The following is a 576,716-nucleotide window of genomic DNA, read 5'->3' as shown; positions in this document are numbered from 1 at the left end:
GTAAACACTGTAAGCAGGGCATTACTAACTCAGACAATGTATGTAATGACCACAACCAATTTGATGAGAAGCTGCCTTAATTTTGTTGTGGCTTACAGAGACAAAGGATTTGAAGATGCCATCACTGCTGCCAAAGAAATGGCAGAAAACTTAGGAGTTGAGTCTGTCTTGGAGGAAACTCACATTAATTGGCGGCGAGGAGTCCTGTGGCACCTTATAGATTAACCAAAGTGTTGGAGCATAAGCTTTCGTGGGCAAAGACCCACTTCCTCAGATGCATGCAGTGGAAATTCATTGGAAGAAGAAATAATTTGATTTTGAGGGCAGAGTTAGGGTGATAGGAAGCTTAGTAGAAAAATTCATGAGGGAGGTCTTTTGCTTGCTTGTTGACGCTGCTCAAGTCTCCATTGAAGGAATGTGTAAACAAATGAAGCACCATGAAAAGACCTGAGAGTTCTTATAATCTTAGAAGCTGCCAATGGACACAAAAACACTCTTGACCCATTATACAGACCTTCACTGAATGCTTGACACATAGGGGGAATGTTCAGATGTCAATGATAAAGACCTCTGTCAACTTGGACAATAGCCATCACATTTTGCAACAATAAGTTCATCAATTCATTCATGATGCAGAGTTAAAAGACACTTTTCCTAATGTGCATATAGTTTTGAAGATTCTACTCATGCTGACAGTCACAGTCATGAGAGTGAAGCACAACTTTTCAAAGCTCAGGCTCATTAAAACATATTTTCAGTTGACAATAGCCAATGAGAGACTGACATTGCTTTGCTACTTCATCATTAGAAAATTCCATTGGCCAGTCTTTGGCTCTCTGATGCTACACTTCAGTTCATGAGGGCTGTGTCTGTCCCACACTGGCCCTTTAGGCTAAAATCTAGCCCCAGGAGAAGGCTGAGAGCAAAGCCCACAGCTGAGGCTTATATTGCCAATTAGGGCCCAGCTGGAGGCTGTATAAGTAAGGGCTCCAGGAGGGAGGAAAGGAGAGATACTCTTAGTCTATCTGGGGAGCCGGAGGGACCTGGCTGCCAGGAAGAGAGGGGTTTCCTGACTTAAAGCAGGGCTGGGGGAAGGCAGGCAGAGTTGGGCAACCTCTGGCCAGGCAATCTCCTAGGCTGAAGGGCCTGAGGCTATTAGGGCTGCAGAGAGGCAGCCAGGGTTGGTGAAGGCGGTAGGTCCACACCCCCTTGCCAATGATGAGTGGCCATTTCAGATTGCAGTCTGCCCCGGGGAAAGGAGTTAGATGATGATAAGCAGGGGGTCACTGAGGCAAGGTCAGTATAAGGGAATTGGAGGATCCCTTGGAGGGGAAACTCCCCAGAGTGCAGAGATTCAGGACTGTCGGTAAACACCTACCTGCGGGAAGGGGGATGGGCGACAACTGTAGTGGGCACTGCTGGAGGGCAGTGTGCTGAAGAGGACACCGTGGTCCGGAAGTGTTGCGGGTCCGGAATGGAGGGAGTGGAGCAAGGACACGGGGAGACACCAGCCAGAGGGAGGTGCCCTGCAAGCTGATAAGAGCTAATTCCCAGTGCTACTGGGAGTTGTAGCAGTGAGTGCCAACACGGGCAAAGGCAAAAAAAGTGAACTTTTGAACTAACGCGGGGTGCTCAAACTTCATTGCACTGCAACCCGCTTCTGACAACAAAAATAACTACACAACCCCAGGGGGGCGGACAGTAAAGCCTGAGCTCTCCTGAGCCCAGCCTCCCAGGCTCAGGCTTCAGACCCACACAGGGGTCTGTAAACTGAGCCCCAACATCCAGGGCTGAAGCTTTGTCCTAAGTGGTGTCCAAAGCTCAGGCTTTGGCTCCAAACTCCAGTAAGTCTAAACCACTCCTGGTAAACCTGTTAACATGGAGTCTTGACCCACAGTTTGAAATCCACTGAGCTAAGGAACTAGGGTTAACATTCTAAGGCTGTCACCAACTGCAGCACTATTTAATAGGAGTTCACCCAATGTTGATGCACAGTTCAATTTCTTGGTGTTAGTACACTTCAGTTATTCTGAAAATTAGTTTCTGTATGCTTGGAGGAAAACTTTAAAAAATATTCATTTATATATGACATGAATAATTACAGATTGATAGATCCTAGCATGCAAATATATTGTCCTATATGACAAGGATAACTCTTGCATCAAAGTCATGAAATGGGCCACAAATGCAATAAAAATGAATTAAGTATTTAAAAGTTTGACAAACTGGTGGGAGGGCTACTGAAGACACTCCTCACCTGAGGCATTATTTGGTCTAGGGCTGACCCTGTTTATCTTCAGACCTCCTAGCTTGCCAAATCTAGATGAGAATTGTGTAACAATGGCTCAGAATGAGGGACACAATGGCTCTCAGAATGGGATTTGTTTCTTTAGTGTGCATAATTATTTTTCCAACTTCAGTTTCATCATGTTTTTTAATATGCATAATTGTCAACAATAAATGTGATACTTCATCTTAGCCAAACTTTCCCCAATTATTTTTCATGATACATCATATTTCATGACATGAAAGACTGAAGATGGTTGCAGAGACATGACATGAAAGACTGTGATGGTTGCAGAGACTTTGGAAGGTTAAATTAATTAGAATAAGTATATAGTGGAATGGGAACCCCAGGGTGTGTCTAGACTACAGGATTTTGTCGATAAAATTGGACTTTGGTCAACAAAACTATACCTGCATCTACATTGCCGCTGAGTTCTGTCAACATAACATCAACAGAACTCAGCAGTTTTGTCAATGGCTGTAAACTTCATTCTACGAGGAATAACGCCTTTTGTCAACAGAGTTCTGTCGACAGAAGGCATTATTGCGTCTACACTGTCATGTCGACAAAGCGGCTTGCTTTGTTGGCAGAACTGGATGTAGTCTAGACGCTCTTTGTTGACAGAAGCTTTGTCGATAGTATCTGTCGACAAAACTTCTGTCAACAAAAGCCTGTAGTCTAGACGTACCCCTATTTTGAAGGTGGAGAACAAAGGACTGCTCTTGTATTGCTGGTGATGAAAAAAGTTGTCTGACATAATTCATCGGGGGAGGCAAGTTGTAGCTATAAAAGGACATCTCAACCATCTTGGCTGAGAAACATACTTACTACATCTACACTGCAGGCTTCTTGTGCAAGAAGCCTGTTGCGCAAGAGTTTTTGCACAACCCCTCTGGAGCGTCCACACTTTCCTTTTTGTGCAATAGCTGTAGCGCAAAAGGGAGTTATGCCTCGTAGAAGGAGGTTTACCTACACCCTCAAAAGCCCTCTGTTCTGCCATTTTACTGCTGATTTACTTGAGCAAAAGTGCATTTGAGGTGTGAACGCTCTGCAGGTTTTTGTGCAAAAACTTTGCAGTGTAGACGTAACCTGTGAGAAGGACTTTGGGTAAACAGTTCCTCACTCATCCAGAAGGCATCTTGTTACTTAAGTTTAGGCTCTAGACTATGTTCTATGATTCTGTGAGTGTCCAATAGATAATGAGTTAAACATGACAGGGGAATCCCAGAGGACTCAGGAAGGATAGTGTGCCTATCTCTAGTGCATGAGGGACACTGAAGCCCAAATAAGGTAAGTAGGTAGCTAGTCTAATTTTTCAAGCCTATTTTGACTCTTCTTTGACTTCTCTATAAACTATTCTTGTGCTCTTCTGTGCTAAGAAAAAGCTTCACCATTCTTGGTGGAGTCCTGGAGTAGGAGGAAAAGTCTGTTTCTAATTGTTTTCTTATTGTTGGCTTTGAACTTCACATCTTTGGTGCTGATGTGTGCCTTGAAATCCCTTCAGAGGGAATATAGTATTACTAATGTGAGATGTTGATCAGCCCTCATGGCAGGATGTTTATCTGCAGAAGAATGTTTTGATGCTGTAGTATGGTTTTGGATCTTTTGCTTGTGCTAATTTGGATACTGGTTTTGGGTTCTGATGGATTATTTTTTGCTGTTTCTTGTTTTCATTATGTAAGTTTTTGGTACTTTTATTTATCAGTGGTTAATGATTCATGGTTTTTCCGCTTTTAGCCAGATTGTAGTTGTGTTATGATTTCAGCAATCCATATTTAATATGTAGGGAATTTCTAATTTATGAGCAGTGCTGTTAACCTTGCTCCCTTCAATTAATAACAGATGTCTCTGCATTTAGAGTGTACTTTGGTTTATATAGTATTTGTTACTTCGGGTTAAATAAAGTGCAGTCCATGGGATATTATAGTACTTACATTAAAATATAACTATGCAACGTCATAGGGCTTTTACATCTATGTTAAGTCACAAGAGTCAGAAATATTGGCTCCATATCTAGCTTTCAGCTTTCACACAGAAAAGAGGGAAATTACATAAGATTTGCCATACAGGATCAGGTTATTGGTCCACCTAGTCTTGTATCTAGCCTCTCATATGGCCAGTATCTGATTCTTTAGAGGAAAGCAAAAAACGAAACAAACAAATATCATCTGTCCTGCCAATTTTGCATTGCTGTAAACGTAGTCATGGAGATTCTTTTTTGACCTTCATATAATGTAAGCTTCTGCCCTGGAGCATGAGATTATAATTATATTTATGAAACATTTGAAACAGCCAACTGAAATTATTACAAATGAAACTTGTTGGAACGTCAGTGTTCATGGCATCTAACCCAATGAGACATAGTATGAGATTCAGTTCCCTTGCAAGCTGGAAGGGGACTGGATGAGAAGGTGATTGTGTCTGATCCAGTAGAACAACTCGGAATACGTGGAATTGAATGAGGCTCCCAGCTATGTCTCTGCACACTACTCAACATCTGTCTATCACTGAAGATGTGCTGACTCCAAAGTATTAGAATTAATTGGAGCCTTCATGACAAGGAGGAGGCCAAAGATCAGTAAAGAACCTTTATAAGCAATTAATTTTTAAATGAGGCACTTTGTCCTTTTAGTGTCATTTTTATTAACCCAAGAGTTTTTGGATCAGAACTGCTAAAAAGCCATTGCCAGGGCTCTTTCCAGAAATAACTAAGGGCAGGAGAGTTAACTGCTTAAAACCCAGCACTTCCCAAGGCATACCTGTGCCACACTGGAGCCATATACACAAAGAACAGACCAAACTAATACCATGCTTCTTGTGGATTCTGATATTTCTTGTACAGAAACTGAGGACTGATCTTGGGAGAGGCAAAGTACTCTGGCTCAATCCAGCAAAATATGTAAATTGAACTCTAAGCACGTGCATAGTTCCTGTGCAGTTAATGGGAGCACCTGTCTATTTAAATGCCTTGCTGAATGGGTGCAGAGTGATTGAGACCTGGCAGGATTGACTCCTTCTATATTAAGGGTCTGGGCAACCTAGATGTATCCATGAGAGAGAGAATCTCTCAGAAAGCTTATAGAGACTGTGAAAGGTGGTGTATCCAGAAGGGGATGCAATTGCTCATAATTTCCTTACAGCTCAGTGTCCTCTGCAAAGAAAAACACTATTTACCAGAGCAGAGGTATCTTAGGACCCAAAAGCATATTCCCCTCCAGTACCCAAGGAGGAAGAAACTAGGGGCAGCTGCACCCCAATAGGAAGAAACTCAGAGGCAGTTATAAAGAAGAAACCTGGGTAGATGGAGCCTGATGTTCTAGAGTGAAATAATTCTCCACTCCTTGCTCCAAATCCTACAGCTCTTATTTTCTACTAAAAACTGTGGTCCAGATCCTCAAATGATCCTAACTTCCATGGAAAATAGTTGATGATCTGTGTCTCTGTCCTTTGCATAAGCAGCCCAGTGAAACCAAGACCTTTCTGAAGACAGTACACTGGATGATACCTCTCAAAAATAAACAGATCTTTTTCCAAAAAAGGATTTTTCTCCCCCCTCCCTAGTAGACTAACTGACTCCTGGTATTTGTGAGTGGGGTTCTGGAACTGGGCCCTGTCACAGAGGCCTCTTGGCTGTGCATGGTGAAAAAACTCCAAACATAATCCACTCTGCACAAAGCTCTGCATTAACTTTGCTCCCATCTCCCCTGCCTAGACAAATGTCCCCCAACTCTCCCACACCCAGAAATATAAATCTTCGTCCTTGATTTTTCTTCACTACTTCCTCTTTTATCACTCCCTCTTCTTCCAAGGTTTTACCTTTTAGCCAAAAATAACTGGATTATGAGAGTAAACACTTTGTGATCCTCTCCTGTGTCCCTGTGATTATCTGCTCCCAGGCAATTCCTTCCAAATCTTATAAGGCTCTGTGAACCTTGGGATAGCTTAAGCAGCACTTTTAATAGGCTGTACTTCATTTCATCTCTTTCCTCTTTCCCCATCTGAGACAGAGGTCCATGCTGTGCCTTCCATAGAGTTTAACAGTAGTCTAACAAGTATGTTTTCACTTCAGTGTATCAGAGAAGATGCACAAATACTGTTATATAAATCAAATCTTCACATTCTGGACCTGATTCTCAGTTGATATAAATCATTATCACTCCATTGTGCCCAGTGAATGCATACTGATGGTCATATATAACTACACACACATTACAGGGGGAAATAAAATCTCAATTGCCTTGATTTGTCTCTGCAGTATATTAACAGCAACAATTGGAGGTTTCCAAGGACACACAATATTGACGCTGAACAGAAACCCTTGGAAAATGTTTGCACATGCAATTTTCAACTATTGATTCTGTTAATGTACCAGCAAAAGAATATGAGTGAGTGGAAATATCATCTGGATCTCAGCCAAGATCCTACTAAGTGATATGATCCAATGATTAATCCTAGTGCTGATCCTATAGGCGACTGTGTAGACTTTGAATTTCCATAAGAAATCAAAAGGGGAGTGCAGATAAGTGGAATTTTTTTTTAGTGGGAACTCCACAGTTAGGGCCTAAGTTTGACAAATGAAGAAGCTGAAAGAGCTAGGGTGAAGTGGAGTACTAGAGGATGCAGGCTGCTCCTGTGTCAGGGGAAGATCCAGGTAGATGGCTACAGCAAGCCAGGGGAAGAGCTGCTAGGAGCAGGGAAGCTCTGGCCAAAAAAAAGCCACCGTAGATGGAGAAAGTTAGTTATTGGATTTAGGTTGAACTGTTTTACTTTGGGGTTAGCTGAAGATGGTAATGGTACCATTTGTGGAGGAGAGGGCATCTGACCCTTCACCCATGAGGTTTGTACCACTTGCTGGGAGCAACCTCCCTTCCCTCATCAGCTGGGAATGACCCCATTGCTTGCTCCTCTATATCTCACCCCTCACTTGCCTATTCTTTGCTTAGTAAATAAGAATGCAGAGGTGTATCTGACAGAGCCAGTAGCAGGACTTTTTCATTCCTGCAACATCATACTCTGAAAGGGTGGGCAGGAGGAAGCTCTGTGCTTAGGTCAGAAGATGCTTGCTGAAGATTTCATCATGAGTTTCCCTCACCTTCACATGTCTACATGTTACAAAGGCAGGAGCAAGCCCCTTCTGACACCAGTAAACATGGGGCTGCTCCCAGGCTCATTCAGGGGATAATTATCCTCAGAGCCAGCCCAGAGTTGGAAATTTCAGGCTGCAAGAGCAGCCCTGCAGAATAGACCACCTGTAATCTTTCCCTGCTAGAAGCAAGCAAGCATGAGCTGTCGTCACCACAAATGTTGTTTAAATTACACTAAAACTTCCACATTTTTTCCAAGTCTAATTTTTTGGCAGAACCCCATTGTGGCCATTTATTCTACCATATAGTCCCACTTGTCTGTGGGATTCTCTCCTCTGTCTGCAATGGGCTTTGGGTTAGGTCCATAGAATGTGACACAGAACACTGAGTCCTCTGTGAATGCCTGGATTTATCAAATCTCCTCAAACTGGGGTTTCATTTTTGTGGTTCTGGTGGCTTTCAACTGCTGCCCTCACGCAGTCATTTTGCAGCTGTCTGCTGTATTTCTCTTCCAGCAGGTAAGAATTTTTCTCTCCTGTTGTACGTACCCTTTAACATTTCTGAGGATATGACAGCGTCTTACAAACTTGAGTACCTCGCATGGCTTTCATTGAGATGATGTGTACTCCCACAAATAATGTTGCCAATTTTGATTGCACATATTTGTGGCCATTTCATGGCAAGACATAATGTTTAATTAGATTAATCTTTAATTCCTGGAGACTCCAGAACAATCCTGGAAGATTGGCAGCTTTACCTACCAAACTTTATTGCAACAGACTAGAATCTTCTTTCCAGCTTAATCCTTTATATTCATCACAAATATTTGCCTTCAATGCACATTATACACATTCTGAACAATTTGTAAGATTTGACTGCCCAAAATTGTTCATTATAGATACATGCTGCTAATATCCATCATTTAACTGTACTCCATGTAGTAATTCTTTTCAAATGTTTATGAATGTGTTAATAATAAAACTTTGTTTAAATAAATAGATTGTGCTAATTTTTAAGTGACGTTAGGCTACTAATTCAGTAGAAACCTGGCAACCTTGCCCTGGCTCCCATTTACTTTTCAAATTTAATTTAGCCATCACACCAAGGCAGCACTAGATGGCTGCCTGCAGCTCTCAGTGGCTGTGGTTTGTCGTTCCCTGACAATGGGAGATGTGGGAAGTGGCAGCCATCAAGTCTTTGTAGCCTGTGCTGCTTCCCACAGCTCTCATTGGCCAGGAATGGCAAAATGCAGCCAATGGGAGCTGTGGGCAGCCATACCTGTGGAAGTGCACCATGAGGTGGTGGAGTTGGAATTTATAGTAACAGGCTAGGAGTGCCTTTGCTGCAGATGTTGCACAGTGGCTACTGGATCCTCAGTATGATCTCAGAACCTCCTCCCTGCAGCAGTTCTATGTCCCTCCCTCCTTGCTTGGCTCCTTCCCCCAGATGTCCCTGCCTACCTCTGCACCCCCTTTCCCTTCCCGGCACCTCCCAGCCGTCCCCAGCCCAGCTCCTCTGCCTCTCAGCTCACCAAAGTCCCATGCCCAATTCTATCACTGGAGCTCAGCTCCCTCCCTCTCTTCACAGCCTGACTATATCCTCCTTGCTCTGCTCCTCTCCCTGGCTCTGCCTCACCACCATAGACAAGGGGGTTGCTGCCCCAATTCACCCTCTGGCACCTCCTTCTCTGGTGCTGTCCAACGGGGTGCACAAAGCCTAATAGGCCTGGCCAGTAGAGCGGCTCTGCAGCCCCCAGGGATGCTGGGACTCAGCAGTGCATGCCTTGGAGCCCAGGCAGCACCCAGGCAATTTAAAAGGGCCTGGGAAACTGGGGCTCCTGGCCACCCCCATCACTAATGTGACAATGGTGGAGGCCAGGGGTTCCTTGGGCCCTTTTAAATGGACTGGGCCCCTGGGAAATTGGCCCTTTTACTCCCCAGTTCACCCCCATCCCAGACACCTGCTCCTTTTGCGGCGTGAAGGAAAACCTGGCGCACGCGTATCTGGAATGCACCAGGTTGCAGCCCCTATTCCAGCTCCTCCAGAACCGCAAGACCTCCTTGTCACAAGACCTCCTCGTCAACCTCCTCCTGGCTCTGGCGAAAGCCACTATCTATAACACCAGGAGGAGGATGGTAGACAAGGGGGTTCTCTGCAACTGTGGGGCCTATTTCCGTTCATCCCTAGTTTCACGTATCCAGGCAGAGTTCCTCTGGGCAGCGTCCACTGGCTCCATCGACAGCTTTGAGGAGCAGTGAGCGCTGTCCAGGGTTCTCTGCTAGGTGTCCCCGTCCAGCTCCCCTATTTTGAACCTCTGACCCGCACCTCCTGACTGTGTTTTTCATTATTTGTCCCCTGGAATTAGTTGATCCTGAGGTACAGTCGTCCCTCCCACAAGGCTGGCGGAGGGGCTGTTAGAAGTGGGCAGACTGACACTCGCCCACCCTAGGGTTTCAAATAGGCCCATCTGGGGGCCTGCCCAGAGGCATGCCGTGGGAGCAGGGAGATGGTATCAACTGTGCCTGATCTTTCCCTCTTTCCTGCTTGTGCACAGTGCTGCAGGATCTGTTGAGGCTGTTTCTGGAAAAACAGGAGGGGGAGAGAGAGAGAGAGAAAGAGAGAGAGGGAAACAACAACAACAAATAACCAGAAAAATTCATCTCTGGCTTCAGGTTAGGTCTCTTGGGCATCCATTTAGAAATTAGCACTCACAATTTCTGTGGAAGTTCTTTAGATGTGGTGTTGCCCCAGCAACAATTATAAATTGTTGCAAAGTTTTTCATTCCTTCAAAACAAACAAACAAACAAGCACAATTGCTATGCAAATTAGTGGTGGGCAATCTGTAGAACATAGGCTACATTCAGCTCATCAAGGTAAGCTGCTGGCGAGCCATGAGACATATTGTTTGCTTTGCATCATAAAGTACAGCTACTTGCAGTTCCTATTGGCCACAATTTGCCTTTCCTGGCCAATGGGAGCAGCTCTCATTGGCCCAAAACAGTGTAAAGCTTCTGGACCAGGTCCTCCACAAACTTTCAACCTGTGAAAATTGGGAGCAAAATGTCAGTGTCGCTCTGAACAACTGCACATGTTGCAAGTCTGTGGAGGCTCTGGCCGAGAAACTTTACAATGTTTCCTTCTAGTTCTGGATTCAAATAATTGGATTCCAGATTTAAACCATAAGGCTCCAGATCCAGCAGCTGATACTCCAGACCAGGCTTTAGCAGCAGCAGAGGAGAAAGGGGGAGGGGGATCAAAAGAATGTGTCCCTCTCCTGGTAAGGAAGAGAAGGGGTGAAAGAAATGCAGATCCCAGCACTGCTTCTGCTCTGCTGCATCGTCCTGGCTGTTGGGCAGGCAACCCCATCATCTTGCTGAATTTGTGTGAAGGTGCAGGGGGTGGTGATAGGCAGCCCAGATATGCCAATCTATAAGATGCCATATAGGCACAATACAGTATATGATGGAGGTGGGGGGGAGAGGCATTGTCTCTGATGCTGCCTGATTGGTTACTTCCATCACTTGGTGTCCATAGCTTTGGTGTTCATATCTTTGAGGTACTACTGTAGATCACATTTCTCTAGTTAGTTTACGAAAATGTCAAGTGGGATTCTGTCAAAAGTCTTACTAAAGTCAAGAAATACCATCTCTGTTGCCTCCCTAATATCCACTAGGCCAGTAATGCCGTCAAAGAAGGAATATGTTTGCTTTGTGTGATTTGTTTTTCATAAATCCATGATGGCGATTACATATCGCCCTATAATCCTCTAGGTGCTTACAACTTGATAGTTCAATAATTTGTTCCAGTAACTTTCCAGATATTGAAGTTAGGTAATTATAGACCCCTCAGCCTTTCTCCAGTTCTCTGGGATCTCAGCCATCCCCCAGGAATTCTTAATGATTATTGCTAAAGGTTATGAGACTGCTTCAGCTGGTTTCTTAAATACCCTAGAATTAATGTCATCAGACCCTGCTGATATGAATACTCAGTGGTTCTCATGGGCAGCTGGTGGGGGCTGGGGGAAGCAAGCCCTCAACCCCACTCCTTCTGCCCAGACCACACCCCATCACCAGGGGTATGTCTACACTACCCTCCTAGTTCGAACTAGGAGGGTAATGTAGGCATACCGCACTTGCAAATGAAGCCCAGGATTTGAATTTCCTGGGCTTCATTTGCATAAGCGGGGCGCCGCCATTTTTAAAACCCCGCTCGTTCGAACCCCGTGCAGCGCGGCTACACGGGGCACGAACTAGGTAGTTCGAACTAGGCTTCCTAGTTCGAACTATCGTTGCTCCTCATTCCATGTTCGAACTAGTTAGTAACTCTTCCTAGTTCGAACTACCTAGTTCGTGCCCCGTGTAGCCGCACTGCATGGGATTCGAACGAGCGGGGTTTTAAAAATGGCGGCTCCCCGCTTATGCAAATGAAGCCTGGGAAATTCAAATCCCGGGCTTCATTTGCAAGTGCGGTATGCCTACATTACCCCGCTAGTTCGAACTAGCAGGGTAATATAGACATACCCCAGGAGAGTAGACGGCATGCAGCCCGAGCCTCCCTGGCCTTGGAGCACAAGAAGAGTAGGTGGTGCACAGCCCAAACCTTCCTGGTCCCAGAGCATGGGGAAGGTGGGCAGTGCACAACCTGAGCATCCCTGGCTCTGGAGCATGGGCAGGTCAGGTGCTCTGCACCCCCAGAACGCCAACAGTAGACATTCTGAATACAGAGTGTGGGTGGGGCCAGGCTGGCAGTTTGGGAAGACAGTGCCTCCCGCCCCAGCACACCAGCCACCCATGGGTTCTCAAACTGTGGGTCGGGATCCCAAAGTAAATTGTGACCCCATTTTAATGAGGTCACCAGGGCTGGCATTAGACTTCCTGGGGCCCAGGGATGAAGCCAAAGCCCAAGCCTGCCCAAGGGCTTCAGCCCTGGGTAACAGGGCTCTGGTTGTAGGCCTCCTACCCTGTGTCGCATCAGATAGGCTCAGGCATCAGTCTCCCTCTTGGGGTCATATAGTGATTTTTATTGTCAGAAGGGGATCCCAATGCAATGAAGTTTGAGAACCCCCGATCTAAGTATTCTTGAACCTGTTCTTTTCCTATTCTGGCTTTCATTCCTTACCCCTTGTTGTTAATATTAATTATTAATATTATTAATCATTTAAGCATATGACCACAAATAACCTTTTTAGTGAAGACTGAAACAAGATGAACATTAAACACTTCAGCCCTCTTGATTTCATCTGTTATTAAATTGCTTCTCTGCTATGTAGAGCGGAGACAAATGGAATTACTAGTATGCACACACTTAAAAACAATAGGATTCCTTCAAGACTTTGTTATTTTTCTTTCCTAAAAAGCACTTTCCCATTTGCTCCAGGCGCGCATTCAGTAAAAACAATTACAAATCTTACAAAATAGGCCATTGAAAAATTATAAGCGATTACAAGATTAGTTATAACTTTATTCCTTGGCCCCTCAGTGTTTTTGTGCTAAGAAAATGAGGTCATTAGTCAAAAGATAATCCATTTTCCAGATGTCTGAGTGCTAGTGGATAGGTTTTTGGGGGTCATGAAGGTTTCTTTTCTCATTAATGTTTCTTAGCTCTATCAATTTGCCCATCAGGGTTTCAGCAAGTAATAAAATATACACGTAGAAATATGTTTATTTTATTAACATTCTAGTGATATACATTACTAAATTTTCAGAATATAATTATGATATTTAATCTGAAGCCATGTTTCTAAGTTTAGAGAAGGAGTCATTATAAAGGCTGGTCTAATAAGGAAGACTTTCTGAGCAATTGGATTCCAAAATTTGTATGTTTCATAGTTGAGTTTGGATGAGGAATCTGATTGGTTCATGATTTATTGAATGTTTTGAAATGAGAATGAATTTAAAGTATTTTCACAGTGTTTTGTGTCCCAGAGGTCCTGTTAGTACTTAATATGGTCTTCTTATTTGCTGGAGCAGTCCTAAAGAAGTGAGCGATATATCACAAGTGAAGAAATGCAGGATGATATAAACAAAGTCTTATCAGGAAAGTTTGGCCAATGTTACTTGTCTAATAAATTATTTTTTGGCAAATGTTTTGTAAACATGAATTTCAGTGTCTTAAACCTACATACTTTCTTCCTTTTGATACAATTGTATGACTGCACCTCTTGTAATAAACCCTACTGATTGTCACCAACAAATGTTTGGCTGTACTTTCTATACACAAAGAGTTAAGAGTCTGCCTGGGTGAAAGAATAGGGAAACACTACATACTTCCCACAGACAAGGCTGGTTTGTATTTCAGTGCAAAAAATGAGTGAATCTAAAACACTAAAGGATGCAAGGTCTTCTGCTAAAACAATAAGTAAATTGACAATCTCATTCGTGATGAAGAACCTGGCATAACTGGCATCACTGAGACCTGTTCAGTAGCCCTGTTCGAGAGCACCTGGTCCTCCAGGTTACTCAGTACATCACAGACCTAGGAAGGCAGGTGGCATTGCATTAATCTTCTCTGCAAATATCAAATCCAAGAGAGATGCCTTGGGTTAAAAAACTTCATTTGAATGCCTTCATCTGGTAGTAGAAACCAGAGCCAAAGCTAACATAGGTTTAATGCTCATTTAGGCTATGTCTACACCGTGGAGCTATTTCAGGATACCTCTGGTATCCCAAGACAACTATTCTCCATCTTAAGAGCAAGCCCATCATATTGAAATATAACGGGCTTGCTATTCCAACATCCCTATAAACCTCAACCCTTGTGCAATAAGGGACATTTCAGAATAGCGCTTTATTTCAAAATTTGGCACTGTGCAGATGGTGCCAAATTTTGAAATAAACTATTTTGAAATTACTTCAAAATAAGCTATACAATTTGCATAGCGCAAATTGGGTAGCTTATTTCTAGGTAAGAGTGCTGTGTAGATGCACCCTCACAAACCACCACAGGCAAAAGTATTCATACTGGGCTCACTGATACCTTGTCAGTGTTGATGGTAAAATACCCTAGACTTGTCATCTGCTAAGATTTCAACACTCATATCAGAAAGACTACAAGTGCAAACCCTAATCTCCTGACTTTCACAAGTCATCTTTTGCCCAACCAACACAGCCTATCAGACCTTAAACCTTACTTCATCCTAGATGTCACAATAGAGGAGATCACAACCCAGCCTCTGTATTGGATAGTGTATTCTGCTCTTATTACCTCAATATGTCAGCAGTCAGAGACCTTCCATTACCCCAGCAACAAGACAGACCAACAATCATGATTCAGGAAGACTCATGGACTCCAACAAATTCCAAAGCTCCAAAAGGACAACAGCCTCCTGCCCATGGTAAATCATGAGCATTCTACACTGGCCTCACCCATTGACATGCTAGTCCCCAAATGACCCCTCACTGCCCATCGCCCACACAGATCTTGTTGGTTTTCTGACATCCTGAGCCAGGTGAAGAGAAGGGGAGGAACCTGAGTGCTGATAGTGGCAAAACAAGAACTGATTCAGACAGAATTAAATGTAAATTCCTCAAAGTGTATCCTGTGGCTTTATTACATGCCAAGAGAACCTTCCTGTCAGCCTCCATTTATCAAAAAGGGCCTGCAGCAGAGCCAATCCAGAAGCAGGGTCTGAAACGGAGCCAGACTGTGAAACCTAATGAGCACATAGAGTCTGTAATAGTTTGCCTGATATGGCTACAGTACATGATTCATTGGAAGAGTCAAAGACCAGTTTATAAGCCCAGCAAAATCATAGAACAGTAGAACTGGAAGGGACCCTAAGAAGTCATCAAGTCCAGTCCTCTGCCCTCATGGCAGGACCAAGCACCATCATGCCTGCCAGATGTCTAACTTGCTCTTAAATATCTCCAATGATGGAGATTCTATCACCTCCATAGACAATTTATTACAGTGTTAACCACTCTCAGTTAAATTGCAGCAAGGAGATTTAACCCCACTGCCTCTTGTCCAATTATCAGAGGTTAAGCAACTAATTTTTCTCCCTCCTCCTTGTAACACAATTTTAGGTACTTGAAAGCTGCTGCTATGTCCCCTACTCAGTCTTTTCTTTTCCAAACTAAACAAATCCAATTCTTTCAGTCTTCCCTCATAGGTCATGCCTTCTAGACCTTTAATCATTTTTGTTGCTCTTTTCAGGACTTTCTCCAATTTCTCCATGTCTTTCCTGAAATGTGGTTCTCAGAACTGGACACAAAGCTCCAGTTGAGGAGCAGTCAGCACAGAGTAGAGTGGAAGAATGACTTAAGAAGGAACAATCATTTTCACACATAAGTGGAGTACTTTGCATTTCTAAAACTTCTCCTCTAAAAGTATTAGAATTTATAGCAAGAAATGGTTTTTTCACTCCAAACACTGCTATAGCATTACGCATTCTTTTAACACTAGCCAATTAGCCCGTCATAAGACGGGATTTTCAGGTCTCTCCTCCACGTCGGTCTTCTCTCCTGAGCCTCCGGTCTCTCACTCCGTCTCTCTCTCTCTCTCTCTCTCTCTCTCCTTCTCCTACTGCCTCCCCCCCCCCCTCAGCTCTCCTCTGCCTCCTGCCTCTCTCTCTGTCTCTCTCTTTCTCTTCTCCTCCTCCTCCTGCTTCTCACTCGGGGGAACGTGGAGCCCAAATGGTCACTTGTGAGGCTTGCTCCCACGCGGCGGCCTGGCTGAGCAGCGCAGAAGTCAGCCGAGCGCCACGGCGGGAGGCAAAGGGGGGCGGAGTGGTGACGTTCACAGCTAGGGGGCGGGGCCTGGAGCCGCTGTCATGCTGCATGTCACCACCCCGCCCCTCTTCGCCTCCCACCGTGATGCTCGGCTGACTTCTGCGCCGCTCAGCTGGGCTGCCGCGGGGGAGCAAGCGGCGCAAGCGACCGTTTTGGCCCTGCACTCCCCATGCAGCATGGACTGCTCAGAGGGAACAGCCAGCATTTCAGCGTTACAGACTCACAGACACTGGGCTACTATATACATGACTAGCCAATTAGCTCATCATAAAATGGGATTTTCAGGTCTCTCCTCCATGTCGGTCTTCTCTCCTGAGCCTCCAATCTCTCGCTCCGTCCATCTCTCTCTCTCTCTTCTCCTCTCTTTGCCTTCCCCCCTCTCTCTCTCAGCTCTCCTCTGCCTTCTGCCTCTCTCTCTCTGTCTCTCTTTCTCTTCTCCTTCCCCCCCTGCCTCTCACTCGGGGGACCGCAGAGTCCAAATGGCTGTTTGGGCTCCGCACTCCCCAGGCTGCATGGGGACTGTGGAGCCCAAATGGTCGCTTGCACCACTTGATCCCATGCAGCAGCCCAGCTGAGCAGCGCAGAAGTCAGCTGAGAGCCACGGCGGGAGGCGAAGGGGGGTGGTGGTGACATTCATGACCAGGGGGTGAGGCCTGGAGCTGCTGTCACGCCGCGCCTCACCTCCCCACCCCCCTTCGCCTCCCACCATGGTGCTCAGCTGACTTCTGCGCTGCTCAGCCGGGCTGCCACGGGAGAGCCCAAATGGCCGCTTGCTCCACTTGCTCTCCCACGACGACCCGGCTGAGCGGCGCAGAAGTCAGCTGAGTGCCATGGTGGGAGGTGAAGTGGGGCAGGGTGGTGATGTTCACAGCCAGGGGGAGGTGCCTGGAGCTGCTGTCATACCGCATGTCACGGCCCTTCCCCCATTCCCCTTCTGCCATGGCGCTCGGCTGACTTCTGCACCACTCAGCCGGGCTGCTGCGGGGGAGCAAGCGGAGCAAGAGTCCGTTTGGGCCCTGCGCTCCCCATGCAGCACAGGGCACCCAAAAGGAATAGCCAGCATTTCAGCAACAGCGCCGCCCAGAGGGAACAGCCAGCATTTCAGTGTTATAGACTCTCAGACATTGGGCTACTATATATATGATTACCAGTATCTGTGGCTTCTGGTGAGTGCAGTTTCTCAAAACTGAATTTACTAAAAAATTATTTGAGGTCCACCGTGTCTCAAAATTGTTTGTCAGGACTCGCATTAATTTCAATTGAAAGTACCACTGTAAAAAATTTAGTTTTTACTGAATTATTAAAAGGCTACACAAGTATAAAAACCAGAAAAATTCAGTTCATATACATTCTTTTAATTTATGAGAAACTGGGCACACTGGAAGACACTAACATTTTTCATTACAGTGTATAGTTGAACCCAAATTGTTTGTAATTGTGATTTTGTTAAAATGAAGTTAGTACACTAGTAGGAAATTAGTTTATTTCACTAACTACAAATTTTCTGTTAACATTTTTTAAAATTTTATACAGTCAAAAAAACCAAAGCAAAAAAAAAAAATTGCAAAGTGCAAACATGTGTAAAAGCAAAAAAAAAGGGGGGGGGGATTTTTTGCTTGGGGCGGCAAAAAACCTAGAGCCAGCCCTGCCTGAGAGAAGTGGCTGAGTTCAATGGTAATGCACTACAATGGTGCTTAGTCCTTCCTGAAGGAATGCACCCAATGAGTAATATGGAAAACTATATCTCCATCACTAGGCCTGTCACTTGTGATGTTCCACAAGAATCAATTCTCTCTGTGGTACTTTGCAACATCAACATGCAACATATAGGTAAATTGGTAAGACAACTTGGACGCAAGTGCTAGCAATATGCAGATGATGCACAACTTTACCTCGTATGACCATAATGCTTCCACCAAATACGATTGGTTGAAATCACCTCTTGAATGATGAACAGTTGGCCTAAAATGAACATGAACATGACAGAGGTAAGGTTGATAGGTGGAGAAAAGTATGTTTAAGAGCTGGCAGCTACAGTGCCACCTGCATTGATTAAAAATAAAAATAGAATTGGTCAATTCAGTTCTCGATCTAGGAGTACTCTTGGATACTTCACTGACACTAAGCTATCACAAAACAGCACCTGTCCCATTCTGGCAGATGAAAGCATGGTGTCAGTTACACAAGCATTTGTCTCCTCTTGGATTTATTACAGCATACAACTTATCTGGGCACGAAGCCTTCGGCACTTAGCCTAACTTCCGTATCAGGCTGTGCAGGGGTGTATCAGGCTCTTTGAGCCATCTTGCTGGAAGTCATGCAGTCCTACCAAACACACCCACCACACCCAGAATAGGAGCAGTACAGGTGGGTCCTCCAGGTCTGCCTAGAAAGCAGCTAATCAGAGCCCAGCTGGCTCAGTTAAAAGGTGCTGCAAGGCTTAAGCAAGTCAGTTCCTGCCTGGGAGCAGAGGAGTAAAGAAAGAGCTCCTTGCTGGGTGCTGGAGATCAAGAGAGAACTAGAAGATGGATTCTGATGGCACTGGCATTCAGTGAGGGAGAAGAGGAATTAAGAACATCAACTCTGACAAGGACTGAGAGGAAGAGGCTATGTGGGAAGCAAGCTATGGAATGCAGCAGTAGTAACTATTAAAGAAAGCAGCATATGAATGCTATTTTAGGGTATCTGGGAACAGTGGGTGGGTCTGAGCCTACTCATCAGTCACTGGGTCTATTTAACCGGGCACTGCTAGGGTGACCAAAGTCCTGAAAGGGGGTAAGTTTCATTTAGAAGTCCAACCACAGGGCTGGAATTTAAGGGGCTAAAGACCCTGCAGAGGGCCAACCATTTGCAGGATTCTGTTATCTCAAAAGGGGGAAGATCATAAAGGAATGACCTGGCTGGAGAGCTGGGGTGATAAGAACTGATGATGGCAGAGTCTTCAGGAAGAAAGCCTTGAGGGCATTGCTCTATACCAGGAACTTAAATCTGCACTAGAAGGGGCTGAGGACTGAGCCCAGAGATCGGTCTACAGACATTAGTAAGAGCATAGGGACAAGCCCTGAAGGACCTCTTACCCCAGAAGGAGTTCCTTCATGTATTTAGACTGTTTGATTTAGCTGAAGGACTGAGCCACTGGAGACTCACCTGACGAGGGCAACGGTCAACAGGAAGCACTCGTGAGAGGTAAGTGCACATCGTCACACAGGAAAATTAATATAAACTGTTGTAAAGAACAGAATTATCTGAGGCATCAATAAACAGTTTTTAGGGGACAGCACCAACACAGCTTTTGTGAAAGGAAATTATCACCAATCTATTAGAATTTTTGGGGAGTCAACAAGCATGTGAAGGGCAAGCCTGTTGATATAGTGTACTTGCATTTTTAGAAAGTCTTTGACAAGGTTCCTGACCATAGGCTCTAAGGGAAATTAGACAGCTTGTGATGAGGTGTCTGCCCTGCACTGGCCCTGTAAGGGTTAAAACCTAGCCCTGTGAGATGACAGAGAGTGGAGCCCACAGCTGAGGCAAAGACAGCCAATTAGGGACCAGCTCAGCCTGCATAAATAAGGGCTCCTGGAGCAAAGGAGGATGGATACACTCTCGCTCTATCTGGGGAGCAGGAGGTACCCGGCTGTCAGGGAAGCTGGGAAAAAGCAGGCAGAGCTGGGGAACTCTGGCCTTACCTCACACCCAGGCTGCAGGGAAACAGCCAGGATAGGAAAAGGGCAGCAGGTCCACACCACCTGGCCAATGATGAGTGGCCGTTTCAGACTGCAGTGTGTCCCTGAGTAAGGGGCTAGATGACAACTGGCAGTGGGTCACTGAGGCAAGATAGGTGTAGGGGGATTGGGGATTCCCTGGAACAAGAGGACCCTAGAGTGCAGGGACACTGACTAAGGACTGAAGAGCTAATTCCCAAAGTGACCAACAGGGGGCGTTTTGTGGGTGAGTGCTCGTTCCGTGACACAGCTATTGGAGAAAAGATTGTTTCAAGATATTCAAGATTGTTCAAGATATTGAAGTCCAAAGCAGATTGTGAGGAGTTGTAGAGGAATCTCACAAAACTGAATGACTTGGCAAAAAAATGACAACTGAAATTCAAGGTTGATAAACCCAAAATAAAGCACATGGGGATAATGTGTTTAAATTAGCTGTTACCACCCAAGAAAGATCTTGGGGTCACCATGGCTATTTCTTTGAAAGCATCTGTTCAATGCACAGCAGCAGTTGGCTATCAGTATATTTAGAACTATTAAGAAAGGGATAAAAAACAAGATAGAAAATATCATAATGCCATCATGTAAATCCATCGTGTGTCCACACCTTGGGTGTGTCTAGACTACATGCCTCCGTCGACGGAGGCATGTAGATTAGCCAGATCGGCAGAGGGAAATGAAGCCGCGATTAAAATAATCGCGGCTTCATTTAAATTTAAATGGCTGCCCCGCTCTGCCGATCAGCTGTTTGTCGGCAGATCGGGGCAGTCTGGACGCGACGTGCCGACAAAGAAGCCTTTCTTGATCGGCACAGGTATGCCTCAACCTCTGAACTGTCATTCATACTTAAATTTGACACTTTACAACTTGGTCTCAACAAAGATGCTAATTACCTTACCCATTACAAAGACAGCTTCCCCAATTATCACCTCTAATATCATTAACTCACAGACATTAGCCTCTCCGCCCTCATCCCCACTCTGTTCTGAAATTTGATTTGTCCTTTTTATATGTGTTCATTTTTTTGATTGTACCCCTTTGGTATATATGGTCATGCCAATTTTCTTCCACAATTGGATCTGAGGAAGTGGGTCTGGCCCACGAAAGCTCAACACCTAGTAAACCATCTTGTTAGTCTTTAAAGTGCTACATAGTCCTATCTTTTGTTTCAGCTAGACCAGACTAACAAGGCTGCATCTCTATTACTAAACACACATTGAGTCATTACAAAGCAGCACAGGACAGTAGGAATCACATACAGCACAACAAAGTAAACAGTGAACACAAAAACAGAGTGAACACGGACGCTACAAGAGTGAACATAGCCCCCAGTACGTCACAGAAGCATGTGGGAACCAGCATGTTTTCTTATGATGGCATTATTTTTTCAATTTACTCTTTTAAAAACTAGAAAATTAGTAAGGGATCCTTTGTATAAAATAGCATGTGATCATGTGACTAATGAATATCATAATGCATACGTGCAAGGAGAATGAATGTAACATTCACTCTGCCATTTCCTAACATTTGGCTTTGCAGTCTTAAAATTATTTTAATATGTACTGTATGTAATTATATAGAAATATATCTGAATATACCAATGAAGAGTGTTAATTGTACATTGAATCTCCATTGTTACTTTTTTGTACCCCTGAACTCTGTTCTTTGGATGCTTGCAATGCACCTATGCAAAAATGTACCATACTTCTCTGAGACTTTTTTTTCTCTCCCCATCTAACATAAAATCAGAAGAGAGGTTTGAGACCCCTTCATAACACAGTTTATTTCAGAGGCAACACATGCAAAACACTTGGGAAATATGGATGTGTAACCAAATAGGGAGAGCAATATCCTGTTTTGTCTCTCCCATGCTCTAGTCTTCATGTGCCATGTAAAAGAAATCCAGAAGTTTCTCCCTGGTGTCTCAAAGATAAACTAACACTTGGCTTTTGGCCTTGGCCTCCGAGGTTATTCAGCAATAACATTGAAAGCAAAGTGCTATCTAACCTTAACAAAATGTGGAAGCAAATCCTATATATGTCCCAGGTTTGTTCTTCTTGGCTTTTCAAAATAACCCCTTCTCAGGAGCAGATATAAAGATTCCACATGTGAGGCATACTACCTTACAGCAATACAAAAAAAGAAATAAATACAAAAGATAGGGGACCTTTCTACACACATAGTGCCTCAGCTCAATCCTCCATAGCAGCTAGAGTAACTTTTACTGCCTTGCAGATGAAATCTAATACTGTTCCATCTCTCCTCCCTGGCATTCTTTCTACTGATCGCAAAAGCTACAACACATGAAAATATTTCTTGTAACTTCAGGCATTTTTTTAAAAATGAAAATGATTCTGCTGCCTTAAAGTTGTTTCTTTAGTTCTACTGGGAACATTTATTTCAGAAGTTTAATGCCCAGGGCTGAAGGCCTCAGAATATGTTAATTGACACATACTATCAATTGAAAATTTCAAAACCACTGAAGAGACTTAAGGTGTATATTCATGGCAAAATGTAAGTCCACTGTATAAACTCCAGATCAAGCCTAACCCCCTTCCATCTACACACAAATTGTGCTAATTCCCAGCTGAGATTCAGGACCTTCCACAGGTGGAAGATTTGAGCCAAGTCAAGTGAGGACCCATGGCTCAACTTGAGTTCTTCTAACCTTAGCTTTCACTGAGATAGGTAGATGTTCTGTCTCTGACACCCAGGAACGTCAGGGAGTTTGGAATCTGAGCTCCAGCCCAAGCCAGAACATATACACAGCTATTTTTATTGCCAATGTTGTAGTGTGAGCCCCATGAGCCTGAATCGGTAGACCCAGGCTCTGAGACTTGCTGCTGCAGGATTTATTTTTTCCACTGTGGACATACCTTTAGGAGCTTAAGAGTTTGTCTAACTAGAAAGTATACTGGCCTAAATAAAGCAGCAACTCCTCCCTTACCCCAGTTCATATGAAAATATCTCAGTTTTAAAATATGAAAGCCAGGAGAGCTAATCTTGGTTTGGGAACCTTTATACTGGCTGAATTGCACCTCCACTAAGGATTTTACAAGTACATAAATACAATGGCAGAAAAAGCACCCCAACCAACATAATGATATCAAAATAACCTAAGTATAGATCAGCCCTCATTCCCATTTAGAAAAGTAACAAAAACACTTAAAGCATTTCTGAAAACCAGATGTGGTCACTTAAGGCTAGATCCATAGGGGGCCCTATATTCAGTGTTGCAATACCTACCATTTATGTGCCCTGCCAACTAATGGAATCCATGGCCCAGCACGAGACACCCATACTCCCTGTACAATGCATGTGGGGAGTTAGGAACCTAAGAATGGGATCCACAAAAGCAGGCAAGCTGGGCAGGGACATGTCTCAACTAGCCAGTCAGAAATGCCAAAGAGATGAGTGTGATCTGAGCCCTACTCAAAGGGCCTTAGCACCCATGTCCAGGCCAATAGGAGGCATTTGCTCCTACTCAAAATGTACAGCTTTAAGATACGTATCTGAGCCATTTCTTGGAACAACACTCACAAACTTGGTCGTGGCAACAGCATCCCCTTTTACCCAATATGTCAAGGTTAGAGCAATCACACAGGATTGTGTGAATCCCTGCAGTAGACATTTGAACTTACATCTCCCCTCTTATGGCAAGGGGAACTGTGAATCATACTTGTTGAAGCTGTTCAACTTTATTTAAGTAATTTAATTATCATAAGGATGCAGAGTAGAGAGTGACTCTGTAGCTCAAGGTTAGGACACTCCCCCAGAATTCCCAGTTCCTAGTGCTACTTAATGTACTATTTTATTTTCTCAGCATAGATACCATTTTTGTCTACCTAAGCACCTGTTAGAAGACACCCTAACCAGCTCATTTGTGCAAACTAAATGCATACCTGTCCAACCTGACTTATTGACAAGGTTCAGCTGTCTTTTTCAAAGTGAGACATGATGAAACTGGTGAAGAATCCACAAAAACTTGGCGAGGAGGAAGGGAGACTCTGCTCTGTTCCCCCTTTTTACCTGTATGCTCCTGACAGACATCCCAGCAGCTGAATGATGTTATGCTAGCATACAACTGAGGTTATCCTATGAGGATTTAGACATAGGGAAATCCTCCAATGTGTGAAGGGTGTGGTCATAGATGACCTCTTAGAATTGTTTCCCAGTGAAGATAAGAACATAAGAATGCCGCACTGGGTCAGACCAAAGGTCCATCTAGCCCAGTAGCCTGTCTGCCGACAGTGGCCAGGACCAAGTGCCCCAGAGGGGGTGGACCAAAGATAATGATCAAGTGATTTGTCTTGTGCCATCCATCTCCAGCCTCTGACAAACAGAGGCCAGTGACACCATTTACCCCCTGGATAATAGCCTTTTATGGACCTAACCTCCATTAATTTTTCTAGCTTCTCTTTAAACTCTGTTATAGTCCTAGCCTTCACAGCCTCCTCTGGCAAGGAGTTCCACAGATTGACTATGAGCTGTGTGAAGAAGAACTTCCGCTTATTAGTTTTAAACCTGCTACCCATTAATTTCCTTTGGTGTCCGCTAGTCCTTATATTACGGGAATTAATGAATAACTTTTCTTTATGCACCCTCTCCACACCGCTCATGATTTTATATACCTTTATCATATCCCCCCTCAGTCTCCTCTTTTCCAAACTGAAAAGTCCCAGTCGCTTTAGCCTCTCTTCATATGGGACCTGTTCCAAACCTCTAATCATTTTAGTTGCCCTTTTCTTTTAGTGTGCTGATCATGCCACTGATAACCATCTTCTTGCACTCTGGGGCTTTGCACCCCTACCCCATCTTGCTGGGCCAGATCCTGGGGTCTTCCCAAGACAAGGCACAGAATTAGGTTTACCGCCCCTTTGCAGAGCAATGCAGACCATGAACTACTTCAGCTCTGGGAGAATGCAATTCTAATGCATAGCACCCAGGAAACCAACCCCCCAAAGGGATCGAAACTCCAAATAAATCCATCATTGTGTAAAAGTGTTACACGGGGAAAGTTTCTGGTAAGTTCCCTTTATTAAGAAAAGAGAGATACACAGTGGTTGCTCTCTCCAGGTAACAATTATTTACACTAGGCCTGATAATACATAAAAGTGTTATTATTAAGGACAAACAATAGGATTTAAGTGGCTGCAAGTGAAAACAGACAGGTCAAAGTAAGTTACTAGATTAAAATGAAAAGAAAATGCATAACTCATTCTAATTCACTAAGAAACTTATTGCATGCAGCTTCTTACCCTAAAAAGCTGTTCTTATTTTAGGCATAATCTTCAACTAAGATATAAACTCTTTTACTTTGACTTGCCCTCTTTACAGTTATTTTTTCCTCTTACAGTGAGTCAGGCAGTTTCAAAAGCCAGCTGAAGACAAAGAGCTGATTGCTTCTCATTGTTTAAATAGATTCTTCTCCAGGCTGAGAATCTTTTTGTCTGCAATCCCCGCTTGCCAGGGAAAAACTTCAGATTCAAAATGGATTTCTATACCATGTGGTATGGTCACATGTCTTTCTAACACCAACCACCTTCTGGAATTACAGGACAAACAAGGATGTTTAGAAGTCATTGAGTTGATCACCAGTAATAACTCTCATTAGCACATTTCAAATGTAAACAGATTCACACTTCGTATTTCTAACTACACATACATGAATGATACATGCACAAAAATAGGGTACACAGATTCAGCAAATCATCACATTGAAATTGATAGGTTATGTGAGCTATTTTGTCTGAAGTATCTTCAAATTATGCATATTTATATTCATAAGTCAATTTTCACAAAGCATGGAGGGGGAATGTCACACAATGCATAAAACTGAGCAGGGAGTTTCTATCCCAAGCAGATTCACACAGTGAGCTTCAAAGGGCCTATCACTGTAGCACAGGGTGGGCAATAATTTTTGCAGTGAGGCCACTTCACCAATTCTGGCTCTGGCCCCCAGAAGGGGTGGGGCCTCAGGCAGAAGGGATGGGGCCACGGGTGGAAAAAGTGGTTCAGGTGCACAAAGTCTCTTAGCCCTTGCCCACCTCAGGGCCCTCACCCACCCTGCCAGCACCATGTGGTGCTTAGAAGGAACCGCCATCTGTTTTGAACACCTGGTGGTTCCTTTTGATGCCAGGCTTCCTGGTGGGGAGAAGAGACTTCATGTGCTCCCCTGCCCCCCAGCCAATCAGGACCAGCAGATAGGGGTGTGCATGAAGTTGTTCACCATTCAAAACAGTTGGTGACTCCCTCTAGGCACTGCACGCCCCTGCCGCTTTGAACAGCAAATGATTTTCTGCACTTTCCTACCCCCAGGTCTTGATTGGCCTGGGGGCAGAGGCATAGCAGGGTGGGCCATGGTCTGGATCAAATGCCTTGGTGGACCAGATGTGGACCATGCTCTCGCACAATCTACCTTCTGACTGCATTAGACTGACACAAAAAGAAATTTCAGCCAAGTTGAAGTAAGCATCTTTGTTATTACTGTACATCAGCGTTAAAACTGATTGACAAGTCACTTCACCCACTTGTGATTTAGTGTGAGTTAGGAGCCTAAATACTGTTGCAAGTCTAAACTCTCATCTGTAAAATGAGGATAATGACTATAGATACCTTGCTTGTTAATAGTAATGTGCTTTGAGCTAACTCTCCCTGAAAAGTGCTACATGAGCACTCAATATTAGAATTCCAATTGTGGGTATTTTTGGATCCTAAAGCAGCCAATGTAGGGATAATGGTTTAATAACAAATTTATATTTCAACAAACTCAAATTGTGCTTGTTTCTATTTATTTATTTATGTATTTATTCATTTATTTAGCTGAAACTAAACTAAAGGCTCCAGAGCAAAAGCTCTGTTTAAATACAAAAGCTGTGCTCTCTCCCTTCTATGATTGTTTGTGTCTCAAATGTGACACAAGTGGGTATTAAATGTGTCCAATGCCGGGAAAAAAGATTAAAAATATGATTTATTTACACAGCATGACCTCCACAAGAAGTTCATAAGAACAAAGCATGGAATGAAAAGTGAACTCAAACCCCAGTTGTTTCTGAAGACTCAGTCAGGCAATTTGTTCTCAGATCCCATCTCTGGGGTCTCAAATGACAGTCAGTATTGTTGAGTGCTAAGTCAGGGTACAGAGTCAGGCAACCAGGTTACTATTTCACTATTAAGAGTGGCTGTGGGGCCTTGAGCAATTCACATAATCTCTCTGCGGACCAGTTGCCGTAGCTCCATAATGGGGGCAATAAAATAATCTTTTGCAAACTCCTTTTAAGATTCTGGGAAAGAAGGTTCTAGAGACTTGTGAAGTGCATAACGAACTCTGTGTGTTGGTGTGCTTGCATGTGTATACACCTCTACTGGAGCACTGAAATCACAGCTGTTCCAGTGTGTGCCAACCTTTCTACTCTTAACAGATTAAACTACTGCTTTATTTCACAGGTTATGGGGACTCAGGTTTTGGAAAACAAGGAATTAAGTTGTAGCCTCACTTTTGCCTTGTCATTTCACTCACTGGGAACTTTAACAGTGAAGTTCTAAGGGACCATAGACTTGTTATGATGTTATTATTTACAGTAGATCAAATCAATATTTATTTTGTTGCTATCAGCATCTGTCACAGGTTGCTGTGAATAGATGGTTCACTGCCCCTGCAGCAAAACATGTGAGAACTGTATTAAGGTTAAATGCTCATTAGCGCTTTAGTGACACTCCACATAAGTGAAAGTGAAAGTGATGTGAAGCCTGTGTATTACGCCCATTTTGGGATTTGAAAACTTTGGTAACTCAGCCAGAGGTTGAGGGTATATTCCAGGAGAGGGTGGATGAGGTTCTGTGGCCTGAGATGTGCAAGAGGTTCAGACTAAGATGTCTATGAGTCCATGAGTACTTCTATACAGCACCATATAGCTCGAAATAAGATGAGCAATTTGAGCTATGCAAATTTGGTGCTGTGTAGACAATGCCAAATTTTTCAATAGACCACTATGCTAACAAGTCCCTTAATCCTCATGGAATGGGGCTTAGCGGGATGTTGGACTAGCAAGCCCATTATTTTGAATATATTTCAAAATAACGGGCTTGTTGCTAAGATGCAGAAAATGCTATTTTGGAATGCCAGATGTATCCCAAAATAGTACTGCTGTCTAGACATACCCTATGAGTCCAATCCAGCCAATTAAGAGGGAGTGGGCCTATACTTCAGTCTATTAGAAGCTCCTAGTGGGCAGGCAGAGGGGACTTGATTAGGACAGGCTGTATGAGGGGTGGGACAACAAGAGGGAAGATAGTGGATCCCATGGATGAAGGCTCCAGATACTCAGGGAGACATCAAAAGCTGCTGCCCAAGAGCAAACAGAACTGGGAAGCTGCCAGCAATTCCTGAGAGGAATGGTCCTTTAACCTAAAGGTAAGGACTGTTTTTCTGTTTCTATTAAAATAATAAATCTCTTTAAAAGACACTGAATGGGAGCCCATGTGCTAGCACTGGAAGAAACCCCGTTTTAATGTATTGGGAGCAGGGTTTACATTTTGTTTAGTTTCTAAATTGCTGCTGAATAAAGATAAACTTCTTCCTCCTGAAAGAATTGTTGAAAAATGTATTTGATTTCATTAACCTTCAACACAGGGATTACTGATCTAAAAGAGAGAGGACCAAGTCCTCATCTGATAGAAACTGGCATAATTTCATGGGCTTGTGAGTAAAGGTAACTCCTGTTCCATTGCAGACTGTCAAAGCTTCCAAAGAGCCAGGATCTGGGCTTTAGCCTTCCTTTATATACATGACTGTGACAGTTCTCTTTTCATACCAGAGGCTGTTAAACTGTTTCTAATTCATCTCTATTTAACCTCGTATTTTTCTCAAACTGCATGTCAGATTATGATAGAAATGTAGCCGTGTTAGTCTGGTGTAGCTGAAACAAAATACAGGACTATGTAGCACTTTAAAGACTAACAAGATGGTTTATTAGGCGATGAGCTTTCGTGGGCCAGACCCACTTCCTCAGATCAAATAGTGGAAGAAAATAGTCACAACCATATATACCAACGGATACACTTTAAAAAAATGAACAGGTGAATGCCTGTGAGTTAATGATATTAGAGGTGGGGAAGGGTAGATGTCTGTGAGTTAATAGTATTAGAACTGATAATTGGGGAAGCTATCTTTGTAATGGGTAAGGTAGCTGGGGTCTTTGTTCAGCCCCCCGCGGAGAGTGTCGAATTTTAGCATGAATGCCAGTTCAGAGGATTCCCTTTCAAGTGCAGATGTGAAAGTCTTCTGAAGTAGGATGAAGGTGATTAGGTCACTGAGACAGTGTTCTTTCTGGTTGAAATGGCAAGCAACTGTTTTTTCTTTGTGATCTTGTCTAATGTCTTTTTTGTGGGCATTGATTCTTTGGCGAAGTGTCTGAGACGTTTGTCCAATGTACATAGCAGACGGACACTTTCGGCACATGATAGCATAGATTATATTTCTGGAGGCGCAGGAATATGTATTCTTGATCTTATAACTCACTTGGTTAGGCCCAATAATGGTGTCAGCAGAGTGAATATGTGGACAAAGCTGGCAACGGGGTTTGTTGCAAGGGAAAGTACCAGGGTTGGTATTAGTGTGGTATGTCCTGTGGTTGTTGGTAAGAATCATCTTGAGGTTAGGTGGTTGTCTGTAGGAGACTATGGGTCTGTCTCCCAGAGCTTCTTGGAGTTTAGTGTCCTGTTCCAGTATAGACTGTAATTTATTGATAATGTGTTGGACAGGTTTAAGTTGGGAGCTGTAGGTGATGACAAGTGGTGTTCTATTGTTGGTTTTCTTGGGTCTGTCTTGTAGTAGATGGTTTCTAGGTATTCGTTTGGCTCTTTCAATTTGCTTTTTTATTTCTCCGGGTGGGTAGTTGAGGTTTATAAATGCTTGGTAGAGATCCTGAAGTTTCTGGTCTCTGTCAGTGGGATTAGAGCAGATGCGGTTGTATCCAAGCCCTTCGATAAAGCTTAAAAAATATAATAGATTACCTCAGTCTGTTCAACTGTCTTATTATATTCTTCCATTTTGTTTTTGGTGTTTCAAGCTCCTGATACTCTTTCATCATGTCTTTTAAGTTACTGTTCTGATTTCAGCCAAGAGGTTCTTACATAGAGGGATGCACTCTCCTTGGTGTATTTTTCCAAAACCGCAGATCCTTAATCAGGATTTACTTCATTTTTACTCAGACAGTTTCCTATAGGAGTTCAGTGAAAACTGCATGAGGATTTGACCCATTGACTTTTCTGGGAAGTTATAGTAATCCTTCTGGCAGATATGACAATAAAATTTCAGTAGATTATTATTGTAGTGAATATTTAATTTTGAGAGTTACTTAGAGATATGGGTTATGATAATTGTTTAACAATGTGTAGCTCTGGCTAAGGCCTGAAGATGCTCTCTGCCCATGATCTGCTCACACAAATTCCATGGCCGCTAATGGGAACTGAATTTGTGACTGTTACATGACCCTGAGAATTTAATCCATTGACTGGAAAACAATCCTAGTATCACTAAGTCAGAGATTGTTATAAAGGTCAGAAATCATGGTGAATGGCTGTCAAAGCACCTTCCTAAGGCTATTGTCTAATATGATTATCATTTTAAAGCATTATAAGGCCTATTTGTGCATTATATGTAAGAAACATTTTTAAAGTGTATGAGTAGTACAAACGTAACTTACAAACTTTTTTGTGTGAGAGAGCGAGTGAGTGAGCATGTGCTAGGTATGCTTTAAAATAGAGAATAATTTTATATTCCAGTGGGTGCGCTATTACAGATAAAAGGTGTCAAAAATAATTGCTCTCTAAACTCCAAGGTACTGTAACTAATTTACTCTAATCATGTGCAACTTGGAATCTTAGAAATCATTGTAAAATTAATTGTTCAAAGAAAAGTTAGTTTCCAGGTGCCTGACTTATTTACGATGAAAAAAACTGGATGGTCTATAAAGAATGTTATTATTTTCCTATCACTGTAAATTGTTTAGTGTATCAGTGTTTGGATTTATTTGCATTAAAAACAAGACATAGTTTGAGTGAGAAGGTTTGGTTGGCAGAGTAGAAATTACCAGTGGTTTATGTTTCAGAAACAGAGATTTCCCCAGTTTAGGTATCACTCTGCAAGCCTGTAATCATACTACTGGAAAACATGAAGAATTACTAAACTCTTTGTTTAATGTGATGCCCTTACTGTTTTGCCTATCATTTATTAATGATGAGAACAATTCAAAAGTGAGAAGTGGGTGGCATTCAGATCACATAAGCACTCCCAAGTTTAGGGTCTTTAGTGAAACCTCCTGCAGAGGTATTGGCTCTGAGCTCAGAAATCTCACATAACTGGCTTACTCATGAGATTTCTTGTCATTTGTTTCCAGTATAGTGGGGGAGTATAGTGGGGGAGTCTAGTCTCACAATACTTTGGCTTTAGTGAAAGGGCCCATATTAAAACCTCATTTCTCATAGTGGTCAAACACAAAGTCCAGTTTCTCTGTAATGAAGCACACTAACAGCAACACTTGTATCTCAGACTTCTCTCAAGTTTCATCACATCCAGGCCCAGCTGGATCTAAGAAGTGCACAGAAGTGTGGAAATGAGAGATTTAAAAATCTTAAAATTCAAAAGAGATTTGGTTCAGTTTGTCTGGGTTTTGTATAATGGTTTGGATCTATTCTTCCATAGTGTACATTATGGGTACTTTCTAGGTGCTTCTCATTACAGAAGCATTGTTTCTGTCGAGAAGGAATATACTTTCTACTTTATTATATGATATCCTTAAGAAAGCTGCATATGATCACTGGTACTGACCTGATCTGAAATTTTTACCATTGCTATGTAATGAATATCTGACCACAAAAAGAAAAAAAAATCTATCAAAGATACTTTAATGGCTCCTGATACTGTCGTATCAGAATGCCTGAAAATGTTTATTATGTTTACTCTCACAGGTCTCTTGGTAAGCAGGGTAATTCTGGTATTTTGCAGATTGGACAGAGATTAAATGACTTACCCAAGGTCACACAAGTAGAGCAGAGACTTGGACCTGGGTTTCCCAAATCCCAAACTCCTGCCCTAATTGCTTAGACAATGCATCTCTAATTGAATTCTCTTTCCAAGCACAACAAAACCCCCACTGTAGCCATTACAATCAATGTGAAAGAATGCACAGTGAAAATCACTTGGATCAATCCCATTAGACAGAAATCCCAGTTCCATAACTGCCTCAGCCGCTGGCCAATGCCTCATCAGAAAGTTTGACTTTTGGTGTGCCTGAAGGTCAACAAATCTAGCATCTTTGGCATCTGGGAGATGCAGCATTTTGAAGGAAAGAAGCCCTTACAGAGCATGCTCTGTTATCAGCCTGCCTTGATAACACTATATACTCGGGTACATTCAATTCTTGCTTTATCATGTGATAGTACTAAACTACTGAGTTTGATATTTACTTTATGCTCTCAGATGACATATTTTGTGCTGACTACACGTACAACAGATAGGAATAGGGGATATCATTTTTATATTCCTCTTTTTTCATGTGAAATTTGATGCTCATGAAAGGGAGGGGCTATTAACAATAATAATTATTGAGAATAGCACCATTTAGTGGCACACATAGCATGGGTATCTTGGTGCAAGTTTTCCTTAACATCACTGCCTGAAAGGTGCTGAGCGCCCTTAGTTTCCACTAATCAACATAGCAATTAACATCAGTGAGACTCAAGAGTGCTTGAATGTCATTCAGGAGATGCTCAGTACTTATCAGTATGAGATTCTGACTCTTGGGCTTCTCTGGAATTGAGATTACCAAAACTGTCACATTTGTCCATATCTCATAAAACAGTATCCGGTAATCATTCAAAATTCATCTTCATTAGTAACCTAAACTGGTTTTGAATTCAGGTATCATATATATAGTAGCCCAATGCCTGTGACTCTGTAATGCTGAAATGCTGGCTGTTGCCTCTGGGCGGTGCTATTGCCTGAGTCACATCCTTCGCCTCCCACCATGGCGCTCGGCTGACTTCTGCGCTGCTCAGCCGGGCCGCCATGGGGGAGCAAGTGGCACAAGCGCTGCATGGGGAGCGTGGGGCCCAAACGGCCACTTGTGCCACTCCCCCCCCCCCCCCCCGGCAGCCCGGCTGAGCGGCCCAGAAGTCAGCCGAGCCCCACGGAGGGAGACAACAGCACTGTGCAGAGGGAACAGCCGGGGGTGGGGCCCGGATGAGCTTGCGTCTCTGATGTCAGGAAAGGGCGCCGGATTTAAAAAGAGGAAAGCGGAGCAGACACAGAGGACGTGGAGGAGACAGAGAGGAGAATGGAGGACAGCAAGAGAGAGAGTTTCGAGAGATGCAGCAGGAGGAGGAGAAGAGAGACACAGAGTGAGAGGTGGGAGGAGGAGAAGAGAGAGATGGAGAGAGAGGCAGGAGGCGGACAAGAGCTGAGAGAGAGAGGGCGAGGCAGTAGGAGGAGAAGAAAGAAAGAGGCCGTTTGTGCCGCTTGCTCCCGCGCAGTGGCCTGGCTGAGCGGCGCAGAAGTCAGCCGAGTGCTACAGCAGGAGGTGAAGGGGGGCGGGGCAGTGACGTATACACCCTGGAGGCAGGGCCTGGACTAGCGTGCATCCCCGACAGAGACACAGGAGAGCAGAGAGAGAGTGAGAGGCAGGAGGAGAGGGAGAAGAGAAAGAGAGATGGAGAGAGAGGCAGAAGGCGGAGGAGAACTGAGAGAGAGAGGGGGAGGCAGGAGGAGGAAGAGAGAGAGAGAGAGACCGGAGGCTCAGGAGAGAAGACCAACGTGGAGGAGAGACCTGAAAAATCCCATCTTATGGCAGGCTAATTGGCTAGTTTATAATAGAAAGGCTGGTTCTTTAACTCAGAGTGCTCAACTTACTACTGTAGTAACAATCATCCAAGCATATCCAATCATTTAAAACTTTTTAACAGAGTTAGAAAAATGTAAAGCCCTGTTAGTGATAAACATGACAAATGGTAACTCAGCCAGAGTGGTTCTGAGATTTTCTCGTTTCCCTTGCATGATCTTTAATGTATCTTCATTCCAGAATACTGGTGCTTGGCTTTACATTTTCAGGAATAATCAGCTGGAAATCTCATTTCATACCAACACTAACATGTGTCAAAGTTTCCCATATTCCTGTCAGCAGAGAGTAAATTTGATTATACTCAGCCTTAGGAATCCACATTTACCAATGTATGGTGCTTTGAAGATGTAAAGATATGGCATTAAGAGGTAACCTAATGCTCCAGCTTAAACATGTTGTCCTATACAATGGAAGCTAGCAAGAGCCAGACCAAACTGAGGTTAGTCATAATAGGCAGCTGCAGAATGTGGGATGTCAGGGGATTTACGAAGTAATCACATACTACTAAAACTGTCATAAACAAAGAGAGCAAACTATTTTGTTTTTACTTATGATTGTCATGTATTGCAATATACAAGACTGTTGGATGAAGAGACTGTTCAGAGAATTGACACAATAATAAAAGACACTTTTGGTTCTAGATGACTAGTGTGAATCTGGCCTGGGTTTGTAGTGGCTAGTCAGTGACCTATGGGAAATGAGCTGGTGATCTCACTTTAGTTCCTAAGGGACACGTGTGCACATGACAAAAATAATCCCCAGTTACTACAGGTTTAAACTTTCTTAACCAGGATTCTCTGGTCTGGCAACATCCATGGTCCAGCACGGATATTGCAGGATCAGAGAATCCCAGTGGAGGGCCAGCAGGGATACCCAGCACATGGCAGCGGAGCTCAGTGGGGCAGGGAGCTGTGGCACATGAGTACCTGGGTGGTTCTGGAGCTCCAGCATGGTGCGTGAGGCTGCCCAGTGGGTCCCAGAGTTCCAGCTCAGTGCATGCAGCTACCCGGCAGGTCCCAGAGCCCTAGCAGAGTGCACCCAGCTGCTCAGTGGGTCCCAGAGTCCCAGCGAGGGGCTGCTCGGTGGGTCCCGGAGCCTTGGCAGTAATGGCTGCCCAGTGAGGTTGGCAGGGCAGAGGGGCCAGCAGGAGGTGGGGAGCCAGCCAGGAGGGCAGCGGCTGGGCCGGGGACCAGTGGCAGGGGTCCAAAATGACCTCCCCTGGTCTGGCAAAATCCCTCATCTGGGACCAGTCAGGTCCTGAGTGTGCTGGACTAGGGAGGTTCAACCTGTATTAGCTGGCATTGTTTATTAGCTTCAGTAGAGAACTCCTGATGGCCATGGAGAGTGAACCACCATCTTATCCCTTCAGCTTTTCCATAAAGATCAGGACTGAGATATACCAGCAAGGCAGCACAGGGAATCTTATCCTGTATTAGTCCTTTGGATTAACAGATCTGGGTAATACCCCCATTGTCTAATTTTACAAATCTAGCATCATTAAGAAGTACTAAATTAACTGAGCTAAGATTTGCCCTTATTTACATCTATATAAATCTGGAATAATGCTACTAAACTTGGAGTTACTCTAGACTGACACCAGTGTAACAGAGTACAACTTGGCCCACTGACCTCAGTGAATGGAGTGCATATTCCAAGATCAAGACTTGTTCACTGACCATACAAACTAATTACTTGATACGTTCCATAGATTTTTTGCAAACTCTACCCTATCATAGAGTAACCACTGCAAACTGTGGTTTTTCACTCCAAGAACAGCTTGAGCACTGCATTCATACCACTGAGATTTTTATTATGAGAAGTATATGAGAATTCAACAGTTGGAAAGTGTTCTGTATTGTTAGCTAGGGACCATATGCTAAGCAGAGTATATGTATATAAAAATGAAATTTTGTCTGCGTATTAGTAGTTGAAAAGAAACAGAATAATATAGAAATGAATCCAGTCTTCATAAATGTGCAATATCTATATGTCCCAATGGCATCCAAGTGAAATTTACTTTGTATAAAAGGAAACCTGATATATATGAATGCACATGATATAGAATTCTGGTCACCACACACACTTGCATTTTCTATCTTCTGATCTGATAGTGCTCTGCATGTAATATTCAGAAGTTGAATCAAGTTCTAATTTATTCTGGACTGCCTAAGAACAGGCGTCAGAGCCTATTGTAATGACAGCAGTGTGCCTTAGCAAACATAGTGGTCATTATGTTCTCACAAAGAGCTCATGCACAGGCCTTTTTCATTAGAGCTTTTTTTTTTTTTTTTTTTTTTTAAATGTGAATCAGAGTGCTGTCCCAGGCACTGACATTACACACAGCTCTTGTCAAAATGTGCCATAAGATCAGTTATTTAATAAAACCATCTATATATTTGTTTAGCACACAGTGAGCTGAAATCTAATTCAATACCAATGCCCTCAGCTTACAGGCTGTATCTGCAGCACTATAATATATACTCCGGGCTCTTTGAACCTTTCTGCTCAGCTGACCATCTGTCCATGTTACTCCTCTGAGCAGCGTGAAATATGGTGTGGAGAATACAATGAGTGTGAATTAATGGCCCGATCTGACTGCTGGCAGAATGCTGTTCTGTGAATCTGCTCATCTGCACTTAGCCTCTTACCCCTGGTATTCCAATGCTATTGAGAATTATCAGCTCCCACGCTGCTAGTAAAGGTAATCAATACCCCCCATTCAATAATAACATGTGAGCTATGTTAACCCAAAAAGAGAGAGAGAGAAAGAGTGTGTGTGTTTTGGAGGACAAGAATGAGTGGGGTGGAAGGTGTGAATATGTGACAGAGTATGTCTACAATGGAACTTGGAAGTGTAATTTCAGACTCCAGTGCATAGTGATGTGAGCGACTAGTGGACTAGTTAACTATCAAATAAGCAAATGCTTATTGGATAGTCAAGTAGCGACTCAACTAATCACTCCCCCCACTTGCTGCCCCTATCACAGAGAGGCAGCAAAGTGAGGGGAGCAGGAGCCAGTGCTGGGGGAATCAGCTTTAAGTGCTGCCCACCACGAACAGAGGCTGCTCTGGTACCAGTTCCCACTGAACTCAGCAGAGGCTGCTGGACTCAGTGCAAGCTGGGACTGAGCAGTCCGGGCTTGTGCTGATTGCTACATCTCTGCATTTTAAATGTAGTAAGAGTCCAGCAGCTTTTACTACATTTAAAATGCAGAGCCACAATTCTAGTGGCTCCAGAGCTGGCAGGAACCAGGACTGCTCAGTCCCAGCTTGAGTCAGCTCCTGGAGCTACCGCCGCTGCAGATCTGCAGAGTGGTGCTTATCGATTAATCATATAGCCTTAAAATGTGTCAAAATTAATCACATTTTAACATCCTTACTAGTGCATGTACTTATGTTAGCACTGATGAAGCTAGTGTATGAAAAATAGAAATCAAGGTGTGCATGAGAGGCTAGCTATCCTCAGTGTGTGGCTATCAAAAACATTTTTTTAATGGAATAAGGGCTCTTGCACAAAATGGTTTTCTTCCCACAAATGGCCCCGTTTACACAGGACTTTTTATCGTAAAAACCTCTTCAGCCAAAAGGATCGGAAGAGGATATGCAAATGAGAGTGTGAAATATGCAAATGAGTGCTCCATTTGCATATCTTCCTCCAAAAAAAACCCGCAGTGTAGACGTAGCCTGAGTGTACCATAATGCCAACCTCCATTGCCCACAAGTTATATTTTCAAACTGATACCTTTGTGCTTTCTCATGTGCTATTTGGTAGGTGCTCCCAAGTAATTTCTGCAAAACTACCTCATTATCCTCCTTCAAATCCTTCCTCAACAACAATTGCTAGAGTTCTGGTGAATAGAGAACACTGTTACTTATCCTAACCAATATTTTCTCACTGTTTACCTGTGTTTCCCCGTGGCTACGTCTAGACTGGCCCCTTCTTCGGAATAGGCATGCTAATTTCGAACTTTGGAATAGGGAAATCTGCGGGGTATTTAAATATCCCCAGCGGGATTTAAATAAACATGGCCGCCACTTTTTTTCCGGCTTGGGGAAAAGCCAGAAAAGAGCGTCCAGACTGGTGCGATCCTCCGGAATAAAGCCCTATTCCGGAGGATCTCTTATTCCTCTCTTGCAAGTAGGAATAAGAGATCCTCCGGAATACGGCTTTATTCCGGAGGATCGCGCAAGTCTGGATGCTCTTTTCCGGCTTTTCCCCAAGCCGGAAAAAAAGTGGCGGCCATGTTTATTTAAATCCCGCGGGGGATATTTAAATCCCCCATGGATTTCCCTGTTAAAGTTCGAAATTAGCATGCCTATTCCGAAGAAGGGGCCAGTGTAGACACAGCCCCTATATTTGTACCCATCTGTTTGTCTTCTGTCTAATACATGGATTGTATGGAGTAAGGACCTCTTTTGTTCTGTGTTTGTACAGCACCTAGCACCACAGGGACCTGGGCCATGACTAGAACTTGTCAATGCTGCAGTAATATGAATAAATAACAGTAACATAGTATTATTTGTATTTAACAGTTCATTTGGCACTTGGAATTGTAATCAGGAAATTAAAAATAAAGAGGTTGCACTGGTTGCGGCTCCCCAGTATTAGTCACTGAGGCTTTGTCTTCACTGAGAGGTCTTCTGGCAGAAAATATGCTAATGAGGGACTCATTAGCATAAGTCGCAATCTCATTAGCATATTTTCTGCCATTTCTTTTTGCGCAAAAAGAAGCAGTGTGGACCGAGTTTTTTTGTGCAAAAACCTCGTTATGCAGAAGATCCTTATGCAAAAAAAAAAACAGTCCACACTGCTTCTTTTTGTGCAAAAACCCCTTAGCATATTTTCTGCGGGAAGAACTGGCAGTGAAGACAAAGCCTGTGACTAACCAAGAAGAGCAGTACAAAAGTCATGCCCTCTGTCACAGGCTGGCTTGCTCCAGTAAATTAAGTAGGTCCAGCTCCCCAGTGCCAGAGCAGTTCCTCCCATCTGGCTAGTTTAGAGGGTGAGGCAGCACGTGAGGGCCACACATGATGAGCAAGAGTCACAATGAGAAGGAATCCCACTGAGTCAGAGCAAACAGTTCCAATCAGGAAAGGCAGCTGAGAATTACCAAAGACCAGGGGACTAAAGGGGCCCAGAAGGTGCTTCTTGGAAAAAAGGCTGAAGGCAGGAGAACACCAGAGGAACTTGCTTACTGAATTCTCTGGGGCTGAAGACTTAGACCTAGAGGAACCATGAGAAAGGCAGAAAATGAGGGGTTTCCCTAGCAGAAAGGCTGTAGGAGCTCCTTCTGGGAAGAGCAGGGTTGTACTTCAATGGGAAAGCCTAGGATTGCTACGCTGGGATGAGCTGAAACCATGTCTTTTCTGTGCCTTCCATTAAAACAAGTGTTTGGAATTAACAGTAAGGGAGGGGGATAGAAGAAGAGCTTGAAAGAAGCCAAGTGGCTCAGTTTTCAGTTTGATTGTGAGCTGGCAGTTCGACATCCAGGACAGCTTTTCAGAGTAATAGACATGAGACTGATGAAGGGTGAGAGACTAGAAGTGGAATGGCAGACTTGACGAATTTTATAGATTTTTAAGACCAGAAGTGAAATTTATGATCAAACCTAGGGGCAGGCAACTATAGGGTAACAGAGGGCCACAGAATCAACAAAGCCATTGGCGGGCCACACAACTTTACAAAAACAGAAGTGTGAGCTGGCTCTCTGAGGGATACAGTCCTTTAATAAAGCTGCTGCTGCCTCCTACCACTCTGCTCCCACAGCAACACAGGCTGACTCCACCCCACCCCAGTTGTAGCCTCCCCATTGGCTTATTGGCTCTCAGATCCCAAACAGTCAGATTCAGATCACACCCTTTCGGGGCACTGTGACACACTTCCACCATCTGGGAAGGAGCAACCAGAGTTGGGTGGCATGGGACAATGGCAGAGCCTGTCAAGAAGGAGCCCAACATGTGGGCTAAAGATATAGCCAGAGGGGCACCAACAGAAAGCTTAAATATATGTAATAAAATACATGAGCAGTTTTGAAATAAGAAAACAGAGTTACCGTTATAGAGATGTTCAAAAAGACAGAGTTATAGGTATTTATGTTTGTACCATTTGGAAAAAAATGTGTTATGCACTGAACTTTTGTTTGTTGATTAGCAAGTCGACCTTCAAGGGAATTCTATGTCATGTTTCATTTCCTAAAGAGAGAATGCAATGTGTTTCAGATTATATACAGTTCCATAGGAATTGCCATAAGAGATGAAACCATTGGTTCATCTGCTCCAGTATTCTGCCTCTGGCATCAGGGGAAGTCAAAAGCAAGCCACCTGAATAATTATGCAAAGCTGTACTATGGGAAGGAAAGATTCCATCCTGGCCCCAGCTGGCAAACAGTGTTTGCCTTGAAGCAGTAGTGAAGTTCATCTTATCCAGTGTTGTCTTTATTCCAACTGATCTATTACATTTTTGCAGGTCTAAAATGGAATCCTTTTTCAAATGGATTTCTGTTCTAACTTGGAATGGGCCTGAGTATGTCTGAGACAAAGCACCAAAGGGAGACTGATTTCAGGTGTGTGAGAGGATGCATGCAGGAGAATAAATACGCATGTCAACCCATTTCTTTGTAACCTGTACACCTGCTTGATACAACTGTTTTCCAAAGAGCACATATCGAATTCTATTCTTGACCTGATTAGACAAAGTAAAGATGGGAGACCTAGCTACTATTGTCTGGGACAAGGTGGTCTTTCAACTGAAACATTTATAGTTCAACAACTGGGGTGGGAGGGAGCAATGTTGCCATGATTCTGTATGATAGTCACTGTTCCAGATGTCCAGCCCAGGATTTTTGATCCATTGAATAATAAGTTTTAACCAAAAAAATGCTTCAAACATTAATTTAATTTTTTTCAGGAAAAACAAAAGCAAACAGCAATAAAACAATCAGTTGTTCTTCTCTATCTATTTTCCTCCCTCTTTGGTTCTCAACAGATCCTTGGCCTCTTTCTACATATTACCACAAAACTTTCTGGCAGATTAGTGCAACCCTAATTCAAGTGGCCTTGCATGTCCAAATAGCTTACATCTCTGGGTCTCCATGGGCAAGAAAACAGCTTTTGTTTGCACCACAGTTTAACTATGCTGATTTTGGGGACTGGATTGGCTCCTGCCACAAGTTAGCGTGGTCTCAGGGTTGCTCTACCTTGAACTGGCTGGTAGCAGCTAACAAAGGGCTGTTACAGCATCCAAAGATCTTGGTACATAGCAGTGCCCCAGCCATACCCTTTTCCCCATGCTGGAGGATATAACAGGAGGTGGCATAAAGCCAGTTATGCTCCCTCTATGCAAGTCTGGCCAATGGGATTGTGCTGGGGGCAGGAACAGCTCCTGAAGCCATCTCCCCTCCCCTCCAGAATCACAGATTTGAAAGAGAAATGGCCTCACAGCCACTTTTCTGAGCAGCTTATGGAGCAAGCAGGAGAACCTGCCTGTGTTTTTGGGCTGGATCCAGTGGCTTGGCGGGCTGAATCCAGCCTGCGAGCCATATTTTGCCCAGGCCTGCTCTAGTATCTGTGCCTGGATTTTCAAAGGAAGTATAAAATGAAAAGAAACATGCTATTTTAAGGATGGTGGTTTAAAAATAATTTCTATTCTATTTTGCATACTTTATTGTATGACTCAGCTGAATATAGAGTTGGCACAAAAGAGGGCAATGTAATACATGCATTCCATTATAAAAAAGTGATTTGATTGGAGTGTCCTCTGTTACTTGAGCAAAATTCAAGAATGGTTGTTTTCATGGACTCTAATATTGCTGCACAGTATGTATATACATCACTATTATTGGGGAACCTGCATACTGCACCAAGACCCCATTGTGCTAGATGCTATAAAAAACAACACAAAATGATAATCCTCTGCCCCAAAGATCTTACAAATCTAAAACAAGAGACAATAGATGGATAGAGCTGATCAGGGTATGCAAGGAAACAATTGATAATATTGAGCATCATAGTAGGCTGTGATCTCAGTGCACACAGCCTACCGTGTGTGTGTGTGTGTGTTGCCCATCACAACTACCAGCCATAATGCACTGGATTAATTTGTACTTTTCTCAAACCAAAACAACCTGGTGGTTTCCCCTATATGTTTAGAGAATATGTGGATTCAGCAAGAATTGAAGTTACTTCACATGTTTAGAGACAAAAGGCTATGTAACTTACAATGACTGAGGCTACGTCTACACTGCAGGCTTCTTGCACAAGAATGGTCATTCTTGCGCAAAAATGTGTGGAGTGTCTACACTGCACGCGCGTTCTTGCACAAGTAAATTTACAGTAAGGCATGGAAACAGAAGGCTTCTTGCGCAAGAGTTATTCCTCTCCCAACAAGGAATAAGCCCTCTTGTGCAAGAGCTCTTGTGCAAGAAGGCAGTGTGGACGGGCAACAGGGGTTTCTTGCGCAAGAAACCCCTATGGCTAAAATGGCCATTGGCGCTTTCTTGCGCAAGAGAGCATCCACACTGCCATGGACGCTCTTGCACAAAAGCACATATTTTGCATATAAGCACATGACAGTGTGGATGCACTCTTGTGCAAGACCTTTTGTGCAAGAACTCTTGTGCAAGAAGCCTGCAGTGTAGACATAGCCTGAGTGTGAAAACACACTGAGTAGAGACATGAGTAGAGACACCTGAGCTAAGTTAGAGCTGGGAAAGACACACCAAAGCATACATCAGCATGGGCTGCACAAGCCTGCCAGGAGCTCTGGGTAACCAGTAGAGCTGATCATGAATCTTTTAACAGAACGTTTTTCATCAGAAATGCCAGCTTGTTGAATCCAAAACCCTTTGCAGGAAAGGGTGTCTTTCAATCATTTTCGTGACTCAAAAGATTTTTGAAATGTTGACATTTTATTATTTCATTTTCTAAATGAAAAATTCCAAATTTCCAGTTCAAAATGGCTCTTCATTTCAAAATGTAAGTGAATTATAGGAAAAAGAAAATGGTTAAGTGGTCAAAAACAAAACAAAACATCTTAAAACTTTACAAATTAAACATTTCATTTGATCCAATTTTTTCACATTTTCCATTTTTCAGAACTTTTTCATTTTTGATTTTTCATGCTGATTCTGGACAGGAATAAGTTTCAAAGCATTAGAGAACTACCCCTCCTCCCGTTCTGTTGTCAAACATTTCTGACAGCATAGGTCACACTGTGGGAAACTCAAGAATACAGTGAAACCAGTGCTCTAAGGCTCTCCTTCTGCAAGTAAACAGTGTCCAAAAACACAATGAATCCTCCTACACCAGAGATGAATTTGGACCTGGTCTTTACCAAACAGGTGGAGAAAACTGTAATAGAAAACGTGGAGTATAGTGTAATTTTCCTCAACCTTTGGTCTAGGGCAGTGTTCCCTGTAAACTGTGCACTTGGGCAGCCACTCAAGAAAGATACAAATGCTGCCCACCTGATATCAGAGCTCCCACTACTAGGTTTTTTGTTTCTATTGCTGGTGCACATTTGCATGTGTGTCAGTCCACATGGGAAAAAATCTGCACATTGATGGAAAAGATTAGAAGGAGCATTGGTACAAGAACTCAACTAAACTCAGATCTGTTATCAGATGGTGCTGAATTTGGCCCCATCTCTGCTATGCATATATATATATATATATATATATATATATATATATATATATATATATATTTTGCTGGCCCTCTGGGTAGCTGCTTAAAAGAGTTTTACTGTAGCTTGTAAATGAGAGCCAGAAACATTTCCACTTCTTACTCAAACACCAGCCCGCTTGCTGGCAAGTCTAAAGATGAACCCAGTATTGTAAGGAAAAGGGAACACAAATTACATATTTTAAAATAAGTCACCCACTGCTCCAGTTCTGTACTTATCTATTTGAAATTTACCATGGGTGCTGACAAATAGATGCTTTAGGGAAAGCTGTTGAGCTGTTAAGTCAAGTTGTCAGGCCAGGGGAATGGTCTGTCTTTGAATTGAAGAAGCTTGTAGCAGGATAATACTACGCTACTCATGAAAAGGATCTGAGAGTTCAGCCAGCCTTTTCACATTTCACTGATATGTATGTGCATTCCTATCACAGCTGATGTCCTTTTAAGGTTAAATCTTCTTTCTTAGTCCTCTTCAGGAAAGGTACATAAAACTAAGAAAAAGGAGAGGACTGTGTTTTAGCAAAAAGGTTAAGTGGTTGACTGTACAACACTTGGTTCAGTTAATCACAACAATAGGCTAGTTGCAATAGATCAAGCTGTACTTGGAAAATGCATAAAATAACATGAGTTACAAGCTGTCTGCATATGTGTAGGGGATGTGTTAATTTGCTGATTAACTGACCTCTATATGTGTTTGATGTAAGTGGAAGAATGGCACACAGGTTTATATATTTGGGACTCATTCTCCTCACTTGTACTAATGTAAATCAGGAGTAACTCTGATGAAATCAGTATGATTTCACTTGTAAATGAGAAGATAATCAAATGCGTAGGTCTCAATCCAGCAAAGCACATATGTAACTGTAAGCAAGCAATAAATCTCATTGCAGTCAAGGGTCTATAGAGTTGTATATAATTATACACCAGCATTTTGCTGGAATGGAGTCAGTGCTTTGCTCAATACTATTAAGCTGTCCACATGGGAATTTGGTAGATGTTGGAACTTAGACTCATGCTTAGCTGGCAATATTAAACTCTCCTTCAGATAGTGATCTGTGTGCTGGGTCCCACCACAATCCACTTGAACTTTGTGGCTACATCTACACTGGCAGCTTCTTGCACAAGTACTCTTTTGTGGAAGAGTTCTTCTGCAAAAACTCTTCCAGAAGAGAGCATCTACACTGGCATATGCTTTTGCTCAAGAGATGTGCTTTTGCACAAAAGCATCTGTGCCAGTGTAGATGCTCTCTTGCGCAAGAAAGCTCTGATGGCCATTTTAACCATCGGGCTTTCTTGCGCAAGAAATTAATGTTGCCTGTCTACACTGGCCTCTTGTGCAAGAATAGTTGCGCAAAAGGGCTTATTCCTGAGCGGGAGCATCATAGTTCTTGCGCAAGAAGCACTGATTTCACACATTCGAACGTCAGTGTTCTTGCGCAAGAAGTCCCCGCCAGTGTAGACAGGCAGCATGTTTTTGCACAAAATCATGCCAATGTAGAAGTAGCCTGTGGGACTGTAGAAAGTTACCCTCCCTGTCCATCTATTTTGATGTATGCTTATAGAACAAGATTTGTTGGCACCCAAGTGCCCCTTCACAATCAAAGGTTGGTCTGCAACACCCTGGCTGTCTGTTTAGCTCCCACCAAATTCAGTGCCCTTCTATGAACTTGTTTTGTTCAAACAGTAGTTCAAACACATCTCCTGTTGGGGCTCATTTAATTAGCTTTTAAAATACATACTGGCCCTTCCCGGCTCTACCCCTAAATCAATCTCTCTTCCTGTAGGCCACATGCAAATGAAACAGACCCTGGGCTGAAGATTGCACAACTCTATTTCCTCCCCAGTACCTCCTGCCTGGAGTTTGTCCTTACTCCTAGGCCTTTGCAGTCCCTCCCCTATTTCTTGGGCAGAATCTCTACCAGGCCTCCCTGCCTGGGGAACTTACTCCTGCTTATTGTCAGACTTCTTGCCTCTAACAGCCTACAATCCTGGTTCATGAAGCCCTACACGGGACACCTCAACCACTCCCAACAGGCCCATATCATGGTGGAGGGGATGTTCAACCAGTTGAAGGCCCATTTTAGATGCCTCCTCACCTGCCTGGACCTCTCTGAGTGGAATATTCTGCACATGGTGGCAGTGTGTTGCATGTTGCATAATTTGTCCTCCCCATCAGGGGCTCATGCCCCATTCCTCCCTCACCTCCTTCCACTTACCCTTCCCTAGCCCCTCTTCTTGATGTACAAAATAAAGGACAATTGTGTTCAAAAATGGAATCTGTCTTTATTGAACAAAACTGGGGAAGACTGGGAAAAGGAGGTGGGAGAGGGGAAGAGAGAGGCTGGGAGAGAGGAGGGCAACTAAAATGATGAGGGGTTGGGAACAGGTCCCATATGAAGAGAGGCTAAAGAGACTGGGACTTTTCAGCTTAGAAAAGAGGAGACGGAGGGGGGACAGGATAGAGGTCTCTAAAAGCAGGAGTTGGGTGGAGACGGTGCATATAGAAAAGTTCTTCATTAGTTCCCATAAAGAAGGACTAGAGGACACCAAAGGAAAGGAATGGGTAGCAGGCTTCAAACTAGTAACAGAAAGTTGTTCTTCACAAAGCAAAGAGTCAACCTGTGGAACTCCTTGCTGCAGGAGTCTGTGAAGGCTACAACTGGAACAGAGTATAAAGGGAAGTGAGATCAAGTCATGGAGGTTGGGTCCATGGAGTGGTATAAGCCAGAGGGTAGGACTGGTGTCCCTGCCCAAAGTTTGTGGAAGGCTGGAGAGGGATGGCACGAGACAAATGGCTTGGTCACTGTCTTTGGTCCATCCCCTCCAGGGTCCCTAGGGTTGGCCGCTGTCAGCGTACAGGCTACTGGGCTAGATGGACCTTTGGTCTGACCCAGGACGGCCATTGTAAGCTCAGGGCTCAGGGTCAGGGGTCTCAGTGGACCCCCTTGATTCTCTTGCACACCTTTTCCTGGGTGGCCAGGCTGGCAGCTATCCTGCCCAAGCCGGACACTTTCCTGTGCCTAGTGCGGAGATCGTGGACGAGGTCCACGATGTCCGCACTAGCCCAGGCGGGTGCCCGCCTCTTGCGGTCCCGGGCAAGCTCCCGGGAGCCGCCAGCCCGGTCCCGGGAAGAGGGGGAGGGCTGGGGGTCATCGGGTGGGTGGCTCAATCCGTGCCAGGTGCAGGGTCTGCTGGCTGGGTGCTGGCAGGCTTGCACCTGGCACGGGCACCGTAGCCAGCCCGTGCCCCTTTAAGGGTTCCGGGCCCGGGAGGGGGGCAGTAGAGTTTCCCTGGTGTTGGCCAGAGTGGCAACCAGGGAAACCTGGGGAGGGCTAGCCTCCCACTAGTTCGAATTAAGGGGCTACACACCCCTTAATTCGAACTAGCTAGTTCGAACTAGGCTTAATCCTCGTGGAATGAGGATTACCTAGTTCGAACTAAGCGCTCCGTTAGTTCGAATTAAATTCGAACTAACGGAGCGCTAGTGTAGTGCCTATGAAAGTTAGTTCGAACTAACATCCGTTAGTTCGAACTAACTTTGTAATGTAGACATACCCTTAGATATTGAACCCAGATCTGGCTGCTGCTGCCTCCACCTGGCAGAAGGCTTACAGATATATTTTGGAGAGTGTATGTATCTCTGCTGGTTGCTTCTAACATCTGATTATTTTTTAATCTCTTTTCTCCTGATGCATTTATTTAGATTTTCCTGCTGCATATTTCCTGCCTGATGCCCTATCTCATGGCTAAGTTAAGACTGTGCTTCCTGGGCATGGGTGTCAGTGGGTGCTTATGCCATTGTTCTGCTAAGTGTACCACCTTGTGGATAAGGGAGAAGTGGTGGATGTCATATACCTAGACTTTAGTAAGGCATTTGATACGGTCTTGCATGATATTCTTATTGATAAACTAGGCAAATAGAACTTAGATAGGGCCACGATAAGGTGGGTGCATAATTGGCTGGATAACCGTAGTCAGAGAGTTGTTAATGGTGCTAAATCCTGCTGGAAAGGGTAACAAGTGGAGTTCCGCAAGGGTCTGTTTTGGGACCCGTACTGTTCAATATCTTCATCAATGATGTAGATATTGGGATAGAGAGAACGCTTATTAAGTTTGCAGGTGATACCAAACTGGGTGGGGTTGCAACTTCTTTGGAGGATAGGGACATAATTCAAAATGACCTTAGCAAGTTAGAGAAATGGTCAGAGGTAAACAGGATGAGGTTTAATAAAGAGAAATGCAAAGTGCTCCACTTAGGAAGGAACAATCAGTTCCATACATACAAGATGGGACTGTCTAGGAAGGAGCATGACGGAAAGGGATCTAGGGGTCATAGTGGACCACAAGTTGAATATGAGTCAACAGTGTGATGCTGTTGCAAAAAAAGCAAATATGATTCTAGGTTGTATCAACAGGTGTGTTGTAAGCAAAACTCGTGAAGTCATTCTGCCGCTCTACTCTGCACTAGTTAGGCCTCAGCTGGAGTACTGTGTCCAGTTCTGGGCGCCACATTTCAAGAAAGATGTGGAGAAATTGGAAAGGGTACAGAGAAGAGCGACAAGAATGATTAAAGGTCTAGAGAACATGACCTATGAAGCCAGGCTTCATGAAATGGGCTTGTTTAGTTTGGAAAAAAGAAGATTAAGGGGGGACATGATAGCGGTTTTCAAATATCTAAAAGCAGTGGTCCCCAACCATTTGGGGTTGCCGGGCGCCAGGGGGCATGGCCGTTTGCCCGCCGGGCGCCCAGAGGGGGCGGGGCCCCCCCATAGCCGCATTCCAGGGGCCAGCGCTCTCCCCTCAAGCGCCACACGCCCGGGGCCGGTGCTGGCGCTCTCTCCCCCCCCCTTCAAGCGCCGCGCGCCCGGGGCCGGCGCTCTCTCCCCCCTATCTCCCCCAAGCGCCACGCGCCCGGGGCCGGCGCTGGCGCTCTCTCCCCCCCCATGCGCCGCGGGGTGTGAATCCGCGGCGCCCCCGGGGCCGGCGCTCACCGTGCGCCACGCGCCCGGGGCCGGCTCTGGCACCGTGCATGCGCCACATGCCCGGGGCTAAGCCAGCCCTGAGCACTTGGCGGGCGCAGACAAATGCCCCCGCGGGTGCCATGGCGCCGGCGGGCACCGTGTTGAGGACCACGGTCTAAAAGGGTGTCACAAGGAGGAAGGAGAAAATTTGTTCCTCTTGGTTACTGAGGACAAGACAAGGAGTAATGGGTTTAAAGTGCAGCAGGGGAGGTTTAGATTGGACATTAGGAAAAAATTCCTAACTGTCAGGGTGGTCAAATATTGGAATAAATTGCCAAGGGAGGTGGTGGAATCTCCATCTCTGGAGATATTTAAGAACAGGTTAGATAGACATCTGTCAAGGATGGTGTAGACGGAGCTTGGTCCTGCCTTGAGGGCGGGGGGCTGGACTCGATGACCTCTCGAGGTCCCTTCCAGTCCTATTATTCTATGATTCTATGATTCAAAGAGAAACCCACATGTTACATGTGTCAGAGACCTCTGTCCACAGAGAAGTGTGCCAGCTCCAAGAGCGTGTATTCTTGGAAGCATGATCTTTATCAAATGTTGTTCCAGAACTTCTCTGTACCTTGTGCAATGTGTATCGGCTGCACACTTAGTCATGTACACCATCAATTCAGCCACATATGTACAGCTAGAGACTGCAACAAAGAATTCATGGGACCCATGGATACTCACAGGAAATACCTTTTTCTTCTGAAGTGTGCCACAGTCTATTACATAGCAGTGAAGCTCTGTTCTGTGAGCATACTATGGAAAGGTCTGACAGATACAGGCAGTCCCCGAGTTACACAGATCTGACTTACGTCAGATCCGCAGTTACAAACGGGGATTTTCTCGCCCCGGAGGACTGGAGCAGTGGGATGCCTGGTCCCGCCGCCCGCCTCCTCCGGGGCGAGAAAAGCTGATTCCCGTCTCCCTGGTCTGCTGGGGGAGCCAGCAGACCAGGGAGACGGGAGCAAAGCTGCGGAGGACCCGGGCCGGACCCGCGGCGCTTCCAGCTGACCCGGGTCCTCCACCGCTTTGCTCCGTGTCTCCCTGGTTTGCTGGGGGGGACACAGCTAGTGCCCCTCCCAGCAGACCAGGGAGACACGGAGCAAAGCCCGGGGCCTGTGGTAGAGCAGGTGGGGCGCTGCTGGTTGGTCCCGCAGCACCGCTCCTTGGCACTACTGGACCAACCCGGCAGCACCCGAGCTGCTCTGCCCCAGGCGTCCCCAAGTCAGCCGCTGCTGAAACTGACCAACAGCTGACTACAGGAAGCCCGAGGCAGAGTTGCTCTGCCCTGGGCTTCCTGGAATCAGCTGCTGATCAGTTTCAGAAGCAGCTGACTTGGGGACACCTGGGGTTCTTAAGTTGAATCTGTATGTAAGTCGGAACTGGCGTCCAGATTCAGCCGCTGTTGAAACTGATCAGTTTCAGCAGCGGCTGAATCTGGATGCTAGTTCCGACTTACATACAGATTCAACTTAAGAACAAACCTACAGTCCCTATCTTGTACGTAACCCGGGGTCTGCCTGTACTCACACTGAGTGCTTTGTCAGGCAAAGTCCAGCTCTCCTCTGCATCTTTAAAGAAGCCCATTATTAGATTTTGAAATAATGGGCATGTTATTCCAGCAGTCCCTGTAACCCTTGTTCCACGAAGGTTAAGGGACATTTCAGAATAGCACTTGATTTCCAAATCTGGCGCTGTGTAGATGCTAAGCTATTTCAAAATTACCTCAGAATAAGTATGGGTACATCTACACTACAGCGCTAATTCGAACTAACTTAGTTCGAATTAGTTAATTCGAACTAAGCTAATTCGAACTAGCGCATCTAGAACTAAAAACTAGTTCTAATTAGCGTTTTGCTAATTCAAACTAGCGCGTCCACACTGATTGGACACAGGGGGGCATTTAAGGGCAGCTGAAACTGGTTCTGGCAGGGCATCAGGTCAGTAATTGCTTTGTGTGGCTGCTGTCTGAGGCTATCTGAGGCTCGAGCTTAAAGGGACCCCCCTGGACAGCCAGTTCTCAGCTTTTCCTGCTTGCTTGCCAACCTCGCCGAGGGACAGCAAAGCGTTGGTCTCTGTGCCCGTCTGTGTCGGTGCTTCCCCTCGGGGGGGGGTGGGGGGGGGCGCCGCAGGTGGCAACATGGAGCAACAGCTCACCCTGCACCTTCTGGTGCATTTTCTGGACTTGCTGCTGCAAGCCTGCCACCAATGGCTCGAGGCTGCCTGGCACCTCCTGGTGCACGTCAGCCCCCTGCCTCTCCACCTGGCCGCCCTGGGGGCTGTGGAGGAACCACGGCGGCGCCCCGGCACCGGCATGCCCCGCCACATCTGGCGTCTGGACACCAGCACCGACTGGTGGGACCGCATCGTCCTGGAGCACTGGGAGGACCGACAGTGGACCCAGAACTTCAGAATGAGGAGGGACAACTTCCTGGAGCTCTGCGAGTAGCTCGCCCCTGCCCTGCACAGAAGGGACACTCGCATGAGGCCCACCATCCCCCTCCAGAAGCGGGTGGCCATCGCCCTCTGGAAGCTTTCCACGCCGGACAGCTAACAATCCGTTGGGAACTAGTTCGGCATGGGGAGATCCACCGTCAGAGCGGTGCTCATGCAGGTATGGCACTCGGCCACTGCGACGGGGGGGGAAGGAGGCTGCAAGGAGGGGATGGGCCGCCCCAGGGACAAAGGGGGGGCGGGAGGAGGCGAAAGCGCCCCGCACCGGAGGGGTCGGTCTGTCCTGGCCATACTACACGCCGCCAGGGGGGTTGCTTCCGGGAGTGGGGTGCGGGGCACTGCCAGGGCACGAACACTCCCAGCCACCCGGGCACCCCACTGATTGGCGCTTTGCTGTGTCTCTCTCCGCAGGTGGTCAAGGCCATCAACTGTGTGCTGCTCCGCAGGGTGGTCCGCCTCGCCGACCCGGACGCCGTCATCCGGGGATTCGGCGCCCTCGGCTTCCCCAACTGCAGGGGGGCCATCGACGGGACGCACATCCCCATCCGTGCCCCAGAACACCAGGTGTCCCGTTATGTGAACCACAAGGGGTACTTCTCCATCCTCCTGCAGGCCGTGTGTGACCACTGGGGCCAGTTCACGGACATTAATGTGGGCTGGTCCGGCAAAGCACACGACGCCCGGGTGTACCGCAACTCCTCCGTGTGCCAGCAGCTGCAGGCTGGGACCTTCTTCCCTGACCGCCACATCAGGGTCGGGGACGTGGACATGCCCGTGTGCCTGGTGGGGGATGCCGCCTACCCACTGAAGCCGTGGCTGATGAAGCCCTACACGGGGCACCTCAATCCCTCCCGCCAGGCCTTCAATGCCAGGTTGACCAGGGCCTGCATCGTGGTGGAGGGGGCCTTCGGGCGACTGAAAGCCCGCTTTCGATGCCTCCTCACCCGTCTGGACCTGCCCGAGCACAACATCCCTCCTGTGGTGGCAGCATGTTGTGTGCTCCACAATTTGTGTGAGCGGAAGGGGGAGGCTTTCCTGCCAGCCTGGATGGCTGAGGCTGACCGCATGGCTGGACACTACGGTCAGCCCCGAACCGCCGCCATCCGGGAAGCCCAACGGGGGGCTGTCCGGATCCGGGAAGCCCTGCAGGAGAGCTTCCTGGTGGAGGAGGAGGAGGACTGACCTCTCCCTGCATGCCCCACTGGGGCCTTCTTCCACCCTACCCCCCTTCTTCCCCTTTCCCCTCCCTACCTACTGTAAAATAAAGACACCTGTTTTTCAAACAAAACCGTATGTTTATTTAACATAAGTGGGGTGGGGGAAGGGAGGAATGAGGGTGGGAGAGGGGAGGGGGAAACCTGGGACGAGGGAGCTGGAAGGGAAGGGAAGGGAGGAAGGGAAAGGAAAGCTCAGGGGTGGGAGTCCGGCTGCCTCTCCCATCTCACCACACTGCGGGTCCGGGGGCGTCGGTGGGAAATGGTTGTGGAGGGGGGGGCAGGAGGGACAGGGGGTGTGGAGGAAGCAGGAGCGGAAGCAGGAGCGGGAGCAGGAGGAGCAGGAGGAGCAGGGGGAGCAGCAGGAGGAGGAAATGAGAAGCGGTCGAGCAGGCTCTGGAGGGCCTCCAGACTCCTCCGGCGCAGCCTCAGGTCCTCCTGGACCCAGTGGTCCTGGGTGCGGAGCTGGTGATCCATGAACCGGAGGTGCCACCTTTGGTACTCCTCCTCATTCCTGGCTCTCCTGCTTGCCTGGGCACGGGCAGCTGCTGCAGGTGGTGTGGTGCGCCCTGCAGGCCCAGGTGCTGCAGCTGTGGTGCAACAAGACCAGCGGTCAATTACCCCAGGGGCCCAGGTGTGTGAAACCCAGCTCCCCTCTGCAAGGCCAGGGCCCCTGCAGGATCCCCAGCTGCTGCTCCTTGGTGGGCAAGGCCCAGGCGCACGGTCCCGGGGCTCCCTCTCGCCCCAGCCCCCCGTACACAAGGGGAACACGATGGTACTCACATGTGGACGCCTCCCCGGCCTCGGACGACACAGGCGAGCGGCTCTGTGGGGTGCCTCGGGGGTCCCGGGTCCTGGGCAGGCTGGCGGCAGGCTCCTGGCTCTCAGAGCCCTCCTCCTCCTCCTCCGTCTCCTGGAGCGGGCCCTCTGCTCCGGGGTCTATCGTGTCCCGGGGGGCAGGGACGGCATGAGCCCCCAGGAGGCGGTCCAGGGCATGGAAGTGGGGGCAGGCCTCCGGGTCGGCCCCGGCTGGCAGGCCCGGGAGTAGGACTGCCGCAGATCTTTGATCTTGCAGCGCACCTGCTCCCAGCTGTGCTGGTGGCCCCTGGCGGCCAGGCTGGCAGCCATGCGGCCGTAGACAGCCGCGTTCCTGTGGCTAGTGCGGAGATCGTGGACATTGGAGGCTTCCCCCCAAACTTCGATGAGGTCCACGATCTCTGCACTTGACCAAGCGGGCGCCCGCCTTTTGCGCCCCCGGGCAGGCTCCTGGGAGCCGCCAGGCTGGTCCTGGGAAGCAGTGGAGGGCTGGGTGTCCTCGGGTGGCTGGCTCATAGTGTGGCAGGTGCAGGGTCTGCTGGCACGGGTGCTGGCAGCCTTGCAACTGGCACAAACTGTGTAGCCAGCCCGTGGCCCTTTAAGGGTTCCGGGGCCGGGAGGGGGGCAATAGAGTTTCCCTGGTGTTGGCCAGAGTGGCCACCAGGGAAACCTGGGAAGCCTTAGCCTCCCACTAGTTCGAATTAAGGGTCTACACAGCCCTTAATTCGAACTAGCTAGTTCGAACTAGGCTTAATCCTCGTAAAATGAGGTTTACCTAGTTCGAAATAACGGAGCGCTACTGTAGCGCCTATCAAAGTTAGTTCGAACTAACGTCCATTAGTTCGAACTAACTTTGTAGTGTAGACATACCCTATAAGAGGGGTAGCCGTGTTAGTCTGAATCTGAAAAAGCGGCGGGGAGTCCTGTGGCACCTTATAGACTAACCGATTAGACTAACCTTATAGACTAATCGGTTAGTCTATAAGGTGCCACAGGACTCCCCACCTCAGAATAAGCAACACAATTTACATAGTGAAAGATATTTTGAGGTAAGGATGGAGTGTAGAGTCATCCTAAGTGAAAGAGCAGCTTTTTAAAGACCTCCATATAAAAATCAAGGACCCATGTTTTTGTCTCTCCACCCAATGGCATTTCTTTTTATTATTCCTCTGATCCCCTCTCATCTGTAGGTAGTCTGTTCAGTTACTTTAAACTCTTTGGGACAAGGACCATGCATGTTTGGCTGCTGGTAAAGCAGCTGGCACATTGGTTAACCTGCTACAAATAAATAACACAGATGAGAAAGTATTCCATAGATCTGCTCCAAAGTAAGGAAAGTTTAATCTCATTTAATGAAATACAAATGTGCTTCACACAATTAATCTCCATATGCATTTCTGATTCCTCATTAATTAAAATGGGATTTAGGGAATTTTTTGTAGTCAGTATAAATCTGATCTCTTGGAGCTCATGGAATCACAAGTAGAAGTTTTCTGGATGAATAAGTGTGGGCCTGGCTATGATTCCATTGAAGACAATGGGAAAACTCCTACTTCAGTGGGCGATGGATCTGCTTCTATGTTACCAAGAATAAATAGGAATAAAATCTCTCTCCTTAATGTGTGGGTTGATACAAAGCTGAATTATGCAATATAAAATCTCCAGCTCTTGATTAATTTTCTTTGCAGTTTTAAAAACTGTGTGATCAAATGTGTTTGTACTTTAATATTGCTTTCTTCACTTCATCACAATCCCTTAACTTCTAACAGATGATTAGTGTGTGTATCAAACTAAAGAAGGTAAAGATTCTAAAGAATTGCTCCTGTCCCAGCCCTTCTTGCATTTCAACACTGATTTTTAAAATGAAAACTAAAATGTTAGCAACTGAACTGGAAACAATTCTCCCTTTGGTCATCCATCTGGACCTAACAGGTTTTATCAGTCAGACACCCAAGAGACAATGTTAGCAGATTGTTTAACCTTCTGTAAATGTAGTAGGGAAATAATGGATTAACTGAATATTTCCTTCAAAGCATATGGTATATAAAATGAAATAATCCAATGTTAGTACAATGTAATAGAATTTCCATTTACTAACTAACATAGCTCTTACCAAAGGATCACATCCAGAAACCTGTGCATGTAAGGAGAGCTATCAGACATAGCTGTCCTTTGCCACTCTACCCCAAATCCTTCTTACTGATGTGCCACTCTACCCCAAATCCTTCTTACTGATGTGAGTGAAGTTGCACCATTATAAGTGAGAGAAGTATTTCATCTACTGACCCTAAAGACTTAGTGGAGGTATATTAGTGGTTGGTACACTTCCCGCTTGACTTCGATGGAGCTACCACTGATTTACATTTATGTGAGAAAAGCATTAGAAAATTGTTTTTTTTTAATTTTCAGTTTTATTCTAGCTATTAATTGTGGGTTCAGAACTGCAGGTGGGAAATTGCCTGTGAACAAATACTATTAAGTTGTCTAACCACCCAGTTGTTCCTTCTATAAGTAACTTGTCTAGGGGGATTAGGCATGATCCCAGAAGGCAAATGACATGAGTTCTCATGAAGCTTGTGACACTGCCATGCCATGGAAACTTGGTCCCAAGTACAGCAGTATATAAATAGAAGTATAAGGTTAAAAATGAGCAAAGGAAAAAGTAAACTAAATAGTATCTGCTATTAATCAATCAGAAGTGGACTTTTTAGGTGGATGGAAATGTTATTAGAATCCATGAACTTCTCTAGACAAAGCACCTAAGAAAATGTTGTAGGTAAAAATGCAGTTATGACTACATCATACAAGTCTTTTCCATTTTCTTCAGTTATCCTTCTCAGGGAGAGATTCAGACCTGAGTTTTATCTGATTGCTATAGCACCCCCTGGAAATATGATCAGAGTCTGCAGAATTGCTAATGATAAATTGAGATATTTCTCTAACTTGAGAAAGTTCTCTTTCAGAGAAAAAGATTTTGTACACTCTACACAGCATTATATTCAGCACTTTAGCTCTCTGCTGTAGCTGCTATACTGAAACCTTTAAAAGTGCAGTTGAAGTGTGCTGCTTAAGACTGTGCCTTGTACAATATGTTTCTACATATGCTGCTCCAGTTTTGCAAACACAGGGCCAACTTCTCCAGTTGCATCAGTTATTGCAAATGTGGTGCTTTCACTGAGCTGCAGATTATGGCAGTGCACAGTCTATCTTTTTGGTCCCTGTAGCTCCAGTGTTCTGCAGAGCTATGTTCCATGGTGCTTCTTCCCTTACAAAAAGTACAATAAACACCTTTAGTAATAGCCTAAAACACTGCATTATCACTAGTGTACTCTGACTTGTTTGCAATCAATCCTGGAGAACCAGCAGCATTTATCCTGAGCATGATCCAGGCCCCATCCTCTCCATTGAAGAGTCACTTATTCTGTACATGATCTAATCAATTCTAGTACCTGACACTTTAAATTGTGTGGCATCACTGAGTCATATTCATTGCAATTTCCCAGATTGTCATCAAGGTAATTCCCATATCCTTCCTTGGTATTACTGCCTTGTCAGAATTCCCAAATTGGAGAGAGTCCAGTGGAGGGCAACAAAAACGATTGGGAGAGTGGGGCACATGACTTATGAGCATATGCTGAGGGAAAATGTCTTATTAAGGCTTCAGAGAAGAATGAGGAGGGATTTGATAGTAGCCTTCAACTAACCTGAAGAAGGGTTCCAAAGAGGATAAAGCTAAGCTACTATCAGAAGTGAAGATGATGGAACAAGAAGCAATGTTCTCAAATTGAAGTGGGGTAGGTCTAGCTGGATATTAGGAAAAACTATTTCATTAGGAGGATGGTGAAGGTCTGGAATGGGTTGCTTGGGGAGATGGTGGAATCTCCATCCTTTGAGCTGTTAAGGTGAGGCTTGATGTTAATGAATTTAATTTGTTATGGATTGTTTTTCTTTTTAGCATAACAAGAAAGTGCTGTTTTTCCCCGAAAACATTTGTGAGCCTTCCTATCTTAATATTGTCCACTTACTTTCTACTCTGTCGTCTAATGTTACATAGAACTGGACCACCACAGAACCCTGAGCAATCCACTCAATACCTCTTACCCTAGTTGGACATTGGATGCACAAACAGATGGTTTTTCTTTTTTAAAGGTGATGGTTTCTCCACGGCCAACCTGATTATTTAATATTTGTTTATTGGAGACGGTCAAGAGAAGAGCAACAAAAATGATTAAAAGTCTAGAAAACATGAGGTATATACCAAAGCTGAAAGAATTGGGCTTTTTTAGTTTGGAAAAGAGAAGACTGAGAGGGGACATGATAGTGGTTTTCAGGTATCTAATAGGGTCTTATTAGGAAGAGGGAGAAAAATTGTTCTGCTTGGCCTCTGAGGATAGGACAAGAAGCAATGGCTTACATTGCAGCAAGGGAGGTTTAGGTTGGACATTAGGAAAAACTTCTTGCCTGTCAGGGTGGTTAAACACTGGATTAAATTGCCGAGGGAGGCTGTGGAATCTTCATCACTGGAGCAGGTTAGACAGACATCTCTCAGGGATGAGCTAGACAGTACTTGATCCTGTCATGGGGGCAGGGGACTGGACTTGAAGATCTCTCAAGGTCCCTTCTAGCTCTAGTATTCTATGCAGGCCCCGCCAGAGAATTTGTGGAAGCCGAAGGCAGCGTGGCTAACTGGGACTGGGAGCTGGGCAGCGCGGGGCCCTGACAAATGAGCGGCTGGGTGGGCGTGGCTGGGAGCTGGGCAGCACAGGGCCCAGGATGCATGAGGCCCAAGGCAACCGCATCGCTCGCCTTGTTTTCTTTGATTCTAAAAACATTTTAACGAAGACAAGTTCATAAGTTTTTGGTTTTGGTTCCCTTGAATGCATATATGGAAATACAGAAAAATAAGGTTGTCACGCCTCTATTAAATGCCTTGCTACAGTTGCAATATATGGAGCCAAATTCTGCTCTATCTCACTGTGCTGCTGCAGGTGCTGTCTTTCAGATCACCTGTAAATCAAAAGTTTTGAACACACGTAATCATTAAAGTTTTGAACACGTGATGTCATTAAGCCATCTCTAGAGGGCAAGGACAATAGTTCCCAATTTTTTTAATAAGATGACATACTAACTGCAATTTTTGGCTGTTGCTGTGTGATGGAGGTGGTGTTTTGGATCCACCATTATAAACATGCATTCTCCATGCCAGCACTGCAACCATAATTCTGGCTCAGTGCCAAGGGGATGTCCCATTTATGGGTTGGAAAGCGAGCTCTCCTTGCATTTACCTTATATCTGTGGATCCCGTCCTATGTGACTGGGCCCAGCTTCCATTCTAGGTATTGTGAGGCATCTGGGGTCTCAGCGCCATTCTGTTTTGGCTTTCCATCAGTGCTTAGGAAATTCCAATTGGTACAGAGGCTGTAGCACATCTCCTTGGCAACACTAGCTACCAGCTACAACTCAAAAGTGTCCTCTTCGCTCCACACTGGCTTCCCATACACTATCCCAGAAGTTTTCAAACTTTGGGTTGCAGCTTATAAGGGCAAGCCACTAGCTGTCCACAAGACTCTTTGTTTACCTGTGCCTCTGCAGATATGGGCAACTGCATCGCCCGTTGGCCATGGATTGCCATTCCTGGACAATGGGAGAGGAGGGAAGCAGTTCCCAGTCCCCACCACTTCATGTAGCTCCCATTGTTTGGGTGCCTATTATCTTCCCTTTCATGCTGCCTGGATCTCTCCTCTCCTGATCCTGCTTCAGTCACCAGCCCAGTTCTCTCTGGAGCTCTGCTGCATTGTGGACCACTTTTGTCTCCTCTGTCAATCACAGGGCAGAAGGAGGAAGCTGGGGCTAGGGCCTGCAATAAAAGAGTGAGCAGGATGAAACCTGTAGTTGATTCAATGGAGTCAGACTACCTAGAGATTCCAGCTAAGAATGAAAGCCAGTAACATGGCAGTAGGAATGAGGAGGGAACCTGGCCTAAAACAGATGGTGCTGGTATGGAGGGCAATCTTGCAAGGAACTAAGCATGACACAGTGCTACTCATGTGAGTAATTCTTCCTCATGTAAGCAGTCCCATTATTTTCAAGCTGAATGTAGGCCACAAGGGGAAGGTAATAAAACACATGTAATGAGTCTACAAATGAGCATGTCCTTTCATCATGCTGAATGGAGCATTGTAGAAAAAATCCCATGGTTTTCTAAGGCTACATCTACACTGCACAGTAATTTCAGAATAAGCTATCCCGGAAAAGTTATTCTGAAATAGCTTATTTCGAAATAGAACATCTACACTGCAGGGAAGCTTCAAAATTAGTCCGAGACCAGCTTCCCTAAGGTAGACATCCTATCTTGATTTAAAGTCCCAGAAGGAATAAATTAGAATGGCCCTGATGAGGGGCTATTTCAAAATAGCAGAAATGGGGAGTCTACACGCACCTTATTTCAAAATAGCTATTTTGGAATAGGCGTTATTTTTTGTATAATGAGGTTTAAAGAGGTTGGAATAAGCCGTCCATCATTTCAAAATAACAGAATTGATGAGTAGATGCTCGCATAGTTATTCCAAAATAACTTTGCTGTGTAAATACACCGTCAATGAACTTGATGTACTTTCCCAGATAGAGATCCCCACTCAAACTCATAATTTCCTTTAACATCAAGATTACATTATATTTATCTTCCAAATTTTGGTGTTCTTAAATTCCACACAGTTCATCAATGACCTTTATATTCAGCATCTGAAATTATGGGGCATCTGTATGTCATGCTGATGAACCCAGATTGTCAGCAGGTGGCATTGAACCTGGAACCTTAGGATAAAGCCATGAGCCTCTAGCACAAGAGCTAAAAGCAGAGTAAACTATATTCGCCCTTTCTCAGTGGTCTTAGTTCCTCTGGGTTACATGTACAATAACTTCAATGAGCTATGGATTAGAGACCAGGTGCATAATATGCATCACTTCGTACCTTTCCAATATGGAAATTACAGTGACAAAGAATTGACACCTACGTCTCATCTTGTACATTAAAAACACAATGCATATATTTGTTAGGGCCTTGCCTCTGCACTCCAGTTATACTCATAGGCTGCGTCTAGACTGACAAGTTTTTCTGCAAAAGCAGTTGCTTTTGTGGAAAAACTTGCCAGCTGTCTACACTGGCCACTTTGAATTTGAGCAAGAACACTGACGATCTAATGTAAGATTGTCAGTGTTCTTCCACAAATACAATGACTCTCCCGTTCAGGAAAAAGCCCTCTTGTGCAAATGCTTTTGCACAAGAGGGCCAGTGTAGACAGATGAGAACCGTTTTGCTCAAAAAAGCCCTGATGGCGAAAATGGCGATCGGTGCTTTCTTGCACAAAACTACGTCTAGGTTGGCACAGACGCTTTTCCGCAAAAAGTGCTTTTGCGCAAAAGCGTCCATGCAATCTAGACGCTCTTTTCCACAAATGCTTTTAACGGAAAAACGTTTCCGTTAAAAGCATTTGCGAAAAATCATGCCAGTCTAGACGTAGCCAAAGTTTATATCTTAACTACAGCCTTGTCTTCACTATTGATATGTCTACACTACGAGCCTCTTGTGGAAGAGCAAATGCAAATGAGTGCTAATTTGCATATATCGCACTTTCATTTGCATGACCTCATCCTTTCCCTTTTGCACAAGAGGTTTTTGCACAAAAAAGTGCTGTGTAGATGGAGCCTTTTTGCGCAAAACCCCCTTTTTGTGCAAGAGCCGTTCTTCCTCATTTGAGTCTGCACAGCGCTTTTTTGTGCAAAAAACCTCTTGCACAAAACGAAAAAGGAAGAGGAAATGCAAATGAGAGCGTGACACATGCAAATGAGCGCTCCATTTACATTTGCTTTTCCGCAAGACACTCGTAGTGTAGACATAGCCTAAGGGAAATAAAACTGTTCTTAAGTTAGCTAACTCTAGGATCCCTGAATGTTTTAGTTCAGCCTGCTAAAACTGCCTTGTTAGAACTTTATCTCAAGCTAAATAACTGGAACCAGTAACAACCTTTTTCTGTAGTGAGAACAAAGCTTTCACTGCATGATGTTAGCTCGATCTGACTAATGCCTTTCAAGGTTAAAAAATAAAACCCGCCTATTTTGGCAGTGAACACATTGTTTAAAATTCCTGTCAAGTCTGTAGCGTATGCCAAGATGACTGAATCAGAGTATGTCTACATAGCAACTTTATGTCCAAATAACTAGAGTTATTTCGAAATAACTTAGTCTGCATCGACACAGACGGCAGTTATGTCGAAATAATATCAAAATACTGTCAAATTGGAGGACTTCTTACTCCAACTCCTGTAACCCTCATTGTATGAGGAGTAAGGGAAGTCAGAGAAAGAGCGCTCTATTTCGAAATAAGTGTTGTGTAGATGCTTCCAATTTCAAAATAAGCTATTTTGAAATAAGGTATGCAATTGATGTAGCTAAATTTGCGTAGCTTATTTTGAGTTAAGCCCTGCTGAGTAGATGCATCCTCAAGTCCAGTGAAAAGAGTCTATACTTTAATCCACCTTTTATGGGGACAGGCTATGCCATAGTTTGGCTGGCCTCCCTCTGAGTAGATAGGAAAGCAATCTTCTAAGGAACAGACTGGCTAGAAGAGTCAGAAGGATGTTAAATTAACAACAAAAAGGGAGAATGAAAAGGAGAAACAAATAAGCAATCAAAATGCCAAGAACAATGTTAACTAAGATACCAAAGGACATGAAGAGAAGAGATTCTTTAATTGCTTATACATCAATGCCAGGAGTCTGGGTAATAAACAATAGGCAGTGGAATTGCTCATTTATTCACATAATTTTGATCTAGCTGATATCGCTGAAGCCTTGTGGGAAGATTTACATGACTGGAATATTAAAATCTCTCAGTATAGCCTATTTAGAAGTGATCAAGTTGACAAGAGGGGGAGTGACACTGTCAAAAATGACATTACCTGTTTCTGACTTAAGCACCTATTATGATGTGTAGAGGGGGAAACGTGATCTGGGAGAGTTTAATTTAGTGATATATGCTGGAAGTCTTTTGCATACATGAAAATGTTCTTGGAATTTCTAAAAATGATAGATGATGATAATCTCCTGGCTCAAACAGTGTTGGATCAAAATGGGGGAATTCTGTATTAGACTTTCACCTTGACAGACAAAGAAGAATTCAATATATAACTGAAAGTTAATGGTACCTAGATAAAAGTGAACATTAAATTATTATTCTTTGAGAACATAATACATGCAGGGTGCATCTACAAACATCTTAAACTCAAAATAAGATGTAATTTGTGCTACACAAATTGCATATCTTATTTTGATTTTACAGTATTTCAAAATAGCTTATTTTGAAATTTGGCATGTCTACACAGCACCAAATTTTGAAATAATGCACTATTTCAAGACATCCCTTAACCCTTGTGAAATGAGGGTTACAGGGATGCCAAAATAGCATCCCCATTATTTAAAAAAATATTTTGAAATAACAGGAGGCTTGTTAAACATGGGGTAGCTATTTTGGGATACCTCCGTGCAGTGTAAATATACCCACTGAATCCCAACCGGGAATATACTTGGCGCTTTAGAAGGACCAGTTTCACAAAACTGAAAACAAATATGAGCCAAATCAGCTGGGAAAGCGAATTTTAAAAGGAAAAAATGTAAATGGTAATGGTTATTGGACACCAAAAGTTACAATTCTAAAATCAAGAAAGAAGGCTACATAAGAACAGTCATTCTGGGTCAGACTAAAGATTCATCTAGCCCAGTATCTTATCTTCTGACAGTGGCCAATGCCAGGTGTTTCAAAGGGAATGAACAGGACAGGTCAGCATCAGTGATCCATCTCATGTTGCCCATGCCCAGATTCTGGCAAACACAGTTTAAGGACAACATCTCTGCTCATCTTAGCTAATACATGTTGATGGACTTCTCCTCCTTGAATATATCTAGTTCTCTTTAAAATGTTGTTATTGTCTTGGCTTTTACAACATGTTCTTCCAAATAGTTCCACATGTTGACTATGCATTGTATGAAGAAGTACTCCTTTTTATTTGTTTTAAACATGCTACCTATTAATTTCATTTTGTGTCCCTCCAATTCTGATGTTATGAGTAAATAAAACTTCCTTATTTACTTTCCCCACCCAAGTTTATAGACTATCATATTCCCCCGTAGTTGCCTCTTTTCCAAGCTGAAAGTCCTAGCCTCTCCTCATATGGGATTCTCTTGTCATATGGGAACTGTTCCATATCTCACTTTTGTTGCTTTTTTCTGAATCTTTTCCAAATCCAGTATATCTTTTTTGAGATGGGGTGACCATAGTTGCACACAGTATTCAAAATGTGGGTCTACCAAGGATGTATATGGAGGCAATATGATATTTACTTTTATAATCTATGGGTATGTTTACACATGAAAGTTAATTTGAAATAACAGATGTTAGCGTCTACACAGGCAAACCACTATTTCGAAATAAATTCGAAATAGCGGGGCGCTTAATTTGAATTAGTTAAACCTCATTCTATGAGGAATAACGCCAAATTCGAAATAGCTAATGCAAAATAAGCACTGTGTATTGGGGGCTTCTAACCCTTTCCAGGGAGCCCTGATGGCCACTCTGGCCCAAACCAGGAAAACTCTTCTCCTCTCCCCCAGCCCCAAAGCTCTTCAAAAGGTAGACTCTGGCCACACTGCATGTGCCAGCTACAGGCCTGCCAGCACAGAACTATCAGTCACTGACCTTGAACCAGTGGCCCCAATATGAGCCAGGCAGCCAGATTCAGCCAGCCCACCACCGCCCAGTCCCCCAGCTCTCAGGAGCCAGCCAGAGGCCGGAGAAGGCAGGCACCTTCCTGGACTAGAGCAGAGATCATGGACCTCATTGAGGTTTGGGGGGAGGCCTCCAATATCCATGATCTCCGCACTATATGGAGGAATGCAGCCGTCTACAGCTGCATAGCTGCCACCACGGCCACAAAAGGCCTCATGCGCACCCAAGAACAGGTGCACATGAAAATTAAAGAATTGCAGCAGGGATATGCCAGGGCCACATGGGGCAGCTCCCCAACAGAGGCGCACACCTGCCCCTATTTGGAGGCCCTAAATTGCATCCTGGGGGGCGGGATGGTCTGTGCCAGCCCAGGGAGCAGTGAGCTGGGAGCAGAGGGCCCTGACCAGGCCATGGAGGAGGAGCCTTCACGGAGCATGCCACGCATGTGTAAAGAGACAGGACATGCTCCTGACCTTGGGGTGGGACACAGCAGGATGCCCTCCCTTCACAAACCCCCTCTACACAGAAGCAGGGGACATCTCCCTCCCACCTTAGCCACACTGTACACAGCACAGGGTCATGGGTGCGGTCTCAGGGCAACTCCCACTCCCAGGTATAGCGGGACAATCTGACCATGGCCTCTGTGCAAGCACATCAGCTCTGATGGTGCAGGGAACGGTCATTCTCCCCTTGCGGAGGGGGGGGAGGCTGGGCTTCACCCACTGTGTCCCCAGGGATAACTGACCACTTCTCTTCCTTCTCCACAGCTGCACCAGCTACACGTGCAGGGCACACAACCCCGCCTCGGACATGCCCCTGCACATAAGGGCTCCGCAGGAGGACCAGCCAAACACTGCAGGGGTACCAAAAGCAGCACCTGGGGGCACTGCGAGCCCTGCACCGCACCCTCGACCGCTGGGTGAAACTAGAATTGGAGCTCCAGCGGGAGCAGCTTGTCCAGGGTCATGCCATCTGTGCCCATCTGCAGACCCTGGTGCAGAGCGTGCTGCCTCCTGCCGCTCCAGCACCTGCAGCCTCCCCAGCTCCTGCTCCTCCTCCCACTCCTTCTCCCCTTCCCACTTCTCCATCCACACCCTCCTCAACTTCCACACCCTCCTCCCCATCTCACCGGGGACGCCGAGGCCCCCACATCCGCATTGCTTCAAGAAAGTTGGCCCAGAGAGATCCCCACTCCTGAGTTCCCCTCCTTTTTCTCCCCAGCTTCTTCCTTCTAGCTCCCCCCTCCCAGGTTTCCCCCTCCCCTCTCCCACCTCTTTTCCCCAGTATCCCCAGAGTTTCATCCCTCCCCTCCGTTTTGTTAAATAAAGACAGTTTATTTAAGAAAAAAATGTATTTATTTTACATTAGGAAGGAGGTTGGGGGCAAGGGGGGTTAGTGGAAGGTCGTGAGGGTGGAATGAGGCACGAGCCTCCAGTGGGGCAGACCAGGGAGGTTCTTAGTGCTTCTTAGGGTGGAAGCTCTCCCACAAGGCCTCCCATATCCTGAAAGCCCCCCGATGGGCCTCCCGGCTGGCAGCCATGCGCGGCTATGTGTACAGGCCAGCCAAGTGGTTGGCCTCTGCCATTCAGGCTGGCAGGAAAGCCTCCCCCTTCTGCCCACACAAGCTGTGCAGCACACAGCACACTGCCACCACGTGTGGAATATTCCTCTCGGAAAATATCCCGGGCTTCATTTGCATGTTCCCAGGCACCGCCATTTTTAAATGCCCGGTAGCTCGAACTACCTGCCCGCGGCTACACGCGGCTACACACAGCACAGGCTAAGTAGTTTGAATTAACACTCTTAATTTGAACTACCGTTACTCTTCACTGCAGGAAGAGTCCCTGGGCTCCCTCTCCCCCCCCCCACCCCCATACACATAAGGGGAACTTGATGGAGCCCTCCCTGGCCTCAGACGACGCAGCAGATGTACTCTGTGGGATGCCTTGGGGGTCCTGGGTCCTGGGAAGGCTCCCTGCAGGCTCCTGGCTCTCGGCATCCTCCTCCTCCTCCATGTTAGGGATGGGGCCCTCTGCCCCGGGGTCAATCACCTCCTGGGGAGCATGGACTGTGTGAGCCCCCAGGATGCGGTCCAGGGCCTCATAATGAGGGCAGGCCTCCAGGTCAGCTCCTGGCTAAGGGGCCCTGGATTAGGCCTGAGGCAAGTCCTTTATTTTGCAGCGGACCTGCTCCTGGGTCCACATATGGCCTCTAGTGGCCAGGCTGGCAGCCATGCGGCTGTACACAGCCACGTTCCTGTGCCTAGTGTGGAGACTGTGAACGTTGGAGGCCTCCCCCCAAACCTTGATGAGGTCCATGATCTCCGCTCTAGACCAGGCAGGTGCCCACCTCTTGCGGTCCCGGACAGGCTCCTGTGAGCTGCCAGCCTGGTCCTGTGAAGAGGTGGAGGGCTGGGTGGCAGTGGGTGGCTGGCTCATGCTGTGCTACGTACAGGGTCTGCTGGCTGGGTGCTGGCAGGCTTGCAAATGGCACAAGCACTGTAGCTAGACCGTGGCCCTTTCAGAGCTCCGGGGCCGGGAGGGGGGCAGAAGAGTTTCCCTGGTTTGGCCCCGAGTGGCTACCAGGGCACCCTGGGAAAGGCTAGCCTTGAGGTAGTTTGAATTAAGTGGTTACACAGCCCTTAATTCGAACTACTTAATTTTAATTAGGCATTACTCCTTGTAGAATGAGGTTTACCAAGTTTGAATTAAGTGCTCTGCTATTTCGAATTTAATTCGAAATAGAGGTTTGCATGTATAGCCGCTATTAAAGCTAATTCGAACTAATGGCTGTTAGTTTGAATTAACTTTGTAGTATAGACTAACCCTAATAGATTAGTAAGGCATGATTTTCCTTTACAGAAGCCATGTTGACTTTCCCCCAACAAATTATGTTAATCTATGTGTCTGACAATTTTATTCTTTACTATAGTTTCAACTAACTTGCCCGATACTGATGTTAGATTTACTGGTCTGTAATTGCCAGGATCACCTCTAGAGCACTTTTTAAATATTGGCATCACGTTAGCTATCTTCCAGTCCTTAGGTACAGAAGCTGATTTAAAGGATAGGATACAAACCACAGTTAACAGTTCCACAAATTCACATTTGAGTTCTTTCAGAGCTCTTGAGTGAATGCCACCTGGTTCCAGTGACTTGTTACTGTTAAGTTTTTCAATTTGTTCCAAAACCTCCTCTAATGACACCTTAATCTGGGACAGTTCCTCAGATTTGTCACCTAAAAAGAATGTCTCAGGTTTGGGAATCTCCCCAATACCTCAGCTTTGAAGACCGAAGCAAAGAATTCATTTAGCTTCTCTGCAATTACTTTATCATCTTTGAGTGCTTCTTTAGCATCTCGATTGTCCAAGGGCCCCACTGGTTGTTTAGCCGGCTTCCTGCTTCTGATGTACTTAAAAAACATTCTGCTATTACTTTTTGAGTTTTTGGTTAACTGTTCTTCAAATTCCTTTTTGGCTTTTCTTATTATATTTTTAGACTTAATTTGACAACGTTGACGCTCCTTTCTATTTTCCTCACTAGAATTTGACTTCCACTTTTTAAAAGGTGTCTTTTTATCACTGTCACTGCTTCTTTTACTTGGTTGTTAAGCAACGATGGCACTTTTTTGGTTTTCTTACTGTGTTTTTTAATTTGGGGTATACATTTAAGTTGGTATTCTATTATGGTGTCTTTGAAAAGTTTCCATTCAGCTTGCAGAGATTTTACTTTTGTCACTGTACCTTTTAATTTCTATTTAACAAACTTCCTCATTTTTGTGTAGTTCCCCTTTCTGAAGTTAAATGCTACAGTGTTGGGCTGCTGAAGTTTTTTTTCCCACCACAGGGATGTTAAATTTTATTATGTTATGGTCACTATTTCCAAGTGGTCCAGTTATACTTACCTTTTGAACTAGATCCTGAACTTAGGACTAAATTAAGAATAGCCTCTCCTCTTGTGGGTTCAAGAATCAGCTGCTCCAAGAAGCAGTCATTTAAGATATCAACAAATTTTATCTCTGCATCCTGTCCCGAGGTGACGTGTACCCAGTCAATATCGGGATAGTTGAAATCCCCCACTACTATTGAGTTTTTATTTTGATAGCTTCTCCAATCTCCCTTAGCATTTCATAGTCACTATCACTATCCTGATCAGGTGGTCGATAATATAACCCTACTACTGTATTCTTATTACTGGAGCATGGAATTACTATCCATAGAGATTCTATGGAACATTTTGGCTCATTTAAGATTTTTATTTCCTCTTTTCCATTTGTTTTGTATATTTTAAAAGCTATTTCTGTTTCCCCTTCTCTTCTAAACTAGGCAGTTTAAAAAATGAGGGTAGCCTTGTCCTTTGAATTCTGAAAGATATACGACTTGATTCAACACAATATTCTCATTAAGAAATTAGAGTGATTTAAAAATGTACATGGCACATATTAGAAACTAGCTAACTCACTGGTCTCAAGAAGGAAGCTGAAAAAATTGATCCTGATCTCATTGAAGTTAGTGAGAATTTGCTTTTGGCTTCATTGGGAACAAGACCAAGCTTTTGAAGGGTGCACTTCCCTCCCTACTTCAACCCTCAAGTTTGCTTTGTCCTTTAGCTTAAAAGACAAAAGCAAGCAGATTCCTACGTCAGATGGATCTTATTGACTTCAGTGGAGCTCCTGCCTACTGACAGAGCTCACTGCCATCAGTAGGGCTCCATGCAAGTGCAGGGCTTACTTCACTGAGCAATTTTTACACTCAAGCACACACACACAAAAGGGTAAAACTAATGTTAATAACTATTTTTACTTTGCAATGGAATTCTTGCTCCATTTTGCAATACACATAATTTATTTTTAGAGATAACTAATTAATAAAAAGAATCAGAAACAGTACAGTCAAAAGAGCTGCTTTCTAATATACAGGCATATGGGGATAGAAACAATGAGGCTTTTTTGCAGATAAGTGTCAGTCCTATTGACATATACAGAAACAATTCAATATGACAAGTCTGTGGGCTGGAGCATAAAATCATGGCAAGAAATTCACCCCATGCAGATTTCCAGAGCAAAAAAAACCCAGAAAACTATATAGCTCTTAAATTCCTGTAGATCATAAGTGGGACATAAGAGACACACAGGTTTAGTAGCTGCCTTGTACTCAATAGTGGCTGTATTCCATTCTGCTTAGTGAATAAATAACCGTAAAAATAACTGCCATATCTTAATCCAATAATTAAATTTGACAATGAAATATGAAGTTTCATATTGTATCACGATGGCAGCACATATCTTATGCTAAATTCTCATGTTCACATCAGTGTACATTGCATACATGGAAAAAAGGACCAGATTTTTGCTCTAGAAATATAGGGAAAATAGATCTTTCTATATGTAAGGGAGAAAGAGTTTGATACATTGTTTGATGGATGATGCAGAGGGGGACCTGGGTGTACATGGGTGTAAATCAAGGATAACTTCAGTTTAGGCAGTGGGACTAAACTAATTTTATATCAGTGTGAAAAAATGAGAAATCAGGTCCACACATCACAGGGCAAATTTGGTGCAAGATGATGGCATTGCAGTAATAATAATTTAATAATGCTGAATATCTGGCATCTTCAAAGCACTGTACAAACATCAGTTAATTGTTCTTAAGGTTATGTTTTCATCCTTAACCAAGTGTTCTTTTTGTTCTTGTTTTGTATCATGGCCTTAATGCTACATGAGCAGAAAATGTTTTGTGTTAATCTAAATTAATTCAGAAACAATTAGTTTGCATTTAATCTGCATGTCCATATTAGTTTATCAAAGTCTGGTTAGCCTGGAGAAAATTTTTTAAATAAAATGTAGTTCCATTTCTGAAGGCTTTTTCTTAAGGATGATTATTAGACGTATGCTAGCAAAGGCCTTTGGGCTCTCACTACAGGATTTAGCAAAAGCACTCAAAGTTAAATGTAATAATAATATAATTATGCTTAAATATGAATAGTAGCCATGTACATTGTTTCACTAGCACTTACATTAGATGAGAGATTTATTAATAGTAATAATAAACACTTATTTTAGTGACCAGATCCTCAGCCAGTGTAAATAAATTTAATTGCATTTATTTCACTGGAGCAATTCTGATCTACTCCATCCTAGGACCTTTCTGCATTTTCATCATACTGGAGAAGCCTTAACAAACTAATTAGCATTAGAAATTGCAATGGTGCTCTTTTAACTGAGTCCCTAGAAGACAGAGGTGGGCAATAAGCAATACATGGGCCAGAGATGGTTCACCAGGGTGTGCCCCTACTGGGTGGTCAGATCATTTATTTACCCGCATACCTGTAGGTATGGACGCTTGCAAATCCCATTGGCTGCACTTCACTATTGCTGGCCAATGGGAACTGCGAGAAGTGCTCTGGGCCAGGCAACAGCTTCCCGCAACTCCTACTGGCCAGGAATGGCAAACTGCAGCCAGTGGGAGCTGTCAACAGCCATACCTTTGGACACACAGGTAAATAAAGTATTCAGCAGCCTACCAGGGACTAATCCTGGTGAACCACATCCGGCCCCCAGGCCAATGATTGCCCACCCCTTCTATGAAAGAAGCAGACCTACTAACAACACTCAGGCTATGTCTATACTGAACCCGTTTTGCACAAGAAATATGCAAATGAGGTTAAGCATGGAATATCGCTAAGCCTCATTTGCATAATTAATGATCACCTGCTTTTTGCACAAAAGGCTTTTGCACAAAAAGAAGCTGTCTACACAGCTCCTTTTTGTGCAAAAACCACCTCTTGATCAAGAGCTGTTTTTCTGGAAAAAAATGAGGAAGAATGGCTCTTGCTCAAAAGCCTCTTGTATAAAAAGCGGGTGCTCATTAATTAGGCAAATGAGGCTTGGCAATATTCCACGCTTAGCCTCATGTGCATATTCTTGCACAAAACGGGTGCAGTATAGACATAGCCTCAGATTCCAGTAAAGATTACAAGATAAAAGCAGAGAGATTCTTATGCACCCAACCAAAATGTATACAATTACTGTACTTTATCTCATTTTAAATGAATATTTCATTTGGTATGAAAGGTGGAAACTACATGCCGCCAGTGCAATAAAAGATAAATTGCAATAGAAAACTGGCTTATTAAATATATTTGTTAGTATTATAGTGGCACTGAGAGTATAGTCAGCAGTGGACTAGGATTCAGGAGACTTAGGTTCAATTCCCAGCTCTCCTAGGTCTCCCGAATCCTAGTCCACTGCTGACTATACTACTTCACATATGTACAGTAGAACCTCAAAGTTATGAGCATCAGAGTTATGTACTGATAAGTCAGGTGCATACCTTATTTGGAGCTGGAAGTATGCAATCAGGCAGCAGATACCAAACCAAAATAAAACAAAACAAAAAAACACTAAAAAAGCAAATACATTACAGCAGTGTGTTAACCAAACTACTAGAAGTACAGAGAACATTTCTTAGAAAATTGACAAGGTAAGGAAACTGTTTCTGTGCTTGTTTCTTTGAAATTAAATGGTTAAAAGAAACATTTTTCTTCTTCATAGTAAAGTTTAAAAGCTGTATTAAATCAATGTGTAGTTGTAAACTTTTGAAAGAAGAACCATAACATTTTGTTCACTGTTACGAACATCCATTCCTGATGAGTTCATAACTCTGAGGTTTTACCGTACTTCAAAAGCTACACATACATCACAGAACGGAATTTGGCTCATATGGAATAAAGCTTATCCCCTTTTGGGACTACGAAGTCATCCATTTAACATTCCTTTTTAATGCATTAACAAATGGTTTTTAACAGTTAACTTTTACCCAACTGCATCATGTAGAAAATTAAATACAAACCAAAGCATTTGTGTCTCCCCGGATACCCTCAACTTCTCTTGTTTTGTAAAGAGCTGTTTGGGCATCCAATATAGCACTGAATGAGAGGAGGACACTGGAACAACTATTAACTCAGCAGACTTGCTGTTATTGCACTTAATATAGTCACTGATATGGAAGAGCAAATCCTTCATACTTAATCCAGAAAACGAAATGTAATGTCATCATCCTCTTGAGATAATTGCGTCAGTAAGTGATTGCGCATTTTCCAGTCAGTCTCAAGTTCCACTGCTAAACGGGAAGGAAGGAAGGAGGGGGGGTTATTGAGGTAAAAGAGCTGAAAGTGAGGACTCCAGTGATCCAGCTACAGTTTGTTTAGAGGTCTTTAGGGAAGATGGTCATGGAATAGAAATAAAATTAGTAGCCCACATATAGGGCCAGAGCCTTCCCTTGCTGTGGCAGTTTTGCACTAGTAACAGGCAGTTGGGGATTCCCTGAGTGAGGATTCCTCCAGCCAGGTCTGCAGACAGGGCAGGTGGGGGAATGGGGAGGGGGAGAGAAAGGGGACAACTGCCCTGGGGCTGGTGACTCAAAAGGGCCCAGGGCTCCCAGTTTCTGTTGCAGCAGTGGCCAGAGCCAATGGGCCTTTTAACTCAACATCAGAGCCCCACACGGTGTGCTCAGAACAGCACTGTGGGCTGCCTGGGTGAGGCTAGCCTCCCAGCTTTGCCCCTTCTGCCTAAGGCTCTGCCCCTTCTGCGGGTATATAGCTGTGGCCCCCACCCAGCCTTGCCCATGGGCTTGGCTAGTCTGTTGGCCCCCCTTCCTCCAGCTCTATCTCACTCCCCACATTCCTGCCTCATTATCATAAGCCCCATACACGACCAGGAAGAAAAAAAAAGCATAGCTTAGTTTTCCAGGGAGAAGGAGTACTACTGACCTGTAGCTCATCCCCATTTGGCATAATGATTCCTAACAGACTATTATCAGTCGGCATGAATTAGTCCAGTTCTAAGGCTGCTCTAACTTATACCATGTGCTGAATCAGCCTCTAGTAGACTCTAGCACTGGGAAGGGGCTATACAGCCACCTTTGCTTCTGCCCCTTCCAGACTGCAGCTCAGCCAGACCTATGGACTAGGCACATAATCCCTGAAATAAATGACTATTATATTGGTGTTGGGCTCAATCCTTCTCTGACTTTCCTTGGCTTTGTAACAGCATAATTCCATTGACTTAAATGGAGTTACTGCTGATGAGCACCATTATAAAAGAGAGGACAGTCATCCAATTAGTGGGTAACCCAATCAATAGAACTGTTCAATAAGGGAGTGTGTTCTCTTGATGATGGACATAATTGGTAATATCGCTTACTGCAAAGTGGAGATACCTGCACACATCAGTGGGAAAGTAGCCCCCACAATTCCTAAAATTATTAGTTAAAAAGGCTATGGAAGAAGAGGAACAGGCTTCAGGTTATTCCCATGTCCCTTTAAACTAATTAAAAGTTATCCTTTGATCTTTTTCCTTTCAGGTTAACCATCCTGCAATTGAAAGAGACCTTTCCTCAGATCAAGGAAAGAATGGGAAAATTACCTCCAGTAAATGCAATGTAGACTTCACAAAGCATGTCAAGTATAATATGATTTGTTGTTCAGGTTTAATTAGCTTCTATAATTACAGACATCATTTTAATAGTACTTTATTCTTGTATGATTTTGCTATATTATTTAGCAGAAACTGATTAAATCAGTGTCCCTGGAATACCTACTATGCTGCTGTCTAGCTTTTCTGAAAGGCTTGCTTTGTCCACATCTAGACTTTGTCAGCAGATCCCAAATGTTTTGATGCAACTACACAATACATCTATGCATTCCACAATATTGTGCTGGGAATTATCACTAAATATTGAACACATTAATATAATTGTGTTTTGAACTGCACAGCTCTGATGCTAAGTTTTCCAGTGTTATTAAATTCCTTTCACAACTTATTTAAGTGACTAAAGTCATTGCAGTTCATGCATTAAAGCCAGATATTTAAACTGGCTTGGACACTCCTCTCCTCTCTTGTGCAGAAATTTCCTCTGATTGAAAGAGACAAGCCCATGAACAAATATCTCCTCCAAATGTTGTTGAGTTAACTCAAGTTTCAGCCTGAGGACTTCATAAGATGAAAACAGAATTTTTTAGTGAATATCCTCAAAACAATTCCAAATCCAATGTGTTACCTGAAAGTGGGTAGAATCAAAGTAACACCATCACTGCTAATATTAAAGAACATGATCAGGATAATAGGGCATGAGTTAGGTAGGATATGAGTAGGTCTGATGGTGTTGCCTGAGTCATATATTGGGCCATGATTCTTTGACTGTCAGAAGGCATTCAAGGAATAATGAAAACCAGAGCAATAATTCCATCTTGTTAAGATATTGCTTTGAGAAACGTTCAGATGCTTATGCTCAAACTTCATAAAAGTGAAATAAAGTAGGAAAAGGAAAAACCAAATCAACATAGCCTGATTCTTAGGTATCTATATGAGATGCTGAGTACTTAATAAGGAGGATTACCAGGTAGACCCCCCGCAAAAAAACCTGACACACTTGATCATGGGCGGGGGGAAGGGACTGGCCGGGACGGGGGCAGGGCTAGCTGGGAGGAAGGGGGGGCAGGAAGCAGAGCTGGGGGGAGATCGGGAGTCGGGGGGGCTGGATTGGAGGAGGGGGGGCTGGAGGAAGGGGGGGCGGGAAGCAGAGCTGGCGGGAGGGGGGAAACACTGGCCGCAGCCAGAGTCCAACAGGACACACTCCTGGCAGGCACTCCCTGTAGTTGCTAGTAGAAGCTAGAAGCCACTCCCCCCACCCGGCTTCTGCACTCAGGCTCCCAGTTGGGAGGTGGGCTGCGATTGGTGCTGGGAGCCTCTGCTTGTGTGCAGAAGCCAGGCGGGGGCAGTGGCTGGGAGTCCCAGCCACTGCCCCCCACCCCGCCCGGCTTTTGCACACGATCACAGGGCTCCCAGCACCAATCGTGGCCCCACCTCCCAGTCACTCCCCCACCCCCGCCAGGCTTCCATCCAGCGCCCAGACAGAAATTCAGAAGATACCAGACATTGCACATGTCCTGTATTTTCTGAATTTTTCTACCGGACAGAGGGCGCAAATACTGGACTTTCTGGTAGAAAACTGGACACCTGGCAACCCTATATCACAAGACTGGACCATGGAGAATTAATGAAACATTAAAAGGAATGGGCCAAGGAGAATAATCCTAGAAAACCACCAGGCTGCTTTAACATCTGGTTATAGCTCTATCTAGTTGGGATGGGGTGGACTGGGCCCTGAGGCCCTGTGCTAGAGGCCTTGTGGTCCTGCCATACCCTGACCCAGAAAAAGGGCCATGGAAAGGTCCTCCAAGCAAGTTAGAGTGGCTGCAGGGGAAGCAGCCAATCAGGGACCAGAAAAGCCATATACAGGCCACCCCTGACTCGCAATGAATCATAGAATCATAGAACTGGAAGAGACCTCAGAAGGTCATCAAGTCCAGCCCCCTGCTCTAGGCAGGACCAATTCCAACTAAATCAACCCGGCCAGGGCTTTGTCAAGCCAATACTTAAACACCTCGGCTACGTCTACACTGGCCCCTTTTCCGGAAGGGGCATGTTAATTTCAGCTATCGTAATAGGGAAATCCGCGGGGGATTTAAATATCCCCCGCGGCATTTAAATAAAAATGTCCGCCGCTTTTTTCCGGCTTTTAGAAAAGCCGGAAAAGAGCGTCTACACTGGCCCCGATCCTCCGGAAAAAGCGCCCTTTTCCGGAGGATCTTATTCCTACTTTGAAGTAGGAATAAGATCCTCTGGAAAAGGGCGCTTTTTCCGGAGGATCGGGGCCAGTGTAGACGCTCTTTTCCGGCTTTTCTAAAAGCCGGAAAAAAGCGGCGGACATTTTTATTTAAATGCCGCGGGGGATATTTAAATCCCCCGCGGATTTCCCTATTACGATAGCTGAAATTAACATGCCCCTTCCGGAAAAGGGGCCAGTGTAGACGTAGCCCTCTAGGGATGGAGACTCCACTACTTCCCTAGGTAACCCATTCCAGTGCTTCACTACCCTCCTAGTGAAATAGTTTTTCCTAATATCCAACCTGGACCTCTCCCACCACAACTTGAGACCATTGCTCCTTGTTCTACCATCTGTCACTACTGAGAACAGCCTCTCTCCATCCTCTTTGGAATCTCCCTTCAGGAAGCTGAAGGCTGCTATCAAATCCCCCTTCACTCTTCGCTTCTGCAGACTAAACAGACCCAAGTCCCTCAGCCTCTCCTCATAAGTCATATGCTCCAGCCCCCTAATCATTTTGGTTGCCCTCCGCTGGACGCTCTCCAATGCGTCCACATCCTTTTTGTAGTGGGGGGCCCAGAACTGGACACAATACTCCAGATGTGGCCTCACCAAAGGCCACCAGATGTGATAGGCTCTGGGGACAGTGTCGCAAGTTGGGGGCATCATAACTTGAGCCCACATTTACGACAGGTGTCGTACGCTATCGTAAATGCAGGGCCGAGGACGTAAGTCGGGGGACTTCTGCCACTTCTGCACTTATGTAAAAGGTCGTAAGTGCAGGGGGGGGGGTTCATAAATTGGACTGTCGTAAAACAGGGGCCTCCTGTAAATGTAGCTGCGGAACATAGTAGCAGTTGGTTACAGTGTAGAACTCAAAAAGTGAAGATTGAGTGGCTGACTGGAAGAGTACTAGTGCAGCAGACAATTCAGTGTGGCGAGCTCACGGCAAAAAAGAGAGTCCTGAGATAAAGGCAAAGACAAAGACAACTGGAGGCCACAGGGAAGTGACCCAGGGAATTAGAACAGTAGTGGAATGAACATAGCAGACAGTGGCTATCTACTGGATTCCTGGACTGGGGTCAGGAGTAGAGGATGGGACCTGATCCCCCACTGGGACAAGTGGCCTGGATACTGAGGCATCCCAGGAAGGGGATTGGACTATAGTGACCCAGACAGAGGGCTGGAACCAGATGGGCCCTGAGAGGGCAAAGATACTGCCTCCAGGAAGGAATCCCTGGTGGTACCAGTCTATTCCAGAGTAAGAACAAATTGGGAGACATTAAAGAGAGCTTCAAGAGAAAGGCCATGTTGGAATTTTACCGCAGAAGGGGTTTGTTTTATTTTGCACACAGACTGTGTGACTTGGCTAGAGGATTGAGTCCCCCAAAAGCCACCATAAACAGAGAGTGCTGGCATACACACTTGGCTAGGTAGCACTTGTGAGAGGTGAGTGCAGTCCCATTATATCAGTATAATCAGTACCAGACAAAAGAATTCTATGGCCCATGCACTATGGCAGTTTGAAGTCCCACACCTTACCTGCCCTGAGGGGTGAGAGCCCCTGGAGGTGAGCACTGTCTCCAGGAGGTGGGATATCCAGGAAGTTGGAGAGGAGGGTTGAAGAGTGAGCTCAGCACACAGGCAACTGGCAATAGCTCCTCTCCTAGCTCCCCTCTCTTGCTCTCACCATAGCATGCTGGTGGTGCCTACCCCTATGGGACACCCCACACCACTCCCGTTCTGGCCTTGGGTTATTTTGTACGTGTGGAGGTGTTTTGCTTGTTTTGTTTTTGTATTTCCCCTCAGTGATTGGGAGTTCCGCTCAGACAGGGACCCTGTCCAAGTGCATCAAGTGCACACTGGTTAATCTAGGCCTGAATGCAATTACCTCAGAGGTCTGTTACTCATTAGGTTTCCAAACTGCCAAAAGTTGGAAATATTTTTTTAAAATCTCCCCAAACTGACTTTTAAATAGGTGGCTTATTATGTAGTATAGTTTTCTGTCAAAGAAATATAGGGGAGTGCCAGACTGGGTCAGACTAGTGATCTATCTAAATTGTATTAGCCTGTCTGACCATGGTCAAATTACCAGATCCTTCAAAGGAAACTGTAATGGACTCTCATGTAATAACCTGGCCTGCCCACAAAGGAAACTTCCTCAAAATCTCTCTGAGACAGTGGTTGGCTTATGCCCTGGTGCATGAGGATTTATCACCATTCTTTTAAACAAACAAACAAAACCTTCAGCTCTTCTAATGTCTCTTTGGTTGTTTTCAAAGCCATTTGAATATCTAATTGCTTTTTTTTAATCCTACTAAGCTGCTGGCTTCAATTTTACCTTGTAAAAATGAGTTAATTATGCATTAAAAATTCATTGGCTTTCATTTTCAGGTAATGTTAGTATTGTATTGATGCCCTTATCTCTTTGGATTACAAAGGAAACTCATCAAATGGCTATAAAACTGTGAATAAAATTTACCTTGTGATGACAATACATATCTGCCTCACTTTTCTATTGGTTTGATTCTGAAGAAAGCCTTTGTTTTTTCTCCCATAGTATGCAAAAAATTTTAAAATAGTGTTGCAATTAATGAGATTACTGATCTGAAGTTCTGAAAGGGTATGTCTACACTACAAAGTTAATTTTAACTAACAGCCGTTAGTTCAAATTAACTTTCATAAGCGCTACACATACAAACTGCTAGTTCAAACTTAATTCGAACTAGCGGCGCGCTTAATTCGAACTAGGTAAACCTCATTCTATGAGGACTAATGCCTAGTTCGAATTAAGTAGTTCGAATTAAGGGCTGTGTAGTGGGATGCTAGCCCTTCCCAGCTTGCCCTGGTGGCCACTCTGGGCCAAACCAGGGAAACTCTTCTGCCTCTCTCCCGGCCCCGGAGCCCTTAAAGGGCCACAGTCTGGCTACGGTGCTTGTGCCAGGTGCAAGCCTGCCAGCACCTAGCCAGCAGACCCTGCACCTGGCACGGCATGAGCCATCCACCCACTGCCACCCAGCCCTCCACCTCTTCCTGGGACCAGGCTGGCGGCTCCCAGGAGCCTGCCCGGGGCCACAAGAGGCGGGCGCCCGCCTGGTGTAGTGCAGAGATCGTGGACCTCATTGAGGTTTGGGGGAGGCCTCCAACATCCACGACCTCCGCACTAGGCACAGGAAAGTGGCCGTCTAGGGCAGGATAGCTGCCAGCCTGGCCACCAAAGGCCTCATGCAAACCCAGGAGCAGGTTTGCATGAAAATCAAGGTGGTCCAGTGAGACCCCCGACCCTGAGCTTAGAACATAAGAACGGCCGTACTCGGTCAGACCAAAGGTCCATCTAGCCTAGTAGCCTGTCTGCCGACAGCGGCCAACACCAGCTACCCTGGAAGGGATGGACCAAAGACAATGACCAAGCCATTTGTCTTGTGCCATCCATCTCCAGCCTTCCACAAACAGAGGCCAGGGACACCTTTCCTATCCCCTGGCTAATAGCACTCCATGCACCCAACCTCCACGACTTTATCTAACTTCTCTTTAAACTCTGTTATAGGTCTAGCCTTCACAGCCTCATGTGGCAAGGAGTTCCACAGGTTGACTATTTGGTTTGTGAAGAAGAACTTTCTTTTATTAGTTTGAAGCCTGCTACCCATTCATTTAATTTGGTGTCCTCTAGTCCTTCTATTATGGGAACTAATGAAGAACTTTTCTTTATGCACCCTCTCCACACCACTCATGATTTTATAGACCTCAATCATATCCCCCCTCAGTCTCCTCTTTTCTAAACTGAAAAGTCCCAGTCTTTTTAGCCTCTCTTCATATCGGACCTGTTCCAAACCCCTAATCATTTTAGTTGCCCTTTTCTGAACCCTTTCCAAGGCCAAAACATCTCTTTTGAGGTGAGGAGACCACATCTGTACACAGTACTGAAGATATGGCATACCATAGTTTTATACTTCCCCTCCTCCTTCTTCCCCTGACTTCCCCCTTCCAGCTCCCTCCTACCAGGTTTCCCCCTCCCCTCTCCCACCCTCTCTCTTCCCCACTCCCACCTCCTTTTCCCAGTCTCCCCAGAGGTTAAGCCCCTCCCCCCATGCCAAGACAGTACTGCTTTGCTGTCCCTCATCGAGGTAGACAAGCAAGCGGGGAACCCTGAGAACTGTCTGTTCGGGGTGGGGATCGGGTCCCATTAAGCACAGCCCTCAGCTAGCCTGAGGCAGCAGCTCCATGCTCTAAGTCCTAACCTGATGCCCTGCCGGCACCTGTTCTGGCCAGCCTTAACTTCGGTTCAGAGACCACTCAATGTGGACATGCTAGTTCGAATTAGCAAAACGCTAATTCAATTTAGTTTTTAGGTCTAGATGCACTAGTTCGAATTAGCTTAGTTCGAATTAACTAATTTGAATTAAGTTAGTTCGAATTAGTGCTTTAGTGTACACATAACCAAAGTGACTAGTGGTTTTGAATGCCTCATTTTCTGAGTAACCAGCTTGAGGCATCTTAAAGGTAACTCCTTTTTTAGAAAGTGCTGACCTCTGCTTCATGTAAAGCCAGCCCCTTCTGTGCCTCTTTATTATTTGTGCTTCTGGACCCTCAGATGTATAGGGCATCCACCAATTTGCTGTTTATTTCAGTCTTGGGCATACTCAAGGGAAAGGCAATCCATTCCCTGAGGAAATAGACCAGTGAGCTCCACTTTCCAGCAAATTCAAGTCAAGAAAATATTCCTAAAACAAGGGATGCAGTGCATGCTTCAGCATGCCAAATTGCTACATGATGTTGTGTAAGTGAGTATCTGCTAAATTTGGTTCTTGAAGGGTGCTTCACATTGAGCACTGGACAGGACTTTTTTGGAGCAGTTTCTTTGTCTATTAAGGCCATTTGATAATATAATTTGACTGAGGGCTTGACCTAAAGCTATTGATGTCAGTAGGAGCCTTTTGATTATCTCCTATGGGTACCATCTCAGGTCCTTAACATGGAATATAGGACCTTTAACAAAGTCATTCTTAAAGCAAAACTATTAGAATCTAAAATTGAATCTATCACTTTTACAGTTGCAGTTCCTGCTTTGAACCATCTGTTTAATAGAAATGGCAATTTTCAGTTTCCTTTAATAAATGGTTTGGCTATTAAAATATGGCATCCACTTTACGCTAGTCATTTCTCTTGATCCCTGTGACGGGGCGCCACACTGTAGCTCCCACTGTGAGTGCCCCGTTACGGTGCGGGGGGAAAGGTACCAACATTGTGTCTAGTGCTCGCAGGCCACAGAACGTCTTGCACCCCCGGCACAGTGGCCAAAATGTAGCTCGGATGCAATGGGGTAGGCGGAGCCATGAACGTGACGTCAGAGCAGCGGCACATCAGACGCCAAGGGTGGCGGGAGGTTTAAACGCCTCCCAGCACCAAAGGAGGGAGGTGTGTATGTGTGGTGTGTGTGGAGGTGGGCATGCGCCAGCAGGACCGCCCCATGGAGTAACGGGGACCCAAGCCCGGAGGCAAAGCAAGGCAGCCAAGCCGCAGGAAGTCCAGGTAGGCCCCAGGCAGGGGTGGCACGACCAGTGCAGGAGAGGAAGCAGCCCAGGGCAAGGCAGCATTGTGCCCACAGGCTGACGGGTTTCAGCAGGGAAACCCCATCAGCCGGACTGGACCGCTGAAGGTAAACGTCCTTTGGGCCCTGGGCTGGTGCCCGTGAGTGAGGGCGGGCCTGGGACCCCTTCTTCCCCCTCACCCTCGGAGGCGGGAGTAGCTGGCGATTTGAGAGGGAGATAGTGCACCCCCTCTACTCCCCAGCTACGAGTGGAGACCTGGCGCGGTTAAAGATATAGGCAGGCTTACTAGAGCAGCGACTCCAAGACTAAGGGGAAATGAGGGGACATTCGGGACATTCTGAAGAGGTCAGGGTAAAGACAATACAGCTGACAGACCTGGCTGGTCACAATCCCATATTAAAATATCAGCTGTTTATACTACTGACAGCTTTATTATTATTAAGTGACAGTGAGTTTCAAATTCAAGAGAAAGCACAGGAGACAGATGGAAAAGACGAGAGTAATAGAGACAATGCTGTTGTCATGGTGAAAATGGGCATCTAGAGATGCTGGCAGGAAGCTACCAGTGACAATGTTTAGCTAGCTTTGTTGTTTCCAAGAATTATAATAATGCAATTGGGAGGAGCAAGAGACCATTCAACAGAATCCTGTTTGAAGAGTCAGATTGCTCTTTACTTCTCATCAACTCACCTTGAGTAGCACACACTATCTATTTTAGCTCATTCTTGCAAAGGTTGCCTTTGATTTATCATGGCCACAGCCAAGTAGTATGTGCATTATTCACTAATTCATATTATTACTTCCTAGTTCTTCACCAGTTCATGAAGCAAGTTTAAAGAATGCTCCATTAGTCACATTAAAAAGAAATGTGCTTGGAGTTTAATTCTGAACATCATGTGGGGAATCTAGCCACATTTCTCCAAAGGCAACTGAGTTTTCTTTGTTGCTATATCTCTTGCACAATGCTTCCTGCTGCTTCTGCATTATGGACTGTTGTGTTGACAAAGTAAAACAGTACCAAAGCTCTTGTTTCTAAAGCTTTTAATTACATCTGAAAAACTGACTTAGCTCAAATGCATAGTTAGTGCCTGACATAAAAGGAAACAGTTTGCTAGCCTGTAGGTGATTATTATACTTGAATAAAAAGTAAAATAATTTTCTTTGCTCTGATTATCTAATAGTCCATTATTTTCACCACCCACTTAACTTCTGGTTCTTTAACAGGGAAGGCTACTTCTACAGGAATAGTCCATAGGATTACCATCCATCTGCAGTGCCTTTAACAGCTATACCAAGAGGAAGGATTACAGAAAACAGAAATCTTTTTACAGAGCCTTTCTGTACTAAACAATGTGGCACTGCAACCCTTCTCCTAAATACAACTTTGAATGCAACCATGGGAGGTGGGACTCACTGAGGGGATTTAAATCCTGGGGGGATTTAATGAACTCTCCCAATCAGAATATCTTGCACATATCTTGCACAAAAGCACATGCCAGTGTAGACGCTCTCTTGCACAAATACTTTAACGCAAAAACTCTTGTGTTAAAAGTATTTGCGCAAGATCATGCCAGTGTAGACACAGCCTTACATTGCTGGACTTGAGAACTTGAGAGGAAAAGGACATTGCTCAACCTACTTGAGCTGGAACTTTTACTCCTGGTTTTGGTTATGAACTCTGTCTGTGGTGTTTCCCCAAATTAATGCCATGTTACTTCTCTCCCTTTTTATTAAAAGTTTCTTTTCCACACTCATACTCCGTGCTTGTGAATGGGGAAGCATTGCCTCCCAGAGGCACCCAGGAGTGTTGTGTGAATTTCCCAGGTTATTGGGCTGGGGCTTGAGGCAGTTCTGTGATGGATAGATGGAGAAGAACCCCTAGATATCGAATCTGGCTCTTGCCCTAGCCCTGGCATAGCTGCTACCTGGCAGAAGGGTTACACAAAGAATTGTATACAAAGTAGCTTATGCTTTCTAAAAGTTATGTCCTGGTGCAGCTGCTTCTAATAACAGAGGGGTAGCCGTGTTAGTCTGAATCTGCAAAAGCGGCAAGGAGTCCTGTGGCACCTTATAGACTAACTGAAGTGTTGGAGCATAAGCTTTCGTGGGCAAAGACCCACTTCATCAGATGCATGAGGCTCTCAAACAATTTAAAAAATCGCCCTGTGGTGATGTTTCAAAGGGGCAGCACTGTGGAAACCCAGGATCGTCTGCAGTCCTCAGATGGCCCTAGAATCGGTGCAGCTGCCCCTTTGAAACACAGCAATGGCATTTCAAAAGGGCAGCACTGCACAAAACCCAGGATCAGCTGGAGTCCCCAGCTGACTCTGATTCAGTGCGGTGCTGCCCCCTGGAAAGGCCACCCCGTTGTTTCCAAGAGGCAACACCATGGGAGCCTGGGGTCAGCTGGAGTCCCCAGCTGACCCTAGGCTCCACCTTGGCTGCCCCTTTGAAATGCTAGCCCAGTGCTTCAAGTAGGCAGTGCATGAGGAGTCTGGGATCAGCTAGAGTTCCCAGCTGACCCCAGGCTCCATGCAGCGCTGCCCATTTGAAGCGCCAGAGCAGCATTTCAAAGGGGCAGTGCAAAGCAGAGCTGGGGATCAGCTGGGCACTCCAACTGATCCCAGGCTCCTAATGCACTTCCCCTTTGAAGCACCAGGGCAGTGCTTCAAAGGGGCAGCACTGCACGGATTCCGGCTGTTCCTAGGCTCCTAATGCACTGCATCTTTGAAATGCTTTGGCTGTGTTTCAAGGAGAAAGCATGGCATTAACGCCTGTGATTAACGTGTTAAACAATTAACATGTTAATCCTGCCCTGAATTAATCGCAGGTGTTAATGCATATCAATTGACAGCCCTACTAGTTAATGATTTGTATGTTAAAGTTCAGGTACTTGCCTAATCCAAAATGGAGTCAGTGAGCTATGACCTTTAGCCTCCCAGTGGTTGTGGCAGCCACAGAGGCTCTGAAAAAGAATTGGCTAGAACTGGATTTTCCTTCTAGTGGGAGTCCTAAGTGTTCTATCACCTCAGGATTTTCCTGCCATAGACTCTGAAAGGCTCTGCACATTGACTGTGCAGTGCTGTCCGTTTCAGTGATGGTGTGTGCAGTCAGGTCTTAGATATGCTCTAGCATGTCCATGGAGAACTCCATTTGTTCCCATAGAGAGAGTCAGGAAAGACTTCTATCACCATGCCATTGACAGTTATTCTACCTTTTCTGAACAGGGTACAGCCCACCTGGTGTCCAACGTGGGCAGGGCCTCCATCTAAGGTCTTGGGCCTCACAGCCATACACTTTATTTGTATCTAGTAACAATTAGAGGAGTTTCCGTATTGGGGTATAGTTTATTGTTTTCTGGGAGCCAAGAGAGGATTTGTTTCAGAACTGAGCTTCACGCTCCTGCCACCAATCACTGATTCTTCCCTTTGTTTTACTCAGTTTCTGTATCTTAATCTTAAGTATACTTACAAGCTGATCGGATGCAAATAAAGGTATTCTCTTTATTCCACACTGGGAAGGAGGGATGCCATATACAGTGAAAGCTTTGTCATTTAGCACTATGTTAACCAGAAAACTTTGTTAACCAGCATTGCCCCCCAGCCATAATACCACCAAGTCTTCAGGCACACATGTGCATGACTCATACATGTCCAGCTGGACAGCTTGATGCCTCCAGCCATTGGGGGGGAGGGCTTCTGACAGTCAGCACTGCTGGCTGACATCATCAACAGGTGCCTCCTTCTCCCTCAGCCTGCCTTGAGTTGATGGGAGCTGGATCTGCTCATCTGCCTGCCCCTTTGGAGAAGGATGGCACATTCAATTAACTGGCAACCTCTATTCCCCATGAGTGCCAGATAACAAAGCTTTCACAGTATTGCTAATTGCCCAGGAGACAAATATTGGAATAAATTGAGTCTGCTCTTCTGAGAAGGGGTTTTCCACTTCTGTTTCCCTCTACCATTATTGTAGTTCCTTTGAAACATTACCTTGTCCCCCTTGAGGTAACAGGGAGGCTGTTTGTATTCATGTTAGGCCCTTACACATGTACGATAAATTAGTGTAACTGAGAATTGGATCTTGAGACTGTGGTGTCCTTTCTCCCCAGTGCAGGGATGTTTAACCATTATTACTCATTGGTTTAGGCCAGGGGTCTCCAAACTACGGCCCGCGGGCCGGATGCGGCCCGCGAGGCCCTCTCATCCGGCCCGTGGAGACCTTTTTGTCTATGGAAAAAAAATTACGTGAAGAACAATTTGAGAATAAACTTGTCCGATTATAATCTCAGGTCACTGTTGATGTTAGGGACAACAAATCTAAAGCCAGAAATGTCTGCTATTTTGGCATCCAGGAAACAATTTCACCATTCACACTAATACAGGTGTTCATGTGTAGTGTATCAATGTGTTATTAAATAACTGAATAAAATAATATTAAATAAATAATTAAAAACAACATCCATGTTTTGATTGTTTTTTATTTGGACCTCAAGTGTGTAGTCGGCCCCCGAACTGCTGTTTGATAGTTAATGCGGCCCTCGGGCAGAAAAGTTTGGAGACCCCTGGTTTAGGCCATATCTCCTTTTATGTTTGCTTTCTGAGGCAATAAGCATTAGGCCAAACTCTGTACTGTCTTACATCCTGTACAACACCACTGACTTAAATGAGGTTGTATAGAGTATAAATCAATGAATAATCTGGCCAGTTGTCTTTATAATATTGCCCAGATCTGTAAGCAAGTCCGAGACCTACAGGTGCTAGATTTTTTTCAATTTATCATAAAAGCCCCATGAAATGCGTTTCTTTAATGTCAGGCATCAAGTGCACCTCTTCATGTTTACTTAATTCCAGCACTGATGAGTCCACTTTCACTTCACTGTGTTCTTCAAGACCATGAAGTACTTAGATGAGTCACTTGGGATATGCATTTTAACACTGAATCTAGTTAATCAGGCTTGTTGTTACATTCATTTTAGATTCTTGCACTTTATCCCAGCTCCCTGCTAAGTAAACTTCCACAGCAGTGCACAGAGAATTAGTGTAATAACTCCTATTGGCATTAATGGGAATACCACACCTAAATTTTTGTGTGTCAGTTTGAATAAAAAGCTAAGCCTGTTTTCTTTAAAAAAGTGATAGAAAAATTTAAAGATTTTCTTTAAAAAAATCTTTCTCAGTTTCTTAGTAATAGAAATGTAGCCGTGTTAGTCTGGTGTAGCTGAAGCAAAATACAGGACTATGTAGCACTTTAAAGACTAACAAGATGGTTTATTAGATGATGAGCTTTAGTGGGCCAGACCCACTTCCACAGATCAAGTAGTGGAAGAAAATAGTCACAACCATCTATACCAAAGTGATAGAAATGTAGCCGTGTTAGTCTGGTGTAGCTGAAACAAAATACAGGACTATGTAGAACTTTAAAGACTAACAAGATGGTTTATTAGATGATGAGCTTTCGTGGGCCAGACCCACTTCCTCAGATCAAGTAGTGGAAGAAAATAGTCACAACCATATATACCAAAGGATACAATGTGTTCATTTTTTTAATTGTATCCTTTGGTATATATGGTTGTGACTATTTTCTTCCACTATTTGATCTGAGGAAGTGGGTCTGGCCCACGAAAGCTCATCATCTAATAAATCATCTTGTTAGTCTTTAAAGTGCTACATAGTCCTGTATTTTGTTTCATCTATACCAAAGGATACAATTTAAAAAAATGAACACATATGAAAAGGACAAATCAAATTATAGAAAAGAAGGGGGATGAGGGGGAGGTGAATGTCTGTGGGCTAATGATATTAGAGGTGATAATTGGGGAAGCTATCTTTGTAATGGGTAAGATAACTAGTTCCTTTTTTTAAACTCAGATGTAGAGTGTCGAATTTTAGCATGAATGACAGTTCAGAGGATTCCCTTTCAAGTGCAGATTTGAAAGGTCTTTGTAGTAGGATGCACCCACACTATATACTGCACAGGGGCTAGCTCACACTCCAGGGATAGCTGGACATGATGGTGCGGAGACCTGCCATCCTCACCTTGTAGAGGAGGGCTGGCCTTCACCCACTGTGTCCCCAGGGAGAACTGACTACTGCTCTTGTTTCTCCACAGCCACAGCAGCTGCGAGTGCAGGGCACACCACCCCGCCCAGGACATCCTCCCACACCCGGGCCCTCAGCAGGAACCAGGAGGAGTACCAGCAGCAGTATCTGGGGCTCCAGCGAAGACAGGTCTGCTGCCAGGAGCACTGGGTGCATGAAGACCTGCAGCTGCAGCGGGAGAGCTAGAGGGAGCTTCTTGCCCAGGGCCGTGCCATCGCCAACCACCTGCAGACCCTGGTGCAGAGATTGCTTCCTCCTGCCACTCCAGCCCCAGCTACTGCTCCTCCTCCCACTCTTGCTCCCCCTCCCACTTCTTCCTCCCCACCATCTCTACCTGTCCCACCCTCCATATCCACTCCCCCCCATGAACGCCGAGGCCCCCGCACTCGCAGTGCTGGGAGACAGGTGGGCAAGCAAGACCCCCAACCCTGAGCTTCTTCTCCCCCTTCATCCCCTCACCTCCCCCTTCCAGCTCCCTCCTCCCAGGTTTCCCCCTCCCCTCTCCCACCCTCATTCTGCCCCCACCCCAGTGATGTTCAATAAACAGAGTTTGTTTTTGTCAACACATGTGTCTTTATTTAATGGGAAGAGGGGTTAGGGAGGGGTCAGTGAAAGGATGTGAGGGTGAAATGAGGCACAAGCCCCCAGTGGGGCACACCAAGGAGTCTTTAGTCCTCCTCCGAGTGGAAGCTCTCTCGCAGGGCCTCCCAGATATGGACAGCCCCCCAATGGGCTTCCCGGCTGGCAGCCATATGGGGCTGCGCGTACAGGCCAGCCAAGAGGGCAGTGTCTGCCATTCAGCCCGGCAGGAAAGCCTCCCCATTCCTCTCACACAAATTATGCAGCACACAACACGCTGCCACCACATGCAGACTATTCCACTTGGATAGGTCCAGGCAGGTGAGGAAGCATCTAAAACGGGCCTTCAACCTGCTGAACACCCCCTCCCTCATGATGCAGGCCCTGCAGAGCTTGGCATTAAAGGCCTGTCGGGAGGGGTTGAGGTGTCCCGGGTAGGGCTTCATCAGTCAGAGTTGTAGGGGATAGGCCACATCCCCCACCAGGCACACAGGCACATCCACATCCCCCACCCTGATGTGGTGGTAGAGGAAGAAAGTCCCGGCATGCAGCCTTTAGCACACAGAGGAGATGCGGTAAATCTGCATGTCATGTGCTTTGCCGGATCAGCCCATGTTAATGTCCATGAACGGGCCTCGGTGATCAGACACAGCCTGCAGGTGTGTACTGAGAGACTGAGAAGGGATACTAAGAACTTAGTATCCCTTCCGGTTGATGTACAGGGAGGTGTGGTGGTCCGGGGCACGGATGGGGATGTGTGTCCCGTTGATTGCCTTCCTGCAGTTGGGGAAGCCCAGGGTGCCAAACCCCTTAATCACTGCGTCCACATCAGTGAGGTGGATGACTCTGCGGAGCAGTACTCTGTTGATGGCCTTGACCACCTGCAGGGGGACACACAAAACCACCGAGAGTCACTGGGGTGCCAGGGTAGCTGAGAGTGCTCCTTACCCGCCACTGCCCTGCATCCCCACTCCCAGGAGCAACTCCCTCTGCAATCCTGGCCACTGAGGGCAGTCCCTAGTGTGGGTGGGACAGAACAAAACCTCCTGTGGAGGGGACTTGCACCCCCTCGCTCCCTTTTCCCTAGCGCAGCCCATCCCCTCCTCACATCCCCCCTCCTGGCACAGTTGCCAGAGATTGCCATATCTGCAAGAGCACTGCTCCAATGGTGGATCTCCCCAAGCCGTACTGGTTTGCCACGAAACGGTAGCTATCTGGTGCAGAGAGCTTCCAGAGGGCGATGGCCACATGCTTGTGGAGGGGAATGGCGGGCCTCATGTGCGTGTCCTGTCACCACAGAGCAGGGAAGAGCTACTCACAGAGCTCAAGGAAAGTGTCCTTCATCCTGAAGTTCTGGGTCCATTGTTGGTCTCCCCAGTGCTCCAGGATGATGTGGTCCCACCAGTCACTACTGATGTCCAGACGCCAGATGTGGCAGGACACGCTAGCATCTGGGAGCTGCAACTGCTCCTCTCTGTCCCCCAGAAGGGTCCAGAGGATGGCATGGGGGTCAGGCTGCAGCAGATGCTGCCAGGCAGCCTGCAGAAAGTGCAGCCAGGCTTGCAGCAACACATCCAAAAGAAACACCAGAGTGCCCAGGGGCCTTCCGAGTCAGGGCAACCAAAGCAGGCAGAGAGAAAAATGTTATGCTGTCCGTCAGTGAGGTAGGCAATCAAGTATGGAAAGCTGAGAACCGGCTGTCCGGGGGGTGTTCCTTTAAGCACAAGCCTCAGATAGCATCAGGCAGCAGCCACACAAAGTAACTCCTGACCTGATGCCCTGCTGGAACCGGTTTCAGCTGGCTTTAAATGCGATTCAGCATCCAATCAGTGTGGACGCGCTATTTTGAAATATCAGAACGCTATTTTGAAATGCATTTTGTGTGTAGACGCGTTATTTCAAAATATCTTATTTTGAAATAACTCTATAAAAAGTGAGTTCCCTCCTTGCAAGCTAGTTCTCTTCCTAAATACAGTCATTTTCCATCTGTCCATGAACAACACTGAATAGGGTCTATTGCATATGTTTTCTTGAATTGTTACTTCTTCCCAAAATGCCCTGGCTCCAGTTATGCACCCTACTGCTTTGCTAGTCATTTTCATGAGTCAGGCCCACTGATGAAGGGCAAAGAGGGCAGTTGAGCTAAGGCCTGGTGATTCAAAGGGGCCTGGGATTCCTGGCTACTGCTGCTTCCATGGCAACAGTTCCTGGAACACCAGGTCCTTTAAATCACTGCTGGAGCATTGCACCACACAGTCTGGGTGGCTCTGAAGGATGGGTGGTGTAGCATGCTATGGTCCAGGCAGTGCTCCACCCCTTCTACCTGAAGCCCTGCTCCTTTCAGGGGTACAGAGCCAGGTCCACCCCACACCTTGCCCAGTGGCCCACTTGCCGAAGAGTTTTTCAGACTTAACACACTAGTTTGGTTTACAGGGGTTAAGAATGAAACAACTCATTAAAATCCATGCAGACTTGAGGTTGGACTGCTCGCACTTTCAAGGGGAACCTCTTTAGAATCCCCCCTTCTTTTCAATGAGGTGTCTCTTTCTTCCCACTGTATGCCCAAGAATGGCTTTTCTAACGTAGATAATTTAGGCAAAGACATGAGTCTTGGGGTATGTCTACACTACCCCCCTAGTTCAAACTAGGGGGGTAATGTATGCATACCGAACTTGTTAATGAAGCCCGGGATTTGAATTTCCCGGGCTTCATTAGCATAAAGCCGGCGCCGCCATTTTTAAAAGCCGGCTAGTGCGAACCCCGTGCCGCGCGGCTACACACGGCACGGGCTAGATAGTTCGGACTAGCAAGCTATTCCGAACTATCTGTACGCCTCGGGTGTACAGATAGTTCGGAATGGCTTGCTAGTCCGAACTATCTAGCCCGTGCCGCGTGTAGCCGCGCGGCACGGGGTTCGCACTAGCCGGCTTTTAAAAATGGCGGCGCCGGCTTTATGCTAATGAAGCCCGGGAAATTCAAATCCCGGGCTTCATTAGCAAGTTCGGTATGCATACATTACCCCCCTAGTTCGAACTAGGGGGGTAGTGTAGACATACCCTTGGAGAGTAGAGAGCAGGAGTGCATAATGGGAGCATGAGGAAGGCCCACTGAAGTGTTGAGTAGAACTGTTTGGAAAATGAGGGGTTTTCCCACAGAAAAATATGGCTTTTCATTCAAAAAACTATTTTTTCAGCAACGCACTTTTTTCAGGTTTCTGGTGGAACCCCCCCCCTCCCCTCCCACACACACACACAATTTTTCAAAAAAAGGTAGATCATTTTTTCAAAAACCGTTTAGTTGAAAACCCATTTTGCCATAAAAAATAGTTTAGATGGGCAAGTTATGAGTATTTTTCATTGGGAGATTTAATGGCTTCTCTGTTTGGCCCTGTTTACTGAACTTTGTGAGCTTAGATTAATGTACATATGTCCCTCAGTCCTCCCATGCAATACTGCCTGAATGTGTTTGAGTCAATATAATTACATTACAGGCAGTCCCCGGGTTACATGGATCCGACTTACATCGGATCCCTACTTACAAACGTGGTGAGACAACCCCGCACTAGCTGCTTCCCCGCAGTAGACCAGGGAGACGCGAAGCTAGCGCCCCCCACCCCCAGCAGACCAAGGAGATGCGGAGCGGCTTTTCTCAGCAGACACCTCAGCTTGAGAATAAAGGACTAAGGGAAGTGAGGTGTGGGAGAATAAAACTGAGCTCTGGAGAAATGTTTGGCTAGAGTTTCCCCTACAATATGTACCAGTTCCGACTTACATACAAATTCAACTTAAGAACAAACCTACAGTCTCTATCTTGTACGTAACCAGGAGACTGCCTGTATGCAGCTTCAGAGTAAAGGGAATGTCCTATCTTTTAGAGTAAGGTAAAAATCCTATGTTGAATGTATGCCCAAAGCAGGAAAGAGTACGGCGTCTAGGTAATGAAGAAGCTAAAAGTCACCTCCAACTCTTAACCATTGCTGGAATCCTAGCTTTTTCTCAACAAGCAAAGACACAGAATATAAACTGCATCAGTTGTTGTAACGGACATGGACATGCCTCCAAACTCCAAAAATTGGATCTCTCTTTGGCATCTGATACTGTTGATCACTAAATACTCCTCTAACACATCAGCCACAGGAGGGATAAATAGGAATGCAATGAGATTATGTCAACGCTTCTGAGATTCAACCCAAAATGTTGTGATGAGCAATTATTTCTTTGAGACCCTCATTGGTGTTTTCCCTCAACTATTTTTCTGTTCAACATCTTTATGAAACTGTTTGGAGAAAACATGTGATAACAATACATAAATGGCACCTAACTCTATATTTCATTAACAGCAAAGGCTAATGGCACCATCTCCCAACTATCTAGTCCATCAATGCCTGGATGGAGAATAGATGGCTGAAAATGAACTTGGCAAGGTAGAAATTATGCATGTGGGAAAAGAAAAGTGGCTTTTAAAAATGTCGATGCCGGCTTTATGCTAATGAAGCCCGGGAAATTCAAATCCCGGGCTTCATTAGCAAGTTCGGTATGCATACATTACCCCGCTAGTTCGAACTAGCGGGGTAGTGTAGACATACCCAGTTAGGCTTCAGCAGAGCTATGCTGATGGAGCCAGATAGAGCACCCAAAGGCCCTTGAGCAAGAGAGGGTTCAGAGGTCCTACATGTGGATTGACCTGGCCTCTGGCAGTTCACCAGAGATTTGCACTGATCCATGGAGTTTGGGCACCAATCCCTCTGCTTCTTCTGATATATGGAGCTGTAGTAGTCAGGATTTACTGTCATGGTGTCCTGACAGGTCTTCTGCTCCGTTAGTGATGATAACCAGCCAACTGCATGCATGTGTGCTCAATCATATGTACCATGTTGACTTGCACAATTACTCAATACAGAAGACTCTGAGAGAGCCCGAAATCAGATAAGGATAAAAGGTGCCCAGCCAGGTTTATTGTTAAGCAAAGTACAGAAATAGTTGTCAGTAGACACTACTGAACCACTACACACATGTACCCCTTAACAATGGACTGACTCACTCAGAGGGAGGTCCCACTGCCCCCTTGGCCACATAAAGACTGCCCCTCCAAGACACCACATTATATACAGGTACAAACAAGTTACACATTACTCCTGATGTGTAATCACTCTCTGATGCTACTTAGATACCACCCATTACTCTGCCCCCGTCCCAGATCATCCCAATCCCTTCTGCACCCCAACTCCCTCTCCCAGATCACCATCCAAACCCTCTGCACGCCCTGCCCCAGGTGACAATTCCCTCCCAGATCCTATACCCCCTCCCACACCCTTCTCCCAAGTCAGAATCCTCTCCTGCACCCACACTCCCTCCCTGACCCTACACCTCAATCTCCTGACCAAGGTCACAACCCCCTCATCCACCCAAACACCCTTTGAGACCTCACGCTGTCTCCTACACCCCAGTCCCTTACCCCATGTACCCTTCTGCATCCAACCTCCACCCTAGACCCTGCACTCCCCTCCACAGATAAGTAAGGCCCTTGACCACTTACCAAAATCTTGGAGTGGCCCCCCACCAAAAATTATTGCCCACCCCTGTCCCAGGCCAATCTCTCAGCTCCTATTGGCCGGCTGTTTCCAGCCTATAGGAGCTGAGGATTGGGCTTAGGGCCAGGAGATCACATGAAGCCTCCTCCTCCCTGCAGAGCAGAGAGCCACATGGATTGTGCTTTAAATCACAGCAGACACATGCCTGAGGGTCCTGGCGTGGTGGTCTGTAGTCCGGATTCAGAGGGTTGGCAGGCTGGATCTGGCCCACAAGCCATATTTTGCCCAGCCCTGCTCTAGCTCTTGGTTTGTGATGCACTATGGGAAAATTTGACTGTCCATGAAACTTTTCTTTCCAGAAGATAAAGAAAGTCAGCTCATGGGATTATGTGCTATTTTTGAGAGATACGCAGAACACGAGTCCAGTAGGGCTGCATCTACACTACAAAGCAATAGGACTTGAAACCTGGTCCCACAGTTGACCGGGGCTCAGCTGCTCTACCATTTGTGGTCCTGGGACCCTGGATTAGTCTGTGTGTATACAGAAGAAGGGTTTGAGTCAGAGTTCAGACCCTGGGTTTTCATTGCCATGTAGATATTTCTTTCGATGCTCAGTGATTCTGAAAAATTTGAAAACCTTAGATTTCATATTGGAACCATTTTCTTCCTGACAGACAAAACTGATTTTTTAAGGCAATTATGTGGGGTTGTGAAGGCCTTGCATTTAGTGAAGGTGGCAAAATTAAAAGTTGGCCTCTCTGTTGAATGTTAAGCTTTTAAACTAGACATTCCATGATCAGCAAGAGTAACTGCAGCATTTTCAAATACTGGGAACTTCATGAATGCTGCATAAACAAGCAAAATAAAAAAGCAGGAAGAAAAACTATTCTGTCTTACTTCTGTAGCTAGATTTGGAAGAGAACAAACACAGAATTATTTTGCTTTTATTCTCAAAAATAAATACTGTGCAGACTCCACAATGGATGTTAGATCAGATTAATTATTTAAAATGTTCAGACGACCGTTGTAATCACTGGTGCAATTTCTATTGATTCACTTGGAATTACATCAAAGAAGAATTTGGCCCACCAATATTTTTATATAAAAAGTTAAATAATGTATTATTAATCTCAAAGTAGCAAAAAAACCCAAAACCAAAACAAAAACCTCCATACCCTAGTATTTTAATACATTTTTTCCTCAAGAGAAAATGCCCCCGGCTGCCCATGTCCTTGCCCCAGAATTACCAATAGCACAGATTGAAATTTACACTATTACTAGCAATGTCAAAGTAAGAAAAGAAATAATAACTAACAAACATGGCATTAGAAAAAATAATTCTTTTACACTCCTTTCTGGAAAAAAAATGTCCTAAATATTTTCCACCTTTCAGTATTCCCTATAGTAACATAAAGGAATGAGAAATATGTGCCTGTAGGTTTATGAAAAAGTTCTCACCGATTTTCATAGATTTTGTACCATCAAAACAGCATTTTCCCCAAATCGGTGGGTTTTGTTTTGTTTTTTTAATAAACCAGATGTGCGTTCTGGAGTTGGAAATTGCCAAATCCTGGGTGGTGGGTTTCTAGTGCTCATTATTTTTTCCCCAAAAGAAACTGAAGCCTTTTTGTTTAATGAAAATGAACACAAAGGCATATTAGAGTCTTCCCTTAAGACTGATCATATATTAAATAGCTCTTTTCTTAGTAAATATCATGATCAACTTGATTATGTTTTAAGTTTTTATAATATTTCTGACTGTAGATTCAAATGAATTCCAAATTTCATTCAATAAACATTCATATTTGGTGAACAATCTTTCATGTAAAACATATCCCAAATGACAGTTTACAGTGGGAAAAAAACAGCTTGAGAGAAATTAAAAGAGAGGGTAGATGAGGCAGAGAGATGCAGGTTCTCTTGGAGGCAAAAACTATAGAAGAAAAGGCTATTACTGTAGTGAGTACCACACTGAGTGAAGGGACAGAGAAGGGCTCTATGCAAAGAGAGAACCAGGGGAAACATGGAAAACAATTAATGGAAAGAAACATCAGGGGTAGCTGAGTTAGTCTGTACAGAATAAGCTTAAAAAACAAAAGCACTTTACAGACTAACAAAACATGTACAGGGTATCATGAGCTTTCGTGGGCACGGCCCATTTCTTCAGATAAAGAACATAATCTTCAGATGAAGAAGTGGGCCGTACCTACGAAAGCTCTCGATACCATCTACATGTTTTGTTAGTCTATAAAATGCTACCAGATTATTTGTTGTTTTTTAAATTAATGGAGAGTTAGCCAAGGTAACTTAGTTGTGGCTTGGTCCTTCATTGTGCCAAACACCTAGAAGTGGGTTGTGCCCACAATAGCTCATGATACCATCTACGGCTGCGTCTAGATTGGCATGATTTTCCGGAAATGCTTTTAACGGAAAAGTTTTCCGTTAAAAGCATTTTTGGAACAGAGCATCTAGACTGGCACGGACGCTTTTCCGCAAAAGCACTTTTTGCGGAAAAGCTTCCGTGCCAATCTAGACGCGCTTTTCTGCAAAAAAGCCCCAATCGACATTTTCGCGATCGGGGCTTTTTTGCGGAAAACAAATCTGAGCTGTCTACACTGACCCTTTTGCGCAAAAGAGACTTTTGCCTGAATGGGAGCAGAATAGTATTTCCGCAAGAATCACTGATTTCTTACAGTAGGAAGTCAGTGCTTTTGCGGAAATTCAAGCGGCCAGTTAGACAGCTGGCAAGTTTTTCCGGAAAAGCGGCTGATTTTCCGGAAAAACTGGCCAGTCTAGACACAGCCCATATGTTTTGTTAGTCTATGAAGTGCTACCAGACCATTTGTTGTTTTTTTCTGTAACAGACTAACTCAGCTACCCCCTGAAGCGCCTCCTGTAGGGTTCTTCATTGGTAATAAAGGGTACCCAACACCATTCAACAGGACGAGGTTATTGGTGATCAGCCAAGTGATACCACACTTCTTTTTCTGAGGAAATTTTCAAATGAACTTCTGCTGTTAAAATTAACACAGCACAATCAACACAATTCAGCTAAACATCTAGCATGCATCAGTAAATTCAGATGAACCATATATGCATCTTTGGAAATATAAATCAAATTAATTATGCAGTCATGAGACCAGAGCAGCATTTTGCACTCTGCTGCTGAACTCTAGGTTCTGTTTTTTGTCTGTGCCTAAACCAAATATGTTAGATGCTCAAGGAAAAAAAAGCAGTTTAATTTTACTATTGTGGTTATATTACAAAAGTACAAGGAATCACAAATATGTATTTCGAAGTTAAAAACACAATGTAGAACTGGATTTATCTGGTTACTGTAGAATGGTGTGCTATGTATCACTTTAGAATAAGTAGTAAATTCCATGACTGGTCATAATATTAACATTTATTATTTAAGTTAGTGTTTGTACTTTAAAGAAAAGTGTTGATTATTAAATGTTACAAAATTGTATGTAAACTCTTCCTGAAAAACACTCTTCCTTGTCCAAACAAAAGAAATAAAAAGTTTGCCATAAATGCTTGAATGTGACATTTAAATACCTTCTTCGATGATTTCAAAAGAAAGGAGGAGATCTTTATTGGGAAGAAGGGACAGATGAACCTTAACATCCTATAACACCAGCTAGAAATAAACTCTTTTGTTAGTAATGAAAGTTACATTAGTGCTTTGGCCCCTGTAAAGTAAGATTTCTGGGTCTTAAAATGATCACCTCATAAGTGATCATAATGTAGTTAATTAGGCTAGTTTACTTGATTAGAACAGCATGTAAATGTGAAAATTTTGCCATTTAATTTTCACTCTTAATTATCTTCTCTCTTTAACTGGGTAATCATCATTATGGTAATGACCATAATGAGGGGCCACATGTTCCTTTGTCTTGCATGCTGCAGATTGAATGTGAGATACTATACAAAAAGCCTTAAAATACTTGACGCCAGAAAAAAAGCGTATACGTAGTATTATGCCTCCACAATTGCATCCCCCAGAAACAGAAATGGAAGAATGGAAATGAAAAGTGAGGACATAGTTAGTTGGAGGACTCAAATAGGAGTAGTACAGAATTTGACATAGGACACCCTCCCCAGAAAATATGGAAGTCATGTTTGTTAAAATGAGAGGGCAGCATTAACTTGTAACACGCAGGAATTACAGGCTGCAGATGTTCTCATCAGCACAAGACTCAACTTTTGAAAGACAGAGGTTCATTGGATGCAGGTCAGTGTCTGCTAGTCTTTATTCTGTTCGGGTTGTTATATCATGCTTATCACCATGGTAGGTGAGCATCTTCCAGGAACGCATTAATCCAATTTTTCTCAGGCTATGTCTACACTGCAGGTTTCTTGTGCAAGAGCATGTCCACATACAAAAGCACATTGAAAAAGCGATGCGCCTTCGCAAAAGAGAGCATCCAGACTTCATGGACGCTAAAGGAAATTCTGATTGCTGTTTACAGAATGGCCACCAGGGCACCTGTGCTTTTTCTGATTGCCTCTTTTTGTACAAAAAAGCTCTGTTCCTTGTCCCCACACACCTTTTTATCACAAAAACTCTTGTGCAAAAAGGAGTTATTCCTCGTAGAAAGAGGAATACCTACACCAGAAAACCCCCTGTTCTTCCGTTTTACTTGCGCAAAAATGCACTTGAGGTGTGGACGCTCTGTGAGTTTTTGTTCAAAAACTCAGTAATGTAGATCTAGCCTCAAAGTGGTCCATGAAACCAATCTGAGAAACCTGCTACCTGGTTACTTCAGTGGGTTTATTTACTGGCTCCGCGGTCACGGAGCCTTGCGGCTCCCATTGGCTCTGGTTTACTGTTCACTGCCAATAGGAGCTGTGGGAAGCAGCAACCTGGCCCACGCCATTTCCTGTGACTCCTCTTGGTTGCAAACAGCAAACTGGAGCCAATGGGAGCCGCAAGGCTCCGTGACCATGGAGCCGGTAAATAAACACCCTGGAGTGGTCAGTTAGCAAGTTTCTCAGAGTGGTTCTGCAGACCACTTTGAGAAACACTGCATTAAGCAATGGGATACACATCTGCTATATGGAATTTGTTCTTTCATCTTCCATCTATTGTCCAAGGTCTTATACACACAGAAATTTTAGTTCCTGCTGTGATTGCCCCTGTTCAAACTTCTAATGTATAGTCTTCACCATTGAACTATAATTTGTAATTTACAACACTGATGTAAATTGTCTCTAAGCAAGAATTTTATATCAGTATTAAAATCCCACAATCAGACAATGGATAATAAGAAAATGGTTCCTGCACAACAGCACATTGATGCTGCATCAGGGAGCATTAATTTATCTTATTAGTGCAATACAGATAGGCTGTGTCTAGACTGGCCTCTTTTTCCAGAAAAGCAACCACTTTTCTGTAAAAACTTGCCAGCTGTCTACACTGGTCACTTGAATTTCTGCAAAAGCACTGATGATCTCATGTAAGATTGTCAGTGCTTTTGCGAAAACACTATGCTGCTCCTGTTCGGGCAAAAGTCTTTTTCTGAAAAACTTTTGCGCAAAAGGGCCAGTGTAGACAACAGAGATTTGTTTTCCGCAAAAAAGCCCCGATCGCGAAAATGGCGATCAGGGCTTTTTTGCGGAAAAGCGTGTCTAGATTGGCAGGACGCTTTTCCGCAAAAGCACTTTTTGCGGAAAAGCGTCCTGACAATCTAGACGCGCTTTTCCAAAAATACTTTTAACGGAAAACTTTTCTGTTAAAAGCATTTCTGGAAAATCATGCCAGTCTAGACGTAGCCAGAGTAAAGACTGTGGGGAGGACTAGTGTCAGGTAGTAAGAAGATGTGTGTTCTCTACTGTAAAAAAGAGGAGCCCTCTCTCCTCCTGCCCCAGACAAGTTTACCACAAGATACTAACATGCTGAATCACAAGCTGTTCTCCCAATTTTATGCATGTTTCTGTTTATTTTAACTCCTTTGTACTCCTTGTTCTGCAGGAGGGAGAATGTATATCCCAATGGTTTTGCTTTGATGCACTGCCTCTCATTCTGAGGGACTCTAAACTAAGTCACTGTCTCTTAATTTATTACCGTATTATAAACTTTAACTGTGGGAGGTGCTGAATACATCTCTGTTTTGTAAACTGTAATTTTGCAAAACTTACTGTATAGTTATCAGAAAATTCCTTCATGAAGCTGTGTGTTTTGTCACATGAAGCTTTAAATGAATTATAATATGTATGGCTCAATGGCTACTGAATTTAGGAGATAATTTCTATTCCATACATGTTCCAGGTACATGTTCCATCTTCTGAAAGAGTAGTTACTGAAGGAAATCATGTCCACCAGGCAAGAGAAAAGCTCTTTACACCAGACAGATAAAGATGCTTCTAACATTACAAGTACCTTAGGCTCACTGTGTAAAAGGAAGAGAATATTTTGTAAAATTACTCCCAAATTTTCCAAAATAATTGCTGATTGTGTGCCATACTTTGGGGGAGTTCAATTTAAGACAGTTTGAGCCTGATTCTTCAAAGCCCTATAGCAGTGCATCTGCCAGATTTCATTGATTTGAATTGAAGTAGAATGTACAGCATTTAAGAAAAAAAATCAGATTCCAGGCATCACAGATTGGGCACTCAAAATCATCAGTTATTTTTGAAAATGTCCTTCACAAGATAGGCAACAAGAAGTTACCAGAGTTCCACACAGGTGTGAAGTTGATCTGAATTCATATTTCAGTTGTTTGTCTGAGAAAGGCTAAGTCTCTGTCTGGAAGAGGAAAGCCTCGTTAATTCTGACTATAATCCTTTCCTACAGAAAGGAGGGATTGGGTCCTTAATTTAAAGCAGATTCTTTGACTGCATTCATAAACATGGCAGAACTGGGGTTTCCGCATGACCTTTATCCTCCCTCTATTTTGTCAAAATTAAAAAAAAATACTGTTGCCCTCAGTTTTACAACACTTGTGAGGGTTGGAGTGCTACAGTATAACCAACTGTAGACTGATCATGATCTTGACAGACTGACCTTGATTTTCCTCTTTCCAAATGAAACAGTATATACTATCTGGAAAAGAGTCTAATAGCTTGTCTGACTATGTAAGGAATTGCTTTGGGAGGAGTCTGTTTTTATTGCCAACACTGAATGCTTTGGGGAAAGCTTTCTGGCCTAGGCAAGGATTTACTTTTTCTACACCCAGTGTAGACCTGACTCTTTTGCCTTAATAGATACACTTATACATGAGGAACCATAAGACAAGCTGGGAATCTTATTCGCAAGGGACAGGGCTTTCTCCAAATCAACTGAAAATCCTATTCCAAAGAGCATGCTGTGAAGGTTACAGATGTTAAATGTCTGTTTCTGGCATGACAAAAGAAAAGCAAGTCAAGCATTGGGAAAGTCTGGCATTTCACTGACCTCTATCCAGTTTATACTCAAACCACATATTTATTGCTCCTGGAGTAATTATGCCTGACAGGAGAAAAGAACTGTCCACTGAAAATGCAGAATAGCTAATGTACATCAGAATAAATAAATAAACTAGGACTAATAAGCCAAAGCTTTCCTTTCTGGGAAAAAACATTTTATTTAATGATAATGAAGATGACAATTTTCATTGGCAATTGCTCCGCAGTTGGTGTTTGTAAATAATGTATTGTTCTTGCATTATAACTAACAAATTAATAACATGTTACATCTTTTAAAAATGTTTGGAGTCAACACAAAATTCTTAAACCCTATATAGTTGGCCTATTAAACTAAGGCTTCCAAGTACCTGCAGCTCTTTTTATATAACAGAGTGCATAGTGTAGTATTTCAATCATTGCAAAGGGGCTATTGTTTTCAATCATTGCAAAGGGGCTATTATCCCCACTGTATATTTAACTATATAGAATCATAGAAAAATTGGGTTGGAGGGGCCCTGAGAAGGTCATCTAGTCCAACCCTTTGCTTAACTCCAACTAAATCATCCCAGCCAAGATTTTGTCAAGCCTGGCCTTAAAAACCTCTAAGGATGGAGATTCCACGATCTCCCTAGGTAACCCATGCCAGTGCTTCACCACTCTCCTAGTGAAATAGTTTTTCCTAATATCCAACCTAGGCCTCCCCCAGTGCAACTTGACACTATTGCTTACATAAGAACATAAGAAAGGCCAGACTGGGTCAGACCAAAGTTCCATCTAGCCCAAAGCGACGAGGAGTCCTGTGGCACCTTATAGACTAACTGAAGTGTAGGAGCATAAGCTTTCGTGGGCAAAGACCCACTTCGTCAGATGCATCTAGCCCAGTTATCCTGTGTACTGACAGTGGCCAATACCAGATATCTGGGGGGCGGGGGGGGGGGGGGACATAACAGGTTATCATCACGTAATCCCTCTCCTGTTATCCATTACCAGACAAACAGAGGCTAGGGACACCATTCTTACTCATCCTGGATAATAGCCATTGATGGACCTAACCTCCATGAATCTATCGAGCTCTTATTAACCCTGTTAAAGTCCTAGTCTTCTGGGTCTGACAGGGTGTCATGGTGGGGGGAAGCCCAGCCCCCTGGGAGCCAGGTGAGGGAGCCTCTTAGGTCCCATTTGGGTTGCTCCACCCCTTAATTGTTCCACCCATCTATAGGTGCTGTCAGCGGGACAGTAAGACCCAGCGGCCCAGTCATCAATGACCCCAGTCAGTAGGGCAGTAAGGCCCAGCAGCCCAGTCAGTAAAGTAGTTGAGGCAATCACACTTTTGGAGGTCAATAGGATGTGGTAGAGGCACCCACGCCCTCCCTCTCCACCAGGCCCCAGCCTAAGGCCCTGTCAGTGGCCCACCACCATTAGCTCAGCAGGGAATCAGCCCAAAATACGCTGAGCTCATGAGGCCCCTTCAGCTCCCCACCCTAGGTTACTTCCTACCCGGTCCAGTGGCAGGGTTCTTCCCCACCTGCATCCTCTAGGCTAATCACTCCCCTTGGTCAGTCCTTGCTGGCAGGCCTCCGCCCCAGCATCCGCCTGATGTAGTAGCTGCTGTGGCTGCTGCTGAGTGGGCTGCAGCTGCTACTGCTGCTGTGGTGGTCATGGCTGCTGTGTCTGCTGCTGCTGCTGCTGCTGCTGCTGCAGCAGCGGTGGAGGCGGCTGCAGTAGATGCTGCTGCTCCTGGGCTCTGGCAGGAGCTCCTTTCCCTTCCGTGGTCAGCCCTTACTGAGCTGCTCCCTTGGCTTTTATATGGGGCCTGCAGTTGGAGCACGCCCAGCAGGGCTGTGGGGGACGGGTCCTCTCAGTCAAGCAGAACTGGTTAACCCCTCCTGAGTCAGTGTGGGGTTGGTCACAAAAGGTCAAAACAGAAGGCTATAAAAAGTAATGGAAGGGAGATATTTAAGCCTCAGACTCAGGAGATCTCTGTTCCCAGAGTAACAGGGAGGGGTTGATTTAGAACCAGCAGGGGCAATCAGGGGCAGTGGAACTCCTGGGGCTGATTGACCAGGCCCACAGAGTCATGGCAACCAAGGCTAATTAGGACACCTGGGGGTAGTTAAGAGAACCAGTTCAGACTGGCTATAAAAGAAACTTTGCCTATTGGGGTGCATGTGTAGCTGAGAGGATGGAGGAGGGCACGACTTGGAGGAGGAGGAAAGGAGACAACGGAACACAAGGAGGATGAACTGGATAGAAGGAAGGTGCTGGGAAGGTGTGGGGAAGTAACCCAGGGTCTTGGAGCTGTCTTATAGCAGGTGTTGGGGATTCACATAGGCAGCAACTATTACAGTGTCGTGGGCTGAAACTCGGAGTAGAGGGTGGGCCCAGGTTCCCCCCACCAACACCCAGCTCCGCCACCATCATCCTCTTTTAGGTAGTAGAAGGCTGCTATCAAATCCTCCTCGCTCTTCTCTCTGGCAGACTAAATAAGCTCCATTCTCTCATCCTCTCCTAATAAGCCATGTGCCTCAACCCCCCCAATCATTTTTGTTGCCCTTCACTGGACTTTCTACAATTTGTCAACATTCTTTCTGTAATGGGGGCCCCAAAACTTGATGCAGTACTTCAGATATCACCTCACCAGCACTGAATAGACGGGAATAATCACTTCCCTCAATCTGCTGGCAAAGCTCCTACTAATGCACTCCAATATGCCATTTGTCTTCTTGGCAGCTAGGGCACACTGTTAACTCATATCCAGCCTCTCATTCACTGTAATCCCCGGGTCCTTTTGTGCAGAACTGCCATTTAGCCAGTTGGTGTCCAGTCTATAGCAGTAGATGGGATTCTTGCATTCTAAGGGGAGAACTCTTGTCCCTGTTGAATTTCATCAGATTTCTTTTGGCCCAATTCTCCAATTAGTCTAGATCACCCTATCCTCCACCATATCTACCTCTCTCTCCAATTTAGTGACATCCACAAACTTGCTCAGGGTGCAATCCATCCCATCATCCAGATTATTAATGAAAAGGCTGAACAAAACTGGCCTCAGGACCTGTCTCTGGGGTACTCTGCTTGATATTGGCTGCAAACTAGCCATCGATCACTACCCATTGAGTCTGATGATTTAGCTGGCTTTCTGTCCATACTATAATCCATTCATTCAATCAATCCATATTTCTTTAGCTTGCAAGCAAGAACACTGTGGAAGATCATTTCAAAAGCTTTGTTAACATCAAGATATATCATGTCCACCACTTTCCCCTTATCCACAGAGCCAATTATTTCATCATAGAAGGCAATCAGGTTGGTCTGGTAGGACTTGCCCTTAGTGCAGTGTTTCTCAAAGTGGTCCACAAAACCACTCTGAGAAACCGGCTAATTGGCCACTCCAATCAGTTTATATACCAGCTCTGTGGCCACAGAGCCTGATGGTTCCCATTGGCTCTGGTTCATCGTTGCCAGCCAAGGGGAGCCATGGGAAGTGGCGTGGGCCAGATTGCTGCTTCCCTTGGCTCCCATGGGCTGCAAATGGTGAACTAGAGCATTGGGAGGTGCGAGGTTCCATGGTCACGGAGTTGGTAAATAAACACACTGGAGTGGTGTAATATATTGGGTCTGTCTGGGCACTGCTGAGAGGGTCTTTTCAGGGTGAATTGCTCAAAACCAGATCTACTTACAGTCCAAGACTGGAGTCCTCCCTATAAGGGTATGTCTACACTACCACCCTAGTTCGAACTAGGGTGGTAATGTAGGCAACCGGAGTTGCAAATGAAGCTCAGGATTTGAATTTCCCGGGCTTCATTTGCATCTCGCCGGCGCTGCCATTTTTAAATGTCCGCTAGTGCGGACTCCGTGCCGCGCGGCTACACGCGGCACGGACTAGGTAGTTCAGACTAGGCTTCCTATTCCGAACTACCGTTACTCCTCATGAAACGAAGAGTAACGGTAGTTCGGAATACAAAGCCTAGTCCGAACTACCTAGTCCGTGCCGCGTGTAGCCACGCGGCACGGAGTCCGCACTAGCGGACATTTAAAAATGGCGGCGCCCGGCGAGATGCAAATGAAGCCCGGGAAATTCAAATCCCGGGCTTCATTTGCAATTCCGGTTGCCTACATTACCACCCTAGTTCGAACTAGGGTGGTAGTGTAGACATACCCTAAGGTACCAAACAAGTCACACAGAGCACCTCAGCTGCCGCTCTGGCCAGTAAGAAGCCTCACCAGTAAAATCCCTTAGACACCCCAGTGTTCCCTGTGCCACAATCAGACCTACACCTTATACAGGTGAGAGGTTATAAAACTAATCTCACCAACTCTGAACAGGTTCTCCCAGTCCCAAAGGACCAGCCACAATCCCAGGTCAATTTATACTTTGAATCTTACCCAAAAGAGCATGCTGGGCCAATCCTTTAGAAACTAAAATCTAAAGGGTTATTAATAATAAAAAAGGAAAGGTTGAGAGTGAGATTGTTAAGGAGAATACAGTACACCAAGTTCTTGATGTAGGCTCTTAGCAGAGATATTACAAACTGCCAACTTAAATGTCTCTGATGTACATCCTATGTCAGGATGGGCCAGCAAATCCTTCCTGACCCCCTATTCATAGCAAGGATATTTCTGGAATCAGAAGCAGGATTGCAGATAAGATGGAGGTACCCTCATAGTACTTTTATATTCCTGGTGCCTCCCAAACTGGAGCTGCTCACATGATCAAGTGACCTTGTCTCTGTCTTTCATGCAAGTAGCCATGATGTACTGGTTGGTCTGCAAATTCCAGGTGCATTCCTCAGGTGTTTATTGGCAACATTGAGAGCCTTTGTCTATGCAGCATCGCTAATTAGCATAGCCATTCATTCAAGAACCATTCCTCACAATAGGTGGTTGAGGCCTATTGCTCTCTCCCAGATAGAGAACATTTCAAATCCAAATACAGAGCCCATGTTCATAACTTTACATACAAAAAACATTCAAGTATATGAGTAGTATACATTAGAATCAGCATACCATAAGCTTTTATTTGACACCTCACATGGCCCACTTTGTACAAAATTTGGAGCAAACACATACTAGTGGGTGTAGCAGTGACCTGTCTGCTCACATTAAAATCCAGTAACATGACAAGTGGCCAGTTAGTAAGGTTTTCAGAGTGGTTTCAAGGATCACTTTGAGAAACACTGCCTTAGTGATTCCATACTGACTGTTACTGATCATTTTCCTTTCTTAAATATATTATCAGCTTTTATGTCTGTTTATTCTAAAGATTAATGTAACTAGGGCCTCTTGGTGTGTAAATTACAAGAAGTTACATTCAGCTTTCTTAGGCACAAGAACCATATGTCCAATCAGAGGGACACCCTCCCCCCACCACTTCTGAAAATGTAATTTTATAATTCACAATCTCTTCACCCTAAATTTGGGTCATTCAGTGTAATGAGGTCAAAGCTAGTATAATTGATATAGTGTGCAGAACAGAGTCACAAAGAGTCACTTGGACTCACCTCTGAATTTGACCTTCCATTTAAAAGCTTGTCTAGGAAATTCTTGAGAATGTGACCAGGATGCTAGCTATTTCATCCCACTACCAAATTCCCTTTCAGTGTTCTATGTGGGTGAAGAACTGTGATATTTAAAAAAATGGCATTGTGCCATATATGGAAGGACCCCTTACTCTTTCATCCAGAAAGAATGACTGTTAAATCAACAAGTGGGCTGGTTGTCTTTATCTGAAATTTCCCCCTTTAAATTGATGTCCACTTATCTTAGTTTCAATCATAAATGTAATTAAAATATATATTGTATAGATCACAAATGTCTTCTGGAATTGCTGACTTCATATCTGAGGACTTCCTGATGTTAGTTGGTTAAACTTACATGAGTCAGTGTTTAGTTTAAGGGGAATGTAGCTAGAATTACAATGTAATGCCTCAAATTGATGAATAATTGACAACTCCAGTGTTAGTACTATACACTTAAATTCAAAACACATATGATTATCTACGAATATTCTAAATAGAGAGGTGGGGTAAAAATATTTTAAATAAATAAATACATATAATTGAATTAGCTGATAAAAATATAGTTCATGAAACTATCTTTAAGATGGCAATAGTCAATTTGAAATAAGAATATTCACAGTTTTACTATCTCATTTTACTAATCAGCAAATGAAAATGAAATTGATTACAGCAATGGATTACTTTGAAATGGTCTGGAAACAGGGGCAGATGACAATTTTGCGGGGCCCCGGGCAGCACAATTTCGCGGGCCCCCCCCTTTGACATAGCGCATGTGTGGGGCTTCTTGAAGCGCAGGGCCCGGGGCAGCCGCCCCGCTCGCTCTGCCCTATATCCACTCCTGTCTGGAAACCTTATGTGGAGAGAGCTAAAGTGGAGTGTAACAACAGAAGAGCCAATAAAACACCTGGGAATGTGTGGAGAAATGTAGCATAGAGACAGAGAGACCAGTAGCCTGTGAACCAAGGATGTGAGATAGATGGCACATAAGGGAATAAACAAGAATTGTTTAGTCTTAATCTTCTTTATATATATATATATATATATATATATATATATATATATAAACTTCCTGCAGGACAACAGAGTGACATCATCATGTCATTCTGCATCCCACCTAACTCCTCCCTTCCTCTCCCCTCCCCTTTCCATAGTGCTCAGCTGCTGCGCTGAAGTCTCCCTCCTCCTTGTTCCCCAGTGGCCAGGGGAGAGCCTAGCAAGGCCCAGAAGCGACCTCCCCTCCACATCCTGGTGGCCAGGGGGAGAGCGTGGGGCTTGGTGAGGCCCAGAAACAGCATCCTTTCCCTGCAACAGCCAGGGAGAAAGGACGGGGCTTGGTGAAGCCTCAGAGCAAGGCCCCCCCCAGTGGCTGGGGGAAGAGCTGGGCACAATCTTGCCCTGGCACCCATCCCTGGCAGCTGGGCAGGGGAAGAGCCAGGGCCATAGAGGGGGAAGGGGCAGGAAGGGCAAGAGCTGGAGTGGCCTCAGACCCTCCTCGGCCTGGCTACTCCCGGCAGCCAGGGTGAAACCCAGGCCTGCCTCAGCCCGGCCCAACCCCCCATCAGCCACAGGCAGAGAGCTGGGCCAGCAACTGCCTTGGCTCAGACCAACCCCCTGGTGGTCAGTGAGAGAGAGATGGGCCAGCCGCAGCCTTGGTTAGGACCAACCCCCCCGGCAGCCGGCAGGGGAGAGTGAGGGCTACCCCAACTTGGCCTGGCCCTCCCTGGCGGCCTGGGGGAGAGCTGGGGCTGCCTACCCCAGAGAGGAGGTTTGGTGAGCATAACGAGCAAGGGGCGCAGCCCCCTAGTAATACTGATTACAAAAACCTCCTAAGTTCAGTTTGTTTCAAAGTACTGGAAAGTTAATAATTTCCAGCATTAGAATTGCATGGACAACTTTAATCCTTCTCTTTTGTGCAACAATCCTGTACACTGAATGGAGCAGTCATGCTACTAAAAAAGTGATATGTGGTCATGTAACTAAAGAGCATCTTAGTGGATATGCACATGGTGCAGTGGTAAGGTTGCATAGGCAAACTTCATTTTGGCATTTCCTAAATCTGAGTGCTTGATTTTGCATCCTAAAGTGTTTTTATTTTGGTTAATTTTGTTCTGAACCTTTTAAAGTTTTTTTTAACGTAAAAATAAAATATATCATGTATAACTGTCACCAACCCCCTATGATGCCTCGGCAGCAAAGTTTGAAGCTTAAACTTTCAGCATATATTGGTGCCATTTGAGCTAAAGAATTAAATATACCAGGAGAAACCTGTTATTCCAGAAATGGGAATCAATGATGGCTGCCATGTTTTGGGACTAAGGTGTGGTTTGTAGGAATATGGGCCAACCTTCTCCCATGGGGTGTTCCCAGAGCAGGAAATTGTCTGCTGGGCCCATGTTCTGTGTCCAGCATAGAACTATGGGGGAGGGAACTACTCTGGATCCTCTCACCCTCCTACCACCATCACCATACTCAGCAGCTGCCAAATCTTCCCAGCACAATGTCTGCTGCTCTGGTAAGAGCAATGTGGGCCTGATCCTAGCATGTTCAGATTCAGGTATTTCCCAGGTTGCCAAAATGGAAATTACATTTTGACTTTTTATAATTAAGCATTCTAAACAAAATATCATGGGACAAAGGAAAGACACTTTTCTAGCCTGAGTGCTTTTCACCTGCCAGATTTCAAAGGCCTACTGCAAATAATGGCAGTCTTAGCTCTTCTAAAAGTTGCAAGAATCTTTTTTATAATGGATACTGTTAGACAGTCTAAACAGAGAATTCACTACTAGCTTCCCCTGTATCTAATGTCATCCAACAAAGATGCACATAAACTAATATGACAATTCAGTCACATGTTTCTGGTAGTAATATATTTTGCTCTCAGTGCCCTGATTCTCCTCTCTTAAGAAAGGCTTAAACTGGTATACCAGAGTACAGAATTGGTCCCTTATAGTTCAATATATAAAGGAGAATGTTTGTATGTTTGTGCTCTAATAACTTGGACACTATGGCTATGTCTAGACTGCAAGCCTCTTTCGAAAGAGGCTCTTTCGAAAGATACTTTCGGAAGAGCCACTTTCGAAAGAGCGCGTCTAGACTGCACGCGGAATTTCGAAAAAGCAAGCCGCTTTTTCGAAAGAAAGCACCCAGTGAGTCTGGATGCTCTCTTTCTAAAAAGCCTGTTTGCTGTCAAGAACGCCTTCTTTCGAAAGAGCACTTTCGAAAGAAGGTGTTCTTCCTCATGGAATTAGGTTTACCACCGTCGAAAGAAAAGCCGTATTCTTTCGATTTAATTTCAAAAGAACGCGGCTGCAGTCTAGACGCAGGTGAAGTTTTTTCGAAAAAAGGCTACTTTTTTCGAAAAAACCCCTGAGTCTGGACACAGCCTATAAGACCTACTGCAACCAAACTTTCCATGGGATAACCTTTCATCCAGGAGGTTTTAAGGTACTGTGGGAGGGAAGAGATGACAGATCGACGCCTCTCCCCCAGGGCTGCACGGAGCTTGGCAGTGCAGGGAGAAGTGGCTTCCTCGCCATTGCTGAAAGCATATGGAGGCCCCTCTTCAATACTGCGATTGGCGCAGGGCCTGGTGGCTGACCAATGGGTGGGCGGGTTGCTGCCAGGGCTCGCTCTAGGCGGAGGGGGCGGGGCTGCATTTACCACTCAGCTGCCACTTTGAAAAAATGTCCAGAAGGGGGCACATCGGGGACCCGGAGGTGAGGGGGGGGAAGGGGCTGGTCCAGGGGGGCTGGACCGTTGGGGGCAAGGGCAGGATGGAGGACTGGACCATTGGGGAGCACGGGGGGGCAGAATTCAGAGGGCTGGATTGTTGGGGGAGCGGGCTGGTCCGGGGGGGCTGGACCATTGGGAGCGAGTGGGGGGGGGAGGCAGGATTGTGGGCGGTGGGGCTGGACTGTTGGGGGCGAGTGGGGGGAGGGCAGGATTGTAGGGGGATGAAGGAAGTGGGGCTGGACAATCCTGCAGGGAGTGAGTGAGAAATGAAGCCCATGGTGGGGGGAGGGTCTCCTTTGCGGGGCACTGGCCCAAGGGGCAGAACTGGATGATGCTGGGTGGGTGAGAAATTAATCCAAGGAGGAGGGGGGGGATCCCTCAGATCTGGGCACTGGTCCTGGGTTTGATACTGGATGATCCTGGAGGGGAGGGTGATAGATGCAGTCCATGGGAGGGGCAGCTGGTCAAGGGGGTGGTGCTGGAGGAGGGTCTGTACAGTTGCCAGCAGGCTCAGGTAGCTGACTCATAGTTTCATCAAAAAAGATGGGAGAAGAATTTGAGGTGTCACCTTGAAATCTCTCAGATTCAGTAGGGCCAGCCCCACTGATTGAGGCATCCCTATACTCAGCTTCTGGATGAGAATTTGCAGACCCAGCATGCCTATCTCCTACCAAAAAAACATTAGCTTCTACAAAGATAATTCACAAAAATACCATCTGATAGGAAGCAAAACATTGCACTATTGAAGAGGGGCCTCCATATGCTTCCAGACATTTATCTAACCTACTCTTAAATACCTTCTCAGATAGAGATTCCACAACCTCCCTGGGCAATTTATTCCAGTCTTTAACTTTTTCCTAACGTCTAACCTAAACCCTCTTGCTGCAGTTTAAGCCCGTTGCTTCTTGTTCTATCCTCAGAGGCCAAAATGAACAAATTTTCTCCCTCCTCCTTATGACATCCTTTTAGATACCTGAAAACTGCTATTATGTCCCCCCTCCATCTTCTCTTTTCCAAACTAAACAAACCCAATTCTTTCAGCCTTCCTTCACAGGTCATGTTCTCTAGACCTTTAATCATTCTTGTTTCTCTTCTCTGGGCCCTCTCCAATTTCTCCACATCTTTCTTGAAATGTGGTGCCCAGAACTGGACACAATACTCCAACTGAGGCCTAACCAGCACAGAGTACAGCAGAAGACTGACTTCTCGTGTCTTGCTCACAACACACCTGTTAGTGCATCCCAGAATCATGTTTGCTTTTTTTGCAACAGCATCACACTATTGACTGATATTTAGCTTGTGGTCCACTATAACCCCTAGATCCCTTTCTGCCATATTCCTTCCTAGACAGTCGTTTCCAATTCTATATGTGTGAAACTGATTGTTCCTTCCTAAGTGGAGCACTTTGCATTTGTCTATATTAAACTTCATCCTGTTTACCTCAGATCATTTCTCTAATTTCTCCAGATCATTTTGAATTATGACCCTAGCCTCCAGAGCAGTCGCAACCCCTCCCAGCTTGGTATCATCTGCAAACTTAATAAGCGTACTTTCTATGCCAATATCTAAATTGTTGATGAAGATATTGAACAGAGCTGGCCCCAGAACAGACCCCTGTGGAACCCCTACTTGTTATGCCTTTCCAGCAGGATTGTGAACCATTAATAACTACTCTCTGAGTACGGTTTTCCAGCCAGTTATGCACCCACCTTATAGTAGCCCAATCTAAGTTGTATTTGCCTAGTTTATTGATAAGAATATCATGTGAGACCGTATCAAATGCCTTACTAAAGTCTAGGTATACCACATCCACCGCTTCTCCCTTATCCACAAGACTCATTATCATATCAAAGAAAGCTATCAGATTGGTTTGACATGATTTATTCTTTACAAATCCATGCTGGCTGTTCCCTATCATCTTGCTACCTTCCAAGTATTACAGATGATTTCCTTAATTACTTGCTCCATTATCTTCCCTGGCACTGAAGTTAAACTAACTGGTCTGTAGTTTCCTGGGTTGTTCTTATTTCCCTTTTTATAAAGGGGCACTATATTTGCCCTTTTCCAGTCTTCTGAAATCTCTCCTGTCTCCCATGATTTTCCAGAGATGATAGCTAGAGGCTCAGATACACTGTCTATCAGCTCCTTGAGTATTCTAGAATGCATTTCATCAGGCCCTGGTGACTTGCAGGCATCTAACTTTTCTAGGTGATTTTTAATTTGTTCTTTTTTTATTTTATCTTCTAAACCTCCCCCCTTCCCACTAGCATTCACTATGTTGGGCATTCCTTCAGACTTCTCGGTGAAGACTGAAACAAAGAAGTCATTCAGCATCTCTGCCATTTCCAAGTTTCCTGTTTCTGTTTCTTCCTCCTCATTGACTAGTGGGCCTACCCTGTCCTTGGTCTTCCTCTTGCTTCTAATGTATTTATAAAAAGTCTTCTTGTTTCCCTTTATTCCTGTAGCTAGTTTGAGCTCATTTTGTGCCTTTGCCTTTCTAATCTTGCCCCTGCATTCCTGTGTTGTTTGCCTATATTCATTCTTTGTAATTTGTCCTACTTTCCATTTTTTATATGACTGATTTTTTATTTTTAGATCATGCAAGATCTCGTGGTTAAGCCAAGGTGGTCTTTTGCCATATTTTCTATCTTCCCTACGCAAAGGAATAGCTTGCTTTTGGGCAACAGCAAATTATTTAATTTCTACAAACTGGATGCCATTCACTGGAACGCAAAACTTAAAACTTTTAGAAGAATGTATAGCAGCCTTAATAGCAATTTAACTTTCCAACAGACTCAGAGGTATCACTTTAATTGTAATTTAATGGGGTTAAAGTAAACATGGTGTGAATCTAATCAAACCTCCCTGGAGTCCCTCTGTGTCAATGTCTGTGGAAGATTGAATCTCAACAGCCAAATTTAAGTAGTATAATTTTTTTCCTATTGAGCAGAAAGATAAAAGCAGATTTCAAATTGACTTATAATTAGAGGGATTACTATTTTATAGCTCTCAATATCACCTTCGCCTCCTTTAAAGACGTTTCCTTATATCATCAGTAAAAGGACTATAACCTCAAAACCAGTCAGTCTTTATTGAATGTGAGCCAGCCCCATCTATAACCCTATTTTAAGGTTCATTTTACATGATAAATTTTGATTACCTGGACTTCTGGTTTGCTATAGTAGTTTGTTAACTCAAAATCTGTACAAACTCAAAGGAGGAGTTAAAAATAGAGTATTACATCTTGCTCTGTGTTCTCCTGCCAGTTGCCCTTTCAGTTATAAATGTCTCTTCTCTCTGATGTTGAACTAATGGGGGGATATAAATGACAATGCTGGGGAGATGGTTAAAGTGACTAGACAGAGTGCACTCAAATGCACAGAGGAAAAAACTGGAAAAATTAGGAAAGTAATTCCTCTGATCTTTTAGTCAGTCCTTTTATCCATTTCCTTCAAAAAACAGAATATATATAAAAAATGGAAGAGGGGTTTTGTTTTTTAAATTGAAAGGCCCTTTTGAAGTATTCAGTTATTCACAGGTCTGCTACCAGCTGCATCTCACCTTCCCTGTATTGTGCTATCAATATTCTTTGTATCTTCTGCAAGAACTGCAGCTTTTCCAGCAATGTTAATTTTACATAATGTTGCACTTCGGTAATCACTGATTTTATTGGTGGCTGGGGCAAGATGCGTGCAAAATAAGTGATGGAACTGGTCTCCAAATTACAGTTTGGATAACTTTGACTTTGTTGACAAGTTGAACAGTTCAGCAGCAGCACTTCTCTCACAGATTAAAGATTTTTTTTTCTATAAAACACTCATATAACATTGATCTTTCCTCTTTCTGAAGAACAGCAAAGAGTGTGTAACTTCCACCTGGGTAGCTATCAAAGCTGAGCAGAAAGGATCTTGGCTTAATGCCTCATACGAAGGACAGCATCTTGGACAGTGCAGCACCAGTATTAAATAGTGTTACAGTAGGAGACAGCAGTAAAATGTTAAACCTAATCAAACCCACCAACATGTGTGTATATGGGGAAAAGGGGGGGGGGGTAAAAAGGGCAGTTGCCCTGGGAACCAGTGATTTAGAAGGCCAACAGAGCCTAGGACAGGGGTTCCCAACCTGGGGTACGCGTACCCCCAGGGGGTATGAGAAGCTTGTCAAGGGGGCACGGGGAATATTTGGTAAATAACTAGATTTTCCTAACTGAAATATTCCAAAAGTAGTAGTGTTAGTGAAAAAAGTTGTGGATTCTAGAATCTAGAATTTATTTCCTTTCATATTGAACAGGGAGTACAGGAAGGTTTACTAAAAGCCAAGGGGGCATGGAGACTGAAAAAGGTTGGGAACCCCTGGCCTAGGGTGTCATGTGTAGGGTGGCACTGTAGTGTGGCTAGCCTCCAGCCCTGTCTCTTCCATCTGAGGCCCCAGCGCTTCCAGGGGCTTCGAGCCACTCCCTACTTTGCTCAGGGGCTGGAAAAGTCTGTCGGTCACCCTGACCCTAATCCGTTAGTTCAAAAGGCTGCTTTTCTTGCCTTTGCCCTCATGAACTGAAGCACAGCTTCAGAGACTGGTCAATGGAATTTTCAAGCTATAAAATAGCAAACAATGGCAGTCTCTCATCATCCATTCTTGATTGAATGAACCTGAGCTTCAAAAAGCTGTGCTCTCCACTCATGAGTGTGACCAGCAGCTCGAGCAGACTCCTCAAAGAAAAAGTTTCCTTCAGCTCTGTATTTTTAGTAACCGGGTTTGGTTCTTTAAGATTTGAAACCACAAACATAGGAATACTTCTTTTTAGGGTTAAACAAAGATTTTTATTTTCTATTTACTTTTTAATTAATTTCTCACTTAAATCAATTCACTGTCTTTAATTCTTCTCAGACAGTGTAACATACAGATAAAAATATAAAAAATAAAACAATTAAAACAAATATAATAACTCCCTTTACTGCTATACTCTCCAGATTTACCTTTTGACAGCTTGTGGAATTCTCTGTCATGCCTATATAATGCTTACACTAAGACGAACAACAGCATTGTTTAGATTCAGGAAATATTCTTTTCTTTATCTTTCCTTTCAGATTTTTTGTTGCAACTTACAACCGGTGTTCCCCTTTCGGAGATTGCAAACGGCAACGAGATTCACCGCCAGGGAGGGAGCCACTTGGTTGATCAGACTGGCTTTTTGGATTTGCAACCCTTCCGTTCTTGGTCTGTTTTGTTCAACCTTATATACCCTGTTTCAATAATTTTCCTCTCACCTGGCTATGCTGACAGTTTTTGTCGTCTTTTTTTTTTTTTGGTGTTGGTTGTTTAACTTTCTTTCATCTGCTTTTATTTCCTCAAAACCGGGGTTATCAGTACTCTGTTGCTTTTTTTAGTTTTTCGTCTGCTTCCCTAAAAGCGGGATTATTTTTGGTTATCCAATCAAATTTTGGTTTTTTGCTTACATCTCCTGTATCTTAACAATGCTGCCTTGCTTTTACACTTTCAACTAAATTGATGCTCATTTGACATAAACTGGGTAGGCCTTAACACATCTTTTTCACATGTATCATGAATGAATTGTAGAACTTGGAGTTGAGAGTGCATCGTGTGTTACAAAATGTGACAGAAGTTGCCCCATTTGACATAGAGGTCATTATCATTCATGTCCGAACATTCCCCATGTCAGTGACCAGTGAATGTCCATACCACTGTTCAAGAGTGTTTGACTGTCTCCTACTAAGGTAATACACAGCTCCTCAGGTCTTTCCATGATGCTTCCTTTCTCCATAGCTTTCTTCAATGGATACCTGAGCTGTGTTACCAACTGAGCAAAAACAAACAAACAAAAACCCTCCCTCTTGATTTTTTTTCAGCTTCTTATCATCTCAGCTCTGCCCATGTAACAAATCTGTCTTTTCTTCCAATGAAGACAGACTTAACTCCTAAGTCTTCCACCATTTCTTTGGCAACAGTGATGGCATCTTCAAATCCTCTGTATTTTGTAGGACACAACAAAATCAAGGCAGCTTCTCATCAAAGTGATTGTGGTCATTATGTACATTGTCTTAATTTGCAACACCCTGCTTATGTTTACTTAGAATAAGCTATTGTGTCAAAACACAATTGAGAGCAGCAACTTGAAGTCACTGATCTGGTTTGTCAGGTTTTGAAACCTGGTATCATATTGCATCTTTGGCTGTACTCAACATTATCCGTGCCATCAAGGAGTCACTTGGTACCTCACTGGCCTTACACTACTAATGCACCTCTCTCAGAGAGTGTCACTTAGCTTCACAGTCATATTTGTAACATTGTGATGATTTTACACCTGATCACTGATGCTGAAAACGGGATGTATATCCTCTGCAGTACTCCAAAGAGAGACACTGAATCTAAAGAAGATGATGGTGCATCTGACACAACCAGGTAGAGGAAATGGCAGCCAGAATGCACAAAGGGAGCTCTTGGAATCAGCACAAGGAACCTTGCCTGGAAGTCACTTTTTCTTCCCTTCATGTTCACACTATTGCTGTGGCCTTGGCCACAGCAGTCATGAAGATTTATTTTATTCTCATTCAAAATGTTTATCAACAGTTCTGTTAGGTCTTTTCCAGTCATCCACAGACCAGAAACAGATAAAATATTCCTTTACTTGGATACAGTCATCCTCATTGTCAACAAATCTGTAAATGACATCTTTCTATATTAATAGCATGCTGGTTTTCCGCATCTATGCACTTATTTTGTCCTCCATCCATTAGGAGCAAGCAATAATTTGGCATTCTTGTCAAATATTTTGCAACAAAAACAGAATATTTTATTAGTTGATTTCAAGTAAACTAGCCAATGTCAATTCAGTTTCTCACCATTCTTGAGCACTCTTTCACAGTATGACTTTAAGAAGTGACACTTCTGGTCATTACTGGAAACATCATAGCTTCAATTTTGCCAAACTCATCTAAAATTATATGATCAATATTGGCATAGTTCAGAATCACTGTTATAAAACAGGATGTGATGTATCAATTTGTGATGTGCAATTACAAGTCTGATTCTTCATCATTTGTCTCCTTTTCATGTAAAGCAGACTTTTCTTTGGTGTTACTTTCCTTTTCATGTGAGTCACATTCTTTTTTATCATCACTCTCCTTTTTGCTGCCAAGAAAATGCCCCCATGGTCCTACTGGACATGCTCCAACTGGGGCCCAGATATAAAAGAGAATAGCTCAGCTCATACAAGATGGATGGATAGAAAGGAAGGACGTGTGGTGGAGACTCCTGCGGAAGAACCACTACTGCTTTAGCCAGGAAGCCCTGCATACCCAAGAAGCCCAGAGCTTACAGACAGCCCTCCAACCTGAGACAAATACTCATCACCAAATTCACACCCCATTACAGAAACACTAATCCAAGAACCAATCCCTGCAACAAACCCCCCTGCAACTCTGCCACTCATTTACCCAAGTGGCACCATCACAGGACTTAACCACATCAACTATACCACCAAAGGCTCATTCATGTGCACATCTACTAATTTAATATATGTCATCATGTGCTAACAATGTGCCTCTATCATGTACATGAGTCACACTGGACTGTCTCTACACAAAAGAATAAATGGACACAAATTAGACGTTAAGAATGGCAACATACAAAAACCAGTGGGGGAGCATTTTAATCTCCCTGGACACACAGTTTCTAACTTGTAAGTTGCCATTCTCAGGCAAAACACTTCAAAAACAGACTGCAACTAGAAACTGCTAAGCTGGAATTCATATTCAAATCTGACACCCTGAAAAAAAAGTTTAAATAGAACCTTGGAGTGGTTCTCACATTACAAAGGGTAATAATTTCCCCTTCAGGAACTCTCACCTTGTCATCACTGTTGGAAATAATCCAGCAAACACCTGAGCCTTGCATCATTTCAATAAAGGTCATCAAATTAAGACTCCAGTGAACTGAAAATTGCAATGAGATCCAGAACTGAGAATCTGTTACCATGAACATCTGCCACACATTTCGAATGATAGTCTAAAAAATCCGTTAATGGAAGCAGTAGGGCTGAACTCAGCTTTCTGGAACATAGGTAGGCAGGCAGACTCTTACCAACCCAGGAATTGGACCTTCTAGAGCTTTATTGATTAATATCTACATACCTAGGCTATTTCTATGATGACAGTGGGATTTCACATGCATGGGGACACTGCCTCATGTTCACTTTAAATCAAGCATAATTAAAAACAGCAATGTCTGGATGTATTTTCCTCCTTTGCTTTTTTCCTGGCAACTATGTCAAGTCCTGTAAAGACAGATAATTTCTTCATGCATAAAATTTGGCAGCAGAAGGTCCCACTGTACATATAATACCAGAAATAGAGCTCCTAAATACACAGCAGTAAACTCCAGTGTTTGAGACTTCTAAACCATGATTTGACAAAACTCTAGAAAATGCACTATGGCAAACAATGCTGCATTGACACTGACCTTCACTGGGTGACTTAATAAATCTCCTTTAATTTCTATGATTCTATGGTCAGTTTTTTTCTCCAGTTCTTAGGGTATCGTACAAGTTAGGTGGAAAGCTGGTTTGTTACTAGAGGCTCAGCTGATTTCCTTCCAGTGGATTTAGGTGTTTAACATCATGATAGAGAGAAGATGAAGCTTTACTTTGATATTAATGATATTGCAAAGGACTGGTTTATAATTACAGTTCCATACCTCCAAGAAAAAAAAGTGGGTAGCTACTCAGTCATTCAGAAAAGGATGATTAGCATCCACCCAACTCCAGAACCCTCCCCTATGCTTATTAAAGAGCTTAACATCAGAAAATCCACTTTCCAAATTCTTATTATGCAAAGGTCACAGACTGAATTAGCATTTACAAAACAACAATTTTTCTACCGAGCTGGAAGTTGAGAGAGTCAGCCACTTGTCAGACAGGTTACAACAAAGACAGGTTTTATCCATCTCCATTTCAACAAATTAAAAAAGAGGCTCAATCCTGCACTGTGCAGGTGTAGCATATTGCTGCAACATAAAAAGTGGTGATGAGCCAAATAAGGGAGCACTGGGAAAGCCAGATCTGCATGAATGAAGGATGCTGCATAGCCACCAACTTACTCCTGCCCAGAAACAGGAGGATGGTCAAAGAGTAAAGCCTTAACAGTGACAAAGAACCTCATTAACCACAGTGAAGATCACTCTTTTACCCATGAGTCTTCAGAAATAGCCATTTTATGCTAAATACTTCCCAAGCAAATCTTCTGAAAAGCACACTCTTTACAATATCTTACTCCCATCAATACTTTCTCTCTTCATTTTTAACCACTTTATACCTGTTACTCGGTCTCAGACATAACAACGTTGAAAAGTTCTTCAAGCACATAAGAGAAACAATGTTAAGGGACGAATAGGGAGAAAACAATGTGACAAACAGCTTCGTTTTGCATTTCCTGATCTTTACTGAACTCTAAGGCCAAAGATGTTGACATTCAGATCTTGATAATGAACATGACATTTTCACAGTAACATTAACATCTCTAAATGTCAGAACAGAGTGCTACAGTCACAACACATTACCGCAAAACAATCAGTGAACTGAGTGGCCTGGTCTTCCGCTCCATTACACCAGTTATATGCCAGCGTATATGGTTGACTTTAATGGAGTCATAGAATATAAAATCGGCATCATGGAGAGGAGAACTGGGCCTAGCATGCTGAATGAGAGTTCCTTTAGGTGATGTTTTAAAGTAAGATTTTCTGTGTATTGCCACAGGTTTAAAAAAAAAATACTTTTTCAGGAGAATCCAACTAAACCATTCACTAGTAATCTGGACAGCAGCATGCCAGGAGCCTTCCTCAGATCTAAAGTCAAGTTGACACTTCTGGTGTTTGGAAACTTTTTATACAAGCCTATTTAATATTTTCAGGGTCATCTAGAAAGGTACCAAAAAGATAAGCTGAAGGTGCAGGGAAAGAAAATACTTCAACTCAAAAGGACAGATGTATAAATGCTTCAGAAAAATCAAGTCTTTTTACTTCCTATCTTTGGGAGTGAACTTGAAGGTGATAAGGAAACAAGAATAGATGAGCTATAACTTTTAATGTTTTTCTCAGCTTGCTACAGACATTCAGATGGTCATCGCGGAGACATCTATATATTCAAATATTTACATCTAAGAATAAAAAAATATTTTATAGCACTTCCCCTTGCTCACAAACTCTATAATCAATATATAGGCTATTTCTTGATTATAAACATTTGCTTTATCTTGGTGAGGATGGAGCAATGTCAGGAACTTTTAGCCTGCCTGCCTCTTTCTTTTTCTCTGTCTCTGAGGCTACGTCTATACTACAGGATTGTTTTTGCACAAAAACCCGTGGAGCATCCACACCTCAAGCGTGTTTTTGCACACAAAAATTTACAGTAGAACAGCAGAACAGAGGGCCTTTTGTGGTATAGGTATACCTCTTTTTATGAGGAATAACTCCTTTTTGCATAAGAGTTCTTATGGAAAATGGTGTGTGTGGACACTCAACAGGGGTTTCTTGCACAAAAAGAGACTATCAGAAAAAGCACAAGTGCTCTGATGGCCATTCTGTTAACGGCAATCAGAGCTTTCTTGCACAAGAGCGTCCATGCAGTGTGGACGCTCTCTTGTGTAAAAGCGCATCGCTTTTTCAATGCGCTTTTGTAGTGTGGATGCGCTTTTGTGCAAGAAGATCTCTTCCACAAAAAGCTTCTTGTGCCAAAAGCCTGCAGTGTAGATATAGCCTGATACAACAAATTACCTGATTTAGGAACCCTACTTTAAGAGAAATAAACTATAAAAAGCATTCAATTTAAATCTGAATTAGTTAAATCATATCGGGGAAATCTCTCGAAATTTTCTTTAAATGCAGCTCTTTGAAGGCACAGTAAAACAACTAGAAGTGTTACTTATAAGACAGAGGACTTTATTCTGGAATGCAGACAACTAAATGAACTTAGAGTGGGTCTAAGCCAGTGTTTCCTATAAGCTGCGAGCTTGTGCAGCCACTCAGGAGAGATTCCAATGCAGTCCAGCTGATTAGCAGAGTATCCACAGCTAGGTTTTTTGTTTCTACTAGTGGTGCACCATTTGCACATGCCTTGGTGCACATAAAATTTATTCCACATATGGATGGGAAAAATTAGAGGGAACATTTGTTTAGTTGCTCTCTAAGGTGTGACTTGCAGCATTGCCCATGGTAATCCACTTGCTCAGTAAAGAATGTTCCAGATTGCAGGTTTCCAAACTGTCCTGTGTTCTTAAACATGTGAGTGACATGCACCTTCCCTGACAAGCCCACATTGATATTAATGAAGTCAAACATCCCTGGTGATCAAACCACAAGCACTTGCATGACCATAGGCATGTATTCTCTTCCATTGAGGTACTTTCTGGCAAGGTGGACTTATGCTAAAATAGGGATGTGTGTGTACCATCTATGGCTTCAGGAACCCATTGTTGCAAATCTATTCAGTATGTCCTGCATGTTGTGGATAGCCACAGATCAGGGTAGCAGGAGGCCATTAATTGCCCTACACACATGCATGACAGTGGCTCCCACTGTGGATTTTCCATCTCCAAAATGATTTCCTACTTATGAGTAGCAATCCAGTGTTGCAAGATTCTACACTGCAATCACCATTTATGTCTCAACCATGAGTGCTGCTCTCATTATGGTGTCCATATGCTGGATGGTCTGTTCTGCACCCACTGCTTCTCATCCCAAACTTGCATTATGATGCAATCCTTCCAGTCAGTGTTCGTATCTCAGGCCCAGAAGCAGTTCTATGCTGTCTGCGGCAGCTGCCTGAACGCCACCGACAACCTTGAATTATTTTTCACTGTATCCCTCAGAAAGAAGGGAAGAAATTGTCATGACCCCCATTACTGTGGCTATGTTTGCATGCTTTTGTCAGAGATGGTGGACAGTAATGTTGAAGCAAAAACATGCTTCTTTGTGTTTAGGCAGCTAACAAACAGCTTTATTAATTAATAAAGCACAGCATGAGCCAAACGTGGTTACAGCAGAGCTGGGCTTAGTCAGGCTGCTAATACAATTAATTTTAGTATTTTTATACTTTTAGCCAAACAGTTTGACGTTAGGGCATTTAATTACAGAAATTTTTAATTAAATTTGGAAAAACAAAGCCTTATTAACAAGATGGCGGACAGGTACGAGGGAGTACATTTTTTGTTTCAACCAGCTTAATTAACATATACCAATAGCCCATCCTGTAGGCCTCTTCTCACGGGGTGACAGAAAGTTTACTTTGGTCTATGTGCTTGAGAGAAAAGCTGAAATGGTTTCTAATATACAAGATGGCTTTTAGCTAAACATAAAATAGCTTCTACAGTAAAAAGTGCATGCAGATTTATGCGATTTTAAAAAAAAAGATGGGATAAGAATGGAATTATAGGACTGAGAGAATTACAGGATGGGAACTTGACTCTTTGCTCCCAAGTCACTCTAGTCAATTCATTTTTGCCCCACTACGTACTGTCAAAATTTCCCAAAGACAGTCCACTGGATGATGGAGAGTGGTACACTGGAATTTATACCATTAGAAGATGGCAAGTGGCACACTGGGATTTCTACCACTGGAACACCATATTGTGCATCAACAGAAGTACCCCTGCCGAGTATGTGCAGCACCAACGTAGGAAATGCTAAAAGTGGTCTTAGGAGACCCAGCCTGTGCTGTGCTCCTCTGGCTCATGAAGCCATGAGCTTGGCACCTTAACAGTTTCAAGGAAAAAAATTCAGCTATCAACTCAGCAGGTGCAAAATGACAGCTAAATATGCGTTTGGTAGATTGAAGGTGCACTCATGATGTTTGCTCACAAGACTGGATCTCAGTGAGAAAAACATCACAAGTCATAGCTGCCTGTTGGGTCCTGTGTAATACTGGTGAGGCAAAGAGGGTAAAGGTGAACAAAGGGGAAAAGGTAAAGGGGTAGAGGTGGAGTCGCTTTCTGTAGACTTTTTCATAGTGAGACACAAGGGCCAGTAGAAGAGCTCAGCATGGGTCTTTGCAACTGAGGAAGGCCTTTAAAGAGCATGTTAACAGTCAGCCTAGGTCATGTGGCGTAGTCAACAGTGTGCTATTTGGCCTTGAAAGTTTGGGGGCTATTAGGAATTGAATAGTAATTGGTATACATTTCTGAATATCACACTCTAGAAATATATGATGTACCAAAAACTGCAAAAAATGTGTCATTAAAATACAAACACAATATCAACTTCTGTTTAACAGAAAAAAAATTTAAAACTTAAAAAGGTAGAAAACATTCCTGCCCCCCCCCCCCCCCCCATCTTGACTGCATGTACACCAACCATTACCTCACACTTCAATGTATGTGAAACTGTTTGTCCTTAATGTCTACTAGTGTAGAAGGGTAGGTGAATACTGCTCCTGATGCGTGTGGAACGTTTGAGGGGGCAGCTGCTAGAGATAAAACAGATGTCTCTTTGTATTTACAGTCACATTTGAAAACGAAAGGTAAGATTAAGAATTCTCTTCTCTTATTCACCTAAAACTTTTAAAATGATATACTTACTGACACTTCAACTTTGAAGTGTCTCTTCACAGCATTGCTTTCCAGTCTCAGCCAGGTAAGTATGGCTCACCAGGGGCATTGTGGGAAATGGAATGAGTAGGGAATAGTTTAGCTGCATGAAACAATAATATTTTAATCCTTATTTCCAGAGGTATTAGTGGAAGACCATGACACTGAGCATGTGCCCTATTTTCTACTGGCAGAGCTTATTTTAGCTAGTATCTCTCTCTGTTGAACAGGGATAGGCAAAATATGGCCCATGGGCCAGATCTGACCCTCCAAGCCACTGGATCCAACGCGTAGATGAAATGGGGAGCTTCAGGCAGGCTCCCTGCCTGCCCCACCCTCCTACGTGCTACTCAGAAGAGCGGCTGCCGGGCCTTTGCTTTCAACAGCTGCAAGCCCAGGTCTGAGGGAGGCAGAGGCTTCGCATGCTGCCTCTGTTCCCAGCACAATCCCATTGAATGGCTTCTGGTAAACAGGAGTTGCCTATCTGAAGAACAGGAAGCATGAGAAGCACCCTTCCATCTTCCCTTCAGATTCGTAGCTATTCACACACACACATGGCCCCTGCAGCCTATGAAGGAGCCTATGAAGGAGCCTGTCTGAGAAACCTACAGGGCTGCTGACTGGGAGTTGCCCAGGTAAGTCTCCCAGCCAGAGCCTGCCTCTGGCACCCTAGGCCCTTCCTCCCTCCCGCCCTCTGACTCCCCCATTCCTGCCCCCCTACTCCACATAACCCAAACCTTTTGCCTTCCTCCTGTACCCATGCCCCCTCCCAGACTCTGAACCCCAGTCCCCTGCCCCAGGTCACAACCCCCTTCTCCCCAAAGTCATAGCCCAAACCCCTGCATCCCTTCCCAAATCCTGCATCCCAATCCCCTGCCCCAGTTCACAACTCTCTCCTGCCCTAGTCACAAACCAAAATGCCTACAGCCAGTCCTCCACCCCAGGTCACAACTGCCTCCTTCACCCAGATTCCCTCCAGACTCCACATCCACTCCTGCACTCCAAACCCTTACTCTGAGCTCCCTTCTGCACCCAACTTGCATCCTAGACCCTGCATCTCCTCCATTAATATGGAAGAGTGTGGCCCTTCATCACTTTCCAAAATCTTGGAGTGCCCCCCCAATCAAAAATTATTGTGCACCCCTGTTCTTGAGGGTAACAAAAGCAGGGAGAGCAGAGCTGCTGCTGGCATCTTGAAGCTGTCCTGGCCAGTATGCCACTAGCCAGCTTACAGCAAGGGTTCATGCCCCAGTTAGCATGGACTGGTATGGAAAATTGTCTTATTGTGGAGGGGAAAAAAGGCAGCCCTCCCTACAAATCTTTGGGAGAGGACTGCAGAGTACTTCCATGGAAGTTTCAGCAAGATCTCTCAGGAGGATACACAGAGCACCTATGCACATAAACAAAGTGCTGCCAGTGCCCTTCTCCTATCAACCCAACTCTACAGGGGAGTGAAAAGTACATATTTGTCATCTGAAGAAGTGGGTTGTGCCCACGAAAGCTCATGATACTATGTATATATTTTAGTTGGTCTCTGAGGCTACATCTAGACTGCAGGCTTTTTGTGCAAGAAGATTTTGTTGGAAGAGATCTTCCACAAAAACTTCTTGCACAAGAGTGCGTCCACACTGCAAAAGTGCATCGAAAAAGCGATGTGCTTTTGTGAAAGAGAGAGTCCAGACTGCCTAGATGCTCTTTCGCAAGTAAGCAATCATTGCTATGGACAGAATGGCCATCAGGGCACCTGTGCTTTCTCCTCTTCCTGCGCAAAAGAACTCCTCTTCCTCGTCCACACATGCCTTTTTGCACAAGAGCTCTTGCACAAAAAAGTGTTCTTCCTCATAGAATGAGGACTACCAATTGTGCAAAAACGCCTCTTATCTTTTGATTTACTTTTGCAAAAATGCACTTGAGGTGTGGGATGCTCCATGAGTTTTTGCAGAAAAACGGCCATTTTGCTGCAAAAACTCTATAGTGTAGACATAGCTTACAGGACCATTGTTGTTTTTTAAGTTTTTTTAGTTACAGACTAACACAGCTACCCTTCTGAAACTATACCTTTGTTACTTGTACTGCTACTTATTCTCTGCAAGTAAAATAATGGAAAGTTGGCTCAGGCCTCATCTCCACATTTAAACATGGTAAAGAAAATGCATGCATACACTTACCCGAGATTTCTTCCCCTTCATTGGACTTATCCTTGCTCAGCTGGTGGAACTATGATTGCAGTGGATTCTCGAAGTGATGCTGGCTTGTGTCTTTCACACGAAACTGCTTCTGGTTCCTATAATATCTCTTCACTTGCATCTCTTGAACAATCTGGTCATAGATGCCTATGTTTCTATGACTGGTCCACAGCAGTGTCTGCACAGCCTCTTCTCTGCACAGGACCAATACTTCCTGTCCACTCCAGGGTGTGGAATCAACAAGGGAGAGCTTTTAAGTGTACTCACCAGCCTGGGAAATCAAGAAAAGGCATTTCAAAAATAAACAGGGGGAAGGGTTTCCAGTTTCTGCGACTCTTGAGCAGTGGCGTTCACAGTTGTGAACAGGAAAATCACTGTTGGCACGAGAGCTCAACATTCAGGGTTGACATAAGTCACACAGGGTATGTCTACACTACAGCACTAATTCGAACTAACTTAGTTCGAATTAGTTAATTCGAACTAAGCTAATTCAAATTAGCGCATCTAGACTTAAAAACTAGTTCGAATTAGCATTTTGCTAATTCGAACTAGCATGTCCACATTGAGTGGACCCTGAACTGAGGTTAAGGATGGCCAGAAGCAGTGCCGGCAGGGCATCAGATTAGGACTTAGAGTGTGGAGTTGCTGCCTCAGGCTAGCCAAGGGCTGTGCTTAAAGGGACCTTACCCCCACCCTGGACAGACAGTTCTCAGGGGTTCCCCGCTTGCAAAGCAGTCCTGGCTTGGAGTGCCCTGAGTGCCCACACTCGGCACATCACAGCACTCGGCCATCAGCCCGGCTGCACTTGCTGCAGGCTGCCATCCGGAGGGGGGGGGGGTCAATCAAGGGGCTTCAGGAGAGTTTCCACCCTGAGGAGCCCGCAGAGCCAGCCCAGTCCTCCCCATCGGGGGCTCGTATCCCTTTCCTCCCTCACCTCCTTCCACTTACCCCTCCCTAGCCCCCCTTCCTGATGTACGAAATAAAGGACACGTGTGTTCAAAAAGAGAAACTCTCTTTATTGAACAAAACTCGGGGAGTTCTTCTTCACAAAGCAAATAGTCAACCTGTGGAACTCCTTGCTGCAGGAGGCTGTGAAGGTTCCTAAAAGCATGAGTGGGGTGGACAGGGTGGGGTGGACAGAAGAGTTCTTCGTTAGTTCCTATAAAGAAGGACTAGAGGACACCAAAGGAAAGGAATGGGTAGCAGGCTTCAAACTAGTAACAGAAATTTCTTCTTCACAAAGCAGAGTCAACCTGTGGAACTCCTTGCTGCAGGAGGCTGTGAAGGCTAGAACTAGAACAGAGTTTAAAGAGAAGTGAGATAAAGTCATGGAGGTTGGGTCCATGGAGCGGTATTAGCCAGGGGATAGGAATGGTGTCCCTGGCCTCTGTTTGTGGAAGGCTGGAGATGGATGGCACGAGACAAATGGCTTGGTCATTGTCTTTGGTCCATCCCCTCCAGGGTCCCTAGTGTTGGCCGCTGTTGGCAGACAGGCTACTGGGCTAGATGGACCTTTGGTCTGACCCAGTATGGCCATTCTAAGCTCAGGGCTCAGGCTCGGGGGTCTCAGTGGACCACCTTGATTTTCATGCCAACCTGCTCCTGGGTGGCCAGGCTGGCAGCTATCCTGCCCTAGACGACCACTTTCCTGTGCCTAGTGTGGAGGTCGTGGATGAGGAGAGCCGCCAGCCTGGTCCCGGGAAGAGGTGGAGGGCTGGGTGGCAGCAGGTGGTCAGCTCGAACCATGCCAGGCGCAGGGTCTGCTGGCTGGGTGCCGGCAGGCTTGCACCTGGCACGGGTACCGTAGCCAGACCGTGCCCCTTTAAGGGCTCCGGGGCTGGGAGGGGGGCAGAAGAGTTTCCCTGGTGGTGCCCAGAGTGGCCACCAGGGCAAGCTGGGGAGGGCTAGCCTCCCACTAGTTCGAATTAAGTGGCTACAGAGCCCTTAATTCGAACTAGTTAATTCGAACTAGGCGTTAGTCCTCATAGAATGAGGTTTACCTAGTTCAAATTAAGCACACCGCTAGTTCGAATTAAGTTCGAACTAGCGGTTTGCATGTGTAGCGCCTATCAAAGTTAATTCGAACTAACATTTGTTAGTTCGAATTAACTTTGTAGTGTAGACATACCCATAGTGTCTATACTTATACTTAATTGGCCTTTGATGTGTCCAGCATGGTTCAAAGTCATTCAGATAAGTGGTGTTACTACTTTGCTTTCATGGGATGCTTATATCAGCCAGAGACACATTTTAGTGCAGATGTTTGCATAAATAGATCAGTACATGTGTGATGGGTCGAAATCCCACTGGGACTGTCGCCTGAGCCTGTTTTCCCTGACAGCTTGGGCACCCTGCCATCCTGTCTTGTTCAGTTTAGCTTTCCAGACTGCTTCAACTGAGACACGGGAATAGGGCCACATCCCTACACTGCAGACACTGACCAAAAGCAGCATAGTATGTGACCTTTTCACAGCACTCAAGTACACAGCCCATCTGGGAACTGAACTCCAGATAAATCTGCCTTATGCTGTATGGAATTCCATACAGAGTAAGTCTATGAAAATTCATCCTGTTTCTCAACATACAGAGAGATATTCACAGATTCCTTGCTTTACCCCTCACCGGTAACAATTATTTACACTGGGTTTATGAATAAGCAAGTGATTTTATTAAGCATAAAAGATACTATTTAAGTGGTCAGAAGAGAGTATACAAAACAAAGTAGGTTCATAAGGAAAATAAAACAGAAGACACAAACTAACCTAAATACACTAAGGGACTGTAACATGCTGTAATATTTTGAAACTGGAATACAGATCTGCCACAGCTGAAATGAGGGGATTATTTACCATTATCATCTTATATAGGGCACTATGAATTATTTTTTCCTTGGCAGAATCAGGCAGCCAATCTCATCTCTGAGTATCACATTCTTCCCTAGTTCTGGGGATGGATTGCTATATTAACATGTAGTGCTTCCTGACCTTATCTATAATGGCAAAGTTTTACATAAGTGAAAATGGGTCTTATAATGGAGACGGCCAGGCAATCTTAAGTAGAGACATCGCTGAAAGTTTAACCTATAATACCAGAGTACCCTATTCCTATGTGTTTCCACATCATTGATGCACAGTTGCAACTCATAATAACATTAGCAGCTGTGTTCTCAGTAACCTTGCAATCCTAACATTTTCAAAGTGTTTTCAAAATACACTTTGGTTAACCAGTTAAACAATTCAAATTAAATTATTTAACCAGTTAATATTTTTAGTGGGACTTTACATCCCTAGTTCACAATAGGGATGTTAAGGACTAGTCGACTAGGCGATAAACAAATGCTTAGCTCTCCAGCCCACTCCGACTGAAACACAGGGATAGGGCCACACCCTTACACTGCAGACACGGCAGCAAGGGGAGGCCGAGGGGGGAGAGAAATGGAAGTACTTCAAAGTGGCAGCACCACCCTATTGACTAACGGAATAGTCAATGCAAAAATGCATCAACTATTCCATTAGTGAATTACAAGATACTTAATATCCTTAGTTCACAATGGTTCATTAATCTGAGGCTATAATGGGGGTTACTGTTCAGAAGACTGCTGACTATTGTATCTCATCAGAGGTTCACCATTTTTTTAAAAAAGTGTGAAAAAGTAAGGAGTATTGTGCTGGCTACTCTGTTTTCCCTATGGGAAAATTAGTGGCTGAGCTGCATCTTGTTTTACCTTGGGGTAGCTCACATGGATTAGTTACCTCACACTTAAAAATACATCTAATTTGGCAGTAAAGACAAGGCCAGGATGTGTCTCCAATATGATTTCTGTCTGCTTTGGTCTTGTATATGTAGGTCTTGTGCTCTGTATATAGGTTGCATATGCATTCACCTCCGACTTCCTATTAGGTGGGCTAACCCCTGTACTCCAGCCCAAGTAGCAGATGCAGTACTGCTTTCTGGTGAGACATAAAGGTAATGGGAGTGAGGGGTGGGGGCCAGGAGAGGGAGGAAAGTTTCAGGCTGCATAACTACTCTGTGGAGGTTATTATGCCTCTAGCATGCCCACTCTGCTGAGAGGAAGACCAGAGAATCTCCCTAGTTCCAGGTCACATGGTTAGGGCCCTATCAAATTCTCAGTCCATTTTGGTGAATTTCATGGCATAGAGAGTACACTTATAAAGTTTGTAGATGATACCAGGCTGGGAGGGGTTGCAAGTGCTTTGGAGGATAGCGTCATACTTCAAAATAATCTGGACAAACCGGAGAAATGGTCTAAGGTAAATAGGATGAAGTTCAATAAGGACAAATGCAAAATACTCCACTTAGGGAAGAACGATCAATTTCACACATACATAATGGGAAGTGATTATCTAGGAAGGAGTATGGCAGAAAAGAATCTAGGGGTCATAGTGGTCCAGAAGCTAAATATGAGTCAACAATGTGACGCTGTTGCAAAAAAAGCAAACATCATTCTAGGATGCATTAACAGGAATGTTTTGTGCCCAGTTCTGGGCACCACATTTCAGGAAAGATGTGGATAAACCAGAGAAGGTCAAGAGAAGAGCCTTGGGAGTCAGGCCAGTCCTTGCCCACAGACAACCCGCCAATCTGAAGCATATTCTCACCAGCAACTACACACCACACCAATCCATGCAACAAACCTCGGTACCAACTCTGCCCACATATATACACCAGCAACACCATCACAGGACCTAACCAGATCAGCCATACTGTCACTGGTTCATTCTCCTGCACATCTACTAACTTAATATATGCCATCATGTGCCAACAATGCCCCACTGCTATATACATCAGTCAAACTGGACGGTTCCTACGTAAAAGAACCAATGGACACAAATCAGATATTAGGAATGGCAATATACAAAAACCTGTAGGGGAACACTTCAGACTCTCTGGACACACAATTGCAGATCTAAAGGTAGCCATTCTGCAGCAAAAAAAACTTCAGGACCAGACTTCAAAGAGAAACTGCTGATCTACAGCAAAATGCAGGACAATGTAGCACTTTAAAGACTAACAAGATGGTTTATTAGATGATGAGCTTTCTGGGCCAGACCCACTTCCTCAGATGGAAGAAAGTAGTCACAACCATATATACCAAAGGATACAATTTAAAAAATGAACAAATATGAAAAGGACAAATCACATGTGATTTGTCCTTTTCATATTTGTTCATTTTTTTAATTGTATCCTTTGGTATATATGGTTGTGACTACTTTCTTCCACTATTTGATCTGAGGAAGTGGGTCTGGCCCACGAAAGCTCATCATCTAATAAACCATCTTGTTAGTCTTTAAAGTGCTACATTGTCCTGCATTTGCTTCAACTACCCCAGACTAACACGGCTACATTTCTATCACTATTCTGCTGAGCTACAGTCCAAGTTTGACACAATCAACTCTGGATTAAACAAAGATTGTGAATGGCTTGCTAACTACAAAAGCAGCTTCTCCTCCTCATGGAATGAGGTGTACCGGTAATTTGAATTAGAGATCCTAATTCGAACTACCTACTCTGTGTCTCGTGTAGCCGCAGGCACAGAGTTTGGACTAAGGGGGATTTAAAAATGGCGGCGCCCGGGAATATGCAAATGAAGCCCGGGATATTTAAATCCCGGGCTTCATTTGCAACCCCGGTTGCCCTCATTTGCCTACCTAGCTCGAACTAACGAGCTAGTGTAGACATACCCTAAGGTGCCACAGGACTCCTCGCCGCTTTCTGACCACCTAGTTTTGAAGGCAGCATAGAAGTAAGGATTGCAAAACAAGATACTTCTCCCCGATTCCCTTTTGGGTCAGGACCAGTGTTCCCTCTAAGCTGTGTGGCAGCACAGTTTCACAGGTGATTAATCAGCCTCACCCAGTCAGAGGCTCAGAGCTCCCTGAATGGAGCTGCCTGACTGCGTGGAGATGTTTAATCACCTGTGTAGCTGTGCTGCTACCCATCTTAGAGGGAATGGTGGTCAGGACCCCCAATTTGAGATACTCTGGTTTCCCCTGTGAAATCTATAGTATAGAGTAAAAGCACACACACACACACACACACACACATACAAAACTCACATTTCATGGGGGAAGATCAGATTTCATGGTCCGTAATGTGTTTTTCTGGCCATGAACTTTGTAGGGCCCTACACATGGAAGATGTGCACTTGCTGCCTTTTCCACCCTGTTCCTCTGTGGTTCTGCAGGAGGCTGGGTTAGCCCATAAGGGTATCTGTACACTGAAGTAAAAAACCTTCAGCTTAACAGTGACAGTTGACTCAGGCTTACAGGACACTGTTTAACTGCAGTGTTGACATTCTAATTCAGGCTGGACCCTCCCCTATGATGTGGGAAGGTCCCAGAGTTTAGGCTGCAGCCTAAGCCTAATTGTCTGAGCCCCAAAAGCCCACATCACTTGGCATAGGCCAGCCATGGGTGTCCAAATGCAGTGTCAACATACCCAAAGTGTCTGATGTTTGACTACTGTGTACATAGCTCACTTCATTCCTTATAAAGTACAAGCAATATATAGAATATCCTTTGCTGAGTACATATGGATCTATTTGTAATCAGAATATACCTGGTTTAGTAGTTATTATTAGTCACTCATGTCCATCCTACCTTTTGTCAGCTTTACTTGCCTATGTGGGAGAAATTGAGCACAAAAAACTGTTCTGGAATATCTTCCCATGTGGACACATTTTAGAAGTAGTTTTAAATTAAACTGAAAAGAAGCAAGTGGTCACCTGGGGAATTATTCTAGAGTTGATATAGTGCTTTAAATTCCCCCCTCAATTTATTGTAAAACAATTGCACTGTGTAGACAGACCCCTAGGCTACGTCTACATTGCGCATTCTTGCACAAGAAGATATGCAAATGAGGTACAGCGATGAATCTCACCGTGCCTCATTTGCATACCTAATGAGCCACCATTTTGTGCAAGGGGCTTTTTCACAAGGAGGAGCAGTCAATACTGCTCCTTCTTGCGCAAAACCCCATCTTGCACAAGAGCCGTTCTGCCTGAAAATAAGCAGCAGAACGACTCTTGTGCACGAGGGGGTTTTTGCACAAGAAGGAGCAATGTAGACCGCTCCTTCTTGTGCAGAAGCCCATTGTACAAAAATGGTGGCTCATTAGGTATGCAAATGAGGCGTGGCAATGAATATTGCCGCACCTCATCTGCATATCTTCTTGCACAAGAATGCTTAATGTAGACATAACCAAAGTGTATTTCTGACCAGTGGCCTTTATGTCTAATCTTGGTGCCTTCCACAATGAGATCTGGGTGAATATACTAAAGTGCGGTCACAGAGTGGGCTGTGGAGGTATGCTGTCACCGCAGACTTCTCTAAAAATCTTTTACATAATCAAATTCCTGGCAACTGCTACACAGAAGAAATGGTTTCTCCACGGACCTCATCTTCCTGGAATACAGCATTGCTGGAACGGTAACACCTAATGCAAGGGGTACAACAGAGTCTCAGTCACTATACCAGTCCTTAAGAAGGTATATTGACTCCAGCCTTGAGCCCTAGCCCCAGAAGTAGTGGATTTTATCTCCTTGACCCACTAATGTGTGTTCAGATCAACCTATGTAACTGGGCTCTCATGTGGATGAAGTGGTTTTCATCCATACCATCTAGCCCAGGTGGGCAAATACTGGCCTGCGGGCTGGATCCGATCCACCAGGGTTAGCTCTTGGTGTGTCCCCACTGCTATATTTATCTGCATGGCAGCCATGTTATTGCCCACCCCAAACTATCCCTACTAACAGAATTGTTTCTCTAGCTTACTCTCCATTCAAGCCACTCTTCTGAAGCCAGAAAAAGAACACTGCAAAAAATTAAGCTCATAAGGGTAACTCATTTTTAAGAAGTGGATGGCATCCAGTATGACTTAAGTTAATCCTCAGCCAGTTTTTTCTTTTACATGAAAACTATTTTCCTTCAGTTGGATGATTACCAGAAGCAAAGCTCTGTTGTTTTTGGTAGTGACAGTAGTAAGAAGAAGAATAAAAAACAACTACTGGAATTTAAATGCAATTTCCAGAATGTTTTAAATAAAATTTGGTAGGTTTTTAAAAAAACTATTTAAAACACTTAATTGGCAGTTCCTTGTGGAAGTTTTTAGGGAGAAGGTTTTCAAGAAACTCTTCTAAAATTTGAAATAAAATATGGATGAAATGATGTCAAAGTTACTACTTATACTAATACCGTACTAGTGCTGTATCTTTATAAGTACAAACTCTTAACACAGGGGGTGTGTCAAACATACAACTCATGGGCTGGATCTGACCAGCATGATGTATTTATACAGCCCATATGGCATAGGTAGATACTCCAGAATTTCAGTTTTCATCTGAACAATTTAGCTGTCATGACTGCAAAGAACTTTCCATACATGGAATGAGTGTGAACAATATAGTAATATCTGCTTGTGTGACATTAACAATATAAACAATGACTCAGAGGTGAACTCCACAGTAACCTATTGATATGATTGGAATATCAGCTTTAAAGGACAATTATGACAATTTGGTGTCAATTTAATTTAAGCACTAATCAGTTTAATGTCTGGAATGGTTGTAGGGGATGGGAGTGAAGCCAGCTGGGTTGGGAATTGGGAACTGATGCAAGGAAAGGTATGCAGAGAAAAGAACTAAGCAGACTCATTAACTTCAGGGGGTAGCCAAGTTAGTCTGTACAGGATAAACTTAAAAAACAACAAATGATCTGGTAGCACTTTATAGACTGACAAAACATGTAGATGGTATCAGGAGCTTTCGTGATCGGTCATCTGAAGAAGTGGGCTGTGCCCACGAAAGCTCCTGATACCATCTACATGTTTTGTTAGTCTATAAAATGCTGCCAGACTCATTAAGATAGGGAACAGAGAAAGATAATCATAAGGAGAGAGAGAGAGAGAGAGAGACTGCAGAGGACCAAGGACAAGCGATTTTCTCACTGAGTATGGAATGTGACAGCAAAATAATGAACAAAGTGTTATGTTACTACCTAAAGCCATATTGTTCCTTAATCCCAGCGCAAGCTTCCTACTGACATCAATGGGTATACAGGCAGTCCCCGGGTTACATGGATCCGACTTACATTGGATCCCTACTTACAAACGGGGTGAGGCAACCCCGCACTAGCTGCTTCCCCCAGCAGACCAGGGAGACGCGGAGCGGCTTTTCTCAGCAAACACCTCAGCTTGAGAATAAAGGACTGAGGGAAGTGAGGTGTGGGAGAATAAAACTGAGCTCTGGAGAAATGTTTGGCTAGAGTTTCCACTACAATATGTACCAGTTCCGACTTACATACAAATTCAACTTAAGAACAAACCTACAGTCCCTATCTTGTACGTAACCCGGGGACTGCCTGTATACCATTTTGTGGGATAGTCCTTGAACTTATAGCCCCAGACTACGGACCACACTTGAACGTGGAATTCAGGCCTTTAAGTCAAATAAGTTTGACACTTCCCTTAGAGAATACCCAAGGCCCTAGATATTCAGAGAATGCCAGAGTTTTTTCACTCAAGAATTAAAGAAGGACGTCTTCAAATGTATCATATACATGGGCCCAAAGGCAGCCTGGAATCTACACTTGACTTTAGCTGGTGTGGACCCTGCTTGAGACTCTAATGGCAGAATGTCTAACAGTGGGTTTCAACGATGAACAGTGGCATCAACCTTCCCTCCACTCTGCAGTGTGAAAGGTCAGGAACCACCTATAGGATATGAAGTTCTGGTCAGGTAGGAGGCATAGCCAGGGCTGCTAGGAAATGTGCTATTGTAGGTCAGCATATTACCAGCCTTTCCCAGCTCCTCAAATTACAATTTATAATCAAACCCCAAAGCTGCCCATTTTCTCTGGAGTGGGAGGAATCTGGCCCTTGGTTTAAAGGGAGCTAAGCTACAGCAGGCTAAATAATAAATGTGGACATTGACATCTAGGACCTCCCATGTTCCTGTAGGACATAAGCTATGTCTATACTATGAGATTTTTTGGAAAAACAACTGTTTTTCCGAAAAAACTTCACTTAAGTCCACACTGCAATCATGTTCTTTTGGAAAAAAAATTGAAAGAAGAAAAGGATGAATCTGAAGGTTGCTGTAGCTCAAGACCCAACACAATCTAGAATCCACAAAGTGGATGAAACCATGCCTCCCGTGTTTTGTTCAAGAGGATCTTCACTGAGGTACTTCAGTTATTTGTGTCTGAGTGTAGGGGTGCGTTTGGGGAACAGAGTGCGCACCCCCTCTTTTCTGTAGCTCGTACCCCTAGGAGGGGCACTCAAAGGTGTTTTCCTCAACCATCCTTATAATTTAGCTATTCCTTACAATTTAGTTTTCCTCCACCCGTTTCACCAGTGTTCCACATGGTTCACCCTGAGACCCGCAGTCCTAGCGCCCTCGGCCACACCGATATTCTTCAAGCATCACACTCTTACTCATCCCAGGGTGTCTTTATTCACGTCTGCAGTGCCTCAATTGGCACACTGCCAACAAAACGTCCGCTGGCACACCCGGGTGCTGGAGGGTAGGGGTACCTGGGCCCACTCTCTCCGCTGGGTGCTGACCAAGGGCCCTGAGGGGTAGAAAACTGCACTCGCCCCCTTTGGTAGACGGGGCTGCCACCTGTAACACGTCAACACACGGGCCTTGCAAAGTGGCCCTGCCCTGGGCCACTTCCTACACCGCTGACCTTACAGAACGCTACCTGCGAAGTCGGTTGCCCAGGTCCTCAGTTCCTTCGCGGTCCTGTCTTGGAGGCTTTTGCTCAGTGCTTCCACCCTTGCCCTCCTCTGGTCTTCGCTGCCTTTCTCGCAGCTATCCTCCTTCCCCCCCCCCAATCGTGCAGTGCACTATTTTTAAATGCCACACCGCAGCGGACGCCGGGCATACTGCACGCTGGGCATGCTGTGCTCCCAGTGCCTCCTCTCTCCCTACCCCGAGCGCACTCCTTGCGCCCATGTCCAAGCAGCCCGGAGTGCCAGCAAATGCGGTCAGGCCGCTGCCGCGCCGCTCGCCCTCCTCCCTGAGGCGGCGGCGCTTCAGCAGGAGTGCAGGGCTCGGATGCCCCGTCACATTGAATTTCTAGGTGAAAGCAGAAATGTATGAAACCAAGTAAACTGCAGGATAGTGCCAAGTGAAAGGTTACTGGTAAATACAATAGGATGTTAAAATGTGTTTATTTGTGTAAACGTGTATCTGCTGAAATTTTCAGAGGATACATGTTTACATGGGGGGGGAGGTAGGTTTCCAACCTCCTGCTGCCTTTGCATCAGGGGTGGAGGGAGGCAGTTGGCTCACCGGGAGCCAGTACACATGGGAAGCTGGCTAAAAACTGGCTTCCCACTTGTACCGGCTCCTGCCTGCTCCCCCTTTGAGACAGCAGGATGGGCGAGGGGAAGGCAGGCGGTGCCACGGGAGCTGATGCACAGGCGGAGGAGGAGACTGATTTTAAACTAACTCTTCGTGAGCACTGGCTCCCTCCTCCCACCTCTGTGGAAAGCAACATAGGGGGGACCAGGCTCCCCTGCATACTGGCTCACTCTCTCTTCCATCCAAGTTGTAACAATCATTTCTTCCTTTACAACAGCTATAAAACTTAGCCTTTCTTTCTGGGATGAAGTTCACATTAACATTAATCTTATTGTTGTAATAGACTTAGGCAAAGCACTTTTTGTGGAAAAGCGTCCATGGCCAATCTTTTTTGCGGAAAAGAAATCTCTGCTGTCTACACTGGCCCTTTTGCACAAAAGTCTTTCGGAAAAAGACTTTTGCCCGAACGGGAGCAGCAGAGTATTTCCGCAAAAGCACTGACGATCTTACATGAGTTCGTCAGTGCTTTTGGGGAAATTCAAGCGGACAGTGTAGACAGTTGGCAAGTTTTTCCGCAAAAGCAGATGATTTTGCGGAAAAATTTGCCAGTCTAGACACAGCCCTATTGTATTCTAGTTACTGCTCTGTTCAATAATATTTTGAAATGCTACAGAAAGAGTTTTGTGTGGTAGACTGAGGTTATTGAGCCTATTATATAGGCTGCCCTTCACTTTACTATCATGACATTATATATAAAGTCATTGAAAAACTGCAAGAAAAGAATTAATATAACTAAGGAGTCAAATGATTGTCATAGTGTCTTCATGCAGAGAGGTAGCATTTCCCAAAGGTGAGAGCGCAAGCCTGGATCCCAGGAATTTTAGACGCTCTCAATTTTGCCGTGGTCATTTAGTGTGTGGATGTGGACACATTAGCCTTGGACAAGTCACTTAACTATTCTGTGATTTAGTTTAAGCCATAAAAATTGAGATACTATCTGCTTATCTTACAGGTTTCTATGAGAATGCAAATTTAAAACAAACAAAAGCAAGTATGACTTCATCCAGTGCACACTCAGCCTGTAAACTTGTTGCCAGGGGATACTGTGAAGGTCAAAAGTACAACTGGGTTCAAAAAAGAATAACAAATTCATGGAAGATAGTCATTGATGGACCTATTAGCTCAAAAAATCAGAAACACAACCCTATTCTTCATGTGTTCCTAATCTCCAACTGGTAAAATCCTGGTTAATCAGTTAACAGGTTAAACATTAACTGGTTAAACAATTAAGCAGGATCTGGGCTGAGGACCACTCCAGCTTGGCTCGAGCAGCCCCCGACAGCGGGGCTCCTACCCCCAGCCCTGTGCTGGGGCTGAGGCTGCCACTGGCTCCCAGCTCCCACTGGAACAGCTCTTGCCTACAGGATGCCCAGACTCCCCACAGACAGAGGCTGCTTCACAGGAGCAGACCCTGCCTGGGACAGAAGATGCTCCAGATGCTGGAGCAACCCCTGTCTGTGGGGTGCCCAGGCCTGCAGTGAACGGAGGCTGCCCCGGACTACAGCAGCCCATGTCTTCAGAAGGCCCCCTGCAGAGCTGGAGCAGCCCCCTGACCACAGCAGCTGCTCCAGCCCCCACCAGTTACTGGTTACCTGGAACCAGTATTACCCATTTAGGATGATGCTTACTAGTTAACTGGATAATCTTTCACATCTCTACCTTCAACTGCTAGAAACTAGGACTTGAAAACAGAGGATGGATCACTTAATAATTTCCATGTTCTATTTATTCCCTCTGATGCATGACACCACCATCAGACAGGATGCTGGACTAGACCTATTGGTCTGACCCAGTATGGCTGTTATGAGATTTAATTATTTGTATTTCCTTGGATTTCCACAATAACTTACAAACCAGCATCTCAAAGTATTATTTATTATCTACCATGTCCAAAATGATCTTATGTGGAGAGTTTTTTTTTTAAAAACAATCATATTCAATATTTTAGCTTAAGGAAAGCACAGACAGTTATATCCCACAGTCTTTAAATCCCTTTGTTTACTGTAGCATTAGACTTTATTCAATGTTATTTTTCTTCCTGAAATATGTCTGTGATATGAAATAATCATAATGTAATATCCTAAATGTTTTCATCATTTGTAATTATTTATTTTCATGCCATTCTGAAATCCTAGGCAGACTGCCGACTTCATGATCATGTTTTCTCCCATAAAATATTTAACAGACAAGACACAACCCCTTAAAAGGACCAGAAACTGAACTGTTTATGTAACTTGCTACTTGAACTATCAGAAGGAGAATGCTATCTTTTATTATTAACGCATAAACTAATTTTTCTTGTCCACAGGATTTTTATATTGTTTGCCTTAAGATTTTGTCAGTTAGCTACAGCAGTAATTACAAATAAAAACCACCAACAAAATAAGTCAAAGCTAACCTGGTTGAACTGATTTAGGTGTTCTTTGTAAGATCTCTCATTGGACTTGCTTGTAATTTCAATAACAGTTAGTGATTTTACAAACAGCGCTTCTAGAACTGCTGAAACATTAATAAAATATGATATGAGTGCAAAGACTATAGGTCAAATTTGTTAAAAACAATTTATTAAATTTGATCAGAGGAAAACATATTCTTATTGCCAGCTTTTATTGAAATGTTAAGACTTTACCTGGATTTAAAAAAAATATTCTAGTACATTTGAAAAGTGCCAGACTGACAGTCCTGGATTCTGAATTTTACCATAGTTTAGGTAAAGTAATGGTACAACCTTCTCTTAGACGAAGGCACGGGGTGGATGAAAGGGCAGTGTTTTGAGTGTCCTGTATTTCTCTTTTTGATGGAATCATGGGAATAATGTAATCTTTGCCTCTGCTAAGTTTACCAAGAAGGATACCTATTGTAGCTGATTTGTGCTGTGATTTGGACTTAGTTTAAAAAACAAAAACAAAAACAAAAAAAAACCTCTGCTACTGTAAGAACATTATCAGTTTAGCCAAAGGGATTAAGGATGAGGGCACTTTCACACTTTTGCACACTACTTTGAAGCTTCATTAGTAATAAAATAGAAGACTTGCCAAGACTTTCACAGGTCCTTTAGGGAAGGGGGCTGGAAGTGTGAGGGTTGCAGCAGTCAGGGCAGGGTCTTGGGGATGTGGAGAACTCAAGACAGGAGCTAGGGGAGAGGGAGGGTATGAGTGAGGGTTGGGGATTAAGGAGGATCTTAGGGCAAGGGGTGGGGGTGCAGCAGTCAGGGCAGAGGGTGAGGAGGGGGTTGAGGTAGGTGTGGCTGCTTGTTTCTCCTTGGGGACAGACAAGGGCAGCAGGCACAGTGCACTCCACCCCCTGGCTTGTTCCCAGGGGCCACCCGGGTTATCACCCTCTCCCACCTCTCTCTCCCACCCAGCCCGTCCTAGGGTCTGTCTCCTTCGCAGGGAGGGCCCACTGGACACTCCCTTATTGGTACAGCTGTCCCAGTAGATATGCTAGAGCAGTAGCTTTCAGTTTTTCTCCTGACCCAGTTGAAGAAAATTGTTGATGCCTGTGACCCAACATAATTTGACTAGAGTGTGGACTCTGGAGTGGGGCTGAGAGGGGGCTCTGATTTGGGGGATGGGCCAGGGCTGGACCAGGAAGGGCTCACTTTGAGTGGCTTACCTCTTCCTGGCACCGCAAGCCATGCTGCCCCTAGAAGCAACCAGCAGCAAGTGCAGAGCTAGTGCTCAGGGCAGGAGTAGTGTGCGGAACTCTGTGCACTTTCCCCATCTCCACCTAGGAGTTGGGCCTGCTGCTGGCTGCTTCTGGGGCATAGCGCAGTCTGCGGTGCCAGGACAGGCAGGTAGCCTGCTTTACCAGTGCCCACTGGTAACCTGATCCTCCTGCAGCAATGAGGCCCAGTGCCTGAGATTTCAAAACCCAATAATGGGCCACGACCTATAATTTGAAAAACACTGCTCTGCAGGGGTATGTCTACACTGCATTCCTCTTTCGAGAGAGGAAGGCAAATGCATCTGAGTGAAATTGCAAATGAAGTGCAGATTTGAATTTCCCACACTTCATTTGCATAATCGCGTCCGGGTGCTATTTCAAAAGACCCTATTTCGAAAAAAGAAACGCTATCTGAATGCGGTTATTTTGAAAGAAAACCCTTCTTTAGAAATTCCCTTTACTCCTTATAAAATGAGGTTTAAGGGTAATTTCGAAAGAAGGGGTTTCTTTCAAAATAACTGCATCTAGATAGCATTTCTTTTTTCGAAATAGGGTATTTCAAAATAGCACCCAGACGCGATTTGCAAATGAAGCACGGGAAATTCAAATCTGCACTTCATTTGCCTATCTCCTAGAACTGGAAGGGACCTTGAAAGGTCATCAAGTCCAGTCTCCTGCCTTCAGAGCAGGACCCAAGTACCATCCCTGACAAATTTTTGCCCCAAATCCCTAAATGGCCTCCTCAAGGATTGAATTTACAACCCTGGGTTTAACAGGCCAATGCTCAAACCACTGAGCTGCATTTGCATTCCTCTCTCAAAAGATGAATGCAGTGTGGACATACAAGGATAGCTTTCCCCTGCAGGCTTGGAGCCCCTACTGGCCACTCTCATGTTGCACTGCTTGGAAGAGCAGCCCCTCTCTTTGTATGTTATAGAAAACTGTCCTTTTGCCAGGGCTTTCAGTTTTCCTGGCACAATCAAACTTGCTTTAAGTTATGGAAGAGGAATCTGCATACCAAATTTTGTGGTCCTCACTCCTATAATTTAGGAGGCATTCTTAAACAAACTGACTCGCAGACAGACACGGAGACAGACACACACTAATAGATAGATAGATAGATTCCTTCTGAGCTTTCCTAAGACTTGCATACAACCATTTACAGTGCCCAATCCCAAACCACAGAATTGCTAGAGTACTTAGCTAGGGAAATAATCTGAAGGGAAGGAATCCTGTTTGAAGAGTGGTAGCAGAGCTGTTTTATGGCCACAAATGCATCCTTGGAGTGCAGCAGTCCCTGAGCTGATAAGCTTCCCCTTCCTTAGATACCAGACCATTTGTTGTTTTTTAAGTTTATCTCAGATACAATGACAGATACAATCCATCTCCCCTACTGACTGATTTCTGAGTGGCTAAACCAAATGTCAGGTATGGATGCAAGATGATACTTCTTGATCATCAGCAGCTAAAACTTCTAGAGCAACTACCTTCCTCCCCTCTTCCCCACCCCACCCCACCCCACCCCACCACCCACTTTCTCTGGGTCTCATTTGATCATCTTTGTCAAGTTACTCCCATATAGGGGAGCAGAAACAGAGTTGTCACTTGCTAGGATCAAGGAGTCTCTGGAAAACATGGCTCCTGCATGAGTTATGCTGTTAGGAACTACAACCTTAGAGAATGTGAGATCCATGATTCAGCAAAGGAAGCTGCACAAGTTACTAGTCTACATGAAATAGCTTTCAAAGCTTTGCCTTGCAAGTGAAAAAGGAATGTCCTAGAGAAAATCTGTTATGGAGCTGGACTGGTTCTTCCCATTCACACTCCTTCCAACCTCAGTTAAATTAATAGGGGTCTCACAGAATATTCTGTTTGAGGCAGAATATTGCCCAACATGATGCTGTGTGAAAGCTGGTGCCCCTCATACTGACTCTTCTCTACAATATTACTAGGGCAAGATTAGAAGATACAGTATTTCTGATCAGCTCCCAAAATACTGACAGAGCAGAAACAAATCTTCTCATTCTATTTCATTCAATCTGGGAAACTCTGAACATACCTGCCATCTAATGTAACCTGGTACATTAAAAATCAAACACTCTGCAGCAGTATTTTGGTCAGAGATAAGTGTCCTTTCGGAGCAGCATGAACACACACACTTGGGCTACGTCTACACTGGTGCATTCTCACGCAAAAACTCTTTGCGGAAGAGTTCTTCTGCAAAAACTCTTCCAGGAAAGAGCGTCTACACTGGCATGTGCTTTTGCACAAGAGATGTGCTTTTGCACAAGAGCATCCATGCTAGTGTAGACGCTCTCTTGCGCAAGAAAGTTCTGATGGCCATTTTAACCATAGGGCTTTCTTGTGCAAGAATTCCTGTTGCCTGTCTACACTGGCCTCTTCTGGAAGAGCTCTTGTGCAAGAGGGCTTATTCCTGAGCGGGAGCGTCAGAGTTCTGGCACAAGCAGCCCTGATTTTATACATTAGAACGTCAGTTTACTTGCGCAAGAACATGCGGCTAGTGTACACAGGCAGCAAGTTTTTGCGCAAGAGTGGCTGCTTTTGCGTGAGATCGTGCCAGTGTAGACATAGCTTCGTGGTGTTGTAATACTAGGAACCTCAGCTTTATGGCAACTCGCTATTTCATTTTTTTTTAATAAAAAAACAAACAAAAAAACTTTGCAGCATAGGGTGCTCATCCCACTTAGAACACTTTTTATACGGGTGTCACAGGACAGGTCATCTCCCAAGCCCCCACTCACTGGCCTGAAATTGCTGTGTAAGCACCCTCTCTTGGTTTCTGTTCTTCACAACTCCTTAAGAATTTCACACACAAACTTTTTTTTTTCAGCAGTACCCCCATTTCCTATAGCAATATTTATCAGCATAGAATATGCAAAACAGAAAGTCTTAAATTCTATCAAGATTCTGCTCCTAATTTGCTCTCCGGAGTTATTCTTGGCCTTCATTATCTTTTTGCTAAATAAACACTAGTGGGTGCGTCTAGACTGGCAAGATTTTGCGCAAAAGCAATTGCACAAAAAAGCCCCGGTGGATAAAATGGCATCTAGACTGGCAACGGATGCGTTTGCGCAAAAGCACTTTTTGTGCAAAAGCATCTGTGCCAATCTAGACGCGCTTTTGCGGAAATACTTTTAACGGAAAAGCTTTTCCGTTAAAAGTATTTCCGCAAAATCATGCTAGTCTAGACGCAGCCTACAGGTTTTCTTCTGGGCTGTGTCTACATTGGCACCCTTTTCCGTAAAAGGGATGCTAATGAGACATTTTGGAATTGCAAATGCCGCGGGGGATTTAAATATCCCCCGCGGCATTTGCATGAACATGGCTGCCGCTTTTTTCCGGCTCGGGATTTTGCCGGAGAAAAGCACCAGTCTAGACGGGATCTTGCGGAAAATTAACCCTTTTCCGGAAGATCCCTTATTCCTACTTGAAAGGGTGCCAATGTAGACACAGTCCTGGGCTACGTCTACACTGGCCCCTTTTCCGGAAGGGGCATGTAAATTTCACCAGTCGTAGTAGGGAAATGCGCGGGGGATTTAAATATCCCCCGCGGCATTTAAATAAAAATGTCCGCCGCTTTTTTCCGGCTTTTAAAAAAGCCGGAAAAGAGCGTCTACACTGGCCCCGATCCTCCGGAAAAAGTGCCCTTTTCCGGAGGGTCTTATTCCTACTTCAAAGTGAATAAGACTTCAAAGTAGGAATAAGACCCTCCGGAAAAGGGCACTTTTTCCGGAGGATCGGGGCCAGTGTAGACGCTCTTTTCCGGCTTTTTTAAAAGCCGGAAAAGCGGCGGACATTTTTATTTAAATGCCGCGGGGGATATTTAAATCCCCCGCGCATTTCCCTACTACGACTCGTGAAATTTACATGCCCCTTCCGGAAAAGGGGCCAGTGTAGACGAGCCCCTGGAGTCTACCTACACCCAGCTTTTCTTTCAAAGTATCCTCTCTCTGTAGCTTCCCACTATTCTTTGTAGGAGACACCTGTCCTCTGTACTCAGCTGGTTCTACTAATTAAACCTCACCTCATCATAGATGTGGCAGGCATGGATAATTACGTAGGACTGGCCAGCTCCTCGCCCCCAGCTTTTAAAGAGGCAGTCAACCCCATTACAATGGGAGAAATTTAGATAGAGAGGTTAATGACAAATCTTGCAACCTGATCATCTTCTCCAAAAGCTTATTAAGAAGGATCAATGATAGTTTCTCTGAAAACATACACTTTGTGCAGTGGAGGTCAAAAAGCATATAGAATGTTAGGAGTCATTAAAAAGGGAATAGATAATAAGACAGAGAATATCTTATTGCCTCTATATAAAACGATGGTACGCTCACATCTTACATACTGCGTACAGATGTGGTCGCCTCATCTCAAAAGGATATCTGGGCATTGAAAAAGGTTCAGAAAAGGGCAACAAAATGATTAGGGGTTTGGAACGGGTCCCGTATGAAGACAGATTTAAAAGACTTGGACTTTTCAGCTTGGAAAAGAGGCTATGATAGAGGCCTATAAAATGATGACTGGTACGAAAAAAGTGAATAAGGAAAAGTTATTTACTTATTCCCACAATATAAGAACTAGGGGTCACCAAATGAAATTAATAGGTAGCAGGTTTAAAAGAAACAAAAGGAAGTTTTTCTTTACTCAGCACATAGTCAACCTGTGGAACGCCTTGCTAAAGGATGTAGTGAATGCTAGAACTTTAACAGGGTTCAAAAAAGAACAAGATAAATTTATGCAGGTAAGATCCATTAATGACTATTAGACAGGATGGGTAGGAATGGTATCCCTAGCCTCTGTTTCTCTGGAGATGGGTGACAGGGGAGGGATCATGTGAGGGATTACCTGTTGTGATACCTCCCTCTGGGGTGTCTGGTATTGGCCATTGTCAGCAGACAGGATACTGGGCTAGATGGACCTTGGGTCTGATCCAGTATGGCTGTTCTTATGTTCTTATGGTATTGGCTTCCACTTCTGAGGGAAGCAAGAAATGAGAAACCCAGAAACATCACGTGACCCTGTTCAGAACAATGTGCTGTGAGTGATGGCACAGAACACTCCTTCCCTTCAATCCAGCAGTTAACAGAGAGCAAGTGCTTGTAAATTGCAAAACACAATTCTGATTGGGAGTGTGGATATTGTCATAATACTTTATTATTATGATGAAAGCCAGTTAGAGCCATTCCTGAAACATTGGAAGGATGGCTCTATTCCATTTTCATAAAATTTCTACTAGCTCATTGACTAATAATGAGGCCATTATCCAACTGTATTAGTTTGTTCTGAGGTTTTTTTAATTAAAGGGACCATGTCAGATTAGATTTAGTCCCAGTTAATAAAAAACTCTAAACTTTTACAGAGCTTCAAATTATGAAACATTTTCATAGCTTTTTAATATTCCAAACAAAACAGTATTTTTAAATTAATTAACTAGAAACAAAAGCTAATTCACAAGTTTATAATCACAAGTCAAGGTAAAAGGAATGCATGTTTTAAACAATGAAATATAAATAATTTAATACTTTAGATTATTAAAAGTGAAAATAATATTAGTAACATAGTCATGGAACCAAAATAAAACATTTTAAAATACTGAGCCAAATTGCGGTATTTAGCTAGTGGAATATGGAATGCAGTTGTATTTACTTGGAACAAGCTAGGGGAAGACTGTGACTTTACTAAACATAGGTACATAAGGGTAGCAAGCGCACTGCACCTTCCCTTTGGATAGTATTAGCTGATGCCACAGCCAGCTCTGATAATCAGTACCTACCTTTAGCACTAATTGCACTACCACAATTGCAGAGAGAGACTCCTTGCATTCTAGAGTGCAGTGATTTTTCCCAAGCCTTTGCCCACAAAGGCATCTCCCTTTGACTGGCTTTTCAAGATGAATAAAGGCAGTAACATTTGAATGTAGTCTTTGAGGCAATGTGAATTAAAATATTTTCTGGTTTGTTCTCAGTCTATATTAAAAAAGAGATAATCATCTCATTTGCTTTTTGACAGCAGTTTCGCACTGGGCAGACATTTCTATAGAGCTACCCATGGATGGTGCCTTGCTCTTTTCCCAAAAACATTAAATTAAATTAGAAACCCAGCAGTGTCTGTGAGTTGTGAAAATCTTTCTTTCAGTGTCAGAAGTGGAAGTGGGCTTGTATGGAATACCAGTAAGAAGTGGCTTTAATGTTGCTGCCTTTCTTCCACTCTCCCCCTGTCCCAGGCTGCTCACTAAGGTGGGCATAAGGGGCAGCAACTTTAAAGTGCTTGCCCTGGCAGCACTGCTGGACCCAACTGGGAAAAATGACTGGGGGGAGGGAGGGAGAGAACCTTATAACCAGGGCTCGACAAATAATACAATCTACTCGCCTGGGACAAGTAGATTGTAACCCGGAAGAGCTGGGTTCGGGTGATTGCCAGACAGCGCAGCTGGCGAGCAGGGCTCGCCACGGTTCAGCGAGCCCTGCTTATAACAATCTTCAAATGTGTTAAGAGCTGTTAGAAATAGGACAAATCAAATGCTTTCCACCTCCACTGAAGGTAGGACTAGGGATGTTAAAAATAATGTAATATGGTAACTCTGTAACCACTAAAAATATCAGTAGTTACACATGCTGTGGGCTCTGTAGTATAAAGCTCAGCTTTATACTGCAGAGGTTGTAGCGAAGCCTCCTTTCTGGGCCGGCACCTGCTGGCCTGGATCCTTGGGAGGAACCAGCAGCTCTTGCCTACCGGGCTCCCAGGGAGAGGGGCTTTGCTGCAGCAGAAAAGGGGACATGACCCTCAGGGGATGCGACCTGGGGGAATTACTGTAGGCGTGGTCCAGAGCCACTTCATAAATTTCTAAAGTGGTCCCCTTTTAAAAATTATTGCCCACCTCTGGTGTAGTCATACTCTAAGCTTGTACCTGTTACACCTTTTGAACAGTCATTTCTGTAGTGTTAGCACAATTTTCCTCGCACTAGTTGGACAGTATTCTATTTAAGTATGAGACCATCTGATCTTGCAGGATAAGTGGTACTATCTTCTTTAGATATGTACAACTCTCACTAATGTTAACAGGAAATGTATTCATAACAAAGAAGAAACCTATGGAATTCACATTTTCACCAATAATTTTGATTGGACTGTGATGGAATGGAGTTCACCCAGGTTCTATTCCTGGGCGTGGCCCTGCACCTTGGTGTACCCCTTTCAGTCAGGTATAGCACCACAGGTGAGTCCTACCTCACTTCCTTTTTGCTTGTCCCGTTCTCCTTGCTCATTCCCAGTTGAAGGAAGAGGAAAGCTTCTAAGTTCCTGGCCTCTGACCCTTTAAGAAACAGTAACATTTCTCAGGTCCTTGTATATATAATTAGACCTTTCAGACTGTTAAATGGCCATGCAACAGGGAGGGCTGACCACTAGATCTTATTGCCCTATCACATGCATGCCAATCCATGGGATTAATTTGAAATAGAATGCTCTAACAAGTATATTTTAGATGAAGGTGACCTTAAAGTACACACTTTTCAACACAAACAGATGCATCTACATAATCTGTTACCAGTTTCATGCATTCAGGCACTAAATTGTGAATATAGTTCTTGATATGAAAAAACAGGATGATGGAGAGGAGGACTAAAGGAAATATTTGAAAGAACAAGGTTTAAGTGTTCTAGGTTGTTATTAATCACATGCTGAAATCATGTGGTCTCTCGAAAATACCAACTTATTTACTATGGTTAACTATGACCACCATGTCCCTACTAAGGACTACACTGTATTTCACTTACTTGTAACACAGCACACTTTCCAGTATAAAAAAGGTTGATGAAGCCAGTGGCATTACTCATGTGACTAGAAGCAAGTAGGATTTATATTAGATGGGATATGTCTTCAGTGAAAAGTAAATGAGCCTAGCACAGGTAACAATTATAATGAAGATACAGTGCCATGTGCTTGCATTCTGGGTAACCAGTCTGACAGGAACTCTGGCTACATACTCATGTTGATAGACCCCTATAATACCACTTCTGTTAGCTGGTGTGCATAAAGCTAACATGAATATGGCTACCCATGCTGCTACAATCACATCTTCTCTTTGCAGTGAAGATAGTGAGAGAACCTAACAATAGTTAATCTATGCTACCATCTTGTGGCTACAGTTTAAAAAGCCTTTTTAAATCTACATTATACAAATCAACATTCGCTTAGCAATGAACAGTTACATGCTCTTTAAATAGCAAATTACATGTTTAAAATGGTTCCAGTCAACGATGTAGGAAACTATCTATAAGTCTTGGTTGAAATTTTAAAATGTCACCAAACTGCCCCCCCCCCCCGCCCCCACCCTCAAATCAGGCTTTTGAGGAGGAATGTACTAATGGATGAACATACGGACATAAGAACAGCCATACTGGATCAGACCAACGGTCTATCCAGCCCAGTATCCTGTCTGCCAACAGTGGCCAGTACCAGATGTTCCAGAGGGAGAGGACACAACATTTTTGACTTATTCTCTATCCCTTTTTTAATGATTCCTAACATAATATTTGCTTTTTTGACTGCCCCTGCACACTGAGCAGATGTTTTTAGAGAACTATCCACAGTGACTCCAAAGTGACAGCTTTAGCCCGGAGCCTCAGAAGTCTCACTGCAGTGTGATCCAGGCAGCCGGGCACCGACCGGGTGGAAACTCAGGAGTCCAGGTTCCACTGCTAGCCATGCCCAAGTCTGCTGAGTAACCGGATCCCAGTACTTCCCCAGAGCCACTTGGCCGCTCCTTGCCTAGAAACAGGGAGGAGGCCTCGCCACGCCCGCTCCGTCTGCCGCGCGCTGACTGGCTGGGCGAAGGGAGGGCGGCTCCTATTGGCTGGTAGCTGAGGCGCGCGCAGTGCTGAGCGGGCGGTTGCACGACGGCTTCGCGTGCTGGAGGCGGGAAGGCGCGATGGCTGCGGCGTCGGATGATTCCCACAAGCGACAGCCCCGGGGGCTGCTGTGTGTGGGCTGCTCGCGATGCGGAGCAACTGTCTTCCGAGGTGAGCACTGCGGGCGCTTCTCCCCGCAGCCGGGTCCCCCCGGCTCCCCACTCGCCTCTGCCTCTCTAGTCTGCGCTGGAGTCCCTGGTGTAGCGCCATCCAGCCTGCCCAGTCCCGGCCGCGGGGCCCTGAGAGACACCCCCCTTTAACCGCGAGGCGCTGGGCCGCCCCTTGCTTGGTCCGCGACTCTCGCGTCCCCGTGATGCCAGCCCCGCCCAGGGAAGCGGTGCTGTGGAAGGCTCGGGAAAGTGCCCCTGCTCGTGGCCTGGCATGTCCCTCCCCCTCTGAGCCGTTAATAGTCCGCACCCGCTTTTGCTGGTGACGTGTGCTGCTGTGGGAGGGCTGCGTGATCCGGCTTGCGCCTTGTGAATGGGCGGCTCCCACTTACCCTGAGAGACTGGCCCTTCTGCCCCCGGCCACACTGAGACCAGTATCGGACGAGGGTGTAAAGGGATGAAGGTCCAATGAAAAGAAACAAAACCTGGAGTTGGTAGATATGAGACTAAATGCGGATGTGCTCAGTACTTACAATGGTTTCAGAGGGTTTCATGTTAGTCTGAAACTGGAAAAACTTAAAAGACCAACAAATAGTCTAGCAGCACCTTAGAGATGAACAAAACATATAGATGTTATCCTGCGCTTTCAGATGAAGAAGTGGGTTGTGCCCAGGAAAGCCCATGATACCATCAACATTTTTTGTTAGTCTCTAAAGTGTTGCTAGACTATTCCTTGTTTAATTTTTTCTGTTTAGAATGGGTGTACCAATTTGTGGTGATGATTTATGGTAGGCAGCTTTAAAATGCCTCACTTTGTTATGTGAGTGCCATTCATGTCCAAATGCAGTGGTACAGGAGAAAATGTGTGATACCTAGCTTAAAGCACTGGATGTAACTACTTTGTGAACAAACACTCTAGCCATTCATACGGTGAGGCTTTTCCAATCAATGTAGTTTAACATTTTGCATTAAAATGGGCTTTTTATGTTAAAAGGGAAGGGGTTGGTAGCCTCTCCAGAAAGGAACCCTTGTAGATTAAAAGTCTAAAACTATTCTGAGCACACAGGAGTAATGTTTTAGACCTAAATTATAAACAAACTTTTGTGTGCCAGTTTAATTACTAGAATGATTTTATGCTGAGTTAGCTGAAGTTTGTGGGAACAAACTTCTTATGTTGGTATAAAGTTGTCTTGTGTCTGATTAGTTAGTTTAAATTAGTAATTTTTACAAGCGTATGGCTGACTAGATACTTTTAATGCCTGTATTATAATCATTGCTACTTTTCCTTTGAAATATCCTTGTATTTGTAAAATTTCCTTTCAGTACAATCCAGTGATCATTCATACTTCAGAACAACTGTCTGGAGTCAAGTTAGTTTTATTTGTAGCTTCTGTTGAGCCACGGGGGAAAAAATGCAACTATGAAGAAACTGCTGTTAGTGCTAGGCTATGGGAGGCACAGATCTTTCTGTGTACCAGGCTTTTTCTTAAAGCTTATAAAAATAAAAGGTACTCTCTCGACAATAGCCTGAAACTGTAAAGTTGTGTGCAGTGTTGTTGCACCTATGTTGGTCCACACTGAAACTAAAACTAATAGAGAGACCTGAAGAAGAGTTATGTATTATCTTGAATGTTTGTGTCTTTGACCACAGTTGTTAATCCAATAAAAGATATTAACATCCCCACCCTTTTCTCTCTGTGATTAGGCAGTCCCCGGGTTACGTACAAGATAAGGACTGTAGGTTTGTTCTTAAGTTGAATCTGTATGTAAGTCGGAACTGGCGTCCAGATTCAGCCGCTGCTGAAACTGATCAGTTTCAACAGCGGCTGAATCTGGACGCCAGTTCCGACTTACGTACAGATTCAACTTAAGAACCCCAGGCATCCCCAAGTCAGCTGCTGCTGAAACTGATCAGCGGCTGATTCCAGGAAGCCCGGGGCAGGGGCTTCCTGTAGTCAGCCACTGGTCAGTTTCAGCAGCGGCTGACTTGGGGACGCCTGGGGCAGAGCAGCTGGGGTGCTGCTGGGTTGGTCCAGTAGCGCTGCCGCTCCTCGGCGCTACTGGACCAACCCAGCAGCACTCAAGCTGCTCTGCCCCAGGCTTCCTGATTCAGCTGCTGCTGAAACTGACCAGCAGTGGCTGAATCAGGACGCCTGGGGCAGAGCAGCTGGGGTGCTGCCGGGTTGGTCCCGTAGCGCCCAGAGCGGCGCTACGGGACCAACCGGCAGCGCCCCAGCTGCTGTACCACAGGCATCCGGAGCAAAGCCGTGGAGCACGGGGGCAGAGGGCCCGCGTGCTCTGCGGCTTTGCTCTGCTTTGCTCCCCATCTCCCTGGTCTGCAGACTAGGGGGACGGGGAGCAAAGCGGCGGAACACGCAGGCAGCAGACAGCCCAGACGCGTCTGGGCTGTCCGCTGCCCGCGTGCTCTGCGGCTTTGCTCTGCTTTGCTCCCCATCTCCCTGGTCTGCTTTGCTCCCCGTCTCCCGTGTGCTCCGCCGCTTTGCTTCCTCTCCCTGGTCTGCTGGAGACCAGGGAGATGGGCCCCGTTCGTAACTGTGGATCCGACGTAAGTCGGATCCGCGTAACTCGGGGACTGCCTGTATATGGTTATCCTGAAAATGCTGCTGGATTACTTCATCAGCAGACCAATGCTTTTTCAAAAGTGTACTTCAAAAAAGTGACTTACTATATTTAATATTGGTCAAGCAGTAAATCTGGATTTTGCTAATTTTTACTTATAGACTTGATTGCATCAGGAACTCATCATACATTACGGTGTGGACATACCTTCTGTGAATTGTGTTTGTCAGTAACACGAAAGTCAAATATAATAGTATGTCTTGACTGTGAGGTAAGTGTTTGTACCACAAACAGGTCAAGGACCTTTGTAGAATTATTTGCAATTTTAATTAAGCAATGAAAGGAAGCTGGACTCCCCACAGAGAAAGACTGCTCTGGACACTGGCGCAGTATCTGCCTGCGGCCCTGGATTCTCCACAGATAAGAGGGGGCTGCTCCAGACAAGAGCAATCCCTGTCTGCAGCGGACCCTCTCCAGCCCCCTCTGATTTACCAGGTAATTGGAACTGGTAAGCATCATTCATTAAGAGGATTAAGGAAGTTGTTCCATGAAATTGTGGGATAGTTCTGGATAATTCCCAGGCCCTGAGTCAAATGGGGCTGCAGCTACGCTGCAAAGTAATAGGTCTCAAATCTTTGATCTCATCTTGAATCAAGATTTGGACCCCTAGTGCTGTATTGTCCTGAGATACTAGGTCTGGAGCCTGGATTAATGCAATTGTAATATAGTTGCGGGGGGGGGGGGGCTCCTATAATCCCCAAACCCATCCCTATTGGTAGAGGATGGTGGGAGGAGTTCTTACATGGGTCACATGACACGTTTTACTTCTGGTCATGTGTTCATCTTGACCTGGAAGTACTAGCCACAGAAGTGGGACTTCTTGGGATGAGTAGGCAGGGCTTAATGGTTCAGGGGCATGGCTAGCAGTCTCAGGGGGTATGACTAATGTGTCCCTATTTTTGGTTCAGAAAATATGGTCACCATAGCTAAGAGCCTACATCAGGAACTTTGTGCTTCATGTATGTAATGTGTATGTAATGTAATTTCTTTCACAATTCTACTCTCAACCTTTTTTTTTTATTAAGCCTTTAGATTTAGAGTCTAAAGGATTGGCACAGCATGCTCTTTTGGGTAAAATCTAAGGTATAAATTGACCTGGGAATGTGGCTGGCCCTTTGGGATCAGTAAAATTTGTTTGGATTTGGTGAGATTGGTTTTCATAACCTCTCACCTGTGTAAGGAGTGATGCTGGTTGTGGCACAGGTAAAGCTGAAGTGTTTAAAGCAGTGGTTCTCAAACTTTTTGACCTGTGGACCACCTGGCCCAATGCGAACCATTCCATGAACCACCAGTTGCTAATGGAAACTCATAGTTAATTACATAATTACACCCAAGCCATTTTGCTGGTGATGCACTCGAGAGAGTGGTTTAATTTAAATTAAACAGATTAAGCATCTTAACTTTCTTATGTTAGTTTATCAAACTTCATTTTAAATACAGTAAAATACTAATTTATGTCCAACACAAAAGGTTTAGTGTTTTCTTTATTTATGGCAGGGGTGGGGAAACTTTGTGGTTTGAGGGCCACTGATCCACAAAAAAATCAGTTGGGGACCAAAGAAGTGAGAAGCAAAAAAACTCCTCCAAAACCCTCCAACTCTCACTGTTGTGACTCCCAATTGAGTCCCCTCATTTGGTGCTCCATCCCCAATGGGTGAGGGGAAGGGACAAGGAGGACTGAGGTTCAGGGCTTCCCATAGGCCAGATCTACTTTTCTGTGGTTCCAGAGGTAATGGATTTTGTGGACCTCCCTTGGGTCTGGGTCGGGGACAAAAATGAAGGGTTCATTGTGCAGGACAGGGCTGCCAATGAGTGGGATATGGATGGGAGTGCAGGATGTGAGGTCCGCGTGAGAGGTAGGATGCACAAGCAGGCTGTGGGAGTAGGGTGTTTAGTGGCTGAGGGGAGGAACAAGAGCAAGGGAGCATACAGTTTGTGGCTAAGAGGAAGGGTGCAAGAGCAGTAGTGGATGCAGGAGTAGGATGGGGGTAGGTGTCCAGTTGGGGGATGGGCAGGAGCAAGGGAGAGTGCAGGAGGGGGCTTAGGGTAGGGTGTTTGGCAAGGGGGGAGAGTGCAGGCGCAAGGGAGGGTGCAGGCAAAGGCTGGAGGGAGAGTGTCTGGCCTGGAGGGAGGATGCAGTGCAAGGGTGGCAATAATTTTTGTTTTGTGGCCACTCCAGGGAATTGGTAAGTGATGGAGAGCTGCACTTTTCCATTATTAATGGAGGAGGTGCTGGGGTCTGGGATGGAGGTTGGGTGCAGAAGGGAACTTGGGTAAGGGATTGGGATGTGGGATCTGGGAGGGAGTCTGGGTGAAGGAGGGGATTGTACCCTGGGGCAACGGAGTGGGATCAAGAGGGGGTCCAGGGACTGGGGGGAGGGGAGGGAACGATCTGGGTTGTGACTTGGGACAGGGGATTGGGATGCAGAGTCTGGGAGGGGTATAGGTGCAGGAGAGGATTCTGGCCCAGGGGAAGGGTGTAGGAGGAGGGAGTGCAGGATGTAGGAGGACATTGGGACCTGGGGCAGGAATGCAGGACAAGGTGTAGTGTCTGGGAGGAGGTTGTAACCTAGGGCAGGAGTGCAGGAGGGGATTCAGGGATTTTGGCTGTAACCAGGGATAGTGGATTGGGGTGCAAGGCCTGAGAGGGAATTGTGATATGATGTGGGACATTCGAGGAGATGCAGTGTCTGGGAAGGTCTGTGGGCCTGGAGCAGAGGTGTAGAAGGTTTGGATTACATGAGGTAAAAGGGCAGAGGTTTGGAGGAGTGAGGGGCTTACTCTGGCTAGGAGACTGTACCTGGCTCCCAGCCATCAGCCTAGCAGGTTCCTTAGCCAGGGTCTCTGCCTTCCAGCCCCTGTATCTGCTCAGGGGAGCTGCAAGAGTTGTGTTTACTGCTTTGAACTAAATGCTGTAAATGGGGGAGGGTTGAAGGAGGAGGGGCATTTTCCATGCTGCCTATCCTGCAAGCAGGCAGCTGGTATTGGCCAACACCAACCAATGGGAGCTACTGCGGGTGGGGGCAGCATGAGAAGTCTGTCTCCCCTCCCTCCAGGTGCTCCACGATCAGAAACATAAACACACATGTGGCCCTGCAGCCGGCTTTCTTGAGTTGGACCAGCCAGGGGTGGGGCAAGCAGGAGGCTGGCAGAGGCTCTCACAGGCTGGATCTGGCCCACAGATTATCTTTTTCCCAGCCCTGCTGTAGGAGCAAGCTGCGGGTGTCGGGTCTTTGCAGGGTGGGGCTGAGGGGGCTTGGAGTGCAAGGTCTAGGCATGGGGGAGCTGCTTACCTGGCTCTGCACCCTTGTGGGTCCCAATATGGTCTCCTGCAACTCCAGCCAATGAAAGTGTCAGTGAAAGCATGTCATTACACTGGTGTTCTCCCAGTAATCAAGGTGGGAGGGAGATGAGAAACGTTGCATGGAACACACTTTGGGGCCTCTCTCCCTCCTTCGCTCCCGTGGGGAAAGCTCTTAATTATGCTGCTGTCTTGGGTTGGTGCTTTCTTCACACTTTCTCTTCCCCTTCTCCTCCCTGCAGGGAAAGCCCCCTCCCTGTGGGATGGAGGGATTAGCTTGAACTGCAAAGCACCTGGGAGACCACACTTTGAGAACCATTGATCTAAGGAACCTACTTGTGTGATTTCTTGCTGACGAGAGTGGCAGCTGAAGTTCTCTTTGTGACTGGCTTGATGCCTTATAGCGGAGGACCCCCAGTCTTGTTTCTAAGCAGTTTGCCCTGATTTGACCTTCTCAGTAGTGCCCCCAGACAGCTGTTATATTACAGCCTACTCTAAGTATATGTCTACACTGCAACTGGAGGCATGCCTTTCAGCCTAGGTAGAGACATGCTAACTCTTCTCAAGCTAATGTGCTAAAATCTTGAGCAGTATGATCATTACAATCTGGGCAGCAGCTTGAGTTAGCAGTCTGAATAAAGGCTCGCCTGCCCTCCTGTGTTTGAGGTGGCTAGCTCATGCTGTACTGCATGCTGTAATGACCATGCCGAGAGAAACCAGGAAATTCAGCAGTAGGACAGATGCTTCCTGTTTACTTCTCATATACAATAGTCTTCTTTTATTCATTTATTTCTTAAATTCTGTAGTTATCAGTATCTAAAAAATGTTATCTGAGTTAGTACAGGTTTGATGTTCTTGGTCTGGCAATCTCAGGACCTGACAAGTCCTGAACTAGGGAAGCTACTGAACCTGGGGAAGTCAATGCTGGGCCCTCTGCTGCTGCCAGAGCAGGCCCTGCTGCCTGCAGCAGCAGAGGGGCTGACATGAAGCGAGCAGGGACTGGGGGAAGGGTATTCAGGGGAAGAGGCAAGTTGACTGCAAAGCTCCAGGAGCTCAGCCCCTGGCTGCAGTGCTTCACAGCTACCCTTCCTGCTCCTTTTTCCCCGAGAGAGGTTAGTCCTCCTGCCCCCCATTGCTGCCTCCTTTCGCCCCCATCTGATCCCCAAACGGCTCCTCAGGGATTATCGTCCCTCCCTGTGGGATTATTCCCGAGCTGCCCCTGCTCCGCGTTCTTCCTTCCCCGAGGAATTATCTCCCCTCCCTGTTGCAGTCCGCATTGAGATGGGGGGGGGAGGTGTTGGTGCAAGAGGATGGGTTATAATAGCCACAGGGCTGTCACCCCACTAGGTTTTGTATTCGTACTGCAGGCTGAGGGAAATCTAGGTGTGGGGAGGGGTGTAGGGGGTTACATGGCAGAGGTAGGGCAAGGAAATGGCAGCAGTCTTCTTGTGAGTTAGGTCTCTGTGTGGTTACCTTAGTAAACAGTTTGGAAATCACTGTTCTAAGACCTTGGATTCACACGTGCAGTCCTCTCTAAGAATTGCATTTGCTAAGGCAACTGCTTTTTCGTTTGCTAGGTGCAATGCACCTTCTAGGTGTGTTTAAAGCAATTTTTGTCATTTATTCTTAGTTATAAATAAAGCTGTCAAATGGATACAGCATGTTTAATATAAATGTGAGGTCCTTGCTTCAAGGATTGTCTGAAAATGTAGCTAAATATTTAAATTTTTTAATAAGCCATTTACAATTTTAACTTCCACAGGACAATAAAACTGTACAAGATATCGATGAAGCTTGGTGGATAGCTGCTTTTAATCTTGAGCGCTTAAAGTCTGCTGAGAAGGTAGAGTAAAGATCCTTTGATTCAACTTCACATATTTTAGATATTTAACATCAAAGTTTCATATTACTTCAGGTTACAGTGGAATTGTGTATCTTATCACAGAAAAAAACCATATCTGCTCTTATCATTATCTTAGTCTGTGATCTTATGGTGCCGACCATATCTACATCTACTGATGAACTCACTCACTTTCAGGACCTGTTTAGAAGAGTGGTGGATGAGTTCAGTATTACTCTAGAGGAAGTGTCGGACACACACCATGAACTCATGGACAAACTACAAGCCATTAACTGTCTCTAAAATAGCACTGCCAATTTAATGCAACCATCATGCAATCTGCACAATCTATCTGGCAGATGCTTGTCACTATATAATGGCTACAAACAAGAAGAAAGATCACATATTGCATCCCCTTCAAGACTACAGAGTACTTCTTTACACATCTGACACCTAGCTCAAAAGTGGTAGAGACAGCCAACCAAAAGAACAAATAACAGTTCAAGGCTGTCCCATCTGACAGAGATAACAAAAGGGTGGATACCTTCTTCCACCCTGCAATATAGGGGGGCCAACTACATGGCAAAGTATGAGCTCAGAAATTAGGCAAAAATGTACATGTTTATTGATGCCATTCCTAAGGAAAAAACAATTCCAGGCACTAGTCTCAGAAGGACAATTAATCTCCCATACAGCTCTGCAGGCCACCCAGGATGTTGTGGACATTGTCATGCACCCTGCATCCTGATTCTCCTTTTCTTCATTCCCAAGGGAGATTCAGAGTACAATAGAGGATCTTTCATTTGATGAGCACAAATTCTCTTCACGGTCAGCACCAATGAAGTCCATTCCATGAAGGACTCCCCCAACCTTCTGCTCCCCATCCTGCACCCCTGCTGCAGGTCACAACCTAAAACCGCTACACATCCAGTCCTGAACCCATACCCCCTCCCAAACTCCATACTCCAATCCTCTGCCCCAGGTCACAACCCCCTCCTGCCCTAGGTAACAGGCCAAACTCCTGTATACCCTCCTGCACCCCCGCTCCAGATCACAAGCTCCTCAGAGACCCTACATCCTTTCCTACATGCCACCTTCTGGTCAGAATCCTTGTCTCTACCTATATCCATATCCCCTCCTACACTTCAGTCCTCTGCTCCAGGTCACATCTTCCTTCCAGACTCCACACCCTCATTCCTCACTTCCCTGAGCTTCCTTCTGCACTCAGCCTCCATCCCAGACTCTACACCACCTCCATTAATATCATGCCAACAACCCACCAATGATTTTGAAACCACTCTGCCTACACTTGACTTCTTTTATTTGAACAGAACAAAACCCTTCTGACTAATGCCTAAGCTCTCTATCTTCACCAGTCTGCCATCTTCAAGCAGAGATTCTCTAAGTGGATCACCGCCTGTAAATGCCTTTGCTACCAACTGAACCAAGTCAAGACTCCTGACCTATATCGGCACATACTATATGATTTATCTCCACGTCCATTGCCTTGCTGACACGTGCAAGGTGGCCACATGGGTATTGAACTTTACATTAGCACACCATTACATTCTGCTACAGGTCACTGCATCTAACATCAGAATGTGCATAACTGTCTTATCTATGGTCTTTCTGCCTGATGTGAAGCCCCTATCTTCCTAGCTGATACTGCATGAAATAACCTGGAGTGGAGCACTGTCAGGAACATCTCTCAAAGGATAAGAAGTTACTTACCTGTACAGTAACTCACATTCTTAAAGATGAGTGTCCCTGTGGGTACACCATTACCCACCGTCCGTCCTTCTAGTTTGGATCTTAACATCACTCTGTTATAGAGAAGGAATTGAGTCCAGGTTGTGAATGCACTGTTTAAACCGTGACAACTTGTGAGACAGGCAGAGTGCATCTACTGACCAGACAGGTACTGTTGTCAGAATTTCTGATCAAAGGCACTGGGATGAAGCTTGACTGGGGTGGAACACCCACAAGGACATTCATCTCAAATAATGTTAGTTATTGCATTGGTAAGTAACCTTCTGTTGGCTATACTACAGACAGCATGCAACAAAAGTTTACAGTCTGCATTTTTATTGTTAGCTATATACAAATGGCCTAGTCTGCAGTTAGAACTTGGCATAGCTATGACACCGAATCTTACTACATAACTTTTAATTCCAAATACAAATTGAACCTCTCTAGTCCAGCACCCTCAGAACCTGACCAAGCCAAATCAGAGAATTTGCCAGACCACAGGAGGCCAGTATTGTCTAGCAGCATTGCCAACACTTCCACTGCTTATTGAGTTCTTAGGATACCTTTAGGGGTAAATTAACAGCACAGAACATTGGGAGGCAGGATTGCTGTCTGTAAACAAAGTTTATGGAACCATGGGAAACTTGGCCAACCCCATGAAAAGTCGACATCCAGCTAACTAAAATCATGATACACCACAGATGTTGCCGGGCTAGAGAATGCTGGACTAGAAAGGTTCAACCTGTAAATGTCTGTTCCTATCTTATAGTAAAATCTTGTAATTCACCTACTCAGAATTGTGGCCTTTAATGATTTTTCAGCAAAAATTTAATAGTGATGTGCCATCAGGGAGCTGTCAAGTTACTAAGATGTACTCTTTCAAATTCTGCTTATTAAATATATTGTTATAATACTAATCTTGTGGATAGTCAAATTGTCTTACTTAGGTAAGATGAACCAGTGGTTTGGAAATGACAGTAAGTTGAGCTTAAAAAGCCTGAAACAGGTAGTATGTGCTCCGTGTATCTACCATGCCTAGCACAATGGGACCCTGGCGCACAACTAGGGCTCATGGGTGCTATAATGCTATAAATAATAATCTTTTTTCTGAAAGCCTAAGAAGTGGGAAGAATTCACTCTGATAAGGCCTGAAGCTGCTATGTGAATAGGGAAGCCTGTTAACCTCCAGGGGACTGAAATATAAAACGTTGTGTTAACTTGAAAAGAGCAAAGAATGACAGAATTGCAAATAATAGAATTCACACTTCATTGCTATTGTTGTAGACCAGGCATGCCCAAAGTCCGGCTCGTGGGCCAATTGCGGCCCGTGTTCTGGTTTCATACGGCCCCACAGGTAATTTGGCAATATCTATCTTTTATGGCCCCCAACGAATCCATATGTATTGAGATGAATACATTGTAAAATCTCAGTTAATGTCAGTTGGTCTAAATCAGTTATAAATATATTTGGACACAACATGTATACTTGGTGTTATGTTCCTGTTCATATTTTTTGAACTTAAAAGTTGACAGACAACCTTTATTACCAATAATATGTAATGTACTTTACAATGTTCCTGACATATATTTCAGCTTCCTGGATTTTTTTTCATCTGGCCTTCAGATATGAAAGGCAGAGTGATTTAACACCTGTTTAGATTTGTCATCCATGTGACGAAATGAAAAGTATGCCGTTTGCAATAAACTTTGCATAAAATAGTTAATTTGCATTTAATTTTAATGGTTCAAAGAATGTCAGGCAAAATGGTCGGCCCTCACGCATGTTCACTTCATCAAATCTGGCCCTCTTTGAAAAAAGTTTGGACACCCCTGTTTTAGACTCTTTGCAAGCTACATTTGGTTTATGGTGTTGAGGTTTTCTTTGCAGCCATAAGAGCTAGAGATTTACTTTATCAATAAACCCCTGAGATTCTGGAAAACAAAATGGTAGCTTCAAAGAGATAATTGTATAGCATTCGTGTGCATGTCAGTTATTTTCAAGCACAGTTCCTTACATTGACGTGCCTCTTGTCCTCCCTTTTCCTCCCTGTGGGCAATGCCAACAATACAGAAATTGTACCACTTTAACTCTACCAGTTATAGTTGAAGCAGTACAATCCTGCTACTGTAGATGCAGTTATATTCATATTGGTGCTTTATTCAGATATTAAGGAACCTTCTACTGCAACAACTGCATCCACAAATACAGAGGTTATACTTGTGTGTGTATCTTGGGGAGAAAATATTACACTCCTAACTGAAATATTTGTACCATTACAAAAACTGTGTATAGACTAGTTCAAAATCTTCGGTTCTTTTAGATTTGTTTATCCTTCAATGTTCTTTGTTTTCACACTGACTCTGAAATGTGTGTATGTAATTGTTTTTTGCCTCTGACACTGATAAACATGTGGCTTATTTTGCATAAATTGGAATGACTAGGCATTGATTTAGTTATCTTTTAAAAATGAAATAGATGCTGAGATATTTGGAATCCCAAGTGAAGCGGGAAGAAGTCAGGATTGCAGAGATTATGGATAAAAAATTTGACAATCTTATTGCTTCTCTTCAGTCAAGGTAAAGTTGTGGCCATAGTCAAGACAGACTTGTATTACATTCAAAGAAATAAGTTTAACTGAAAATATTGGAGATCTTAATGTATTTTTAGTACTTCCTGTGCCAGCATTTCAGAATACCTTTTCTCGTGAATGATATTTTAAAACATACACAGAAACATGTTTTATGTTTCTGGCTTTGTTGGAAAAGACTAGTATATACCTTTTTTGTTTTTGTTTTTGGTTACTATTTACATTTTTATATTTTGTCATAACTTTCCTGAGAAACTTAGGAGTTGGAGCAATTCATATTTTTGCTGTTTACGTTTTATTGTTCTGGTTGCTTGTAACATATACTGCAAATGTTCAAACTGGGAGCAAATAACTTTGAAAAAAGAGAAAGAAGGCCTCATAGTTTTTACACTCAATTATTTTGATTTTCAAATGATCTTTTGCATTGGAATGTCCTTGTTATTTCTAGAAAACTCTTTGGAAGAGTAAAATAGAACATGCTCTCAAAAGTGAACCTTAAGCTTCAGCTTTCTCAGTGCTCAGTTGAAGTGTGTGGAAATATACAAGGGCTGGAATGGAGTATTCTCTCAAGGATAGCAAGGAAGATTAAAAAGCTTACTTCCAGAAAACACAAGGGCTGCGTCTACATTGTGCTTTCTTGTGCAAGAACATATACAAATGAGGCACGACAATGAATATCGCCACACCTCGTGCATATTTAATGAGCTGCCATTTTTGCGCAAGTGGCTTTTGCACAAGGAGGAGTAGTCTACACTGCTCCTTCTTGTGCAAAACCCCCCTCTTGCACAAGAGCCCTTCTGCCGCTTATTTTCAGGCAGAAAGGCTCTTGCGCAAAATGGGGGCTCATTAAATATGCAAATGAGGCATGACGATATTCATAACTGCCTCATTTGCATATGTTTTGCACAAGAAAGCAGAATGTAGATGTAGCCAAGTAGTTCCAATGGGTGCCCCACTCTAGGTGTATCCATGTCCCTGTGTCTCAGGTTTAAGATTTTAGGCAGTATTGTGCATTTGGCCTACTAAGTGCCATGCCCTGCTTCCAAGACTTTATAGCACTGCCTGAATGAGCCACCCTCAGTTCCTTCTGAGCCACCTTTGGCTGAAATGGAACCTCAGCATGTCCCATTTGAGAGTTAATTGTTTATATTTTATTTTCTATTTTAAGCTAACAGGACTAGCTCATAATTTCCTTTAATTAATACTGCCCTCTTTTTTCTTTTCTTCAACTTTTTCCCTTTATTTTGTATTTGCAATAGACAAATACCCCTCCTTAGTTCCTTGTTCTTCTCTCTTCTCTGGAGAAGTAAATCCTGGAAAGGGTATGCCCAGCTCATCTTGGTTTAAATATTGCCTCTTTTGCATCCTCCTCCTCATACAACATTTCCTGATTAAGCCAATTCCATCAATATCCTCCGATTAACCCTCTTTCTTGGGTAGAGAATTTACCACAAAGAAACAATCCCCAACAAAGTTTACCATTTTGTTATTGACTGATTTACAATTGGGTACCTGAGACTGCAGGCTGCTCAGGTACTGGTACTGCTAGTAAGCCTAAAAATCCTAAAGGCACAGGTTTGGAAAGATTGGTAGCGTTGGGGCAGGGGAAAGTCATGGAGAGCCTGGTACTAGTACTTTTAACCCCATAGAAGACCAAATATCTACTGGCAATTCATCAGTGTGCAGAAGACACCCTGTACCATTGGCTCCTTCTACATCAGCCACTCCTGCTTAGCATGTGATACTAACTGCTATTCTAGTATCACAGGAATTTCCTTTCTCTAAAGACTTACTGGTCTCAGAAGTGCCTGACTTCCCCTAATTGGCATTGACGCAACCTCAGTATCTGCCACATCTTGGTCCTCTGACACATGTATGGTACCAAGGGAATCTCCCTCAGCATCTATAATTGCTCCACTTCTGTCAAGCAACAATGAAGAAGATGATAATTTATCTTCAGTTTCTGTGGAAGGCTCCCTTTTCCAATCCAACGAGCAAGCTACTCAGAAACCTTTACACAACTCGTTTGCCTCCACAAGAGACATAGCCCACTCAGTTTGTATGAAAATGCTTGGGTTTTCCCACTGATACTGTCAAGTCACAGGGCCAGGGCCCAACAGGGTTGTGGATTCGTTTCAAGACAGTCGATTAGGGATAGATAGTTGTTTTTATTAATCTCACTACGTCACTACTATTACAGGTTTTATACTGCCAGATGGATACACAGCTACTGCAAAGTAATATGCCAATAAGCACAGGCAAAGTAATACATAAGAGTAACAGGCACTTGGAAATGTTTACACCTCTTCAGGTCTGCTGGGAGTCCTGTTCAGTTACCTCGCACCAGGCCATAGTGGACGTAGCTCCGGCTGGGGGACTCAGGGCACCCTCTGAGGTTTAGGTCCCTGGAGAGACTGAAGGGTGTGACTCCCAGTGATCTTATACTAAAGTTGTTTACCGGGTGTGCATGTACCTGGCTCAACGCCATTCTTACCACTTTCATGAGCTGAGACCGAGGTCAAACTTGTTTACTGCTCAGTAGTTTCCCAGCTCAAGGCATGGGTTAAAGCTGATAAAGCCCAGCTGCTATTTGGGCTTACAGGGTCCCAGGCTATACTAAGCTGGGTCCCGCAGGGATGGAAACTTACATCCTAGGCCTGCTAAGCTGCAGGACCCACATATGACTTTTATGTGACACATGCCCTTTGCACCACTCCAGTGGCTGTACTGGGACCTATGGTGTCTTCTGGGTACCAATTCTCAAGCATCCCTAGTATTTTGGGATAGAGGAAGGCAGTCAACTTCATTTTATCTAGAAGTTATGATCCACAAGAAAGGTTTGAAGAATTAGAAGTAGTGATATTAAATCCTATTTACTCAGTTAATCCGTTAAAGCTAATGTTTAACCAGTTAAGTAGCATCCTATGGGGTTACCGGCTCTTCATAGGGTACTACTGGCTTGCCAGCCCAAACCATGGTGGGCCTGGTAGGGCTTGGGCTGCCCTCTGCCCATGACAGGCTGTAGGTGGGGAGCTGTTCCTTGGTGTGTCTTAACCATTACCTGGTGAACACCCTGTAATGATGATGCTTACCATTAACCTGTTAACTATTCACATCCCTAGTAAGTGAGGCCAGACAAAGATTATTCCAAATACCAACATCTCCTCTTCATTCTATCTTGATGAAGCAGTCATGTCTCCTCAACACTTCTGGCAGGCAACTTCAAACAGTTTTAAAATCTCATTAAGGGATTAACAGATTTCCCATGAAGTAGGTCAGTTGCCTGGTGCTCCTGCTTCCACCTTAGTTAGTGGGCTTTTGGGGTTCAGATTCTTGAAAAGGATACAGTGATCTGGAAAGCTTGAAAACTACTTCTCTAGATGGACATCAGACTGCATTATGTATTGCTAGTGTGCTCAAGACCTTCAACTTCCTTCTGTAATTCAAACTTACTCCTCAAAATCTCTTTGTACTTTCATAGGTTTCTTAAAAAATGTTCCAATCACAGAAATATGCAAAGCAGTGGCTTTGGACATCTGCTCATAAATTTGCTACATGTTATGCAGTCACATGTCATATATTAATAACATCATATTTGACTGTCACAGCCTCAATATTAGGCTTTCCTCCATAGCTCCACACTCCATTAGAAATACTGACGTAGAATAACCTCAAATGGAGAACCCATAGGGGTGCTACTCAAAGAAGGGGTTAGTCACTTTTTTGCAATAACTGCTGTTCTTCAAGATGTGTACCTCTGTGGGTGTTCCACTATCCATGCTCTTTCCCTCTGCTTCTAAGCACTTCAACAGTTAACTCAATGATAGAGAAGGAACTGATGACATTTCAATCAGGCATATTTACACTAGGAAATTATTTTGAAATAACTAACATTGACTTAACCCCTGATTTTAACAGGATCGATCAAAATAGCATATCCTCACTATGGGGAAGCATCAAAATTAGAATTAGTCCGAAATAGCACATCTACATTGATTGGAGCCTGCCTCAGACCTAGAGCTGCTTGAAGGGCACTAAGAGGCTGCTTGGACAGGCAAGCTGCAATGAGTGCTTTCACGAGCTTCTCTTTATAACCACGTCTCACAAGCCACTCCTCCATTGCCTCGCCCCTTATGGGACACAAAAGGGATGCAGTGGGCATGTGCCTTCTTGCACTCTGGTTGCCCTTGAGGACACCACAGCTCTCACAGCATGGAGCCAGAGCTGCTACAAAGCGGTGCCAGGCTCGCAGGTTTCGTTCTGGGCCTTGTGCTGCGCCTCATAGTCTAGTACTTCCAGACTGCCTGCATCTTGCTTCAGCAGAACAAGGACCTGCAGGCCCTGCTCACCCAGCTCCTGCTGCTGTGCATGCCCCTCAGTCCCCTGTATCCTGTGGAGCACCACTTCTGGCAGTGGGAGATGAGTTAAGACTGGTGGGACCACATCATGCAGGTATGGGGTGATCAGCAGTGGTGCAGAACTTCTGCATGTGGAAGGCCACCTTCCTGGAGCTCTGTGAGTGGCTCACCCCTGCCTTCAGGTGACAGGACACCCACATGTGACTTGCTATCCCCATGCAGAAGTACATGGTTATAGCCCTCTGGAAACTCACCATGCAAGACAGCTACCTCTCCTTTGGGAATCAGTTTGGCATGGGGAATCCACAGTCATGGCCGTGCTCGTGGACGTAGCAAAGGCCATCAACTGTGTTGCTAAGGAGGTCATCATCCTGGGGAATGTGGACAGCTTTGTCTCCAAGGGCTTCCCAATTGTGGGAGTGAAGCATAGATGGCATGCACATCCCCATCCTGGCCCCCAACAACTATGCCTCAGACTTTATCATCAGGAAGTGGTACTTCTCCATGGTGCAGCAGTACCTCGTGGATAAGAAGGAATGCTTCACCAACATTAATGTCGGATGGTTGGGAAAGGTGTGTGGGGCCCGCATCTTTCGGAACGCCTGCCTGTTCCAAAAGATGCGTGCCAGCGCTTTTGTCCCAAACCACACCATCAGAGTTGGGTAGAGTCCCATGCATAAAATCAGTATCCTCTGCATTGCTGTGCTTGACTGGGAGCAGATGCTGTCTGGGTGCAGGCATGAGCCAGTGCCGTGTGTAGCACTGCTGTGTAGTTCTAGACCCCACAACTCCTTAGTGGTGGCTTGTCATGGGAAGTTGTCCCACCACGGAGGCAGGAGTAAGGTAGGCCTCTCCAGGAACCTTGTGAGAAGGACCAAGGGGTTCCTGTGTGAGAGCATCATGGAGCTGAGTGCTCTGGACTGGTGCTCCTTGTGCACCCACGTGAACAGGGTATTGTGTGGCTCCATACTGAGTAGGCTGAGAGAGGAGCATGCAGCCCATTCCCTGCCCCTGTGTGTAGATAGCAAAAAGTCCTGAAGTGCCCTCCCCGGGTTCCTCTGAAGCCTGGTGGCATCCTGGAGGGTTGGAGGGGGACCAGCTCCAGAGTGAGGAGCAGGCCTGGCTGGTTGGCATGGTCGCCTGGCTTTAGCCACCTCGTCTGCAACACCTTCCTTCTAGAGGCTGATGCCAGATGTGCCCTGGCTGGATTCCATGATGATGGGGGTGGGGGATGATGACCGGCCCTCCTCCCAGGATGGCATTTAGCCACTCAAAGTAGCGGCAGGTGTGCAGTGCCATCTCAGAGTATCCACTCTGCTCCCTGGAGCACTGTGATCTTCATCCAGACCTGGTCCTGGGTCTGGTTGTGACCTTTCTTGGCCAGGCTGGCAGAGATCTGGCTGTAGACTTCTCTTCCTGGTGTGGCGATCCAGGAGGTTGGTCTCTCTCCTCCCCCGACCCCACACATACACACCTCAATGAGGTCCAGGATCTCCATACCAATCCAGAGCTCTCCTTGTGTCCTTGGGATGTGGCAACAGGAGTGCTGGCAACCATGGAAGGGGTTGAGTGAGTATTGGGATCACTTATGCGTGTCTCAGATGGTGCTGTCTTGTAGGGGGCTTTCACAGCCCGCCACATGGAAGAAGCCCTTCTCGTGCTACAGGGACTTTTAAGCTCCGCAGAAGGATGGAAGCCATGGAAGTGCCAAGTATGGCCGCCAAGTGTAGCCAGAGCAGTCAGAGCTCCAGCTGAGAGAGGCCAATTATTTCGAAATACAGCAACGAAGTGTCCACTTTACCACTATTTTGAAATAACTATTTCAAAATTAGGATTATTCCCCGAGAAAAGCAGGATTTCGAAATAAGCAACCAGTTATTTTGAAATAATGGGATTGGTCGTGTGGAAGCTCCTTTTATAAATTTGACCTAAGGGAGGTTATTTTGAAATAATACCTTATGTAGACCAGAGCACTGGATGCATCTAGATTGTAGGTTTTTTAAAAGTCGTTTTTACGATAAAACTTTGCTTACATCCACACTGCTATTTGATTTTCTTTCAAAAGAACATCGAACGCAGGGGTTTTTCTGACATTAGTAAACCTCATTCCACGAGGAAGAATGACTTTTCCAAAAGAGCTTTTTCAGAAAAAGGTGTGTGTGGACACGGAAGAGGGAGTTCTTTTGAAAGAAGAGGAAAGAAGAAAAAGCACAGGTGCCCTGGTGGCCACTCCATCCATAGTAATAATAGCTTAAATGTGAGAGAGTGTTGATGCTATCTTTCAAAAAAGCAGACCGCTTTTTTGATGCGCTTTGGCAGTGTGGATGCTCTTTTTCAGAAGTTTTTTTGGAAGATCTCTTCCAGAAAAGCTTCTTCCAAAAGAATCCTGCAGTCTTGACATACCCACTACATAGCCTAGAGGGAGAGAATGAGATGAGGAGCATGCATGTGCAGGCCAAACAGACACTGTTTCCTAAAAACTCCAATCGGAGGTGCATGGATTCGTATTTTCCTTGAAGTGGAACATCCATAGAGGGAAACATCTCAAAGACCTTCACTTACTGCACAAAGTGAGTAAACCTTTCTTACTTTTTTTGTTTTAAATGCTTTTTCCAGAGATGGCTGCTGCTAAACAAATAACTTTTAAAGATGATTTTACTGTAATTCAGATTAATACACTCAGATTAACATCTAGCTTCTAGCATTCTGTTAATGCTGGCATGCTAAGAAAATCCAACTCTAGTGTGAAAGTATCCACTTTATTTGTGGTAGGATTGTGACACAAATCTATTTACCACTTTTGTTCAGTCTGTACTATTGCACAACTTGTCTAGGGATTTCTAAATTCTGAAAAACGATTTTTCATTTTTGTGTTTCCAATGTAGGAAAAGAAAGTTACATGCAGAATTAGTGAAGAATACAGATAATTATGTAGCCAACATAATGCATGTCAAGCAATACATTGAAGAGAAGAGAAACTACCTGAATGGCACCATGAGGCTAGCAAAGGAGTTAAAAATTACACCTTCATTAAGAACCTGTTGTGATATGAATCAGGTAGTTAGTTAAATTCATTGACTGTAACATTTTCTTTGAATGAATTAGCCAAACTCAGTTTTATTTACATTTACTCTTTGGTTGAAAACTTTAGGCTGTAAGGTTCTTCTTCAGGGTAGTCCCCGTGAGTGCTCCATGTCTGGTGTCAGGCTGGTCCCAGCGCCGCGAATCAGAGCTTGCCAGAGCTATATTTGGTCCGACCATGCGTGCGCGAGCCGGTTTTGCACCTTTCATGTGCCGCGCGCGGTCTGGCGCCCGCCAGTTTCCTCTAATCTGCCCCTGCCCTTGGTCGTGGACGGAGCTTCTTTCATGTCCTCAGGTTTCCTGAGTGAAATTTAAGACAAACATTTACTTTTTTTCCCCTTTTGCTTATTAAGTTGTTCATTAGCTGTAGTTAATTAGTATTAGAGTTATCTGCCGTTCATTCTTATCTAAAGCCCTCAGCTGTTCGTGCCACAGCCGAGGCTCTTTTTTTTTTTTTTTTTAAAAAAAGAGTCAGTATAACCATAAGAAAAGAAAGAGTTACCACTTGTACATGAGAGAGAGAGAGAGGGAGAGAGAGAGAGAGAAAAATATATACATTGTTACTCCCTTAGTTAGGCTCGGGCTAAATTTAGTAGTCCATGGCCCCTTCATTAAAAAGGAAAGGGGAGAACTAAGATAGATAAACTAATTCTCAAATGGGAGAGAAAAGAGCTGTGGAGAGCAGAGAAACTAGAGCAAACGCCTCCCAGTCAGAAAAGCTGACATGCCGGGCTCCCCTGGTTTTAAAAAATGTTTTATGTGCAGAGACTCAGTGCCTGTCTCTGATGGACATTCCGCTTGTGTCTGCTGCCTTGGGGAGACTCATATCCCCCAAAAATGCAGCCACTGTGCTAGACTCACAACGCGAGCCCGCAAGGAGCGGGAGAGATGGCTAAAAGAGATCCTATTTGATAAGGCTCTCCTACCTCCCAGCGCTCCAGGCTCATCAGCATCGGACCCAACAGCAAGAAAGCGGAGGGCTACCGCCCTCACCCCATGGCCCCGGCTGTGGCTTCCCCCAAGAGGAAGAAAGCCTCCCCTGCTCGTTCCCTGAAAATTGCCCCGCAGCCGCGGGTGAGCGCAGGTGATAAACCCGGCAGCTCCACTTCAAAGACAGCCCTGGCGGCCACTTCAAAAAAGTCAGCCGGCACTTCTCGGCCCCCACTGCCTTCAGCACTGCAGACAGCAGGAGTGCTTCTTAAAGAGACACTCACCCCTGCACCAATGGTGCTGACCTCTGGAACTCTGGTGCCCTCTCCTACTCACAAGGAGCTCTTGGCACCTACCGCACCCAGCACTGAGCAAATGAATGGTTCAACACAGCCCTCTGAGCCTCCAGCCTTGCAGCCTGCAACCTCTGAGCAGCTGCCAGCAGCCTCTATTAATGCTGTGTCAAGAACTGACACACACGATCTCTCTCCCTCTCCGGGGTTCTCTCCAGAGCCATCACCTCACTCTTTCATGTCTGCACATCACACGGCAGGACACAAGGAGCATCACAGACGAAGTTTAGCATCTCACCACCACTACTATAGGGAACGTAGCTGCTCTCATTACAGATACTCTAGATCTCGATCCCCAACTTGGCTCACCATGCATCACTTATTATGTTAGGCATCGAAACCCACAATCTCTAGACGCTCATCACCGGTAGCCGCTGATCAACATCCCAGTCACTACGATAGGTCATACTACCATGGCTCGGCCCATCATAGTCGCTCCCGATCTCACCGCAGATCACTGTGCTCCTGTCGGTCGATCAGCCCGCGCTCATTGCATTCTGAAGTTCAGAACAAATCCCCACGCTGACCTATGCTACCGCCATGCTCTCCAGCCACACACACATGTAACAGTCAGACCTGGAAGAGGGGCAGGTCTCAGAGACGGAACCGGATATGTCCCCTAGTGCTCGCTCATCTGCGCTCTCGCTGGGAGAAGTGGTAACCTTGGTTGAGATACCAGCCCCCGACTATCTCAAGGAATTCCAAGACCTATTTAAACGGGTAGCAGAATCCCACGAGGTACAGCTCATGGAGGCTAAGGTGAAAAGGCATAAGCTGTTTAAAAACCTACACCCTAAACATCAATGGAAAATAGCCACGTCTACTGGGAGGGCAATCATGGAGATAGCGGAGGAGATCTGGCAGATGCCAGCATCCATATCTCCTACAAATAAAAAAGCTGACACAAAATATTTCGTCCTCTACAAAGGCTTAGACTTTCTTTTCAATCATCCGCAACCTAATTCCTTGATAGTGGATGCTGTCCGCCAAGATGCCCCACTTCAAGACCTCCCTTCCAGACAAGGACTCCAAAAAACTGGACTTATTTGGCCATAAGATCTATTCTTCTGCAACCTTACTCCTCCGAATCGCCAATTACACAGCCCTCCTGTCAAACTACAACTTCGATAATTACTCTAAGCTTCCGGAGTTGATACAACACCTCCCTGACAGCAAGAGACCCCTCTTCTGAGCTGTTGTTCAGGAGGGATACACGGCGTGTAGAACATAACTTCAAATCGCTGCCGATGTAGCGGACACGGCGGCACAACCCATGGCAACAGGAATTGCCACATGGAGAGCCTCCTGGCTGCTGTCAGCAAGAGCCCCTAGAGAACTGCAGTCTAAGGTTGAAGATTTGCCATTTGACCAACAGAAGCTGTTTGTTGCCACTACTGATGAGATTCTCCATTCTGGGAAAGACTCCCGTGCAACCCTCCCAACCCTGGGCATGTACACCCCTCCGCTCAAGCAAAAACGATACTAACCCTTCCAAAGGAGGTACAATTATTCATTTTACAAACAGCAACAGTGCGGACCTGACCAGGTCAGATTCAGACAGCGTCCGCAGCATAATCGACAGCAATAGAACCGAACATCGGCTTGGCCTGCGTCTAAGCAGCAGGTTTGACTCCTATGTCAAGGACTTGAACAAGTCTCCTGTGGTTGTCACACAGAAGCCTGCCACCTGCTTCTTCCACCATAGGCTGAAGTCATACCGCCATCAATGGGACACCGTTACCTCGGACGGATAGTTTCTAGAAGTGATATCATCATGCCTCATGATCCCCTTCACCTGAGTTCCCCCCACTATCTCACCCATCCCGTCCCTCCTCAGGGACCCATCTCACAAGGGTCGCCCTTCAAGTGGAAGTCCATCACCTACTACAGGTCAGAACCATAGAACAAGTACCCGTGGAATTCCGGGGCAGAGGCTTCTACTCCAGGTATTTCCTAGTCCCCAAGAAGTCCGGGCGGTGGAGGCCTATCCTCGACCTGAGAGGCCTCAATCGTTATGTTCGAAATCAGTGCTTCAAGATGACCACGCTAGCCAAGATCATACTGGCACTAAACAAGGGAGATTGGTTCGCAGTACTAGATCTACAGGACTCATACTTCTGTATCACAATACACGTGGCGCACAGACGTTTCCTCCGCTTTGCAGTGGGGGAAGACCGCTTCCAAAACAGGGTTCTTCCCTTCGGCCTGGTATCGGCCCCGAGGATGTTCTCCAAGACACTAGCAGTGGTAGCCGCCCACCTACGCAGAACGGGTCGCAATTTTCCCCTGTCTGGACGACTGCTTGATCAAGGGTCACGCTCAAGCAAAGGCACGTTACATGTTAGCCACGATGCGGAATCTATTCGACACCCTTAGCCTCGTTGTAAACACGCAAAAATCATGCCCGCAACCAACACAATCTCTAACCTTCATTGGAGCCCGACTTGACTCTTTCAGAGTGAATTCATCTTCCAGCCGAGTGCTTCCAAGTCATAAAGGACTTGATAGGCACAGTCTTACAATCTCCAACACTCCTGGTACGAGTATAACTGCAGCTCCTAGGTCATATGGCAGCCACTATGATCATTGTGCGCCACGCAAGGCTTCACTTGCGGTGCCTGCAGCATTGGCTGAGCACAGTGTACAACCCTGTCAGGCACAGTACCCGGAAAGCAGTGACCCTACATGCATACCTCAGGGAGTCACTCCACTGGTGGGTCGACCCCAGCAACATGTTGTCAGGAGTTCCCTTACATGCGGCGCAACCGTCAAAAGAGATAACCACAGATACCTCTCTCGTGGCACACAAACAGCCCAAAGCCATTGGTCCACATCAGAAAGGATGCTGCATATCACCTGCTGGAGTTGCAAGCGGTCTTCCATGCCTGCAGGCGATTCAGGTCACACACGAGGCACGACAACCAGTGTTCTCACCGACAACATCGTTGCCATGTACTATGTGAACAGACAAGGAGGCGCCTGGTCCCGGTCCCTCTGCGCAGAGGCGGTCCATCTATGGAGATGGTGTATTTGAAACGACATCTTTATAGTCGTGTCGTACTTACCTGGTGCGAACACCATCACGGATGCACTGAGAGACACTTTCATCACGATCACAAGTGGGTGATCCATTCGGACGTCCTCCTTCCTCTTTTCCGCCAGTGGGGTCGTCCGATGATAGATCTCTTTGCCACTCAGGCCAACAGGAAATGCACAGCATACTGCTCCAGAGCAGGGGTAGGCGCCCATTCCCTGGGAGACGCCTTTCTCCTTCACTGGGGAACATCACTGTTATATGCATTCCCCCCTGTTGTACTCATTCCCAGAGTACTTGAAAATCCTTATGGACAAGGCGAGGGTCGTACTCATAGCTCCGGCCTGACCCAGGCAGCCATGGTACTCAACTCTCCTGCAGCTGTCCACATGTCCACCGCACCGCTTCCAGCATCTACCGGATCTCCTGAGGCAGAAGAACCTCACCCTTCTTCACCTGAAGCTAGACACTCTGCATCTAACAGCGTTGATGATAGATGGTTCAGCGCGTCCGAGAAACTTTGCTCGGACCAAGTGAAATGCGTACTGCTACGTAGCAGGAAAGACTGTACTAGGAAAACTTACCCGTCCAAATGGTCTAGGTTCACGCGTTGGTGTGATCCAAAGGGCCTAAACCCTCTTCTTTCACCACTGCATGTCCTCCTGGACTATATCCTTCAGCTACAGGCCTTGGGACTCTCAATTATCATCACTCCGAGTCCACTTGGCTGTAGTTGCGGCCTTTCATGGGCCGGTAGACGGGAGGTTGGTCTTTTCCCATCCAACGATGTCAAGATTTCTTAGAGGCCTCACTAATCTTAACCCACCTTGGAGGCCTCCGCCACCCACGTGAAGCCTGGATCTTGTGCTGGATGTCCTGACGTGCCCTCCCTTCAAACCTTTAGGTATGGTACCCTGTCCCATGCTCACAATGAAAGTACTCTTCCTCCTGGCCATAACATCAGTGCGCAGGGTCAGCGAGCTGGCAGCACTGATGGCATCACTCTCCTATACAGTCTTTAGTAAGGATGCTGTAACACTGAGATCTCATCCAGCATTCCTACCCAAGGTCTACACAGAATTTCATATTAATGAGCCGATTGTTTTGCCATGCTTCTACCCAAAGTCTCACGCTTCTCAGCGGGACGCTCTCCTGAAAACTCTAGATGTCCGCCGGGCGCTGGCATTCTATATAGAATTCTATGCAGCACCTAGTTTCTGATTCAGCCATGGCTCTAGCAGTGCTCCCTAGTCACCAAAATCGTGATTCTGCAGCCCATGTCTAACTCAGATTACTGCTCCATAGTCACCAGACGAGGAGCACCCACTGGGACTACCCCGAAGAAGAAAGAGAAGTTACTCACCTCCGTGCAGTAACGATGGTTCTTCGAGGTGTGTCCCCGTGGGTGCTTCATGACCCGCCCTCCTCCCCGCTACAGATTCTCGTCTGTCCTTTCTATCTTGCAGATGGATGGTTGAAAGGAAACTGGCAGGCACCAGACCGCGCGCGGCACATGAAAGGCGCAAAACCAGCTCGCGCATGCATGGTCCAGCCGAATACAGCTCTGGCAAGCTCCAATTAGCGGTGCCGGGACCAGCCCGACACCAGACGTGGAGCACCCATGGGGACACACCTCGAAGTACCATAGTTACTGCACGGAGGTGAGTAACTTCTCTTTGTGTCTGCACTACACCCTTTTCTTGAAATAGGCTACACAATTTGCACTATGCAAATTGCATAGCCTATTTTGAGGTAATTTCAAAATAGCTTATTTTGAAATTTGGCGCAGTCTACACTGAGCCAAATTTCAAAACAAAGTGCTATTCCAACAAGTCTCTTAACCTGGTGGAATGAGGGTTACAAGGATGCTGGAATAGCACTCCCATTATTTCAAATGACCAGGTGCCTCTTTAGGTTAAGAAGGCTTAAATTAAGTTGCTTAGTCACAGTTCTGTTGCTGAATAAAATTACTTATTCTTTTTCTTTTTAAGTGTATATGAGATCTTGTTCTAATCGTCCAAAACTGAAGATTGTTATCCCCTGATATGAGTTGTTTGTGTATCTGATGTTCAGGGCTCGACAAACCACTGTTTCTGCTCGCCTGTGGCGAGTAGATTTCAGCCTGTCTCGCCATGCGCGCCATTTACCGGCGCTGCGCGCTTGAGTAGTGCCAGTCTGGCACATGTGCGGTGTGGGGCTGGCAAGTAGCTCTCGCCACAGTTTGTTGAACCCTGCTGATGTTTATGTAATAGAAACTAAAATTTCTCTTTTTAATTTGAGGTTATTCATAACTTAAAATTAACAGTTGAGGATGAGCTCTCAAGAGTAGATACTTTGAAGGAAAGAACATCTCTAAGGTAAATTATTTGAGCCTGAATTGCAGTAAAAGGTTAAAAATACTGACACAATGGCATTTATGCATTTGAAGTAGTAAACTGATATTCTTATTTTTAATAAGTTTAATGCAAATTAAGATAATTAGACATACAAGAAATGGTCTTGTTTTGGGTAATTTGTATGATTTATATAATAGATATGACAAAATTCCCAGGAGTACCTCTTTGAACCATTTTTCTGAAATAAGCAAATAGGAAAGTACACGTGATTTATTAAAAACCTATGAAATTGACATAACTATTCTCTAACCACAGATGTTTGCATTTCAAAAGATTTTGGCAAACTTTTACCATATGTAAAGCATAAATAATAATGAAGAGGCAAATACACCATATAAAAATGATTGTCTTAATTTTTTTCCAATCAAATGTTCACTTTTCTGCCCCTGGTGAATAATAGGCTTCCACTAGGGATGCTCAAGATGAAATTTCAGGGACCTCAATCATAAATTTTGTAACAGAAATGAAAGCAAATGATACATAAGTCTACATTAAAGTTGATCCAGCTTTAGATACATAGTCCTGATCATAGAATCTTTGAGAGTACTACTTGAACCTTTCTTGATAAAAAAATAGTCAGAAATCTTTATTTATAGTTCTGTTAGGCCATTTCTGTCTATATGGTAGGAATCCAATTTTGAGAGCTCTGAGACTAACCAGAAAAATAAGAACTGTGAATTTTTTTTTCTTGAATTAATTTCTTGGTGTTGGATTTGGCAGGAGGTAGAAATAGAGGCTTCACTGTGATATATGCGAGGAACAAAGAAAAATTAAATATTTGAACTTTGAGTATACTTTAGTTCCCAAGGACTGTTACTGGAGAATATGATTTGTATTTTCACTGCTCTAAGGATTTTCTATGGAAAAGAACAGAGGTAGACATTGATACAGAAACTCACAAGATAGATACAGAAGTGGAGAAGGAATGCTTGGAAATCTGTTTATACCCCATAATATTATATTTATGTATAAAGGTAAATGAGCAGCCAAGCGTGCTTGTTAAAAAGCTATGCTAGTGTGTTGTTCATTGGTAATTTTCTTGGCTAAAATTTAAGACCTAGAAATAGTAAACTGAATTTCTTTATGTTGCTACAGACCCTATAGGACTGCACTTAATTGGTTAAGATAACATTTGTAAATTATCAAACTGATTTAGACCTTTGGTTGACCTCCCTGATCATCTTCTTCTTTAACACCTAGATTTCTCATGAACTGTGATGAAATTATCTCTATGTTCAAAAATATGGGGAAGATTGAATTGGAGATACCTACAAAGTAAGCATTTTCTTTTTTAATAAAGAAAAACGGTGGGGAACGGTGTCCCTGGCCTCTGTCAGAGGCTGGGAATGGGTGACAGGAGAGGAATTGCTTGAGGATTTCCTATTCTGTTCACTCCGTCTGGGGCATCTGGCATTGGCCTCTGGGCTAGATGGACCTTTGGTCTGATCCAATATGGCCATTCTTATGTTCATCTGATGCAATGATTTATGCAGTTATCTTATTACTAAGCAATTTACAAACATCTATAGCAAAGGTATGTATGCTTACTGATTTTAAAACTAGAATGTACAGTTGTCGCAAGAGATCTTAAGTTAGTATTTTAATCTTTTTTGTTTGATTCAGATCAGACGCAGGACTTAAGTATAGGTTAAAATCACTTACTGAAGGATTGAGTACCATTGGTATAAGGTACCTTTACTATTGGGGTTTCTTCATGCTAAACATTATACCAACTTCAAATCACAGACAGGGGTGGAATAAACTGTATGTTAGTACTTCCAGTAAATTAAAATTCCTCTTCAAGTGGTCCCCGTGGGTGTTCCACTCAATGGTGTTGGGCTCATCCCACACCGCAGCTCGGATGCTTTGTATAGCTGTTTTCAGCTGGGTGAGCGTGTGCAGAATGTAACTCGTGCCGGTTGCGCTCTTTGATCTTCGCGCGCACCCGGCTTCCCTGTCAGTTCCTCTTAACCATCCCTGAATGCAGATGGAGCTTCTGATCTCCTCACAGTAGTTCTCTTTCCCTCAGGGAACCTGTAGTTAGTTAGTTTAATTGTATATAGTTAGAGTTCTTTTGTTGTCGTTTGATCTTATCTACTACAAAAAGAAAGAAAAAAAAGGAAAAAGCAAGCCTTTTAACACCTCATCAAGCCATGGCTTACAGCGGCTCCCTGCTGTTACCAACTGCGGATAAGTTTAAAAAAAAAAACACACCTGTCAGTAAGAAGCTGACAAACAACCATGCCTGTATCTCCGGGCTTTAAGAAATGTAGCCTCTGCAGTGAGCCAATGCCTATTTCAGATGGGCATTCGCTCTGTATACGTTGCCTGGGGGAGAGCCACAGTCCCATGCATGTGGGCATTGTTAAAAAATGACAGCCCATACACGATGTGACAGTGATGAGGCTCAAGATGTTTCTCCTCGATAAGGCACTGGACCCCAGGACAGAAACCTTTGAACAGCGGGAGAGAACCCCTAAGAGATGGATTTCGTCCCCGGACTTAAGGGAGAAAAGGCTAAGGATCTCCCCAGCTAGATCCCTGCCACCCGATATATTGGAGGTGGGTGATTGTGCTCCCTCTGAATCTGTTCCACGATCCTCTTCATCAGGATCGGGGACGAGGGAGAATAAGGCTGCGGTGCCAAGGAGTGTGCGTTCAGGATCAGACGCAGCTTCGGTGCCGGCAAGCACAGCCTCTGCTAAGAAGTAGCCGGCACCGCACCGCTCTTCAACAAAACCCTGCGAAAAAGCTGCGTGGACTGCGACGCCGCCTCAAAGGGCTCTATCGGCACCAGCATCTCAGCCAGCAACATTGCCGGTGCTGAAGTCAGCTATGGTGTGCATAGTCAGAGCGCACCAGCACTGCTTTATTGCCCACAACAGGCAGCTGCTGACAGGAGCATGTTTGCTGCCGTGCCTCCTGCATCAGGAAAAACCCCTCCGGTGCCATCATCCCTTCAGCCAACTGTGCAGGTGCCGGAGGGTTCCTGTCAGTTACAGGCAGCCCCGGCACCGGTGGAGGCAGCGTCCCAGCAACAGCTGACAAGTATTCTGGCACCGGAGCAGCAGCCAGGTTTACAGACTCATCCCCAATCAGAGGTACCTTTTACCAGTATGGGAACGGAGCATGCATCTTTCTCCTTCCACAAGATTTTCACCTGGCCCCTCTCCTCCAGCGGGGTATGGCTCGCCTTGGCATCATGGTTACCGATGTCACAGTCCCGGGCACTATACTTATTACAGAAGGGATTCTCTTTATGGCCGCCCCCATTATAGGAGCTGCTATAGACGTCCATCTTATTCTCCATCATGTGACTGTTCTTATTATTATGTTCCACATAACGGGCACGACCGGCCACCTACTAGCGAGAGATCATCTAGGTGCTCATCTCCTCGTCCATCAAAGTGTTATTACAAATGTCATTGCTTTCCTCCGTGCTCACCACGTTCACACTCCCGTCACTATGACTTCCAACGCCCTGCGTGCTACAGTTCACCATTGGCGAGGCACTCTCCAGTGTATCAGCACTCTGATTGGAACCTGGCTTCCCCCTCACGCAGCCGAGCGGGAACATCACATCACTCAGACCTGGAAGGTGGCCAGTTGTCTGAGCGGGACGATCATCAGTCTGAAGACCCAGCCTCTTGCCTTTCACCTTCATCTTCGCATGTGGCGGTCTCTCCCCCGGACTCATCCCCACTGGATGATTTTAAGCAGTTTCAGGATTTATTTAAGCGGGTAGCGCAATCCCAGGAAATACAGATAACGCACTCTCAAACGAAACAACACCGCCTCTTGAAGAATTTGCAGAGTGCAAAGGTGGCCATTCTTATCGATGAAGCCATTTTGGAGGTAGCAGACACTATTTGGTAGACACCAGCTACGGTGGCCCCAACTTGCCATAGAGCTGATAGACGGTATTTTGTTCCATCCAAGAACTTGGAATTTCTCTTCAACCATTCTCAGCCAAACTCCTTAGTGGTGGACGCTGCCCAGCAACGGGCCAAAGCACCACAGTATAAGACTACACCGGATACCAAAAAGTTGGACACATTTGGCAGAAAAGCTTACTCTTCAGCAACCTTTCTTTTGCGTATCTCCTAATTATGCGGCACTATTATTGAACCATAATTTTGACAACTCTTGAGAAAATATCTCCGCTGCTCTAATACCTCCCAGAGAGCGAGCAAGCACCCCCTCTTAAAATCCCTAGTGCAGGAGGGTTTTACGGCATCCAGGGCGAGTCTACAGATCTCCTTGGATGCGGCAGATACAGCAGCTCGAACCACGGCAATTGCAATAACAATGAGGCGCTCCTGTTGGTTGGCTTCCGCGGCAGTCCCAAAGGAGCTCCACACACAAGTCGAAGATCTCCCCTTTGATAAAAACAAATTATTTGCAGAGAGAACGCATGAGAATACTCCATTCCGGGAAAGATTCTCGGTCGACATTCCGCACCTTGGAAATGTATACACATCCCTTTCGGCGCAAGAAGTATTACCCATATCAGAAGCGGTATAATTATCCTTATCAGAGGCAACAACATCAGCAGCGAGGTCTAGATCAAACACGCCAAAGACAGCATCCTCAACAGAAACGGTTCCAACCATTCTGCTCGCTCAAACAACAAAATCCCAAGCAGCAAGTTTGATGGTTTGGTCGAGGGCTTGCAACGACTACCTTCTGTGATGGGTCAACAACACCGACAAAACATTCCTGTTTCACTATCGACTTTGACCTTTTCGAGACCAATGGACAGCAATTACATCAGAACGTTGGGTATTTCAACTGGTGGCATCTGGGCTTACTATCCGCTTCCCTACCATACCACCCACAAATCCACTAACCCCGTCCCTTTTCAGGGACCCCTTTCACGAGAGCCGCTTAAAAGAAGAGGCACTGCGTTTGCTCTCCATAGGAGCCATAGAGCCCGTACTCCCCCAGTTCAGTTGAAGAGGCTTCTACTCGAGGAACTTTCTCACAGAGAAGAAGACCGGAGGATGGAGGCCGATCCTCGACCTCAGAAAATTGAACAAATACCTCCACCGTCAGAGGTTCAAGATGCTCACCCTTACCGTCACTAGAGAAGGACGATTGGTTTGCAGCCCACTCTCGGCAATGAACATTTCCATTTGGCCTTGCGTCTGCCCCCCGGGTGTTTTCAAAAACTCTGGCGGTAGTAGTGTACTTGCGACGCAGAAATGTGATCATATTTTCGTGTTTGGACGACTTCCTCATAAAGGGCAGGTCCAGTCAAGAAGTCCAACACATGGTGATGCTGGTCAGACAAACATTTCGCTCGCTTGGCCTCATAATCAACGACAAGAAGTCTTTGCCGGATCCCACGCAAGCTATACATTTCATAGGTGCACGCCTCAATTCCATCACGGCCCGTGCATACTTACCCCGGGAGCCCTTCCAACTTTTGCACGATCTAGCCACAGTAGTCATCCAGGTGCCTATGGTTACAGTATTTACCTGTCTTCGCCTTATGGGCCATATAGCCGCTACCACCTTTGTGGTTCAGCACACCAGACTTCATTTCCGTTGCCTTCAAGATTGGTTGACTTCTGTGTACATCCCAGTGAAGCATTCCATGCACAAAGTAGTAACTCCTACCCCTCTAGTTTGCAGATCTCTGAGTTGGTGGTTGCGTCCAGGAAATCTGCTAGCAGGAGTTCCATTCAAATTCCAGCAAGCATCGATCCAGTTGACTATGGATGCCTCCCTCTTGGGCTGGGGAGCACACATCCAAGGTCTGTCCGTACAGGGCAGATGGTCCGTACCAGAGGCCCTCTCCCATATTAACCTCCTAGAGCTAAAAGCTGTGTTTCTCACCTGCAAGCATTTCCATTCACTTATAGCTGGAGCAACCGTCCGCGTCCTTACGGAGAACATAGCAGCTGTGTACTACATCAATCGGCAGGGAGGAGCACGATCACTCCGATTATGTGCACAAGCAGTCCACCTATGTCACTGGTGTATACGAAACCGGACCAATCTGGTAGCAACATACTTACCGGGTATGAGCAATGTCACGGCAGATGCCCTGAGCAGAATTTTTCCTCAGGATCACGAATGGGAAATTCGTCCCGATGTCTTGGAAGACATTTTCCGGTTCTGGGGGATACCACAAGTAGACCTCTTTGCGACCTGCAAGAACAAAAAATGTCATCTTTATTGCTCCTGAGGGGGCATGGGAAAGGACTCTCTGGGCGGTGCATTACTAGTCCGTTGGACGGCAACTCTACACTATGCATTCCCACTGACAGTGTTGATCCCGAGAGTAATTCAGAAAATCAGAGAGGATTCAGCCCATGTCATTCTTCTAGCACCAGCCTGGGCAAGACAATCGTGGTATCCATTCGTCCACAGAATGTCCCGATTACCACCACGCCCCTTACCCAGACCTCCTCTCCCAGAACCGGGGATTACTGCTTCACCCCAAACCAGAGAACCTTCACCTGACAGCATGGTTCATAAGTGGTTCGGGGTAGATGAGCAACTCTGTTTAGAAGCGGTAAAGACTATTGTTGAACAGCTGGAGGCAAACCACAAGACGCTCTTACGTGGCAAAATGGAAGAGATTTGTGGTTTGATGTGGCGAAATTGACATTCAACCACATTCTGCACCGATGCATACGATCCTTGATTATATTCTATCTTTGCATCAATCGGGGGTCTCGATGTCTACCCTACGGGTTCACCTCTCTGCAATTACCGCCTTCCATTCAGTATTTACTCACCCTATGACAAAAAGGCTGCTTAAGGGGATAGCTAATCCTAAACTCCCGTGAAGGCCCATTCCTCCTTCTTGGAACCTTAATCTGGTACTTGATGCATTGATGTACCCACCTTTTGAGCCTTTAGCCACCACTTAGTTACCAATGCTCAATAGCAAGGTGGTGTTCTTGTTAGCCATTACATCTGCCCGCAGGGTCAGTGAACTGGCAGCATTAATGGCAATACCACCTTTCACTGTTTTTACCAAGGACTCAGTTACGCTACGTACTCATCCAGCCTTTATTCCTAAGGTCGCTACGCAATTTCATGTTAACGAACCAGTCGTTTTGCCTGTTTTTTATCCTAAGCCCCATACTTCAAATCGGGACTCCTTACTTCATACCCTAGATGTACGTCGAGCATTGGCCTCGTTTGCAGTTTGATAAAAAAAAAATCTTGTATACCCCGCACACCAGTATAACCCGCAGGATATACAAGACTTTTTTTTTTTCAAACAGTGCAGAGGAGGAGGGTCTTCTATAGGTGGGGAGGTGAATTAGCAACCCTCCGGATGGGGAAGCACTCACCCCGCCTTGTTCCCATACAGCCGCACAACCTCCAGGCGGGGGAGCACTCACCCCCCCTGGGTCCCACATGGCCTCATAACCTCCAGGCGGGAGAATGAGAGTGCTCCCCCTTCCCCTTCCTGCGCCTGCGCAGCCACCAGCCTCCAGGTGGGGGAGCGCTCATCTCCAGTGAATAAAATGGTGAATGATTAATTTCCTAATGTACCATATTTTAGCGAATATAATCCATGGGTTATAGTCATTTTTACAAACTCCGCAATCCCACCTAGTGGTAAGTGCTCCCCCGTCCCTTCCCCTGCTGCACAGCCGTCAGCAGCACAACCTCCAGGCAGGGGAGCACTCACCCCCGAGTCCCATACGGCCACACAACCTCCAGGTGGGGGAATGAGAGTGCTCCCCCTTCCCCTTCCTGCGGCTGCGCAGGAACCAGTAGCTAAACACCCCTCTTCTCCCGCTGCACAGCTGCCAGCCTCCGGGCAGGGGAGTGCTCATCTCCCGGTTCCTGCACAGCCACAGGAAGGGGCAGGGGGAGCACTCTTGCACAGGAACCGGGAGATGAGCGCTCCCCCTGCCTCAAAGGCTGGCAGCTGTACAGCAGGTGCAGAGGCGGGGGAGCGCTCACCACCAGATATCTGTCTCCTATGTCCAACAAATCTGTCTCCTATGTCCATCTCAACCTCAGTCCAGGTATATACATTTTTAATACAGGCAGTCCCCGGGTTACGTACAAGATAGGGACTGTAGGTTTATTCTTAAGTTGAATTTGTATGTAAGTCGGAACTGGTACATATTGTAGGGGAAACTCTAGCCAAACATTTTTTTTAATTTTGGATAGCATAGGGAAAGGTTAACTCCCCTCTAATGTTTGTTTTGCTGTCTGTTCCCCTGTTCAGAAGATTTCACATCTATTTCTGTCCCTGTGACAAACTCAGGACTAAAGGAGTAACTCATCAAATACCAAACAGCTCTGCACCATGCTTTGAGCTAATAGCTTTATTTCCACACACCATCCAGGGTTCTAGGAGGAGGGTCCTTTTTTTGCTAACACAATGAGGCCAGCACTTTGTTTGTTTTGGTGGAGTCTTTGTTTGCCCAGGGAGCCCAGCATGTATAGGGGGAGGAGGGGCGGAGAGGCTGCTTTTGTCTGCTGTTCGGCAGCCTGTTGCTCAGGGGAGGGGGCAGCCTGTTGCTGGCAGGGGGGGAGGGGGGAGGCGTGCAGGATGCGAGGCCGCGGGGGGGGGGGCAGCGGGCGTGGGGAGGCACTTTTCCTCTGCCCGGCAGCTCTGCGGGATCCCTGTCCCTGTGGCCAGCTGCTGCAGGCAGAGGCCAGTTGGAGCCGGCCGAAGAGGAGGTGGATTCTAGGACCCAGGTGAGCGAGCCCCGGGGACGCTGCTGCGCTCTGGGAGCCCGGCATGTATAGAGGGGAGGAGGGGCAGAGAGGCTGCTTTTGTCTGTTCGGCAGCCTGTTGCTCAGGGGAGGGGGCAGCCTGTTGCTGGCAGGGGGAGGCACTTTTCCTCTGCCGGGCAGCTCTGCGGGACCCCAGTCGGAGCCGGCCCGAGGAGGAGGAGGATCCTAGGACCCAGGTGAGCGAGCCTGGGAATGCTGCTGCGCATGTGCGGGAGTTGCCTCACCCCGTTCGTATCTAGGGATCCGACGTAAGTCGGATCCATGTAAGTCGGGGACTGCCTGTATATAAACTGGAGGTGAGTAAAAAAATGTTGTATACCCCACACCCGAGTATACCCCACGGGGTGGATGCGGGGTTTGTAAAAATGAATATAGCCCGTGAGTTATATTCACTAAAATATGGTGCCTACAGTCCACAACTTAAACCCCTCCAACGCATTATCCACAATCTATATCCTATCTTGGAAAATGATCCCTCACTCTCAGAGGTTTTGGGGGAAATGCTTATTCTTCTTCGAGTGGTTGCTCATGTCCATTCAAATCAGGTGTGCGCACTGCATGCACTGCGTCTTCCAGAGCGTTTTTCCTAGCGGTACCTTTGGCGCTGCTATGGCAGAGCATAAGTACCCCTGCCGGTGCTCCCCCTCCTCAGTTCCTTCTTACCACCCGTGACGGTCGTTAGAGCGTGACTCTCTGTTAGAGTAATTAATGGTTCCCGTTTCTCTTAGTATTGTAGATAGTTGTAAATAGTTAAAATTAGTTAGATAGTTGGCAGTTCTGTGTTTTTTTTTTCCTTCTCCCCCTTGAGGGGTGAGAAATGCCTGGGCCGCAAAGCTTTAAGGCTTGTGCTGTATGTGCTGAATTCATGCCCAAGGGATACCCTCATGATAGCTGTTTAAAGCGTTTGGGTGAGAGTCACCTAGCAGACGCCTGTAAGATCTTGAAAAATAAAGACTCATAGAGATCTGACTTAATTTGGGCAAAAGTTTTATTCATCCTCCAGCCTACAACTCCGGGTGACAAATGATCAAATCATCATAGCCTGCTATGAAGTAAACATGTGGCAGTTTATCACCAAGTTTGGGTCTTCTCTTCTGGAGGACTGTCAGAAGGTGTTTTGAGCCCTGGTGTAGGAGGGAGCAATGGCTGCCTGAGCAGCACTCCAGTGTACCTCAGATGCAGTGGACAGAGTGCCACATTCCATATGGAGGGCGTCCAGGCTGCTTCTCTCTGCCTCTCTCCCAAAGTGCAACAATCTCTGCAGGATCTCCCCTTCAATGGGGCAGCCCTGTTTGCAGAGTTGACAGACATTAAGCTGCGTGGGTGGAAGGATTCCTTTAATACTCTCCGTCTGTATGTCCCTGAGTTGGCATGTAAGAAATTTAAGCCTCAGACCCAGTATGCTCAGCCTTCCCAACCTCGTATGGACTCAGGCAGAACAAATGTAACGGGATCAGGAAGAGAGAGTCCAAGTCTCACTCTTCTGAACAACCCAACTTGTACTATCCTAAAGTTGCCTCTAAGTGTTGCTTTTGAGGGTATATGGCCAACGTACCTCTCAGACCACCATGTCCTTTCCCTTTAAACTTCTCCCACCAGGACCACCCTTTCTTCTCATCTAGCACTCTAACTATGGATCACTGTGTCCTTAGCCTGGTGGAACAGGGTTGTATGCTCCAGCTATCATGAGACACTCCTGCAGGAAATTGAGGGTTTGCTCAGACTTGGGGAAATGGACTTCCGCATTGCTACAGGAACCAAGTGTTTTATTCCCACTATTTTTTGATCCCAGGTTGGGGGGGGGGGGCAAAGGGAGTTGGTGCCTCCAGCCCATTCTGGACCTGTGACACCTGAACCGTTACCTGGTAAGGCTCTAGTTCATATGGTGCCCCAGGCTTCCATCATCCCTTCCCTGGATCTGGGAGATTGGAACGCCACCCTCAATCTAAAGCAACGTTTCCCAAACTGTGGTTTCCCAGTACCCATCGTTAGGAAAAAATAGCAGATTGGGAAGAGCTTGAAAAGGATCTCACAAAACTAGGTGACTGGGCAACAAAATGATAGATGAATTTTAATGTCTCTAAATGCAAAGTAATGCATATTGGAAAACATAATCCCAACTATGCATATAAAATGAGCAGTAATAACTAATTTACTCTCCATCAAGAGAAATCCTCACCTCAAAAAAGACATTTTGGCCTTGGAAAGGGTTCAGAAAAGGGCAACTAAAATGATTAGGGGTTTGGAACGGGTCCCATATGAAGGTTAAAGCGACTGGGACTTTTCAGTTTAGAAAAGAGGAGATGGGGGATATGATAGAAGTATATAAAATCATGAGTGGTGTGGAGAGGGTGAATAAAGAAAAATAATTTATTAGTTCCCATAATAGAATAACTAGAGGACACCAAATGGAATTAATGGGTAGCAGGTTTAAAACTAATAAAAGGAAGTTCTTCTTCATACAACATGTAGTCAACCTGTGGAACTTCTTGCCAGAAGAGACTGTGAAGGCTAGGAGTATAACAGAGTTTAAAGAGAAGCTAGATAATTTCATGGAGGTTAGGTCCATAAAAGGCTATTAGCCAGGAGATAAACAGAGGCCAGGGACACCATTTCTATCAGAGGCTGGAGAAGGATGGCAGGAGACAAATTGCTTGATCATTGTCTTCGGTCCACCCTCTCTGGGGCACCTGGTGCTGGCCACTGTCGGCAGACAGACTACTGGGCTAGATGGACCTTTGGTCTGACCCAGTATGGCCGTTCTTATGTTTTTATCTTGGACTCTCTAAACTCCACTCAAGTGAAGCAGAAAGGCAAACAACATTAGGAACCCTTAAAAAAGGGTTCCTAATAAGATGGAGAATATCATAATGCCTCTATGTAAATCCATGTTATGCCCACAAATGGAATAGTGTGTGCAAATGTGTTTGCCTTATCTCAAGATATCTTGGAATTGGAAAAAGTTCAGAAAAGAGCAACAAAAAAAATTAGGAATATAGAACAGCTTTGATAGGAGGGGGGAATAACAAGATTGGGACTTTTCAACTTGGAAAAGACAGCTAAGGGGGAAGATGATAGAGGTCTATAAAATCAAGACTGGTGTGGAAAATTTGAATACAAAGTTATTTACTTATTCCCATAACACAAGAACTAGAGATCACCAAACAAAATTAATACGTAGCAGGTTTAAAACAAAAACGGAAGTATTCACACAGTGCACAGTTAATCTGTGGGTCTCCTTGCCAGAGGATGTTATGAAGGCCAGGACATAACAGGGTTCAAAAAAGACCTAGATCTATTCATGGCCGATACGTCCATCAGAGGCTATTAGCCAGAATGGGCAGGTATGGTGTCCTTAGCTTCTGTTTGTCAGAAGCTGGAAATGGGCAATGGGGAATGGATCACTTGATGATTATCTGTTCTCTTCATTCCTTCTGGGCACCTGGCATTGGCCACAGTCAGAAGACAGCATACTGGGCTAAATGGACTTTTGGTCTGACCCAGTTTGGCTGTTACGTCAGTGGTGGCCACCCACTTCAGGCAAAAAGGGGTGCAGATCTGTCCTTTCCTGGATTATTGGCTCATCAGGAGCAACTCCTGCAAAGACTATATGCATGTGGATCTTCTCTGCTTTTTGTTACCACCTTGGCCTGTTGATACGACAAGGTGCAGCACCAGCCATACCCTGCCTTTCTACCTAAGGTGGCCTCTGCTTTTCACATGGGTTAGGATATCTTCCTCCTAGTCTTCTCCACAAAGCCTCATGTGACCACCGAGGAGGGGGACTGCATGCCCTGGATATTTGCAGAGATCTCATGTTCTGCATTGACCGAACAAAGCCACCCCAACTCTTTGTCTCCTTTGCTGAACAAATGAAAGGTCTCCAAGTATCCACACAGTGGGTTTTTATTTGGATAACCTCCTGCATTTAGACATGCTATCAGCTGGCAAGTACTCAAGCTCCTCCTCTCCTCAGGGCTCAGTCAACCAGAGTGAAAGCCTCCTTGATGGCATTCCTCACCAATGTTCGAATGTTGGACACTGGAACGCTGTTCTTCGATGCACTTTTTTACCACCACTACACCCTGATACAACAAGCCTGTGAGGGCGTGGCCTTCAGAGTGGCAGTCAGCATGCCAGTGAACTCCTCCCATCTCTGGACATACTGCTTGCAGTCACCTTGTTGAATTGACATGAGCAATCACTTAAAGAAAAGACAGTTTACCTTTTTCCATAACTAGTGTTCTTTGAGATGTTGCTCATGTCCATTCAACATCCAGCCCTCCTTCTGCACTGTTGGAATTTTCCAGCAAGAAGGAACTTGAGGGAGGCACTCTGTATTGCACAGTATGTGCACGCCACTCCAGGGGTTGTCTGAGCCAGCTCTTCTATGAGTACTGCTAAGGAAAAATCTTATAGCACTGATGCATGTGGTGAGTACATATATCTACATTGAATGGACCTGAGGAACACATCTTGAAGAACACCAGTTACAGAAACAGGCAACTGTTGTTTCTTCTTCGAGTGGTGTTCCCGTAGGTGCTCCACTGTAGGTGTCGGGTCGTCTCCGTGCCCCAGATCAGAGTTTTCTTGAGCAGTGGTCATCTGGACTGTGCATGCATGGCATGCGCCTTGTGCCCTTCATGCTCTTTTGATCTCTCGCAGAGTCTAACTCCCACCAGTTCCTTCTTCGTACAGTCACAAATGGAGCGAGCCTTTTCTCCTTACAGAAATCCTGTCAGGAATAGAATAGTTAGTTAGTTTAGTCTTGTAGTTAGATTTACAGTTTTTATAGTTCTAGTTATAGTTTATTTTAAAGAAAAAAAGTTTGTATGTTGTGCAATTAGCCGTGCCGGGCTCTTCCAGCTTTAAGAAGTGTGCTACATGTGGTGACGCCATGCCAGCTTCGGATGGTCATGCCAAGCGTATCTAGTGTCTTGACGAGGCCCAGGCACCTCAAAAATGTGTCCAGTGTTTGGGCAGGTAAGGACAGGAAGATGAGATTAAAAATGATTTTATTTGACAAAGCGCTTCAGCTGCCGGAGCATTCTCATATATCTTACACTCCACAGTCTCCTAGAGCGGAGAAAAGAAAGGCTCTTTCGGTACTGCCGGCTCCAGCTCGAAAAAGAGCCTTGCAAACTTGGTCTGTACTTTCAGCGCAAGTGAGTGTCGGTGATAAGCCTGGCATGTCAGGCTCAGTGGCACCCAAACATAAGTCACTTTTGGAGTCTAAATCATGACAAAAATCTATAACAGTGCTGTCAACCATTTTAACGTGTACGGTGGTACCGACATCGGCACCTTCTGCGTCGGAGCTATCAACAAACATACCAATGACCTTTGCGCCTGCTACACACGTGCCGACAACCTCGGCACCGACCAGCTCAGCATGAGTATCTTTGGTACCATATGCCTTGTCCAGCTCTCTGGTGCCGAAGAAAGCACCTCATAAATCTGCCTCCATCAGATCAGCGAGTCTGGAACCGCTGATGTTCTCACTGGCACCGTCTTCCGCTCCACCTCTTCCCTGTCATCTGTTTTTATTTGAGGAGAATATGGTTGCATTCCACGTGAACAAGCTAGGCGCCATGCACCTAGGTACTGTTTATCACCATCCCCTCATTATCCTCCTCCTCCTTCAAGGGGATCACCATGCTCACCCCATTCCTCTCACCTACCGCCACATCATCTGGTGTACTATAGAAGCAGTATATCATCTCGGCACATTTCACCAGTTCAGTTTTACCACAGATGACCTAGTCCGACATACTAGAGGAGACATTCTTGGCATGACTCAACCCATCATTGCTGTAATCATTCTGAATATAACTACCCTTGCTGCCACAGTCACCCAATCTCCCGTGCTCTCTCAGCTTCCTCGCAACCTTCACATATTCAGGGAATAACAATGTCACCACCTAATGCACCCTCTGCAGCTCATCATTCAGAACTGGAGGAAGGTCAACTCTCCGAGGCCGCAGAGCACCTACCAGATGTATCACTGACCAATCAGTTGTTGTCATCTGCTGACAAAGCGGTCATACCTGGTGACCAGTCCCCTCCTGACGACCTGAGGCAGTTTCAGGAGCTTTTCAAAAGGGTGGCTGCATCTCAGGACATCACATTAACTGAGGTATCTGAGAAACAACACAGGCTCCTTAAAAACCACCAGGCCTCACAATAGGGAAAAATTGCAATCCCCATAGATGATGCCATCATGGAGGCTGCCAATGAGATATAACAGACCCCAGCTTCGGCAACTCCAACTAACAAAAGAGTTGACAAACGATATTTTGTCCTTCCAAAAGGAACTGATTTCTTATTTTCCCACCCTCAACCAAATTTGTTAGTTGTCGACACTTTTCAACACAGAGCCAAATGACCACAATATAAAAACACAACAGATAAGGATAATAAACATATGAATCTCTTTGGGGGAGAGCTTTATTCTTCAGCCACCTTACTCCTGAGTATAGAAAACTATGCAGTGCTACTCTTCAATCACAACTTTGATAACTACACGAAGTAGTTCTCTCTTAGAACATTTGCCGGACTCTAAAAAAACCCGTATTAAAAGCCATAGTTTAGGAGAGCTATGCCTCCTCCAAACAGCACTCCAAATAGTACTAGACGTTGCTGACACGGCCATCAGAGCTACTGTAACATCACTAGTTATGAGGAAAGCCTCCTGGTTACAATCTGTGGGGGTCCCTCGTGAGCTTCAGTCAAAGGCAGAAGATCTCTCTTGCCAAAAAAAAAATTATTTGCTGAGAAGACGGATGATGTGCTGCATTCCAGCAAAGATTCTAGAGAACAACATTGCATACACTTGGAATGTATGCTCCCCCATTCTGTCATAAACAATCTGTTGCTTTTGATATGGAGTGTGAGTTCTCCTACTCTAGATACCAACATCGCTCTTTTGATCAATCAAGGAGCAAACAACGCCCACAGAGGGAATGCGTACAGGGCGCTTGCAATGCTGGCAACCAGGCGAACAAGCAGCAGGTTGAGGTCTGCAAAATCTCCCCATATTGTATGAAACCTCACACGTTCCTCTGGCCTTCCACCACCATTTGAGGTCTTTTTGTCATCACTGGGTGGCCATCACATCGGACAGTTGGGTCCTCGATATAATAACATCAGGGTACACCATCCCCTTTACCTTGCTTCCCTCTTCCCCCCCCCCCATCCCTCTTCAGGGACCCCTCTCATGAAGACCTATTAAAACAAGAGGTACAGCGACTACTCAGTTTAGGAACAGTGGAAATAGTGCAAGGGTTTCTACTCCCGTTACTTTCTCACACCAAAAAAGACTGGAGGATGGCGGCCTATTTTGGATCTCCTCTAATTGAATTGGTATCTTCAAAAGCAACGATTCAAAATGGTTACCCTCACTTCAATAATCCCAGCTTTAGAGAAAGGAGACTGGTTTGCAACCCTCGACCTGCAGAATGCCTATTTTCACAGAATTATTTATCCCACGCACAGATGGTTCCTACTTTTTGTGGTGGGTACAGATCACTACCAATGCTGAGTACTGCCATTCAGCCTTTTATTGGCACCGGGGACGTTTTCAAAGACTTTAGCTGTTGTCACTGCCTATCTTCTTAGACAAGCCAGGATTATTTTTCCATGCCTTGACAATTGTCTGGTAAAAGGTCCATCAGAAGGGGAGACACAGCGAATGATGGCAACAACCAGGCAAACATTTAATCTCTTGGGTCTTATATTCAATGCACAAATGTCAATGCTACAACCTACACGAACTCTAGAATTCATAGGTGCCAAGCTAGATTCCATATCTGCGAGAACATACCTCCCCATGCAGAGAGTCTAAGCAATCCAAGAACTGGTTACTACTGTTACTCTCAGCCCCACAGTTCCCATACTTACCTGTCTCCAGCTTATGTGTCACATGGCAGCTACAACCTATGTGTTCGATCATGCCAATTTACATCTTTGATGTCTTCAACACTGGCTTGTGACTGTATACGACCATCACAAGAGACAAGTGCAGAGACTGGTCTCCCCTCCACTTCACATCTTAAACTCTCTTACATGGGGACCAATCCCTGCAATCTTCTAGCAGGTGTACCATTTCATTGAAACCAACCGTCTGTACATGTAACTAACGATGCATCCCTCATCAGATGGGCAGCCCACATGAGTGCCATGTCAATACAAGGACTATGGACCACACAAGAGACTACATTACATATCAATTTATTAGAACTCAGAGCTGTGTTCAATGCATGTAAGCATTTCGTTATACATATTCAAGGCAAAAAATGTCAGACTATTGACCGACAACTTATCAACGATATACTACCTAAATTGCCAGGGAGATGCCCGTTCTCATGCTTTATGTAAAGAGGCGGTCCGATTTATGTAACTGGTGCATACGAAACAGAATTACCCTTGTAGCTTCATACTTATCAGGAGTAAACAATATCACAGCAGATATGAATGGGAACTGCACTCTGGTCCTCCAATCCATCTTCCAATGATGGAGTACACCAGAAATCGACTTATTCGATTGCTACATAAACAAGAAGTGTCACCATTACTGCTCCTGAGCAAGCATTGGACTGGAGTCTCTAGGAGACTCATTCTTTCTCAGTTGGAAGGGTCCCTATCATATGCGTTTCCCCCATCCCACTCATTCCCAAGGTGTTGGAAAAGATTGCCAGAGACAGAGATACAGTTATTCTCATAGCACCGATTTGGGCATGACAGATATGGTTTCCTTGTCTGTATCTGATGTCTCTTCAGTCTCCTTACCACCTTCCGATTCAGCACGCTCTTCTAACTCAGAAAAGGGAATCCTTACTTCACCTGCAGCCACATTTTCTCTACCTAACAGCATGGCTCATTGTTGGTTCCACCAGGAACAACTACAGTGCTCGAACCAAATAAAACATGTACTGTTACCCAGCAGAAAACAATCCACCTGAACCACTTATCTTCAAAAGTGGTGTAGATTCCTCTCTTGGGGCTCTAACAAGCATTTAGACCCCAGAACAGCACCATTACATACAGCTTTGGACTACTTACTATCCCTCAAGGATACTGGATTATCCTTTTCCTCTTTAAAGGTACATCTATTAGTGATCACTGCCTCGCACCAACCAGTTTGAAGGGTGGTCACTTTTCGCTCACCCCATCACAAAGAGATTTATAAAGGGCCTTTCAAACTTATATCCACCACGCAGGCTACCACCACCATCATGAAACTTAGAAATGGTTTTGGACACTCTTACCTGGGTACTCGAACCGCTAGCTACTTGTCCATACTCTGTGATGACACTAAAGGTATTTTTTTCTGCTGACAATCATTTCTGCTCACAGAGTCAGTAAGTTGGTAGCCTTAATGGCGGTTCCACCCTACCCTATTTTTAATAGACAATGTAGTACTACGTCCACATCCTTCCGTTGTTCCTAAGATTTGTTCTGACTTTCATATAAGTGAATTCATTGTACTCCCTTCTTTCTACCCTAAGCCACACTCAACTACAAAGGCTGCAATATCTCATTCATTGGATGAATTCAGAGCTCTTGCATTCTAGATAGAAAGGACTCGATCTTTCTGTAAGTGATCATCTGCTCATTTCTACAGCAGAATGCAGTAAGGGATATCCGCTATCATCACAACGCATCTCCAAACTCAGTGTCTCCTGCATTATACAGTGTTATATGTTAAGGAATAAACCGCTACCTCAGACACCTAGAGCACACTTGACAAGGGTGGTGGCGACTTCTACAGCATTTCTTCACCAGGTTCCCCTCAAGGACATCTGCATTGTGGCTACATCTTCCACCAATGACACTTTTATGAAGCCCTATGCAATCTTGCAGGCTCAAACAAAAGACAGTATTGTGGCCTCCATGGTCCTATTGCCTGCTGTCAAACCGTAAATCCGAGGCCCACCTACCACTTATAACTGAGTACTGCTATACATCCACCTACAGTGGAACACCTATGGGGACACTACTCGAAGAAGAGGAAGTTACTCACCTTGGGGCAGTAATGATGGTTCTTTGAGTTGTGTGTCCCCATGTGTGCTCCACTATCCATCCTCCTCCCTGTCTTGGATTCTTTTTCCTTATTATCTTCCAGATACTGGGGCAGGCTCGAGGAACTGGCAGGAGCCGGACAGTGCAAGAGATCAAAAGAGAACGAACAGCATGAGGGGTGTGCTGTGCATGCGCTGTTCTACCGACCACTGTTCAAGAAAACTCTGATCTGTGGCTCTGGGATGACCTGACACCTACAGTGGAGAACCCACGGGGGGACACACCTCAAAGAACCATTGTTACTGCACCAAGGTGAGTAACTTCCTCTTACTTTTTTCCATAACTGGGGTTCAGGATGTGTTGCTCATATCCTTCTTATGACATGCCTTCCTTCCCCAATGTTGAAGTTTCTGGCAAGAAGGAACTGAGGATGGGGGAAGTTGTTGGTACCCTTTATACCATGCTGTGAGAGCACCACTCTAAGTGGTACCGGAGACAGTTGCCTGTGAATACTGCTGAGAGGAAAAAATGTCCGGCACCAGTGACTGTGGCAAGCACACACAAATAATATGGAATGGACATGAGCAACACATCTTGAAGATCACCAGTTACGGAAAAAGGAAATGGTCTTTTCTGAGGATAGCAATCATCTCCTTCAAAGGGTAGAGATTTTAGGATTTGTTCCAGTCTGAAGAGCTATTGATGTTGGGGCATGCTGCAATATAAGCATAGCTCTATATTTCATAGCTTTTTGGAGGAGTAACACTATGTTGAGCATAAGATTGTAGAGATTTGTTTGTTAGGTACCAGTAGTTGGAATGAAGAGGATTTCTTCCTTATTTTTTCTTGAGAAAATTGTTTCATTGCTTCACATTGTTTTGAACCTTTAGTGGATGATACAGGTATCTTGAACTTTTGGAAGATGGCTTTTTATCTGTTTTTGTGGTTTTTTATATACAAAAAAAATACTAATTTTGATTCTTGAGAATAAGTCCTAATGTCTTTTCATGTAATCATGATTGTTGAAAATCAAACTTCTGGTTTACTGCTACTATTCTGTGAAATGAAACCTGAATATGTTAATATATTTCTCCAAATAGATATTGCCCTGGAGGTGATGGACAGTGCATTCTGATGGTCAAGGATCAGGAAGAAGTATCAGACAGTAACACTTATTTGTCGGTAGATACAAATAAATGTACAACACTTGTCAGAAATAATGAAGCAGAGACTCTTATACCACAAGAATTTGATGTGCATCCAGAAATAAAAAATTTCCAGCTTTACAAATTAATTACAACACCCTCTCGAAAAAGTGTTCTGACTTTACCCCAAATGATGTCTGGCCCTGATGTCATAATTGAAGAAATCATGGAAGATGACCAGGAAAGTGAGTTGCTTAATGTTTCTTAATTTGAATATATGATTGTAATCTGTTTATCGTGGCTAGCCTTTTTAGTGCTCCCCTTAATTTTTGGTTGCTTTTTCTGTTTTCCATCCAAGTTCTGGTCTGAATGAGTTCTTGGTCTTGATCATTTCCATTGGCTTCTGTAGCCATCTCCTTCAGAGTATGGTTCACAAGTTTCTGGAGATGGATCCTCCTGGTCTTTTCTCCCAAGTCAGTCTGAGCCTTCCTTCAGGCTAGTGTCTCACTGTAGCCAGTCACCAATTTAAGTGTCTCATGCTGTTCCTAGTTCTTTGAAAGATTGAAGATATGTATTACACATGTGTGTGCATACTCTGTGAACTGAAGTCAGAGACATTTTCTTCATAATACTAATGTGGGTGACCCTTGAGTACTGTGGTCCATAGCTCCTGCCATAGCTAATTAAGGGCAGTTCTATCCCTAACACCTCTCAATTCTTCTCAATGACCATGACTTGAGTTGGAGCTTTCAGTGTGGTATTTTACTGAACAGTCTGTGTGACAGTATTTTGAGATATTGCTGTGTGTAGTTAGTAAGCAATTAATGATAGTTAGTTATAGTAATACCCAGGGCGTGTGAGGGCGCGTTGGGGGTCCCCCGTCTCCTGCACCCCGAAATGGCACAAACAGACTCCACCAGCCAGTGGAATTGAGGGTGGTTTATTGCTCCTCCAGGTTACAGCATAGCACAGATGTAATCTGGTTACAGGAACTGGGGGCTAAGAGGCCTCAGTGCCCCCCTTGACATAGGGGAATCCTAGCCCCCTCCCCAGTTCCTTCTCCCCTGCTTTCCAGCCAGGAACTAACTCACTCTCCTCCAGCCCTGCCCCCCAGCCAGGGCAGCATTCCACCTTCCTTTGTTCCTCTCCATGGGGGCCACCTGGCCAAACCAGTTGGGATACCCTCTTTGCATAGTGACTCATCGCTTGTCTGCTCTGTGGAACTACAGACAGCAGCCAGAGAGTTAGCAGTTTATCCCCCACTACGTCACGCCAGGGCTCGACAAACTATAGAATCTACTTGCCCGTGGCGAGTAGATTTCAGCCACACGCACCGTTTATCGGCAGCGCACTCATGCGCAATGCGGCTCTTTCGCATGCGCAGTGCGGGGCTGGCAAGCGGCTTTCACCGCCATTTGCCAAGCCCTGATAATACCTTTAGGTTTAGTTATCACTAGAAGATTTACCTGGCATTAATTTGGTAATTTTTGTTTTGGGAAAATAAAGTGAAAATATATATGCTTCATTGAAATTATTGCTCTGGGGTGGGGCTGGGAATGAGGCATTCAGTGTGCAGGCTTCCCCAGAGAAAGAGGACTTACCCCAGCCCTCTCTCACCAAGCAGCTGGGGGAGAGGTGAGAAGAACCTCTTCATGGCCACAGCAGCTCCAGCGGGCATAGCTGGAGGAAGAGTGCATGTCTCCCCACTGGAGCAGATGCAGGTTCACCTGCCCCCTGTGCTCCCCGGTCACAATGAGGTATTCAGCAACATACACTTTCACTCCCTGACAAAGGGGAACAGACAGCAACATCCCCATATATATTGGGGGGAGAGCTTCAGCCCTTCCCCATCCTCCCTGGGGAGTGGGAGGCTAGGGGCTGGAACAATCCCAGAAGGGGGACACGCCCCGAGGCAGCCCCTTTCACCTACCTGTCGATTTTTTTCTCTTTTTCTGTATGCTTGTATGTGTCCTTGAACAAATTTGGGGCGGGGGGGGGGGGGGGTGCTTCAGAGACACACCCTGAGCTTCCCTAAAGGGCATCAGAAGGATGGGAGGCTTGGGGTTGGAGTAGTCCTGAAATGGAGCAGGGGGGTGGCATGCCCCCAGCTAGCCCCTTTCACATGTCTGGTGATTCTGTCTCTTCTTCATTGGGGAGTAGTGTCCCCGAGGGTGCTCCACTCGAAGTGCTGGGCTCATCCCGGCACCTCAAACCGGAGATTCTTCACCAGTAGTAGCCCTACCGGACTGTGCTCCAGCTGTCTCGCGCTGTTACAGCTGAGCACGGTCCGGTTTGTCAGTTTCCTTTCAATCGTTTGCGGCCGCAGACAGAGTTAGGACGTGCTCCCTTTCCAGCCTGAGGGAAACGGCGTTTACTTCAAAGAATTTAGTTTTGTCACTCGGCAGTTCATTAGTGTTAGTATAGTTGTTAATAGTTACAGAGAAGAGGGCCATGCCTGGTTTCAAGAAACGTACACCATGCCAGGATGCCATGCCTGCGCCCGATGGACACTCACGGTGCATCGAATGTCTAGGGGACGGGCACATTGTGTAGAAGTGCTCCCACTGCATGAAACTGAGGCTGAGGGTGACTTTATTAATAAAGCCCTCCAGACTCCCGGCGTGAATGAGCTGTCCTCTGCTGCCTCGGAGACTCATGCAGCTCATTTACTCCTTAAGGAGCCTCTCCACAAGCCGGCTAGACCCTCAGAGAGAGTGAGTGTGGGTGACAGACCGGGCACCTCTGGCATGTTGCTGAGGCACCCCGCTGAGAAGATGGGCAAGGGTTGCAGTGCTTTGGCCCTGAGCCTTGCCCAGCCCAAAGACCTGATACATACAAAGGGCTGCGGGTGGAGTTGGCACCGGCAACTGCTCCAGCGGCCACTCTGAAGCTGGCAATGGCGGCACCGGCTTATGCGGCACATGCACAGACGACCGCAGCTTTGCCGGCACCTACAGCTGCGGTGCCGGTGGCTTTAACCACGCTCTCCACGGTGCCGCAAGGACTAGCACCAGCACCGCAGGCAGGCATTGGCACCCCGCAACTCTCTACACCGGCAAAGCCTCCTCCTGCACCGATACAGCTGTCAGCTCCTGCGGCACCGCTGATTCACCTGCATAGCAGCTGTTCAATCGAGGCTGCTTCATTACTGGCCAGTCCATTACAAACCTCACCGTCTTCCCTTATCAATTGTTCGGTGTCGACCAAGGCACAACATAAATCAGGATGTGTTCGGACACCTTCTCTCACCCCAGAACAAGCTGTGTTCTCTCCGGGACCCTTGTCACCGGCTTCATCTTACTTGGGCAGCCATCACCACGCTCCTCGTTATGCCTGCACCAGAGACCACTACTATAGGTCACCTTGTTTGCCATCACGTCAATACTACCAACCTCACTATTCTCAATCTCCAGCTCATTAGTCTATCAGATCTATTTAACCAAGGTCCTCAAGACCCTCAGGATATTCACATCGATACAGAGCACCCAGAGGATACTCTCCAAAACGCTCCCCGACTCACCATCTGGGATATGACCATCATTCCTCTCATAGCAGACGATATCCATGTTTGCGATCTCCGCAGTCCAGTTGCCCGGCATCTCCACTTCATGTACCCCCTCCTGCAGCTCTACCAGCACCTGAGGAGGACACTACCTCAGTTCTTAACCACGGCAAACAAGAGGACAATCACATGCCAAGCAGGGAATCACGGAGCCCTGATTCTCCTGCCAGTCACTCATTCTCGGATGACGCAGTCTTCCCTGGAGAGTTACTTCTGACAAAAGACCATAAGCAATTTCAGAAGCTCTCCAAGAGGGTTGCTCAATCTCAGGGCGTTCAAACTACGGATGTACAGCAAAAGCAACACCCTTTGCTGAAGAACTTACAACCTTCACAAAAATCGAAAGCGGCGCTCCCCTTTGAGCCTATTTTGGAGATTGCCAGTGATATCTGGCAGACTCCAGCTACTTCCTTGCCAACCAATAAAAGCTCGAATAAGAAATATTTTATAAGCCAGAAGTGTATGGAGTTCTTGTTTACTCACTCACAGCCCAATTCTCTCATCATGGACGCCGCACAACAGAGATCCAAGATGATGCAAACTAAAAACACCGCAAATGACAAAGAGGCTAAGTGCCTAGACGTTTTAGGCAGAAAAGCATACTCTTCTGCCACTTCAGCTCTCCGAATGTGTAATTACATGGCTCTCCTCGAAAATCATGATTCTGACAATTATTCAAAATTAGTCCCTCTTCTAGAACATTTACCCGACTCTAAGCGTTAAATTTTAAAACGGTAATACAGGAGGGCTACACAACAGCTCGAACAGTGCTGCAGATTGCACTTGATACAGCCGACGCAGGGGCTAGAGCCACAACTACTGCTGTAGTCATGCATTGTGCGTCTTGGTTACATCAAGCCACTGCCCCGAAAGATCTATTAAACAAGGTAGAAGACTTACCTTTTGATCGCCAGTCACTGTTTGCTCAATCCACCAATCAGGTGTTCCACTCGGGCAAAGACTCCCACACGACGTCGAGAACACTGGGGATATACACGCCTCCGTATAAGCGCAAGAGATATACGCCCTATATCTTACGCGACATTCCGTCCCAGACCATACAAGCAGCAGAGGCCAAGACAGCGCCAACAGAAACGATGACGACAACCTAACAAGGCACCCAGCCACCAGCAAGGGCGGCAGCAAGTTTGACGTGTCAGTCGAGGGACTACGTATTACCCCTTTGATGGAGGCTCTACACAATTCGCAAGCTTTATTCCATCACTGCTTTATTCTTATCAACACTGTTGGTCTCTGATTTCCACCGACCGTTGGGTCAAAGGCAGTCACTTTGAAAGGATATGCCATTCCTTTCAAATCAATCCTGGACCCCTCTCATGAGACTCTTCTACAGAAAGAGGTTTCTCGTCTACTTACCAGTGGAGAGGGTAGCCATTCAGTTCTGAGGGAAAGGTTTTTACTCTGTGTACTTCCTCACCCAGAAGAAGTCAGGTGGTTGGAGACCTATCCTGGACCTACGTCAGCTCAACTGTCGCCACGGAAACAGAAATTCAAGATGGTTACGTTAGCCTATCATCCCAGCTCTCAACAAAGGGGATTGGTTCGCGTCCCTCAACCTGCAGGACGTCTATTTTCATATAACGATTCATCCAGCCCACAGGCGATTCCTTTGTTTTGTAGTGGGCACAGAACATTACCTATATCGGGTGTTACCCTTCGGTCTTTCAGCAGCACCACGAGTGTTTTCCAAGACCCTAGCAGTGGTGGCTGCTTACCTTCGACATCTCTATCATGATTTTCCCGTATCTCGACGACTGCCTATTAAAGGCCCCTATCCTCGATGAGGCTATACGGGCAATTGCCACTACCACGGCAGTGTTCAAGGCTTTGGGGCTCATAATCAACTTTGAGAAGTCGTCCTTGACACCGAGTCATGACCTAGAATTCATCGTCGCGAGGTTCGATGCACTGAACGCAAGGGTATACTTACCGACAAGAAGATTCGAATTGATCTGAGATTTGGTTCAGACTGTGTCAACTGCTCCCAAATCCTGCATACTTACCTGCCCAACAGCTGCTCGGGCATATGGCCACCACCACATATGTGATGTCACACGCAAGACTTCACCTGTGCAGCCTCCAGCCCTGCCTATTCACTGTTTACACACCGAGTGTACATGGCACAAACAGAACAGTCTCTATTCCCAAGCATGTCAGGACTTTGATAGCATGGTGGGACAGCCCCAAAATTTGCTAGCAGGGGTCCCCTTTCACGGACAGAAACCCTCAATGCAGATCACAATGGACGCTTCCTTGATCGGTTGGGGTGGCCATCTACAAGAGCATCAGGTTCAGGGGCTCTGGACGCCCCAGGAATCCTTACAGCACGTAAATTTTCTCGAGTTGCGAGCTGTATTCAACACCTGCAAGCAACACTTCCTTCACATGATCTGAGGTCTTATGATTCAGTTTCTCACCGACAATATATGCACAGTTTACTATATCAACAGGCAAGGCAGCGCATGCTCCCGCCCCCTTTGCGCAGAGGCTATCCGTCTGTGGAACTGGGCAGTCCGACACGGTATAACCCTTACTGCATCATACCTTCCCGGCAAGGACAATGTCATCGCCGATACCCTCAGCAGACACTTCCTTTCCCAACATGAATGGGAGTTACACAACAAAGTTGTTCGCTATCTTTTCCATCTCTGTGTGTTCCCAAGTATAGACCTCTTTGCCAACCGTCACAATAGAAAGTGCCATTGTTATTGCTCGTGAGCAGACTTTGGCACGGATTCCTTGGGGGATGCTTTCCTACTCGACTGGAGTCGTCACCATCTGCTCTGCGCTTTTCCTCCTCTTTCTCTCATTCTGAAGTCATTGGAGAAGATAAATTTGGAGGGCGCAGCAGTAATTTTCATAGCACCCTTTTGGCCTCGACAGACTTGGCTGATGCGATTGTTGAGAATGTCGGTGGCTCAGCCACAATAACTACCGAGGCTGTCCAAATTGCTTTCTCAACAACATGGTACGATGGTGCATCCGGACATCGATCGCATGCACCTGACGGCATGGCTCCTAACTGGCGCCAACTGCCAGAAATGACCTGCTCTCGGGCAGTGAGACACGTGCTGATAAACAGCAGGTGCCACACCTCTTGCAAGACCTACCTCTATAAATGGTATCAGTTTCAATCTTGGCGTGCAGCGAGGAATCTTGACCCTCTGTTCTTACCTGCCCAGCAGGTGCTCGATTACATTCTGCACCTAAAGACTGCAGGGTTGGCAATTGCTTTGCTTAGTTCACCTGGCAGCAATCTCGGCCTTCTGTCTTCCCATCGACGATCATTCGCTATTCGCCTATCTGCTCACTAAAAGCTTTTTAAAGGGGCTCGGGAATCTGTATCTAGCTTACAAGATTCCACCAGGGATGTGGGACCTGGCCTTAGTATTGGACGCTCTGACTTGCCCTCCCTTTGAGCCACTTGCGATGTATGACTTACGCATGCTCACGATGAAGGTGACATTCCTGCTTGCAATGACTTCAGCACTCCGAGTCAGTGAATTGGCAGCTCTATCCGTCGACCCACCGTACACACTATTCTCTGAGCATGAGTAGTGCTCAGTATCCACCCCCCTCTTCCTGCTGAAGGTGAATTCTCCTTTTCATATAAACGAGCTCATAAGCCTGCCAACATTCTATCTAAAACCACATTCTTCACCAGAAGACTCACGACTACATATGCTCAACGTCAGGCGAGCATTGGCCTTGTACCTGGACTGAACGCGTGCTTTCAGGAAGTCTTGGCATCTTTTTCTATCCATGGCTGAGCATTTGAAAGGCCAACAGCTCTCCGCATAATGTATTTCTAACATAATTGTCTCTTGCATCACACGTTGTTACGCCCTACAGCATGAACCTTTACCGAGACGACCTCATGCCCACTCCATCAGAGGCATGGCCGCATCCACTGCTTACCTTAAAGGTGTACCCTTGCAGGACGTATGCCGTGCAGCAACTTGGTCATCTGCTCTTACCTTCACCAGACACCATACCCTCGTGAAAACATTGAAGAATGATTCAGCAGTGGCGCAAGCAGTTCTGGCCACAGGGCAGAGGCCATAAGTCCGAAGCACAGCAGTAACATTGGACCACTGCTGTGTACTCATCTCTAGTGGAGCACCCTCGGGGACTCTACTCGACAAAGAAGAGAGAGTTACTCACCTTGTGCAGTAACATCTGTTGTTCGAGATGTGCCCTACCGTGGGTGCTCCACGTTCCACTCTCCTCCTTGTTTTGGAGCTTCTGTTTTTATTTTTCAGATGCTTCCGGTTGGGAGGAAACTGACAAGCCAGACCGCGCTCAGCTGTAATGGCGTGAATGGTGCGAGACAGCAGGAGTGCATGCACAGTCTGGCATGGCTACTGCTGATGAAGAGTCTCCAGTTTGTGGTGCCAGGACAAGCCCAGCACCTCAAGTGGAGCACCCACGGGGGGGACACATCTCGAAGAACAGACGTTACTGCACAAGGTGAGTAATTCCTTTTTCTGTGTGGTTTTATGAGAGACAATTCCATTCTGGACACATCCTGTTTTCCTGGCACAACCAAGCCTTTACCTTGCTTTAAGTTCTGATAAGAGGAAACTGTGTACCAAATTTGGTGGTCCTAGTTCTTACCATTTAGGAGGAGTTCTTGAACTGATACACACTCACAGACAGACAAACTAAAATTTTAGCAGATAGGCATTGGTGAAGGCATCCCAATCTCAACACTGCCTATTTTATGTGGTGACTATCCCTAATAGTGACCCCCCACTCAAAGACCTCATTGTGCCTGGAGGAGGGGCACATTAAAGAAAGGAGCTTCTTTCTGTAATTTGTTCAAAAGGAGAATATTGGTGCAAAGAGTTTTGCACCTTCTGGAGCATGCCACGGGATCTGGTTCAGCACTGGGGATCTCCACAGTTTCTTATGCTGAAGAGAACTTATGAACTGACATGAGATGGTGTTCCAGACATGAAGTTGAATATCTTTTAGGAGGAAGAAAAATTGTTCTTCCTTTGGTCTTCTGAGGAAAAGTTTTCAGAAAATTACCTAGAGCTATTCTAGAGAGTATTCCTTCTCTTTTAAGAGGAACACAGGCTGGCACAAGGATTGCTCAGGCACATAAGATAGAGGTGGGCCATCTAACTACTGTCTGGTCAAGTTGACATTTGCTGTGTACCATCACTTACGGTACTCATAGGATGTCCATGGAGTCTGGAACTGACCACATTGATGTCTGTACTATGTCATTGGCTTACCCATGCAGCTTCAGACCTCTGCCTTCCTATTTCTTATTCTCCTGTAATTCAGTGCCATTCAGCTGCCAGAATGGCTTCTACTGTGTCCTCATCACTACCTGATCTAGTTACAGAGTTACCTCTGTCATCAGCAGCTTTGTTGGGTCTGCCCAGAGCTCTGAGTGCACGCTGGAGATCTGCTTCCCCGCTGGTACTAAGTGGTCTATTGGTGTAGATACTGACTTTGGAATTAATGATGACACAGGATCAATTCCTGGTAGAGCTTTGGTACCAATAACTTTTCTGATACCAGCTGGGAGTGTGATGCCCCTTGGAGTATTCAAGGTATCTACTACTACTTTATCATCCTTGTTACCAGTGTATCCTGCCTATTGGAGTCGTTATGAGGGTGGTTGCTTGTTTCATCGGGGTGGCTTCTGTGTTGCCCTTTGACATCAAGGGTTCAGCAAGATAAGACATTTTCTCCCTCACTGTTGCTTTTGAACACAGCTCACAAAAATTTGAAAGCTCCTGTGGATCACTGTTGGCTCAAAGGTTAGTACCACTTCTGCAGTAGCGTATGCACAGAAGCACTGGCCTGGTGTGTACTGACCATCAATGCCCTAAACTTGTCCTCTGTAGCCTCCTTGTAATCCTTAGGCCATTACTTCATAGGCAAGGTCCTGGCCTTCAGTCTTGGGTAAAGTCTCCAATATTGTCCATAGTATCCCTTCTTCAGCCACCTACATTGCAGAAAGAGACTGAAGTTACTCTCTTTGAAGTGGTTCAGCCTGAACTGTGCATTTAGGAACAAGAATCTCCATTGGCCCTGCTTCCTTCCTCATGCCAGTTTCCTCAACTGGAATTTTAAGTCTTATCAGGATCTCCTAAGATGGGTGGTTACTATCTTAGGGTATGTCTACACTACAACACTAATTCGAACGAACTTAATTTAAATTAGTTAATTCGAACTAAGCTAATTTGAACTAGTGCATCTAGACCTAAAAACTAGTTGGAATTAGCATTTTTCTAATTCGAACTAGCATGTCCACATTGAGTGGACTCTGAACCGAGGTTAAGGCTGGCCGGAAGCAGTGCCGGCAGGGCATCAGGTTAGGACTTAGAGCATGGAGCTGCTGTCTCAGGCTAGCCAAGGGCTGTGGTTAAAGGGACCCGACCCCCACCCCGGACAGACTCGATGAGGGACAGCAAAGCAGTCCTGGCTTGGAGTGCCCTGAATGCCCACACTTGGCACATTACAGCACTCGGCCATCAGCCCGGCTGCACTTGCTGCAGGCTGCCATCTGGGAGGGTCAATCGGGGGGGCTGCAGGAGAGCTTCCACCCCGAGGAGCCCACAGACCCACCCCAGTCCCCCCCATCGGGGGCTCGTACCTCATTCCTCCCTCACCTCCTTCCACTTACTCCTCCCTAGCCCCCCTTCCTGATGTACAAAATAAAGGACACGTGTGTTCAAAAATAGAAACTCTCTTTATTGAACAAAACTCAGGGAGACTGGGGAAAAGGAGGTGGGAGAGGGGAAGGGAGAGAGTGGGAGAGGGGAAGAGGAAACCTAGGAGGAGAGAACTGGAAGGGGGAAGCCAAGGGAAGGAGGAGGAGGGGAAGTATCAAACTATGGTACGCCATATCTTCAGTACTGTGTACAGATGTGATCTCCTCACCCCAGAAAAGATATTTTGGCCTTGGAAAAGGTTCAGAAAAGGGGTTTGGAACAGGTCCTATATGAAGAGAGGCTAAAGAGACTGGGACTTTTCAGCTTAGAAAAGAGGAGACTGAGGGGGGGGGATATGATAGAGGTCTATAAAAGCATGAGTGGTGTGTAGAGAGTGCATAAAGAACAGTTCTTCATTAGTTCCCATAATAGAAGCACTAGAGGACACCAAATGAAATGAATGGGTAGCAGGCTTCAAACTAATAACAGAAAGTTCTTCTTCACAAAGCAAATAATCAACCTGTGGAACTCCTTGCTGCAGGAGGCTGTGAAGGCTAGAACTAGAACAGAGTTTAAAGAGAAGTTAGATAAATTGATGGAGGTTGGGTCCATGGAGTGGTATTAGCCAGAAGGTAGAAATGGTGTCCCTGGCCTCTGTTTGTGGAAGGCTGGAGATGGATGGCACGAGACAAATGGCTTGGTCATTGTCTTCGGTCCATCCCCTCCAGGGTACCTAGTGTTGGCCGCTGTCGGCAGACAGGCTACTGGGCTAGATGGACCTTTGGTCTGACCCAGTACGGCCGCTCTTATGTTCTAAGCTCAGGGCTTAGGGTCAGGAGTCTCACTGGACCAACCTGATTTTCATGCAAACCTGCTCCTGGGTGGCCAGGCTGGCAGCTCTCCTGCCCTAGACGGCAACTTTCCTGTGCCTGGTGCAGAGGTCGTGGATGAGGTCCACGATCTCCGCACTAGACCAGGCGGGCGCCCACCTTTTGCGGCCCCGGGCAGGCTCCTGGGAGCCGCCAGCCTGGTCCTGGGAAGAGGCGGAGGCCTGGGTGGCAGCGGGTGGCTGGCTTGTGCCCTGCCAGGTGCAGGGTCTGTTGGCTGGGTACTGGCAGGCTTGCACCTGGCACGGGCACCGTAGCCAGATCTTGCCCCTTCAAGGGCTTTGGGGCCGGGAGGGGGGCAGAAGAGTTTCCCTGGTGGTGCCCAGAGTGGCCACCAAGGCAAGCTGGGGAGGGCTAGCCTCCCACTAGTTCAAATCAAGTGGCCACACAGCCCTTAATTCGAACTAGGCATTAGTCCTCGTAGAATGAAGTTTACCTAGTTCGAATTAAGCGCTCCGCTAGTTCGAATTAAGTTCTAACTAGCGGTTTGTATGTGTAGCGCCTATTAAAGTTAATTCGAACTAACGTCGAATTGGCTTGTGCTGCTGCCTCTGGTACAAAGGCCGCAGTGTGGGGTAGCAGCATTTCTTCCCTGGGGAGCAGGTCAAGGCTCCCAGATCTGGTGCAAACCGGAACTGAGCCAGGCTGCCTGCCTGCCCAGCTCCTAATACACTTTAAATGCAGACCCCTAGCAGGGGTAGGTCTTGGACCCTTCATGAACCAGAACTGAGCCAGGCTGCTGGCCAACCTACTAAAAAATTTACTGGACAGGGAGATGGGGAAATGCATGTAGTCTATAGCATTAACCTATAAGCTTTTGCTTATCGGTCAATCAACTACACTTGTAAGCAGGGGCTGAACTACTGCTTGCAATCAGCCAGCAGCCCTGGGGTGGGTATGCTCACTCAAATTGTTTAGCCTTGCAACATACATAACTGTTGATATGTAAATACAGCTGGCATGGGGAAGGAATCTGGGGTGTGGTTATTTAAATCCAATTCAGCCAGGGCTGATGGAGGATCGGTTGTTAGAATGGAATGTGATGTACTGTAACTAATTTGGGCTATTGTGGGCTCATAAATCATGCTTGCAGGAGAGACACCATCATTGTAAGAGGTATCAGATGAACAAGGCTCCCCCTTCCAGAGTTGAGTGAACTGAGTTGGGGGGAATGGGCTTGAGCCAGCCTGCTTTATGCCTGTCAGGTGTAAGCTGTAAGACTGGTTCAACCCGCCTCTTTTCCCCCTTGTTTTAAGGATAGACCTAAATCAGACTCCATCAGGAGTCTTTTTACTAGTCCAGTGGAAGCTGGAATCTTTTGCCAGCCTAGGTGGTGGCTAAAGAACTGAAATCACTAAGAGCTGAAGTCACTGGTTTGGACTGGAGCAGCCCCCAAGATTGCTGGCAGCAGCAAACGGCCAACGGAGCGGCCGGCAGGAATGACTGGCAGACAGCCGGTAGGAGCGGCTGGTGGAAGCAGCGGCCGGCAGCACAAGCAGACCACAGGAGCAGCACAAAGGTGGCATAGTCTCAGGCTCAGTGAGTGGAGTTATCAGGGTGATGTGTCAGGATCCGCACTGACTAGAGAGAGCTGTAAGTGGGGCACGGAGAAGGTTTGGGTAGATGAATGGAACCCTTACACTGTTGGACTAGTGAGCCTGAGGGACAAAGGACATTGCTAAATCCTTTTGCGTTGGGACGGTTACTTGTGGAGGGTTAGGAACTGTGTGGTATTTTTCCAAGCTAATGCCGTGTAACTTCTCTTCATCTTTCATTAAAAGTTTCTTTTCTACACTCAGACTCTGTGCTTGCAAGTGCGGAAGCATTGCCTCTCAGAGGTGCCCAAGGGTGTATGAATTTCCCAGGCTACTGGGTGGGGGCTTGAGCCAGTTCTGTGAGAGATTTGATGAAAAGGGACCCCTAGATATTGAACCCGGCTCTGGCTGCTGCTGGCACTACCTGGCAGAAGGGTTACACACTATTACATCCCTAATGCCACACACTTTAGTAGCATACCCCAGTTTATGTACTATCCACAGTAAAATGTACTGATAGTATTATCTTCCAGGTGCCTCTGTGTACATCCAATCCATAATTCTCTATGTGTAGTGGCAGGAAATGTCACATTATGACAGGGAAGATACAAGTTTATCTTAAGAACAATGTGTATGTGATGAGCGAAAAAAACGTTATTCAGCCTTGTTACAAATGCACATTTTGAAACAGCAGGCACTGTTGTCTAATAAAGATTTTAATTGGTGAGCTATTTCCAGTTTTATTGACAACGTCTCAGAATCTTCCATGAAAGTGTTAGAGTGTTTTGGAAGAAGGCCATCTTGTGGCCCAGGCGTGGCAGTCAGCACTGGCAAGGCACATGCTTCATCCAGTGCTACTGCAATCTTGTGGCAGCAGAACTTCAGCCAGCATAACCCCTGAAGGCCAACAGAGCATAAAGGATTTACCTTGTGATGGATGGGTTTTATTTTCTGAGAAAACTGAGAAAACACTGCAGTGTTTTAAGGACTCCAATTCTAAATTGCATTCACTAGGAATTTATACCCCAGCCATAAAGAGATGTCATTATGGAGGTCATCAACAGCATCAATACCACCTGCAGTGATGCTTCCAGCAGTCATCCTGCTGCACTAGGCAGCAAGATGTGTACAGGAAAGGACATAAGTCTCAGAAGGGGCCTTCTGTGTCTTATATTAAGCAGTCAACTCATCTTCTGTCAGCTTAAAGGATGCAGTCATTTAGACTTGCGTATTGAGAACAATATTCCAGTCATGAATTCCTGACCCTGTCTCTACAGTTTGGAGACAGGCTTGTCTTTCTTCTACAGTTCTTGGGAGACAGTCATGGACAGTTGGGACCCAAGTACTGTGGGATTTGCTTTATGGCGTCCAATTTCTGTCCATTTTCCCCCATCCCAACCTGTGTTTTTTTTTTTTTCAGGGACTCCTTGTATGAGGTACTGTTCTTTCAGTAGGTTCATACTCTGTGTTTTGCAGCTATAGGGGAGGTACCCCTGCAGAATCAGAGGAAGGGAGTTTACTCCTGGTATTCCCTTAACCACCAAGATGTGGTATGACCTATGCTGAATCTCTGCAATCTTAAAAGGTACATCAAATGCATGAGTTTCTGTATGGTTACACGGCTACTGTTTTCTCTGCTTTGAATCATAACTAGTTTGCTGCCCTCTGTCTTCTGGATACTTACTTTCACATGGATTGTCTTTGGCTCCGTGCATGTCTACCAAATGCATGACTATAGTGACACAATCTCAGAAGAAGAAGAACTTATGTCTTTTGATACCTGCGTGATTGGGTTAGTAAGGAGTAGATCCATAGAACAGTTCTATTCCTGCATCCAAACCATTGGACCTGATTTTATATAGGGGAAAGACAACATTAATACTAGTTCAGAGTGCAGTAGGAACCTATTAGACTGCAAATAAGAGGATGTTTCTGCCAAAATGGCAATTTTAAGCACTTCTTCATCTGTGTCTGCTCTTATCCTTCAACTATGATCTGTGTTTCTGTCATTCTTAGGTCCATGTGACTGCATGCATTAACGTGGTCCACCATATAGGATTGCACTTGGTTGTCTTCTGGGCTGCTTGACATGGATGAATCTTCAAAATTGTCCTTTTTTGATGGTTTAGTATGGGTACTTCTGTCCATTTTGGAGTTCCTAGAATGATGAGCTGATCAGTTTAACATTTTGTTAAGATGTTCCTTTTGGCCAGTCAGCATCACAGTTACTGATGCTTCTACAGTGGTTGGGCAGCACATCTGGGAACATCAAAGGTTCAAAGTTTATGGACAGGAATCTCCCTTCATATCAGCATCCTGGAACTTTGAGCCATTTACAATGCATGCAGTGTATTTTGGGCACGTCAAGGGCACAGTGTTTCATATATTTATGGATACCAGTACCACAAGTATTATGTGAACAACCAGGGAGGGAGCCTGCTTCTAACCAGGTTTTCAGGAGATAAAGTTTTGGCATTTCTATATTAAGAAGAGTATCATTCCTATAGCCCAAAATCACAAGGCCAATCACCTCAACAGGAATTTCCCTCCAGCGTTACAAGGAATTTCTCAAGAGCAGTGTACTAAGATCCATCTTTGCAGAATCAGGTTTTCGGACTATTGGCCTGTCTGAAACAAAAGACAAGAAATTGCATCAATTTTGCTTTTAAGTGTATCTCAGTCCAGGCTCCTTAACTAATGCTTTACATCAAAATTGGGGATCCCTACAGAAGTGTGCCTTCTACCCTGTACCATTACATTCCTCAGTTCTTTTTTCAAATTGAAGCTGGATCAAGCCAAAGTTATTCTCATTGCACCAAGTTGATCCTGACAAAGTTGGTTTTCTCACCTCAGTTTCTATTTGACCTCCTGTATCTCTTCCTCTTCATACCAACTTAATGACTCAGTATCTCTATCAGATTTGGTGCCCAGTGCTATGACTAGTTAGTACCTAGTCCCACAGAAACTACATGGCTACATGAGGAGGAAAAGGAATAGTATTCAGAAACAATTCAAATAGTAGTACCTAATAATAGAAAGCTCTCTACTAGGGCTGCCCATTTGTCCAAGTAGAAACAGTTTTCATTTTGATCACTGGTCTAGGAAGTTCAGATGACATTAACACTCATTCAGGACATTTGAAAATGTTGTTATACCTTCAATCCTCTGATCAATAGCTTTTTGAGGATCCCGTTTGCACTGTTTTTGTTGTTTAATCCTCCAGTCCAGGGGAAGTCAATTTCCTTGAACTCTGGAAAATTCCCCCTATGTGCAATTTTCAAAAACAAAATCCTCCTAAGGCTGCATCCAAAATTTGTGCTGAATATAGAATTGATGCATCACCTTAAACAAATAAAATACTTGAATGCAACTTAAGAATACAGATAAGCACAGAAGAGCAATGCCTTCATAGGTTGGATATGAAAGGGTACGTGATGTTTGTTTTATTTGGTATGAACTAAATTATTTGGTTGCATCACCTTGACTTTTTATTCCTTGTGCGGATTGCATGTGGGGTTGGACTGTCTCTGCATAGACTATTTCCAATTAGATATGTTTGTTAATTATACTGCGTCTGGATTACTACTTTTCTTATCACCCTTTCACAGAGACTTTGGGGTCATTTGATGAAAGACTGAGCAATATCTAGCACATTCCTCAGTGATGTTTCAATATTGGACATTTTCAGGGCTGCTACCTTTCTTCTCTATGTACTTTTACTGTATACTATGTTATTAGGGCTCTGTCTTGATTAGATGCAAACTGTGTGGGAGGAGATTCTGCAGACATTCTTTGAGTAGATTCCAAACCCTACTCCCTACAGCTTGAGTCACCTGTGTAGAATGCACATCTACAACCACTCAAATAAGAAAGTTACCTACCCATATTATAACTGTTCTTTTGAGATTTGCTGTAGACTTGTGTTCCATGGCCCTCCATCCTTTCTCTATCAGAGTCTCAGATTTGGACTGTGAATGAGAAGGAGCCAAAGGAGAGTTGGGTATTGCTGGCCTTAAATTGCCATATGGAAGTAACTCAAGCCAAAGAGTGCAAACACCATCTTACTGGTCCTGGAAGACAAAATTCTTTGCTGCCCTGAACACATGCATACCTGTATGGCATACATGCCTGCACCAAAATCCTGAAGAACAAGTAGCTAACAACCTTTTCCTGTGTGAACCAGGTGTTGTCTCATTGAGGCTATGTCTAGACTACACGTCTTTTTCAAAAGAGGCTTTTTTGAAAGTATTTTTTTAAAAAGCACATCTAGATTGAATTATGCAGATCGAAAAAGCTATCCACTTTTCCAAAAAAGAGCGTCAACACTGCTGGACACTCTTTTGAAAAAAGAAGGCACCCAGAACCACTTCTGGAAGGGCATGGGGGCAACATTTACTTTCTAATGCTGCTACATGCCCTTTGCAGAGAGGCGTGCTTAAAGGGATCTCCCTGGACAGCCATTACTCTGCTCCTGCTTCTAGCTTGCCTACCTCCAAGATGGACAGCAAAGCTGCTACAGTGCTTGCTCTGGTTGCCCTGCTTTCTTGGACACCACAGCACTTTCTTTTCTGGTTGGTTTTCCTGCTTTTCATTGGGATTTTTTTGGGCCATGGAGCCGGAGCTGCTCCTGGGCAGGCGATGGCCCCACGCTGCCATGCTGCAGCTTCTGCTGCATGTTCAGGATTCTGGTTATGAAGCTCCTGCCCCGTATGGACCTGGACAAGAGCTACGAAACCTTTGTCCAGGATGCAGGAGCTATACCTTTGCCTTCCAATTATTTGGGGGACAGGCGGATTTGGAGGTATGAGACGAGTTCGGACTGGTGGGACTGGCTCATCATGGAGCTCTGGGACGACAAGCAGTGGCTCTGCAACTTCCAGGAGCTGTGTGCCTGACTCACCCCTGCTCTGCAACACCAGGACACCTACCTGCCTCCGCCATCCCCCTGCAGAAGAGGGTCGCTATTGCCCTTTGGAAGCTAGCTACCGCTCAGTGGGACACCAGTTTGATGTGGGGAGGTCTACTGTTGGAGCCGTTTTGATGGAGGCAAGTCACTTTTTCAGGGGGACAGGTCTTGCTGATGGGGGGGGGGGGCTGAAAAAGGGGAACTGCCAAGCAACAGTATGGAGGATGGAGTGTCAGTGGGAGGTGGCTCCTTGGCCCCTGCGCTGATGCAGGGGAGAAGGGGAGTTCTGACAAGGGGAGGTGTGGGAGGGTGGGTTCTTCTCCCAAAGTCTTAGGTACCCTGTCTAACTCCCAGGTTTCTGTCTGTCCATTTGTCTCTTTCTGCAGGTGGTGAGGGCCATCAATGCGGAGCTGCTGAAGTGGCTCGTCTGTCTGGGAGACCTGGACACCATCATTGCTGGCTTTGCTGGGCTTGGCTTCCCAATCTGGAGAGGAGCCCTTCCCGAACTGCAGAGTACACATATCCCAATCTGCACACCATCCCATCGAGCAGCCCAATTTATTAATTGCAAGAGCTACTTTTCTATCTTGCTGCAATCCCTGGTCGACCACCGAGGACAGTTTATGGGTATTTGTGTTGGGTGGTTGGAGCGGGCTCATGATGCCTGCATCTTCCACAACTCGTACCTGTACCACAGGTTGCAAGCAGGAACATTTTTCCCACAGCGGGACCTCACACTTGGGGGCGTGCAGATGCCGGTGTGGTGCCGTGTCTCATGAAGCCCTACATCGGTCACCTGGATGCGAGCAAGGAGCTATTTAACACACATCTTAGCCAGGCTCACATGCAGGTGAAATGCGCATTCAGCCGCTTGAAAGGGAGGTTTAGTTGCCTCCTCACATGGCTGGACATGGACAAACGCAACATCCCCGAGGTGGTGGCCGCATGTTGCATGCTCTATAATCTTGTGGAGAAGAAAGGGGAGGCCATCCTGCTGGGATGGGGGACAATTGCTGATGACAAGGGGAAGCAATTCGAGCAGCCCCAGACAGCTGCCATCTGCCATACTCACCAGTTTGGTGTTCGCATCTGAGAGGCCCTGAGGGAGAGATTTTCTGAACCCCCTCCCCCCCCAGGGCTTCCCCCATGGGAGATTTTGCCTGGCCTACTCCTACATTTCCCTCCACAACCCTCACCCTCTTTCCATAAAGAATACATAAAAAACCAATGTCTGTTTACAAAGAAAACGGTGTTTATTAGAAACCATATCAGTAAGGAAAATGTGCTAACTGTTTAAAACAAAACTTTCTCTTTTTTACTGTTCTTTTGTTTATATACAAGCTACATCTGTCACTCAAAAATAAAGATTTTGTTACATCACTGAAATGTTCTTTCACTTCGGTGGCAGGGGGCTGAAAACCTGGAGGAGTGAGGGGGGCTCAAGTAGGCCGCTGCTTCCCTGTTCTCAGCGTCCTTCCACCTTGCGTCCTGGCACTGCCATGGCCTTAGGGTCGGGTGGAGCGAGAGACAGTCCTGGGCTGGGCAGGAGAGGGGAGCAGCTGTTGGGTCTGTGAGGACTTGGGAGCGGGAGGGGCTGGGGGTTGGGGGGCAGGGTTCTGGCATGCAGGAGGAGCCTGTGCCTTTGAGACTGCGGACAGAAACAATAGAAGTGCTCACCATATAAGGATGGACTGTCCACCAGGGCTTCTTCCTGGAGGCCTTTATTTTTTATTAAAAAAACCTTCCCCGCATCTACACATGCTATTTTTGACAGACATCTGTCGAAAAAAAGGTAGTATTCCTCGTAAAACGAGGTTTACCGCTGTCAACAAAACTACCGCATTCTTTTGATTTACTGTTTACCGAACGCAGCAGCAGTCTAGACGCAGGTGAAGGTTTGTTTGGCTTTTTTTCTAAAAAAGGCCACTTTTTTCGAAAAAAGCCTGCAGTCTATACACACCCTGAAACCCTCTTGCTGCTGTTCTAGGTTTATGTTAATTGTTCTGTTCTAGAATGTGTAAGATTTTAGCACAAAATTTTGAGAGTCTTCTTGACTGTTCTCAAGTTTCCTTACTCTAATGCTAAACCGAAAAATGTGGAAAAGATTGTCTTTTTTTATTTTCTTATGACTGTTAGATATTTTGGAGATCCTGCGGCATATTTCATTTAAGTTGGTACCAAAACATAATTAACCTTTGCACCCTGTAAATATTTTAGTTATTCCTGTTCTCTCACTGATTGCACCTATTTTTGTTTACAACTCCTTTTGGGAAGGGGATTGCAATCTTTTCCTTTGATCAGGTGCTCAAGCCTGCTAACTCACTACTGTTTATCTTCTTAAGATCACAGTCAGTTTATAGTTTACTCTGAGTCTCATCAGAGTAATTGTTACTGCTAAATATTGCATATGTCTGTCTTTTTTTAAATAAGTTGATAGTGGTAAGTACACTTAGCCAAGAAAGGCATTTGCCATGTCTTTATAACCAGTTGCAGTCTCATGGATACAGCAGCGAAGTGTCTTGTGTCCAGATAACTTAGTTGGAGAATAATTATGTGAGCATTAATATATCATGAAAGGAGTGGTGGTGGTTTATCTGTGAGACTCCGGAACGTAGATATATGATACCAAACCAAAATGACATAAATCCCATAATGAATACAGGTATCTAAAATAATATCTTCGAGAAATATAGCATCTATGAGATGTTTCCTCCCAAACTGTGGTACTGTATAGTATCCATTCACATTCACACTACAGGTCTGGCATCCTTGGGACCTGACTGGTCTCAGATGAGGGATTTTGCTGGACATTTTGCTTCCAGCCCTGGTTTTCCTACTGGCTGGAGGTCAGCTCCCCGCTGCACCCTCCCCCTGCTGCTGGCCCCACTACTGTATGCTGGGCTTCCTGGCCAGCAGCCCTGCACCGGGACTTTCTGGTCCTGCTGCATCAATGCTGGACAGTGGATGTTGCCGGACCAGAGCGTCCTGATTATTAGAAGTTCAGCCTGTAGTGTATATTCTTACCTAGTAATTATTCCATTATCTGTATTAGTTATATCTAATTATATTACATTATCTTTCTTTTTAAAAAAAAAACACATTCCACAGAATATCTTAAAGATACACATAGGAAAAAGTTTTCCCAGAAAAAATCGATACCTTTTGGACAAAGACCAGGTAAGCACTCTCCTCTGGTATACGGTTTCCTTGAAAAGCTTAAAGTGTATGATATGTTTATCCAGTATTCGTGATGTTTGACAAACAGGTATGGACAAAGATCCTCATGTAGGAAAAATTAAATCTTGATTTTTTGAGGGGGGTAGAGCATATTTTAATTTTCCTTAAATTATTTTTTTCTGAAGTTTGAATAATGATTTTGCAGTATTATAAGCAAGCAGTCTTATTTGAACACATTGAGAGGAGAGAATGACTGTTCAAGGCTAGTGTTCTTTTCCTGACATAAGAAATCCTTGTATATTCTGGATCATAATCTTTAACCAAAAAATGTGAGTGTAGTTTGTGTCCAAAATGAGATGTTTATTGTTTTTATTGTTATAAATTAACCTGTCACACACAGAAAAAACACCACTATCTTAGTTGACTTAAATTGTGGCTCTTCTTCAAGTATTTGCTCATGTCCATTCTATATTGGGTGTGTGCACACCATATGCAATGTTGCCAGAGATTTTTTTTCCCCCTTTGGTTGATATCGGCTGTGCTTGCTCTAATGCCAGTGACAAGGAGTATACTTTAAGCTCAATCATATATAGACAGAATCTGAAATGCTAACTTTTGAAGATGAAAATTTAGCTGTTTACAGCACTTGCTGTCAACCTTTCTAATCACCTAGAGTAAGCTGATTTTTCAAAAGTGAATGACGTGTAAACTAAAATGTTAAATTGTGATTATCTGGCTAATTGTGTGATCAGTACAGTTTATAACTAATCAGTGAAGACCACTCTTCAAAGCTGCAGTAGTGGTAGCTCCCAGAGCAGGCTCCGGGAGCCACCCATGCTGCAAGTCTGCATTTTAAATTTAGTAAGAGCACCTGGCTCTTACTACATTTAAAATGCAGAGGAACAGCGTCCTGGACCAGTGCAAGCCAAGACTGCTTGGTCCTGACTCACGCTGAGTCTAGCATTCCCTGGTTGCGGCAGCCAGGGCTGTGTATGGGGGGGGCCCAGCTCCCCTCTGGAACCCCCGTGGACAGGGGCTGCGGCCTGAGCAGCCTCTCATACCCTTTCTCACCCCTTCCTTCCCCCAGCTGCCTCTGTCAGAAGTAGGAAGGAGAAACAGGCAGCACTGCAGAGTCTATGCTATGGGGAACCAGTTTTTAAGATGGTTCCCCACAGCGCTGTATATCTGGCACAGCCATGAAAGTGGGAAATGCAAAGTCCTGCTTCAAGGCCACAGGCTTCAAAGTTGCTTGCCTCGAGTGCTGCCGCAATTACCAGCACCAGCACTTCATTGCTGGCACCGCAACTGCCTCCTGTGCCAAGCACAACTTCCAGCACTGCTTTAGGAACTGACACGGCACCTACCTTTTTGCCTGGCTACTCGGTGCCGAGGCATCATGCTGCACCACAAATGGCATCAGTGCAGCCAACCATGGTGCCAGCACAGCAATATATACAACATAGAGACCTCCTGGTCTCCTCAATTTTCACTTCATCCTTTCTCAGCACCGACATTTCTCTCAGTCCCTCAGCACTGAGACTGGATAAATCACCAGAAATGTTTTCTAGTGACTCTGACAAGGAGGTGAACATGATGTTCTAACTAGCAATTCCCCTCCCATGATTATTCTCTGTACTTAGCCAGGATCCATCCCCCACACTCCTGACACCAGGATATGCCACCTTGATATAACTACCCATGGGTACCACCTCCCATGCCCTACCCAAAATGGTAGCACTGAAGTTCATGGCAGCCGTACCGTAAACATGACCAATCACACAAATGTGTTTCTGTGCCTCAACACACTCCTCTACCACAATTCTCATCCCCTCATTGGAAACATACAATACAAGGGGGGACAAGTCTGACCCCTCACCAGACACAGCACCAGACACTAATGAATTGTCTTCCCCAGATGAAGCGGTGATGTCTTCTCCTCCCACTGCAGTAGACAATTTTTATCACATTTCCAAGACCTTTTAAAAGTGTGTCTTTGGAACGCCGTATTCCTATACAGGAAGTGTCAAAATCAGCATGAAGTGACTGATGTTTTACTAACCCCTACAACTTCAAAGATAGCCCTACCGATTAACTCATCCATCATAGAACCAGCAAAAATGATCTGGCAAACACCTGCAACTGCCACCCAAACATGCAGGCACACTGACAAGATGTATTGCATCCTCCCCAAAAGGATGTGTTTCTTTTTACACATCCTGCACCTAATTCCTTGATGGTGGATGCAGCACACAAAAAGACTAAACTGAAGCACTTTAGATCCACTCCATCTAATCGTGACAGCAAAAGGCTGGATCTCTTTGGACGAAAAGTCTATGTTCTTCTTTGGGGATGTCCCTGCAGGTGCTCCACTATGGACGCTGGGCTTGCCCCGGCGCCGCAGATGGAGACTTGTCATTAGCAGTGTCTGGCTGGACCACACATGTGCCGCAGGCTCGCGGCTTTCGCGCTCTTTCTGTTGCGCGGTCCGGCCCCTCCGCCAGTTCCTCTTCACTGCCTCAGGCTGCAGACGCCTGTAACCGCGCTCCTCTCTCCACAGAACTAGGCTGCTTCTAGTTCTCCCTTTCTATATAAAAAAAAAAATCTCCCTTTTCCTCCCTCTCCCCTCTTCTCCCTATGAAGTTAAAAAAAAAATTCTTTCAAGAGAGGAAGGACAAACAAGAACTATCGGGAGTGAAAGCGGAGACGGCTCTTACCTCCCACCTGTCAGCTGTTCTCCTTTCAGCTTCTCTGTATAGAGCTCCGTTCACCTTTATAAAAAAAAAAAAAAAAAAAAAAAAAGACAGACAGACTGTTAAGATAACAAGAACAAAAGGCGCCGCCGTATGCTCCTCTTCGATACAGCCCTACAGCCGCTGCAAGCTGACTTGAATCAGCAGCCTCTCAAGTGCCGGGCTTCCTCCCCTACTGTGGGACTTCAGGAGAAAACGACCATGTCCCCAGCAAGATCCCTGCCAGCTGCCTTTAATGGCAGGGACAGCCAGGCAGAGACACCTGGGACCTCTGGCATCATGAAGCCATGTCCTCCTGCCTCAGCGGCTTTTAAGCCTCAGCGGCCACGGGAGTCTGCAAAGACACCGGCTCCCCAGCCGGCATCAGCAGAGCCGCTTCTCCCTCCTCCGGCACTGAGCGTTGAGCCGGCGCTGAGAGCTGCCCCGGACCCGACCGCGGTGCCGGAATACACGGCGCCGACCCATCCCGCGGCCGGCGCGGTGCCGATCGCTCCTGCTCTGCCGCACCAGGAGCAGAGTGATTCAACGGCTAGCGCTTTAGCGCATGCCACAACCCGATCATCCCGGAACCCTGCTGCTTTCCATTCCCCACATCGCAGCTGCTCCCGCTTCTTCTCCCCGGCACCATCCTCTTCTCTGCCGGCACTGCGATATCCACGCCGCTCCTCTCATCGGTGCCGCTCTCCTCGCGGCTCGTCCAGACTGCCCTCCCCATTTCTGGCTGCTGCATCTCCCCATCGCAGGCACCAGCACAGACATCTCTCTGCCTCTCCTGCCTCGTCCAGGACATCACACCTCCGCTCCTGCTCGCTCTGCGCCCCATACCATTATCGGTACGGCAGCCGCTCCAGCTTCCATGATGACCGTTCGCCGCGCCACGACGCCTACCATCGCGACGACCGCGGCTCTCGACATTCTCATTGCCGGTATTCTTACTGACCACGATCCGTCTCCGACTACGCTGTACGCAGACGCTCTCCAACCCCGGCTCCCCTTACTCCTCCTCATCATGCGGCATCACTATCTCACCACTCTTCAGAGCCGGAACATACTCCCTTCGTGCACCATACCTCGGGGTCTTCCATTCTGGTTTCATCTCCTCCTCCGGAGGACGCAGTGAACCCCGATGACAGCTCTCCTCCAGAAGACCTCCGTCAATTCCAAGAATTATTTAAGCGGGTAGCTATTACATAGGAGATTCCGCTAAAAGAGCTCAAAGATAAGCAGCACAAGCTTTTTAGGAATCTCCAACCACGACATAGTTCACGCCTCACCATCCCTCTCGACGAAGGCATCCTGGAACTGGCTGACAAGGTGTGGCATGCTCCAGCGTCGGCCCTTTTCACCAACAAAAGAGCCGACAAGAAATATTTCGTGCCACCAAAGGGCATGGAATTCCTCTTTGCCCATCCACAGGCTAACTCTTTAGTAGTCGATGCAGCTCAACAGAGATCTAGAGCCCCTCACCTCAAACACCAGGGCTCTGATAAAGACATAAGGAGGCTCAATGTTCTGGGCAGGAAGGTATACACCTCAGCGACTTTACTCCTTAGAATTGCCAACTACTCGGCGCATCTCTCCAATCATACCTTCGATACATTTTCACACGTCACTCCTCTCATGGATCATCTCCCCAACTCAAAAAGATCGATCCTGAGATCAGTCATCCAAGAGGGCTACACATCAGCGAGAACGTCCCTCCAGATGGCCATGGACGTGGCTGATACTGCTGCTCGTTCTGCCGCTACGGCTATTGTTATGCATAGAGCTTCTTTCCTCCAAGCGGCAGGAGTTCCAATGAAACTACAGACAAAAGTCGAGGACTTACCCTTCGACAAGGTTAAGCTCTTTGCAGAGACCACGGACGCAATCCTGCACTCCTCTAAAGACTCTCGGACAACCCTGCGAACTTTGGGGATGTATACGCCCCCCCCTTTAAGAGACGTCGGTACTCACCCTATCAGCGCAGATATGATTACCCCTACATTAGACACCAGTGACAACAACAGCACCTACAGCAGAGGCCTTTTGACAATCAGCGTTCTCGCCAGAGGCCGAAACCCAAACGGCAGAACGAACGTGCCGTCCAACAGCAAGCAACAGATTTGATGTGTTGGTCGAGGGCGAGCAGACAGCCACAGGCAGCACCGTGAATCGTTCAACCCAGCTATTCCATCACCGTTTAATACCCTTTCTACATCAATGGGAAAAAATCACCATGGACAAATGGGTCCTCGAGATCGTTCAGTTCGGCTATCCTATCCCTCTCATAGCCGTCCCACCAACCACCCCTCCCACCCCGTCCCTCTTCAGGGACCCCTCTCACAAAACCCTCCTCAGACTGGAGGTCGACCGCCTTCTTTCTCTGGGTGCCATAGAGCCAGTTCCGAAGGACTTCAGGAACAGGGGCTTTTACTCTCACTATTTCCTCACCCAGAAAAGGTCCGGAGGCTGGCGCCCTATCCTAGACCTCCTTCGTCTGAACAAATATCTCACGAAGCAACGATTCATAATGACAACACTAGCTGCCATAATCCCTATTTTAAATCCACAGGATTGGTTTGCTGCCCTCGACCGCCAGGACGCCTATTTCCACTTCCCTATCCACCCTGCTCACAGAAGGTTCTTGCGCTTCGTCGTGGCGAAGGACCATTTCCAATACAAGGTCCTCCCCTTCGGGCTATCCTCAGCCCCCCGGGTGTTCTCAAAGGTCCTATCCGTGGTCACGGCCTTTCTCCGGCGCCAAGGGGTGCTCATCTTCCCTTATCTGGACGACTGCCTGCTCAAAGGCACTTCGGCACACGAGGTCTCCCACATGGTTCACTTCACGATGCAAGTCTTTCAATCGCTCGGACTCCTCAACGAACAGAAGTCCGTCTTGCATCCCACTCAGGACATCGAGTTCATTGGGGCCCGTCTGGACTCACTCGCCAGCAGAGCATTCCTACCTTTGCAGAGGTTTCAAGCCATCCAGGATCTCATTTGCACCATCACCGTGAGCCCCACCGTCCCACTCATCATATGTCTCAGACTCATGGGCCACATGGCCGCCACAACGTTCGTGGTGAAATACGCCAGACTACACCTGCGTGCCCTTCAGCACTGGCTGACCCTCGTATACCACCACACCAGATACGATCTCCACAGGCCCGTTACACCGCCACCTGGCGTTCTTCAATCGCTCCGATGGTGGACCAGCCACACAAACCTGCTGTCGGGCGTACCATTTCACCCGCAGCAGCCTCTCCACCAAATCACAACAGACGCCTCCCTGCTAGCTGGGGGGCCCACATGGGCTCCCTCTCGGTACAAGGCCAATGGTCTCCACAAGAAGCAAGGTTATACATAAACCTCCTAGAGCTTCGTGCTATTTTCAACGCATGCAAAGCCTTCCTCGTCTACATCCGCAATACCACTGTGACGATACTTACAACGTCGCAGCCATGTACTACGTGAATCGCCAGGGCGGCGCTCGCTCCCGTTCGCTATGCACAGAAGCTATCCGCTTTTGGAACTGGTGCATTCACCACGGGGTGACTCCTTTGGCATCCTACTTACCTGGTATCACAAATGTGACTGCAGACTTCCTGAGCAGACACTTCCACTCGAAACATAAATGGGAAATGCACGACGGTATATTACGCGACATCTTCCAACGTTGGGGGACTCCCCGAGTGGACCTCTTCGCAACTCCCACCAACACAAAATGCCGCAAGTTCTGCACCAGAGTGGACCTGGGCCGCGCATCTCTAAGGGATGCCTTCCTCGTGACTTGGCGTGGACCCCTCCTCTATGCATTTCCCCCCCATACCTCTCATTCCCAAGGTCCTTCAGAAGCTGAAGGCAGACAGGGCTACGCTAATCCTCATAGCCCCAGATTGGCCTCGCCAGCACTGGTTTCCATTCCTGCACCGCCTCTCTGTGCGGACACCGATCCGCCTTCCGTCTCTCCACAACCTCCTCACACAAGACCGAGGATGCCTGAAACACCCCCAGATACAAATGGTGAACCTAACAGCATGGTTCCTAACTGGCTGATCCTATGTGAATCTCTCTGCTCTGCCGCAGTTCAACACGTCCTGGTACAAAGTAGACAACAAACCACGAGGAAAACTTACCTTCACAAGTGGCGCAGATACTCCTCCTGGTGTATCTCGAACCACCACGATCCGACACGTCCGTCCATTTCCTCCGTACTGGACTATGCACTGCACCTAAAAAACAAGGGTCTTGCGTTGGCCTCCATCAGGGTGCACCTCGCAGCAATATCAGCATTCACACCACCGATAGATGGCGTTTCCATCTTCGCCCATCCTACGACTAAACGATTTCTCAAGGGCCTTATCAATATGGACCCACCACGCAACCCAGTCCCTCCTGTGTGGAGCCTGGACGTGGTACTCCATGCCCTAATGAGGCCACCGTTCAAGCCTCTGGCGACTGTATCCCTACAATTCCTCACTCTGAAGACGGTTTCCTGCTCGCAATAACCTCTGCACGCAGGGTTAGTGAGCTTTCCGCCATGATGACCATTCCACCATATACGATTTTTCTTAGCGATGGGGTAGTCTTGAGATTACATCCGAGGTTCCTCCCCAAGATTGTCTCCAATTTCCACGTTAATGAACCAGTCATCTTGCCAACCTTTTTCCCGAAGCCCCATGCCTCGCCACGAGACGCGGCCCTACATTCCTTGGACATCTGCAGGGCCTTAGCATTCTACATAGATCGTACTAAATCGTTCAGGCTTACGGACCATTTATTCGTCTTCCTGGCACACAGGTCAAAGGGTCAACGTCTATCTTCCCAGAGAATCTCCAATCTCGTAACCGCTTGCATAGTGCAATCATACGCAACGAGAGGGTCGCCCCTTCCATCCCAACCACACGCTCATTCCACTAGGGCCATGGCCACATCTACAGCCTTCCACAGAGGCGTATCTCTGAAGGACATTTGCAGAATGGCGACCTGGTCCTCTCATGGGACCTTCGCTAAGCATTATTCTAGCTCTCTTTTTCACTCAGATGGGGCAGTGGCGACTGCGGTGCTCTCCACGGCGGATAAATAGGGTGTTCTTGCCCTCCTTCCGTTTTTGGCGACTACCGCTACGCAGTCACCCATAGTGGAGCACCCGCGCGGACATCCCCGAAGAAGAAAGCGAAGTTACTCACCTCGGGTGCAGTAACTGTCGTTCTTCGAGGTGGTCCCCCCGCGGGTGCTCCACTACCCACCCTCCTCCCCGCTTCGGAGTCCTCTCTCTCTCTCTCTGATTGTCTCTTACAGACTCCGAGGCGGTTTCGAGGAACTGGCGGAGGGGCCGGACCGTGTGACAGAGCGTGAAAGCCGCGAGCCTGCGGCACATGCGTGGTCCGGCCAGACACTGCTAATGACAAGTCTCCGTCTGTGGCGCCGGGGCAAGCCCAGCACCTATAGTGGAGCACCCGCGGGGACACCACCTCGAAGAACGACAGTTACTGCACCGGAGGTGAGTAACTTCGCTTTGTCAACACTAGAATTCTGATTTGCAAATTACTCAGTGCTACTAAGCAGATATGATCATCGGAATAATTTCAAATTAAGTGATTTTATTTCAGAAATAACTGAGGCCAAGAAATAGCAATTCAAAACTGTCATTGTGAAGGGCTGTACAATCTTGAGGACAGATCTACAGACTGTTCTAGATGGAGCTAATACAGCAGAGTGCTGCGAAGAGCCTCATGGTTCAGTGTTGCTGCCTTCCCTAGTGCAGTCCAGTCCATGGTAGAGAATCTCCCATTTGACAGGCAGAAGCTCTTCATGGGAAACACCAATGAAGTGTTGCATTCCATGAAAAACTCTGGCAATGCTCAGGACTCTTGTCATTCATAATCCTGCCACAACAAGACGACGACTATATAGGTACCAACCATACCCTGGGCCCAAATACTCCCAATATACTCAAAAATATAATAGTATCAATGTCAACAAAACTGCAATAGAGGCAAGGGTCAATGATGACATCAATCATCTAACAAATGTCAGCAATCCACTAAGTAAATTTGAGAGCGATGTTGAGGGTCATGAAAACCTTTTGTCAATCCCAATGCCAACCATACCATCTAAACTATTTCAACGCCATCTTTTACCATGTCTTAACTGGAGAAGGATAACATTTTGTAAATGGATTCTCCAAATAATCAACCATGGACATACGATTCCTTTTGTCTACACTCCCTTTCCATTCCCCTACCCAGTCCCTCTTCAGGGACAACTCTTATTAGGAACTTCTCCAGTAGGAGATTGACTGTTACAACTGAGGGCTATTAAGTTAGTTCCCACTCAGTATAGGGGGAAAGATTTTTACTCCCACCTCTTCCTCACAGAGAAGTTAGGAGGATGGCAACCCATTCTTGATCTATAATCATTGAACATATTCATTAAGAAACAAAAATTTAAGATGGTAACACTCGCCACCATCGTACTGGCATTGGGAAGAGGTGACTGGTTTTCATCCCTGAACTTGCAAGATGCATATTTTCATATTTCCATCCATCCCGCTCACAGGCAATTTCTTAGATTTGTTTTTGGTACTCAGTGCTACTGGTTCAAGATCCTTCCATTTGGCCTTTCTACAGCTTCAAGAGTTTTTTTTCAAAAGTGCTTTCAGTCGTTAGTGTATCTGTGGAAACAAACAGTTATTATATTTCCTTAGCTTGATGTCTTTCTCAATCAAAAAACATGCATGTCTGGAGAACATTCCTGACTCTGTCTCCACAGTTCTAACCTCTTAATCTACAGATAAAAGAAAACAAGTCAAATTTGATACCCACTCAAATAATTTGGTTTATAGGTGCTCACCTGGACTCCACATGTGTGCTCGCTTCTCTTCTCACAGATCATTTTCACGAAATTGTGGACTTGGTAAGGATGATGCAGTCCTCTTCCAGAATTATGACCCACTACTGCCTTCAACTCGTGGGCCATGTAGCAGCTTACAGCTTTGTAGTCTGAAATGCATGTTTGCACCAAGTGTCTGCAGTGATGGCTCAGGACAGTTTATAAGCCCAACATTCACCTACTGTCAAAGTCCCTCATCATCCCACCCTCAGTGAAGAAATCTCTTCTCTGGTGGTTGACACAGAAAAATCTGTGCTCCAGTGTTCCATTTCTTACTGTAGAACTGCCTTTTTCACTGTCACCCGATGCATCCCTCATGGGCTAGGGCACATACTTGCAGCATCACATGGCTCAGGGAATCTGATTCAGCAAAGACCTAGGTCTCCACATCAATGTGCCTGAACAGCAGGCAATGAGAGAAACTTGTGAGTGTTTCCAATTTTTTATATAAATTGTCAACATGGAGCCCGGTTACATACCGTATGCACAGAAACAATTGCACTTTGGAATTGGTGTCTGAAGCACAGCACTTCTTTTATTACCGTTCATGTTTTTGGTAACCTCAATACCATGGCCCAGGTTCTAAGACCGGCCACTGCCCACTGAACACAAGTGGCAAATCAACCCAGATTTGCCACCCAAAACAACAAAAAGTATCTGCAATTTTGTTCCAGATCAGGCATGGGGAAGGGCTCAATTGGAGGTACCTTCTTGATAAATTGGTCACATAATCTCTTACATGCTTTTCCCACAATAACCGTCATGAATAGGGTCATAGTCAATGTGCAGACGGACAATGCGCACTTAATTCTCATAGCACCTTTGTGGTCACAACAGCCCTGGTTCCCCTTTCTGCTCAAAATGTCCTGCATACCGCCAATTCCTCTTCCCCACAAACTGGATCTCCTCTATCAACTACAAAGTAAGACCACTCATTCCAACCTGCACATGATGGACCTGAATGCATGGCTTCTCATTGTTTTTCTGCACAAGAACTAGTGTCCTCTCAAACCGCTTCAATGCGTTCTACTGAAGAGCAGAGCACCTGTAAAACATACTTTCAAAAATGGACAAGATTCTTGATAATGGTGTACACATTGACATGCCAGCCCATGTACATCTCCATTACCTTTAACCTTGGATTATTTGTTGCACCTTAAACAAGCTGGTCTTGCACTGACTTCCATCAAGGTATACCTTTCTGCTATGACTTTTCATCTCAAAATAAACATTACGTCAATATTAGCACACCCTCTTACTAAGTGGTTTATCAAAGGTCTGTAAGCACTTTACGCAGATGTGGCCACACCAGCACAACTTTGAGACCTCCACCTGGTTTTAAATACTCTCACCAAATCTCCATTTGAGCCAGTGGTGACATGCTCCCTTCTGCATCTCTCTATGAAAATAGTTTTTCTTGTAGCTATTACATCAGCAAGACGAGTAGGAAAGATTGCAGTGCTAATGGCAGATCTACTATTACCTTTTTCAAGGACAATGTCACCTTATGAACTTATCTCAAGTTTTTACCAAAGGTTGATTGTCTTTCCATCTGAATCAGATGATACATCTACTTACCTTCTTCCCCAAACTTCATGCTAATGTGTTTGAATCAGACATGAACACACTGGACTCACACAGGGCACTTTCCTTTTATCTACAATGTAGAATGCCATTCAAGTCCTCTCCTAGACCGTTTATCTCCATACTAATCACAATAAAGGCCAAGCCATCTCAGCCCAGCCACTCTCTCATTGGATTTTGGACTGTATACGTCTTTGTTACTGTCCATCAAGTATTAACCTTCCTTACAACATAAGATCATACTCAGCCAGAGCCATGTCTACCTCAGTGGCATTTCTCCAAAAGGTCCCTATAGCAGACATTTGCACAGCTGCTGCTTGGTCATCAGAACATACATTTGCTAATCACTTTCCCGAGGACCTTTCTCTAACCTCAAATTCTCTAAGGCTATCCTATCTACTTCATTCATGCCAGATCCGAAGTCCCTACCTCCTTAAAGATATACAGCTTTGTAGTCACTTAATGTGGAGCACCCATGGGGACATCTCTCAAAGTCTAAAGTGCCTAGTGTGACGGACCGGTCCAGGTCTAGGCACCGCTGAGGGTGTCTGCTCAGGGTGAATTGCTCAAATTTGGGGGTCCTTACAGCCCCCAGACTGGAGATCTTCTGAAATAGGCCACAAACCAGTCCCACAGAGCGCTTCAGCTGCCTGCCTGGCCAGCCAGAAGCCTCATGAGCAAAACCCCTCTGACACCCCAGCAATATCCGTGCCCCAGATGGCCCCGGATCTGCCCACAGGTGAGGGGTCTTAGAGCTCAATCTCACCTACCCCAAACAAGTTCTGTCCGGTTCCAAGAAACCAGCCACAGATCCCAGGTCAATTTACCCTCTGGATCTTACAAGATCACACTGAGCCAGTCCTTTAGAATCTAACATCTAAAGGTTCATTACTACCAGAAAGAAAAACACGAGAGCAAGGTTATTAAAGTAGCATGCATTACATGCATCGAACCTCCCAGTTTTCGATGCAGGCTTGCAGCAGAGATGTTATAACTGCTGGCTTAAAAGTCTTTGGTGTACATCCTCCATCAGGATGGGTCCACAGTTCTTTCTGGCTCCTCGATCCCTGCACTCTTGCCTCTGGGATGCTGAACTGAGCACCAAGATGGAGTTGGCCACATAGCCTATTTATATCCCCCCTGGCTTATTCCAAGCTGGAGAGAGTAATATGGTCTCTGACCAGGCACCTAGATTCCTTCATAGGTGGGTCTCTGGTACTTAAGAGACCTATTGTCTCTGGAGCCTTACTAATTAGTATGTCCATATGCTGAGCCCATTGCTCAACCACATACAGAGAAACTTCCAGTCTCCATACGGAGTACATATTCATAACTCCACACACAGACATTATACAGATATATGAAGAGCATATACAGAATCAGTAGAAAGTAAGCACATGGCCCCCTTTGTACCAACTTTTGGAGCAGACACTCCCCCATGGGTGCAGCAGTGACCTGGCTGCTTCCCTTAAACTCTGGTAATGTGACATCTAGGCAAAGGACATGTGGCTTGAAATGCCCACACTGCCCAAATATGACTGCCATGACAAGAAAAGACTGAGAGATGAAGCTTAAAAATCTACTCTGGCAGAAATATCAACTGCCAAGAGCAGAGACGGCTGCTCCCTCAGAACCTTCAACTCTAAGAAAAAGGGCCAATTCATCTCCTATATGAGACTCATGTAAATACTGAGCCTTCCCAGCACAGTCTTTACTGGCTACACTGTCAACATCACAAGCCACACGCTCTCTGGTGCTGTCAACCTCTGGCACAGCACAAAAACAGAAGATGGAACCAACGATGGCTCCAAGTTGGAATCTAAGTGGGCACCACTCCAGCACTGACGACATCGGCATCTACAAAGAGGGACATGCTGCCTCCACTGGTACTGAAAGACATGGCACCACTTCTGTAGTCAGCGGAGTCCTGGCACACAGCAGCATCGAAGCACACCCTGGTTCCACAAGTGCCAAAGCCGAAACCACACAAAACAGAGCCCCAGCACTAAGCATCATAATCACTGGTGTCTTCTTCACCAGTACCGATAGAACACTTGTGCACTCTGAGACTCGAGGAACCTAGTCCAAACTGGCATTCCTCTGAGACTATTTCCTTCTCCCCTACACTATCCCTTGGTACTGGCCCTGGCACCAGAAATGGGAGCCGTTTTCCTTCCCAGCACTCATCACCAAGTAGCTGTGTAAGTTCCTGATGTTCAAGCAAACACAGGCCACCATATCACCAACCTCATTACCCTTGGTTCAGTCACCCATGGCCCTATCCACTTCAACAATACCAACCCCAGTGGCTACCATGGGGCCAATATCACACTCAACTATCACATCAGCACCAATGTCAACAATCACTTCTGGCTACCCTGACAAGTACACCAGAAAAGTCTGCTCCACAGACTGTTCAATCTTCTCCATCCCATCCTCCACCATCAGCCACAACTCAGACAGGTCCTGCAGAAGATGATGACGACTCAATCAATTTCAGGAATTGTTTGAAAGGGTAGCACAGTCACAAGATATAGCCCTACAAGAGAAGCAGCACAACCTACTAACAATTCTACCGCCTACCACATCGTCCAAGATAGTTCCATGGTAGCTTGTTTTATGGGTAGTGCTATCGGAACCCACATGACAGACACCAGCATCTAGTCCAAAAACTAATTGTAGGGCCAATAGAAAGTACATTATCCTGGCTAAAGGATGGATTTTCTTTTTTCTTGCCCCCAGCCAAATTCCCTGGTGCTAGATTCTGTTCAGCACCACTCCAGACACCCACAGTTCAAATCAGTGCCCCAGAACAAGGATCACACAAAGCTCGACGTTTTTGGGAGGAAAATCTATTCATTGGGTAGGCTTAATTTTACAATCTTTAATTATCCAGGTCTTCTTGCCAGTTATGATTATAGTAACTACACCAGGTTACCAGAGCTGCTAAATGACCTGCCTGAACAAGAAGCCACAGCTACAGTCTATTTTGAAATAGGGCAAATCCATTGTATGCATTCCCCCCAGTTCCCCTGATCTGAGCGGACCAAGCGAAGGTAATTTAAATAGCACCATACTGGCAAAGACAACATTGGTTTCCTTACTCCCATTACCTGTTGTTCGCCAAACCTATTCTTCTCCCTATTACTTCCCGATCACTAACTCAATGCAATGGATGAGCATACCACCCAAGCCCTCAGAATCTGAAGCGCACCACCTGGCTTTTCCATTGTTCCAGAATGATGAACTTACCTGCTCCCGGAGAGTGAAATAGGTCCACCTCAGCAGTCATCATCCTTCTACAAGATATACCTGTCCAAGCAAATGGAAATAGTTTAAGCAATGGTGCACTCATTGTCATCTTACAAGCATATACCTCTCTGATACCTACCATAAGTGATACCTAATGGACCGTAGCAATGTGGGGCTCTCCATCAGCTCCAGGGTTCATCTTTTGGCCACCACAGTCCATCATAAACCAGTGTTTGACATCTCGATGTTCACTCATCCAATTACCAAGCTGTTCGTAGCAGGCCTATCCAATTCATGACCACATATACACCCACTTGTTCCACTGCAAGATTTCAACCGTATGTTGGACTCATTGACAAGACCTGCCTTTTGAACCATTAGTGATGGCCTCACTGCAACACATGGTCATGAAGGTGTCCTTCCTTGTTGAGATCACATCCGCATGACGTATAAGCGAAATTGCAGCCCTCATGGTAGATCCGCACTATGCACTCTTCACTAAGGATAAGATTATTCTCAGACCCCATTCCAAGTTTTTACCAAAGGTCATTTCCAACTTCCACATTCATGAGCCCATTTACCTTCCCACTTACCACCCTAAACCACATAACTGCCTGAGGGAAGAGATGTTCTATACTTCAATACAAGAAGGGTAATTGCTTTTTACATAGATAGAACTAAGCCTTTCAGAAAATCCAATAGACTTTTTATATCTACGTCTGGTCCTGGTAAGGGAATAACTGTCTCCACACAACACATCCACCTGGATATCAAAGTGCATAAATACCTGCTATGGACTCTGAAACAAAGAGCCACTGCAGGTGGTCACTGCACATTCCACCAGAGTGATGGCTGCATTGACTGCCTTTCTACAAAACATCCCACAGGCTGACATCTGCAGGGCAGCTACATGGTCTTCCTCATATACATTCGCAGAACATTACATATTACAAGAAGAACCATTAGCTACTACCTCTGTGGATGACACCATCCTTGCCTCTTCCATAGTTGACTCCAAAGACCCACCTCCACAACTGTAAGTAATGCTTTTTAGTCACCTGAGTGGCGTGCTTAAAGGGACACCACTGAAGGAGAAGTTACCTCGTGCAGTAATGATGGTTCTTCAAGATGATGTGTATCCCTGTGGGTGCTCTACTATCCTTCTTTCCTCCCCTCTCCTTTGGAATGCTGGCCTCCTTGATGGGCTATATGTTTTCAGGGTAAAAAAAAGGACTGAGGGGAGGGGGAAGGCTCATGCCTGCATGCGTGGAGCCCATAAGACTCTGGAGAAGAGGCTCGCTGGCAGCACATTGACCTAATGTTGAGCACCCACGGGGAGACCTATCTTGAAGAACATCAGTTACTATGCAGATGAGTAACCCCCCTTTTTCATCTTGTTTGTAGTAGGTTTAGTCCTCAGGCTAATAGAGTTTGGGTAAGTTTTTGAAATCCTGTTTGTTGATAGAAGTGTCTAACTCAGATTTTTTTTTTCAGAACATGGTTTAGAAGAGCATATCACAGGGATGGGAAAGTACTTAGCCTACTACTCCTTCAGTTCATCTGCTAATAACTTTTAAACTACAATACAACTATAACATTAACATGGATGTGAATGTTTTATGTGCATCACTGAAATATCAATTGGACATCAATAAATCTTTCATGTGTACTGTTTTCTGAATTGTTCTACACAGGTGCTCGAGAATTAGTTTTTGTTAGCCATGTAATAAATCCTTGCCACTTCTATATTCGGAGATATTCACAGAGGAAAACAGCAATCTTTTTGGAAAAAAAGCTGAGTCACTTTTGCAGTAGTAAGAGTTCATACCTTAATCCTTCAGATGTTTTGGAACTAGGTAATTCAAGTAATTTTCAAAAACATAAGTTAATTTAAAATTCCATGTTACTGTATCTTGTTATTGGATTGATATTATGCAAGTGTTATGCAATATCATCAGCGATTTAGATAATGGCATAGAGAGTGTGCTTATAAAGTTTGTAGATGATACCAAACTGGGAGGGATACAGGTGCTTTGGAGGATAGGGTCATAATTCAGAATGATCTGGACAAACTGGAGTAATGATCCGAAGTAAATAAGGTGAAATTTAATAAGCACACATGCAAAATACTCCACTTAGGAAGGAATAATCCATTTCACACATACGGAATGGAAAATGACTATCTAGAAGGGAGTACTGAAAAAAGAGGTCTTGGGGTCATAGTGGACTAGAAGCTAAATATATGTCAACTGTTGCAAAAAAGCTAACATCATTCTGGGATGCATTATCAGGAGTGCTGTGAGGAAGTCATGAGAAGTAATTCTTCCCCTCTACTCTTGTGATTTATTATGCCTCAATTAGAGTATCATGTCCAGATCTGGGCACCAAATTTCAAGAAAGATTTGGAGAGGTCCATACAAGAGCAACAAAAATGATTAAAAGTCTAGAGAGTATGACTTATGAAGGAAGATTGAAAGAACTGGGTTTGTTTAGTTTGGAAAAGAGTAGACAGAGGGGGGACACGATAGCAGTTTTCAAGTACCTAAAAGGGTGTTATAAGGAGGAAGGAGAAAAATTGTTCTTGTTGACCTTTGATGATAGGACAAGAAGCAATGGGCTTAAATTGCAGCAAGGGAGGTTTAGGTTGGACATTAGGAAAAACTTCCTGCCTGTCAGGGTGGTTAAACACTGGAAAAAATTGCCTAGGGATGTTGTGGAATCTCTGTCATGAGAGATATATGAGAGCAGGTTAGATAAACATCTATCAGGGCAATCTAGATGGTGCTTGGTCCTTCTGTGGGGGCAGATAACTTGACTTGCTGATCTCTAAAGGTCCCTTCCAGTTCTAGTATTCTGTTGTTCTATGATCTGCTTATAGTTTTATAATTTTTATTCTTCATTAGTCAAATGTGTTTGGTTATTAAAATTATCTTATGCATTCTAGAATGAGTGTTGCTCTGGAGAATCCATCTTGAGTTGTGAGAGACAAAGTATGTTTTCACTGGTTATATAAACTTAGGCACGGAGATATTTATTAAGTCACAGAAATGAAAGTGGCCTGATATTCAGAAAGTCTTTATCACACGCAGCTAATCTTAATTTGAGCAGGTGTTGATTGCTTTTTACACCCGAAAATCCTAAAACTTTTGTGTCTGGGGCTATGAATTTAGTATCTAGATATAGCCATTAACTGGTGTGACTTTATTTTTAATATATGGACTCAAAATGGATTGGGTCTAATTTATTCATTTAGTGTATAAATCAGTGTGCACTCTTATGAAAGCAGCCTTTCTTTCTTATGGTTAACTTACTCTATAACTGTTCCATAGGTTAAACTATCCCTTGTCCACATGTGAAACCTGTTAGTTTAATCACTTAATGTGCCTCAGGACAGTTCTTCTGTTGAATGGTGGTGAGAGCAGTAGAAGAACCAGAATAGAATAATGATAATAATTGAATGCTAACTGGGATTTTATAATCTAGCAAGTCAGTATTTTGACAGTTTATTTCCTAAAATTTGTGAAAACAAATTTAAGTTTGGTGGCTGATGTGAAATCTGCTTTCAGTTATTGAGTGAAGGATTATGTGGCAGTGAGGAGCTGCTAATTTCCAGACATTCTAATGCTTGGATTTTTAAAGATGTAGAATTTTTTTAAAGGAACAATATTGTCATTGAGTTTTATCTGAACCTTAACATTGTATAAAAAAAACTTGTTTATTTACAACCTAACTCAAATTCTTTTTAAAGTGATGGAGTCTATTTGTATTCAATACAGGGGTATGCATGTGCTCCCCTGCTCCTGAGATTGGAATTAGGCTTGCATTGTTTATGTGGGTTTCTTTCCCCCACTTTGTGGGCTGCTAACCGAGGACATCAAGGGAAGAGTGAACTGATGTCTCTCCAGTTCTTTCTTACCGCCACATAGCCTGAATGAGAATCTCCTGTGTTCATAGATACCTTCACACTTTAGCAAACGTGTTAATAAATTGTAAATAGTTCTTAGTATGGTAGTTTTTAGTCTTTTTAATAGTTTGGATAGTCTATTCTCTCCTTCCTCACCCTTCCCCCAAATCTCAGGGAGTTTTCTCATGGATAGGGGCTATACCCAGAGTTCCAGTGTTTCAGAACTCCTGACCCCACTACTTATCAGTGAACAGCAAACACCAACACTGCTTTTACTGCCTTGGCAAGGCTCACAAATCTGCTAAGTGTAGCATCTATCACTCCTTTCTCCCTGAACCCAGAAAGGATGAAAATTCCAACTCATGGCGAAGGCACTGAAACCACAATCAGATTTGGGCTGGGAACCCCGCCCCCTGATGCACCAGTTTCAGTCAATAGTACCTATTCAAACAAGAACTCAAGAGCTAAGCTTTCACCTGCTATTCCCAAAGAACCTCTTCCCATGATTTCTCATGAGAGCAGGGGACACGGTCACAAGCATAAGGGCAGATGGTGTCATTGTCGTCTTCAAAATCTGCTTTCAAAAGACCTCGCTCTAGTTGAGTGAATCTTTTCATACAGGTTGTAGGAACTTAAGTACATTTAAACCTTATCAGTCTGAGTCTGTGACTCAAAGATGTAAGATTGTCAGTATTGACTGGTGCCAGTGCTTAAAACAAGGGATCAGAACTCACCAGCACAGAGTAAGCTCTGGCCTTGACACTGCATCAGCACCTTGGAAGAACCCATTGGATCCAGTGAGCCCAACTAGAGAAATGTATTCTGGGAAGGTCTAAAACCTTCATTTCTCCAAAAGACATCTTTTCACATATTCCTGTTTTAAATTGCTGCTTCTTTCAAGTCCATCCTTATTCAGGGATATTGAGATGCAGGAGGAAGAACCTACCTCAAGAGGATGGGACTTTCCCCTCTATCTTCTGTAAGCAGGAGCATCCATCTGCCAGCACCAGTGGTTCTGTCATTTGAACAGGAACCTACCTTTTCATGGTCTGAGTTGGAAGTTCCAGATAAATCATTGTCTCAATTTACGTAGGTTAATCCAGACAGATTCTAGAACAGGGCTGGGCAAAATACGGCCCGAGGTCTAGATTCGGCCCGTGAAGCCACTGCATCCAACCCATGAACCCCCCTGCCAGGACCCTCAGGCACACAGCTGCTACGGGTTTAAAGTGTGGTCCAGCGGCTCTCTGCTCTGGAGGGAAAGAAGGATTTGTGTTATCTCCTCACCCCTAGCCCAAACCTCAGCTCCTATTTCCAGAATCAGCCAATAGGAATTGATCCCAGCCAATCTTTCAGTTCCTATTGGCTAGAAACAACCAGCCAATAGGAGCTGATAGATTGGCCTGAGGGATGGGGGCAGCACAAGCCCTTTTCCCCCTCCTGGAGCTGAGATCCACATGGAAGGGAATAGCCTGCAGCTCTAAGTGATCTGGGGCTGCAGCAGGCAGGGAGCCCAGCTTGCCTTGGGGGTGCTGGCCAGGAGACACTTAGGGGAAGCACCTCCCAGCCAGAGCCTACCTCTGGCACCCCTGCCTTTCCTGCACCTGAATTCCTTCCCCGAGATCACCATCCAAACCCTCTGTATCCCCCTGCCCCAACTCACAACTCCATCCCAGACCCTACACTCCCTCCTACAATCTTCCCCCAGGCCAGAGTCTTCTCCTGCACCCAAACACCCTCCCAGGCCCTGCACTCCATTTTCCTGACCCAGGTCACAACCCTCTCCTTCACCCAGACTCCCTCTCAGACCTCACACTGTCTCCTGCACCCCAGTTCCTTACCCCGTGTGCCCTTCTGTACCCAGCCTCCATCCTAGACCCCACGCTCCCTCCTCAGAAAAGTGTGGCCCTTGACCACTTTCCAAAATTTTGGAGTGGCCCCCACCAAAAATTAGTACCCACCCGTGTTCTAGAAGTATAGAAGACCCTTTCTTTTGGTATTCCTGAGATCCTTGGAATCCCTACACCGGGATCCCATATTTATGCAGAAAGTACACGTGCCAACTGTTAGCCAACAGCTGGATTTGTCAGAGTATGGGACAGAAGTAGTTGACCTGTATCTGATTATCCCAATTAAGAACATAAGATTGCCCATACTGAGTCATACCAATGGTCTGTTTAGCCCAGTATCCTTTCCTCCAACAGTTTCCAGTGCCATGTGCCCCAGAGGAATGAGCAGAACAGGTAATCATCAAGTGATCAATCTGTCTACTGTTGCCCATTCCCAGCTTCTGACAAACAGAGGTTAGGGACACCATTCCTACCCATTCTGGCTAATAGCCATTGGGGGGAAAAAATGTTCTACACAACATGCCAATTAACCTCATTTCCACTAGACTGACACAACAGCTTTTTAACTTTCCAGGAAAGGAGATCTTCCTTATTCCTCCCCACACGTTTAGTCCAAATGAGATCTGTGAAATTATTGGAGGATTTGAACTTAGTCTTTGAAGGCTACTGCATAAGTAGCATGCTAATATAGCAGCTGTCTTAGTCTCTTCAGTAGATGAGACAGTTGCTCCTTCTTCACTTTCACTTTCTGATGACCACAGGCAATATCAGGAAAGTGGCATCTTAGCTCCAGATCCCAGTAGAGGAGGTCCAGAATACCTATCACTGGATATCTGACAGCCTTCTGAATCCAGTAGTTAACCTGCACAAATTTCTCAAACCCTTCCACACTGTAGAGACACACACCTTTACCCAGTTCCTAAAGCTCAAGGTGCAACCCTGTTAATTTACACACTCACCCTTACCCAATTCCTAGGGTTCAGGGGACTTCTTCCTGCAGGTTTTGCAGGATCTTTAGCCACTGAAAGAGCCTCACACGGTAATATCCTTATTCTCTATTTATTGACAGTTCCCAAACAAGCAGAATACACATGCTAAGCACACAGTGTCATACTCACCAGTTCTGATAAAGGCAGGCAGACTTCCCCTGTTGGCCAGGCAAGGTCAGTCTCTCTGGATCTTAGCTGCTGCACGTCACGGTTGTGCAGGAGAGTCCTGGCAGCTCTTATCTTAGGCTCGGTCTTGGAGGTGAGGAGTTCTTCTTGGGGTTCCTTGTCTCCCTTTGGTCTTCTTCCAGCCTTTTGCTTCCTTCTTTCTGCTTCTGTTACTTCCGATCATCATCTTCCTGATCTCCTTCTTGGACCCCCGTTTTATATAATGAAACTGAGTCTTGCTTAGTTATACCTTAACCAATTATTTTAGTATAATTTTACTAACCAGTCATAACAAAATTACCTAACCAATCATACCCCACCACCTTAATTGATTTACACCTAGCAAAATTAATTATATAACAGACAGAAACAGTTACAAACCAGACAGAGATCACACAGACAAACAATAGGAAATTGTAATGACCATGATCATAGAATGGGAATTCCACAACTGTCTCTATGAATAAGCAGTTTCTTGCCAGACAGAATGGTATTATTTAGGTTTTCTTTACCCCTCTTGAGATCTGTTTCTTTATCTGGTGACAGTGGGGGAGCTATTAGGGCAAAGTCCCTTCCTCACAGCCTGATGTGACACTTTTTAATACAAAATAGATGGAATGTGAGTATGTGACTCCAGGCCTTTCATTTAATGGCTGCTGCTTTTCCGTCTGGCTGCTGAAGGTGGCTTTGGTTCAGGCCTAGCACAGGCCTTCCAACATGGCTACAGAAAAGCCATATTGTTACAGTAAGGTGGCCCCTCCAATTAAGGAAACCATTTTGGAGCCTGCCAGGATATTGTGGCATATCTCTATCTCCTCTGTATGCAGGAAACAGCTGAAAAAAATACTTAGTACTGGCTAAAGGATCAGAATTCATTTTTTACCCATCAAGGACCCATCTCTCTGCTATTGCCAAAATCTCTCTCTTTATTGACAAGGTGATCATGAAGCCTGCAGAAACCATTTGACAAACACCTGCCTACACTCTCTCCACCCACAAATGCACAAGCAGAAAATAATTTTGTCCTGGCCAAAGACTAGGATTTCTTATTCTCCCGTCCGTAGCCATATGTGCTGCTTGTTGATGTCATCAACCATTGAGCAAAACAACCACACTTTTGATCTACGCCCTAGGATAAGGAACATAAATGCGTAGTCCTCCTTGGATGGAAAATTATATTCATCCTCCATCTTCCAGTTCTGCATTGCAAATTATCCAGTACTCCTAGCCAACTACAACTATGCTAATTATGCCAAAATACAGGAGCTCTTTGATGACTTGCTAGAATACAAGCACCCCAAATTGCAATCCACCATCAAGGGCCAAATGATAGCCTGGACACCTTACAGACAGATGTGGACATTGCTGACGCAGTGGCCCAAACCATTTTTACAGTTATAATTCATGGCTCTTCTGGCTACAAGCCTCAGGAATACCTATGGAGCTTCAGCCCAAGGTCTAAGACCCCCTATTTGATAGGGTTCAGCTATTTCATTCAAAATTGACAAGGTCCTCCATACCATGAAGGACTCTTGAACCACATTCTACATCTACACCTCACCCAACAAGAAATGGCACCACACTCCATACCAGATGCCTTGCGACACCTCTTTCCATCACCAAAATCAACAGCAATTTGAATAGAGATAGAAGCAGTGCTCCCAGAGATGTCTGGGGCAACCCAGCCCTCCATATCCAAAGCTCAATTTGGCAGCTCTACCCTTTCTGTCCTCCCCATACCTCTTCAGAGACCCATCTCATGAGTATCTCTTACAGTTAGAGGCAGTGTTCCTTGTAAGCTGTGTGCTCAGGAGAGATTTAGATGCTGCCTTGTTGATTAGCAGAGCACCCACAACTAGGTTTTGTTTCTACTAATGATACTCATTGACAATGAATCATTGTTACATGTTTTGATGAGCATAAAAAATTGATTCTGCACATGGATGGAAAAGATTAGAGGGAACATTGGCTAGACCAGGGGTGGCCAACCCATTCTGGGCAAAAAGCCAAGATATCAGTGGATGCAGCACGAAGAGCCATGGCAAAGTTGTCAAGCAAAAAAAAAATAAAACCGTGCCCCTTTAAGAAAACGTGTTCAGAGGCTTTTTGGCCACATCCAGCTCCTGCCAGCCAATGCCATATTTAATTCTCCATCTTTAATGACTGCGCCAGATGACTCCCCTGCCCAGGTAAGCACATGGAGCCAGGAGGAGAGGGCCGTTTTTGGGAGTGCGGGGGGGGGGGGGGAGAGGAGAGGAAAAACAGCAAGCGGCTCGTGAGCCGCGGATTGGCCACAACTGTGCTAGACATATCCCATCTCCTTCAACTTGATGCCATGGAACCCGTTCCCACTCTGTATTGAGGAAAGGAATTTTACTCTTAACTACTACATCGTTAAGACAGAAACTGGGATTAGAAACCTACCCTAGACCTCATAAAACTCAACTAATTTGTATGGAACTGGAGCTTCAAGATGGTCAGTCTTGCCACAGTTACACCAGTGCTGGACAATGGCGACTGGTTTTCAGCCTTCAAGATCAATATTCATCATGCCCACAGAAGGTTCCTCAGATTCATGGTGAACACTACCAATACTGAGTACTCCCATTTGGTCTGTCCACTGCCCCACAAGACATTCCCAATTATATCGGTACATCTCTCATGACAAAGACATATTCACCTATCTAGATGATTGCCTAATCAAGGGCACTATGCACCACAAAATGGTAACCATGATGCACACTGCCATAGATCTTTTTCAACACCTGGATCTACACATCAACACACAGAAATAGACCTTGAAACCCACACAAAGTTGGGAGTTCATAGGAGCACTCCTGGACTCCATGCAGACCAAGGCAATATTGCTCAATACTGATCACCATACTGACAACACTCATTGTGCCGATCTCTCGCAGCCCCCACACCATGGTGAAGACTTGCCTCCAAATCTTAGGCCACATGGCAGTCACAATCTACATAATGAAATACACAAGGCTTTGTACCCCTGCCCACCATAACCTGGATAGATAGATCACGCTTCCACCAAAAGTATTTACTTCCCTACACTGGTGGACACAACCCCAAAACTTGTGGGCATCACTTTTTGACATGACTCTCCCTTCCTAGTTACAGCATAGTCTGGGGACACACAGACTGTCTCACCATCCAGAGCAAGTGGTTTTGACCAGAATCCCACCTACACATCAGTCTCCTGGAACTCCATGCTGTATGCAATGCTTGCTATCATCTCCTACCACTAATATGAAACACGACTATACACATTTTCACCGACAATATGGCATGTATGTTTGATGTCAATCACAAAGAGCCCAATCTTTTGTGAATCAAAGCTCTCAAACTATGGAATTGCTGCATGTGAAACAACATAACCCTGACTGCATCCTATCTATTGGGTTGCCAAAACACCATGGTGAGCACCTTAAGTTGCCATTTCTCAGAACAGCATGAGTGGAATATAAACCCCACTATCTTCAGGGTAATATTTTGCAAATGGGGTTATCCACAGATCAACCTCTTTGTAACACTAAAGAAGCACAGATGCCTGTGCTTTTGCTCCAGAGTGCCTCTTGAACCAGGATTATTGGGAGACACCTTTCTTGGGACATGTTTCTATCCATACCACTGTACATGTTTCTATCCATACCACTAATCCCATGAGTCATACACAAGATACACACACCATGCGTGCGTTATTCTCATTATCCTGACATGGCCAAGACAGACTTTGTTTCCTTACCTTCCTTGCCTTTCAGTATGTGATGCTCACCCACTGATCCTATTACCAGATCTCCTTTTGCAGCATCAAGGCCACATGCTGCACCCAAACCCCAGGACTATCTGGCTCAAAATGTAGTTCCTCCGTGGTTCCAAATATGGAGAAGAAATCTACTCCGACAGAGTAAAGCACACATTACCAAATAGCCATCATCCCATAGCCAGAAATATTTACCTGTACAAGTGGGAAAGATTCTCCTTGTGGTACCAACAAAAACAGTTGTCTCCTATTAAGGCAACCCTACCTATGACATTAGATTGCATGCTGGATCTTAAAGAATTGGGACTAGTGATGCAAAAGTGTAGTTGATTAACCGATAAGCAAAAGCTTATAGGTTAATGGTATCGACTACATGCATTCCTGCCACCACCCCCGCCAGTAAATTTTTTAGCAGGCTGGACAGCAGTCCAGCTCACACCAGGTCTGGGACCTACCTGTTACAGCTCTGCATTTAAAATATATTTGGAGCAGATGGGCAGGCAGCCTGGCTCAGTTCTAGCTTGCGCCAGGTCTGGAAGTTCAACACCCCCCCAACCCCTGCCCTCCCAACAGGGGCTGCTGCCACTCACACAGCTGCTTCTGTATCAGAGGCAATAGTGTGGGGCAACAGGCAGCCAGTCCACAAGGGGACCTGGTTTTTGGACTAGCTCCTGCCTGGCACCACGCACTGCTGCCTCTGATACAGAGGCAGCAGCATGGCATGGCAGGGGGCTCCTTGGAAGTGGGGCCAGAGTGCACTGGCTGCTGGCCCCACCTCCGGGGACTATAAAATAGATAAGTAACCAATAAGAATTCATGAGGTTAATCAACTATTAATTAACCAATATTTAACATCCCTAATCAGGACTAGCCACAAGTTAACTTAAAGGCCACCTCACAGCCATCACAACTTCCCACAAATGAGTGGACAGCTCATTCATGTTTACACACTCTACTATCAAAAGCTTCCTCACTGGCATCCAGAATATATATCTTGAAGTGTAACAATCTATGGCATGATGCTATCTTAATCACTTTCTCAAAAGCCTTACAAGACCCCCATTTGGATCCTTGGCCACCTGCTCCATTTTACACCTGTCAAAGCTGCATTCCTGGTAGAATCATGTCGACATTGGAAAAATAGGAACTGTCATGGCAGAACCCCGCTACAGTATCTTCACAAAGGATAAAATTATGCTACAGCCATACTCCAGATTTTTGCCTAAAGCAGCCATCACTTTCCATATTAATGAACCCATGTACTTCACTTGCATTCTGTCCTGTTTCACAGGGACCTTCTTGAAATGATCCTCCATATTCTAAACATAAAAGAAGCTGTCACCTTCCACCCTGACAGGACTGAGCCGTCCACAACTCTATTTGTCTTCATAGCTGAAAGGTCCAGAAGTTCTGCAATTTTCATCCAGCGGCTCTCCAAATGGATCTTCATCTGCATATACACTTGCTACACAACGCATAATTTAAAACTTCACTAAAGGAGTCACAGCTCACTTCTCTCATGGTGACAACTTCAACTGCATTCCTAAAAAATGTCCCAACTAACCAACATGTGGAGTTGCAACCTGGACTTGGAAGCACACCTTCATGAAGCTCTATGCCATCACAGATGATCCTATCACTAGTATTACCATCAGCCCTGCTGTGCTCTCCTCCACAACCAGTATTTATCTCCAAAGCCTACCAGCCTTACTGAGACACTTCTTACAGACACTCAAAATGAAACACCCACAAAGACAGCACTCAAAGAAGTTATTTTGTGTAGTAACTACGGGTGTTCAAGATGTCTGTCCCTGTGAGTGTTCCACTACCTGTCCTCTCCTCCCTTCTACTTTGGAGTTGATCCTCTGAGCTCTCGCGTAGAGAAAGTACGCACAATGTGGCCCCCACCATTCTATGCGGACTCCCAACAGTACCCCGAAACAGCTACAGCGGATGCACAATGCAGCTGAGCACGGCTACCAAAAATCTCTGTTGGCCAGCACAAGGTCTCACCTAAAGTGGAGTACCCACAGATATACACGTCGAAGAACCATCACTAGTACACAAGGTAAGTAACTTCTTCAGAAGTCACATCATGCTCTCAGCAGCATACTAACAGGTGGACAGAAATGAAGAATCTCAGCAGGCAGCTCTCCAGAGAGTACAAATGAAAAATATAAAACTCTTCTGAATGATATCTTTGTTCAGTGCGGAAACCATAATGGCTCTCTGCCTCTAAGGCAAGGAATTTAATCTGTACTGATCTAGAACCTCATTAGGTCAGAGCTCCAATGATGAAGTCCTCTGCTTTCTTGGATAGACTATGTGAGAGATGCCATTCCTTCCATCCCTCTATTACCTCAAGTTTTGCAGAAGATTCACTGGGACAAGGCCCAGGTCATTCTCATTGCACCCAGTTGACCCAAACAGTTCTGATTTATGGATCACCTCTGAATTATTAGTTTGTCCTTCCTAGCGCTGTTCTTCTGAGTTAACTGCAAAATCAGACATTCCAGTTGAGATCCCCTCTTTATCTTAATGCCTGATATTTAAGTAGACATCAGATCTGGAGCACTCATGTTCACAGACTGCTCAAACTATTTACCTGGATGTTACAGGAGAGGTGTTGGTCAACACGTTGGCTATGTCTACACTACATCCCTCTTTCGAAAGAGGGATGTAAATTAGGCATATCAAAAGTGCAAATGAAGTGCGGATTTAAATATCCCATGCTTCATTTGCATATTTGCATAGGATCGCTGTTTCAAAAAAGGGCATTTTGAAAGTGAAACCACAGTCTAGACACGATTCTTTCGGGGGTGAAAAAACCCTTTTTCAAAAGATCCCATACTAATTTTATCAGGAGTACAGGATCTTTCAAAAAAGGTTTTTTGTGGGGTTTTTTTTTTCCTGAAAGAACCATGTCTAGACTGGTTTCACTTTCAAAATACCGTTTTTTGAAACAGCGATCAGACGTGAATATGTGAATGAATCACGGGATATTTAAAACCGCGCTTCATTTGCACTTTCAATCTACCTAATTTACATCCCTCTTTTGAAAGAGGGATGTAGTCTAGACGAACCCAGTGTTATACCCTTGGTTAGCAGCATGTGCAAACAAGTGTGCAGGCACACACCAGTGGGTACTGCTTGCTACAAATCTCCTATCTCAGGCACAGGAACACATGCGTATCCATGTGTGAAATAGTGAAATGGGCCACACATCTTGAAGATCCTTCAGTCATGGTAAATAAACTCCGTTTTCCATTGTTTGTTCTGATCCCTGATATATCTCAGAACACTGCTCCCTTTTATATTAGCATGAGTGTTGTAAGCAAGACAAGCAATTTTTCCATTCTGTTAAACACTGATAAGGGCCTAAACTAACTAGATCATAGAATGTAAACCATGGAAGAATGTACTAAAATGTAATGATAATAGCTTCTAAACTAAGATGTAAGTAAGTCATTGATTTAATTGGTTTAAAATTGCAGTAGTTGTTTTTTTAATCTTTATTTAGGTGCAAGAATCTTTATCAACAGTAAAGAAAATGGAATGTGGTGCCGTGGAACTATCACTGAATTGATTCCCCTGGAAAGTAAAAATAAGGGAAAAGTCTGTGGACCAACAAAATACAGAATTGATGATGTAGCAGTGATGCAAGTATTCATGGTAGACTTTGGAAATTCTGAAGTTTTAGTTGTTTCAGGGTATGATTATTTTATAAATACATCTGTGTCTCTCGGGATTAAAAAGAACCTCTTGTTTCAAATTATAGCTTTTAGTTTTTGATGGGAATATGTACAATGAAAGTTAATAAAACTGCCATTTCACAAATTAATAACCAAATACCAAATGGCTTTGCTATGTGACTTAGATACAGTCACACACATAAAAATGTTATATAAAATATATATTAACCTCTGAGGAAATGTATATTATAGATTACTGAACAAGACATGAATTTTAAAATTGCAGAATTAGATGACTTAGTTTCTGAACAAGATACATTTCCATTTTACCACCTCATGTGAATTCATTGTGATAGTTGTTGTCTTTCTAAAAGCACTCCTGTAATCATTACTATATGAGAATTTTGGCTTTCATTTTTTTAAAAATGGTGTCTAGCCCTCATGGTTACAGAGGGAAGTTGGAAAATTTGGTGAAGTGCAACCTTATAGGCAAAATCAAAAAGTAAATAAAAGGACCCTAAATATGTTTTTGGGGGTGGGGGATGACTTATAAACCAGTTGCAGGGGGAGTGAATCTTGGTTTTTAAATATTTGGGGTTTGTAGTACTGCATTTCTCTCAATCATAGCAATAAATTTGACACTAAAAGGCTAGGTAAGAATTGTGGTTTCACAAATTTTAGAATAAACAGGAAGAACTAATTTTTGAGTAATGCTGGAGCTTCTTGCATTGCTTTTTCTAAACTTTTTCATCAAACTTTGTACAGCATATAACCCCGTCACAAGCATATTCTGTCTACTTTGGCAACATTTTAATATCTTGTGCCAATAAACTTTAATTGAATTTTGCTTTTTTCATTTCTGTCACTATTACGATGACCCTATGTGGTGTGGGTTTTTTTTTTTTTTTTTAAGGACTATTTCCCCTAAACTCTAAACCAGGGCTATTCAAAATGTGGTCCACGGCCTGTTTCTTTGTGGCCTATGGTGCGGTTTGGGTTTATGCGGGGCTTAATACGCAGCCAGCGAGTGGGAGCCAAAACAAAAAAGCAGTCAATATAATGGTATTCTGTTGATGTGCGTTTTAGTAGATATATTCCTGGACTGTCATTGCTCATTAAAAGTGTTGTCATATGGGTGGAAAGCATTTTATTAATATCCGCATTACTGACTTAAATGGGGCTTGTGTGTTGTGTAGTCTTGCCTTACTCTTTGTATTCATGCCCATCAATATAAAAGCAGCTATTTGCATATATATTTACATGTATATGCAACCATACTTAAATTGTGGCCCCTTGAGTATCATTGTGGCCCTTGGAGCTTCCAAAGTTGAGTAGCCCTGCTCTAAACTGTTCTTGTGGGGAAGTGCTTGGTTGTGGTTGCTAGGGATGTCAATGAGTACTCTGTTAAACAGTTACCGCGTAAACATCACCCTTAATGGATAATGCTTACTGGGTAATGGTTAAACAGTACCCAAGAGCATCCCCCCTGCCTGCAGCTCAGCCATGGGTGGAGGTCTGCTCCAGCTGCGCTAGGCACATGTGCAGAGGTTGGGAGCAGTGGCAGCAGCCCCTGAAGGGGAGCCAGTGGGTGGGCAGGTCTCTCCAGTGTGGCATTTTATTGGTTAAATATAGTAGTAGTACTGTGTTTAACCATTTAGAACATAAGAATGGCCGTACTGGGTCAGACCAAAGGTCCATCTAGCCCAGTAGCCTGTCTGCCGACAATGGCCAGCACCAGGTGCCCCAAAGGGGGTGGTCCGAAGACAGTGATCAAGCGATTTGTCTCATGCCATCTGTCTGCAGCCTCTGACAAACAGAGGCCAGGGACACCATTCCTACTCCCTGGCTAATAGCCTTTTATGGACCTAGCCTCCATGAATTTATCTAGCTTCTCTTTAAACTCTGTTATAGTTCTAGCCTTCACAGCCTCCTGGGGCAAGGAGTTCCACAGGTTGACTACGCTCTGTGTGAAGAACTTTCGCTTATTAGTTTTAAACCTGCTACCCATTAATTTCATTTGGTGTCCTCTAGTCCTTATATTATGGGAACTAATGAATAACTCTTCTTTATTCACCCTCTCCTCACCACTCATGATTTTATATACAGTAAACTTCCGATAATCCGGCACCTTTAGGACCCAGGGGGTGCCGGATTATCAGATATGCCGGACTATCAGAAGGGGGGGGCTATGAGGGGGTCTGGAGTGGGGTGTGAGGGGATGCCACCCCAGACTCCTTGTAGCCCCCCCTTATGATAGTCAGGCTCTGCTCCAGGAGTCCCTGATTCAGCCGCTGCTGGTCAGTTTCAGCAGCAGCTGAATCGGGGATGCCTGCAAGAGAGCAGCTGAGGTGCTGCCGGGTTGGTCCCGCAGCACCGAGGGGCGGCGCTACGGCACCAACCCAGCAGCACTCTCTTGGGGACGCCTGGAACAGAGCAGCTGTGGTACTGCCCGGTTGGTCCCGTAGCGCTGCCCCTCGGGGCTGCGGGACCAACCCGGCAGCACCCCAGCTGCTCTTGGGGACGCCTGGGGCAGAGCAGCTGGAGTGCTGCCGGGTTGGTCCCGCAGCGCCAAAGGACGGCGCTGCGGGACCAACCCGGCAGGACTCCAGCTGCTCTGCCTCAGGGGTCCCCGATTCAGCCGCTGCTGAAACAGATCAGCGGCTGATTCCAGGAAGCCCGGGGCAGAGCTGCTCTGCCTGGGGCTTCCTGGAATCAGCCGCTGATCTGTTTCAGCAGCAGGTGACTTGGGGACCTCTGGGGCAGAGCAGCTGGGGTGCTGCCGGGTTGGTCCCGCAGCGCCGAGGGGCAGCGCTACAAGACCAACCCGGCAGCTCCTCAGCTGCTCTGCCCCAGGCGTCCGGATTCAGCCTGCTGGTGAAACTGACGCTGCTGGTCAGTTTCAGCAGCGGCTGAATCCTGACGCCTGGGGCAAAGCAGCCGGGGTGCTGCCGGGTTGGTCCCGTAGCGCCGCCCCTTGGTGCTGCGGGACCAACCCGGCAGCACCCCCGCTGCTCTGCCCCAGGGGTCCCCAAGTCAGCTGTTGCTGAAACAGATCAGCACTCCAGCTGCTCTGCTCCTGGCTTCCCCGATTCAGCTGCTGGTCAGTTTCAGCAGCAGCTGAATGGGGGAAGCCTGTCCGGCTGCCCTAGCATTTCCGGGTTCCTGATGGTGCCGGACCATCAGGAGTCCCGGAGCATTGGATGCCGGACTAATGGAGTTTTACTGTACCTCTATCATATGCCCCTCAGTCTCCTCTTTTCAAAACTGAAAAGTCCCAGTCACATTTAACCAATTAAATAGGATTTTACATTCCTAGTAGTCACAAAAAAGGCCTGGAACTGTAGGATTTCTGAGTTTAATGCTTACTTTTGAAGTAACTGTCTGATCTTGTGAAGTTAGTTAAATTCTCGGTCTCAACTTCCCTGTTGGTAAAGTGATAAAATATATGTTACAGAATATTTGAGCCATCAGACTCAGCAGTAAGAACAGTTTATTTCTGTAATTACACCCAGTTCTTGGAATTATTCTTTAAAAAAGTTCATTTAAAATGGACTTAAATTGAGGCCCAGTTCTTTTTATAGTTTAAAAAAAATACTACTTCATACTGATTGTGAAGTGAAAACTTATTTTAAGAAATATGCTAGTCTGAGAGCATAATGCAAATTATTATTCCATGGACAGTCTAGTGATATAAAGGTAAGGAAAGTATCATGTGATTTGTAAAAAATCTACAGAATGCTAATTTTAGTGGTGTCATTGTGCCCAGCTCATCTAGTAATGGAAATTTTGATAATTCATTGTTGGTTGGAAATGGGTCAAGGTTGGTACAATTCAAAAGCCCTTTTCTCACATGAACACAATTATGCAAAACAAGACTAACCTCATGCAGTTATTTGGGTACATATTCAAGAGAATGTTTTAAAATCAACTTTTAAGAATTATATTTTAACAGAATGTATTGCTTACAAAAAACAAAAGATAATGATCTTTAGGAGTCCTAAAGAAGTTGACATTGACATGTTGGAGTGAAAATATTTTTATTCATCAATTGTTGTCAGTGATGTGTTTGCTAGAGTGTTACTGACGGATACATTGTCGCACTGATCCTTCTCCATGTGTGTCTGTACAAAGCAAGCTGCTGGCCAAACATTTTTTAGGGTGGTAGTACTTGTTCTTTGCACACAACTATTTGATTAACTTACGGATTGATTTGAGAGTACATGGTATTTCATATATGTGGTATGATCCGTTCATTCTCCAAAGCCTATCCGTGCCAGCTAGAGGAGTGCTATTTTCGATGTTTTCAGTCATTCTGGAAGCAACTCCCCTTGTTCTGTGTCTAACTCCTCTCCAGTTGCAACTGATGTAGTAGTTAAGGAATCCCCGACCCATGGCCCTAGTTCTGGTTCAGGTGGGTATAGAGTAATCAACAGGCCCGCTCCTGTGGCTTCCATTTCTTTAAAGGGTTGACGTGGTAGATCTGGACCCTCCTCCTTCCCAGCAGCCATACTTTGTAGTCCACCAGTCCACACATCACACCACCTCAAACAGGCCCTGTCATTTTGCCAGCAACTTAGACTCTCTAGAGGGTAACAGGAGGAGGACATGATTTCCTGGCTCAAATATGCGTAGCTTCACTGTGATTTTAGTACCTGGCCTGTATCTCTTAGGCCTGCTGCAACAGGTTGGCATGGGCAAACCCTTCCAGTTCCTGTAGTCGCTCGTGGAGTTGTAGGATGTGTGGGAGCGATCCCATGACCCGGGACTCCTATGCTTCCCAGATCTCCATTAATAGATCTAATATTCCCCTCAGCTGCCTCCCATAAAGGAGCTTGAACAGCGAGAAGCCTGTCAATGCTTGCGGGATTTCACGTACTGCAAATAGCAGTGCCAGGAGCAGCTTGTCCCAATTCCGGAGATCCTCTTCAACAAACCTTTACATCATAGACTTTAGGGTGTGGTTAAAACGCTCTACTGGCCCATCTGGGGGTGGTAGACAGATGTCCTCAGGGCTCTGATATTTAGTAGCCGGCATAACGTTGCCATCAGCTTGGAGGACACATTCATTCCCTGATCTGTTAAAATCTCTCGGGGTATCCCCATCTGGGAAAAGATCTTTATCAGCTCAGCCACCAGTGTGGGTGCTGTAATATTCCATATAGGCACAGTGTTGGGGTACCTGTTCACATAATTTATGACTGCGAGGATGTACTAATGCCTCGAGCTAGTCTTTTCTAAGGGGCCTTCTAAATCCAGCCAGACCCTCTCGAAGGGGATCCCCACCTCCGGTAACACTACCAAAGGGGCCTTGGTTATGTGCTTTTTGCTGGTCTTGTGGCAGTTTGGGCAGGCTTTGCAAAAATCACAAACCTTCCAGTATATTCCTGGCCAGAAGAACCTCTGGGTCACCTGTTGCTTGGTCTTTTTCTACTCCAGATGTCCAGCCCAAGGTTGTGCAAGGGCCATCTTTAATACGCCCCGTATATATTTCCTGGGGGCCAGGAGCTGCTGCACCTCCCCCCAAGTCTGAGGGTCTTTGTCTACCTGGTATAGGTGGTCTTCCCATACCTAGAACCGGGGACCTTGGGCTCTCTGACGATCTACGTACCCCTGCATCTTGGGTCCCGTCACCTGCTCCCAAGATCAACTCAGCATAAGGTCTTCCCACTGTTCGTGCAGGAAGTCTCCCTCCATATCCAGCCTCGGTCTCTGTCAGCATACTGCCCCCAGGATCCTATTGGAGAAAGCCTCCTGGCATGGTGATGGGGGGGCCCCCCCATCTGGGTTCCTTTCGCCCTGCTGGGTGAGCAACCCCCACCTCCTTCCCCATCTCCCATCCCCTACATCCTGTGGTTCTAGTTGACTCCACTCAATTATCCCACAGAAGGCTATATACGGTCCAACTGCCAGAGTCCCAAATAACAGTCCACTCTATAGGGGTAAATACAACCCAGAGGCCTCGTCCACAGGCCCAAGAGAAACTACCTCTGCCCAGGAGCGCTGCAGAGGGCCCTTCCACTCCACGAGGTGTTAGCTCAGGACCCTGTTGGCAGTGACTTGGTACACTGCTTGCTCAGTGGGGAATCCCACCGCAACACGCTGAGCACTTGGGTCAATTTCTTGCCTTGTGCTACTTCCTATTACCTCATGTGTCTTCCTCATCACCGTACCTCCAGACTGCCTCATGGGCCATGGCTGTTGCTGTGGCGGTAGTTGTTGCTGGGGCTGTTATCAGTGAAAATTGAGACATTGGATCAGCCGAATGCGAGTGTTTTTCAGTCTGATCGGACGTTCTCACAGACCAGTATCTGACACTGGTCATCCTTCATCCCCGCTACCACTATCACCAGTGGCAATGTCTGATAAGGCAGTACCACCTGGCACAGCTGGTATCTCTACTTCTTCTGAACAGAAGAGCACATGCAGCAGTGAACAGGGAATTCCCTTCACTTAAGAAAAGGTGATCCCTAAGCTCTAAATCAGATTCGTCCCCTGTGGTGGCTCTGGACAAGCATTTACCAGGGCAGCGTTCTCCTACTGCACCCTGAGGGTCTAAGGACCTGGCCAAGGTGCCCAAGAAGTCTGACAAGCCCAAGCCTGGCACGTCAGAACAGCACAAAGCTTAAACTGTGTCATCAATCCCACCTGCATGTAGCAATACTGAGCATAAGGGCAGTTACCACTCCCAGCACCTGTGCCTTCGCCTGTCAGGTCGAAACCAAAACATGTTAGGGAACAAGGTTCTCTACCACCTGTGCTGCCATTTTGCCCATATACATTGACTGGTGACTCTGATTTCCTCAGTGCCTCTTACACCGTTATTTGGCACTGATTCCTCCCTCAAGTCGGAGGGGCTTTCCATATCTGTTTCTGACACAGCTATACCTTCATTCTATGGTGAGGAGGATCAGGCTTCCATAATGACTGCAACCCCTCACAGACATTCCATGCCAGGGCGAAAACTCCCTCGCTCTCAGCCAGTCTTACCATACTGGCAACCTACACAGTGGCTACTGCTGCCTATATCAGTGCCTCCCACATGGCCCTACTGAGACCCCTGGGCACCTTACAGGGCTCAGCAGCAACAATATCAACGCGCTGCTCACCTCCGCTGAAGACCCACATCCACTGTGTCCCTTAATACCTCAAGGGACCAGGATGACTTCAATCAATCAGTAAGTGACAAGGAATCTACTACTTCCTCTCCACTCACACACGTGTCTCCTTCCTCTCCAGGAAATAGTCATGCCTACACAACCCCCATTTGGGGATGACTTCAAGGCCTTTCGAGATCTTTTTGAAAAGAGTAGCTGAAGACCTGGAGGTCTCTTTAAGAACAGCGCCAGAGACCCAACACAAACGTACAAGCATCCTCCATGCCTCTCCAGCCACAAGGCCATGGATCCCACCCTTATAGACCTAACCAAACAACTTTGGCAAATACCTGCCACCTTTCAACCTGTTGGCAAGAAGGTGGACAGGAAATACTATGTAGTTCCTCAAGGGGCTGAGTTTCTGTTTTATCACCCTGCCCCTAATTCCATAGTGATTGAGGCAGCAAACCAGAGGAACAAGCAAAACATTGCTAAATCCACTTCCCCGCACAAGGAGTAGAAACAGCTAGATGCAATGGGCAGATAACCATCCTCCTCCATCTCCTTACAGCTACGCATAGCCAATTACACTGCAATGTTAGCTAAATACTCTCACTACATATTTGAACAAATCACAGACTTTATTCAGTTCCTTCCAGATGACAAAATAGAAGTAATGAGAGGAAACACCAATGAAGGGCTATTGATAGCTAGAACAGCCCTCCAAGCTGCATTGGATTCAGCGGACACAGCTCACGGGCCTTGACCACATCAGTGGTGATGAGAAGGGCCTTCTGGCTCCACCTGCTTGGGTTTCCCAAAGGAGGTCCAGAGGAAGGTGGAAGGACCTCCCTTTCGAAGGTCCAGAGCTCTTTGCAGATGGCACCGATACTTCCTTACACTCCCTCAAAGACTCCAGGGCTACACTCAAAATGTTGGGTATCTAGCCTCCTGCAGCAAATAGAAAGCAAAATAAACCTTACCCTCATCTTTTTTTGGTCACGCTCAGACAATATGACTCTAGAAAGCAGTAGTTTCAGGGAAGGAGGTAGCAGTCAGCTGACCAACACACCCCATTCCAGTCCTCTAGACCTTTTTGAAGGTCTGATCGATAGCTGTCAGATTCATCTTCCCTCACCCAAGCCGCCTACCTATCATCATATTATCCAACCACAGATTAGCAACATTCTACCAACAGTGAAGCCTCATAACCACAGACAAATGGATTCTGGACATGATAAAACTCGGATACTGAATCCCATTCCTATCCCTTCCCAAAACCCAACCACCCACTCTGTCCCTCTTCAGGGATCCATCTCATGAGGATATTCTATACCAAGAGATCAATCACTTGCTCCATATAATGCAGTAAAAAGGGTCTCACACCAGTACCTAAATACTGACTTCTATTCCCGATTTTCTCACAGATAAGAAGTCGGGGCTGGAAACCCATCCTCGATCTCAGAGCTGTCAACAAACATGCGCAGTATCAACACTTCAAAATGGTCATCCTCTCCAACATCATACCCTCCCTCAACAAAGACGACTGGCTGGCGACTTTTGACCTCCAAGACGTGTATTTCCATGTCCTCATTCACCCGGCTCATAGACAGTATCTAACGTTCACAACAAGCGGGCAACATTTCCAATACACAGTCCTACCTTTTGGCCTTTCACGGCCCCAAGAATCTTTTCCAAGGTCCTGGCAGTAGTGGCAGCCCATCTGAGAAAACAGAAAGTACCAATCTGTCCCTATCTAGACAACTGTCTCATAAGAGGCAACTCGTTTCAAGAGACTCCGGACTCGGTGACCACTACTATGTCCTTGTTCAGGTCATTTGGCCTTCAAATCAACCTCTCCAAATGTCAGCTCCAACCAACCCAAGTACTGGAGTTCATAGGAGCTCATCTCGATTGCACATGTGCAATTGAATCTTTACCCCACCAGAGGTTCCTCTCTATATCACTACTAGTACAACTTCACACCACTACGCCACAACTACCAGCCCGAGTGTATCTCCAACTACTAGGCCACATGAGAGCAGCAACTGTAGTTGTCCCACATGCCAGACTACGTATGAGGCTTCTATAACACTGATTGAGATCAGTGTATAGACATTGCATACACAGCCTGCACAAACTGGTCTTGCTACCAAATGCAGTCAGGCGGTTTCATTGGTGGTCTCAGGAATGAAACATGTACACTGGGGTCCCATTCCGTCGTTTACTGTCACCACAGATGGATCACATCAGGGCTGTGGAGCCCACCTGGGCACGCTTACTACACACGCATGGTGGACCCAAACAGAGAGCTTGATGCACATCAACAGGGCTCGCCAAGCAGCAGTGAGCCCCTCTCGCCAGCCGCGCAGTTCTGCGCATGCATAGATCGCTCTGCGCTGACTCTTCCATGGCGAGTAGATTACATTATTGCACATCAATGTGCTCAAATTCTGAGCAGTATACTACTTCTGCTGACATTTTGTAAACCGTATCTCCCACTCCACAGTGCAGATCTTTCTGGACAAGCAAGCGGCGATGTTTTACATAAACCAGCAGGGAGGGGCAAGATCTTACCCCCTCTGCAGGGAGGCATTCCAGTTATGGACGTGGTACATCAAGCACAACATAACATTAATTACTTCACATCTCCCTGGCAAAGACAGCACAACCACAGACAGTCTCATTAGGAACTTCCCCTGAGAATTAGGAATTAGACACCACTGTCTTGCACAAGATCTTCACATAGTGGGGCTTCCCTCAGATGGACTTGTTTGCCACAAGTGCCAACAAGAAGTGTCTGTGCTACTGTTCACGTGCAGACATTGGAGCACAATCCCTAGGGGATGCATTTACAATACTGAGGGACAGCTCTATTATATGCTTCCCCCCATACTGTTGCTCCACCAAGTAGTCACCAAGGTGTGCTTGGACAATGCCAACATTATACTGATAGCACCAGACTGGCCCAGACAGACTGGTGTACGTACCTGCTTCAGTGACTCCCACACCTGCTTCCGCGGTTCCCCCACCTACTCTAGCGGCTCGCACACCACCTCACTCAGGCTCATGGTTACCTTCAATATCCACACCCTGAACCTCCAGGCCTGGCTCCTCGATGGCTCACTTCACTACAAACGGAATGCAGAGGAAGTCCAACAGATCCTCCTTAGCAGTCAGAGAACATCAACACGCAAAACTTACCTGTACAAGTGGCGTCGATTCTCCCTCCACCTGGGCTCACCTCCACAACCTCGATCCATCTTTCAGTCCGTTACCTGCAGTCCTACAATCATAACTGAACTTAAAAACTCAGGACTTACACTTAGTTCCCTAAAGGTTCACCTCTCTGCTATTACCGCCTTACAACAACCAATAGACTACAAGTCGCTGTTTTCACATATCACTACCAAAAAGTTTTTCAAAGGATTACATTTACCCCCAGCTCCAGTCTGGGGCCTCAGTTTGGTTCTGAGAGCCTTAACACAGAAACCATTTGAGCCTATGGCGCCTTGTTCCTTACGTCATCTTTCCATGAGGGTAACTCTATTAGGGAATAGGGAATAATTTTGGACACACTGGGTATAGGTGAAAACAAGCAGAGGATTTATTGAACACACAGCGCAGGTGGAGTGCCCATCAGGTGTTAGCCTGGAGAGCACTAGCTTAACCAAAGCATACATTGGATTATATAGGTAGCAGATGGATTATAGGGAAGTGATTTGATAGGTCTAGCAGCGGAAATGAGATATGCACATATGCCAGTGAACTACGAAAGTTACACAGTATCTCCGCCCCTTGCCAATTAAACATGTTATCACTAATACAGGTAATTATTCCTATCAAGCTAAATGAGCCAACATAAACAGGATGGAAGGCCCCAAAATGGACATGATGCTGTTAGCTTGTTTTGCTGAAATTGTGATGTCTGCTGTGAGATGACTTCTTCCTTGTGTTGGCACAGTCTTTGGGATCTAAGTTAATTAATCTGAAATCACAGGAGCCAATAAGAAAAACCATGCAGCCTGTCTGATACCAGCCAGGCCTTATCAGAGCGAGGCCCCTTTGGAATGTAGTTGCCAGGACAACCAGGGTCAAGTTAACTGCTGTCTGTGTGCTTTCCAGGCCTGGCCTAATGATTTAGGATTTGAGTTGTCAGTTCTCAGCAAGATACCATGTACTGCCTCAGTTTACCCTACAGTGGCAATAACATTCTCCAGGAGAGTCAGTGAGATTGCAGCCCTTATGGCAGACCCTCCCTTCACCATCTTCCATAAAGACAAGGTCGTCCTCTGACTTCATCCTAAGTTCTTGCCTAAGGTGCTCTCCCCGTTTCACTGCAGTGAGCCTTATTAACTTACCAGTCTTCTTTCCAAAACCTCGTGCAAACCAACCAGAAGCCACACTCCACACACTTGATTTACCGAGGGCCATTGCATTCTACCTATAAAGAACTAAGCAAATCTGAAAAACAAACAGGTTATTCGTGTCAATTGCTGAACGATCCCAGGGACTCCCCATCTCTTCCCAGAGGATCTCCAAATGGAACATAGAATGCATCAGACTAGCATACTCAATTTTTGGCAAAGACCCACCTGCACAACTTCATGCACATTCCACCAGGGCCATGGCGACATCTACCACTTATACACAAGGCATCTCATTGTCTAATATATGCAAATCAGCCACCTGGTCCTCCATTCACACATTTGCCACTCACTGTGCCCTGGACTCTTACGTATCCAGAGAAACCGTGTTCGAATACACAATTCTGACTGCAGCTCAGAAGAGTATTGCACTGTCCGAAGCTCCCACCTCCAGTGGATAAACTGCTTGGAGTCACCTAAGGTGGTGCACCCTCAGGGACGCTCCTCAAAGAAGAGAGAGTTACTCACCCTCTGCAGTAACTGACGTTCTTTGAGATGGCTGTCCCAGTGGGTGCTCCACCACCCATCCTTCCTCCCCTCTGCTTCGGTACTATCTTCTTATTTCTCTGGGACAGAGAAAAAACTGAAGTGATCACATCATGTGCATTAGCTTCCTAGCGCTTCTGTGCATGTGCGAGCTAGCTGTCAAAGCCACTGCTATAAAAAACCTTCTGGCTAGGCCAAAACACCTAAGGTAGAGCACCCCCAGGGATACCTATCTCAAGCGTCAGTTACTACAGAGGGTGAGTAGCCCTCTCATAACGACTCTTTGAGAATGGTTATCCAGGCAGTTATTCACCCACCTTATAATAGTCTTAAGTGATAAAAGTAATATACATCAATTCTGTTGTGCAGCAGCAGGCACAAAAATGGAGTATTACAGATGGCTTGGCTAAGTTCTCTTAGAGAGCGCTAGAACATACTTATGATATACAAAAAATCCAGTGTAGTAGCACCTCTCTGTTCTATTAATGCAACATAACTTCAATGTCAGCCTCCCCATGGGAACTATGAAGAAACTCCACTTAACAGTGTGAGGCAGCAGCTTTCGTCATGCCATGTGACTATGACATTCTTTGAGCAATTCTTGGTATACTGGAGCATGTTTCCTGGAAGTTTTATGGTGAACTTATCCTTTTTTAAAATATGTGACAGTTTTTAAAGATGTTCAGTTATTTTATGTTGGACAGTTGCAGTACCATGTAGTTTCTTATTTGTGATATTTTAATTGATTTGTCTGCATGCTTGGGCATCATAACTCCAGTATTTTCTCTATAGCCTTATAGTTAAGTGTTGAGCCAAATTTTGGAAGCTGTTAAGAGTTTCTGGTTTGTTGCGAGCCTGTACCTCAGCTGTGCTATCTATGATGGGTACACTAAAAAGCCTGTACTGGTCATGTTGTCAGTAGGATTGAGAGGACTGTGCAAGTTGTTCATTAGTTTATTTTTCTCCTGGCATTTATTCATTTTTCCAGTGCATTCAAACATGTATCATGGTACCACAGAGAGTTTGTACTTACCCAGAGCCTCTCCTATATCAACATCATATTGAGATCTGAAGACAATGAGGAGATAAGGGAAAAATGACACATTTGTGGTTAGCTCTGCCACTTTCATGCTGGACTTTCTTTTTTGCATTTGAGCTCATTTTAGTCTGTTCTTGATTGAAGCCCATAAATTGACAGAGCATTGGATAATTCTTTGCACTTTGAAGGCTTCATACAAGTCATGACTCAAATTATCCATTAGACTGATAGTTTTTGGCTATCTCATCACTGAAGACTACTTCTGTTGTGATATTAATGAGCTCCTGTCTGTCATGCTGATGGATTGCCAGTGCAAGTAAACTCATACTGCAGTTTAAAATCACCTCTTCTTGGGTTTTAACAGCACCTAATTACTCTAGGGGACTCTTGGTTACTCCTGGGGAAGTCATGTCATCTGTGCTTAACGTTTAGTTTGAAATTCTGAAGAGTTCTGGGGTTGTCAGGAAATACTGGGAAAGATTATTTAACTTTTCTTTTCCGCGAACTACCAGGCAGTCATTACAGAATTGTCTAAATCTAAAGGGAGAAGTTTTTCACAAACTGGTCTAATACTGTCAAGTGCAAATTCCATTTAACAGTCCTAAAGTATTGAATAAACAGCAGAAAAAGCCTCAGCTATCTTCACGAATCATCACATCATCCCAGAACATATCCAGTATCATGTTCTGAACATTAACTGATAATACAGTACAAGTTGGACCTCGCTGGTCTGACACCCTCGGGACTTGAATGGTCCCAAATAAGGGGGTTTGCCAGACCAGGGGAGGTCCTTTGTCTCTTGACCCAGGCTACCAGCGAGTTAGGATGCCAGCCTACTCTCGCTGCTGCCCCAACTCTCCAGGGCTCTCAAGATGCCTCCATCCCCATTGCTCCTGGGGCGCAGCACCATGATAGGAGCTCCACAGCTAGAACAGAGCTCCATAGCTGCCGTGTTCTGGGGCTGGAGCCGAAGCTGTGTGGACGAGGCGGATAGGACTAGATCTCCCTTGCTGCCGGTGGGGCCAGAATTCTCCGCTGTGCCTGCCTGTTCTCCCCCCCCCCACCCCCTTCCCCAACACACACACATAAACTGGGGATACCAGCTGAGTCACTGGTGCCACCTACGGCGCTCCTGCCCTGCTGCCAGACCTCCCTGTTCCTGGGTTCTGTGGTCCAGGAACATCTATGGTTGGTGCTGGACCATGGATGTTTCCAGACAAGGGAGTCCTGGTTAAGAGGGTACAACCGGTGCTGTATTTGAGGGCCATAATATAACTGCATGTTTGACATGCCTATGTTAAGGTATCTTTTTAAAAGTTGATTTTTAAACACTTTCTAAAATATATACCTACATAATTGTTCTAAGTTTGTTTTAGACCATTGTGTTTGTAGGAGCAAAGGCTTTTGAATGATGCCTAAATTGACTCATTTCCAACAACATTGTCCTATCAAAATTTCCCCCAGTTAGAAGGCCTGTAATTGGGAGCCGTGAGCAGATGAAAGAACTTGTCCTCCTTGCTGTGCCTCAGATGGTGACTTTATGGAAATTATGATTCTGTAGATCTTTATGAATAAATGAAACCTCCCTTATATTTCTATTATTAACTTGCCCACAGAAATACACGTGCTCCCAGGCTATGCTGCATTATTGTACTATTGTTCTTTGTTTATATTCCCACTAGGATTGGTGGTGTCCCTGTGGTGAGGCCACCAGAACAAGCTGCTCTACAGAACTTAGTGGTAAATGACTTGTGTGTGTTTATAAGGAAGCCTGATCCACGTATAGAGGCACAACTCAAGGATATTCCTCCGTTAGCAGTGCAGTGCTCACTGAAGGACATAGTTCCCAAAAACTCAGTAAGTAAACGCAGTTTGTATAGTTTTAAGAGTTTTTTTTCTTTTTGGTTTTTTATTATGGAATTAAAATTAGTCCTATTTTCACAATTTTCCAAAATACCCCCCCCAAAAACCCCACAAGATAAAATTGGTGTATACTGCTTAATTCTTCAAGTCATATATTAAAAAATAGGCTTATTGTTGTTTTCCAATGAATATAACGAGAGTTTAATTATTTTTAAGATATGCCAGTGGCTCTGTAATTAGTGCTTTAAAGAATGTATTACCATACAAGATTTATACTTGAATAATTTGGGAGCTGTTCTTGAGATGTCCTTTTCTCACAATCTAAAAGAGAAGTGTATAATTAACAGTCATAGTCCTTGATTGACTGATAGACATGCCCCTGGCACAAGTTGTCTTTTGAAAAAAAAAATCAATCAAATAGGCAATGGTATAGAACGGCCCACTTTTAGAATAGTTTTGCAATTATCTGATTAAGCATTCCCTTTTTATCAAAAATCTGGTACCTCTTACTTTGAAATTGGTCTTGATATTGCTAGATATTTCCTTATGTCTCATTCCCCCCACTTGCTACTAACATTTGTTTCTTAACAAAAGGACATAAATTGTAACAATACTTTCTTTATTACTTGCTTAACTTGTGCTCATGGAGTTAGCCTCATTTGAGGAATGTTGATTCCATCTTCCAGTTATGAGGGTTTAGAACCACATTTTCAGTTTCTTTTTAAATGTATCACACACACAAAGGGAAAGAAACCCACACATGCAGGAGAGCATGACTGTGTAGGGAAAGTGATTATATTAAAAACATTGTCAAATGTAGACTGGAGACTAAACATATAGATATTTGTCTCCCTTACTTGAAATAGTTGTGTATGACAAACTTCATATACAAATGTATTTTTTTCTTTTAAAATTACATAGTTTAACATTTTTCTTGTGTAAAACAATAAAAGATAAGTTACCAATTATTGTGAAACCACCTTCCACTGATCTTTCACTTTTACAGCTATTTCAGTTTACATCACTTTCTGTAAAGATGGCCACTTCCAGTATTGGGCTCAGAAAAAAGAAATTGTCATCTAATATTAAAGTATTACATTTAACGTGATGATTTTTATTCTCATCTTCTTGGGTCATAATTTGCCCTAGATTTTGAAATGCAGCTCGCATTGATTTAAACAGAAGTGATAAACTGATAGAAAATATTGCATGCTGCTATAAGTCACCCCAAGGTTTTACAGTTTTTTGAGGAGTGTCCCTCTGGGTGCCCCACTTGAGATGAATGTGTTTCCCATGCTCTAGATCAGAGTTTGCACCAGGGAATGTCTGTCATTCAGCAGCTGTGCTCATCTGGGTTGTACATGTATTCTCTACTTTTTGCACACTGTTGGTCAGTGCTGCCCAACTTGACACCCTCTCCCCACCCTTGAGTTCCTTCTCAACTGTCCTTGCCCTGAGATGGAATTCCCAGCAGCATTACAATTGATAATCTTTTTTGTCTACATAGTGTTAGTACACTGAGCTGAAAGGTATGGACAAAACACATCCCTCTACCTCTTTTGGCATCTCTCTCTCGAAAACAAGGCTGTCTCCAGCCCGATTCTTAACCTTGGCACTGACAGCTGTGAGGGTCAGTATCACGGACAGGCCCAGCACATCGGGCATGGTACCACCCAAGATTCTGGCACCACATAAGAGGGTACACTCAGAGCCCAAACGAAAACAAGTGGCACCGTCGGCCCCAACTGCACCGCTGAGCCAACATAAGCACTGCTCAACTCTGAAGCCGCCAACTCAGTCGGTATTCGCATCGGCACCTAATAGACCCCATACCGAGATGCTTCCTCTTGACCAGTTGGTGCCATTTGCACCAATGGCACTGAGTAACATACGTACCCCGGTACCAACCCAGGAGCATCCATGACATAAGTCTCCTATCAGGAGCAGTCATACACCAGCACCATCATCTCCAGATTCCTCCATACAATCGGTGCACTCCCTAAATGAAGCCAGCACCAAGCCACATGGCCACTTTTCTTCCCAGCATTCCAGGTCAGCACTGAGAGCTCCATCCTGGGACATTTGGCCTAATATATAAGCATATCCTCCACCACAACCACCATCACCACCCTGGTGTGCGCATCATTACACATACCCGTTGCCCCTTTACCCTGGGCAATGGCAATCATGGGAGTCACGTCCTCATTGGAAGAGCCATCATACTGCACCTTCCACAACATCAAGAGTACCACCTTGTTCTCCCAACCCACGACATCTATAACAGTACTTCACTCCCCAGTCCAGACTGAGATGGAGGACTCTTTGTCTGAGGGCGAATACAGGTCCCCTGTGCATAATTCTTTGTCCTCACCAGACAAGATGGTTATATCCATCACCCCGCCACCAACCAATGACTTGAAGTTCCTAGAACTTTTTAAAAGGGTAGCATTAGCACAAGAGATTTACAGGAAGTTCTGGAAAAACAGTATTGCCTCTTGTGAACCTTGCAACCTCTTCCAGGATCACCCTCCCCATGGACAGAGCTATTATGAACCCAGCAGACAACATTTGCCAGACCCTAGCATCCATCACTCCAACCAACAATAAAGAGCAGACCTAAAATACTTCATCACACCAAAGGGAATGGACTTCCTTTTCATTCACCCTCCACCAAACTCCCTGGTAGTCAATTCCATTAGACACAGAGCTAGACAACCCAGTATTAGATCAACACCACAAGACAGGGACCACAAAAAAATGGATATTATGGGTCATAAAGTATACTCCTCGGCCACCCTGCTCCTTAGAGCAGTGAATTATACCACCATGCTAGCGGATTACGACTACTGTAATTATTCCAAGCTTCAAGAGTTTATACAATACCTACCTGAACACAAGAAGCCTGTCCTTCTCAACATTATGCAAGAGGGCCATACAATTTCTCGCACCGCACTACAGTCCACAATGGATGTAGCAGACACAGCTCCACACATCACAGCCTCATCTATCGTGATGTGAAGAATATCCTGGCTCCAAGCATCCGGGGGTTCCGAGGGATTTGCAGCAGAAGGTTGAAGACCTACTCTTCGATTAAAATCAATCTCTTTGCTGCAAAAACTGATGAAGGACTTAATTCGATGAAGGACTTCAGTACCACCCTAAGGACCCTGAGCATGTACACGCCTCCATTTAAGAGAGCCAGATACACCAACTACCTGAGACCCAGGAAGCCATACAGACAGCAACCAAGGTATGACTTCTGACAGAAACAAAGGCCCCTACGACTGAGGCCTCAACACCAGCAACAATATCAAACAGCAGAAGCCCAATCTTCTACATCCAAACAGCAAATTTGAAGGTTCGTTCGGGAGCCAAAAAGACCCTTTCCTTGTGGTCACACCATCAACCAATTATCCACAATTCAACTACCGCCTCTGCCCCTTTTTTCAATAGTCGGCTCAAATAACATTGGACAAATGAGTCCTAGTGTTCATCCACCATGGTTATTCCATCCCTTTCATTTCTCGTCCTCCTACCCATCATCCCTTCTCACGAGACCTTCCTCAAGCAAGAGGTGCTTCACCTCCTCCAATTAGGCACCACAGAACCAGTACCAACAGAGTTCCATGGTCGAGGGGTCTACTCAACTTTTCTAACACAGAAAAAGAGCTGAGGATGGAGGCCCATTCTGGATTTAAGGAAGCTCAACAAATACATTGCTTACCAACAATTCAAGATGGTGACCCTACCAACAATAATTCCAGTATTAGATCAAGGAGTTTGGCTTTCGGCTTTCGACCCACCAACAGGCGTTTTCTACGATTCACAGTTGGCCATTACAAACACTGAGTGCTCCCTTTTGGCGTTTCAATGCTCCCAGAGTGTTTTCCAAAACTCTAGCAGTTGTAGCGGCATGCCTATGTCATCAGGGAGTCATGATATTACCATACTTAGATGACTGTCTCATAAAAGGCACATCCTGTCAAGAGACAAGGGACGTGATCGAGACTACCACGAACCACCTGCTCTACCTGGGCTTCCATGTAAATGACGAGAAACCCACGCTCCATCCCACTCAGGCGTTGGAGTTTACAAGAGCTCGTATCGATACTGTCAAAACCAAAGCGACTCTTCCCACACATGGATTCGACACCATATGCAACCTCGAATCCACACATCTTAACTGGAGTTCCATTCCATGAACCGACCTTTACACTTACCATGATGACCAGTGCATCACTCGTACAATGGGGTGCCCATCTGGGAACCCTCACAGCCTAAGGCAAATGGTCCTTTATAGAGCAAACTTTCCATATCCACCTTTTAGAACTGTGAGCAGTGCGGTACCCAAGCCAGCATTTCCTACACCACATAGCAAGCAAGACTATCAACATTGACAGACAACACCACTTGCATGTATTGTATCAATCAGCAAGGCTGTGCATGATCCCCATCCCTGTGTATGGAAATTCTCAAACTATGGAACTGGTGCCTTCCACACCAGATTACCCCTATTGCTACTTACCGCCCAGAGGTGCTAAACGTTACAGCAGACGCCCTCAGCTGCAAGTTCTATGTCTAACATGAATGAGAGATAGACACACAAGCCCTCAATTACGTGTTCCACCAATAGGGTCAGCAAGACATAGACCTTTTCACAACCAGGAACAATCGCAAAAGCCACCTTTAGTGCTCCAGAGCAGCCTTAGGGAAGCACTCCCTTGGGGATGTTTTCTCCATCAAATGGGATGCACCGTTACTCTACGCATACCCACCTCTCCCCATGCTCCAACAGGGTCATCATCAAAATCAGAACAGAATGAACTCATGTGATTCTCATCACACCAGTGTGGTCGAGACAAACATGGTATCCTTACCTCCATAGAAGGACAGTAACAGATCCACACGCTTTTCTGCTTTAATACAATCTTCTCTCCCAGAATCACAGTGGAATTCTCCATTCCGAACCACACAAACGCCACTTTCATGCCTGTCTCCTTCATGGCTCCAAGATGCCAAAAATATCTGCTCAGAAAGAGTAAAACAGATATTAATCAACAGCAGAAAAGAATCCATCAGGAAAACATACACTTTCAAATGGAACAGATTTACCCAGTGGCTTAAACGTATTCTCACTACACCCCCTGAAACTGCCCGCCTCCCCCTCCTATTGGACTACCTCTTGTACCTTAGGGAATGTCTACACGAGCCCCTTAGTTCGAACTAGGGAGGATAATGTAGGCATTCGAAGTTGCAAATCAAGCCCGGGATTAATATATCTCACGCTTCATTTGCATCTTCCCAGCCAGTTGCCATTTTTGAAATTTACAAGTCCAGACTAACTGCCCGTGTCTACACACAGCAGGGACCCAGTAGTTCGAAATAAAGCCCTGGTTCAAACTACCTGTTATTCCTCCATTCCTATCTATGAAGGTCTCCTTTCTCATCACAATAACCTCTAGCAAGAGATGGGGAACTTGCTGCCCTAATGGTGTACCCCCCCCATACAATTTTTAGCAAGGACAGAGTGGCACTCTGTCCTCACCCTAAATTCCTCCTGAAAATTCTTTTTCCCTTCCACATCAACGCACCGATACACTTACCTGAATTTTTCCCCAAGCTGCACACTGAGCCATCACACGTGGCATGGCATCCGTAGAGCGCTCGTGTTCTACATTGATCGTATGAGAGCCTGGCGAATGTCTCCTAGACTCTTCCTGTGCTTCACGGAATGATCCAAAGGACAGGCTATCTCTTCTCAGAAGATCACCAAGTAGATCTCTTCATGCATCCTCACATGCTACACCATCCAAAACAAAAAAACACCTGGCACCATCACTCCCGATTCCACCAGGGCCATATCCTTTACAACCACCTTCCTCTAGAATGTACCTCTCCAGGACATTTGCAACTCAGCTACTTGGTCATCAGACCACACATTTTCACAAACGCTCTGGCATCCTCCATCACATCATCCATGGCTGTGGGACAAGCAGTATTATCCTTGGTGATAATGACAGGGTTCCAAACCTGCCTCCAAAGCCAACTATTGCTTTATAGTCACCCATAGTGGAGCACTCACAGGAACACTACTCAAAGAAGAAAGTGTTATTCACCTTGTGCAGTAATGGTGGAAACCAACTCCCAAGCGAAACTAAAACCCTAAACGAAGTTTTACATAGAGAAAGCTCATAAGGTTAGTTCTCTTTATTAGTGAAAGAGAGAGATACACAGTTGTTGCTCTCTTCCCTTCCCCCCATGTAATAATTATTTGCACTGGGTCTGATAATAAAAGTGTTTTTATTAAATAGAAAAAATAGTCTTTAAGTGGTTGCAAGTGAAAACAGATCAAAGTAAGTTACTAAATTAAAACTAATAGAAAATGCATAGTTAATTCTAATCTGCTAAGAAACTTGATACATGGAGATTCTTACCCTAAACAGCTGTTCTTATTTCAGGTATAAGATTCAAATTGGAGTTGATCTCTTACTCTGATCTATAATCTTCTTCAAAGTTCTTTTATAACCTCTTAGGATGTGCCAGGCAGTTTCAAAAGACAGATGAAGACAAAGGCTGATTGCTTAAATTGACTTCCGCCTTTCTATCCCCCCGCCTCCCTCCATCCCCCAGTTGGGAATCCCTTGTTTTGCCTCTCCCATCCAAAATTACCAGGTGCAAGATGGATTCTAGTAGCAGGTGGCATGGTCACATGTCCTTTTAGGACCAATCACAGTTTGGGCTTACAAGACAAACACAACTATTCACAAGTCATTAATGTGAGTACTGAAACATTAAATACCTGAAGTGTACTACTAATGGTCCTCATTAACACATTAGAACTATAAACCAATTCAAACTTCATATTTCTAGCTTCACATACAAGAATGATACATGAACAAAAATAGAATATATAGATATAGCAGATTTTAACTATAAAATTGATATGCTACATGATCTGTTATTGCATAAAGCATCTTTGAGTTATGTGTCTTCATATTCATAAGCCAGTTTTCCAAAGCATGGGGGAGTGTCATGGGGTGATTAATATTTTCCTATCTTCATGATTGCCTACTAAAAGCTGCCACCCAAGAAAAGGTATTAGACATTACTCAAGGCATAGTCTCTATTTTTATGGCTAGCAATACAGAGAAGCATACAAAAATAAATACTGACACCTGTGCAGAAACTGGATTTCATTGGGGCCCATCTTGAGGCTCTGGAAGCCAAAGCATCACTATCACTAACCTGTTTAATCAGTATAGCTGGTCTGATCTTAATAATACTGAATAGCTTACAGATATGGGCATGGACCTGCCTCCAGCTATTAGGTCATATGAAGGCAACCACATTTATGGTACACCGTGCATGCACTGCATTTAGGTTTGCCTAAGAATCATTTATATTTCACAGTCACAGCTTGAATAAGTGCCTTATCATGCCATTCAAAGTCAAAGACTGCAGTGGTGGGTTCAGCCCCACAATGTGTGTGTGAGAGAATATCACTTTGCACATACTCCTCCTTTTCATGATACTCGCCATACTCTTGAGGCTGGTGGGGATCACTTATGGCACTATGCAATTCAGGGCAGATTATCCCCTTCAGAGACACTGTAGCACTTGAAAAATTGCAACCTGTGTTTGCACTTCCTGACCATGACCAAGAATAAGGCATAAGGTTAATGATGGATAACATTGCCTACCTGTTCTATATAAACGGACAGGCCAGGCAGAGCAAAATCACACTCTTTAGATACTGAAGCCATGCAGTTAAGGAACTGGTGTATCCAGAATAATGTCAGATATCAGTTTTGCATCTTCCAGGATATCAAAACACTACAGTGGATGCATTGAACATGTATTTTCTCAGGACCATGAGTAGAAGTTAAGCAACACACTTCTATAGAACATAATCATTGGGGACACCCATCCATAGTCCTCTTTGTGACATTCCAGAATTACAAATTCCAGGATATCAAAACACTACAGTGGATGCATTGAACATGTATTTTCTCAGGACCATGAGTAGAAGTTAAGCAACACACTTCTATAGAACATAATCATTGGGGACACCCATCCATAGTCCTCTTTGTGACATTCCAGAATTACAAATGCCAGAAATTCTGTTCAAGAGCAAGGAAGGGGTTTCTGATTCCTGGGAGATGCTGTCTTCTCAAATGAAACACGACTGTGCTATACATGTTTCCCTCTAGCTCCATGCTATTAAATGCAATGTGCAAAATAAGAACCAACAAGACCAAAGTCATCTTGATTGCTCTGATGCGTCTCTTACAAACTTGATAGTTGTACTGGTTGAGGAGGGCAAGTGTGTACACTATGCATTCATCCACTTCTGCCAAATCTTCTAATACAGTATGCTGGATAGATTTACCCCCTAAACCTGAAGAGACTTCACCTGAGAGCATAGCTCCTGGATGCTTCCATCACGATGAATTGATGTACTTGGAACAGGTGAAGGACATATTATTAAACAGCAGAAAGACATCCACACATAATACCTACATTAATGGAAGATATTCAACATATGGTGTTAAAATGAACAAGCCAAGAGGCCCGGCCCTTTCAACGCCCTTACCAATGATATTTGAATACATATGGGAGCTATGGAAATCTGGCCTTTTGCTTAGCTCAGTCATAGTAGACTTCACAGTTGTTACCACATTTCACCACAACATGGATGGGATATCCATGTTATCCAATCCTATCAGCAAATATTTTCTTGGGGGTATCAGTAATTTCTACTCTGAAATATATGTACCTTTTCCACCTTTGGAGTTGATCTTGGTACTGTGCTGCCTTACTGAGGCCTCATTTAAACCAATTAGCAACATGCTCTCTCAAATAAAAATAGCTTGTTCATCGTATTTAAAATTCTGTGGAATGGCTCTAGTCTATTTTTTAAAATGTTTATAAAAACAGTATTAAGAGACTTTGGAAACCAATGTAAAGGTTTGCCTGAAGAAAGGTTGAGAGAGAGAGAGGGAAAAGATACCCCATAGTTTGACCAGTCCACGACTTCTGGGTGCCACGTAGTCTACAAGTAAATTCCAAAGAAGGAGAAAAATATGTTTATAGTGGTTCAAGAGAGTAAAATTATAAGTAATGAAATTAAGCAAGTGAGAATTGTAATTTAAATATCAGGAAAATCAAATGATGAAATCTTAGGAAGGGGAGTAATCTATAAAAAAGCAAAGAAAAGATCATAAAAGGAAGTAATGAAAAGATCTTTGATGAATCTGTTTAAAACTAGGCCTGAAAAGAAACATAAAAATACACCATAGAGAGCAATTCTGCACTGTCAAGGTTATGGATTAGATGGTCTAATAGGTCTTGTCAATGTTTCAATATTGGGTGGGAAATTCTGGCTTCACCAATGTCTTCGGGAGTTTTGCCACTAACTTCAGTGCAATCAGGATTTCATTCTGAGTGTCATTTCTATGTATGATCCTTAAGAATACTATTTTTCCCCCAAACAGAATGAAGGTTGGGGAGAAGAGATTAAAACAGAATTTTTGAGAATGGTAAATAACAAAGCTGTTATAATGAAAGTATTTAGAGAAGAAAATGGTGTGCTCATTGTAGATCTGAAGAAACCGCCAGTTAATAAAATAAGGAGTGACATGCCAGTATCTCTTAAAGATGCTTTAGTTTTTACAGAGTTAGCAAGGTATGTATCTTCTTAAAAGGACTTTAAGCATTTATATTTTTCAAAAATACACCAAAAATTAAAGAATACTAGTTTACATTCTATGAATTATGTTAATAAATGCTATACCCATTTTGCTAGCTCAGAAACTCATTTGATTTGTTAGACTTATACCCAAAGAAAAAAATATTTCTGAGCTTTCAAATAATATTTTTGTTCATAACACATAAATTGACCCAACAGACTGGTGAAATATATTACTAAGTTTAATGGCCTTGAGGTTTTTATTTTTTGTGTTTTCTTTGTAAATGTTTAGTGGTCATTAAAACAAGGATTTTTTTTTTAAAGAAAAGGGGATGATAAATGAAAGATGCTTTATCAACTTTCTCCTGCATATACCTAGTTGCAATAATAATTACCTGTTAATGAACAAGAGAAAGTAAATGTTTGAAAGAACAGTGTTTTATTCTAAGTAGTTAACTGTAGCCTTTCACTTCTAACCCACTTAAATAATGTAAACACACAATGAGTAAAAGATAGTCACAGTTTTGGGGATGCTCACTGTTAATGGAAAAGATTAAATTGGTGCACGGCACTACAAATAGCAAAGTTCAAGAGTGGTTCATGTGCAGCAGTACTGTAACAGCTAACTGTGCATGAAATTACTGGCTGATTGAGAGAGTTGCCTAATAAAAAGTCCATTAAGCCTTTCATAGAAAATTCAATACAAAGGTGCCTTTCATCTCCAACTGCTTTGACGGAATTTATTCACAACTATTTTTCTTATTAGGTTTCGATCACAGCTTCCCAGCCAACTGGAAAATAATATGGCATTACAATATTGCCCCCCCACATTGCCACAAGAAATGACAGAAGTCTCCATTGTAGTTTGTCATATCAATAGTCCTAGTGATTTCTACCTTCAATTGGTAAGTATTTAATTAAAATGTTGATTAAAATTTTTGGTCTTTAAATAACCAATAAAACATTAAGCTGCCAAATAAGATATTAGACTTATAATAATCAGTTTCTAGCTTTCCTCCACTCCCCCTGGGAAAAAAAGTTCTATTCAGTTTTCTTATACCCACCTATAATACAGGTGTATGTATGTGCTAAATGCAAGGGGATTCTGATTCTGAATAATAAAAGAGGAAATGAGGAAATACTTGTTGTGGCACTATGCCAAGTTCATAAACAGCATCATGCTAGTCTGGGTGTGTGTCTCATGAATCAGAGAGTAGGGATGTTAAGGACTAGTCAACTATCTGATAAGCATTTGTTTATCGAATAGTCTCTCAACTACTTGGTCCCTCCCCCCCTTGCTACCTCTATAAGATAGAGGCAGCAAAGGTGGGAGAGGAGTATTTCAAAGTGGTAGCTCTGCACAGCTGAGCAGCAGATCATCTGTGCGGCGCTGCCCCTTTAAAATGCCACTTCAGCAGACCCTGGGTTCTGGGGAAATGTCACTCGGAATCCAGGGTCAGCTGGGGACTCCCCAGCTGATCCCAGGTTCCTGACAGCTTCAGCAAAGCCTGAGGTCAGCTGGAGAGTCCCCAGCTGATCCCAAGCTCTATGGCTTTGAAATGCACAAGAACCCCTGCTGGGGACTCGTGTACATTTCAAAGCAGGCATCTGCATGCAGCCCAGAGGCAGCGGGACTTCCCGCTGGCCCGGGCTGTATGCAGAGTTCCACATTTCTCCTTTGAAATGTACAAGAGCCCCAAGAGGGGCTCTTGTACATTTCAAAGAAGGAATGCAGAAGTGACTATCGACTAGTCGAGTAGTCAGTGGAAATTCCATTGACTACTTGATAAGTCAACCGCATTATAATATCCCTATCAGGGATTGGCTCATCCCTTCTCTCCTTCCCACCCAGACAAGTGAGGGATGGGGTGATATCAGGCAGGAGCTGCTAGGGCAATGTTGCCTCCCCCTCTGCATGTAGCATGTGTTCATGGAAGAGTGAAGAGGTGTAGCCACTTTCCCATTCCCTTTCTTGACCACAGCATGGGGAGAAAGTGTGGATATTTCATTTTACCTGTTCCACCCATTTCTGTTGCCACTGTACATCACTGTTCACGATGGGTTGACTAGTTGACTCTTGCCTGCTTGAGGGGATGCTTCAGTTTTCTGCTGGCAAGTAGCCATTTTGGTTTTTGTTTGATTCTTGCGTAATGAACTAGATCTCTTACAATCAAAGAGACTGAGCTGATAATTAAATTTTGATTGGGGACTGGAAGCGATTTTTCATATGGCAGAATTGGTAAACTGCTGTTTGGGGTCTTTAACCTTCCACCTGACGTCCTGATGGTCTGACCTTAGGATTTAAATTGTTTGTCACAACTGGTAAGTTCCATGCAGTTGGTGGGTTTAAAAAGGATAGAGAACAGGCTCAGAACACAACATTGCATAGTAAAGGGGCAATCTGGCGCACAACATGGCTCACTTCATCTTTTCCTGCCTGGAGGAAGAGAACAGTTTGCCTTGGGTAGGCCTGAGGTAGAGGGGCATTAACCTCATACTCTCTTGTAGGTTTGTAGGGCCATTGGTTCCAAGGTGAAATCCTCACTGAAATAGCCCTGTTGCATAGTTCATGTAGCGGATCTCTATTTCGTTAATTGTTTTAATTAAGTTTGGTCTCTCTTTAACCATACTAGAGCATATGTGTGTCTGTTTTTGTGTCCACAGTGTGGTATTAGATAGATAAACAGAGTATATCAAAAATTGTAACATTGGTTAGTGCACTTACTTCCTTTGTGACAGTCATTGTTTTCTGCAGCCTTTGAGCTCAAGTTCCCTTCTGGAATTGCATGTCACAATCCCAAAACATTCTGAATGGGTATTGTTTGTTCTGATTAATATGATACTATAATAATGGGTTTTTATTTGTTTTTCATTATTTTAGATAGACAGTCTGGACTTTTTAGTTCTCCTGAAGAAAATCGAGGAAGTATATAAAAATGATGATGGAGAAAATCTGGAAATTCTCTGTCCTGTTCAAGGCCAAGCCTGCATAGCGAAGTTTGAAGACGGTGTTTGGTACAGGGCACAAGTTACTGGTAAGTATGTTAGTTACTGATTTGACTGAGGTGTTGAGTCAAATAATTGGAAGTGGCATTTGATTACACCCATATACTGAACTTGAATGATAATAGTCATGTTTATTGCTGCAGAAATTAGTAATAAAGACCAATACAAATAGTCATCTTATAAACTGTTTGATATTACTTGCTTTTATTTGGCTACTTTGCTATTAATAATTGTTTGCATATTTTAAAGTATTATAGATGGAACAAAAGTTTTTATACATACATAGAGTAAAATTTCAATAACAAACGTAATCATAATTGTCATTGTATAAAGCGCCCAGTCCTCTGTAGTACAAAGTCTTTGAGTGTAGCAGATCTAGAAGAGCCATAAAAAATAGTGGCTGCAGCCTTCTGATACGGGTGCAGCTGGTGGCCACTTTGTCCCCCTTGTCATTGAGGCTGATCTGAATTACATCTCAGCTGTTTGTTTATTTATTTTGTATTACCATAGCATCTAGGAGATCTAGTCGTGAACCAGGACCCCACTGTGCTAGGCAAAGGATCATCTGAGTGTTCCATGCACATGCCTAGCCTATCCCATATATAACAAATATGAGGAGCTGATATTAGGATCAACTTTTACCATATTAATTTACCCTATGATTTTTCCTTGGTTTAAGGGAATTGTGACTGACTGTTAAAGCCTGTAGTAGTTTTGCTGATTTGCAATCTAAATTATTTCAGAATGTGGTACGTCATGTACACACAATGTATGCATACATCTATCTTTGAAATTTTGGCCGTTGACATTAATATATCTTACATGTGCTTACTTACATGAACTTCTTATTTTTTTACCTTGATATTGTGGTGTTTTCTGAAGGACTGCCAGGCCATCAGGAAGTTGAAGTTAAATACGTTGACTTTGGCAACACTGCCAAAATAACTCTTAAAGACATGCGTAAAGTTAAAGATGAGTTTTTAAGCCCGCCAGAAAAGGTAAGTTAGGTAACTGTTGTCGTCATGAATTGAAAAGCTTATCATTTAGTAGAAGCAAAATGCAGGACAATGTAGCACTTTAAAGACTAACAAGATGGTTTATTAGATGATGAGCTTTCGTGGGCCAGACCCACTTCCTCAGATCAAATAGTGGAAGAAAGTAGTCACAACCATATATACCAAAGGATACAATTAAAAAAAAATGAACAAATATGAAAAGGACAAATCACATTGCAATGTGATTTGTCTTTTTCATATTTGTTCATTTTTTTAATTGTATCCTTTGGTATATATGGTTGTGACTACTTTCTTCCACTATTTGATCTGAGGAAGTGGGTCTGGCCCACGAAAGCTCATCATCTAATAAACCATCTTGTTAGTCTTTAAAGTGCTACATTGTCCTGCATTTTGCTTCAACTACCCCAGACTAACACGGCTACATTTCTATCACTATCATTTAGTAGAATCTCAAGGGTTTCCTTTGTTAGGATAATATAAGTAAAGACTAAATCTCGGGGCTTTTAAAACTTAAATTCATTACAGTGTAGCGTTTAAAAATTCTTTGGTTGCATGTGAGATGGAAAGTTAGCTCTTGTATTTGTTTTTGCCACTAGTCTTCAGATTATTTCAGATATTTTAGAATCTAAGTCAATTTTCACAGACCTCACTTGTTCTGTAACAACACTGTCAGCTCAATTTTGTTTGTTTTCACTATTTTCAGGAAATTTTCCCATATCTGATAAAGCACCCTTTTAGTGACATATCCTAAATTGATGGGGCTCTTTTAAGGGCTTTTATGCTTTTTAATATTTGTAAGAGTCTTTTCAGAAAGGGAGAAATTGATAATTTGAGGAACAGCAAAACTGACTACACAAAAAGTTTATGAAATATGTAATGTGGGAAAAGGAAATATTCTAACTTTCAATTATAATTTTGTGTTACCCAAATACAGCTGCTCCCCAAGTTACGAACAAGTTACGGACCAACACTGGGTCTGTGACTCGAAGTGTTCGTAACTCGGATCCCATAGAGTTACATGGCGACCGCTCTGTTCGTAAGCGCGGATCCCCGTTCGTAACTCAGAACCTCATTTACGACTGCTTTTGTCGTAAGTGCGGATGGTCGTAAGTGGAGGTGGTCATAACTCAGGGAGCGGCTGTAGTACAAAAGTTTTCAGACAATGTTTTTTTCAAATTTGTGTTCCTTAAGCCATTATAAGCTGCACAGATAACTCCTATAGTTAAGCTTTCCCAACACTTTCTATTACAACCAGCTAAAAACAAGATCCAGTAATTTTGCCAAACTTTTACAGAAACTTTTTTTGGGGGGGGGGAGGATGACATTTCAGCTAAAGTGATTTAGTTGTTATTGAGAATTTATTGCTCATGGCAAAATATTTTTATTCCTTTTGTTGAGTATCTGTAGAGCCTCCATGGTTTTGAACAAGGACTTGAAATGTTGCGGGGGTGGAGTGTTAGCTCGCCTTTTACTGTTCTGTGACAGTTTGTCCAAATCTGGCTTTGTTAGAAGACTGAAAAATCTGAGGACACTTATGCTCAGTAAAGACTTGATATTGTTTGGCAGCTAAGTTATCTGATATGAAAGGCTGGGGAGTAAAAGGGAAAAAGAGTCTATAATCACTAGAATACATTTTCTTAAAGAACAGGAATTCCTGAGTCTTGACATTCCTCTGCTATCTAGAAATAGCTGTCAAACCCACTAGCAAAGTCTGTCTGTCTCCGTCCCCCTCAAGTGGCAGGTCCATGGAGAAGATAACAGCCTTCTACTGTTATTTGCTACTCTGTTTCAAATGATGGAGAATTTAGTCCTAGGGGAATTCTTCACCAGAAAATTAAAAATTATGTGCCCAAAATATTAAAATTCTGAAAATCTGCATATTTTATTTCTTAAAATAACAGGATCCAATCAGGCCAGTTTAATTTATTTTAGTAATTTTATTTAAATTACAATATTTAAATGGATGGAGAACAAAATTGGGGAGCATTGGAGAAAATTCCCAAATCCCTCTATTACCTACTGTAGCTACTAATGACTCTTTACTTCTAGTTATTAGTCAACAAATATGTGCAGCCATATGCTTAGTGTTATATCATAAGCAGATGAAGAGCAAGGGAGGGCTGGGGACTCAAACTTACAATTTATATTGAATACTGGCCCTCTCTAGAAAGGTCAGTAGCAAACAGTTCATGGATCTCATTTTGACAGAAAATTTTTTTATCCCCAAAATGTAGATCACTTCTAATCACTGAAGAACCATAAGCATTTCTAAGGCATTTGTAAGGCCACAGTGTCTTCCTTACCCACATGCAGAATATGTAGGGCATATAGACTATGTAGCTGTGTAGGGCATCCAGAAATGTGGGGCACCACTGGGTCTTAATGTCTACCCGCCTGCCTTTTCTTTCCCTGTTCTGTGGCCCGGTGCTGAAGGGTGGCAGACAGGTGGCCTCCCTCCTCCTGGGGGGTCGGAAGACCCACAGCTTCTCTTTCCCTCCTCCCTCCTCAGGAGTCTGGGAACTGCACCCACTTCCCAGTTCTCAGGGGTTTGGTGTGGGAGCCGCATGCCCTCCCCATATTCCACCCCATCATATGTCCACTTGATAAGAGACTCTGCACCCCCAGCCCACTCACTCATACCTCCCAACTTGAGACCCTGCACCTTCAGCTCCTGCACTGACCACCCAGCCAAGACGACTAGCTGCTCTGGGTGCCCAAAGTGACCTGCCTGCACTGCTGGGGAGAGACTCATGAGTGGTCTTGTGGATTCCCTTTATTTCCCCATCAGAAGTCATGTTTCTGTGGGAAAGCGAAGGAATCTCTGGAAACCATGAATTTAACACACGAGGTGACACAGAATTTCCCACAAATAAGAATTGTGAGATCTAACTGTTCCTTTTCGAGTGGTCCCCGTGGGTGCTCCACTCATGGTGTCGGGCTCGTCCCACACCGCAGTTCGGATGCTTTGTATAGCTGTTTCCAGCCGGGTGCACATGCGCAGGGTGCAGCTCGTGCCATTCGCGCTCTCTGATCTTCGCGGGCACTTGGCTTCCCTGTCAGTTCCTCTTAACCATCCCTGAACGCAGAGGGAGCTTCTGATCTCTCTCCTCACAGTAGTTTCATTCCCTCAAGGAACCTGTAGTTAGTTAGTTAATTGTATATAGTTAGAGTTCTTTGTTGTTTGATCTTATCTACTTAAAAAAAAAAGGTGGGGGAAGAAAGCAAGCCTCTTAACACCTCATTAAAGCCCAGGCTAACAGCAGCTCCCTGCTGTTACTAGCTGAGGATAAGTTTAAAAAAAAAAAAAAAACCCTCTCAGAAGGAAGCTGACAAACACCATACCTGGGTCTCCAGGCTTTAAGAAATGCAGCCTCTGCAGCGAGCCAATGCCTACCTCAGATGAGCATTCGCTCTGTATATGTTGCCTGGGGGAGAGCCACACTCCCCACACCTGTGGGCATTGTTCAAAAATGACAGCCCATACTCCGTGAGACAGAGAGATGAGGCTCAAGATGTTTCACCTTGATAAGGCACTGGATCCCAGGGCAGAAACCTCTGAACAGCGGGACACAACCCCTAAAAGAGGGATTTCGTCCCCGGACTTGAGAGAGAAAAGGCTAAGGATCTCCCCAGCTAGATCGCTGCCACCCGATATATTGGTGGTGGGTGATTGTGCTCCCTCTGAATCTGTCCCACGATCCTCTTCATCAGGATCAGGGACGAGGGAGAATAAGGCTGCAGCGCCTCAGAGAGCGCATTCAGCATCGGACGCAGCCTTGGTGCCGGCAAGCACAGCCTCTGCTAAGAAGCAGCCGGCACCGCACCGCTCCTCAGCAAAGCCCCGCGGGCTGCGGTGCCGCCTCAAAGACCTCTACGGGCACCAGTATCTCAGCCAGCAACTTGCTGGCGCGGAAGTCAGCTGTGGTGCAGACAACCTATGCGCATAGTCAGATAGTACCTGCATTGCTTTCTTCCCCACAGCAGGCAGCTGTTGACAGGAGCATATCCCCTGCTGTGCCTTCTGCATCAGGGAAAACCCCTCCCGTGCAGTCATCCCCTCAGCCAATTATGCAGATGCCCAGTGGAGCTTGTCAGTTACAGGCAGCCCCAGCACTGGGGGAGGCAGCCTCCCAGCAGCAGCTGATAAGTATACCGGCATCGGAGCAGCAGCCAGACTTAAGTGCTCTTTCCCATTCAGAGGTGCCTGTACCAGTTCGGGGACGGAGCATGCATCTTTCTCCTTCCCCAAGATTTTCACCTGGCCCCTCTCCTCCAGGAGGGCGTGGCTCGTCTCGGCATCATGGGTACCGACGTCACAGTCCCGGGCATTATATTTATTACAGAGGGGACTCTCCTTATGGCCACCCCCATTATAGGAGCTGCTATAGACGTCCATCCTATTCTCTGTCATGTGACCGTTCTTATTATTACGTTCCACGCAATGGGCACGACAGACAACATACTAGCGATAGATCATCTAGGTGCTCATCTCCTCGTCCATCAAGGTGTTATTACAAATGTCATCGTTCTCCTCCGTGCTCACCACGGTCACACTCCCGTCAGTATGATTTCCAACGCCCTTTGCGCTACAGTTCACCTTTGGTGAGGCACCCTCCAGCCTATCAGCACTGTGACCGGGACCTGGCTTCTCCCTCACGCAGTCGAGCGGGAACATCACGTCACTCAGTCGTGGAAGAGGGCCAGTTGTCTGACCAGGATGATCATCAGTCTGAAGACCCAGCCCCTGGCATTTCACCTTGATCTTCACATGTGGCAGTCTTTCCCCCAGACTCATCCCCACCGGATGATTTTAAGCAGTTTCAGGATTTATTTAAGCGGGTAGCGCAATCCCAGGAAATACAGATAACGCAGTCCCAAACTAAACAACACCGCCTCTTGAAGAATTTGCACCCCAGACAGAGGTCTGCACCCTTCTTTTGCGTATCTCTAATTATGCAGCGCTATTATCGAACCATAATTTTGACAACTATGAAAAAATATCTCAGCTGCTCCAATGCCTCCCAGAGAGCAAGCGCCCCCTCTTATAATCCCTAGTGCAGGATGGTTTTACGGCATCCAGGGCGAGTCTGCAGATCTCCTTGGATGCAGCGGATACAGCAGCTCGAACCATGGCAACTGCAATAACAATGAGGCGCTCTTCTTGGTTGGCCTCTGCGGCGGTCCCAAAGGAGCTCCACACAAAAGTCGAGGATCTCCCCTTCGATAAAAACAAATTATTTGCAGAGAAAACGGATGAGATACTCCATTCCGGTAAAGATTCTCGGTCGACGCTCCGCAACTTGGAAATGTATACACCTCCCTTTTGGCGCAAGAAGTATTACCCATATCAGAAGCGGTATAATTATCCTTATCAGAGGCAACACCAGCAGCAACGAGACCTAGATCAATCACGCCAAAGACAGCGTCCTCAACGCAAACGGTCCCAACCACTCTGCTCAAACAGCCAGCAAAATCCCAAACAGCACATTTGATGGTACGGTCAAGGGCTTGCAACGACTACCTTCTGTGACGGCTCAACAACACCGACAAAACATTCCTCTGTTTCACCATCGACTTTGACCTTTTCGAGACCAATGGATGGCAATTACATCAGACCGTTGGGTATTACAACTGGTGGCATCTGGGCTTGCTATCCCCTTCATTACCATACCACCCACAAATCCACCAACCCCATCCCTTTTCAGGGACCCCTTTCACGAGAGCCGCTTAAAAGAAGAGGCACAGCGTTTGCTCTTCGTAGGAGCCATAGAGCCCGTACCCCCCCAGTTCCGAGGAAGGGGCTTCTATTCGAGGTATTTTCTCACAGAGAAAAAGACCGGAGGATGGAGGCCGATCCTAGACCTCAGAAAATTGAACAAATACCTTCACCATCAGAGGTTGAAGATGGTCACCCTTGCCAAGATATTACCGTCACTGGAGATGGACGATTGGTTCGCAGCCCTTGATCTACAAGATGCCTACTTCCATATAGCCATACACCCAGCTCACAGGCGTTTCCTCCGTTTCACTATCGGCAATGAACATTTCCAGTACCGAGTGCTACCGTTTGGCCTTGCGTCTGCCCCCCGGGTGTTTTCAAAAACTCTGGCGGTAGTAGTGTACTTGCGACGCAGAAATGTGATCATATTTCCGTATTTGGATGACTGCCTCATAAAAGGCAGGTCCAGTCAAGAAGTCCCAACACATGGTGATGCTGGTCAGACAGACATTTCGCTCACTTGGCCTCATAATCAACGACAAGAAGTCTTCGCTGGATCCCACGCAAGCTATACATTTCATAGGTGCACGCCTCAATTCCATCACGGCCCGTGCATACTTACCCCGGGAGCCCTTCCAACTTCTGCACGATCTAGCCACAGTAGTCATCCAGGCGCCTACGGTTACGGTACTTACCTGTCTCCACCTTATGGGCCATATGGCCACTACCACCTCTGTGGTTCAGCACGCCAGACTTCATTTCCGTTGCCTTCAACATTGGTTGACTTCCATGTACATCCTGGTGAAGCATTCCATGCACAAAATAGTAACTCCTACTCCTCTAGTCCGCAGATCTCTGAGTTGGTGGTTGCATCCAGGAAATCTGCTAGCAGGAGTTCCGTTCAAATGTCAGCAACCGTCGATCCAGTTGACTACGGATGCCTCCCTCTTGGGCTGGGGAGCACACATTGGAGGTTTCTCCGTACAGGGCAGATGGTCTGCACCAGAAGCCCTCTCCCATATCAATCTCTTAGAGCTGAAAGCCGTATTTCTCGCCTGCAAGCATTTCCATTCACTGATAGCTGGAGTAACCGTCCGTGGGCTTATGGACAACATAGCAGCTATGTACTACATCTATCGGCAGGGAGGAGCGCGATCACACTGATTATGTGCACAAGCAGTCTGCCTATGGTACGGTTTCTTATACTCCAGTTCCAATCTGGTAGCATCATACTTACCGGGTACGAGCAATGTCATGGCAGATGCCCTGAGCAGAATTTTTCCTCAGGATCACGAGTGGGAAATTCGTCCCGACATCCTGGAAGACATTTTCCGGTTCTGGGGGATGCCACAAGTAGACCTCTTCGCGACCTACAAGAACAAAAAATGTCATCTTTATTGCTCCAGAGGGGGCATGGGAAAGGACTCTCTGGGCGATGCATTACTAGACCGTTGGACGGAAACTCTACACTATGCATTCCCACCAACAGTGCTGATCCCGAGAGTAATTCAGAAAATCAGAGAGGATTCAGCCCATGTCATTCTTCTAGCGCCACCCTGGGCAAGACAACCGTGGTATCCATTCCTCCACAGAATGTCCCGATTACCACCACACCCCTTACCTCTCCTCCCAGACCTCCTCTCCCAGAACCAGGGATTACTGCTTCACCCCAAACCAGAGAACCTTCACCTGACAGCGTGGTTCATAAGTGGTTCGGGGTAGATGAGCAACTCTGTTCAGAAGCGGTAAAGGCTGTATTATTGAACAGCAGGAGGCAAACCACAACTGCTCTTATGTGGCAAAATGGAAAAGATTTGTGGTTTGGTGTGGCGAAATTGACACTCAACCGCATTCTGCACCAGTGCATACGATCCTTGATTATATTCTTTGCACCAGTCGGGCCTCTCTATGTCTACCCTACGCGTTCACCTCTCTGCAATTACCGCCTTCCATTCTACCATCGGAGGTCATTCGGTATTCACTCACCCTATGACAAAAAGGCTGCTTAAGGGGATAGCTAATATTAAACCCGCACGTAGGCCCATTCCTCCTTCTTGGAACTTGGATCTGGTCCTTGATGCATTAATGTACCCGCCTTTTGAGCCTTTAGCCACCACTTCGTTACCAATGCTCAATAGCAAGGTGGTGTTCTTGTTGGCCATTACATCTGCCTACAGTTTTTACCAAGGACTCAGTTGCTCTACGTACTCATCCAGCCTTTATTCCTAAGGTTGCTACGCAATTTCTTGTTAACGAACCAGTCGTTTTGCCTGTTTTTTATCCTAAGCCCCATACTTCAAATCGGGACTCCTTACTTCATACCCTAGATGTACGTCGAGCATTGGCGTTCTATATAGACAGAACACGGGCCTGGCGTAACGCTGATCGATTAATAGTGTCTATAGCAGATCGTTCCAAGGGCAATGCATTGTCCTCCCAACGCCTCTCTAGTATCATAGTCTCCTGTATCACCATGTGCCATACAATGCGCAACAAGCCACTCCAGATTGTACCTAAAGCACATTCGACGAAGGCGGTGGCAACTTCCACTGCTTTTGCCAGAGGAGTTTCTCTGCCAGAAATCTGCAGAGCAGCCACATGGTCTTCCAATCTGACTTTTATGAACCACTACGCAATAGTGCACAGATGGATACCTGAATCTTCAGTGTCTTCAGCAGTGCTTTCAGTCATTGATAAACCGGAACTCTGGGAACGCACCGGGAGCACTGCTACGAAGTCACCATGAATGGAGCACCCACGGGGACCACTCGAAGAGGAACGAGAAGTTACTCACCTTGTGCAGTAATGAGGGTTCCTCGAGATGGTTCCCTGTGGGTGCTCCACGCCCTACCCTTCCTCCCCATTGCGGAGTTGTTTTCTTGTTCTTTGTACCCCTTACAGATACAGAACGGTGAGAGGAACTGACCGGGAAGCCGGGTGCGCGCGAAGATCAAAGAGCGCGAGCTGCACCCTGCGCACGTGCACCCGGCTGGAAACAGCTATACAAAGCATCCGAACTGCGGTGCGGGACGAGCCCGACACCATAAGTGGGGCACCCATGGGGACCCATCTCAAGGAACCCTCGTTACTGCACAAGGTGAGTAACTTCTCGTTTCTTGCTGGTGATGCATCTAGTGTGTCAGTATGGTCCACATAATTACATTTTGTGTGTTTTATTTTCAGTTTTAAGCTTTAAAAGCCTTACATTATTTACAAAACATAAAAGAACAGAAGGTTGCAAAGGCAATTGTTCATAAATTAGGAAATGCCAGAATTAAGGCTGTCAGTACAACCTTAATTTGGCTCATTGGCATGTGTGAATTCTGATAGAATCTGTATTGTGTGATCACATATTTCTTCTGAGTTCCGGTCCTCTAAGCAACTACATCCAGACTGAAGGGACTTCCCTGTGAGTTTCAGTATTTGTGGAGTGCTTAATTAAAACACATTTTTCTTCTATGCAGTGTATGTACTTTATTGAAGATGATTATTTTTATATTAAGTGCCTAGTGATCATGATTACCTTGATATCTCCAGTGACTTTATCTTCTGTTAGTTGTTACTATTATATTATGTCTGTTGAGGGGTTATATCCTTTCCCTGTTTGTAAATAGATTGTGGGAAACAATGGGCACTTGACTGTAGGCGTATAAAACTTCTAGATTATTTCTCAAAATGTCAGAAGACCAGCTTCATTGCAATTTGAATTCATTCATTCTAGGAAGAAAAATAAAGATACTATCTAATGGCTATTAGTCAGTCATCTCTTCTTGTTAAAATCATTGTCAAGCAAGCCTCTAGCAAGAATTATCATAATTTAATCTGCCTCTAAGTCATGATCTTCCTTCAACAATATTATCCTATTTATTTTTCTGTTTATTTATTCCTTGAACTCAAAGAGCAATAAGAATTTTGATTGCATCTTGCAGTGTTGATGATTATGATGTATAATCTTCGATCAGTTTGAAAAATTGCAGATAATTTAATTGTATTGTTTAATTTAAAGATCTGTATGTCCTTCTGACCTTTTGAGGCTGTTTCATCCAAAAAATACTCAACAGATTCATGTATCATACACCCATAGAAGTTGTATGTGTATATAAACAAACTTCATTGCCTCCTAATTTTATTTCCCAGAATAAACTTACAATAATAGTAATAATAAAAAAGATAAAGCCATTGAGGATCCCAAGGTAATTAAGATCACTAGGCACTTGATATAGAAACAGACTTTTATAAAGTACATAAGATGTATAAAAAGAAAAAAGTTTTGTAATAAAGTGCTGTAAAAATACTCAAGACTCTTGGGAAGTGGTAGTTAGATATGCATATGACACAATAGGTGAGAATTTATATTGGGGAAAAGCTGCCCAGGAAATCTATCTTCTGACTCTGAGAGGCACAATTTGGTCATGGAGTCTCCTTTTGCAACCCCTTTATCATAGATTCCTTTTGTTTTCCATGCTAGCTTAGCACGGTGCGGGGTTGTTGACATATTTGAGGTCTAAAGGGCCTACTCCACTTGTGGTCTTAATTCATGAAAGTTGGCTGAAAATTAATTAAAAAGTTACAGTAACTTGAGGCCATAACTGTTGATAGAAAAATTTATAAACAAAAGACTGACTGGATTAGTATATGCAGAAATGGCTAAAGGAGGGTGGAGATTGTTATTTCTAAACAAGAGAATGGAATCAGAAATTAATTAAATTGTTGTGTCAGAAATTAGGTTTAATTGGTGAACAGAAAAAGAGGTGATAACCTATTTTGCCCATTGACCCCTTTGGGATCCATAAAGAGAGGGACTTTGGGGGATAAAAATGATGCAATTATTTCCTGGAGAATTACCTCAGGAAAAGCAAATAGCCTCTGCTTTGCTGCAGAGACTGTCCTTCACTGGTGAGCCTCACTTATTGTGACACTTAAGCCTTGCAGTGTAGACGCACCCTAATTCGAAATAAGCTACGCAAATCTGAGAGAGGAACTTCAGCAAGTTTTGATTTTCACACAATGATTCAATTTCAGAATTGTTTTGTTTTTTATTCTTTGTCTTTTGTGTATCCTAATGGATATGTTTCTGAAGTTTCCAACCTTTTGTCTAACTTTTCTAGCGTGTTTGCCATAGAAATATGCAGTCCACTGGCTCTGTACTAAAAAATCTGAATCATAGTTCGTTAGCATTTTGTCATGAGCCAATCTCTCTGTTCTGTCTTTGACTCAGTAAGGCCATTAATTTCATTAAATTAATATGAGGTGCAAATTTTGCCTCTCATTTTGCCCACCTATGCAGAATGAGAGGTCATCATGGGGAAGTAAGCACCCTTCTCCTTGCACTGTGATCTGTAATACATGTAGTCCACAACATGTATTAAGAGGGTTGCTTATGCTACCCCTGTCCCTTTTTATGACAGTGATTTGGCCCTAAATGGATACTATGGGTATGTGTCAACAGGTATCTAATTTCACTTCTTACTTAGGCCATCAGGAGCAAGCTGGCTCATATTGAACCCTGTAAAGGAGCAAATGAATGGAGTAGACAAGCAAAGGAAAGATTTGAACAAATGATTCAAGATAAATTCATGCTGTGCTCAATCATAAGTAAGTTATCAATCATGTTTATTACATAACTAATATTTATGAAGGCTTTTAATTGAGCAATTAATAGCGCGCACCTCTCCTTTGAAACACCTCGATGGCGTTTCAGCAGGGCAGCGATGCATGGAGCCTTGGATCAGCTGTAGTCCCCAGCTGACCCCGGGCTCCATGCAGCACTGCCCATTGGAAGCTCCAAGGGGAAGAGCATTAGGAGTCTGGAATCAGCTGGGGACTCCCTGGCTCAGCTTGTGCTGCCCTTTTGAAGTGCCGCTCTAGTGCTTCAAAGAGGCTTTTCAACAGCGGAGCCAGGGATCAGCTGGAATCCCCAGCTGATCCACTTCCTAGTCTACTGCCCCTTTAAAGTGTCAAAACAGCACTTCAAATGGGTAGCGCAAGCTGAGCCAGGGATCAGCTAGAGTGCCCAACTAATCCCCGGCTCTGCATTGCAAAACCCCTTTAAAGTGCCACTCCAGCGCTTCGAAGGGGCTCCACTTGTGCTGGCCCTTTGAAGCGCTGGAGCAGCACTTCAAAGGGGCACCACAGCATTAACGCCTGCGATTAACACGTTAAAAAAGTTAACGTGTTAATCCTGTCCTGTGTCAGTCGCAGGCGTTAACGCAGGTCAGTTGACAGCCCTAATATTTTTTATAAGTAAGAGAAAATATTCAGATAATTGCATATATAATAAATACTTTTGTATGTTAACTGGGGTAAATCTGCTCTTTTGTGATCACTCTTCCTCAAGCTTGCTGATAGGTCTGCCCTTTTGCCAGGAAACAGTCATATTTGCAGCAAGTAATACAGTTGGCTTGAGAGTTTTAAAATGTAATTGAGGTGAAACTTACAATAATAGTAAGTACTTGTAAGACAAATTACGCCATTTATACCTTCAATTTAATGTGGGCAATGTGAGTATTAGGTGGTAAATGTTCTGGTTTGCATCAGTGGGTGGAGTTTGAATTCAGAGATGCTTAGTATTCATGGATTCCATTATCCATAGGAGGAGGCTTAGATGGTAAGTTCTTCTGAAACAGGCAAATACCATGTACTGCTGAATTTCTAATCACGTCTGTTCATTGGGATTACTGGTTACTGGTTTTTGCTAGAGTGTAAGCTTATTTATATGAAATGGAGAAATCTTGTATAAGTGAATCCAAATAATTTTTTGGTAAACTGCCAAATAGTGGAGCAATAGTTTGCTGTTTGACCGTAACGTTGAGGTGTAGAAGCAACTAAAACAATTTTTAATTGTTGTGTAAGTAAATTTGGGACTGTCTAAAGAATTTTTATTAAAACTGGATGTAGTTTTAATTTTGCAGTTCAGACTAGATATATTTAAATTTGTCCAAGTTTTGCTTGCTTCTACCCATCTGTACTCCCTCTCTTACTTCCCAGACAACAGATTTTCTCAGTGATGTCATTATTGGACACTTTTTAACTTAAACTTTATCTATATTTTGGAGGTATATCACAAGATAATGTTCTCTCGGTTGAACTCTTTGACTGCCCAGATGAACTTGGAAAGAGCTCCTCTAGTGTAAACAGCCAACTAGTTAAAGAAGAGCTAGCATCTTACGAGCTAAGGCAAGTATTCTGTTTATAATATTATATGATGGGGATGAAGGGGAATTGGAATTGTCCGAGTCTGGATTTTCCAAGTGAGATTGATTGACATTGTCCATATGTTAAGAAAACCCCAGTATTCTTCAAGTGATGCCCCTGTGGGTGTTCCACTGTTGGTGTCGGGTTGTTCCAGTGCCACAGATCGGAGTTTTCATTAGCAGTAGTCAGCCAGACCACGCATGTGTAGTGATTGTCTCGTGCTATTCGCGCCCTTTTGCTCACATGTGCGGTCTGGCTCCTGCGAGTTCCTTCTTTGTCACCCTTGGTCACAGATGGAGAGAGCTCTTCTCAACATCTCTAATCAGAAAGAAAATTTTGTTTTACTTTTTAGTTGTAGTTTAGTTTTAAGTTATAGTTGTAGAAATAGTTAGTAAATACATGGGTGCTCCACTCTGGGTGCTGGTGCGTCCTTGCGCCGGCGACCGGAGACTTTTTCTAGCTGTTTCTGCCGCGGCGTGCAGGCACCGTGGCCCCCTCTAGTGTCGTTGGGACTGAAGGGGCGCCTGTGCGCGCGTGGCTCCTCAGTTCCTTCTCTACCGTCCTCGGCAGCAGACGGAGCCCTCTGTTTGCCTTATTTCTGTGGGAAGAAAACAGTTAAATTCTTCGTTTTACCCCCTAGTTACCTCATCAACCAAGTTTTCGACCCCCCCCCCCCCCTAGTTCTTTTAAAAAAAAAATTCTCTCATTGCGACTTGCCGCTTGTTTCCCAACCCCTCATGCCCGGCTCGCCAGGCTTCAAACGGTGCGAGACATGTCGGGATGCCATGCTGGCATCCGACAGACATTCCGCCTGTATTAAGTGTCTTGGGGAGGCACACCAGACGCAAAAGTGCCCGCATTGCTCTAAATTGACAGCGAGGGCGTACCGTGACAGAGCCAATAGACTGAGGACTCTCTTATATGAGAAGTCGCTCCGTCCCTCCTCAGAGGACTCGCCTTCCTTTTCTAGACCACCTCAGCCGACTAAGGGAAGGGTATGGAAAAAGACCAACCCCCTACCCACTCCTCTTCTGCGGGGTCAAAAACCGGACTCTCTCCGGCTCCAACTATATCCTCGTCACCCTCAGCATCGCAGGTGAGCACTGAGGACATGCCGGGAACCTCTGGTGCGCCGCGATCTAAGACGCAGGCACTGCACAAGAGAGCTCATTCTGAGCCAAAACAAAAATCAGCGGCACTGACCGCTACGGCGCCTAAGCCGTCCTCGGCACCAACGGCGCCGTCTAGAGAGCGCTCGGCACCGAAGCAACACCAAACGGCACCGGGCTCGGCACCGAAAAGGTCCCGTACCGCTAATCCACCTCCTAGCACTTCGGTGGCGGGACGCACGTCGGCACCCACATCTCCAATAACGACGCCATTACCACCGAGACCGCACCGCTCGGCACCGTCCCAAAGCTGGAGCCGGTACCGATCCCCGGTGCGGAGCCACACCTCTTCGGCACCGCCGTCCATGGGTTCCTCTATCCACTCAGCGAGATCTCACCGCTCCTCGGTCGTTTCTCATTCAGCTAGTGACATCAGCACCAAACCCAGAAGCAGGTTCTCGTCGCAACATTCTAGCCCGGCTCACAGACCTCCATCCTGGCAAATGCCTGCGGTTCAATATGCATACCCTCCCCCTCTGCATCCATGGTATCCACAGCAGTATGCCTATCCACCCCCGCCATATGCCACCCAATGGCAACCCTGGGTCTCACATCCAAAGAGGACTCACCATCGACCCTCTTCTACCACTTCCAGGCCACCTCCAGTCTCACCTCCTGCCACCACATCGGCCACAGAGCCAAATTCTCCAGCTCCTTCAGGCGGTCATGACTCCCTTTCTGAGGGCGAAACCAGATCTCCACTACACTACTCCTCCTCCTCCCCAGACGAAGCGGTCATCACCGATGCCCCACCGTCGGGAGACGATATAAAAAAGTTCTAAGAATTGTTTAAAAGAGTTGCTGTAGCCCCAGAAAAAGATCTTCAAGAGGTGCAGGTCAAACAATATCGACCCCTTCGCACACTTCAACCCCCAACTGCTTCCAGAACTGCCATCCATATGGATGAGGCCATTAAGGACCCGGCTGATAATATTTGGCAGACCCCAGCGTCCGTCACTCCAACAAATAAGAGAGCAGACCGCAAATACTTCATCGCTCCAAAGGATATGGACTTTCTTTTCACCCACCCACCCCCTAACTCCCTAGTAGTGGATTCTGTACGTCACAAGGGTAAACAACCTAACCTAAGAACAACCCCACAGGACAGACCACGAAGAAGAAAGTAAGTACCTTGTAGAGAACGGTGAAAAGCCGCTATGGCCGCAGCATGGACCTTGATAGTACTGAGTGCTGGGCCGGAGTGTTTCAGAGAGAGTAAGTAGTCCAATAAGGTATGTACAGGAGCAAGATGTGGTGGGCTTGCATTGGTTTGAGCGTACCATTGGGAGAAACACGTCCACTTGTATCGGTAGGTTTTCCTGGTGGAACGTCTCCTACTATTAATTAGTATGTGTCTCACTTGTTCTGAGCAGGCAGTTTCGGCATCTCCCGGATAAGGACTCTAAAAAAATTGGACTTATTCGGCCGTAAGATATATTCTTCCGCAACCTTACTTCTCCCAATCGCCAACTACGCGGCCCTCCTATCAAACCACAACTTTGATAACTATTCAAAGCTTCCGGATCTGATGCAACACCTTCCCGACAGCAAGAGACCTCTTTTACAGGCTGTTGTCCAGGAGGGGTATACCGCGTGTAGAACATCACTTCAAATCGCCGCAGCCGTAGCGGATACGGCTGCACGAGCATGGCAACGGGCATCGCCATGCGGAGAGCCTCCTGGCTCCTGTCAGCGGGAGCCCCTCGAGAATTGCAGTCCAAGGTCGAAGATCTGCCATTTGATCGACAGAAGCTGTATGCCTCCACGACCGATGAGATTATACATTCGGGAAAGGACTCTCGTACCACCCTCCGAACCTTGGGCATGTACACCCCTCCGTTCAAGCGTAAACGATACTACCCCTTTCAAAGGAGGTACGACTATTCATCCTTCAAACAGCAACAACGCGGACCTGACCAGTCCAGATTTAGACAGCGTCCACAGCGCAAGCGCCAGCAACAGAATCGAGCATCTGCTCGGCCGGCTTCTAAGCAGCACGTTTGACTCCCATGTCAAGGACTCGAACAAGTCTCTCGTCATCATCACACAGAAGCCTGCAAACAACCTCTTCCATCATCGGCTGAGGCCATACCGTCATCAATGGGCCAGCATTACCTCGGACCGATGGGTCCTGGAAGTGATATCATCAGGACTCACGATTCCCTTTACCTCAGTTCCCCCCAGGACCCCACCCACCCCGTCCCTTTCCAGGGACCCATCTCACGGGGTCGCTCTTCAACACGAGGTCTACCACCTTCTACAGATTGGGGCCATAGAACGAATACCCGTGGAGTTCCAGGGGAAGGGCTTCTACTCTAGGTATTTCCTAGTCCCCAAGAAGTCCGGGGGGGTGGAGGCCTATCCTCGACCTGAGAGTCCTCAATCGCTACATTCGAAAGCAGCGCTTCAAGATGACCATGCTGGCCAAGATCATACCGGCGCTAAACGAGGGAGACTGGTTCGCAGTCCTTGATTTACAGGACGCATGCTTTCATATCACGATGCACATAGCGCACAGACGTTTTCTTCGGTTTGTAGTGGGAGACGAGCACTTCCAATACAGGGTGCTCCCTTTTGGCCTGGTATTGGCCCCGAGAGTGTTCTCAAAGACACTAACGGTGGTGGCTGTCCATCTACGCAAAACAGGGGGTCTCAATTTTCCCGTATCTCGACGACTGCCTCATCAAGGGTCACACGCAGTCGGAGACACATTACATGGTAGCCGCGACGCGGGATCTATTCGACTCCCTCGGCCTCATTGTAAACATGCAAAAATTGCGTCTGCAACCGACACAAACTCTAACCTTCATAGGAGCCCGACTCGACTCTCTCGCAGAGCGAGCTCATCTTCCGGTCGAGCGCTTCCAAGTGATAAAGGACTTAATAGGCACAGTCTTACAAGCTCCAACACTCCCAGTACGGGTATATTTGCAGCTCCTAGGCCATATGGCAGCCACTACGATCATCGTGCGGCATGCAAGGTTGCATTTGCGGTGCCTGCAACATTGGTTAAGCACGGTGTACAACCCCGTCAGACACAACACCCGAAAACTCGTGGCTCTACCCGTACATGTAAAGAAGTCCCTCCGTTGGTGGGTCAACCCCAACAATATGTTGTCAGGAGTCCCCTTCCATGTGACACAGCCGTCAAAAGAGATAACAGACGCTTCTCTCGTGGGATGGGGTGCTCACATCGGCACAGAAACAGCTCAGGGCTGCTGGTCCGCATCGGAACGGATGTTACATATCAACCTTCTCGAATTGCGGGCGGTGTTCCATGCCTGCAGACAGTTCAGGACGCATATAAGAGGCACGACAACCAGAATTCTCACCGACAACATCGTCACGATGTATTACGTGAACAGACAAGGAGGCGCCCGGTCCCGGTCCCTCTGCGCAGAGGCAGTCCGCTTATGGACATGGTGCATTCGAAACGACATCGTTATAGTCCCATCATACTTACCCGGTGCGAACAACACCATCGAGGATGCATTGAGCAGATACTTTCATCATGATCACGAGTGGGTAATCAGTACGGACGTCCTCCTACCTCTCTTCCGTCGCTGGGGCCGTCCGATGATAGATCTCTTCGCCACTCGGGCCAACAGGAAATGCGCAGCATACTGTTCCAGAGCAGGAGCAGGCACCAGTTCCTTGGGAGATGCCTTTCTCCGACACTGGGGAACATCACTGTTATATGCATTCCCCCCTGTTGAGATCATTCCCAGAGTGCTCGAGAAGATCCTCATGGACGAGGCGAGAGTCTTACTCATAGCTCCGGCCTGGCCCAGACAGCCATGGTACTCAACTCTCCTGCAGCTGTCCATGCGACCACCATACCGCTTCCCACATCGACCTGACCTCCTAACGCAGCAGAACGGTGCCCTTCTGCATCCGAAGTTGAACACTCTGCATCTAACTGCATGGATGATAGATGGTTCAGCGCATCCGAGAGTCTTTGCTCGGACCAGGTGAAACGGGTATTGCTGCATAGCAGGAAAGACTCTACCAGGAAAACCTACCTGTCCAAATGGTCTAGGTTCACACGTTGGTGTGTTCCAAAGGGCCTAAACCCTTTTCTCTCACCACTGCATGTCCTCTTGGACTATATCCTTCAGTTACAGGTTGCCGGGCTCTCCATATCATCACTCAGAGTCCATGTAGCAGCAATTGCGGCCTTTCACGGCCCGGTAGAGGGCAGGTCGGTCTTTTCTCACCCCATGGGCACAAGATTTCTCAAAGGCCTCACTAACCTTAATCCACCTCGCAGGCCCCCACCACCCGCATGGAGCCTAGATCTTGTGTTGGACACCCTGACGCGTCCTCCCTTTGAACCCTTGGCGACGGTACCCTGGCCTATACTGGCAATGAAAGTACTCTTCCTCTTGGCCATAACATCAGCGCATAGGGTCAGCGAGCTGGCAGCATTAATGGCATCGCCCCACTATACAGTATTTAGTAAGGAATCTGTAACATTGAGATCTCATCCGGCTTTCCTACCTAAGGTCTGCACAGAATTTCATATTAATGAGCCGATCGTTTTGCCATGCTTCTATCCAAAGCCTCACATCTCTCAGCAGGACGCACTCCTGCATATCCTGGACGTCCGTCGGGCATTGGCATTCTATATAGATAGAACCCGCAACATCCAGAAAACAGATCGCCTTATTATTTCAACGTCAGGCCGCTTTAAGGGCCAACCCCTCTCGGCCCAGCGTATTTCGAAACTCATCGTCTCCTGCATTACCACCTGTTACACAATTCGTGACAAGCCGCTCCCATCGCAGCCAAGGGCCCACTCGACGCGAGCAGTGGCGACGTCAGCAGCGTTCGTTAGGGGAGTCCCCTTACGCGACATCTGCAGGGTAGCCACTTGGTCTTCCAATACCACATTTTCAAGGCACTATGCAATCATGTAGCGCCTAGCTTCCGATTCAGCGGTGGCTCTAGCAGTACTCCCTAGCCACCAAAATCGTGATTCCGCAGCCCACGTCTAACTCAGATTACTGCTCCGGAGTCACCAGACGTGGAGCACCCACGGGGACTACCCGAAGAAGAAAAAGAAGTTACTTATTTCCGTGCAGTAACGATGGTTCTACGAGGTGTGTCCCCATGGGTGCTCCACGACCCGCCCTCCTCCCCGCTACGGAATCTCCTCTCTTTCTGTCTTGCAGAGGGGCGGTGAGAGGAAACTGGTGGGCGCCGGACCGCGCGCGTCACATGAAAGGCGCGAAACCGGCTCGAGCATGCGCGGTCCAGCTGAACACAGCTCTGGCAAGCTCCGATTCATGGCGCCGGGACCAGCCCGACATCAGACGTGGAGTACCCACGGGGACACACCTCGAAGAACCATCATTACTGCACGGAAGTGAGTAACTTCTTTTTCTCACTGACCCTGACCAAGCGTATCTTCAAAGGCCTGCAGAACACCTTCCCTCCAGTCCAGCCACCAGTCCCCATTTGGGACCTGAACCATGTCCTTAAGAGCCTCACAAAACCCCCGTTTGAACCAATAGCTACCTGCTCTTTGTCTCATTTGTCCATGAAAGTGGCTTTTCTCATCGCCATTACCTCCAGTAGGAGGGTGAGTGAACTTGCAGCCTTAATGGCTGACCCGCCATACACCGTATTTTTACAGGACAGGGTGATACTCCGACCCCACCCTAAGTTCCTACCTAAAGTACCCTCCCCCTTCCATGTGAATGAACCCATACACTTACCTGCCTTGTTTCCGAAACCGCACACAGAACTGATCCAGACCGTGTGGCACACTCTTGACGTCTGACGAGCATTGGCGTTTTACATAGATCGCACGAGACCCTGGCGAGCCTCGCCTAGACTTTTCATCTCCTATGCTGAAAGATCTAAGGGACAAACAGTCTCATCTCAGGGAATCTCTAAATGGATTACATCCTGCATTAAAACCTCTTATACCCTATATAACAAAGACTTACCTGGACCTATCACAGCTCATTCCACTAGAGCGGTAGCTTCCACGACCGCTTTTCTTTGTAATGTTCCATTGCAGGACATTTGCAACGCTGCTACCTGGTCATCTGACCACTCGTTTGCGCAACACTATGCTCTCTCCACCTCGGTAGCATCTTCTGTGGTGGTTGACAAGCAGTGCTATCCACAGTTACTACCACACGGCTCCAAACCCACCTCCGCGAGCCGACAACTGCTGTGTAGTCACCCAGAGCGGAGCACGCATGAAGAAGAAGAAAGAGTTACTCACCTTGTGCAGTAACAGTTCTTCAAGATGTGTCCCTGTGGGTGCTCCACTACCCTCCCTCCTTCCCCTGCTTGGAGCCTGATACTCTGGCGGGTAGAGAAGGAACGGAGGAGCCACGCGTGCGCAGGCGCCCCTTCAGTCCCAACAACACTAGAGGGGGCCACGGCGCATGCACACTGCGGCAGAAGCCGCGGCAGAAACAGCTAGTCTCCGGTCGCCGGCGCGAGGACACATCAGCACCCAGAGTGGAGCACCCATGGGGACACATCTCGAAGAATAACCGTTACTGCACAAGGTGAGTAACTCTTTCTTACACACCATAAAAAAAAAAGAAAAGAAAAGGGGAGTCAGACTAAGAGACGCTTCATCATGCCAGGCTCCCTGGTTTTAAAAAGTGAGCCACTTGCCACAAACTCATGCCGGCATCCAATGGGCACTCCGACTGCATAAAGTGCATCAGTGAGGCACATGTGCCTCAGAAATGCTCCCACTGCTCTAAATTGAGGGTGAGAGTGCGCCATGATAGAGAGATGAGTCTACGTATGTTCAGATCCCAGTTAATTACCAGATCATATTCACCTAGGACTGACAAGTGGAGAGCTACTTCCCTGAGTTAGGCTCCTGCACACAAGGGGGCTTCGCCGGCACGTTCCCTCCCACAGGCCTTAACAAGTTGGATGAGCATAGGGGATAAGCCTGGAACATCTGGCACTGCAGGATCACAGCCTAAGATGTCGTTGGAGCCAAAAATACAGCACAAAACATCAGTACTGAGAAAAGGTGTACTATCTCGCTGTTCAGCACTGCCAACCACGGCGTCAGCAACTGTGGCACTGTCTTCCATGGCACCACTGACCGCTGGAACTAACTGCCATGCCGACTTGGCACAGACAGGTGGAATCAACTTCGGCACATGATATACCAATCACCTTATCAGCATCCCTGAAAGCACAGCAAAAATCTGACAAGGCACAGGATATCAGCCCAGAACTATTGACATTCTCTCCATCACCTGCACTGCAGTCACCTCCTTTACAAACTAACTGAAACCGAGCACCATTTACACGGGCAAAGCAGACACTATAGATTGGTTTCCACGTTATCCCCCGTACCTCACCAAATTTTACCACATGAAGCTTATTGGAAATACAGGTCTATATCTCCTCTTCCTCCTCCTTCAAGGGGGTCACCCAGGCCATCCCATTCTCCAACACTTTCAGTACATACACACTATAATGAAGACAATATAGAGCAGTAGAGACGGTGCCCAAAGAGTCCAGGGACAGAGGCTTTTACTCCCACTACTTCTTCACAGCAAAGAAGATGGCTGGTTGGAGGCCTATTCTAGACCTCCTCCGATTGAACCAATATCTTCAGAAGCAGTGATTCAAGATGGTGACCCTAGCATCAATAATTCCAGCATTAGAAAAAGGGGATTCGTTTGCAGCCCTAGACCTGCTGGATGCCTATTTCCATATCAGTATACACCTGGGTCACAGATGATTTCTGCGCCTCGTGGTAGAGTTAGAGTACCATCGGTATCACATGTTGCTCTTCGGCCTCTCTTCTGTAGCCAGGGTGTTCTCAAAGACAGTTGTGGTAGCCACGGCTTACTTGCATTGATGAGTTATAATCTTTTCTTACCTAGGCTGCCTAATAAAAGGACCATCCGCTGAAGATACACACCGTATGATACTAATAACCAGACAAACATTCAAGCTTCTTGGTTTTATCAACAAACAAAAATCAACTCTACAACCTACACAGATCCTGGAGTTCATAGGAGCCCAACTAGATTCTATCACAGCAAGAGCATGCCTACCATTACAAAGATTCCAAGCCATCCAAGATCTAGTGATCACGGTCACAACAAGTAGTACAGTATAAATACTTACCAGCCTCCAGCTCATAGTCCATATTGCCGTTTCAACATATGTAGTCAGTAACACATGCCTGCACTTTTTATGCCTCCAACACTGGCTGGCATCTGTGTATACCCACTTAAGATGACAAGTTTCTCTTCTTGCCACTGTCGCATCGTCCCTCAAGTGGTGGACTGAGCCCAGCAACCTTCTTGCAAGAGTCCCATTTCATCAGGACCAACCTTCCATAGACGTTACTACAGATGCTTCCCTTATTGGAGGGGACACCCATCTGGGTGATATATCAGTACAAGGCTGATGGACGGCTTGGGAGGTGACTTTACATGTCAATCTATTGGAACTCAAAGCCATCTTCAATGCATGAAAGCACTTTATCGCACGAATTCGCGGTACCACTATCAGAATACTTATAGACAATGTAACAACAATGTATTATGTAAATCACCAATGGTGCGCCCACTGCCACTCCCTGTGCACCAACGCAGTGCGGCTTTGGAATTGGTGCATCTGCAACAGAATCACCCTTGTGGCTTCATACTTATTGGGGATCAACAATGTGACTGCGCGTTCATTGAGCAGACGCTTTGCTCCAGACCATGAGTAGGAGCTCCATAACCAGGTTCTCCAGCCTATCTTCCACCAATAGGGTTCTCCTCAAATAGATCTGCGAAATGCTGGCAATATTGCTCCAGAGTCCGTATCGAACCAGAATCTCTAGAGGATGCTTTTCTCCTCAACTGGAAGGGCCTCTTATACGCTTTTCCTCCAACTCTGCTCATTCCCAGAGTCAACAGGGACAGGGCAATAGTCATTCTCATAGCTTCCTCTTGGGCACAACAGATGTGGTTCCCTTATCTGTATCATATGTCCCCTTCCCAGATATCATGATCTCTTAACCCAGAAGACCGTAAGCCTACTTCATCTCAGTCCCAGGTCCTGCACCTGACAGCATGGTTCATCGTTGGTTCCATGAAGAGGGACTTCATTGTTTAAGCCAAGTAAAAGACGCCCTCATGCATAGCAGAAAACAATCCACACATTCCACCTACCTTCAAAAATCACACGGTAGATGATTGCTCAGCGTTTGCACATCCTATAAACAAAAGATTTATCGAAGGGCTTTGCAACCTATACCCAACCACGAAGACCACCACCACCACCGGTGTGGAACCTGGAAATGGTGTTGGATACTCTTACTCTTGCCCCCCCTTTGAAGCATTAGCTACCTCTCCACTCTCAACAATGACAATAAGATGGTTTTTCTACCAGCCATTACTTCCGCCTGCAGGGTCAGTGGGTTGGCAACCCTAATGGTGATACCAGGATATACCGCTTTTCATAAGGACAAGGTCATGTTTGTGGCCTCACCTTTCCTTCATCCCTAAAGCCTGCTCAGACTTCCACATAAACAAGACAGTTGTCCTCCCATTCTTCAACTCCAAGCCACATGCATCTTGTTGGGAGACTGTGCTTCATTCTCTTGATGTGCATAGAGCACTTGCTTTCTATATAGATGCTTTTTCACAAATCAGAACGATTGCTAATCTCCATAGCAGAGCGCTCCAAGGATGAACCTGTCTCATCACAATGCATCTCCAGGCTTAGCACTTCATTATGCAGGAAACTATATGCCATACAGAATAAATCACTCCCAGAAGCACCCGTACTCTATGAGAACTATAGCAACCTCCACGGCTTTCTTTTGAAGAGTTCCCATCACGCCAATGAGACCTTCATGAAACATTACGCAGTCTCTCAGAGTCTAGCTAACAATACTTCTGTGGCCTCTGCAGTGCTTTTGACTGTGGCTAAATCCGAGACCCACCTTCCATGTACTCTCGGATACTGCTACACTGTTGCCAACATAGTGGACTTTTGTCGACAAAACCCTGTAGTCTAGACACACCCTAAAACCGGACTTGCTCTCCCAGCACCAAGGGTGCTTACTCCACTTGAACATGAACTTGCTCCACTTGATGCTGTAGTTCATCCATGGTTGAACCCCCTGAAACTAGCATGTTCAGGTGATGTTCAGAGGGTTCTTCTCAAGAATTGGAAGCCCTCAAACCCGGTCCACCTGTGCTGCCAAATGGACTCGTGTTTCTCCGTATGAGCTTATCAGCAGCAGGCTGTCTTGGCCAAAGCTTCCCTTCAGGAAATCCTGGACTACATGCTTTACCTAAAGTGGCAAGGCCTTTCTCTGGCCACTATTAGAGTCCACCTGGCAGCCGTTTCTGTGTTTCATCTGCCCATGCAAGGCTGTTGGGTGTTTTCCCATGATGTCACCTCCCGGTTCCTAAGAGGCCTAGAATGGCTCTCCCTTCATGCCGGAGACCCTCTCCCACAGTGGGATCTGAACCTGGTCTTGGCGCAGCTCACGTCGGGACCTTCGATCGAGCCCCTGGCCACGTGTCCCTTGTCCACTGCTCTCCTTCAAGTTAGCCTTCCTGATCACCATCAGTTTGGCTTGATGGGTGTTGGAACTCCAAGCACTGATGTTGGAACTGCCATATACCGGTTCTTCAAGTATAAGGTCCAGATGTAACCTCATCCAGCCTTTCTCCCTAAGGTGTTCTCCACCTTCCATGGTGGACCAGGACACTTTTCTACCAGTGTTCTGCCCCAAGCCTCACGTGAACAATGAGGAAACACACCTTCATGTGCTGGATGTGCATCAGGCGCTGGCCTTTTACCTGGAGAGTACACATGCCTTTTGTAGAGCCACACAGCTTTTCATGGCCTGTGCAGAGCACGGAAGGGGTTCCCCAATTTTTTCCCAGCAATTGTCCAGCTGGCTCACAGTCTGCATCCATATATGCCACAAATTGTCAGGGACCCAGCCATCGGAGTTGATTAGTGCCCACTTCACCAGGGCTCAGGCTTCCTCATGCACTTAGCTTGTACATGTCCCGATTCAGGACATTATATTGAGTGACGATGTAGTTGTCAGTACGTACATTCACATCTCATTATGCCATCATGCAGCAGGCCAGGGACAATGCTGTATTTGGCAAGGCTGTACTGCAGTCTGCATTCACATAACTCCTACCCACCTCCACAGATACTGCTTACAGTTGCCTATGATGAATGGACACGAGCAACATATTTTGAAGAACAATAGTTACAGAACAGGTCTTTTTTCCTGTGCCACCACCAGTACCTCTCCTTATACAGATGAGAGGTTATGAAAACCAGTCTCAGCAAATGAAAAGGTTCTTCTGATTCCAAAGGTCCAGCCATGATCCCAGGTCAATTTATAACTCAGATTTTACCCAAAAAGCACACTGTTAGCAAATCCATTTCTACTCCTATAGCATTTATTTAAAATGTCTCCATCACAGAAGTAAGTAGACATACAAATTGCTGCCCTGCTTATACTTTTTGCAGGCCATTAGTCTGTTACTCCATAACACTGCTTCCAATGATGTCTTCAAATTCCTAGTATTTGATTCCAAAGCCTCAGTCCTTTCATAAGGAGTGGTGCTGGGGAATCATCTACAAAGAAGAGAGTTACTTACTTTGTACTGCAACAATGTTTCTTTGAGAGGTATGTCCCTATGAGTGTTCCATGACCCATCCTGTCTACTTTGGAGTTCTCATGAATAATCTCTGTTATAGAGAAGAGTAGTTCACAGCACTAGATAGCCACAAGACAAATAGAGCACATGTTCTTGCTGAATAGACATTGCTATAAATTTCTAATCACGGGGCAGACACACAAACTCACTTACAGTGAAACACCTGTAGGGGGACACATCTCAAAGAAATATTGTTACTGCACAAGTTGAGTGCAGTAACAACAGAAAGCAAAGAAAAACCAATAGAAGGACTTACCAAAAAATCTACAAAAACACTGGAGTTGCCTGCTTCTTGGCCTGCTGGCTGGGAAGATTTTTGTTTTCCAAGATCTTTAACATTATCTTTTCCTCTTGTCTAAATTTCAGTAGTATAGTATGATTTACCATTGAATTAATACTAGAGTTGGGAGTAAAAGCTGAACTATAGACATAATCAGAAACTGTATTTTTCATTGTCATACAGATACAGCCAAAGTAGTGCTACAGAGCACAATGAAATATGGGAGCCTTCTCTAGAAGAAGTTTTTGAAACTGAAACATTAGATATTTTATACTCTGAAAACATAAAATCTCTACAGGACGAGGATTTACAATCACTTTCTAACAAAGAACTACAAGTGCGAGTCAGCCATGTGGTATCTCCAAATAAGATCTTTGTACAGTGCCTGTCATCAGAAAGTTTATTGAAAAGGTATTCTAAGACCTAATGACATAGAAGCATTTTTATCAATTAATATTTTAAAGCCTTACAACTTGTGTTTTTAAATTTTAAGAGTTTATATTCTCATTCTAATCAAAGAAATATATTACTGTTTTAGCTACTGTTTAGTGGAGCATTACCATTCTTTGGTTTTCAAAGCTATTGCATTTTCTTTGTTTTTCCCTCCCATTCCTTATAAATTTAGTGTGGAAAATAATACATTTGCACTGTAAAATATTTACCTAAATATATATATGCAGTGAGCCATCTTATAGTGCTGTGACAGGTTGCTTACCCACTGCTAAATGGCGCTGCCCTCCTGGCAGTTCTGGCAACTAGCTTGGTGAAGCTAACATTGCACTAGTGGTTACACACTGAATTTCTCCTCTGCATTGCCTCTCTAGCTCTTGGTAACTTCACTGTCCTCTTTGTGACTCAACTCTTTAGCCAAGTTGCTGTTGTCGTTTCCCCTATTCAGGGGTGGGCAAAGGAATCAAAAGTTCCTGGTCTCCAGCAGAGTCAGGCAGTCTTCTGCTTCACTGCCTTACAGTGCCACTCCCACAGAAGCTGGGAGGGGAACCTGGCCCCATTATTTACTCTAGATTCCAGCTCAAGAACCTTCTACACAATAGTCAAGGTCTATTCACTGCACCTTTCTGCCTTTCCCTGAGCTACTTCCATATTTGCTGGCCTTCCTCACTCCTCTGGGTTTGCCTGTCATTACTCCCTCCTTCCAGGGAATAACTTTAGGCAACTTATCTCTACAGCCCACTAAACAATTCTTCCTTTTCTATAGGAAGTGACTGCAGATTCCTTTCATGCAACTCCCTCTGTTTCTAATTTCCTGTCTCTTCTAGAAACTCCCATCTGTCCCTCACAGGCAAAATTCTATGATTAGCTGCCTCTAACATAATTAGCTGAATGGGTCCCCCTGGCCTATTTCAGCTCTAGCAGGGCCAATGTGGGCAGCACACCCCATCTTAAGTACTTGATCTAGACCCTGTTTTAAAATTGAGACTCCAGTTGACTTGTAAGAAGGATTGGTTCTTTCAGTAATCATCTTACTAAAGTAGTATCAGTAAGAATCAGAGGTATTTATTGTCTATGTTCTATAACATTTTTTTAAAGCATTCCACAGAACTATGTGGATTATATCTTTTGCAAAGCTCAGTCATTTCACCTAACTCAAATATCCCTCAAGTAAAGACTTCAAAGCAGCTGTGTAATATTAATGCAGCAAGCTGTGTTAGCCTCCTGACCACTGTGGGCAAGATTTTTTGCTACTCCTTTAAAATAATTTTGTGTCAAACCTAGTTTTTTCCCTCTTTTGCCCATTTTATTTTTCTTGAATGCATGCAGCCTGAATTCCCTCTAACTCTATTTTTAATGGTTCCAAAGGTGTGGAGACGATGTTCTGTCTTGAAAATTAAAAGTGGGTTTAAGTGGGAATGGAAAAGAATTGCTGCTACATAAAAGGACTGCATTTTCTGAAATGAGTTCTGTAGTTATGAGAACATAGTTATAAGTCAGAGCATAGTTACTACCTTTCCAATACTATGTACCTGCCACAAAGTTACTGAGATCTTATTGCATTATGTTTCAGCAGTAACTAAGTAAATACTTCCTAAAACCACTGGATATGAGAGTTGGCTTAGCTATGATGGGGTGTTTTAATGTTAGTTTACAGGAAAAGATGACTGTTGCCTATGAAAATTCCAAATTTGAACAAGTGAAATGGGGAAGTGATATGTACTGTGCTGTTCGTATATGTGATCAGAAGCAATGGCAGAGAGGCAAAATCAGCAAGGTTGTCTCTGAAACCACTGTAGAGGTAAATATCTGATGAAGCAACATAAGACTTGATTAAATTACTTTAAAATGCATCCATTTCAGCTGTGGATACATTCTACTGTTTGCTCATTTTGTATCAGTACTTTCTTATTTATCTCTCTGCTTTTGTGAAAAGTCCAATCTTAATAATGTTACATATTATTGCAAGCATTAAAGTCTCATCCAAGTCAGAACAACTTTAGAAGTGGGTTTGATAGTTTGAAGTGTGACTAAGGATTTACTGTAAATAGGAAACATCATGCACTGACTATGAAGAAAGGAAATTGAGTTACTTTGTAATACAGAGCTATTTCCTGTCGTGTGTAAAGTAAGCTAAGTTATCTTGTGGTCCTGCAGATGCCTTACTCTTGGCTTTCCTTAAATTCCTTCAAGCTCTATCTTATTTTCAGACCACACTCATTTTGCTTGCTGATTGGAAGATAAATTAGGGCTCTGCATGTTTCTCTTGTCTCTTACTCCTGCTAAAACATGTGAGACAAAGACTTCCTTTATTACTGTAGTTGGTGATGTTGATGCTTGTTTGATCACACTCATAAGTCCTTAGATGCTGGTCTTCACTGAGTTATTAGGAGTGTAATTTTTTGCTAACATAGGGTGTGTCTAGACTACCTAGTTTTGTCGACAAAAGTGGACTTTTGTCGACAAAACTATACCAGCGTCTACACTACCGCTGAGTTCTGTCGACATAACGTCGACAGAACTCAGCAGTTTTGTCGACGCTGGTATACTTCATTTTACGAGGCATAACACCTTCTGTCGACAGAACTCTGTCAACAGAAGGTGTAATTGCCTGTAACATTGCGTCCAGACTACGGAGTTCTGTCGACAAAGCAGCTTGCTTTGTCGACAGAACTCAATGTGTCTGGACGCTCTTTGTCGACGGAAGTTTTGTCAACAGTATCTGTCGACAAAACTTCCGACGACAAAACGCGGTAGTCTAGACGTACCCATAGTGTTCTTGGTAAAAGCTCTAGTGTAGACACAGTGATTCTGGTGTAAAGTACGTTGATAATTGCTCTAGTTTAGAAAGTGCCTAATACCAGTATAATTGCATCTGCACTGGGGTGGGGAGGTAGCCTCTTTAAGTATACCAGCATAGTTACTGTAACAAAACTTAATTGTGCACAAGACCTAAGATAAGGGAGTGAAATATGAGTATTGATCATTTACAATGATCATTTACAATCAAATCACTAACTCTGTTGATAGCATAACAGATCTGCAGTACAGAAGTTGCTGCATTTAGTGCCCCAGTCCACTCTCTTCAACAGTGATGAAGGAAAATGGAGCGATGCTTAAAAACTTGAGGAATAAGCCAGGCAAATCCTCCAGTAAAACCAACACAAATGTGAACTGTCCATAAAGATTGGAGGTCAGCATTTATGGTGGTCTGATGAATGGAGACTTATAGCATCTCCAGAAAATTGATATTTGGAAAAAGCGCAAGTATAGTACAGCGCTAATAACATGGGATAAAAATAAATATGATATTTCTTGACAGCATACATATGTGTTCCATTCTCATCTTTGCAAAATACTTCATATTCTCTTAAAAGCACTGTCTGTTTTTTTCTGACTTTTCTCACTTACATATTTCAACTCCTTGTAGTTTTACATACTTTTATTGTACATATGATAAGTTTAGTTTAGAAGAGTACATATAATGTTTGTTAAAAATTTAATCTTTTTAGAACTTTTTTCAGATCTTTTATTTTTCACAGGTAATGTTGTATGATTTTGGTGCTAAAGAAATAGTAAACATCACCTGTTTAAGAAAACTTGATGAAAAGCTGAAGCCAATTAGGACATTAGCACTAGAGTGCTCCCTGGTAGATATACGGTAATTTATTTCTTATATATTGGAATAACACTATAAGATGATAGGGGAGAGCAGTTTTAATTTTTTTATGAAGTATATTTTAAAGTCAGGTCATATACAAGTAAAGTATAAACTGTGAAGTGAATGAAAGCTTCTTTGTTTTAAACTAAGTTATATGCCGCAGGACAGAAGGAACAGATGCTTTATTTTCTTGGCTCCCTTGGCCTGCTTATCTGTGCTTAAAGTTTGGTCTTCCTAGTAGGGATGTACAATAGCATTTAAAATGTTAACCAGTTAAACCATCTGTTTAACCAGCTAACTGCCCATTACGGGCAGCATAGGGAGGGGCCTGCTTGGGCCGGGGAGGGCCTACGATAGCAGGATGGGCCTGGCTCCTGTGTATAGCGCACTGCAGGCAGGAAACTGCTCCAGCCAGGCCAGGTGCCAGTTAATCAGTTACCCATAAACATTAAATAACCAGTTAGCCAGTTATCCATTTACATCCCTACTTCCTAGGCAACAGTAACTGGGTCTTTTGGAAATATGGGGGAGAGGGAGATTTTGACTTTCCTTTCCTGGTCTGTCAGTGGGGAACAGAAGGATTCTTCCCTCTAATAGGTTGTAGGATTTGGGACAGAAGGCCAAGCACCCATTATCCAAGTGAGTATACTATGCCACTTATGGAGAGAAAGAAGAACCACCGGACATATCTCAATTCTCACGTCCTGTGATAATGCTGGAAAATCCAACTTTGCATTAACATAGCTGTGTTGAACAGATTTCTGAAGTACATTTTCTAATAAAATATTACAAATCCCCTCTCTATTTTTTTGAAACCATTTCAATCTACTTTAGGGTTCCCTTTTAAAATGAAACAATGCTTTTTGATCCTGGAGCAGCTGGTATTACTGTTTCTCTTCCTTTTTCTCTATGGCATAATTTTTTACTTAGAAGGATCAGTTTGATAGTTTTCAAAGTCCTGCTGATGTTTTTTTTATATGCAATCATTGAAAATCTTTATTAAAATCATATCCTCTGTTTTAATAAAACAGAGTTTCATTTGTTTCCTTTTAGACCAGCTGGTGGGAGCAATCAGTGGACAGCAACAGCTTGTGATTGTATCTCCTATTACCTCACTGGAACTGTAGCAAATCTAATCATACAGGTATTTAATCAAAATAAGAAATATATGTAACATTCCTGTGCAGGCCTTTTTTGTCCCTTTTGAGTTACTTAAACATGCTTTCATTAAGCAACATGCTCATTGAAATTCGTGCAGTTATGAATCTCTGCAGCAACATACCTGATGTGGACAAATATGCTGTCATTTCTACTTGTTTGTTCTTTGTTGCTCACCAGAGCTGATAGTTTAAACTTAAATAGGTATATCCTGAAATATGTCATTTGTAAATTATATAGTCAACCTGGGATATGTTTGGTCTGTTATTGATTATAAATACAATCATGTATCTAGAAGTACAAAATACTTCTTTTAAGGTTTTATTAGCTACGTAGCAATGGCCTAACATTTTCTTGAAGCTGACACACTCAACAATTATGGTCCTATCCCATTTTAGGAGAGACTATTATCAAGTTGTAGAAAGGACATAATATTTTAATTTCTGAGATTTCCTTGATACTTGACAGCAGGTTTTCTACTTGACTATGGCATGGATATTATGTTGGTGCTTGAACTTCATTAGCAGTGAATGAAATGCAAATATTTTAGATTACTTTTTGTTTAAGCCTTTGATATCAGATATGTCTACAGACTCAGGCTTGATAAGGCAGGGTTGCCTTTGAGTAGTTCCATTCTTCTGAAGGAAATCAGAGAATAGTAGTGGGTATCTGATTATCTGTCTAATCATTTTTGCAGTTGAGAAAAGCAGAGTTCTACTCTGTAACCCCTCCTACCCATAGGATATAAAATTGCATGCAGAAGTAGTGAAGTGGTGTGGGCTATAGTGTGTTTAGTGTGTGAATGAAATACAGTTGTCAACATACCTGTTGATCAGCTTTCCCAGACTCAGAGGGAGGTTGTTAATGATCACTAGGTTATATAATTATTTGATTAAAACAAAACTTATAGGTTGGGGGAGCAAATAGATTATACAGTAAACATATTTTCAGCCCTCTCAGTTGAGTGTGTACTGTGAGGGGAAAGAGCCAGAGGACAGTGAGGGTATGTCTACACTGCCACCCTAGTTCGAACTAGGGTGGCTAATGTAGGCATTCGAAGTTGCAAATGAAGCCTGGGATTTAAATATCCTGGGCTTCATTAGCATCTTGCTGGGCGCCATCATTTTTAAATCCCCGTTAGTGCGGACTCCGTTCCCGCGGCTACATGCGGCACGGAGTAGGTAGTTCGAATTAGGCTCTCTAATTCGAACTACCGTTACTCCTCATGGAACAAGAGCCTAATTCGAACTACCTACTCCGTGCTGCATGTAGCCGCGGGCATGGGATCCACACTAACGGGGATTTGAAAATGGCGGTGCCCAGCAAGATGCAGATGAAGCCCGGGATATTTAAATCCCGGGCTTCATTTGCAACTTCGAATGCCTACATTAGTCACCCTAGTTCGAATTAGGGTGGCAGTGTAGACATACCCTGAGAGAGTAAGGGAAGAGATGAGAATGAAGGGCCAGGTCTACACTATAAGGGAAGGTCGTATCAAGATATGCAACTCCAGCAACATTAATTATTTAGCTGGAGTCAATGTATCTTGATTCGAATCCCCCTGCCATTCCCACAGTGGGAGGCCGACGGGAGCAAACATTCCCGTTGGCTTCCCTTACTCCTAGCAGGAGTACCAGCCACCAAATGGTGGGGGGATGCCCTCTGAGTTTAATTTACTGGGTCTAGTTAAGACAGTGTCAATCTTCCCCAGAGTGAAGACATGGCCAGAGAGATAAGGAGATGAGATATGTTTACTGGGGCAAATGAAGGGAGCTGATGAGAAATTTCTATGGCTGACTGAAGAGAAGGGGAAGGTTCAGGAGGAGGAAGGTCACAGTGTATTTCATCATTTTTCTCTTAGAAGAAATTTGTGTGGTCCTAAGCAGAAAGATGGGAGGGAGAAAAGATTAAGGATGTGTCACAGGTGGTGAAAAGATTGAACATGGGAAATCAACCAATAAGAACTCACGAAGACTTTCTGTTGCCACAACAAAGAGCTCTTACTCCATGCAAACACGGCATCCCTGTATGATGTTCCATTACAGGGTGTTTGCAAGGCCATCTGGAGTGCCATCTACACGTTCGCAACAAACTGTGCTTTAATTCATGCCACAGCTGCGGATGCAGAATTGAAATATGCATCTTTGCCACCAACTTCTTCATGCCCACCTCCAATCTTTGCACTGCTTAACAATTGCTCACATTTAGAATACCCATAGGGATTATCATTTGAAGAAGAAATGGAAGTTACTTACTGTAACTGGAAGTACTTCAAGTTGTGAAATCCATATCTGTATTCCACTACTTGCCCTCTAGCTCTTCTGCTTTGGATCTTGTGGGATTGCAGTAAAAAGAGGAATTGGAGAAGCATTGACTCACACTGACTGTAATATCCTGCACTGGAAGCATGGTGTCCCTAACCTCTGTTTGTCAGAGGCTGGAAATGGATGACAGGAGAGGGATCATTTGATGATTACTTGTCCTGTTCACTCCCTCTGGGGCAACTGGCATTGGTCACTGTAGGAAGACATGGTACTGAGCTAGTGGACCTTTGGTCTGACCCAGTATGGCTATTCTTATGTTCATATATATGGAGCACATACAGGCCAATGAACATTGCTATGAAGAATTTTTAACATGGGTGCTCATGTGTATCATATATGTTGAATACATATAGGAACAAGATGTCTCAAAGAATTTCCAGTTACAATCTCCATATCTTACATTCCTCACAGGAAAATGATGGATCTCAGCCGCTACCTGTGAAAATTTTTTGCAATGATGAAGCAGGACAGCGTATTGATGTTTCTGAATATCTTATGAAAAGGGGTCTGGCTTTCAGAAACAAAAGGTATGGGTATTCTTCTTAATGTAACATTATTTCACATCTCCTCCTTAAAGCTGACACATTTATCTTGGCATTTGTTACTTTTGTAAGTAAAACAAAAACTACTTCTGAGGGAATTCTTGCCACTGCAGATCCACAGAATTCATGTGTCCCAAATAATTTTTTCCACAGAACATCTATTTCTGCCATGAACGGCTATAGCTCTGCCTTTCACTCATCAGTAGCCACTATAGTTCTGGAACAGCCAGCAGCATGAACTCAGCTAGCTGTTGTGGCACCACAGTGGTCTCTGGTGAGCAAAAGGCAGAACTGCAGCACTTCTGGGACAGAATGTAATTTCTGGAGGGGGAGGGGGGAAATTCTGTGCATGCCCAGTGGTGCAGAATTTCCCATGTAGTAGAAGTTCATCACAGCTCCCTGCCTGCAGAGTCAGGTTAGGACAGAGCGGGGCACCATGGAAATGTTGGGGGTGGGTCATAGACTGGGGTTCATAATAGTTAGTATAGGAGACAGACAGGAGAGAAGGCTCAGGAGCTAGTGGGTTGACAGTGTGGAGCCTGGGGACAGAGAAAGGAAGTCTGCAGAATTATATGTGGATCAGGGAGGCAGCTGCTGAGACCCACAGAGGTGAAATGAAGTGCAAGGATAGAACAGATGTGTCTGACTGAATGGAAGAGACTAGAGCTCAGTCAGAATCTGCATAGGGGAGGATCCCTAACAATTCCTCTTTACCCCCCCCCCAAACATTTTTTCAATAGCTTTTCCACCCAACAAACCTCCAAGTTCCCTCGGTCTTCTCAGCAGTTACATCTCTCTCCCTTAGTTCTGCCACACTGCGCTAAACTTAAGGTGCAAATGTTGAGAGACAGAGATCTCTGCTTGAAGATGCTTCTGATTGGGAAGGGCCAACCCCCCCTCCTCAGACCCAGACTCTCAGCAAATAGCCAACTACAAGGGGATTATACTCAAAAGAACCTCAAAGAAATGTGCTGCCTCTCTGCCTCAAGATCTGCACTTGCCTAAATGGCATTTGAATAATAGGCAGGTGAGAAAAGCTGACAAACTTCCCCTCAGCGCATATGATAAGCTGGGCACCTTTGGTGCTGACCAGGCTCTCCACAAAAACCCCTCACATGGTGTCTGTACAGAGGCTACAAGCCATTCAGTGCCTGCCTCACAGCACTGAGCACAGCATCAACCAGAGCAGCATCTTCTGAGATCGCAGCAACGTCTGAGATCACAGCGCCAAGAACTCTTACCACAGCACTGCAGCAGCTGATGGCGCAGCCTATGGGCACCATCCCACCATTGCAGATGGTGGCAAATACCCACTCTGTGGGCTCTGCACCTGAAATACCAGAGGTGCCAGCGCCAGGTGCAACACCATTAGCTTTGGTGCCGTTTACTCCTACACCTAGCTACCAGCATAAGGAGACCACAGTTGTCTCTGAACTTCTAACTCTCCATTTTTAAGCACTGACAAACTATCTTATTCAGCACCATCCAAATACATGTCATCACCTACCTTGTTATCAAGTGATGATGATGAGGAACCAGAGGTTTTCTCACCCCAGCTGTTGCCAGGCACAGAAACATCAGGACATTTGTCCCATGATGAATTTGCCCACTCTCCCCCAACGTTGGCATGTCCCTCTGGGCTCCATACCCATGGACACCACCACCCATTCCTTATCTACCGCAATGGCGATATTGGGCCCCATGGCCTAAACATCACAAAAAGAGACTATCTAAGAGAAAGCACACTATAAAGGCTCTTTCTCCCCTGTCCCAATCCCCTTTAATACAGAGGAAACAGAATGCAATTAATGAACTGCAGTCCCTCAACTTAGGTCCGGACACATCTTTAGACACAAACTGTCTGTGATGGATGAGGCTATCATGCCGCCACTCTCGGCAACCACTGAAGACTTCACTCCTTTCCAGGAACTTTTTAAGAGAGTTGCAGCTGACCTGAACATTGCAGTGGAAGAAGTGCAGGACACAATACGAGCTTAACAACATTGTGAAGGTTACATCTTCCTTTAAAATTGTTGTGCCTATCAACTCAGCCATCATGGAATCTGCCAAAATTGTTTGGAAAACCCTTGTCTCAATTCCTCCCACCTGCAGAAAGGCAGACTGCAAGTATTATGTTCCCCAAAAGGGGTCAGAATTATTATTCACTGATCCACCACTAAACTCCTTGGTAGTTGACGCAGCTCAGCAAAGACATAAAAAGCAGCAAAACCATTCTATGCCATCAGACAGAGATAATAAGAGACTTGACACCCTGCGTAAAAACCTCAGCCACGTTACCACTAAGAGTGGCCAATTAAGCAGCACTCCACAGTAAATATGATTTTAACAATTACACAAAATTTAATACTTTTATTGATGATATACCAGAGGCGAAAAAGACACAGTTTAGAGCAGCCATTGTGGAGGGCCATACAATATTGAGGACAGTAGACACAACCACAAGAGCAACAGCTACGACCGTTGTCATGAAATATCTCCATGGTTCAATTTCTCTGCCTTCCCTTGAGAAATCCAGTCATCTGTGGAAGATCTGCAGTTTGAGGGTGAAAACCTCTTTTCATCTAAGACCAACAAAGTCCTCCATTCCATGAAGGAGTCTCGGGCCCTTCTGCATTCCTTTGGCATTCAGACACTTGCAACAAGGAGGAGGCAATATAGATACCAACCATACCAGAGACTGAGATATCTGCAGTTCACATACCAATACCAAAAGCAAAGAGCACATGCCACACCAACAATGCAGCTGAGACAGACAGCAGCATAGACGCAATCAGGGCAATGCTACCAACCATCCGCCTCTGCCCAATAAGCAAATTTGAGGCATTCATCAAACTAAAAACCATTTTGCCTTCTCCAAAGCTCCCAAAGACTCAGAAACCTTTCACCTATTGACTTTCGCCATTCAATGACAAATGGTGCAACATAACATCTGACAAATGGGTACTATAGACAATCTCATTTGGCTACACTATCCCATTCCCCCATCTCGCCCACCCACCCTGTCCCTCTCAGGGACCCCTCTCTCAAAACTATATTACAACAGGAAGTAGATCACCACCTACAATTGCATTCTATAGAATCTGTTGCCCCAGAATATCAGAGGTCTGGGTTTTATTCTCATTACTTCCTCACTCAGAAAAAAACTGGAGGTTGGAGTCCAATTTTGGATCTGAGGGCCCTGAACAAAATTGTTAAAATGTAAACATTCAAAATGGTTACATTATCCACCATTATCCCCTCTCTGGGTTCATCAATTGGTTTTTGTCTCTCGACTTACAAGACAAATATTTTCATGTCTATCCACTCTGCTCATAGACTGTTTCTCCATTTCACCCTAACTACACAACACTACTAATATATGTTTCTACCTTTTGGACTTTCCACGGCATCAAGGGTTTTCTCCGAGATGCTAGCAGTGGTAACGGTCCACCTCAGAAAACAGGACATTACCATATATCCATACCTCAATGACTGTCTTATCAAGGCAAGAACTCGAGATGAATCCTGTCTCTGCACCTATCTGGTATGTCAGTGCTTCCCGTTGCTGGGATTCCTAATCAACAAGAAAAAAATCAGTCCTTACGCCAACTCAGTCAATACAATTTATCAAGGCGCACCTCAGCTCTGCCTCAGCCACCACCTCTCTGCCTCCGTACAGATTCCTAAAGATTGGTGAGCTAGTCCAATTGCTCCACATAATGCCACTCGTCCCAGTCCATGACTGTTTACAACTCCTGGGACACATGACGTCCTGCAACTCTGTGGTCCCCAATGCCCATCTATTCATGAGGCACTTCCAGGGGTGGCTCAGATTGAATGACAAGCCCAGCCTATACTCCCTGGTCAAAATGCTGTCCATTCCCAGCACAGTAAAAAGTGCAATACTGTGGTAGACAAAACTGTACAATTTGTGCAGGGACATACCTTTTCAAACCCCAGAACCCACAGTGGTCATCCTAATGGCCTGGGATCACACATGAAAGATATCGCAAACCAGGGCCTATGGACTCCAGAAGAGAGGTTGCTACATATCAATGTCCTTGAGCTCAGGGCTGTTCGGTTTGCATGTCAACATTTTCTACCTCACGTCACCAGAAGACACATCAGGATGTATTCTGACAATACAGCCTGCATGTTTTATATAAACGGACAATGTGGGGCACAATTCCATGCCCCATGCACGGAAGCCATAGCACTTTGGAATTGGTGCCTTTACTCATGGCATCTCTATAAGCACATGCCTTGTCCCTGGCACTCTAAACACCACAACCAATGCCCTAAGCAGAGCCCTACCACAAGATCACGAGTGGCAGATTGACCCTTCAGTTCTAGCAGAGATATTTGAACAGTGGGAATACCCTCATGCAGATATGTTTGCCACCAGAACAAACAAAAAGTTCCCACTTTATTGCTCCAGGGTGGGCATTGGAAAGGACTCACTCAGAGACACTCTCATCCTCAAGTGGGACCATTACCTACTTTATGCATCCCTCCTCAACAGGGTACTCATCAAAATATGGAGGGACAAAGCGAGGGTTATCCTAGTATCACTTTGTTGACCTCAGCAACCGTAGTTTCCCCTCCTGAATAGAATGACCCTACATCGCCCAATCACACTTCCATGCAATCTGAACATATTATTCCAATCGGGTTCCAAAGCTTCCCGTCCACAATTCCTCACACTTCATCTCAAGGCGTGGTACCTCAATGGTTTACGGGCATAGAATTACAATGCTCAGACCAGGTAAGGGAAGTACTTGTCCACAGCATGTACCTTGCAATGAGAAAGACATACAGTAACAAATGGTCTCATTTTGTGCATTGGGCTGCTTCCTGTAACATACCCCTGGAGGAAGCCCCCTTACCTGCACTCCTTGAATACATACTGTACCTTATGCAATTCTACCTTTCCATGAGCTCATAGTACATCTTGCAGCAATAATGTTCCACACTACTGTTGATGACACCACAGTCTCTGCACATCCCACAAACACTTCCTCAAAGGCCTACAGGCATTATATCTTGATGTTGCTGCTCCACAGGCACCTTGTTACCCACATCTGGTACTAACCACGCTCACGAAACCTCCATTTGAACCTATGGCCAATATGCTCCCTTCTCCACTTAACTCTCAAAATAGCGCTCTTAAGTTGCAGTAACGTCAGCATGTCGAGTGGGAGAGATGGCTGCTCTAATGACAGACCCACTATTTACCATCTTTTTTAAGGACAAAGTCCCTCTATGGATACATCTGAAGTTCTTACCCAAAGTAAATTCCACCTTCTGCCTTAATCAGACCATACACTTACCTATATTTTTTTCCAAGCCTCATGCCAGCTCCTTTGAGGCACAAATGCACATGCTCAACATCTGCAGGGCACTCTCCTTCTACCTTGATGGAACAAGACCCTTTAGATCATCCCCAAGACTTTTTGTCTCCATTGCGGAGCATAGCAAGGGACATCAATATCATCTCAAGGATTATTCCATTGGAGCTCTGACAGCATAGCAGTGTGCTACGATTTGAATGTTTACTTCAGTCCATGCACATTCCATGAGAGCAGTTGCTTCTTCGGTTGCTTACCTGAGGAGGTTTCCCATTGATGATATATGTGCTGTTGCTACATGGACATGAGAACAAACTTTCGCTGAGTACTGTGCACTTTCTGCTGGCCCTCTGCACTCCACAAAAGTGGCAAAGGCTGTACTGAAGACAGCTTACCTGCCTGATCCAAAGTCCCTACCTCCATAAGACGAATTGCTTTGCAGTCACCTGCTGTGAAACACCCCCAGAGACGTCTCTTAAAGAGGAAGAAGAGGAGAAGGTTACTCACTTTGACTATAAATAATGTTCTTCGAGATAAACGTCCCTGGGGATGTTTCACTACCCTCCCTTCCTCTTCTGTACTTCAAACCGTGCATGGCCCCCAATGCACTGCTAGAAATAATCCTCTCTGTGGCAATGGGATGCACCAGTACCTGCTATGGAGCACTCCCAGGGCCACTCATCTCAAAGAACATCAGTTACAGCCATTGTGAGTAATCTCCTCTTCCAGTATATAAAGTGCAACTGGACTCCTTGTCGCTTTTGCAGATCCAGACTAACACGGCTACTCCTCTGATACTTGACACCATGCAAGGCACTGCATTTAGCTGTATGGAGTGGAAATCTATTAACCTCATGAAGAAACTTGTACAAGTACAGACAGATATCATCTTTCTCTCCAAATGCAAATGGATGGACATTATACCAAATGGACTGAAGGTGAAAAATCCATTGCAATCAACATACTGCACAGACTACAGTGAGATATTATGCCATATAAAGAAACTGAGGAACCACCTGATCAGCATCCTGTTCAGCAAACAGGAAAACATCAAAAAAGAGGTCTCCAAGCTGGAGACTTTCATAAAGAAACAACCTTCCACACAAACGTCCACACAGCTGGACTTCACTAAAATAAGACAGATCTACATTACACACTTCACTTCTCTACAGAGGAAAAAGGACTGTAAGCTGTCTAAAATCCTACCTGCCACATGGGGCCACAACAGTGGTACCCCTAACTCACCCAGCAATATCGTCAATGTATCCAGATACATACACAGACCAGCAGAAGAGTCTGTCCTATCTCAGGGACTCTCTTTGCCCCACCACCCCTACAAATATGATACAGTTCTGCGGTGATCTAGAAGCCTACTTTTGCCGTCTCCGACTCAAAGAATACATTCAACAAACAATTAACAGCACACTGACACACACATACCCTCCTCCCAACAGCACAAGAAGAAGAACTCCACATAGACTCCTCCTGAGGGTCGAAATGAAAGTCTGGATCTATACATAGAATGCTTCCGCCGACGTGCACAGGGAGAAATCGTGGAAAAACAGCATCACTTGCCTCATAACCTCAGTCGTGCAGAATGCAATGCCATCCACAGCCTCAGAAACAACTCAACGTTATAATCAAAGAGGCTGATAAAGGAGGTGCTGTTGTCGTCATGAACAGGTCTGACTACCAAAAGGAGGCTGCCAGACAACTCTCCAATACCAAATTCTACAGGCCACTTTCCTCAGATCCCACTGACGTGTACACTAAGAAACTGCACCATCTGCTCAGTACATACTCTACACAAGCACAGGAACAAATCAACATACCCTTAGAGCCCCGACCGGGGTTATTCTATCTACTATCAAAGATCCACAAACCTGGAAATCCTGGACGCCCCACATCTCGGGCATTGGCACTCTCACTGAAGGACTGTCTGTATATGTGGACTCTCTACTCAGACACTACGCCACCAGCACTCCCAGCTATCTCCATGACACCACTGATTTCCTGAGAGAACTACAATGCATAAGTGATCTTCCAGAAAACACAATCCTAGCCACCATGGATGTAGAGGCTCTCTACACAAACACCCCACATGTAGATGGAATACAGGCTCTCAGGAACAATATCCTTGATGATGCCACAGCACAACTGGTGGTTGAGCTCTGTGACTTTATCCTCACACTCAACTATTTCAGATTTAATGACAATATATACCTCCAAACCAGTGGCACCACTATTGGCACCCGCATAGCCCCACAATATGCCAACATTTTTATGACTGACCTGGAACAACGCTTCCTCATCCACTAACACCCCTTCTCTACCTACGCTACATTGATGACATCGTCATCATCTGGAGCCATGGGAAGGAGACTCTGGAAGAATTCCACTACGATTTCAACAGCTTCCACCCCACCATCAACCTCAGCCTGGACCAGCCTACACAAGAGATCCACTTCCTGGACACCACGGTGCAAATAAGTAACCCTATACCAAAAACCTACCGACTGTTATGCCTACTTTCATGCCTCTAGCTTCCATCCCAGACACACCACACGATCCATTGTCTACAGCCAAGCACTAAGGTACAACCACATCTGCTCCAACCCTTCAGACTGAGACCAACACCTACAAGATCTTCTCCAAGCATTCTTGAAACTATGATACCTGCACGAGGAAGTGAGGAAACCGATTAACCAAGCCAGACATGTACCCAGAAGCCTCCTACTACAAGACAAGCCCAAGAAAGAAACCAACAGAACACCACTGGCCATCACCTACAGTCCTCAGTTAAAACCTCTCCAACGCATCATCAGTGATCTACAGCCCATCCTGGACAATGATCCCTCACTTTCACAGGCCTTGGGAGGGAGGCCAGTCCTCGCCCACAGACAACCCACCAACCTGAAGCAAATTCTCACTAGCAACTATACACTGCACCACACTAACTCTCACTCAGGAACCAATCTGTGCAATAAACCTCAGTGCCAACTCTGCCCTCATATCTACTCTAGTGACACCATCACAGGAACTAACCAGATCAGCCACAGCATCACTGGTTCTTTCACCTGCACATCTACCAATCTAGTATACGCTATCATGTGCCAACAATGCCCCTCTGCTATATACATCAGCCAAACTGGACAGTCCCTACATAAAAGCATAAATGGACACAAATCAGATATTAGGAATGGCAATATACAAAAACATATAGGAGAACACTTCAGTCTCCCTGGACACACAGCAGCAGATTTAAAGGTAGCCATCCTGCAGCAAAAAAATTTCAAGACCAGACTTCAGAGAAACTGCTGAGCTACAGTTCATCTGCAAATTTAACACCATCAGTTCAGGATTAAACAAAGATTGTGAATGGCTAGCCAAGTACAAAAGCAGTTTCTCCTCTCTTGGTGTTCACACCTCCAGATCAGCTGCTAGAAGTAGGCCTCACCCTCCCTGACTGAATTAACCTCGTTTGTCTCTAGCCTATATATATGCCTATATATATAGGCATATTTATACCTGCCTCTGGAAATTTCCACTACATGCATCTGATAAAGTGGGTCTTTGCCCATGAAAGCTTATGTTCCAATACATCTGTTAGTCTATAAGGTGCCACAGGACTCCTTGTCTCCTCTTCCTCTGTTACCCTTCACTCCACCAAGCTTTTGTGCTGCTTCTGGGTAGTGTGGGAAACATGATTCTGTATTGTAGTTTTAAATGAATTGTTAGTCAGAGTTCTGTACAGGTAGGACCTGCAAAGTCCAAACTTCTGTCATCCAGCAACATCTGTGGTCTGGTGTTCTCGGTCCTGGGCTGAAGCACTCATGGGGAAACGTCAGCCACCCATTTGGTAACTATTCCTCCTCCATCCTAGAGCTTCCAGAGTGCTGCAAAAAGCTCATTTGAGACACTCAAGTTCAGGGAAGGAGGGAGAAGAATGGGGATGGAGAGATGCTTGGGAGAAGAGATAGGGTAGCTATGGAGCACTGTGGCTAGGAGCCAAGAGTGCAGCCCTCCAGCCTGCAGTGAGGGCCAGGAGTGCAGCCTGACTATTGCTGCCTCCCTTACCATACGGCTCACCCTGCCTCTTCTCTATGGTGCCCCACACCCCTAGCCCTTTTCAGTCAGCGCCAGTCCTTCTGCTGCCACTGAAGCCTTGCAGGTGGTGGCAGCAAAGGTGCTGTTATTGACCTACCCTGGTCTATCAATTTCCCTGGTTTGGGATCAATTAGGTCCCAAGGAGATACAACCCGGGAAAATAGTAAGGAATTTATTTGTCAAACATTTCCTGAACCTTTTTCATAGTCCGTACAGTTACAGACATACTTTCTGGCAGGTATTTTGAAATAAATTACCAAAAGAATTGAAACTGGTGCGATGCTATATTATTTTGACAAATACAGTATTTTCAAATGCTATCAAACTCTGCATATTTTAATTTTTTGGTGCAGAATTCAACTAACATTCTCTTCTGAAAACTTGATGGACAAATTAGTATTTTACATTTACATGTGATAGAACATGGTATCAACGTCAGTCTAATGTACGTTGCCGTAACCCTATTGGGAGTAAGTATATTTTATCTGTTTTATTATGGTTATAATTTCAAACTTTGCTCATTTTATTCTTTTCTTTTATTCATTTTAGAACTCATGAAATTGATTTAAGTGATACAGATCCTGAGAAGCCTCTTGAAGTTCCTGTTTCAAAGGAGAGTCCATGCTTAAATGACCTGATTCTAGAAACTGGTTGTACAACAAAATGTTTAGTGCCAGAGAAAGAAGCTACTCTTTCTATTAATGAACCTAAAGAATATGAGTCAAAGAAACTAGTGCTTAAATCAAGAATGGAAAATGGAACATATAAGCCTCCAATTATACCAGACATGAAAGATTTTCTGGCTGTAATAAGCTGTATTGGAGATGATGGAACTATTTATATGATACCCAAATCATTTGGTAAGATTCTGAATTGCAGAAAGTAGATGTTTTTATGGTTTTGTTGCTAATGATGAGTTAGGAGCACAGTACTAGAACACACATGGTCATTGAAGGTGCCCTTCTTTTGATGCAACAAGTTCCTTTTGGCTATCTCTGTTATCAGTGCAAAAGTGGTCTAGAAACTACATTGTTGTGACTTTAGAAAATACACACATACTCAATGACACTTTTTACAAAAGGCACATTTCCTTTTCTGATTTTTACTGCCTTCTTCACAGTAGTCTCTGAGTGCTTCACAAACATAGAGTAATAGCTGTTATGCTGCACTTGGGAAAATAATTAATTTTGTAGCATGTGATCTTAATTATCAGGTAAAAATGTATTTTAAAATTTAAGGCTGGGATTTCCAAAGAGAGTTATATGCCCAAATATCAGTGACTTTCAGTAGGAGTTAAGTACCTAATTCTTTTAGTCCCTTTTGAAAAATTCAGCTCAATTGACTTTCATGTTTCTTCTTAATACTAGTTGATTGCTCATTAAAAATACATTTTAATCTGCCCAGTGTCCAGATAACACTGTCTGCTACAAAAAAATTAACTTGTTAGTCTTAAAGTTTTTTGTTCAATTATTTAAAAAAATCTCAAAATACTAAATTAGAAATACAAGTTTATAAAACAAAGTAAAATTTATCATCTCCAAATTTGCTACTATTAAGTAAAATGCAATAGGTAGGATTCTCAACCTATTTGAAAGCTATTTGGAAATTGAAATAGGAAAAGCTGTTTAACCTCTAGTTTAACCTCTAAATCAGGGTCACTCAACACGTGGCACATGGGTGGAAACCAAGACAAAAAAAGTAGTCAATATAATAGTCTTCTGTTGATGTACATTTTAGTAATTACATTCCTGGACTGTCATTGCTCACTGAAAGTGCTGTCATATGGGTGGAAATCAGGTAAATATTGTATTTTATTAATATCAGCAGAATGGCTTAAATGAGGCCTATGTGTTGTATAGTCTTTCCTTAATCTTTGTATTCATGCCTGTCATTGTGAAAGAAGCTATTTACATATACATGCAACCACGCTTAAGTTGCGGAATTCAGCAAGTGCTGTTAGTATCATTGTGGCCCCCGGGGCTTCCAAAGTTGAGTAGCCCTGCTCTAAATTATTGTTCTACAGCCCTGGCCTAGTATAATTTTAAATATAGTGGTTAACAGTTATTTGCACCTACAAATACTCTGAAATCCATTTTTCGAATTTCTCTTTCACCCAATTCTTGTGCAGAAAATGAACTAAACAAGTTGATGGCTGATATGCAAAATAACGTCAAATGTCTTGGTCTTCTGGAACCATATTGTTGGAAAAAGGATGAAGCTTGTATTGTAAGAGGATCTGATACCATGTGGTATCGAGGTAAAGTTCTAGAAGTTGGTGGTGGTACAATCAGGGTAAGTTTGGTTGTTGTTTTTTAATAACAAATGAGATAAGTGACCTGTCATAAAAACACAAGATTGATTATCAGGGATAAGCCCCAATGGTCCATCTAACTCAGTATCTCATTTTCCAGTAGCTGCCAGTGCCAGAGGCTTCAGAGTGAATGTTCAGAACGGGCAATTATCAAGTGATCCATCCCATGTCGTCCAGTCCCAGCTTCTGGCAATTGCAAGTTTAGGGACACTTGCATCCCTAACCATGTTGACTAATAACCATTGATAGACCTATTCTCCATGAACTTATCTAACTCTTTTTGAAACCTTGTAAGAAAAACATAGTAATCTACTGAATTTTTTAAGACTGTCCCAGTATCTGAGATGTAGAGGAACTACCCAGTCTTCAATCCATATATTTTCAAAGCATTACACCCTACCCTGTACCATCAGTGCTGATGCACCACTTGGCTTGGCAGTACTATTTTCAATTTTAGATTCTATTTCCAAGCCGCCCCTACCACCTAGCTTATACTGCTCAGGTGTAGCCTGAAGTGGAGCTCCCATAGGGTTGCTATTTAAAGGAGGAAATGTTACTCACCCTGTGCAGTAATTTTAGTTTTGAGGTATGTCTCGCTATGGGTGCCCCACTACCCATCCTCCTTCCTCTTTTCTTGGGTTATTCTCTAGGGCGGGGGTTCTCAGCCTGAGATATATGTATGCCTGGAGAAATACAGAAATCTTCCAGGAAGTACATGAGCATCTCTAGGTATTTGCTTGTGATTTTTATGTGGTCTGTTGTAAGATTATGCAAAGTTAGTACAAACTAAAATTTCTTACAGTAACTTGTTTATACTGCTCTGTATATTATGCATTGAAGTGTAAGTACCGTTTGTTGCCACTTCCCTTGCCTCCCCTCTTGACCTCCCCCCAGAGTTATTTAGAGGATTGCGGTAGTCGCTGTCATCGAACCATACTGGTCCCCATCGGAAGATGTCACTTTGTTTTACCAGTCATTTGGGCTGAGAGGGACAAACTCGATTCCCAATCCAGTAGAGGAGTCAAGTAAGGTGTTCTGGTACAGCAGTAGCAGTTGGGATGAGGAAGAAGACCATGGCGAGTTGGAGTACCATGTCTTATTTCAATAGTCTGTAACTAACAACAGTGGTTGCAAGCGCTACAACAGCAAGCGGTATATATATACAAAAAGTTCATGGTGGTGTCCCGGATCCACACCAGCATTGGGAGGGATCCATCCCACTAGAGCACTGTTCAGTGCTATTGCCTCAGTTTCCTGTAAGAAAACATAAGGTTTGCCGGTCTTGGATACAATCCAAGCCTCAGTAATTGTTATTGGTGTTAGCCCAGCATCTGCAGTGGTCCAGACTCCTTTTCCCTTATAGGAGTGCAGTACATGGGTTTGTGTTCCCAAACTGGGGTGTTGGGACAAGGGCTATTAAGTGGTTTAGTCCCATGATCGTAGACAACCCTGTTGTCCATCGGGTTGGGTAAGCAAAACCAATTCTTGAAACAATTTTTACTTCAGTTAAAACATACTCCCACTCTTGCTTACTGCTGGGCGGTAGACCAATATACTCTACTTGCCAGGTTGCCCATAGTATTTTTCTATCTTTTAGCCTGGCAAATCATTGCCTTTCTGTTATATGTTTTCCGAGTTCAGCACATAGGGTGCAAGCTTGTACCAGAGCTCTGGCTTGTTTGTGGGTGATAGGCCAGCCCCTGGCATGTGCCTGCCGCACCAGCTCTCTGTGTGTCCCAAGGTTTTATGTAGCCAAATGTACAGGCGTTCCCAATCCACCTGGGCAGCAAAAATTTGTACTGCTGCATTTGCTAGGTTATTTAGCTATGCAGCTAGAGTATTATTCTTTTGGACACATGACTTATGCTTAAGGCATGTGGGGTTGCATGCTGGTATATCCATTAACAATATTCCAATCTCCAAACAGGCTTTCCCCCTATTTCCCAGTTAGTTATCCACTGGGTGGCTCCAGCCCATATAGCACAGGAGTTAGTGTAAGTCTGCTGAGACAGCAGCAGCCTTCTCTGTCCACTTTCCTTTGAAATAACCAGGCAGCCTGTATTCACATATAATGTTGAATTTAAAAGCAAGCCAAAAGTGTTATCAACTCAGCCTGAAAGAGACAGTTAAGTTTTAAAGCTTGAGTTTTTAAACTAATAAGTTGGTTTCTAGAAAGTTAAATGTCCTTAAGAGTTGAATGCCCAACAGAAGCACTAACCAATTTGTGCCTTGTTTGTTTGCAATTTTAAGCAAGAGGACATTATCCAAAACAAAATAAAACTAGTTAATTTGAAATCCACAAAATAGAGTTACAATATATAGAGCTCATTCCTTTATGCAGTTAACCAATTAAGTTTTAGTAGAATCCTTAATTTTCCTTTGCAGATTTAACAAAGGTGTCCATAGACAAAATGTTTACATTTGATTGTTTCTTTGCATAGATGGTTTGCACATTGTTAAGAGGCTGCAAAGAAACAAGGTGTCATTTTAAAACAAGATTTCCCTTCATGTATTACAACCACCACTTAGTTCCTTCCACACTCCCATGGAGTCCACCTTTATCTTCACATTCCCTCAAATCACTTGCTTTGTTCTTTCAAAAATGTTTTTCATTTCTAGTAACTTTCCAATGTCTGCCTTATTCCTTCAACTATGCCTATAGGGCTCCAAACTTTTTGCCTTCCCCTTCTTATGGTCCATCCTAATTCCTGCTAAATGACTTTTTACAATGACACATGTTTGTCTACTATTAATTTGGTAAGGAGGGTGAGCTTGTTCACTAAGCCTCATACCTCCTTGTCCTTTTCTTAAGCATATTCCTGAGGGAAGAAAAAAAAATACATCTGAGAGTTGCTTTAACTCTCAGCACCCATCCTTAAGGGAATCTAGCTCGTCTGGGTACTGAGAGACATGCATTTCTACCTCTCCACTTCTGAAGCAGAGGCTTTTACATTTTTGCAGTTTTTACTCATTCTATAGTGTACATGGCATGTTACAGGAAAGTGTGCAATCTTTGTTTACAACACTACTTAGCCACATTAAACTTTGCATAGAGTGTAACTCTTTCTTTATGCTTATAGTTTTTTTGTACCTTCATTAAACAACTTGGACTAAAATGGTCTTACTGAAAATAAACCAAACCAATTTGTTTTAAACCTGCAAACAAACAAGATTACTGGACCTTAAAACATCATCTATCTATCTATCTATCTATCTATCTATCTATCTATCTATCTATCTATCTATCTATCTATCTATCTATCTATCTATCTATCTATCTATCTATCTATCTATCTATCTATCTATCTATCTATCTATCTATCTATCTATCTATCTATCTATACACAGATACACATACATTCTCTGAACCTTTCTTACACTATTTCTACATAGCTATACAACAATTACATTCCCTTTTATTCATTGGGGTAGTTCAGTTCCAATACAACCCCCTCCCTTTAGAGTTCTTTTAGCAGTCTCTCTAATCAAATGTACGAATTTGAATCAAATTTGTCTGGATTATTTACAGACATTCCTTTGGAAAAAGGGCCCATTTTCCCTTCAGAATGACTGTAAAGAAGCCACAGTTTTCTATCTACACCATTTTAGCATTTGCACAACTGCTCAATTCTCTCCATTCTCTGCAGAGTTTAAATTCTGTGTTTTTTTTTCTTAAAACACTTTCTTATCTCTAAAATAAAAACTGGCCTTGTTTCAGATATTACTCTTGTAAGTATGTTTTAAGGGTTTAGATTTTCAGTACTTACTGCCTTTTTCTCAGTTCTACCACAAAGCTTTTACTCTTATCTGTTACCTGCCTGCTTGTCTGGGCCTGATCCTGTTTTCCTTGCTAAATGGAAAGTGGCTCCTTTCCACAGACTCAGGCTTTGTCCCATTCTTTAGCTTGCAGGCAGTTCTATACTTACAGAACTGCACCCACAACTCCTCAGGATTTCCCCAATCCTTTTCTAACATTTCACTATCCCATTTTGGGTTGCCCCAACCTTCCTGGGCAAACCCTTTCTCTATACCACTAAAATCCATGTCTATCATGACAGGCTTCATGTTGCTGTATGTGAACCAGTAGCACAATCCTGCCGACTACGCCAATTCTGTCAGCCGACGGTCAGGGCAGTGAGTCCCTTATGACCGGCTGAAGTTCTTTTAAATTGTGCTTGGTTCTGTTAAAGCAACTGAAGGAGTCAGGTTAAAGCTTAAACAGTTACTATTTTATTGTTACAGGGTAAACTTAGTTGTTAAATGCTACTACTGTGTTACAGATAACACAGCCACTACAAAGGACAGGACAGAAATTACACTAATAAGTCACTTACAGGTACCATGAAACCCTTTTGGTTCTCTGAGCTCTTATTAAATGCATGCAAAATAGACACATAGCAGGTATATTCTCACCCCTGCGTTCCAGACTTGGCGTGGCCAGCATCTTTCTCTCAATCCCTCAGGAAGAAGTAGGGCGAGGTTGGGCGTCCCACAGACCTCGGGAGACAATCAATACCTGCCAGCAGGTATAGATGATTGGAGCTCCAATGGGGTGGGCTGCTGAACCTCTTTTTATACCCCTTGGGTCATGTAGGCTTCTTCCTGGTCTCAAGTGGCCAATTAGGAAAAATGGCTTTGAATGCCAAGTTTCCCACGAAGGGTGCAAAGCATAATTTACACCTGGGAAAATGCAGACAATGGGCACCTCTGGTATGTGATGGGCGAAGATTCCTCTCTGGGACAGTGCAGGCGTGTCAATTACTGGTACTAGCTATCAGGGCGACGGGAGGCCCCGGGTCATCAGCTAGCCCATTTACTGTCTGGTTTCTGTTTATGGTAGAGTCAGGGACAGGCAGCACACCTGTGTTCCCAGGGCATCAAAGGCTGACTGCCTTTCTCTTGCTCTCTGGGGGGGGGGGGGAGGAAACAAGATGGGGTTTGTGGAAAAACAAGATGGGGTTTGTGTCTGGCTACACTTGGGGATGCCTGGGGCAGAGCAGCTGGGGTGCTGCCGGGTTGGTCCAGTAGCGCCAAGGAGCGGTGCTGCGGGACCAACCGGCAGCACCCCACCTGCTCTACCACAGGCCCGGGGCTTTGCTCCACGTCTCCCTGGTCTGCTGGGGGGGGGGCACTAGCTGTGCCCCCCCCGCCCCCCCAGCAGACCAGGGACACGGGGAGCAAAGCCGCAGCGGCGGCGGGGTGCCGCACCTCTGAGGCTTTGCTCTGGCAAAGCCTCAGAGGCACGGGACCCCTCCACCTCCCGGCTTTGCTCCAGGTGTCCCTGGTCTGCTGGAGACGGTCCCCAGCAGACCAGGGGCACCCGGAGCAGCTTTTCTCGCACTGCCTGTACTTGCTCCGTTGACCCTCATATAAGTGAGAAGTATGCTTGCGATCCCTGGCTTTAAATTTTCAATAACTGCCACAAGGTGATTCTGATCAGATTACTATAACACCTGTCTATAGTGCTCATGTGAAGCACATGTCCCTTCCAAACGCAGTATCTGCAGGCCATTCCTGCATAAGACTGAACAGTGTAGGACATTTTGGTTGTGTAAATTCCTCATGGAGGAAGCCATGATGACAGGAATGACCTCTGTCTGGAGAGATTCCCCATTTACACCGGCCTGAAGAAGGTAGGATGGCCCTTGTTGTTTGACCACGTACCAGCCCCACCTCCAGCTTTGAAACATGGTGTGTTTTTTGAGAGAGAAGAGATTTGACTATTTGCCAAAGAATAGCTTTGTTCTAAGAGGTAACATTTTTAGAAAATATATTTTTTTAGACAAAATATTATTTATTTTATTTAGGTTCAGTATGTGGACTATGGCTATGTTGAGAAGATCCCTCAGTGCCATCTCTATCCTGCTGTGCTGTATGCTGACATTCCAACATTTTGCATTCCATGTCAGCTCTATAAAATAGTGCCGGTGAGTAAAAACTAAATTTGAAGACTTTTTGTAGTTACTAAAATTAATATACTAATTAATAGTAGAGGGAATAAAGGATGTTTTTGCATATCTAGCCAGTATTTGGGAACTCAGTTATGAGTTCAGACTGAAAATTTGTACAGCCGCTTCCCGAGTTGCGAACGGTCGAGTTATGACCTTTCGCACTTACCACCAAAGCTCCCATGGAGCAGTTGTAAAGGCAGTCCCCGAGTTACGAACGCAACCCGCGCTTACGAACAGCGCGGTCGCATGTAACTCAATGGGGTCCGAGTTACGAATGGATCGAGTTACGGCCAAGTGTTTGGTCCATAACTCGTTCGTAACTCGGGGGGACGCTTGTAAGTGTACTCATACACTTACAAGAGTAAACTTCTTGACTTCGTGTTCTGTGATCTAAATATGTAGTTTAAATGTAGTTTTGTAACTATTTTTTTTATTCACAGTCTGCCTGAAAAGCAGAAAGAGTGAATGATTGATTTCATTTAATAGCAGAACTGGAAAATAAAGTTCAGTTGAAAGCAATTCTTTAATCTATTGCAGTTCTATATAATACAAATAGGTACAAACAATGGTCTCTTAAGCCAGCAACCATCTAGAAGGACAGCTGAAATCAGTAATGTACAGACCCTCTCTTCTCATTCTCTATCAGCTTCACCTATTCTCACCACTCCTAGAATCATAGAGCTGGAAGAGATCTCAGGAGGTCATCAAGTCGAGCCCCCTGCCCAAGGCAGGACCAATCCCAGATAAATCAATCCAGCCAGGGCTTTGTCAAGCCGAGACTGAAACACCTCTATGGATGGAGATTCCACCACCTCCCTAGCTAACCCATTCCAGTGCTTCACCACACTCCTAGTGAAATAGTTTTTCCTAGTATCCAACCTAGACCTCCCCCACTGTAACTTGAGACCATTGCTCCTTGTTCTGCCATCTGTCACGCTGTGAACAGCCTTTCTCCATCCTCTTTGGAACCTCCCTCAGGAAGTTGAAGGCTGCTATCAAATTCCCCCTCACTCTTTTTTCTTCTGCAGACTAAACAAACCCAAATCCCTCAGTCTCTCCTCATGGGTCATGAGCTCCAGCCCCCTAATCATTTTGATCGCCCTCCGCTGGACCCTCTTCAATGTGTCCACATCATTTCTATAGTGGGGGGCCCAGAACTGGACACAGTACTCCAGATGTGGCCTCACCAGAGCCAAATAAAGGAGAATAATCACTTCTCTGGATCTGCTGGCAATGCTTCTCCTGATGCACCCTAATATGCCATTAGCCTTCTTGGCTTCAAGGGCACACTGTTGACTCATATCCAGCTTCTTATCCACTGTAATCCTTGAGTCCTTTTCTGCTGAACTGCTACTTAACCATTCAGTCCCCAGCCTGGAACAATGCCTGGTATTCTTCCGTCCCAAGTGCGGGACTCTGCACTTGTCCTTGTTGAACCTCATCATATTTCTTTTGGCCCAATCCTCTAATCTGTCCAGGTCACTCTGGACCCTATCTCTGCCCTCCAGCGTATCTACCTCTCCCCCAGCTTAGTGTCTTTTGCAGACTTGCTAAGGGTACAATCTATCCCCTCATTCAGGTCATTAATAAAGATTTTAAACAAAAATGTCCAAGAACCGATCCTTGGGGCACACCACTAGAAGAAAACTGGCAACATGTAACCTCTAGAAGGAGAAGAAGGCCAACTCAGGTATCTCCCATTCGTATAGAGCAGGGGTGTCCAAACTTTTTTCAAAGAGGGCCAGATTTGATGAAGTGAACATGCGTGAGGGCCAACCATTTTGCCTGACATTCTTTGAACCATTAAAATTAAATGCAAATTAACTATTTTATGCAAAGTTTATTGCAAACGGCATACTTTTCATTTCGTCACATGGATGACAAATCTAAACAGGTGTTAAATCACTCTGCCTTTCATATCTGAAGGCCAGATGAAAAAAAATCCAGGAAGCTGAAATATATGTCAGGAACATTGTAAAGTACATTACATATTATTGTTAATAAAGGTTGTCTGTCAACTTTTAAGTTCAAAAAATATGAACAGGAACATAACACCAAGTATACATGTTGTGTCCAAATATATTTATAACTGATTTAGACCAACTGACATTAACTGAGATTTTACAATGTATTCATCTCAATACATATGGATTTGTTGGGGGCCATAAAAGATAGATATTGCCAAATTACCTGTGGGGCCGTATTAAACCAGAACATGGGCCTCAATTGGCCCGCGGGCCGGACTTTGGACATGCCTGGTATAGAGGTAATTAACCTCTTTCAGGCTCTCTCCACACGCACTACGGTGGTGAATGCTTTGTCAGGGACTTCTCAGGGAAGAAATCAGAAGGGAACACCATCTACTGGAAGGTATGTGATACGCAGTTCTAGGGATGGGGGTTCCATGACCACCACCCTCAAAAGAAGACAGGTGGTGGTGGTTGGGGACTCCCTCCTCAGAGGAACTGAGTCATCCATCTGATGTCCAGACCTGCAGTCTCGAGAAGTGTGCTGCTTAGTGGGAGCTTGCATTCAGGATGTGACAGAGTCTTCCAAAAGTGATTAAACCTTCGGATCGCTACCCCTTCCTGCTTCTCAACTAACTACCCTCTCCCCCAACCCAGAACGTATCACCTTTTCTCCAGAGCCTCTTTCTCCCTCACCAGTACCATCAGCCCCACCTTCTGACACTCCACCACCACCGCACCGCACTACCATAGTTCTTCGAGTAGTGTCCTTGTGGGTGCTCCACTGTAGGCGTTGGACTTTTCCCACCGTCGCAGATCGTAGATCTTTTCAGCCATAGTCTGCTGGACTGTGCATGCGCGTTGGCCATCGCACGCCGTTCGTGCCTTTTTCTGATCGTGCATGGTCCATCTCCCACCTGTTCCTCCTGACCATCCTTGGCTGTAGACTGAGTGAGCTCCCTCTCGCGTTCCATCCTGTCATGAATGGAGACAAAGCGGATTGTAAGTAGTTGAAAGTTAATAGTAGTTTGGTAGTTTAGTCATAGTTCGTAGTTAAGGTTTTTACCAGTTGTGTACCTTCTTGTTTATATATCTGCCGATTACTACTTGAGCCATGCCGGGTTTCAAAAAATGCGGCACATGCCACAAGCCATTGCCCGCATCAGATGGACATTCTTATTGTATAAGGTGTCTGGGCAAGGGACATATCCCTCAGAAATGTCCCCACTGCTCCAAGCACACGGCTCGAGCTAGGCGGGACAGAGAAATGAGTCTGAAATGCTACTCTTTGACAAGGCACTTCAGCCGCTGCCGACCGACTCCTCCTGCCCTGAATCTCTGGCAGTTGCTAAACGTTGGCCTTCTTCACTAAAGCCCACCCACACAAAAAGGAGACCTTCTCCCTTGCGCTCCCTACCTCCAACACAGGTTGGCACGGGAAACAAGCCGGGCACTTCGGGAACGGCTCCTATCCGCCAGCCCGACAAACAGAAACAAGCCTAAAGCATGTCGGTACTTAGTCCGGCACCAATGACGTATGTGGCACCGGCATCTGGAGCAGAAACCAGACTGGCACCGAGAGACCCGGCACCTACCCCAGCACCGATGACACAGTTGGCGCCGAGAGCTCCACCCACAGCACCGCTTGCTACAGCACCTCTCGCTATGGCACCGCCACAGCCAGCACCAGCTCCACAGCCGGCACTGGCACGCCACCTAGCGACGGCATCAGCATTTCACAAGAATGCGCAGCTGGCACGCATGTCAACACCAGCGGCGTCACCACACCGACACTGGCACCGACTAAAGCGTGCCGGAAGACTCATGCACGGCCTACTCCATCACCAAGTCCTGAGTGTGCCTCTTTTTCACTGGAACCACTTTCACCATCTCCGGTTCGCTCACCTCATCCTGGACACTCACCAGCATGCCATGCTTTGAGATCGCATCACTATTCACCAGTTCGCACTTCCAGCTCTCCACGCTACTACCATCAGCACCAATATTCACTGCTCTCTCCAGCGCATTCAGGGGGCAGATCACAGTCACCAAGATCGCCCACACTCTCCACTGGTTCCAGACATCATGGCATACACAGGACTGGACACACATATTCCCCAAGGTATTATGACCGTTGATACAGGCATAGTAGTTATGACAGTCACTACTCATATTCCCCAGAGTGTAGTCTGAGGAAATCGCCTGCACGTCATCAAACTCAGGGTAGGCATGACAAAACAAATTCTCCCACCCCCTTCATGAACGAGACTGCTCACTCCCACTGAGAATGATCCTACAATTACACACCAATCAGAACCAGAAGAGGGACAATTGTTGAAGAGAGAAAAAGAATCACATGGCCATTCTCCTGCAGATGTATCCTCGTCTTCACCAGATGATGCAGTCTTCCCTGGTGATTCATCACCTACAGACTATCTGCAACAGTTCCAGGAACTGTTTAAGAATCACTGACAGCCAAGAAATACAACTGTCAGAAGTTCCACAAAAACAGCACCTTTTGCTCAGAAATCTGCAACCATCACAGAAGGCAAAGGTGGCATTACCACTCGATGACGCAATCTTGGAAGTAGTCAGTGATGTCTGGCAAACACCAGCTTCAACTCCAGCAACAAATAAGAGAGTGGGCAAGAAGTATTTTGTCCCCACTAAAGGGATGGAATTTCTTTTTACTCATCCCCAGCCTAACTCTATCGTTGTCAATGCAGCAAAACAGAGAGCCGAAGTCCTGCAATACAAGAACAACAGCGGAGACAAGGACAGCAAACGCTTAGACCTTTTAGGAAGGAAGGTCTATTCATCGGCCACTTTAAGAATGGTCAACTACGCGGCTCTTAGCTAACTGTGATTTTGATTTGTGATTTATTCAAAACTAGCACCACTCTTAGAGCACTTACCAGACAGGAAACGTCAGGTCCTTAAGGCTGTGGTACAAGAGGGCATGCAGCCTCCCGATCGGCCTTACACATCACCCTTGATACTGCAGATGCAGTGGCATGAACCACAGCCACATTGCTGGTTATGTGGAGAGCATCATGCCGCAGTATCAAAAGACTTCCAGTCCAAGGCAGAAGATTTACCCTTGGACAGACACAGCCTTTTCGCAGACAAGACCGATCAGGTCCTTCATTCTGGTAAGGACTCCAGGACAACTCTCAGGATATTAGGCATGTACACACCTCCTTATCCTCATCGTCGAAAACGCTACGTACCTTAAAACAGACAAAGACCCTTTTCATATGCAACACCTCATTATAGCCAATATAACCAACGCCCTAGGCAATGACAGCAGAGACGACGTCCACAAATCAGCAAACCTCCAATCAGCAAAACACCAGGCAGCAGGTTTGATGTGTCAGTCGAGGGCTTGCAGACCACTCCGCTAACCGCTTACCAACGCGATACCACCAAACTTTTTTACCATCGTTTGAGGCCATTCCAACAACGATGGACCTCCATTACCATGGACCGATTGATCCTACAGCTAATTACATCAGGCTACACCATCCCCTTTACTTCACTCCCTCCATCTGCCCCTCCCTCCCCGTCGCTCTTCAGGGACCCCCTCACGAGTCTCTTCTCAGGCAGGAGGTGACTCATCTTATGGATATTGGAGCAGTGGAGAGGGTTCCAGAGGACTTCAAAGGAAAAGGATTTTACTCCCACTACTTCTTTATCCAGAAGAAATCGGGGCTGGAGGCCAATTTTAGACCTTCAACTAAAATCGGTACCTTCGCAAACAATGCTTCAAGATGGTTACTTTAGCAACTGTTATCTCAGCACTCTACTACGGAGATTGGTTTGCATCCCTCGACCTACAGGACACCTACTTTCACGTGACTATCCACCCGGCACACAGATGCTTCCTACGCTTTCAAGTGGAATCCGAGCACTTCCAGTACAAAGTTGTACCATTCGGACTTCCTTCAGCTCCCAGGGTTTTCTCAAAGACACTCTCAGTAGTAGCAGCATTTTTACTACAGTCAGGAATCATCGTATTTCCCTACCTAGACAATTGTCTGCTTAGAGCCCCCCCCCCCATTCAATGAAGCACTTCATGCTACCAACACGAGGGCAGTATTTGAGGCACTCGGACTTACAATCAACATTCCAAAGACATCCATGACACCGCAGCAATCCCTAAAATTCATAGGTGCATGCCTCGATTCCACCACAGTGCACGCATACTTACCCATAAACAGATTCTACAGTATCCAAGACCTCATGCAAGTTCTCTCCACGAGTCCCAGAACTACTTACCTGTCTACGACTCATGGGACATATGGCAGCTACGATGTACATCGTGGCATATGCAAGACTACCCCTCAGGTGCCTTCAGTATTGGATAGCCACGGTGCATACGCCAAACAGGCACAAAGTTCATAGGATGGCAATGGTGCCTCGTCATGTCAAAGAATCATTAACATGGTGGACCATCCCCGACAATATGTTGGGTGGAATACCCTTTCACCAACCTCAACCAACTATACAGGTCGTGAACAACGCATCCCTGCTTGGCTGGAGCGCCCATTTACAGAACCGTCAGATTCAAAGTCGCTGGTCTGCACAGGAGTCCTTACAGCACATCAATTTCCCCGAACTGAGGGCCGTCTTCAACGTCTGCAAACATTTTTTCCCTCTTATTCGTGGCCTTGTTGTGTGTGTTCTCACCGACAATATGACAATGGTATATTATATAAACAGACAGGGAGGGATTCGTTCCTGTCCTTTGGCATAGAAGCAATATGATTATAGAACTGTTGCAAGCAGCACAAAGTCGTGATCATGGCAGCATACCTCCCTGGCGAGGACAATGTTATAGTCAGTGCCCTCAGCAGACATTTTATAGCACATCACAAATGGGAACTACACCCAGACATGCTCTGTGCGCTTTTCCATCCATAGATATCTTTGCCCCACATCGTAATGCAAAGTGCCCTCAGTATTGCTCAAGGGCAGGAATCAGACTGAGGTCCAGGGGAGATACGCTCCTATTCGACTGGAATCGTCACCTTCTGTATGCCTTTCCTTTTACTCTCATTCCCAAAGTTCTGGAAAAGATAGCCACGGATGGGGCCAGAGTAATATTGATGGCACCATTCTGGCCACGTAAGATGTGATTCCCATACCTGTTCTGCATGTTGCCTTATCCTCCATATCACCTTCCCAGATGATGTGATCTGCTAACGCAGGACCACAGGCATTTGGTACATCCTCAACCCAAGCACCTCTCCTTGATGGCATGGTTCCTAGTTGGTTCCAACAAACAGAGATGAGTTGTTCCCAGGCTGTTAAACACATTCTTTTACATAGCAGAAGACCACTTACCTGCATAAATGGCATTGATTCTGCTTGTGGTGTTTGGACAGCAACCTAGACCCCAACACATTGCCTTTGCAGCGCATTTTGGACTATATTCTCTATCTCAGGCATTCGGAGCTATCATTCTCTTCTTTCAAGGTCCACCTAGTGACAATCACAGCCCTGCAACACTCTCTGGATGGCTATTCTATTATTTCACACTGATTACAAAAAGATTCATGAAGGACTTGGCTAATCTCTTTCCATGCAATAGACAGCCTCCCGACCCCTGGAATCTGGAGCTGGTCCTGGACACCTTAATGAGGCCCCCATTTTGAGCCTTTGGCGACTTGAAATTTATCCTCCCTAACCACAAAGGTTTTTCTCTTGGCAATAACATTGGCACGCAGGGTTGGGGAACTGTCTGCTCTTTCGGCGACATCTCCATACACAATATTTATATTTCAGAGAGTCATACTACGCCCCCCCACCTACATTTTTACCTAAAGTTAACTCGGAGTTTCATATAAATGAACCCATACACCTTCCTACATTTTACCCCTAGCCACATTCCTCAGAACAACATGCTCAACTACAAACCTTGGACGTTCGTCAGGCACTGGCGTTTTACATGGATAGAACACAGAACTTCTGTAGGTCTCGGTGCCTATTAGTTTCCACAGCTGACCGCTCCAAGGGTCTCCCTCTATCATCTCAACGCATATCCAAGCTAATTGTCTCCTGCATTGTACGGTGTTACTCATTACGGAATAAGCTGCTTCCACACACCATTAGAGCCCACTCAACAAGGGCAATGGCAACTTCCACTGCTTTCCTCAAGGGAGTTCCCCTTAAGGACATTTTCCAGGAGCCACATGGTCTTCCGACTTCACGTTTGCAAAATACTATGCACTGTCCAATATTTTCATGACTGACGCAGCAGTGGCCTCCGCTGTTCTCTCTACAGCGGTGAGATGATAATTCCAGAACCCACCTCCTTTACCCAATCTGCTGCTGTGAAGTCACCTACGTTGGAGCACCCCTGGGGACACAACTCGAAGAAGAAGAGGAAGTTACTCACTTTGTGCAGTAACAATGGTTCTTCGAGATGTATGTCCCCATGGGTGCTCCATGACCCACCCTCCTCCCCGCTTCGGAGTATCTGCTTTTATTTTTCAGACTTTGGTGTTCAGGAGGAACTAGTGGAAGCCGGACCGTGCAAAATCAGAAAATGATGCGAACGGCGCGAGACGGCCAAGGCACATGCGCGGTCCAGCAGACTACTGCTGAGAAGATCTCCGATCTGCGGCGCTGGGACAAGCCCGACACCTACAGTGGCACCCACGGGGGGACACATCTCAAAGAACCGTCGTTACTGCCCAAGATGAGTAACTTCCTCCTCTCTCTCACCCCATTATTACTATCAGCAGCTACACATATCTCTATCTTTTATGTTGTCAGGATCCAGATCCAGGTCACTCAGATCTCCCATGCTATCAGCGTATATTCACTATCATGATGATTGTAGGAGCACATTCTCCTCCAGACATTCCTCGCCTACCAGACATTATTACAACTGCCACCACAGTCACACCTATTATGAACATCACCTGGCACATCATTCCATCTTGTCACACTATTCCTGGCATTGGTCACCTTGCTGTCACTGATCAGATTCGAGACGAAGCTGCGTTGACTCCCCTATTCCAGCCAACACGCACCCTCTCACTCTCACACAAATCGCATCCCAGCCATCTCAACACTCTGACCCCCCAGTCAGGAGGTCCAGCTTATGGAGGTGCAAAAGAAGCAGCACCATCTTTTAAAGAATTTACAACCGTCTCAAAAATCTAAGGTTTCCTTGCCCATCGATGAGGCTATTTTAGAGATAGTGGACGACATATGGCAGACATCAGCCTCAGTCCCTGCAAACAAGAGGGCGGATAAGAAATATTTCATTCTCGCCAAAGGGATGGATTTCCTCTTCACACATCTTCAACCTTAACTCCCTTGTGGTTGACATGGCACAACAGAGGGCCAAGCCCCACAATGTAAGAACAATGACAAAGACAGCGAAAAGTTGGAACTTTTTAGCAGGCAGTGCCAATAATTGAGGGATAGATAAGATGTTCTCTCTTCTATAGGGAAAGCACCTATTCCTGATAAACATACAGTGTGAGAGTACTTTTTCTAAAATGACTTTGAGAGCTAATGAAGTATATTCTAAAAATACTTTTTTTAGGTCTTTCTGTGGGCTTCTCTCTGAGTGGAGAAAACCCCCCTCAAGTTCTGCCCAGTCCAGGAGTCTCTTTCAACTCCAGATCTTCTTGCTCCTGGAATATATATACAAAGACTGTAGTTTCAGTTTTGAACAGTTTAGGATGAAAAACATAAATCCTGAAATAAAAAGGAGCATCACTTTCTTTCGGAAGGACAAGGCCAACTTTCCACAAGGAGATTCCAATAAGAGCAGGCACAAAGCGAATATTTTTTTATCATATGGTACTATTTACACAAATCTAAAAAATCAATTGGGAGTGGAAAAAGCAGGAAAAATCTTGTATTTCTTTTTCAGTCTATGAATCCAAATGACAGTAGAAATTAGGAAGGCGAGAGCTACAAAAACTCTTAACTATAGTAGACGAGTCAAATAAGTCTTGGGTTTTATTAAGGAGAAATTTGTATTATAGAATATTATGGGTAAAATGCATACTCCAGACATGAATTAGTACACTATGCTTGTTTATCTTTAGAAGTGTCTTAGATTTTTGTGTTTTCCCCTCCCGCTGTCTAGATTGGAAATTTTTGGCAGACAGATGCAGTAGAACTCCTTCAAGAACTACTGACAAAGAGAGTTGTTGAAATACATCTTCTGGTAATTTAATTTATGTTCAGACACAGGAAATAAAATTCTAAACATTTTTTCCTTTAACGTATAATTGGCATATTTTATGGAAGGAATAAAACTACTTGCTTTTCTTGAACAAAATAATTCCTACCTAGCTCAGGATGTGTATGTCACAGATAGCATAAAGACAACAAATTACACGATGTCTGCTTTAACTGTGACTCTTGTCATTCCTATTAGGCTTTGATCATGTTAGTTTTTAAAGATATCAGAATATATTTATGTAGTTAACATTGTAACTTAATGTGAGTTCTTTCCACTTTCATGTAACAATATTAGAACCTCTCCTTTCACGGAAGTTGGAGATGTCATGGATTCCAGGGCTTTCTGTGATCTCTTTGACAGCTGTAGTGCCTGATGCATCTGACCCAGAGCCACCTGAGCAGCTGAGACCAGCTGTACAAGCATCTGGTGGGAGCAGCTCTGGGGCAGTGGTCCCAGGGACAGCCCCAAGGAGAGCCCAACAGCAGTGTTCGGAGCAGCAAGAAGTGGATGGTGCATCTGGCCCTGGGCAATGATGGACAGGCAGCTGATACCGGGGATTGTCCTGGCATCAGCCACACTGGCCACTGCTGGAGTGGCCCCAGGGCCAGCTGCTCCAGTGATGCCCCTGGTCAGCTGCACCGGCTTCTGTTCAGGCATCCCTGGGGACTCCCCAAGAAGTGAACAGTGTTGCTGGCTGCAGTAAACACCTGAGCAGTGACCCTGGGGAATGTCCAACCAGTGGTCTTTGGAGTGGCCAGAACAGGGCAGCCCTGGAGGCCATTGGGAAAGTGATTCCTGGGGGCCTTTGGTTCTTCCATCCACCACAATAAACTAACCCCACATTACATATTCTTCAAGTTGGTAGTATATGTGCTAAAGGAAATTAGGAAACCAATAGGGATTCTACCTCTGTCTGGCCTTGAGATAGCAGCATAATATGATCTCTTTCCTTCCAATAAAGGTCTGGTTCCATTCATGCAAATATGCACCAAGCCACAGCATCCAAACATTGTCCCAGTCTCAGAATCAGAGAGTATTTCACTCTCACTTCCCAATTGATATTTCCTAACGTACCTAAGTACATCACAAGTAATTTAAAATGTCAATGTATTTAAATTTTCAAATAGTGTTGACATATATTTAAGCAAGAACACATTTAATCCTACCATTAGCTAATGAGTAAAGCTAAAATTTAGTCATGGGTACTTTTAGTATGAGTCATGGACAGTGCTAGTCAAACATTTACAGTTCATGACTTTGACTAAATCTCTACTCCTGGGACCCCACTGTGGGGTCTGACAGCCTCCAACAGCCTACTGCTCCAAGGCCCCCAGGAATCACTCTCCCAATGGCAATATTTGAGTAATGGTCTCTATATGTATTCCAGATGTGGGTATGCATGCACGCCACGAGACAGATATCTATTTTCAGCAGCAATATCCATTGACCCACATGTGTGCTGAACATTGCCTTATGCTCCAGGTATGGTTATAAGCAACGGTGTGGTATGATGCTTTTTCAGTTCTTTCTACCACCGCATGGTTAGAGTTTTTCTCTTTCCTTGTGCTTGTAGGCTCACTAAGAGAACACTTTGTCCATTATATATAGTTTAGTCTTTCTTACTAGCATAGGTAGTTTCATAGTGTAGTTGGTCTTGCCCCACTTAGAGTCCATCTCAACTTGATTGGGAATCTGTGCCCCATAATCCAGGATTTAAAAGTTTGCACATTGTGCCCTTGTTCGTTCTCACTGAGCAAGGATTATCACCACTACTTGTGTTGCTTCAGGGAGGCACATTGTGTTGCAAGATGTGCAAGTCCTTTCCCCTGCTGGTCTTTTATGATGGAAGTTCCTTATGTGTTCCTAAATACAATTCTGGGAGCTTAGAGGACTTTGCTCTGGTGCCTTTCTCTATGTAATTTCATGAATGCTCCCAGAATCACTCATGAATCTAGCTGATTGTGGAGTCTCCACATGTGGTCATGCTGAGTGACGACAGTACCTGGATGGTTGGCTGCTGTTCACTAGCAAGACATTGTGAGAGACAGCCTAGCCCAGAGAGAGTTCAGGGGGCAGAGTAGTCCCTCAGTCCGAGGCTGCACCCTAGGAATCCCATGACATTTTATGTATATCCATCTCCAAAGTTGTTTTACCAATTATTGATGCACTTATGGAGCCAGCAAAAATCATCTGCAAAAGGTCAGGTGTCCCCTCTTACAAAAGGGAATTCCTTTTCTCATACCCCACACCAAACTCTCTGGTAGGCTGTGAAAGAATGAGGCAGACGGTACCATTCCAGAACTACCTTATACGACAGAGCCTAGAAGAGACTAGACCTCTTTGTTTGTAAGGCCTACTGGTTCAGTGACCTTTTAATTAAAGTTGTCAATTATGAGTCCTTATGGGCCAAGTACAAACTATCTAAATTACTGAAAGCTATCAAGATTTATTACATTTCTGCCAGAAGACAAAAAAGACCAGTTTAGGGCCATCCATTTCCAAGGTACATCGTCTTCCTAGAATAGCATTGTTTAAAGCCTTTACACTATTTGCAGCCAAAACTGATGAGTGCCTTCATAGGCCAAAGGATTCCAGAATGATGCTGACATCCTTAAGCATGGCCTAGAACATAAATCAACTATACTTTGTCAGATGAAAGGTCAGCTAGCCTAGTGGTCACCAACCAGTAGATTGAGATCTACTGGTAGATCTTGGAGCCTCTGACAGGTGATCCTGACTGATTTGGCCAGGAAGCTATCAAGCACTGGCACTTCAGTTGCCTCTCCACCCACTGTCATGATGCTCCTGACCTCTGCCTTAGAGCTGCCCCCCGGGAGCCTCCTGCCTGCTATGCGGGAGATGGATCAGTAGAAGCTGTAAGGTCAGTGCCTGTAGATGTGGGGCAGCACATGGTGCCATGGAGCCATTGCTGTACATGCCAGCTTCTTTCAGGAGTGGTACAGGTCCAGGGCAGGACTAAGCCTGCCTTAATCCTACTGCTCCATTAATCCTACTGCTCCACCATCTGGAAGCCATCTCAGTTAAGTGGTTCCCAGCCAGAGCTTGCATCCTGATTTCCTGTCCCATTCCTGAACTCCTTCCTGCACCCAACCTCATGCTCTAGATGTGAGTTCCCCTGCACCCAAATTCCTTCTTGGAGCTTGCACCCTAATCCCCCAACCTGGGCTCAGCCCGGAGCCCCTCCCACACTCTGAACCTTTTGGCCCAAGACTAGAGCCTACACCTAACCCCCTGTCCCAGCCTGATGAAAGTGGATGAGGTTCCATCAGAAAGGGGGATGGACTGAGCAGGGTGAGGCCTCAGAGAAGGGGCGGGAAGGAGGCGGGGAAAGGGTATTTGGATTTGAGGCAGATCTTACATTGCACTTAAATTGAAAAAGTGATCTTGTGGTTTAAAAGATTGGAGCTCACTCGTCTAGCCCAATATCCTGTCTTCTGACAGGAGTAAGTTCTCGGTGTCACATTTAGCATGTTTAGTGCCTTCCTCCCACTGGTGAATGCCCACTCAGTGTTTTCCCACTCCATCACCGCCTGCTTTCTGGAAGATCTGATGAATTCTTCCTACTGGTCCTTAAATCAACACCCCCTTGGAATGTCAGTCTTGTGCTCTCTGCCCTCATCAGACCTCCCTTTGAAACCCTGACCATGTGTTCCTCTTACACTTATCCATGAAGACCATAATTCCTCATGACCATCACTTCCACTAGGGAGGTCAGCAAATTGGGAACCATGATGACCCTCCCCCATACACAGTCTTCCATAAAAACAAAATTTTGTCTTACCTTCATTTTGAGTTTCTCATGGAAGTGATCTGAGTTCCACCTCCATCAATCCAGTCACCTCCCCATCTTCCATCCTAAGCTACACCTCACTCCTACAGGCAGGACTTTGCACTCTCTGGATATCTGCTGTGTGCACACATTCTGTCTTGACAGGACCTGCACTTCTGCACACTCTTTCATAGCCATTAGAGAAAGATCACATGGCCAAGCCCTCTGGTCACAGCACATACCAAAATGCATCACTGAGTGCTACATATAGTCAGGATTACAGCACACTGCTTCATATATGACAGGCTCTGTCTCCATAGTGACATATCCTGGGAGGACATGCTGGGTGGCTCTCACCACTGCAACACCTCCTGCTGGTCACACTGAGAATTAACTCTATCCCTTGAGTGTGCAGCCTTCTGGCCACTATCTTGCCCATCATCATGCTGCTCCACTTTCTCCACTATCTCTCTGTGGACCCCTGTTTCTCCCTGGACTGCAGAACCCTCTTCAGGGCACCGCCAGAAGGCAGTGCCCATCACTCTGTTCTTGCCTCCTTCCAGGAGTATCGGCAGTCCTTAATTGATATATGTGCCACTGTGGCTGACTGCAGTCCCCAAAGTCTAGCCACTGGCCTCAAGGGCAAGCTGAAATCTGTAAAAGCCATGATCCTTGGTGACAAGGTGTAATGCAAAAAGAGAAAGGAGGCAGGCTCATCCACTACTCTGTTTCCTGGCCCAGGGACCCTCTGGACGCAGTCTTATCCTGTTCTCCCTCACTTCCCTTACCTGCCCTCAGTATTCCCTGAGCCACTTCCATGTAACATAAGGCTGACAGGTATTAGGCTGGAGTTTGCCTCTCTCTGATCCCTTGAGCCTGCTCAGCACTGTTCCACCCAAAATTCTTCTGCCTGGGAACCAGTCCTTCACTCTTGCTTGTCAGAGCCCAAGTGCTCTGCTCTGCTGAGCAGCCCTTTATATCCAGGGCTGCCTCCAGCAAGCAGCTTTTTAATTGGCTTCCCCATAAGCTTCTCTCTAATTGGAAGAATTTGTACAGGCTTCATTCGACCTGCTTCTTATTCCTCCTTTGCCAGAGTGGGTCAGCCACCCCACTGTAGTGGCGACCTGGCACTCTATGCATATCTTCACTGCCTATAGTGCCATTGCCCAGGGAGTAATAGAAAATATGGCTGTGAGCCACACCGTGCTGCAGATAGCGATACCTCTTTCATCCTGACACCCACCTCCAAGTTGATCACTGCTTGAGACTTACCCATATTTGGATACATATAGAGACCATCACACAAAGAAGAGGAGGAAGTTATTTATCTGTAACTGGAGGTTCTGCAGAATGTGTGGTCTCCATTTGTATTCAAATAACCATCTACTATTCCCTCTGCTGTGGACAGCACTACTCAGTGGGAAGAGGTGACTAAAGGATTGGACACGGCCTGCTATAATCTCACACAGAGCATGAGGCAACATACGATGCACATGCATGTCAAAGGATACTGCTACTGAAAACTTCCAGCTCCAGTGCATGACACACATGCACACCCAAATTTGGACTATAAATAAGACCACGTATCCCAAAGAACTTTGTTACAGATAAGTAATTTCCTCTTTCATGACTATTATATTTTCAAAATTTCAGTCAGGATGTTATGGCAGTAGTCTACTTTGTTTTACTCAAACAGGAGCATCCATATAATCCATGGGGCAAAGTATCTGTTAATCTTTATTTTGATGGAATGTCACTTTCTTCCTTCATGGCATACCACCAACACTGCATTTTTGAAGATTGTCAAGATATATCAGATATGGTAAGTAAGGTTAATTGTAGTTTTTGTTGTTCTAGTGGATACAAAAATTAAGTATTTAATCAATTAGTGGTTGTGCCTTCCCCCGGGTTATTGTCATTATTAGTATGTCACATTGCTTTAATGCGTTTTAGGTTTTTTATGTACTACATATCAGCAATATCAAAAGCATGGTTTCCAAGTAGGAAAAAAAAATACAACTTCTTCCAAAGTTATAAGAAAATTTGTAGAGAATTGCAAACTCTGCTCTTGAATTGATCCATAGTAACAGTGACAACTATACTGAAAATGGTGAATTAATTTTAAATTTTATTATTGAATTTATTATTCTAAACTTATATAAAACTTATAGTGAGAGATTATAATCAAAAGGGTGCAACCCATGTTCCCTCTAAAATTTTCCATCCTTGGGCGGGTTGAATTTTCTTGTGTGCAGGTAGAAATTTCTTATGTGCAACACCCATATTGAGGAAGTGTGTGGTTATGCGCCCACCGGTGCAAACAAAAACTGTGGATATAAATATATATATTTAAATATAGTAAAACAAGGGATAATTAAAAAGGAGCGATGCTTTTGATTATTTAATATGAAATCAAAAAGAAAATTAACACTACCCGTGGCTGAAGAAGTGGGTTGTGCCCATGAAAGGTCATGATACTAGTTATACATTTTTGTTAGTCTAAGGTGCTACAGCACCGTTGTGGGGTGTTTGGTTGTGTGTGTTTGGTTGGGGTTTTTTTTACGTTTTTTGGTTACAGACTAACACAGCTACCCCTCTGAAACCTTGGAGTCATGTATCAGCCTTTCTAACAGATAGATGCATGTTTCAAAGATCTTGCAAGCAAGGTTTCATCCTACAAAACAGCTAGCATCACACCTAGTACTTGCTGCTTCTGACTTGTAAGAGCCAGAATTCTGTCAGATAGTAAAGATCTGGTTTTAATGCAATACAATTTAACATCTATTAATTAGTAACACAGGATTTAAAAAATATCATTAAGATCATAATTTTAGGTATCTGCAACACTCACCAAAAAAAGCCATTAACATGGGGTGAGCAATAATTTTTGATAGGGGGGAGCACTCCGAGAATTTGGTAAGTGATCAAGGGCTGCACTCTTTCATTATATTAATGGAGGAGGTGTGGGGGTCTGGGATGGAGCTTGGGGGAAGGGATTGAGGTGTGGGACCTTGGAGGGAATTTGGGTGAAGTAGAGGATCGTGACCTGAAGCAACAGACTGTGATGCAGAGGGGTTTGTGACCTGGGGCAGGGGTGCAGGAATTTGGGCTATAACCAGAAATAGTGGATTAGGGGGCAAAATCTGAGAGGGGGTTGTGACCTGAGGGTGGGATGTAGGAGGGGATGCAGTCTCTGGGAAAGCGTATAGGGACTGGAGCAGGAGTTCAGAAGGTTTGGGTTACATAAGGTAGGAGGGCAGAAGGGGGGCAGTGTGTTGTTGGGAGGGAGGGGTTGGGGTGTCAGAGAGAGAATGTGGCTGGGAGACCTTTCCTGCACAGGGTTCAGAAAAGGGCTGAGAGTCCACACGGGCACACAGCTTACAGGGGCCTTGGGTGCAACATTAGGGTGCGTTTAGACTACATTTCTCTTTTGAAAGAGGAATGCAATTGAGGGAAATAGAAAATGCAAATGAAGTGCTAATTTACAAATTTCATGCTTCATTTGCATAATCTCTTCCGATCGCTTTTTCAGAAGAGATTTTTTTCAAAAAAAAAAAAAAAACCGTCTAGATGGGGTTCTTTTGGGAAACAAAAAACAAATAAAAAAAACCCCTGTTTCGAAAGAACCCTTATTCCTGAAAAAATGGGGTTATTTCAAAAAAGGGAGGCTTTTTTAAAAGAACCCCATCTAGACTGCTTTTTCTATTTAAAAATATCTCTTCCAAAAAATGAACAGAAGAGATTATGCAAATGAATCACAAGATTTATAAATCAGCACTTCATTTCATTTTTTATTTCCCTGATTTGCATTCCTCTTTTGAAAGAGGAATGTAGTCTAGACACACCCTTAACTTAGAAAAGCATTTAAACTCTTAAGTTATTTTAAGTATACTTATTCAGTAAGATATCCAACTCTCCCGATTTAAGAACATAAGACGTTATACTGGATCAGAACAACGGTCCATCCAGCCCAGTAGCCTGTCTGCTGACGTGGCCAACACCACATGTCTCAGAGGGAGGGAATACAGCTGGTGAATCCACCCCTGCCCCCCCCCCCCCCCCCCCCCCCCCCAGAGAAACAGAGGCTAAGGACATCATTCCTACCCATCCTGGCTGATAGCCATTGATGGACCTGACCTCCATGAATCTATCTAGCTCTTTTTAGAATCCAGTTAAAGTCCTAGCTTTCATCACATACTCTGGCAAGAAGTTCCAGAGCTTGACTGCACTGGGTGAAGAAAAACTTCCTTTTGTTTCTTTTAAATCTGCTGCCTAATAATTTGATTTGGTGGCCCTTCATTCTTATATTGTGGGAATGAGTAAATAACTTTTCCTTCTTCACTTTTTCCATACCAGTCATGATTTTATAAACCTCTATGATATCCCCCCTTAGTCTCCTCTTTTCTAAACTGACAAGTCCAGGTCTTTTTAATCTCTATTCATATGGGTCCTGTTCCAAACCCCTAATCATTTTTGTTGCCCTTTTCTGAACCTTTTCCAATGCCAATATATCTTTTTTGAGATGAGGCAACTACATCTGTATGCAGTGTTCAAGATGTGGATGTACCATGGTTTTATATAGAGGCAATAAGATTTTTTTTGTCTTATTCTCTATCCCTTTTTAAATTATTCCTAATATTCTGTTGGCTTTTTGGGTTTCTGCTGCACACTGAGTGGATGTTTTCAGACAAGTACTCTAGAGTACAGGCAGTCCCCGACTTACGCGGATCCGACTTACATCGGATCCGCAGTTACGAACGGGGCTGCCCCGGAGTAAACGGACTGCGGGACCTCGCGGTCCCGCTGCCCGTGTACTCTGGGCGAGAAAAGCTGCTCCGCGTTTCCCTGGTCTGCAGACCAGGAAGACGCGGAGCAAAGCCGCGGAGGGGCTCGGGCAGCGAGGCAGCCCAGGCGCGCCTGGGCTGCTCCGCTGCCGGCTTCCCCAAGGCTTTGCAAAGCCGCGGGGGGGCTCAGGCAGCGGGGCAACCCAGGCGCACCTGGGCTGCTCCGCTGCCGGCTTCCCCGAGGCTTTGCAAAGCTGCGGGGGGGGGGGGGGGCTCGGGCAGCAAGGCAACCCAGGCGCACCTGGGCTGCTCCGCTGCCAGCTTCCCCGAGGCTTTGCAAAGCCGTGGGGGAAGCTGGCAACGGGACAGCCCAGACGCCCCGCGGCTGTCCCGCTGCCGGCGTCCTTAGAGGCTTTGCTCCCCGTCTCCCTGGTCTGCTGGTCTCCAGCAGACTAGGGAGACTGGGAGCAAAGCCGCGGAGGACGCAGGCGGCGGAACCACGGTGCATCTCGGTCCGCCGCCCGCGTCTTCCTGGTCTGCTGGGGTGGGGGGGGGGGCACAGCTAGTACCCCCCCCCCCCCCAGCAGACTAGGCTTTTCTCCGGACGCCTGTGGCAGAGCAGCTGGGGCGCTGCCGGTTGGTTCCGCAGCGCCGCTCTGGGCGCTACTGAACCAACCCAGCAGCACCCCAGCTGCTCTGGTCCTGATTCAGCCGCTGCTGGTCAGTTTCAGCAGCGGCTGAATCAGGATGCCTGGGGCAGAGCAGCTGGGGTGCTGCTGGGTTGGTCCAGTAGCGCAGAGGAGCGGCGCTACCGGAGCAACCCAGCAGCACTCCAGCTGTTCTGCCCCAGGCGTCCTGATTTAGCCGCTGCTGAAACTGACCAGCGCTGACTACAGGAAGCCCGAGGCAGAGTTGCTCTGCCCCGGGCTTCCTGGAATCAGCTGCTGATCAGTTTCAGCAGCAGCTGACTTGGGGACGCTTGGGGTTCTTAAGTTGATTCTGTATGTAAGTCAGAACTGGTGGTCAGTTTCAGCAACGGCTGAATCTGGACGCCAGTTCTGACTTACATACAGATTCAACTTAAGAACAAACCTACAGTCCCTATCTTGTACGTAACCTGGGGACTGCCTGTAGTTGTAGCCAAATTAGTCTCCACTATATTGTACGTATAGTGGGGATTATTTTTTCCAATGTGCACTACTGTACATTTATCAACATTAAATTTTATTTCCCTTTATGTTGCCCAGTCACTTAGTTGGAGGTCTTTTTGAACCTCTTCACAGTCAGCTTTGGTCTTAACTATCTTGAGCAATTTAGTTTCCTCTGCAAATTTTGCCACCTCCCTGTTTACCCCTTTCTCCAGATCGTTTATAAATAAGATGAATAGGATGGGTCCTAGGACAGACCCTTGGGAGACGCCTCTAGTTACCTCTCTCCACTCAAAAAACTTACCATTTATTCCTACCCTTTGTTTCCTGCTTTTAACCAGTTACCAATCCATGAGAGGACCTTCCCTCTTATCCCATGACAACTTACTTTACTTAAGAGCCTTTGGTGACGAGCCTTGTCAGAAGCTTTCTGGAAATCTGTATCCACTGGTTCTTCTTCGAGTAGTCTCCCCGTGGGTGCTCCACTCTAAGTGAAGGGTCGCCCTGAGCTGCAGATCGGAGCTTTGTAAAGCAGTTTCCCCTGCACAAGCCCAGGAGGCGTCTCGAACCCTTCCCGCCTTCTACAGCGCGCGGCTCAACCTCCTCCCTTTCAGTTCCTCTTTAACCGCCCTCGTCAGCGGACGGAGCAAACAGGAGCCCCCTGTCAGTCTCTCTAACTATTTCCCCATTAGTTAGTTTTTAGGCACAGTTGTTTCCCCTGTTGTATTCCAAGTTAGTTTTCCCTTGTTTCTTTCTCTTTAAAAAAAACAAAAACCTTAGTAATAAGAAGAATAAACTTAACAAAAATTCCCCCTCAGGGGGCTTGAACTCGGTTCAAACTCGGTGATCCAGGGCTCTCCCGGCTATTAAACAAAATAAAAAAGAAAAGAAAACAAATAAAAGAAATAGATGACAACAACGATAACCGAGAAAAACGAATACAACAACAAAAAATAAACATCAGAATAAGGAAAAGAAGGAGAGGACTAGCCATGTCCAGCTCATCAGGTTTTAAAAAATGTGACCAGTGCTGTGAGCCTATGCTGGCTTCAGACGGCCATTCAAACTGCATTCGCTGCCTGGGGGAAACTCACTCTCCCCACAGCTGCACTCACTGTAATTCACTCACAGCGAGAGCCAGGAAAGACCAAGAGCTCCGCCTAAGAATGATTTTGTTTGAAAAGGCTTTACAGCCTACTAAGGGACAGGCGACAGCATGGCAGAAGCCGCCCCCCCCCCCCTCTCCAGGAGCAAGCCAAGACAGAGAACCTCTCCATCCCGTTCTCTTCCAGCTTCTTACTCCCCGAAACGCAGAGGAGAGGCACAGGACAGTATGAGGACCCCTGCCACTAAGGCAGTGGGAAGATCCTCACTCTCCACACCAGGACTGGTGTACGCCTCCTCTGAGCCATCCCGGGAGCGCTCCAGGCAGCCAGCATGGTAGGAAAAGCCAGCGCCGCTTCAAACCGCAGTGCCACTTCAAACTGCAGCACCGCTTCAAGCCCCGGTGTCGCCAAAAGCCCTGGCACCGCTTAAATCTACAGCACCACAGCAGAAGCCTCATCCTCCAAAGTCAGCACCAACTGCAGCTAAGCAGCACGACTCGGCAGCAGATACAAACAGCCAGATGAGGCTGCTATAGAGCAGCCCCAGGATGAAATTGACACACACAGCAGGCAGCAGCATCCATGCCTGCCTTCTATTGCTTCTTCAACCCGGAGGTCTCCATCAAGACAGTCCCCTCCCAGGTCCATATCACCATTGTCCCTTCAAGAGGCTTGCCTGCCTGATGATGACCAGCACATGGTGTGCTCCTTGTGGCACACTTCGCCTAGGAGGTCTCGCTCTTACCACTACAGGGCTGCACCACAACAGAACCCATGGTACCCATACTGGCCTTATCCACCCCCACCTTATCCTCTGCAGTGGGGGCCCTGGGACCACTGGGACCCATATGGACCTCGGTCCCCAGCTCGCTCCACACTATTCCGGAGAAGCATGCCTCAACCACAGCCCTTACCTCCAGCAAGCCATTCGGAGGAGGAGGTGGAACTAATTTCGGACAACGAATCAGACATTCATTCAATAGACATTGAACACTCTGATATCCTCAGTGTGCAGCTAGATGACATGGTTATACCATCAGACACTGTAGCAATTGATGACCTGAAACAGTTTCAAGAATTATTCAAGAGAGTAGCAACGAGTCAACACGTCTCCCTGCAAGAAGTACAAAAGAAACAATACCAACTATTAAAGAACCTACATCCTACATTACACTGCAAGATTGCCCTACCAATAGATGAGGGAATCATAGAAACTTTGGAGGATTTGTGGAAGACACCTGCATCCATTCAACCAACTAATAAAAGAATTGACAGAAAGTACTTTTTGTTCCATCAAAAGACAACGATTTTTTATTTACACATCCACAACTGAACTCCTTAGTTGTGGACTCAGCACAACAATGAGCAAAGCTCCCGCAGGCAGCGCAGACAAAGACCACAAAAAGCTAGACTTGTATGGCAAGAAAATATACTCCTCGTCCACCCTACAACTGAGAATATCAAATTACTCTGCTCTGTTAGCAAATCATGATTTTTGACAATTATTCAAAATTAGGAGAACTGATACCACACCTCCCTGAGTCCAAAAGAGCTATCTTGAAAGTGATAGTCCATGAGGGCCATATGATCGCCCACACTTCTCTTCAAACTGCAATGGATGTTGCTGACATTGCAGCCAGAGTGACAGCTACAGCGGTAGTGATGCGTAGAGCTTCCTGGCTACAGTCATCCGGAGTTCCCCGGGAACTCCAGCCCAAAGTAGACGACTTGCAATTTGACAAGCAAAAGTTGTTTGCAGCTACTACAGACAAAATGCTCCATAACAGCAAAAATTCAAAAACCACAGTTCGCATGTTGGGCATATACACACTGCCTTACAAACGCAGACGATACACTTCATATAACACATACAACCGATACCAATACGGAAATACAATTGACCACAAAGGCCTACGAGGACACCAGACCAAGGCAACGAGCTCAAAGAAGGCGCCCCAACCAGGGCCGCCCACCAACTACTCAATCCTCCAAGCAGCAAATTTGAAGATGTGGTCGAGGGTCTGCAAGACCTCCCTTACGATCTAGCACCAATTCAACATGGCCATCTATTTACCCACCGTTTACAGCCGTTCCTTCCAAAATAGGAATCCATAACATTGGACCACTCGGTTCTAGAGATAATTTGAGTAGGCTATACCATCCCATTTACTGCTATCCCACCTACCCTTCCCCCACCCCATCCCTCTTCAGGGACCATTCTCACGTTACCCTACTAAAACAAGAGATTGATCGACTCCTCGCAATCGGAGCCATAGAAAGGGTACTCAGAGAGTTCCACAGAAGAGGGTTTTACCCAAACTATTTCTTAACCGAGAAAAGAATGGGGTTGGAGGCCTATATTAGACCTCCGCAAACTGAACAAGCTTCTCAAGAAACAACATTTCAAGATAGTCACTCTCACAACAATCATTCCCGCGCTAGATCAAGGGGACTGGTTCACAGCCCTCGACCTGAAAGATGCCTACTTTCATATAACCATCCTCCCAGCCCACAGACGCTATCTACGCTTTACGCTCGGCCCAGAACACTTCCAGTACAAAGTTCTCCCTTTCGGTCTCTCATCAGCTCTGAGGGTATTTTCGAAGGTACTAGCTGTTGTAGTCGCATACCTCAGACAACAGAATATGATCATATTTCCCTACCTAGACAACTGCCTTATAAAGGGATCGTCACGGGACAAAACCACCCCTATGATACATACGACCACAGCCCTCCTCAATCGTCTAGGCCTTCTAATCAACAAACACAAATCAACGTTGTACCCGGTTCAAGATATAGAATTCATTGGCGCACGCCTGGACTCAATTACAGCTCGAGCATACTTACCTCAACAACATTTCACAACTCTACAAGAAATTATAAGCGGGCTGCTCACAACTCTCACCACCACAATACTTACCTGTCTCGGACTAATGGGACACATGGCTTCCACCACCTATGTAGTGCACCATGCTCGCCTACATTTTCAATGCTTTCAACTCTGGGTAGCAACCGTTTACATTCTGTCGCGACACCCTCAAAACAAGTGGGTTACCATTCTACCAAACATTCTTGCATCCCTACGATGGTGGACAATGCCGAACAATCTCCTGGCAGGGGTTCCATTCCAACAAACTGAACCCACTATCTAGATTACCACAGATGCTTCCCTGCTTGGCTGGGGGGCACATATGGACGGTCGTGAAGTTCAGGGCAAGTGGACCCTAAACAAGACACTACTACACATCAACCTCCTTGAATTAAAGGCAGTAAAGAATGCCTGTGCACATTTTGCCTCCAACATCGCTCTTCATACAGTCCACATCCTAACAGACAACATTTGCACAATATTCTACATAAACAAACAGGGAGGAACCCACTCTCGCTTCCTCTGTGTGGAAGCTATCCATGTGTGGAACTCGTGCATCCGCAGTCAAGTCACCCTTGTAGCATCCTACCTGCCCGGGGTGAACAACTCCAAAGTGGACTCCCTCAGTCGCAACTTCACGTTGGACCACGAGTGGGAGTTACATATGGAGGTCACAAATTCAATTTTCCACCAATTGGGATGGCCATCTATAGACCTCTTTGCTTCTACCCAGAATACCAAGTGCCCCCAATTCTGCTCACGTGTGGGACTTGGCAAACATTCTCTGGGGGATGCCTTCCTAATCAAATGGACATTCCCAGTACACTATGCTTCCCTCCCCCCATACCGCTCATTTCAAGAGTCCTACGCAAAATCTGCAGAGACAAAGCCCTAGTCATCCTGATTGCCCCATCATGGTCTCATCAAACTTGGTACTCGTACATCTAAGGCTAGCGGTTCAACCTCCCCATCCACTACCATACCGCTCCACGAGGACAATGGCCACCTCCACTGCCTTCCTCTGCAGTATCCCCACGGATGAGATCTGTAGAGCAGCCACATGGGCTTACACTTACATTTTCACTCATCACTGTGCCATTCAGTCGTATGCAGACAGTCACACTCGATTTGGCCGCTCAGTACTTTCAGCAGCCGAAACAGGCTTTCCAAAGGCCCCACCTCCAAGCACTGATACTGCTCTGTAGTCACCTTCGGTGGAGCACCCATGGGGACACTCCTCAAAGAAGGGTTGGTTACTTACCCTGTGCAGTAACTGGAGTTTTTCGAAATGGTTGTCCCTGTGGGTGCTCCATCACCCACCCTCCTCCCCTCTGTTTCAGTTTCTGCTTGGGTCCGGATCAGAGAAGAACTGAAGAGCCAGCTAGTCATGCACACACTAGGCGTCTCGTGCCAGAGCCTATTGTGCACGGACAGCCGGGGGGCATTGCTACCAATGATCTCCGACTTGTGGGTGCAGCGGCTCTGGCACATCTAAGGTAGAGCACCCACGGGAACAACCATCTTGAAGAACTCCAGTTACTGCTCAGGTGTTTCATTTATAGAGTGAACACATTTGAGGAGAGTTGGTCCATCCTTACTAGAATGAACTGCATTTTTTTATATATTGATTCCCTTTCTGTTAATTAATTGACCAAATCCAGCAGTTTTCAGACATAATTCCCCATTGGAAGTTGGTGGAAATTGTATTTGAATGCAGACTACGGAATCAGATTCTAAAACATCAATTCATGAAAGTCCTATTAATATTAGTGAGAGTTAAATGGTTTCCTGAATAAAGGCAGAGCCTGTATGTATTATGAATTAAAGAAATATTATCTAAAAAAATCTGCTGTATGTGCTAAGTTTTATCTACATACTAGAAGATTTACCTGGCATTGCTCAGTTCCTTAACTCAATTTTTTTTAAAGAACCTGAAAATGTGCATGATTCATTTAAATCATTGCTGTGGGGTGGAGCTGGTGATGATGGTTCAGTGTGCATACTTTCTCCTGGGAGTAAGCTACCCCCTTTCTTTCTCACTGCAGCAGCTTGGGGCCAGTGGGCATATAGCTGGGGAAGGGGTGCATGTCCCTCATCTGGGGCAGATCTGCTTCAAAGTGTGCAGTTTCCTCCCAGACGAAGGGGAACATCCAGCAATGTTCCTGCACAAATTATGGGGGGAGAAGCTTCAGCCCCAGCAGCCCTCCCTATAAGGTGCCTGGGGTGGGAGACTTGGAGCTAGGGCAATCCCGGAGGGGAGAGCATCCCCAACCAGCCCCTTTCACCTGTCTGGTGATTCTGACTCTCTTCTGTATGGTTTTAAGAAAAGTAATCCCATTCCACACACAAATAGACGCACCAACTCTCTTAAATATATAGAAGATAGCTGTCCCTTTCAAAACCCCTGCTGCCTCAATGGGGTTGTAGCTGTCCAAGTCCCCATCTCTGGCCCCTTGCTGCTCTCCTGTCGTCATACAATATAAGTGTCCCTGCCAGGTTTTTTTGTGTTTAAAAAAAAAGTGTGCTGGTACTCCAGGGGAAAAGTTGTTGAGCTCTAACTGGTGGTGCTGGTACTGCATCTGGAGGTGCTGGTACTGTGTACCAGGCAGTTCCATCACAAAAAAAGCACTGGTCCCTGCTAGCAGAGTCTTCCCTTTCCATTTCACATCCCATGCATATCCCAATGTCCTGGCACAACCAAACCCATACCTTGCTTTAAATTATGAGAAGAGGAAGCTACATATCATGTTTAGTGATCCTCGCTCTTACTGTTTAGGAGTTCTTGAACAAACAGACTCACAGACAGACTCTCAAATATATAATTTTAGGTGTTTACAAATCCCCTATTACTCTGGTACCTAAATTGAACTGTACACTATTTGCTTTTTAGGAAGTAATAAATAACAATGAAAAAAAGTGTGTTGAAGATTACTGTGAAATCAGCTGTGAGGTAAGTTTCACCTTGCAGCATGTGAGGTTTGTATGTGAGGTGGGTGGGTTTTAGACTTTGTGGATTTTTTACAATTGATCACTAAAATTCTTTCCTTTTGTGTCAAGTCCTAGTCTGTTTTATTCAGATCCATCCTGGAGACTTGTTTTCTTCTTGAAATGCTTCTTTATTCTTGTTAAATAAAAATTTTAAAATGGACTTTTCCGACCAGTGGTCCATGTAGCCCAGTATCCTGTCTTCTAACATTAGCCAATTCCAAAGGGAATGTACTGACTGGGGCAATTATTAAGTGATCCATCCCTTGTTGTCCAATCCTACATCTGGCAGTCAGAAGCTTAGGAGCACTTAAAGGATGGGGGCACAACTCTAATCATGTTGGCTAATAGACTTTGATGGATTTAGCTTCTGTTAACTTTTATCTATTTACTTGTTTAATACAGTTATAGTTTTGGACTTCACAACATCTCTTAACAATGAGTTCCACGGACTGGCTTGCCTTGTGTGAAGACATACTTCCTTTGTTTTTGTTTTAATATTTGTTTCTGTTAATTTCATTGGGTAATCCTTAGTTTTTGTATTTTATGAAGAAGTAAATAACACTTTCTTATTCACTTTGTCTATTCCATTCATGATTTTATAGCTCCTCTATCATATTCTCTTTTCTAAGGATATGATAAGCTGAATAGTCTGTTTTTTAAAATCTGTTTTCATATTAAAGCTGTTCCATACCCTTAATAATTTTCCTTGCCCGCCTCTGTATCTATTCCAATTATAATATTTTTTTGAGACAGGATGATCACAACTACACATGATATTCAAGGTGTGGGCATATTATGGATTTAAATAGTGGCAGTATGATAGTTACTGTTTTCTTATCTACCCCTTTCCTAATGGTTCCTAACACTGTTAGCTTTCTTGCTTGTAGCTGCTCATTGAGTAGGTTAGTGATAGAGATGCAGCCGTGTTAGTCTGGTCTAGCTGAACAAAAGACAGAACTGTGCAGCACTTTAAAGACTAACAAGATGGTTTATAAGGTGATGAGCTTTCGTGGGCCAGACCCACTTCCCAGATCAATTTGTGGAAGAAAATTGGCACAACCATATATACCAAAGCGATATGATCAAAAAAAAGTGAACACACATAAAATTGACGAATCAGATTTAAGAACAGAGGAGGGGTGAGTCAGCTTTGGACTTAACTATCACAAGTAATTCTGTATCAGCTGCAAACTTTGCCATCTCGCTGTTTACTCCTTTTTGAAGCTTATTTGTGAAAATGTTGATCAGTCCTGGTCTCAGAATAGGTCTCTGAGAGATACCGCTATTTATCTCTCTCCATTCTGAAAGTTGATCGTTTACTACCGTCCTTTGTTTCCTGTCTTTTAACCAGTTACTGATCCATGAAAGCACTTTTCTCTCTTATCCATTGCTGCTTACTTTGCTTAATGGCCTTTGAGAAGGGACTGTGTCAAAGCAGTGTCATTTTATTTTTTAATATCTTAACTATTTAGGACTACTTTCGAATAGCTTTCCTGTAAATATTTTCATCTTCCTTAAGCAAAATTTGTGCATTGATTGAATTAGTTCTCTAACCTCTTTTCTACTTAAAAATGGAAGAAAAGAAACATTGAATCAAAATTTTGATTTGGTTTGGTTTTTCTTTGTCATCAGCAATATCTTGTTTACCTTATTTGAGTTTGTACAAATAACTCCTCTGTAGTTAATCAGAAATCATAGAAGGGCAAACTTGCATATCGCTACCAAAATGCAAAACCTAACTAAATCCTGTCTTGTCTTAGGAGTTGCTGTTATCTGAAGCAGAGGCTTTTTTGCCACCATATTCGATGTTAACACTACCCATTCCAGGAGAACTTTTTCCTGTTACAGTTAAACACCTTGTAACACCTAATGAGGTATGAATGTTGTTTATTTAATATCTGTTACAAGATATGATTGCCTCTTTCCAGTCTTGTGGACACTATCATGGTAATATATCAGTGTCCGCATATAAGCATTTGTGGTTATCAGTTACTGAACATTTAAATCTATCAGTTAATTAAATTACGGCGTATCAGGTACCAACAAATGTGCTCTGCTTCATCATGGCTCCCACTGCCGCAAAAGTCAGGGAAGGAGGCTAACACTTACTGCCATCCCTGCTGCCGCATCTCGGAAGATGATGTGGGTAGGAGGGGTGGGACTTTGGGATGGACATGCCCCCAGGCTACAGGAACTTCCAGAGTTGTGAAAATGGTCAGGCTGAAGATGGCCCATGGGCCACAAGTTTGAGACCTCTGCGATAGACAAAATCCCCAATACAGATGTTCTCCTAGTAACTAGAGAAGTTAATGCTTAAATAGGGAGCCACAGCACTGTCAGGGAAGTAAATATGGAAAAACAAAACCTTTGTGAAATGAATGAAAATGATTCAATGTTTGCTGATTTTTGTGGAATGAATGACCTGGTCATTGGAGGAACCATTTTCTCTCATCATACTATTCATAAACTTACTTGGAGATCAGCAGATCACAATCACATTACAATTCTGCACAAATGTATTAGAACTTTAGAAGATAAAGGTAAAAATAATTGGGTAGGTGTGGAAATGGGCCACACACAAGCTATAGTGGAAGTAAAAATAAAAACAAAAGAATATGAACAATAGAGATACCACATTATAATGTCAACAAACTAAAATGAACTACGTGTTCAGAATTGCTTTTGCAAATAGATACCAGATGCTTGAAGATGGTGAAGTAGAAGGCAAATGAAAACTGGTAAATAAGACTTTCACTAAAACTTGTAAAGAAGTGCTGAGATTCAGGAAGAAACATAACAATGAAAGGTTATATGAGAAGAAAAATGCAAAATTGAACTGAAATAAAAACATAAATGCAGTGACTCCAGAAGGAATATGCCGTAAAAAACAAAGAGACCAAAAATAGGGCTAGGAAATACAAATTGAACGTTTGTAGACAAAATGGCAAGAGGTGCACAAGTTGCTGCAGCACAAAATGAATGAAGATACTCTGTCAGGAGGAATATCCCAAGTAAGATAATTGCACATTATAAAGAATAAAGTGATAGATTAAAGGTAACAAAAATAGGCAGGATTCAGTAAGAAGAAATCATGTATAGAACAAATAGTAATCCAACATAGCATCATAGAACTTGTCATCTAATGGCAGTCAAAACTTTCTATGAAAATATTAAATGAAATAATACTGAACAGTGAACTGATCAAGTCATTCAAGGTTACTGTGAGCATGAACTTTTTAGTGGTAGTGGATTGGGTAATATGGGAAATCACAAAATAACTAAAAGACATACAGTGGACTTTGACACAGAAATTAGAGAATCTTGACTTTGCAGATTACCTCAAAATAAAAGCCAAAACAAATGATTTACAGGCCTATCCATAAGTAGTAGCATTGAAAATCAACACTGTAAAAACTTTAAACAATTAGAATCAACACGCCACAAGAAATATCAGTCATATTTTCTGGAGTTGAAATAGATGAGGTCCAATGTATCCCATACCATGTCATCATTTTAGGTACAACAAATGGAGCAGATGAAGACCTTAAAAGCCTAAATAGTGAAAGCCAGATGTACTTTTGTAATTGTAAAATCAGTCTGGAGATTCAGAAATCTTGTCCTCCAATTAAATGCCAGATATTTAACCATTATAAAGTTGGTCCAAGTGCTGAAATTTGGAGATTTATGAAGATTTTACTAACTACACATTAGCTTTCATCAACAGCTGCTTTAGACAAGTCCTCCATATTAGATGGGCAGAAAAAAATCACAAGTGACAAACTCTGATGGAGGATTACACAGAAGCCAGTAGGACTGGAAATTAAAGAAAGAAAATGGAGAAGGGTAGGACATTCATGGAGGAAAGACACAAATAACATAACAAGATAGGCATTGGACTGGAACCCCAAGGGCAAGCGGCAAAGATAAAAAGAAGGTAACCTGGAAATGCACAATATAAACAGAATCGAAACCTATCTGAATGAGGAAAACAGCAAGAGTATCACAGGGGGCTGACAAAGATGGAAGGCAGTGGTGACAGCCTTATGCTCTGCATGAAATAAAAAGGCATAAGAAAAGAAAGAGACTTGAACCTCATAGATGTTCCCTCAGAAATGTATTTTTAGTGTGATTTTTTTTTCATTTTATATACATTGGATTTGATCATTGTAGCAGCATATTGATTTCCTCTCCTGAATTTTCCTTATTCTGTTGAAGTGATTAAACATTTTTGTACCATAATGTTCTGGTTTGTGGGCTTTTAGAACATTACCAATTTTTCTTCACCTCCTGTTTAGCATTTATTGTTTCCTCAGTCCATACAGCTTTTCCAGCATGCTACCCTTTCTGGACAAGGGCTCAGACTTTTACCATTGTAATACAAGAAAAGACTCACATATACTTTGATGGCTACGTCTAGACTGGCATGATTTTCTGCAAATGCTTTTAATGGAAAAGTTTTCCGTTAAAAGCATTTGAAAAAGAGCATCTAGATTGGCACGGACGCTTTTGCGGAAAAGCATCTGTGCCAATCTAGACGCGCTTTTGCGCAAAAAAGCCCTGATCGCCATTTTCGTGATTGGGGCTTTTTTGCGCAAAACAAATCTGAGCTGTCTACACTGGCCCTTTTGCCTGAACGGGAGCAGCATAGTATTTCCGCAAGAAGCACTGATTTCAGACAGTAGGAAGTCAGTGTTCTTGCGGAAATTCAAGTGGCCAGTGTAGACAGCTGGCAAGTTTTTCCGCAAAAGCACTTGCTTTTGCGGAAAAACTTGCCAGTCTAGATGCAGCCTAATGAGTTTTGGCTCAGACATAACAGGGAGATGCTGGTTGAGTCATAAAATCTGAATGTGGGATTGGTTTACACTGAGCTATTTAAGTTCTGTGGCTTGATAAATCTATAGACCAATCAATGGCTCTATGTTACTCTCTTTAATTACTCTTTTTGTATACTGCTATAGCTTTTTCTATCTGAAATCATGGAACTTTCTTGGTAAAGCTAATACTGTTAAAATATAATACAGCCTGTCATGGGCTTAATATGATGTAAAGGTGTTCAGATACCTTAGTGATAGGCTAACAATGTAAGAGCTAAAATAAAATATATATTCTTAATGTAATCTAACACATGCTTTTGGTTCCTTGTTCGTGAATAAGTTGAACTTCTGTATGCTTTTGTTCAGGATAAATATTATATTATAAAGCCATTGATAGAAAATCTAATCAGATTCCTGAAATTTTGGGCAACAGTTATGTTTCTGCAACATCAGCATGAAATGAATTACAGTGATTAGAAAAGTAGCAGTATATTGTAATTAAGATGTTTCTTAGTCAACAGTGGATGATAATGGTGAATTGTTTGAGTCCTGGCCCCATTTGTATTCTACATGCATATGAATGCACTCCATACATCTGACACTGGAGATTTGATGCATTCTTTGTATATTTAATGAAAGTGTAGCTCTCTATATAACAATTATTTGCTTGTTGTTTATACTGATACACATATTTACACTATTTGGCCATATTAAAAATGAAATTTAGATGAAGTAGAATGTTTTCAGGTGTAGCAATAAAAATCCACTATTTTAGAAATAGTTTTTCCATGTATTTCAGAGTGAATCCTGTACATTTTAATGCTCTATAGTGGCAAATCCAAAGTAATGGGAGGAAATCCTGAATTAGATCAAGCCTCTGTGGAAGACTGACACTTGCACACTTCAGTATATATAGGACTTGTGTTACTATGGTTATAAGATGTGACATTAATAAATAGTAACTGATAACCTTGAACTTTTCATACTTTTTTAAACCCATGATTATCAAGTGTAAAATGAATCTTAAGGTTTAGAGGAAAGAATGATTAGAGGGGTAGCTGTGTTACTTAGACACAGATCTTTCCACATTATCGTCTTAATGTTACTTGTCTGCAAAAGCTGTAATCTTTGTCTCTTGTAAAACCTTTCTCTTTTTTAGATGTACATTTGCCTTGAATCGGCAGAGAATCTTAACCAGCAAAGTGACACAGAAGATAGTGGTGTCAGCTGGGATTTGGAATTTGGGAGTCTAGATGAAGACCTGAGGCATTGTAATCAGAATGTGACATCTCTCCCTTTACTAACAGAGTTTATAATAGGTATTTTTGCTAATTTGTTTTCCGTATTACCTTGCAGAAGTAGAAACATATCGATTAAATAGTTTTATTGTATGTCTCTATTTTAAAATAAAACTTAAAACTATACATTTTATTTTGGGAGAGTCAGAGTTGCCATCTACAATAGTGGTTCTTTAAGTACTTGTTCATGTCAACTCCATGTTAGGTGTGTGTGCATTCATGTGCATAATTGCTGATGATTTTTCCATTAGTGGTATCCATATGGCCAACCCTAGTGCCCTCTCGAGCCCCATACTCATGCCCTAGTATAAGGGACACTGCTGGCCTTACAACTCTTAGTTCCTTCTTACCGTCCATCACTGTTGGTAGAATGACTTCTCTCTTGCTCTTGCAAGTTGTCCTAATAATTTCTGAATACTGTTATTCTTATATATAGCTAGAACTTAGTCTCATTAGTAGTTAAGTTAGAGTAGATAGTGGTACCATTGCAGGACATTGTCCCAGGGACAGTGCTATGCCCTGGTTCCCAGGTTTGAAACCATGTGCCACTTGCCATAAGCCCATGCCAGTGAATGACCTGCATGCAAGATGCTTAAAATGTCTGTAGGAAGCCCACATTAAAGACACGTTCAAGTTCTGCAGGGAATTCAGGCCACACACACAAAAGGACAGAGACATTTGTCTGAAGGCCCTGTTAATGGAAGAAGTGTTCAAACTGGCCTTGGACCTGTCTCTCTGTGATTCAATGCCATCTCTTTCAGCCTCAGTACAGAGAGCTCCCCCAGCATCAAGCTCTCCTCAGCATCTTTCACCATCTTCAGTGCTGAGGAAGTGACACAAGAAGGTGCATGCTCAAAAGAGATGCCTTCCCTTATGTCAAAAAATAGGCTAAGAGGAGAGAGGCTGACAAGGAGAGGAGAGGCCCCTGCCAGGCTACTTACCACCCTTTCCTCAAACTGTGGTTGATGGAAGCTCCATCCAGGATGCTGAACCCATTTAGGGAACCACCATCAACTCCTTGGAGTGGTTGGAGGACCCTGCATTTGAGAGGCCCCTTGACTCCTGAGAATTTTCAGGCAGCAAAGGACGTAATGTCCCTCCTGGTAGTGCCCAGACCACAAGATCACCCTTCAACCTTGGAATTATTGAAGACTTCTCTTTCCAGAGGGAAATCTCTAATGGTCCCATTGCAGTGGTTGCCAACTCAACACTGGTCTCCAGCTCCATAGCGTAGGTCACCAGCTATACAATACCAGTCCCTAATTCCTCAGTACTGGTCACCAGAAGTATGGCACTGGTATCTATCCCCCAGCACCACTCCTTGACTCTACATCATAGCCAGCAGGTGGGAATGGCAATGACTCCACTGTGGTCTCCGAGAGAGGAATCCTCAATGAAGACAGAATAGGAATCCAGCTCTCTGCCGCTTCTGAGTACCAGAGAGTTCTGATGGCATCATGGTATTACCATCTTTTGCCTCCACTCGTACCCAGCTCAATGGACAGCACTGCAGCAACAGCAGGATCAACTAGGTTGGCCGTGTTGGAGCTTTTGTGAACATAGTATTTGCCTTCAGAACTGTCTCCCTCGACCCTGAAGGAATCCCCATCTAACCGTCCCATCTTTTGTCAACATTTGGTACCCATTATATTTGATGATGCAGTGGTCAGCTCATCTCTGGTGGCTCTGATGAATCCAAAGAGGCTCTATTTGTTTTCCCCAGATGAGGGCTGTATCATCAGAACCCTCCTCTCCCCGGACAGCTACTGTCAATGAGCTCTTCAGGATCTTAGCTAATGCTCTTCAGATCCTGTTGGAGGATGTGTAAGGCTGTCTTTTCTTCAATGCATTGATAGACAGCCAGAGTGGCCCTACTGACCGCCATTCTCCAGCCTGCATGCACCGTGTGGCATATCTCAAAGGGAGCAGAGGAAAGGTACTAGGATGGCCCCCTGAGGGATGTGAGTTTCTTTTGTCCCATCTGCTGCTTAATTCCTTGGTGATCCAGGTTGCTATGAAGCAGGTCAAGCAACAGCATCAGTGTTCCTCACTCTGACAAGGAAGGCAAAAGATTAGACCTTATGTGTCAAAAGCTCTTTTCCTCAGCAAACCTCTAGTCTGTATCACAAATTATCTAGAACTGATGGCCAAATATGACTTTTTGAATTGGGGTAAATGGAGGATCTTGCAGGTAAACTACCTCAGCAGGATTGTGCCTACTTCCAACCTATTTTGGAGAAGGTCAAATTGGTTTCTAGCACCATACTTCAAGTTGTGGTTGATCCTGTGGACATGTCATCATGAACAATGGTGACTGGAATCATCATGAGGAGGGAATTCTAGTTATATTCCTCAGGTTTCCTCAGAAAGGTACAGAGCACAATTGAGAATCTCCCTTTTGATGAATCACACATTAGACTAATAGTATCAGACTCCTGACTCCAGGGCCACATATGGTCTTAGAACTTCCTCAGCCCAGCATGCGAAATATTTTTTAAAATTATTTAATGAGGCTCATGTGGCTGCTGGCCTGCAAGGGAGGTGGGGTACGTGTTGCTCAGGGACTCGCCCACACATATGGCTCCCAGCAACACCCAGGCCCACATACTACTGGGAAGCCACATTGACTGCCTTCGCCGAGATGTGAACCACATTGGCCAGGGAGCCGCCCAAGCTGAGACACTTCTGCAGCCAGTGGGGCAGGACCAATTAATTTTGCTTTTTATTACCTGGGTGGAGACAGAAGATCCCAGCACAAGGATGCAGATGTTAGTATGTGAGCACGGGCAAGTGGAATCTCAGTGCTAGGACACAGATGTTAGTGGGAGGGACATCCCAGCATGAGAACAATGGGTGTCAGGTGAGGGCTCAGTTTTATGTCTTTTGTAGGATCCTGGTCTGTTTGTCTGGGCTCCTGGACACTGTCAACTTGTATGTACTGTATTGCTAACCTCCAGAGTTCAAAACTGATGAATCAGCCTCTCCCTTCTCCCCAAAAAATGGCTTCTTGAAAACATAGATAAAAATATACTTGGGCATCTTTTTATTTGACATCTAGTGTTTTAAGTCTTTGGCTAAACTCAGGGCACATTTTCTAGCTTTTCTCCACAAACAATGAGACCTAAACTCGTCATCTTTCAAAAAAAAAAGGCTAGGATTCTCTTCTAACAACATGCACCAACAAACATAATTTTCTAAGAATGATTACAGTTGATAGTGGTGCATGAGGCATCAATAAGTTCCAAGGTCTGGCTTAATTCTAATAACAAGGCTGAGGCTTTCCAGAAAAAACAAGCCCAATTAGCAGGAGGCTTGTGATCAAATCAGGAGACTTGGCATCACTGATATCTAGTCAGTTTTACAAAGTGAGCTAATACATCTATGGACTGAATGGCTCTACACTCACCTCCCCAGGATCACATGAATGTGCTGGCAGAAGCATAGAGCTAGCAGCTAGAAGCCACTCTAGTCCCACTGCACCGTGGATGGTGGTGGTGGTGGCAGCAGGTGGGTTTTAAATCATCCAGGAACAGCCGGCAGGGCCAGGTGAAGCACCGGGAGAGGGATGTATGGAGCTCTGCCAGAGGAAATGCATGCTGGCTCGCTAAGAGGATTGAGGATTGGCACTGGCCGTAAGGTAAATTGAGTTTGATACACCTGCACTAGAGGGCACTGCTGTGAGAAGATTTCACAATCTGAACTTTTCCTGCCAGTGTATCCCATGATTAATTATGCAGAGTCACTCAATGAGAACCCCATGCCTTTAAACATTCAATTAATGTTTCCAATTTCCTATGTATCTTTTTTTTATTGTATATGCTGTTTTTAAGAAAACATGAATTAGAGGACAGAAAATAACTGTATAATACAACAACTTGCTTGACAGCTCTGATAGAATATGCTAAATTTTGGATTAAATAGGATGCTTTTCTTTCTTGCAGATATGCCTTGCCTTGCAGAATACAGTGATGGCTTGTGGTATAGAGCAAAAATACTCTATATTAAAGAATTTGATCCTGTTAATGTTTTGGTTCAATTTGTTGACTATGGATCAACTGAAAAATTACCAACAAGCAGGTGAGTGCATAGTTTAGTTTTTCAACTTACGTATATCAAGATCTAGAATTTTTTTTTAAATAGTTAGGTTGCATCTGGACTTCTAAATTGTTCCTGCCTGCGTCAGGTACTATATGGCCAGAACCCATTCCTTAGTATCTGAGCACCTCCCTCACAGCTCCCCTGTGAGGTAGGACAGTAGTATTATTTGCATTTTATAGATGGAAACTAATAGAGAGGCTTTGTGTTTGCCTAAGGTCACACAGCAAGTTTATGTGGAATAGGGACTTGGACCCACGTCTCCCAAATTCTAGGCTAGTTCCCTAATCATTGAGCTATCATTCATTAACATATTTTAGTCCTAGTTAGTGAATAACTATTGCTTTGTTGTCTTGCATATTTTTAGACAAAGATTTTCATTTTGATTTAGATTACGTCAGATTCCTTCTCACCTTATGCAATATCCTGCTCAAGCAGTAAGAGTTCTGTTGGCTGGATTTAAACCTCCTTTATGTGATACAGAAAAAAAGAGAATTCCATATTGTCCTGAATGGAGCATGCAAGCATTATGGGCCATGATAGACTGCCTTCAAGGCAAAGAGCTCTGTGCTTCCGTGGTGGTAAGGTTTTCATTTCAGTTTCTGCCCAATATGAGTTATCTTGGTTTTGACATTTCCAGTGAAATTTCTGAGCCTTATATGAGTTTTGTTGTGAACCTTGTTTTTTTTAAAAAAAACATAATGTGATGCTTCTGAAGAAAGCCAGAGTATCAAGGATATAGAAACTTTCTTCACCGTATCAGACAGCCTACTTCCCAACCCCTCCTGCCTCTGTGATTTTAACCTCCTTTATTAGTGCTCTACTAGAAACAATCATTCTTGTTTGTATGCTTCAGATTTCCAGTTGAGACAATACATTTTTAGTGCTTACAGACCTGTTTATTTTGTGCACTGGACACCACTGTCTCCTTTTTCCACACTTCTTTTCCTTGTCTTTCTGCTGGCTTCTAACCTTCCTTCTTGTTTTCCTGTTAGAATATACTGATATTCAAAGTGAAAATCTGATACACCTATCACAGGGGATTGTAGGGGCCACTTTGCTGAGAAGGTCAAGGAGGTGCACAATAAAAATGTAGATGGGGGGGGGGTTGTTTGAGCTCCATCAGTCATTTTATTCTCTGTTCCTATCCATTAGATAGCAACTGACATATACAAACTCATATAGCCCTCACACATTACCTTCAGTCTCTCCCGCCTGCCTACCTTCCTTCTCCACCTACTCCCTGCAGCCTTCTCTTTATGTCTTCTACTTACTGCAGAGTTGGGCATAATTTTTAATGGAGGGGGCCACTCCAAGATTTTGGTAAGTGGTCAGGGGCCATACTTCTGTGGAGATGCGCTGGGTCTGGAACGGTGGGTGGGTTGTAGAAAGGAGCTTGGTATAAAGGACTGGGGTCTCAGAGGGAGTTTGGGTTGGGGGGGGGGTTATGATCTGGGGCAGGAGCTTGGGGTGAAAGGTCCAGGAGGGGTTATGAGTGCAGAAGAGGATTTTGACCTGGGAAAGAGGTGTTGGGGGTGTTCGGGGTCTGGGAGGAAGTTGTGACCTGAAGGGAAGAGGTGCAGAGGGTTTGGGTGGTGATGTGAGGCAGGAGAATGGAGTGCAGGGTCAGGGAGGGTTATATGTGCAGGAAAAGTTTCTGGCCTGGGGAAAGGGTGCAGGGCCTGGGAGGGAGTTGTGACCTGGAGGAGGAGGGGATACAGAGGATTTGAATGGTGGCCTGGGACAGGTAGTTGCGGAGACAGAGCGGGTGGGGTTCCAGAGGCAGGCTGTGGCTGGGAGGCACTTACCTAGGTGGCTTCCAGCCAGCATCTCTGCACATTCCCTGCCTGTATGCTGGGCAGCTGCACCACATAGCTCTGCCCCATCACTGGGAGAGAGGGTGGTGAGGGAGTGAGAAGGATTAACTCACTGCCCCTGCCTTCAAAATTTCCCAGTTCCTTTTGGCTGGAAACTGGCCAGTGGGAGCTGGGGGCTTTGCTATGGGGCAGGGACAGTGCTCGAAGCTTTCTCCTCCCTGCCCAGACTGCATAGCAATTAGCAGTCTGCTGTCTAAAGTGGTACAGTGTCAGTGAGGTGGCCCCGGGCCAGATCCGGAAATTTGGTGGGCCAGATCCAACCCGCTAGCCACCGGTCACCCATTTCTGACTTACTATCAGCATGCTTCTGTGTTTATTGAAAACTAATGTGCTTTGTGTATCTGAGTTAGGGATGTTACTAAAGTGTTAACATTATTATTAACCAAATTTCTGAAATCTAAAGCTAATGGAATATTTGTAAAACTCTGCCATAGTGATGTAACTGTTTTCAATGTCAAGAGGTTAAAAAAAGCTTTTACTGGTTAGTGTGACTTAAGTGTTGCATTAATCACTGAAAGTGCCTTCCTACTATCAGTTAACAACTTTGTAGGAAAATTTAATATAAAACACATTTTAATTTCCAAATACACATCTGTGCTGTACAATTGTTATCTTTGGGGAGGGGGGAAAGCAGAGCTGTAGCACAAATCAGGAGATTTGTGGTGCTCTGAAAATGCTGAGAGGGTGGGGGAGGAGTAGAAAGAGCAGGGCTTTGGTGCCCCAGTGCATGAGAGGCACGTGGGGAAGGGAGGCAGATGGAGTCTGTGGGCTTCAAGTGAAACCCTAGTGGGCTGGAGGTTGCCCATCACTGGCTTACTGTGTTTTATCTGTTAAACTGTAAGCTGTTTGGGACAGGAATGTCCTTTTCTATAGTTTTGTACAGCGTCTAGCCCAATGGAGCTCTAGCCTGATTGGCCTCTTAACATGATTGCAGTGTAAATATAGAAGAATAAACTGCAGCATTTAATCAACTCTTACTACTTGAAACAGATATTTCTGTACTTCTGAAAATTTCTGATTTCCAGACTCAATCTCCAGAGTATACTGTGCATTTGTATGAAGATGAACAATGCTTAGTTCACATGAAGCTGGTAGAAATGGGATTAGCAGATTTAGATCAATGACATACGTAAGTACAGTAAACTTGAAGTGTCTGTTAAAGCAATTGTAAAAAGCAATATTTTTAAATCTAGTATTTATTAAGCCATTTGCTCAATTGTTGGTTTTTTAAATAAGCTCCTGACCAGAACTAGCATTTTTATACCTTTTGGGACTTTTGGATGCTAATGTGATGTAAACAACAAATATATGATATACACTTTTTGTTTACATACTTATTTTATAATATAGAAAAAATGATACTGCAGCACAACTGTATATTCTTGTGAGTAGATGCTAGCTACACAGTCCACATTGCCTGCTGTCGCACAGTCAAAAGCAGCTGTTTGTGCTCAGCAGCAAATCCTTGTCTTTTTGCTGAAACCTGACTCAGGGTCTAGTTTGAGAAGCAACAAGGACTGGACGATTAATATGTTCAAGCTACGTACATAGGGAAAAGAGACTTTTATAGCCTGTTCGTAATCCACATAGTCACTGAAAAAACAAGTGAAATTGCAGCAAGGCAATGTTATAGTATTTAACTGTAATGACATTTCATCTGCAAGAACCAAGCTTCTGCTGCTTCTAAAGCCTTTTCAGTTCCCATACCTTGGGCAGTCTTCTTCCCCAGAGCTAAGATACTTTTTCTCTTAAACACAGATAGATAAAACACTCATTTCAAAACCTTATGTGATATGTCTAGGTCCATGTTGGCATATTTCCTAATAGTCTTTGTTTGTTTGTTTGTTTGCTTCACTGGTTTATTATAGTGAGTCAACCAATCACTTGCCTTTATATTTTTATACATTGTGACACATCCTATGAGTCCTTTTATGACCAATTGGTGTAACCAGAGAGAATCTACACCAAATGAGGCAGTATGGACTGTTCTTTCTGTACCTAGTACAGTAAAACTCCATTAGTCCGGCATCCAATGCTCCGGGACTCCTGATGGTCCAGCACCATCAGGAACCCGGAAGTGCTGGGGCAGCCGGACAGGCTTCCCCCATTCAGCTGCTGCTGAAACTGACCAGCAGCTGAATCGGGGAAGCTGGGAGCAGAGCAGCTGGGGTGCTGCCGGGTTGGTCTCGTAGCTCTGCCCCTCGGGGATGTGCGACCAACCCAGCAGCACCCCAGCTGCTCTTGGGGACGCCTGGGGCAGAGCAGCTGGAGTGCTGCCGGGTTGGTCCCGCAGCGCCAAAGGACGGCACTGCGGGACCATCCCGGCAGGACCCCAGCTGCTCTGCCCCAGGAGTCCCCGATTCAGCCGCTGCTGAAACAGATCTGCCCCGGGCTTCCTGGAATCTGTTTCAGCAGCGGCTGACTTGGGGACCCAGGAGCAGAGCACCTGGGGTGCTGTCGGGTTGGTCCCGCAGCACCGAGGGGCAGTGCTACGGGACCAACCGGGCAGTACCCCAGCTGCTCTATTGCAGGCATCCCCGATTCAGCTGCTGCTGAAACTGACCAGCAGCGGCTGAATCAGGGATGCCTGGGGCAGAGCCGGACTATTGTAAGGGGGGGCTATGAGGACTCCCACCCCACTCCAGACCCCTCATAGCCCCCCCTTCTGATAGTCCGGCATATCTGATAATCCAGCACCCCCTGGGTCCTAAAGGTGCCGGATTATCGGAAGTTTACTGTAGAAGTTTAGACTCCTTAGTTAAGGGGTCTACCAGACAAGGAGGAAATAGCTATCTTATTACTTAAATTTGACACTAGTTTTTTTGCTTCCAGGTATGCTATATACAAACTTTCGATGAAGATTACAATATCTGAAGAGGAAAAGGGTTTATTTGATTTGATTTTGTTCTGGCATGTTAATTTGCCTTGTCTTGTTCTTTCTACATACAGTAATTGTGTGGAATGCCTGACATACTCAGGTGTGGGGTCTTTGTTCAGAACTGTTTACACAAATATGAAGGCATAATGTTAAAATTAAACTTTTGTTTATCTTGTATCTGAAAAAAAGCGTCTGTGTTTCCTTCATACCTCTGCAGTCAGTAAGTTGTGGGTTACTTAATTTATATCAGTCATCCGAGGAGCGTGGATTTCAAAGCTATAAAGCAAAAGAATAAGTCTATCACCAAGGATAGGACTGCAGTTTGGAGGTTTTGATATTTTCATGCTACTGCTCTGTACCTAAGACCAAATAAAGATTGAAGCACATATGAACAATCCATACTACTGCTTCCTGTTGTGAAATAGTACACAGCCTGATTCCTGTTCTGACAGTTTTGGAATAGGATAAATTATATTCCCTTTATGGTTTTGTCACAGAAGGATGTTGTAGTACAGGGGTAGGGAACCTAAGACCTAGCAGCCAGATACACCCCTAGCTTGTCTGGACCCAGCCCTTGAGGCTCGGGGCTCCCCCCAGCATTGGGGAGCTCACACTGGTGAAGGGTGGTGTGTCTCACTTGTATGCAGCTTCTGACTGATTTTTCTGAGGGTCAGTGACTGCTGACCCAAAAAACGTTCCTTACTCCTGGTAGTGTAGGAAGAGGGCCTGGAACATGCATCCCAGGTATGAAGTCTGAACTAAGGTGGTCAAAACTTTGCTGATATGAAGCAGTCAGGTTGTGACTCAGAATTTGATAAGCACAGAGATAATATAGAAACACACATTGCTAAGTGGTGTGCTAGTCATAAGAATATATATGCAGACATTCCAGAAAGGTGATGCCAGAACACATTGATATCAGCACATTCCCCAAAAATAAACACACTGACCCTCCTTAAAATAAGATCAGGTTCAGCATGATAGCTAGAAATGTTTTGATTGACCAGGTACAAAGTAATGGATGGTAGTTAGCTACATCAGAAGGCTAACACGTAATTTGTATCTGCATCTCAGAGGCAATGTCTTTAGCCAGCTAAGGGGAGGGCAGTGGAGCATCCAATGTCATGGGCATATAGCTATATATGGGCTAGTGTAACTAAATATTGATATGGGGAGCTAAGACCATGCTTTGTTGATAGCTGAGTGTCTTTATTTCAATGGATCTTGTGGTCATTGGGTGGCTGGCTTGAGGTCGTCTGTGCCAGCTGCCTGTGCAAAGATGGGATGGCATATGGAGGAAACATACACAGCTGAATATTTAGCCACAGATTGGAAGGTAATGGGCTGAATAAGCTCAGTTGTGTTATCTATTCTAGCTACTTCTCAAATGAGAGGGGAACATAAAAGAACAAAATGATAGTGACTGAAGGAATGAATGGTAGCACATTCAATATTTCATACATGAAATGGCTTATTTATGTTTCTAATATTCTAATATTTTCAAGTGTTCCATAGCCTTTCCTTAGAACAACCGCTCCCAAAGCAGTTAAGTGTTTCTGGGCATATTTTTCATTCTTACAACATTTGGGGACCCTGATGCTTTGGAACTCCACTCAGCTGCTGCTAAACACAGTAGGGGCCTAAATTCACCAAATGGGCATATTCAAAACTATTGAAATTCTGGGCCAGCGAAGCTGCTCAACCCCCAAGCTCATGCTTAAGCCTCAGCAGAAGTCACAAAGCAAGTCTTGCCTCCTTTTCAGGGGTAGGGGTGGATCCAGTGATCCTTATTCCTTCTGTGAGAGGATCTCATATCTGATTAACTTGAATCACTAGGGAAGATCTGCCTCCCCAGTATTGATATGAAAGCAGCCTGTTTGTTTTAGAACCACACCAAGAGACTATCTACAGGCAGTCCCCGGGTTACGTACAAGATAGGGACTGTAGGTTTGTTCTTAAGTTGAATTTGTATGTAAGTCGGAACTGGTACATATTGTAGGGGAAACTCTAGCCAAACATTTTTTTTAGTTTTGGATAGCATAGGGAAAGGTTAACTCCCCTCTAATGTTTGTTTTGCTGTCTGTTCCCCTGTTCAGAAGATTTCACATCTATTTCTGTCCCTGTGACAAACTCAGGACTAAAGGAGTAACTCATCAAATACCAAACAGCTCTGCACCATGCTTTGAGCTAATAGCTTTATTTCCACACACCATCCAGGGTTCTAGGAGGAGGGTCCTTTTTTTGCTAACACAATGAGGCCAGCACTTTGTTTGTTTTGGTGGAGTCTTTGTTTGCCCAGGGAGCCCAGCATGTATAGGGGGAGGAGGGGCGGAGAGGCTGCTTTTGTCTGCTGTTCAGCAGCCTGTTGCTCAGGGGAGGGGGCAGCCTGTTGCTGGCAGGGGGGGAGGCGTGCAGGATGCGAGGCCGCGGGGGGCGGGGCAGTGGGCGTGGGGAGGCACTTTTCCTCTGCCCGGCAGCTCTGCGGGATCCCTGTCCCTGTGGCCAGCTGCTGCAGGCAGAGGCCAGTTGGAGCCGGCCAAAGAGGAGGAGGAGGTGGATTCTAGGACCCAGGTGAGCGAGCCCCGGGGATGCTGCTGCGCTCCGGGAGCCCGGCATGTATAGAGGGGAGGAGGGGCAGAGAGGCTGCTTTTGTCTGTTCGGCAGCCTGTTGCTCAGGGGAGGGGGCAGCCTGTTGCTGGCAGGGGCAGCGGGCGTGGGGAGGCACTTTTCCTCTGCCCGGCAGCTCTGCGGGACCCCAGTCGGAGCCGGCCTGAGGAGGAGGAGGATCCTAGGACCCAGGTGAGCGAGCCCCGGGAATGCTGCTGCGCATGTGCGGGAGTTGCCTCACCCCGTTCGTATCTAGGGATCCGACGTAAGTCAGATCCACGTAAGTCGGGGACTGCCTGTATACACGCTTGTGCCTCACACTTCATTTCCCTAGATGTGTTCTGCTTGGTTACTAAGTGGCAGGCCTTTTTACCAACAGTGAAGGGTGGGGAACCCTAGTGGGCCAGTTTGTACTCAAACTTAGTCCTGTGTTGCACTGTTTTTTTCAGTTGGCGGCCCCTGCATGGAGCTGTGAGCATATATCTGGTACAGTTCACTCCGGTCTCTGTAGGTATATGTGTGCCAGGATCTCCCTTGCTCTACAGACAGGACAGGCTTCAGTGTGCCAGATTGCAGCCCCTCATCCAGATCCTCTTTATTGAGGTTCTAGCTGCACTTCTCTCCTCATTTGTTTATGCATATGCCAGTAATGTCCCCACAAAGTCATAGAACCTCCTTGTCAACGTCCTAGCTGTGGGCAAACAGACTATTCATAACATCAGGGAGAGGATGTAGGCCGAAGGGGGGGGGGTCCATAACTGTGGGGCCTGCTTCAGTTATTTTATCTATTCACATATCCAGGTGGGAGTTCCTGTGGGCAACATCTGCTAGCTCCCTCATTGCCTCTAAGAAGTAGAGGCACTGTCTGGGGTTCTCTGCTTGGTGTCCCTTTAGATTCCCTTGTTTTGACCATCACACCCGCCATAGTTTTCCTTTTTGTTATCCCAAGTGGATCCTTCCCCCCAGGTTGGGGAAGGGTCTTTTAGCTTTAGGCAAGCTTATGCTCACCATTTCCCAAAACTCAGACAGGACCAAAACTAAAGCAACTGGTTCAGTTATGAACATACTAAGGAAGCATCAGTTCTTCAAGGAGTTTCCCTGTCGGTGCTCCACATTAGGTACTTCAGCACCACGAGCCCATAGCCGGAGATTTGTGACGGCTGGCCGGCCATGTGCGTTCTTAGGAGGCTAATGTGCATGAACAGCTGCTCCCCCCTTCCTTAGTTCCTTCTCAACCACTGCTGGCTACAATCACAGATCAGTAGTCTCCCCTTCACCTCACTCAAGATTTACCTCTCTGTAAACAGTTTACTTCAGACAAAATCAGTTATCGTTTATATTCTTTAAAGGTTTCACTAGTGAAGAAAAGGAGGGGGGGGAAGAAGCAGCGATTGCTTCATAATGCTAGCAGCGCCTATGAGCCATACGCTACCACCTACCCTCCGGGATATGCTGGGTTCGCCTGGATTCAAGAGGTGTACAAACCTCCAAACTGTTTCAGTTTGATGGCCACAAACAGTGCCTCTGCTGTCTTGGGCAACAGCATGTATCAGAAAACTGTCCACATTGACAGAAATTAATCAGCCACTCTAAGGCTGTCTATACTGCAGGCTGTGTGTGCAAGAACAGCTGTTCTTACGCAACAACTTGCAGAGCGTCTACCCTGCACGTGTTCTTGCACAAGTAAATTTACAGTACAGCATCAGAAAACAGAGCTTCTTCTGAAAGAGTTATTCCTCTCCCCACGAGGAATAAGCCTTCTTGTGCAAGAGCTCTTCCACAAGAAGGTAGTCTAGACAAGCAACATGAATTTCTTGCGCAAGAAACCTTTATGGCTAAAATGGCCATGAAAGCTTTCTTGCGTAAGAGAGCATCCATACTGCTATGGACACTTGCGCAAAAGCACATGACAGTGTGGACAGAAGCCTGCAGTGTAGACTCTTGTGGAAGACCTTTTGCACAAGAACTCTTGCGCAAAACAGTTCTTGCACAAGAAGCCTGCAGTATACACGTCGCCTAGGAGAGTGAGGGAGCTTCAATTAAAAATGCTCTAAGTAGAGAACAGCTCTAGCCCACCCACTGACCCTGATCAATCCACCCCTCCCAGATAGAGATCACCTAGGATGGGGTCAGAAAGAGTGGCTCCCTTCAGGTTGAGCCGAAATGAAATGGAGAAGAGTAGCCTTAATGAGAGGTCCTACTCCTCCTCTATTAAAGAAGTGATCAGTCCATACTAATGCTGCACCCCAACCCCAAACATAAAAGGGGACAGAGAAGCAGCAATCTAAAGGGACCAGCAAGGAGAAGAGCTGAGATTCCATACGCTGACAGATGTATGCAAAAGGCAAAGCCTCCTTGTCAGCACAGCTTGGGAAACCCATGCCAACAGCTGTGGCACAAAATAAATCATGTTCACACACGGCACCAAGCCAGAGCGTATTACTTGATGTGGCACCACCAGTATTGCAGAAACACACAGCACCAATCATTAATTCATTGCAGCCTCCATTCCAATAAATGTCGCCACAAGCACCTCCTGCCCTCTGTTACCACCTGCCCACCCCCACTTTCTCAGTTCACAATGGCAGCTGAACTGATGGTTCGTTTGATACCAGGGACAGCCCGTTTGGTACTGACAAATACCCCTAACACTCAGCAGGGCACTCTTTCAGCCACTCCAGCCAGCTCTGTAAAACAGCGAGCTTTAGCGATGACAAGGACAAAGTGTACAAATCTCATCACGTACCAAGGCATTATTCTCATAAGCCTCTGCAACAGACTTAGCAATGGCAGCCGCCACTGTCATGCCTAACTAGCCATATGGGATCCTTGGGCACTCAACAGACAACAATAAATTACACAGCCTCCCATGACACCACAGTCCCATTCATCAACCAGGCAGCCCAAAGAGCATTACAACTGAGACATGGAAAAGCAGGATGGGGATACCACAGGGGAAGATCACAGTTTACCACCTTCCCCACCTGCACATACTTTGGCCATGTCTACTGATGACATGATAATGCCTCCACCATCAACAGCAAGGGAGGATATTAAATCCTTCCAGGAGCTTTTCAAGAGAGTCGTAGATGCCCTGGAGATCCCCCTCTCAGATGCTCCGCAGCCACAACAAACTCTCATTTTACACACATCTCTTAAAGCAAAACTTGCCATCTCCATGAATGCGGCCCTCTTGGACACAGCCAATAATGTATGGAAAACCCTAGCCACAATTTCGCCAACTTATAAAAGAGCTGACAGAATACACCATGCAGCTCCAAAAGGAGCAGAATTTCTGTTCTCCTACCCAACACCAAACTCTCTAGTCATAAAAGCAGTCAAACAAAGAGGGAGGCAACAAAATATATGCACAGCTCCCAATGATAAGGATTGGAAGAGGCTGGATACCATAAGAAAAAAGACATATTCATCAACAAGTTTGCAGATAAGAATAGCAAACTACGTTGCTTTATTAGCAAAATACACACACCACATATTGAGCAAATTGCATCTTTTATTGACTCCATCCCTGACACAAAGAGAGAACAGAGGGAACAGTTCAGAGCAAACGTTAAGGAACTAACACTAATAGCTCACGCAGCCCTACAAGCTGCACTGGACTCTGCAGACAGCAGCCAGATCCTTGGCTTCAGCTGTGGTTATGAGAAGGGCATCCTGGCTTCAGCTCTCCAGTTTTCCGAAAGAGGTCCAATCTACCAAAAGACTTCCCATTCGAGGGTACAAAACTCTTCACAGAGTCCACAAACACGTCCGTCCATACCCTGAAGGATTCAAGGTCCACACTCAGAACGTTGGGCATCCAGGAACCTAGTATAAAATGGAAACAGAATAGATCATTCCAACAAAGATACAGGCCTTTGTCGTTTATCCAAACAATGACCGTACGACAACAGCAGACCAGATGTCAGAGCAGTCATCCGCACAGCAACTATCGACATCCAGACAACAGTATGTTTTGAAGTCCTGGTCAAGGGTCTGACTACCCCAATATTTCCAAAGCAGCATCCAGAATCATCAATATTATTTGGCAACATACTAGCCAAACATCACCAACAAATGGGTGCTGGAAATCATAAAAAACAGTTATTGCATTCCATTCACAACTGTCCCCCCACCCTCCCACCCCTACTCGTCCCTCTTCAAGTACCCCTCTCATGAGAGCCTGCTCTTTCAAGAGGCAGAGCACCTTCTTAACCCAGGTGCTATCAAAGAGGTACTGAAACACAGGGGCAAGGGTTTCTACTCACATTATTTCCTTACCATCAAGAAGTCAGGGGAATGGAGACCTATACTGGATCTCAGCAAACTCAATCACTAAGTCAAATACCAACACTTCAAGATTGTTACCCTGGCTACGATTATACCTGCCCTGAAGCATGGCTCTCTACCCTCAACCTCCAGGATGCTTATTTCCACATATCAATCCACACACCACACAGATGCTCCGCAGCCACAACAAACTCTCCTTCGTTTTATAATAAAGGGCAGACATTTCCAATATAGAGTGCCACCATTCAGTCTCTCGACCACATCAAGTATTCTCAAAAGTACTTGCAGTAATTACGGCACACTTACGCAAAAACCGAATTATGATATTACCCTATCAAGATGATTGTCAGTGACTAGAATATTGACTGTCCGATAAACAAATGTTTATCAGATAGTCGATTAGTCGTTCACATCCTTACTCCACTCTAGGTATCATATGTCCCAAAACCCGAGATCAGATATTTCCACAGCAGTAGTCGGTTAGGCTCTGCATGCATAGTAGCAGCTTTGAGGTGTTAGCGCTTAACATGCAGATGGCCTGACCCACCTCAGTTCCTTCTCTACTGTCCGTGGCTGTAGACTGAGCACCACAGCAAAGCTTCTCATGCCTCTGAAAAACAAAGTTAGAATTATAATTTTAATGCACCCTTAGTTAGCTGATACCCCCAGACCTTGTTTTTCCTCAAATAAAAATTAAAAAAAAAACCCACAACCCTTAGTTCCCCCCCCCTTTTCCCTCTCCCACCTTTAGTTTTATAGGAGTAAGGTTCCCCCCCCCCCCCATATTGGGCAGTCACTCCTACCCCATGACTAAAAATGCCTGACTGACAACATGCCGGGCTCTCCAGGTTTCAAGACGTATGACTCCTGTCGTAAACCAATATGTGTCTGACAGCCACTTCTGCATCTGCTGCTTAGGGGACACACACGTTCCCCGAAAATGCTCACACTACAGCAATCTGAAGGCAAGGACCATGTGTGACAGGGAATGCTGACTCAAAATTATCTTAATGGAGAAATCAACAGATCCTACTGCAGCAGGTGCAAAAAATCAACCAACCAAACAAACAGCGATTAAGATCACCTTCCTCACAGATGCAGCCATTATGGAGCCCACAAAGAATTTCTGACAAACTCCTGCTTCAGCACCACCAACCAAGAAAAGGGCTGACAAAGACATGGACTTCCCATTTTCACATCCACAACTCGATTCCCTGCTGATAGATGTGATTAGTCACTGCAACAAAGAGCCTTCCCCTTCCCCCTCCCCACTACCATCACTGTAGATGCAGCTGTCGCTTCACCTCAAAACTTGGCTCTTCTGTGATTCCAACAAGAAGTAACCTGCTCACAGGGAATAAAACACAGCCTGTTAAATAGCCATCAATCCACCACAAGAAATATTTACCTCCATAAGTGGAAAAGATTCTCTCTCTGGTGCCAGCACAAACAACTCCTCCCTACTGAAACATCACTCCCAATCATATTGGACGACATTCTTGAACTTAAACAGTCAGGCTTTGTGGTCAGCTTACTAAATGTTCATTATGCTGACATTACAGCCTTTCATAAAAATTAGATGGATTTTTCCATTTTTGCAAACCCACTCACCAGATGGTTTCTGACAGGCATCCAAGATGTCTGCCCTCCAGTCTGACAGCTTATCCCATCATGAACCCTCAAAACCCTCACTCAACCACCCTTAGAGCTATTAGCTACTTGCTTACTACTACATGTCAATGAAGGTAACTATACACCGTTTAGTAACTATAATATCGGCCAGACGAGTTAATGAGATTAAAGCTCTCAGGGCTGATAATAGTGTAAGGGGATTCAAAGACAAAAATCGAGATGTGACCACACCTAGCATTCTTACCAGAAGGGGCCTTTCATATTAAATAAATCCATAAACTTACTAGTATTCTATCCCAAACCACACAAGGACCCCCAAGAAGCCACCCTGCACTTTGTAGGTCTGACAAGTTATTGCTTTTTACATTATAGAATGAAACTGTTCTGCAAATCACCACATGTATCCATGACAAAACACCCCCTGCCAATGTAAGGACTCACTCTGCTTGAGCCACCGTGACCTCAGATGCCTTTCTGCATAATGTCCCCTTAGTAGACATCTGCCGGGCTGCTACCTGGACCTCAGAGCACACCCTTCGCAAAACATTATGCAATCATCTCCAGCCCCATTCTTGGCACAGCAGTCAGTCTAGCTGTGCTCTCTTCCACTCTCAATACAGGACAATATAGTAACAGGGACACCACTTAAAAAAGTTACTCACTTTGTGCAGTAATGATGTTTCTTCGAGAGGCGTGTCCTTATGGGTACTCCACAACTTCCCCTCCCCCCCCCTTACTTCAGATTCCAGATTCTTGACAGTGTAGAGAAGGAACGAGCACATGATGTGTTAGGTGTTAACACTTCAGAACATCTACCATGCATGCATGGCCCAACCGACCACTGCTGTGAAGATCCCTGGTGCCGGGATCTTTGAAATGTTTTCTTCCTACAGGCTCTCCTTTCCCTCTGTTGTGGAATTTAGCTTCATAGTTAAGGAACTGAGTGGCAGCAGGTTTGTACCTTCCTGGATGCTCCTCTCGGAGCAGCTGGAGCTGCTTTGTGCAAGCATGAGCTTGTAAACACTATGTAACATGCCCAGTTGAGTGTGCACAAGCATGCATGCACTCAGGAGCACTTCTAGGGACATAACTTGAACTCAGGTTGCTGTAAAGTAATCAGCTTCTTCTGGCCATGCAGCAAGTCCATTTGATGAATCCCAAGTATCAACAAATACTAGGTTCACATTTCACATGCTTCCCAAATAAAGTGATGATAAGCACCACTGATGCTTAGATTCTGCTTCAGTTGGTCTTGCAGCATAACGTGCTACTTAGGTCTTATGTTCTTAGCTAGTTAGAAGCTTGTAACACCAAAAACCTTACCAGCTGGCAACTAGTTTTAACATCTCTCTTCCACGTTTAATATAAAGTCTCCTTGAGACCTCAGGCAGAAGATTTTAATCACTTTAGATGGCAACTCCTGTAGTTGACAACAGCACTTGGTTTCTTCCATGAACAAGATTTACTGCATCTAGTGATAATTAATTAGATGTATGCTACTTGAAAGAAAAATTAGGAAGTGGTTAGCTCTCTCACATATGAAAGCAGACTGAAATTTATCAAAATAAGCCCTTTTGATAGAGCAAGTCAGAGACATCTCAATGTCACTGTTTATCATAAAAATAAATTTATTTTAGACAATCAAAAACAAATTATGTACAAAATGTACATTGGGTAGAGATTTTTTTTAACAAATATACACATCCACGCTTTTGCTACATGTGATAGATGCTTACAATAGTTTCATAAGCTATAGATTATAACTTGGTGTCCATTATAACATTACCATCCTGGTCCTTAACTCTTATTCTCCCACAGACATATTTTGTTTCCTGGTGTCCATTTGTATATACAGTCTTGACAGTTCCATCTGGATATTCACGTCTCTTGAACTGTGATGTATGCAGCTCTCTCTGGCCATTGTTAAATTCTATAGTTTTGCTGCCATCTCTGTATGAAATGAACATAAAATATACAAAAGGCACTGTACATAGATAGATAAGGCCAGCCTTGAACTGAAATTTCAACACCATACTAACAGTAGGCAGAGATTTTACTGAATGTACAAACTTTGTAAAGATTCTCAAAAGAGCATATACTATTTTTCCAGAATTTTGTAGACAAAGAACTTTCAATAAATCACAAAATTAAATACCGTCTCAGCTGATCACTAGTGTTACAGTTCATTTTAAACACTACTATAGCTGCTTTTTGAAGGCAATTTTAAAAATATCAGAGACTGTCTTAAGAGTTTAAGCAAGGAAGGAGAGGCAGAGATTGCTGAGAAGTAAGAGTATGTAAATCATTAGTAGCATGCATTTTTGGAACATTTATTCTTGGTTTAGTTAACTCTAGGTATAGAATACAGCTTACCATCCTACCGAAAGCACTGGAAGGCCCAAACAGAATTTCTCTAATGCAGGAAAAGTATTTAAGCATATGCTAATGAGCTTTCCTGATTCAGGGCCTATATTAGGTTATGCAATTTTTTAAAAAATGGATGCTTGGACATCTGTCTTTTAAAAGATTACTTCATATAAATAAATTATTCAGTATAAAATGCTACATTTCTTCTATGTCAGACAAGATGTATCACACATTTTCAACTGTAAGCTTCTTGAGAGCTGAAGGTGGATCTAACTCACAGAAATACAAATATTCATCTCTTATACAATCCATCTTAACTTGACAACGAGCACTGTATACAGAAAATAAGTATTCAAGAAAGGCTGGATGAACATCATTGTGCCAAGGACTCTTTTCCCCTTGTATTGTGTAGGAATCTATAGGTTATATTTAAAATAAAAAATTACCTCTGCACATGAACAATAGTGCCATCTGGGAAAATGCTTTCCTCTCTCCCATCCATAAATAAGTTCTTAATCGTTTGATCAGGAAAAGTAATTTCTTTCCTTCCATCAGGGTAATGCTTTTCTGTTAAAATATATACACATTTTGTTTCAAAATAACTGAAGTTTTTATATAAACATTAAAGAATACAGATAAAAGGTTCATAGTTTTTACCTATTTGCCCATTTGAGAAATGCAAAACCTCTAATCCATCAGGGTACGTAGTATGAGTTGTCTGGGCATCTGCATAATAGTAAATCTGTAGAGAAGAACAGATCGTAAGTGTCTTTAAAAACATCTGGCCATATAAACTGTTAGAAAGATAAATTGGATACATACCACTCTTTGATCTGGCATAACCTGTTTCACGTCCCCATTAAAGAAGGTTACAGTTATTGTCTTTCCATCCAAACTCACTTCTTTTCGTGTTCCATTAGGGAAAAATAGAAGATGGCAGCCATTTTTTAAAATCTTTTCAACCTAAAAAGTATATTAAATAGAAGTAGATGTTCAGCAATAAAACAGTATATTAACTAACTTTAGAACAATTTCAATTAAAATTAAATTTGGCCTTTTTAGCAGTTTGACAGAGTTCTAGCTATTGATAGGCAAACCAGCATTCAGATGAATATTTGTCTGACTGCCCAGAATTTAAGAGTGAATTCTTTGAGAGCAAAGATTTAAGTTTGCTCTTCGCATCCAATAGTGAATTTCCCTAACTTTTCACTGTCTGGTTTGACCCAATAATAGTAGTAAAATACAACTAGAGATTCTGTTAAGGAACCAGAAAGCAATATTTAGGACTGACCATTATGAATTTGTCAACCACGTCAATGAAACAGTTTTTCACACTATGTCAAACCATATCTCCAATAAGCAAATACATTATTTTCTTTTCCTTTAATTATATACATTCTTGTTAAAATGGGCATCTGGCCCAGTGACCATTTTTTCACATAAAAGTCAGAAATATTATTTGTAATACAGCACTTGGAAAAATCTGATCATGTACTTCAACTAATAGGCTACGTCTAGACTACAGGCTTTTGGTCGACAGAAGTTTTGTCGAAGATACTGTCGACAAAGCAAACCGCTTTGTCAACATGACAGTGTAGATGCAAAGGACAGTGTAGATGCAATAATGCCTTCTGTCGACAGAACTCTGTTGACAAAAGGCGTTATTCCTCATAGCATGAGGTTTAGAGCTGTCAGCAAAACTCAGCGGCAGTGTAGACGCAGGTATAGTTTTGTTGACAGAAGTCAACTTTTGTCGACAAAACCCTGTAGTCTAGACACACCCTTAGGGTAGGTGCTATACAAACAGAATAAAAAGTCCCTGACCCAGAGAACTTGAAGTTTAACGAACAGATAGATGGGAGGGTACAAGGAACAATTGAGAATTTTGTGGGCTTTTTTGGGATGGGGGGGGGGGGGAGATGACTGATTTAGGTCATTTCCAATCAGACTCAAGCAAGAAGCCATCCTATGTGTATGTATGGAACAGTTTAAAACACACATTTTATAAAATAGTGATTTAGGGATTCTGATTATAACATTTATCTTGAACTCTGCCTGCCTCACAAATGAAAGGGACACTCATCACCAGGCCCATATATAAAATGAATGAGACACACAATACAGGCCTGGCTAAGATGAATTCCCCTGGTAGAGTGAGGTCATTGCCTAGATCTGTTCTCTGTAGCCTCTCAGAAGAAATTTGATCTTACCTTTCCATCAGGATAGTTAATTTCCTCCTGTATTTCTTCACTGCTTGTAGACACAGTAGTAGGGGACTCTGATGGCATACATGTTTCAGTAGGAGACATGTCCTGAAATTAAAATATTTTTCTAGTAAGCAAGCGTGACAGAATGCAATCCTGTATTCACCCCCCTCCACAAACATATCTGCGTCTTAGCAGACTGCAGCATGAAACCACCACCAGACCCTAATCTCACAGCAGGAATGAATTTTATTTAGGGGTAACCCTCAGGAAAATGTCATTCAAAGGGGGCCTGGACTATAAAGTGAGGCAAAAACACCCTAAGATCTCTTCCTATCCACCTCTCACTCTTTGACCAAACAAACAGCTTCTGGACTTTGGGAGCAAATCGTGGCCTGGGAATTTTGATCAGCAATTTACTGGGAACATGTGATGTGTTGTAACGTCTAGAGTGTTAAATTTTAGTACGATGAGGCATTTTATTTTTATTTCTCTTGTAACTATTTCTCCATTAATGCCTTATGCTTGTACTCACATAAACTTAATTAAAGAGAGAGGTTGTATTTTATTCTTTGATCAAAACTAATTCAGTGTTGTCTTTAAACTAAATGGTGTGGTTAACAAATGTAGCAAATACTTGAATATTGATCCCCTCAGAACAGGGGTGGGGAACCTCGGGGCCAGATACAGCCTTCAGCTTACCTCAATCTGGCCCTCAAGGCTCAGCCACTCCTTCCCCCCCAGCATTGGGGAGCCTGGGCTGGTGCACAAGTCCCCCCGCCCTCCAATGACTGCCCTACCATAGGTCTAGAGCACAAAACATCTACTAGGCTCTTATGTGCAAGGGAAATGTGGGGAGAGTCTCTCTCCTCAGTCGGGGACCACATCAGTGAGGGTTTTTGGTTTTGTTTTCTCTCTCACTTCTGTACAGCCCCTGACTGATTTTTCTGTGCATCAGCGATTCCTTCTCCCCACACCAAAAAACTTCCCCATCCCTGCCTTAGAGGGGCAAAACACCTAAAATATCTGAACTATCCAGAAGAGGGCACAGAACATGTTTTGGGGGAAAATTCAGGACTGGACATATGTTGGGATCATGTTCTGCAAGTGTTAGCCTAGGCAGGTGTGAGCTAGATCATGCTGGCAAACTGCAGCTATACATCAGAGGGGTAGCCGTGTCAGTCTGAATCTGCAAAAGCGATGAGGAGTCCTGTGGCACCTTATAGACTAACTGAAGTGTAGGAGCATAAGCTTTCGTGGGCAAAGACCCACTTCGTCAGATGCATGTAGTGGAAATTTCCAGAGGCAGGAATAAATATGCAGGCCAGGATCAGGCTGGAGATGACCAGGTGGATCCAATCAAGGAGGATGAGGCCCACTTCTAGCAGCTGATCTGGAGGTGTGAATTCCAAGAGAATAGAAGCTGCTTTTGTAGTTAGCAAGCCATTCACAGTCTTTGTTTAATCCAGAGTTGATTGTGTCAAACTTAAAGATGAACTGTAGCTCAGCAGTTTCTCTTTGAAGTCTGGTCCTGAAGTTTTTTTGCTGCAGGATGGCTACTTTTAGATCTGCAATAGTGTGTCCAGGAAGATTGAAGTGTTCCCCTACAGGTTTTTGTATGTTGCCATTCCTAATATCAGATTTGTGTCCATTGATTCTTTTACGTAGGGACTGTCCTGTTTGGCCGATGTATATAGCAGTGGGGCATTGTTGGCACATGATGGCATATATTACGTTGGTGGATGTGCAGGAGAATGTACCAGTGACAGTATGGCTGATCTGGTTAGGTCCTGTGATGGTGTTGCTGGTGTATATATGTGGGCAGAGTTGGCACCGAGGTTTGTTGCAAGGATTGGTTCCTGAGTTCGAGTTATTATGGTGCGGTGTGTAGTTGCTGGTGAGAATATGCTTCAGGTTGGCGGGTTGTCTGTGGGCAAGGACCGGCCTACCTCCCAAGGCCTGTGAGAGCGAGGGATCATTGTCCAGGATGGGCTGAAGATCACTTATGATGCGTTGGAGAGGTTTTAGCTGGGGACTGTAGGTGATGGCCAGTGGTGTTCTGTTGGTTTCTTTCTTGGGCTTGTCCCGTAGCAGGAGGCTTCTGGGTACACGTCTGGCTCTGTCAATCTGTCTCCTCACTTCCTCGTGTGGGTATCGCAGTTTACAGAATGCTTGTTGAAGGTCTTGTAGGTGTAGGTCTCTGTCTGAGGGGTTGGAGAAGCCTCCTGCTACGGGACAAGCCCAAGAAAGAAACCAACAGAACACCACTGGCCATCACCTACAGTCCCCAGCTAAAACCTCTCCAACGCATCATAAGTGATCTTCAGCCCATCCTGGACAATGATCCCTCGCTCTCACAGGCCTTGGGAGGTAGGCCGGTCCTTGCCCACAGACAACCCGCCAACCTGAAGCATATTCTCACCAGCAACTACACACCGCACCATAATAACTCGAACTCAGGAACCAATCCTTGCAACAAACCTCGGTGCCAACTCTGCCCACATATATACACCAGCAACACCATCACAGGACCTAACCAGATCAGCCATACTGTCACTGGTACATTCTCCTGCACATCCACCAACGTAATATATGCCATCATGTGCCAACAATGCCCCACTGCTATATACATCGGCCAAACAGGACAGTCCCTACGTAAAAGAATCAATGGACACAAATCTGATATTAGGAATGGCAACATACAAAAACCTGTAGGGGAACACTTCAATCTTCCTGGACACACTATTGCAGATCTAAAAGTAGCCATCCTGCAGCAAAAAAACTTCAGGACCAGACTTCAAAGAGAAACTGCTGAGCTACAGTTCATCTTTAAGTTTGACACAATCAACTCTGGATTAAACAAAGACTGTGAATGGCTTGCTAACTACAAAAGCAGCTTCTATTCTCTTGGAATTCACACCTCCAGATCAGCTGCTAGAAGTGGGCCTCATCCTCCTTGATTGGATCCACCTGGTCATCTCCAGCCTGATCCTGGCCTGCATATTTATTCCTGCCTCTGGAAATTTCCACTACATGCATCTGACGAAGTGGGTCTTTGCCCACGAAAGCTTATGCTCCTACACTTCAGTTAGTCTATAAGGTGCCACAGGACTCCTCATCGCTTTTGCAGCTATACATATACACCTAAGATAAGACCTGCATGTTGCCTGTGATGGGCCCAGATTGGGAGCTTACAACAGCAAAGCATTAAGAAGCACACCAAATTGGCAGACAGGTGGTGACAGTCCCTCAGCTGATCTGAATTGCAACCTATAATGTGACATTAAAATCAGACTCCCTTTTTGTGAGGCTGGGACAAAGACAACCTATCTTTTTTTTTAAACTCAGGAGAGCAAGGATGGCCAAGGGAATCATCAACACAAAACACCTAGAGAAAAAGTTAGATACAACTTATTGGGGTGGGCAAGTGGGCCGTATCTGCTTTAATATTGTAGTAATTGCTGAAAATTATCTAGTCTTCCTATGACAGTTCCACAAATCACTTTTCAGGCTGCACATCTGTATTACGCAGATAATTGTATTATTCTATTCTTTTGAATCAAGTCAACACAGTAAGTCCTGTACCAGAATGCTGTCTATCATAAAAGTCCTAGAGGAGTCTTCTAGTGTCATCGTTGTCTTGTCAAAGTTACTCCCATCACTAACAGGTGCTGATTTAGGTCTTCTAAAAGGCTTTCCTGTTCAAATAAAAATTATAAAAAATAGTTAATTTTACATAATCTCAGCAGTCAAGAAGCAGTTGAGTGTTATGAGCTGGTGTAAAGATCAGAATGATAGGTATGCTATACTACAAGGGTGGGCAAAGGGGTCTCCACAGGCTGGATCCGACCTGACAAGTGGGTAGATCTGGCCCTCGGATGCCCTGCCACTTCTCCATCCTCAGGACAATCAGGGTCTGGGGGCAAGGGGAGTGCATGAGTCTCTCGCTCTTTGCCCTGACCCTGCAAGGGGAGCGTGGCACTTAGAGTAGACGAGTCCACTCAGCGCCACGTGCCACTTGCGGGTCAGGGACAGGGACTGAGAGACTTCCTATGCTCCTCCTGCCCCCAGGTCCTGATTGTCTTAGGGGTGGAGAGGGGAGCACATTAGGAGGCATGGGGAGGTGGGGGCAAAGACTTCACATGCTCCCCCACGCCAATCAAGGTCTGTAGTTGGTGGAGCATGGAAATGTCCTGGCTCCACCCCTTCTATCCAAGGCCCCGGCCCCTTTGGGGTGGCCCAGGGCCACTTCAAAAGTTAGTGAAGTGGCCCCCCATCTAAAATTATTGCCCACCCCACTATACTGGATATCTGCATACCTCATGTGCAGTATTAGCTTGAAATCAGTATCTTCAGCTACTCAAGTAGAATTAATATGCAATTAAGTGTGTTACCTCATTTTATTCCACTAGGAATTCAGCCAGAAAAACATCTAAAAAGACTCCTTTCTACCCCTTTTGATTTATAGGAAACCCATTCTTATCCTTTTCTAAAAACCCTATAATGTGTCCTTGCAGCATGGGGGAAGCAGAGAGGTGACTCGCTGGGAGCCAGTGCATGCAGGGAGACAGCTTTTAAGCTGGCTCCCCACGCGCACCGACTCCAACTTGCTCCTCCCTTCCCCTGTACTGCTACCTCTGATACAGTCAGCAGCACGGGAGGGGCAGGTGGCTCCCTGGGAGCCAGTACGTGCCAGGAGCTGGCTTCTAAGCCAGCTCCCTATGCATACTGCGATCCTGCGTATAACAGCGAAGGTTAACTGATGAGCACAGGCTCATCAGTTAACTGCGTACAGCAGTGGTTCCCAAACTTTTCGGCATCACACCCCCTTTTTGATTTTTGAAAAACCCTCAGGTTCCCCTCCCCTCCCCCCAAAATAGCAAAACTTGTTGAGAAAAAAAAAAACAAAAAAACCCCCAAACAAACACTGACTGGGGCAGCAAAACTTGATTGGGGGGGCCCTACACCTGGGTCACCTCACGCCTTCCCCTGGAATTTCTTCACGCCTCCCCCGCCCCCCCCCCCCCCAGTTTGGGAATCCATGGTGTACACAGTTACACTTTCATATCCCTATTCTGTTCTCTACCAGCTTTGTTCTTTTAATGATTTTGAAGATTTAACTGATGATGTGCACATATCTATACTTTCATTAAGACTACTACATTCAAAAAGGTTCACATCTGAAAGACTACAACCTCCTAGCCAGATGCAAAAGTTGAAAAACACCATGCACAAGGGTTACTGCTATGGGATAATCAAACAGCTGGGATCTTTAAAAAAAAAATCACTCCTAAAATTCAAATCTTAGTAACTAATGGTGAATATATTCCCTCAAATCAAAAGGGACTAATTATCTCCAAATGCTTCCCTGCCACCCTTACATTCATCTTATTCTGGTTTGGACTAAGCAGCCAGGTCACAGTCATCCATGGCCCATTCTTAACTAGAAGCTAGCTGAGTTACATCATCCGAATTGAACAAGACAGACATGCATTTCAGTGCCATCAGTACACGGAGAACACACCTTATGCTTTCTTCCTAACTTGCGTAATAGCCTTGGGTATGTCTACACTACCACCCTAGTTCGAACTAGGGTGGTTAATGTAGGCAACCGAAGTTGCAAATGAAGCCCGGGATTTGAATTTCCCAGGCTTCATTTGCATCTTGTGGAACGAGGTGTACCGGTAGTTTGGAATAGGAAGCCTAATCCGAACTACCTAGTCCGTGCCGCGTGTAGCCGCGAGCACGGAGTCCGAACTAGCGGACATTTAAAAATGGCGGCGCCCGGCAAGATGCAAATGAAGCCCGGGAAATTCAAATCCCGGGCTTCATTTGCAACTCCGGTTGCCTACATTACCACCCTAGTTCAAACTAGGGTGGTAGTGTAGACATACCCTGTTTCTATCTTGAACAGGAGGTGATAGAAAGAGTGTTACACAGTGCCTACATTTGAGGCAATTTCTGAACAGCTCTTCAACTACTTATTTGGGATTTCTCAGAGAAAAAAACAAAACAAAACACACATCATTGAAGAGCAGTCCCATGAACTCTCACTAAGTCTGTAGGTAAGAGAACATTGCCTGTTATTCAGAACAGTATCCAAGGCAGGTGATAAATCTAATACTACTAGCACAGATACCTGATTTCTAACCATTGCCAGGAGATCACTGACCAACACAGTTTCTGGACCATATCCAGTTCTGTACCCAGACTGGGAAAGACATCTGGGACATGTCTACGTACTGAGGGAGCTGTGTCCACCACTTTCTCCACAATCTTATCCAAAAATATATTTATTATTTATCAGACCATTGAGTCTGACTTTTAAACATTTATGTGCATTATGCTTTTGGATTATTCAATATGTGCATTGCCTATGGAAAATAAAGATATTACCGATGGTCAATCGCTGCAAACTGTCAACTGCATTAAACCTGGCAATATTCTTTCAAAGAATTAATAGGTTTTGCCTAATTGAATAAATGTTTATACCTTTGCCTGGTGAATAACCTTTGCCATTCTTCTTGCTGTTCTTTTCTATTTGAGGAACTGGAGACAGAATCTGGCTTTTTTGCAGTCTAGTTGGTGGACTCTGAAAATACATAATCAAGAATTTGTTTAGTTTAACAATAGTTTATTCAGCAATGTTATTACTATGCAATAGCATCCATCAACACAGACCACCTGTCCTTAATTTTTATAGCAATTACTTAATTACTCAGTTTTAAAGTGTATTGTGAAGGGAATAAAGACCAACTGTACTCCTCATCCCTCTGCTTCCTTACCATGCACAACCCCACAATTACTGTGGTGTAGTTAAACAGGGATAAATATACTCACCCTTACATTAGGTTAAGTTTTAATAGTCTGTGAAATCATTCAGTGAAGACTTGCTGGTTTCATTAGCTAATACTTAGAGTGCAAAGGTACCAAATTAATTTCAACTGATTTCCCTGTAGGCCTCCAAAATAACTCTGTTTGCGTGAGCAAGATCCTGGAGAGCATGGCACCATGCACACAGTGAAGATCCAGGTTTATAGGGGCAGTAGAAGTCAACAGCAGTGTACAGTAAACTTCCGATAATCCGGCACCTTTGAGACCCAGGGGGTGCCGGATTATCAGATATGCCGGACTATCGGAAGAGGGGGCTATGAGGGGTCTGGGTGGGGGGGGAATGCCACCCCAGACCCCTCATAGCCCCCCCTTCCAATAGTCCGGCTCTGCCCCAGGCGTCACCGATTCAGCCGCTGCTGAAACTGACCAGCGGCTGACTCCAGGGACACCTGGGGTGCTGCCCGGTTGGTCCCGCAGCCCCGAGGGGCAGCGCTAGGGGACCTACCCAGCAGTGCCCCAGCTGCTCTGCCTCCGGCTTCCCCGATTCAGCCGCTGGTCAGTTTTAGCAGCGGCTGAATAGGGAAAGCTGGGGGCAGAGCAGCTCCAATGGTCCAGCTGCCCAGAGCACTTCGGGGTTCCTGATGGTGCCAGACCATCAGGAGTGCCGGACCGTCAGATGCCGGACCATCAGAGTTTTACTGTACTATGTCTTATAAATACCAATATAGCTCCATTAAATTAAATTAAACGAAACATTCAGCTGATCCTGAGTACCAACTGAAAAACCATCAATGGCCAAAACTCAACTCTTATCTGCAAAATCAGCTTAAAATACCTCAAAACAAGCACAACGTACTATAGACTCAGCTCTCTTCAAATTAATTCCAGAACTTTCAGCTTTCCTGCTGCTTTCAGAAGCTTCTGCTTTCTTCCAAACTTCTAAACGAAATCTTTCCATGATTTTGATCTCTTCCCTTAACTCAGTGTTCTCCTTTGTTAAGGTTTCTATCTGGTTTCTAAGACGACCATGAGTAGTTGACCATTTTGCCTCTTTTCTCTTTAAGTCTTCCTGCAAGTCTGCAAGCTTCTGTTTTAAAGCCTTAGAAAAATAAGCATCAATTGTTTGTAAGAGGATACAGCAGAAAATGACTGACTTGTATTAAAACACAGACTAAAGAAAATAGAAATATTTCATTAGCCATGACAGCACAGAAGTCAGTGACCCAAAACAAGTGAAGTATTCTTTGTATGAAGGGCAGGAAGTGGGTTTTTTTTCCCTAAAGACAGGAGTTACTTTGTATTAGTAATGAATAAGGTTGCCAGGTGTCCGGTATTGAACTGAACAGTTTGATATTTTTTGCCTCCTGTCCGGTAAAAAAATTCAGAAAATACCAGGCACCTAAAATGTCTAGTACTTTCGGATTTTTTCCCAACCAGGAGGCAAAAATCCTGGGCTGTCTGACTCAATACGGAGGCAGCCTGGCAACCCTAGTGTTTACTGGTTTAATTTAGCTTGAATTAGCCAACAATAACTATAGTAAGATATTAAAAAGGAAATCTAAAATTCTGACAGAAAATAAGATAGCCATATGATACCAAGATTACAATAAACTGTATTTTAGCAACAATAAGTGCTATACACCCTAGCAGAGTCTAACAAATCTTATCTTGTTCACAGCAACATAATTAAACACAATGGAAATGCATCTTTATGCATAAGATACCTTATAAACAACATCTGTTATCAGATAATCACTGCATAATAAGCACAGTTTATGGATAGAATAATGCTTGATACAAATTCCATTCAGTTCACTATGGTAAATGCATTTGTTTGCAACATAGATATTACAGTAATATTTTATAATTTGATTTAAGTTTATTGCTCTGATGTCATGTTATTTGTTAGTGCCATTCTGTATCTTTTTTGGTATGGGGTCTGACATAAGGACAACATTCTTCAGTAGTGGGTTGTTTGGTTGTTGGGTTTTTTTAAGCAAAATGACAATTATGCAAAGCCTTTGATTTTCAGAATGGGAACTGATGGATGCCAGATACTTTGGTCTAGTTGGGTTATATATTCTTTCTTATCAACCCCCTTCAATTAACAGACTCTATGGATTCCGCTTTTCACAATTGTGCACTTTGGAAGTTCACTGTAAACAGTGAAACAATTTAGATTTTTCTTACCTGAATTTCATCACGTTCCTTTTTATCTGGCATTGCTCTAGCTGCTGTGGCATATTTTTCAAAAATTTTACGCTCTTTTTGCAGTTTTCTCATTTCTTCCTTTTTTACTTCTTCTATCCGAGCCAATTCTTTTGTTTTCTGCTGTTCAAAGTCTGCTATTTCTCGCCTGAAATTACACACAGTTGCTTACTGTTCTGGAACAGAACAACTTCAAGTCTGAAGAATGTATCTTTTGTTGTTTAAAAGAGGAAATTAACAATTATAATTTTACTTCTCAATAATTCAAAATCCACAGGTTATACCTCCAAAATCTGGGACTCTCTGGTCCAGCAGGACTACGGATGCTCCTGGAGCAGAGAGACCCATAACCTAAGTAGGCAGGCCGGCCAGCCAGGCAGGACATCAGAGTTAGCAGCCCAGCTGGGGGCAGCACAGGACTAAGGCTAGAACTCTCCAGCAGCCCCCAGGAGCCCAGAGCTAGTACAGGGGCTCAGAGCCCTGCAGCTTCCCCTGGCTGTGCAGGGCCAGAGCTGGGGCTGCGCAGGAATGGGGTCAAAGCCCCAGGCCCATGACTGCTCCCGGCTGCATAGGAACAGAGCCCTGCGGCAGAAGTCAGAGCCTGTGCCACCCAGGGAGCCAGCAGTAGCCGGGCAAGCAACCCAGCTAGGTTGGGGGTGGGGAGAGAGGTATGGTTGCCTTCTGGGGCAGCCTGCCAGCAGCAGATGATAGGCTTGGGGCCACTGGCAGAAGACCTCCCCTGGTCCAGCAAATTCTCTTGTTTGGGACCTGTCAGGTCCCCGTGATGCCGGACCAGAGAGGTCCAGTGTGTATATATAGACAGAAGAATGTCCTGACTGCCACTGCTGGAGTTTTAAGAATAATCTCTTTGCAGTTCCCAAGAATAAGAATCCCCTCCGTGTTTACTGTTGTTTTGATTAGGAATTGAACAGGAACTCTTTTCAGAGAGTGCAAATACAATTCCTTAGTTGCCAAAATGGATCATAAGAACACAAGAACAGCCAAACTGGGCCAGACCAAAGGTCCATCTAGTCCAGTATCCTATCTTCCAACAGTGGCTAATGCCAAGTGCCCATGAAGGAATTAACAGAACAGGTAGACTGTGTCTACATTGGTGTGATCTTGCGTAAAAGCGGCCTGTCTACACTGGCCACGAGTTCTTGCTCAAGAACACTGACGTTCTAATGTATGAAATCAGTGCTTCTTGTGCAAGAACTATGATGCTTCTGCTCAGGAAGAAGCCCTCTTGCGCAACTGTTCTTGTACAAGAGGCCAGTGTAGACAGGCAACATGAATTTCTTTCACAAGAAAGCCCTATGGTTAAAATGGCCATCAGAGCTTTCTTGCGCAAGAGAGCATCTACACTGGCATGGATGCTCTTGCGCAAAAGTACGTGCCAGCGTAGACACTCTCTCCTGGAAGAGTTTTTACACAAGAACTCTTCCGCAAGAGTTTTTGCATGAGAACACGCTAGTGTAGACATAGCCGTAGTCATCAAGTGATCCCTCCCCTATTACCCACCCCTGCTTCTGACAAACAGAGGCTAGGGACACCATTCCTACCCATCCTTGCTAGCAGCAATTGATGGACCTATTCTCGATGAATTTATCTAGTTTTTTTTTTTTAAACCTGTGAAAAATCCTGGCTTTCGTAACATCCTCTGACAAGGAGTTCCACAGTTTGAGCGTATATTGTGTGAAGAAATACCTCCTTTTGTTTGTTTTAAACCAGTTACTTAATTCATTTCGTGACCCCTAGTTCTTGCATTATGGGAACAAGTAAATAATTTTTCCTCATCTACTTTCTCCACACTGGTCATGATTTTATAAACCTCTCATTCACTGTTAGTCTGCAGTCTGAGGTAGCTGACCCCTCAGTCAGAGACATGCAGACAGACCTTCCAGGACACAAAAATCAAATCACCACCTTAAAGTAAGTTATTTTTATTACAATACAAAAGATAAGCATACTTGATTGCTAGATGTACAGAACTAAGGAAAACAAATTTTAAAAAATCAGAGAACATCTCTGGCCCAATACTTAGATGGTAAAGGAGATGGGAAGGCATAGATACACAGCAGTTCAAACCAAACCACAAAATAAAGAAAAATTATCCTGAATGTGATGGACTCACATTTCCCTGGTACTCACTTCTAATTTTCTCTTTGTTTAGTCCACTCCCATGCCCTGAATTCCATTGGGGGGGGAGGGGGGCATGGTAGTCCTGCCTGAGTTTAAATCATTGTGTGTGTCTCAACTACTGGTGTTAACCCTCCCACACAAAGAAAGTGGGCAGGGAAACTATATCCAATTCAAATTTCAAGCCTCTATCAATTGGCTCTATCAGCCCCCTGGCCAACACCTTTACTAGATACCTGAGTTGACCCCTTAGTCACTGGGTGCTGGTCAGCACTCCTCCTGTTCATGACAGAAGCCAAGGTATCTTTTTTTAAATGAAGCGGCCACATCTGCAAGCAGTATTCAAGATGTGGCCATACCATGGATTTATATATGAGCATAAGATATTCTCTGTCTTATTCTCTAACCCTTTTTAATGATTCCCAACATTGTTTGCTTTTTTGACTGCTGCAGCACATAGGATGTTTTCAGACAACTATCCACAATGACTTCAAGATCTCTCACTTGAATAGTAATAGCTAATTTAGAGCCCCATCACTTTTTATGTATAGTTGGGATTATGCCAATATGCATTACTTTGCATTTATCAACATTAAAATTAATTTGCCATTTTATTGCCCAGTCATCTAGTTTTGAGAGACCCTTTTGATGCTCTTCACAGTTGACTTTGGGTTTAACTATTTTGAGCAGTTTAGTATCATCTGCAAATTTTGCCAGCTCAGTTTACCTCTTTTTCCAGATTATTTATGAATATGTTGAATAGAATTGGGCCTAGTCCAGACTCCTGTGGGACACCACTAGTTACCCCTCTCCATTCTGAAAACTGACCATTTATTCCTATTTTTTTGTTTCCTATCTGGTAATCAGTTATCAGTTCATGAAAGGACCTTCATTCTTATCCCATAACAACTTATCTTGCTTTAGAGCCTTTGGTGAGTGATCATGTCAAAGGTTTTTGGGAAATTTAGGTATACTAGATCCACTGGATCCCCCTGTCCACATGCTTGTTAACCCCCTCCGAGAATACTAGTACATTAGTGAGGCATGATTTCCCTTTACAGAAACCATGTTGATTTTTCCCCAACATAACATGTTATCATCCAATACAAGGCATTTCTTCTCCTTCCTCATCCCTAAAGCTACCCTTTTCCAGCACACACATGCCCAGGAAAATATTTCCAGGAACAATATCTGATCAAAAAGACAGCAACATAGTCATCTTTTAGCAAAACACCAGGTAAAAAGCAAGAAGCCTGGGAAAGCAGATTTTATTCTTTTTTTAAAAGTTATAAATGAGCCTCAATCTATAAAGAGATGTTTTTCAAGGTCTTGCAGCCATAAGAACTTTCACACTGAGCATGCTGGTATAGCTTTAAAATTGTTTTGATTCATTTTCTAGAGTAGCAACTTGAGTGATAATTATGCAGTTTAATCTATTGCATTTTGAATATTTAAATTTCCTATTGTGACCAAAAAAAGATCTAAAACTACACTGTATTACAGAGGTCTCCAACCTTTTTACACCCAAGATCACTTTTTAAATGTCAAGGCAAGCCAAGATCTACCCCATCCCTTCCTTGAGGCCCTGCCTTCTCCATTCCCCTCCTTTTCATCACTTCCTGTCCCCAGCCCTTACTCACGCTCACTGGGTTGAGGCAGGAGGTATGAAGGGGTGAGAGGTACAAGCTCTGGAAGGGAATTTGAGTACAAGGAATGCTGACTCAAGGGGGCTCCATGCTCGATAGTGTTGGGATCAGGTGGAGGGTTGGGGAGCTGAGCAAGCTGCAGGCTTCTGGATGTGGGGGTGCAGGAGTTTGAGTTGGGCTGTCTGAGGGACTCAGGGCAGGGGGGTTGGGTGTTTGATGGGCTCAGGTTTGCAGTTTGTGGATGATGCAGGAGTGTTGTGGCAGAAGACTGTGGATGTGGGGGGTGCAGGAGTTTGGGGATGTGAGGGGTTCAAGGAAAGGGGTTCAGGTTTATGAGGGGCTCAGTGTTGGGTGTGAGGAGTGCAGGAATGTTTCAATTCTTAAGCCCCCATCTGGCTGGTTGGCCAGGCTTCATTTTTAAATAAAATACTATGTCCAACACAAAAGGTTTCAACATTGTATTTATTTATGGGAGGAGCGGAGAACCTTTTTTGGGTCAGGGCTACTGACCCACAGAAAAAAAAAATCAGTCAGGTAGCACACAAGTGAGATGCAAAAAAGGCAACCCCTCCAACAAAAACCCAACCCTCACTGATGTAGCCCCAACTGAGACACCTCACTCCCCTGGCACTCCAGCCCCATGGGGGCGAGACAGGGGAGAAATGAAGGTAGGACTGGGGTTCAAGGTCTCAGCCATATTAATTATTCTGAGGTTCCAGAGTTAGTGGATTTTGTGGGCCCCCCTAAATTCTGGATTGGGGCCAAAAATGAGGGGTCCAGTGTGCAGGACAGAGCTGCGAGTGAGTGGAATAGGCATGGTGGTACAGAATCTGGGTGGGAGGTAGGGTGCAGGAGCAAGCTGGGGGTAGGTGTATGGCCAGGGGACAGGGCATAGGAGCAGGGTTCTGGTGGGTCTCTAGCCAGGGTAAAGGAGGCAGGAGCAGCTTGGCCAGTACCTGGGGGTCTCCAAGACCGAGTATCTCTTGGGCAGGATCTGCAGGCAGCACTGGAAGAAGTGCATGTGCCATTCCTTTAAGTAATCCAGCTGCTCAAAGTCTGGCTCCTCTGCCACCATGTTAGCCTCACCTCCCTTCCTGACCCTACCTCCCCAGAGCAGAGAGGAAGGAAGAGAAAATAAGGAAGCACGTGTGCTGCTGTGGGGAGGGGAGGAGCAGTGTGCACACTTCCTAACAAGCTGGACCTCCCCTCCCCCCTACAGGAAGCTAGTGCTGGCTCCAATTTTGTGAAGGGCAGGAGGCTGTAACACTAGTGCAGGCTCCTTGTTACAAGTGAGAGGGAGCGTGGGAGGGGAAAGAGGAGAACAGGCTGGTAACACTGACTGTGTCAAGATCAATTGTCAGTGCCTCTGAGATCAACCAGTTGATCACGATGGACTGGTTCGTGACCATTGCTGTATTATATTCTGAGAGATTTCCATTACCTACCTGTGTACTAAATATCAGAGATAGTTCAACTGGTTCACAAGCCATGTGAGGCTATTATAGCCGCTCGCACTCGTTCCACCCTCTACCTACTAGACTGAGGTGGGGGAATGGAGTGGAGCTTAGGGCTCCTGCGCTGAAGTAGGGGGATGGAGCCAGGGATTTCTATGCAGTGGAGCAAGAGTCTAGGAGCTTCAGTCCTACATAAGCCTGCCAACACTTAGGATTGCAGTTTCATTCTTCCTGAAACCCGAAACACCGGCAGTGCCTCCCATGCAGCTGAAGCTTTGAGCCCCACCATTCTGCTGCAGGGCAGAACTCCCTAGTAATCCAACTCTCAAACTATTGAAGATTTTCATATGCAGCTCAGAGCATCAGCAAATTTGTTCATCCCCAAAGTATCTCTGCAATATTTACTACTACCCAATACTGGTGTGCTTACATGCAGATTTGCTCATTTATCTATTTATAAAATAGCTTTAACTAAAGATTAAGGAAATGTACTTACTAAACAAATAAAACACACTGAAATGTTCCCATTGAAAAATTACCTGAGATTTTCTAAGGAGCTCTCTCGCTCTTCACGGAGTTTGGTTAGAGATGCATTTTCAGCTCTGAACCTTTCAATTTCTGTTTCCAACTCAACAAGCTTCTCTCTTAGCATCCGGGATCGAACAATGTCTCCTATCAAGCAATGGGGATAGCCAAGTAAACAGACATTCATACAGAGAATGTTGAAATCATTAACACCTGACAAATTTAGTGTATACCTCATCAGCTGATCTAAGGAATAAATAACTAGTCTCCAAATAATACAGTAGGTGATAAGTCAGTCCTTCTCAAAGCAATCTGTGCTGCTTGTTCATCTCAAGTTTTGAATATATTTGTTACACAGGGACAACAGGGTATGCAAGAAATACAAATTTAAATCTGAATTAGTCTGATGAGAACTACTTTATTTTGAGGAAGTAAATCAAGGTTCATACTGGAGACGAAAGAGACGACCAGGCACTTCAAAACTGTACCCATTTAGTTAAATAAGATAAACTCTGCCCATTCAAGTCAGAAAAAAAAAGACCAACTTCAAAATACACTGAGCAGATGTTTGAAATATGATTGTTCACGCTCTGGGTTGGTGAACTTGGCTCAGCCTCGATGGGTACATCTACCCGACAAAGAACAGTAAGCCTCCCAACCCAGGTTGACAGATTTAGGCATGCACTAATGCTCTAAAAAAAAATAGCTGTATAGACAGCGGTTTGAAATTGCTGCTTTGACTTGGAAGCCAATTCAAGTCTATTGATCCAGGCTGAGTCTAGGCTTTGTACATGTAAGTAAGGCTCAAAAACACCCATAGGCTGTTAGGATCTTCTTGACTGGAAGTTTAAAGTGTAGAAGTTTAAAAAAAAAAAAAAAAAAAAAAAAAAAAGCAAGTGGTGGTATCTCTCAACCACTTCCTATTTGGGGTACCAAAAGGAAACATTGCTCAAAGATTATTGTGGAGATCCATGCAATTCCAGCAACAGTTTATATTAGCATACTCTAAATTTACATTCACATGATTGATAACTAACAGCAACTGCAATTTTTTCATTCCTTTCTATTATTTTATTGCTTGTTTTTAAAACATCTAATGTCAGTTTACAGTGGAGTGTGTCTATAAATACTATTCTCTTACCTCCTGGTTCTTCTTTTCCTATATTTGATTTGGTTTCATGGCTTGCAGGACAGTCTGGCTTCTCTTTTGGTTTCAGCGAAGGAAAGAGTTTCATCATGAGGTCCGATGTGGGAGGTGCATTTGCATCACCATCTGTCACACACTGTTTGGGCAAATCATCTCCCTTCTTTATTGAAGCAACCTTCCTCTTTATTGTTTTATCTGAGGCAGCCATTTCATTTTTATTACAAGAGTCAGTTTGTGGAGGTACTTTAATGATATCATTTTGGAGTACTTCACGCTGAATCTCATTTTCTTCAAGGTCAGTCCATGTTCTTTCATCATCAAACTCAACCTTATTCCTATTTGCACATGAAACACTTATTTGCAAGTCAGACACTTTGCTATTGCTCTGACTTGGTAGCACATTGGATTCATCACTGCTATAATCTTTGTCTGATAAGTCAAGATCAACATCCCTACTTTTGCTTTCTTTGCTGAGGTCTTTGACTGGTCCGGTGCAATCACAAAATTCTGGATTTTCTTCTCTGATGCTCAAAATGAACTTTTTAGCATCTTCAGTTGCACATTTTAAGGTGGTCTCAAGTTCTTCCTCAGACTCTGTAGTAATGACACTGCTTCCATCATCCTTATCTTCATTTACATCCCATTCAGTGCTTTTTAAAGTTGGAGTTGCTGCAGTGGAAAAAACCTGAGACATTTTACTATCTGTTTTAGTGAATTGGTCCTTTAATCTAATAGACGCCCTTGAATCCAAGACTGCATGTGTAACTGCCCTGTGACTTTTATTTCCTTGTAAGATTATTTCTCTTTTATTTTTGTTACTTATAATATCCAGTGCATTCATCTGCTGCATTGCTTTGACAGGGGTAGAAGACATTCTACGGCCTTTTGAAATTTGCTCATCTCGATCCAAAATCCTTTGTACAAATGAGGAATTACTTGAAAAAGAGATTTCATCAGCAGCCTGTTCTAGAAACAAAAACTCATCTAATTCTATGTTTTCTTTTTCCTTTTCTTTTTCCCAGTTTTCCAACTTATTTTGGAATGAAAGTTCAAAAGAAAGTTCTGAATCATTTACAGGGCAACATTTAGAAAGAGCTATGGGCAACTGAGGTTTTTCTAGATCTGAAAATTTGTTTGTGAACTTACTGCCAATTTCAGCAGGCCTTGCAAATTCCATTATATTTTCTTTATTTTCAAGTTTGCTATTAATTTCTGATCTGAGAGAGTCTCTGAGCTGCCCATCAATATTCTTCTCAGTCTGCAGTCTTGCTGTTGATGCTGCTATACTTTTTCCATTATGATTCTTGAGTACCATGGCCCTCTGAACAGGGAAGACCAAATCATTTGTTGATTTAGCAGTTCGATTACTATTTTTAGAGGGCATAGCAAAATTCCCAGAAACCTGTTCCTTGCTGAAAGGTGCAGTTTTCCGTTGTATTTGTGGTCTGTCCACTTTAACAACATGTCTGTCCTCCGAAGTAGTGAGAGTTATCGGCTTGCATTCTTTATACTTACTTACTTTAGATTTGGCATTAGTGAATCTAGTTAAGCCTTCTCCTCGTTTCAGAAAAGGTCGTTTTGTCAGTGGTTTCTGAAAGGATGACCTACTTACTTCCTTTAAAAAAAATAAAAATAAAAATAAAAGGACAACATTAAAATTTCCATTATATACTTAGACTTATTTAAGTAAGGCTTACTAATATGTACGGTTATACAATACTTGTCTCAACATAGTTTTAAGGCAGGCCAGAATCTTAAAAAGGAATAATTAGTTTTGAACTTGTATATTGCATATATAAAGTTATAACTCGTAAGGGCAGGGGTCTGTCTTCTCTCCTTTGTAAAGTTTCTAATACATTTTGGGAAAGTATATAAATAACTGTAGTGTTTATAGTAATTAACCTGTTGTGCCTCTTTTTGCTTCAGGCGCTGGTCTTCAAGTCGTATCTGTTCTTCAAGGAATTCTTCAAATGTTTGTTTCCTCTCCTGAATCCCAGCTTTAATAGGCCTAGTAGAATTTTTTTTAATTATAAATTGTAATGATAAAGTTAAATAATTGTTTGCCATACATTTCATAGAATCATAGAGCTGGAAGAGACCTCAGAAGGTCATCAAGTCCAGCCACCTGCTCTAGGCAGGACCAATCCCAACTAAATCAACCCGGCCAGGGCTTTGTCAAGCCGAGACTTAAACACCTCTAGGGATGGAGACTCCACTACTTCCCTAGGTAACCCATTCCAGTGCTTCACTACCCTCCTAGTGAAACAGTTTTTCCTAATATCCAACCTGGACCTCTCCCACCACAACTTGAGACCATTGCTCCTTGTTCTAACATCTGTCACTACTGAGAACAGCCTCTCTCCATCCTCTTTGTAGCCTCCCTTCAAGGAAGTTGAAGGCTGCTATCGAATCCCCCCTCACTCTTCACTTGTGCAGACTAAACAGACCCAACTCCCTCAGCCTCTCCTCATAAGTCATATGCTCCAGCCCCTAATCATTTTGGTTGCACTCCGCTGGACCCTCTCCAATGCGTCCACATCCTTTTTGTAGTGGGGGGCCCAGAACTGGACACAATACTCCAGATGTGGCCTCACCAAAGCCGAATAAAGGGGAATAATGACATCTCTGGATCTGCTGGCAATGCTCCTCTTAATGCAACCTAATACGCTATTAGCCTTCTTGGCTACAAGGGCACACTGTTGACTCATATCCAGCTTCTCATCCACTGTAACCCCCAGGTCCTTTTTTGCAGAACTACTACTTAACTGGTTGGTCCTCAGCTTGTAACTATGCTTGGGATTCTTTCGTCTCAAGTGCAGGACTCTGCACTTGTCCTTGTTGAACCTCATCAGATTTCTTGTGGCCCAATCCTCCAATTTGTATAAGTCACTCAAATTTCTCCTGTTAAGGTCATCTTTCTAGCCTGTCATTCTGACTACATAATCCTTCCTCTTTCATTGAAAGCAGGGACAAGAAATCTGTTTTGCAATGACATTCACAATTTAACCCTGTTCTACTTAACCCTATGTTCCTTTTAGTTTAGCTTCATCAGTGACACCGGTCTTTGCCACCCATATATCCATTTCTCCCCACAAACGCCATCATTCTTTCTCCCCTACTACCCCTACATGAGAGATTCCTTCTAAAAATAAAACAAGCCTTATCCTCTTCCACATCTCTTTCAGACTCAGCCCTTTTCTGTACTCATTATGGCAGAGATAGCTGATAATGGCTATATCAGGGAAAGTTGTGATTACTACTAATTGATTGGCTTATTACAACTATATTTACTCACATAATAAAGCTATGCTAAACATTATCCCCCAAGATAATTTATTTCAGCCATCTGTTATGCCACACCTTTCACACCATAAGCATTTAGGGCAGGGATTTCCTTTGCTATATCTCTGTATTACGTCTTTTGCAATGGGAGTCCATCTTGGTTGAGGCTTCTAGGTGCTACTCTAAACATAAATATTATAATTTTAAACACTTTTCAGAAAGTCTTATGTCAAAAAAGAACTTTACCGAATGGAGAGAGCTATTGTACACAAGTTTATATTTACCTTTCCTCTATGTTAGCTGCTTGTAAGCATTTTCTTCCATTGGGACTTTCAGAAAAATCTACCTTTCTTGAACGTAAATGATCAGTGTCACTGTCTTCACCTCCAACAGACTTTTCTATCTTTTGTTTTGGACACCAAGTGCTTTCCCCTACAAAAATGTTAGAAATGTCTCTTTTTTTCCTGCTAACGTGAAACCAGTTTTCAGCTTCTATTTTAAAAACCAGGAATGATAGTCAGATGCAATTCACAGATTATGAAATCAGAAAGGACTCCTGTTACGTAGTCTTACCCGGTTAACACAAAGCTATGGAACCTAAGTTCCCTCTCAACTGCGTGGCTAGGCAGCTGCCTGGCTAGGCAGCTGCCTAATAAGCCCCATGAAGGGTGGCTGTAGAGTGCCACTGCTGCCCACCAGCCCCAGCACCGAATTGCTGCAGCCAGGGCAGAAACACCTCTCCCCCTACTGCAGCAGCTCCATGTTGGGGCTAGGGTGCCTTCCCTCTGGCCAAGGCACCCGATCTGGAGGCGCTCAAGCTGTCACTGCCAGGGCAAAGGTACCCCCTTTCCCTGGTCCCCACGCAGCCTAGCTTGGATCTTCCTTGCCGGAGGAACAGGTGGCCATCCCTGGGCAGTGCCTGCTGGAGCAACAGTGGCCATGGAGAGGCACCTCTCACCTGGCGCCAAGCTGTTGCAGTGAGAGGGGATGGAGTAGTTCTCTCTCCCTAGGTCAGCCTGCACCCCAGAGCCCACACCCAATCCTCTGCCCCTGCTCTGAGCCCCCTTCTAAACTCCAACATTTCGGTCCCACCCCCACCACACACTGTCAGTGTGCTGAATTATTTTTGCTGTTATACATCACCTCCATATTTGTGCACATATTAAAAGTCATTCTGCACGTGGACATAAAAAGTTAAAGAGGGAACGCTAACATGAGACTTCCCTAAAGTCCTGTTTGTCTTTTAGAACAACATCCAATCTTGAATTAAAGATTTCCAGTGATGGAAAATCCACCACAACTCTTGGTAGCTGTTTCAATGGATATTTAGGGTCATTTAAAAATGTGCACTTTATTTTTATTTCGAATTTGTCTAGCTTCAGCTTCTAGCCATTAGATTCTATTAGAACTTTGTCTATCAGTTTGAAAAACCCTCTATTATTAAATTCTTATCCTCCATATAGGTACTTCTGGACTTGCTCAGCTCAAATCACCCCTTAACCATCTCTTTGATAAACTAAATTGAGCTACAGGTTGGACCTCTCTGGTCCAGCACGCTCGGGACCTGACTGGTCCCGGATGAGGGATTTTGGAAGACCAGGATAGATCATTTCTGGTCTCCCCCCCCCCTCGACCTCAGCCCACCTTGACTGCACATTGTCCCCGGTTCCCAGCCCCCTAATCCCTGCAGCACACCAGTACTTTCTGATCCTTAGGGACCATGGATGTTGCTAGACCAGAGCATTTGAGTTTATAGAGGTGCAACCTGTACTTGAGATCATTATAATATGACATTTTCCAATCTCAATCATTCTGGCTCTTCTCTGAAACCCCTCTTTTTTTCAACCTTCTTCTTGACTTCTTGCCACCAGAACTGGACAAAGAATTCCAGCAGTGGTCACACAATTGCCATATAAAGAGATAATGTAACTCCCCCTCCTCTTCTTCAGTGTTCCTGTTGATACATGCAGTGCTCAAATTAGCTTTTTTGAACATAGATTCACACTAAGAGCTTATCTTCAGTTGATTATCCACTATGATCCCAATATTCCAATAGCAGATTCATTTCTTTCCAGATCAGAGTCCCCCATCTTGTAAATACAACCTACATTCTTTATTCCCAGATGTATGGACTTTATATTTGATTGTATTGAAAGGCATACTATTTTCTTGTGCCCAGTTTGTCAACTGAGCTAAGTGTTTTGCATCAGGGACTTGTCCTCCTCATTATTTACCAGTCCCCCAATTTTGTGTTCTCTGCAAATTTTACCCATAATAATTTTATGTTTTCTTCCAGCACATTGATAAATGATAAAAAGCATAAAGCCACAAAAGATAAAGGGGCTGATCTTTCTGCCACTGAAATGAATAGCAATATTTTCATTGGACTTCCATAGGCATAGAATTAGGCCCATTGACTGACAAATATATATATAAAAATCTGGCAGGTGACTAGGATTTAATTACCAGCAAGTGACGCAACAGTTAACAGAAAACTAAATGTTTACAGTATCTTAGAAAGATAACAAGATCAATAACTATGAAAAGACTCCAAATTATCTAAAAAATAGTGTTTCAACAAGTTTGATTAACCATCAGTATTTGTATGATCCTCATTCTTCAAATTGTTTCGCATTTTCAGAGATGCATCTAGACACACTTTCTCAGAGATAGAATCTGAAGATAAGCTGCTCTTCAAAGATAAGATGCATTCTTAATAGTTTAACTTTTGCAGTAATTCACTCTCACGTATAAGAAACATAAGAAAAAAAAATCATCCAGTATATAAGCACTGCCTCCACTGAGATTCTGGTACACAGATGGTGGCAAATAAAGCATAGTGTTTGAACTAGCTGGATGTCTATAATGTTGACTTAGCTCTTCTGACTTTACAGCATAGCCTTGAAGGGCGTGGGAAGAAGTGCATTACGCTTTGTATTTCTCTTACAATTTTGCTATCCCTGCAAGGCAAAGACAACAGGGCCAGAATTGGATTGGTCAAATCTACCTTTACACACATTTGGACAGTCAGTAGCTAAGGAATTTTTTCTTGCCCTTCAAATGCTGCATAAGGATATTTCTGCAAGGTGGGAAACACTGTAAGAAGGCACTTTAGCTCAGCAGTGATATAGAAGTTTTCTGGGACAGGTAAACAGATGGAAAGGGAAATGTTTTTGAAGGAAAAGTTTAAGATTCACTTTTTTATTTTATTTTTATACCGTCTACTCACATCTATCTTTTCCTGTTTGGACTAAATTCTGAGGCAAGTACCCTATCTTGCCAAGTGTTTGTACAGCATTAAACAACAGGAATCCAGGACTGATTGAGATGTTTGGATGCTAATGTAGTAATATCAATGTGGAGCAAGCAGTACTTTTAAAAACATTATTTTAAATAATGCAGTGTTTACCTGGGACTACCAACTAGTTTTGTGATATACTGTATGAAACAGTACGCAACATTTTAAGTAGAATATTAAAATTAAAGTGTTTAGTTTCCTTACAGTATACTGTATGCTTTATGTTTCCACTTACCAGGGTGTCTTTGCTGGCCTGATACCATGACAAGTAGTTTCTTTTGCTCTTCCATGAGTCTTTGAAGTTGCTCCATCTGTTGCTTCTTCAACTGTTCTTGTTTCTGCTGTTGTATTTCTTTTAGCTTTATCAACCACAAAACACAAGTATGTTTGAAGTCAATAGTTTCCTTAGAATCTATATGAGAATAATTAGCATTAAATTATTTTTTATTTCTTGTCTAAAGAGGCTTTAATATAGCAAGTGCTTTTTGAACAGGACATAAATAACCTATGTTATAACTGAGCCCTACACTCATTAATAGTACATTTTTAAATAAATTATACTGTAAGTATTTCCACCAGTGACCCAAGTCCTTAATAGTTCCACTAGCCTCTAAATGGACCAACTTGTAAATTATATAAAAACCCACCCAGAAGACACCATGAGTTTTATGAACTATCAAGATTCAGTTTAGATTTACATTTATACTACCAACTTTTTATTTAGACTTGAAATGTCTAATGAAAATACAATCTTTATTATAGGAATTCATCTTATTATTCATTTCTTATTTTAAGTCATAACATTTGAGACATCTGTTACAGAAGAAAATTCTTTGTTACAGAGGAAATTAGAAATAAGCACCAAAGAACATTAAGAGTCATAATGCCCCAGGGAGGCAAGGATGTTTTATACTGACTCAACAAAAGAGGTATTAAGTGACTTGTCCATGGTCCCATAGGTCCTTAACTGCCACTCTTAGATTGAACAGCACCATATTCCACAGACAATCCCACTGAAAACAAAGGGATTACTTGCAAAGTAAGCTAGTATTCAAACATGAACAGAGGCGGGAGGGGAAAAAAAGTCACACACACACAAAAGAGTTAAAGGCCAAGCTGAGAACCAATTCCAGGTCCCAACTTCAATTCTTGTATTCTGACCACCAAGTTGTACTTCTTCCTACAGCATCCTTGTCTCATACTGGTGTCTTTGTTAAATAAGCAGGAAAAGTAAACATCTCCAAAACATCACAACTCTCACACACATGCAGACCAAATGGTTCCTAAATAGAGCCTTAATGCTTTTCAAGAGGCATAAAAATCAGCAATTCCTCTTTAAATATCAACATCAAATATAGTGAGTCTTTGCGCCTCACCATTATTCCATATGGTTGATGTATTTATTCACTTATTTATACTTATGAAAATTTTTTAGGGTGATTTGTGACATTTTGATCTGGAATGTGTCATTTTAGTTTCAGTTTTATCAAGGACAGCTTTGTTTTCATTAATAACTTTAGTCCAATAATTTATCTACCTAATCTAAATTAAACAAGAATTTATAATCAAATGGCAATTCAAGTAGCTTCCAAAAGTTGCATATTTCTTAATTCCTTATTCTTTTCTGGGGCAGAAGTATTGCAAGTAATGCGCATAAAAAAAATTAACAGCACTTTGAAAATGTGAAGTCTACTCCAGACTCAAAAGATTCACCTATAAAGTTTAATATTTACTGTGACTTAGAATTATCTCTTTAAATTAGTGTATTTCTGAAAGCAAGCAACACCTCTCACAATGTTTAGGTAACTGCAGTCACCTAACACTAATGTAATTATAGAAAATAACAAGAAATCCTAGTGAATGTCAAGGGAAAAAAAATGTACCTGCTCAAGCTTTTGTAGAAGTGGATCACTGTAATCTGCTTCATTCTGATCAACCACCTCATCACGTACACTGTCATTTTTAGCAGCTTTCCATGGAGCTGGGCCACCTTTAAGTGTTAACATTGTTTTTTTCTTGACCAAATGAAATGCTGCAACTGGAAAAGTTGTTTCAGTTCTATTTAACTGAAGTCCACAAGGGCTGCAAGACTCCAAGATTCGTTCTTCATGCATGGAGTCTTCACTTACAGAACTGCTGTTTGAAACATGAAGCATTTTAACTGGGTGACTTATAACGTTTACAGTTTCAGATGACTGTCTATCTCTATTAGTTTTCCAAACATGGAAACTAGGATTTTGTATGACTCCGGAATGGGAAGCATTGGACATCCAGTGTATGATAAAATTGTTTTCACTATTTAAATCTGCACCTGTGGCCATCTGAAAAAGTGTACTTCAATCTGTTATGCAAGGAGTAGTACAATGGGCAAAGTTACAACTGTTAGGTTTGATTGTTAACTTTTAATACCTGGCTATTTTTTTAAAGTTACATGTGAAAAGGATGAAAAAGATGTTAAATATATCTATTGATAATACATAACATTGATTACAATCATATTTATAAAACTGAATCCTTGTCTCTTAAACTACTTGATGAGGAATATACATTGTATACAGAAAGACGGGGGGGGGGGAGACTGGGAACAGACACGGGGCAAGGGAGGGGGTGGAAGCTATATATTGTATACAGAAAGAGCCAGGAAGGTAACAGCAATAAAACTCCCTTTGGGGGTGGATGCCCCATTGGGAGCTACAGGATACTGCTCCTGGTTACAGGCAGCACACAGAGATTCACTGTTCTTCTCTCCCCCTGCTTTCCAAAATAAGCAGACAGGTTAGCCTGCCAGCAGCAGCTGGAGGCTTTGAGCTGCATGGGGCCATTATAGTAAGTGCCTCCCAACCAAGACCAAAGCCTGCACCTCACACCACTCCTATGCCCCCCTCCTAGGCTTCAGGTCAGAACCCCCTCTTGCACCCAAACTTCCTGCCAGGGCCCACATCCTATCTATTAAAATAATACAAGAATGTAACCTAAGACAATTTACCAAATTTCTTGGAGTGCTCTCCCCTCTCGCAAAAATTATTGACCACTCCTAGGATAAGCTCTGTGGTAGCTTCTGAACTGAAGCTGCATTGCGAACTGTTACAACAATGGAGCAAGACAGGGTGGGCAGAGTTCCCACTGGGACACTCATGTTACAACCACAGGGAGAGAGAGGGTTTCACAGACTACACAGGTCAAGCCCAATTGCAGCCAGGACATTTTCCAGGGGTTTTAAAACACACAAAGCCAAAGTCCCTTTTTCCATGAGAAAGTGAGGCCTTCACAACTGCCTTTACACGGACGTGCAAAACAGACCCTCCATCTCTTAACTCAGACGGGGCGGGGGGATTCTCACACCACAGTTTGAAGCGGGTTGGGGAGCAGAACAAAATACAGTGGCGCTCGCCCTCTCCCCCTGCGGCATCTCCCCAGCCCCGGACAGGGGGACGGGCTGTCACGCGCTGACACAATCACAATCCCTCTGCCCAGCACTCCCCGGTCTGGCGTTAACTGCCACTGTCAGAAGTGAGGGGCTCCCCGCCACCGGCCCAACGCCTGCCTGCCCCAATGGCGCGCGCACCTCAGCATTACCCCCGGCACCGCCTGCAGGAGGGGCGCGGTAGCAGCCACCGCTCCTTCCAAGAGGGGAACGCGACAGCTGCTGCCCGCGCAATAAAGGCAGTTACTCCGCGCGACCCCCTCCCAAACACCCACTAAGCCGATCGCGGCCTGTCACAGACTTCCTCGGCCCAGCGACCCCGGGCCAGCTCCCTTTACAAACCTGCCGCCATCGTGCCGCCTCCGAGCGCCACAGGCTGGACAATGCCGGGCCCGAGGCATTCTGGGAGATATAGTGCCAAGTCGACGACTTCCTGGCTGGGTTGGGAGGGAGGTGTCGGCGTTGGAACTACAGCTCCCGAGAGCCTCTGCCAGCAGCCGAGACGTTATTGGGCTTCAGTGGCAAACCCCCGGCTTCCGGCCTCCACTTTCCACAGGCCTGTGGCAGTTAGGAGGGCGGGGCTGAATCACTAGTCCCCGCCTGGCTCTGGGAGCTGGGGGGGCGGGCTGTGATCACTAGTGCGGGGGGACGGTGCTGGCCGGCAGCAGTGTGATACTATGTTGAGCTGGACCTGAGTCTCTGGCTTTGAGGAGCCGTGGGATAGCCCTAGCCTGCCACTTCTCATGACTGCTGGCCATGCACAGCGCACGCGCCACCCGCCCTGCAGTCTTGTAAAATAACATTACATTGTCCGAAACTGAGGCGTGGGCCTTTCCAGAGTGGACTAGAAGCAGTTAGAGCTCTTTGCGATGCTCTTGGATTTGGATGCTCGTTAATAACAGTCTTAGATGTCCATTGCATTTTTAGCGGATGGTGAAACAGGAAGGGGACGGGCAAGTGGGCAGGAGTAAACAAAGGGGAAAGTGTCGGGCTTTTCCGTTTTAGGCATGTCTGTGAATACTTTTGGTCTCCAGGTAACTGGCTTTAGGTGGCCAGCGCTAAGTTCCAGCAGGTGACTCGCCATTGTGCACCCAGTAACCAATGGTACATGCAGGCGGGGACTTGTCTCCACACCTTTGTATCAAGGGAAAGAGTGGAACAATGAGCTCACTTTTGCATGAGCTAGGTGCAGCTCTTGAATTTGTTGCTTGTTGCTAATATTGTTGTAAACCTCACTATCTCATAATTCAATATCTGGAATTGTGTTCCAAATCTGTTCCCTCCTAAACAGAGACTAAAACTGGAGAGAAGCATAGGGCATGCGAGTGCTGCTTGGGGTAGGGAGAGGTAAAAGGGAGGGAACAGTTAGGAACTGCTGCTGCTTTATCTCTGGGTGTGTGAGACAGAAGAACAGTTGGGAGCTGCAAAGGGGCTGCGCTGCTGTTTTCCAAAATAGGAAAGGAGGAGGGCTGACCGGAGCTGTTTCGGAGAGAATTCTGCATCCATCCCACTATCAGCAAGTGGTACCTGTTGTAAACCTTTCTTTATTCTTCCGTTACAGTCCTACATCTTTCCTAAATTACTGTCCCCCATCTTGCATAATGATACACTGTACCACTCATGGTGTAGTAAAAGGCAAGAACTTCCACATTTACTTTGTCTATCCTCTTTTAAAACCACTGAATTTTAGGATCCTCTATTTTAAATAAATTGTTGTAGTAATATTTTTTCAGTATTTGTTCCTAATGAAAACTCTGTGGTCCTCCAAAATTGCATGATCTGTGTTTTTAGACATTAAAAATTTCTCTTTGACTTTCATATATGCTAAAAACAAAACAAACAGTATTGATAACAGTGACTCCAATCATGCAGTTTGATCTCTGTGTCCTCATGAAATCCCACTGAGATTAATAGGGCTCTGTGGACTCCCCCCAACACGGATTTAGATTGCAGGATTAAAACCAACGATTGTCGGCAACATCTGTTTCCATTCTCACACGTTCCCTCATTTGCCTCTTCTGGTGTTGAAAACAGTTTAATACCTTTTTCAAAACAGTTCTGGGGGAAACTGCGCTATCTAGCAAACAAATAGTTTTCAACTTCAGTTGAGAGGTGATTAGTTCGGTGTCAGGCTCGTTGCTGATAACCATTGTTATCAATGAGTTACTTGCCTTGTGCGGATGGACCCCTAATGTGAAGCTTTGTAGCTCCAAAAATGAAGGCAAACGCTTCACTAACATTTGGCAAAAGAGCACAAGTTAAACTCAGATCCTATAGCAGGTAAAATACCTGGTCAAATTAGGCTGATGTTGGAAATGTGCATGTGGAATTAAAATGCAAAGTCTTTTGTGCCGATCCTTAATAGCAAGCTGATCCCCAAATAAAGGTGCTTGATTGACATAATCGGCTTATAAGTGACACTATTATTCGTTGTATTAGTTTTAAAGAGATAATAAAGTCAACAAGCGGTCACTTGTCCTGGAGGATCAGGGCGAAGAAACGGCGGCTGAAAACTCAGCCCCAGTTGTCCCTCCCTCCCCCCTCTATTCTTCAGAGGTGAAGCAGGGGAAGGCCCGCCCAGGGCTGGATTCAGTTTCCTAATCACGAAAAGTCCCCAGACGAATTCACTTGCACTATCGTCGCCATTCCGGGTGCAGATGGTTGCGGCTCCTAGCTGCGCTAGTGGGAGAACCTGTCGCTTGTGCAGTGCTGTTGATCATCTGTTTCTCAGTCAGTGCTGTCTTTTGTGGCGTTTGGACGGGCGTTTCCCTAGCCTTAGAACAGAACATTCCACGCCCTCCAGTCGTTGTACGCAGCCTTGTCTCCCACTCATTTTTGCAGATACCGGAAGATCCCTCTGGACAGGGAGCTTGCTCCCAACAAGTGAGTGTACCCAGTTTGTGTCACTCTCTACACTACGTTGTAGGCTAGACGTGGACACGGGTGCTTCTTTACTTCTATTGCGTTGTGTTTCTTATTTAAGTTGCAGACGAACCGGGGGAAAAGTGAGTGAAAGTGAAATCTTTCCTCCCACGGGATTTGCACCTCCCCCTCAGCTCACTGTTGACTGTATTCAGGGCTGATCGCTCTTAAGATCGTTCTCCCTTCTCTAGTTAAGCAGTACTTAGATCAACAGAAAAAGTGTGATATGGAATGCCCTTTATGGTGCTTTTCTGGGAATTATTGCCATCTGTTTGGATTGTTTCTTGAATTGGAGGATCAGATCTGTGTCCTAGACTGAGATTTGTAATGATTTTCATTAACTTTAAACTCTAGAAATAATGCTTCAGGGGGAATAGCCGGGTTAGTCTGTACCCGGAAAAACTTAAAAAAACAACAAATAGACTAGTAGGCAATCTTAAAGACTAACAAAATATGTAGATAGTATCATGAGCTTTGGTGGAGGCAACCCACTTCTTCAGATGACTGCAGTATTAGAAGTCCAGATTCAAGAATAAATAAGGGAAGGCGGGGGAGAGGAAAAAAAGAGAAAAAAGGTATTTCCTAACTTCTGAGAGCTTGACTTTGCAAACATATTGTAGGTTTTGTGTGTAATGTGACAAAATAGGAATTTTTCATAATATTTTTGTGTTTCTGTTTCTTCAATCTGTAACATAGTTTATTAGTATCAGAGGGGTAGCCGTGTTAGTCTGACTCTGCATAAACAGTGAGAAGTCCTGTGGCACCTTATAGACTAATAGATTTATTGGAGCATATGCTTTCATGGACAAAGACCCACTTTATCAGATGCATCAGATGAAGTGGGTCTTTGCCCATGAAAGCATATGCTCCAATAAATCTGTTAGTCTATAAGGTGCCACAGGACATCTCGTTGTTTATATAGTTAATTAGGTGCTGGACAAAGATTGTTTTACTCCTTGCATAGATCTAGAGATTCAAGTATGACTGATGCAGCGCTAGCTAGGGCCTGGGATTTACCCAGCCATTTGGTACCTAGCAACTAATGACCCTGGACAGCTGATTCTCCTCCCACCCCCCCTTTATTTTTGTACATAATTCTACATTTGTAAATTCATCTTCCTTGACAAAGAGATTGTACTACTGTTCTTGTGGTGCAGGGGTTCTCAGAACTAGGGGACATGACCCCCCTAAGGGTTATGGTTATTACATGGGGGGTAGCAAGCTGTCTCCACTCTATACTATACTTCACTGCCAGCATTTCTCATACTATTAGATGTAAGCAAGGTCTGAATGAATGCTTCTGTTACAGCCAGCTGGAATGGGAGAGAAACCCTGGGTGTGTCTGTGTAAATAGTTTGCCTCTGGTTTGCTTAGATTTGTTAGATAGTTAGATGATAGAATAGTGTTTTGTTCATTGTAATCAACTTGACTGGTGTTGGATCACAAATTGTGTTAATACTAATTGCAATATCTGTAATTATTGTGCGAATACAAAAGAAGAAAGTCTGTGCGTAATCTGGCACAAAGGAGAGAAACACTGTCAGTGTAAAGAAACTTGGATGGACAAAGGTTCCACTTCCAGAGCCCTATGAGGTTAAGCTAAGGGCAGGACTCTGAGTCTCACCAGGCTATATGTCTTCCAGGCATGAGCTATAAGACTGGTTCAACCTGTTTCTCCCCACTGTTTCAATAATAGAGCTAAAGATAAGCTCCATAAGGAGTCTCTTTTATTATTTAAATTTACTCCAGTGAATGCTGGAATTTCTTATGGCTGGACAGTACTTTGGGTCAAGAACTGAAATCACCGAGAGCTAAAATCATGAAGTTTGGCCCAGAGTCAAATCCACCACAAGCTGGCAGAAGCAGTAAGCAGGTGGTGATGGAGAGTAGGGATGTAAAATTTCAATTATTTGGCTAATCGAATAGTTGATACAGTTTGCATCGACTATTTGATTAGTCAATAAGAGCACTTCTGGAGGGGAATGGCGGGCCTCATGCGCGTGTCCCGTCGCCTCAGGGCAGGGGCGAGCCACTCACAGAGCTCAAAGAAGGTGTCCTTCTTCATCCTGAAGTTCTGGATCCATTGTTGGTCTCCCCAGCGCTCTAAGACTATATAGTCCTACCAATCGGCACTGGTGTCCAGACGCCAGATGCGGCCAGGGCATGCCAGTGTCCAGGTCCTGCAGCCGCTCCGCCACATACCCCAGAAGGGTCTGGAAGAAGGCCTGGGGGTTGGGTTGCTGCAGAGCCTGTGAGGCAGCCTAAAGAAAGTGCTGCCAGACTTGCAGCAACATGTCCAAGAGCTGCAGAGTGCCTGGGGCAGCTCCGGCTCCATGGTGGAGAGTGCTGTGGTGTCCTGAGTGAGGGCAACCAGAGCACACAGAGAAAAAATGCTTTGCTGTCACTCAGTGAAGTAGGCAAGCAAGCAGGGAAACCTAAGAACCGGCTGTTCAGAGGGGTCCCTTTAAGCACAAGCCTCAGATAGCGTCAAATAGCAGCCACACCAGGTAACTTCTAATCTGATGCCCTGCCAGAACCGGTTCCAAGCAACCTTAAATGCAATTCACCATTCAGTCTAGGTGAACTCACTATTTCGAAATAGCAAAATGCTATTTCAAACTGCATTTTGTGTGTAGACACGTTATTTCATAATAAGAAATATTTTGAAATAATTATTTTGAAATTAGTTTGAAATAACACTGTAGTGTAGACAGTCCCTTCCAGACACAACAGCATTACATGAAAATTCATAGAGCTCTCTGGGGATACAAAATTTGTATCTGCATCTAATCAGTGATCTGCAAACATGGTCCTTGGATATAAAGCCGATATCTGCAGATTTGCAGAGCTCTAAAAATTCTTTATTTCATGGGGAAGGGATAGCTCAGTGGTTTGAGCATTGGCCTGTTAAACGCAGGGTTGTGAGTTCAATCCTTGTAGAAGCCATTTGGGGCAAAAATTCATCAGGGATGGTACTTGGTCCTGCTTTGAAGGCAGGGGACTGGACTTGATGACCTTTCAAGGTCCCTTCCAGTTCTAGGAGATAGGCAATCTCCATTATAATAATCTTATATACATTTCCAGCAACTGTATGCATTTGTCACAGAGCCACAGGAACAGCATTCTCAAGCAGCTCTGGAACAGCGCCTGGGATGACCCCTTCCATGTGTCAACCCCCTCAGGGTCAGATTCTTTCACTGAGCTAAGCCTCTTGCCTTCATCACCTCCTGGGATTGAATCTCAGAACCTTCAGCAGCTATCTGCTCCCCTCAGCAAGTCCCCCTGAACTGGATACTCAGGAAGACTTAAACACCCAAGGAAGCAGTGCACCCTGACCTGCCTAACTCTGGAGTGACTCTCAGCCAGCATAGTAAAAACAGAAGGGTTTATTAGACGTTCTTAATTATCACCAAGAATAGAATTCAGAACAAAGTCCATCTTGATCAGACCAAGCCAGATTCCTCTCTGACCCCCTTGAGTTGCAGTCCAGAAGTGTCTTCTCCTTCTAGCAGCCCAAATTTAGCAACCCTACCTCAGTCCTTTGTTCTTGTTCATGGGCAAAACTTGTCACCTCACCAACCTCCTTAGCCTTCAATTAATTGTGATTATTTTTAATCACAATTTTTTTATTTAATCCTGAGTTAACTGCTATTAATCAACAGTCCTAGTTAAAGTCTATTCAGAGTTGGCCTTTTTTCAGTGGAATCTTTTTTAAATGTTTCTAGTGTAGACAAGGCTGTAATGTTTAGTAATAGGTCACTTGGGTGGGCTATGGAATGCAAGCAAATTTTGGAAGTTGTTTTTAATTAAAACTTTGTTTTGTTTTTTAATAGGATGACTGTGGCGATCTTTGCAAACTGTGTGTTCTTTCTTAAAGTGAAACATTTACCCATTCAGGAAAAGAACAGATTGAGAACGTGCATTAAAGAAAATGGTGGACTAATTTATTTTATGCTAAATCATGAGGTATATTTCTTTTATTTTCTTTTTTGTGTGTGTGCTCTAATGGGAAAATAACAGGTAATATGAACACTGAAAAAGATTAAATGGTGTAGAAAGTGTGTGAATGAGAGAGCCTCCAGGTAAACATTTTAATATAAATAAATCTATTTATCAGTGCAGTTGTAATGCATCTATTATATAATCATTAGGTGTCACATAACAATTAAGAACGATATCCTTCCTGTTCACAAACGGACCAGAATGTCTTTACTTTGTTCTATATCATTTTTATGGCAGTCTTTTTCCAGGAAAAAATTACCAGGCCATTATTTTTCTTATCACCAAGGTATTGCACATTGTGACAGGTCTTGCATTAGGCATTAGCTGAATTTTTGTTTGGGTTATTATAAAATCATAGAAGCGTAGGACTGGAATGAATCTTGAGAGGTCATCTAAGTCAGTCTCCTGCACATAAGGCAGGATTCTGTAATAACTAGATCATTAATGACAGGTATTGATCTAACCTGTTCTTAAAAACATACAATGAGGAAGATTTCATAACCTCCCTAGGCACCCTGACAGGAAATTTTTTCTAATGTCCAACCTAAACCTCCCTTGCTGCAATTAAAGACCATTGCTTCTTGTCCTATCCTCAGAGGTTAAGGAGAACAATTTTTCATCCTCCTCATAACAACATTTTAAGTACTTGAAAACTGTTATCTAGTGCTTCTCTCACCTCCTCGCCCCAGTCTTCTTCAGACTAAACAAACTCAATTTTTAATCTTTCCTCGTGGGTCATGTTTGCTAGATCTTTGACCATTTTTGTTGATCTCTCTGAATTTTTTGTTCAATTTGTCACATCTTTCTTGAAATGTGGCACCCACAACTGGCCACAGTACTCCAGATGAGGCATCATTAGTGCAGAGTAGAATGGAAGAATTACTTGCTTACCACCTTCCTGTTAATATATCTCAGAATGATGTGAACTTAACTTGCAAAATGGTGACTCATATTTAGCTTGTGATCCACTATAATCCCCAAATACTTTCCACAGTACTCATTTTTATATGGCCATTTCCCATTTTGTACGTGTGCTTTGCATTTGTCCTTAATTTCATCTTATTTACTTTAGACCATTTCTCCAGTTTGTCCAAATCAATTTGAATTTTAATTCTGTACTCCATAGCTGTTGGAACCTCAGCTTGGTATCGTCCACAAACGTTATGAGCATACTTTCTATGCTATTATCTAAATCATTTATGAAAATACTAAACAATACTGGACCCAGAACTAATCTTTGCAGGACCCTACTCTCTCTGCCCTGCCAGCCTGGCTGTGAACCACTGATAAATACTCTCTGGGAATAGTTTTCCATCCACTTATGCACCCACCATATAGTAGCTCCATTTAATCTGTATTTGTGCCTTGGCCTTTCTAATTTTGTTCCTACAGACTTGTATAGTTTGTTTTTATTTATCCTTTGTAATTTTACCTAGTTTCCATGTTTTGTAGGGCTCTTTAGCAAAGTTTGGGTGTGAGAGCAGATGGATGCCAGAAAGAAGGCAATTATATTGTAGTTTTTTATTTGCAATGCACATTTAAATGCACATTAAATGTACAGTGGAAATAATGCCAGGTACCTGATCCCAGGATGGGCTTAGCACTGAATTCAGTGGGAAATGAAGATAAACAGAACATTATGGATTTAAGACCTGGAAGATGAAGATATTTTTTATGCACAGAAGTAGTGAACCATGCCAAGAGTCCATATTGGTGTGCCTCAGTTTTGACCTGGGAGAGAAGGTGGTTTGATCTTTATGTGTTTTACTTCTTGTTTTTTTCTGATTGAAACTGCAAATGTGGTTTCTAATTAGGGAAGAAAGATGTTTCAGAGATATGGATGCTTTCCTTAGCTCATACATGACTTCACTGTATGGAGTGTTGAACAAATTGTTTAAACCTTACTATTATTTATACTACTCCATAGGAATGAGTGCCACTTTACAAACATTTAAAAAATAACAGGTCCCAGCTTTCAGGAACCTACTGTTTAAATTATGTATAATAGAAAGAGGTGACAAGGAATTGTTTAAAGGGAAGTATATTAGGAATACAACATACACACATAATCCCTTCCCTTGCAATGCATCAGTTTGATGGCAACTGTTTAAAAGTGCATGTGGGTTTAGAACAAAAAGAGAAGAGTACTGAGTCTAGTTGCAGCAAAAGTATTCAACAGATGAGACAGATCATCTTGTATTGTCAACTCAGAATCTCCCACAGCACGTTACCACACCTCTATAGTATGGACAGATGGCAACATCTAATCATATCAATTACTTAAGAACCAAAAAATAACTTGTGAAATTTTATCTTAATATGTTGTCTTTTAGAGTTAAGTAATTCACTATTCTTATATTATTTACAAATATGAAATGACTATTGAGTAAACAAACTAAATCTGCAGTAGCTACTTATTTTTGTATCTGCATAATGAGTGTGATTTTTAACCTTGTTTTCAGTGTACCCATGTCATTGTGGATAATGTTGCTTCACTCAGCTCTTATCATCTGAAAACTATCCAGAAGCATCAGCTTCCCATTGTAAGTGCCGATTTCATATGGAAATCAGCTGAAGAAGGAAAACTTTTACAGGCTGATGAATATGAAACTAGTAAATCATTGGAAGGTAGTTCTGACCAAAAGCCAAGCCATTGTGGTAAGTATATTTAGTGACATTTTTTATGGGCTGGTTACTTTGGAAGGGTAGTGTGATGGGGCAGCGGCGCCCTGCACTGGGGACGGTGCCAAATCCCTGTGCGGGGAGCAAGCGACGGAGACAAGACTGGCCACTGCACCGGTGCGTACAGCCAGCGATCGCACGGGGGAGGGGGCAGCGAGGGAGAGTAGCGCAAGGGCCGGGGAGGAGAAGCGGACGGAGACCCTGGAGCATTATGTCACCCAGCGCGCCTGGTGTCTGGCCCGGACTCCCTTACGGGAACTTGTCACAGGCAGTTTTCATTTAGAACTAATTTTAAATGGATCAGCAACAATGGTTGTTTGCCAAAAATTGGTATAATAGTAGCTGCAGAAAAGATGCTGGGTATAAAGGACGACAACATATTGGAGTCTTTCCACTGATTTTAATGGGCTTTGGATCAGGCCCTGAAATAGGAATATCTGTATGGGTAAAATAATAAATCCAACCATGACAGTCTTTTTGATGCCACTGAAAAAATATCACTTGTAGTTAGTTAGAAGCCTTACTTTTGTTTAGCACCATAGATTGAGTTATCAGAATACTATGTTCATTTCTAAGACGACACACTTTGAGAAATAATGAAATCTACAGGGCATGCTGTAATAATAGAAGTATGGACTTAATAGTAATGAATATAGAAGAAGGTTTTGAACATACTAAAATACTATAATTAAGGTACAGACTACAGTTCTACTCAGAAAGAAAAATACAAGATGTCCGTTCTGACTGTGTGAGAGATTACTCAAGAATTTGAAAATAAATCAAATAACCTGTTTTAGATTATTAATCCCCTCATATAGTGTCATAATTTTTTTCCGACTGAGACTTGTTCATTATTTCATAATCATTTTTTAACCCTTCTAAGTAACTTTTATTTCTTTTTGGTTTTTGGTGATAGCAGTATCTCCTAATTAATTGTCATCTCTAAGTTTTGTGTGTTGTTCACCCCCTCTTTAAGTTTGTAGTAAAAATGTCATTTTACTTTTCTGAACAACTTATAATGCAAAATTTAGTATCTCATGGATAAATTAAAGTTACAGATCACTGTGGTCTTGAAAAACAAATACAGGGTTAAGAGTCAGGAGCCACTAAATTCTAATCTTGGCTCTGCCACCAACTCACTGTTGGATCTTGGCCAAATCATTTTACCTCATTGCCTCAGTTTCTCTATTTGTAACCTACTACCGTTTGTCTTAACTACCTGATAGGAGTAATGTGATGATTAATTATTTAGTATCCATACAGTTCTTTGAACATGGAAAGCACTTTGCAGATGCTAAGTAGCATTATTGATTTCTGAGCTATTAATATGTTAAACCTAAGTAAGCCAGGTAGATGGAGTAATGCCAAGGAATGTATTTTGATAACAGATGAAAAGAACCATCTGTCTTCTGAGCATGACATTAAGGAGAAAGAGGATCCCACTGAGAAGAATGAAAACAGTGGCCTGGAGCTCACTACTTTGGAAGTCAGTGAGAGTTCGGTTGGGCCCAATATGGAGAGTGTCAGGTAATCCCTCTGACCAACATAAAAGAAAAAAATGTATTTTACTATTAAGTGTGAAAGGGGGTCAGCTTATGAATTTGCCAGAATGTCATAGATTTTTAAAGCTGACATCTACAAACTAGGTTTACCGATATGGAATAGAATCCAGTAACATAACCCCTTTTCATTGAGTCCAGGGAACATTATCTTACTATAGGCTGAATCTGTATAATCTGGGATTCCCTCGTCCAGCAACATCCCTGGTCCAGCATTGTCAGTGACCCAATGGATACCCCACAGTTGGAGCACTTCATGGGAAAAAAACAGTGACAAACTCCCCCCTCTCCCTTGACCCCTGCTCACTGCTGGCCCCGTATTTAGCAACTCCTTCCCCATTCTCCCAGAGCTTCCAGAGTGCCACAACTGATTGGCAGTGTTCATGCTCAGGGAGGGAGGGCAAGGAGCAGGGATGAGCATTCTTGGGAGGGAGACGAGGAGTGACTGCAGAGCCCGAAGGCCAGGAGCAGAGCCCTGTAGATGGGAGCAGGAACCTCGGCCAGCAGCAGAGGGGCTGGCATTGACTTCCCCAGGTCTAGCAAATTCCCTGGTTCTGGATAGGTCAGGTCCCAAGGGTGCTGGACCAGGGAGATTCAACCTGTAGTTTAACACTGGGTTCTTTTCAGGTCAACTTGACGCTAATCTTGTTTTGAGAAGTACTGTTCACTTACATATTTGTAACTGATCAACAATGTATTAATTCACCAGAAACACAGTCATATAAATAATCAACACTTGCCCACTCAAAAGCAGACACAACCAGGTGTGTGTATTACAACACAATATGGTCATGCAAGCAATTATCACAGAGCAGAGTTGAGGCTCAGTAGTTATATCAAAGACCAATGCAAATTACCTAGAGGTCTCATTACATTTACTTATGGATCAACAATTCTCAGTCCTTTAGTACCAAGCACATTTATCCCAAGTGCAAAGGTTTGTAAAGCTTTTTCAAGAGTGTGATTACTTCTCTCTGACTAGATTGGTCCAAAAGGGACAAATTTACAGAATTAAAACCAGTTGCTTAAAACAACTTCTTTCAGTCTTTCTTATGCCAATTTGTTGGACTTACAAACGAAGTAAGACTTACCCAGCATTACCTGGGTTTGGGACTGGCCCAGGGCTGGGAGGGGGAGAGGCATGCACCCCACCCTCCAGCTTCATCCTGGTTAGGTCCGGGGTGGGGTGGAGCTGCTCAGGCTACCAGCTGGCACTCGCTGGGGCCAGCCCAAGGTGGCAGGGGTCACGCAGCAGCTGACAGCTGCTTCCCGGGACAGGCTTGGGTGGTAGTGGCCACGCTGCCAGCCAGCGATTGCTCATTAGGGGTGATTACTGCTCCCTTGTGGTCATTGGTGAGTATAACTGTCCCTGCTATCACACCCCTCCCTTTCTCTTTGATGCGAAACAATCTCATTCCATGCACATCCTATTATCCCTGCAAAATCAAACACTAATCTTGATTTAAGTTATGATAAGAGGAAGCTGCATTCCAAATTTGGTAGTCCTAGCTCTTACCATTTAGGAGGAGTTCTTGAACAAACTGACTCACAGATGGACAACAGATTCAAATTTCTAAAATATACAGTAAATAAGATATATTTAAAGTGTAAGGAGAAGGTGGCTGCTGATCACCTATTCATATTGAGCAATGGTACTCAAAGTGCGGTCCACGGACCAAGTGGTCTGCGACTCGAGCTCAGGTCTCCCCCGCCATGCAATGTGGGAAACAGCAGGCTGTCATGGGGGCTTGTCTATGTCCCCATGCCTCAGGCGAGGCTTTCCACCTCACTTCGCTCTTTGTGCTCGCAGCGTGCAGTTGAGCCTGTTGTTCCTGCACACCTCTGGTCACCATGTTGCTGGGCATCGGCCCGGAGATGGGATTCTCAAGCAAGGAGCTGCTAACCCTGCACTTCCCCCTGCACCACACCTGGTGCAACCGGGACCTGCCCGTCCTCTGCGCGCGCTGCAGAGTGCGCCCCCCTCTGCCCATCTATTGGGCTGTGCACTTCGGCAAGGTGCAGCCCAGCCTGTGGAGGGGGCGCTGCCCCCCGGACCTTAGCACTCACACAGCACCACCTTGCTTTGCATGAGGGTAGGGGGGAAGTGGGAACTGCCACCTGGCTTGGTATGGGGTGGTCTTAGTACCGTCCATAGCCCCCGGAGAGTAGGGTTGCCAGGTGTCCGGTATTTACCTGGACAATCCAGTATTTGCAGGCTCCGTCTGGTAAAGAAATCCAGAAAATACCGGACATGTGAAATGAACAGTATTTCCTGTTTCCCTCGGATGGAAGCCCAGCGGGGACAATTTTCCCCTGCCACGTCTGGCGGGGGTGGGGGAGTCGTAGTGAAGGGGGGCAGGAGAGGGCACTTGCCGGGCACCACTCTAAGGGGGCGCCGGGCTGGAGTGGGAGCAAAGTGCACGCTGCTCTGGCCCATGTAACCAGCAGAGACCCAGGAGCTGGCCATGTGGTGCCTCCCTCTACACAATGTGAGCCGAGGCAGCTGGGCCAGGCGGCAGGAGCAACGACTTTAAAAGTAAGATTAACTTACCCAGCCATCCCGTTTCTCTGGTGCCTGGCTCTGCAGGGGGGATGAGGATTTGATTGGGGCGGGGTGCTCCCGGTGCTGGGGATGCCTGGCTCAGGGGGAGAGGTGAGTGCACTGCGATGGGGGACGCTGTGGGTGGCCTGGGTCTGAGGCAGGGGTGAATGCATTGGGATGAGGAGTACTAAGGGAGCCTGGCTCTGGGGGAGGGGTGGGTGCATTGGGAGTTAGTGTGTGGCCCCAAACTGGAGGGAGTGGTGCAACTTTTGCTTTTTTCCCCCAGCTCAACAGAATTTTTTCCAGGTGTTATTTTTTGGGGGAGGAGGAGCGGTGTTCGATATTTTTCGTTAAACCATCTGGCAACCCTACCAGAGAGGGCCAGAGCCTGGACTGTGGGGGCGTGCCCTCGGGAATGTGGGACACAGCAGGCTCTCAGGGGGGTTGTCCATGTCTCTCTGACAGAGCCAGCAGCCACCTTGGCATCCTGCTGTCACCTCCTTCCCCTCTAGTCCCTGCTTGTTCAGACATGAAACATGGCAGTGGCTGTGTTTAACCTGGTGGCTCCCCATCCATGGTATTCAAAGGTGCAATTAGTAAATTGTCCACAGATGAGAGTGTTCAGTGGGAAGAGAGTGGTTCTAAATGAAACCTGAAAGGTGGTTCCAGTGAGAGGCAGCGGTTCTTGGGGGCTGGCCGAGGAAGACTCAGATGCTCATACAGTTCAGCATGTGAAAAAAGGGAGGGAGACAATGGAGTAATTGGAAACCGTAGGCTAGACGGAGGTTACATGTTTTTATTGAAATCTCCGAAGCTGGAACTCTTATCCTCATGTCCACAAGACAGCTTAAAAACATTTAGGGTATGTCTACACTACAATGTTAGTTCGAACTAACGGACGTTAGTTCGAACTAACATTCATAGCCGCTACACTAGCGCTCCGCTAGTTCGAATTTGAATCGAACTAGCGGAGCGCTTAGTTCGAACTAGCAAAACCTCATTTTACGAGGATTAAGCCTAGTTCGAACTTACTAGTTCGAATTAAGGGGTGTGTAGCCCCTTAATTTGAACTAGTGGGAGGCTAGCCCTCCCCAGGTTTCCCTGGTGGCCACTCTGGCCAACACCAGGGAAACTCGTCTGCCCCCCTCCCGGCCCCGGACCCCTTAAAGGGGCACGGGCTGGCTACGGTGCCCGTGCTAGGTGCAAGCCTGCCAGCACCCAGCCAGCAGACCCTGCACCTGACACGGCTCGAGCCAGCCACCCGATGCCCCCCAGCCCACCCCCTCTTCCCGGGATCAGGCTGGCGGCTCCCGGGAGCTTTCCCTGGACCGCAAGAGGCAGGCACCTTCCTGGGCTAGTGCAGACATCGTGGACCTTGTCCACGATCTCCGCACTAGGCACAGGAAAGTGGCCGTCTAGGGCAGGAGAGCTGCCAGCCTGGCCACCCAGGAGCAGGTGTGCATGAAAATCAAGGGGGTCCACTGAGACCCCCGACCCTGAGCCCTGAGCTTACAATGGCCGTCCTGGGTCAGACCAAAGGTCCATCTAGCCCAGTAGCCTGTCTGCCGACAGCGGCCAACCCTAGGGACCCTGGAGGGGATGGACCGAAGACAGTGACCAAGCCATTTGTCTCGTGCCATCCCTCTCCAGCCTTCCACAAACTTTGGGCAGGGACACCACTCCTACCCCCTGGCTAAGACTACTCCATGGACCCAACCTCCATGAATTGATCTCACTTCTCTTTAAACTCTGTTCTAGTTGTAGCCTTCACAGCCTCCTGCAGCAAGGAGTTCCGCAGGTTAACTATTTGCTTTCTGAAGAACTTTCTCTTACTAGTTTCAAGCCTGCTACCTATTCCTTTCCTTTGGTGTCCTCTAGTCCTTCTTTAGGGGAACTCATGAAGAACTTTTCTGTATGCACCCTCTCCACCCAACCCCTGCTTTTAGAGACCTCTATCCTGTTCCCCCTCCGTCTCCTCTTTTCTAAGCTGAACAGTCCCAGTCTCTGTAGCCTCTCTTCATCTGGGACCTGTTCCCAACCCCTGATCATGTTAGTTGCCCTCCCCTCTCCCAGCCTTTCTCTTCCCCTCTCCCACCTCCTTTTCCCAGTCTCCCCCAGTTTTGTTCAATAAAGACAGAGTCAATGTTGGAAGAAACGTTATCTTTATTTTGTACATCAATAAAAAGGGGGGCTAGGGAAGGGTAAGTGGAAGGAGGTGAGGGAGGAATGGGGTACGAGCCCCCGATGGGGAGGACTGGGCTGGCTCTGCGGGCTTCTGGGGGTGGAAGCTCTCCTGCAGCCCCCTGATTGCCCCCTCTCCCCAGATGGCAGCCTGCGGCAAGTGCAGCCGGGCTGATGGCCGAGTGGTGTGATGTGCCCAGTGTGGGTACTCCGGGCAATCCAAGCCAGGACTGCTTTGCAAGCGGGGCACCCCTTAGAACTCTCTGTCCGGGGTGGGGGTCGGGACCCTTTAAGCGCAGCCCTCAGCTAGCCTGAGACAGCATCTCCACGCTCTAAGTCCTCCTCTGATGTCCTGCCGGCACTGCTTCCGGCCATCCTTAAGCCCTGTTCAGAGTCCACTCAATGTGGACTTGCTAGTTCGAATTAGCAAAACGCTAATTCGAACTAGTTTTTAAGTCTAGATGCGCTAGTTCGAATTAGCTTAGTTCGAATTAAGTAATTCGAACTAAGTTAGTTCGAATTAGCACTGTAGTGTAGACGTATCCTAACTCTGGAAATCTGGCAGCAGGCTTGTGCATGGAGGCTTTACACAAACTTCTTGTCTGAATACAGTTCTGATTTTTCAATGGGCTTTCTTCACCTCTCCTGCCCCTGCCCCCACACACCCTCCAAGTGGGAAGCCAAGCTGGTGCTGCAGGGCTCCCTGCTGCGTGGGGGTGGGTGGGGCTAAGCTCCCTCCTCACCCTGCTGGGGGAATGGCAGCACAGTGACTCGTGAGGCTTTCCCCACTGCAAGGGGGCATGAAGCCAGGTAAGTGTCCCCCCTCATGCCCAGACCCGCGCACCTCAATCCCCCTCACTCTCCTCCCTCCCTCTTCCCAAGACCACACAGACCTAGCTTGCTCCAACACCCTCCCTTGCTCCTGCACCCACCCCGCCTTCTGGCCAGACACCCTCCCTCCTGGCCAGAAACCCTACCCCAGCCTGCTCCTGCACTCTTCCTTGCACCTGCACCCTCACCTCTGGCTAGACACCTACCCCCACCCTACTCCTGCATCCACCATTGCTCCTGCTCCCTCCCCCTGCCCGACATCCTACTCCCAGTCTGCTTCTGCACCCTACCTCCCACCCAGACCTCACAACCCCTCTCCCTTCTGAACCCCACCTCCCTCTCAGATCCCCCCCATGACTATCCCACTCACTGGCAGCCCTGTCCCACACACTGAACCTCTCTTTTTGTCCTCACCCAGAGCCTAAGAGGGTTCATAAAATCTACTAACTCCAGAACCCCAGAAAAGTAAATCTGGCCTATGGGAAGCCCTGAACCTCAGTTCTCCCTGTCCCTTCCCCTTGCCCAGTGGAACTGGAGCACCAGAGGCAGGGCCGGCTTTAGGCCGATTCAGCCGATTCCCTGGAATAGGGCCCCGCGCCTAAGAGGGCCCCGCTTACGGCTGCGCGATGCATGCGCAGTGCCCCCTCCCCGGGGCACACAGTGCATGCGCAGGGCCCCGGGCGCGTGGCGCATGCACAGACCCCGCCCCTGGAATCGGGCCCCACACTTGTTAAAGCCGGCCCTGGCCAGAGGAGTGAGGTGTCTCAATTGGGGGCCACATCAGTGAGGGTTGAAGGTTTTGGGAGTTCTTTTGCTTCTCACTTGTGTGGTCCCCAACTGATTTTTTGGTGTGTTAGTGGCCCCCAACCCAAAAAAGGTTCCCCACCCCTGCCATAAAGAAAACATTGAAATCTTTTGTGTTGAACATAAATTAATATTTTTACTTTATTTAAAATTAGTTTTGATAAACTAACATGAGAAAGTTAAAACGATCGATCTGTTTAATAATTTAAATTAAACCGTTCTTCCTAGCTGCAGCACTAGCAAAATGGTTTGGATGTACAGTAAAACTCCAATAGTCCGGCATCCAACTGTTCGGCACTCCTGATACTCTGGCATCAAAATGCCAAGCGCTCCTGACCAGCTGATTAAAAAGCCTGCTGCTCAGCACACAGCTGGCTGTAACCAGAGGGAGCATAAGATTGGGGGAGGGAGAAAGGGAGTGGGATCGTGTTACAGTATGGTGAAGAGCATTTTGCTTCAGCGAAGGGGAAAGGGGAGGGGAGGAGAAGGAGGATCACGTTACAGCACGGAGGAGAGAGACCTGAAGAGGAAAGGGGAAGGGAGGGGGAGGAGGATCAGATTACGGCAGGGAGGAGCTGCAAAGAGGAAAGGGGAGGGGAGAGGGAGGGAGATTGTGTCCGGGCCAGCTGTTAAGCCATGCAGCTGTACCAGACCTCTTGATTCTCCGGCAAATCTGATAATCCGGCACCACCTAGGTCCAAAAGGTGCCAGATTATCGGAAGTCTACTGTAATTATGTAATTAACGGTGAGTTTCCATTAGCAACTGGTGGCCCATGTAAAAGTTTACACGGAGCCAGGTGGTCCACGGACCAAAAAATTTGAGAACCACTAATATTGAGGAATGCTAAAATGCAACTGGGTGGTCAAAACCATAGAAGCCATTTAGCAAAATAGTGGGCCAGGCAGTTAAATCAACTTTTAGTGCAACTTTTATGACAGTGATTTTTACTTGTTCAGAATAAGTTTTTTATTTTTCTGAGCTCTGAAAAAATAGACTTACATTGTATAAGTGTGAGGCTGGCACTTAATGTGATGGTGCAACCTTATAAAAATACCGATTTATATGATTTATTTTTAAAAGTTTGACAATTTCAATTATTCTGATTTCAGATTTTATACAGAAAATGATCGAGATACTCCTTATTTTCCACAAGATTTTGAAGTTGCAAAATATGATGTCCTTGAAAAAGTAAGCATCTTTAGTGACATCTCTTATGTTAGTAGAATGCAGTAGGATCAAAAAATGGTTTGCAGTTTTGTATGCATTACTTAATTCTTTACTTTTACAAATTATTATGCCATCATGGTCACAGAAACAAAGAACAATATTGACATACCAATATAAAGTAGTGCTTCTTTCAGTGCCTAACTCTGCTTCAAACAAACTAATTTTTATAGAAACCCACAAGGTAATAATACAGTACAATAATATATCTAGTCTTTGGGCAGTTTATACAGGTAACAAAGGTTTGCTATAAATATATTAAATGTAATTTAAATAGAGTAAGCTTTCATTTAAAAATGCAGAAGACTTTCAGATCTCTGATACTGACTAGAGCTTCTGGATGCTGCAGGAATGAAAATAATAAATAATTACTATTCATTCCATTAATGCTTTCATAGCAGTAAACCGTGATTGTTCCCTATAACAATGAAAAGTTTGTGGAGGATATTGGAAAGTATGACAACAAACAGCTGAAGAAAACATTAAAGAAAATATGAACTGGAAATGTATTGAAATTAAAATGTTTTTTTTTTCAGATTAATATTGAGAAAGGCAAAGAATTTGTAGTTATTGAATTGCAGTGTTCCCAGGAATCGTGTGAGTTTCCCTTTCGAATATCTGTACACTTCAGCATGTCAGATGGATTTACGGTATGCATGGGTTTTTGCCATTGTTGCAAGTTTGGTTGTTTATTTCAATACTGAGAACACCTAACCCATAGTGCTAGATGCCCTATTAGAATTCTGAAAAAAACCACTTCACCTCTCAGGTACTTAGATTATATCAACATTGTCAACTGTTAGGCATTCTTGGAATGTTTTTTTTCTCATTTGTTTAGTTTGTCCACAGTTCTTGCCATTCATTCTTTGCTCATATTTAAATTAGGTGTTTAAATTTCAGTTAGTTTTTAAGGCGATCTTTTGGTCAATTTGTTCACAATTAATAACCCTTTTGCCTGTTTGTCTCAGCTGGTACAGGTTGAGCCTCTCTAATCAGGCACTCTCTGATCCAGCAATATCCATGGTCTGTCATGATTTACTTAGCTGGATGTCTACTTATCATGGGTGTGGCCAAGTTTCCTGTAATCCCATAAAGTTTGTTTACAGCCATCAGTTCTGGCTCTCCATGTTCTGTGATGTTATTTCGCTCTAAGTTACTCCTAAATGTCTCTAAGGGTATGTCTACACTACCCCGCTAGTTCGAACTAGCAGGGTAATGTAGGCATACCGCACTTGCAAATGAAGCCCAGGATTTGAATTTCCCGGGCTTCATTTGCATAAGCGGGGAGCCGCCATTTTTAAAACCCCGCTGGTTCGAACCCTGTGCAGTGCGGCTACACGGGGCACGAACTAGGTAGTTCGAACTAGGTTTCCTAGTTCGAACTACCGTTACTCCTCGTGAAATGAGGAGTAACGGTAGTTCGAACTAGGAAGCCTAGTTCAAACTACCTAGTTCGTGCCCCGTGTAGCCGCGCTGCACAGGGTTCAAACCAGCGGGGTTTTAAAAATGGCGGCTCCCCGCTTATGTAAATGAAGCCCGGGAAATTCAAATCCCGGGCTTCATTTGCAAGTGCGGTATGCCTACATTACCCCGCTAGTTCGAACTAGGAGGGTAGTGTAGACATATCCTAAGAGCCTACTAAGCAGTGGAAAAGTTGGTAATGGTGCTAGATAATACTGACCTCTCATGAATCAGATAATTCTCTGGTTTGGCACTTGTCAGGTCCTGCAGGTGCCAGACTAGAGAGGTTCAAACAATAGTGTGGCATACCACAAAACTTCTGTAAGTCTTTTTCTTATGTATTTTGATGTTATTCACAGAGTAAAAAACTGTTCATAAGAACTAAGACTTCTGAAGAAGTAAGAGAAAATTATGAGATTTATGTTAAAGATCTGAAGAACCAAGATTTCCTGTTAAGAGAAACCCTTCCCCTAGGTGCAGATTATTTAGCCTCCACAAAATTACAAGAGGTTAGTATGGTTTATTTGTTTGAATTATTCTGTTCTTAATGATATATCTTCAGTATCTTCCAACAATTCTTTCTTATTCTAAGCAAAACACTGTGTTGTCTGATACTGCTATGCAGTAACTAATGGAAAATGCCGACTTCATGGTAATCACTGGAGCAAAAAAAGCAAATATTTTAATAATCTCCCTCTGTATACATTAGAAAATCTCTCTATACTTTCTTTCTCACCTTTGGATGTGTGGATTGCACTGGTTTGTATGGCCCTACCTTACTTCTCCAGGCTTTACCTTATTAGAGGAGTGTCTTGGTGATAGGCTTGTACTATTTTTGCCAGAGCTTTTTAAACCAATAGAAATAGTATGTACTCTCAATAAAGACAACAATAACTTTCCTAGTGGAAATGGGATAGATTTAGAGTCAAAATTTAAAAAAAGAACAAGTTAAAAATTATTTAGAAAAGTTAGATGTCTTCAAGTCACCAGGGCCTGATGAAATGCATCCTAGAATACTCAAGGAGCTGATAGAGGAGGTATCTGAGCCTTTAGCTATCATCTTTGAAAAGTCATGGAAGTCGGAAGAGATTCGAGAAGACTGGAAAAGGGCAAATACAGTGCCCATCTATAAAAAGGGAAATAAGAACAATCCAGGAAACTACAGATCAGTCCGTTTAACTTCTGGTGCAAGTAATTAAAGAATTGATCTGCAAATAGCTGGTAGATAATAAGGTGAGATAACAGCCAGCATGGATTTGTAAAGAACAAATCATGTCAATCCAATCTTTTAACTTTCTTTGATAGGATAACAAGTCTTGTGGATAAGGGAGAAGCGGTGGATGTGGTATACCTAGACTTTAGTAAAGCATTTGGTATGGTCTCACATGACCTTCCTATTGATAAACTAGGGAAATACAACCTAGATGGGGCTACTATAAGATGGATGCATAAAAACTGTTCCCAGAGAGTAGTTATTAATGGTTCACAATCAAGCTGGAAGGGCATAACAAGTTGGTTTTGGCAGGAGGTCTGTTTTGGGACCGGTTCTATTCAATATCTTCATCAACAATTTAGATATTGGCATAGAGAGTACGCTTATTAAATTTGCAGATGATACCAAGCTGGGAGGGGTTGCAAGTGCTTGGAGGATAGGGTCATAATTCAGAATGATCTGGACCACCTAGAGAAATTATCTGAGGTAAATAGTATGAAGTTTAATAAGGACAAATACAAAGTGCTCTATTTAGGAAGGAACAGTCAGTTTCACACATACAGAATGGGAAGTGATTGTCTAGGAAGGAGTATTGCAGACAGGGATCTAGGGGTCATAGTGGACCACAAGCTAAATGTGAGGCAACAGTGTGAGGCTGTTGCAATAAAAGCAAACATGATTCTACCCTGCAATGATTAGGCCTCAGTTGGGCTACATCTACACTGCAGGGTTTTTGCTCAAGAAGTCTTTTGTGGAAGTGTTCTTGTGCAAAAACTTCTTGCTCAAAAGCATGTCCACACCTCAAAAGTGCATCGCAAAAGCGATGTGCTTTTGTGCAAGAGAGCTTCCACACTATATGGACGCTCTTGTGCAAGAAAGCTCTGATGGCCATTCACAGAATGGCCATCAGAGCACCTGTGCTTTTTCAGATAGGCTCTTTTTGCACAAGAAACCCCTGCATAGCATCCACACGCACCTTTTTGTGCAAGAGTTGTAGCGCAAAAAAGAGTTATGCCTCGTAGAAGGAGCTATACCTTCACTGCAAAAAGCCCTCAGTTCTGTCGATTGACTGTAGATTTTATTCTGCAAAAACGTGCTTGAGGTGTGGACGCTCCATGGGTTTTTGCACAAAAATGGCCATTTATGCGCAAAAACCTTGTGGTGTAGACTTAGCCTCGGAGTACTGGAGTATTCTCCTTGGCCTCTGATGTTAGGACAAAAGCAATGGGCTGAAGTTGCAGCAAGGGAGGTTTAGGTTGGACATTAGGAAAAACTTCCTTTCGGGGGGGTTAAACACTGGAAAAAATGACTAGGGAGGTTGTGGAATCTCCATCACTGAAGATATTTAAGAGTAGGTTGGATAGACATCTATCAGAGATGATCTAGATGGTGCCTGGTCCTGCCGTGAGGACAGGGGGCTGGACTTGATGATCTCTCAAGGTCCCTTCCAGTTCTAGTATTCTATGATGCTATGAGTTTGAATCCTGAACTTACAAGAATCAATTGCATAATAAAGAAAATAGTAGTGACCTGCTGTCCATTATCCATCAACTCTCAACTGAATTGCTCCTGCAGTCATGAAGACTGGGGAAGGCATGGAAGCAATTTTGGGGTAGTCTGCCACAAACAATGGAGGAAAGAAAAGGGGAGTAGAGAACAACTGAGTTAGCTGAAGAATTTGTGTAAGACAGAGTCTTCATTTGAGTTTAGGGGATTGATTAGAAAATTTGTTCACAGGAATCATGGCTGTGGTTCAAGTGGTTTGGGGACTTTTTAAAGGAAAAGGAGAAAGAATCGCAGTGTAGTAGAGATTTTTGTGGACTTTCTTCCAGCAAAGCTGGCAAAATAAACTGGCTGTGTTATATTTAATAATACATCCCATTCATTATCAGACACCCCACCCAACTTTCAAGCAAGAACATGGCCTCACTTTTACCATGCTCCTCATCCAGAAGACTTTATGTAAACAAGTCTCCCGTTTTATCAATGGGCCTAAAGAAGTCATCGTAAAAGTTAACATGCATATCATAGAATATTGCGTATAAGAACAGGGAAATCAATGAGAATTTTACCAGTGTGAGAACTGCAGATGCAAGTTTTGTATTTTGCTTTTATTCATTAATATTTGTTTACTACAGCTACTTCTAGAGGAAGCTATAAATTCAAGCACTTTATCCCAAGAAATTAGTGCTTTTGTAGAACTGATCTGGGCAGAAGCACTTGGTCATTTGGACCATTTACTACTTGAGCCAGTAAACAACCTCAGCCTCAATGATGTAAGTTAATTTTGCTGGGAGATGATTACTCTTTGAGAATTAATGTTATGTAAGTATTAATGTAAGTATTTTACTTCAAGCAAGAGTATTTTGCTCTTTGTGCCCTAGGATCAGAACTATACTGGATATAGTTGTATTTAAACACACCTCCATTTCAAAACTAGTATTGTTTTAATTTCAAGTTTGCTTTATATATTTTGCTACAGGAGTTGAGATTACTAGGGAACGCACATTAACACTTTTTAAATGTGGAGAAAAGGCATTGTCAGCTAGGATCCCTTAGCTCTGGAATGCACCTTGCTGGTCAGATAATGCTCAGAGCTGCTGATCTTTGGAGAACAATGTAAGGTGGGAAGGAGATTTGGAGTCTTTTAGGGGTGAAAATTTTCCAATATGCAGACACTGATCAGTACTGTGCATTATTAATAGTGTGTGTGTGCAAGAGAGAGAGACGGAGAGACACAGACTGCAGCAGGTGCATTTTATAAATCAGTTAATATATAAATTAGACATTATTTGATGTGGAGATGTCAGAACCTGTCTACTGAGATGATATTTGTTGGGATATGTAAAAATTAATAGGGTCTGTGATGACCCTACATCAGTGGGTAAGGGGTCTAGCCAGAATAGGCAATGCCATTGCCCTTTAAACATGTTTTTCCCCTTTGTCCTGGTAGCCTTGGAAGATGGTTGCACTGAACAGTGTCTTATTTTGTCTTCACACTTGTCCATAAAAACATTTTCAGGGTTGAAGCACTCTCTCCCTCCCTAGAAGCTGCCGATTAAGACAGTATGTAATGCTTATTCAACTAAAAACCAGTTAACAATAAACAGGGGCAGGTATAGTTATTAATATTCATTTTATGGGAGTTAACATTACTAAATAAAGTTTTAGGAAAAGTAGTGATAGACTTGCAATTAACATACTAAAATAGATAAAAGGGATTAATTGGTGCAAAATTGTTGCCACTCAGATATTGTGTTGACTGTCCAAGGTAAACATGCGTGGGCAATAAAACAGTTCTGTTTACCCCATCTGCTTCTGGATCGCCTGTTTCTTCTCTAACAAATATTCAGTCATTACCACTATAGATAAGATATGAACCACAGTCCTAGAAGTGAAAGGTTTTGAATCCCAGTGTGTCCCTCTGTAAAAATTAATTTGATAATACTAATATATTCTGACTGACTTCACTGCCAGAAACACCATTATGTGCAATTTCCTGAGAAACAGTCGTAAGTTTCTAAAATATAGGAATTTAAAAGCTGCAATTCGGTTAGCATACATTTTCTAATGTTGCCAAAGGGCCATTGTGAAGCAAGGACCAACCTTGGATCAATACTGACATGGAATAGAACTTGGTTATGAAGTCCCTGGACTATCTCAACACTATTAAACTACAGGATATTGCTTATGGTTTGCCTTTTCCCTGCTATTCTGTGATCTACAGCAGAAAAGATCCAATGGAAATGTATTACAAGTAACAGCCCTATTGAAACTAATTTCAGCTAAGCGAGCAAATCTATTTCCAATTTTATTTCTAATTTGGACACAATGTCAAATGGACAATGGCCCTAGAGTGCAATCTTCAGGCTGTTGTTACAAATACATTTTGCAGTTTGTGTACTTTTGATAAACTAATGATTTAGAAGTTTCATTAACATTTATAGTTAATCTTCCTGTGGTTTCCAACCATAAACCATCTGTGATAAGTTTTCCATTATTTAATAAAGAATTAGATTGACCTTGTGAATTTACAATAAACCAAAAGGCATTACCAGCTAATCAAATCCATATTCTTTTTTGTTATCTACTTGGGGAGGTTCTGTTCCCCTTACTTTCTGATTAGTCCTGTTGAAATCAGTATGATTACTCACAGAGTAGCTCAGCATGAGGGTAAAATCAGGTCCTTAGTTTTGATTGCCAAACTCCATTGCAAAAAGTCACTGTACTCATCTCATGTTGCAATAACAAAGAACAAATAAAAATTATAATCTTAGTGTAGAAAGAAATTACTCTCTATTTCTAGTGTTTACCTTTTTCAAGCTTGTTGAACTATTTTGTTAGAATTTAATTTTTAATAATCTCTTCTCTTGAAGGTGAGCAAAGCAGAAGGCATTCTACTCCAAATGAAGAATGCAATGAATGAGGGAACACCAGCAGAGGCACTGAAGGCGATGATGATGGAGTTTTATCGAATTATACGTCACAAAAGTGGAATTGACTATAATATTACAAAAAAACTGTTATCTAGCAAACAGGACCTCTGTCAGGTAACATTTTCAGACTGCTAGTAAGCACTGATATGCCCTGTATAGTGTCACTTATAAACACTGTCACACTACTAGTGAGTAGGATATTTTTAACTCTAGCAAGGGCTACTAAAATAAAGTCCTATTTTGAATCCAAGTAGCAATGGGGAGCTTATTAGTGGTTCAAAACAACTATCTTTAAAATATGGGTATGTCCACACTACCCTCCTAGTTCGAACTAGGAGGGTAATGTAGGCATACCGCACTTGCAAATGAAGCCCGCGATTTGAATTTCCCGGGCTTCATTTGCATAAGCGAGGAGCCGCCATTTTTAAATCCCCGCTGGTTTGAACCCCGTGTAGTGCGGCTACACGGGGCTCGAACTAGATAGTTCGGACTAGGTTCCTATTCCGAACTACCGGTACACCTCGTGGAACGAGGATAGGAACCTAGTCCGAACTACCTAGTTCGAGCCCCGTGTAGCCGCGCTACGCGGGGTTCGAACCAGCGGGGATTTAAAAATGGCAGCTCCCCGCTTATGCAAATGAAGACCGGGAAATTCAAATCCCGGGCTTCATTTGCAAGTGCGGTATGCCTACATTACCCCGCTAGTTCGAACTAGCGGGGTAGTATAGACATACCCTGAGATAGATATATTTATCTTTGACCCTCAGAAAATTTGTGGTACCAGAAATCTCACATCCCATAAATCTTGCCCATGACTGATGATGTGGCAACAATATAATATTTTATAATTTAATGTTGTATAATTAGTTTGTGTGTTAGATTCCCCATCATGATCTCTTGTTATACAGGAGGTCGTACTATATGATCAGTGCCTCATCTAATCTTGGAATCCATGAACTGGTATCAGTAGAATTTGGGTATATGCTACATCTCCAGGCACAAGCTGGTGCTACATTGCTTGGACTCTCCATCCTCAGAGCAACACTTCTCCTTGCTAAGATTTTTCCCATTCCCTAAGCTCCAAAACCCAGCTTTGTGCATTGCTTTTAGAGCCATTGTCCTCCTGATTGACCAGTGGTTCTTCTGACAACACAATATACAGTAAAACTCCATTAGTCTGGCATGCAATGCTCGGCACTCCTGATGGTCTGGCACCATCAGGAACCCGGAAGTGCTTGGGGCAGCCAGACAATTGGAACTGCTCTGCGCCCGGCTTCCCCGATTCCGCCGCTGCTGAAATTGACCAGCAGCTGAATCGGGGAAGCCGGGAGCAGAGCAGCTGGGGTGCTGCCAGGTTGGTCCCGTAGCGCTGCCCCTCGGGGCTGCGGGACCAACCCGGCAGCACTCCAGCTGCTCTTGGAGATGCCTGGAGCAGAGCAGCCGGAGTGCTGCTGGGTTGGTCCTGCAGCGCTGAGGTGCAGCGCTAAGGGACCAACCCGGCAGCACCCCAGCTGCTCTGCCCCAGGTACCCCTATTCAGCCGCTGCTGAAACTGACCAGCAGCTGATTCCGGGAAGCCCGGGGCAGAGCAGCTCTGCCCTGGGCTTCCCAGAGTCAGCCGCTGATCAGTTTTAGCAGCGGCTGACTCGGGGACGCCTGGGACAGAGCAGCTAGGGTGCTGCCAGGTTGGTCTCACAGCGCTGAGGGGCGGCGCTACCGGACCAACCTATCAGCACCCCAGCTGCTTTGCCACAGGCGTCCTCGATTCAACCGCTGCTGAAACTGACCCAGCAGCGGCTGAATCGGGACGCCTGGGGCAGAGCCGGACTATCGGAAGGATCCCCCTCACCCCACCCCAGACCGCTCATAGTCCCCCCCCTTCTGATAGTCCGGCATATCTGATAGTCCGGCACCCCCTGGGTCCTAAAGGTGCCAGATTATCGGAAGTTTATTGTAGCTGCTGAGTGGCAGCCAGGGGGTTGGGACTAGCCCAGAGCAAAGTCAAAATGACAGCCAGCCAACAGAAAGCACTGGCTTGCTAAACTGTTGTGAGATGACCTAATCCATGCCTTGAGTTGGAATTTTATTAAAACAGTTTAACCGCCATATTTTGTTTACATAAGGTGCCATACCTGGTCTCACTCTTGCTAAACATGCTAATCAATAAGTTGAAATATTTTCTGCCTTTGTTCCATTCCAATGTTATTTCACTGTAATTTGTGTGCATGATTTCTGTTTACTATAATTTTCTCTCTTTCCTTATTCAAGATTTTGGTTATTTTCTTTATTAAATGTCACAAGGATAATATTACAGAAAAACCTCACCAAAATGTACAGAATTAGAATATTCTTCATAAACCATTACAATATATTATCCATATATCAGTTATCATTTATATCTTTATGTTTTAGCTAATCAGAGACATGCTTAATGTGTGTGAAACAAGTATGTCAAGCCCTAGCCCACCCTCTCTTGCTAAGTACCGGGCTTTGAGGTGCCAGCTACAAGCTATCAATCCAAACAGTGAAGAATTTTGCAATGTTCAACAACAGGTGTTGAAAAATAATCACAGGTAGGTGATTAATAGTGATAAGATGATCTCAGTAGTATTACAAAAATGAGGGTGGACCATCAGATTTTGTCACAGCAGTGAGATCTTTGGTGTCTGGAACATTCCACACCCTCTAGAGCCAGCAGGCTTATGGAATAGGCAGGGATGGCATTTACACAAGCTAAGAAGCAGGTATAGCATTGAATTCAGGGCTTGAAAGCTCAGGATATCAGCATGTTAGTTGACACTGCATGACTTATGTTGACACTAACAATTCTCTAGCAGTTGTCCCATAGTACCTTGCACTGACTGCTATGAACACAGTTTTGAACTCCACTGCCCCCGAGTCTCAGAGGCCCCTCCTTTAAAATCATGGCATATTTTAATATGTCTTTTCCTACCACTTACCATCCCTCCCTTCTTGTAAGCAACTGACCATTCTGGTTCAGGATCTACTCACTAGATTTGCCAATGCTTGGAGCATGCAGTAGTTATTGGCTCTTCTAGGCCCATGGGGAGAAGAGACTGTGCAGATGCAGTTGTGGAGCAATTGTAGAAACATAAGAAATCGGCCAAAAGTTTGCACAAGAGATGCAGGCAAAGGGTTATGGCAGAGATCAGTAGCAGTGCCACCTGAAAATGAAGGACCTGCAGAAGGCTGGAAGGCCAGTAGTCAATCCAGTACCTACCCTCATATCTGTTGCTTTTACAATGAACTTCGTGTCACTTTTGAAAATGGGGCAAAGGTCTGGTCTGTAGTTGTGGCTTTAAATCCCCCTTGAGCACTGTAACTATACTGACTTAACCTCTGATGAAGATGCAGCTGGGCTGATGGACAAATGTTTCTGTTGTCTGAGCTACTGTCACTCAGGAAGATGGAGTTCCTACAACCGTGAAAAAACCTCTTCTCTCACTATAAACTTCAGCTGCACTAGAGAGTTACAGTAGCGTACATGTGGCATTGTAGCTATGCTGCATAGTTCCCCTTATCTTAACTCCGTAGGTAGCCTCCTGTGGAGCTATAGCCTGGGAGCTATAGCCAAGATACAATACAGTGTATTAGCGACGAGGAGTCCTGTGGCACCTTATAGACTAACTGAAGTGTAGGAGCATAAGCTTTCGTGGGCAAAGACCCACTTCGTCAGATGCATGCATCTGACGAAGTGGGTCTTTGCCCACGAAAGCTTATGCTCCTACACTTCAGTTAGTCTATAAGGTGCCACAGGACTCCTTGTCGCTTTTGCAGATTCAGACTAACACGGCTACCCCTCTGATACTTAATACAGTGTATTGGAGCATTATGTGAAACAGGAGCCATTCATCTGTACCAAGCCTGGATTTCCCAGGACCTGAAATGATACCCAAAGAAGCAAATTTTTAAAAAAAATGTTGCTAAATTCCTCTCTGCTTGGGTTACTGAGGGAATTCAGCTCCTATTCCTACTACTCTGAATTTGTTATTTAAATATCTTTAAGAAAGGATCCCATCAAAATTGTTTTGTAAGTGAATGTGTATTTTATATGCAGCTGAGCTTCTAGCAGGACTGCTTGGGACTGAGCTTGCAGGCCCTGATCCAGAAAGATACCTTTTAAGCCTTACTCAGTGTGCCACAACTTTCAGCAGCCATTGGTGCTATATACAGTCCCAAAAGATAAATGTCAGTAGCTGCTGGAAGTTGTAGTGTAATGCAGCTACAGTCTGTGAAGACCACAAGCTAGAAAGCTCTTCCCCATAGGTCACCTGGATGGTTGACTCCAAAAGGACAATAAACGAGTAGGCCTAATAAGTGGAAACTTCAAAATCTGTTTTTGTTAATATTTTGGAAAACAAATCTTCTGCATTTTTCACATTCCTACTACAGTTTGAACTCTATGAAACATAAATACATTTTATAGAAAAGAGAGAAAACTATTATGAGATTATAGGCAATCACCAGTTGGATAGCTCTTATAGAATTACGATTTGTATTCCTGTTTGTCTTAACTGTTTAAACATTTGCAGCATGTTTTTAATAAATGCTCCTTTGTATTGAGTCTTGTTCTTGTAATTATGAAAGAAAAACAAATGAAGACTAGTCATTTGTTGACGTACAAATTAGTTCTTCACCTTTTATCTATTAATTGAATTTTGAACAACTTTCTAACTCACATGACTTTAAAATTTTCAATTTTTTGCAGTGACTGTCCAGTGAAAGTTCTAAAAAATATATAGAGTTGGCAGAATAAGTGAAACAGCAGAGTTTCTGAGCAATCTTGGGAACATTCAGTCCTTATTCCATGCATCATCTGTGCGCAACTTTGTTGGAATTCTCTCACGGTAAGAACTGCAGTATTTTTTCCTTAACGTTTTCCATCATCTTTTTACTTTTTTGTTTAATATTTTGAGGTTATAAAGGACTCATTTTTCTGACACTAAGCAAATGCTTGGTTTAATCTTTCAACAATGTCATTTATACAGGTATATCATAGTTGAAAAAATCTTTTTTTTAAGAGATAAATTAGAAAGCTGTACTTTTTTTTGGAAAAGGACTAGTATGGATATAAGTGGTCAGATATTGTGGTAGTAAACATAATTTAAATATCTGGTGTCAGAGCTCTTCCCCGCTCTCGCACTCAGAGTGCAGAAGGCGGGGGCCCACAGGAGACCTTAAAAATACCTTGCCTCTATAGGCTTCTGCTTAAAAGCTCCCCAAAGCCACAGATTCCCTGGCCTTAGGAGGCATGCTGCCACCACCAAATGACCCCTTTCTTCTTGAACCCAGGAAGGAAGCAGTTGGACTCCTTCCAGGGGGGTATCCCCGACCTCTTTTAGCACAAGAGAGCTGGAAAAAAGAGAAAACAAACTGCAGTCTCTGGTAGATGATCTCTCAGTCTTAGGCACACACAGGCCTGTTTCCTTCCAAGACACAAGAATCAAATCATCACCTTAAAAAAAGTGATTTTATTAACAAAAACAAAAAGATATACTTGATAAAACATACTTGTTTGTTAGGTGTTACAAAGCAACTAAGAAAAGAGCAAATTAAAACAAAGAGAAAAACCGAAGTTTAACCCTTTCGTCACTGGGTGCTGGACAACACCACTCATATCCATCACTCCTGAGTAGCAAAATAACTTAATTTGTTTTCAGTGTGTTCTATTTCAGTTCAATCATTACCCTGACAAAGTATGTAGAGAAATAGTGGAAAGAGTAATAAATGTGAATAAATATCTCTCCTTCTAGTGAGCATTATATTGCTGACCTCCATCCTCCATTTTAGATGTTATTTTTTAAAATATGTGTGTATGTACTATTAAGCACACAAAACAAACTTCTGCTGCTGTAACCAATAACTTACCATGCACATTGTTTATTTTCATCCTGTGTGTTGGATGTAATTAAGGATTAGATCCATCAAACATTTGCAGCCAAAAGTAGTAGCAGTACTAACAAATTCTATGGGTCTGCTCACAGTAGTAAGTACTGAGTTAATTAGTGAGTGTTCATGTAATTATCCTTTGTGATTGCAGCTCTTGATAACAAGAATCTGTTAACTCTATTTCCATGTAGAGGGCCATGCACATCTATGATACTGTGTCAAGGTTGTTCCCCATTCTGGCTCTTTGAGTGCAGAAGACAGGGGCTTGCAAGAGACTTTAACATACCCTGCCACTAAAAGTTTCTGTTTAAAATCTCCCCATGGTCGCAGATTCCCTGGCCTTGGATTGCAAACATCCCTTTGAGAACCCAGGAAGACACATTTGGGAATTTCTTTCTGTGAGTTACTCTTAAGCTCTTTAACCCTTGCTCTTGAGAGTGCTTTAAAAAACAAACAAACAAAAACCGCAATTCTCTTAATAGCTGACCTTGCAGTCTTAGGCATGCGCACACAGAGCCTCTTGCCTCCTAGGACACAGGAATCAGATCATGGTCTTAAAAAGTAATTTTTATTAACAAAACAAAACATACTTTCTGAAACATTATTTGGTTGCTAGGTGTTACAGAGCAACTGGAGAAAAAAGATTAAAATACAGAGAATTACTTCCATGGGATTCAGTTTGGAGAGTGAAGTGAAAGTGGGAATTGCATGTGCTCATCACAAAAAAGTCCAACAAAACTGAAAATAACCTAATAGTGACTGACTAAACATTTTCTGTTCTATTCACATATCTATTGTTCCAAGATTTAGTCCTTCCTATGGTATGGATATCTCTGTATATTCCTATTTATTACTCTGCCAATCTTTATGTCATTAGGAATTATATATTTACTTCCAGATCACTGATTAAAATATTGAACAACATCAGGCCTACCTAGCCTAGCCAATCCATGAGGAACTCAAGTAGAAACATTCCCATTTGATGATGATTCTCCATTGACAACTGCTCTCTGAGTTCTGTTAGTTAGCCAGTTCTTAATCTATTTAAGACGTGTTTTGCTGATATTATATAGTGCTATTTTTTTCACAAGAATGTCATGCAGTACTAAGTCAAATGTCTTACAAAAGTCTAATGATATTACATCTATTCAGTTACCTATATCAACCAAGTTTGTAATCTCATCAAAAACTGAAATTTGGTTTGTTTGACAAGACCTACTTTCCATAAAAGAAGACTAAAGTTAGGGATCAAATTTCCCTTTTACTCCTGAATACTCTACCTTTTATGCCCACCCTTGTTGTGCTTTGGTAATGTATGTGTTTGTGATATGTATATGAGGTTACACACAGTAGTTTATAGAAAAGTAGCACTATTTTAGATAAACCAGACAAATCTTATGTGCTGGTTTCATGTTAATGTGGATGTTTGCCAGTGATCATTGTTCTTTTTTTTCACTTTGTAACATGCTGTTCTTATGTGCTAGAATTAGAAAAGTAAGGAATACATACTGTAATATTCCCTTGATGAACTTCACCCATGGTTTACCCCTGTTGTAACTAATCCAATAATGTCTCTGTTTTACTGAACATTTTCCAGAACTCCCTTTTCTTGGTTTCTGTAAATTGTATTTTGTCTTGTTTATGAGTTACTCAGGATGTATTAATCATGGGACTATATGTCAACATCCTTCTACCTTCATTAATTGTAATGCTATTTCTTTTCTAGAGGTCTCCTTTTACCAAAGATAGTGGTTGAAAATCATGGCTTGGAAAGAACTGATATTGGGAACTTAGGGAGTGGCATTTATTTCAGTGACTCCATCAGGTCTGAAATACTTAATTATAATATTGTGATTTTTTGACTCTTAAAGAAATTTACATTTCTTTTTGTAATGTTTTAATTTAATTTTAAGATAATTTTAATGTTGAAAGTTATTCCTTTCCATTTTTATTGACATTTCTGTTGAAACTTAAAATAAGAAATGCATATTAATGTAAACTGTCCAAACTGTATGTGCCTGTATATATGATTTTTCTTTAACTATAGTACAAGTATTAAGTATTCTTCACCAAGTGAAATGGATGGAACGCGACTATTGGCTGTTTGTAATGTAGCACTTGGAACCTGTTTGGACTTGTATAAAAAAGATGTGACATTAACTAGTGCGCCATCAGGATATGACAGTGTTCATGGAGTCCGTAAAACAGAAAACATCTATTCAGATTTTGAGGTACTGAAATCAGATCCAGCCCAAAAAAGGGCATTGACATTCTTTAAAACTCTTGGATTTATTGTGCCAATGTTACATAAGAGGACAGAGGGAGACTGAGCACCTAGGTAGTATTTACCATTCCACCACTGAATGGTTATGTGGGAAATGGTCAAATCATTTAATCACTTTTATCTCCATTTCCTCATCTGCATAAAGTGCATATAATACCTGTATCACAGGATGTTAAAAATGTGTAAAAAAACCATTTGAGCTATGGCATGAAGGGCTTTATTTAAATTAAACCTATTAGTGTTATTTCCTATTACAGTGGAATTTTCCTAAAAATAAGCAGAGAGAGATTTTTATATTGAACTTGTTTCTAATGAAGTGGGGTGAAAATCTTGAACTACTTCACTACCTTTCAGCACTTTCATGTCTCATATACCACATGCACAATAGGTTTTGGATGTTGAACATAATTAGGCGTTGTCTATACTAGCTGAAAACCATATTCTACCAAGGCTGCAGCATTACTAGACTAATCCCTTCAGTAATGCATTGCTTCACTTATAGTGAATTTCATTCCACTTTGCATATTTCTTATGTATCAAATAGATGCTAAATGCTACATTCCAAGGAAATTATTTCCCCTGCATCCTATAATAACCACTTTCACATAGTGCAAGGAAAGGGCAAGGAGGGTCCTGGCTCCCAGGTGCTCTGCACTGAGAGTAGAGAATGGTTGCCAAGTATGCAGTTCTTCCAGCCCATCTGGGCTATTTATACAGTCATGGGGGCACAGGGAGGATTAGCCCCAAACACCGATACCCGCAACTGCTATTTTGCTGCTCTGTTACTGCTGGCCATTGCACTCAGGAGATTCCTGATTTGCCCTGCCTGATGTCCTGCTCTGCACTCAGGGTCTCATGTCTCAGCCCCAGATGACATTTGTAGCAGGCATGGAAGATGCTGTTATTCCTTAGTCCCACAACCTGCTGCTTTCCTTCCCCAATCTGTTGGTGGCCACTGAGACTCCTGGCACTAAGAGCAGAAGTTATTTTGTCAAGAAGCTATGCTCACTCACTGAAACTTTGTGTGTCTGGTGTCACAGTTCAGGGCATCTGCACCTCTATTTCCTCTCATGGTTCAGCAAGCACCCTGGACCCTCAGGCTCACAGCTTTTGCTACTCTTGTATGAAGACACGTCTCACTATCTTCTACCTCTGGTATTTCCAGGCCAGACAGTTCCCCTCCTTCTCTGTGTAACTCACAGCACAGATAGTCTGCCCAGACAGACCTGTTTCTCTTCTCTTCGTAGATGGATAATAGTTATGGTTAAAGGTTTGTCATGGTTATTTTTAGTAAAAGTCACAGACTTTTGTGGGCAATAAACAAAAGTTAATGGGAGCTGTGACCTGTCTGTGACTTTTAATAACTGGGTAGAGAGAGAGCATGAGGAGGGAGGGAGAATAACAGCTGAACCCCAATGGATGGGGAGTGACAGCCCCACCACCATGGGGATCACAGCTCCAGCTTCAGTCCCTCCTGTTGCCATAGGGTAGTGAGGGAGAGCACGCAGTTGTGGCCTCATCTCTTACCAAAACCACAGGAAAGGGGCGCACAGCAACAGCTCAAGCTTTGGCATCAAATGAAATCATGTGCGGTGCACAGCCCAGCTCTGACCCGCCTAAAGCCTCAGGGAACTGGGGGACACACACACACTCCCAATTCCGGCCCCAGCTGAAGCTGTGAGAAGGGTAGGTGCACTGCCTTGGCTCCTGCCACAGCTGTGAGAGGGGCACACAGCCCCAGCATCAGCTGAAGCCATAGGTTGGGGAGCACAGCTCCAGCTCTGCCATAGACAACTGAAGCCGAAGTCACAGAAGTCAGGTAAAGTCATGGAATCCATGACTACATCATATCATTAATAATAGTGTTATAGGTATAACTTACCACACAGTTCTTTCCAGCCATGCCTACTTTATGCTCAAGGAAAAAATATTTTGGAGAAAACATTTAAAGCAATAAAAGTACATGCATGCTAATGAGTTTACCGAATCTTACCCCACCCAAGAGGTTTATGGAGGTCACAAATTCATTAATTTCACCTCAGAACAAGCATACAGCCTTTTGAGGTCTCACCAGGCCAAATTCTTCTAGGTCAGTACACTCTATTCTTCTAGGTCGGTACAGGATCCTGCTTGATTGGTGTATCAGAAAGAAGGCTCTGAATGCATTTAAACTTAGGTTTTTTGTCTAAAAGTTTTTTCTTGGTGAGTCTCATGAAAATCCAGTTTGGACCAATGTATGCATATGTCCCTGGGGGACTTCAAAGGCTGAGAACAGAGAAAGTTCATTAGCATCCTCCATTGTTAGAGAAGGTACATTTAATGTCACAACATCACATACACAATTGCATTTGCTTTTTAATAGGTCTGCTATGAAAATTTAATTTTCATTCAGTAAAACTTATTTTAATTCTATAAGGTTTGTTTGGGCTATTGTCATTCTGTCACATATGGAGTATAGAAAACAACTATGAAAGAGTGTTCCACTATCTTATTAAAGTATAAAATAAATATAACCCCTGCTTCATATTGTTTAAACTATAAAGTTAGGAATAAGTGCAATACTGTGCAAACTAATAGGCATAATTGTTGTCTATGCAGCCATAGAAAGAAAACTGATAATTTTACTTGGCATTCTTTTGAGGAACAATTGTGTTTTAAATAATTTTTAAGAGAGATTGGACACCTGTGGCTTTTCCCCAAGTAGAGGATGCCATGAAAGAAAGCATAAACTGGTGAGTGAGCCAAGAAGACAAAGGCTATGTCTACATTGCAGAGTTTTTCGGTATCCCGGAAAATCTCTGCCGCATCGAGGGAACACGTCTGCTCTTCCAAAAAATTTTTCGGAAGAGCAGACACACTTTTTCGGCATCCTTGTAAACCTTGTTTTATGACAGAGGTTTTTTTCCTACATTTATCCCAGTGTCAATGGGACAAATGTCAGAAAAGCCTCTTCTGAAAAAAAAAGTGGAAAAAGCTATGCAAATTGTGGTTCGCAATTTGCATAGATTTTTCCAGAAGAACAGTGCAGTGTAGACATAGTCAGAAGGAGCTGTCAATAGTGAAATTTGAGCAAAGAGAAAAGAACAGAGATGTAGTGCTTTGAAAACAGTAAAGCAGTAGTACTAACACCATATGGTGATATTATGGATCATAGCTGAGATGTCACGTAAGATCTGTTCTTAAATCAGTTTGCAGACTTTGTAGGAATACCTGTAGCTTTTATTATATTTGTAAAATAATTCTCTTTGCTTGTAATAGGATGATGAATTTGTTGTATACAAAACCTGTCAGGTTAAAATGAGATACATTGTTAAATTTTGCCTTGTTGGAGACCAAGTAAAGCAGTTTCAGCCTGGAATTGAGACAGAATTAGAGAAAGATCGGCCGGTGACCTCGCATTGTCATTTACAACTCAAAGGTGAACAATGTTTCTTATTTGTGACCATATTTAAATCATGAATGTTCTAGATATTAATCAGTGATTCTTGAATAATATAGATCAAATATATTTTAATATAATTAAAAAATATTTTTAATTGATTTACAGCTCTTACCAATATTAGTCAAGAACGTATGGTATCTTGGAAACATCTGTTTAACAAATTTTCTCTGGGAATAAATATTTATGCTGATTTTCTCCTTCTGACAAAATGTTTTTCAGAAGGCCTAGCATAAGACATCAGACGCTCTTAAAGAATTCACATTTTATTCCCCAAAAGCTAAACAAATATCTTATGAAAGACCTATCATCAACTCATGATCCTTCAGAGAGCCCTTATTGCAGAATGTCATGGAGAGACTCGGTCATGCCCTTAAGTCCCCCTTCTCTGCCTCTGTCTCCTCCCGTCCCCTTGACCTGCCCCTCCTGATCGGGCGTGTGTTTGTGAACCGCGTTGGCTCAGTGGTTACCCCGAGCAGGGTGTAAGGGGGGCCCAGGCCCACCCTCTCTCTAGGCCCCAGACCAGGGCTCTAAGGTGAGGGAAAATATCCGCTTTCCTCCCACCTGGCTGATGGGGCTACGTGCCACAACTCATCAGCCTGCTGGCACCTTACTTACGCCCACCCTGGGCTGCTTCCTCATCCCCGCTCACCCGAGCGTCCCACTCGTCTTTTCCCCTGGGGCCGGACACTTTTCATCCATGCCCTCCGCTGACCTCCCTATAATGCCAAGGGCACCGCCCCTTTCTCTCCGGGGCTCGGCCGTGCCCTTCCCCAGTACGCCTGCGCTGGTGTCTTTTGAGTCTGCTCCTCCCCCGCCTCTGCGGGCCCTGCCTCCGGTGACTTCTCCAGCGCCGGCGTCCACTTGTGCTGGTATCTCCCCCGGCAGACCAGCTGGAGCGCCAGCCCAGCTGCTGACTACGCAGCACGCTCCAGCTGCTGCCGCAGTCTCCCCTGCTAAGCCACTGTCCCCGCAGCGGGCTTCAGCTGCCCCTGCAGACTCCCCAGCGGTGGGGAAAGCTGGTTTATCTCTCCCGGCCCCCGGGGGGAGCCTGGCATAATGCGGGGTTGCGTCACCCCATCACACAGAACAATAACATTGTGTATATTCTTAACAGACACTGGGTATTATTTTTAATTCACATATTCTGAATTCGTTGTAAACATGAGCCAAATGGACATTGGTTTGTGGGATTATGTTTTTACCTCTATCACTATACTAACCTTTCTTAATTTTTTTTTATATTTAGACTATGCATTACCAAGCTTAAATCTTTTGAATCCTATAAAAACTGGTCTTCAGGACACATCTGGAAACCCAGTCCCTCTTGAAGATATTCATATCAAGGGAAGAATAATGGACTTCATAGCACAGGTACAGTGCACTGCTTATTGTAAGCTAAGCTTTTCAGCAACTGACTACGGAGAAGTAATTCCAATTTTTATGTACCATTTGAGTCGCTTTTAGAAAAACAGACAACTCAATATATATGTCTTGGTTTCTGATAGTTCCACTCCAATTCATCTGATGAAGTGGGTTTTACCCATGAAAACTCATGATTCTATATATTTTGATTAGTCTCTGAGGGTATGTCTACACTACCCTCCTAGTTCGAACTAGGAGGGTAATGTAGGCATACCGCACATGCAAATGAAGCCCGGGATTTGAATTTACCGGGCTTCATTTGCATAAGCAGGGAGCCGCCATTTTTAAAACCCCGCTGGTTCGAACCCCGTGCAGCGCGGCTACACGGGGCACGAACTAGGTAGTTCGAACTAGGCTTCCTAGTTCGAACTACCGTTACTCCTCATTTCACGACATCCATGATCAAAACAATGGATCCAGGAGACTACACCCAGCAGAGAACCATAGACCATATCCACTCATAGATCATATCCACTGCTCCAAGGAATCTAAGGAGTCAGTGAACGCTGTCTAGAGGAACTCTGCCCAGATGTTTAAACAGACAAAGCACTGGAAAAAGGCCCCATATTCACAGAGATTTCACTATCCAGGTGCTACCTCAGGATATTGGATGTGCCACTAAGTGGTTGGTGAGAAAGTCTTAGGACTTATGGAGACATAGGCAGGGAGTGTAAAGAGAAACAGGTGTGGACAGAAAGTCAGTTGGAATCGCTGGCACTGAAGTCTGAAATCCTCTATTTACAGAACAGATACTGTTCCTGAAGAGACAGCACAGGTAAAGAATCAATGTCAGTAAAGCTTTAGCCGGGTTGGACCATCTGTCTCCCTGCCTACTCAGTACTTTAGTCACATTTGAAGTTGCCAATAGTTTTTCATTGGTGGTTTTTGTGGTACGGACCCCTATCCTGTAGACTGGGGTAGGCAAATATCAGCCCACGAGCTGGATCCGGTCTGCCATAGTTAGCCCTTGGTGAGCCCTCACACCACCATATTTACCTGGGCCTCCGCAGGTACGGGGAAGCATAGCTCCCATTGGCTGCAGATAGCCATTCCCGTCCTATCAGAGCTACAATCACCCATACCTGCAGAGGTGTAGGTAAATATAACAGCAATCTGCCGCCATTTTACTGCCCATCCTTACTGTAGATTCTAGATTGGTGATATTTGTGAAGTTAGGATTTACAAATAGCCATCAAATGGCAATGATTTTTGTTTACTCTTGACTTGAAGATTGAATTGGTGAGTTAGAGATGAAAGACTTTATATTCTATGACCAGTTTCTTGAACCGTTTATTCCTCTACCCACCAGAAAATTTGCTACAATCACTATATATGTGTGTATTTGTGTACAAATAGGTCTTCAGAAAGATAAATCAAGTTGTGCTGTCTCCTAGCAACACTTTTTTAGTGTGAAACATAATAGAACATTTATTCTGTTAAATTGAAAATAGCTTCAGGGGTAGCTGAGTTAGTCTGTACAGGTAAACTGAAAAAACAACAAATAGTCCGGTAGCACTTTATAGACTAACAAAACATGTGGTATCATGAGCTTTCGTGGGCACAGCCCACTTCTTCAGATGACTGGAGTGTTGGATGTCTAGGACCAAAATAAATAGGGGAGGCGGGAGGGGGTGGAAGAAGGGAAAATTGGGGATGGGGGGGATAAGAAAAGGCAGTGGGTAAAATATATATCAAGGGAAAGCGAGTCTATAAGCACCTAAAGACTAGATAGTCAAAGGGGGCAGATAAGAACCATTAATTAGCAAACAATAAAGAGTCAGAAACACTTAAAAACTGATGAAACATAGATGGTATCTTGAGATTCTTCAAAGACAAGGAACCATTGTCACTCTCATTGTTTGATAGGTAGGAAATGACCTAACCATCCAGTATCTTTGTTTAATATTCAATTCTCATACCTCTGGATTAAAGAAAGATACTGGATGGTTAGGTCATTACCTACCTATCAAACAATGAGGGCTTTTTTATCGTGATTTTTTTTATCTAATAGAGAAATGCATCTCTTTTATAATCCTGTTTCAGATAGTAGTGTTTCAGACTTACATCAATCAGAATGATAATCCCATTGAGGCAAAATATGTCTTCCCTTTGGATGACACAGCGGCTGTATGTGGATTTGAGGCTTTCATCAATGGGAAACATATTGTTGGAGAGGTAAGATGATTTAATATTTCATTCTTCTATAGTGCCTTCAACCCGAAGATGTCAAAATATTAATGAGTAAAGACACTCATAAGTATTAATACTCTCACTCTGATTTTATACCATTGTCACTTAACTATATTTCAAATTGATTGTGTCCCATTTATAAATTGGTTAACTGAAACAAGTTAATCAACTATGAATAGACTGATTTTGGAGCAATCTTTTGCAGGTTAAAGAAAAGGAACAAGCACATAAAGAATACAGAGAAGCAGTCAGTCGAGGTGATGGAGCTTATTTGATGGACCAAGATGCCCCTGTATGTTGAATGTTGTAGTTTATTAAGCATTTTAGAAACCCCAAATTGATCACATTGTAAATTGGTTAACGAAGTCAGAGCCCAAACAAAGCAAGTTTGTGACACAGATCCCAACTCCACAAATACATATGTACTTCCCCTTAGGCACATAAGTAGTCCTATTGGAATCTTTGCAGAATTGCATCTTTAATGGAAGGGATTTTTGTGTGTGTTTTGATTGTTTGCTTTTAAATAATAGAATTCAATAGATGGAAATGACTTTTAGTCTGCACTTTTGGTCATTTCAGGAAATGAGATAAAAGTATCTGCTGTACCTCCTACAGAAACTAGATTTTGCCAACTCTCAGTAAAATCCTCTTTTTAATAAGATGTTTGAAGTCTCTGTAAAATATCAATTTATAAATAGTTACTATTGATGAGTGTTGTCCTGACAATATTTTTTGTTAAAGCAGCATAACTTCTTGGCCTTTATCGTCCTAATTAGCTTTCTTCAACTGCTTCTCTGAAGAAACATAGAAAACTAGTGGGGGGTTTTCTGTACATGACCAAACAAATGAAATATTTATTGCTTTGGAAAATATATAATTGTAATATGCAGATTAAAGCGAGCATCTCTTTTCTAGGATGTTTTTACTGTGAGTGTTGGAAACTTACCACCTAAAAGTACGGTTCTTATCAAAATCACCTACATCACTGAACTTAGCTTTCAGAATGGCTGTATTACCTTTCAAATGCCTACTGCTGTGGCACCTTGGCAACAAGACAAAGCATTGAATGAAAACACACAGGTTTGTGTATTTAAAATATCAATTTACAGTAGCATTTTCTCAGTTTGGAGCAGAAGTGCTCCTAAAGGGGAGTGATTCTACAAGAGGTTTGAGGGGAGCTGCAATCTCCCTTTCTTACCTTCTTATGTAAATCTTACCTGGCTGCTCATTTAAAAGAATTGAGTCCAACCTTTATGGTTACAGCAGGATCCTACAAAAATCTGAACCAAACCAATACCAAATCAGTGTAGTGATGCCTGCCTGAATCTGCTCATAACCAAAGCTCATAACCAAAGTTGACAGGATGTGCAACCTGGGTATTATGACAAGCCTACCCATATTGTTAGATGGAAAGTGGACCTGGCCACATGGGATGAAGGCTTTGCATGGGGAAAGGGTCCCAGTATGGAAAAGGTTGAGAACCATTGGTTCAGAACATGAATAAATGCAGCAGTGTTAGTAATTAAGGTCTCAGTCTTATAGGCTGGCTATTTTATATATGTGGCCCTCTGTACTCTATTGAGTTCAGTGATGTTCCATGTTGTCCCCAGAGAACAGTTTGCAAAAAGGGACAAATGACTTAGTATATTTCCCCTCTTTTAAAGATCATCAAGCTTATTCTTCTTCTCATATGTATATATAATTCCCATAAACTCTCAGGCTACGTCTAGATTGCATCCCTTTTTCGTAAAAGGGATGCAAATTAGATGTATCGCAATTGCTAATGAAGCGGGGATTTAAATCTCCCCCGCTTCATTAGCATAAAAATGGCTGCCGCTTTTTTTCGGCACGGAGCTTTGCCGGAAAAAAGCGCCAGTCTAGACGTGGATCTTTCGGAAAATAAAGCCTTTTCCAAAAGATTCCTTATCCCTTATTTTAAGAGGGATGAGGGATCTTTTGGAAAAGGCTTTATTTTCCGAAAGATCCGCGTCCAGACTGGCGCTTTTTTCCGGCAAAGCTCCGTGCCAAAAAAAAGCGGCAGCCATTTTTATGCTAATGAAGCGGGGGAGATTTAAATCCCTGCTTGATTAGCAATTGCGATACGTCTAATTTGCATCCCTTTTATGAAAAAGGGATGCAATCTAGATGTAGCCTCAGAGGAAAAAGCTGATCACTGAAAATGAAAGATTCTGAGAACTCCTGCTGTGTGCTATGCTCTAGTTGCTGCTTTTCTTATAAAACCAAGAATGGCACTCACATCTATGTATTTCGTAACAATGATACATTTAAAGCTTTTTTATTGTGTATAGGATACAGTAAAGAAGGTCGGTGTTAAACGAATAGGAACAAAAAAGGGGTAAGTAACATTTAAGAGACTATGATTCAGTTTTTTCCTTATTTTTATTACCAAAAATAACAAAAGGCGAAGCAGCTTTAAAAAATTATTTTTCACTATTTATGTGAGGTTTATGCAACTTTGTCCAGGTTGGATGTTGAAAAGGCATTTTGCCTTCAATTCAAAATTGCTGCTCTATTTGGGTTGCAGGCACTACAGGGAAATAATGTTTAGGTAAACTCTACCTCCACCCCGTTTCGTTTAATATTTGTGATTGTTTGTTTCCTGATAACATTTGTATTAATACCAGGTTTTATAAAAACTTTGCATCACAAAACCTAATCCTTTGGGTCTGCACTACCTAAAAGGGTACTTTTTAAAATTAAGCTTATTTTTAGGGTTTTTTAATTTTCATTAACATTTTTAATAATGTATTAAAATTATATTTCAGATTGTGAATTTTTTTCTGATAACATAATTCTTCTTGAGACATTCATAAATATAGTTCTTCATGTAATGCCTCTACCTATAGCTACTCTCCCCTATTCATGAGCTATTGTACCAGTAGAAGCAGTAAGATCTTTAGGGGGTGCTTGTATTACCCAAGAAGCTGAATGTTCAGTGCTGGAAACTATATAAGGCCCTACCCATGTGAATATGTGCGCACAGTGCTTTGGCAAAAAGAGCTAATCATAGAGTCATACGATTGGAAGGTACCTTGATAGGTCATCTATTCCAGTCTTCTGCACTGAGGCAGGACTAAGTATTATCTAGACCACCGCACTGGGTGTTTGCCTATTGTGTTTTTGTTTTTTAAACCTCCAGTGACAAAGATTCCACAACTCTCTTGTAATTTGTTCCAGGGTTTCAAACTTGTTCCAGCATTTTTCAAACTTGGATCACAGGGCTGCCAGGGTAAGCTGCTGGCAGGCCCATGCCACTTTGTGTACTTAATGTGTCCATAGCAATGGAGCGTTGCAGCTCCCATTGACTGCAGTTCACTGTTTCCAGTCAAGGGAAGGAGTGAGGCTCCGTGGCTATAGACACATGAAGTAAACAAAGTGGCGCAGGCCCGCCAGTGGCTTACCCTGGGAGCCCCACAACCCAAATTTGAAAAACACTTGGCTGACCTAAATTTCCTTTGTTGCTATTGAAACTCACTTACACCACTTACAGTGAGAGAGAAGAACAAGGGAGTTCTATAGCCTAAGCTGAGAGCCAGCTGGCTTTTTAGCTCAAACAATAGAGGTGCCTACACTAAGCTCCAGAGATCCCAGGTTCACATCTGCCCACTGGCAGTTACACTATGTAAACCCATTACTTCCTGTTCTGCCCTCAGTAGTTAAAGGAAATAATTTACCGCCTTACTGTTTTTTAAGAACCTGTTACATACTATAAGACAGTTATTATAGTCCTCCCCCTCAGTTGTCTCTTCCCAAACTAAGCAACCCCATTTTTTTCAATCTTTCCTCAAAGATTATGTTTCCTAGAACTTTAATAATTTTTGTTGACATAATACTACAGTTGCGAGGCCTTATCAGTGCTTGAGAAGACTGAAAGAATTACTTTCTGTGACTTGCTTACCACACTCCTGCTCATACATCCCAGAATGATATTCACTTATTTTCAAGAGTTTGTGACCCACTGTGACTCCCAGATCTCTTTCTGCAGTACTTCTTCCTGGGGTATGTCTGCACTTGCACCCTCTTTCAAGAGAGGGATGCAAATGAAGACATTTGAAATTTCAAATGAAGCCGAGATTTAAATATCCCATGCTTCATTTGCATAATCATGTTATGGCGCTATTTCGAAATAAAAAACACTGTTTAGACATAAAATGAGGTTTACCAGTTATTTTGGAAGAAGGGTTTTCTCCCAAAATAACCACGTCTAAACAGCGTTTTTTATTTCGAAATAGCGCCATAATGCAATTATGCAAATGAAGCGTGGGATATTTAAATCCCGTCTTTATTTGCAATTTCAAATCTCTACACTTGCATCCCTCTCTCGAAAGAGGGTGCAAGTCTAGACATACCCCTAGGTAGTTATTTCCCATTTTGTATTTGTACAATTGATTATTCTTTCCCAAGTGTCGTACTTCGCATTTTTCTTTATTTAATTACATTCTGTTTCTTTCAGACCATTTTTCCAATTTGGCTAGTATAATCTGTGGATTTATAAAGAGGGGATTAGTAAACAGGAGTAGAATGGCAATGTTACCTGTGCATTTGGCATCAGTGACATTAGGTCTGCAGGGTGTGTGCCTCACTGGGGAGGTCTGGGCAGGGCTAGTACTAGGACTCGAAACTGTGACAGCAGTGCACGGTGCCAGCAGGAGGAGGCCACAGCCAGGCTTACAGATATTGAGCTGGGGTCAGCAGGGGCAGGAAGAACTTGAGCACTGGCAGGGTCCTCCTCTGCCCCATGAGCTTATCCTACAGCATATGTGCTCAGGTGCCTGCTGAGTGATAAGGTGCGGTGTAGATAGACGGGTCCCATCCCTCCTCCTCAGGGCACCAGATCCCTTCTACCCTCTACCCACTTTCTAGGGCAATTCCTTCCTTAGCCCCACTGCTTCCTGTCCCCCTCTCCCAGGCTCCCCAACCCTCCAACCCTCAACCCCCCATTATTGCCTGCCCACCTGAAAGCTAGGCATGCCCACTGTTCCTGCTCTAGCTATGTCACAGGTTTAGATCGATGATCATGATGGTCCCTTCTGACCTTCAAGTCTAGGTAATACTCTGCTTATTACCTTTACCCTAAGGGCTAAAAAGGTTAGGAAACAGACTGGTATGTTCCTGATGGAGGAAACATGGCATAAATGCCAAATATCATCTGCTCCAGAAGTGCTTTGAGTGTCAATTTTTTTTTCTTTTTTTAGTGGATTCTGTGTGGTCATGTCTATTGAAATGCCATACAGTATTGAACGCATTCATAGTTGGACACACAAACTTAAAATAAAGGTAAGACATTTTCCTGCAATCATTTTTCTTTTTTAGGGCTTAAAATAAGACACAGAATATCTTACTGCCCCTGTATAAAACTATGGTATGCCCACATCTTGAATACTGTGTACAGATATGGTGGTCTCACCTCAAAAAAGATATTTTGGCCTTGGAAAGGGTTCAGAAAAGGGCAACTAAAATTATTAGGGGTTTGGAACAGGTCCCATATGAAGAGAGGTTAAAGCGACTGGGACTTTTCAGTTTAGAAGAGAGGAGACTGAGGGGGGATATGATAGAGGTATATAAAATCATGAGTGGTGTGGAGAGGCCGATAAAGAAAAGTTATTTATTAGTTCCCATAATAGAAGAACTAGAGGGCACCAAATGAAATTAATGGGTACCAGGTTTAAAACTAATAAAAGAAAGTTCTTCACAAGCGTGTAATCAACCTGTGGAACTCCTTGCCAGAGGAAGCTGTGAAAGCTAGGACTATAACAGAGTTTAAAGAGAAGCTAGATAATTTCATGGAGGTTAGGTCCATAAAAGGCTATTAGCCAGGGGATAGAAATGGTGTCCCTGGCCTCTGTTTGTCAGAGGCTGGAGAAGGATGGCAGGAGACAAATTGCTTGATCGTTGTCTTCGGTCCACCCTTTCTGGGACACCTGGTAGTGGCCACTGTTGGCAGACAGGTTACTAGGCTAGATGGACTTTTGGTCTGACCCAGTACGGCTGTTCTTATGTTATCATACTTCATATTACATCTTCAAGCCTGAGTTTTTCTTAAGAATATACAGCTGTACACTGTTAAAAGGTATTTTGGCAGAAACTTGTAAATGTCTGTTTTTTACCTCTAGAAAACAGACTGCAAAGCTGTTATCAAGACGGTGGAAAACAGTTCCTTGGACATCAGTGGTTTCTCTCTAGAAATTTGGATTTCTCAAGTATATCTACCCAGAATGTGGGTAGAGAAGCATCCGGACAAAGAGAGTGAAGTACTACTGCTACTTCTACTATACACTATCAACTAATAGCTTGGCTAATTTCTGCCATGATTTTACCACTCCTATGAGTCCTATTGAATTTAGTGGAGAGTAAGATAGACCAGAATTTGGCTTGATATGGCTAATTTTGTACTTAGGAAGAATTTAAAGAAATATAAGTCATCAATGTTAAAGAGAGAAAAAAGTTTGTGGGAAATCATTTCTGCATTACTATCATTAATATGCACTCTGTGCCATACTTGAAGTAATATCTTTTTTATAAGAAATTCATTTTGTACAGTCTTATTGAGCTATGTGACCCTTTCCTTTAAGTTTGCTTTCACATTGTATTTAGCAAGTGTTACACTGTTCCTGCTCTTTAACTTTAAAGTACACTTTAAAACATTAGAAAGCAGATGCATTGGAAAAAAATTCATTAGCTAAGTTTTCTTTTGTACAGTGTTAAAGTACGTGCCCAATATGCTTAAATATGCTTTATTTAACAGCAATACATTATCTCCTTAGCTGTTAATTTGAAACATTTTCTTGTTGGTCTTTAGAAATATATAAATAAAAGATTTCTACTTAGATTTAAAACTGAAGAAGGTTATGTATTTCACATTGCACAGAACATAAAGGCACCCATATTTACCAAGTTCAATGTGCAAAAGTACTACAAGATGAAGGGTGAAATCCTAGTCCTTTGAAAGCAATGTCAAAACTCCCGTTGACTTTCAGTGGGGCCAGGATTTCACCCCAGATGTCTTGAGGAGCGAGGAAGGAACTAAAATGTGCAAATATTGTATTTGCATCTTTGTGACTTATGCATAAAAATTAGTAATAGCTCCTATCAGGACGTAATTCCATTGACATGGTATTTTCATAATTTTGCCTTTGATGTTAGTTGAACTTGCCACAAAATCTTTCTTACCCCCAATTGTGCAAACATGCAGACACAAGATTTAATGTACTCAAAGGAGTGGTCCCTTTGGATTGTATTTGCTAGACTGGGGCCTAGTGTAATAAAAATCCTAAAATTTCTAAGCACAAATTATACCACAGACAATTTACTAGTACTATTTCTGATTATCCCTGTTTCTGTCTGAAGACAATTTGACTAGTTGTGTAGTTATATATATTTCAGAGAAATGTGATTACACTATTGGCACTGAAACTCCTATAGTCCTATTGCAGCAGTACTCCTGTATTCTTTGCAGGAGTTAAAATGAAGTGATAGTTGTTGGGTGAATTTGAAAATATGTAGATTCAATGAGTGGGTAGCCTTAAAGAAAAATATTTTTAGGAAAAAATAACAAAATATAGGTACCAGTTAAAGCAAAGCATCTTTCTTAGTTTCATCATTAGACAGATATAGTAGGTATATGGGGCAAAATGCATCTCCAGAGCTGTCAGATGACACCTTATATGCCTTTTACAAATGTCAACATCCAGAGGAAAGCTAGTATTCAGGATCATGGCACAGAAGCTGTAGCAGAAATCAGTGACCAAAGGGTCATTGTGTACTAAATGTACAGGTGATAACTGCAACACATTGCATAGGTTCTATTTTAAGGGAGTTGACCTATGCAATAGAAAGTTTGGAAATTAAAATATTAATTCACCCATAAGAATGATATCTGAAATTCTGGTTTATCAAAAAGCATTTAAAAACAAAGTATTTTACTAATACCACTAATGAACTCGCGTGTTTCTTTTCTTATTCTGTAAGAGTAGACAGTGCAGGTTTTTGAGCTTTTTAAATAATCATAAGTTCAAGGCATTTTACTTCTAAATTCATTTATTTTTAAAATTCCAGGACTTCTCATGAAGTGATGATGGTATTGATGATTTAAAAAAAATAAGTCTGTATCTTATTTCAGAAAAGCAATTCCATTCTGATTGCAGAAAAGTAAAATAGAGGGGAACAGAAACTTCCCAATAAATTTCTTACCGACAAGGGATGAGCTAAGGATACAGGACAAGGAGAGCCAATCTCATCAAGATTTAACAAAAAACAAAAAACACTTGCTAACCTCTAGACCAGTGGCTTACAACCTTTTTTCATTTGTGTACCTCTAAAAATTTCAGATGGAGGTGCAGATTCCTTTGGAAATTTTAGACTTAGTCTCACACTGAAAACCACTGCTCTAGACATCTGGCTTTATTACATTCAGATGCCAAAATGATGGGTGACCTTAGGAAAACCTACATACATATAGTGATCTTCGTAAAATGTTTAGATCCCTTTAGGTGCTATATAAATAATAGTGGTCCACTATGTTGATGATCAAGCTTTTCTTTCTTTAGGCATGCATGCTTGTATTTCAGCCAAAGTTTGAAACAAACTTTACCGGAACCCAGTTGTCCAAAGAAATTATTATCTGTCTAGATTGCTCCAACTCCATGGAAGGTTCAACACTGCAACAAGCAAAGCATATTGCTGTCCATGCTCTACAAATGTCTTGTTTTACACAGAGAGTGAATGTTATCAGATTTGGCACAAGTAAGTTTTGTTGTTGTTGTTGGATGTATACTTTTTTATTACTTTCTTGTCATCCTTATCTTTATGCTTATCTTTTTATTAAACAAGCAGTAATACATTAAACTAGAAACCTTATGGTCTCTATAATTGGTAGTAGCATGGAATAATTTTATTATAGTATTTCTAATAGCAAAATTGTAACCATTCACTGCCACTATGTTGCCATTCCTAGTTAATGAAATATAACTCAGTGTTTAAAGGAAGATTTTTATCATCAGTTTTCATTCCACAGATTTCACAGAATTTTCTTCATTTTCAAAGAATATCACAAGTGATCTTGCATCAGTAAAGGAGTTTATTATAGTAAGTAAAATTGTTTTTCTGTGTGCTACTGAGAGTTTCTTTGCCCTCAGGGATTCCATGTAATGTTTGCCATCATATGTTGCTGTTCTGCGACTTTAATTAAGGCCACCTTCTACATTTCTTCCATGGGTTAGTCTCCGTAATATCCAAGAGCTCATTTACCCTGGTAACAGGTGCATAATTTCTGTTGTATGTCCTGTTCTAGTTCAGTGAAAGTTTAAGGTGGCCCATGGTAGGTGTTAGTCATAGGACTTTGAAATTTGGAGATGGGAGAGTAATACCGGGTCATCCAGCTGATCTCCTTTAATGCAGCATTATTCTCTATTCACTATTATCTTGTCCAGTTGGATTTTAAATGACTTAAGTGATGGAGCTTCCACTTTTTCCCTTGGAAAACTTCTCTGCCATGTAATAAATCTGACTACCAGGAATCTTTGCCCTCTGATGACTTTATAGCAGGACAGGGAATGGTACAGACATCCATGAGAACCTCCCTGCTCTAACAGCACCATCTTTCCAGCACCGAAGACAGTACTTGAAGATACCAGTGCACTTGGTCATTCCAATGAAAGACAAAATTCAATTGACACTGTCTTGGAAGGAGGAAGATGAGATTGTAAACACTGGAGTGCAGGGATTGTCTTTCTGCTCGGTGTGTGTACAGTTGCTAGCACAGTGAGGTTTTAGTCCATGACTGGGACTCCTAGGCACTGTCACAGTACAAATAATAATAATTAGAGAAGGGCAGAAAGCAAACTCAGAATTAAGAAGTATACTTGTGTAACCCCCTTTTTCCTCCCTGGGTTACTTAGGAGCAGGTCACACTCACAGGTGTGCCTGGGTGCCTGATGGTTTTAACCCAAAAGAAGATCCTGAGCACTCCAGTGGTGATGGTGTTTAGTTGGGGAAAGTCCCATCCACCCTTTGCTACAGTCCCTTGCTCAAAATGAACATACAATGGTGGTGCCTCAACCTGGCTGGCCTTGTACACACTTACTGGTGTGCCTTGAGAGCCTCCAGGAATATACTCATTCCAGCTATAATCTGGATCTAATTCCAGAACAACAACTACAAATCATATACATCTAATAGATTACATTAGAATGAACTACCTTTACTTAACTTAAAGAAACAGGATTTAACAAATTAACAGTGAATAACATCAATTAACAAAGTACACAGAAGTAAAAGGAACTTATCTAGCTGTCAATATTTATCCCACCCCAGTGAGCACACTCCTGGACTCAGAGTCCCAGACTCTTGCTTGCGTGGGCACGCTTGAAGAACTGCAGCTGTAGTGGAGATTCTCTGTAGAAAGTGTGTATGAGGATCTAAGCTAGGCAGCAGCTCTGTCCCAGGCAGCACTTTTCCCAAAAAGGCCCAATTACTTACAGCCTCGTGCTGTGCCTATCAGAAGCAGCCTGCTAGATTCCAGTTCCAAAAGCCTCTAGTCCCAGTCTGTAGCTGCACTCTAACAGCCCCTGGACTGGATCAAACTCCTCCACAGCAGCCTGGCACCTCTTCTCTTCCAAAATCCAAGGGCAGAGTCCCAGACTGCTAGGCCTCTCTTCTCATGCACATGGAGAGACCCAGATCTCCCACACAAGAGTCACTTCCTTCCTGTTTTTCCTAAGGGCTCATGGGAATTGTAGTCTGTGAGGCTGGATTGCAGCACACAGGGTCTTTCCAGAAAATAAGCAGAGGCACCTTTAGTAATGGGACTACACTTGGAAACCAGGAGAAATTTACCATAAGAAGAGAATCTTAACTCTTTGCTATAGTTTATTTTGGGGAAAGTTTGAAATAAAACTCAGATTTTCAGAATTTTTTTTTCCTTTTCAGTCTGCTACACCTACAATGGGAAATACTGATTTATGGAAAACCTTACATTATTTAAGTTTGTTGTATCCTTCTCAAGGAGAGCGTAATATTCTTCTTATCTCCGATGGGCACATTCAGAATGAGAGCATGACCTTTCAAATTGTGAAAAAGAATGTCATACACAGCCGGTTATTTACATGTGGTGTTGGGTGAGTACAAAATGAATTAAGAATTGCACTGTGTTATGCTTCAGACTTAAGTCGCTGATCATTTTAGTTGAAGTGAGATATCAATGCATTGAGGATCATCTGGTTTGCCGAATGTGCAGTCTATCATGTACAGCTAGATAGAATGCAAAAAAGTGAATGCCACATTCTACAGTTAAAATACAAAAAAATCCAGGAAATTCAAATTTGAAATTCCTTCAGTGTAATTTACTTTGCACATATGTAGTTTTATCTGTTCCTCTCATTTTTCTGAAATGTGTACTTTAAATATATTCCTGTTAAATATAAAAACATGCCTTAGAATGGGGAAACAATTAATATTGCTGAAACCTTAACTTTAAAAATTTCCTGACTCCATAATTTTAATAGTGCAGTAATGTAATTTTCTGTATTGATTTTTTTTTAATAAAGATTTTAAAAGAAGTTATTGTGCTTACTAAAATAAGCACTTAATAGGTTCTAATTAGGCTTTGACTAGATTAGGATGTAATAATGTATTAAAAGATATTAACTAATATGTTCTTACTAATATGTTGCAAAACCCATTTCCGGATAGAATTGCTCGACAATCTGAAACGAAATACCAGTAGCTTTCAATGGAAGTAAGGCATCTATCTCATGTAAGCCCCTTTGAAAATCCTTGCATCGAAGATCTCATGTCTCTTATGCAGAAACTCAAGAATGCATTTTCCTTAAAACCCTGTGAACATGTACTTCATCCCTCACTTCACTATTTCCTGTGGGAAATCAATGAGTTGGTTTTTGTGTGCATATGTGTGATCTGTGCTAAAAGAATGCTTAATTTTCAGAGCTAAGACATGGGCTTTAAACCTGTGCACTGGGGATGAGCATGGGAAATCTTGTTGCTCTTGTTGGCATTTACTCTTGATATCATTAGAACAGTTGATGGAGCCTTTGGCAAGATGGAGGCTCTGTTGCATCTTGTCAGTTTTGAGCTTTGTTTAATGTAGGTGTGAATGAAGGAGGGGAATTTAGAGATATTGGAAAACTTGCTGCACTATTTAAAAAATTAAAATATTTGGAATCAATTTCATATTATCAGTTTTTACTTAAAAACCAAAAAATCTTTTAAAAATGTGGTTAGTTCCACAGCAAATCATCACATCCTGAGAACTTTGTCTCAATATGGTGCTGGAGCATATGAATATTTTGATCCAAAATCGAAGTATAACTGGCTAAAAAAGGTAAGTGTTATCAATCCTAGATATATTTTTCTTGAATTGTACACTATTAGCATCTGATTTGGGTGGAATGCTTTGAGACCCTCAATGTTTTAATTTGGGAGTAGCATCTTCTTGGGCTTGTGGGACCTTGCTATTTCAAACAGAAGGATCCTTGGTGTTTTAACTAAAGGAGAGCTGCTTTTTAGTGGGGAATGAGGTCTTTGTGTCTCAAAGATCAGTTCCGCCTTCTGAGAAATGTTGGGCTCCACCTGAAAAGCAATTCCCTTTAACTTTTAGATAACACACTGATTTCAGATCAAGGGCCTCACACACAGGTTGTTGAAACATCTTCTCATCTTTCTTCCTCTTCTCATTTGAAAAATACAAGTTCACCTGGATAAAAAGTGGTACTTCTCTATTGTAGGTTATGTACACTCGGTCCTATGTGCTGGGTCACATATGGTGAGAAGAATGGGAAAAAGACAGTACAGTAATTCCTCATTTAACATTATAGATATGTTTCAGAAAATGATCGTGTTAAGTGAAAACGTGTTATGCGGGGTCAATTTTCCCATTGAAAATAATGGAAAAGGTGGGGGTTGCGTTTCAAGTGGTGGTGTCTGTTGGGATCAGGACATAAGGTTGGAGGAGAAACGGGACTGGGTTACAGCAAGGAGGGGAGGTGTTTGGCTCTGGAGAAGGGAAGAGGAGGAGAGGGGAGGGAGATTGGGTTGGGAGTATGCCCCTGTGACAGGTCTGCTGGGACCCGCACTGCATCCGGTGAGGGGAGGATGCCGGGGAATGGCGTGGCGAGTGGCGAACCCTCCGTCACTTTGCAAGGAGGCGGGGGAAGCCTGCACAGCCGCCGGCAATGGGCCGGCTAGGGAAATCGTGTTGTTCCGGGGATGGTCGTGTAATTCAAAAAACATTCCCTAAAAAAAAAAAATCATGCTCTCGTGAAAACGTGTTAAGTTGGCATGTGTTAAATGAGGAATTACGGTATAGCAGCCAGTTGGATCTTGTGTTTATGACCTTGTCTATAAAACATGGCAGTATGATCTAGTGTCTGGAGTCAATAAAACAGCCCTTTCATTCAGGGCAGGATTGCCTAATAATCAGAGTGAATAAAAGCACCCACTTCTGGGGTACCGTGTGGCCTATTGATTTGTTGGGGGAAATGGAGTACTATCTAGGGGTCTGTGGTGCCCAGGAGAGGCTGACTGGGGGCCTCCCTGAGTCCCTGGTGGTGGGGGAAGTGCTCACCACTGAGTCAGCAGGGATCCTCCCAAAACACACTGAATGGTTCCCTGGTTTACTCATTGGAGAAACGTCTAAATCCACTGGGCTGCTCCCTATTCTTTCTCCCTCAGCAGTGCTCCACAGTTCCCATGGGTTTCTCAAAGGGCATAGCTCCTGCCAGTGCGGTCTCTACTCAGGACGCATCAGGCAGCGTGGAGTCTGTAGCTTTGCATGCTGTGGCTCTGTAGTCGGGGCCTGTAGGAACTCCCTGAACACAGCCTGCAGTCTGTGTCCTCCTGCTTCAGCAACCTGCCTGGCCTGAGTTGGCGGGGTACTTCCTTTTATACTCTGCCTCCAGGCTGAGCATGCCCTGCAGAGATTTGAGGGGGTGGGACTTCCTCAGCCAGCAAAGCACAGTTAACTTTTTTGGGCCTGGGGCAGGGTAGGTACACCAGATGACATTCTCCCTTTAGGAACTTGCTGAAACTATCTCAGTAGTTTATGATCAGGGCTCGCCAAGCGGCGGCGAGCCCCGCTCGCCAGCTGCTCAGTTCTGCGCTCTGTGCACGCGCGGATCACTCTGCGCTGGCTCTTCCGGGGTGTACTCTACTCACCACAGGTGAGTAGATGACATTGTTTGTCGAGCCCTGTTTATGATGATGAGGCAATGTTGGCTGCTACTCCTTGGGTGACCTCTGGTGGAAAGCTGCAGCGGTGTTCTCTTTCAGGCAGAAACTTGTCAGTTTTCACCACTGAGTCTTCTTGTTTTTGTCATAATTTACATTTTAAGGGAAGAAGAGATGGTATTTGGTGGGAATGAGAGCCAAGTTTCAGTTTTGTTCCTTGTTTACAACATTGACAGAATAAGATAAAGAGAAAAAAATGATTAATTTTATTTTATTTCTCTGCTTTTAATGTCAGATTCTGTTGTATTCTTCTTGATTAGTATTTGGTCTACATTTAAAAATTAGGTTGACATAGCTTCAGCATGCAGGCATATGAAGAATCCATGCCCCTGAGCACTGCAGCTATGCCATCCTAAATCCCTGGTGTAGACATAGCTAGGCCAACAGAAAAATGTCTGTCAGCCTAGCTACTATGACTCAGGAAAGTGCAGAAACAAGAACACCACTTCTTGTGATATTTTCCCTATTAGAACATGGGTGGGCAAATACAGTTCGTGGGCTGGATCTAGTACACAAGGGTTAGCCACTAGTGAGCCACCACCACTATATTTACCTTCAGAGCCACAGTTACAGGCAATCACAGCTGCCGTTGGCTGTAGGTCAACATTCCCAGCCAATGGGAGAGGGGGAACAGTGTCCCAGTCTGCGCTGCTTCCCTCCACCCCCATTGACCAGGAGCGCAGCTCCTATTGGCCATGGATCACCGATCACCCTTATCTTTGGCCATGGAGATAAATACAGTGGCAGAGACCTACCAGGGGCTAACCCTGGTGAACCATCACTGTGTTGTTTGCCACCCCTGTATTAGAGTAACATATTTAACTCATTAACATCTCTGTACACAGATAGAAAGCCAAACATCCAGAATATATTCTCCAGGATGCAGTTCTGTCTCTATTAAATGGCAACAGTTTGACTCAAATGCACCAGAGCCATTGCAAGCTCCTACTCAAATACAGTCTTTGTTTAACAATGAAAGACTTCTTGTCTATGGATTTATCCCACATTGTACTCAGGTAAGGAATGATACAAAGAAGCATGGTCTTTTGGGGGTGAGTAAAAAATTAATACATAATAGATTATAATGCTTCCTAATCTTGATTGCTGAGATAAATTTTGTGTGACTTTCTGGCTTAAAAATATTATTTAAAAGCCATCACTGTGCCTGGCCTTGTAAGAAATATGGAGAAAAAAGGTGGTCCCTGCCTCCAGGAACATACAATCTTACCTACAGTCTGTACTAGGAGAATAACCAATTCCGGACAATGATCTTCCTAAATACTTACATGGCCTCCGTTACCAGAGTATCTGAGTGCAACACAGTCTTTAACATAGTTATCTTCACAACACCCCTATAATGCAGAGAAGTAAAATTATGACCATTTTATGACGTAAATGACCTAGAAAGTCTATTCTGGAGGAGGGATTTGAACCCAGGTCTCTTAATTTTTAAGCTAGTACCATAACTCAGTGGGTTTCAAACTTTTTTCTCATGACCTAGTTGAATAAAATTATTGATGCCTTTTACCCAGCATAATTATATCTTTTAACTAGAGTTCCAGCTTCATGGCAGGACTGCAGGGATGATGGTTTTGGGTTGACGGAGGGTGCAGCGGGATGAAGGCTTTGCCTAGGGGTGGGGCCAGAGATGAGGGGATTGGGGTGCCGGATAGGGGGTAGGGCAGAGGGGTTCAGTACTGCATGTGGGTAGGGACTCTGGGATGGGGCATAAGGGTGGGGTGCAAGGGGTGTGGGCTCTGTCTGGGGGTGAAGGCTATGGGATGGTGCTGGAGATGAGGTGTTTTGGATTCAGGAAGGGTTTCTGGGTTTGGGGGGGGCTCAGGTTGGGGACAGTGATTGTTGGGGTTTAAACTCCCGGTCAATGATGCAGTGGGATGGTAAGGCAAGGCTTCTTGCCTGTTCTTCCACAGCGGACTGCACTGCACCCTGGAAGTGGCCAGCAGCAGGACCAGCTCCACAGGCTGCCCCCATCCCAGGCTCTGGCTCCACACTCCCATTGGCCGATTCCTAGTATGTCTCCTGGCATTGCTGAGCAAAAATGGACAGAGCTCATTTTAGGCTTGTTTTGAAAGGGGATTGGCTTCGTTTCTTGGCTTGTTTTGCTTTTTTATCTTGTGAGAGTTGACTACTCACCTCCACCTAGGAGCTGGACCCTCTGCTGACTCCTTCCATGGCACAGTGTGGTCCAGGACAGGCAGGAAGCTGGCCTTAGTACCCCCGCTTGTCACCCTGTTACTTTACAGAAAGGTGACCCAATGCCTGTCTTTCCACAACCCAGTACTGGATCTGGACTCGTACTTTGAAAATCACCATTCTAGGGCATAGCATCCAGGAAGCCAACCCCCAAAAGGGAGCAAAATTCCAAATAAATCTGTCTTTCTCTGTGTAAAAGTTTTACACAGTGAAAGTTCATTCAGGTGAGCCCCCTTTATCAAAGAAAGAAGGATGAGTACGCTGGTTGTTCCCCTCAGGTAACATTATTTACACTGGGCTTGATAGTAAACAAAAGTGTCTTTATTAAGTACAAACAGTAGGATTTCATAGAATCATAAAACACTAGAACTGGAAGGGACCTCGAGAGATCATCAAGTCCCAAGCACCATCTAGATCATCCCTGACAGGTGTCTGTTTAACCTGCTCTTAAATATGTCTGGTGATGGAGATTCCACAGCCCTCCTAAGCAATTTATTGCAGTATTTAACCACCTTGACAGGAACTTTTTCCTAATGTCCAACCTAAACCTCCCTTGCTGCAATTTAAGCCCATTGCTTCTTGTCCTCTCATAAGAGGCCAAGGAGAACAAATTTTCTCCCTCCTCCTTTTAACACCCTTTTAGATACTTGAAAACTGCTATCACGTCTCCTCTCAGTCTTCTCTTTTCTAAAATAAACAAGCCCAGTTTTTTCAGTCTTCTCTTATAGCTCATGTTTTCTAGACCTTTAATCATTCTTGTTGCTCTTCTCTGGACTTTCTCCAATTTCTCCACATCTTTCTTGAAATGTGGTGCCCAGAACTGGATACAATACACCAACTGAGGCCTAATCAGTGCAGAGTAGAGTGGAAGAATGACTTTTCATGTCTTGCTCACAACACTTCTGTTAATGCATCCCAGAATCATGTTTGCTTTGTTTGCAACAATGTCACACTGTCAGCCGGTGGTCAGGGCAGTGTGTGTGTGTGTGTGTGTGTGTGTATGTGTGTGTGTGTGTGTGTGTGTGTATGTTACACCCGAGTCTTCAACTGCTGGGATGCAAGGTCCCTTCGCAGTGGGCAACCTAGGAAAGGCTGACGGCCACCCCGGAAAGTTTAACATCTGTGTCTTTGACCGCTAGGACTGGGGTCCCTTCGCGGCGGGCAGCCAACAGGCTGACAGACGCCCCAGAGTTTGCAGGGAGAGCTTATTACACCCATGTCTTTAGCTGCTAGGACCCAGGTCCCGTCACAGCGGGCAGCCTAGGGAAGGCTGACGGATGCCCCTATGGATCTGTCCCCTGGAGACGACACGATCCAAATGCCCAGCTCTGCCTGCGTCTGCTCCCTATGACCGGCTGGAGTTCTTTTAAATTGTGCTTGGTTCTGTTGCAGCAACTGAAGGAGTCAGGTTAAAGCTTAAACAGTTACAGGTTTATTAAAGAAGCTTATAAATCATATGGTTACAATGGCTATTGCTCTATTTCTTAACTGCTAGCAAATATAGATCTTAAAAAATGGTTACAAAGAAAATAAAGATAGCTTTGTTTGATAGGATATCAGATTGGTTTGACATGATTTGTTCTTTACAAATCCATGCTGGCTGTTTCCTATCATCTTATTATGTTTCAGATATTTGCAGATCAATTCCTTAATTATTTGCTCCATTATCTTCCCTGGCACAGAAGTTAAACTGACTGGCACGGAAGTTAATGTGACTGTAGTATCCTGGGTTGTTCTGATTTCCCTTTTTATAGATGGGTACCATATTTGCCCTTTTTCAGTCCTCTGGAATCTCTCCCAACTTCCTTGATTTTTCAAAGATGTAAGCTCAAGGCTCAGATGCATCCTAGAGTTGATAGAGGAGGTATTTCATCAGGCCCTGGTGACTTGAAGGCATCTAACTTTTTAAAGTAATGTAAAACTTCTTTTTTATTTTAACTTCTAAACCTACCCCATTTCCACTAGCAAACTGAAACAAAGACGTCATTAAGAACCTCTGCCATTTCCAAGTTTCCTGTTATTGTTTCTCCCTCTTCACTGAGGAATGGGCTTACCCTGTCCTTGGTCTTCCTATTGCTTCTAATATATTTGTAGAATGTCTTCTTGTTACCCTTTATGTCTCTAGCTAGATTTAGCTCATTTTGTGCCTTTGCCTTTCTAATCTTGCCCCTGCATACCAGTGTTGTTTGCTTATATTCATCCTTTATAATTTAACCTGGTTTCCACTTTTTATTACTCCTTTTTATTTTTAGATCATGTAAGTTCTCCTGGTTGATCCAAGGCGGTCTCCTGCCATACTTTCTATCTTTCCTATGCAGTGGAATAGCTTGCTTTTGGGCCCTTAATAATGTCCCTTTAAAAAACTGCCAGATCTCTTCAGTTGTTTTTCTTCTTAGTCTTGCTTCTCATGGGACCTTACCTATCAGCCTCCGAGTTTACTATAATCTGCCTTCCTAAAATCCATTGTCTCTATTTTGCTGTTCTCCATTCTACCATGCCTTAGAATCATGAGCTCTGTGATTTCATTTTCACTTTCACCCAAGCTGCCTTCCACTTTCACATTTTCAACCAGTTCCTCCCTATTTGTTAAAATCAATCAAGAACAGCTTCCTCCCAGTAGCTTTCTCAACATTCTGAAATAAAAAATTGTCTCCAATGCAGTCCAAGAACTTTTAAGTGGTTGCAAGTGAAAACAGACAGATCAAAGTAAATTACAGAATTTTAATGAAAATAAATCACATAGCTAATTCTCATATACTGAAACTTACTGCAAACAGTTTCTCACCCTAAAAGCTGTTCTTATTTCAGGTAAGCCTTCAAGTCAAAGATGATCTTTTACTCTGTCTTGGGTCTCCAGTTGTTTTTGTTCCCAAGCCAGCCGAAGACAAAGGGAATGATAGCTTCTCATTGCTTAAATTGACTTTCCCCTGGACACTTATCCTTTGTTCTCCAGTCCCCCTTCCATGGAAAATTGTCTGGTTAAAATGGAATTCTAGTACCAGGTGGTATGATCACAAGTCTTACCTGTCCAATCACCCTTGGACTTATAGGACAATTTGTTCACAAATCATTGGCTACGTCTAGACTGGCATGATTTTCCGGAAATGCTTTTAACGGAAAAGTTTTCCGTTAAAAGCATTTTCAGAACAGAGCGTCTAGATTGGCATGGATGCTTTTCCACAAAAGCACTCGACGCGCAATCTCGACGCGCTTTTCTGCAAAAAAGCCCCAATTGCCATTTTCGCAATCAGGGCTTTTTTGCGGAAAACAAATCTGAGCTGTCTATGCTGGCCCTTTTGCACAAAAGTTTTGCACAAAAGGACTTTTGCCTGAACGGGAGCAGCATAGTATTTCTGCAAGAAGCACTGATTTCTTACAGTAAGAAGTCAGTGCTTTTGCGGAAATTCAAGCAGCCAGTGTAGACAGCTGGCAAGTTTTTCCGGAAAAGTGGCTGATTTTCCAGAAAAACTGGCCAGTCTAGACACAGCCATCAAGTTGACCACTCAATCGTTAAGGCTTCCCAATCACCATTAGCACATTTAAAATGATAAACAATCTCATACTTCATAGTTCTAATTGTACATACAAGAATGATACATGCACCAAAATAAGCTATACAGATCCAGCAGATTATAACATTAAAATGTATAGATTACATGAGGTATTTTGTCCAAAGCATCTTCAAATTCTGCATATTTACATTCACAAGCCAGTTTCCTAAAGCATGGGGATGGGAAGTGTCACACTCTCAAGCCCCCTTCTAGCACACACACAGGTAGGGACACTCCCACCTGTCGAATCATGCAATAAGCTTAGGAGGACTCGGATCAAGGAATTGCCCAGCACTCAGGTGCGTACACTCTCTGGAATGTAAACTCAAAATTATATTGTCCTACATTGTATAGAGATCTATGCAACATACCCCCCTCATGAAATTTGCCCCTACCTTCGATGTGAAGGAAGATATGCACAACTTCCCTTTCCCCCAATTATGAATTGCACAAACTGGGTTTAGAATAGCCCAAAAGCACATTTATTCACTACAAAAGGTGAATTTTAAGTGATTATAAGGCAGAAGTGGACAAAATGCAACCTGTGGGTGAGATCCAGCCCACCAAATATTTGGATTCGTCCCACTATGAGCCTCCAGGCTGCTAATGTCCTGCAACCCAGTGGAGCACTCAAACAAGCTGCCTGCCTACTGCGGTCCCACAAGCTGCTCAAAGTGGCTGTGTGCTAGGGAAGGCATGTCTCTGTGCATTGCTTGGCTGGGGAGAGGCAGTTCTGGACAATGGGAGCTGCAGAGGCAGTGCTTGTGGACACAGGCAGCATGCAAAGACACGCTGTCCCATTTGCCCCCAGCCAAGGGGTATGCAGAGACATGTTTTCCCAGCAGCTGGCCCTAGGACACTGCCTCCTCCTTGCACCTAAACATTCTCCCAGACCCTGCACTCCCTCTTGCCCTGCCCCAGGTTACAACCCCCTTCTGCATCCAAACTCCCTCCCAGGCCCCACAACCTTCTCCAATAATATTGCAGAAAAGTGTGGCCCATGACCACTTACAAATTCTTGGAATGGTGCCCCCTCAGAAATTATTGCACACTCCTGTTAAAAGGGCTAGTAAACTCAACCAAACCGATTACTGAGCAAATAAAACAAAACATGCAAACGAGGCTGTATACATTAAAGAAATTAGCTACAAATATTAATTTCTCATCCTAAATGTCATTTCATGTAGATTGCAGAGTTTCTTGAAGGTAAACTGCATGGCTTGCAGCTTAAATCTCCAGGTAACTGCTTTGCAGGTTGATCTTTCGTGGCTGGGTTCCGCCCTGTTCTCCCTGCCCCCTAGCTTAGTTCTTTTGTTTCTTTAGGTGTTTTTAGCAGTCTTCCTGCTTGGGCAGGATGGCAATGGAGAAGAACCAAGATTAACTCACTCCCCAGCCTTAAATAGAATGTACATATCATGGAAATCTTTTGTTTGCTAGTTTGATTCCCCCACCTTCCAGGGAAAGAATATCTGCATCAGGTGACATGATCACATGACCTTGCAATGTCAAAGCAGCATCCCAAGAAAATTCTCAGGAAGGAGAGCGATTAGTATAATCACAGTCCTATTGTCCTTGCTATTGGCCCATCGAGGCTGAATGCCTACTGTCTGGTGGATGTTCCAAAGGTGCAAGCACTTGTAATCGACACAGGGTCCATATACCTAATTCCAGTTACAGAAGTGATATATGCATACAAATAGGATAATCACATTGAGTAAAATAATCTTTCCAATGAGATCTCACATGACCCATCTTGCATAAAACATATTATTTATGCCATATTCATATAATAATATTTTCATGAAGAGTAGGGGGTGTAATGGCACATAATCTTCTCAGCAAAGATGGCATATGTGATATCCATGTAATTATGATTAAATACGTTCAGGATTCAATTTTTGTGACTCTTCTCTCTAGATTCTTGTGTGTATCATGGAATATATTTATAAAGATATGCATCTGATCACTCACATCTCAAATTTTATTCGCATTTCTGGAAACTTGAGCATCACTGCAGAAATGCTGATAGCAAAGAATAGTAGGGAAAAATCAGAGGAATATTTTTCTTATTTCTTTCAGGCCACTTTAAATGCACTAATAAATGACCAAGAATTGCAAGCAATGATCTCAACCACTGAATTACAGAAGACAACAGGAACAGTGAGTCAGGCCAACGTTATTTATACAGATCGTTTTACATGTTGCTTTAAAACCGCACATACCCCTGTCTTCAACATTTTTGCTTCTGCTGTTTTAATAAAGAACCTTAGCCTCATATGAAAGAAGCTTTTAAAAAGGCAACTGACCCATGTGGGATAAATGAGCCAATTTCCTCCATGCTTGCTGACCCAGACTGACTTAGAAAGTATAAAGTTACCTGTGCGAGAGGTGGTTCTTCTCATTTTAGGAATTTGTTGGGGCTGCCTCGGTAGTTTCAGATGTTGGTGTGATGTTTACTGGGGATGATGCAGCAGCATTTGCTTTGCATTTTGGAAAAATTCTAAGAGCCGAGGCTTGGGCTACACTACACAATTCGGTGGATATAAGCTGTCTTGCGTCAACCTGATTATGTTTGTACACACTAAAGAAGGGATGGGCAAAATTTTTTGACCAGAGATCACTTCAGAAATTTTTTAAGTGGCTCCAGGCCCGCCCCAGAAGGGGAGGGGCCTCAGGCAGAAGGGGCAGGGCCAGAACACTTCAATGCTTCCATGTCTACAGACTCTGATTGGTCTAGGGGTGGGGAAGTGCATGAAATCTTTGCCCCTGCCCCTGCCCCTCCCAGAGAGACCCGCCAGCTGTTCTGAACAGCTGGTGGTTCCCTCTGGGCACCTGCCCCCCTGGCAGTGGGAGGAGACTTTGTGTGCTTCTTCTCATGCCCCCTGGTCAATCATGGCTTGGGGGCAGGGGGAACATGCGAAGTCTGCCCCCGCCCTGCAAGAGAAAGCCTTGCTAAGAGTCACCTGCCAACTGAGCAGCAACTGGCAGTTGATTCTAAGTGCTGAGCCCCTTGCTGGGTGGGAGGAGACTTCGCACGCTCCCCCGCCTCCATGCCAATCACAGCTTGCGGGCGAGAGGAGCACGCAAAATCTCCTCCCACCCTGCCCCCATCCTGCAAGGAGCATGTGGTGCTTTTAAGCACTGTGCACTCTTTGCAGGGCATGGGCAGGGTGAGAGAAGACGTTGTGTTCTTCCCCCTGCTCCCACGCCCTGATTGGCCTGAGGGTGGGGGGGGCGGGGCACAAAGTCTCTCGCTCCCTGCCCTCCAGCACGTGGCACTTAGTCAACCTCTAGGGTTGACTCTAAGCATCATGTCCTCCCTAGTCCCGAGGCCCTGATTGGCCTGGGCACAGGAGAGTGGCAGGACCTCCTCAGGCCAGATCAACCTGCTTGGTGGGCCAGATTTGGCCCAAGAAGGCCCTTTTACCCTGCACTATAGCCTTGTTCCACCAATATAAGTGCCCTACTACAATGACATAGTTCCGCTCCACAAGAGACATAAGGCTTACGTCAGTGTAGCTCCAGCAATGGGGAAGCTGGTGACGCACCTCCAGTGTCTGTAGACATTGTGTTACTAGCATCGGCTGTTGGCTGTCTTTTCAGTTTCAGGCCGGGGGGGGAGGGGGGAGGAGGCTGTGCTAGAACTGTGAAATTGACAGAAAAGCTGGATAGCTAAAGCCTGGTTCCCCCACTGGGCTGTGCCCACGAGGGTCTCTGCTTAGGGATGTGAGAAGCCGGGTGAGGAGGAAAAGAGCTGAGAGCCTAGGAGGGATAGCTGGGTTCCTCATGGGGAGCTGTACAGAGCTGAGAGTCCTGGCTTTCAGTGCCTCCTCCCCACTACCCCTCTTCATTCAGAGGAAGTTCTAATACGTCAAATGGAAATTTTTAAATGCAAGTTTTTAGATTGGTGATCATTTGAACTTGTCTTTTTTTCCTTAATGTAGCTGCTCCACAAACTCACAGCAAGAGCCCTCATTAGGGACTATGAAAACGGGATACTTCATGAAAATGAAACAGAACATGAGGTTTGTCATTCTGAAGATAGGAATATGAACTAGGAATCTCTGTTTTATTTCAGTTTATGTTTAAAACGAGAACAGTTAAAGGGATTCAGTGAGAAGAGATGGGAAGAGAAGAAGTGGAGAGAATCTTTGACTTGGAAATGGAAATTAGAAGGTTACAATATGAATATCATGGGTTTTAAGGCCAGAATGGACTATTATGAGCATTTAATATGATGCTCAAGTGATAGATAACCCATCACATCCCTAGATGAATTCTACTTAGTGTCTGTTAAAGAGTTGTCCACTGTCAGAAATCTTTTACCTGTGTAGATACTTGTAGACAGTGATCAAGTCACTTCTTAACCTTCTCTTGGATAAGCCAAACAGACTGAATTTCTTAAGTCTCTCACTGGAAGGTATGTTTTCTACACCTCAGATCATTCTTGGAGCTGTTTTCTGAACACCTTCCAATTTTTCAACATTCAGTTAAACATCCGGTTATAGACATAAGACATGATCCTGTAAATCTTTACTTGTATGGGTGAAGGCCTGATCCTGCAAACTGTACTCATCTGAGTAGTCCCACTAGGTAGTTCGGACTAGGCTTCCTAGGCTTCCACGAGGAGTAACGGTAGTTCGGAATAGGAAGCCTAGTTCGAACTACCTAGTCCGTGCCGCGTGTAGCTGCGCGGCACGGAGTCCGCACTAGCGGACATTTAAAAATGGCGGCGCCCGGCAATATGCAAATGAAGCCCGGGAAATTCAAATCCAGGGCTTCATTTGCAACTCCGGTTGCCTACATTACCACCCTAGTTCGAACTAGGGTGGTAGTGTAGACATACCCTATGTGAGAAAAGTTTGCAAGAGTCAGTACCAAGCTCTGGAGTCAGAGTGGTGGAAAAACATAGTACATGTTGAACCTCCCAGATCCAGGACTCTGTGGTCCAGCAACCTCTGTGGTCTGGCAGGACCAGGGGGTGTTACTGGACCAAATAGCCATGAAGCAACACCGGGGTTGAGGAGCCCCGCTGTGCCAGGCAGCATCTGGGGAACCCCCACCCTGGCTCGGAACCCCTGGCATTAATGAATCCAGGTGGTGGCTGGGGAACCCTAATCCCAACCAGGGAATTCCCAGAGTCAGGGGGCCAGGTGGCGGCTGTGAGCTCCTCCTCGAGCTGGGGAACCCCCAGCATTAGCAGTGCCACGTGCCCAGGTGGCTTCATCCAGGAACCCTGGGAAACCCCCAGTGGCAGCAGGGCTGGGAAGACCAGGCAGCCTCCACCAGGAAGCCCTGGTTGAAGTGGATCTGGTGGAGGCGAGCAGGCTGGAATCCCCAGCAGCAGTGGGGCAGCCCCAGCAGTGGGGCAAGGTGGCTGGACGGCCCTGGCTGGGGAACCCAGAGGGCAGCAGGGTTGGTGTGGCAATGGGACTGGCAGCAGCCAAGTGGTCCTCACTGGTAACCCCAAGAAACTCTGGGGAAGCAAGTGAGCAGCAAGGAGGGGAGCCATGCTGGGCTAGCTTTAGTGGGGCCAGTGGCAGGGCAGTGAGCCACAGGGAGAGGAGCACAGGAGCAGGGCAGCCAGCAGGGGAGCACTGACCACCTCTGGTCTGGCAAACTCCCTGGTCCGGGACAGCTCTCGTCCCAAGGGTGCTGGACCAGGGAGGTGCAACTTGTAGTGGTACTTTTCAACATGCTGCCCACAAAATAATGCCTATGTGAGTCTGTGTAATGTTGCATCACAGTAAATCAGGCAGGTGTTTAAAATTGTTTAGAGCTCCACTGGTCTCCTGAGATTGTCTCCCCTGTTCCCCATCACTAGGACTTGAATATGCCCGTATGCTCTTCTAGGCAAATTGGAGTTGACTGGGAGGAATAAATAAGTGATGGTATCTTCCAAATATCATCATCTTGAGGCATCAAAGTGAGACAGTTATTTCACAGATTGTAAATTTTGCACATTTGTGACTCTCCCATACTACTTCCTTACAAATAGTTAACTATATTGGCATTTAAATTATCATCATTGGGCATTTGAGGTAACACCTCACTCAAGTGAGTGGGTAAGAGGCCAGTAGCTCTGAAAACTTACAGGCCAATCTCACCTTTCAGAGCTAGGTCCATGCTCTGTATAGCAACAGAAATCTCCATACCAATTACACCCAGGTCACATTTTTGAGGTTTTCTTCATAGTCATAACAGGAGAGGTCCATGGTTTGAGGAGGCAAGCTCTGCCCAGCCCTACCTCTTCTGTGCCCACCAGAGCCCCGCCCCTCCCCAGTGTGGCCACTGCTGGCCCCTGCCCAGCTCTGCCTACTAATGTGGCTGCTGGCCTTTACCCTCTGCCCCAGGATCGCACCCCCAAACCAAGTTAGCACACCCCAGCCTTCCCTGGCCCTGGAGCTTCAAAGAGCTGGCTGGTGGTGCAGCCTCACCTCCCCCAGCCCTGGAGCTCCAGAAAGCTGTCAAGCAGCACGGCTCCAGCCTGCCCCAGTGCTCCGGAGAGCCTGACCCCAGATCTCTGGTGGGCAGTACTGCCTCAGCCTCCCTTGGCCCCAGAGTACTAGAGAGGAGTGCCGTGAGTCTGCCAGTGAGACCCCTAAGCAGGAAGCCAATCCCTCCACTGAGACACCAATCCTGATACCCAGCAACTAGAGTGGCCCCAGCACTGGGAGGACAGGCAGTTTAGCCCCCAGCCTGCCTACCCCAGCCTCTGCACTGCAACAGCAGGCTGACGGAGGGTATCGGGGGAGCTCTGATGAAGCACAGGCAGGGCCAGGTGAGGCAGTTTGGGGCTAGAGGCTTACTTTATTTTAATTAAATGAAAGTTGAGATTCTGGCAAACAAGGCTGTTTTTTTCAGAGAGGTCCCAGCGTGTTGCAATCTGCCTGTGATACAGGATGTTTCTGAGCCCGTGAGCATTTCCATTCCTGACTTGATACAAATGGTGCCCCATAGATTCAAGACATCGTGCTTTATTGGGAAGAGGGAAAGTTGTGCTGCTGATCTGCTGCCCTTTAGGTTTCAGTAATGCCTGTCACTGATCTAGGATCTGATAGTCATATGCCTGCACTGGAAGGAGATGGAAGCCCAAGACCATAGTAGCTAGTTTATACAGCCCTGACTGACTTCTGACTTAGGCCATTCCAGTGCCATTTTTCTTTAAGAATTACCAGTTCCAGTTTCCTCTTCCACAGTACAAGTGAATAAATTGCAAGTAGCTCAGGGTATGTCCACACTAGATCGTTAGTTCGAGCTAGGTAGGGTAATGAGGGCAAGCGGAGTTACAAATGAAGCCCGGGATTTAAATATCCTGGGCTTCATTTGCATGTTTCCGGGCATCACCATTTTTAAATCCCCCTTAGTCTGAACTCCGTGCCCACAGCCCACAGAGTAGGTAGTTCGAATTAAAAATCCTAATTGGAACTACTGTTACTCCTCATGGAATGAGCCCCTCTCCCTTCAGAACTTCTAAATAGGAAGCAGGGAATAAGGCATACAAACAGAAACATATAAGCCTTCTGTAGAAATAGTTGTGAGCTGAGCTTAATTATATGCCTGTATCCAGAGGGCATCAGAACATATTGAGTATATTCAGTTTTGACACTAGTATTTATTTTAGTTAATATCATTGTTTTCACATGAATGCTTTCTTTTTAAACATATCTTGTTAATATATAACACTCTAGATGAAGAAACATACTTTGAAAGTCCTGATTATTAATCTCAGCATGGAGAACTCCATCATAACCCAGTTTACAAGTTTTGTGGCAGTAGAGAAAAGGGTATGTGTTTCTATTGAATTATCCCATTCAGTTTGTGTCTCTCTAAAATGTCTTTAGAAAATAACTGAAAAGAAAAACAAATACTGTAATTCTTGTAAGAACTGTTAAAGCATACATTGCTTAATATTATCACAGTGAACAATTCTGGTTCTTTTTCAGAAGAACTAAAATTATTATTTTTGCAAAAGCTTATGTTGTTTGGTGCTTTTTGAATTAAGCTTTTTGACTTTCCTTATGAAGCTTCTTTTATAGCATATGTCATTGGAATACCTAGGCAACCAAACAAAATCCGTGTCTGTCCCACCCACTACCCTCCCTTGAACCAACACATAATCTATGTTTATTTTGGAGATATTTGCTTTTTTAATGATTTAGAAGCTGCAGATTTCTTTTTGTATCTGTGTACACATGTGGCAGAATTCAGAACTATGCAAGTATTCTCACTTTTAGACTGTATCTGTAGGCACAACTCCTATAAAGTCACCATCTTGTGTCCAGAATGAGCTTTTTGATCTAGCAGAATGGTTTTACCAAGTAGTACTGCAATTGTAATTGAAAGAAACTGTTTGGGCCCTGAGGAGCAAGGGCTGTGTTTTCCCATAAGTCTGTACAGCAACTAACATATTAGGCATTTTTATAATATAAGTAATACTGATAGTTGTTATAATTATTATTTATTATATATGAATACTAAAGAAAATAATCAATTGCCTATTATAGAATAATTATCTGAATGTCATGGAGAAAGCACTGAATAAACTGGGATAATTTAAGGAATTGAAGATATGTCCATGTTTTGCACAATTGCACTTCTACTTCATTTACAACAAAAAATAGGCTGGTGCAGATTTTGTTCATAGAAATAAATACTGTTTTGTTTGTGCTCTTTAAGAATGTTACATTAGGTAGATGTCATAGCATGTATAATATCTCTGCAATGCTATACAGTAGTTACTGGTGGAATTGTTGTCCCTTTCTTAGAAATGTCACTCCTTAAGCAGGCAAAGTTTTACTGTTAAGCTCTGTGCAGCTGTGACAGGGCTGGCCAGCCCCGCACTGAACAAGGGGGTGGAGAGCTCACCTATTGGGTAGAAAACGCCCCTCCCCTGCAGCCCTGCTGAGCATGCTCACAATGCAGCCCAGGTATAAAAGGCAGCAGGGCTGCTCAGTTGGGGTGGGCCGCTGGAGAAGAAGGAGATCCTCTCCAGACATAGGAGCCCCAGCCATTGCAACTGGAACAAGAGGCGCCAAACCAGTTACCCCCTGCCGCTGTTGTCTCCCCGATGAGCTAGACCGCAATGCCAGCTGCACTGTGCAGCCTCCCTAGAAGCTGTCGCTGCCCCAGCCACTGCTGTCTCCCAAGCCATGCCTGCCAACAATGCTGCTGTAGCCAGACCTGCATCCACAGGTGGGACCGCTGTCGGCCTGGGTGAAGGGGTAGGAAGCAACCCACGGCGGGGACCAGGAAAGGCCCCAGCGGGCTCGGCAAGTTTCGGGGAGAACTCCCCACTGAGCCAGTGGTGGGAACCACCCACCACTGATAGGGCCCTCGGTTGGGGCCTGGTGGAAGGGAGGGCCCGAGCCCCTCTATCCCTTCCTCCCAGATCCCGGACGACAAGGGGATACCATAAAGGGCTAGGCCGCGGGGCCTGTATTCAAAGGACTAGGCCGCGGGGCCTGTATTCAAAGGACTAGGCCGCGGGGCCAGCAGTTAAAGGACCAGGCCTTAGGGTTGAAGGGGGTGGAGCTGGTGACCCCACCACAGCAGCACTCTATGTACTACCTCCTCTGCACTTGGCCGCTACTTCCCTAGCAGGAGACTAGTCAGAGCTTTCACTCTTCTGGCAGTTCTAGTCACTGACTTTCAGAAAATATAATCATCTCTGTTGATACTGTCTAGTAATGATCTTTATATAATACAGTTTTTAAAAACAAAGTGCCGTTCCACTAAGGCGCTGATTATTGTGAAATATCATAAATGATAGTTAAACTTAAACAGTATAAGATAGGTAGTATAAAAATCAAATAACATGTTAACTACATACTGGTTCCAAAAAGTTGTAAAAAATCTTTACCAAATACGTAATAAAGCACATCATGTATCTTGTACATAAATCAGAAAAAAAGAAATGTAAACATCATCTTCGTATGTTAGGATTCTGTACATTCATCTACCACAATCCAGACTTCTACATTACACTCTCATCGAAAAAATATTTTATTGTTGTATTGTATTATTTTATTATTTTTTATTTTTTATGTTTTATTTTCGTAATCTACAACATATTGATTTGCTTGGTTGATCTTAACCATTAGCTTGTATAAAGGAGTTGTGATGGGGAAGTGACAAATGAGTAACAGCTGACATCAAAAATTTTAAAGTGTCTGATCGATCTGCTTACTTGAAAGCAAAATAGAGGCTAATTTCTGAACTAAGTTACAGAAGATGTTTCTCCGAATACATCAAAGTGCATTGCCAATGTAGTGTGGAAGTCCATTTACTACCATCGTGTGTTATGATACAACAACCCTTAATACAGTCAGGGCATTATAATGTTACTTTTACTGTGTTTGTATATACCGAGCAATTTTCATACACTTAGGGTTGCCAGGTGTCCAGTTTTCGCTGCCTCTGTCCGGTAAAAAAACCCAGAAAATACCGGACATGTAAAATGTCTGGTATTTTCTGTTTTTCTCAGACAGAAGGCCAGTGGGGATATTCTTCTCCTGCCACGTCTGGCAGGATAGAAGGAGCAGGGAGTGTGGCGATTTAAAGGTGCAGTGACCTTTTTTTTTTTTTTGCTTACAACTATTTTTTTCCCGCCATGTTTGGTATTTTTTTTTAAAGTATCTGGCAACCTTACATATACTGAATGCACCTCCTTTGTATAGTCCTCACCGATTTTACCCCTCATTTAACTCTCAGCCTTACATTGTTTGACAGAGAAGGAATCTCTGGCATAACAAGCATCACTTTTAAAGATCATAATACAATTAAAAACCGCTCTCTAATCTGTAATTCTGTTACATTTCAATGTAGGATATTACTGAAGTTCAGCACTCTGGTGTTCCAAACATTCCCGAACTTATAGCTAAGGAAGATACAGACTTTTTACCCTACATGGACTGGGAGCCTAAGACATCTGAGCATGGACTCCAGTCTCTAACCAGAGCAGTGGGATTCAGCAGATGTGAATCAGTAAATGAGCTTTATGTGTTCCTGTTTTTTTTTTTTATTCTGGATGCAATTAATTATATAAATTTGTGTTTTCCAACCAGTTATACTTCTAATAGTAACTCCATGTTATATTTCCCTAGGCCACCACTGCGACTTTCCTGTCTGGCCAGCTGGGGGAAGGAGGGGATAGCACTGACAATGCACAGGAATTAAGAGTCGCGCTCTTTTCATCAGCAGCCTCCCACAGTCCCAAGAGAGACACTGCAGTGCTTAATCTCTTTGACTGGCGAGCTGAGACCAGGATTCACTGTTTGGAGCATGAGCAGGTATGTGAGATTCAAACATCTGAAATTCAAACATCTACGATGGGTGCTGCTGTGAATTAAAAAAAAAAGGCAAATTAATTTTCACTGATCCTTAGCTCTGGATGACCAATCTGATTTAATTTTTTCTCCCCCGTCTCAACTAGCTGGTGCCCCCTCATTGGATTCTTTTTCTAACAAAACACAGGTGGCAGTATAGAGCTGGAAACTGAGGGAATGTAAGTAGGAGGACTTCTCACTCCTCTTCTGCTAGCAGACTCAGCCCTTGACCCCCAACTGAGGCCAGGCCTACACTACAGGGGAAGGTCAAATCAAGATACACAACTCCAGCTATATTAATCACATAGCAACTGATGGTGACGTACCTTGTTTTGAGTTTCTGTGGTATCCCCGCAGAGGAGGAATTTCTGGCATAGCAAGCATCACTTTTAAAGATCACAGTAAAATTAAAGACCAGTCTCTAGTTTGGAATTCTGTTGCATTTCAATGTAGAATGTTAATGACGTTCAGCATCTTGGTGTTCCAAACATTATGGAACCTATGGCGCCAGAACACTTAGACTTTTTATCTCACATGGACTGCGAGCCTAAGACACCTGGACTTGAATACATGTCTTCTAACAGAGCCACGGGATTTGGTAAATGTGACTCGATAAATGTGCTTAGCATGTTTTTATTTTGAACGTTTTTTGCATTTTCCCCGGTTGTGGTAGTAGATGGCATATAACTGGTGTGGCCACACTTTGACTCATGAGCCACATGTGGCTCTTTAACCATTGAAGTGTGCTTTGTAGAGCACCCCAACGCCACACCATTCTTCACCTACCAGACAGTGGAGAGGATTAAGACCACTACCTTACTGCAAGGTAATACAGTGGGGATTCTCCCAAGAGTGTGGGTGGGTGGTCTTCGGGCTTCAGCTCTGCAGGGCATGCCTACCAGGGCGCAGGGCTTCAACAGGAACAGGGCTGAAACCCCAAAGCTCCCAGCAGGTGTGCGCTGGCTCTCATAGTCCTGAAGATTGTTGCATGTGACTCAGAGGTCCAATAAGTTTGGCAACCCCTTGTATAGAAGGTAACAGTTGATAGTTGTTTATAAAGTCTGCTGCATTTCTTATTATTCTGGATACAATTAATTGCACAAATGTTTGTGTGAAATGCAATAAATCAGCAGACTCTCCCAAAGCAAGGCAAGGTACATGAAAGGTGTTGTGGCACCAGGCCCCATTACAGCAGTGATCTGTGAGAGAGAAGAGGATGCTAGTCACTCTTTAACTCTCTGGATAAATTCTTCCCTGTCTGTCTAGTCCAAGGACTTGATTTCATTTGAGTATTCATATAGTGGTACTTCTGTCAGTTGTATTGCGCTGACTGAAGTACCAGTAACTGTCCAGAGTAGTTACCTTGAATCAGGTTGAGGCTTGTCCTTGCATCCATACAAAGGCTGCTTAAGCCAATTTAATTGTGGCATATTATATGTGCCTCAGCAAGTAAACCTCCTTAGTTTGCTGGCAGAGTCCTGCTCTTGTACATCCATTGTGCCTCACCCCACAAAATACTGTTACCCCTTTTTTAACCCAAACAGCTAGTCAAAGTTTGAGGTTCTGGGGATATTCCCACTGGAGGGGGTAGAAACTAATGAAAGGGATTGGTATGTTCTTTGGTGCAGTCTTGCTTATTAACAAGGAATGTATAAGGTTGTGTGTGTGTGTCAAAGCAGGAGGAACCAGAAAACAAAAAATAGTTTGTTTATAATCCCAAACTTTTTGGAGACTGTTACTGACTAAAGGTCTCTCTCTCTCTCACTTTTTGCAGGGTCTTCATAGGCTACTTCTTGGCTCTCTTGCTTTTTGCCTCTTTCGGTGTGAACACAACCTATAATTAACTTCGAGGAGTCCTGTGGCACCTTGTAGAGTAACTGAAGTGTAGGAGCATAAGCTTTCGTGGGCAAAGACCCACTTCGTCAGATGCATTCAGACTAACACGGCTACCCCTCTGATATAATTAACTTGATTGTAAAAATATATTAAGCATGATCCTCCCTTCCATCTCCACATAAGACAAAAGCAATTGTGAATCCATTCAGGGACCATACATACCAGAACAATTCTCCCATTAACCCCTGGGTCCAAATCTCCTGGATGGATTTTTGTCATAGGTTGGGGGGACTACGTAATCCTGACAGTCATGTTAATTGTAGGGTCTATTCGCACCCAATTTCAAAGATATTTTAACTCAGCCTGGTTTCACCCAACTCTTGCAATACCTTCCTTTCTACCCTGCTCTGCACACCCTCAGCCAAAATCCCACTATGAATAAGATCCTGTAGAATTCATGATTTCATGGATTGCATGGAAATTGTGAAATTAGTCTAATACCTCACTATTAAAAATGTGCACCATATTTCTAGTCAGAATTTGCCTGGCTTCATGTGCAAGGAAAGAAGTTACTTGTTTAATTGACCAGAAGAATAGGCTTTATGTTGGGTTTCATGGTGATTAGATTGATATTATATCTAATGGGGTGGAAATGTTCAATTACAAAAAAAAATTGATTTCAACTCCAGAACTATTTTGTTTTCTTATAATTTTATTTGACAGTTTCCTTCTCAGGCAGGTTTATCTGACCGTTTTCTAACTAGAGTTGAAGAACAACTGCAACATCTCCAATGTCAAAGTGACGAAGTGTCAGTTCCCTTGGTTAAACCGGGCATCTCACCAGATTCCACTAGAATGAGCTTTAACGGGGCTGCTAACGTTGAATACAGTGCTGGGGCCACTGAAGTTGGACTGTTTGGGTCTGTCTCTAAGCCACAACCAGAATTCAGCCCACATAGTCAAAAATCACTTTCAAAAATCAGCATTCCCCAGTCTCCTTTTTTTGGAGATTTTCATCAACATCTACTGGCTCCTAATCGTCGTCCTCCTCTTCCTCTTCCTCCTCCTCTTCCTCCCAAATTAATTCCGGGTCTTCGTTTACATTCATTGTGCTCATTTACTCCTTCAAGCCTGAAGAAGGCAAATTTTGAAGCTCAAGGTACTGCTGAAGTTCTTGCTCTTAAATTAGCTGGTGAAGCAGAATCACCAATACTGCACACTGCACCAAAGAGTGGAGCACAACTTAGAAGTCTGAATTCTGCTTTGCATTTCTCTGCTATTGAAAATGCAGCCAAAACAAGGAGGAGTTGCTCTCCATTTCACTGGACTTCTGCATCTATAGATACTGAAAAAAAAGAGGTAAATTCTTCTTTTATAGTGATATTTTGGAGATTTAATTTAACTTTTAATGGAGTTATATAAACTTATATCTTGCTTCTGCCCCACCCCTTATTCATATTGATTAATTATACTTTACTTCAATAGTAGTCCCATATATTTCAATGGAATTACTTGTGTGATTAAATACTATTTAATATGAATATGGCAGAACTGGGTTCTTAGTGAATATTTCTATTTTGTAAAGGATCTTGGCATAAGAGCATGCAAAAAAAAACAGCTTAGTAAAATAGTACCTCAGATGAAGATTCAACAAAGTCCACCAAGTGCTGTAACCTGGACGATGATTTTTGAGCTCCAAAATCAGGTACAGTGAATTTCTTTCTATATTGCTTTACTTAAAAGCAAGTTATAAAGAATAACTTTTAAAAAAATTGTTTTTATTACAAACAGTATACTTGTCATAGACTCATATAAGATTAGGGTTGGATGAGACCTCAGGAGGTCATCTAGTCCAACCACCTGCTCAAAACAGGACCAACCCTAAGTCATCCAAGACAGGGTTTTGTCAAGCCTGGCATTAAAAACCTCTAATGATGGAGATTACCTCTCTAGGGAACCCATTCCAGTGCTCTACCACCCTGTTAGTGAAACACTTTTTCCTAATATCCAACCTAGACCTTCCCCACTGCAACTTGAGACCATTGCTTCTCTTTCTGTCATCTGACACCACTGAGAACAGCCTCTCTCCATCCTCTTTGGAACCCCCTTCAGGCAATTGAAGGCTGCTATGAAATCTTCCCCCCTCCCCCCGCCGCCCCACATACACACACACACACACACTCTTCTCTTCTGCAGACTAAGCCCATTTCCCTCAGCCTCTCCTCATAAGTCATGTGCTCCAGCTCCTAATCATTTTTGTTGTCCTCCACTGGATTCTCCAGTTTGTCCATATCCTTTCTGTAGTGGGGGACCTAAAACTGGACTCAGTACTCTAGATGTTGCCTCACCAGTGCCAAATGGAGGAATAATCACTTCCCTCAGCCTGCTGACAAAGGTCCTACAGTGCAGCCCAATATGCCATTAGCCTTTTTTGCAACAAAGGCACACTATTGCCTCATATATAGCTTCTCATCTATTATAGTTCCCAAGACCTTTTCTGAAGAACTGCCCCTTATCTAGTTAGTCCCAGCCTGCAGCGATCCATGGGATTCTTTCATCCTAAATTCGGGATTCTGCACTTGTCTTTGTTGAACCTCATCAGATTTCTTTTGGCCCAATCTTCCGGTTTGTTTAGGTCACTATGGACCTGATCCCTGCCTAGTGTCTTCCACAAACTTGCTCAACATGTAATCCATCCCATTATTCAGATCATTAATGAAGATGTTGAACAAAACTGGTCCCAGGACCAACTCCTTCTTTCCTTTTTTAAAGATGGGCACTATATTTGCCTTGCGCCAATCATCTGGGACTTCTCCCAATCACCATGAGTTTTCAAGGATAATGGCCAAGGACTCTGCAATAACATAAACCAACTCTCTCAGCACCCTTGGATGCTTTAGATCAAGGCCCCTTGGATTCGTGCTTGTCCAGCTTTTCTCAATAGACCTTAATGTCTTCTTTCACCACTGAAGGCTGCTCACCTCCTTCCCACAGGCTACGTCTAGACTGACCCCTTTTGCACAAGAAAATATGCAAATGAGGCAAAGTGGTGAATATCGCTGCACCTCATTTGCATACTTAATGAGCCGCCATTTTGTGCAAGGGGCTTTTGGGCAAAAAGGAGCCGTCTATACAGTTCCTTTTTGTGCAAAATGCCCCTCTTGTGCAAGAGCCATTCTGCCTGAAAATACTTCCCCACTCCTAGGCCAATCAGGGTCTGTGATGGGGAGCACAGAAGTATCCTGACCTTCATCCCTTCCACCAGAGGCCCCGCCCCTTCTGGGGCGGCCTGGGGCCACTTCAAAAATTCGTGAAGTGTCCCCCTATCTAAAATTATTGCCCACCCCTGAGCTAAGCTGACTCTTCCCCAACAAATTGTGTTCATCTGTGGGTCTGTAATTCTGTTCTTTACTATAATTTCAGCCAGATTGCCTGGTACTGAATTAGTCCTGCAATTGGCCTGCAATTGCCAAGACAGCCTATGGAGCCTTTTTTTTAAAAAGGCATTACATAGCTATCCTCTAATCATCTGGTACAGTGTCTGCTTTTAGGTGATAATTTATACACCACAGTTAGTAGTTTTGCAATGTCATTTTTTTCGTTCCTTAAGAACTCTTGGATGAACACAATCTGGTCCTGGAACTTATCACTAGAGCTGTCAATTAACCACAATTAACATAAGTGATTAACATAAAACAAGTTAACCACATTATTTAAAATTGTGATTAATCAGTTTTAATCACACTGTTAATAATAGAATACCAATTGCAATTTATTATAAATATCTGTGGATGTTTTCTACATTTTCAAATATTGATTTCAATCACAACACAGAATACAACATTTACAGTGCTCACTGTATATTATTTTTATTACAAATATTTGCACTGTGAAAAAGATAAACCAAAGAAATAGTATTTTTAATCCACCACACACAAATTCTATAGTGCAATTTCTTTAGTTTGCAAGTAAAATTTACAAATGTGGAGTTATTTTTGTAACATAACTGTGCTTAAAAACAGAACAATATAAAACTTTAGAATGTTCAAGTCCACTCAGTTCTACTTCTTGTTCCACCAATTGTTAAGACAAACAATTTTGTTTACATTTACAGGAGATAATGGTTCTTATTTACAATGTCACCTGAATGTGAGAACAGATATTTGCATATCACTGTTGTAGCTGGTGGTGTAAGGTATTTACATGTCAGCTACACCAAACATTTGTATGAACCTCATGCTTTGATCTATAGATTCTAAACGTTTTACATTGTTTTGTTTTGGAGTGCAATTATGTTAATAAATCTAAATTTAAAAGTTTCAGGTTCATGATAAAGGGATTGCACTATAGTACTTATAGTAGATACATTTAAAAATACCATTTCTTTGGTTTATTTTTACAGTGTAAAAATTTGTAATGATGATAATGTAAAGTGAGCACTGTACACTTTGTAGACTTTGTTGTGATTGAAATCAATATATTAGAAAATGTAGAAAACATTCAAAATATTTATAATAAATTTAAAATGTATTCTATTATTGTTTAGCAGTGTAATTAAAATTGCAATTAACCACAATTTTTTTTTAATCTCATGGTTAACTGCAACTATTTTAAAATAATTTGACATCACTACTTATTACTGTTTAATTTAGCAATTTGTTCCAAACCCCCTCTATCAGCACCTCAGTCTGGGACAGTTTTGTCAGATTTGTCACCATAAGAGAATTGCTTAGGTGTGAGAATCTCCTTCCTGCAGTGAAAAACGATGTACTTGTAATGTACTTACAAAAATCTTGCGGTTAATGCTTGTCTTTTGGTAATTGCTCTTTAAATTAATTTATGGCCTGCCTAATTATGTTTTTACAGTGGACTTGTCAGAGTTTCTGTTCCTTTTTGGTTTCCTCAGTAGAATTTTATTTCCGATTTTAAAGGGATATCTTTTTGCTTCTAAACTACCTCTGTTTTTTGCCAGGGTGACATTTTTTGGTCCTGACCTATTGTGTCATTCCTATATAATTTATACCCTGGTATTAGCATGTGCTCCTTTGCACCTGTTGCTTTTCTCTTAGCCCTTAATTTTAAAACTCCTCCCCCCTTTTTATTTTTACATGCCAGCAAACTGGTTCCTTATTGGTTTAGATGGAACCGTTTTTCCTGTATAAGGTTCACCTTTCCCAAAGCCCTCCTCCAAACACCAGAATTTCATCCATGCATTGAGACCCAGCAATTCTGCCTAACTGGGTCTGTACATAGAACTGGAAGCATTTCAGAGAATGCTACCATCAAGCTCTTACCTAGTAGCCTAAACTTGGCCTCCAAGATTTCTCACTTAACTTTGCTTGTGTCATTGGTACTTACTTGTACCGCAACCACCATCTCATCCTCAGCACAGCACATAAGTCTGTTTTGATGTCTTGAGAGATCCACACACTTTGCACCTGGCAAGCAAGTCACCATGAAGTTCTCCCAGTCATCACAAACCCAACTATTAATATTTCTAATAGCTGCATCTAGACTGGCATAATTTTGCACAAATACTTTTAACGGAAAAGTTTTTCCATTAAAAGTATTTGCGCAAGAGAGCGTCTATACCGGCATGTGCCTTTGCGCAAAAGATTTGCTTTTGCGCAAAAGCATCCGTGCCAGTGTAGACGCTCTCTTGCGCAAGAAAACTCCGATGGCCATTTTAGCCATCGGGCTTTCTCGCGCAAGAAATTAACTTGTCTGTCTACACTGGCCCTCTTGCGCAAGAATACTTGCACAAGAGGGCTTATCCCTGAGCAGGAGTGTCGGAGTATTTGTGCAAGAGCCACTGATTTTGTACATTACAAAGTCAGTGTTCTTGCGCAAATACTCGCGGCCAGTGTAGACAGCCAAGTTAATTTCTTGTGCAAGAAAGCCCACTTGAGCTGCAATACTCACTCTCTCTAAATTCTTGCAACACTATACTATATATATAATTTGCTGCAGGATTGCTAAACCTGAGTTTTCATTAAAGAAAAAAAGTTTAGCACGATGTAATTTAATGTGATAGCTTATCTAACACCTTGCCTCCGTATTAATGTTACTTTGTGTTTATCTTATGATGTCTTTAAATCAGATATTTCAATTTAAACACAATGGATTAGATAAAGCAAAATAAACCAAGTTTATTAATTGCAAGGAGATTTTAAGCCAGTACAAGTAATGAGACATAAGAGTCAGAAATACAAGAAAAATAGAGATAAAACCCAACTGGTACCTATTTTAATTATGTTAAATACAAAGGCAAGTTTTCTCACAATATGCTTTCAGCAGTCTTACTAACCAGAATTCTTAGGTCAGGACCACTTCTACCAGAGTCCAATGAATGCTTCCTTTGTTCCTTCATGTGCTATTAGTCTGAAGGGCTGGGAGAGGGGAGTTGTGGGCTGCATATCCCCCCTTTTTATAGTATCTGTTCCCCTCTTAAAAAACATTTCCAACTGGTATCAAGAAACAAAACTTCTATGGGGAAGGAAGTTTCCTGCTTCTTTTTCCTCACAGGTTTGAGCTTTTTTGCTTCCCTTCCTGCTTCATGACTCTGTTTGCTGCTTAAATTCAATAAAGAACAGCTCACATTCCTTTGTTTGAGAGATACCTGTGTGCCAGCTTCTGCTTGAGTAGGCCTGTGGTTTGGAACATCTGTTAATAACATCATACAAGGAACTCTTATAGCTTTACATATAATGTTGCCACGCATATTTTACTAGGACAGTATTGACTAGCAAATTATAAATTTTTAAATTATACCTTTTAAGACATGCTTTGTACAAAAATTATTACAATTTTGTAGACAGAAAGATACATTCTGTCACACTGTCTCTTCCTAATAACTGAAGTCTCCTCTCCTGGAGGACTATCCTCAGTGCAAGAGGATAACATGACATCATCTGAAAGGAGGATTCCAACTATGGGATCATTTCCCTCCACTTTGGTTTAATGTTCTCCTTCCTCAAGATTTTCATCCTCCTCAACAGCATAGAGGCTGTCAGATGGGGAGAGGAACTGCTCTTCTGTGCCCTGGAAAATCTCCTCTAAATGCCTCTCTGACTTTCTTAGCTCATCCTTTTAATCCCACTCTAGTCTTGAGAGACTGTACTTGATCACTGAGGGCCATGAACTACTTGCACTGAAGGCACATAAATGCCACCTGCTCACAAGGCAGGTAATTATACATGCTACATTCAGTACAGTAAACTGCATAGCCCACACGTTGATGCTGGACTTCTGGCTGAATTGTTTTTACACTTGTAGGACTTTTTGAAGCAGAGAGAGGGGAGCAGTGTTGATTGGCCTACACTCAGAGAACATTTATTAGGTGTATCTGGCTTTTACACTCCTTTTCTAAACTCCCTCATAAAATTCTCATTTGCTGCTCCTGTTTGCTAGCTTCTCTGTGTGTTATAACAGCCTTCACCAGTATTATCTTTTGCAGTTGTACTTCACTTTGGGATGAAATCCAATGAGTTTCAATATTATATATAGAGAGAGCTGCAACACTCACTCACTCTAAATTCTTGCAACACTATACTATTTATAAAAATTGTTTTAGGATTGCTAAACCTGAGTTTTCATTAAAGAAAAAAGGTTTAGCACAATGTAATTTAATGTGATAGCTAATCTAATACCTTGCCTCCCTATTAATGTTACTCTGTGTTTATCTTATTATGTCTTTAAATCAGATATTTATTCATCTGAGTTACCTTAATTGTTTCCACAAGTAACTATGGGCACAAAATTTCACTTCCAGTTTTTTGTTCTTATAGAGTTGAAAGAACAAAAATGCAGTTTCAGTTCAGGCCAGGTTAAACATTTTGCCTATAGAACATTTAACATTGGAGAATCACTATTTTCAAAATAATGGAACATATTCTTTATCAGATTTTATTTTAAGATCATTATACTTACCAACTGGGACACATTTTGATTTGAATGTGAAAGTACAAAGCTTTGTGTTTGGCTTGTTTTCAGAGTTGCAATTTGTCTCGTATGTGTCTCTTTCCTACTTATTGGAATTATCCAGTCTTGTGCCAGATAAAACAGAATGAGATTTAATAAATTTAGCATTGTATTTCACAATCAGACAGCAAATTTACTAATTTCACCAAGGCTATCATTTTCTCCCTGGGAGTGAATCCTTTTCTGCTGAGTTCAGATGGGGAAGTATTCAATTTTGAGCATTATTTTTAGGGTGATTTTCAAAGTATTCATTTTAAAACTTTTTACAGTTTAATATTTTCTCTTTTGTTCAGTTTGTATCTACCTATCTGTACACAAAGAGCTTGCTGCTGGTGCTGCCGCTGCTGCCCTACTTCCCTCTGAAACACAGTGTTCCCCCATCTTGTGCTTTCTGCTCCCCTGCCTCAACCTCGCCATCCCACAACAGGTTCACTTCCCAGTCAGAGATCCTCATTCATTATTCTAACCCACACATATAATTGCAAATAACGTACATTACTGTTGCTGGGATAAATAATGGAAAGAAGCTAAAGATTTGAATTGCATTCATCTTATTGGCTTCTTTAGTACTCCATTGCTGTAGGAGTGGTCAAATAATTTATTCCAGAGATTCTCGAACTGTGGTACAGATGTCACTGGGAGTATGCAAACTGTGGCCAAGTGGTATGTGGATTGGGTAAATTATGGGCTTCCAAAAAGAATCCACTTTAGTAACATTGACTAAAATTATGATGTCAATACATCATGCATTTGAATTTTAGATCTTAAAGTCTGAGGATCACTGACTAATTCACTACAATAACAACACTACAATTCACACAGTTGATTATATTTTTTGGATAAGTCCTTTGAACATTTTACTGTAATTACTTTCCTCGCTGTACTTTTCTATTTCTAATGAAATATTTGCAATGTCTGGAATGTTTTAGGAAGACCATTACAGTGGTTTTTTTTGGTTTATTTCACAGGATGGCTTTTGGAATCTCAGCCCAGAACTTGGGGTTCTTTTGGATCTTGATGTGGATTATTTAATCAATAATTTCCTTCCAAAAAAAGGCATTTGGTCCCTAGGTAAATCGGTTGTTTTCTCATTCGTTAAAAGTGACTAGACTATAGTTCAGGTTTTTTTCCAAATGTAGTAACCATATATGTGAAGTTATATTAATGTATATTTTCCATATTACTAACAATGGTTTAAGATTGGCTCATCCCAGATGTTAAATAGACACTCTCAATTTGACATTTTCTGAAGTAACTAATGTTTAAAAATTCAAGTTTCTGCTAAAGTGCCCTTTCAACAGTCTGTTCAGGCTGCTGTGTGCCTCTCCTATGAAGACTCCATATTTTGAGCAGCAGTGGAGGTTCTTTTTGTCCCAATTATTACACAAGCCAGATGAAGCAATTCTGAAATAGTTAATCAGACTCAAATGTTCCCACTTTGCATCCTCATAAGGGGAAAGAGGGTAAAATGGTGCCTGACTGAGTCCATCCCTCCCATTGGCATCTTGTTGGACCCAGAACTATGCAGGGGAGACTCCCCTGTGTTCGGGAGGCAGTAGGACCTGGGTAATGTCTCCCCTCCATCAGCACTCTCCAATATGTGGGCTTGGAAGTAAGCAGCAGAGGAGCAAGCCAGGGTCTGCAGCTATTACTGACAGAAGCATACAAAGCAGGGACCTTTGTTCCTTGTAGAACTTTCTGTAGATTTGACTAGATTTTTCTCTCACCTGTGCTGAACGGCTGATTAAGTCACAGTCTCTTCAGCTTAGTTTTACTTCAAACTTGTTGCCCCTCTTACCCTCTTCTTCCCTGTCCTATCTCCCTCATCCTCTTCTCTTAGTGTTTCTTTCCATTTAGCTGACCTCCCCCTTTCTCTTCCCTGCAGAAAATAGAACTAGCTTGACATTTTCTGCCGTCATATTGTTCACTCTGTTTGTTCATGTATCCTTTGCTCCACATCATTGTTTGTGTTGTCTATTAGATTGTAAGCTCTTTGAGACAGGGATTGTCTTTTGTGTTCTATCTGTAGAGTGTTTAGCACAGGGGTGGGCAATAATTTTTGGCCAGGAGCCACTTCAAAAATTTTTGAAGTGGTCCTGGGCCACCCTGGAAAGGGTGGGGCATAATCCAGAAGGGGCGGGGCCAGAATGCTTCCTGGCTTCCTCACCCCCAGATCATAATTGGTCTGGGGGTGAAGGACCCCCTTTGCCCCCCCTTCCCACTAGGCACCTATGCCCCTGGCAGGGTGGGAAGAGGCTTCATACACTCCCCCGCCGCCAGGCACTGATTGGCCAGGTGGTGGGGGAGCATGCAAAGCCTCCTCCCATCCTACCCCCACCGTGCAAGGAGCACATAGCACTTCAAAGTGCCATGTGCAGTTTGCAGGGCGGGAGGAGAAGTCACATGCTACCCCATCCCCAAGTCCTGATTGGCCTGGGGGCAGGGAAGCTGTGCAAAGCTTCCCTCGCCCTGCTCCTGCCCTGTGCAAGCATAGGGCACTTTGAAGTGCCATGTGCTCCTTGCAGGGCGGGGTGGAGGGTCGAGGAAACTTCACACAGCTCCCCTACCCCCAGGCCAATCAGGACTTCGGGGTGGGGGAGCGTGGACGTCTCCTCCTGCCCTGTGAGCAGTGCGCGGCACTTTGAAGCGCTGTGTGCTGCTCACAGGGAAGGAGGAAGCTTCATGTGCTTCCCCCTCCCCCAGTCCCTAATTGGCCTGAGAGTAGGGGAGCAGCAGGGCTTCCGTGGGCCGGATCAACTCTCTTGGAGGGCCGGATGTGGCCTGCAGAGGCTCTTTTGCCCACCCCTGATTTAGCACAATGGGATCCTGGTCCATGGCTGGGGCTCCTGGGACTACAGTAATACAAGTAATAAATAAACATGCATTCTGTGTCATCTTCCATCCCACACATACATTCCAAATTATACTGATGTGCTGCTTTTCCCCACCCCTTCCCATTATGCTGGTTACATCTTTTGTGTACAAATTTCCTTCTTCCTTTTCAGCTGCTGCTCTGTGCTGCTGGCAGGCATAAAATGAACATGAATACTAGGGGATAGTGCTTAAAAGGTGCGGGGAGGGGATGCAAACTGATCAAAAATAAATATTTGGCTGCAGTGCGCACTTTAATCACAGTCTTACCAGACTGCTGCTCCAGTGCTCCATCAGAAATTAGAATTCCCTTTGGAGTTTGCAAAAAGAACCAAGTGAGACATGATGGAAGAACCGCCTCCCCCCGCCCAAACTGCACAAGTTCAGCAGCACACTGCCAGCCCTTTGAGTTCTGACTTCAGTTCAGGAGTGAACCATATGTCTGTGAAACTAGTTTTAAAAAACCATGGATTCATGCATGCATTGGGTGATGAAACAGAATTAAACAGCATTAGGATAACTAATTTTTGTGTGCATGACTATCACTTTGCCGGCAAGTACTACAAAATATTGAATATTAACTTTCTTTTTTGACAAGTAACAATTCTACTATGAATTATGCCTATTTCTCTCCTTTTTAGGTCCTAAAGGAAGAGAAGTATTACAAATGATTGCTACACTTTTGGTGCTGCAGTTCATACGTTATAAACAGCAACTGGAAGGGATAACTTTCAAATCTCTAATGAAACTGGACGATTCACCCACTTCAAGGTGTGCATGCATGCATTAAATACTTAATTTATTAATGTTAATTGCTTAACATTTTAACATGTACAAAATGAATACAGGCTGTGCTAAACCTGGGCTCTGGTCCAGCAGCATTTGTGGTTTGGCAGGACTATGGATGTTGTTGAACCACAGAACCTAGGAACAGGGAGGTCTGGTGGCAGGGCTGGGCCAGCAACTTGGATGGGAGCCCTGTGATGGGGGAAGATGTCCCAGTGTAGAGCTCCGGCCCTGGCAGTAGCAGGGCCAGCAGGAGATGGGGAGCTCTGGTCTCAATAGCAGCAAGGCTACCAGTGGCTGGGGAGCTCTGATCTTGGCAGGCAGGGACTTCTATCCCCAGTGGAATCAGGGCAGGTGGCAGCTGGGAAATTCTGGCCCCAAGAAGCCCCACTGAGGCAGCGGCAGTGGAGCTGGTGCTGAAGTCCAGTGGTAGTGGGGCCAGGGCCAGAGCCGAAGTCCAGGGGCACTAGGGCCAGGAGAAACAGCCATCAGTAGGGAAGGGCATCTCACAAAACTAAGTGATTGGGCAACAAAATGGCAAATGAAGTTTAATGTGGGTAAGTGTAAAGTAATGCATGTAGGAAAAAAAAACTATACATATAGTATGATGGGGGCTAATTTGGCTATGGGTATGTCTACACTACCCTCCTAGTTCGAACTAGGAGGGTAATGTAGGCATACCGCACTTGCAAATGAAGCCCGGGATTTGAATTTCCCGGGCTTCATTTGTATAAGCCGGGCGCCGCCATTTTTAAATCCCGGCTCGTTCGAACCCCGTGCCGCGCGGCTACACTAGGCACGGACTAGGTAGTTCGGACTAGGCTTCCTAGTCCGAACTACCGTTACTCCTCGTGGAATGAGGAGTAACGGTAGTTCGGACCTAGTCCGAACTACCTAGTCCGTGCCTAGTGTAGCCGCGCGGCACGGGGTTCGAACGAGCCGGGATTTAAAAATGGCGGTGCCCGGCTTATGCAAATGAAGCCCGGGAAATTCAAATCCCGGGCTTCATTTGCAAGTGCGGTCTGCCTACATTACCCTCCTAGTTCGAACTAGGAGGGTAGTGTAGACATACCCTATGACAAATCAGGAAAGAGATCTTGGAGTTATCGTGGATAGTTCTCTGAAAACGTCCATACAGTGTGCAGCGGCGGTCAAAAAGGCAAATAGAATGTTAGGAATTATTAAGAAAGGGATAGAAAATAAGACACAGAATATCTTACTGCCCCTGTATAAAACTATGGTACTCCCACATCTTGAGTACTGTGTACAGATATGGTCTCCTCACCTCAAAAAAGATATTTTGGCCTTGAAAGGGTTCAGAAAAGGGCAACTAAAATAATTAGAGGTTTGGAGACGGTCCCATTTGAAGAGAGGCTAAAGCAACTGGGACTTTTCAGTTTGGAAAAGAGGAGACTGAGGGGGGATATGATAGAAGTATATAAAATCATGAGTGGTATGAAGAGAGTGGATAAAGAAAACTTATTCATTAGTTCCCATAATATAAGGACTAGAGGACACCAAATGAAATTAATGGGTAGCAGGTTTAAAACTAATAAGCGAAAGTTCTTCTTCATACAGTGCATAGTCAACTTGTGGAACTCCTTGCCAGAGGAGGCTGTGAAGGCTAGAACTATAACAGAATTTAAAGAGAAGCTAGATAAAGTCATGGAGGTTAGGTCCATAAAAGGCTATTAGCCAGGGGATACATGGTATCCCTGGCCTCTGTTTGTCAGAGGCTGGAGATGGATGGCACGAGACAAATCTCTTGATCATTGTCTTTGGTCCACCCCCTCCGGGGCACTTGGTGCTGGCCATTGTCGGCAGACAGGCTACTGGGCTAGATGGACCTTTGGTCTGGCCCAGTACGGTCATTCTTATGTTCTTATGTTAACAAGTGGACTCACAAATGGACAGATAGACAGACAGACAAACATTTCTAAAATATATAGTAAGATTTCATGCCACAAAGGTCCCTGGAGTAGCTAGTGCACATTAGAGACTCTGGCACTTGTATACCTTAATTTGTATTAATGCTAATGCTTGAATTAAGCTAAGGTGCACAAAGGCACCCAGTGCGAATTAAGCGTGTTAACTCATGGAGTTTGTGCAAAGAAAATAGTGCACTTAAAATTCACACCCTATTTTATTCTGGACTAACACCCCCATGAAGACAGGCCCAAATATTTGTGGTGAGTTTGACCTTCTATCTCTTTCTGTATGACAATGCTTCCTGGAAAGATGAAGAAAGCAACTCAGGCTAGACTTTGTTTTTTTTCTTGAAATCCCTGCCTCAAGTTATAATAAAGAGATCTTTTGTTAATGATTGGGTTGGAGCAATTTTTTAAAATATTTTTTCCACCAAGTGATACGTTGGCAAGGACAAGATTTTCTTCTAGTATCCTTTTCTGCATTTGATTGTATTTGGTTTGTAAAACAGCTGCAATAGCTGCTTGGTCAAGTCACTATGCTCATATTTCAATATGATCACATTTTATTTCTATATACAGTGCTATTCACTGGGCTTTTGCTTCAGTAAAAAAAGCAGTGGAATGGGTAAGAAGAGTTGACAGACAATTTCCAGCCATCTGCCATCGACTTGAACTTGGGAAGGATTGGGACTCTGCCACAAAGAAGTTGTTGGGTATTGAGTTAATCAACACCAACTTTCCTCCAAATATTTAATCATAGGAGACTTACATAAGGTTAAGAAAAGCATTAACTGCTTTACTCATTTTGCAATTATTAGACAAATTATGGGATTTCACTGCATTAACAGAGGCAATTTTCATTTTATATTGTACCTGTATAACTACTGAGTAGTTTTAATATCCAGGAAATTAACCAAAATGTGGAAATGTGGGGTCTTGTTTTATATTATTATCAATAAGGAAAGAGTGTGATTTTAAATTTAAATAGAGTGTTTTGGTAAGAGTAAACATACAATACACTTCACTGTTTAAAACTCCAGTATCTGGCTTCTATGATAATTTTAATTGAAATTCACCATTTTGTAGTACTAATGCTTTTACAATATGTTTAATATGAACTTGATTTCCTCTATAAATTTTATCCAATTCTTTGGATCAGTACATGTAAAAATCTGTAATGTAATAGAGGAATTACTCAGCAAGGAAATACTTAAATACACTGATGTTGATAAGTGTAAGGAACTGAATAATAAAAAGCAAATAAAATTGTTTATTACATTTCAGAGTTTTCACTCAGGTAGTTAGATAATTAGTTCAATTGAGTATCTCACTGAAATGCAGCCACTAGTAACTGCATATCTGTGATAATGATTAGGGCAGGGCCGACTTATCCATTAGGCACAGTAGGCATAGTGTCCAGGGCCCAAGGATACTTTTAGGGGCCCACGAAAATGTTTTAATTTCTTTTAAAATCAGAAGGAAAAAAATGAACTTTTAGGGCCCACGAAAATCTATTAAATTTTGCCTAAAACAGAAAAAAAAAGTTGAAGTATTTAAAGTTATATCAAAAATAATTTTTAATATTGATATTATTATGGTGGGAGGGGCCCACGAAGGCAAAAGTGCCTAGGGCCCACAAAAGTCATAATGGGGCCCTGGATTAGGGGCATAGGCCCCTTGCATGTCAGCAGTCTGAATCATTAGATGCCCAACTGCTTCTGGACATTCTTTCTAACACAGACATTGCCACTTTTACCTGTCTTTGGGATCTTGTAGCTGGATTTCTGCAATGTGTTTTAAATTGAACTGAATTTTAGATAATGAGGAAAATGCTGCAAATGCAAACAATGGTTATCTGCTTTTTCAGAGAGACAATACAATATTAAAAATCACACTCTGGTTTGAAAAAGTTTTATCTACTATACAGTTTTTACAATAAACACCTAATGATGACTACTCACTAAAAGTCATTTTTAAAAGAATATTTTTCTAGCTTTCTTTTCAGTTTGTTGAACAGCTTTTTCCACATAGGTTCCTTTGTTTGTGTTGGTCTTTTACACAAGGGGGAGGGGGAGGGAGGGAGGGAGAGAGAGAGAGAGAGAGAGAGAGAGAGAGAGAGACACACACTCTAAAAAAAAAAAAAAAAGGAAATGTGTATTGCATAGTCCTGATTGTTTGTTTGCCATTGGAGTCACTTGAGTATGAGTAATTTTACCAGATGTGCCATACTTAGCATAGGCAATATGGTCACCATAGCTCTGAGTTACTACAGATAATTATTTCCCAGGTTTTTGACTAGTGAGTGTTGCCAAAATATCATTGTTTGATTAACCCCATATTTGGGATTGGGAAAGAATTTTCAATGGGCCAGATTTGCAGAGACCTTGGGGATTGGGTGGGCAAGGTTGCCTTCCTTTGCGGCATGGGGCATGGGTCACTTGCTGGTTTCAACTTGTGTAAATGGTGGATTCTTCATAACGTGGCATCTTTAAATCACGATTTGAGGACTTCAGTTACTCAGCCAGAAACTGGGGGTCTATTGTAGAGTAAGGAGGATACACGTACTTCTGGAAGGGAAAATCTTTAGATTAACCTCAATTGTATGGAGTAGACTTTGCTATTAAGGGCAAGCTCGTAAGGTGCCTCTCTGAGCTGCCAGTAGGTGCCTCTCTGAGCTGCCATCAATGAATGGCTTATGACACTCCGAATGAGGCTCACCAAAAACCAACAGGTAACTATTGTGGGTGCTTATGTGCCAACAATGGACGCCGATGAAGATGTAAAGGAAGATTTCTACTCTCAGCTGGAAACCATTTTATCAGAACTTGTGGTTCAAGGATCAGCCTTATCAGCCACCTGAGGGTCCATAACTCCCATGGAAGATGATCATACTCGGCAATGAGTGATCACCCATCATCATCATTACAGAATTGGATGGATGTTGTTCTGTGGCCTGCAATGTCCAGGAAGTCAAACCAGATGATCATGATGGTCCCTAGTGTTCTTAAAGTCTCAGTCAATGAAACTTCCTTTTGACTTCCTCTTGAACTCCTGATCTCAGCTCTAGCCCCTGACTCTGAGTACTGGTCTCTGACTGCCACTGCTTTGACTCCTATGCATGACTGCTAAAGCTATGAGTCTAGGGCGTGGCTACACTGCAGGGCTTAGCTCAAAATAAGCTACACAAATTGAGCTACATCAATTGCATATCTTATTTAGAAATAGCTTATTTCTACACTGCACTTATTTTAAAATAAAGCACTCTTCCTCCAACTTTCCTTATTCCTCATACAATGAGGCTGTGTCTAGACTGGCCAGTTTTTCCGGAAAATCAGCCGCTTTTCCAGAAAAACTTGCCAGCTGTCTACACTGGCCGCTTGAATTTCCACAAAAGCACTGACGATCTCATGTAAGATTGTCAGTGTTTTTGTGGAAATACTATGCTGCTCCCATTCAGGCAAAAGTCCTTTTGCGCAAAACTTTTGCACAAAAGGGCCAGTGTAGACAGCTCAGCTTTGTTTTCCACAAAATAGCCCCGATTGTGAAAATGGCGATTGGGGCTTTTTTGCGGAAAAGCGCGTCTAGATTGGCACGGACGCTTTTCCACAAAAAGTGCTTTTGCAGAAAAGCATCCGTGCCAATCTAGACGTTCTTTTCCGAAAATGCTTTTAACGGAAAACTTTTCCGTTAAAAGGATTTCCGGAAAATCATGCCAGTCTAGACGTAGTCGCAGGGTTACAGAAGTCGGTGTAAGAAGTCCTCCAGGTTGACAGTATTTTGACACTATTTCAAAATAACTGCCTGCTGTGGAGACACCGACTAAGTTATTTTGGAATAGCGCTTGTTGTTTCCAAATAATGTTGCAGTGTAGATGTACCCTAAGAGGGCTTTATTTGGGGAAGGGTGGTATTGTTATGCCAACAGAAAAACTCTTGGGTGTGTCAGATGCCTATAAGCTAGGGGGCTATGCTGACACAGCTATTTCAACACAGGCTCTGTAGTGTAGATGCACTCCTCATGTCCAGGAATTTGGAAATATACTGTTCTCAGGACTTTCAGGGTTTGGTTTGTTAGCCTCTTTGCCTCATTCTGGGGGGCTGTCCCTGGTGTGTCTCTAGCAGTCTGCTGACTGGAGTTCCTTTCTCCTGCCTGCTCACTCCTTTTTAGCAGCCCTACCAGTCTGCTTTCCAGGCTTTTGAGCCTCCCAGCTGCTGTTAACTTGCCAATCAGGAGTGGCTGTTAGTGCCTGCATTAATTCTTTGGTGTCTGAGCTAGTGTGCAGGAACATACACCCAATGGCAGATTCCCTTTGAAACTCCTCCTCCAGCTGAAGCAGGTTCTTCAGGAGCAGTAGGGCTGGATCCCAGCAGGTCAGGACAGCTTTCTAACCCCTCCTGACCCAGTGTGGGGTTGGTTCTACAGCCCATCAGAGGTACCCTAATAGGTGCAACCCTGCAAAGCCTTGGGCACCTGATGATGGGATTAGATGGATTGGAGCTGGCACATCCCCAGGGACATGATGTCCTCCTGTCTCAAGAGAACAAAGGCATGTCTGACTTGGATGCCCCTAGGAATCAGGGAGGATTCATGTCAATTGGTAACCTAGGAGGGAATCATCTTCCTCTCTAGTGACCTCCAGTGCCAGACCCCTCCCACACAATTGTAGGAGGAGCTCCTACCTCCATTCCCCCTGTCTCCCTATGACAGCAGTTCCTTAGCAGCTTCTCGTTGTAAGATTTCTCTGGTTTTGGTGGCCAATCTCAGAGGATTTGGTGAGTTTCAGCAGGGCTCACATTACCCACTGGGAGCCAGACTCAGATGGGAGGAGTATCATTTCTTCAGGGGTCCCACTGCCTGTCTTCTGTCAGTGTCACTTTTCTATTGGGTCCCATTTCCCAGCTGGATTTCCTTACTTCTTACATAGCAGCAGTTATTAAGAGCCAGTAATTCCCAACACCCCCCACAACCTCCTTGCCCAACTGGCTGATTTCCTTGGTTCTTACGGATGGACAATCACAGATAAGACACCAAGTTCCCTAGTTTTGGGGAACTGTGCTGAGTTCTAATGGAAGGGAAAGACAGGAGCTCCATCAGCATTCTACTGTCAGCTGACAGTCTCCCCTGGGCCAGGAATCTTTCTCTCCCAAGTCCCTCTGCTGGAGACATTGGGGGAGAGGAGCTGGAGCTAAACACTCAGCTCCTTCTACCTCCAAGGGATCCTGGAGCAAAGGGATGTGAGCAGGGCCTTCCATGAGGACTTGCATCCCCAGCTGCTCCAGGATGGAACCCAAGGGATCCAAGAAGGGACCCAAGGCCAGGCATGAACCTGGCTGGAGCAGGGGTTAGACCATGGTCCCCTTAAAGTCTCAGAATCTCCACTGAACCATGAGAAGATGAACTTGCCTCAAGTCTCATTCCCTTTTCTGACTCTGCCTTCTTAAGGGGAACACTCCTATTTGTGGCTGGGAAACGCACGTCTGGGGAAGGCAAGGCCCCAGCCCCACCTCCAGCCCCACCCCTTCTTCTGAGGCCCCCACCTCTCCTTTGCCCCCATGGGAAGTCAGGGCAGCACTCCATGAGTGTGCTCCCCCTCCCAACTATGGGGAGAGGAAGGGGAGCAGGCAGGTGCGCGGCATGGCTCTGGCATAGCCCCAGCCTCCCCAGCCCCAGAGAGGGAGGAAGGCACGTGGCATGGCCCCAGCCTCCCCAGCCCCAGAGAGGGAGGAAGGCACGTGGCATGGCCCCAGCCTCCCCAGCCCCAGAGGAGGTCAGAGGACGCGTGGCATGGACCCAGCCTCCCCAGCCCCAGAGGTCAGAGGACGCGTGGCATGGACCCAGCCTCCCCAGCTCCAGAGGAGGATGGCGCCACATGACCTGGCCCATCCCTGCCTCTCCAGCCCTGGAGCATAGGGAGGGCAGGCTCTGGGGGCAGCAACACTCTGCCCAGAATGCCTTCTGCAGGCGCTCTGGGGGCAGAGTGTGGGCGGGACTATGCCTGCAGTTTGGGAAGGCAGAGCTTTCCTCTGCCTTACATATCTCATGCCCATGAACGCTCCCAACCCCAAACCCTTGCAACTGCAGGTTCTACAGCCGATTGGAGTCATCCTGCCTATGCCTGGCATCAGGAAGCTGGGATCAGAAGTCACATGTCAAATTCAGGTTGGGGAATGGTAAATCAAAATGGGCTCTGCTGCTCCTTACAGCCTTGGCTTTCTCCTGGAACACTCTGGACCTGATGCAGAAGTTGACACTCTGGGGGAAGGAGGCAGATGAGTATGCTGTGCAAATGAGCCCATTCCCATCCCTGGGTCTGGGACATTATGCTCAGGGTGGAATATCTGTCTGATTAATTCATCATGGTGCTTGAGAAAGGGATTGTCACAATTTGTCTTTGTCTCTCTAGACTGGGACAGTGTTCAGTGTCTGGGCTGGTTCCATCCTTTCTGAACTTCTGTTCCATTAACAGCTTTCATCAGGATGGAGACAGACCCCCTTGCCTCTCACTGGCTTGCCCTTGGTCAACTGTGAGGAGAATTCCCACCTCAATTTCAGTGCCAGTAGCTGAGAAGAGCTGATTCCCTTAGGGCCCTTCTGGTTCACTAGGAAGAAGTTTGTGACTCTTCTATGAGCACCAGCTCCTAGATCTCATGGCAAGCACAGGGAAGATTGGCTAGAAGTGGGGGATTTGAGACTGCCACTGCCAAAACTAGCCAGGGCCCTGACTTGAAGTTCCATCTCCTTCCCCTGTCCCTGAAGAAGGAAGGGCCCAACATAGCACTTCCCTGACTGCCCTGACCAAGGATGGCCAATAGGGAAAGCAGGCTAGGAGGACATATTAGAAAAATGTATTTCCAGGTTCTCATTTTCAGAACTGTTCAGTGCTAAAGTAAAACTGATCCTGACCATGCTCACCGCCAAGATGTATTGGAGCCTGTCTGTGTCTGGGGACAGTTGGTTAATTAGGAAAATTTCTCTATCCTGTCAATAGCTTCCTGCTCATCCAATAAGCAGTAAAACTCTGAAAAGTGGGAGGCTGAGAAGTCTCAGGAGATATCCCAGATGTCCCAGGTCACCATCAGGAAGAATCAATCTTAAAGCAATTCCAGACCCATCTCTTTGTGAAGGCCTCGGGCCTCGGCACGGGGTTCGAACTAGCCGGGCTTCATTTGCTACTTCGAAATAGGAGGGTAGTGTAGACATACCCCATGACAGCCGCGCACTTCCTGAGCAGTTGGAGCTGACTTCTACTCCCCCCCGCCAACCCAATTCCCCCTCCCTTCCCCTCGCCCAGAGCCAGGCACTCCCCCCCTGCTCTAACATAAGGCTTGGAGCCGGAGCCACCGCTGCTACCGGCACACATGTCTCCCTCCAAGTCCTGAGGTGCATGCACTGAGTGGCCAACTTTGAGCATGCTCTTGCTGGGATGCCATGCACAGGAGAGGGGAGGGGCTGTGAGCAGAGCGGCGGTCTGTGAGCACAGGCTGGCTGGGATGCTGAGTGCAGAGGGCTGGATGTGAGCACGCACTGACTGGGACGCCATGTGCGGGAGGAGAGGGGGGCTTTGAGCAGAGCGGTGGGCTATGAGCACACATTGGAACATGGCTCAGAGCAGCCCACCCATGGGCAGCCTTGTGCAGAGCATCCAGCCTGAGCAGTAACATCAGGAGCCACAATTTTTTAATCAAAGAGTTGCATGCGGGGGCCACCCCGGCTTAAGATAAGAAAGAAAAAGATTATTTTAACAGAATTGTTTTGACCGTTGCAGATATCTAAAACTCTGGTCTTAATTATTTGTTTTTAAATCCTGTGTTACTAATTAATACATGGTAAATTGTATTGCATTAAGACCAGATCTTTGCTATGCGATAGAGTTCTGGCTCTTATGAGTTAGAAGTAGCAAGTGATACTGTTTTGTAGGATAAAACCTTCTTTGCAAGCTCTTTGAAACATGCATCTCTGTGTTAGAAAGGATGATGATACATGTACTCCAGAGTCTTAGAGGGGTAGCACTGTTAGTCTGTAACTAAAAACACTTAAAAACAATGGTCCTGTAACACCTTAAAGACTAACAAAAATATATAAGTAGTATCATGAACTTTCCTGAGCACAGTCCACTTCTTCAGCCATGGGTAGTGTTAATTTTCTTTTCATTTGATTTCATATTAAATAATCATAAGTATTGCTCCTTGTTAATTTTCCCTTGTTTTAATATATTTTCTTCCACACTTATGGACCACTTAAAATATATATTTATATCTATGATTTGTGTACGTACAGGTGGGTACACATCCACATACTACCTCAATATTGGTGTTGCACCCAAGAAATTTCACCCTGTCCAAAAGAAAATTCAACCCACCCAAGGATGGAAACTCTTACATGGAACATTCTACCATCCCTGGCAGTGAGGCTGGTAGCAGTAAGCCCTTCTAAATAGTAGGAATTGAAAGGGCTTGCAGCTACTGTCCCCCACTAATGTGATGCCTGAGAGCTGCAAGGAAGGCCTCGCAATCCCTTTCAACTCCTATTTAAAAGTTCTGCCCCTTATATCCGAGGCCCTGCCACTTCCAAAGCGGTCCATGACCACTTCAAAAAAATTTGAAGTGGCCCCCATTCAAAAATTATTGCTCACCTCTGATCTACAGCAACAATTCCTATCATCACTGTATTAAGTCTGCACTGAAACAGAGTTGTAGCACTCCTGCTATGCTACTATAGCAATTTTAGATACTCCTCGGGGAATTGTGCACCACCACACAAGTGCAGAATTAATGCCTCCCCAATTTTCCTCTTGCAGCTTAATTGCTTCTCATGGGGAGGCAAAGGGAAGCTGCAATTACACATTTCACCCACAAGGGACTGATGTGCCAGAAGAGAGAGCAGTTAACTAACTTAGGGTATGTCTACACTACAAAGTTAATTCGAACTAACAGACGTTAGTTCGAATTAACTTTGATAGGCGCTACACTAGCAAATCGCTAGTTTGAACTTAATTCGAACTAGCGGAGCGCTTAATTCGAACTAGGTAAACCTCATTCCACGAGGACTAACGCCTAGTTCAAATTAAGTAGTTCAAATTAAGGACTGTGTAGCCACTTAATTCGAACTAGTGGGAGGCTAGCCCTCCCCAGCTTTCCCTGGTGGCCACTCTGGGCACCACCAGGGAAACTCTTCTGCCCCCCTCCCGGCCCCGGAGCCCTTAAAGGGGCATGGGCTGGCTACGGTGCCCGTGCCAGGTGCAAGCCTGCCAGCACCCAGCCAGCACACCCTGCACTTGGCACGGCACGAATCAGCCACCCGCTGCCACCCAGCTCTCCGCCTCTTCCCGGGACCAGGCTGGCGGCTCCCGGGAGCCTGCCCAGGTCCGCAAGAGGCGCCCGCCTGGTCTAGTACAGACATCGTGGACTTGGTGTCCTCTAGTCCTTCTATTATGGGAACTAATGAAGAACTTTTCTTTATGCACCCTCTCCACACCACTCATGCTTTTATAGACCTCTATCATATCCCCCCTCAGTCTCCTCTTTTCTAAGCTGAGAAGTCCCAGTCTCTTTAGCCTCTCTTCATATGGGACCTGTTCCAAACCCCTGATCATTTTAGTTGCCCTCCCCTCATAGACTCATAGACTCATAGACTTTAAGGTCAGAAGGGACCATTATGATCATCTAGTCTGACCCCCTGCACAGTGCAGGCCACAGAATCTCGCCCACCCCTCTTAGAATAATCCTCTCACCTATATCTCAGATATTGAAGCCTTCAAATACTTTGAAGGCCCCAACATGCAGAGAGTCCTTCAGCTGTGATCTGTGCCCAATGCTACAGAGGAAGGCGAAAAACCTCCAGGGCCTCTGCCAATCTACCCTGGAGGAAAATTCCTTCCTGACCCCAAATATGGCGATCAGCTAAACCCTGAGCATGTGGGCAAGACTCACCAGCCAGACACCCAGAAAGTTCCCTATAATGAATGGTCAATTAGTTACCAAGATCATGTTATTTCATCCAACCATCCCCTTATCATAGAATCATAGAACTGGAAGAGAACTCAGAAGGTCGTCAAGTCAAGCCCTCCGCTCTAGGCAGGACCAATCCCATCTAAATCAACCCGGCCAGGGCTTTGTCAAGCCGAGACTTAAACACCTCTAGGGATGGAGACTCCACTACTTCCCTAGGTAACCCATTCCAATGCTTCACTACCCTCCTAGTAAAATAGTTTTTCCTAATATCCAATCTGGACCTCTCCCACCACAACTTGAGACCATTGCTCCTTGTTCTGCCATCTGTTACTACTGAGAACAGCCTCTCTCCATCCTCTTTGGAACCTCCCTTCAGGAAGTTGAAGGCTGCTATCAAGTCCCCCCTCACTCTTCGCTTCTGCAGACTAAACAGACCCAAGTCCCTCAGCCTCTCCTCGTAGGTCATATGCTCCAGACCCCTAATCATTTTGGCTGCCCTCCGCTGGACCCTCTCCAATGCGTCCGCATCCTTTTTGTAGTGGGGGGCCCAGAACTGGACACAGTACTCCAGATGTGGCCTCACCAAAGCCGAATAAAGGGGAATAATGACATCTCTGGATCTGCTGGCAATGCTCCTCTTAATGCAACCTAATATGCCATTAGCCTTTTTGGCTACAAGGGAACACTGTTGACTCATATCCAGCTTCTTATCCACTGTAACCCCCAGGTCCTTTTCTGCAGAACTACTACTTAACTGGTTGGTCCCCAGCTTGTAACTATGCTTTGGATTCTTCCGTCTTGTTGAACCTCATCAGATTTCTTGTGGCCCAATCCTCCAATTTGTCTAAGTCACTCTGGACCCTATCTCTGCCCTCAAGCGTATCTACTTCTCCCCCTAGCTTAATATCATCTGCAAACTTGCCGAGGGTGCAATCCATCCCCTCATCCAGGTCATTAATAAAGATATTGAACAAAACCGGTCCTAGAACCAAACCTTGGGGCACTCCGCTAGAAACCGACCGCCATCCTGACATCGAACCGTTGATCACTACCCGCTGGGCCCGGCCTTCTAGCCATCTTTCTATCCATCTTACCGTCCATTTATCCAATCCACATTCCCTTAACTTGCTGGCAAGAATATTGTGGGAGACGGTATCAAAAGCCTTGCTAAAGTCAAGTATATCACATCCACTGACTTTCCCACGTCCACAGAGCCAGTTACCTCATCATAGAAGCTAATCAGATTGGTCAGGCATGACTTGCCCTTTGTGAATCCATGCTGACTATTCCTAATCAGTTTCCTCTCTTCCAAGTATCTCAAAATGGATTCCTTAAGGATCCCTTCCATGATTTTTCCAGGAACCGAGGTAAGACTGACCGGCCTATAGTTCCCTGGATCGTCCTTCTTCCCTTTTTTGAAGATGGGCACTACATTTGCCTTTTTCCAATCATCCGGGATTTCTCCCGACCTCCACGACTTTTCAAAGATAATGGCCAAAGGCTCCTCAATGACATTTGCCAACTCCTTCGGTACCCTCGGATGCATTAAGTCTGGACCCATGGATTTGTGTACGTTTAGTTTTTCTAAATAGTTCCTAACCTGTTCTTTACCCACCAAGGGCTGTCCATCTTCATCCCATCTTGTGTCATTTAGCGCATTAGTCCGGGAGCCCACCTTGTCCGTGAATACAGAGGCAAAGAAAGCATTGAGTACTTCTGCTTTCCCCACATCATCTGTCACTAGGTTACCTCCTTCATCCAGTAGGGGCCGCACACCCTGTCTGATCACTTTCTTATTATTAACATGCCTGTAGAAACCTTTCTTGTTATCCTTCACATCCGTAGCCAATCGCAATTCCATTTCCGCTTTCGCCTTCCTGATAACCCCCCGGCATTCTTGAGCTATACATTTATAGCTCTCCCTGATCATTTGTCCAAGTTTCCACTTTTTGTAAGCTTCCTTTTTGTGCTTAAGTTTACCAAGGATTTCCCCTGTAAGCCAATCCGGTCTCCTACCATGTTTGCCTCTCTTGCTACGTGTCGGGATGGTTACTTTCTGTGCCTTCAATAAGGCTTCTTTAAAATACTGCCAGCTGTCCTGGACTCCTTTCCCCTTCATGTTAGCATCCCAGGGGATTCTGCCCATCAGGTCTCTGAGGGAGTCAAAATCTGCTTTTTTGAAGTCCAAGGTGTGTATTTTACTACTCTCTTTTCTTCCTTTGGTCAGGATCCTGAAATCTACCATCTCATTATCACTGCCTCCAAGGTTGTCACCCACCTCTACTTCCCCTATTAGTTCCTCCCTGTTTGTGAGCAGACGGTCAAGCTGCGCATGGCCCCTGGTTGGATCCTTTAGCACTTGTGTCAAGAAGTTATCCCCAATATTGTCCAAAAACTTCCTGAATTGCCTGTGTACTGCCATATTGGTTTCCCAACAGATGTCAGGGTGATTAAAGTCCCCCACAAGAACCAGGGCCTGAGATCTGGAAGCTTCTCTCAGGTGTCCGAAGAAAGCCTCATCTACCTCATCCACCTGATTCGGTGGCTTGTAGCAGACACCAACCACAACATCACTGCTGTTGTTTGCTCCTCTAAACTTAACCCATAGACTCTCAACAGGTTTTTCTCCCTCTTTATACTGGAGTTCAGAGCAGTCATAGTGCTCTCTTACATATAGTGCAACTCCTCCTTTTCTTCCCTGGATAGGGCCAAGGAGGAGGGGGACTCAGGGCTGGGAGTGGTGCGTGGTGCAGCTGGAAGTGCCACCTCAGGTCTCAGGACCTCGGCAACCTCGGGAGGTGGGTGGGTCCTGGGACAACAGGAGAAGCAGGAGCAGGGAGGGCAGTGGGAGCAGCGGGGACAGGGACAGGGACAGGAGCTGGGTGTGCCATCATTTCATATATGGTAGCACACATGTTTTGGCTCTGCTGCACCATCTGAGCCCATATTTGGGTCCCATCTAGACTGCAAGCCTCTTTCGAAAGAGTTTTTGCATTAAAGTATTTGTGCAAGAGAGCGTCTACACTGGCATGTACTTTTGTGCAAGAGATGTGCTTTTGCGCAAAAGCATCCGTGCCGGTGTAGACGCTCTCTTGCGCAAGAAAGCTCCGATGGCCATTTTAGCCATCGAGATTTCTTGCACAAGAAATTCATGTTGCCTGTCTACACTGGCCTCTTGCGCAAGAACACTTCTTCAAGAGGGCTTATTCCTGAGCAGGCGCATCATAGTTCTTGCGCAAGAACTCGCGGCCAGTGTAGACAGGCGGCAAGTTTTTGCGCAAAATCTCGCAAATGTAGACACGGCCCCTGAGCGTCCTCCTGGTCCTTCTGGGCCAGGATCCGTTGCATGCCTTGGAGGATGACCACGTGCTGTCTCATCAGGTCCCCCTGGACCCTCCTGCACTTGTGGCTCCCCCAGGGTCAGGCGGCTGCCTCAGCTGGCGGTGATCGCCCATTAGTGACACTAGTCCGGCTGTGGAGAATAAAGAGGAAGAGGCGGTCAGTCATCCATGCAGACACTGTCCCTGAGTCCGTGCCCTCCTCTGTGAGCTGAGAACAAGAGTCCTCAGGCTAGAGGGCAGGGATGTTCCAGGAGCAAGGCTATGTGTGGCCTGGACATCGGCCCTGCCTCACAGAGGCCCTGAGGTGCCCAGGGGACCATGCTTCTTGCTCCCCCCCATCCTCATCCCACAGACAGGCAGGGCAAGGGAAGTGGTCGGCCACAGTGGGATGCCATGGGCAGGAGAGGGGCCTGGAGCAGTCTGCTCTTCCATGGGGGCTGCACGCACACCTGCCAGCGCTGTCCGTGGAAGTGGGTGGTGCCTCAAGTGTGCAGGCATTCCCGTGCGTCGTGTGCGGCACTCCTAAGTCTGTGTGCAGCCATGTGTGTGCCCTTGTCCCCAGCCTGCTTCCAGCAGTGGTTAGTGGTGGGAGGGCATCTCCCCCAGGGGTCAGATGTGTGTGTGGCCTCCCCAGAGCCCGTGAACAGGACCCTGGGGACAGGGCCGGATGGAGGCATGGGTGAGCCGGGCAGCTGCCCAAGGCGCCAACCGATGAGGGGCGCCTGATGGCAGCTGTAAGGGGTGCATGGCGCAAGTTCTTACAGCTGCCATTAGGAGCCACGTGCCCGGATCCCGCAGCGCCGGCCCCGCGGCGCTGGCCAACAGCACCCTTCCACCCATGGCTGCGGGGCCCTGCACGGCCCGGCGTGTGTGCCAGCAGCGCTGGCCGGACCAGGCTGGGCAGCGCATGTGCTGTGCACCCTGGGGGCGGCCCCGGGCTGCGCGCCAGTGGCTGTGACCAGCTCGCGCATGCGCCGAGCACCCTGGGGGGCAGGCCCACGCATGCACCCTGCGCCTGGGGGTGGCGCCGCATGCCTGGGCCCAGGGTGCCAAAGGGCTCGGGCCAGCCCTGCCTGGAGGTGCTTTGGGGCTGCCTCCTGGGGCTGCATGTTGCAGACTGGCACTGCATGTAGTTCCACGTGCACGGAGCGTAGCACAATATCCAGGCCAAGATGACCAAGCGACGATTGCATCCCATCCCCTCTGCGCCCGCCTTCCCTGCCCTGTGTGTGTGAAAAACAGAGCACTCACCTGATGATTCCTCAGACAATGCGTTTAAGACATCCAGGCCCTGGGGTACGGGCTTGAGGGTGAGGGTGACTGTGCTGGCCGTCTCCTCCTCCTCCTCCAGCTCGTCGTTGGATTCCTCCTCCTCCTGGCCTGGGAGCCCTTGGTTGGCAAAGATGAGCATCTCCAGCCCCAAGTCCACCACCAGGGGTGAGGAAGGGGCTGAACCACCCCCCAGGATGTGGTGGAGCTCAGCGTAGTAGGGCTAGGAGTGGGGTCCTGCCCTAGAGAGAGAGCTGTGCTCCCTTGCCCTCGCATAGCCCTGGCAGAGCTCCTTCACTTTGCTCCATACTTGTATGAGGTTCTGGAAGTGGTGGCCTCTTGTGGCCAGAGCCTCGGCCATCCGACCGTATATGTCGGCGTTGTGCCACTGGGAGCCGAGATCCTGCAGGGTCTCCTGCTCACCCCACACCTACAGGAAGGCCAGGATCTCTGCCCCGGACCACGATGGCACAAACCTCTTTGGCCTCTGGCTGAGCTCTCTGGGCCAGCCCCCTGCCACAAGTGTTGTCCCAGGTGCCTGCAGCTTTAAGAGCTGGCCGGAGACAGGGACTATAGAGTTCTGATTAGTTTGGACGGGGTGGCCACCAGGGCACCTGTGCTATTTCCTGGAGGCCTCTTCTTTCAAAAGAACTCCCTCTTCTGCTCTTTCAGACAAAGACGTCTTCCTCGTGAAAGAACCCCTCCGTTCTTTCAACTTTTTGTCAAAAGAATGCAATAGCAGTATGGCTGCAAGTCTTTTTTTCTGGACTAACGGCAGTTATTCTGGAAAAACACTGCAGTGCAGACATACCCTAAGAGCCTAAATACCTCTGAGGTTCTGGGCATAAGGCCCTTAGACTTGGTGTCTGCCCTTTAGGTCTGAATAGGGTTTCCTGCCCCGCAGGTATACTAAGAAAGACTCCCTCAGGGTATGTCTACACTACAATGCTAGTTCGAACTAACATTCATAGCCGCTACACTAGCGCTCCGCTAGTTCGAATTTGAATCGAACTAGCGGAGCGCTTAGTTCGAACTAGGAAAACCTCATTTTACGAGGATTAAGCCTAGTTCGAATTTACTAGTTCGAATTAAGGGCTGTGTAGCCCCTTAATTCGAACTAGTGGGAGGCTAGCCGTCCCCAGCTTTCCCTGGTGGCCACTCTGGGCACCACCAGGGAAACTCTTCTGCCCCCCTCCCGGCCCCGGACCCTTTAAAGGGGCACAGGCTGGCTACGGTGCCCGTGCCAGGTGCAAGCCTGCCACACCCAGCTGGAAGACCCTGCACCTGGCATGGCACAGAGCCACCCACCCGATGTCCCCCAGCCCACCCCCTCTTCCCGGGACCAGGCTGGCGGCTCCCGGGACCTTGCCCGGGACCGCAAGAGGCGGGCACCTTCCTGGGCTAGTGCGGACATTGTGGATCTCGTCCACGATCTCCCCACTAGGCACAGGAAAGTGGCCAGCTAGGGCAGGAGAGCTGCCAGCCTGGCCACCCAGGAGCAGGTGTGCATGATAATCAAGGGGGTCCACTGAGACCCCCGACCCTGAGCTCTGAGCTTACAATGGCCATCCTGGGTCAGACCAAAGGTCCATCTAGCCCAGTAGCCTGTCTGCCAACAGCGGCCAACCCTAGGGACCCTGGAGGGGATGGACCGAAGACAGTGACCAAGCCATTTGTCTCGTGCCATCCCTCTCCAGTCTTCCACAAACTTTGGGCAGGGACACCACTCCTACCCCCTGGCTAAGACTACTCCATGGACCCAACCTCCATGACTTGACCTCACTTCCCTTTAAACTCTGTTCTAATTGTAGCCGTCACAGCCTCCTGCAGCAAGGAGTTCCACAGGTTAACTCTTTGCTTTGTCAAGAACAACTTTCTCTTACTAATTTCAAGCCTGTTACCCATTCCTTTCCTTTGGTGTCCTCTAGTCCTTCTTTATGGGAACTCATGAAGAACTTTTCTGAATGCACCCTCTCCACCCAACCCCTGCTTTTAGAGACCTCCATCCTGTCCCCGCTCCATCTGCTCTTTTCTAAGCTGAACAGTCCCAGTCTCTGTAGCCTCTCTTCATCTGGGACCTGTTCCCAACCCCTGATCATGTTAGTTGCCCTCCCCTCTCCCAGCCTTTCTCTTCCCCTCTCCCACCTCCTTTTCCCAGTCTCCCCCAGTTTTGTTCAATAAAGACGGAGTCCATGTTGGAAGAAACGTTATCTTTATTTTGTACATCAATAAGAAGGGGGGCTAGGGAGGGGTAAGTGGAAGGAGGTGAGGGAGGAATGGGGTACGAGCCCCCGATGGGGAGGACTGGGCTGGCTCTGCGGACTTCTGGAGGTGGAAGCTCTCCTGCAGCCCCCCAATTACTCCCTCTCCCCAGATGGCAGCCTGCGGCAAGTGCAGCCAGTCTGATGGCCGAGTGGTGTGATGTGCCCAGTGTGGGCACTCCGGGCACTCCAAGCCAGGACTGGTTTTCAAGCAGGGCACCCCTGAGAACTGTCTGTCCGGGGTGGGGGTCGGGTCCCTTTAAGCGCAGCCCTCGGCTAGCCTGAGACAGCAGCTCCATGCTCTAAGTCCTCCTCTGATGCCTTGCCGGCACTGCTTCCGGCCATCCTGAAGCCCTGTTCAGGGTCCACTCAATATGGACATGCTAGTTCGAATTAGCAAAATGCTAATTCGAACTAGTTTTTAGGTCTAGATGCGTTAGTTCGAATTAGCTTAGTTCGAATTAACTAATTCGAACTAAGTTAGTTCGAATTAGCGCTGTAGTGTAGACGGACCCTCACTCCCTCACTCCCACCTAATTCTCCACTTGAGTCATTTTCTCCTGTTTTTTGTCTTGTTGCTGAAACTTTCAATTTTCTCTTTTTTAAAAAAAAAAATATTGTTCTGAGTTTCCCCTGCCACTCGTTTGTGCTACTGTTCTGTCAGCTGACGTGGCTACCATTGCATTGAGTCAGCTTAGGGTTATCATCTTTCCTGACCAGAGGGATGGGACACCATCGCTGTGAATGGCGTCCAGTCCATCCAGTTGGGAACAATGGTAAGCGTAATTGTCAGCTCTTCCTAGTCTTGCCTGTTTACAAGAGATGCTTCATTAAATGATGCAACACAGGAGGCAGTTTGTATTGGCCCATGCGAGCTGTCCAGGCCCCACAGTGGATGTCTCAACCATCTGATGGATGGGACCCATGGTGCCCAGGGAATTATCTGGGGAAATCTAGCACAGGGCGGTCAGAGGGGGTCATGCCCCTAAGCACACACCACAGTGGTGGGAACTGGAACAACCAACAGCCTACTGTGCTCCACCATCTCCCAGCTGGGTTGCTCTACTTCACTATGGTGGTGGCCGGGAAGCAGAGTGTCCTGGCCCTAGTCTCAGTACCCAGTGGGGTGAAGCAGGAGTGGGATTTGGGGGAAGGGATAGAGAGGGCTTGGGGCTCTCAAGTTTTCCAATAAGGGCTGCTGCTAATGCAGCAGCAGCCAGAGCCCAAGACCCTATAAATTGCTGCTGGAGCACCACACACTTTGGGTAGCTCGGAGGCAGGGAGCGCCACACCCCTTATGTGCATATTGGACTGCTCTATGTAACAGAGCAGCATTCACCTCTCTTGAGTACCCCTTCTGGCTAAGCACATGTGCCTGCACTCTCTTGTCTGACTTCGGTGACACAGTCTCTGGCCGAGTCTCACTCATTGTGTGTGCTCATCAAAACCCCTTCCAGGGTACACATCTAATCGGCGCCTATCTTGGTTAGCTCTCTTATGTCCTTTCAAGTTTGTTCCCCACTCAAAGAGAGTGGTGTCCCCAGAGCTACCCCACCAAAATACAGCATTTTTGCCCTTACCTCAGGGCTTTCTTTCAAAGTCCCATCACAGTCCAGCACTCGCCAATAGCTCTTCACAAGGAGCTGTCTGCAGTGCTGCCACTCTCTCAGGCAGCCTGTCTCCTGGTTCTGCATACCTTGTGGCCTCCAGAGACACTGACTGATACTGGTCTTTCAGCTGCTTTTATAGGACTTTCCTGGCCCTGATTGGTTGCTTCTCCCACAGCCACTCCAGTCTGCCTGGAGGACTTTTCTATTGTCTCTCTAGGCAGGGTATGGTCGGACCATAGGGCCTCCGGGAGGGGATCCCAAGGTCAGGTCAATTGCATCACGTTCCCTTTGTCTGTAAAAATGTTTATGGATGAAGGGACCTTGAGAGGTCATCGAATCCAGGCCCCTACCCTCATGGAAAGACCAAATACTGTCTAGACCATCCCTGATAGACATTCATTTAACCTACTCTTATATATCTCCAGAGATGGGGATTCCACAACCTCCCTGGGCAATTTCTTCCAGGCTGTGTCTAGACTGCATCCTTTTTCCGTAAAAGGGATGCAAATTAGACACATCGCAATTGCAAATGAAGCGGGGATTTAAATCCCCCCTGCTTCATTTGCATAAACATGGCTGCCGCTTTTTTCTGGCTCGGAGCTTTGTCGGAAAAAGCGCCAGTCTAGACGGGGATCTTTCGGAAAATAAAGCCTTTTCCGAAAGATCCCTTATTCCTTTTTTTAAGAGGTATAACGGATCTTTTGGAAAAGGCTTTATTTTCCGAAAGATCCGCATCTAGACTGGCACTTTTTTCCAGCAAAGCTCCGAGCCGGAAAAAAGCGGCAGCCATGTTTATGCAAATGAAGTGGGGGGGATTTAAATCCCCACTTCATTTGCAATTGTGATGTGTCTAATTTGCATCCCTTTTACGGAAAAAGGATGCATTCTAGACACAGCCCTAGTGTTTGACTACCCTGATAGTTAGGAACTTTTTCCTAATGTCCAACCTAAATCTCCCTTGCTGCAGTTTAAGCCCATTGCTTAATCATTCTTGTTGCTCTTCTCTGGACCCTCTCCAGTTTCTCCACATCTTTCTTGAAATATGGTGCCCAGAACTGGACACAATACTCCAACTGAGGCCTAACCAGCGCAGAGTAGAGCGGAAGAATGACTTCTCATGTCTTGCTGACAACAAGCAGTATAAGAACCTCTATAGAGTAGTGAAGGAAAAAAGAGCCTCTTCCCAGGATTATCCCTGTCCCTGTCCCTGTCCCTGTCCCTACAGATAGAATCATAGAATCATGCGGAGTATAATTTGATGTATTTCTACAACAGGGAATATAAATAACAAACCCACACCACTAGGTGGAGGCAGATATTTTGAGGAGTTTGTGAGAAAACTTTCAAAAAAGAGAAGTAATATTGGAATTCTGCTTTAAGTCATTTGGCTCACATCTCAGTAGAGTGATCTGTACAGTGCTGGATCTTTAATTTTTTTCCATGAAAGAACCTGGTTAAAATCTTTTAAATAAATCATGTTATTTCCACTCTCCTATTTGTCTGTGCTCTAATAGGGATAGAAAAAAATATAATTATTTGCTAATAATGGCTTATATTTGAATCAGGAGAGAGTTAGTAAAATTATTTAAAAAAGAAAATCTCTCTAGAAATGCATATTGTTGTTGCATCAAATTCTGCCGTCCTTGCTCAGATCCTCCCAGGTATTGAGATTCCTGGCTCCCATTGGTTTCAATGGAAATTAGTCTAAATACCTTTGAGGATCTGGGCCTCATACCCTACTCTGACAAAACTTAGGTTGAATTAGAGTCAGTGAAACACTGAGCGGGATTAAGGTGTGCATCTTACTGCACATTGTACAAAAGCTTCTTGCTATCAGTCTATTTTTTGCAGTACAGCTGCTCCCCGAGTTGCGAATGGTCGAGTTACGACCGTTCGCACTTACGACCAAAGCTCCCATGGAGCAGTCGTAAAGGCGGTCCCTGAGTTACGAATGTGACCCACGCTTACAAACAGCGCGGTCACGTGTAACTCAATGGGGTCCAAGTTACAAACTGATCGAGTTACAGCCAAGTGTTTGGTCTGTAACTCGGAGAGAGGCTGTAATGTTTTTTCTGTATTCACCAGTTTTGTTTTCTTGCCTCCTTGGACATGTTGGACTTTGTACATAATGGTGAATAAATGGTATATTTATCATCCTCTCTGATTGTAATGTGTTTTGAGTGATGGCAAATTGTCAAGCCATATTCAGTACAGGCTGATCAATTGATACTCATTAGTGAGATAAGCCTGTGAATTGTAAGCCCAGGACTTGCTAAGGGCAGGATCCCACTACTAATTGCTGCAGGACAGTGTGCGTTGCTGCAGAACTCTTAGTTGTGTATGTGCACATGACTTGTTTTTGTAAAAATCTGGCCCTGGGGCAAATAAACTAACATTCAACCAACGATTCAGCTTTTTATCTTGTAAAATACAACCAACTGATAAGTAAAATACAACCAATTAATAAGGAAAGTTTCCTTTTGAGGATATACTATTGCACCAAGATCTGAATTAAGGTTATATGCTAACTTATGAGCTCCCTGACATCTGCACGGTGTTTGTGATGACTTTGCCACACACATTGGTGTCCTTAATCTGTTCTGTGGTCCTGGGGTTCTTTGTCACATGCACAAACATTATTCCTATTGCTGATCCACCCATAGTGGACTGATATTGGATGCCTTGCCCTCATGTGAACAGATACAACGAACAAGCATTGTTACAGTTACCTGTACATGATGCGGTGTTTTTGAAAGGCCTGAACTTATGGAGCAGGTGTAGACAGTGAGGGATGCGTAAAACTAGCAGAGACAGGAAGTCTCTCTGTGCTGACCATGCCCTTAGATTCTTGAGGAAGTGGCCTCCTGTGCATGTATTAAATATGGAGTACTCTTGAACTGTACTGCTGTACACTTTCTATCTAGCGCAGTTGTATAAGACCCCAGTTTGCACAATGGTATGGAACTGGGGCTTAGCCACGACAGACCCTGAATCAGGGAGAAAGTTTCCTAAATATGTAGTATTATTACACTAGTTTCATGTTGGTACCTGGTCAAAGTAGGCTTATCTTCTTGCTTAATTATCTTCTCTGTTGTGCTGTGAATAAATATTACTTAATGACAGTTAAGGACCATCTTATTCTGAGTTTGTACAGGTCCTAAGGCAATGAGATTCTGGCCTATGACTGGGACTATGAGGCAGTACCGCAATGCAAATAATCACATGCTGATCTACAGAAATATTTTTCTGCCTTGGACATCCCCACTAACGTGAGAGATCCAGATGGATCAGTTACTGAAAATGGAAGCATGTGAACTTGACAGCTTCAGTTTGAGTCCCCTTGTTTCCTGCACTGAGTGTTTTTTCTGCTCTTTTTTGACTTCCTCAGTCATGGCATACTGTTGCAGGAAGGAGGTTTGCTGGGAAGAGATGGGGTGGATCTGACCACAAAAGGGAAGGACATCTTAATGCAGTGACTCACCAATCTTATTAGAAGGACTTTAAACTAAGTTGAGTAGGGGCAGGTGACAAAAGGCAACTAGGTTCAAAAGGTATCTTTAATAGAGGACTAGTTCTTTGGGGAGAATCAGATATGGAAAATTAGAGTAGAATTACAGGAGCAACAAGAGGGAAATCCCTGGGGGGAATTTGAAACCACTTTGAGAAAGTCCGTGAAACCACTTTGAGAAAGTTGCTAACCGGCCGCGCCGGTGTGTTTATTTACCAGCAGTGAGGCCACGGAGCCTTGCAGGTCCCTTTGGCTCTGGTTAGCCAGTCATAGCAAAAGGAGCTGTGGCTGCTGCTTCCCATGGCTCCCTTTGGCTGCAAACAGCAAATCGGATCCAATGGGAGCCACGAGGCTTTGTGGCTGCGGCACCAGTAAATAAACACACCAGTAGCCAGTTAGCAGTTTTCTCAAAGTGGTTTCATGGACCATTTTGAGTATCACTGCTTTAGACGTCTGCTCACAAATTCAAGGAATAACAGGACTAAGCAGTCAGAATTGGGAGTACTAATAGACAAGTCATAACTGAGCTTAAGTGGCATCTCAGATACTTGATGGGATAAATCTCATAAGTGCAGTATTGGCATAGAGGGGTACATCTTGTTCAGGAAGAGCATGTAGGAATAAAAGGGCGGTGGTGGTGTATTGTACACTTGTTCTGAGTTCCAGAAAGAGGCAAGAGGCAGACCAGTTGAAAGTCTCTGGGTAAAGACGAAGTGGGGAAAACACATCCAAACCAGGAGGAGGAGGGAGATGAGGCATTTCTAGAACAAATAAAACAAATATCCAGAACACAGGCCCTAATAGTAATGAGGGACTTTACCTACCTAGACATCAGTGGGAAAAGTAATATGGGAAAACACAAAATATCCAATAAGTTCTTGGAATGTCATGGGGACAATGCTTTGTTTCAGAAACTGAAGGAAGTAACCCAGGGCATAGGCATTTAAGAATTGATTCTGACCAACAGGGAGGAGATGGTTGTGAACCTGTAGGTAGAGGCCTATTTGGGTGAAAGTGATTATGAATAAGGCTGTGAATCATTCATGGAGGTCACAGAAATCATGAAACAAAAAACAGGACTATGTAGCACTTTAAAGACTAACAAGATGGTTTATTAGGTGATGAGCTTCCGTGGGCCAGACCCACTTCCTCAGATCAAATAGTGGAAGAAAATTGACACAACCATATATACCAAAGGATACAATCAAAAAAATGTACACATATGAAAAGGACAAATCAAATTTCATGTGTTCATTTTTTTGATTGTATCCTTTGGTATATATGGTTGTGCCAATTTTCTTCCACTATTTGATCTGAGGAAGTGGGTCTGGCCCAAGAAAGCTCATCATCTAGTAAACCATCTTGTTAGTCTTTAAAGTTCTACATAGTCCTGGTTTTTGTTTCAGCTACACGAGACTAACACGGCTACATTTCTGTCACAGAAATCATGGATTCTGGGACTTTCTGGGACCTTTGTGATTTCCACAGTAGTTGGCGTGGTACATCTCAGGGCATCCCTGGGGCCAGATGCTGTGCTGGAGCATTGGTTGGAGAGCAGTCAGGGTACCCTGGGCAGTTCCCCCACCTGGAGTGGAAGTAGTAGTGGCACCCCAGCCTGCTCTCAGAGCAGTGGAGTCTGCTGGAGCGCTGCCTATCCTCAGCACCTAAAATTTATTTAGGGCCATTTTTAGTAAAAGTCATGGACAGGTGACAGGTCATCTTAACCATAGTTCTCTCCAGCACAGTGACAGAGTCCCTGTGTGCCTACCTGGTCATCAACAGTTTATGGAATTTGCTTTGGTCACAAGGATGTCACAATAGTGCTTGTGTAATTTCAACTGGAAGTTCTGGTTGACAGACTGAGAGGCCATCTATCTCTCAGTACTGGAGCTAGTTGGAGAAAGGATTGAGAGAAGGTGTTGAGGAAAGACCAAACCATGAATACATTTGTGAGTGAACAGGAGGTAATTGATAGAGGTAAGGGTCACTATTGTATTTTTTATATCCAACCTGTATCCACACATACACATTCAAGAGCATGGGTGCATAGAAATGTGTAATATTCTCCATTTATATGACCAGATCATTAGCTGCTGTAAATCCAGTGAGCCTCTGCTGACTTCCCTTTTAATTGACTTGAGTTGAAGGACTGGCCTACAGCCTCTGAACCTGGAAACTTTCCTGACAATCTGTGTCACTCTTGGATGTTATGGGGAAGGTCTTCTTTCCTTTCTCCAGTTGTTTTATGTTTAATATGGGTCCTTATTTTATGGCTTCTGCATCCTTGGAGCCAAAATCTAGTGGTGCAAAGCATCAGAGATGGGAGAAATTAGAAGAGAAAACACAGAAGGACTTCTCTTCTAGCTGACTGTGTCTAGACTACAAAGTTCTATCACTTTTCTTTTGAAAGAGGCTTTTCTGACAGTTGGCCCGTCTACACTGGGCCAAATGTCAGAAAAAAAGCCTCTTTCAGAACATCCCTTCTTCCTCGTAGAACGAGGTTTACTGAGATGCTGAAAAAACATGTCTGCTTTTCCAATATTTTTTTGGAAAAGCAGACACATTCCTTGGACGTGGCAGAGCTTTTCTGGGATATCTCTGGTATCCTGGACAAACTCTGCAGTCTAGATGTACCTGCTGTCTACTTAAGATATTAAGTGGATAGCTAGCATATTAAATGGAGGATAACCAAGCATTTCTTAGCAACACTAGTGCTCTTAATCCTACACCATTACTATTGCAACTGTATGGGCAATGTAAGTTACAGTTCTGATTCCATCTGCATCTGGGTGTTGGAATCGAAGGGTAAGGATGGGTAATCGCCTAATCTTGAGCAATCTTTCATGGGAAGGGTAAATTCTGATCAATTCCTCCTCCATGCCTTGGAATGCTGTTACAATGGAGACAGATAAATATGGCATTTCAGATTTCTTGTTAAATATTAAGTCTCCAGGAGAATTTCTGCTGAGACACACATAGGAGATAAAATCCTGATTTTATTAATACATCAACTATTTCACAGTTTCATAGAGTTTAAGGGTGGTAGGTCATTAGATCATGTACTTTAATCTTCTGTATGTCACAAACCATTACGTTTCACCTAGCAACCCTATGCTGAAACCAAAACTTGTCTTGGACTAAAAATTGTCACTCTTGAAGGGTATGTCAACACAGCAGACAGGATACTGGGCTAGATGGACCTTTGGTCTGACCCAGTACGGCCGTTCTTATGTTCTTATGTTGTGCATTGGGGGAAAATCTTTTAGGGTCTCTAGAGGCAACTGGACAAATACCTAGTCCGTGTGTCTTCTCTGCAAGTATTTAAATTACCATAAAATAAAACTGAAGCCTTTTTTTCAAAACAGAGTGCATAAAGTTTGACTTCTAAATTCATACAGTGGGGTCTTTAAAAAGTGGCTTGATTTTCAAGAGATACTGAACCCCTAGAAGTTCTTTGCACTATCCATAGGTAATTCTGGGTGCTCAGCACTTTTGGAAATGACACCCTGGCTTAGCAAAACACTTCAGCATGCACGTGTTTAACTTTAGATTTATTTGTTGGCATTGAGTTAGGCATGTGATTGAATCAGGATGTAGGCGTGTTAATATGGATTTAGGAGTTTTAGTTTAGGCACCCAGTTTTAAAAATCTTGGCTATAAATTATTCTGTGTGCTAGCAAAATGCCTAAATTAATAGTAAAGGTGGAAAAGATGATTTTATGTGGGGATCTTATTTAAAAGGAGCAGCTTTTCCTTATTATAATCCGTCCCCCCACAATAGTTCTGCAAACAGACATGGTCACCATGAGGGAAGAAAAGGATTTGCATGACTCCCAGGTCCACTTATCACCATGTCTGGTCTCCTACAGAGTCTTTACTAGATAGTGAATTAAAGACACAAGCACCGAATCCCAATATCAATGATAACCAGCAGAATCCTTTCCTTTAATTTCAGTTGTTTACAGCGAGGTTGTTTTACTCCTGGACCATATGGACAATCAAGATAAGGCCACTATTGCCCTTCAGATTGTCAAGATTGCTGAGACCAAACTGGCTGTCGTTGTGACTGTTCTGCTAGAAAAACTTCAGCAGGATGAGGTAGGGCAGTTTCATCAAATCACATCTGTTTTCCATGTTTCCACTCCAAATTCTGTTTGACTTCATGGAAGTAATTCAAATACAGAACTTGGCTCAGCCCACCTTCAGTGTAATCAGTATTTACCCTTCTGTCTTCATGCAAAACTCATCATGCAAAATTCTGTTACAGGTCAGGATGATATAATAAAGAGACACTCAGAGGAGCACTGTCCTTTTGTACACACTGGAGTACATGGGCTGTATATTATAAAAGTGCACTGTAGGGGTATCTATAATCTCTTATAGCAGTATTTTGTCCTCCTTTAGCATCTTCATCCAAAAACCTCAAAGCACTTACCTACTTACTCATGAATTAGGTTTTACAGCACCTTTGGGAGAGTGATAAACTTCCCTATTTACTGATGGGCTGTGTCATGGGGAATTAAATAACTTGCTCAACACCACATAGTGAGTTAGTAGAAGAATGGTGAATAAAACCCATGTGAACTGACTCTCTGCTCTAAATCCAAGACAACACTTCTTAATTATAATGACATATGATTGGGATATAGCTTTGAAGGGTTCTTAAATAATCCAAACCCCTTTTTCCTTTATTAATACTCGCATCCAGCAAAGTCCATTTCTCTATTAAGGGTCAACACAGAAGGCATTTTAGTTTCAAGTACCAGGAAGCCAAGACAAGCAGTTCATTTCTGACTCGCTTGAATAGTGTGGGGCTCATGTATTCATAAGTTATCAATTATGATTTTCAATTGAAAATCCTCCTTACATTTAAAAATGAATGGAAAGAGGCAGAGCCTCTCCCCACTAGAGCAGTGATAGCAGTTTGCAGCTGCATCCTTTAAAAGCACAACCACTGGAATGTGTAGCCAACCATTGGCTTTGAACATTCCAAAGTGCTTTATGACCTTAGCAGGCAGTTCACACCTTCAGCTGCCTGAATTCAGAGTTATAGACTCACAGGAGACAGATGTGAAAGGCTTGTTGGATCATCCAATTTCCCAGCTGTGCCTTTTTCTTTTTTTGGGGCCAAACCAATTTTAAAAGCTCCTAGTGACTGGGTTTCCACCAGCAGTATCTGTGGGTCAATCCTGCTCATTCCCTCCCACTGATTGTTCTTACTAAGCCCATTTGATAGCAAAGCGAGACTTGGTTGTTCTAATAATATTTACCAATTGATTACGTATTGTGTAGGATATGTAACATGCCCAATACCCTATCTGGAGTACATCTTGTCACTCAGGATGTTGCTGCTATGTGCATAGTTGACAGTTGTATGGCTGCATCTGTAATTTGTGGTTATCAGAAACAGAAGTACCTGTACAAGATTGCTTGCCATGTGTTCTTGACATGGTCTCAGGTACCACGCTTCATCTGCATTGTTATGCAAAACATTCCTTCCTCTCACAGCTTCTCCCATGACCTTGCCTGCATGTTTATGTTCACCAGACTTGAGACAGGCCTGGGTTTTGCTTGTTAGAGATCCGCACGTGTTAAAGGGAGACATGGCCATTTACTGTCAAGGCAGGCTCCCCTACACCCACCCAACCTCACCCTGATGCATGAGGTCAGATCCCATAGAGGTTGCAGGTCTCTATTTAAAAGTCAGTTCTGCTGGCCTCCCTGCACTTTTTAAAATTTTCTCCTGAATTACTTCCAAGCTTTTTGATCTTTTCTGGGGAATGTGGTGCCAAAAAAGTGAAATAAGCCAGAAGCAGTCACACCTCAGATGAACAATGAGAAACTTCCTGCTTTATGACAAGATTCCTGTATGTAACAAACCCAGCCCAGATGGCTGTCTTTTTTTTTCACTGTCACTCCAGGTCACTTGTTGTTTCCCACTTTTCTCCCTCTCATTATGTCAGTTATATTGACCCCCTCTCTAGGTGCGCTAGTTTGCAGTTCTCTGAAATCAGTCTTGTTCTGCTCAGGTTTCTAATTTCTCTGTGCCCCTCTTTATTATTTCTCTGTCACAACTCATACCTACAACTCCTCCATATTTAGTATCATCTGTGAATTTCAACTTTGATGGACCCCATAAAAGAGACCTTCAAGTGTGCTACTGTCAATGTAGAGGTAACTCCTGAGCTAATTTTCCCTAAAAGCTGCAGAAGATTTACTGCAGGAGTTGGGTATTTTATAATTGTATTTACAAATTCTGCCTGGAGTGGATAAAAAAGGGCAAGATGCTAATAATAATAACAACAACAATAACAATAATCATCATAATAATAACAACAATAATAAACAAAATTAGATAAGGGGGCAGTGCAGGGCCCTTATTCTGATTAAAAAATTTGTGAATTGCTCAGCTTCTTCTGAAGTGCTGCTAGCTGGGGTGATTGTGGAGGGCGTAGCAAGTTTTACACAAATGAAGACAAGGGGTTACTTGAGTGAGTATGCAGGCTGTGGAATCAGTGTGCTCTAGTGGAGAGGACTCCAGATAGTGAATCAGAAGACCTGAATTATTTTCCTGGCTATTGATCTGCTCTTTTAGCCTGGGCTAGTTGTTTCATGTTTAGATTGTAAACTCTTTTGGGCAGAAGCTTATTAGCGTAAGTGTTACTATATTGCGTTACTATATTAGCTTATAGCATTACTATATTGTCATCAAGGAAACATTTTCCCCAATTGTTCTTTTATGTTTTGTCCCCAGAAAAACAGAGTAGACATTTACTGTATCCTGGAGAAAGTATTACAGCAGGATGCCCAGGTCCTAGAGAGAAGGCTACTGAGCAAAATAATAACACTTGCCTCAAACCACATGAGAGAGACTCAGGTAAGTTAGACTAACGGAAGTGTTGGAGCATAAGCTTTTGTGGTCAAAGACCCACTTTACTGCTTTTGCAGATTCAGACTAACACGGCTACCCCTCTGATACTCAGGTAAGTTAGTTTTCCCTATATGCTAATGACAGGAATGAAAGCTTAAACTAATTAAAACATTTTTTGTAAACTATATACTGAAACTCCAGGATTAATGACTGCTAGGGGCCCATAGATCCCCACACCATCCTCCAGAAATCCCAGGTCCTAAGCAGCATGTGACTAGTTTCATCTTGTTCAAGTTACACATGTGCTTAAGTGCTTTGTAAGGTCAGGATATTGTGACATATATCAGATGCAGAGAGGCCTACCGTTTCTTAACAAGCAAGTTTTTTGTGAAGTCTACTAGGGATTTCATTATTGATACTGATTTTCTGTGGAAGGTGCTCTGATACTATGGTGTTAAGCAGCAGGATGAAACCTTAAAACAGAATCTAAGCTATTTCCAAAAGAAGCAGTATTTGGATTTAGGGTATAGTTTATTCAGGAAAATTCTCTGAATATCTTGAAGCTGCCCACCTCCTCTGAGGGAAAAATATCATGTCACTATGACAGCCAATCATCCACCACAAATAGCTAATAGCGAATAGTCTAAGCAGCTTGCAAACAACTGAAAGGCTGACAAGTGTTTAGCCAAACGATTCAATGATTATTTATGACTAATGATTCTGTTCACAGAAAGTTGGGTGGAAAACAGAAATAAAAACTTGATTCATTTGAGCAGCATTGGCTGGTATAGTTGGCTTTAATCACTTCAGTCTCTCTCTTTTTGTATTTTTTAAGGAAGCAACAAATGAACTAAAAGTGGCAGCGAGCAACACATTAGTGGCTCTGGCACGCTGCTATTTCAATGAGGTGATGTATGAGCTTCAATGTCATCTGAAACCACTGGAGCTGTCTGACGAGTTCACTTTGATTACACTGGACAACCTATCATCAGCCTATCGTATGTCAACTTCCATCTTTTGTTTCAAAGTTATTGTCTTCCATTTAAGGACAGAGGTTCACGCTCTGTACAGCTACACAAAGTGCTATTTGGGGGGCATGAGATGAACTGCTGTGGCTGGTTCTAGTTGCTAGACCATGAGCTATCCACACCAAGGTGCAAGCTCTTATGCCCCATTTGAAGTTCTTAAAGGACAGGATTGAGGAAAATCAGGTCTAGTGGAGCTCTTCTCCATTCCATTTCTCATCCCTCCCCAGTGCTCTCTCTCCTACTCTGGGAGAGGATTGGGCATCCGGCACAGCTGCACATTGGTGGAGAATGCTCCTCCTCAGGGTAAATCCCCCACTGATTTTTTACTGCTGCTTATCATTTGTGTACGCAGCACAAAATGACCTAGGAGCCCATAGCATCCGACCCAGCGGTGTTTCTAAATGCGATAGTAAGAAGGCAGATAACAGTCAATTGTCTGTCTTCCTTTTCTTCTGGTCCTTCTTTTCAGCACTCAAGTGCATTCCTTTTGTGGGAATGACCCTGTACGGCATGAGCTCCATGCGGATGTTAGTCGACGAGAGCAGGCTGAGGCAAGCATTTTGTGGTGGTAAGTGCCAGCACTTATTGTAGATGTCCAAAATGGATATTTAGGGGCCTTGGTACAGAGTTAAGTGACTGATCGTTTACAAACAGGCTCTGAACTGGATTGTACCAGGGGCTGAGTCCTCATGCTCCTGTGGCACTCAGTGGAGTTGAGAGTGCTCCTTACTTTGCTGGAGGTGCTGAGCATTTGTAAGTTCAGGCACTTTATGACTTGTGGATATTTTAAAAATAAACAAAAGCTGATGCTGCCCATGTGCCAGGAAACTCCTGGGGGAGAATGTGCAGGCAACAGATTGAATTACATTTAAAAATTTCCCGTTTTCCACCCCTCCACCCATTCCTCCTCTTTATTTTCTTAATTATCATCTCCTTTCACCCTCTTTCTCTGTCCTCTGGTCTTCTCCACTTCTCTCTTCCTTTGCTTTTTAGTTGATGCTCAAGTAAGGCCACGTCTACACTATGCAGAAGATCAATGCTGCTGCAGTTGATCACCAGGGTCCAAATTAGCAGGTCTAGTGAAGACCCACTAATTCGAACTGAGTGGGTGCTCCCGTTGGCACCGGTAGTCCTGCTTCTCATGAGGAATAACACTCCTGTCAACCTTCCACTGTGTGGACAGTCTGAAAACACTATTTAAGATACATCAACTCCAGCTACATAATTAACATAGCTGGAGTTGCGTACCTTAAGTCAACTTTCCCCTTTAGTGTAGATCAGGCCTAAGGGCCTAATCCTGCACCTTTGAGATAAATGGGAATTTTGCCATCAGCGTCATAGAACATGGGATTGAGCCTTAATTTTCCTTTCAAGGGCAGGGGGTGCATCTAATTTTAGGGCAAAATGCTGTCAAATCTCAGTATAGCTAATAGGAGTTAGGGGCACTGAACATCTTTCAGACAAACTGTAACCCAATAGGAAATCATACAGTTTTAGGGCTAAATAAGCAATAACTGCAGAGGACATGAATCATTCAGAAAACAGCTGGTCAAAATATTTTGGTTTTTTTATTATATGTTTCATATTTGTTTCCAATTTGATGGAATATTAAACTGAAAAATGTCAATGACAGTTTTAATCAGGATGTGTTCAGTGTTTTTGTGCAGCTAAAAAGGTGGCTGAAATTTGTTGATTTTTGAAACATGTGAATGATCTTTGTAATTTGAAATTTTGAAAAAAACAAGAGTAAACACTTTTAATTTAATTTAAACTACCTTTTCAATCAGCTCTAATTAAGAGGTAACAAGGGAGAAAAAATATGTTTTCAAATGATGGGAATTAAAAAGAGATGGAGAGAGGCAAAAGAGAAGAAAGCCTTTTGAGAAACAAGAAATGGAAAGGAGGGAAGAGAAATAATTCAAAACTGTTATTGGATTTCATCAGCTGTTCCTGAATTGGGCATGGAATTGTAATAAACTACAAGCCTGGGTGTCTTCACTGATGAAGCAACGTATCCTTATTACTATTGCATCCTTTTCATATTGCCTGTCTTTTTTCCTTCCATGCAGTTCTGGAAAAATGGTCAAGGGCAGTAAATGTATATTTTAGTAACTGGGAAAAGTGCCCATTTCCCAGAATGGGTAAATCTCAATTCTGTGATCAAATTCTTCCCCTCTATCGTCATGTGACAAGCAAATGGACCACATGTAAAGATTTGGAGGTGAGAATTGTAGGTTTTCTAAACCTTTATGAGAAATTGTATTGTTAAATTCTCTGTGTATGGCATTCTTTGTGATGATGGAGTTCAATGGCAGGTTCTTTGGGATAGAACAGAGTATGATGTAAAACATTTAAAAAAGATTATAATGTCACAAGCTCATGGAAATTCTGTCTGTACATAGTGTACATAGATTCCAGTTTTGTCACCTGACATGCAGATGAATACAGGAGAATGGGCTAAATTCATTCCTGGCAGATGTCTATTCAGTTCCAGTAGAGTTACAGCAGGAATGAGTTGGTTTAGTGTGCATACTAATCTGGGGAAATATCCCACTTGGGAAAGTTGTGAGGTGCACTAGAATATAATTCTGAAACCAACATCATAGCTGTGTCTAGACTGGAAAAACTTGCCAGCTGTGTACACTGGCTGCTTGAATTTCCGGAAAAGCACTGACGATCTCATGTAAGATCGTCAGTGGTTTTCCGGAAAGATTATGCTGCTCCCGTTCAGGCAAAAGTCCTTTTCCGAAAGACTTTTGCGCAAAAGGGCCAGGGTAGACAGCACAGTAGTGTTTTCCCCCAAAAAAGCCCCGATCGTGAAAATGGCGATTGGGGCTTTTTTGCGGAAAAGCGTGTCTAGATTGGCCACGGACGCTTTTCCGCAAAAAGTGCTTTTGCGGAAAAGCATCCTGCCAATCTAGACGTGCTTTTCCGAAAATGCTTTTAACAGAAAACTTTTCCGTTAAAAGCATTTTCAGAAAATCATGCCAGTGTAGACGTAGCCCATGAGTCTTAATTCTTTACCAGGAAATATTGAGATAGGGCTGTTTCAACAGTGGAAAAGGGAAATTGTGTCTCTTTGTAGCTCAAGCAGGCCATCATCAAAGCCCTTGGTCCCATGATGAGCCTCCTCCTGCATAAAGAAGAGTATCAAGATCAGGTGTTCGAACAGATCCCATGGCTCCTTGAGCAATATAAAGAGGATGTTAATGTTTTTCATGCCACCAAGGTGAGATACTTATTAAAATAACTATCAATGTGTGCGCATAGGTGAACTGCACTAGCTGCTACCAGTGGCGTTTCCTGGTCTACATAGTGACTTGTTAGATAATAGATAAACACACAAGTCTTGATTTTATAGACATGGTGACCTTCCTGAGAAGCAGTAACTCTGAAAAATATTTTGGGAAACTTGGTGAATACTCAGCTGAACATGACCTACAAATGCGATGCTGTGGCCAAAAAAGCTGAAGTGATACTGGGATGCATACATGGGGAAATCTCAAGGAGGAATACAGTGGGAAATGCAAAGTTCATTTCCACACTAGAACTGACCAACAGATATTGGTAGATACCCCTGATACCGGCTTCCTGTGAGAAGAGTGCCTTCCACACCCTGCCTGGCTTATAGCAATTCAGCAGGATGCCATTTGGGCTGCACAGAGCCTCAGCCACTTTTCAGCAGCTCATGAACCAAATATTGCAAACATATATGCAATATACAGCCGTGTGCATTAAGAATATTGTCATCCACAGCACCAGCTGGGGGGAACACCTCTGACATCTTAGCAAGGTATTGTAAGCCCCAATAGATGCAGGACTCACTGTGAATCCAGCCAAGTGCCATCGTAGTGAACACAGTAGGAAGGGGAAAACTATAGCTCCTTGATAAATAAGGTCTAAGGCTTGTGTGACTGCCCCACCTCCATGACAAAGAAACAGGTGCCACAATACTTCAGACACAGTGGCTGCTTAGTACCCAACTTCATCACACTGGGCACCCTATTATTGGACCTGATGAAGAACACCCAATCACAGAAAGTCCAGTAATCAGAAGACTGTGAGGAAGCCTTCCAGGCCCTGTGAAAGCAGCTGAACCAAGAGCTGGTCCTATCCCATCCAACTTCACAAAGCCTTCTATCCTTCAAATGGAGGTCTCGGAGGTAGGACCAGGAGTGGTACTATCTCAAGAAGTAGGTGGGAAGGAGCACCAGATCCTTTCTCTCAGCTGCAAGCTGTTCTCCTGAGAGACCTGCTGCCCTACTATAGCAAGGGAGGCCCTGGCCATCAAGTGGGTGATCTACACCCTGGGGGTATGTCTACACTACAAAGTTAATTCGAACTAACGGATGTTAGTTCGAATTAACTTTGATAGGCGCTACACTAGTGCTCCGCTAGTTCGAACTTAATTCGAACTAGCGGCGCACTTAGTTCGAACCAGGTAAATCTCATTGTACGAGGACTAAGCCTAGTTCGAATTTACTAGTTCGAATTAAGGGGTGTGTAGCCCCTTAATTCGAACTAGTGGGAGGCTAGCCCTCCCCAGCTTTCCCTGGTGGCCACTCTGGCCAACACCAGGGAAACTCGTCTGCCCCCCTCCCGGCCCCGGACCCCTGAAAGGGGAACGGGCTGGCTACGGTGCCTGTGCCAGGTGCAAGCCTGCCAGCACCCAGCTAGCAGACCCTGCACCTGGCACGGCTCGAGCCAGCCACCCGCTGCCACCCAGCCCTCTCCCTCTTCCCAGGCTGGCGGCTCTCGGGAGCCTGCCCAGGACCGCAAGAGGCGGGCACCCGCCTGGTTTAGTGCGGATATCGTGGACCTCGTCCACGACCTCCGCACTAGGCACAGGAAAGTGGCCGTCTAGGGCACGAGAGCTGCCAGCCTGGCCACCCAGGAGCAGGTGTGCATGAAAATCAAGGTGGTCCACTGAGACCCCCGACCCTGACCCTGAGCTTACAATGGCCATACTGGGTCATACCAAAGGTCCATCTAGCCCAGTAGCCTGTCTGCCAACAGCAGCCAACCCTAGGGACCCTGGAGGGGATGGACCGAAGACAGTGACCAAGCCATTTGTCTCGTGCCATCCCTCTCCAGCCTTCCACAAACCTTGGGCAGGGACACCACTCCTACCCCCTGGCTAATAGCACTCCATGGACCCACCCTCCATCACTTGTTCCAAACCTCTGATCATTGTAGTTGCCCTCCCCTCTCCCACCCTCTCTCTTCCCCTCTCCCACCCCCTTTTCCCAGTCTCCCCGAGTTTTGTTCAATAAAGAGAGATTCTATTTTTGACCACAAGTACATCAGGAAGGGGGGCTAGGGAGGGGTAAGTGGAAGGAGGTGAGGGAGGAATGGGGTACGAGCTCCCGATGGGCTGGCTCTGCGGGCTTCTGGGGGTGGACGCTCTCCTGCAGCCCCCCAATTGCTCCCTCTCCCCAGATGGCAGCCTGCGGCAAGTACAGCCGGGCTGATGGCCGAGTGCTGTAATGTGCCCAGTGTGGGCACTCAGGGCTCTCCAAGCCAGGACTGCTTTGCAAGCGGGGAACTGTCTGTCCGGGGTGGGGGTTGGGTCCCTTTAAGCACAGCCCTCAGCTTGCCTGAGGCAGTAGCTCCATGCTCTAAGTCGTCATCTGATGCCCTTCCGGCACTGCTTCCGGCCATCCTTAACCCCCGTTCAGGGTCCACTTAATGTGGACATGCTAGTTCGAATTAGCAAAACGCTAATTCGAACTAGTTTTTTAGTCTGGGATATTATGTACTGGGGAAGCCCTTTCAACTGGTCACCAACCACGCACCCCTCAGATGGATTAATAACATGAAGGACACCAGTGCCTGAATCATGAGGTAGTACTTCCCGCTCCAACCCTATGACTTCTGTATGTTACACTGGGCCAGGGAAGGCTTATGCAAACACAGACTTCTCCCAAGTGGAAGGAGACGATGAAGAGGAAGGTCCACCAATGGACACCCTTTTAACGGGGAGTGTTTGTGACAGAGGATACCCACCATGCATGGTTCAGCGGGAGCTAATCATGATCTGTGGGCTATGCCCCTTCATACTTGCTGGGAATGCTCCAACTGGAACCAGGAAACCAGGATATAAAAGGGAGCAGCTCAGTTCTGTCTAGGCTGACAGCTGAAGGGAGCAGAGGTGCTTTGCAGGCTTTTGTGGAGGGACTGACAGTGCCCTAGGATGCAGAAACCAGCCAGCCTGTGGTTCCAGTTGACCCCCCTCCCCTCCCCACAACCATCCAATGCCACAGATGGAGGAGAGACCACGGAGTTACTGAGATGACCTGCTGCAGAAGAATGGTTGGAAGTAATCTATGTGAACTAAGCATTATTGAGTTGAGGTATTAGACTTTGACTCTGCATGTTTTGGAAGAAACCCCATTGAGCTGCAAGACAAGGCCCTAGGCTGGGACCCTGTGGAGTAGGTAGAGCCTGGTGAAGAAGGGCTGGCCACTAGGCAACACTGGTTTGCCCCAAAGAGTAGTTGAGCACTAGGTTGAACGGTCGTACCTAGAAGGGCTTGGGTCGTTGAGCTGAAGAGCCTCATCAAAGGGCTGCTGCACTGACCCTGACTATTAGGCAATGCTGCTCTAAGAACCAGGCCTGCTATGGTGGTTGGGGAGACTAGGCCACTTGGGCTGCCTTAGTTCTTTAAGTCCTCCACAACCTGATACCATCCAAACAGGGTGGACCTACCCTGTGACAGGTGACTTAATTACAGTCTATAATATCTGCATGGGGAAATCTATGTAATGACCTAGCAGAGAAAGGCATGACATGATCCAGTGGCTACAAACTGAAACAGGATACATTCAGATGGGAAATAAGGTCTACCTTTTCAGTGGTGGGATATTAGCCATTCAAACCATTTTCCAAGAGTCAAGGTGATCATTTTAAAATCAAGATTGGATTTTTTTCTGAAAGTTCTGCTTTAGGAATTATTTTGGCAATTTCTAAGGCCTGTGTCATACAGAAGGCCTGACTAGTTGATGACAATCATCCCTTTTGGCCTTGGAATCTATGAATTCCATGAACCTGCTTCAGTCATTGAATATTGCTCCTTTGTATGCCCACCTTCTAACTTTCACCCTCTGTTGTAGAGTCTGAGGCAGCTCTTGGAAGTCTCTGGTGAATATAAGATCCTTCTACCTAAAAGGAAATTTCAAGCCATCTGCAGTGCTCTGCACAACCGGGTGAGGGGAACTTCTTCTTGTATCACTTGAGCTTAAGCACAGCAGATCTGAAGCATATTAACAATAAACATCTTTTGAATGCTAGTGAAGAGCCCGGAGACCTTCTTATGCCTTATTGGTTTCTGCTGGCTTAAGAATAAGCAGATAGTGGTCTCATTTTATTAGCTAAAATCCAGCTCAGTTTGTAAAGCAATTTTAGCATAAGCCAGTTATTAGAGGGAGTTAGAGTTATATAGTAAAAACTGATCCCATCCAAATGGGGAGGACCTAGCCTGTGACAGGGTGACTTAATTGCAGTCTATAATATCTATGTGGGGAAACATATGTAATAATCTAGCAGAGAAAGGCATAACGTGAGCCAATAACTAGAAAATGAAGCTGGACAAATTCAGACTGCAAATAAGGCCTACATTTTTATGGTGGAATAATTAACCATTTGAACCAGTTACCAAGGATCAAGTCTTGATTCAATTAGCTCTGCTGCTAAAAACACTTTGAAAGCAGGAACTTCTGTTATCCAATGCATCGGTCATTGTTTCTGATTCTTGTTGTGCAGTCAGTACCATTTATTTTGGGTTCAGAGCCCTATTTGGAAAGGTAGGAAGTGAGTGCTTAGAAATTAATTGAGCATCTTCTTTTCAGTTGCTTGTTCTGATTAGTTTTCCTTTGATCACTTCTCTTCTTCCCACAGATCTGTTCTCCAACTCAGCAGCTCATCATGGAAAATCAAATGGAGCTGTGCTATTGTATCCTACTGCTAGGTAGGGGAAGAGACTCCAAATTACACAGTAGTTTCCTTGTAACTTCCTTCTTTTGTAGATGTGGTAAGAATGAGCTTTCAGTTGTTAGTGAGGATGTGATTTCTTCCTTTGCAGCCCGTTCTTCTCCTGATGACCTCATAGCTTTTCTGCACTCGCAGCTGAAGATTAAGAATGAGACTGTTCGTGTGGCATCCCTGAATCTGCTCACAGCTATTATTGGTGCTGACTGTAAGTAACACAGGAGAAACTGTGACTGCTGCGATCATCGCCATCGTGCTGGGGGTTGAGTTGGGGACATCCAGAGCTAAAAGCATGAGCTGCTATAGGTTGCTCTAAAGAACCAAGGCTTTGCAGGCATGGTAGGGCTATAACATACTCATGATCTCTGCAAATGGGGCACAGAGGATCTGTAACACAGGGGCGGATATAGGGCAGGGCGAGCGGGGTGGCCGCCCCGGGTCCCGCGCTTCAAAAAGCCCCGCGCACGCGCCGTGGTGCCACCGCGCATGCACATGACGTCACTGTGCATGCGCCGTGGCAAAGGGGGGGCCCCGCGGCATTATGCTGCCCGGAGCCCCGCAAAATGGTCATCTGCTCCTGCTGTAACACATAGAGTCATATAGTCATAGATTATTAGAACTGGAAGGGACCTTGAGAGGTCATCAAGTCCAGTCCCCTGCCCTCATGGCAGGACCAAGCACTGTCTAGATCATCCCTGATAGGTGTCTATCCAATCTGCTCTTAAATACTCCAGTGGTGGAGATTCCACAACTTCCCTTGGCAATTTTTCACAGTGTTTAACCAAACTAACAGTTGGGACGTTTTTCCTAATGTCCAACCTAAACCTCCCTTGCTGCAATTTAAGCCCATTGTTTCTTGTCCTATCATCAGAGGCCAAAGAGAACAATTTTTCTCCCTTCTCCTTGCGACACCCTTTTAGCTGCATGCTCACCAGAGGGTTGGAAATTCACTAAAGGGACCCAGTGCTTCTCTAAGTTACTCCCATGTGGTCACACAGAAATCAACAGGGTTAATTAAGTGCTGAATGTAGCCTAAGATATTTTCAAGGTTCAAATACAAATGTAATCTTGTGGCGGATGCATGTTAATAATAATGAGATAAAAACAAAATAGTACTCCTGACTGAATAAGTATTAGACACTCTAGAATAGATTCCGAATTCTGCTATACTGGTGGTAAACACAGACTAACTTCACTGACCTCCATTTGTCTAACTCTCTTACAATATTTCCATCAGGATAGTATGATGGTGCTATTTACAGAAGTGGAAATACTTCAGACTTAGACTGGTGTAACTGAGATCAGAGCCTGGTCCTATATTTTCCCCGCTGATTCTGTATATGAGTGAAGCTTGGTAGTACTCTTAAATAGGGCCCAGGACACATTCTAATGTGGAGCATGAGTGTTTGGAACAAAGATATACTATACTGCACACTTCTCCTTATCTTTCAGTGCCTGAGACAAGAGTTAGAAAGTTTCTGATTGTGAAGGCAGTGCAATCTGCTCTCAGTGATCAGAGTGCTAAGGTAAGATTGTGTGTGGAATAGTGGTATTGCTGTTAATATCTGGGAAGTATTTCACTCAGTGGAGAGTCTGGCAATGAGACACATTTTTAGGCTGAGATTATTAATAGGGTTTCAATTAATCACAGTTAACTAAAAATTAATGGGATTAAAAATTGAAATTTATGAAATATTTTTGTGGTTTTTTACATTTTCAAATATATTGATTTCAATTACAACACAATGACAAGTGTGTACTATGCACTTTATATTATTTTTATAACAAACATTTGCATTGTAAAAATGACAAAAGAAATACTATTTTTCAATTCATCTCATACAAGTGATGTAGAGCAATCTCTTTAGCGTGAAAATGCAACTTACAAATGTAGATATTTTTTGTTAACTGTAACAAAACAATGTAAAACTTTAGAGTCTACAAGTCCATTCAGACCTACTTCTTGTTCAGCCAGACACTAAGACAAACAAGTTTGTTTACATTTATAGGAGAAAATGCTGCCTTTTTCCTAATTACAGTGTCACCTGAAAGTGAAAACTGGCATTTGCATGGTACTTCTGTAGCCAGTGTTGCAAGGAATTTACATAACGGATGTGTTAATCATTTGTACTTCAGCCACCATTCCAAAGAGATAAAAGCAAAAGCAAAAGGACTCTCATATCCTGTCTCATATTGCATGCAGAAGGGATAATAATAACTCGTGCATAATCTCTACCCTTGCAGGTGAAGATGGCAGCTCTCCATTTTGTCCTGAAGCTGCTCAGTTCAGGAAGTGTGGAGAATTGTGCAGCAGGGGATATGGTTGCATACGTTTTCAGAGAGTTCGATGTGTCCACCAGAAATCTGGTAAGGAGAGTTCTTAACACTTAGGACTCAGTTCTGCCATTCTGGCATGCTGATTGTTCCCCTTGACTTCAGTGGGAGCTTTGGATGCTCAAGGATGCAGCTGGACTGAAGGATTAGAGCTAGAATCTGATCAGTGATATTCGTGTAAAGCCAGGGTAATGCCCCTGACTTCAGTGGCATTATTTTGGATTTACACAAGTGTAACAGAGACCAGAATCTGATTCTGGATATTTACATCTGACAGTGCGACCTACATTCCTTAGACCTTGGGCAAGTCAGTGAAAATTCTGACAACACAATCTTTCAGTGAAATGCTCTTGTATAAGGAAGCACATCTTTTTTATAAATAGACTCTCCAAAGAACACACTGGTGCCCAATCCTGTGGCTGCTGAAGCATACATCAACTATTAGCAAAACACTGAAGTTATGCAGCCTACATCAAGATGTCTAGAACCTGGAAAAGTTTGCTGCACACTTCATACTCTGTTCTATGTGTACTAGTTCAAAATCTTTTCAATGGGTATTTCCAGCTATGGGCAGAGTCATGGACTCCAGACACAGAGTTCCATGATGGGATCCATGATATACATTAACTTTATAGTAAGTTGTTGAGGATCTTAGCTCTGCCTGGCCCTTTAGCTACGAAGTGGGAGCTTATGGCAGTACTCACCAACTGCCTCTTTTTCATGCTACCCATCTCAAAGAAAGTAGGAGGCAACTCTTTCTCATCAGGCCACATTTGCTCTTATTTAAACTGAAATCAGTAGAGCTGATCAATATTTAGTTTGGTGTAAGGAAGAACAGAATTTAGCCTATAGATAGACTCACATTCACTATGCACAGAATGATCAAGCTGCTTGGGGCATCAGAACAAACAGAATGGCTCCCTCTAGGTTCTGCATATTTATTTCCACTGGGCAGAGTCTGAGTGGCTCTCCTCAGAGATAAAAAGAAGAAATGTTCTTTTTTGAAAATTTTTCAAAAAATGAATACTGTTCAGGGAACTCTTTTATAGAATCATAGAACGATAGGGCTTAAAGAGAATTCAGGAAGTCATCGAGTCCAACCCCCTGCTAAACGCAGAACCAATTCCAACTAAATCATCTCAGCCAGGGCTTTGTAAAGCTGGGACTGAAAAACCTCTAGGGATGGAGATCTCACCACCTCCCTCAGTAACCCATTCCGGTGCTTCACCACCCTCCTTGTGAAATCGTTTTTCCTAAGATCCACCCCCCCACACACAACTTGAGACCACTGCTTCTTGTTCTGTCATCTGTCACTACTGAGAACAGCCTCTCTCCATCTTCTTTGTGTCCCCTTGTGCTGGGGTTTTCCTAAGCCTGGGTTCTGACCCACCAGTTAGGTGTTTCTGTTATTCTCTTCCCTTAAGAATCTCCATCATTCGAGGTTTTTAATGCCAGGCTTGGCAAAGCCATGGCTGGAATAATTTAGTTGGGGCTGGCCCTGCTTTGAGCAGGGGGTTGGACTATATGACCTCCTGAGGTCCCTTCCATCCTTAATCCATGATTTTATGATTTGTGCACTCCTAATGCAATGGAAAAGCTCTCATAGGTCAATATTCAGAAAGGCTTTGTAAGAAATAGACACCGCTTCTACAGCCAGTGTTTTCCCACTAGCTAGTAAATTCTATGTATCTATCTCATAGCAGGGGACAAAACTTCCCTCCCAGGATGTTCAGGAAGAAAGCACTATCCAAACTATGTGCATTCACATCCTGCAAGGCCTGGACATATCAGTCACTGGAATGACCCAAGTAAGTGACATGTTGCTACTGCTTCGTGAAATAAAGACATTCTTCCGTATATCTACTGTACCTCTCCATAAGGAAGCTTCTTGCCAGTCAGGATAATGGAGGTACAGCATGTCAAGTTCATGTCAGAGATGATGGGACCTCTGTATCATGGAGGAAGCGATTCACAGTACAGACAAAATAAAAAGGAACTTCACTGGAAGGAACCATAATGCAGTGGTCTTCTGTTAATTACCACGATTGCCTGAGTGCAACGTCTCCTTAGATTCCCCATGAATCCCTTGGAAATGTAGACTTGGTGATCCTGTATTTAAACAGTTATTGGGGCCGTGATTGTGCCTTCTGTATGTCTGAAAAGTGCAGGATGAATTTATGGTGCTGTCTAAGTAGCTTTATAATGCAGGGAAAGATGATTCATCTCCGGATGAGAACCAGATTGCTAATGCTCTCCAAACAAGGCAGTGTGTACTTAAAATGTAGAGAGAGGGATCACTGGGACAGGTAGAGTGAGATGATGGCGGAGGGGAGGAGAAAGTGAGATCGAGATAAGGTAACGAGATAGGGAAGGGTCAGTGATGACTAAATGGAGAAGGTGCATGACAGAAGGATTCAGCCAGTAGGAGGTGGGGGAATGAAAATAGCCAAGTGTTGAACTGTCTTGCTCTTCTGTGCAGGTGTTATGGCCAAGGCTTCTAACGTATGTGGTGCCAACTCAGTACACTGGCACTTTGAAGCCTCTCTGCAGATGCCTCCAGGAAATGGTTGAGAAAAAGATGCAAGAAGGAGGAGAAGCTGCTTGCCTGGACTATAGTGGACAAGGTTTATAACAGAAACTCTTTCATTTATTCTCACCAGCCACTATGAAATGACCAGATTCAGCCTGTTCCAATTCTCTCATCTTCAGTCAAGAGACTAAAAGGAATGCAGGATGGTCTTGGGATTAAAACATGGCAATGGGAGGGAGCTAGAAATTGGGGGTTCTGGTTCCAGATCACCACCAAAATTCTGATCTAACATTGGGGAAATCACTTGCTCTCTCTCAGCTTTCCCACTTGTGAAATTGAGGACTAATTAACGCCAGTTTCTTAGAGGTGCTATGAGGAGGAATTAACTCATGTTTGTAAAACACTTTTGAGATGCTCTGCCTGAAAACACTATGGAAATGCAAATATTATCAGCTGCATGCAACGCTGGTGGGCACATTGGAAATGGCTAGGTGAACAACATCAGCGGGATTCTCCAAAGTCTGGCATAATTAATGATCTTCTATTTCTTTTCCCAGGGAAACTCCCTACACCTCAGGGATTGCTGGCACGACTCCTGGTAAGTAGACCATGGAGGACAGGTTTTCTGAGAAATGTGAAGTGGAACAGTTAAGTATAAAAATCAGTTTTCCAGCTAAATGCTTTAGGCTGAAGAATGTGTATGATTGGGTCTCTCTCCACCCTCCCCGATCAGACAGAGACACACTGTTCTACACCCTCATGCTAGTTAGAATACTTTCTTCTTTAGGAAGTCACTGCAGTAGAAGCAGCAGCTCTACAGTGTGTAGTCTCCACAGTGAGAGAATCTGAAATATTTCCTCCTTCAGGAACAAGCTGGTATCTTGCTGCAGAACTTAGCCTGTGCTTTCTCCCTCATTGACAGGTTGTAGCCTCATCTCCTTATGAAAGAGAAGGACACGGATATTCTGTCTTGCAGCTGCTAAAAGCCTTGCACCAAAATATCCATGCAGCAGTGGGTGAGATGTGGGGAGTAAAGATTCCTGCTCTGCTGCAGCACCTTGAAGGTAAAGTGCTAGTTGGGAGTGATGTGGTCCATGGAGGCTAGAAGAGAAAGCAGAAAATGCAGATTCCTATTGACATGTGTGGTGCCATGCATGTTGCAGTCCGTGGGAATAGTGTGGAATTGAAACTGGGGTTCTAGACACCTCACAAAATTTTTCTACAATTGTGAACCAGTGAGCTAACTCCAGTGTCAAACCGGGGGCCAACCACTTAGGATGGAATCAGGCCAGGAAGGTTTCAGTTGAATGACCATTTTACAGCAGTATCTTCCTGATCTTAGCTAGGTGATAATCTTACATGAGATCATCAGTGTTCTTGCGGAAATTCAAGCGGCCAGTGTAGACAGCTGGCAAGTTTTTCCTCAAGAGCAGATGATTTTGCAGAAAAACTTGCCAGTCTAGACTCAGCCTATGTTTCTTGTCAAGATTAGTTCAATTTAAATATCCACAGTTTTTCTTTCTGTTAGGAAACTTAATCCATATATTAGCGATAGAATCCATGCCTGTCACAACAAAGCTACGTTGACCAAGTGGGTGCCCTACATGTAATGTGTAATCTACGTATTGTAGGCCTGATGTCTTTCACCAATTTTACAGTCGTATGAAACTATTGACATCAGTGGGAAAAAATTTAGCGTTGGTTGGGTCTATACTACGGGGTTATGTCAATATGGTTATAGTGACAAAGCTAGGACAATATAGTCTCTGTACTATGTAACTGTGAGCCAGCAAGCTAAGTTGCACAACTTCAGTTATGTGAATAATGTATCTGAAATCGATACACTTAGATCTACTTACCAGATGCTTTCCTGTCAACTCTACCTACTGTCCTCATTCTGGTGGAATTCTGGAGTTGATAGGAGAGTACTTGGTGGTCAATATATCGCATATATACTAGAGGCAATAAATTGACCCTTTCTGGATCAATCGCTGCCTGTTGATCGAGTGGTTAGTGTAGGTATACCCTAAGTGACACACAATCCCAATGTGTTTCCGATATATATTGGACCCTACAATTTTCAAGTGGGCTTGCTATTAAAAAAAAAAGAGCTGTATCTTCCCTGGCTGCTGTTTCTGTACAGAGTCCACAGCACTATGTTCTGCAGACATTAAAGAAGGGTAAGTTAGAGCCGGCTGTTCAGAAACAGGGCCAGATTCTTAGTCGATGTAAATCAGTATAATTCCACTGACTTCAGTAAAGCTACACAAGTTTAGGATCAAGTCAGAATCTTGTATTATGCAGGAAAAATGTGCATGCATATTTAAGTCCAGTTTTCTGATGTTCTAAATAGGAATGTAAGTAACTAGTTGACTATCTGATAAGCAAAAGCTTATCGGATACATGACTAGTTCCTTGACCAGTTGCTTCCCCCCCTCTTGCTGCATCTAGCAGCGACAGCAAGTGGGGGGAGCAGGAGCCAGTGCTGGGGAGAGCCGGCTTAAAAGCTGGTTTCCCCCAAGCACCATCTCCGCAGGAGACAGGGTAGTAGCGGGTACTGGATGCGAGCCGGAAATCAGCTTATTCCTGACTTGTGCTCCATCCCAGATGCTGCGACTCTGCTTTTTAAATGTATTAAGAGCCTGCCATCTCTTAATACATTAAAAAATCAGAAGCTCAGCAGGGGAGAGCTAGCGTGAGCCAGCAGTCAGGTATCCCGGCTCGCGCTTCAGCCTTTTATATGTATTAAGAGCCTGTCAGCTCTTAATACACTTTAAAGGTAGAGCCGCAGCAGGGTTAGCTGCCGGGACTGAGAGCTAACCCTGCTGCGGCTCCCCCGCTTATTGACTAATCAACTAGTCGATGGAAAATTCATCAACTAGTCAATTAGTCGATTAAACGATATTTAATGTCCCTAGTGCTAAATAGTTTGATGAGACGTCCAGTGCCCTCAGCTCCCATTGAAGTCAAAAGTAATTAGGAGCAGGGCTGTCAGGGGTTGTAGGGCTTGGGGCACTCCCCAGGGGCGAGGCTTAGGGCAGCCCACCAGCCCCAGGCTCCACCTTGCCTCTGCTTCACCTTTTCTCCAAACTCTGCCCCTGTTTTGCCCTACCCTATCCCTTCCTGCCCCTGCTCTGCCCTGCTGCTGAAGCCCCCTCTTCTGAGCTGAGGGATTACTGGGGGGTCCTGGTGCAGGATGGCAGTAGGATGGGCTCCTGCCTTCAAAATCACCAAAGCAACAGGAGTGACAATGGCTCGGCAGCCTGCTTCTTTGCCCCACAGCCCTCTCCCAGCATCGCCGTAGCCATGGGAAGCGCATTGCCTTGGAGCCGGGGCACCTTGCTTCCTACTGCCACAGATACAATGCACACAGCAGGCTGGGAGAGGGCAGCGTGGCAGGGTGGGGCAGGGCAGAGCAGGCTGCTGGGTCTCTCTTGGACCCATCCATAGGACAACTGAGGTGGCCACCATGGGCTCTCCCAAAGTAGGAGCTGGGGTGGCAACCCCAAAGTATCCTATGGAGTGTCCAGCATCTCGCTCCTCGTGGGTTGACTGACTCTGAATAAAAATGATACTTGTTCTTAGCCCAGTAGAGAACTTTGGCATCGGTCCTTTTTATCATTGAAATCCCAGGTATGTTACATTGGCATCGGTCCCTTTTATCATTGAAAGCTCAGGTAGTTTTAAGAAGATTGACTGCAGAGGGTATATTGGGGACAGCTATTCTTGCTGTTGTAAATTACACTGTTGTTTTGCCTCCTGCTTTATAGGAAACACAGAGAATTCTCTGAACCACGAACAGTGGGAGCACATGCTGCTTCAGGTACAGGATGACTTTCAGATGTATTAGCATACATCCCCGCACCCAAATGTATCAGCTGGGAAAGAATTAATTATAAATTATTCATTATTAGCAGAGTGGGACAAATCATTTTATTTGCAATGTTTGTTTGATGAAATATGGGGGTTTTTTCAAAAACATTTTCATGGAAACTTTTTATTTTGTATTATCTTTCGACCAAAAACAAAACAACCCCAACCCAAACAGAAAATATTTAGGTTTTTTTTAAACGGATGGGGGAGAGGGGGTTTCAGTAGTTTTCCTGTTTATTTCTTTTTTTATCCTCTTTTCAATCAGAAAATGGAAGAGGGAAAAAAGGGATGGTGATGAGGGGTAAGAAAAGGAGAAAACAAAGAACTGAAAAATGGTTTTAGTTTTTCACTTTTTGTTTGTGGCATTGAAAATCAAGAAAACAAACAAACAAAAAATCCCACCTGTTTTGCGAAACAGACTTACCATTTTTCAGACTGCTCTAATTATAAATAGCTTCATAGTACCACTGGGAATGACACAGAACTTAACCTGAAAACCAGCATGCTAATGATGGTAGTGCATCACTGGGGTACTCGTAAAGGAGTCTTTCTTACTTTTTACATTCAAAAGAAAATCTATGATGTGAAAACCTAAAAAGTAGCAAAGACAAGACAAGGTTTGGTGACTTTCTCATGTATCTTTTTCTAGTTAGAGCTCTTTACAGTCTCGTGTAAATCGAGACAAGGAACATTTTTGTGGCAAGTGCTGAAAACGAAATGAAAGAACTTAGTGACAGATAAGCCTGAGAAGGTCTGGGGAAATTCTGGATTACTCACCAGAATTTTCCATTCTTCTTCAAGTGCTTGCTCCTGTCCATTCCAATACGTGTGTGCATGTTCCATGCACACAATCACTAGGGCTGTGTCTAGACTGGCAGGTTTTTCCGCAAAATCATCTGCTTTTGGGGAAAAACTTGCCAGCTGTCTACACTGGCCGCTTGAATTGCCGCAAAAGCACTGACGATCTCATGTAAGATTGTCAGGTCTTTTGCCGAAATACTGTGCTGCTCCCGTTCGGGCAAATGTCTTTTTCCGAAAACCTTTTGCTCAAAAGGGCCAGTGTAGACAGCAGAGATTTGTTTTCCGCAAAAAAGCCCCGATCGCGAAAATGGCGATTGGGGCTTTTTTGCGGAAAAGCACGTCTAGATTTGCCACAGACACTTTTCCACAAAAAGTGCTTTTGCGGAAAAGCGTCCATGCCAATCTAGAAGCTCTTTTCCGAAAATGCTTTTAACTGAAAACTTTTCTGTTAAAAGCATTTCCGGAAAATCATGCCAATATAGACGTAGCTTTTTTACTAGCAGTACTGTTGGATCAGATTTGGAAACTTCTGGAGTGGCGCTTTCAGGGTGAGCAATGTATGTTGATCCCTCCTGAGCTGATCAGCCGTCCAGGTCCTTCCTACCGCCAGTGATGGTCTTTGGAGAATTTGATTTCATGTTTTGCAAGGCATCTCTTGCTGTAGTTATTGTATGTTGTTCTGACTTAATTGTCATTTCAGTGTAATAATTAGCATTTTTAGTAGTCAATAGTAAATTTCCTTGGGGGGGGGGGTTTCCTCTTTTTGTTTTCCATTCTCCCCATTCATGGGGCATGTAGCAACCCTAGGGATTTAAGCACTGTGACTCCTGAGGCTAGACTAGGTCCAGAGAGGACTTGCATGCTGCTTGCTTCACGTGCTTAGGTGGAGGCCATCTGCTAAATAAGTGCATCATTTGCAAAGGCTTTATGCCCAGAACAAAGGAAGAAAGAGACTGGCACTTGAAACTCCTGCTTATAGAGTCTGCACTTCTACCTCCAGTTCTGGAGCTGGCACCGGATCAGATCACCACAGATTTCTGGATGCTGAGCACAGTAGAAGTGGGATATTCTGTCTAGTTCGTTACCCGCCTACCCTCCCACCCACCTGTCACATCCCTCTTCAGGGACTCTTTAACAAGTAACTCTTTGTCGAGGAGGTGCAATGGCTCCTTACACTGGCGGCGATAGAGGGGGTTCCTCAGGAGTTCAGGGACAGGAGTTTCTACTCCTGATATTTCCTTATCCCCAAGGGCAACAGTGGGCTCAGGTCCATTCTGGACCTTCGAAACATCAACACATTCATAAGAAGGTTCAAGTTTCATATGGCCTCTCTGGCCACCATTATCCCCTACCTAGACCCGGGGGACTGGAATGCCACCCTCGATTTGAAGGATACGTACTTCCATATTTCAATCATCTCCGCACACAGCAAATTCCTGAGATTTGTACTCAACAGCCCTGCATTACCAATTCATTCTGCTCCCATTCAGTCTCTCCATGACCCCACCTCTATTCACAAAGTGCATAGGAGTGCAGTGGCAGCCTTCCTGAACAAAAATTGGGTACAGATCTTCCCGTACTTGGGTGACCGACTCATCAATGGCCAAGTTTAGAAACAGGCTCTCGATCCTGGGGTGTTGATGTAAGCCACTTCTAGTGACCTAGGTCTCATTCTGAATGTACCTAAGTCCACACTGGTCCCTCCCGACACAAGAGACAGAGTTCTAGACTCCACGTGGGCAAGAGTCTTCCTGCCCAAATCCCAGTTTCACACCATCATAGACCTCATTGGCAGCCTCCAGTGGTTCACCACCACTGCAGAAAGGAGCTACATGAGGCTTCTTGGGCACATGGAGGCCTGCAAATTTGTCCTATAGCATGCCACGCTGTGGCTTTGCCTTTTAAAGGCCTGGTTAGTGTACAAGCCCAACAAGGATTTGTTGCATAATTTGGTCACCCTTCTCACCTTAGTTCTAATCTAGAATATCTCAACTGGTGGCTTCAACCTCAGGGGTCTGTGAGGGAGTGCCCTTTGCCAATCCCAACTCTCTTTCTCTGGTCCTGGACGCATTGGATACAGGCTGCGGGGACATACCTGGGCAGCTCAGAACTAAGGGCCTGTGGTCACAATCAGAACTACTGCTGCACATTGGTGTCAGAGGGCTCAGGGCAGTTCACCTCGCCTTCCTTCCCCAACTGCAGGGCAGGTGTGTCTCATTACTGACAGACAACACCACAGTGATGCCCTGCATAAACCAACAAGGCGGTGCTTGCTTCTCTCTTCTATGCCTGGAACCCCTTCACCTGTGGGACTTCGGTGTAGATCACCACATCTACCTGTTCGCCACTTACCGTCAGGGATGCAAAAAAACCTACAAGACCATTTCAGCTGCTCAGTCAACACCCGTGAATGGTTCCTCAGGACAGATATTGTCCTTTCTGTCTTCCAAAGTTGGTGTTATCCCTAAATGGGCCTGGTTGCCACAAGGAGCAACAATAAGTGCATCCAGTTCTGTTCCTTCCAGACCCACAGTTGTGGATCGGTAGCAGATGCAATCAAGATATCGTGGTCCAGTCACCTGGTGTACATGTCTCTGCTCTTTCCTCTAGTACACAAGGTTCTCCTCAAGATCTGGCAGGACAAGGCGGAACTCATCCTCATAGCAGCAGTGTAGCTGCAGCAGCATAGGCTCAGCAGCCTGGTGAACCAATTTGTAGACAGACCGATAATCCTTCTGCTCCATATCCTGATTTCATCACCGAGGACCATCACCAGTTACAGCACCCTCACCCGGGGCACCTCCATTTCATGGTGCAGAAACTCCATGGTTAAACCAGCTCGAGCTACAGTGCTCAGACTCCATTAGAAAGGTTCTGTTGGGCAGGAGGCAACCCTCCCCTTGGGCAACATACCTAACAATCTGGAAGTGATTTTCAGTTTGGTCCCTCCAAAAGTACATCCCCCTACAAGAAACCTCCATCTCCCTTGTGCTTGACTACTTTTTATACCTTAACCAGTGCCAGGGACTGACACTGTCATCCATTAACGTCCACGTAGTGGTTATTTGCCTTCCATCCTGGGGCTGGGGAAAGATCTCTGTTCAGCAATGCTATGCTGGGATGTTTCCTTAAGGGTTTGGAGAGGCTGTATCCCCAGGTCAGACATCCCCATTTCACAGTGGGACCTTAACCTGGTCCTCTCTAGACTTATGGGACTGCTGTCTGAGCTCCTAGCAATCTGCCCTCTAGCTTGCCTCTCTTGGAAGGTGGTCTTTGTGGTGGCTATAACCTTGGCTAGTTAGGTCTCAGAGCTCCGGGCCTTTACCTATGAGTTTCCATACACTGTCATTTGTAAGGACAAAGTGCAGCTCTGTCCGCATCTGGTGTTCCTACCCAAGGTTGTCTCCCTCTTCCATCTAAACCAGGACATTTTCCTCTTGGTTTTCTTCCCAAAACATCATGCCAACCATGTGTCAGACAGACCCTACCCTAGCCTTCTACGCTGAATGCACAAAGCCATTTTGTAAATCACCACAGCTCTTTATTGTCATGGCTGAAGGAATGAAGGGACTTCTCATCTCATCCCAGTATATTTCATTGTGGATATTTCCTGTTATTACTTTGCCAAAATTCCAGCGCCATCAGCTCACTCCACCAGAGCACAGGCATCTTTGGCAGCGTTCCTCCTACAGATTCCCATTGAGGATATTTGCAGGGCAGCAACGTGTTCCTCTATTTGCACCGTCATGTCACACCACACCATCACCCAACAGGTAAGGGGTGATGTGATGTTTCAATTAATTCTGGCTCCCTCCTCCATGGGAACTGCTTGGGTGTCATCTATCAGAATAGACATGAGCAAGCCCTCGAAAAAGAAACAAACCAGTTACCTACCTTTTTGTAACTGCTGTTCGAGATGTGTGGCCATGTCCTTTCCAAATCCCACCCCTCCCCACTGTCAGAGTAGGCTGGCATGAAGGAACTGGATGGACGGTAGGTCAGCAGGGACCTATATATGTCTCCATGAAGGCTCTCTTGTGAGGTTTCCAGTATAACCTGGCTGCTGTTCAAAATTTGGATCTCCTGCTGACTTCAATGGGAGTTGAGGGTATGACTTTGGAAACTGACAGAGGTTGCGGGGTGCATAGAATTGCCAGGATCCTCTAGAGCTGATCTCTACATTTCAGTTCATCAAAGAGTATCATGTAAAGCCTCTGCTGGCCACACTGATCATCATAATCATTGCAAAATGTCTGGATGGATAATATATAAGGCCTTCTGGACAGGCCTTACAAGCTGCGTGTCTGCATGGCCACGCACAACAAATTTTAAGCCCACACACCTCGCCTGCAGAGCCACGCAGCAGCACTCTCCTCTCACTGTCCTGCTGGATCGGAAGGTGAGTGGTGACAGAGGCAGTTTAGCAGGGCTGCATGATGGCAAGCAGGCTGCCCTGCCCCTGTTTGCTCCGGCTGGAGCCAGGGCATGGTGAGGCTTTCGCTGCTCCAGTTCCAGCTGGAGTGGACAGGCCACCATGGCCCCGTTGGTGGGGCCAGGTGGCCAGGGGTAGCTGCTTGGACGGCCGGGGCTCGAGCCGCGTGGCCAGTGGTGGCTGCCAGCAGCGGCTGTTTGGGTGGCTTTGGCTGCCAGCAGCGGCTGTTTGGGTGGCTTTCTCCTAACTTTCCAGTAATAAGCTGAGGCAGGACCAATCACCTTCATCACAAACAAGTAACATCACAAATACCTCAGTCCTCTGCTATCCCTTCAGTGGAGTTTGGATACTGCAGTGGGATCTGGCAAGCATCTTGGGTTTAATTTCCTCGTGTTGCGACGTATGGGCTCTGCTGAGCTACTCAAGCTTGGCTCCTGAATTGGCTTGTACTGGATACTTTGGGCACAGAAACCCAGTTTCGTCAGTTCTGTTGGGCCCTGAGGGATTGGCTTCTCTTGGTAGGGATCAAGAGTCCCTCAGGCTCTGTTCCTTCTTTCTGGTTTGATGGCTTTACAGGTCAAATTGAAGACATAAATTACGGTAACCAGCTGCCACTCACTCCTAAGACCAAAGTGAAGTGCCTTTCAGAATAGACTGACTGATGTCCTACTATATTACATGCTTTGTATGAGCAACACAATAACCAATGAATACATTTAAATATCATCATTGGGCATCCAACTTAATTCATGATTGACCCAAATAAGGCAATTCATGTGTAGCAGAGCTATTTTTTATGATTTTCTGAAAATACGTGCAGCTATCACCATGTCTCTTAGTTGCACTTGCTTCACATTTTAAAGAGTCTTCACAACTACAGCTCTCTGAAAAAACCTGAATTTTTAAAATTTCAACTGCTTTGGGGGTTTTAAGAGGTTTTTTTTAAATTGTACAAATGTGCTTTTTCAAGTAGGTTAGAATGCACACTATTTTAAGTATCACCATAATGTTTTGCAAACTTTAAAAAGAACAGACATTTCTTTTCTGCACACTTTTTAAAAAGTTATGATTTGAGAGAATATGATGGCAGTCTGAAGAAAGAAAAAGACTGCATATATATATACAGTATATATATGTATGTTAATAACTGGTAGGTGCCACAGCAGCGCACAAGACAAAACTCATTCCGTTCATGGATCGGAAATCTCAGGGTGTGTCTAGACTACCGGGTTTTTTCGAAAAAAGTGGCCTTTTTTTTGAAAAACTTCCTCTGCATATAGACTGCCACTGCATTCTTTTGAAATTAAATTGAAAGAATGCAGCCATTTTTTCGACCGCGGAAAACCTCATTTTAAAAGGAATAAAGCCTTTTTTTGAAAAGAGGTGTTATTGAATGCAAATGGGGCTTTTTCGAAAAAAGGCTTTATTGAATGCAAATGGAGCTTTTTCGAAAGAGAGCATCCAGATTGCCTGGGTGCTCTCTTTCAAAAAAACGGCTCGCTTTTTTGAAATAAGTGGTTGCAGTCTAGATGTTCTCTTTCGAAAGAGGCTTGCAGTCTAGACGTAGCCTTAGAGGGAATACTACTTCTGGATGTATACTGAAAATTTATGCTTTTGAGGTCTATGAGTTGAGGCTGGTCACCAGAAGGTGAAAAGCAACTTTGTCTGGCTGTATGTAGACTGAGTAATTATTCACAATGGATGTTAATTGACTGAGAAAATTCTAATTAAGTGATTGCAAAGTCTCCAGAGGCGACTCTATCCAAGAAAACCAAACAATAGGGGATACCTGTTTACTAGTGAGATGCTTGAAACTATTTTGGGAGGTCCAGAGGTATCCTGTACCAGTTATCCTTCATCTAGGGAATAAGCTGCCAACTTGCTTGACTTAGGAGGATCACATTTGGTCTGGGTGCTTCAAGCTGGGAGAGCTATCCTTTGTGAGACAGAGGAATGTTTGGTTATCTAAGTTTAACCTTTAGGAAGTGTGTGGTGATTTTACTTTTACGTAATCTTTGTTTACATTAATTCTGCTTGCTGCTTCTCAAATTTCCATTCTTTGTGAATGAAACTCTACTTATTTTCACTGTATATGCACCTAAGAGCGGTGTGTTAAATGGAACAGTGATGCTGAGGTGAAAATAGTAAGGTGGTAAGTAGTAAACCTGTGAATTCTGGGAGTGTCCAGTGGAACAGGGGCTGGACCTTCTGGGAATATGTAGAGGGTGTGATGATTGAAGCATGCCTATTGCTTATCTGCAGGACAGCAAAGCTGGGTCCGGGTGAGAAGGGTGTGCTTGCATTTCCTGTGTCTGGCAGAGTCAGGAGCTGACACCTGGCAGGCATAGAGAATGCTTCCTCATGCCAAGGGCAGGTGGTAGTGAGATACCTCACAACCCTGCATACCCGCAGAAAGTGTTATGAAGAGTCTGTAGCACTTCAGAGAAGGTGCTTGGCTCTTTGTTAATGATGGCCCATTGATCAAAGTTCACTAGACCTATCCTCTGTCTGCTATAAAATCAATGGTCAGATCTCATTCTCCAATTTGCTGTGCATCTGAGTTTGGGGACTGAGCAGAATCATAAGGCAAAGGTTAAAGAACAACCGGCAGAGGAAGTCTGGGTTGTCAATGCTCATAGTTCTCAATAGGGAAATAATCTTTCTATGACACCTGAATATTGGAATGGTTACAACAGAGAACAAGGAAGGGAAAAAACTCTCAAGCCCCAACCAAAAATTCTTTCAATAAACCAGCTCTTGTTTTACACACAGTTCCTCAGAACATCTCTGGAGCAGATAAATGACAATGCCTGGAGCAGCCAGCTAAGCTCTGAGTTGAGCCAACAGATGGCCGGCTATGCCAGCCCCTCCAAAGAGAAGGTTTGTTCTCTGTTAAGGTTTAGTTTCTAGTTAATTGCTCTTGGAATTCTTGTTGGAGGGCTGCATGAGACTTCTCTCTGCTTCATTGGTTTTTTTGTGTATAAAATTTGTGTTTGCTTGTTCCCTGCTCTTCCCCTGCTGGCATTTGCTTGGAGCAGCTATTGGTACTGAATTGTTCCCTAACTGGGTGGTGGAAGATGATGGGATGTGTCTGCAGCAGGGGTGCTTGGTCTTGGCTCGGTTGTTTTTTCCTGTGTCAGTGTGTGTTGCTGGGTTGGTTCTATACTGACAAGCATGTGGTGTTCTTGATATCTCAATGCTGGCCTCTTTCTTTCAGTGTTTCCTGTATAAGGCACTAGGAATTTGCTTGGCAGTTTGTCAGGACCCGGTCCATATTAAATCACAGATTCAGAAGTTTCTGAAGAAAACAGATTACATGGAAGCCCCTGATAGACTGGTAAGGACCCTGTCCCTCTCCCTACCTTATCATGTACCCTCTGAATGTCCCCTGGGCAACTCAGCTCTCAGTTGTCCTGGGACAGATGCCATTTTGCTTCATGTCCTCTTTGTTGCTATTTCACTCACCCTTTGCTCCCCCCTCCCATAGGTCTCAGGCCTAATTGGCACTTTACACTACTTTGGGTGAAAGGAATTGACTTGTGGGGGTCTATTGGGCACCTGGTCAGATTCACTAACCAATATTTTTCTTGAGTAACAGGGAGTCATTTCCATCCTTTCATTCTCTGCCGAGAGCCACTTGGACCTCATCTTGAACACACTGCAGGAGTTTGGGGCAGCAATGGATAAACTTACGATTTCTGGGTTTATTGGTCACCTGAAGGTAAAGGAGCCAGGGGGTTCTCTCAAACTTCCTCTCCCTCTAAACTAGAGACAGTATCTCCTGCCCCCGGTAGAGTCTCATTGGTCAGCTAACCCTGTCCCCCAATGGATGTGCTCTGTGTGATGCTTACATTTAAGCAGAGAGGAGCACAGTCTGGATCCGTGGCTCTCTCAACTGATTTTTAGCATGTGATGTTTCATGGCTTGAATGCCTCTCCTATGCACAGTGTGTAGGAACTATACCAGTTAATTATATGGAAAAGTGTTGAATGTATTTGTAGCTGTTTTTTAAATCCAGGTTAGTAGCTGTAAAGGAGGAGGTGTTGCAAGCAACATGTGACTAACCAACCTGCTCTCTGGACAACTGTTATTGACCCTGTGCTCTAGAGCAGCGGTTCTAAAACTTTCCACACTAATATACCCATTTTAGAAATCTGAGTTGTCTAGTGTGCCCCAAGTTTCACCTCATTTTAAACCTTCTTTCTTAGAAAATCAGGCATAAAAATACAAAAAAGTGTCACAACACACTATTACTGAAAAATTGCTTAATTTCCCATTTTCATATGCCATACGCCATTTCATAAATAAATTAATTTAAATATAAATATGTTCCTTACATTTCAATGTGCAGTATATAGAGCAGTGTAAATAGGTCATTGTGTGTATGAAATTTTAGTTTGTAACTTTGCTAGTGCTTTTTAGGTAGCCTGCTCTAAAACTAGGCAAATATCGAAATGATCTGATCTGTCCTCCTCGAAAACTTCTGCGTACCTTTGGTTGAGAACCATTTATCCAGAGGATAAAACAGCATATTAGGTCTCTTGGCCACCATTGCCAGATTTGCTGTTTACTCACTGTGCAGATCTAGGCATATCATTTAGCACCTAATTCTGTGCCTATCAGTGTCAATGACAAATCTCCCATTTATTTCACTGGGGTAGGGTCAAAACTTTGGGCTCTCTGTGTCAGAATTATCCAATCAGTATGTTTGAGACACCAATACCTCTGTGCCTCACGCAGTTATGGTTTGGCTTAAATACATTTTTCAAGTACAAGCTATTATCGCTGCCAAAAGCAATTCCTCAGTCAGCAACAGATCAGAATTTCAAGGCAAAATGAATCAGAAGTAATTGTCTCTTGTGACATTTCCAATTGTCCAGGACTACCATCATGGGAAAAGAGCCAAGACCCGCAGCACGCTGATGCTGACATACAGCAAAGTGGCTATGCATGCTCCAAAAGAGCAACTTCTGTCTCGGGTGGAGGCAGACATCACAGAGAACATCCTACACCATTATAGAACCGGTTGCCAAGTAAGAGTTTTTGCATAAGTGTTGGGGATATTACTCTGAAGTTAGATCAGTGCCTCCACTGGACCTGAGTTTACTAAGAGAGGGCTTATTTTTCTAAAAATGTCCTTTGAACAACCGTTTGTCATGTGCATCAAATCTAAAACCTTCATGGATGGAGTGTGAGCTGTAACAAATATCTTATTTGTTGCTGTTGTTTGTATTTTCTCTAGTTTTTCTGTGTTCTTCTGAAATTCTCTAGGTCACAGTTACATAGTATTTCAGATGCAGTCACACTCAGGCTGTGCAGTATAACACTCTAAGGCTATGTTTACACTGTGAACCTATTTCAGGGTATCAGAAGTATCCTGAAATAGCTATTCCGCATCTTTTGAGTGCGCCCGTTATTTTGAAATCTAACGGGCTCACTATCCCAACATCCCTGTAAACCTTGTTCCACGAGGGTTAAGGGACTTTTTGGAATAGTGCTTGTATTTAGTTTATTTGCTATCACTGTTTCTTGGACTATCTACTTCCCTTTCCCCATATCTGTCTTCCTATTTGTCTGCCTGCTCATTATTTCTGCTCCTTAGATATATGGCTGTCCACTTGCCAGCCCTGATTCTGGTCTCAGTGCATAGTTCTAATCTCTCCACATCACTTTGCCATTCCATTCTACTCTGTCTAAGGCTATGTCTAGGCTGCAGTACTTTTCCGGGATCCCAGAGGTATCCCAGAAAAGCAATACCGCATCCACTTTTTGGAAAAGTGGATGCGTTCTTTCACCATCCCTGTAAACCTTGATTTATGAGGAAGGAAGGGATGGCTTGAAAGAGCAGGTTTTTCCAAATTTCGAAAAAGCCTTTTTTGAAAGAAAAGCAGAGAAAGATTCATACTTTGCGTATCTTTTTCAGACTTTGCAGTCTAGACTTAGCCTAACTGAGACTCTCATTGTCAAAAAAAGTTGATCACAAATGAACCAAGTTGACATTTTCCAGTAGTTCACAAATACAAATATTAAGAACTATGGCCCCTGATATTGTCCACTGCAACACACCCAGACTGGGCACATTTCCTGCTTTTTTGGAAGAGTCAGTAATAGTGATTTCTCTCTACTTCATGTTCATTAACCAGGATATTTGTAGAATGTGCATAATGTGGCACAATAGAAATTGCTAGTAGCGGTTTTACATTTTGTTTTTCAGGTGTTGGGGATCAATGTTGCGAACAAGTTAAATTCTAAATAATCTGCCCTCGTATCTTGTGCATTTACTATGCACAAGTTTCTTGTTTAAATTGCATAAAATTTGTTTTCCCTCCCACATCAAGCAGGAGTCATGACTACTCTGTGTAAATGGACCTGGGTTTACTTGATCAACCTGGGCCTTTTCTTTTTCTCAGATGGGTGTAGAGCTGGGGTTCTCTGTCTTCTGGGGTCTGCAGACACTTCTCCTGAGACTAGATCTAATTTCTACTCTTCTGGAATCTGATTCTCTCAGTTTCTCACCCACATCCTCTTGTTTTTCCTGGAAATGTAGGACATGGACCTGAAATCAACCCTCATCCAGAATGCAACAGAGATTAGCTGTGCAGTTTTGAAGACTGGAGACTCCCAGGCATTTGAATTCTCTTACAAACTGGAGCTCCTTGATTACATGATGGTGAGTGATTAGGAACTTTGAAGCCTGAGCTACCAGGGATTTTGTTATTATGTAATGAGACTGATTGTCCGGGTAGATGTTATTCTTTCCATTGGCTGTAGCTATACTACTGCAGTGTCATGATTTACCTGCCTGGCACCCAGAATGCTGGGTCCACTGTGCTTGGCCGGGATGCTGGCATATTGTGGGCTGTAACTGGAAGGAATGGATAGTGTCTGATGAGTTACCAGGATACAGCTTGCTGACCTGTGTATAGCAGATGTCTCTACGGTCCATTTCTGAGGCAGAGAGCCACTGAAACAGTGTCTGTTTCTTACAGGTCTGGTATAAAGGCCTGTTTCAGAAGGTGAGGGGGAGGCTTCTCTGCCTTTCAAACCCACTTCCTATTTTTATGTCTCTGTTCATGCATTTCAGGACTTCATTAAAAAGGAACCATTGGATTCCCTGGTGTCTCCAGTTCGTTACGAGGCAATGTTTGCGATTGGACAACTGTGGTAGGATATTCTATGCCATATTTCTTGGCACTGTGATGTCTTCTCATTTGTTAATTCATGAGTGTCAGGTTGGGAGCAGGCTGATGCTCACATGGTGTTTTTGTTTTGAGGGTTTGAATGCGTCATGTCTGTTTGGAGATTTGTGCTTGAAAGGCACAAGAGTGGAGGTTGTGGGGCATGCCATGCTACGGAGAAGAGTTCAGGTGGGGATGGAGGTGTCTGGCTAGCTGGCAGGGGGAAGGAAGCTGGTGGATTCCTCTAAAAAGGGAATTGAAGTTTTAGCTTTACTTCTAGATGAGCAAATAATTAACAGAGGTACAAAGAGGTGCACAGCTGCAAAGTGAAGGGCTGTTTGCATTTGGGGTTCTAGATTGGGATAATCTTTATTCATTTAACCCATGTTTTACTTGGCTATGGTATTGAATCTAACACGTGACTTCTCTTTCTGTCTTCTGACAGCAAACTCAAACCATCTCTGACCCTGGAGGAAAACCGTGAGATCCTTGATCTGTGTTTTAAAAGTGTATTTCCCCTTCCTCCCTTGGAGAAGATGAAAGAGGAAGGCAAGAAACTAGAGGATACTCTGCACATAGAGGTATATGACACCAATTCCCCTCTGGCAGACTCCACTGAGATCTCTGCCCAGCAAGCACTGGGTGATAGCAGCCACACATGGCCTCCCTGCAAAGTCATGGCTAACTTCACCTCCACCTCCTGCAGAAATTATCTGGTGTTGAGCCTCACTCCTTCTCTTCTGGTTTCAGTTGATGTATGAGTGCTCCTTAGAAGCCCTTAGTGAGCTAATGAAGATCCTGCTTGAGGAAGAACCAACCCCAGACTGGTTCCAGGAAATGTTTCATGTGAGTAGCCCATAGGACCAGGGTGATAATTGTTTCTTGTGTTATAGCAGGGATGATGCTCAAGCTTCTGTTGTGGAGGAATTTTCCGCAGCAGGTGAATTTTAGGGAGAAAGCATCAATTTTTTCCTGAAGTAAGTGGGAATGTGTCCCATTGAAATCCATGGGAGCTGTTCCATTTTATGCCAGTGGTGGACTGAGATCTAGTTTTTCCAGTATAGTTAACACTACATGGACAGGAAAGAAAATCATCAGTGCAGTAACCAAATTCAAGAGGACCAGTGAGAACTGATCACCTCTTGTAAAAGGAATGAATTAGTATTGAGTTAAGCTCTGTGTATGGAAACTCATTCACCAAAGACTTCCTGCTCTTCAGACATAAACAGAATAGTTTGAAGAGCTGAGGGGAGGGGAGTTAGGTGCAACGTTGGTATGAAAATAAAGTTATAAAAGGAGCTGGGCTGGGGAGACTTCTCTGCTCCTCTCTGTCATTTGCCACTCAGCATGGGAGAAGCTGTCCAGGAAAGAGAACACAGCACCGGACCCCAAACTGCATGCAATGTGCTAGACAGCTGCCATCAGACAGTCTACAGAAGCCCTCACATACACAGAGCCAGACTCATCTCTCATGTAACTCCTTTGGCTTTGATGGAGTTATGTACACCAGAGGTGAATCTGGTCCCTGGGACTTGTATATACAAGGGTCTCTTTTTGGAGACATATAAATCTTTTGCTATATGGAAGTTAAATGCTTTGGAGAGGGATTTTAGTGACAATCAAACCTATTTAAAAGAAACGTTTGGGAGGGATTTTCTGGTACTAACTTTGTCCATTCTCCTGCTTTGCCAACAGCTACTAGAGACCTGGCTCAGTTCAGAGAAGGAGTGGGAGAGAGGAAGGGCCTTGCAGGCCAGTGTCTGGCTGCTAACTGCCTATCAGGAGATAGTTAATAGCACAGTGAGTATAGTTCTACTCTTCCTTGAGCTGACTTCCCCACTTAAATCAAATCTGACATTCAACGTGAATGCATGAGAAATTCTACTAGGCCTGCAGCTGGGGCCTCAAAGTGACTAAGATCCCTCTGCTTCCATAAGAGAAAGGTTTCCATAAGAGTGCTGTGACAGCACTCAGGCCAGACTATAAGAAACAGGGCAGGCAGTTCCCCAGACGAGTGATTTTATAATTAGATTCACCAAACCAGTAAGAAAAGAGCTTCTACTCTGGTTAACAAAATACCAAACAATAGTACCCTTTAGGCATTCCAGATCTTGGTTCCCATCTAGACAACTAAGTCTAATATAATCACCAATCACAAAGGACTAGACACTTATCCTTAGGTTAATATGAATCACAGGTCTTCCCTAAATATCAGCCAATCCTTAATAACCGAATATCAGATTTGTTGTTAAAAAGAAAAAGAAGAGAGTTACAAATGGTTAAGTGATAGATATTTGTTAAAATGACTTTCACTTTTCATAGTTCAGGATCACAACCATGGTGGAATAAACGGCTGGCTTGTAAAAGTCTCTCTGGAATCATGCTAACCGGTCAACATCCAGAATCAGTTTAGATGCAAAGGCTGTTAGTTTTTCCATGCATTTCCCAGACTATTCCAAATAATTATTTGGAAGATCTATGTCCTATGGCTTACACGTCCCCTGTTCAAAGTTTAAGCAGACTGGAGAGAGAAGATCAGTCCCATAACTTGTCTTTTATAGTTATTCTAGCCGGTTGGCAAGCCTCCTCACAGAAATTGTCGAAGCAGGATCTCTCCCTGAGAAAGAATAGGTCATGCAGATCTCCTGTCGTGCTTTGTTTTGAAGTTAATTTTCTATTTCCTATGCATACACTGGTAAATGGGTGATAGTCATTCACATAAGGTAATTAGCCGATCGTGGTCTTCCATTACAACACAGATAGTTAAGCTGAAGGCAATGTAAAAAATATTTTCTTGTACTGTCTTATATCTTTGATCTTAAGGTTAACTGAAGACAGTTACATATCATTAAGGCAATTAAGACATGAAAAGGAATTGGAATCTACAAGCTAATTTGGTTATGTTAAACTTCTAGCAAGATATAAATACAGACAATAATACATAACATCTACCTTTCATATCTATTACCAAAATGCATGATGTTGGTGATCGCTAGTCTAGGACTTTTCTTTGGGTTCGTCTAGACTACAGGGTTTTGTCGACAGAAGTTTTGTCGACAGTATCTGTCGACAAAACTTCTGTCGACAAAGAGGGTCTGGACACATTCAGTTCTGTTGACAAAGCAAGCTGCTTTGTCAACAAAACCCTGTAGTCTAGACACAACCCTACATGCAATAACACCTTCTGTCGACAGAAATCTGTCGACAGAAGGTGTTATGCCTCGTAAAATGAGGTTTACCAGCGTCGACAAAACTGCTGAGTTCTGTCGACGTTATGTCGACAGAACTCAGCGGTAGTGTAGATGCAGGTATAGTTGTGTCGACAAAAGTCCACTTTTGTCGACAAAACTCAGTAGTCTAGACACACCCTTTGAAATAACATATAAGTGACTTGTCTTGATACAATTGCAGTGCCGCTTGTTAAGTTATTGTGGGTCACACATAGGTTGGCTGTGTCAGTGTCATAGATGCATTCTTATACTCTCAGGCTGTTAAAGTTGAATTTCTATTTCTATTTAATCAGATAAGAACATAAAACATGAATGGCCATTCTGGATCCCCCAGACAAATGGTTCATGTATCCTGTCTTCTGACAGTGGTGGGTGTTATATGCATCAGAGGGAACAAACAGAACAAGGCAATTGTTGAGTGATCTCTCCCCTGTTGTCCAGTCCCAGCCCCAGGCAGTCAGAGATATAGGGACACCCATATCATGCATCTCTGATCATCTTATATGGCTCTATCATACCCCCCTGTAAGCATCTCTTTTCTAAGATGAATGGTCCCAGTCCTTTTAACTTCTCCTTGTATGAGTTGTCCCATATCCCATATCATTTTTGTTGCTTTTCTCTGAACTTTTTCCAATTATAACCTAACTTTATTTAAGTTGGAGGACTACAATTGCTTGCAATATTCAAGGTGTGGGTGTACCATGGATTTGAAACAGTGGCATGATAAGAACATAAGAACATAAGAACATAAAAACGGCCGTACTGGGTCAGACCAAATGTCCATCTAACCCAGTATCCTGTCTACCGACAGTGGCCAGCACCAGGTGCCCCAGAGAGGCTGGACCGAAGACAATGATCAAGCGATTTGTCTCCTGCCATCCCTCTCCAGCCTCTGACAAACAGAGGCCAAGGACACCATTTTATCCCTTGGCTAATAGCCTTTCATGCACCTAGCCTCCATGAAATTATCTAGCTTCTCTTTAAACTCTATTATAGTCCTAGCCTTCACAGCCTGATCTGGCAAGGAGTTCCACAGGTTGTCTACACGCTGTGTGAAGAAGAACTTTCTTTTATTAGTTTTAAACCTGCTACCCATTAATTTCATTTGGTGTCCTCTAGTTCTTCTATTATGGGAACTAATAAATAACTTTTCTTTATCAGCCCTCTCCACACCACTCATGATTTTATAGACCTCTATCATATCCCCCCTCAGTCTCCTCTTTTCTAAACTGAAAAGTCCCAGTCGCTTTAACCTCTCCTCATATGGGACCCGTTCCAAACCCCTAATCATTGTACTTGCCCTTTTCTGAACCCTTTCAAAGGCCAAAATATATTTTTTGAGGTGAAGAGACCACATCTGTACACAGTATTCAAGATGTGGGCGTACCATAGTTTTATACAGGGGTAGTAAGATATTCTGGGTCTTATTTTCTATCCCTTTCTTAATAATTCCCAGCATCCTATTTGCCTTTTTGACCGCCGCTGCACACTGCGTGGAAGTTTTCAGAGAACTGTCCACGATAACTCCAAGATCCCTTTCCTGATTTGTCGTAGGCAAATTAGCCCCCATCATACTGTATGTATAGTTGGGGTTATTTTTCCCGATGTGCATTACTTTACATTTATCCACATTAAATTTCATTTGCCATTTTGTTGCCCAATCACTCAGTTTGGTGAGATCTTTTTGGAGTCCCTCACAGTCTGCTTCTGTCTTGACTATCCTAAACAGTTTTGTATCATCTGCAAACTTTACCACCTCACTGCTTACCCCTTTCTCCAGATAATTTATGAATAAGTTGAAAAGGATTGGTCCCAGGACTGACCCTTGGGGTACACCACTAGTTACCCCTCTCCAATCTGAAAATTTACCATTTATTCCTACCCTTTGTTTCCTGTCTTTTAACCAGTTCTCAATCCAAGAAAGGACCTTCCCTCTTATCCCATGGCCATGTAATTTACACAAGAGCCTTTGGTGAGGGACCTTGTCAAAGGCTTTCTGAAAATCCAAGTATACTATAACTACTGGATCCCCCTTGTCTGCATGTTTGTTAACCCCTTCAAAGAACTCTAACAGATTAGTAAGACAGGATTTCCTTTTACAGAAACCATGTTGACTTTTGTCCAATAAATTATGCTCTTCTACATGCTTCACAATTTTATTCTTTACTATTGTTTCTACTAATTTGCCCGGTACTGAAGTTAGACTTACCGGTCTGTAATTGTCAGGATCGCCTCTAGAGCCCTTTTTAAATATTGGTGTCACGTTAGCTACCTTCCAGTCATTAGGTACGGAAGCCGATTTAAAGGATAGGTTACAAACTACAGATAATAGCTCACCAATTTCCCATTTGAGTTCTTTTAGAACCCTTGGATGAATGCCATCCGGTCCCGGAGATTTGTTAACATTAAGTTTTTCTATTTGTTCCAAAACCTCCTCTAATGACACTTCAATCCGGGACAGTTCCTCAGATTCATCACCCACAAAGGACGGTGCAGATTCAGGAATCTCCCCAACGTCCTCAGCCGTGAAGACTGAAGCAAAGAAATCATTTAGTTTCTCCGCAATGGCTTTATAGTCCTTGATTGCTCCTTTTATAGCTCAATCATCTAAGGGACCCTCAGGTTTTTTAGCAGGCTTCCTGCTTCTAATGTACTTAAAAGAACATTTTGTTATTTCTTTTTGAGTTTTTAGCTAGCTGTTCCTCAAAATCTTTTTTTGCTTTTCTTATTACATTTTTACACTTGATTTGACAGTGTTTATGTTCCTTTCTATTTATCTCACTAGGATTGGACTTCCACTTCTGAAAAGATACCTTTTTGTCCCTCACTGCTTCTTTTACATGGTGGTTAAGCCACGGTGACTCTTTTTTAGGTCTCTTGCTATGTTTTTTAATTTGGGGTATACATTTAAGTTGGGCCCCTGTTATGGTGTCTTTAAAAAGTTTCCATGCAGCTTTCAGGGACTTTGCTCTAGTCACTGTGCCTTTTAATTTCTGTTTAACTAACCTCCTCATTTTTGGTGTAATTCCCCTTTTTGAAATTAAATGCCAGAGTGCTGGACTGCTGAGGTGTTCTTTCCACCACAGGAATGTTGAATGTTATTATATTATGGTCACTATTCCCAAGCGGTCCGGTAACGGTTATATCCTGGACCTGATCCTGCACTCCACTCAGGACTAAATCGAGAATTGCCTCTCCCCTTGTGGGTTCCTGCACCAGCTGCTCCAAGAAGCAGTCATTTAAGCCATTGAGAAATTTTATCTCCGCTTCTCTTCCTGAGGTGACATGTATCCAGTCAATATGGGGGTAATTAAAGTCCCCCATTATTATAGAGTTCTTTATTTTGGTAGCCTCTCTAATCTCCCTCAGCATTTCAATGTCAGTATCGCTGTCCTGGTCAGGTGGTCGGTAATATATCCCTATTGCTAATTTATTATTATTTATCATATTATTATTCATCCCTTTTCCTAGTGGTTCCTAACATACCATTAGCATTTTTAACTGCAGCTGCGTGTTGAACAGATGTTTTTAGAGGACTATCCACAATGACTCTGAGATTTTTCTTGAGTGCTACAGCTAATTTAGACCCCATCAATTTGCATGTACAACAAGGATTATGTTTTCCAATGTGCCGTACCCAGGTACAGTAATGGAGTTCACAATAAGGAAGGCAAATAATGTCCAGTATAGCCGGAGAACTTTCATTCTTCATTCTTTTTTAATTAGCCTCAGGAAACTTTTGATCACTTTGGATATCTGATTGGGCTATTAGCACCATATACCTGTGCTTCAATTACCTCATCGCGTCAGTGGGTGGTTGACTGTATCAACTGTATTCTCAATATACAAGGTGAGGAGACCATGAGCAGGTGTAAGTAACTCTTCACTTTCTTTCATTGTTGTAATGACCCTTTTTTCCATCTGTAATTCTTTCTGTCTTGTTAGCGACACTTATATAACAGAATGATTGGGGCCTTGTAAGTACATTGCTGGAAGAGAACTGCACAAATAATAAATAATCTGCAAATATTAGAGGGTGGGCAAAATATAGCACACAGGCCAGATCTGCCCTTCTCCCCAGAATTTCTGTCTGGAGCGCTCAGCTGATTAGCAAGCATGCCAGCAGCATGTGTTCAGCTGCCCCTCTCCGACCTTGCTCCATCCTATCTGCTGCTAGTGGTGTGTGGAGGGGAGGTGAGCAGGGAGGTGTGCAGAAGTCAGGGTGACCCCTTTGCCCCTGTCATCATCTCTGCAGAGCAGAGTTTGGGGAGAGGGACACATACAATAGTGCTGCTCCAGTCTGAAGTATGGTGAGTAACGGAGTGCCTATCTAAAGAGGCAGTGCACTGTTTCTAAGATTTCTCTGGCAGCCAGCATGTCCCTCTCTCTCTCTCTCTCTCTCTCTCTCTCTCTCTCTCTCTCTCTCTCTCTCACACACACACACACACACACACACACACACATTGTCTCACACACACTCTCTCCCCTGCCATATGCCCATATGTCCCCCCCTCTGCAGAGTGGGGTGGGGAGAGGGAGATGACAGAGCAGGACAGCTTTCCCTTAAAGATTATCTATGGATCAGAGGTTCAGTTTTATTAAATGTTGCCATACTTTTTCTCCTTTTCTCTATCCTAGGTCAGTGCAGAAACCTGGGGTCAGCAGAGGAGGAGCTGAGATGTCTCCGTGAGGCACTAACAACTCCAGACCCTGAGGCTCTGTTTCAAGCATCTTGCAAAATGGCTAAGGTAACAGACACTAGGGGTGTGTCTAGACTACAGGGTTTTGTCGACAAAAGTGGACTTTTGTCGACAAAACTATACCTGCGTCCACACTGCCGCTGAGTTCTGTCAACATAACGTCGACAGAACTCAGTTTTGTTGACGCTGGTAAACCTCATTTTACGAGGCATAACACCTTCTGTCGACAGAGTTCTGTCGACAGATGGTGTTATTGCCTGTAGGGTTGCGTCTAGACTACACTGCCATGTCGACAAAGCAGCTTGCTTTGTCGACAGAACTCAATGTAGTCTAGACGCTCTTTGTCGACAGAAGCCTGTAGTCTAGACGTACCCTAAGTGACTGTTCTAGTGGCTGTGCACCATTCATTTTCCCTTGTCCAGAGGACTGGAAAAGGGCAAATATAGTGCCCATCTATAAAAAGGGAAATAAGAACAACCCAGGAAACTACAGACCAGTTAGTTTAACTTCTGTGCCTGGGAAGATAATGGAGCAAGTAATTAAGGAAATCGTCTGTAAACACTTGGAAAGTGGCAAGGTGCTAGGGAACAGCCAGCCTGGATTTGTAAAGAACAAATCATGTCAAACCAATCTGATAGTTTTCTTTGATAGGATAACGAGTCTTGTGGATAAGGGAGAAGTGGTGGATATAGTATACCTAGACTTTAGTAAGGCATTTGATACAGTCTCGCATGATATTCTTATCAATAAACTAGGTATTTACAACTTAGATGGGGCTACTATAAGGTGGGTGCATAACTGGCTGGATAACCATACTCAGAGAGTAGTTATTAATGGGTCACAATCCTGCTGGAAAGGCAAACAAGTGGGGTTCCACAGGGGTCTGTTTTGGGACCGGCTTTGTTCAATATCTTCATCAACAATTTAGATATTGGTATAGAAAGTACGCTTATTAAGTTTGCAGATGATACCAAGCTGGGAGGGGTTGCGACTAATCTGCAGGATAGGGTCATAATTCAAAATGACTTGGAGAAATGGTCTGAGGTAAATATGATGAAGTTTAAGACAAATGCCAAGTTCTCCACTTAGGAAGGAACAATCAGATTCATACATACAGAATGGGAAGCGACTGTCTGGGAAGGAGTACGGCAGAAAGGGATCTAGGGGTTATAGTGGACCACAAGTTGAATATGAGTCAGCAGTGTGATGCCGTTGCAAAGAAAGCAAACATGATTCTGGGATGCATTAACAGGGGTGTTGTGAGCAAGACATGAGAAGTCATTCTTCTGCTCTACTCTGCGCTGGTTAGGCCTCAATTGGAGTATTGTGTTCAGTTCTGAGCACCGCATTTCAAGAAAGATGTGGAGAAATTGGAGAGGGTCCAGAGAAGAGCAACGAGAATGATGAAAGGTCTAGAGAACATGACCTATGAGGGAAGGCTGAAGGAATTAGGTTTGTTTAGTTTAGAAAAGAGAAGATCGAGGGGGAACATGATAGCAGTTTTCAGATATCTAAAAGGGTGCCATAAGGAGGAGGGAGAAAACTTGTTCATCTTGGCCTATGGGGATAGAACAAGAAGCAATGGGCTTAAACTGCAGCAAGGGAGATTTAGATTGGACATTAGGAAAAAGTTCCTAATTGTCAGGGTAGTCAAACACTGGAATAAATTGCCCAGGGAGGTTGTGGAATCTCTGTCTCTGGAGATATTTAAGAGTAGGTTAAATAAATGTCTATCAGGGATGGTCTAGACAGTATTTGGTCCTGCCATGAGGGCAGGGGATTGGACTCGATGACCTCTCAAGGTCCCTTCCAGTCCTAGTATTCTATGTTTCCATGATTGTTTTATGCTTTTGTGATGTCTTTCCACACTTGGAGCGAGCTATGGGAGTGAGGCATTCATGTGTAATCAGTAACATGCTTTTCATAGGTATATGCTATGAATGCCATGTAAAAAACAGATTCCAGACAGTTGCATGAACATGCCCATGCATGTGCGTGCTCACATCCATCCATCCATCCATCCATCCATCCAGGGGGGAAATATGTGAGCGGGACATCAAGCTGAGAAACCAGTCTTGGCACCTTGTGTGTTTACCTGAACCTATATTTGTGTGCATGCATCTCTTTGCATATTTTTATATTTTGTGAAAAGATGTCATGTACATCATAGAATATAAACTGGAAATTTACATCCTGTTTGTCCCATACAATGTTGTGCTAACTGTACAACCTAAGATCTAACCTGATATTATTAGTGTAGAATAGAGATGTGGTAGCTAGAAAGATTACAGAGAAAATTTTAATTGCAACTGCCTTGCCAGATATGAGCCCAATTAGCAATTTGCTGATGAATACATATTTTCCTATACAGCTCTTAGGCCTCCTTTCTTAAAAGTACTGGAGCCGACTATCATTGCAATCTTTCCTGGTTTTGATCTGTCCACAGGTGGTTAGTAAGTACTTTCCCTCTGACCAAGCCACAGATTTTATTGAGGCCATACTGGATGGTATGCTGTCTGCTAGTCCCTCCTGTGCCACAGCAGCCGGTCTGTGGATGAAGATCATCCTGAAGGAGTGTGGAGGTGCCATGCTGGATGAGGTAAAATAGAAGCTGGAGAGTTTTTTCTGGCTAACCTGCAGGCTTTCAGGTCTTTGCCATCATTTGCAGTGAACACAAGTCTTGCTGTTTCTCCCCCTGGGATTGGAAGTTAATTCCATCTGTGTTCCTATCCTGAGTCAGGCAATGGGGGAATCAACAGCAGAAGACAGAGATAATCTAACGGTACATCTGCACTAGCTCGTTAGTTCGAGCTAGGTAGGGTAATGAGGGCAAGCGCAGTTGCAAATGAAGCCCGAGATTTAAATATCCCGGGCTTCATTTGCATGTTCCCTGGCACCACCATTTTTAAATCCCCCTTAGTCCGAACTCTGTGCCCGCGGCTACATGCGGCATGGACTAGGTAGTTCAAATTAAAGATCCTAATTCGAACTACCGTTACTCCTCATGGAATTAGGATCTTTAATTAGAACTACCTACTCCGTGCCGCATGTAGCCGCGGGCACGGTGTTCGGATTAAGGGGGATTTTAAAATGGCAGCACCCAGGAACATGCAAATGAAGCCTGGGATATTTAAATCCTGGGCTTCATTTGCAACTCTGCTTGCCCTCATTACCCTACCTAGCTCGAACTAACGAGCTAGTGTAACCGTACCCCAAGTGAAAAGGAAGATGCTTGATTATTTGTCTATCTTGTTGTCACAGTTTCCAGCCATGAAAGGCTTGGAAAAATTAGACTCCGAGTAAAATGCAAAAAGAGAATATCCGGCCCCAAGAGACAAGCTAAGTGAACTACATCTTAGGGCCTCAGATAATGAGGGGTCTCTAAAAATACCCCAAAATTGCTAGTTTTTACTTGCCTCTTTGCCTATGTACAGATAGATAGATAGATAGATAGATAGATAGATAGATAGATAGATAGATAGATAACTTTATTATTTCTATTTTCATTTTCCTTTCTGTTAGAATAATACATGTTTTTTTTGGAAATGCAATGAGGCCTCTTTAACTTGACATAGCTTCGGGCCTCAGCATGTCTTAACCCGGTGTTGCAGCCAGGTATGCGCAGAGATATGTATAATTTTTGTGGGTTAAATCTATGCAGCCATGTCTAAATACTTGTTTTTTGAAGGGAGGATTTTCTACAAGAACAGCAAATTGCTAAACGACTAAATAAACGTTTTGGTTCTGCAGAATGAATGGAGAGAATGGAAAAGGGACATTTTTTCTGGTTTTATTCTGTCCAGGTGTCAGATATCCTGAGTAGAATATATATTTATATGCCTACCATCAAGCAGGGTAGCTTGAGGCAGTTCCTGGTGGAGTCAGTGTCCATTCTTGCTCACCATCACCTAGAGGCAGTGATCTTCAGCCTCCTCATCAAACATCTGCCGATGGACAGGTATATACTGCTCCTTACAGTGTTCATTTTGGTAACCATGGATCCCACGGCTTCACTGGAAGATGTAAGGCTTCATTTAAGCCACAGACAGTTTGAGATAATTCCTAAAGGTTAATAGCTTGGGTCTTTCTGCAGAAAGGTCCAAGACCATGTCAAGGTGGGTGCAGGGAGAAATTAAGTGTCATTCTGTTTCCATTAATTAATAGTTGCTTTGGCATCCTAAAGACTTCCCTTTACTGGCATCACTGGAGTGGATTTTTGCCTCTCCAGACCCCTGAACTAACATCACCCTGGAAATTGCCAGTGACTGTTCGTTTTCTGGTAGCATGAAAGCTTCAAATCCAAATTCCTGGCTGATTAGCCAGGATAGGGTACCAGGCTTTTGGTATCAGCAAGGGTATGGCTGCTGGAATGGAGTTGTCATTCTTGGTACTTAAAGACAGGGCGGTAAGCATATCTATCATTTCATTCAAACATCCCTAGCTGAATTATCAGTCATCAGTGCTGGAATCTAAGAACATAAGAACGGCTGTAGTGGGTCAGACCAAATGTCCATCTAGCCCAGGATCCTGTCTTCAGACAGTGGCCAATGCCAGGTGCCCCATAGGGAGTGAACAGAACATGCCCATTCTGGCAAATAGAGGCCAGGGAATGCCATTTGTGAAGAGGTCATGGGCTAGCCACAAATATTTGTTCTCGTAGTTGTACATCCAGTTAGTAGGAAGATCATTTTTCTTTCTTCAACTTGTCTCCCAGGCCCCAGATCTTTGGGCATCATATGCTCATGATTCCATATCTACTGAGAAGTAGGAAAACAGGAACTGTGATTAGAGCTCTGTGTCCTTTCCTTCTGAAGTCTAGCATTAATGGTTATGGTGCAGTAAGACTAGGGTTGTGTCTATACAGCACCCTAAACTTGAAATAAGATGCACAATTTGCACTCCGCAAATTGCGTATCATATTTTGCATAGCCTATTTTGTAATGTGGTGCTTCTACACAGCACCAAATGTCGAAATAATGCGCTATTTCAAGCCATCCCTTATCCCTCATGCAACAAAGTTTCTTGGGATGGCAAAATAGTGTGCCCATTATTTTGAAAAATATTTCAAAATAACGGGCTGCTTGTGTAAATGTGGGGTAGCTATTTCGGGATACCTCCAGGATCCCAAAATAGTCATGCACTGTAGAAATGTAACCTGAAATGTAACTTAACTTAGTTCTGTAACTAGAAACTCAATATGTAAAACATGAGGACCATATAAGGAGGACAGCACTCTGAACTTGCTCATCATAGGCAGGGCTTGCTAAATAATACAATCTACTCACCCATGGCGTGTAGATTGTAACCTGGAAGAGCCGGGTTCGGGCGACCTGTGCATGCGCAGAACGATCTGTGCATGCACAGTTCGCCGGACAGCGTGGTTGGTGAGCCCTGATCATAGTCAAGGAGAAAATGTGTTCTTTACTTGAATATGATGCATATAGTCAGAGCCACAAAAGTCTCCAGGGGGTCACATATAACTTATGTTAAATTGCAGTGACACCACTGAGCTGTGGAGATCTCTGGGGACAGATCCCTTGCTCGCCCCTCAAGTCCTAAAGGTCCTAATAGAAAAAATAAAGACTCCAACAAGCCAAGAAGGAAGGATGACCTCAGAGACAAAAACTGACCTGCATTTAGCAGCTGCTGTACCTCTCACAGTAAGTTAGACGACAGACATGTATTTCTCTGCCTTGTGACAAACATGCTGATGGAAAGCTAGATGAGTGGTATAATATTGTCATATGGGCACTTCTTTTCTGAAGTACTGTTTCCTGGATTCCAGCTGTGCTTTCTGTGGAACAACAGATGGCAGATTTAGAGTATGTGGCTGATTCACTTAATACTATCTGGCAATTAGAAAGTCTTTGAATCAGATTTCTTACAGTGCTTTGCAGATGTTTTGTACAACTCACAACATGCTTTGATAGGTCGTACACATTTTTACAGCTATGGGACGCTAAGGCACACATGGAGTGAATTGCTCTCGGTCATTCATCAAGTTAGTGACAGGAGTGAGAATTTAGTCCAGCAGGTATCAGAAGGGGAGAGAGTGTGATAGTGTTAGGAAGAGACCTCTTCTTTTACCATGCTCTCCTTTCAGGCAACATGTGCCATCTTTGAAGTGGTGTCAGCATTGCAGCTGAGCAAAACTGTGCAGGAGCTGTTCCCGGAGTTGTTTACTGTTCTCCTGCAGCAGATCAGCCAAACCCTAAGACAAAAGATGCCTTTGCCCAGGATGAGCAGCGGAAGGAGGTTATTCAGAAAAGGACAACAACTATGTGAGGGCAACCCTTGCAGGTAATTAGAAGAAAGGGAGCAAAACAAAGAGAATCCCAGTCCATTTGTGTGACACTCCCCAGGAGTTCTCAGGGTTATGAGGCACCTTACCATCACCTGCTTTTAATATGAGAAAGTCTTGTTTGTGCTTGCTATAGGTCAGTTCCCTGAAACCACCAACCTCTGGCAATACAAACACTACTATCTAGGCCTCCTCAGGCCTCAGTCTCTTTGTCCTCTCTTTCTGACTACAGCTTAGAGAATCTCTATCAACGGATTCTCCTCTAAGAGAAGTCTCCCTGCGATGTACGTGCATCTCCGCACCAATCAGCGTTCCCCCATCTCTTAGTTTAAAAACTGCTCTACGGCCTTTTAATGTTTAGTGCCAGTAGTCTGGTTCCACCCTGGTTTAGGTGGAGCCCATCCTTCCTGTATAGGCTCCCCCTCTCCCAAAAGTGTCCCCAGTTCCTGATAGATCCAAACCCCTCTTCCCTACACCATCGTCTCATCCACGCATTGAGACTCTGAAGCTTTGCCTGCCTACCTGGTCCTGCGCGTGGAACTGGAAGCATTTCCAAGAATGCCACCATAGAGGTCCTGGATTTCAGTCTCTTTCCTAGCAACCTAAATTTGGCCTCCAAGACATCTCTCCTACCCTTCCCTATGTCATTGATACCTACATGTACCACGACCACCGGCTCCTCCCCAGCACTAGACATAAGTCTATCTAGATACCTCGAGAGATCCGCAACCTTTGCACCAGGCAGTCAAGTGACCATACAGTTCTCCTGGTCATCACAAACCCAACTATCTATGTTTCTAACGATCGAATCACCCACTACTAACACCTGCCTCTTCCTAACATCTGGCATTCCCTCCCCCTCAGAGGTATCGTTGGTGCGAGAGGATACCGCAACATCCTCGGGAAGGAGGGTCCCAACTACGGGATGGTTTCCCTCTGCTCCCATTGAATTCTCTGTTCCCTTGAGACTTTCATCCTCCTTAAGAGCACTGGGACTCTCAGACTGGAGGTGGGACAGTACTACAGTGCCCTGGAAAGTCTCATCAACATAGCTCTCTACCTCTGTTAGCTCCTCCAGTTCAGCCACCCTGGCCTCCAAAGCCCGAACTCGGTCTCTGAGGGCCAGGAGCTCCTTGCAACAGGTGCACACATACGCCACTCGCCCACAGGGCAGGTAATCATACATGTTACACTCGACGTAATAAACAGGATAGCCCCCACTCTGCTGCTGGGCTTCTGTCTCCATTTTTTTATGAATAAATTTAAGTAAAAACTGGGCTTATTAAATCTCTGGAATATAGATTATTATAAAAGTTAGGTTTAAAGAAGATCAGAAGTCACTAGTGCCCTCTAAACTCCCACTCCAAAGTCCCTCTCCAAGCTCCCTGTTCGCGGACTCACAGGCTTATATAGCTCTGGTAGCCCCTCCCCCGACTGAGGCTCAGCCAATTAACATAGGCTTCTAGATTTCAAACCTTTTAGAAGCTCCTTCAAACAAACAAACAAACAAACAAACACCAAACTAAACCAAACAGAGAAACACAAGCTCACAAGCTCAACACTGCCCTGCTTACACTTATACTTTAGAACTCAGCTCTGGAAAACATACAACACTTAGATGTATTTATAGGGAAAACAAGAACTGGTATATTATCAAAGAACAGAGATGTCAGTGATAATGAGTTAGAATACAGGCAAAAAATGGTTAGAGCCCTGCGCGAATACAAACATCTACCCCTGGACACGGAGATCTGCAGATAGACATTGGGTTCTGCACATCCACAGGGCTCTGCTCCCAAGAGCCATTGTGACCAACAGAGAGGCGCATGGCCCTGTCATGCCTGGGAACCAGTGTCCTGCACCAGCAGCTCCTCCCATCCGCACTGCTGTGTGGTGTCAGTTGAAGGGCACACATTGCTCTGTGTCTCGCAGGTCCACCTGCTGCTCTTTTAAGGGTAGCCAAAACTACATCAGGGTTATTTTCAGGCCCCACTTTGCAGAACGCTACCTTCTGTGGCTGGTTTCCATTTCCTGTCATAAAACTCTCCAAACTTCGGAGGAGTCGTTGCCCGTGTTGAGACTTTCTTGTCTGTACATACCGATGTGTAGACTATGTGCAGTGTTTTAATCCGCCTGTCCATGCATAGCACCGTTACATTATATCTCAGCTTTCTAGTCCCTCCTCCAGATGGAGGGAAAGTGTTTCCATTCAGAGAACTCCCTTTGAAAGGCTCTCCTAGCATTTGTCTCTTTTGCTCTCTGTTTCCCTCAAACACTCCTCTGTGTGTCCCTTTAGGCAGATTCCTTATTAATGGGATAATAGGTTTGTTGATTCTATAGCCCCACTCTAGCCAGGCAATCAGGTACATTTCTATCCAATTAGGCTTTCTCTGGGGAAGCTAATTAGTACTAGTAGTTACCAGAGTGCTGACCCCAAGGACAAGCTCTCAGCACCCTGTCACATCTCGCTGGACATAGGGCCCCAAAATATCCATTAGTGATCACTAATCTCTCTGTGTCCCAGCTTTTGGGGTCTGATTGTGAATTTTTTCCATATTACTGTACTGTGCTAGTGCCCATACGCCTTGCAGATAGGAGAAAGTGACTGCAAAATGTTGTCCATAGCAACACTAGTAATATGAGATGTATGAGACTGAAATACCTCCTGGAATTAAGTCCTTCCAAAAACAGTGGTCCCCAGGATACTGTCAATGGATGAACTGTCAATGAACAACAGACCTGACAAGTAACTGGGGTTTCCTGACTGCTTAGGCTGTGCCTTTCTATTGGTTACTACAGTTCTGTGCCTCTTTTCCCCCAGGCTTTCTATTGAAGCATTAGAGGCTGTGCTTTTCAAGGCTGTGAATGAGAAGCTGATAAGAACACTCTGGAAGCAGAGAACTTGGATGCTTCTTGAAAATCCGCAGACTCACCACGAGGGGGTGTGTTTGCTGGTGAGGTAAGAGATCTAGGAGACAGCATTTCATCCTCAGGGATCGGCAACAAATAGAGTGACTGACAGGGAACTTTCAGGTATAGCTTTGTGTGGGGTGTCCTGGGTGAGAAACACAGAGCTTCCATGCGTAGGTTTTAGAGTTGTATGGTCATAGCAGCTAAGCTTTTGAAGTGCACAGTCTGCCCCATAAGTGGTTCCTTTTGTCTTCCAGTGTTCTGCAAAGATCTGGGCTAATAACAGTGGAGATCATACAGAGCCTCCTCCCCTGGGTAAATTCCCCATCAGAAAATCAGCGAGGCACCAGCACAGCTTTCTTTGCTCAGGTATGAGCAGTTCCACCATTAGGCTGTTATCTGTTGTTTACCTTTCTCTGAGGAGTTGTACAGTTCACTTCATAGGAATTCATTTTAGATAGTAGAATGTGTCCTTTGTAAGGAAATCTCACAAGGAACTTCATTACACCTTTCTTAATCATTTTCTCTTTGTTATTTTTGGGGTCTATACTAGCCTGGCCTAGCTGCCTATTCTAGTTGCTGGTTAAGAGAGAGTGAGAAAGATATAGATAGGCTACGTCTACATTGGCAAGATTTTGCGCAAATAAGGTATGTCTAACCTACAGCACTAATTCAATTTAACTTAATTCGAATTAGTTAATTCGAAATAAGCTAATTCAAATGAGTGCATCTAGACCTAAAAACTAATTCGAATTAGCATTTTGCTAATTCGAAATAGCATGTCCACATTGAGTGGACCCTGAACCGAAGTTAAGGCTGGCCAGAACCAGTGCCGTCAGGGCATCAGGTTAGGACTTAAGGTGTGGAGCTGCTTCCTCAGGCTAGCCGAGGGCTGTGCTTAAAAGGACCCGACCCCCACCCCGGACAGACAGTTCTCAGGATTCCCCGCTTGCTTGTCTAACTCGATGGGGACAGCAAAGCAGTCCTGTCTTGGAGTGCCCTGAATGCCCTCGGCACATTACAGCACTCGACCATCAGCCCGGCTGCACTTGCCGCAGGCTGCCATCTGGGGGAGGTCAATCAGGGGGCTGTCAGGATCCAGGAGGCCCTACAGGAAAGCTTCCACCCCGAGGAGCCCGCAGAGCCACCCCAGTCCTCCCCATCGGGGGCTCGTGCCCCATTCCTCCCTCACCTCCTTCCACTTACCCTTCCCGAGCCCCCTCTTCCTGATGTAAAAAATAAAGGACACGTGTTCAAAAATAGAAACTCTCTTTATTTAACAAAACTGGAGGCGGGGGGGGGGGGTGAGTTAACCTCTGGGGGACTGGGAAAAGGAGGTGGGAGAGGGGAAGAAAGAGGGTGGGAGAGGGGAGGTGGAAACCTGGGAGGAGGGAGCTGGAAGGGGGAAGCCAGGGGAAGAAGGAGGAGGGGAAGTATAAAACTATGGTACGCCATATCTTCAGAACTGTGTACAGATGTGGTCTTCTCACCTCAAAAAAGATATGGCCTTGGAAAGGGTTCAGAAAAGGGCAAGTACAATGATTAGGGGTTTGGAACAGGTCCCATATGAAGAGAGGCTAAAGAGACTGGGACTTTTCAGCTTAGAAAAGAGGAGACTGAGGGGGGATATGATAGAGGTCTATAAAATCATGAGTGGTGTGGAGAGGGTGCATAAAGAAAAGTTCTTCATTAGTTCCCATAATATAAGGACTAGAGGACACCAAATGAAATGAATGGACATCAGGTTTAAAACTAATAAAAGAAAGTTCTTCTTCACACAAAGTTCTTCTTATAGTCAACCTGTGGAACTCCTTGCCACAGGAGGCTGTGAAGCCTAGAACTATAACAGAGTTTAAAGAGAAGTTAGATAAATTCATGGAGGTTGGGTCCGTGGAGTGCTATTAGCCAGGGGGTAGGAATGGTGTCCCTGGCCTCTGTTTGTGGAAGGCTGAAGATGGATGGCACGAGACAAATCGCTTGGTCATTGTCTTCGGTCCATCCCCTCTGGGGTACCTGGTGTTGGCCGCTGTCGGCAGACAGGCTACTGGACTAGATGGACCTTTGGTCTGACTCAGTACGGCCATTCTTATGTTCTTATGTTCTAAGCGCAGGGCTCAGGGTCGGGGGTCTCACTGGAACATCTTGATTTTCATGCAAACCTGCTCCTGGATTTGGATGTGGCCTTTGGTGGCCAGGCTGGCAGCTATCCTGCCCTAGACGGCTGCATTCCTGTGCCTAGTGTGGAGGTCGTGGACGCTGGAGGCCTCCCCCCCAAACCTCGATAATGTCCACGATCTCCGCACTAGACCACGCGGGCGCCTGCCTCTTGTGGCCCTGGGCAGGCTCCTAGGAGCCGCCAACCTGGTCCTGGGAAGAGGCGGAGGGCTGGGTGGCAGCGGGTGCCTGGCTCATGCCATGCCAGGTGCAGGGTCTGCTGGCTGGGTGCTGGCAGGCTTGCAACTGGCACAGGCACTGTAGCCAAACCGTGCCCCTTTAAGGGCTCTGGGGCTGAGAGAGGGGCAGAAAAGTTTCCCTGGTTTGGCCCAGAGTGGCCATCAGGGCAACCTGATTAGGGTTAGCCTCCAACTAGTTCGAATTAAGTGGCTACACAGCCCTTAATTTGAACTACTTAATTCGAACGAGGCGTTACTCCTCGTAGAATGAGGTTTACCTAGTTCGAATTAAGCGCTCCGCTAGTTCGATTGAAATTCGAACTAGCAGTTTGTATGTATAGCCGCTATTAAAGTTAATTCGAACTAACGGCTGTTAGTTCGAATTAACTTTGTAGTGTAGACATACCCATACTTTTAACGTGAGAGTTTTTGCGTTAGAATATTTGCGCAACAGAGCGTCTACACTGGCATGTGCTGTTGCGCTAAGAGGCGCTTTTGTGCAAAATCATCCGTGCCAGTGTAGACGCTCTCTTGCGCAAGAAAGCTCCGATGGCCATTTTAGCCATTGGGCTTTCTTGCACAAGAAATTAATGTGGCCTGTCTACACTGGCCTCTTGCGCAAGAACAGTTGCACAGGAGGGCTTTTTCCTGAGCGGGAGCATCATAGTTTTTGTGCAAGAAGCACTGATTTTAGACATTAGAATGTCAGTGTTCTTGCGCAAGAACTCCCCGCCAGTGTAGACAGGCAGCTGCTTTTGCGCAAAATCATGCCAATGTAGATGTAGCCATAGAATTTGAGTTACTAGACCTTTTCTGACAATTCCTAGGGCTAATACTAACCAACAGCTCCTGATTTTGGTCTAGCTCAGCAAATCTTCTAAATGAATCTAGTGTCCTAATACTATAAAATAAGCAACATACAAATACATTAACATCTATCTTAGATTCTCATTAATGTAGAATAATAGATTCATAGAACATTCGAACTGGAAGGGATCTTGAGAGGTCTTCGAGTCCAATCCCCAGCCATCACGGCAGGACCAAGCACAGTCTAGATCATCCCTGACAGGTGTTTGTCTAACCTGCTCTTAAATATTTCTAGTGATGCAGATTCCACAACCTCCTGAGGCAATTTATTGCAGGGTTTAACCACCCTGACAGGCAGGACGTTTTTCCTGCTGTCCAACCTAAACCTCCCTTGATGTAATTTAAGCTCATTGCTTCTTATCCTATCCTTAGAGGCCAAGGAGAACAATTTTTCTCCATCTTCCTTAAAACATCCTTTTAGAAACTTGTATTATCTGAGTACTTCAAAATGATAATGTAGTATCTGAGTGCCTCAAAACTCTTTAAAAGTATGTATCCCTACAATACCCCTGTGAGGCAGGGAAACACTATTAGTCCCATTTTGCAAAGAGGAAACTGATGCACAGAAGGCCTAAGTGACTTGCCCAACATCATCTAGGAAGTCTTTGAGGGTGCAGGAAATTGAACTGGAACCTCCTAAGTCCTAGGCTGCTAACTACTGGAGCATCCTCCCTCTCCACAGCCTTGCTATAACGTCTGTGTCATATTTCACATTTACGCTAAGTCGCTATTTTAGAGGCTCATCTGGTGGTTCTAGGAATCTGTTTGTGCCCCAAAATCTTTCTACACCCCACCTAGGAAAGGAGTCACAAACGTGGGTTTTCAAGGTCTGCCTAGAGAGGCCTCATGAAAGCTGCCAATCAGAGCCCAGCTGGCTCAGATATATGGAGCTACAGGGCTTTATTAGGTCAGTTTCTTTCAGGAAGTGGAGGGCCAAGAAAGGATGCTATTCTCTGGCCAAACCAATTCACAGGGGTTTATTTCAGGCAGCATTTTCTGAAGCTGAATTTGCAGAGAGAGAGTCCTTACGAGCCTTAAACATATAATTTGAGGGAGAAACTGAAAGTGGCCCCATAGGAAGAACCCAAGGAAAAAGTAGCAATGAACTGAAATGAAGCAATGACTCGCTGCTATTTCTAGGTTGGAACCAAGAGTAGTGGGCAGGCCCAGGTTCCCCAGTGGCATAAACCCGATGAAGGGGACAGGGCTTATGGAGAGGTTGAACAAAGAACAGAATATAAAGGGTCCAGAGTTGGGGCTGAAGACCCTAGTGAGGGCAACAGGACCTAAAAGGCATTTGTTTGGACTTTGGGACTTGGCCAGAGGGCTGAGCCATGGAAGACTCACTAAGATCGACTGGCAGGATGCACCTGGGCGAGAAAAGGACTGTGGTATCAAATGCAGTCACTGAGAGGCTCTCAAGGGATGAGCAATCACCCATTATAGTGCCTAAAAGGAAAAATCCATGTTTTTAACACAGTACTCATTCATATAGAATAATAAATTACAGTGTATTACGTGTCTCCTCAAATTATATTCGCTATCTTAATGAACATATTAGAGCTAATGGACATGTTGATTTTATTTCAGCTAATGACTGATCCCATACTCAGGGAGAAGAAGTTGCTTAAGTCTGTCTTACACATCTTAGAAGAAAGGTTAGAGGACAACTACTGGATTGTCCGTCGAATGGCTGTAAGAGGCCTGGGAAATGTAGTCTATGGGGCACCTGAGAAGGTAAGATAGAATACTGAATACAATGCAGCATAACTAGAGAAACTAAAGGAAACAATTGCTCAGGATTTACAGAGGCCATGCACAATGCACTAGGCCAACTTCTGCTCTCTCATACCCCTGTAACCTCTTTGCAGTCAATACACAGCAGGTTGGTTCCCTTGGTAAGCTGGGCATAAGGAAACAATATGTACTTAATATGATCATATGTAAATGTATACTCCTAGGAATGAAGAGTGTAGGCCATACTTCCAAGATGAGAGATTCTATTCCAGGAAACAGAGACACTAAAAAACTCAAATCATGATAGATAATCAGCTGAACGTAAGCGCCCAGTACAAAGCTGTGACCAAAAGAGCTGAGGTGATCCTCGGAGGCATAGACAGAGGGATTCTGAATAAGAATAAAGAAGTTATTTTACCTCTGCTTATGGCACTGGTGTGAGAACTGTTAGAATACTATGTCAGGATCATGCCTGCAATTCAAGAAGGATGCTGATAAATTGGAGAAGAGTCACAAGAATTTTCAAAGGGCTAGAAAATGTGCCTTTAGATTCAATGGGGGGGGGGGGGGAGGAATGAAGCTAAACTAATTCAGACTGATAGTAAGGCATACATTTTAATGGTAATTTTAATCATTGGAACCATTTACCAAGGGTTGTGGTGGGTTCTCTATCAGTAGCAACTTTAAAAACAAGATGGGCTGTTTTTCTAAAAGAGGTGCTCTAGTCAAACAGACATTATTTTGGGGAGGTTCTGTGTTGTGAAGGAGGTCACAATGGTCCCTTTTGGCCTTCAAATCTAAGTAATTAGAAATCTAATAGGATTACATAGGTGTAATATGGCACAGAGTTTGGCTTATTGTAGCTAGTACCTGATGTAAAATATAGCTATAGGTCACTAGGGGGCAGATGAAATTCCCACTGCTTCATAATTGCTAAAAAAACATATTAGAAATGTGGTTAGTGGAAAGTGTTTTTTAA

General features: G+C 44.4%; 5 protein-coding genes across 10 annotated transcripts; 4 read left to right on the top strand and 1 right to left on the bottom strand.

The window, feature by feature from the left end:
* The first annotated feature begins 149,368 nt into the window (after positions 1-149,368).
* On the top strand, positions 149,369-367,821 carry RNF17 (ring finger protein 17). Of its 2 annotated transcripts, XM_089775613.1 has the most exons (35): positions 149,369-149,600; positions 152,338-152,447; positions 157,300-157,380; positions 161,603-161,703; positions 168,958-169,129; positions 175,751-175,827; positions 177,067-177,141; positions 195,708-195,997; positions 216,446-216,514; positions 232,671-232,832; positions 245,183-245,372; positions 260,083-260,257; positions 269,758-269,948; positions 270,718-270,856; positions 272,833-272,986; positions 273,840-273,955; positions 285,167-285,287; positions 286,748-286,868; positions 300,215-300,442; positions 302,132-302,282; positions 304,024-304,142; positions 305,196-305,286; positions 308,036-308,151; positions 318,171-318,481; positions 319,750-319,913; positions 325,740-325,859; positions 335,964-336,044; positions 341,549-341,674; positions 352,650-352,709; positions 354,508-354,621; positions 358,721-358,880; positions 362,801-362,936; positions 363,346-363,535; positions 365,857-365,960; positions 367,664-367,821. In XM_089775613.1, the coding sequence occupies exons 1-34, from the start codon at positions 149,510-149,512 to the stop codon at positions 365,953-365,955; spliced, it is 4,701 nt and encodes a 1,566-aa protein (XP_089631739.1). In that variant the 5' UTR covers positions 149,369-149,509; the 3' UTR covers positions 365,956-365,960; positions 367,664-367,821. The 2 variants fall into 2 exon arrangements, with proteins under 2 accessions (XP_089631739.1, XP_089631740.1); XM_089775614.1 differs by lacking the exon at positions 216,446-216,514.
* A 5,933-nt stretch (positions 367,822-373,754) lies between these two features.
* Positions 373,755-407,293, bottom strand: CPAP (centrosome assembly and centriole elongation protein). Of its 5 annotated transcripts, none has more exons than XM_089775617.1 (18): positions 407,109-407,293; positions 405,226-405,478; positions 403,578-403,701; positions 400,329-400,476; positions 398,665-398,770; positions 396,757-398,377; positions 395,630-395,762; positions 389,834-389,999; positions 388,479-388,742; positions 387,302-387,401; positions 384,395-384,507; positions 380,816-380,917; positions 379,428-379,568; positions 379,263-379,347; positions 379,052-379,172; positions 375,691-378,188; positions 375,154-375,216; positions 373,755-374,144 (listed from the first exon to the last, which is right to left on the bottom strand). In XM_089775617.1, the coding sequence occupies exons 1-16, from the start codon at positions 407,165-407,167 to the stop codon at positions 377,996-377,998; spliced, it is 3,729 nt and encodes a 1,242-aa protein (XP_089631743.1). In that variant the 5' UTR covers positions 407,168-407,293; the 3' UTR covers positions 373,755-374,144; positions 375,154-375,216; positions 375,691-377,995. The 5 variants fall into 5 exon arrangements, with proteins under 5 accessions (XP_089631743.1, XP_089631745.1, XP_089631744.1 ...); XM_089775619.1 differs by lacking the exon at positions 407,109-407,293 and adding an exon at positions 406,329-407,102; XM_089775618.1 differs by lacking the exon at positions 407,109-407,293 and adding an exon at positions 406,908-407,102 and having other exon boundaries at positions 405,226-405,475.
* A 2,066-nt stretch (positions 407,294-409,359) lies between these two features.
* LOC149525869 (protein mono-ADP-ribosyltransferase PARP4-like) lies at positions 409,360-496,593 on the top strand. Its single transcript, XM_089775612.1, is given in 37 exon segments — positions 409,360-409,649; positions 413,522-413,654; positions 416,153-416,348; positions 417,761-417,899; positions 425,401-425,479; positions 426,052-426,165; positions 427,336-427,485; positions 430,328-430,465; positions 432,566-432,739; positions 435,037-435,197; positions 437,354-437,375; positions 437,377-437,492; positions 440,261-440,359; positions 440,582-440,765; positions 444,077-444,236; positions 445,507-445,631; positions 447,726-447,857; positions 448,078-448,164; positions 448,788-448,952; positions 450,182-450,228; positions 453,089-453,170; positions 454,007-454,144; positions 456,440-456,635; positions 456,907-456,977; positions 458,820-459,007; positions 460,131-460,230; positions 462,980-463,150; positions 469,979-470,059; positions 471,844-471,924; positions 475,591-475,686; positions 478,727-478,885; positions 479,005-479,190; positions 481,786-482,421; positions 482,648-482,767; positions 490,011-490,113; positions 492,555-492,684; positions 495,207-496,593. Coding segments are annotated over 36 exon segments (5,133 nt in total). The 5' UTR covers positions 409,360-409,649; position 413,522; the 3' UTR covers positions 495,382-496,593.
* Positions 496,594-527,381: 30,788 nt separating this feature from the next.
* On the top strand, positions 527,382-533,140 carry LOC149525868 (maestro heat-like repeat-containing protein family member 2B). Its single transcript, XM_089776461.1, has 4 exons — positions 527,382-527,694; positions 531,578-531,670; positions 532,362-532,431; positions 532,546-533,140. Exons 1-4 carry the CDS (start codon positions 527,584-527,586, stop codon positions 532,665-532,667), a joined length of 396 nt encoding a protein of 131 aa, XP_089632587.1. The 5' UTR covers positions 527,382-527,583; the 3' UTR covers positions 532,668-533,140.
* A 12,595-nt stretch (positions 533,141-545,735) lies between these two features.
* Positions 545,736-566,751, top strand: LOC142824871 (maestro heat-like repeat-containing protein family member 2B). The gene is made up of 13 exons (XM_089777973.1): positions 545,736-545,762; positions 549,639-549,758; positions 550,020-550,142; positions 551,302-551,454; positions 552,969-553,091; positions 553,506-553,585; positions 554,045-554,108; positions 554,350-554,445; positions 555,295-555,399; positions 560,556-560,679; positions 561,468-561,577; positions 563,976-564,128; positions 565,333-566,751. The coding sequence occupies exons 1-13, from the start codon at positions 545,736-545,738 to the stop codon at positions 565,600-565,602; spliced, it is 1,548 nt and encodes a 515-aa protein (XP_089634099.1). The 3' UTR covers positions 565,603-566,751.
* Positions 566,752-576,716: the final 9,965 nt, after the last annotated feature.

This window comes from Pelodiscus sinensis, chromosome 1, assembly GCF_052426305.1.
Source record: "Pelodiscus sinensis isolate ZL-2025 chromosome 1, ASM5242630v1, whole genome shotgun sequence".
Taxonomy (NCBI): domain Eukaryota; kingdom Metazoa; phylum Chordata; order Testudines; family Trionychidae; genus Pelodiscus; species Pelodiscus sinensis.
The sequence above is the reverse complement of the archived record's forward strand: the minus strand, read 5'-3'. Positions and strand labels throughout refer to the sequence as shown.

Bases quoted from the DNA above. Each gene is read 5' to 3' on its own strand.
- RNF17 (XM_089775613.1), top strand. From the start codon at position 149,510: ATGGCTGCGGCGTCGGATGATTCCCACAAGCGACAGCCCCGGGGGCTG. The intron at 269,949-270,717 runs GTATGTATCTTC...TTTTCTTATTAG, and splicing joins GTTTTTACAGAGTTAGCAAG to GTTTCGATCACAGCTTCCCA. The intron at 285,288-286,747 runs GTAAGTTATCAA...TATATTTTGGAG, and splicing joins CATGCTGTGCTCAATCATAA to GTATATCACAAGATAATGTT.
- CPAP (XM_089775615.1), bottom strand. From the start codon at position 405,663: ATGGCCACAGGTGCAGATTTAAATAGTGAAAACAATTTTATCATACAC. The intron at 400,477-403,577 runs GTAAGTGGAAAC...ACATTTTTGTAG, and splicing joins AGGCCAGCAAAGACACCCTG to GGGAAAGCACTTGGTGTCCA. The intron at 378,189-379,051 runs GTAATTTTTTAT...CATTTCATACAG, and splicing joins ACTATTGTTCATGTGCAGAG to AGATGGCAGCAAAACTATAG.
- LOC149525868 (XM_089776461.1), top strand. From the start codon at position 527,584: ATGATGAGCCTCCTCCTGCATAAAGAAGAGTATCAAGATCAGGTGTTC. The intron at 531,671-532,361 runs GTGAGGGGAACT...TTCTTCCCACAG, and splicing joins GCAGTGCTCTGCACAACCGG to ATCTGTTCTCCAACTCAGCA. The intron at 532,432-532,545 runs GTAGGGGAAGAG...CTTCCTTTGCAG, and splicing joins CTATTGTATCCTACTGCTAG to CCCGTTCTTCTCCTGATGAC.
- LOC142824871 (XM_089777973.1), top strand. From the start codon at position 545,736: ATGTCACACCACACCATCACCCAACAG. The intron at 550,143-551,301 runs GTAAAGGAGCCA...CCAATTGTCCAG, and splicing joins GGTTTATTGGTCACCTGAAG to GACTACCATCATGGGAAAAG. The intron at 564,129-565,332 runs GTAAAATAGAAG...TATTCTGTCCAG, and splicing joins GAGGTGCCATGCTGGATGAG to GTGTCAGATATCCTGAGTAG.